General features: G+C 37.6%; 6 protein-coding genes, 1 long non-coding RNA gene, 2 other non-coding genes and 1 pseudogene across 22 annotated transcripts; 6 read left to right on the top strand and 4 right to left on the bottom strand.

Moving 5' to 3' along the window:
- The first annotated feature begins 64,767 nt into the window (after positions 1–64,767).
- LOC129235813 (uncharacterized) lies at positions 64,768–65,112 on the top strand. Its single transcript, XR_008581605.1, has 2 exons — positions 64,768–64,955; positions 65,018–65,112. It is a non-coding gene; the product is annotated as an uncharacterized LOC129235813 (long non-coding RNA).
- A 16,218-nt stretch (positions 65,113–81,330) lies between these two features.
- On the top strand, positions 81,331–108,935 carry LOC129236213 (titin). Of its 3 annotated transcripts, XM_054870471.1 has the most exons (9): positions 81,331–81,612; positions 81,739–81,864; positions 85,990–86,109; positions 86,170–86,561; positions 86,640–86,840; positions 86,910–94,212; positions 94,288–94,383; positions 94,460–94,918; positions 108,423–108,935. In XM_054870471.1, the coding sequence occupies exons 1-9, from the start codon at positions 81,340–81,342 to the stop codon at positions 108,441–108,443; spliced, it is 8,991 nt and encodes a 2,996-aa protein (XP_054726446.1). In that variant the 5' UTR covers positions 81,331–81,339; the 3' UTR covers positions 108,444–108,935. The 3 variants fall into 3 exon arrangements, with proteins under 3 accessions (XP_054726446.1, XP_054726438.1, XP_054726454.1); XM_054870463.1 differs by having other exon boundaries at positions 86,910–94,383; XM_054870479.1 differs by lacking the exon at positions 108,423–108,935 and adding an exon at positions 95,962–96,798 and having other exon boundaries at positions 86,910–94,383; positions 94,460–95,850.
- A 5,189-nt stretch (positions 108,936–114,124) lies between these two features.
- On the top strand, positions 114,125–123,846 carry LOC129236181 (glycine dehydrogenase (decarboxylating), mitochondrial). Its single transcript, XM_054870421.1, has 6 exons — positions 114,125–114,499; positions 114,604–114,682; positions 120,777–121,077; positions 121,156–121,381; positions 121,459–123,519; positions 123,579–123,846. The coding sequence occupies exons 1-6, from the start codon at positions 114,281–114,283 to the stop codon at positions 123,687–123,689; spliced, it is 2,997 nt and encodes a 998-aa protein (XP_054726396.1). The 5' UTR covers positions 114,125–114,280; the 3' UTR covers positions 123,690–123,846.
- A 5,847-nt stretch (positions 123,847–129,693) lies between these two features.
- Positions 129,694–131,214, bottom strand: LOC129253300 (putative nuclease HARBI1). The gene is made up of 3 exons (XM_054891604.1): positions 131,126–131,214; positions 130,813–131,059; positions 129,694–130,742 (listed from the first exon to the last, which is right to left on the bottom strand). Exons 1-3 carry the CDS (start codon positions 131,147–131,149, stop codon positions 129,805–129,807), a joined length of 1,209 nt encoding a protein of 402 aa, XP_054747579.1. The 5' UTR covers positions 131,150–131,214; the 3' UTR covers positions 129,694–129,804.
- Positions 131,215–142,315: 11,101 nt separating this feature from the next.
- On the top strand, positions 142,316–144,092 carry LOC129236048 (ruvB-like helicase 1). The gene is made up of 3 exons (XM_054870242.1): positions 142,316–143,280; positions 143,349–143,547; positions 143,612–144,092. The coding sequence occupies exons 1-3, from the start codon at positions 142,464–142,466 to the stop codon at positions 143,964–143,966; spliced, it is 1,371 nt and encodes a 456-aa protein (XP_054726217.1). The 5' UTR covers positions 142,316–142,463; the 3' UTR covers positions 143,967–144,092.
- A 184-nt stretch (positions 144,093–144,276) lies between these two features.
- On the bottom strand, positions 144,277–145,887 carry LOC129236055 (uncharacterized). Of its 2 annotated transcripts, none has more exons than XM_054870253.1 (3): positions 145,592–145,887; positions 145,433–145,533; positions 144,277–145,311 (listed from the first exon to the last, which is right to left on the bottom strand). In XM_054870253.1, exons 1-3 carry the CDS (start codon positions 145,644–145,646, stop codon positions 144,370–144,372), a joined length of 1,098 nt encoding a protein of 365 aa, XP_054726228.1. In that variant the 5' UTR covers positions 145,647–145,887; the 3' UTR covers positions 144,277–144,369. The 2 variants fall into 2 exon arrangements, with proteins under 2 accessions (XP_054726228.1, XP_054726222.1); XM_054870247.1 differs by having other exon boundaries at positions 145,427–145,533; positions 145,592–145,886.
- Positions 145,888–149,880: 3,993 nt separating this feature from the next.
- Positions 149,881–406,830, top strand: LOC129235964 (serine/arginine repetitive matrix protein 2). Of its 11 annotated transcripts, XM_054870072.1 has the most exons (18): positions 149,881–150,054; positions 150,614–151,543; positions 245,466–245,492; positions 326,513–326,713; positions 330,019–330,218; positions 338,189–338,406; positions 338,490–339,066; positions 339,653–340,933; positions 346,555–347,565; positions 359,204–359,546; positions 359,625–359,879; positions 359,979–360,095; positions 362,584–362,707; positions 362,779–362,900; positions 363,321–363,368; positions 371,797–371,915; positions 401,775–406,122; positions 406,228–406,829. In XM_054870072.1, exons 4-18 carry the CDS (start codon positions 326,538–326,540, stop codon positions 406,280–406,282), a joined length of 8,994 nt encoding a protein of 2,997 aa, XP_054726047.1. In that variant the 5' UTR covers positions 149,881–150,054; positions 150,614–151,543; positions 245,466–245,492; positions 326,513–326,537; the 3' UTR covers positions 406,283–406,829. The 11 variants fall into 11 exon arrangements, with proteins under 11 accessions (XP_054726047.1, XP_054726056.1, XP_054726075.1 ...); XM_054870081.1 differs by lacking the exon at positions 149,881–150,054 and having other exon boundaries at positions 150,153–151,543; positions 245,466–245,489; XM_054870100.1 differs by lacking the exon at positions 149,881–150,054 and having other exon boundaries at positions 150,153–151,543; positions 359,982–360,095.
- Positions 262,315–262,396, top strand: Trnas-gcu (transfer RNA serine (anticodon GCU)). Its single transcript has one exon. It is a non-coding gene; the product is annotated as a tRNA-Ser (tRNA).
- An 87,497-nt stretch (positions 406,831–494,327) lies between the features above and the next one.
- Positions 494,328–494,509, bottom strand: LOC129236649 (U2 spliceosomal RNA; annotated as a pseudogene).
- A 739-nt stretch (positions 494,510–495,248) lies between these two features.
- On the bottom strand, positions 495,249–495,443 carry LOC129236491 (U2 spliceosomal RNA). The gene has a single exon (XR_008581674.1). It is a non-coding gene; the product is annotated as a U2 spliceosomal RNA (small nuclear RNA).
- Between the last annotated feature and the right edge of the window lie 81,273 nt (positions 495,444–576,716).

The raw sequence follows: 576,716 nt of genomic DNA, 5'->3' as shown, positions 1-576,716 counted from the left end.
ATAATATAACATTTCACTAATTTTCTATACGACGCAAAAACACTTGAACAAAAACAATTCAAATATGAAATGTCCAAAATCAACACGCAAAATGTAAAATACAAATCGAAAACATAAACGTCTGAGGCAGGTAAATTAACATCATTATTTTGAAAAAAATTATTTCTAAGTACTTCAATCTAAATGCTAATTGACTTTTTTGACATTTCATAACATTTAACGGCGCTCATTTGACGCGTCATTTCATGCGCGTTGCACTGCCATTTAAAATCATAATTGAAATTTGTTGCATTCTCATTGTCCCATACTGCCAGAGTCAATGCCAAAAATCGTACAAGTGAAAACCAATTACCATCTTTTTCTTCATTCTTATATCCAAGTACTCTTTACAATCAAATTTCTGCGCATTACAACCCCATTGACTTTTATTTAAATTTTATTATTATATTTTTTAAATTAACTAAATTTTTATTTCAAATAAATTTCTCTATTTTATGATTTGATTCTTGAAAAGCTCCCACAAAAAAGATGTTATGTACTTCACCACAGTGTGGTGAAAATTTCTTTAGTTTCAAAATAGCGCCCTTTGCTTCTTCTTCTTCTTCCACTTGTATAAATCTTCTTCTTCTTAATTGGCGCGATAACCGCTTAAGCGATTTTGGTCGAGTTCAACAAAGCGCGCCAGTCGTTTCTTTCTCGTGTTAACCGGCGCCAATTGGACACACAAAGTGAAGCCAAGTACTTCTCCACCTGATCTTTCCAACGCAGAGGAGGCCTTCCTCTTCCTCTGGTACCACCAGCTGGTACCGCATCGAATGCTTTCAGAGCCGGGGCGTTTGTATCCATTCGGACGACATGCCCCAACCAACGAAGCCGCTGGATCTTTATACGCTGCGCTATGTCTATGTCGTCGTAAAGCTTATACAGCTCATTGTTTCAAGGCCTACGATACTCACCGTCGCCAACGTGCAAAGGTCCAAAAATCTTTTTCTCTCAAACACTCCAAGCGTCACTTCATCGGATGTTGCCATCGTCTAAGCTTCTGCGCCATACGTTAGGACGGGCATGATGAGAGCCTTGTAGAGTGTTAGTTTTGTTCGTCGAGAGAGGACTGTACTACTCAGTGGACTACTTAGTCCTTGTATAAATGAACAGACAAAAAACAAGGATGATAGTTTACCAGTTTTGCTGAAGGATGATAGATACCAGGTTTGCTCGTTAGCTATGGTGAAAAAAAATTTTTGTTGAGGGAAACTTTGGATTCTGTTTGGATTTGTGTTTCATCTACACAAAATGAATGACTTCGGCATATCTGTCAAATTCGCTCAGAGCCGAATAACGCTCTGCTAGGTAGTACATCTCTAAAAATCTTTCCTCCATGAGTTTTACTATTTAGCTATAGTAAAAAAGAAAATTGTGAGGAGAACTTTTGCAGCCACTTCACTTGGGTATTCGGCAGCTGAATCAACCCTTGCTTAGACAGCGATGTTGAGTGTCATTGGTTGAGTTTTTTCGTATATCACAACACAATCTCAGTATTTTTGCAAAAACTCCTGAAGTGACGCCAGACCATCAGCTGATTCTGTCAAATTCACTCAGAGCCGAAAAACGGTATGTTAAAGAGCTGACCATTGAGCTTTTTCGGCATGAAAAGAAAGAAAAAAGCTCGTTACAAGGTCTGATTTGAAATGCGAAATTATGAATTAAAAAAGCCGCAAGCATTTCGTCCTTAGCATCAATTACGGCCTCTAATCCTCACAATACGACATCCAGACCCAGATCCAGTACTTCTTCCAAATAAACCCGGCATGGTACTGAGCTGTGCTGTGCGCAAGGGCTGTTAAACTCAGAGATTTTTATGGGGTTTCAAGTACTAACACATGAGCTGAGAAGTACCGGGCCTAATAAAGAAAATACTTTTTTTAGCTTTTTTGATTAACGTAATTTCCATCAAGAACAAAAGCACTCATTCCAGCGCCGCTATAACATTTCAATACCACCTTTAAAGAACGATTTTCAGTCTGTGTCAGAAGAAAAGAACCGGTTTTTTTCTTATAACTCCCAGATATATTTCGTTTTGCTTTTTGCTGCGTAATAGTCCCACTCAAGGGCTACGACGCCAGTGCTAATTCAGGTTAGTGTCGTGCGAAGCTTTCCCGTAAACGCAACCAAGCAAAAATGAGTGAGAAGTACGCGACGCGTTCTGAGGTGGTGTTTTTATGCACGCATTCGGAAGGGCCGAAATTATCTTACGCCACGACTGCAAAAGTGATTAAAAAGGGTATAAGGTGTACAAAAATGTTGATGACTTTTTCGAGCGCGGCTTAAAGCGAGTGACTACAAAAAAGCAGGATAAAGTGTTCGTCCAATTTTTTAAGCGGGACCCTTCTTTGTGACTACGCCAAGCACGATGAGTTCTTGCTAAAAAGGGAATAGATATGAGTATCACCGCCATCGAACGACGATTGAAGGAGGCGAACATTTCCACCTTCCCACATCATCAAAACCACGCTCAGAAAAACACATTGAGAAACAACAAAACAAGAAAATGGCGTCAGTGTATTGTACTGGCCTTCCTAGTCCCCAGACGCCAACCCCATTGAAAATGTGTGGGGAACTATGTAAACACATCTCGCCGGGAGGCCAGTCCATTATTTAAAACAACTCGTGAGTCAAGTTCGCCAAATGTGGTCCTCTTTTCGCGAGGTGAAAAGCTAGTTCAAAGCACGAAGAAGATGACAGGCTATACTCGACAATGATGAAAACTAGACGGTTTATTGAGTAATTGCGACTCGTAGTTTTGTACCTTTATAAAGGGTGGTTAAGTTTCAAAGGCCGGTCTTGATTTTTATTATTATTATTATTTCTCTTTATTATGATAATACTCGTACTGGTATGGCTCAATTACGTATGGAACAAAATATCGGCCAAATGGCCACCGCAACCTCGGCGGCACACCTCCATCCGATGGTCCACATTTTCGATGACGCTGAGGCATAATTGAGGATCTATGCCGTTAATGTGCCGAATTATCTCATCCTTTAGCTCTTGAATTGTTGCTGGCTTATCTACGTACACCTTTTCTTTCAAATTACTCCAAAGAAAGAAGTCCAACGGTGTCGTTTACGTTTCGGTGTGGTTCACATTCAACATCGGCCCTTGAAATTTAACCACCCTTACTTCATGAATAATCACGGTTCCTTTTTTCTGACATAGACTGTAAATTTGCCTTAAAACAGCTCTCAGTTTCAGCGATAACCTTCATATTTCTTACCAGCGAGCATTTTTCTTGTTAGGTCTGCGAACAGCCAGTAGTCGCTGGAAGCCAAATCGGGCGAATCGGTAGATGTGGGAGCAATTTGAAGTTCGATTTATGTAGTTTTGCTATAGTTTTAATTGATTTGTGACTTCTTGTTTTTGGTCAACAGTAAGCAAACGCAACGCCCACTCTGAACTTTCTCATAGTCAAATGCTCAAGCAATACAAAGGCCAAAACTCTCTCTTGATGTCTTTACGATGTCAACTAACTCACACAACTTCACCTTTCGATCATTCAAAACGATTTGGTGGATTTGTTTGATGTTTTCTGGTGTTGCCGCCTCATTTGGACGTCCACTTTTAAAGTTAGCAAACCTCCGTTTTATTGTTATTTCTGATTACTTATTTCCTGGTTACTTTTCAATCTTTGCTTCGCTAGAGCAGGTTTTCTCCCATCAAAAAGCGGTGTAAAATTAAAACACGAAATTCTTTGTGATCAATTGTTTAAAAAAAAAAAAAAAACACAAGCCGCGTTACTTTCAGCCCAATAGCTCACAAACTAATAAATATCATGAAATTTTAGCAGGTGTCCCTTTAAGGTTAATACTAACTGAAGAAGAGGTGAATGCAATAAAAATAGTGCAAACGATGTATTGGGCCCAGGACTTTTCAGCTCATGTGTTAGTTAGCTTGATTTTCGGTGCATTAAAGGAATTCAATGACTTCTTTAACTCTGTTTTTTAATTTATTTAAATTCCTTTTTATCACTTAGCTCTAAGAGGCATATAAAAATTACTCTTATGCCTTGAACTTGAAAATGAAACGAAAGCTGTGACCGCACCACAGGTGGAAAAAAGTTATGACAACTTGGAATTATCATTCACACGCAATCTACTCCTAAGATTTGTTATTTAGTTTTTACGGTTTTTTGTTTGGGTATTTATTCTGCGTATTACTAAATAATTGCAATTTTTACACTGATCGCCTTCATTCAATTCTAATTTCTAGGCGGTCTCACTCTTTCCGTTTTCATTCTCATGACCGCGTGTGTACCTATGGAACTGGAATTTTGTAAAAAAAAAACAATTTTTTTTTAATATAATTTCGCAAATTTTTTGCTGTTCCACAAATGGAGGGACCTGCAGTTGCAAGCCGACTTAGAATGGCAGCTATTTTTATGAGGAGCTTTTTTATAGAAGAAATACACTCGGAGGTTTTGCCTTTGTCGGCCGAAGAACGACCGCTATTAGAAAAATGTTTTTTTAATAAGGTGTTTCACCGAGATTTGAACATAAATTCTCTCTGTGAATTCCGAATGGTAGTCACGCACCAACCCATTCGGCTACGGTGGCCGCCGTTTAATTATATTAATCAAAATCGAGCCAAGGGCAGTCCCCGGAAGGCTGTGTTTCGACTACAGCCTTCGACTTTTCGACTGTTCCAGCTTTTACAAGGGCGATTCAGTTTCGTTCGTCCTTTTCTTGCTGGCTTGCTTGGTATTCTGCTTCTTTTCCATCGTATTCTGCTTCTCATACTTCCGGTCGTTGTATGCATGCTTCTTCACCAGCACCTTATCTCGTGTAGAGCGAGAATTTGGGTTACGTTTGCTCAGCTTGTCAAGAAACTTAACTGAGCTTTTGTAGCCTGATTTTATCTTCCACTCCGGGTTTTTTCCAACACAGGCTTTTTTGGGACGCCATCCGATTTCGTTTTCGGATAAGGAAACTTCGAATCACTTGTGGGGTTCACAGTTTGGTGGTAGGAAACTGCGTATATCCAAGAGATATCTGCTTCGTCCGTGGTGTAGACCGCGTTTCCGATTACTGCTCGATCCGACAGATCACTTTTGAAATCCCTTCTTATTTCAGCCTGCCTTAGGACAGATTCTTTTGCACCAGTAGCTTGCCGATTGCGCAGACCTGAGGTAGCCATCTGAACAACAGGGGCTTCAGTAGCATGACCACGGGTCATGCCTGAGTTCTGCACACGAGCTATAGGATCTCCGGAAGTTTTAGAACTCTCTTTAGCCGGATACTGAGGACCGGGCTGATTCGACATTACGAAGAAGGGAGGAAAAGAAAAGTTGCATTGCATGTCTATTGCCAAGTTTGAACACTGCCGACCCTCTGGGAACAGGCGCAGACCAGAGAGCCGCACTCTGTGAGACATACACTTCTGGATTTTTCGGACCTTCCGGTGTCAGAAAACGGATGGACTTGTTTTTATCTTTGTCTGGCATCTCCATGCTCGTCTCTCCAACATGGTTGAGGTACTTCTGGAGTACCTAAGTATTCCGTTGGCACAGCCCAGCCTTTCGCAGATGCGCACAATGTCAAAGTTCAGTCACGAAAAAGGGTGACAAATGCAAGATACACTTTTCTTCATCTCTTATGCAGTTAGCTAATGGCTCTCAGAAAACTTGCTCGCCTATTGAGCCAACTCAAGCAACAAGCAATTTTTCATATTTTCCCAGAAGCAAAGTGCAGCGCTGCAAATGCGTTTCCCATTGTTAAACAGATGGAGTTTAGTTTGATGAATAAGGCGCATGAGGCGGTGCCTCCCAGTTAATCGCCGTTGCCATTTTCTTGGCACGGATGTAATGGCGCATTGTCATCAATCAAAGTTGACTCTTTGAGTTGACTCTTTGGAGGTTCGGAGTGTATTTGCAGCACTTGAATTTAATTGGCCTATGGTCAATAGCCTTGACTCATAAACGTTTCACTTGGTTTTATAAACTGATGTCATAAATATTATAAAATTTAAAAAACTAGTTGCAGTGCGTCGTAAATATTTTGTAGACACAAATCGGGATATAAATATTGGGTATGGGAATAAGTTTCCGTCCTTTCTTATTTAAACATTTAAACAATAGATAGGATTATGTGAAATAAGTGCCATTGGAAGCTACAACTCTACTTCATCTTTCAGGCAGCATACAGATTCCTCTGATGAAAAATTCGAGTTCTTTCGACTTGATCCATTCATTGAGCCAGTTTGCGATGCTCTCGTAAGAAGTGAACCGCTTTCCACTAAGGGTTGACTGCATTGATCGCAACAGATGGTAATCGGAGGGTGCAATGTCTGGGGAATACGACGAGTGGGGTCAGATTTCCCAATTCAGTCCCTCTAAATATTTCTAAACCGATTTAGCAACGTGTGGCCTTGCGTTGTCATGTTGGTCATGGCTACCGCCCCATTCCGACGGCTTTTCTATGAGAGCTCGATTCAAGCTGCAATAAAGATCGCCGATGATGGTTTCAGATGGTTGAAGGAGTTCATAAGAGATAACAGCCTTCTGATCCCACCAGATGCACACATAACATTTTTTTCGCTGTTGATGGACCTGGTTCACCTGGCAGGCTCTAACATTTTCAACGCTTAGGGTTATCATAATAGATCTGTCGGGTGGGCCATATAACGTTTGCTTTTTGAACCACTTATTTTTTTGAGAACGGTAACACAAATGAGATGTCAAATGTGTTCATAATTTACTTAAAGGTTTGACATTTACGAAATGGGACGCTATACGCTTGAACAAAATTGGGAAATATTGAAAACCTATTTCCAAAGTGGTGAGTCTTCTTCTTCTTCCGCGGTTACAGTAAATGGCGAGCGTTACCCTGACATGCACAACGAGTTTTTGTTTCCAAAAATTGAAGAGGATGACATGGACGACATTTGGTTTCAACAGGACGGTGCAACTTGTCACACTGCCAAAGTTACACTCGAACTTTTGGCTGCCGTTTTTGAATTCCGATATCAATTGGCCGCCTCGGAGTCGTCATTTAAGCCCGTTGGACTATTTTCTGTGGGGAGTCGTTAAGGACAAATGCTATGCGAACCATCCAGAGACGATTGGTGCTTTACAACACGAAATCGAAGTTGCCATTCATGAAACTGGAGCCCAAACAATCGAAAATGTGCTTAAAAATTGGGTTAATCGAATGACCTACTGTAAAGCCAGTCGTGGCAGTCATTTGAACGATATTATTTTTCATTCATAAATGACAATATTCAATCTTCAGAATAAAAAATAAGTTTGAAAAAATATTGATTAGTTTTTTTTATAGCAGATTCCAAAAGCAAATTTTACATGGCCCACCCTATATTTTTCATAGCCCATGACGATGTGATGCAGAAATGCTTTTCTTTTCTGCCGTACAAGAAGCATCTCACGCGTCACCAAACGTCTCTCGATATCCTTCTCCTTCAATTGAGGTGGCATCCAGTTACCTACTTTCTGGTTTCTGGACCATTCCCATCGCGTGCAAACGTTTACCGACGGTTCATCTGTCAACATCCAACTCTTTAGACATATCATCAAGGGTTCGACATGCGTATTCATCCAATAATGTTGTAGTTTGAGTATCTTCGAAGTTTTGATGCCCCTTCGCGATCTTTATCACTAACGTCGGAATTGCCACTTTGGAAGCGTCGAAACTACTCTGTAAAAGTTGTATTTGATGGCGCGTGACTACCGTAAATACTGATCAATATACGACACATTTCAGCTGCACTTTTCTTTAAAAGGTAACCACTTCCCGCAAATGCTGTTCTTTCGGGACGAACGTAGATATTTGTGACGTCAGATAAAAAATGATCTTTACGCTTCAAACGAATGTCAACTACCACAATTGAAACCTCACATAATCACCTTCGAATCACCAGTATATTACTAGAACGAACACAAAAATAGTATCAGCAGCGACACCTCTTTTACGAGAGCGGAAACTTAATCCCATACCCAATATAAAAAATAGACAAAATTGCGTTGTTGTGAGAAACTTGTCGATTCCTGAAGTATTTGTTATTAATGGAGGTCAGAATCATAAAACCACGTGATCTAAAAGTAAATTCCGGTTTCATAGGTATACACCTGGTGCTTCATGCACTTCACTAAATCGTATGTGGTTTATATGTAATTCAATTTTTCTATTTTTTTCATCTAAATAATTCCACAAAATCAATTTTTCTTTGACACAAACCTCCCACTCATTCACGTATCAGCCAGAACTTTGTGCCCTCATCGCAAACCCATGTCACATTAATAAGTAATTGCCCGCCTTTATGCTGCCGTTAGCGTATTTCATTATTCTACTTATTTTACATTGGTTTCACTTGTATTGTAAATTCATCACTTCCATAAAAATAACCAAAAGCGGAAACGAAATAACAGTCAGGCAAAATCATTGCCAACCCACGCACACCAACTTTATGGGGCGATCCCAATTTCTCCTCTTTACATGCGTGATTTCCACATTTTTTTTCTACTTAATATCTATTTTTATGTTTGACGTTCGATTTTTTGCGCATTGCTACATTGTTTGGATGCCGGCAAGGTTGCCATTACACAAGGAATAGAGCGGCGATAAACCAGCAAGCAGCCACACAAATCCACAAACACTCACACTTGCACACATACACATTTTTCTGCATACATACATAAGTATTTATAAATCAACTTCTTTTGAACTAAAATTTCATTAAATATTTCGCTTTTGGCAAAGAAATTTTCGCTCACCCACTAAATTATATCACTTACACATACCTATACATACATACTTACAACGGCTCTTGCATGTGCTTACAGTTGCGTGTGGCTGCTGCAAACATACTTATCTACATCCTCTTACACATACATCAATGCTTACTTTCATTTCGCTGGGTTGCCTCTCATATAAATATCCCACATTTTCTTATAATTTTGCTGGTTCCTAACAACTGTTGCATGTTTGCTTGCCACGCGCGCTATTTTCCCATGCATATGTATGAGGCTGTACATCGATACAAAAATGTGTACGTCTGTTGTTAGTCGATGTGCACTAATTATTCATGTTGTCGCTTGTTTGTGTATGCATGTGTGTATGTGTAAATATTGTTTGTATTTGGTGCGACACCTCGTGGCGTCAATAGTTTTTTGCCCGTATTAAATTGCCATTTTTTTCGATGAGTATTTATTTGTTTAGTTATTCTGAAATCAATAAACAATTTTTCTTACTGGCTACTTATTACAAAAGTATATTATATTTCAGAAAAGAGAAAAAATAAGTTAAATTACAATTATCATTACTCACTACATTTTACAAAAATATCGTTATCGAAAACGGTAAATTACAATAAGCGGTTTAACTCAGCAAAAAAGCATAGCTTAGATAAAGTAAAATGAAATTCAATAGTATTTGAAAACTCAAAAGGAGCATTAGAAGCATAATTTGTTCTGCACCTTTTCAAATGGAATGGATATTTAATTCGTAAAGGCCTGGTAGGGACCGAAAAATTAATAATTTCGAGATGAGAGGAACAGTCAATTTCCTCTCTGACAACGTTAAATAGAAACGACAGCGACAAAATCGATGTTCTGCTTTCTAGCTGTTTCAACAAACTTAAGAAAAACTTTTTGAACTCGTGCAATGCTGTCGATAGAGAATTGGTGGTAAGGCCTCCAAATGAACACGGCATATTCTAATGTACCTGTATTGTAAGGTGGTTAAATTTTAAGGGCCGGTACTGATTTAAAATAAAATACAATTTTTTTAGGAAATTACAGGGTGAACGATATGAAGTGTTACCAACTTCACACTGCTTGTATCTGTAAAACAGCTCATGACATCAACGTCAAAATTGTTCTAATGACAGTTCAATATATTGTTTAAAAGCCATCAAAAGGATTTGCGTCTCAGTTTTGTTGAATTTTTTTTTCTGTGATGGAATTCAAACGTAATAGTGTGATTGCGTTATATTTGGCTGGAAATCACAACCAGCCATTGTTCGTGAGCTCAGTCACCTCAAAGTGAATAAAATCTTTGTGTATCGCACTATAAACCGTTACAATGATACTAGTAGCATGGCAAAACGCTATGGAGGTGGACCAAAAAAAACCGCAACAACGCCAGAAATTGTTCGGAAAGTGAAAGCTCGACTTGAACGAAATCCACGTCGAAGTGGAAGAAAACTGGCCAAAGAACTGAAAATATCGCAAGACAGCATTCGACGCATATTGAAAAATGAGCTCAAGGTCAAGGCTTACAAGTTCCAAAAAGCACACGTTCTTTCACCCCAGCCAAAAAAGTTCGGTGCGAAAGAGCAAAGGAATTGTATATCAATAAACGGTCCGCGGATGACATATGGCAAAAATAATTTTTTTATTTTTTGGTAGGACTGTTATAAGCTTACATGGCAAATTTCAGCGTGATATGTCACATAGTTTGTTTTCTGTGCTACTGTAAACAAGTCAAGCTCGAGTGTGTTCTTCGAACTCTCTTTTATGACTTCAATTGTCTCAAAATGTTTTCCACGGAGCGGCAACTTGAGCTTGGAAAACAGGAAAAAGTCACATGGAGCCATATCAGGCGAATACGGTGCTTGCGGAACGATATTAACATTATTTTTGTTCAAATAATCGCGAACAAGACGTGATGTATGAGCTGGTGTATTATCGTGATGCAAGAACCATGACTTGTTGTCCCACAATTCCTTCCTTTTAAGACGAATTTTATCGCGCAAACGCCTTAAAACGTCTAAATAATATTTAGCGTTAACCGATTTTGCGATTTGTGCGATTTTCAAGCACAATTTCCTTTACTTTTCCGATGTTTTCGTCGTTTACTGATGTTGCTGTACGACGTTCATGAGGCAAGTTTTCAACCGATGTACGGCCCTCTTTGAACGATTTGTACCACTGGAAAACACGTGCAGGCGATAGAGCAGAGTCCCCATAGGTTGTCTGCAACATTTTTAAGGCGTCTGAAGCCGAAATTTTGTTGGAATAACAAAATTTCAAACAAATTCTTTGTTCAACTTGAATTTCCATCGTTAAATTCGAAGAACACACTCGAGCTTGACTTGTTTACAATAGCACAGAAAACAAACTATGTGACATATCACGCTGAAATTTGCCATGTAAGCTTATAACAGTTCTACCAAAAAACAAAAAATTTATTTTTGCCATATATCATCCGCGGACCGTTTTATTGATACCGTCTCGTTCATATTTGAGCAGAAGTTAATATGATGAAAACTAATTTCACACAAAAAAGTTATGGTGTTTTGAATAGGTAACACTTCATATCGTTCACCCTGTATTATCGTTTCTCTTTACTATGATAATATTGGTATGGCTCAATTACGTAGGAAATAAAATATTGGCCCAATGGCTGCCGCGGCCTCGGCGGCACACCTCCATCCGATGGTCCAATTTTTTGATGACGCTGAGGCATATTTGAGGTTCTATGCCGTGAATGTGCCGAATTATCTCATTCTTTAGCTCTTGAATTGTTGTTGGCTTATCGACGTACACCTTTTTTTTCAAATAACCCCAAAGAAAGAAGTCCAACGGTGTCAAATCACATGAACTTGGCGGCCACTTAACATCACCGCTACGTGAGATTATTCGGCCATCAAATTTATCGCGCCAAAGAGCCATTGTTTCGTTTGCCATGTGACAAGTGGCACCGTTCTGTTGAAACCTCATATCGACCACATCCATATCTTCCAATTCGGGCCATAAAAAGTTCATTATCATCTCACGGTAGCGAACACTATTCACAGTAACCGCCTGACCGGCCTCATTTTGGAAAAAATACGGTCCAATGATGCCGCCGACCCATAAACCGCACCAAAGAGTCACTCTTTGTGAGTGCATTGGTTTTTCGGCAGATGTAATATTATATCCAAAGCCATGGATGGCGTAGTTTTCATGACACCACATACATTTTTTACTAAAAATACATTTTTCTCCTAAAAACTTTTTTTTTTAATTTTTGTCCAAAAACTTTTTTTAATTATATTGTTTCAAAAAAGTTCCAATCAGTCTTTCGTCTTTCCTGTTAAAAACCTTTGAAAGACTTTTTGATATATATCTCAGAAGCTCTTTGGCCTAGTATATCAACTGCACAACACGCGTACCTTAAAGGCAAATCGACGGATACAGCGCTTCACGAGGTAATCCGAACAATAGAGGGCTCTTTAGAGAAGAAACATTATACCATGGCGGCATTCTTGGATATAGAAGACGCCTTTAACAATGTTAGTACAGATGCCATCCAACGGGCGTTGACAGACTTAGGGGTGGACAATTGCATCAGTAATTGGGTAATTTCTATGCTAGAAAAGAGGATCACCAAAGCTAATATGCGTAATATCAGCATAACCAAGAGGGTCCACAGGGGGGAGTATTGTCTCCACTTCTCTGGTTGTGCGTGCAAAGTCTTAACAAAACTTAATAGAGGTGGGTTAAAAGCAGTGGTGTACGCCGATGATGTGGTGCTAATGGCATCAGGGCTGTGTCCTAATACGATCAGTGGGATCATCCAAAAAGGGCGTTAGGTGAGCTTAACACTTGGGCCACAGGCTCTGGCCTAGGTTTAAACCCGCGTAAAACAGAACTTATGCTTTTCACCACCAGATATAAGGAACCAACTTTTAACTTACCAAATACATATTAACGGACAAAATCTCTCACTATCACCCAGCGCAAAGTACTTAGGGGTAATTCTGGACTCCAAACTAAGCTGCAAATTAAATGTTGAAGAACGGGTAAGGAAGGCAGAAATTGCTTTATATGCCTGTAAACGTATACTTGGAAGAAGATGGGGTATTCAACCCAAGCATACATTATGATTGTACGAGGGGTGCCTTGTATATGTCGAGATTTGGCAACCCTGGTGTTGCAATCTGGCAACTGACAGCTGACATTTTTTGGCTTTTACGTACTCAGAACGTTTTGAAATACCAGCGCTATTTGTGTTGTTTACAGTAACTTAAAAGATTCATCTCGGTCCAAAAATAGAATTAAATCGTGAACGTTTTCGTGCAATTATTTTTTACAACTTTCGACGTGGATTAACTCAGCAACATTGCATGGATGAACTTAATTCATTTTTTGGCGATGAAGCTCCATCAAGGACCAGTGTTTATCGATGGTATGGTGATTTCAATCGTGGTCGTAGTTCACTCCAAGACGATTTCGTGAAGGTCGTCCAAAATCAGTTGTTGTTCCGAAAACCATTGATGCTGTGCGCGAACTGAGATTGCAAGATCGTCATGTGACCTATCGTGAGATTGAGACAATCTTAGGCATTAGTGGGACCAGCATACATTCAATATTGCATAAACATTTGACTGTCAAAAAAATTTGTTCGCGTTGGATCCCACACAATTTGTCAATCGCTCAAAAAAAGGCTCGTGTCGATTGGTCGAAGGAAATGCTCAAAAAATACGATCGCGGGGCTTCGAAACACGTCTATGACATCGTGACAGGTGAAGAATCATGGATGTATGCGTATGAGCCCGAAAGTAAACAGCAGTCGACTGTATGGGTGTTTCAAGATGAGCCAAATTCAACAAAAGTTGTTCGCGCACGAAGCACTTCCAAGCAAATGGTCGCCTGTTTTTTCGAAAAAACTGGACATGTCACAACCGTACCACTGGAACAACGCATAACAGTAAATTCTGAGTGGTACACAACCTTTTGTTTGCCAGTTGTCTCCCAAGAAATTAGGAAAACCAATCGCCAAAGACGGATCCCTCTTCACCAGGACAATGCGAGTTCTCACATATCGGCTCAAACAACTGCATTTTTGAGCACCCAAAACATCGAATTAATGGGTCCGCCGTATAGTCCTGACTTGGCACCGAATTTTTTTTTTTTTGTGTAAATATTTTATTTGCAATCTATCTTAATATAATGATATTCAGCAAATTAGGTCTTATAATCTAATAGCAGCGGTAGTATTTGCACAAATGCAAAACTACATATACAATTACGATATTTGTTCTAAGATTTGATCTTAAATGTATTAAATTTCATTTGTACTAATGAGTTGCTTATCTTCATATAGGAACTTATGTATTTTGTTTTTTATTTAGTGTTGAATAAATAATTTAATTCAGCAAAATTAGAGAAATGGCAAGTCTAAGATATGATTACGCTTCAGTCGTATTGTTTCATTACTTGAGTCTAATAAGCATATAGCATTCGTACTTACATGGTTTGACAGCCGTGTAAGATATCTGTTAGAAAAGTTTGGAATTTCACTCTTTACAAATGGGATATCTAAGTCCTTGTGTATTGCTTCATTTGTGACAAACCAAGGGGCGTTAACAAGGGCACGCAAAGTTTTTGATTGGTAGCGTTGCAGGATTTCTATATTCGATTTGCTAGCAGTTCCCCAAAGCTGTATACCGTAGGTCCATATAGGCTTCAAAATAGCTTTATATAGTCTTATTTTGTTTTCAAAACTAAGCTGAGATTTGCGACCAAGCAGCCAGTGTATTCGCTTGGTTTCATTTTTAAGCTGCTCTTGTTTGGCCTTAATATGGGATAAAAGGCACCCCTCGTATAAGACGGTTATTCGACCTATTTTATCGTATGGGTCGGTAGTTTGGTGGGAAGCTCTAGGGAGAGAGTACAATACCAAATTACTCGGCAGAATACAAAGATCAGCCTGTGCAATAAGGGTCGGTGCAATCAATTGTTTTTTTTGTTAAAAAACGTAATTTTTTTATTAAAAATTTTGAAAAATAACGAAAAATCATGTTACCAAGAATTTTTGCCGAGAAATATATTATATTTTCTTCCAAAAACAATTTTTTTTAAATTTTTTTTTCAAAAGCATTTTTTTTTTTTAATTTTTTCCCAAAAACATTTTTTTTCGTATTTGATTTGAAAACCTAAAAACAAAATTTGAAAAGTGCGGATGATATTTCACTTTAAAATATCTCTAACAGAATTTTCAAAAGAAATCTTGAAAGTATCAAACTTATTTTCAAAATTTTTCAGTTTATTTTCGAATATTTTTTTATTTTTTCATATTTTATGATTTTAGCATAAAATATACTTAAAATAAATGTTTTTGGAAGAAAAGGTTAAAATGAAATGTTTTTGGAAAAAAATGTATTTTTTATTAAAAATTCTTGGTAAAATGTTGTTTTATTATTTGTGGAAATAGATAGAATATAATAGATTCTTAAATATAATATTATTAGCTTTCATAAGCAGTAAGATTCTACAAGAAATATACTCTTTATAAACTTTCTTTCATAGTGCGGCAATATGAGAATGGCTGCCATTCCAAGGTCGTTCAAGTTGGACCCCAACTTTAAGGTCTCTTTCGTCATGAAAGTAACCACAGAATGTAACGGCGATCTGCTTGGAATCCGATGACGGGATTGGAATGATTTTTACCCTGTGAATATTTTATAACCAACTTTTGCTGATATTCGCCTACTCTAAAAACATAAAAAATTGCAAGCAGTTTTGCATGAAATCTAAAGATAAGATTGAGATTGAGGCGTGGTATCCCAGAAAGTATTTGGTGTCGTTCCAAAAAAACGTGCGACATGGCACTCAATGTGTTAAAGAGTGCTGCTTGAAATCTTCGAAAGTTGATGGAGCACAAAAATAAATTTAAATTCTGCCCGTCCCGAGTAATATTTATTCAACATTTTTTCTGACTACATTAAACAAAAAGTAAAATTAGATGTGTGCACTTGAATATCACATCCAGTGTTATCCTTTTTTATCTTTTCTTATCCTTCACTGAGTGCTACAGATATCATCCTAAGCTACGCATTACCCATTGTCGACGCTATTTTCCTTTTAACATTTTCCTACCATTTGCGTCAAAATATTTTCGTTGTACAAAAGGTCATACAACAATAAAAACAAGCACATAAAAATATACAGCAAATGGCAATGACAGCTAGTCGGAAAACGACAGCAACAAAACTGACGTCAAGAAAAAACATTTATTTGCATTTTTATGACGATTGGACTGAAATTGAGATTTTCTCGTTCAAAAATGCAGCTGTCCACCACATACACACACACTCACACTTGCATACAATTTTTGTAGTATTAAACCAAACTTATGTTTTCCTTTTGTCTTACAGCAACAGCTCAAAATGCGTGTTGAACTCCTTCAAGGAATAATGAAGCAACAATTTTTCCTTAATTTGTCTGCGCTGCGGTTACTAAGCCATCTAAATTGCAAATTATGCCTCACAAGAAGTTAAATCTTTCTTATGAAGTTTGCTTTAGTCTACCGGAGTTTTGACACAATTTTGTTATTATTACAGTTTTTACGTAATTTGTTGAACCGTGAGATTAATTCCGATATCAAACTGCTACTAGGCGCGTTTTCCCCTAAACAGTATTTTGTATTAACTAAAAGCAGAAAATACGAGTATGCGTAGACCTGGCGCAAATGCCTACGGCAGCGATGGAAAATTTGCGCTTCTTTCCCTGGGCTTGTGGGCGGCGTTGTTCGTGATTCGCCTTTGATGTTTGCTAGCGTCATTTTTTAGATGTTCAGGTTTCATCCATTAATTAAAGGACCTTCTAAGAAGTACCTTTTCACATAATTAAATAAATTTTTAATGAGTATTTAAATTCACAGGGAGGGCGGCTTTATTTGAGAATTTTTGCATACAATTTTTTACTTACGAACTTTAGGCTTGAATTCAGTTGTTTTCCCTTTCATGCAAATTAGTACAGAAATATTTCTTACTCCAGTATATTTATGTAAATAAGAACTGTAGTTTGTACTGCTCGTTGTTAGCGAATATTCAGATGGGCCATTGAGGTTATTGCATCAACGACATATCACTTATCACTTTTTTCGAAGAGTAAAATTTATAAGCGTTGTACTATATTGCAAATTATCAAAAATAATTACAAACTTATTGAAAAAAAAATGCTTAGCAAGCATTTTGGATAAGTTAATTTAATAAGTATTGTGCCGGCAATTTATTTGGCTTTGCAAATAGAGACATTTTGCAGTGCGTAACTAAAATGGTTAGCATTTTTCAATGGTAAGCCAAGGCCAATGCATTTCATTTTTTGCTCTTTTGTTATCATATTGTGCAAGAAGAGCAAAAAAATTAGTTGCGCTAAAAATTGTTAAAGAAAAAAAGTAAGCCAATCTTCACGACTGAATCGGAAGCGCTCGGGGGGGTCTCCTGCAGCAAAAAAATCTCAGCTCTCGAATTTCGTGGGTGCCCTTACAAGCGTGGTATACATGCTGTGGGACTCGGCATTACTTCGATTACTTTTTGGGTCAGTTACATGGATGACGTGGAATCATCTCAGCACTTTCTTCTTAACTGACCTGCTTTCGCTGGGCTAAGATTTAAGCATCTTGGCTCTCATCTCTTTGCCACGCCTGCTGATATAACAGGTATTGAAATTAAAAACCCGATGAGTCTCTTTAGTAGTAGGAGGCGGCTAACACCACCGTAAATCAGTCATCGTTCGGTTGTCTTCAACAAATACAAATCCCCTCCTTCTCCTCCGTCCTTACTTCACAGCCTTCTTATCTCCTTTACAATTGTATCAGAAAGAACGAATTTTTGATTATCGTCGAATGAGCCCTCTCTATGGGCAACCATTTCAACATAACCTAACCTATGCTATTCTTCATTATCATAAGCATTAATACACAGTGGCGAGCAGAGCAGAGCAGAGTAAATGATGATATTTTTTTAAAGTTAACGATGTTTTTCGATTTACAAATTTAATGTTAGTCATCCTTCAATTATAATCATATGAAACAAACTTTAAAATCTTATTCAAAATTTAGAAGAACTCAGCAAATTTGTATCTAAATTATAAATTTTAATCTGAATTCTTAAAAAAATTGCGGGTACGCAGTGAAATGTCTCATGCCATGCCGCTCGAATTTGTACTACTTTTTTTATGATGGCTTCTTTCACTTCATTCCATTTAAAAATTTGCATACAAAATCGGAGAGACCTTAATCAAAGCTTGTTTTCGTGATATTGATTTTTTTATACAATTTTCTTTTTTCTGTTTGTTTTTAATAAAAACATACCGAAAATTAAAAATTTTCCAACTTCAAATAGTGAATTTACAGTGAAGGCATGAAAGTTATCAGCAAAAAACATGTTTGAAATTAGCGTCCTGAAATTCACTGAAGACGAGTTTTCATTGAAGGCCGCCTCTAGTTACAGCGTCCGGCACTCAAAGTGTAACCGATAAAAAAAGCCACCAATTTAGTTTGGAAAATTACTTTTGCTCGATATGACAACCTTTGCCTTGACTATGGCTTTGAGACGGTTCTGACACGAATCGCAAGCTGTCCGAATGTGACTTGCTGGTATGTTGGCCCACTCGCTGACAATGGCTCTTTTCAACGCCTCGAGACTACTGAATCTTTTGTTTCGGATGTTGCTCTCGAAAATGGCCCAAAGAGAAAAATCAATCGTGTTCGCGTCTGGTGAATTTGGGAGCCGAGTCCTGTTGAAACGTCCATGGTCTGCCACCGAAATGTTTGCCCACCCACGGCTTCAAAGCAACCTCCAGAAAACTTTCTTGATAATATTTCGCATTTACTTTGACGCCAGGCTCGATGAAAACGATTGGAGAGCGCCCATCTGCGGTTACAGGGGCCCAAATCATTACGTGTGGCGCGTGCTGCCTCCTGGTGGCCAATCGATGGCTCAAATTCTCGTATGAACGGTCGATCAAATAAATCCTATCCTTTTTGAGAGCTTACGAAATGCTCAATTTGAAAAATTTTGAAAACAAATATTTCCGAACAGGAAATTGACCCCTTTTGGGCAAGCGAAGCAACTCCTTCGCTCTGTCAAGTCTGACTGTTGCTGCTTTGGTGTGAGATTATGCGCCTTTTCGATCTGAGATCACTTTTCAGTATACGGCGGATGCTACGGTGAGATATTTTCAGTTCTTTCGATGCCCAATCAAATGACATTCGGGCATCGGGGAATTCGCTCAAGTCGCTTCTTCACTTTTTAAATCATTTCACGGAACGTTGCAGTCTTTTGATGCCCGTGCATCAAGTGCGCGGACGGTCTGAAGTTGGTTACACTTCAAGTGCTGGATCCTGTATATTTTTGCCCATATTTTATATGGAAATGAAGCATTGAGCATCGGCAGAGCTCAGTTATTTTGAAAATAGTTAAATTTTGTTACATAGTGTAAAACTTAGAAGTTGAAATTGGCAGGCTTAAATCAATAGAATAGTATTTATCATGAATGTTTTTAGCAGTAGTCCAATGAAAATCTTCAAGAAAATCCCTAGGGATGGCTAATGTTTCTGAAGTACCCATTTCACATGTTCCAGAGAAAGATAAATTTCCTTCATCCTGTAGTCAACATTTTTCCAAATGTACCAATCTAAATATTCTAATCACCCCAAAACTTACAAAAACACAGACAACCTCAAGAATCTACATAAGATTCACTGCTTAACTCTCAGGAAGGATCAACACCAATTGAACGATATTTATTATATTGTACAAATAAATTAAAAATTAATAAAATAAAAATTTCCTTCATATTATTTTTACAATTGATGCCTAAATATACATTTCATATACCCGTAAAGATTTATGATAGTTTTTCGAATTCCGCATCAGAACAGAAACGTTTGAGTCCTTTCAAAAAAAAGTTCCCCTGGTTCAATATAAAACTGCAAATAAAAGAAAGACGGATTTTTCTAGTAGCGCTCGCCTCTCGACATGTGATGGCAAATGCATTTCTGCGATGAAAAAGCTTCTCACAAAAACAACAAAACACTGCCTCTCAATAGCATAAATGTAAACGACTATATATCGTTTCAATTTAACTATCTGAAAAATATCAAAGAAATATTGAATTCGAATGAACTTGATGTATGTAAAATAAATGTGAAATATATTCAGAGAAATGCATTTAAGCAAACATTGCGCATGAACTTCTATACACAGAAATGCACTCGATTGAGTGAAAGAGTTCTGAATAAACATATTTTTAGGTGCATAAATACTATGCACTTGGCTTTCTGTTTCAATGTAATGCAAAATTTCGTATAGCGGGTGTATTTTTAGCTACATGTGAACTATCGACATGGATTGCTATGGTTTGACTGCTGAGAGTGGCAAACTGTGTTGATATTTTTGTTCAGTAAGGTTTCGCAAGTCATCATGAAGCGCTTAATGCCAGAAGAACGCTTTCGAATTGTGAAAGTTTGCTTTGAAATAGTAAAATAAACCTATTCGCGAAGTTCATTCGAGTTTGCAGTTTGGGCAGCATAATCGGTGCTTATTTCTTTCGAAACGAGGAAGGAGCTGCCGCTTAGGTAAATGGCGAGCGCTCTCGAGCTATGCTGACTGAAATTTTGTTTCCAAAAGAAGCCCCGATCGCATCATACAGCGCGCTTAGCAATTGATTTATTGCCAGTATTCAAGCCAGTATTGACGCTAAACGGCCAGGTTTGCTGAAAAAAGTAGTCAAAAATTGACCTGACCGAATGGACCACGTAACTTGTAGCTGCGGCGGGCATATGCCAAATATTTTATTAAAACATATGCCGGATTTCATATTCAAAAACGAAATGCTATGAAATTGTCTACCAGTTGAAATGAAAAAATTTAAAAAAAAGTGCATGTAGCGTAGTACACATAACAGAAGTGAAACTTTCAAGGCAGACAAAGAAGGAGGGAGAGACCCGAGAGAAAATGAGAAAGAAAGAGAGTGAGAGAGAGAAAGAATATATTTCTAAATAAATTTACAACATTTGCAGAGAATACAAAGAGACAAAATTTACAAAAAATGGGGAAGGGTCGACCGGTGTAGGTAAACGCCAGACACAAACCGTGGCAACAACGCGCACTACTCCGAGCGTTTATCACCCGCACAAGCGCAGCGATGCCAGGACCGCAGCAATGGCACAAATTACCGCAAGGCAAAACCAATAAATCTGACGGCGGAATGGATAGCACTTTATAGTACGCACAAGCACTAGCCAGGAAACGGAGATAGCGCCAAAAAGTAGGCACCAAAAAAAACGCCAAAAAATTGGGACCAAAAAACGCCCCTAGCAGTAGACACCTAGGAAATATAACGCCAAAAAGTTGACACCAAAAATATATTTCCTACCAGTTTACACCAACAAACAAACGCCAAAAAGTAGGCAGTGTTATTTCTCACTAGAAATTAGCAACAACAAGGAAAAACTCAGAAAAAATAGTCTAAAGTGTATCTGAGATATATATAAGGTATAGCTCTATCTCTCCTTTTCCTCTACGTTATATCTTTTTTCTCTCTCGCGGAACGAAAATACCCAAAACGTTGCGTAGCCTTGAAATTTTACCCTCCATTCTCGCTCGTCCATCGACGCCTAAGAAGTTTCACTTCAAAAATACATTCCAACAATTTTTTTTGTTTTTATTATCATTTTACGTTTTTCAGCCTTTAAAAAAAACACCCGTTATATGTTAACAAAAACTATTTGGTGGATTACTATTCAGTGTAAAAATTTGAGTGCACTCAATTGCCAACATAGTTTGTAGGTACATTGTAGGTACATTAGGGTGGCTCACCAAAAAAAATTGCGGGTTTTCACCGAAATTACAAAACTCATAAACTAATTTAAGTGTAAAATCTCTCAGAAAAATATAATAATCGAGTTTTTTATGAATAAAATTAATTTTCAAAAATATTTTTCCCAGAACAACAAGGCAGATGATAGAATAGTTTCGTTGCCCCGACAGTCTCTTCTCCGTTGCCGGAACGATCCTGATTTAAATATGATATAAATATGATATATCCGGCCAAGAGCTGTCACTCCAGCAGCACCCCCCGTACATGTATGGGAAATTTTCTGCTACTACAGCCACAACAACATAGAAGAGTTTAAGTTTATAAGGACTGCTTAAAAATCTCGAATGATGAGTTGAAAAAAAGCAAGGTTGAGAAAATACCTTGGAAGGCTACCCTGGAAGTCTAAATCTGTCAAGATTTGGCTGAGTTATTCAAATTTTCCTTAAACCTGTCTTTCAAAAACAAGCCACAAATGCCACCAAAATTTTCATTATTTCGATTCCGTTGATAAAAAAGTTCAAGATTTTTATGCAGTGCCTTTTTTTGGAAAAAAATATATTTATGAAATATTTATTTATACACAAAAATTCGATTTCTTTAAGTGCGCTCAAATTAGTCCAACTCACGGAAATCTGTCTTTGCTTCTTTTTGATTGGCGCGTTAATAAATCTTAGCCCTTTCCCAAAATATTTGTCTTAAAAAATAATAAAAGTAATTATTGCGATGGAATAAATGTAAAGTTTAAATGTAAAGTAAAGTATTGCATATCGCAATGCTCTCAGATCCGATCCGAATACAGTTGCGGGTGTCAGGCAATGATGCATCCTTTCCCTTACACAACGAAATTTACAAAAATCCCAGAAAATGGGATCATCCTTACCGTAGAGTATTTAAAATATACGGAATAGGCTGACGAGTGCGTACTTTTCTTAAGTCATCATCATCATTTGGCCCTACAGCTCTGTATGCGCTTTGGCCTGCTGCACAAAATATCTTTATTTGCCCCGATCTTTGGTTGATTCCTTCCAGTTGTTGACCTTGAATTTCCCCATCTCGTCTTCCAGTTCGTCAATCCATCTTGATTTTGGTCTGCCACTTGCTCTCGTTGCAAATTATTTTTCATTAAGCTATCGTGGGGTCCATTCTCATGGTATGGCCTAGCCAACTTAGTCTTTGACCTTTGATGAACCGCACAACAATTTCCACTTTTATAAGTTGGTCCAGTTCATGGCTCCATCTTATGCGCCACTCGCCGTAGTCTTTGACTGCATCGAACATAAGCCTAAAAATTTTTCTGTTTTTGTCCTTTTGACTTATAGTCCAAGACTCTTATTGTTCAATTTTCTCATGTAAACAATCCCAACTTCGTCCCCATATGATTGTGCATAGACTTCAGCATCATTTAAGGTGGTAAGTAGAGGATCGACCACCATGCACCAGAGCAATGGAGACAGCACAGCTCTTTGGGGGCAAACCCTATTAACCCCGGATGATACCAACAGATCTTCCTCTACTCACACCATGACGATCATTCGGCCTAGCAGCAAACGAATCCAATTCACTATCACCCGGTCTACGCCATGCCTAGTAGCAGAGCTTCACATACTGTCAGAAGTAGCATCATCAAAGGTCCTCTCTGTATCCAAAAAATGCCCACAGCGTAGTCTCTCCTGTCGACGACTAGCTCTACCTTAGCAACAAGGTTTCGTAATGCCGACTCGCAGGATTTTCCACTTTGATAGACATGCTGAAATTAATAAAGGGGGTGAACTTTCAACGAATTCTGACGTAAAAGCAATTCCACCAGTTGTTCGAGACCTTTCATCATAGATGAAGTCATACTGATGGGTCTAAAGCTTTTAGGGCTGGTGTGACTACTAACCTTAGGGATAAGGACGACCTTCACCATCCTCCAAGAGCGTGGTATGAATATAGGCCAGTGCCAGGCATGTAGTGAAAATTGCCTTCAAGGCTGCAGGCATAGAATCCAGCCTTCCTTCAGCATGACAGCATATATGTCATCTGGTTCGAGCGACTTGTAACCGCCAAAAGATTGGATAGCAAATAGAATGACGGCCTCATTCACCAGAGATCTCGGAACGTACCAGTCATGCCGAGAATGTGTAGCAGCTCTGACAGCAGCCACTTTCAATAAGGGTTGTTGCCGGCCAACGTTTATGTGATTAACTGGAAAGTTAGCAAGCTGAGTGTCTCACTTTGCCTCTCCGTGAAGGAGTCATCAGGTTTCCTAAGTGACCCCAGCTTTCCCGTTGGGTCCCTTTTCAGGATCCTGACAAATTTCGCCTTGTCCCTCAATGATTCAATACCGCTTCAGAATTCCTTATAAGAAGCTCTTTTCGAGTCCCAAATACGCTTCTTGTAGTTCTTCTGAACATGACGGTATAGCTCCCAGTCCTCAGCAAGATTAGTCTCGAGAGACAAGTCTAGAAGTTTCCTCGACATCTGGAGCTCTCCGGCCAAAGAGAGGTCGAATTGGACAGGTTGACTCAAAACATTCAGTTGAGATTTCATTTCAGAAATTTGGCACATTTTATGACACCCCGAAAATATTTTATCTCATGTCAGAGTTAAGAGCCATGCATCAAAGTATTTAAAAGCTATGCCGATATACATATATTTGCTCAAATTATTCATAGTTTTTTAAGCAGGCTTCCATAAAATTTGAACAACTCAGCCATACCTACAACTGTTTTCTTTCACCTTTTACTTTTTCTAACTTTGATGTAGATCTCACGAGTTCACCATTTTCTATCACTTACACATCAAATTGGAAAAAAAGTTTCTTCAATATACCCCATTTCTTAATAAGAAACTAAGCTCTAGAGATATTTCATATACACTCTTGTTCAAAAATAAATCATTTTTTATAATTTTATAATAAAAATAGTAGAATTTTTTTAGTGACGCGCCCTAATGTGCCTTTATGCGGTTCTGTAAACATATATATACACACATAGATGTGTGTGTATGTGTGTGCAATACGTGTTGCTCTACTTTTTCGCGCGAATTTGAACTTTTCATCAGCATTTCCAATAAAATTGTTCTACAGCTGACGAAAAGTTTCCAAGGACAAATTTTGGATTAAAGTGTTAAACGGCACGATTGTGCATTACATACCCACGTTCTTCCCTTCCTTTTCTTTGATATTTTGTGACAAAGGTTTTATGCACAATAGAAAATGAAGCATACGTTTTTTTTTTCAACTGTATCACGTTGCCAAAGTGAACTTTGCGAGAGAAATGCGAAGACAAATGTGCGCTGTAGCCAAGTGGTGAATTGCGCGGCTATCACTCGATTGACCCTAACCTCGGTAGAAAAAAAATATAGAAAAATACGTTTTCAAACTTTACGCAATGACCAACTTTATGAAGGATTTCCATGGAAACCCTTTGCAGACAGGGTCATGCACCAGGATGCACACCACAAATTGGTGGCGAAGCGCTACCAATCACCTAACAAAGCGTGTATGGAGTATGCTGACGGAACCTTTTGAAAAGTGATAACTTGTAAGCTAACAAATTTTAAAAATTATGCGATTCAGTCGATATTATACTAATAAAAGGTTCATTATGAGTTAGACGATCCGTACCCTCACTTCCTTCTCTACTTACAAGGCTTTAAAAAAACTATCATAGCTATCTGCTTTCTTCAGTATACATGCCTTGACCAAATTTTATCGTAATATCGTGTGTATACATACGTATTCATATACAAAATTCAAAACCATGTCGGAACATCTATAGAGCATTTACATACTGCTTTTCATTTTTTAATATGGCTTCTTTTCAAATATATGAATTTTAAAACTTCTCGGCCTAATGATTTCCCATTGCCAGTTTTGTTTGTGAACAATGACTTGAACGTGCCTTCAGATTACGTAAAGCACACATGAAATAAAATTATGTTTGGCAATTTTATTATGGTTTCCTTTGAATATGTTTGAAAGATATAGGTACAACTCACGAAAATGAAAAAAAAATTTAAATAAAAAAAAAAATACAAATGTAAAAGTAATAGTATGTAATTGACGGAAAATTATAAAAGCAGCAACTCCGCAACATTCCTGGTATGATAAATTATTGAATCGACAGTGCATGTCACTAAAATGTTAATTCATTTTTCTTGTTGGTACTCGTATTTTTAGTTCGAATTTTCTTTATAAATTCAAATTAAGCACAGATTTTTAATGGAAATTCCTTACCTGTTTATTTCCATACATAAAAATGTAGAAGGCACACAATTTATGAAAAATAGTTTTTTTCCAAATGCCTCTTCGTGTAGACTTCTCCTTCTTCTTGATTCGCGCGATAACCGCTTAAGTGATTCTGATCGAGTTTAACAAAAACACCAAGTGAAGTCAAGTCCTTCTACACCTGATCTTTCCAACGCAGAGGAGGCCTTCCTCTTCCTCTACAACCACCAGCTGGTACCGCATCGAATACTTTCAGAGCCGGAACGTTTGTATCCATTCGGACGACATGACCCAGCCACCAAAGCCGCTGGATCTTTACTCGCTACGCTATGTTTATGTCGTCGTAAAACCCATACAGCTCATCGTTTCTCGCCGTGCTACGTGTAAAAGTCCAAAAATCTTCCACATAATCTTCCTCTCAAACTTTTTAAAGGGCGCCTCATCGGATGTTGTCATCGTCCATATAATAAGACAGACATGGTGAGCGCCTTATAGAGTGTTAGTTCTGTTCGTCCAGAAAGAACTTTACTACTAAATTACGTTCTTAGACCAAAGTAGCACTTCTTCAAAACAGATTCTCCGTTGGATCCCAAAGCTGACATTATTATCGGTTCCTAAATAAACGAGGTATCTTACTTACTTACTTATCTGGCAACTACAACCGCTAGTCGGTTCAAATACCAAAATGTTGCGCCAATCGCCTCTGCATTGCGCGCGTTGACACCAGTTAGAAAAACCAAGGGCGGTCAGGTCATCGTGGACTTGGTCTTCCCACTGCATTTCGAAAAGAGTACCTTCTTTGCTGGAGCGTTTTTGTCCATTCGCTCAACGTGATCTAGCCAGCGGAGCCGCTGAATTTTAATGCGTTTCACTATGTTGATATTGGCGTACAGCTCGTGGTTCCATCTTATTCGATATGCATCATTTACACAAATCAGACCATAGAGCTTGCGAAGAATTTTTCTCTTGAAAGCTCTTAGTAACCGCCCATCGATGTTCGTTAATATCCAGGATTCAGCGCCATACAGTAAGACCGAGAGGATGAGTGATTGATAGAGCTTTTTTGTCGTGCATCGAGAGAGGGTTCTGTTATTAAATTACCTACCCAGCCCAAAGTACCACCTGTTGGCAAAAGATATTCTTCGCTGGATCGCTTGGCTGACGTTGTTGTTGATGTTAATGCTGAATCCTAAGTAGACAAAGTCCTTGACTATGCCGAACTCGTAATTGTCAATCGCAACCTGCTGTTCAATACGCGTTAACTTTTTGATTACACAGGTCAACAACGTTTTGTTCTAGGAAAGTGTAGGGTCATTTTCGAAGTAATTTTTCGATATTCCATTTTTTTCACCTCAGATTCGGATTCATCGACCAAAAATACCTATGGATATATGGGTCTAGTTGGCTATTTTTTTTGTGCGACGATATAATCGACCGTATCACGTCTCATGTTATCTCAATGGATTTTCGTTATCGGAAAATTTCGATAACGAACAATTCACAAACATGGAGACTTCAAAATGCGATATCTCAGTGAAAAATTAAGATACAGGGTGGCTGATGAATTTTGCTACATTAAGAATCTCAAATAACTTTTTTTTTAGTGTGTGGAATTCATTTATTTTTTTTTTCAAGTTGAAGGTCATTAAATTTTATTAAATGTAGCTTAACTAGTTTTAAAAATAATTGAATTTAAATGCCCCCCATGCTCGTTGACACAAGTGCGGCATCTTAGTAAAAAGTTGTTCATTGCTGCTTTGAGAGTTACGACAGGAATAGCCGCAATTGTTGCCCGAATGGATTGTTTTAGTTCATCCAAATTTGTTGGCTTTGTTTTATAAACTTCTTGTTTACATAAACCCCACAAGAAAAAGTCAGGTGCAGTAAGGTCAGGCGACCTGAGGGGCCAACGAAATTCGAAGTTTCTTGAAATCAGTTTATTGGGAAATTTTCGTCGCAACTCTGTCATAACAGTCTGGGCTATGTGAGACGTTGCCCCATCTTGTTGAAACCACACAGAGTTGAAAGGAATTCTCTTTCGGCGTAGTTCTGGATAGAAAAATTCTTTCAGCATTTTCAAATAACGGTCTCCAGTAACCGTAACGGTGTGACCATTTTCTTCAAAAAAATAAGGCCCGACAATACAGCGTGAAGAAACCGCACACCACACTGTCACGCGAAGAGGATGCAATTCCGTCTCGTGGAGTATCTGTGGGTTAAAGTACTCCATATTCGACAATTTTGTTTGTTCACATTGCCGTTTAAATCGAAATGGGCCTCATCAGACATGAAAAGGCAGTTTAACATGTTTTGGTCTTCTTCCACCATTTGCAGGATCTTCTGGCAAAATTCCAAGCGAATCGGCAAGTCTGCTGCATTCAGTTTGTTAACCATTTGAATTTTGTAGGGAAATAAGTCTAAATCTTTGTGCATTATTGTTTGCAAAGACTGTCGGCTGACACCAAGTTGAGCAGATAAGCTTCTTGTTGAAACCCTTGGATTGCTTTGTATAGCTGCAGCGAACTGGTGGGTTTCGATGATAAGGCCTTCTTGCGACTGTTCCTTGCTCAGCAAAATTATTCACCAGTCTCATTATGGTCCATCTGCTTGGGAGATCGCCGCCAAACATCCGCCTGTACTCTCTCTGTACCAAAACTACGGACTCCAATGCGTGATAGCGGCGGACTATCCAAATTCTTGTTTGCGTGTCCCAGTTATCCATTTTAATAAATTCTAAAGATCAATCTGCAAATTAAAACAAAAATGGAACAGATAACTTAAAAAGAAAAAAAGTTATTCAATTTTTTTTTGGTAGCGGCTTTCATCAGCCACCCTGTATTTAAGGGGTTATATACCTTGTGGTCCGGTGAAATTAGCGAAAGTTGGGTTTTTTTTAAAGATATGTAGCAATAATTTTATTGTATAAAAGTTTTTATTATTGGATATTACAATGTTTAAAGAAAAAAAAGGCTTTGTTTGTGTAAAAATATTTAAAAATGGCGGAGTTATGGCGTTTTCCCCCAAGACCCTTTTTTTGGAAGAGGCTTGCGGTGGACGCGATTCAAGTCCACCAAGTCAACTGAAATCAAAAAATCGAAAAGATTTCATTAGTATAGGGTTATATCTTCTTAGTGAACGATCAATATATTAAATATTTTGATTTTTGTGAAAATAGGAACATGTTTTTAAAAAACTCCACTTCTACAGTCTTAAAATTGGCATTAAAAAATTCATATCTGCAAAATAAAAATTTATACATAAAAAGTTGATCGTTCACTAAGAGGCGACATCAATTACGAACAATTTAAAAAAAAATTATAAAAATCGGTTGAATACTTTTTTGCAATCGCGTCCACCGCAAAAGCATTTTTGGAAAAACACGTTTTTGAGATAATCGCGTTTAAAGTTTCAAGCGCCGCATGAGGCCGTACGCTCAGGACGTGACGACGCACAATTTAAAACGCTGTAACTTTCGATCTATTGCTCAGATCTCTATGAAATTTTTGGAAAATGTTCTCAAGGGATTGTACTTTACGATAAAGAAATAAAATTTATTTTGATTTTTTTGAAAAACACAAGGTATATAACCCCTTAAGCAAACTCAACGGCATTTAAAAGAAGAAGACCTATACTTTAAAAAAATATGTTTACTTTTTTATGAGGAGCAAAATCTGCGTAGCTACATAACCTCAAAAATGGGCAAAAACGGCGTTTTTTGCACTTTCAGGTTAGGATATCTCAAAATCCAAACGTGATAGAGCAATTTAAACCCCGGATTCGGATTCTACGCAAAAAATTACTTCGAAAATGACCCTACACTTTTATAAAATATTCCGAACCCATTTTTTTACAGACCTGTGTTATTGACACAAGGAACTTTGTCTTGAACACATTTACAGCAAGACCCACTTGACGGAATTCTTCTTCAAGAATGGAGAAAGTTGCACTGACTGACCGCTGACTAATGCCAACAATGTTGATATCATCAGTGTAAGCGAGCAGCAATACATTACGCCGTCGATGTAGGCGGCGCGAATAAATTTTTCCATCATCAAATTGAAACAGTCGCATGATAAGGATGAAAACCTTGACTGAAGTCCCGCTTCGTTTCGAATGGCTCAAAAAGATCTTGCTACGAGGTATCTTACTACTTCAAAATCATGGATGTGAACAGTGACTTGGGTGCCGATACGAGAATGTTCCGACTGTTTGTTTGATGGCAGGAGGTTCTTCGTCTTATCCTTTGAATTATTGCCATTCTTGTCAGTACCAAAAATAAGGCTGCTTTCCAATATTTGTTCGAGGAGCTTAGAATGCATATGCAGGCAAATAAATAACAATCGAAAATTTTGGTTATTGTAAACTTTATTGAATATTGGGATTTTTTTGCTTAAGGTGGATGCAAATCAGAGGAAAACTGACGGAGTTGTAGAACTACGACTGATAGAATTTAGCTAGGACAGCTTGGTACTAGTGAGGTTTATTGAAGCTTTGGACTTTTTTGCTTAAGGGGTAACACCACTGTACACGCGTAAAATAAACACGATTTTTAAAGAATTTTTTTGTATAGAAGGAAAGGGAAAACAATCACTCTGATTTGGGAAGTTATTACTTATATACTAAAATACAAAACTACAAAATTTGATCGAAAAATTTTACAAAATGGCGGCATTGGAGACATTTTTGTAATGTGGTTTCTCTTGAAGGAGCTCCGCGGCACGCAGCACAGAGGGTGCAAATTTTAATCTGGAACAAAGAAACATTTTTTTTCTTAATCTAGATAAGAATAGCTAGAGAAACACGTAGGGAATTTAAAAAATATTTATTTTTGTGGAATTAGCAAGCATTTGAAGGAAAAAACTCTATTTTGGACTAAAAAAACGGCACTTAAATAATTATAACAATCGTTTAAATTAATCTATCGAAAATCCCCTACGCTCTTCTCTTAAGAAGGTTATTATACAGACGTAGTGAAAAACCTGATTAAAAATATTTAAAATTGTTTGAGTTATGCTGCGTGCCAATTTCAGAAAACGTGTTTTGAGAAAAACGCGTTTAAAGTTTGAAAATTTGGAGAAGTCGTTAGGTAGCAGTCACTAACGCTTGGTTAAAAGCTTAAAATATTTATGAAATAAACTTCGGTAACGTATAAAACTTTTTGTTCTGTATTTTAAAAGGTTCAAAGAATTTTTTAAGCTTATAAAAAAAAATCATTTTTTTGAAATTTCTACAGTGGTGTTACCCCTTAAGATGGAAAGCACACTGGGATCGGAAAAAATGGGGACGTTTCTTTGGCTCAATCCGCTCTCAATGCAGATCAGATGGTTGAGATTTTCCAACCACTTTTTTGTCCAAAGTGCATAAAGGTATGTGAAGCAGAAGAAAATAGGAATTTGTGCTTTGTGTTATGCTTTCATTTTAAAGCATTTCCAACCCTAAGCGAAAAAGTAGTAGTAGGGTTTGTCACCCCTTTTAGCCATAGCGCAAAAGTAATTACTTTGGCCTTATCCCACAACTTAGCAGTGACTCAAAATTTAGAAAGTATCCTATTTAATCAGCTGCAAAGTGGTAATCCAATTTTCTAGAATTTCTACTAATTTAAACAAAAAAATAAAAGAAAAATTATTGAACTATTATAAAATTATTCCTTTTTATTTTTATTTAATACTAAATAATGAAATAAATAAAACCTGATTACTAAATATTATAAAATTCATATTCTTATTAATAATACAGGGTGTTTTTTTAGCTGCATGTGAACTATCGATATCGACAACTATGGTTTGATAGCTGAGAATGGCAAACTGTGTTGAGATGTCCGTTCAATAAGGCTTGACAAGCCTTCATGAAGCGCTTAAATGGTGGAAATTTACTTTACAAAAAAAATCAATTCGCAAAGTACATAGAGCGAAGTGTAAAAGAAGACGCCGTAATGTCTCAACTTATTGGCTTTTGTCCTTCGACTACGTAGAACATTTTTTGTAACCATCTTTGCTTACATGCAAGAATTGAAGCCAAATGACTAACTTTTGCTGATTAGGCTCATTTAGATTTTTTACTCAGATTTACTGGAAAAAGTAGTCAAAAAGTTGGACTGATCGATTGGTCTATGTAACTCGTAGCCGCCGGTTATCATAAAAACAAAAAATGCCATGAAATATTAAAAAAAATTCACGCCATTTAATAAAAAAATTCATTCCAACAACATTTCTGCTGTATTATCGTTTTAAGCTTTCAAGCTCTCAAAAAACCCCCCATTACTATATACAGAGATTAAGCACATTTTTGACTGCATAGTCTGCTGCTAAACTCCTCATTGCTGGCTTTATAAAATCCTCTCGGAATTCCAGGATTCCCCTGGATTATTTTTACAAATAACTCGAGTTGGCTGCTGTTGGTAGTTTTTGGCCTAAAAACAACAAATGTTCAGCATTTTATTCCATTGAAAAGTAAAATTCTTACATTTTTGTGTGCTGCTCCCCCACACTTTGCTGGCGGAAAATTCGTATGAAAATGCAATCACATTCTCCCTCCTTTTGCATTTGTGATGCTTAATATTTTCTTGTTTTTTTAAAGCTTTATTTATTTTTTACGAAATTAATTTTTGTAAGAGGAAAGGAAAAATGGAAAAAGTTTCCTAGAAATTTTTATCCATGATGGGAGGAAAGGGAATAGGGAAAAATCTCCCGGCGAGCTTTTATTCAGAATCAGGCTGGTCATAATTTTATACGCTTCGCTGAGGAATATTGAAATAAATTCTCTCGATTAACGATCTAATATTCGAAGAAGAATAGTCAAATAGTTTCATATTTGTGAGGCTCCCTATTGTTTCCCAGTACCTACAAGCAGTGATATGAATAAAGCAACTCAGCAGAGTAAAAGTTTTATTTCAGGTTCGTCACTAAAAATGTCATGCCGCGTGGGACAGAGCAGGCAATATTTTCATAACTTTTAGCAAATATCTTTGAAATCAGATTGAAGATTTTTAGAGGCAATTTTGCTCCGAGTATATCTTTAAATCATCAGCATCTTCTTACAAAAGAAGATTTGCGTTATTCAAATAACTGGAAATGTCATTAACAAAAATTATAAAAAGCAGGGGGCCCAGTATACTTCTCTGGGGGACACAAGTGGTCTCAAAGAAAGAAATGGCATAACCATTAGCAACACATTTCCGAAATAGGTAGATAGGATTTAACCTGTTTAAAGCAGTGGAGTGAACTCTTAAAGCCGTCAATTTGACAAATGTTTTTGAGAAATCTGTGCCAACTTTAACTCGATTATGAAAAGCAGATATAAAATATTCAGAAAGCACTGCGAGATTTTAAACAGTTGATCTGTGGGCGGGTTATAAAAAAATATAATAATAATAATTGCGAGTTTCCATATCAGCGAAATTTAAACATTTAACTTGGAAAATCGGCCTTCAATTTTACCAAACACACAGTGGCATGTTTTTCATATGAATTTTGCAGAAGTAATTAAATTTCTCTTAAAATCAGTTGCACTGATTTGTGTTTACTCACAACTGCCAACAGTGATTTTAGTAATTGACATGCAATACATTACGTAATTATCGTGCAATTTAATTTGATATTCGCAGAAAGCGCAAACGTTAATGCTAATAGGTCGACTTACAAGCGCATTGACCTGCAGGGAAAAATAGAAGTACGTAAAACCTTTAATCATAGCACAGCATTATTACATACATTATGTTTCGACTTGACTTAAGCAAAATTTCAAAAAAAAAAATTAATAATTGTAAAAGTTATCGCTGTTTGTGTGGAGCCCGTTTCTTCAGAAGTCCTTTGCGGTGATCATTACAGGTCCTTAAGATTCCTTTAAAATCAATCGGACAAGAGAAATTAGTTTTATTAATAAATAATCTTGTGCCTTTTCCAGATTTTCGAGAAAAAAGCCGACAATTAATTGTTAAAAAAAATCAAAATTTTTGAAAAAAAAATCCTTCGATCACGCTCGAGTGTTTTAAATTTTCCAAAAGCAGTATAAATTTTATTGCAATCTACTAAGCGGTTTTTAAATTGCAGTGATCACCAGTTCAAAAAACATAGTTTTAAGAAAAACGCATTTAAAGTTTTGCTATCTGCTCCGGAGGGCCCGAGCCCCCTTTATTAATGGTTAATAACTCGAAAAGTATTTAATGGATTCACTTCAAATTTTCAGACAAGAAGAAAATGCAGAAACAACAATCAAATTTTTTGAAAATTCTGATTACCCCTAACCCCATAAAACTGTTTTATGCTCGATCTTTAGCTCCTGGGCGAGGCTATATATACAGGGTTGTCCATATTCGACGGACCCATCTGGCAACCCTGTATCTTTTAATAAAGACGTCAGATCACTTAATGACATACCGCGTTGGAAGCGTCAGTCGAAGCAGATTTTTACCATGGAACAGTACACGCCACGCGAGCGCTCTCAAATTGTTGAAATTTACATTCAACAAAAGAAGTCAAAATAAGAAGAAGAAGAACAAAATTATCATATACGATTAGGCTAATTTCTTATTGAATGGGACGGTAAACAAGCAAAATTGCCATATACATATATGCCACTGAAAATCCTCACGAAATTCAAGAGGTACCTCTTTACGACGAAAAAGTCACTGTTTGGTGCGGCGTTAGAGCGAAAACGATTATTGGGCCGTTTTTCTTCGAAAATGAAGATGGTCAAGCTGTTACCGTCAATCAGGAGCGTTATCGCGATATGATAACCACTTTTGTGATGCCAATTATTCGTCGAAAGCGTATGAGGCAGTTCTGGTTTCAGCAAGACGGCGCCCCATCACACACAGCTGGCCCTACAACCGATTTTTTGAATAAATTGTTTCCTCGTCGTTTGAGGCGATTTTGACTACAGGCTCAAGGGGCCATTTGAGAGATTTCATATTCAAAAAGCGATGTCAACAAATCTACTTGAACCAAATAAAATGATTATTATCGTCAACATCAAAAAATTGTGTTTTTCTTTGATTTAAAAAAAAACACATGGGTCCGTCGAATATGGGCAACCCTGTATATATTTGGCGCGTACACCCTTTTTCGGTGTTTGGCCGAACTCCTCCTCCTATTTGAGGTGTACGTCTTTATGTTGTTCCACAAATGGAGGGATCTGCAGTTTGAAGCCGACTCCGAACGGCAGATATTTTTTTTTTATGAGGAGCTTTTTCATGGCAGAAATACAATCGAAGGTTTGGCATTCCTGCCGAAGGACGACCGCTATTAGAAAACACTTTTTCTTCTTTTTGGTGTTTCACCGAGATTTGAAGCTACAAATGGTAGTCACACACCAGATGAGAATGAGTGCAGGAAGCAAGAGGAAAATGTAATACGAGGGGTGCCTTTTATATGTCGGGATTAGAGAACAAACACAAATTTTAATCATCGAAAATCACTTTATTGATTTTCAAAATATTCTCCATGAAGGTCTATACACTTTTGCATGCGTTTGAATCAATTGTCGAAGCACTTTTCCCACTCTGAATGAGGTACCTCCAAAACATGCATTCTGAATGCCGCAACCGCTTCTTCAGGTGTCGAGAAACGTTGACCTCTCAGTTTGTTTTTTACGTACGGGAATAAAAAGAAGTCATTCGGTGCCAAGTCAGGACTATACGGCGGACGACCCATTAATTCGATGTTTTAGGTGCTCAAAAATGCAGTTGTTTGAGCCGATGTGTGAGAGCTCGCATTGTCCTGGTGAAGAGTGATCCGTCTTTGGCGATTGGTTTTTCGAATTTCTTAGAAGACAACTGGCAAACAAATGGTTGTGTACCACTCAGAATTTACTGTTCTGCGTTGTTCTAGTGGTACGGTTGCGACATGTCCAGTTTTTCCGAAAAAACAGGCGACCATTTGCTTGGAAGTGCTTCGTGCGCGAACCACTTTTGTTGGATTTGGCTCATCTTAAAACACCCATACAGTGGACTGCTGTTTACTTTCGGGCTCATACGCGTAAATCCATGATTCATCACCTGTCACGATGCCACAGACATGTTTCGAAGCCCCGCGATCGTATTTTTTGAGCATTTCCTTCGACCAATCGACACGAGCCTTTTTTTGAGCGATTGACAAATTGTGTGGGATCCAACGCGAACAAATTTTTTTGACAGTCAAATGTTTATGCAATATTGAATGTATGCTGGTCCCACTAATGCCTAAGATTGTCTCAATCTCACGATAGGTCACATGACGATCTTGCAATCTCAGTTCGCGCACAGCATCAATGGTTTTCGGAACAACAACTGATTTTGGACGACCTTCACGAAATCGTCTTGGAGTGAACTACGACCACGATAGAATTCACCATACCATCGATAAACACTGGTCCTTGATGGAGCTTCATCGCCAAAAAATGAATTAAGTTCATCCATGCAATGTTGCTGAGTTAATCCACATCGAAAGGTGTAAAAAATAATCGCACGAAAATGTTCACGATTTAATTCCATTTTTGGATCGAGATGAATCTTTTAAGTTACTGTAAACAACACAAAAATGGCGCTGGTATTTCAAAACGTTCTGAGTACGTAAAAGCTAAAAAATATCAAACTTTGCGATACAGCTGTCAGTTGCCAGATTGCAACACCAGGGTTTCCACATCCCGAAATATAAAAGGCACCCCTCGTAATACAGTTTTTTTTAACTTCAAATTTCGGTAGCTTTAAATTAAAAAAAGAAACAAACACGAAACTTCAAAATTTCGGTATAAAAAAGCACTACTATAATTATTTAAATATGCTTCGCATGAACAGTTTGATACTCAGTTTATGAAGGCCAGTTGAAAGTTTCTTATTACTAAGACGCTTAACATACTTTTTGCTTAGTTTGTTTTTGAGTTTTATTTTCTTCGAAAAAATTTTGAGATATCCACAACTATCGAAAATGGTATTTAGAGCAAGTGTTGCTCTTGCATTTATAAAAATATGGTTGAAATAATTCAATGATCTATATGCTACTAAAGCCCTTTTTACAACTTTAATAACACCGATACTATTTAGAATATATTCTAGCACATATGGATACTAGAAATATGGAGGTTGTTGTTGTTGTTTTCACAGTAATAGAAGCGCCGTCAGTGTAGGGTATATCACCGAACGTCTTCGTCTGACTCATCTAAAGGTAGGCCCAGGAAACATGCTGTTTCGACGGGTTGGGTCCAGAGGGAGAGTGGTGTTAGATGAGTAGGTTTTAGAGGGCATGTGAAGAGGTGGTTAGTGTCGTGCGGGGTATCTTCACATACCGGACATATGTTTGGTATGTTGGGGTCAATTCTGGATAACTAGGAGTTTAACCTGCTACAGTATCCAGAACGTAGTTGTGCCAGTGTTACGCGTGTCTCACGGGGAAGCTGGAGCTCTTCATCTGTTATAGGTGGTGGTTGCACTCCGATTACGGCATTCACAGGACGGGAGCTTAAGAAGGTGGTGACGATCTCCCGGTGAATGTCGTTTATTGACTGTCTAAACACTGTCTGGTCCAGTAGACTTCTGTCAGTTTTGTCCTAGATCTCGTCGGCATAGTTTAAAAAGTGTCTCCTGACGTGCTTAGGAGGCAGCTTTGGCTCAAGCAGGTGTCTGCAAGGGTGAAACCTACGGTAGCAACCTAGCAGGAACTGTTTGCTGAGCAGTTTATTGTGCCGCATTACAGGGCGCATTTGTGCCTCATTGTGAAGGTGTTGAATAGGGGACATCAGGAGGCAACCGGTCGCTGTCCGACTATTTGGCAGTGTTTTGGCATGTCTGTAGCTTTATCCACTGCGTGTCACTAGTTCCAGGCGACCAGACAAGCGCAGCATAGTTTAGAACCGGCCGACCAATTGCCTAAAATGTCGATAGCAACAGTTTTTTGTCTTTGGTCCAAGTGCTGCCGGCAAGCGACTTGAGGACCTTATTGCGGTTTTGGACCTTAGATGCAATTGTGATTATGTGCGCTGAAAAGGAGAGCAAATTGTCGAAGGTTACACCCAAAATTTTGGGATTGTTTACCGTCGGAATTGGTGTGTCATCGACTTTTACCCTGACGGACAGATTGACCTCCTTTGTCCAGATGGTAAAGAGCGTCGCCCTGGATTTAGCGGGGGAAAGTTGGAGATTCCTCACAGTGAAAAAGCGAGAAAGGTCGGTGAGATAGCTGTTGACTTTGGAGCACAAGTCATCGAGACCAGGGAGACTCCCTCTGGTGGTTGGGGGAGCTTCGAGATGTAGAAGTTGAACAGCAAGGGTGAAAGGACACCACGTTGCGGAACACCTTGCTTGATCTTCCTCTACCTTGATATTTAGTCTCGAAAAATCACTTACGAGTGACGACCGCTCTGGTAGTTTGCGGACTACCTCTTTAGCCCTGGCGAGAGTGTTGACTGATGAATATCATCTAGTAGCGTGGAATGGCTGACTGTATCGAAAGCCTTCTTGAGGTCCAACGCTACTAGGAAAGTCCTCTCGCAGAGGCGATTTTGGTTAAGCCCGCGGTTTATCTGGGCGTTTAAGGAGGTGAATGCAATGGTGGTGCTATGCACTCTATGCACTAGAAATATGGTCGATGGTTTGGATAGCGCATCACCAAATTTATATATATATTTCGGCTATAACCATTCAAAAACAGTTTTTACTTTTTGTCTAAGAGATGTTCTAACTATATGATAGTCTAACTTACAATAGTCCTCTAACTTTCGTCAGTATTTCCACTCTTGCTAATCTTAGAAAAATGCTAGAAATATTTATTGCTATGTAAACTACGAGCAAACTCAATTTCAAACCAAGTTTTTGCTGACAAAAATTATCCTTAATGTTGCCTCTCGTGCAACAAGGCACTGCAGGCCCCGTTTTTTGAAACCTTAATGAATCATCTCGACATTTATGCCATAATTTTAATTCTCATTCTAGCTCTTTCGATATATCGGACTCGCTTCTCACAATTAAAAAAACAATGCCATCCTCTCTCAGCCAATGATTGGCAATAAAATACCTCTCAATTTTTATTCAGCAAATAAAATTTTTATGTAATATAGCTGAATAGTTTTAGATATCAATGATTAATAAACTTCGCTCTTTTTTGGGGCAACGCCAAAACAAAAATTAGCAGTACGTCATGTAGAATGTGCCCCCCCGTGTCGGTTGAGGGGGAGGAGGTTTATTAATAAAGTAAAAAACCAATTACAAAATATATATGAATGGATGTAAATGTCTATTTGGAGATATTAACTGCGTGGATATATCACTCGCCCACAGTGCGAGTATGCATTCAAGCGCAAGTTACACATTTTATACGCCTACGATATTTAGTTAAGCTTCAGTGCTCGTATTAACCCACCGGGGCACTTTAGAGTACCATAAATGAGCATCATTGTAATCCTCCTGTGATATTTTATGATCTGTTAAGCCAAGAGAGCTCGCAGTAAAAATAAGTAATAAGTGAAACAACGCCCGCATAAGTTGTTCATTAAAGCGGTATTGTTGCGCTAAGATGCAACTCAAATAGTCTCCTTTTATGGTCAATTACATTTTTATGAAGTTAATTCAACACAACTCATTTGCTGGTATATGAAAAGTAACATACAATGAAGCCATGGGAAAATACTTAATGCACGCACACGCACTTGTATGTATTTTTATGTGTGTGTGTGTGTGTGTATGTTTAAAAACATGTATCTAAAAATACGCAGAATTTAATACAAAGCGTACTTGATTGGTAAATTTTCAAGCATTGGATTGCTCCGAGCTAAGAGTTCGATTAATAAGTGCAATCGATTTTAGTTTTAATTTTTTTATGAAATAAATTTAAATGTTAAGCTTTCAGAATGCAGCCGATTCTTCGCCTTGTAATCACCAGGTTCACATAATTTAGACATAGAGTCCAAAAATTTTTTATATACCGCTCCAGTTACTGAAATCGTAAAATTTAATTTTAGTCGTGTAGACGTCTTTTTAATGGAGTCAGAAGAACTAAGTGTCCCTCGGAATGGGAGCTGCACAGAGTAGGATTAAGAATCTACAAGTGCGAAATTAGGAAAGCGAAGCGAGGCTCATGGATTGGATCCTGCGAAAGCGTGGAAAGCTGTCATGAGTCCGCGAGAATCAGACGTATTCTCTAGAAGCATGCCGCACCCATGAGGTATCTGAGGGAGCAGCGAGGAGTCACTCTAGTTGCTTCTCGACGCCCATTTGCCGACAAATTCCGAACTCGTACAGCACCAGCTGGTATAGCATGCAAAACATTCCCCACACTGCTTGCTGAAGAAGCGCCGTCTCGCTTGGTGATTGACTCTTGCAAGCCCTTCAACTCACCTAGTCCAATGGCATCATACTTCCTCAACTGCTGAAATCTGCGGAGGTATCTTGCCGTTGGCTACTCCCTATCTACACAAGATGCAGAGATAAGAGCTACGTACCCAGATCTTGAAGAGGTGTAAGAGTTACTTTCACATGCCCAAGGCAGGTAAAATGTCACATGTATGCCCTAAGGATTTCAGGCCAATCAGTCTCTAATAGTTCTTGCTGTCAGCCGCAGCTCTCGAATTTGGTAGGTATCCTCACCGAACGCTGTCCATTAGGTGACCATGCGGTGTGACTTGGTATTGCTTAAAGTCCTTGCTGCAGAACCTGTCAGGAGAATGAGGTGGAATCCTTTCAGCTGCCCTGCTATCGTCGATTTAGACATCTGGACTCTCACTTTTTTGCTAAACCATTTGTGTAACAACATCAAGGCGCACACAACAAATAGGAGGAGGAGCTCGGCCAAACACCCAAAAAGGGTGTACGCGCCAATTATATATATATGTAATGGGTTTATATATCGCACAACTGGTGAAATTCATTAGTAGCTTAAAGCGGTTATACCAAAGCCACTTCTTCCTTTTTCTACCTGTTTGGTTCTTTGCCCGCTGTTAACCTCCTCCTTCCACTATATGTTTAAGGAGTTGAGCAATAAAAGAAATTCAAGAAAGAGTAAAGCTACCAGATCTCTAATTTACGCAGACTTTTCGAAGGATTAGGTTGTATTTTAGAGTGCCAATTTGCTGAGTAATTTGTCTTATTCAAATTTTTACTCTAACTTGCTAAGTTCGATAGAGGCGCATTTATTGGATAGAAGTTGTAGACTGGTACTCGGCAGTATGAATTCGCGCACTTTCGGTGCCACATCAGGAGTTTCTTGGGGCAGTATTCTTGTCCGCTTCTTTTGATGATTAATGATTTACGCTACTAATTTTTGCCTTCAAAATTATTTCTCAATGCCGGCCCACGGCTGTGCGTTCCACCGTATTATATGGAGCTGAGTGCTGCGCTTAAAAAGACCCACGAAAGAAAACTTCAAACAGCGGAAATTAAAATGCTGAGATGATCAACATGGGTCACAATATTGGATAAAGTACCGAACCGGCCCTACTTTGGCTAGTTGCTATTGACGAAGTTCTGGTAATGCTCAATAAGGATGGGGTTAAGGTAATAACATACGCCGATGACTTGGTCCTGATGGTATCGGGACCGTTTCCCTCAGTCATGGCTGAGATTTTGGAAAGGTGACTGGCTGTACTCAGTCGCTGGACTGCCACTTGCGGCCTCCGAGTAAACTCTGCCAAAACGGAGCTAGTGCTGTTTATCAGAAAATATAAACCTCTACCCTTTCGACTTCCCACATTAAACAACCACGTTCACCCGCGCTCATTGGAAGTTAGGTATCTTGGAGTGATACTTGACTCCAAACTCCATTGGAAACTACACATTGAAAATCGGGTAAAGGAAGCCAGTATAGCCTTCTACTCCTGCAAATCTATGTTCGGTAAAAAAATTGGGACTCAAGCCACTGCTCGTGCTGTGAATGTACAACGTAGAGGATTTGCCAATTTTAACATATGGATGCCTAGTTTGGTGGGAAGCTCTTCGGAAGAGCTATAATAACACTAAACTGGCGAGGGTACAAAGGACTGCATGCATTAGCATCACCAGAGCTGCCCTGAATGTCTTTTTGCACTTAATTCTCATCGACTTTTCCGTCATTTCCATTGCAGCTCAAAGTGCAATCGGGTTAAAGGAGATTGGCCTCTGAAGGCAATATCTCAAGGGACATGGTAGTATTTTCGGGCAGTTAACATCGTACATATTTCTCCAAACTTCGAAGAGATCTTTCCATTTGCAAACTAGATTTTGAGGGTCGTGCTAAGGCAATCTTTCCAAATTGGCAGGATTGGAACGAGGGGAAAATCAGCACCGAAGCTTGCACCTCCGTCTTCTCTGACGGTTCCAAGATGGAATCGGGAGTCAGAGCAGGGGTTTTCTCTAAATCAGCAAATTTATCTATCTCCTTTAAACTACCGAACACTGCTAGTGTTTTTCAAGCAGAACTCTTTGTGATCCTGTAGGCATTCAAAATGCTTAGGGAACGCGGGAGCAAGGGAGATATTAACATTTTCTCCGATAGTCAAGCCGCGATTAAGACTCTGACGACGCCATGCTGCAGAACGAAATAAGTAAACTCCTGTAAGGAGGAGATCAAATCTCTTGGGTGTGCAGGTAGTACTTCTCTGATCTGGGTTCCAGGACATATGAACATAGAGGGAAATGAAATTGCTGATGAGCATGCCAGAAAGGGGGCTAAATCGGCCTCAGAGACCTCCTATCCGGTCATCGACATCCCCCTGATAGTTTAACAACTGCACAAATTATTTCTCAGGAAAGCTCAGAAAAGATGGAGTTCCATTTCTGCATGTGCTACTTGAAAACCCTTTGACTCCAATACGATATACGAAGGACTCAGAAGGTCTTTTGGACTTTTCGCCATTCAATTTCCAAACTCGTGGAAAAGCTAGGGTTACCATTTAACCGCCATTGCAGAAGCTGTGGGAACCTTTCAGAGAAGGAGACTGTTGAGCATTTTCTCTGTAAATGTCCGGGCTTGGCAGCTAGACGACTAAGGTCACTGGGCGCTCCGTTCTTCGACAGTCTGGGGCAATGCGCCAACCTATGTATATCCAATCAGTCTCCTCCATTATATCAACAGCTCTTGTTGGATGTAGTTATCTGCCTGTTGCAGGTCACTACTTGAGAAGTGCCAGACCGGCACTTCAACCATTTCACCTACCTACCTACCAAACCGATACATTCGTGGAAGCCTTAAAATCACGCCGATTGAGCAAAAAATACAAGCCGTCTCCGCTGCCATGGCCATATCCAAAAGAAGCCTGAATCTGGTATAGCAAAAAAAAGTTGTAAACATCGTTATGGCGCGGAGGAAGCTAGGGTGACCCCAAAATACTTGGACGAAGCACGCGCTCAAAGAGAACTCAATGAGATCTCGAATTCTATTCCACTTGACCTTTAGGTGCCAAAGAATGAATTTTACAAATTTCTCAATTATTTTTCTTATTTATTTATTTAACTATCTGTAGTGTTTTAAGCTGGTATTAGCTCTAAGTGATCTGTAAAAACTATAATTATGGTTTAGACTTGAAATAGGCGAAAGAAGGAAAGAAAGAAGCAGATCGAAAGCGACGTGAAACGTGCGAATTAACAAAGTAGGAGAGCTGACCCCGAGCAAAATGGGACAAAAGCAGCAATGAAATAAAGAATGCAAAGGCTTTAAAATTTACACAGCTATCTCGAATGCTGAAGACTTAGTGCTACTGCAAGCCACTGCAAGACTTTATCTTAATATTAACCAATGTTTTCAAGGATTCTTTTCTAAAAAGTCAGCATATCATATTTCCATACCTTAACAGAAGTCTATAGGCCACGTCGTAGATGTTGGTGTATTTTTTTAAACTCATAAGACTCAATAAATTTGAAAAACGTTGTTAACTGCATTAGATTGGTGAGCAAACAGTAATACTCGCAAAGCTGGAATAAATTAAAAAAAATACCGCCGCATTTCTCTCCATCCTCGATACATCAGTATCCCAACTACTGAGACTCAAAATTTCCCCAAATATCTTCATTGCACAGGGCACATTTTAATGTTAATGTTCTCTGTAGTAGCTTCCAACATTTTTTAGACATTCTACCTTTTTTCACACTAAAACCATTTCTCTATAGCTAAACGTACTTGGATATATGAAAAAATGCGTCTAAACGCATTCAGGCGCTTCGGTTGTGGCTGCCAGCAAAATTTTCAGTTTCCGCAATTAAAATGCAAAGTTATTACGCAAGTGATGAAGCCAGTAATAGCAAGACAAAAACAGCAGCCAACCGAACACATAGACACACACACACATACATGTTTAAATAGGAACACACAAGTATATCTATGTGCCAGCACAGCAGCGTGAGAGTCGGCGCCAGCGTGTTATTGCAGAGAAATGTTGTATGTGGAAGAATATGTAGAACCATTTTCCAACTGGCATGGCGTCGTTAAACGTGTCAAGGATGTCACAAACGGCCTGCCATGGCAAACAGTGACGATTGCCGACTGCAAAGCGGACGCTTTCATAAATTAATTTTTTTTTTTGCTTTTATGTTTTCTTGTTAGCGAATGTTTGCCATGTGCCATGGCCAACGAAAGCCGCAACGCCTGTACATAGACAAATTTTATACCAGCTACTCCACATATTTAGATATAACTGCCGAGTGGCTTTGGGCGACACGTGAGACCGCAGCGCCTGGAAAATTGTGGAGAAAAAGTCACGTTTCATCCACATCGGTGAAGTGTACATTTAGTTGAGGGGCCAACACCGCAACTGTTAAAACAAAAAACTACTGAATACACACAAACACATTTGCATATTTTTATGTACCGTATATTTGTAAGAATGTTCATTTATGTGTAGAAAACTAAAATGAAAACAAAGCAAAGAAATATTTTCAGAGCTGACAACGATTACGTCGATATAAGCCCACAAAAAATTTGCCCCTTCAGTGGTATTTTCTCGGTAGATGGCTGTAGTGATCAATATCTAGTAAAGCATCGATCAAACAACTTAATGTTTATGCTCGTTGTCAAGGTCACAATTCACACTAAAAAATTATTCTGCCGCTTTTTGTTTGCTCTATTCAGTTGTGAGTTAGAGGGTATTAACAATGGAAGTCAACAAAGAGAAAATTTGGTACAGTTTACAGTTCAGCCAGATCGCAGAAATTGTGATTGGTGTTTATGGTGCCGATACTACAACAACAATTACGTGCAATTTTGGTTTCCTCGATTACATTCAGGCATTTTTGGTGATCAAAAAAATGTCACTAATGTCGAAAATCTCGATAAAATCATAGAAATAACGAAAGTTGAACTGCATTTTAGTAATCTTAGCATCGCTTAAGAGCTAAAGATTAACCACAAAACAATTTTAAGCAATTTGCGCAAAAATTTACGCAAAAACAATGGATTTCTTTTTCCCCAACTAATATGCCTGTATAAGACACGAAAGAAAATCCGCTTACACTACACTGATACCCGAAGCGAAAATTCACCTGTTTCATACTAATGTTTCTCTAATTATTTTGGAGTTTTATTCTTTCATATAAAGAAGATGGCAAATTCATATAGAAAGGTATTCTAGATATGCAATTGTGGCTACCTTCAGCCTTGTTCAAAAAAAAGTCTCACTTAGGTCCTTAAAAATGCATGCAGGTGCGCTGAGTTCAGGTTCGCTAGCTAAACAAAGATGCTATGGGGAAAGGAGACACTTCTTCTCCTGGCCAAAGTATGAAAGTATCAAAGTTAGTGTTTAACTCTTTCATTTCTTCGTCACCCCTGCAATCCCATTCTACTGGTATGCCCATAGTATCACCATTAGAAACACATGATTCTGAAGATAGCTTTCCCAGTGATTGAGAGGACTATAAAGGTATTCTGCTTAAGAAATGTGAAACATCCCTGCTGCATATATTTTTGTATAGCCCTTACTTTTAAAGAAAAAATTTTGAGTTATTTGAAAAATCCGAAAAAATGTTGAGGATTATTTTTATAATTTATATTAAAACAGCTCTGGTGAAATTTACATTCTTTTACTTATCATGTTTACGCTTGAAACAACAGATAAATTCCGAATCGAAACGTATAATATATGAGTATATATATAATCGGCTCTTACATCCCATTTGGGTGTTTGGCCGAGCTGCTCCTCATATTTGTGGCATGAGTCTTGATGTTGTTCCACAAATGGAGGGACCTACAGCTTTCAGCCGACTCCGAATGGCAGATGATTTTTGTGCAAAGATTTTTCATAGCATAAATACACTCAGAGGTCTGTCATTGCCTGCCTAGGGGCAACCGCTTTAAAAACAAAAATTGTTTCTATCATTTAGTTTTTCGTACACGGAGATTCGAACCTGGGCACTTCTAAATGGTAGTCTTGCACCAAGCTTTCGGCTACGACGGCCGCGAAATGCATACAAAATAGAATTTTTTGGAAAATCTCGATTTCAGCGGCATCTTATATATCCAAAAAACCTACTGCCTTTAAGCTGTTTAATAGATCAAAAATTATGAAACCGGTATTTTGTATAAAAGCATGGAAGAGTTACTTCGATCTAAACGATTTTTTGTATCACGAATGTATACACGTTTAAACCTGGTAGGTCAGAAACCCTTCAGTCTTACTTCTTCTTCTCCTATTGAATAATAAAAGGTCTGCATTTCGGAGGAGTTCAATCCAATATACTTGCACTATTAGTTCCTTCCTCTACGATTTCTTCTCATATTCATATTTCAAATTCATTGTACACCTCTTCTTTATAAATATACCAAATTTTTTAATAAGTTTCTGTTTCGATAAGAAAAATACAATTTTAAGGTTCGAAATACACTTTATTATTCAGTATAGTCTCCCTGACCATAAATACAGTTGTTCCAATGCATTTTTTTAGCTCTGGAAACAGATGGAAGTCGCTGAGATCCAAATCTGGTGGTTCTTCCAACAGTTTGAACTTTACTAATATATAATTCATGGATTTTAGTCATTGCCAAGATGCTCTTGTGACACGGTGCATTGTCCTGATAATTTTTTTTCTGGTGCAAACTGGGTCTTTTTTAATGAATTCAGCTTCCTTCAATTGATCTAAAAAGTTGCAATAATGTTCAGAATTTATTGTTTCATCAGTTTGCAAGTAATCCACAAACAAAATTTCTTTCGCATCCCAAAAAAACTGATGTCAACACCTTCTTGACCGATTTCTAGGCACGAACTTGTTTCTGAGACGAAGAACCAGCTTCACATCAATCTTTAGTCTCTTGTTGATAGACCCAAGTCTTATCCATAGTAATGCATCGATGCCCAAAATCCACTTCCCCCTTTCGAAAACGCTTTAAATGTTGCTGAGAGAGTCGCATTCGAACGTGTTTTTGTCCCATTGTTAGCGAAGGCAGCACTCGGCACCCATAGCGTACACCGGTTACTGAAATCCAAAGCTTCAATCCAAATATTGCTTATACTGCCCAGTGAGCTGCTTAGGTCTTCTACTAAATGGCTTTCAGTCACTCGACGATTTTCCAATACGATATCCTGTGTTTTTTCTACGATATATGATGTTGTAGCTATTTTTGGACGTTCTGGACGTGGCTCGTCTTCAAGACTTGTACGACTACATTTAAATTCAGCAGCCCATCTTTCTACTGTACTCATTGATGAAAGAGGCATGAAAATTCCTTATACACTTTCAACATTCGTTCATAAATTCCTTTGCTTTTAAGCTTTCGAAAAATAAAAATTCAATAACTGTGCGATACTTGATTTTTTCCATTGCAGAAAATTCTGTGACACGTCGATACTAAATGGCTTATAAACAAAGCATGAATTGATAGATTCGAAATGAAGAGTATACCAACACAATAAAAAATAGGCTAGTCGCAACGCCTTCCCTTATCGAAACCGAAACTTATTGAACAAACTAGAATTTCCTGGAAAAGAAAGATGATGCAATTTGCATTAAGAAAAAAATGCATTCAAACTTTATACAACTTACGGTTTTCTTATTATTAATTTTTATGTGTCACTACTTAAAAAACAAACACAGAAATCTGGCAACATTAATTCGTCGGGCTGGTGTAAACTTAAATTAATGACGCCACCCCTTGTAACGATTACTGCTTTGCATCGGCTGCTCATAGAAGATACCAGCTTCCCGCACTGACCTGGTTTAATTAGTTTAATTACTTCATTATTGCTCTTAATTACAAAAGAGTTCTCGAGGCCTGATTTTTAGTGGTCTTCAATATTATTTGTCCAAAACCATTTTTCTGTAATTTAGCTATAGAAAAGAGATTTTGGCTTGCTGGAAGATAAATTTATTCCTATGAAGCATTTGGATAAATGTTAGGTTCATTCCTAACAAAAGTATGTAGTCCAATACACCTCTTGCCGGCATGCAGCCCCATTCTATGACGCTAGCTGGAAGCTTTACCATCCGCTGCAGGCAATCTCTACGGTAGGATTCGTTTTTCCTGCCTATGACTTTTGATCTAATATTACATTGCTGTGCAAACATCAAATTTTGATTATTCGCTAAATGGATTTGAATCCCACTACCTCTGGGCCCAGTTTTAACTAAAGGGTCCGCCATATAACTTTACGGAATTAAAAATCCTATAAAAAAGAAACTACTCAATATTTTTCCAAACTGTTTTTTTTTTACTTTGAAGTACAATCCTTCCGGTTAATGATGGAACACAACTTCATTCATATGGCTGCCTCGGCTAGCCATGCACCATCCCATACGATCTGTCAAATTTTTCAACACATTTTCGATTGTATGCGGCTGTATTTCAGCTATGATATCGCGTATGTCGGTCTTCAGGGCATCAATTGTTGCTGGTTTGTTGGCATAACACTGGTCTTTGACGGCACCCCAAAGAAAATAATCCAACGGCGACAAATCGCAGCTCCGAGGCGGCCAAACGATATCAGAATTTCGGCTGATAATGCGATCTTCGATGACAGTGTGCAAAAGATTGATCATAGCATTCGCTGTGTGGCAAGTAGTGCCATCTTGTTGGAACCAAATGCCACCAATATCCTCCCCTACAATTTCTCGGAAGAAAAATTCGTTCAACATGGCCCGGTAACGCTCTCCATTGACGGTTACGGCCACTCCTCGCTCATTTTCGAAGAAAAATGGACCAATGATGCCTCTCGACCAAAATCCGCACCAAACAGTGACTCGTTGTGAATGCATCGGCTTTTCTTCGAGTGCGTACGGGTTTTCTGAGCCCCAAATGCGGCAATTTTGCTTGTTAACATACCCGCCGAGATGGAAATGAGCTTCATCCGAAAAGATAATCTTTCGGTAAAAGTCTTCATCTTCTTCAAGTACACATTCGTACACATTCTGCAACATTACCATGATTTTCAAAGTAATGTTGCAATATTTCCCAGCGTTCTTTGAGCGTATACACAACCATTTTCGTTCAGCGGAAGAATAAAACTTTTTTTTCTGTCAAATCAGATGACAGCTAAGTGTTACCATTCTTCAAATAATACCTAGTTCAAATCCGTAACGATAGATGGCGGGCCCTTTATTTTCACATTAATCCCTCTTCCTTTTGTGAAACTTACACCGACAGTACGTAATCATGCATTCACAACCATCACCCCTTATAAAAATTATTATATAACCCTGTTTTAGTAGGTTTTGCCTGATCCAGTTGCGGCCCACTTGATTTCCGATCCTTTTGACACACATTAATGCTTAGATATGATTGGCGCTTACACCTTTCATTGGGTGTTTCGTCGACCTCATCCTCATATTTGTTGTGTGTGTCTTGATATTGTTCCACAAATGAAGGAATCTCCAGTTTTATGGCAACTGCGATTGATAGATGTTCTTTTATATGGAACGCCAGTTATTAGGCTAAACTTTTTCTACCATTTGGTGTTTCATGCTTGGGCTTAAAAATCTCTGCACTGCCAATGGTGCAATGATAGTCACTCTTCAACCCATTCAGCTACGGCGGCTGCCGGACTGTGGTGCTGATTGATTTCGGAACGAACTTCTTTGACCCCTTAATGGGGAAAGACAAAATGCGCAAAACGCGTGGTATAACTTTTGATGTGAGATCGCGACTACGCGCTTTTTTCTCAGTAGAACCATATACTATAAGTGGGAGCTTAAAATTTCAATTTCGATCGGTTGGATAGCCAGTGATCAACCTAATGTTAGGTTAGGTTATGTTAGGTTAGGTTAGGTAGTGATGGTTGCCCAGTGAGTAGGGCCCACTTGGACGAAAAAGTTTGGTTCATCCTTTGTGATACTATTGCAAGAGGGTGATGGAAAAAAGGGGAGAAAGGGAAGGGAAGGGGAGTGGTGAGTGTTTGTGGACTATGAACGGTGACTAGTCTGCGGTTGTGTTAACCTCTTTATGCTGCTGATGAAGTTCATCAGATTTTTTTTATCAACACCTGCTATATCAGCAGGCGCAGAAAAGAAGTGAGAACAAAGATGCTTGAATCTTAGTCCCGCGAAGGCTGGGCAGCTAAGGAGCAGGTGCTGAGATGATTCCACCTCATCCTCCATGCAGCTGACGCAAAAAGGACTCGAAGTAATTCCGAGTCTCACGGCATGTATACCTCGCGGACAGTGCCCCGTGAGGATGCCCACGAAATTTGAGAGATGACATTTTGTCTTCCCCAGGATATCCCTCGAACGCCTCCTATCCAAACGTGGCCAGAAGGACTTCGCGACCCTACACGTTCGTGTACTTGCCCAGCGCTCGCTGAGGTGGTGCAGAGCCCATCCTTCTAGGAGTAGGGCGCAGGTTGTCAAGGGGATCCCGATCCTCTCCTTTCGCGGACGCACTACCTCACAGGTCCCTTGTCTGGCCAGCTCGTCGACTTCGCAGTTTTCTGCAATGTCACTGTGACCAGGTACCCAAATTATCCTTATGTCGAAGAATTCTGGTGCAATCGAGAGTGAGACCAGGCATTCCCTGACCAGCTTCGAATGCACCATAATAAAGCCTAGGACCCTAATAGCCGCTTGGCTATCGGAGTAAATATTTACCTTAGCAATTATTACGCAAGTAAGTAGCCAACTAGCTGGTTCTTTGATTGCAGCCACCTCTGCTTGGAACACAGTGCAGTGATCCGGTAGCCTGAATTTGAGTTTGATGGGGATCTCTTTGCAGAATACTCCTCCTCCAACCCTACCGTCCAGCTTCGAGCCATCCGTGAACAGGTTAACGAGGCCCTGTCCCCAAGTGTTGCCCCCGGTCCACTCCTCCCTTGGTGGAATATGGGTGGAGAAAGTTCCACTTGGACTTAGTGAAGGCACACACTGGTCTGTGGACGAGTTCCACCAGACAATGGCTCCATATAACAAGATTGGCTTTATTATGGTATTATAGAGCCAGAATACAACTTTAGGCGAGAACCCCATCTTTTGCCAATTGTGCCCTTGCACCCATACAAGGCGATTGTTGCCTTCCTTACTCTCTCCTCAATGTTGGGCTTCCACGTTAGCTTACTGTCAAGGATTAGACCTAGGTACTTCACCTTGTCAGAAAGCACCAACGGAGCGCCCCCCATCGAGGGAGTTGTTAGAATTCAGAGATTTAGCCTTGATCAGATCGTTAACCGGCTCTCAACGAATTTGAAATAATTAGCTGATTTGCTGATGCAACCGGGGTCACGACAGCGGTTTGCTTATGAAAAAACTGAGGTTGTGTTGGGGATATTAAAATTAATAAATAATTGGCGCGTACACTTCTGTTAGGTGTTTGGCCGAGCTCCTCCTCCTATTTGTGGTGTGCGTCTTGATGTTGTTCCACAAAATGGAGGGACCTACAGGGGGATATACGAAACAAAAAATACCCTCCGCTTATGTTACTAATAACGACTACTTAGCCGAGTGCGTGAATAGGTGTAAAATGGGCTGGTGACTTGGCAGCCGAAGTTACTTTCACAATTTTTTTTTCCACCATAGCGAATGGCCAAACCTGCTAATCTATCACCCTTGGCTCTACCTAACTCCCTAACTAAGCAACTTTGCAAAGTAAAAGTTCTACTTGAGCCTTATCACTAAAAGTTGCATACCACGTGGAACGGAGCAGAGAATATTTTGATATTTTTTAGCTAATATCGATGAAAATTTGGTCAGAATTAATTACAAAAACTTTTAAGGCTATAGTATCATATTTCCAACAAAATCGCAATACATCTGTCAGCAACTCCTTCAAACTTATCCAACTTTTGTCAGTTCATAGACTTGTTCTTTAATTTTCGGTATGGGCTCATCGCTTGAATAACGAATATGCCAAAGTCGACGATGTATTAAATTGGCCTGAGGCTCTTAAATAGGTCAAGTGCCAGGAAAATTGGTGAATCGCTGAGAAAAGTAGAATATTTCGGCAATACATGCACCTTAGAAGACTTTTCAACAGTTTTGCAAACAACAGACTTGTCAAGTACGCATTAGAGAATTTTTCAGACCAAAATTCTTGGTAATTAAAGAAAATCTTATTGTAATTCCCAAGCCTTATACCAATTCGTCCTTTGGGTCACCCTACGTGGCACCGAAGTGCACACCGTGAGGCGCTAACGACAGTTGGACAATTGGATTATTGAAAACGCAATTAAAGCGGGTGGCGTTGCCTAGCGTATTTGTGCGTGACATGTCGATGGCGAATCCTAAGTTAAATTCCCACTACCGACAATAAAAACCACAGGCAGTTTCAATTGTTACAGTTTTTGCCTTATTGGAAGCAATGTGAAGCCTTCGCGTGTATTTTTGATGTGAAGAAACTTTCCGGAGGTAACTTAAAAGCTGTAACATTCACACTTCAAATTGGAGCAGAAGCGCGGCCTTTCTGCTTTTCAAGTTCGTATGCCGCTGTTTTTTATTACACATTACAACAAATACTTATACATTGGAGCTTAAGCATATGAACATTAATGCGTATAAGTTTGCGTGGCGTAAGTAAAAGTGTGTGCATACTCGTAAGCTTAAATACGTAGGGATATAATTTTAATGCTTTCTACCTTCATTGCGGTACATATTTCTGTGTTCTCGGAAATTTATAAACAAAACAAAAGAATAAATATTAATTAAGGCTTATAATGCGTCAATTACGTGTTGCGTTTGTGGCTACTAATTATATACAGGGCTGAACATTTAAAATGTTTCTGAGAAAACTAAAAAAAAATGTATATGGATACTAATTTATTTACGTTCAGGAAAATTTTCTAAACCATTTGATCTGGGTGCCGTTAGGGATGTCAATTCCGTGATTCAGGTATTTTTTAAGTCCCGCCATTTTCGGGATTGTTTGCCGACAATTCCGGAATTTTCGGGATTACACATTTTTTACGCAGTTTCTGAAATGGAGACAAAAAAAGCCCCTTTTATAGGAAAAAAGGGATTGAAAAGCACTTTGCGTTTTTAACATTTTTGCGGCAGAAATCAGCTGAATGTTTTGAGTTCGACCTCATTTCATCTGAAAACGCCTGAGAAAATCCTTGGCGCACACATCAGAGAAAATGGAATGTCAGACTTTATGTCTAAAGCGCAACACGCATATACTAAAGGCAGATCCACAGAGACTACGTTACACTCACTAGTGTTAGTTATAAAAAAAGCTCTAAAGTACAACTAATATGCTTTAGGAGTATTTCTAGACATTAGTGAAGCATTCAACAATGTGTCGAGAGAAGCCATATTAAGGGGCTTAAATATTTACAACAAATACAAAACCCGCTGTTGATTCATAGATGAAGAACCTACTAGGTTGTAGAATAATAAGGGCGGAATGAAACGAAGCTAAACTCACTAAAGTAGCATGCGAGGGTACGCCACAGGGCGGTGTTCTATCGCCACTTCTCTGGCTACTCGCTGTTAATGAGTTACTAAATAAATTTGAAGGTACGGCATCGAAACTAGTAGCATATGCTGATGGTATAGCTATAGCAGTGGCAGGCAAATAAAGGGTGGGCCATGTAAAATTTGCTTTTTGAATCGGCTATAAAAAAAAACGAATCAATATTTTTTCAAACTTTTTTTTTATTTTGAAGATTGAACATTGTCATTTATGAATGAAAAATAATATCGTTGAAATGACAGCCACGACTGGCTTTACAGTAGGCCATTCGATCAACCCAATTTTTAAGCATTTTCGATTGTTTGGGCTCCAATTTCGTGAATGGCAACTTCGATTTCGTGTTTTAAAGCATCAATCGTCTCTGGATGGTTCGCATAGCATTTGTCCTTAACGGCTCCCCACAAAAAATAGTCCAACGGGCTTAAATCACAGCTGCAAGGCGGCCAATTGATATCGGAGCTCAAAAACGGTAGCCAAAAGTTCGAGTGTAACTTTGGCAGTGTGACAAGTTGCACAATTCTGTTGAAACCAAATGTCGTCCATGTCATCCTCTTCAATTTTTGGAAACAAAAACTCGTTGAGCATGTCATGGCCGCCGTAGCCGAATGGGTTGGTGCGTGATTACCATTCGGAATTCACAGAGAGAACGTAGGTTCGAATCTCGGTGAAACCAAAATTAATAAAAAAACAAAAACATTTTTCTAATAGCGGTCACCTCTCGGCAGGCAATGGCAAATCTCCGAGTCTATTTCTGCCATGAAAAAGCTCCTCATAAAAATATCTGCCATTCGGGGTCGGCTTGAAACTGTAGGTCCCTCCATTTGTGGAACAACATCAAGACGCACGCCACAAATAGGAGGAGGAGCTCGGCCAAACACCCAAAAAGGGTGTATGCGCCAATTATATATATATATATATATATATATGTCACGGTAACGCTGACCATTTACTGTAACCGCGGCTTCTCGCTCATTTTCGAAAAAAAATGGCCCGATGATGCCGCCAGACCAAAAACCGCACCAAACAGTGACTCGTTGTGGATGCATTTGCTTCTCTACAGTAACGTGTGGATTTTCTGAGCCCCAAATCCGACAATTTTGCTTATTGACGTAGCCACCGATGTGAAAATGAGCTTCATCAGAAAAGATGATTTTTTCGTAAAAATGCTCATCTTCGGTCAAACGATTTTCTGCCCATTGAGCGAACCGAGAACGCATTGGATGGTGCATTAGGCTTCAGTTCTTGCACCAATTGAACTTTGTAAGCCTTTATACCGAGGTCTTTATGCAAAATTCTCCTCAAAGAAGTGCGTGAAATGTTCAATTCTTCAGAACGATGCCGAGTTGAGGTTGTTGGATGTTCACGCACATTTTCGGCTACAGCAGCAATGTTTTCGGGTGTACGCACTGTAGGAGCACGTTCACGTGTTGTTTTATCCATTAACGATCCACTTTTATGAACACGATTAACAAATTGATCCACAAACTGTCTTGTTGGCAAATCTTTTATTTGGAATTTTTTTTCAAATTTCTCAGAGTTTGAGTAGAAGACTCACCACTTTGGAAATGGGTTTTCAATATTGCCCAATTTTGTTCAAGCGTATAGCGTCCCATTTCGTAAATTTCAAACCTTTAAGTAAATTATGAACACATTTCCCATGTCATTGGTGTTACCATTCTCAAAAAATAGGTGGTTCAAAAAGCAAACGGTATATGGCCCCCCCTGTACCTAAATACCGTGAGTGACATAATGAATAATAGAGTCGAAGCAGGGCACGGAGTAAAAAAAACGGAATAAACTATCATGGAAGTACAATATTTTAGAGAGGAAGAAAAAGGCCAGCAACGCATACGCATGTAAAAAGATACTGGGAGTTACAAGGGGTCTATCTCCTCCTATAATGTATTGCTACTCAGCTATAGTAAAGCCAATATAACTATACGGCGCTCTGGTGTGGTGGACTGCACTAAGAAAACCGACATATAAAAAACCTATGGAAAGTATTCAACGTCTTGGTGCACTCTGCACCACAGGTGCATTGAGAACAACACCAATGGCAGCGATTGAAAGAAGACTCAACTTGTCACTGATTGATATTGCGGTGGAATGTCCAGCATCTAAATCTGCCGTAATACTCCGTGCGACAGGCGAATTTATCTGTAAAACATTCGGACGTAGCTCAATAAACATGAGTTACAGGGTCCAGATGAACTATGAATAATGAATATGACTCCGAAATGCAACAATGGAAGAAGAGACATGGAAAAAAGGAATGAAACCTAACCCAAATACTTTTAATATATTTACCGATGGCTCGAAAATGTTAGACGGAGTAGGAGCAGGGATCTGTTGCGCAGAGCTAGGCATCAGGCAGCCATTTAAGCTCCCCGACCCCTTCAGTATCTTTCAAGCAGAAGTCTTTGCTGTAGGTAAGGCTGCGGAAATAGCATTCGCAAAGACATCTAGCAACGACAAAATAAATATATACGTTGGCAGCCAAGTGGCGATAAAAGCAATAAACTCATATGAAATTTCATCTAAAAATGTTCTAAAAAGCAGGGAAGCCATAGAGAGACTAGCCGCAGACAGAGGGTTGCATATCTATTGGGTACCCGGTAAAAGGGCTTTGCAGGAAACGAAATTGTAGATGAGATTGCCAAAAGCGCTGTTCACAGACAATTCGAACAAGAGAACGACAAACTGAAACCTTTAAATACGGTATACAATGACATCGCTGCGGACATGAAAATACGAATAAACAACAGGTAGAATAATCTAGCCACTTGTAAAATCGCGAACATTGTGTATATACACAGAATGCAAACAAATACGCCAGATTCGCACAAGCGCTGTCTAGAAAGGAAAGCAGAACTATCGTAGGTATGCTGAAAGCCCACAATTTGCTATCGGCGCACGCATACAAGATACGAATTACAAACAGTGATAGCTGCAGATTTTGCAATGAACTAAACGAGAGGGAAACGCTAGAACACCTTCTATGCTCTTGCTTTCCGTTACCGAGAACCAGATTAAAATGCTTAGGAGCTTTACAATATGCGGAGTTAAAATGCCTCTAGGGGTTAGAGCTTCAGAGTTTACTTAGATTTGCAAAAGACGCAGACGTGTTACAATATGTCTACTACAAAGAAACGTAAGGGTCTAGCGCCATCTGGTAACACTAAGAATCAATAGGTATATTTGATGGATTTCAGTCAGTCAGGTCAACCCAACCTAACCTTTGAGTTCGATATTCAACTGACTGAAATATTATATTAATATTCTTTTTGTATTATACTTTATTATTTTAAGGGGTTTCTGTTTTATTTTCACCTTACTTACCGGCCATACAACAAATACATGCTTCCCTATTCATATGAACTTTTGCCCATATATGTGGATGTTAAGCTACGGTAGTAGAGTTTTCGCGTTTATTACCACTTAAGGGAATTCGAAACTCACACAGACGATTCCATTTATAAATCAATACATAAATTTGAAAAATGAGTGCAAATACTGTAACGAAAGAACCAAAGCGGCGACAAGCATTCAGGTTAGGTGAGGAATCACAGCAAAATACAGATATGTAACTAACAGCTTGCTTTGTTTTACCATGCATAGCCACGATTATTCAAATATATGATGTGTATGAATGGCTAAATATACTCTCTACACATTCGAGTAATCTATGAATAAATTCATAAGAACATATACAATACATATCTGTACTGTACTACCTCAGTTCATAAATCCATAAGTCGTGTCACAGATCCATAAGTAAGTAGGTATGTGCATGGATATTATTCGTATAAACCGAAAGAGTCAGTGCACACATTTTTACAAGCAAACAGACAATTGTGTCGCAAAATACCATAAATAATGCTGAATCTTGCGCTGCTGATTTGTACTTTTATTTCTTATTTTCCACTCATACTTTTGATGCGCTTCGAATTCGCGTTACTTATACGCCGCGTAGCACCGCACTCAAATAACTTATTACGTATGTATATGTGCATATATAAGAGAGGGCTCACACGAATATGGAAATGAAATGTGTGTATATGACAGCTGGAGTCTATTTTTAGATGTGCGCTTGCATGTAAAGCTCTCGTATTGCTATCTCCATTATTTCCACCAATCAACTCTCATTACGATAATATCAATTTTACGCGCGCTTAAATTCTCTTCTCTGATTTAAATCAAGTGCATATAAAGGGGAATTCAAGTTTGAGTTTACTTTATGAATACAAATTAAATACATATTTAGAATGAGAAGTTAATTCTATATTAGAGGGTAAAAGTATTATGTGGTAGGGCGAATTATTTGTTGATTTATTTCTTGAAATGCCGGCTCTTTTGATGAAAATTTTCGGTAACATTTTTGCATAATTGGGCACTTATCGCGGTAATTTCGCGTCGAATGGTATCTTTTAAAGCTTCAGTGGTTTCTAATCTAAATATAGAAAATCTATATTTGTGATAGAAACACAGAAGGCAGCTCATAGCTACTCGGCAGAAGGCAGCTACTACTAAGGTCCAACTTACGCAAAATTATTGTTTCTGGGTATTTTTTTTTGCAATAAATTCATTTTTTCGAGACCTGTGTTGCATGTTGTATAAACGAGTGTTGAAGCTATATATCACTTAAATACCATTAACAATATGCAAAAACAAAATTTGCACCATCAGCTGCATTTTTTTAAGAAAAATGGCCCCATAACACCAAGAGACCCTAACCTACGCAACCTAGCAGTAGATTGAGCGGAATTTGAAGGCTTCCCAACATATTGCGATGAGTTGCAATGGTCTTTTCTATTGGTTCTTCAGCCTAAAAAACTCTAAAATATTTAGTGTTATAAAATATGTCGGCTATTTTAGCCATAATTATCCGATCGGACTTGAATTTCTGACCTCTCGGTTTTACACTTTCGGGGAAATTAAAGTTTTGCGTAGGGACGTTTTACCAATTCCTTTTGTATTTGTTAATCTGGACAGTTTGGACAATTTTAATGCATTTCACTCATTCGTCAATGATGTGTGAGGCGAGATTTTTTTACATATATTTTTAAAGACAATTCTTATACAGTGGCGGCCAAACTAATAGCAGAGCGACATATTGCAAAGTTTTGGTTATTTATTTATTTTTATTGTATAGTTTTGTTTTTTTTCATAAGATCGTAATTCATACTTCAACAAAAATCATATAATGCTTTAGAAGGCAAATTTGCTTTACGTAGCTTTTAAAATGCAAATGAGCTACGTCTGAGAAGACAAGTTTTTCAGCAAAACTATTAGATTTTTCTCCCAGTGTATTTTAATTACTTTTTACTGTGCTCACGCGAAATGGAACTCGAAACTAGAAACGCCATTGAACTGTGATCACCCTAAAGCACTGCTATAGAAAGAAGCACGAACTTGAAAGACCCTGTACATAAAAATGGAGCAGGAGAACAAATTTTTCGTTCTATCACCAAAAACACTGCCATAGAAAAAAACATGATCTTGACGGACCCTGTACATACATAAGCATGGAGCAAGAACATTTTTGTTCTATGAAACGTGATTTTGAAAGACCCTGTACATAAGGATGGAGCAAGAAAAAATTATTTTGTTCTATGAAATGTGATTTTGAAAGACCCTGTACATGAGGATGGAGTAAGAAAAAATTATTTTGTTCTATGAAACATGGTTTTGAAAGACCCTGTACATAAGCACGGAGCAAGAAACAATTTTTTTTGTTCTATGAAACGTGATTTTGAAAGACCCTGTACATAAGCATGGAGCAAGAAAAAAAATTTTTTGTTCTATGAAACGTGATTTTGAAGGAAGGGAAATACTTTGCTCTATAAAACATGATTTTGAAAGACCCTGTACAAGAGGATGGAGCAAGAAAAAAATTATTATTTTGTATCGCCAAAAACACTGCTAAAGAAAAAAGCACGAACTTGACAGACCCTTTACATCAGGATGGAGTAAAAAAAAATGATTTAATTTTTGGCCAAAAAATGACACCTCAACTTTTTTATTTTTATTTTATTTTTTAATATTTACCCGTGCTGCCGACGTTTTGAATCTTAGCATTGAATTCAATTGGGAAAAACGCACATTTTCCTAAATTTGGTACGTACAAAATATTTATAGAGCGACATCAGTCAATCTTCTCTTTTAATTTCGCTCCACAAATGTCTACAAAATGAAAGCCTCTGCTTTATTTAAAAAAAACCATCATCATCATCTTTTGGCACTACAGCTCTTCGTGAGCTTTGGCCACAGGAGGTTAAAATCGAAAGTGTCGAAAAGATCATCAAAGATGCCGTCACACCAGTGGTATATGGGGCATGCTCCCACTAACCCTATAACATTTCTCCCCTCTCGGCTGATTCCCCCTTGGGACTGGTAAAAGCATTTCATCAAAGCGGAGCCGTATTTATGCCTTTAAGATACAGCACCTGAGTCCAAGTTCCTCTTCCAATTGCGTACTGGGTTTATACGTTATCGATAGTCGCCATTACTTTGTGACCAATGGGGCATGGGAAAGTTGCAATATCGTTACTCGATATCGATTTCTCGTCTGTTTGGACTCGTCTGGAGGTCTCACGCGTTCGAGCTTGTCGTCTGGTCGTGATTACAGTCCCTCCACAAGGTGTCTGTTTCAAAATGGCTTCTTTGGATGACGTATCTGTTGGGTGTTCTAGATTGGTCGCATTCGCTTTATTTCAGAGTTTTATTACTATCCTTGATGCAAACTTTTTTACTGCTTCCCATTTCTCTTTCGAGTTCAACTTTTGCATTACAAGATTATCTGATGTTGGAACGATACCAACGAGCTCGAAGCGCTCTTCATAAAATTTGGCGCAGTGAAAAGTCGCATGTTCTGCATTCTCATCTTAGCTGTGGCACTCAGGGCAGGTCGAATTATCTGCTAGATTAAAACTGTGGAGATACGCAAGAAAGCCACCATATCCGCTGAGTATCTGTATTAGATAGTAATCTGTTTCGCCGTGCTTTCTGCTTATTCCATTCATCTAATTTGGGAATCAATTTATATGCATGTCCATCGGCCATTTGAGGGGTGATCCCATCCATTTTGTCACTTTGGTATCGTACGTTCGCGCTCGGTTTTCTTGTCTTCAGTTGTTAGTTTATGCCCACGTGAGGGATACAGTCGCTTAGAGGAACTTAAGGAACTCGTATATCAAAGAGAACTTTACTCGTTATAACGCAGATGATGCCATCAGATACTCTTCAGTACGCACATGATACTCTGAGCGCGTCAAGTCTGTTAGATTGCACTACCTTTTTTGAACGTCTCGTTCATCCTCCTTATCATACTAGGGCGGCGTAATAGGAAGCAGTAACAGTTAAAATCATCTTTCTTCTACCTTCTTGAAGTTATCCAACGTTTGGTAGCATACGCATTAGTGCGTTATTCACTCTCATTGCCTTATAACTGGTTATTTTTGACACTCCTTGAAAGTTGTCTTCTCATCAATGTGGACTCCTGTTCTTGTTCCCGGTCTTCCTGTTACTATAGTGTGGAACGCTCTGGCTGCTACATTTTTCTTTTCCGCCTTCGTACCGTCCATTCTTGTTAGATGAGTCAGCCATCTTCACCGGTGCGCTTTGATGAAACGTATAATAAATTAAAAAATATATATTTGAAACTATTTTTATAGGAACTCTGGAAAGCACACAACTTTTATAAAAATTTTAAAAATTAAAAAATAAAAATGTTAAATGATAAAAAAATTATAAATTAATGAATAAAATTGGGGCGTAGCATTAAGAAAAAATACATTTTTTTGTTTGTTTTTGTTTAGGTCATCTTCCTTTACATACAGTGGGGAGCAAAACTGCGTGCATGATGATATTTTTTTCAAATTATTGCAATGTTTTCTTGGTTAATTTTTAAATTTATATTTATTTATACTTTTTGTATTCTTATTTTTTATTTCAATTTAAAACATTTTTTTTTTTGTAATATCTGTTATTACCTTTTATTTATAATATATATTTTTTTTTTGTTGTAATGTTATTTATTTTTTAACCAAACCGATATAAACCAAACTTCTAAATTTTAAACAAAGTTTAAAAAAATAAAAAAAAAATTTATATCAATTTTGAACTCTTTAAATTGAATTTTCAAAAAATTTTCTTGTTGAAATTTTGGTAAAAAAAGCAAGTTGCTCGAATTTGCATTATTTTTTTCTTCTAAGCTCTTTCTCACTTTATTGCACTTAAATCCATATAAAAATGAATTTCCTGTCACCGAAAATCTGCAAGACCTGGGCAAAAAAGAAAAAAAAAATCAACAGCTCTGAGTTTTTATAAATTATAAATGGTGGTTAAGTTTCAAGGGCCGGTGTTGATTTTGAATTAAATACAATTTTTTTATGAAATTATTATCATTTCTGTTTATTATGGTATAGCTCAATTACGTATGGAACAATATATCGGCCTCGGCGGCACACCTCCATCCGATGGTCCAAATTTTCGATGACGCTGAGGCATAATTGAGGTTTTATGCCGTTAATGTGCCGAATTATCTCATCCTTTAGCTCTTGAATTGTTGCTGGCTTATCCACATACACCTTTTCTTTCAAATAACCCTAAAGAAAGAAGTCCAACGATGTCGTTGACGTTTAGGTGTGGTTCACATTCAAAATCGGCCCTTGAAATTTAACCACCCTTTATAAATTACATGAAAGAACCGCAAGAGATGTCCTAAATTTGTTTTTTAATCAACGCAATTCTTCGGTCACTTAAATATTTTACTTTATTATACTAAAATTCTATGGGTAATAAGACTGAATACTCGAAATTCGAAATTTTTCTTCAAATTCAAATTAGAAAGTTCGGAATTTAGATGAAAATTTGTTGAATTTTTTGAGAAATTTAGATAAAAAAGTTCACAAATTTAGATGAAAATTTGTTGATTTTTTGTAAATTTTCTATAGAGTTTAAACATTTGATGGATAGAGTTTTGATAAATAAATGAATAGTATTAAAAAAATAACAAAAAAATTAACTCGAAAAACATTGTGTATATTAAAAATATTTTTTTTTTGTTTTTGTTTTGGATCATCTTTCTTACCTAAAGCTGAGTGCATGCTGACATTTTTTTTTTCAATTTTTACAATGTTTTTTCGGTAATTTTTTTTTCATTTTTTAATTTTTTTTTATGCTTTTTATAAATTTTGAACTTCTTAATCTGAATTTTCAGAAAATTTTTATGTACGCAGCTCTTTACTGCTCTTGAAATTTTTGTAAAACAAGAGCAAGTTTTAAGCAGCCGAAAAATCGTTCGGACTTGCACTAATTTTGTTTTAACCCTTTTTGAATTTTATTACATACAAAAACGAGTTTCTTGGCCATGAAAATGCGCCAGTCCGATGACAAAAAAAAATATTAAAAGAAAAGCTCCAGTTTTTATAAATCCCACTTCTTATATAAAAGAAGCGCAAGAGCCGTCACTGAAAGATTTTTTAATCAACATTGATTCTCTAGCGACTTTTACTTTACGAACTTTTACTTTACTATACCCAAATTCTATGGGTGATAAAATTGCATACTCGAAACTAGAAATTTTTCTTGAAATTCAGAATAAAAATTTCAAACTTTAGGCGAAAATTTGTTAAATTTTTTTAGAAATTCAGATTAAAAAGTTCAGAATTGAAATGAAAATTTGTTGGATGTTTCCAAATTTTCTATAAAGTTTGAACATTTGATTCATAGGGTTTTAATTAATCAATGAATAATATTAAAAAAAATAACAAAAAAAACTAACTCGTAAAACATTTTATATATTAAAAATAAAATCGTCATTCACTCAGTTATGCTCGCCACTGTATGTATTTATGTACTCCTACTTCCTTATGCCGAATCAGGCGCTCATGAGATGTGTGTGACAGCAATGCCTGCTTGTGTATTTATGTAACAATACTGGCACTAATGGCGTCTATTCGTTGCATATTGCATAAGGATTTCCGTGATTTTTTGCATTTTTGATCTCTTCCTCTTTCATTCGACACTTTGTCTTCGACTTAGCTGCATTGCCGTGGTGTGTGAGTGTGGCGTTCTTTGGGCCTACGCTTTATACTCATTTTACTTCCTTCGATCCCTCAGGTGCACTTTTAGCTCACAGTTTTATATTATTTTCATTTTTTTTGTGTTGTATGACCTCTTGGCAGCCTGCAAGTCGGTCGATGCACTGCCTCAACTTCCGGGAGCGCACTAATTTCATTTATTCGTCTACTTATCCTGCTATTAGTAACGGGGCATTAAAACGAACGAGCTGTGTGGGAAAATATGCTGAGTACGTAATAAAATGTTTGTATGTATTATGGATATGTATGTGTATGTATGTGTAATGTATATGTAAATATACTGATAAAAAACTCTTTACCAGTTCACAAGTATAATTTTTATCTCATTAGTTAACCCCTTGTGTATATTTAAAAAGCATTAAACTCCCACGCCGCAATACTCAAATGGCTTTTTTATAGCTTAATTATGCAAAAAGGTGGACGTGGTTATGATACTTATTGAAGAATGGTATTAAATATAATGGCGAATTGAGTTTTTGTGTTAATCACAGATTAAATAATTATCATATTGAAGTGAGCTATTTGCGCCATTTAAATATGGCGATATTGGTAGATGTCATAGGGTGTATGTATGTATTGGGTTGGAATAAGTTCGTAGCGTTTTTACCGAAGACTTTTACTTAAACAAAAAACAATAGTTATATCAATAAGTTAATGAATTATACATGCAAAAGAATTGTGGGAGCAAAATGGGGCCTAAACCCAAAAATAGTACACTGGCTATATATAGCAGTGGTAAGGCCTATCAAGACATACGGTGTCTTAGTATGGTCCCAACACTCGAGAAAAGAACAACAGTAAAACGCTTAGAAAGTATTCAAAGGGGTGCTAGTCTCTGCATAAGCGGGGCACTAAAGACTACGCCCACGGCAGCGATGAATGTCATGTTGCACCAGGCCCGTGCGCAGAAAATTTCCGAGGGGGGGTTTTAACTCAAGTTACGTAATCAATGAAAAAAGAAAAAAAAAAATTTTAGAGTACAGAAATTTTATTGTCAAAAGTAATAATTAGCTACATTTAGGTATGTAATAAATCAACTCTTCGAGGTACTGAAAAAAACTCTTTCAAAATTACTTGCGGATCGATTTTGACATGGCGATGTACATTGAGTGAGGCTAAGCCGTTCAGGCGATCTTCAGACATTGTTGATCTCAAATACGTTTTCAGTCGTCGCAAAGTTGAGAAGGATCGTTCATTCGTCGCTGTTGTCACAGGCAAAACTGCCATCACGCGAAGCATCTGGTTAACATTTGGAAACGCATCTTCATTACAAATATCGAGTGCTTCAAGTGAGTTTTTTATTTCCTTTCCGGCAATGAGCTTCCGCCAAAGTTGTACTTCGTTCACCCAGATTTCACGGGAATCGTCGCGCAAAATTGAACAGTATGGTTGGAATAGTTGAGCGCAGGACTCTTCCTCGAAAATTTGCATTTTGTTGGGAAAAAGGCAAGCGAAATTTGATAAAATATTGCGGTGATTTAAGAATCGAGATTGCAATTGTACCAGTAACGAATCAATATACGGTATGTAGATTGTTATGCGGAAATAATCTTCAGCTGAATCAGTTTGTACGTTGGAACGTTGGGTCTGTTTCGACGCAATCCTTGGCTTTCACAATTCAATTTCATATTGTTCGCTAATTTCGCTTCACTTGCTTTGTGAGTTGTCGTCGACAAAATTAGAAATAGATTTAATTCGGCGACAACGTCAATTTGCAGTTTTGCCGCTTGAAGTTGTGCTGTCGTCAAAAAAATCGGTTCCATAAGAACGCGTGTAAATAAAATTTGACAGATGCTGACTGCCACTCGCTGTCGTCTATGTAGACACAGTATCACGACGAATCGGTTAAATACGCATTGCGGGAACAACAACAAACAGAAAGGAGTATTTACATATGTATTAAATAAGTATATCTACTATGTAGTCATTACAAGCTTTCAACGGGCCTGTGTTGCACTTATTACCGACTGATGCCTACAGCAAAAAGCTGGCGGCGAAATCGGCACTTAGGTTAAGATAATCTTCTAACTTAGCCACTAACAGAAGGGGTCACGCAAGAATACTAGACGAATATCCTTTCTTATATCACACGACAAACTTTTATAACTCAGTAGAGCTGCATATAAACACATCCTTTACCACAACTTTCCCAACGAGAGAAGATTGGGGCAATGGGGCAATGGGGTAATGGACAATAGACGCGGAATCAGTATCTATACTGATGGTTCCAAGCTAAATGAACAAGAAGGCGGAGGCCATCATACTGAAGGAGTGAATGCCAACATCTCATTCCGGTTACCGGATCACTGTAGTGTATTTCAAGCTGAAATTCTGGCTATCAGGGAAGGCCTGCTAGCCCTAAATAAAAGTGTCGTCACCGCAAGAGATAAAAACATATATTTAGAAAGCCAATCGGCCCTGAAAGCTTTGAAACCGCCTAATATTAACTCGAAGACAGTAAAAGAATATATCGAAGTTTTGTCCGAACTATCACAGTACTTTGTAATTAGCCTGCTCTGGGTGCCGGGTCATAGAGCTGCAAAGCAGATGAACCAGCGAGGTTGGGTACCACATTACCGATCCATCCAGACAAAGCGAACACACCTAAACCTTTAGCATCTTGTAAGATGCTTATAGACAAACATACTATCAGAGCTGACAAGAGGCTATGGACTCAGTCCCTGACCTGTGGGCCACACAAACCGACTGTTGAAACTGAACAGGAAGAACATGAGAAATCTTCTCGGGATCCTAATAGGGCATTGTCTGATTGGCAGGCATGCCAGTTGACTGGGAGCACCCTATAACGACTATTGCAGAAACTGTAACGCCATTGAAGAAGAAGAGACTATAGAACATTTGCTATGCGGGGGCATGGCTCTGAAGAAGAAGGTTCAATATTTTAGGAAAAAATGCCCTGATTAACTTGGCAAAAGTAGCCAATATAGAAATAACAAGCCTTGTTAGATATATTAAAGTCCCAGGTTGGTTCAATGAAGACAATGTAGAGAGAGAAGAGAGGACAGCGCTGGTGGTATCACAATGGGTATACCTACAGCAGGCCTAGGGGCGTCAACCGACAACCACTATACCTACGTACCTAATCAATTATATATTCGTCGTTGTTGTTTACAACCTGTTCGCACCTCTCGACCAATTTGTTGAAGACGTTCTGCCAAAAATTGCCTGGTCTGGTGTCAAAGAAGTTGTTGAGCCAGTTTTGAAGGATCTCTTTGTTATCGAAGGTAACGCCTTTCATATGGTTGGACCGACAACGGGTAAGATGGTAATCGGTCGATGCAAGGCCCGGAGAATACGGAGATTCCGAAGGATTTCCCATTCGAACGGGCGGCTTTGACAACTTGTGCAGCATGAGGTTTGGCGTTGTGTTGAAGCGGTAAGGTTTGACCATGTTGATGACGTCTTTTAAATCGAATAGCCTCATTCTCCCACAAGAACCCTAAAAGAATCGACTGGTCTCTGTTCAATAATAAATTGAATAGGCGAACTTTTTCCTACTCATCCACTGATCAACTGGACAAGGAGGCTTGTCCAGTATCTTTTAGCAAGAATGACTTTCCTCCCTGGTGGAGCAAGACGCTGGCCGTCTTGAAAAAGAAAGTTGGGAAGGTTTTTAACGAATGCTACCAAACTAAAAACTATAAAAATTACCGTGTAATTTTGAAATAATACAAAAAAGCCATTGAATATGCGAAACGCAACTCCTGGAAGGAGTACTGCGAGTCCACCCGGTCATCGGTATCCCCCTGACAGTTGTTAAATGGGAACTGCACAAATTATTTCTCAGAAATCAAAAAAAATACTTTGTGTGATAGAGATCTATTTTCCAAAAGGATTCAATTCATGGTGGAATCTTGCACAAAGTGGCGCAAAATTTTTCTTTTTTCCTTTTTTGGAACATTATTTAATATACAAAAAACAAAAAAAATATTTCGATTGATGAAAATCTTTATTTTGACCTTTACGCCTTCCATTGCTTTTCTGTTTTGTATACTGCAGCTATCTAGTGGACAAGAGTGTCAAATATTGACGTACGACGCCATTTGCAAAAATTATTAAATTTCCGGTGGGATTTATTTTGCGCTACATTGCAATATCAAGGGCTCCCTCATTACACCCATTCACTACTGCAGTCTCCATACTCGTTTTCATTATTAATAAAACATTTTCTTCTTTGCCTGCTATTACCTAAGTATTTAAATTAATTTGCACAATCAAATGAAGTTAATTGCATTATATGATATTTACCTTGAACCAGAGCTCTCATCCATACATCTGGTTGGAGCGCATTTCAAGAGCAAATTCCCATTCGCTGCGACCGCCGTCGTCCTTCAAGCAAATGTAAAGCGACGTTTCCCATTACGCAGCATGAATGGTTTATTACCACAACCGATAATGTCATTTCCATACACACTTGGGCACATGCACACATATGTATATACACACATACATATATACACATAAAAAGTATGTATATGTAGACTACACTTTTTATATTTAGGGAGAACGCAGAAACGAGTATACGAGTCAATTCTGTATGTACGGGCAAATGAAGTAAAATTTGCATAAATATGTATACGCATGTGGTTGTATGTAGGTGAGTGCGCCTAAATGTCATGGTCAACTTCACGTCACCAAGTTTAGTGCGGCAAACGCTAGTCGAAACCACATATCGAAACTTATGTGTGAAATTGTGGGTGAAGGCAAAAAAGTTCTTTCATGTGTACGTCATGAAGGACAACTAACAGATTTCAAACATACATGTGTGCATACATATATACCTACATCCATACTTGCGTTTAAACCTCGTCAACATCAATGTGGATAAATAAAATATCCAAAAACTGTCAACAATACTGTTTTATGGGTAATAGTGCACGTTTCGTAGTGGCTGGGCACTGGACTGAAAATAAAATCATACTTGTGAACAAGCATTCCCTCTTCCCACCCCATTCATTGGACAAGATAAAGGCTCATACACTTCTGCATACTAAATGCAATTTTCTGCTTATTATTTTAAAGTGCAAGCACTGACTGCTGATTTGTATGCATGTGGGCGTGTGTGTGTGTGTGTTAATCGCTAGCCTGTTTATGTTCCTTCTTTGTTTTCCTAAGCTGCATTCTTCTTCTTAATTGGCGCTATAACCGCTTACGCGATTTTGGCCGAGTTTAACAAAGCGCGCCAGTCGTTTCTTTCTCGTGCTAACCGGCGCCAGTTGAACACACCAAGTGAAGCCAAGTCCTTCTCCACCTGATCTTTCCAACGCAGTGGAGGCCGCCCTCTTCCTCTGCTACCACCAGCTGGTACCGCATCGAATACTTTCAAAGCCGGAGCGTTTGTATCCATTCGGACGACATGACCCAGCCAACGTAGCCGCTGGATCTTTATTCGCTGCGCTATGTCTATGTCGTCGTAAAGCTCATACAGCTCATCGTTCCATCGTCTGCGATATTCGCCGTTGCCAACGTGCAAAGGTCCAAAAATCTTACGCAGAATCTTTCTCTCGAACACTCCAAGCGTCGCTTCATCGGATGTTGTCATCGTCCAAGCTTCTGCGCCATACGTTAGGACGGGCATGATGAGAGTCTTGTAGAGCGTTAGTTTTGTTCGTCGAGAGAGGACTTTACTACTTAATTGCCTACTTAGTCCAAAGTAGCACTTGTTGGCAAGAGAGATTCTACGTTGGATTTCAAGGCTGACATTGTTATCGGTGTTAATGCTGGTTCCTAAATAGACGAAGTCTTTTACAACCTCGAAATTATAACTGTCTACAGTGACGTGGGTGCCGATACGCGAGTGCGCCGACTGTTTGTTTGAAGACAGGAGGTACTTCGTTTTGTCCTCGTTCACCACCAAACCCATTCGCTTTGCCTCTTTATCCAGTTTGGAGAAGGCAGAACTAACAGCGCGGTTGTTAAGGCCGATGATGTCAATATCATCGGCATACGCCAACAATTGTACGCTCTTATAAAAAAATTGTGCCTGAGCGATTAAGTTCTGCGGCTCGTACGATGCTCTCCAACATCAGGTTAAAGAAGTCACACGACAGCGAGTCACCCTGTCTGAAACCTCGTTTGGTATCAAACGGCTCGGAGAGGTCCTTCCCAATTCTGACGGCGCTACTGGTGTTGAGCAACGTCATCTTACATAGCCGTATTAGTTTTGCGGGGATACCAAATTCAGACATCGCGGCATACAGGTAACTCCTTTCCGTACTGTCGAATGCAGCTTTGAAATCGACGAAAAGGTGGTGTGTGTCGATTCTCCTTTCATGGGTCTTTTCCAAGATTTGGCGTATTGAGAATATTTGGTCGATGGTAGACTTTCCAGGTCTGAAGCCACCCTGATAAGGTCCAATCAGTTGGTTGACGGTGGGCTTCAGCCTTTCACACAATACGCTCGCTAGAACCTTATAGGCGATATTTAGAAGACTAATCCCGCGGTAATTGGCACAAATTGCAGGATCGCCCTTCTTATGGATTGGGCAGAGCACACTTAAATTCCAATCGGCAGGCATGCTTTCATCCGACCATATTTTGCATAGAAGCTGATGCATGCACCTTACCAGCTCCTCGCCGCCATGTTTGAATAGCTCACCCGGTAGTCCGTCGGCGCCCGCGGCTTTGTTGTTCTTTAGCCGCATTATCGCTATTCTCACCTCGTCATGATCGGGTAGCGGAACGACAATTCCGTCGTCAACGATTGGGGTATCGGGATCTTCACTTTCTCGGTGACATGCGCAGCTGTCACTGTTCAATAGGTTCGAGAAGGGTTCCCTCCATAATTTAAGATTGCTCTCTACGTCAGTCACCAGTTCGCCGTCTTTGTTCTTACAGGAAAACGCCCCGGTCTTGAAACCTTCTGTAAGTCGCCGAACTTTCTGGTAGAATTTTCGGGCGTTGTTCCTGTTGGCCAGCATCTCAAGCTCTTCGCACTCACGTATTTCGGCCTCTCGTTTCTTCTTTCGGATAATACGTCTCTCTTCCTTTCTCAGCTCTCTGTAGCGATCCCAGATGGCTCGCGTTGCGCCCGATCGCAGCGTGGCTCTATAGGCGGCATCCTTTCTTTCTGCGGCAGCATGACATTCCTCGTCGTACCAATTGTTTTTTCGGGCTCGCCGGAATCCGATTTCTTCTTCGGCGGCGGTACGTAGGGAACGAGAAATGTTGCTCCATTGCTCGCGCATGCCGGGTTGTTGGGCAGTGCTCTCCGAGAGCAGGAGTGAGAGTCGAGTGGCGAATCTTCTGGCTGTCTGTTGTGATTGCAGCTTTTCGATGTCGAACATTCTTTGCGTAGGTAGATGCACGTTTTTTGCTGCACAGAGGCGGGTGCGCAGTTTGGCTGCAACAAGGTAGTGATCCGAGTCAATGTTGGGTCCTCGGATCGTACGTACATCTAATACACTAGAAGCGTGTCTTCCATCTATCACAACATGATCGATCTGGTTTCGTGTTTTTCGATCAGGAGACAGCCAGGTGGCTTGGTGAATCTTCTTATGCTGGAATCTGGTGCTACAGACTACCATGTTTCGGGCCCCGGCGAAGTCGATCAGCCTCTGTCCGTTACCGGATGTTTCGTTGTGCAGGCTGAATTTTCCGACTGTGGGACCAAAAATTCCCTCCTTGCCCACCCTGGCGTTGAAGTCGCCAAGCAGGATTTTTATGTCGTGACGGGGGCAGCGCTCATAGGAACGTTCCAGGCGCTCATAGAAAGAATCTTTGGTCGCATCGTCCTTCTCTTCCGTCGGGGCGTGGGCGCAAATTAGCGAGATGTTAAAAAAACGTGCTTTGATGCGGATTGTTGCGAGACGCTCGTCCACCGGAGTGAACGACAGTACTTGGCGACGAAGTCTCTCTCCCACAACAAATCCGACACCGAATTTGCGCTCCTTTACATGGCAGCTGTAGTAGACGTCGCAAGGTCCTATGGTTTTCTTTCCTTGCCCCGTCCATCGCATCTCTTGGATGGCAGTGATGTCAGCCTTTACTCTCACGAGGACATCAACCAGCCGGGCAGAGGCACCTTCCCCATTAAGGGACCGGACATTCCAGGTGCATGCCCTCAAATCATAGTCCTTAGTTCGTTTGCAGGGGTCGTCATCAGTATAGGGAGGTCTCATCCGAGGCTTTTTTAAGGTTTTCATTGGGGGGGATTTTTAAGTGGCGGGTCCCAAACCCAACGCACAACCAGATATCCAGGAATGTTTCGCCTTCTCACTTTAGCTCACTCCCGAACGGGTGTTTGGAAGCTACCCAGAGGATACGTGGGCTAATCCCGGCCGTTGTGAGCTGCTTGAACCATATGCAGAAGAATCGTCCTGGCCATTCCCAAGTGAATGGCGATCAGTAACTTTCCCCACTTGCGTGGACTTCTACACATGGAACCATCCTCCAAGCTGCATAGGACATGAAAATTGCATAATTTGCATAAATTTACAGCTGCTGCTAATCATATTTTTCTTACCAGATTCAAAGCAGTATTTTGTCTTCAAGGTGAGCCTTGATTTTTGATTTTTGCAAACGGCCGAAGGTGGAATTGAGATGGCAATGGAAAAACTCCAAAGCAAATCCTTTGCAACATTTTATGTTGAAGGTTGCGTGAGATTTTTGGTTAAGAAGGGATTGCAATGCATAGATTGATTTGACGATGCAAATATCATATACAATACAATTTAAAATAAAATTATTAGCCATTTCGAAATCTATTTAACTGAAGGGTTTTCCAATAAGAGGTGTTATTTTGATATTCAAAGAAAAATTACATTTTTTTTAATAAAAATGATCGGATGTTTATTTCATTATAAAGGGGAAGATATGCCGTTAATAGTGCAAATTTCAAAATTTCAGTTTAAAAAGTTCAGTACTTGGGCTAACCACTATTAAATCGTGAAACTACGATTTCTTCTCATCTGCACCCCATTGCAAAATAATAAACGCGCCATTATTTTCTGTTTTTTTAAATATAGTTTATACTGCAGCAAAATGAATATAACGCAAAATTTCAAACTTTGTGAAAATTTTTTAAAAAATTCCCTCACACCTTTTTAAATAGAATTTCTAGAAATTTTCTGAGTATGCAGTTTTATAGCTCATTCAATTTTGACATAGTAAATTGGAAGTTTCAAGTGACAACAAAAAACCATTGATTTTTGGTAATTTTTTTTTTTTTGTTCATTCAATTTTGTTTCTGAATATCTTTTTTACTAAAATCTATCTTTTTACTAAAAAAAAATATTTTGAATGATGGAAATCTTTATTTTGACCTTTATCAGCTTCATGGCTTGTCTTTTTATATACTACAGCAGCTGTCTTTTCAAGTGTCAAAAATTATAAATTTTCCGATAGGGTGAAAAAATCCTTGTGTACGAGGTGTGTTCAAAAAGTATTATTTATTTATTCATTAATATCTAATTTGTCCCCTTCAAAGCAATCCCCACGAGATATTATGTACTTGTGCCACGTTTTTTCCAAAGTCAAAGGACTTCAAAAATCATTTTTTTTATCTTCTTCAGCTCCTCCTTCGGTGGCGTCTTTATCTCGTCAATCATAGCGTAGCGTCGTCCTTTCATGGGCCTCTTCAGTTTCGGGAACAAGAAAAAGTCACAGGGGGCCAGATCTGGGGAATACGGTGGCTTTGGCATCATAAGTGAGTTGTTTTTGGCCAAAAAGTCGCGCACAAGCAACGATGTGTGAGCAGGGGCGTTATCGTGATGCAAGAGCCAATTTTTGTTCTTCCACAAATCCGCGCGCTTCTGGCGGATTGCTTCTTGCAAATTGCACATAACTTACAGGTAATATTTTATTGACCGTTTTACCCTGGGGCAAGAACTCATGATGCACAACGCCCCTGCAATGGAAGAAAACGGTAAACAAAACTTTTCAATTACATTCGACCGAACTTGGCGCACTTTTTTCGGTCTTAGTTCGTGCGGCAGCTTCCATTAAGGTGATTGAGCTTTGGATTCCACGTCATAACCATAAACCCACGATTCGTCACCAGTTATGGCCCTCTGAAGCGAATTTGAGTCGTCGCGGACCGAGTTCAGATACCAACATCTCATTAGCAATGTTCATGCGATGCTGCTTTTGGTCGAAATTGAGCAGTTTTGGTACGAATTTTGCGGCGACCCGTCTCATACCCAAATCATTGAAAAAAATCGAATGACACGAGCCAATCGATATGTCTAGGTCCTCAGCAACTTCTCTAACGGTGATTCGACGATTGGCCAATACCAATCTTCATCAATTTTTTCGTCTGTTGTTTAAGTGCTCGGGCGTCCGGCACGCTTTTCGTCGTTCACTTCTTCTCGGCCTTCTGAGAACATTTTGTACCGATAAACGTTACTTTGATCCAAAGTAGCTTCTCCGTATGACCACAGTCAACATTCGGAATGCATCCGCGCACTTAATTTCGTGTTTCATAAAAAAATTGATACAGGTTCTTTGATCCATCTTTTTGAATAGGTAAAAATCGAAGACGAGCCGAAACACTTACAAGCAAAGCAGCTGTCAACAATTAACTGAACATTCAAAATGGCCGAACTCGTCGGCATGAGGGAGAGACATGAGTACCAACACATCGCCACAAAGAATCGAATTTCGAATACAGTAGATTCTGTTTTTATGCGATTTTTTTATGCAGTTTTGAAATAGTGCGGTTTTTAAAAAAATTAAAAAATGCATGTCGACCTATCGGGAATTGTACATATAAACAAGATTCTAAACCAGCTAAGCAAAAACTCATCACAGATTACATCAATATGCTAACCCTACAAGTATGGAACCGCTTGCATCACCATCCTGATCAGACGTGTACATTTCCTCAAGTGACGGAAATGATTTTACGCCAAATCCTAAACGAATGCGCAACATGCGGGTATTGTCTGATTCTATTTCTGACGATGTAAATTTATTTTTCGATTCTGACGTTTCTTAAAAAAAGATATAATTTTCAAAAAAACAATTTTTTGTTTATGCTATTTTATTTAATTATTTCAGATTCATGCGGTCTATGGAACGTATCAATAGTTATAATATGGGACTAGTGCCCTTTTTTATGCGATTTTGCCCTTTTTTATTTATTTCAGATTTATGCGGTTCTTAGCACTTTTGAAACAAATCTATAGTTTTACTATAGAACTAGTAGCTTTTTTTATGCTGTTTTTTTATGCTGTTTCTTGCGGAACGTATATACCGCATAAAAACAGAATCTACTGTGTACGTAACCTGCGAAATTTCAAAATTCGCTATACTTTTTGAATACACCTCGTATATCTGAAGAAATTGTAGGGGTACGAATTAATTAACAGTGCTTAGGCCAAGTAGATGTTGATATTAGGCATCATTTTGCACGGAGAAACCACCTCAAGAGTGCCCTGCTTAGGCAGCTCAGCAGCCAAGACGTTTCCAGCAATGCCACTGTATCCTGGTATTCTTATACTTATGTACATATATACCACCATGTATGACCTAACATGGTATCAATGATTAGCCGACCAATTTCGAGCGCGCTTGCATTGAGTAAGAAGAAATATTTTCATTCCTAAAGGGTATTACGCTAGTAAACAAGCAGCCCTAACTACTTGAAAAATGCTACTGTGAATCGGTAGCTTAAATTGGCGAGTTCTCCGTAGTAGTTCTCCACCAACCTTGGCATCCAATCGCTGGGTCTTGTTTCTCGATATTACACCTCGTTTACATCTCCAGTAAATAGATAACTAAATGATAGACGACCAAGCAATGATACTTACGACCAACTTTCGATGAATAGAATTGAGGGCGTTCCAAAAAATATTTCTTAAGCAGGCATTACGTCCCCTCTAATTGAGGCCCCTATTTCATCCGACAATTCTCGGTTAAAGCTAATTAATCTAGAATCTTTAGAAAAGAGAAGGGCAGTCCTTTTCCTTTCGTTCACTTTGAATGTTGTTAATTAATGGCATCATCGATTGCCCAGATCTACTTAAGCGGAGAAGCTTCCTCAAAGAAGTCTGCGCAATTTTTACCCTTTTAATGGGGAAAACTTTAAGACTAAATTTGAGAGCAATCCACCTATTGCTGACACACTTAGAGACTTTAATTCATTATCCAATTCCAGCCTGCTTGATTTCGCTTTATTTATGAAAATCCACTTTGTAAAAATTTTTGATTGAATTTGTATTGATTGCTAATATTTTAGTTACCAAATTTGGCTTGTTTTTCTTTACATTTTTGTCTAGTCTGTAAGATAATTTATACTGTAGATTATTAAAATAACATAAAACAAAATGAAAACCAAACCATATTAAAATGTTGGTATCTAGACAAATATTTGAATAGGGTTTTATATAATTTAAATCTAATTTTTTATATGACAGAAACTAATTGGCACCGTCATCACTAAAATTGTATTGGCTATACCTACAACTGAAGTGTCCTAAAAATTCTGATTAGAAAGTTGCACATTTCGGTGAGCCTTTTTTTCAATTTTTGCGAATTTTGTACAAAGTTTGGAGCTTTGATTGGCAGTTATTATGCAATTAAGTACATTTTTATTTACAAAAAAAAACTATTATAGCTATTACCAGGCGCATCGCTGCCGCAAAAAAATTAATGATGAGCTGGAGACGTTTGAAATCAAACGGCATATCTGTGGGAGTGATAGAAATGTGTGGAAGGAGCACATTTTCTCCTCCATATTTGCTATTAAGAATAGTTGACTCGATGGCATTCAATCTCAGTTTCTTCACAGCGAGTCTTTTCCCATTACATAATTGCGATGGTCTAATGATATATATGTATGTATGTATATATAATTGGCGCCCTTTTTGGGTGTTTGGCCGAGCTCCTCCTCCTATTTGTGGCGTGCGTCTTGATCTGGTTCCAAAAATGGAGGGACCTACAGTTTTAAGCCGGATCCGAATAGCAGATTTTTTCTATGAGGAGCTTTTTCATGGCAGAAATACACTCGGAGGCTTACCATTGCCTGCCGAGGGGCAGCCGCTATTAGAAAACGCGTTTTCTTAATTTTGGTCTTTCACCGAGATTCGAACCTACGTTCTCTCTGTGAATTCGGAATGGTATCACACACCAACCCATTCGGCTATGACGGCTAATGTTACGCAATCAAATAATTAGTACGCCGACTTTGAGTGACAGTTTGTGCGGCGGTACACCAGGAAGATCCAAGAAATTTAAGAACTCTATTGTCATGAAATTTGGAAAACGCGTGATATTAGTATACAGGTCAAAACTAAATATTGTTTGATTATATTTTTCCAGTACTTACTTCTTGTTCTTTTTGGCGTGTATGTCGTTAAACCACGTTCCTGCTAGCTAGAATAAAACCAAGGTGGTTTTCATTCCTAAGGCAGGAAGGACGGGCCACGTCTTGGCCAAGGACTTCAGACCCATAAGTCTTACCTCATTTATTCTGAAGGCGTTCGAGACAGTGATCGACTATCACATTCGAGAGCACTTTAGAACCAGATTATCTCGAGCTCAACACGATTGCCTGAACGGGAAGTCTACAGAAACAAGCTTACATGAGGTAATTAGTAGGGACTCTAGAGAAATCTCTGAAGGGAAAACAATTCACTTTGGTGGCCTTTATAGACATAGAGGGCGCCTTTAATAATGTTACGGCTGAGTCAATTGTCATTCCACTAAATAGGCTAGGGGTAGAAAGACCTATCTACCTCTGGATCTCGTCCTTGCTTGATTATAGGGAAATCAATGCTGTGACAGGAGGTGCTAGAATCACTAAGTTCGTACACCGTAGGGGTACACCGCAGGGCGACGTCCTCTCGCCTCTCCTTTTGCCTAGTAGCTATTGAAGAAGCTTTAATTCGTTTAAACAAGGGTGCTGCGTCAACGTCTTTCTGCACTTACTTCCCGTGGATCTTCAAGTTAAATTCATTGCTGCTCAGAGCGCTATTACGTTGAAGAAGATGGCCTCTGGAGGCAACTTCCTGTATAACATAGTGTCATCTTGAATCAGATCTCCCGTTCCTACTCTCTGTGCTTCATACAGATCTCTACATCCGCAAACTGGGTTTTGAGGGTTGTGCTAGGGCTATCTTTCCTAGCAGGCAAGACTGGAAAGAGGGGTGAGTCGACACGGATACAGGTACCTCTGTTTTCACTGACGTATCCAAGATGGAATCTGGAGTGGCAGCGGGAGTTTTCTCTAAATCAGCCAATATTTCAGTCTCCTTTAAACTGCTGGAAACGAGCAGCGTTTTTCAAGCAGAGGTCTTCGCGATCCTGTAAGGAGGAACTCAAACGTTTTGAACATGCAGGAAACATTTCCTTATCTAGGTTCCTGGGTACAGGAAAATAGAAGGAAATGAAATTTACGATGGTCTTGCCAGGAAGGGGTCGACAGAACCGGTTTCAGTTGTCCCCTTCTCAGACATCGGTGTCCCCTTGACCGTTGTTAAAGAGAAACTACACAATTTCTTTCTCAAACAAGCGCAAGATATATGGAGGTCTGTCTGTGTGCTATTTCGAAAACGATATGGCTCAATACGATAGAAACAGGACGCTTAAGGTGATGGGATCTCCCCGCCATTCAATTTCCAACACACATTGCGGTGTTCACTCGGAACTCATGCGGAGAAGCTTGTACTTCCCTGCAACCCCTTTTGCAGAAGCTAGGGGGACTCTGCAGAGAAAGAGACTGTTGAGCACTTTCTCTGCAAATGTGCAAATATTCTTTCTAATATATAAAATTAACGGAAAAAATTTAAAAAAATATTCGAAGTATTTTAAAAAAATAAATTTCTTCAATTAGTTTGCAATCCTCAGTTCAGGGTATTTCTACACCTGTATTTTATTTTAAGAACTTTGATGTAATTACAAGGGGGCGCAAAATTAATCAACAATTTTGATTTGAATAACTTTTTTACTTAACAAAAAAACTCAATACAAAATAAGAAAATGAAAAACAAAATATTTTCAAGTGATGGATGCCTTTATTTTGAGCTTTACGCGCTCCATTGCTTGCCTGTTTGTATACTGCAGCTGTCTCGCTCATAAATGTTCAAAATTAAAAATCTTCCGATTAATTTTGCGCCACCTTGTATAATAGTGTTTAAGTATTTCATGTATGTAAGTACCCTACAAGACAGTGCTGAGTACTTTTGACAAAAATTCGAACACATTTACAATTATTTTATTAGTCTCTAATACAAGCGCATTATCACAATAGCATATACAAAATTTTTTAATGGGGAAATCAAATATTTCATTTAATATTTCTTTCCCTTTTTGTCGGGGTGAATTCTATCTCTCTTTTACCAAAAGTAATAAGTAAAAAATATATCCACTGTACTTTAAATGGTAAGGCAACCCATTTGTATGCTTATAATGTGGCTGCTCTGAAAAAAATACTAGTGTGAAATTTTGTTGTGTTTGTTGTACCTATGGTCGCCAGAGCCGAATGAGTAGATGTTTGGCTGCCATTTGAAAATGCGTGAGTTCGGATCTCCGTGGATGAAACACTGAATTGATATGTAAGAGTTTTCCAATGAATACAAAACAATATTAATTTTATATATTTCTAAATAAAGAGTTTCATGATAACGAAAATGAGGAGTTTTTGTCACCAGTACTGATTACTTTTTAACGAAAATGATGAGTTTTTATCACCAGTGCTTATTACTTTTTGATAACGAATATGAGGAGTTTTTGCCACCAGTATTGATTACTTTTTAACGAAAATGAGGAGTTTTTATCACCAATGCTGATTACTTTTTGATAACGGAAATGAGTAGTTTGGCTCAGCAATGCTGTTTACTTTTTAACGAAAATGAGGAGTTTTCATCACCAGTGCTGATTACTTTTGGATAACGAAAATAAGCAGTTTGGTGCATCAGTGCTGATTACTTTTTGATAACAAAAATGAGAAGCATGATTATTAGTGCTGAGAAGCTTGTGATGACCACAATAAGGAGTTTAGTTGTCAGCAGTTACACTGTAAGAATAAAAATTATTAGTTGCCTTGCCTTTAGAGCATAATAGATATATTTCTCAGGAGAAATTGCTATTGGTAAAAGCGAGGTAGAATATCACACCGACAAAGGGATACTATCAGAACTTTCGCACGGCTAGAAGGAAAATGTGTAGTGTAATGAGGATAGTTATGATGATAATATGATTGCTTATACAGGGTGGGCCAAATTAGACCTACTAAGGTATGCCAAATAAAACCCAGCAGTATGCGCAGTTGCTCTATCTTGTTGAAACCACAAATTAGGATACTACTCCGCCATTGGCCGCAAAAAGTTTTCAATCAATGCTCTGTAAGAAGCTCTTGAAATCGATTCCGGCGTTTCATCCTCATTTTCGAAGAAATATGGACCGATAACTCTAGTGTCCATAACACCGCACCAAACAGTGCATTTAGTTGGGTGCAACTGATGTTGCTGTGTTGCCCTTGGATTTTCAGAGCCTCACAATCTACAGTTTTGTTTGTTGACATAACCGTTTAAATGGAAATGCGCTTCATCCGACATCAAAACATTATTTAAAAAATCAATTTGTGTGGCTAATTGTGTAATAATAGAAAAACTCGATCATTTCAACAATTCAATTGTAACCTACAAAAAGAGAAAAATAAATATGTCAAAAAATAAAAAAGTTATTTGTGCTTAACATTAGTAGGTCTTATTTGGTCCACCCTGTATAGTAGTCAGCTGTCTTGCAGGGTACTTGCTTATGTATATAAATATATTTTTTATGACTTTTCAGCACACTTAACCCTTAACCGCACTGTGACACGCACTTTTTAAATGTACTGTATGGACTTGAATCTCATTAAATTCTTTTTTTCTTTAACTTTTAATTACACAATTACCGAATTCCAGCTTTTTGTATCAGCATTTAACTTTTTCACAATCAAGTTTCTTTTTATATGTAATGCCACATATACATTTTCTATTGAAATCGTTTTCTCTCAAATACCTGAGTGCATACATTTCGCATACGATTCGATTCCGATACGTTTACATGTCGTTTTCATTCGTTCGTTCGCCATAACGCTTCCGCTTGCATATTTATAAAATATTTATATCGCATTTCGCATAAAGCAACTTTCATTGTTAAATTGAAAAATAAAAAAACATCAAAGATTTTATTAGCAATACGAGACAATATTTGAAATTTAAATATAATATCGTAAATTATGCTGAAATTGTGTGTAAATTTTTCTATGTGGTAATTGTGTTATATTTTGGTTCTAAAATAAATATTTGTGTTTTTGTTTCGTTTTTTCTTGTTTTTTTCGAAAACAAAAAACGTGTCTTTTTCCTGTAAAATGCTAAATGCCAAAACTACTACTACTACTACTACTACTACTCTCTATTTACCAAAAAAATTAAAAAGTTTGCATACTGCACGGATATTGTAAGTCTCACTCAAACTAACATAATATAATAATTTCCTTATATATATTTATATATACAAATACATACATATATGAATATGAAATATATTTATTATTCCTATCTACATCTTTACATGTATAGATCTCTCTTTCTCTCTCTCTCTCTCGTATCTTATGCGCCTTAGTTTATGCTACAATATCATTTGCCCCAGTTACATTTAATTTCGTAATCTGTTTTGCACTAAAATTGAATTCTATTCGAATTTGCAGACAATGTTCATCCAAAAATGCGATTCAGCCTCTCACCACCACCATCCAAGTCCACTTCCGTCATAACATCGCCCACCAACATGCAAGCCAATTACGCACAAAGCAATAACAATGATCCACGTGCTTCCGGCGTTGGCGCCCGAAGCGACGACGATATTTCGCCCAGCACAGCTGCCCTAACCTTGTCTGCGGACGATGAGGATGCAGCATCCGACTACATTCAATGGTTGCATGCAATGAAGCTGGTGGCGCGCTTGCCTGGCGGCATGCCACCGGAATTTAGACGTAAGGTAAGCTACCATCTGTTGCAGGTTAACAACACCAGTGCCCGGAAATTCGTGTAATTGTTTTTTAATTGGAAAATTTTTCTTTCTTACACACGCACACACACACACCCGCACGCATTGCCTGCGTAGTTGTGGCTGTCACTGGCAGATAAATATTTGAAATCGAAAAATGTAGACTGGTCAAAGGAGGAGGAAAAATGCTTCTGCGAGAAGTGGCGCGAAGATGACGAAGAATTGGGCATACAAATTGTTAAGGTAGGTGGTGACGAAAAATTTTAAATTTTCTTTCATGCCTAGCGCTTAAGGGGACAGTAAACGGCCATATTTTCCCTGATTTTCATTAAAATTATTTAAAATGAAGAAGTCAATATATTTTTTTCATAATTGGCATACAATTTATTTATACATTAAAATAATACAAGAGTTTTTTTTTATTTAAATCATTTAAAATGGCGGATGTACACTGAATTCTTCTAGGAAGGTCGCTGCGGGGCTTCTCAATCGGCGGGCATTGTAGCATCGGCGTCAGTGACTTGAATACAAAAAACCAAAAATTTTTTGTTTATTAATATCTTAATTTCTGTATGAATTTTGGGGCGAATTTTCCTACTATTTTTGCTTCGAAAAAATTAGTTTTTCGAAAAGTTTTTGAATTGTAAATTCACATAGAAAGTAATCTCATAAAAAAGATGTGTGCAAAATTTCAGGGAGATCGGTTATCGTGTACGCCAATTCGAAAAATATAGTTTTGAGAAAAACGCGTCTAAAGTTTGAGTACAACGTAACTATACCTCTCCCAGCGCTCGAACGCAAAGAATACAGTCGGCACAGTTGACGATCTTTAATATATTCTTAAAGGATTACATTAACATTTTATGATTTTTTTTTTTCGAAATTTTACAGGTATCTGTCCCCTTAAGGGAGTTATGTTTTGTGAGAGTATTTTTTTTTTTAATTTTTCAACTACTTTTTGTAAAAGCGTAATATTTTATTGTTCTTTTAAAACACCCGCCAAATAATTGTAAAAGCAGTAAATCAATTTTACGGTTTCGAGAGTATTAGAGAGTATTTCGGGTTGTGAAACAGCGATATGAAAATTTCTTAAAATAAATTATTATTTCTTTGTATCAGGACAGCTAATACCCGTCTTTGTTGTGGTCCATCTTTTACTTTAAATCAGCTGTTCACTAATCCGCGTAACAACCGTCTGTCACAACAATTTCTATCAGATTAACTGTCCGAGTAATCCGGACTGACGCCGCCGTTTGTCAATGCTATAACATCGATTCTATTTGAAACACAAAATGCAGTACAAAGTTTTTTTTCTAATAGAGGTCGCCTCGGCAGTCAATTGCAAATCTTTTGCTTGTATTTCCGCCTAAAAAAGCTCCTCATAAAAACCATTTGCCGGTTCGGCGTAGGCCTAGAACTATTGGTCGTCTACATATGCGGTACCACATCAAAACGCACGCCACAAATAAGGGGAGAAGCTCGGTCGAACACCTGGCAGAAGTGTACGCGCCCATTATTTATTTTATTTTGAATTTAAATTTTTATTACAATTAACTTGTAGATAGGAAGGTGCAACTTGCACTTCTCAATCCCGAACATTTGCAGAGAAAGCTCACAATAGTATCCTTCTCTGAAGAGCCCCCACAGCTTCTCCAATGGGGGTTAAATGACAAACCTAGCTTGTGATATGTGTCGATCGTCCAAAGGTCGGTAAGCACAGCTACGAGTTTGTAAATGGAATGGCGTGGAGTCCCAGGATTATCTACGTCCGACGTCTATTGTACTGGGGCCAAAGGATTTTCGAAGTAGCACACGAAGAAATGGAGCTCCATCTTTTTTAAGCTTTCCTGAGAAATAAGTTGTGCAATTGCCCTTTAACAACAGTCAGAGAGATTTCGATAGCCGGGTGGGAGACCTCTGAGACCAATTGAGTCGACTCTTTCCTGGCAAGCTCATCAACATTTTCATTTCCCTCTATGTTCCTATGTTCTGGAATCTAGATCAAGGAAATGTTACCTGCACGCCCAAGAGATTTGATCTCCTCCTTGCAGGAGTACACTAGTTTGGATCTGCACCATGGCATCGTCAGTGTGTTAATCGTGGCTTGACTATCGGAAAAAATGTTAATCTCTCCATCGCTCCCACGTTCCCCAGGCATTTTCCGTGCCTGCAGGATCGCACAGACATCTGTCTGAAAAACACTAGCAGTACTCGGCAGTTTTTAAAATATAGATAAATTGACTGATTTAAAGATTCGAATCCTGATTCCATCTTGGAGCCGTCAATGAAGACAGAGGTAACAGCTTCGGTACAGATTTGTCTCTCTTCCGATCCCAACCACTTGGAAAGATTGCCCAGGCACAACCCTTAAACCCCAGTTTGCAGATAGAGAGATCTGTACGAAGTTCAGGAAAATACGGTGTTAACTACCCAAAAATTATACCATGTCCCTGGAAAAATTGCCTCCAGAGGCCAACCTCCTTTAATCTGATTGCACTTTGAGCAGCAATGGAAATAACGTGAAAGTCGATGGGAAGTAAGTGCAAAACGGCATTAAGGGCAGCACCGGGACAAGTTGTACAAGCTACGGTGATGCCAATACAAGCAGTCATTTGCACCCGGTTAGCACTCATTTGAAAACGCGGTTAGTGTCGTGCGGGGTGCCTTCACATGCAGGACATATGTTTGGTATGTCGGGGTCAATTCTGGACAAGTAGGAGTTTAACCTGCTACAATATTCAGAACGTAATTGTGCCAGTGTTACGCGAGTCTCACGGGCAGGCTGGAGCACGGACAAGCTCTGTTGTAAATGGTGGTTGGACTCCAATTACGGCATTCGGTGGTCGGGAGCTTAGGCAGGTGGTGGCGGTCTCCCGATGAATGACATTTATTGCCTGTCTAAACACTGTCTGGTAAAGTAAATGTCCGTTCGTTTTATTCCGTTCGTTCGAGATGGTGCCTCTTGACGTGCCTGGGAGGCGGACGATGCCTTCGTCTATCAGACAATACTGCACTGTGTGGTGGACTATGAACGCTAGGCCACCACCGTTGTCTCGCTTGCGATCGTGTCTGTATACGTTATAGCCATCCCTGGTTATGAGAGAAGAGCTAGAGTGCAGCTTCGTTTCTTGGGCCGCATCTTTTGAAACTCCGTGTCGGCTCGTAAAGTCGACTATTTCATCTACCTTGCTCGTTACTCCGTTACAGTTAAATTGTAGAAGCTTGAAGCTTCTCGGCAAGGCTGTTGTAAATCGGGGTGAGAGGGACGCATGTGGTTGCCTACGTTGGGCCTGCTGTGCGTTCTGCTGTTGTTGTTGCGGCCTGATGGTGGTGGGCGGCCGCGCCACGGAGGGCTTTTGCGGGTGCAGAGCTCTACAGCAGGGGGCAACATAGTCAGTTATCCACTCATGGGTGGTGCGCAGACAGAGCATCTCCGAAAATGGCTCTAGCCATTGCAAAAATTGCATATGACTGATGCTAAGTTCCGAGGTATTCCGATCTGACACAGACTCTGCGCGGGACCAAAAGCTACCGGTTTGTCCCCGCATTGGGTTTGGAGCAGCAGGGAATGGAATGGGCTATGTTGGGGGGGTTGTGTTGCTCGTTACCGTGGGAATATGGGTTGTGGTGGCAGTTGGTAGTGCCGGCTTGATTGGCATCCATTGAGGCATCGGACGCCTGGTGGCGGAAACAACACGTGGCCACATACCGTGTGGACCACTCCCTATGTGACTTAAGGCCTGAACAGGCCAAACCGAAATGGAGTTCGGGTGGATTCGTTTATGACAAACGCAGTTGGATTCAATACCAGCCCTGAGCAGAAGTATTTGGAGCAAGATTGCTGCAAGGAATTGCTCCTGTGACGTAAAAAACGAGTGATAGACGATTCACTAGAAGAGGCTAGTTTACTGCGGCGGCAGCCCTTGGTCGGGGAAAACCCGAGTCATACCGATAACATGGAACCGGCTGCCATGAGAAAGATAACAATTTAAGTAATGATGGCCGGTAATTGACTAATGTGCATCCATTAGTTAACCGATAGTTAGAAACAACTGAATTATATTTTTGAATTCTCTTGACATTCTTTTTTGAAATAATAAAGTCATTTATAAAATTAACTGTGATAGCTGGTACCCGTTGGTAGCAAAAGCTCATAATTTACAGTATTTAACTTAAATTTTCTGTAATGGAAACCCTTGCAATTTCTCAAACTTAACAGAGAGCCCTTAACTGCAGTTAGGTCTTGAAATCGGTGGAATCATATCATAAGAAACGATTTACGCAGAAAAAATTATATTTTATGCCCTTTATATCAACTTTACCCATCTTTCCCTCCTCTAAAATTCTCTTAATGCCTTTGTTCCGCAGGACTTGCATCGCACCGGCTCGAATTTATGCACCGGTCCGGCAGGTTCAATCAATCAGGCCAAACTGAAGCGTATACTTTTGGGCTATGCGCGTTATAATCCAGAAGTTGGTTACTGTCAGGTAACTCCACCCCTAACCTATCCACCATTATTCATGTAAAATATTACTTTTTACACACAGGGTTTCAATATGCTTGGCGCGCTAATTTTGCAAGTTATGGAGAAGGAGGAAGCCGAGTCGATGAAGGTAATGATCTACTTGGTTGAGGGTGTGCTGCCACCAGGTTATTTCCACGGTTCCATGGGCGGCTTACAGGCCGATATGGCAGTGTTTCGCGAACTGATGCAAACCAAGCTGCCCCGGTTGGCGAAGCATTTGCAAAAGCTCCAAGGCCCCATTGAAAACGCCTATGAGCCGCCGCTGACGAATGTCTTCACCATGCAATGGTTTCTTACGATGTTCTGCACCTGCCTGCCTATGACTTGTGTGTTGCGTGTCTGGGATCTCGTACTCATCGAGGGTAGTGATGTATTGTTGCGCACAGCACTGGTGCTATGGAGCTTATTGGAAGAGTAAGTATGCCTCATTGCCCTCAGTCATCGAAAGTATGTATGGTAGATATGAGAGATAATTATTTTGCTTTCGCACAGTCGCGTGCTGAGCACTCGAACAGCAGACGATTTTTACGGGAAAATGGGCTCGTTCTCGAGCGAACTCCTCAATGGCCATCTTATCGATTCGAATGGCTTGATTGAAAAAGTTGTGCAACTTGGCCCGATACCCGACATACAGCGGCTGCGTGACAAGCACCTATACAACATCACACCACTGCGTCACAAACAAGGACTACAGTAATTTGATTATTTCTTCAGCATTTTTACACAAAATCTTAAAGCAAACTAATTCGCTTTGCATTTCAGATTCTACTATGACGACGAAGAGCCCGGCTCGGATGAAGAATCACGCCTTGCTGTCGCCACTGTCTGGGGTATGCCTTGGGGTCGCCGGGGTTCACATGGCAGCAGCAGCAACGCCAACAAGCAAGTGTCCGAAAATAAAGAGCGACTTGCATTGGACATTTCGTTGCTGAAGAAGCAATACGATCGTCTGCGCGAACGTCAGCGTCAAGCGCATATTATTCTAACCACTGCATGCTCCACGGCGCGTCAAAGCACCGTCACTACTTCTTCCACGCAACCCAATACAGCTGTGACTGTCAATCAATTACTCTTGGGTCGTCCCGCAATAGTGACGAACAATGGCAGGCGAGTCGGTCCACCAGCAGGCGCAATACCACCTGCCCGTAAACCTTCTTTACCCACTGTACTACATTCCAGACCACCAGAACGTCAATTGCGCCGAGGTGAGACTTTGCATTGGCGCGATGCGGATATAAGTAAGCGCCGCAGAGACAGCCTCACATGGAAGGAGATTAAGGCGGATCGAGCCACTTTATTGCGTGATGGTGCGGAGCCTGTGCCGAAGTCACAGAAAATTCGCTCACGCGTCGGCAAAAGCGATTCCTCATCATACAGTGAAGAAAGTGAAGACGACGCCAATGAAGGCTCGAGTACTGATACCAGTCTCTGCGATGACGATGATCCAAATTCCGGAGCTGATAAAACACATTCCTCTTCGATTGAGAATAGTCCCAAGCGTAGATCTAAATCAGCGCGCAAGGCCAAAGAGTACGCTTCGAAGTTGGAGACCCTAAATGAGCCTAGTGATAGTGAAAAGGAACGTAGACGACCCAAATCATGGGCACCTTCCTCAACTGAAATTCCATTTATGCTTATGACGTCCGATTCGCCAACACACAGCGCCGACGATGAAAAGTCTGCACGTTCGCACCACTTGGAGGAATTGATAAAGGAGGAGGAGGACAGCACAACCGAATGTGATCGCCTCGGCTACAAAGGCGCAGCTGCATTTGATTGGACCGACACCAAGTACTCCTCTATTGCAGGAGATCTGGCTACCACGAAGCTAAGTGCATTGCACATTCAAACGGACGTCTTAGAGTTACCTGTGATAACAAGCACAAGTCAACTTTCTCCTATGCCCGACATAGCTGCCTATCTCAATAGTTCCAATATTAGTCCATTGCCTACACCGAAACCGCTTTTCCTCGACTCAACTAATTCGCTGGGTAGTGGAGACGATGGAGAGGAAGGTAGAAAGTTTGCTGTCAGCGATGATGGCGTAACAAATCAGTACTTCGAAAGGGTCAATAGCGTAGAGAGGCCAACAAAATTAGAGTTGTTCTATTCGCTCAACGAAGAAGATGGCATACGTAGAGATGAGAAAGAAGTTGCTAACCTTGAGAACGCTGAGGAAAGTTATAGTGCTGATATTAAACCGACTGAAAACTGTGAAAAATTGTGCAAAGAAAAGGATGATGAGGATAAAACTAATAAAGTGGAAGTAACGGACAAAGGTTCTGACAGACGCATGGAATTGCTAATGGACTACTCTGAAAAGTCATCAGCGGCCTTCATTGCAGAGGCAACCAGTGAAGTTTCCACAAATCTAAGGCATGACAAAACGAAAGAGCCAGTCGAAGCTGAAGATCTTTCATATGCAGTGCCAGCTGAGAGAAAGGATGCCAAGAATACGATCTCTATACTCCCAATCAGAGATAGCAACATTCCTGGTGAAGCAGTTGAAACATTCGAGGAAAATTGTCCGCAATCAGAGAAGTCAAAACCGCATGCAAATAATGTTAAAGCGGCTGCAACAAAAAAATCGGCGGCTTTGAGTAGCGCCTGCCGAAAGCGCCGAGATCCCAGGCGATTGACTCTTACGCGGTCTTCAACTATAGAAATTGAAGAACGCTTTCAGGCATTGGAACGTAGAATGAGTGAAGAAAAATTTATCATCGACAAAGAGAAGATGGGTGATGATAAGTCATATGATGAAATGTCTAATAAAAAGATACCATCAACAGCCGATCTGCAGAAGAGATTAAGTACACTTGAAAAGCAAATTAGTAAAGAGGCGGATGAGAAGAAAAGGTTTGCTGAAAGTAGCGAGTATAGAGATTTGTCTAATCATGAAACCACATTACTAACGAACAGATCATTTACAGAATCAAGACACGCAAGAGAATTAAACAGAAACTCCTATGATGATTCTGCAACAGAAGAAGTTCCAATTATACCCTACCCGTCAGAAATGAGAGATAATATACCAGACGTAGTACCCTCCGAAGAAAAATATGAGCTTTCCATATCAAAACGAGCACGCAATCATATTCCTTCAACAGTAGAATTAGAAGATCGCTTCAGTGCTTTGGAGAGACAACTAAGCTCGAACGGTTTGCCAAGTAAAAGCTCAATGGACTTGCGGCGCAACGAAAATCAGACTCGCGAAAAAGATGCACAGACGCCTCCTAATACGCCTAACGAAAGCAATAAACAAAATTTGGAAAGAGGTGAGAGCAAAACTCAGCTAAGAAATGAAATTGAAGGAGAGGCAGCATCCGAGGTAGATGCCAGAAACGCAGAAAAGCCACGCCTAAAGAAGTTGCCATCTACTGCCGAATTAGAAGATCGCTTTAATGCGCTAGAAAGAAGAATGAGCACGCAAAAATCAAGTCCCATCAAAACAAAGAAGGAACCACCCGACGAAGCAGAGACGAAAGAACCGAATAAAAAAAAGGATGCACCAGCTGAAGAGAAGAGTAAAAAGGATTGTGATATTAAAGGTAAGCCAGAAAGGCACAGTAAAGAAGATGATAAAGCAAACAAAGGTAAATCGGTTGCCAAAGAGAAGATTTCACCTGATCAGAAAAAAGGTGGTGAAAAAGTTAATAAAGCAAAAGTGGAAGAAGCTAAAGCTAGCAACACGAAGCAAGAAGTGGAAATGGAAGATAGCGCAAAACGGGTCTCAAAAACTACGGAACGCACGGCAGGTGAAAAGACAAACAAGCAAGACGGGTATGAAGACAAACTAGAAAAAGATGTTGGAAAGCAAACTGCGAAGGCAACGACTAATAATGAAAAAGAACTTAAGAAAATTAATCACTCAAGCGATAGCCTAGAAAGTGAAAGCAAACAAGAAGTTGATGTAGAACGCTCCAAGCTGCCACAGAAAAATAACAAGGCTGATGACTTGAAAAAATCAGAAAAGAAGTCGCCACCAAGTACCGAAGAACTTGAAAAACGCTTTCAGGCGTTGGAACGACAAATGAGTAGCGCTAGCCTAGAGGGCAACAAAGAAACGAGAAGCTCCTCAGAATCCGAAAAGACGAATCAGACAAGGTCAAGTAAAGGAAAACAAAATTCATCACAATCAGTAAACGCTCAGGTAGAAACTGCATCCAATAAAAACAAACAAACCACACCGCTTGAGCCGGCAACAAATACTAAAGCCATAAAAAGCTTCGAGGAAAAGTGCAAACAAGTTAACAAAGAACTTTCTAAACAAACAAAGCCAGAACTTGAGCAATCGGAGCAAACTGTAGCAATCACCACACCAGAACCCAAACTGGTTGAAGCCTTCAATGAAAAATGTAAGGAGATTAATAAGGAACTGTCAAAACCCACAGAAGCGATGGATGTGGAGCAGAGAGAAGCAGAAAATGAGGGCACTTCCAACGTGGCCAGCAAAAGACGTGCTTCCGAACCACCAACTACAGAAGATTTAGAGAAACGTTTTGAGTCGCTCAAGCGACGAATGAGCACCAAAGCTATAATCGAAAAAGGGTTCGAAGTAAAAGATAAATCAGCGACAGTTCTTGAAGAGGGGCCACACGAGATATTAGATGTAGAGGAAACTAAAAGTCAAGCTACAATAAAATCTGCGGAGCCTCCAAGCACTGAGGACTTAGAAAGTCGATATGAAGCATTACAGAGACGTGCAAGCGAACAAAAGACAGAAAATCTCGAGAAGCGGCATGAAAACCAGCAAAGAGCGCAAAAGGAAGAAATCGTAGATACAAAAACGTCAAAGCGAACTAACAAAACAGAACTGAAAGAATCAGCTGAAGAAAAGAAATTAAATGAAAACACTGCATGCATCCCCGTAGCGCCGCCAATGCCGTTGAATGACACAGCAGAACTTTTAGTTAACGATGAACAGCATCGTGCACTTATTGAAGAATTTCAGAGTAAAATTAAAGTGCAACCCAATGGTGAAAACCTCAAACCAAGCGACATTAATCCAAATCGACGTACAACAACTGAACGACAACGAACATCACCATTCGATGGAACCTCGGAAACACATGCAAACACCGCTTACTTTAGATCGGAAAATTACGAACCCTGGTACAGTCAACCACAGAAAATGGTTCGTCGTTTCTCCGATTTACCATCAAGAGCTGATCTTGAGAATCGCTTACATTTTTTGGAAAGACAATTGATAATCAAATTCTACAAGCAGCGCTGTGCAAGTGATTCCGAAGTGGCATCGAGAAAATATTTCATGGATTTGAAGAGTCGGTCCGCAGACGGCGAAACACCAAGTACATCAGCGCGCGCGCAACAGCAAGCGGCAGACGATCTAGAAAAACGCGTACTTGCATTGGAGAAGCAACTTAGCGAAAATAGTCTAAAGTTACTTGAGGCTGTGCGTGTGAAAGAACAGGAAGCAGCCGCCGAGTCGGACTCCCCGCGACGCCTTAGTTCGGAGACTGTCGATGCGACAGGCAAGGAGCTTGTGCGCTACGTTGGCGAACTTGAAGAAACGGGCTCTCTCAAACCGATCAACATAAGTATTAATATAAAAATGCTGCTTAAAAAAAACGAGGATGAAGAGAGCAAGCCCAAAGAGAAGCTGCCGACTGCTGCGGAGTTGGAAAAACGACTCGAGGTGCTGGAACAGCAACTGAAAATGTCCAGATCACGCCGCGAGGGAAGCATTGACCAATATAATGTCAATGATGTGCAGGAGCTGAAGAAGAGTGAGGAAAAATCAGACGAGTACATGGCCGAGGAAATTGAAAGTAAAGAAGTGATAAAAGAACCGCCAGAAATGGAGAAAAGAGAAACCAAGGAAGCATTGAAAGAAACGCTAGAAATTGAAAAGAATGTGAAGGAAGCATTCAACGAAGAATGTAAAAGTGACAAGAAGATTACAGAAAATGTGAATACCAAAAACGGAGAAAACGAAAAAAGTGATATTAGAATTGAGGTCTTAAAGGCTGAAAAAACGCTCGAGAACCAGCAAATTGCGCGCTCGAAAAAAGAAATTGTTGAAGATAAGCGAGAGTGTAAAGCTGAAGAGAAAAGCGATACACCGCAGAATATTAACGCAGACGTTCACGAGAAGAACGAAAACAAATCAAAGCAGGAGGTAGCGGTTGAAAAGCGAGCCAATGAAGAAGATATTCCCACAGAAGAAACATTGCCAACGCAACCGGAGCAATTAACAGATACAACTGCAGAGGTAGAACCGAAAGAAACTTTGGTGGTGAAGGATGAACCTAAACAAGAAAAACATGATGATAGTAAAGAATCAACCAAAACACCTGGAGATCAAACCTTGGTAGTGAAGGATGAACCTAAACAGGAGAAACACGATAATAGTAAGGAATCAACCAAAACACCTGGAGATCAGACATCAGCCGAGCCATCGGTTGCCCCCATGCAAACTGCCATTCAAGTTGGATCGTCGGATCCTAACAACAAAACGCTCGTATTGCTGCTTGACAATGAACCGAAAGCCGTTAAGGTGCGACGATTGACGCGCGCGAACACCGAAGAGTTGGAGAACTTATTCCAAGCGCTCGAAAAACAGTTAAGTGATCGCAATCTCATTAAATCTGAAGATGGTAAACTAATGCGTGCTGCCGAAAAATCCGATGTGCCACCATCAGAAGAGTCGAAAGCTTTAACACAACTCTCGAAGGAGATTGAAGACTATACTAAAGCAAATCCAAACGAGAAAGAGAAAGAAACCAAAAAGGAAAAGCAAAAGGATGCTGACAAATCCAAATCTCCAGCGGAAGACTACGACTGGGGGCCGGATCCCGTGAAGCGGCATTTAAAACGCAAAACTGTGCATCTGCCATCGACTAAAGAGCTGGAAGCGCGCTTCCGATCACTCGAACGTCAAATAAAACTGCTCGAAGATGTGGAGAAGATCGACGTCGAACAGCGGTTAAATGAAATTGAGCGCAAAATCAAAATGCAGTATTCACTATCGCACGAGAAGGATCTCACCAAATTTTTGGAACTCTGTGAAGGCAAGAATTTAGATGAACTGCCCGAAGCTATAACGGCTGCGCGTGATAGATATCAAATAGAGGATGGACGCGCGTCAAGAACACCTACACCGAAACAAGGTAGATCACCTTATACCTCACCGTCGCGTGCGAAAGAGAAAACGCCCTATACATCACCGACACACCCACCACGTGAATCCCGTAGTCCGAAAAGACACACCTCGCCTGGGCGTATTCGTTATGATGGTGCAAATGGAGCATCGAAAAGCCCCAAAAGACATGTTTCGCCTGGCTATGCTAGATATGAGGATCCCGATATACCATCAACTGAAAATCTGGAGTATCGTTTTCGTGCTTTGGAACTGCCAAAATCTAAATCGAAAGAATCGTTGAACGAAAAGTCTAAACGAAATATCGCCGATGCGAAAAAATCACTAATACATCCACTGGAAATGCTGCTCGATCCCAGCCCAGACGTGGACGTTATACCCACAACCGGTGAACTGGAACACAGAATTCGTGTGTTGGACGATAAGAGAAGAACACCTTCACCAGCTCGACAATTACGCTCACGTTCGCCAACCATAGAAGATATAAAAAATAGGAAATTAGCAGAAGAAAAGCATTCAAGAACAACACCCATACACAACTTGGAAACGCTTGTCGCTTCGCCAACCAAAAGGGAGTTACCCACAGCTGACGAACTGGAGGCACGCATGCGCGCTTTAGAAGAGGAACACTGTTTCGACTTTAAAATGCAAAAGACTTATCAGGAATTCAATCAAAAACTGAAGGATGCTGTGTCCCCATCACTTTCCTTCGAAGAATTCAAAACATCAAAATCACGCGAGGAAAGCCCTAGACGCAGCGAGACAACCCGTTCCACAACACCGAAATCTGCGCTACGCGACTCCGCCAGCAACTATGAGGATGGACAGTACAGATCAATTAGTCCTAAGGCTATACGCTTTCGCGATGAAGAAGACGACTATGTGACAAGTTTGCCGCACAGGCCGAAATCGCACACGGATACACGAGACAACATTGGAAGAATGGTGGGCAAAATTAATTATGGCGCTTTAGGAACAATTGAAGAAAATTCTAAATTCCTCCAACGTATTCTTAAGAAGACTCTTGCAGATTCATGTGGCAGTATAAGTGCTAGCGGCGCTACTCAAGCTCATACATCCGAAGGACTTGACGAGTTTGGCAGTCGTCTGATGAGGGTGAGTTAGATTTAAGGACGATTGTATTCGGCTACATTACACAAAATTCATGTTGATCATGTTTTTCCACTTTTAGGAGACTTCACCACTACAACGTACCGGAAGTCACACCGGTGTACCATTACGCACCAATGACAATATCAACGAACGTTTGGACTCCATTAAGAACACGATCAAGTCCATCGATACACTGTGCGAAGAGAAACCATATCGTAAAGAGCGTTGCCAACGCTACATCGATTCACTATTCTCCGATTCTATACATTTCGGCAGCAAGAAAGCTTCACTGGAGGATCTCTCGCGTGCGGAAAGTCGTGTACATCGCGAATATGCGCCCTCCATACGTGTCTCGGATCATAGCCAAAGGCACTCGGACTATTTATACGGCCGTTCTCTGGGTTCGGCGGATTCCATACGTTCGACAAGTCCATTGCGCGCTGCCAGTCCACTACATCATCGTTCGAATCGGGATTTGCGACGCGAGATCTCGCCGCGCCGGCGACGCGAAGAAGAGCGTGAAGAATACCAGAGTAGGGTAAGACGTGAAAATATGTTGCCAAATTATTATTTATTAGATAATCTTAGAAATGTAAGTAGTAGTAGTTTAATTAAGTTTCATAAAGTAGATAGACAACTAGACACATACAAATGTGATGAAAGAGACAGATCAAGTTCACGATCGGCATCCAGATCGCCGTTGAGATCGCCGTATGGATCGAGGGAGATGATGATGACAGAAAGCATGTTGCACGACAACATCAATTCAAGCACACGACACAACAACACCAACACCCACACCAACACCAACAGCAACAGCAACTGCGACGACAACAACGACCGGTACAACACAAAAAAAGTGAAAAATAAAAAGTATCAATTGGAATTGGACAGACCGTACGCGCACGCCTACCGTCACACCACAGACACTCTACTCGGCTACGATCCACTCAAACGCTCCAATACACCCGTCTATGTGCCCGGTCAGCTTGATATACGTCACACAACAGTTACGTCAACATTCTATGACCGCTTATTGGCAGAAAAGGAAATTGAGCGAAAATTCTCACGACCACCGAGCCGTTCCCCTATCGTATCGCCATCGATTACATCGAAGAGTTATGTAGATTTGGCAAGTGCAAGCGCTAAGTCTTACTACATTGACAAATCCCCAACAACGGCTTTGGCAGCGTTGCGAGTGGACAACGCCGCTGACATCTCAAGCTTCACCAACATTGAAAGCCCACAACAATATCGCAGTTCAATGACGCGTAGCTATGAGGGTAGCGTTTATAATGTTGTCAGCTCGACGTACCCACTGAATAACACCACCACGACCACAACCAAAGCTATCACCAACACCAATCAATCCTTGAATCCCTTAAAATTCAATACCAACACCGACATTATCACCACCACAACTACCGCTACACTAAATTCGGCCACAACACCCACAGGTAATTCAAGCACATATTCGTATCAAACATATATGCGCACACGGTTTCCATTGGCAACCGAAGCTTCTAATATGGACTTACGCATACGCAGTTGTGATAATATACTCATGCAATTCAAATCTACTTCTATAACTACAGCTGGGTTAGGGCACACGGCCAACAATACTACAACAACAGCAATAGCAATAGCCACAATAACTGCAACTACGACCGGGACATCGACGACGACGCCGACGTCGACAGAGACGCTAAGAAGCAATCGTCCAATCGATAACAATCGTTTTTCGCTTCCGATCACAACTAACTATCGAATTGGCTTGAGTGATATAACCAACAACACAACAAACATCACCTCTACAATAACTACAACCAATAAATCCTTCTCCACTACCAACATCACCAATACTGCTACAACAAAAATGACAACAAACTTGAACATCAACAACAGTTTCACAGGTTTAGACAGATTCGCAACAGCTCTATCAGTACCACCAACAACGACCACAACAACAACAACAGTAATTAGTACTTTTAGTACCAACACCACGACAATGACAACAACTAGTACTTACAATTTTAATAATTTGTTAACAACTACAAAAACAACAATGGTTGGTAGTGAAAATACCAACAAGTACATCACAAATAATTCATCTTCATCACTTCTGTCCTACAATACGACGAGTGGTGGCGGCAGCGTCGTCGGCGGCGGCGGCGGCGGCAGCCTCTATAACACGAGTGCGCCCCTGAGTATGGCTCTCACAATGCGACAACCTTCCGACACGATGTCATTCTCCTCACTGGGTCTTTACACTAGTAATTTAAATAGTTACAACAATAATAACAACAACAACAACGTTTGTAGCAACAACAGCCATTTGAGTTACAACAACAGCAACACGACGGGACATGAATTAGCGCAAAATGTGAAAAAGTGAAAACCTTAGTAGTAAATTATGCAACCGAGCTGCCTAAATGCAAAACAAAGAGTGAGTGTAGTGATGGAAATGTATAAGAGAGTATATTACTCTCAAGTAGTGTGTCTGAAGTTGAGTTGAGAACTGTTAGTTACATATTTATGTATGTATTTTTAGCAACAGAGCAAAAAAATAGTACTATATTTACACAAAAGTAGTTATACATACATACATACACACTTATACTGTAGTATGAAAGAAAGAAAATGTAATCGAACCTAATTCGTAACTCATGTGGTGTGAAGTGGATGTACTATATAGTCGAACCTGGATAACTCAAACTGTTACTCATTGGAATATATGTTCAAATATATGCAGATGCAAGTAATGGGAAATAGTTATGACATACGAAAACTCACTTAAGCTGCGATTAGTGGTGCCCTAGCGCAACCGTAACCATAGCAGTCAGCTGTTCGTATCAAACATACTGTAAACGATTATAGGTGCCTCACCATAATGCCGTAACCATAACCGTAGCCATATGTACCTTTTGAATTTTGGTTTTTCTCCGTAATTGTAAGCAGCTGTGAAATACTTTATATTTGTTTTAATATTTGCGTTAAAAATTTGAATATTAGAAATGAACGACATAAAATTAATTGATTTAGTGGAAAATTATGGGTGTTTTTATGACAAAATGCAAATTTTGGCATTAATTTTACTTGCATATCAGCTGTAATGTTGCGGCTATGGTTATAATTACGACTATGACAGTATGACTACGGCACCACTAATTACGGCTTTAAGTAAACAATCAACCTACAATAAGCGAGGGAGCAATGCAACCCTACCACACATCTCACCTTCCATCAATGTCGCTTCTTTTGGAACAGCATTGAAACGGAGCAGCGAATAAAGGGTTGACGGGTGATAATCAACTGATCCACTTTCATCGTAAAATTTGGTCGATTAAACACAATTGCGACGGGGATGGAAAATACTATTGCGACGGGTCGGTTTTCAACTTTCTAAATTATTTATAATTTGCAGAGTTTCTTGTGAATATGGAATATTATTTGCCTGCTGTTACTTCTAAACAAATAAATTGTCATCAAGTAATCAGATAAGCAACCCTGAGTCGTGAACCTGTCGCCGTAAAAATAACCGACGGCAAGAAATCGGTCCTTGCCGCGACTCTGTACAATTTCATGCTGTTAAATATGTTCTAATTTTCAACCGTCAACTCATTACCTACTGTCCAGTGCAATTCTTTTGAAGGAGTCACTCCGTTCCATATTCTTATCCCAACAACTGTTGTTTTAGTATTTTGTTTTCAAAATGTGCTCTACTCAAATGCGGTCGTTGAGTTCGCACACTAAAACACGCCAGTGCAAGTTAACAGTTCATGTTAAGGATGCTATGTTAAGATTTCTAGTAAGACAGAGATGGTACCATTTTTGTTTTTTTTTTTTTTGGACCGTGACGTTGGGTTAAAAATGCCTTCGCACCATATAGTCGATACTACGTGTGTAGCGATTCCACTAAAAATATCCCTCCTCTTCTCTTGCATTTTTCCCTCTACCCCAGGACTGCTTCCGCATTACTTCGAGGTAGAGGGCCAAGAAGGACACTTACTTACTCACCCTACGTCCAGGGTTGCCTGTTTTGAGAAACCTATGCTCAATGCTCTTCAGCATGGGCCCTAGTGAAGGTAAGCGGTCTCCACCTGACCTTTCTGTCTTAACACAACTTTTTTAACCCTTTAATGACTCTGGACTATATATGTCCCCACAGCAAAACTAGTAATAACTTTCTAAAATTAGGATTTTTTTACTTACTACCTTCGTTTGTAAAAATCATATAAATGTACACAGTTTATTTCTTATATTTTAAAAAAATAAAGCGTGATCAATTTAGAGGCATCGGATTTCAAATTAAAATAAAACAATGAAAATTTGCATTGCTTGGGCAATCTTTATTATTTTTGTGTAGAACCATTCATGAAATCTATTTTTTAAAGATAATCCCTTTCAAATGTTGACGGCAGACATCAATTTTGAATGACTCGCTAGAGGACTTCGGTCGGCATCTCGTGAATAACTTTAGTAATATTGGCTTTCAATGCCTCAATCGAAGCTAGTTCACCCACAAGGCCTTTAAACTTTATATTATTCCATAAGTATAGGTCCAAAGGTATGATATCATTTGGTGGCCAATCCACAGGTCCGGGACGAGAGATAAATGGTTATCGAAATGACGACGCATTAAATCCATTGTGTCGCGGGTTGTATGCAAGTAGTAGCAATGGTCGTCTTGTTGGAACCAAATGCTGAAGAGATAACGGGCTTCAATTTCCAGCATCAAAAGGTCGTTTATCTTAGCGCTATAGCGTTCGCCATTCACTGTTGCATTAGCGCCAGCTTGGTCTTTGCAGAAATATGTCGGCCTCGGTAATCTAGCGTAAGTGCACTCTACCATACCAGAGATTTTGGATTCGAATCCCACCGAAGCACGGTCCAGGCGCTGTTCCTACTTTCCCTGTAAAAAAAAATCTCACTCTTCAAATACAAAAACTTATCCTTTCCATACTTACTCCCGCACAATAGTCTGCGCAAATACAAACTTAATTTGACATCGGTAATGATCTTTCCTTAAGAGCCACTTAAAGACCTAGGAGTTATTTTAAGTTTCCAATAAGGCTTTATGTTCGTGAACAGTGACTCCGAAACCTCGGAGCAAGTCCAAGTTAATTTGCAAATTTTGCCTGTATATATTTGGTGAACCTTTCTACAATTTTAAAAACTGAAATTAGATTCGTAATGAGGAATCTTGCAAATCACAAAATGTAAATTTTCGAAAAGTATTAACGAATTTAAAAAAATTTCATTATTTCGTTTCGCCATTTTGAATGTATAAACTTTGTATTCAGCACAGCAACACGTTTTAGTAAATATTTTTCAATTTGTGTAATATTAAAGCCATTAAAGGGTCAAAATAATGTATGGAAGGCATAGATAGAGGTTAAGTAATGTTGAATATCAGCAGAGAGAGATCATTTACTCACTTGTATACGTACAATAAACATAGAAACTAAATTGCACTGCTTGGTTTGGTGGGAAGCTCTTCGGAAGGGGAACTACGCAAATTATTTTTCAGTAAAGCGCAGAAAAGATGGGGCTCCATTTCTTCGTGTGCTATTTCGAAAATCCTTTGGCCCTAGTACAATAGACGTCGGACACAGATAATCCCGGGGACCCCACGCCAGTCAATTTCCAAACTCGTAGCTATGTTTACCGGTCATTAAACGATTGCCAGATACGCAGAAAAGCTGGGTTTACCATTTAATCCCCATTGCAGAGGTTGTGGGGACTTTTCTGAGAAGAAGACTATTGTGCACTGTCTCTGTTAATGTCTAGGATTGGCAGCTAGACGACTAAGGTCACTGAGCGCTCCGTTCTTCGACAGTCTGGGGCAGTGCGGCAACCTAGATTCCATCAATCTTCTCCATTACATCAACAGCTCTGGGTGGCTGTAAATATCTGCCTGTTGAAGACAGAAACGGCGCTTTATTGCTACTTGAGGAGTGCCAGACCGGCACTTCAACCATTTCACCTACCTACCTACCTAGACTGCGCCCATTAGAAAGTGCGTGACGTCACTCTAGCCTAGTTGCGCAGTGTTGCCAACTCTTTGCTCTTGGCAATAATTTTAGTGTTTTTTTTATAATCAAAATACGAAAATTTTTGAGTCTGATGTTTGCTTCTTTTTGTTTAGTTTGAAGCTACCAGAATTCTTAGTTAAAAGAATGTTTATAATTCACAAAAAGATTAAAAAAAAACCACGGTGAAAAGATTTTAGTGCTATTGAGAATTTGTTGATTCCTATAAAATTTGATGTCTTAAAAACGCAAATCTAATTTTTTATCCTTTTGAGGTTGCTCAAGAATGTTAAATCTTCTTCTAAAAGCCTTTAAATTCTCTCTTAAAAAGCCTTTAAATTTAATATACTGAATACGAATCAAAGCTATGGAAGTGTATTCATAGTAAAAATAAACAGAAAAATATCAGATAATACTAAAGAAATTATGACGACCTTTTTGAAAAAGGAGAACCTTATCTTGTTACAAATAAAGCAGGCCACAGACGGCATAAAAATCGAAACAATCGGTTGAAACTCATTTCGTCACACACGTGTGGATTTGTTGACGATTTGATTTTAGTTTCATGGCGGAAAAAAGTTGTTAATTTTGGGTACAGGACTAGTTTAAAAGGCAAGATGAGTTCTCGCATTTCAATTTATTTGTTTTTCACATCGATTAATTGGAAAATATTACATAATTTATGTGGCTGGCTCAGCTGGCCTTACAATATCCCATTCTGGCGAAGCAATTTCGTAACTCATTTCCAATGACTTCGGCGCCTATTGCAGGCCTTTCTGGATTGTCGATCTTCAGACTGAAAATCTTATCTTTATCGGCACACATCAAAGCTGGTTACACATTTCGCATACTGGTTACATTTTTTATTGAGCACTGTAAGTTAGCTTCCATTTTCGAACCATAGAAGTTCGTTAATAATGGCACTGTGACTGGAATAGCGTTTTCTGCATTTTTTCAAAGAACTAATTACATTTTCAAAAAGTTGTTTCAAATTATTCAAAATATTAATATAAATATCAATATAGATATCAAGAGGAAGTATAAAGCTATTAAAATTTTCTTTGCTTTTACTTTTCGCCAGAACAAATACGATTTGTTATGGTCACCACTGCGTATACTTAACTTAATAGAAGGAGAGTTCAACTATTTTTTTTTTTGACGTTCGAGGTTCTATTAATCGCAAGAACGAAAACTAAGCAAATTTACTAGCTGCATATATCCTCTTTTCTTTTGCTGGATATCAATATTAACCCTTTGAGGACGCGCGTCGGCATATAACCCCCCGAATTAGTTCGTAGCTGCGAGACTCGCGACGTCTGTCATTCTGAGAGATAAGATACGCATAGGTATAGTAAAAGAGTCACGTTTTCATTCAAAGACATTAGGGGCCATTAGCGTTGAAGTCTTATCTTACTTATAACGCAAATTTACAATGTGAATCGACGGTAGAGTCTGAACGAATTTCAGTTCTTCGATTCCGTCTCTCAGTGTCACTGCGAGAAGAACCAGCAAACTTTTTATATAAATATTTTATATTTTATCCTACGCACGATGACTAAGCGATCTAGAGATGATAAGTTACATAGTGACAGTTCTCACGAATATTACTTTGAGTCTGATAAGACGGAAGATGACGGCATTACTTCGTCAAGTGGAAGTGAAATCCGTGCAAGAAGGAATCCACTCAGGCATTTCTGCATTAGAAGTGATAGCAATTTGTTTGTAATTATTTTTCGATTTTATGAAAAATTTTTCTTGTGTTAAATAAAGCCTTAGTTTTTATACACCAAAACCTCTCGTAGCGACGATCGCCCGTCGACCGCGCCGTCCCCAAATGGGTTAATATTACTATTTTTTCGTCTTTTTTATAATGTAGTTCTTTGATACTCTAAAGTTTGTAAAAAACAAATAATGTGTTGAAAAAAGTATGCAGTTTGTAGTTTTATATAACAATTTGTATTAAGTATTGTAGCTGATCGTCTAGCTATCGGTACTGCTGTTTTACTAGCGACTACGAAGCCCCGCACAAAGCGGAGAAAGAAAATAGCTTGTATAAGCCTACGGCATACATTTCGTGACGGTTTTTCGTAACGCTAGTTCGTGTGTCGCGGCCTTGAAATTATACTCTGACGCGCGTAAAGAAGTTTCCCTTCAAAAATAATGTATTGAAAAAAGTATGCAGTTTGAAATTTATATAAAAATTTGTAGTTTCACTTGCATGAAAAAAAGTTGATTTTTGTTGCACGGCCAATAAAGAATAGCAAAATTGGTGCAATGTTTGAGTTATCCAGCTTCGTAGGTATGTATACATCTGCACATATACATATTTTTTATATGTATTCCTCAAACTTAAAATGAATTTTGAATAATAATTCCTTCACATGAGTTTCATAAAGGTGTTCATTTATTGAAAATATTATATGAATGAAGCAAACGGCAATTGTAGGTACGCTTGGTGGTAAAAAGTCTAGTGAAAGCATGTGCGAAAAAGTCCAAGCAAAAATTATAAAAGGTTTTAAATGCCACGAAAACAATAATTTTATTATTAGTATGCAGTAAATTAGCCTCTTAAAGCCAGTTATTGGTGAAGCTGACATGGAAATTCATCTAATGATTTTTACAAATTTTAGCGGCTTTGCCTTTGTTGTCCAACTTGCCTAGCTTTCCAAACCTTTATTAAAACATGACATTTGCTTGCTTTAGTTTCTTCTTGTAGAAGCATTACTTAAAAAGTCAAACTCTAGATTTTTTTAATAAGTTTTTGGTAAGTAAGAATGTGGAATAGCTTCCAAGGCACATCACAAAGTTAGTAGCAGTACAAAGTGCATGAAAAAAATTGTGTTAAGGGGGCAGATACCTGTAAACGACCATATTTTCCCAGATATTCATTAAAATTATTTTAAATGAAGGAGATAATATATTTTTTTCAAAATTGACATACAGTTTATTTATACATTAAAATAATATAGCAATTTTTTTTTTTATTTTAATCATTTAAAATGGCGGATGTACACTTAATTCTTCCAGAAAGGTCGCAGTGGGGCTTCTCAATCGGCGGGCATTGTAGCATCGGTGTCAATGACTTGAATACAAAAAACCAAAAATGTTGTTTGTTTATTAATGTCATAATTTCTACATGAATTAAAAAAAAATGGAAAAAAAACCAAAATTCGCGGAATAAAATGCTTAAAAAATGAAAATTTACAAATTTTCCTACTATTTTTGCTTTGAAAAAATTATTTTTTCGAAAATTTTTCGAAACCTTATAAATTCACATAGAAAGTAAACTCATAAAAAAGATGTGTGCAACATTTCAGGGAGATCGAAAAAATTTTTTTTCGAAATTTTACAGGTATCTGTCCCCTTAAATATATAAATATTTTCAAACTTGTAACGTATATTTTTTTTCAAATTCGTTAATCCTTACATATACATGTATTTATTAAAAATTATAATATTATATTACAATATTATTTAATTTTAATTTTCAAATTTGAAATTCACTTTTTTTTTAAGAAAACGCAACCGATTTCAGTGTCAAAAATTAAAAAAAAAAATTTTCGAAAATAAAAGCACAAGAAGTATAACAAAAATGCTAAGCAATTCGTGTAGCCCCTTGACCAAACAGTTTCCGGGAAATATTCAGAAAACTCAAAATTCAAATTTATTCCTCAAAAGTGATATTATCGCCTTCAAAGTACTCCCCATCAACGGCCAAGCACTCACGCCAGCGTTTGATCCATCTCTCGAAACATTTCTGGAACTCTACTTTCAGCATAGCCATCAGAGCCGTTTTGAATTTTTCCATTACAATACATTTCGGTTGTTAAAACACGTTCTCCTTAGTGGTTTTTTTTAACTTAGCAATGCCACTTAGACCACGAAATGGGTCCGTTGTGAGCCGCAGGGGCTGGGCTACATTTCCCTTTCCAGATTGAAACATACTGAGCTTTTGACAAAGCGTAAAAGGTTGTTGATACCTAAAGTGTGTAGATTGGCAATGTTCATTAAGGAGTAGGATCTTAAATATCGGTTCCTGCTTCTGGCTAGAGTCGGGTGGGTGGAAAAAAAAGTGCGTATAGCGTCGTACACATAACAGAAGTGAAACTTTCAAGGCAGACAAAGAAAGAGGGAGAAACCCGAGAGAGAATGAGAGAGACAGAGAGAGAGAAAGAATATATATCTAAATAAATTCACAGCATTTGCAAAGAATACAAATAGACAAAATTTACAAAGAACGGAGAAGGGTCGACCGGTGTAGGTAAACGCCGAATACGAACCGTGGCAACAACGCGCACTACTCCGAATGTTTATCACCCGTACCCAGGACCGCAGCAACGGCACAAATTACCGCAAGGCAATACTAATAAATCCGACGCCGGAATGGATAGCACTTTATAGTACGCACAAGTCGTAGCCAGGAAACGGAAATAAGCGCCAAAAAGTAGGCACCAAAAAAAAACCCCAAAAAAATTGGGACCCAAAACCGCCCCAAACAGTAGGCACCAAGGAAATATAACGCCAAAAAGTAGGCACCGAAAAAATATTTAATACAAGTTTGCACCAACAAACAAGCGCCAAAAAGTAGGCAGTGTTATTTCTCACTAGAAAATAGCAATCACAAGGAAAAATAGTCTAAAGTGTATCTAAGATATCTTTAAGGTATAGCTCTCTCTCTGCTTTTCTTCTACGTTACATCTTTTTTCGCTCTCGCGGAACGAAAATGCCCAAAACGTTGCATGGCCTTGAAATTTTACTCTCCAATTTTACTCTTTGCTTCCAACTCCTCCTCATTCCCACAGCTACGACTGAAATCATGCATGTAAACGCCTAATCTCCTTGCATGATTTCCTATGAGGCAATGTCCTGGGAGGGCCGCTACTAAGGGCCTAATTTGAAGTATACTCAATTTTATAATATTCTTGGACAGACGTAGATTTAGCCTTGGCCATGTTTGTCTCGCGATTTCACAGCTATTGACACTTATCCATCTTTGATTTACCGAACTGATTAGTTCGTCCATAACAAGAAGCTTACAAGTTGCGAGAGGTACCCCCCTAAATTTATTTATGTGTGGCTTACAGGTACCTTATCTTGCTAGTTGGTCAGCCCTACAGTTCCCTGGTATATATCTGTGGCCTGGAACCCAGCATAAGATGATATGATATTGTTTGGCTATCTCATTAAGATTGGCGACAATGTAAGGCACTTCTTGATGTCATTGGGAATGCATCTAGGGCACATAGGGCAGCTTGGTTGTCTGATAGAATGCAGATATCTGTTGATGATATTCTGTTTATCTCTAACCACTTTAAGGCTTCATGAACACTACAGTGAGCCGGTAGTTTAAAGGATTCAGTGATAGAGAGGTCTTCGCAATATAACCCTGATGCGTCCATTTTAGATCCGTCCGTGTAGATCTTAACGGGTGTGTGGGGTGATGGATCTTCTTCAAGCCATTCCAGTCTAGAAGGGATTTTCATTAAGAAATTCCTTTCGAAGCAGAGAATGGGAGGGAGATTATCACAATCACTGGGTATATCCGTGTAGGAATCTAAGATGGTTGAATGTCCATATGTGACAGTCTTCCATTGTGAGCTCGCTCTGAGCTTGGAAGGAAGCCATATCATATGAATGATTAAGAAACGCCGTGGAAACGCGATTGGACAAAGTGCTCCGAAAATTGACTCAAACAAATACAAAATTGTTTGATCAACGTGAAGGATAGGTATATTAAAAAGCAATAAAACCGTTTTCAAACCACCAATTTTTTTTTCATTTCTGCGCCTGCAATATAAATAGCAACCCTCGTATGTATAACTTTTCACACTCGACTATAACAGGCGTAAAAAGAGAGTTTGAAGAGAGGCACATTTTTAACTAATCTTGATGAAATTTGTAAACTTCGAATTAAAAATTTCTTTTTCGCGCGCAAAGTTTAACGCACTTTTGATATGACACGCCGAAATAGCAGGTCGGGTATTAGATACATAGTCTGTAAAAAAGATTGATTCAGGCAATGCCTCATTTAAAAATTATCGAAGTAGAAAAGGTGGTTTATGTAGTTCATGTAGATCTTGTTAACCTCGATGTTTATCTTCCATTTTAATACTGAATTTTGTATTTATATGTAATAAATTTTTCTTTAAATTTTTTGTTTTTTTGTTTTTTTTTTATTTTTTTTTTTTCTTTTTCTTTTTTTTATAATTTTTTTTATTTTTTTTTATTTTTTTTTTTAATTTTTTTTATTTTATTATTTTTATTTTATTATTATTTTTTTATTTTTATTTTTTTTTTTATTTTTATATCGCACTTGTTACGTTAAAGCGTAACAACTCAAAATCTGAACATTTTCAGTAGAGACGAAAAACTGTTTCCGTAAATATTAATAATATAGGTATTACAAGGGAAAAAATATGTAATTGCACGAAAATATCATTAAAAACAATATAACGGTTGTTTCATTCTTATTTGTTTATTAGTTGCGCTAAAATAACAAATTTTTGAGTGGTTACTCTTTTCCTTTTCTTTTTGAGTTGTTACGCTTTAACGTAACAAGTGCGATATATTTATATCATTATATGAATTTCGTGATCGATATTTCTATTATCAAATCTACTTAATTTGAATTAAGAAAAATACTCGCCAAACACAACCACCTATAGCTCCCAGTATATGCATGCACTTAGCTTTGCATATTATATTAACAACATGCCCACATTTGTTTTATTTACAATTATATAATATTAAAGAGGTCAAAAGTCGCATCAAGCATAACCGCGCATACAAATCAATTAATGAAAAAAAAGGTTGTCGAAGATTGTTAGATCCCGTCTGCAGCCTAAAATTTACAATGCAAACCTAAAAAATATAAGAAGTGAGCAAAAAAGCCCCTTAAACTATGCTAAACATTTACCCTTTACCCCTATATACCATATATCTACTACTTACCCACGTAACCTTACTCAAAAAACACAATTACAAAGATGTAAAGCTATATTAACAAATAAAAAGCAATAATACACACATTCACACATACACACATGCTATAATGAATACAACTATATATATAAGTTGAAACTAAATAAAAGAGAGCAACAGTTAAATTTACTTTCAAAATTTGAATATGAAATATTTAATCGAAGCACCACCCTTTCTCACCTACATGCATACTCGTATATCCATACGTACCAGCACGCACTTTTGCACCCACACAGCTTACTACTACATACCTAAGTGCATATGTATGTGCATACAAAAATTTTACCTTATCTATTTGACTTGAAAACAATTCTCCATTTCTCCCTTCTCATTTGAGAAGAACTCGCACTAGAACACTTGTTAGGCTTAACGGAGAGTAGCACCACTCGCAACATACCTCATACATATACATAATGATATACTAATATTTACAAATATGCATATGTGTATGCATAAATATTTAATTAGAGAGCAACTTGAATACTATAAACTGTACTTTAGAACTAGCATCAAAATTAAGCAAATAAAAATGGCATTGAAAAAATTATAATAATAACTAACTATACTTAAAAAAAAAGCATTCAAACTAAATTTCTTTGACCTTTACTTATACTTGTACTCTCTTGTTACTCATACTGATTTCCCCTCTATGCTCAATATAACGGGGGTGTAAACTTTTTAAACAACTTGTAAAGCATTTTTTATTCTCTATTGGTCAGCATTTCATTTTTCAAGAGCGGCTTTATCAGACCCTTTTGCAAATGTCAATAAAAACAAAATATATATCCAACTCAGCAAAATACCAACACAGATTTCAATTTTAGCCTATTGCTATAAAACCAAATTAAATGTTATTGACTGAATTCCGATATAGTTATGTATGTAAAAAAAAAAACAATAAAAATGCAAGCGATAAACTTTACAGTAACACACAAAAAAATGTATTGTATGAAAATTATAATTATAATTAGTTAAATTTTTGGAACCAAATGTAAAATTTACAAATTAGTCTCAAATTTATAATTACAGTTGTTAAAGAAGAATATTTAATGAAGAGTTCAAAAGTATTGCAATGGCAAAAAAAAAAAACAATTAATGAAAGGAAACCCCAAAAAACACAATGAACTCCAAACCATACCTTTCACAAATTGTATTATATACGTTAATATGTAAGTACTATTTTGTGAGCGTACGAGTATTAGAGCAATGCAGTTAGGTATATTAAATATACAAGAGCCAACTTTTAGTTCAATTCAAAACGGCAATGGTTGCAAAAAATATATTTAGAGAAAAAATATGCATAAATATGTAATAATGACAATTTTTTTAAGTTGATTCGAATTTTTTAAAGCGACAGCAACAAAGCACGGCTTAATGATGTCAAAGCTATTGGAAGCGAGATGAAAAAATATCATAAATATTAAATTTTAATTTACTTTATAATAATTTTTATATTTTAAATAGTCATAAAATCGTTAACTTTTATTTATGAAAAAAAAAATTATATATATATACACAAATTATTGCAACAATTAAAGTAAAATGCGTGCAATTTTCGATATATTTAATAAATCTTTTATGTATGTATTGTCTCTGTATGGATATTTAATAACTATATTTACGGTATTATAGTTTATGAATATTGTTTATGGGTTCATCAGCAAAAAACAAAATATTGATAATAATAAACAAAGCCAATAAAAGCGCATTAAAATGAAATCTATTAAAAGAAAAATACGACTTTTATTTCAACTCAGTGGTGAATAGCTCACTCAACTCACCTTTTACAATATAGCTCAGCAGAGAGAAAAGGATGCAGAGAGGTTCCCAAATCAAACCCATGGTGAAAAGAGTTCAGAGGGGTGGGCATCACCAGACCGTTAACCGGCTCTCAGCGATTTTGTGGAAATCAACTGATTGGCTGAGGTAACCAACGTCATGACAGCGGTTTATTTACAAGAAAAACTAAGATTGTGTTGGTGGTGTGTACGAAAAAAAATCTACTCAAGCCTTACTCATTTTGCTTCATTGCCTTCTGAACAACGACTAATTGGACGAGTGTGTGATAGAAGTACTATTGGAATACCAGTTGCTACGAGTAAATTAATATTTAAGATAAAATCATCCAAGAGTGCAAAAGAACATAGAGAGATGAAGACACTTGCGTTACAACTAGGCTGTGGCCGCAAATAAATAAGAAAAATACGGAGGAACTGCTTAGCTTTCCAAGCCGGTCATTAACTATGTGGCAGGCATTCCTTGAGACGAGGAGTTTTCTCCCATGAATATTGTAGAAGTTATAGAGATGAGGTTGAGGAAGAAACAGTTGAGCACTTCCCTTGCAATTGTCCAGCCTTAGCTAAAATCAGAGCAAATTTTCTGGGCAGACACTTTTTGAACTCTCTTACGGAACTGTCTGGTGTGAGGATGGGACCAATCCTGCGCTTCATAGGTTAGGTTAGGTTGTAATGGTTGCCCAGAGAGTGGACCCACTTGGCCAAAAGAAGAAGGGTTCATCCTTAGTGAAATCATTGCAAAGGGAAAAAAGAGGTGAAGGAAAAACGAGACGACGAAAAGGATAGTCCTGGGGTGGTTTGAGTATTTGTGGACTATGAACGATGACTAATTTGCGGTTGCCTTTTTATGCTGCTGATGAAGTTCAACAGATTTTTGATATCAAAGCCTGCTAAGTCAGCAGGCGCAGAAAAGAAGTGAGAGCCACGATGCTTAAGTCTTAGTCCCGCGAGACTAATTGTCGCTTTGTGAAGCTGAAAAACCAATAATACCTCTTCAACATCAATGTGTCCACCGCAAACCACTGTTTGTGCTTCATTTCGGGCTGGAGTAGTGAATGGACCGTTCTTGATCGATAAAGTCAATATAACTCGCGCCGAGTGAAGTCATGTTTTCGCACAGCTTATTGTCTCATTTTTGATTTATTTTGTTGTGCACGATGATCTTATGGGTTAATTGTGCCTCGCAGTGCGCCGCAAGTGACTTGGTGTCTTGTGGACTTTGCTCGCTTAGATTTCTTCTATAGTCTCTATCAATTCATATAAGAATGTGATATAAACACTCAAACTAATCTCGGAAATATACGACGTTTACCTATTAAGTGACGAAGCTTATTGTCGTCTTCAAGATACATCTCTTCTCTGTCCTAACAATGATCCATGTGAATCTGCCATTTTTCGAAATAATACTGGCAGTCTGCTTCTATGAGCTTCTTTGTAGAGCTTTCCTTTTTTGTAAATTAGATTTCAGGTTAGAGAAGGGTCGAAGGCGCTCAGCAATCGTCAATATCTGGAGAATATGGCAGATACGAGAGATTCTGCATTCGAAAGAGGAGTCAGTAGATCTGGCGGCATTTGTGGGAACGGTTACATGCCTCGCTACTGTAGCTCTAATTTCATGCAAAAAGGCCATAGGACGCAAGAGGGATCTTTCTCCGAAGAACACTCCCTGGCTGTATAAGACCGTTATCAGACCTAACCTCTTTTACGGGATTATAGTCTGGTGAACGGCTCTCGACGAGACTACGATTAGAAATAGGCTTTAGAAGGTTCAACGCATGACGGTTATATGTATCAGCAGAACTCCTAGAACCAATCCCTCTGATGCTCTGATGCTCTTTTCTTCTTACCTCCCATAGATATGTCAATGGCGCGATTTAGGTGTTGGACAGTCGTCTGGGTCCAATCAATTCTGTTGACTATTTTTCTGATTAACGATATTTCATAAGGTTATTTAGTACTAGAACTCCAGTGGATGGATTGACAATATACCTAGTCAGAAAAACTGCTTACGGCTTGACGAAAAATTTGGCTTTGGTGTCTACTGTAAGAAGACAAAAATAATCGTTTCGGCTTGTCCTCCTAATCTGATAACCAAGTGGCGATTAAATCTCTTGATGGGGTTGTCACTAACTCCATCATTGTTCGCAAATGCCGGACATCTCTTAACAAGGGGGCCAGAGCGTAGTGGCATACCAGTGAAATGTAAGGGGGACAAATCAGCGAGAGAGGTATGGAAATTGTAGATATACCCCGCTCAACCTACAAACCGCGTGGTACAAGTAGCATTGCCACTTCATGTCGACATGCTCAAACATTGAACGTACCTCATTTCGACTATTGCAGAAGCTGCATTAATGAGGAGGAGGGAGAGTCTGTCAGACATCTGCTCGATTACTATCCCGCGTGGCACGCCACTAGGTTTAGACCCTTTGGCTCATCGTTCTTGAATGATACTGATGACCTTAAGGATAAGAGTGTCAACCAGGTGAATGGGTTTGCTGTTAAAACAAAATGGCTTAAAAAGGAGTAGCAGATATTTGCTACCGCGTTATACCAATTGATCGGCAACGGTCTAAGTGAGTTGGTTTTGAGACTGACTACCACTTCTATTTACCTAACTACCTACATAACTCTGGAGCCTTTAGTGACAGTCAGGCTCTGGAGAACGCAAGGCAAACCTCAAAGATTGTTCAAGAATCTAAGAAGAAGCTTAATTCAGTTGCAAGACAGAATAAGCTTGTACTTATATGGGTTCAAGAGAATGAAATTGCCGATAAATTGACCAACTGTGGATCAGAGTCAATAATCGGAATTAGTTCTGTAGAGAGCATGAAATGGATCAGCGATTATGTAAGGAATTTACATAACGAGCGATGGTCCGGTCTAGAACGCTGCAGAACTGCAAAGAGTTTTGTGACAAGTCCGAACAGAAAAGTGTCAAACTCTCTTCTAAAACTTGGAAGTAACGACGTTCGGTTGATGGTCGGTATTATTTCAGGACACAATCCAAGGAGTCAGCATATGACCACCATTAGAAATAGAGCACGTTATTTGCCTGTCTTGCTTAGAGAAGGCGGAGAGCACTGAGCGTTTCCTCTGTGAGGATCCCAATGCGGCCTCACACCGGTCAGCCTCTCAGAATCGGTTGAGCTTTGGCTGCAGACCAACCCTTCTTCAGTATCGCTACGCAAACCGATTTTGTCACTCTCTTCATCTGAATCCAAAGCTAACTCATCGCTGCGATAGATCCAAATGGTTGCGTCAACAAACTTGAACCTTACAACATTATTCTTCTGCGCTAGTGGGGCAAGCGATTCTCCATGGAGGATGAGCATCACCTGTCTTCTTCCCCCTACTGGCTATTCTACTCTTCCTACCTTTCAATTGTGAGTTGGCAGGTCGCTATTGTAGGACTTAAAAATTTGCTCAATTTTGTGCAGCTCTGCCGGCTTGGCCGGAATCCAAACTCGAGCTCGAGGTCTACTTGGAATTTCTTACTTACTAAACGCTTCGAGTTTGGCTCCCGGCCAAACTTCTCCTAGCTTGGCTACGACCAACCAGTAGAGTGTGGCTGACCTCTGACCTGTCAGAATCGGTTGGGCTTTGGCTGCAGACCAACCCTTCTTCAGTATCGCTACGCAAGCCGATTTTGTCACTCTCTTCATCTGAAATAAAAGCTGACTCGTCACTGCGATAGATCCGAGTGGTTGCGTCAACAAACCCGAAGCTTATAACATTATTCTTCTGCGCCAGTGAGGCAAGCGATTCTCCATTGAGGATGAGCATCACCTGTCTTCTTCCCCCCACTGGCTCTTCTACTCTTCCTACCTTCCAGTTGTGAGTTGGCAGGTCGCTATTGTAGGACTTAAAAATTTGTTAAATTTTGTTCGGCGATTGCCTCCTCAATCCACGTGCATTTTTCCTTAGGAATGGTCTCTTCCATTCTCCCTTATCAATGACGGCCAATATCTCACCGCCACCTTTGACGAGCTAACTGAAAGTTGGGTAGTTATGGCCACCTACTATTTATTTTTTTGGCGACCTTTTCTTTCGCTTTATCTGCGGATCGTTGCCTTTTAGGAGGAGCACCCGCCGGTTTTCCCAAGTTGGTTATTACTGCCTTTGCCCATTCCAGCGTTTTAGCCTGTTCTTCTGTTAGCTGCTCTGCTACTACCTTTCTTAGTCTAAAAAAGACCCTATTGGCAGCCTTTATTTCGTAGTACTTTCGCTAGAGGGACGGACATGTTTAGCCAATACCGCCTTCTCTACAACTGTACTCCGGCTAGAGGTACTAAGCCCATCTAAGGCAACCTGTCGGTTAAACCTGGAAGCAGGTCGGCACCCCCATCCCCTAAAAGGGGAATTTTTAGCCTGAATGTATTAGGAGTTACCATTTTCTCGGTGCTTCTTGGCTCGACTTTTCACAAAAATAAAAAAAAAACCACATACCTCGCGACTGCCTCTGACGAGGATTGGCTTTGTTTTATTTGATGTCGTTCGCTGTAATTCTTTCTTCATGTATTGCAAAATTCTATAGACTTGTGGGATAATGTTTTTCATACCTATGTCCCTTTAATCTAATAAATACGCAGAATTTTATCCTGTTTTTTTTCAAAATTATAAATAGGCAGTCCTCATGGAACACCCTTCAATTTTACGTTTTAGTTTTTTTGTTCATTCACAACAAATATTATGTATTTAAAATAATAATCACTTATTAATTCGTGATTGTGAAAATAAACAGACTATCGCTTAACAGCCTATCAAGCACCCGATACGACCCACAAGCACACACACGCAGCGCATTGTGAGGCTAGACTCCTAATGGAAATTTCAGATTACCTTATCAGTGCTGACGATGAGCACCAAAGCCAGACTTAGCCCACTGCCCAACTTATCTGTTGGTTGCTCATCTCAATCAGTCGGTGGTCAGCAGTTGGCGGAAGTAGCAGCATTTGTCACTCGAAAAGTGTCTCGAAATTTAAATTGTAACAAAGTTAAAAATAAAAGTGCAGTTAAAGTTACAAAGTGTTTACCTGCTAACAAGTCTCAATTCATGTTTGTAGTTTCACTTTCATTACAACAATAAAAATGCAACATTTAAGCCGCGCACAGATGCATCAACTCGTCACGCTCACACACACAGCCACTAAGTGCTGGCAAGCGCCACGTGTACTCATACAAACACGTTGCCTAGCCACAGTGCCAGTGGGTGAAGTGCTCTTTCCCACCAAATCCGACTTTCCCAGTCGTCACATAGGGCCGCGTAAAACGGATGTAGTCGCCATGTTGGATACACTGGGCTTTAAGGTATGCACTTTGCATAAAAACAAAAAAAAAAAATAACAAAAATAGCAAAAGAAAGAATAAATCAAGCATGGCGTGAATTTCAAATATTTTCTCTTCACAACTAGTCCTTAGAAGAGCTAACGGAGAAGGCCGTGCCTCGGCGTATACAACTGAAGCGTGATTTAAACTTGGACAAGCCCTTGAGTGAGTATTTGCCGGCATGTGCTGCCAAATCGATTGGAGTGTGCGAAAATGCTTTTGATTTCATATAATTTAGTTACGAGTATTTCGCTGAAAAATTTGCTTGCTATTAATTTTTCGCACATGAATTACCCCATATATTCATTGGACCCCCTGCTGTGTATCAGTCGTATACAATAGAGAGCATACTGATAAGAGAGCAAAGTGCAGTCGTACTACTACAAGCACAGGTCAAAAGATCAACGGCGCTTATCACTTATTGTTTTGTTCTTAGGTGATGCGAAAGCCGCGTTTTTGTGTTTTGCGAATTATGGTGATTATTTATTTCTTATTTCGGGCTTAGGTTAATATTTCCTATATGAACACATACGAGGGGTGACTATTAAATAAGGAGACTGACGCTGCTATAGAAGAAGTGCGCATGCGACAAACGCCAGCGGCCGCTAGTTGTTTAGCGGGAAGTCTTCTCTTTCGAATGCAGTGCCTCTCGCTTCTACATATTATATATAAGAAGTCAGTATAGAGATGTGCGTAAATCAGTTAACGGTGCTGGGCTTTTTCTTCCATATAAAAACATTCTAGTTTGTACTTTATGTGGAAGAATAACTCAGCGAAAAAAATGTCAAAAATCACGGAATTTTGTTGTCACTTGAAACTTGGAAATGTTTGGACTATAAAACTGCATACCCAGAAGAATTGTAAAAATTCTGGTTAAAAAAATTAACAATTTAATGCAATTTTTAAGACAAATTTAAAATTCAAAAATTAAATTTTTTTTATTCAAAAAATTTTAAAATTTAAATTTTTGTTTTTATTTAAAAATTTTCAATTTTAAATTAAAAGGCAGACAAAGAAAGAGGGAGAGACCCGAGAGAGAATGAGAGAGAGGGAGAGAAAGAATATATATCTAAATAAATTCACAACATTTGCAGAGAATACAAATAGACAAAATTTACAAAACACGGAGAAGGGTCGACCGGTGTAGGTAAACGCCAGACACAAACCGTGGCAACAACGCGCACTACTCCGAGCGTGTATCACCCGCACAAACACAGCGATTCCAGGACCGCAGCAACGGCACAAATTACCGCAAGGCAATACTAATAAATCCGACGCCGGAATGGATAGCACTTTATAGTACGCACAAGCACTAGCCAGGAAACGCAAATAAGCGCCAAAAAGTAGGCACCAAAAAAAACGGCAAAAAATTGGGACCAAAAAACGCCCCAAACAGTAGGCACCAAGGAAATATAACGCCAAAAAGTAGGTGCCAAAAAGTTTTCACCAACAAACAAGCGCCAAAAAGTAGGCAGTGTTATTTCTCACTCAGCAATCACAAGGAAAAACTCAGGAAAAACAGCCTTAAGTGTATCTAATATTCATAAAAGGTATTGCTCTCTCTCTCTCTCTCTCTCTCATATTCCTCTACGTTATATCTTTTTTCTCTTTCGCGGAACGAAAATTCCCAAAACGTTGCATGGCCTCGAAATTTTACTCTCCATTCTCGCTCGTCCATCGATGCCTAAGAAGCTTCACTGCAAAAAAAAATTTTAAATTGTGTAGAAGTGTAAAAGTTTAAAACTTTGCATTATATGGTTGTTGTTGGAGCATGAACTGTATAATAATAACTCCGTTCTTTTCAAAGTTAGTATTTTCCAAGGTTACACAATTCTTACAACTAAGTAAACAAATATGAGCTTAAAAGATAATAGTAAGAGTCAAAATGTGAATTGTGGTTGTTGTTGTTATGTAACAAAAAGAAAGAGATTGGTTTAGATGTCATTAAACAAAAGCTCAGTGAGTAAGGGAAACGTGAAGAAGATATGTGAGAACATAAGTAGGAGGGGTAAAGAGAATATGGGTGAGGAAGTGTGTATTGTTGATGGTGGGAGCTTGGGTAGGTGGCAATATACTAAATTTTTTAAAGGGATACAAGGTTATCTTCCCGTCTAGGGAAGAGTGGAACACTAACCCAACATGGCTAAGTGATGACCCACAGATGGTTCCAAAACGCTCCAAGGGCCTAGAGCAGGGCCTAGGGCACACAAAACCCTAACACTAAGCACAGATACCACAATTTTCCATGCGGAGCTCTTCGCCATAATGAAAACAGTGGAAATCAAATCCAAAAAAGGGTTCGAGAAAATAAAAATTAAATTCCTTTCGGACAGCCAATCGGTTATCAAAGCCTTAAATTGTTTCACATTAAAGTCAAAAGTCCTAATAGAGTGAAATGGAAGGAAACGAGAAGGCAGACTTCTATGCCAAAAAAGTGGAGAAGGGCTTTTTATTGGACCAACCCCGTTTTTCGGGTTCAACAAAAATAATATAAAACAGGAAATCAAAAATGGATCCAAGCTAAAGTCAGGAAACACTGGAACGGCACAAGCGGCCTTAAGGGGGAACGCCACTGTGGAGGGTAAAAAAATAGTCGATTTTTAGGAATTTTTTTTTGTAAGGTGGAATGATTATTCGAAGATCGGACAAAAGGCAATTTATTATATATGTATTAAACTATGTTGAAGTAAATTTTTATTAAAAAATATTGAAAATTGACAAATTTATGTAAATAAACGTAACGAGTCAAAAAAAAAATGACGTCATCTGGTGGCAGCGATACAGCAATGAATAATCATCTGAAATCAAAAAACCAAAAATTTTATTAATCTACGCAATAGTGGCTATCGTTGTTCGTAGCCGTTATTTTATTTTATTTTTTTTTTTTTTTTTGACAAAATGGTGGTGATTTGAACAATAGTTATTTTCAAATTTTCAAATTCGGCTACGTACAACGATAGCAAATGCGATAGCAAAAATTTTGAAAAAAAGAAAATTAAAATCGGTTCATTAGTCTTCGAGAAATCGTTGCCACCGTATTAAAAAAAGTCGTTTCGAGAAAAACGCGTTTGAAATGAAGCATCGTATCGTAAGCGCTACGGGACCGAACCGACGGGCGCTCACTTAAGTGCACATAGAATCGGAAATAAAGCGAATTTCGCTTTAAAATTTTTACCACATTTTCTTGAGTAGTTATAGTAACAATTTATGAAAAACAAAAAATCATTTTTTTTGAATTTTCACAGTGGCGTTCCCCCTTAATCACTCCAAAAAGTTTGTAAACTTCAATGCCAACGGAGCGAAATCAGCAAAAACACTTCAACACAAAATATCTAGTACAAGATTATGGAGGTTCTGCTGTGATGAAGAGGAGTTCATGAAACACTTAATCACCAACGGTGAGGCATTAGGCCACAGGAGACACAGAATCCTACTAGAGGAAGACCTACAATTGCTCCCTTGGTACGATTCCTCGATATACTAAATAATTATAATTAAGTAATTAGGGGCTCACAATAGATAGGTTTGGTCGTAGTGCATAAAGGCCTTAGCCTAATCCGTACAACCATTACCATTACCATTTGACAATATTTAGAATAAAATGGTGGTATGTTTATAATTTTGTAACGGGGTGTAAGGAAAAGAAATCGTAGAGGTACGAATTTATGGTAATTAAGGCAAGTATTTGTAATCCTCTCTGCGCGAATTACTTGTGAAGCTCATACTATTAGCCGTGGGCAGCAAAACAATGAACCAGCTGTTTTTGTTAAAGGGTTAGGGGTAGTCAGAGGACCAAAAAAAAGGATGACTTTGATTTTGCATTAAATTTTTTTTTGTCAGTTACTTTATTTTACAAAAATAAAAACATAGTATTAATACATCATGTTTTGACTTGACTTTAGCAAAATTAAAGAAAAAAATAATAATAATTGTAAAAGTTATCGCTGTTTGTGTGGAGCGCGTTTCTCCAGAAGTCACTTGCGTGATCATCGCTTATCCTTGGACATTTATCGATAATCAATCGGACAAGAGAAATTAGTTTCATTAAAAGATAATCTTCTGCCTGATCCAAACTTTTTTTTCGAAATTGACAACATGGCGGCCTCAGGAAATATTTTTCAGATTTTCAAGGGAAAAAAACCGACAATTACAATAATTCTTTATTTATTTATATGTAAGAGTAATAGTTATAAATAACCAATACACTAAAATTTAACAAGAACTCTGGCTACTAAGGCCTTCGGCTCATTAATTGTTTAAAAAAAAATAAAAAATAAAAAAAAAAATAAAAAAAAAATGTATGCTGCTTTTGCTTGTCTGATCGGAGGCTGAGAAGAAGAAGTAGAAGAAAAAGAAGAAGAAGAAAAAGAAGGAGAAGAGTAAAAATAAGAAGAATAAGAACGTTTGCTAATTTAGCGATTTTCCTCAAAAATTTATGGGGAATATTTTAGGCTATTTTAAGGGGTTGGCCAGGGGTTAGCCAGAATTTTCAAAAAATTGGATTTTTTTGCATTTGATGATTTGTATGATATCTTTAAAATATTCTGTCAAAATTTGAAGTGAATCCGACAAATACTTTTCGAGTTATTCAACAATTAACAAAGGGCGCTCCGGAGCATTCGCATAGCTTTAAATGCATTTTTCTCAATGCTTTTTGAACTGGTGATCACTGCAACTTAAAAACCGGTAGATTTCAATAAAATTTATGCTGCTTTTGCTTGTCTGATCGGAGGATTTTCAAAATTTCAATTTTTTTTTTATTAATTGTTTAAAAAAATTGAAATTTAAAAAAAAAAATCCTCCGATCAGACAAGCAAAAGCAGCATAAATTTTATTGAAATCTACCGGTTTTTAAGTTGCAGTGATCACCAGTTCAAAAAGCATTGAGAAAAATGCATTTAAAGCTATGCGAATGCTCCGGAGCGCCCTTTGTTAATTGTTGAATAACTCGAAAAGTATTTGTCGGATTCACTTCAAATTTTGACAGAATATTTTAAACATATAATACAAATCATCAAATGCAAAAAAATCCAATTTTTTGAAAATTCTGGCTAACCCCTGGCCAACCCCTTAAAATAGCCTAAAATATTCCCCATAAATTTTTGAGGAAAATCGCTAAATTAGCAAACGTTCTTATTCTTCTTATTTTTACTCTTCTCCTTCTTTTTCTTCTTCTTCTTTTTCTTCTACTTCTTCTTCTCGATTGGCGCGTTAACTGCTTAAACAATTTTTACCTAGTCTATCAAAGCGCGCCAGTCGTTTCTTTCTCGTGCTAATCGACGCCAGTTGGACACACCAAGTGAAGTCAAGTTCTTCTCCACCGTATCCTTTCAAGGCATAGCAGGCCTTCTTTTTCCTCTGCTATCACCAGCTGGTACCGAATCGAATACTTTCAGAGCCATGACCCAGCCAACGTAGCCGCTGGATCTTTATACGCTGCGCTATGTCTATGTCGTCGTAAAGCTCATACAGCTCATCGTTCCATCGCCTGCGATATTCGTCGTTACCAACGTGCAAAGGTCCAAAAATCTTTAGCAGAATCTTGCTCTCAAACACTCCAAGCAACGCTTCATTAGATATCGCCATCGTCCACGCTTCTGCGCCCTACAATGAGACGGGCATGATGAGAGCCTTGTAGAGTGTTAGTTTTGTTCGTCGAGAGAGGACTTTACTGCTCAATTGCCTACTTAGTCCAAAGTAGCACTTGTGGGCAAGAGAGATTCTACGTTGGATTTCTAGAATGACATTGTTATCGGTGTTAATGCTGGTTCCTAGATAAACGAAGTCTCCTACAACCTTGAAATCATAACTGTTATCAGTGACGTAGGTGCCGATACGCAAGTGCGCCGACCATTTGTTTGATGACAGGAGGTACTTCGATTTGTCCTCGCACCAATTATGGAAAAATTTTACGCTTTTACATAAAAATATCAAATCTAAAATGCGACCAAGTTTGTTGGGGACACAGTTAACTTGTATGATTCCCGCTTACGTCACAAGTCAGCTGATTTCTTCAAAATCGCAAAAATCCGGCTAACGGTCTGATGTTGGTCACACCTTCCACATGTGTAATCTAGCTTCCATATTATCTCAAGCTTACATCAGATCCCCGCGTTCTCTCAGGATTCCTAATGGTAGTCTCGCACGAAGCCATTCGGCTATGGCGACCGCATTATTTGATTACTTACAATAGATTAAAAAAAATCCAAAATTTTACATTAATTTTGCCCTCGTAGTAATCAAATCCATTCCATTTCAGATGAGCATGAACTCGTACGCCATATACGGGGCATCGCTATGCGCAATGAAATCTGGCGCTCATACATCGGCATGGGATATCACAATTGTCATGTGCCGCATACGATTGTGCGCAACGTCTTTGAAAATCCCGGTTGGTTTACCCAGTACACACCGTACCAACCGGAAATCGCCCAAGGCCGTCTGGAATCGTTATTGAATTATCAAACTCTGGTTGCTGAACTGACAGGGCTGGATGTGGCGAATGCATCGCTATTGGATGAAGGCACGGCCGCCGCTGAGGCTATGAGCTTGTGCACGAGGTAAGATGAATCCAGTCACTACATCTACAATGTGTATGTCGCATACTAATCGAATCTACCGACTTTCATGCAATGCAGGCAAAACAAGCGCAAGAAGATTTACCTCTCCAATAGATTGCATCCACAAACCTTGTCTGTGGTGCAGACACGTGCTGAAGCATTGGAATTTGTGACGGAAATCGGTCCGATCGCGAGTGCGGATTTGGAGGGTCGTGAAATATCCGGCATCTTGTTGCAATATCCCGACACTTTTGGTGACGTTAAGGACTTTGAGGATGTCGCTGAGAAGGCGCGCAAAAATGGCGTAAGTTACGCTGAAATAAAATATTTTAAATTCTTTCTAAACCATTCGCTTTGCCCATTGGGTTTATCTCCCAACAGACACTCGTTGTGGTCGCCACGGATCTGCTTGCACTAACTCTGCTCCGACCGCCAGCTGAATTCGGCGCCGATATAGCAATTGGTACCTCGCAGCGTTTGGGTGTTCCACTCGGTTATGGCGGTCCGCATGCCGGCTTTTTTGCCTGCCGACAGAATTTGGTGCGTCTGATGCCGGGTCGTATGATCGGTGTTACGCGTGACAGAGACGGCAACGATGCTTACCGTTTGGCGTTGCAGACGCGCGAGCAACATATACGGCGTGACAAGGCAACTAGCAATATTTGCACAGCGCAGGCACTGCTCGCCAACATGTCTGCCATGTATGCCATCTATCATGGCCCAGAAGGCCTCAAGGAGATCGCAAATCGTATACACCACTTCACACTTGCACTGCAAACTGGACTGCACGATGCCGGACATCAGGTGAACAACAAACACTTTTTCGACACTTTGAATGTCACACCGTCGGAAAGTTTGTCGATTGATGAAATTAAAGCGCGTGCGGCGGAAAAGCGCATTAACTTCCGCTACTTTACGGATGGTAGCGTGGGCATAGCTCTGGACGAAACAGTTGGGGCGCAGGACGTCAATGATCTGTTGTGGGTATTCAAGTGTAAGTCGCTAGATGAGACACTAGCCGAGCGCGATATACTGAAAAACTCCATCGAGCGCTCGAAATTCTTACGTACCTCCCCATTCCTACAACATCCTGTATTCAGCTCACACCACAGCGAATCTCGCATGGTGCGCTATATGAAGCGTTTGGAAAATAAGGACATTTCACTCGTCCACTCTATGATACCGCTTGGCTCTTGCACCATGAAGCTTAATTCCACCACAGAAATGATACCATGCTCCTTCCGGCACTTCACCGACATACATCCGTTCGCGCCTGTCGAACAAGCCAAGGGTTATCATCAAATGTTTAGCGAACTCGAAAAAGATCTCTGCGAGATTACCGGCTACGATAGAATCTCTTTCCAACCCAATTCTGGCGCACAAGGTGAGTACGCCGGTCTGCGCACTATTCGCAGTTATCATGAGCACCGTAACGAAGGTCATCGCAATGTCTGTTTGATACCCATCTCGGCGCACGGTACCAATCCGGCATCGGCACAAATGGCTGGTATGAAAGTCGAGCCCATACGTATTCTCACCGACGGCAGCATAGACATGGCACATTTGCGCGACAAGGCTGCGGAACATACTAGCGATTTGTCTTGCCTTATGATCACATACCCCTCCACAATGGGTGTGTTTGAGGAAACTGTTGCTGACATATGTGAACTCATACACAAACATGGCGGACAAGTGTACTTGGACGGCGCTAACATGAACGCACAAGTCGGTCTGTGTCGTCCCGGTGATTATGGCAGTGATGTATCCCATTTGAATCTACACAAGACTTTCTGCATACCACATGGCGGTGGTGGTCCTGGCATGGGTCCTATTGGTGTAAAAGAGCACTTGGCGCCCTATTTACCAGGACATCCAGTGATCAGTCCAGTAGAAAGTGAACACGACAGCTTTGGTGTAGTTTCGGCAGCACCTTTCGGTTCCTCAGCCATTCTACCGATTTCTTGGTCCTACATTAAGCTTATGGGTAGTCGCGGACTTAAGCGCGCCACTCAAGTGGCCATTCTCAATGCGAACTACATGTCCAAACGGCTCGATAACCACTACAAAACCCTATATAAGTCATCGAAGAGTGGACTTGTGGCGCACGAATTCATTCTTGATTTGCGCGATCTGAAGAAGACGGCCAATATTGAGGCAGTGGACATTGCTAAACGTTTAATGGACTATGGTTTCCATGCACCCACTATGTCTTGGCCTGTGGCGGGCACTTTAATGATTGAACCGACTGAGTCCGAGGATAAGGAAGAGTTGGATCGGTTTTGCGACGCGATGATTTCAATACGTGAAGAGATTACCGAAATTGAAGAGGGACGCATGGATAAAACGGTGAATCCACTGAAGATGGCACCGCATACACAAGCGCAGGTCATCTCAGACAAATGGGATAGGCCATATACCCGCGAGGTGGCTGCTTTCCCAGCGGTAAGTAAAAAGAAAGAACTAGCATTTGCATGTTTACTAAACTCTTTTTTTCCATACAGTTGTTTGTTAAGCCAGATTCAAAGATTTGGCCTACCGTTGGACGAATCGACGATGCCTACGGTGATAAGCATTTGGTCTGCACTTGTCCGCCTATTCTACCCGACCTTTAGTTGCAATATTTCGAGTCTTCTTTAAGCATAATTTTTTAGATTTCTTATGTAAATAAATTATGGAAGAAATATTTGTACATAATTAAAAATGTTTTACCTTTTAAGTTCATACAAATAAAAAGTGATCAATTTAGAGGTATCGGATTTTAAATTGAAATAAAACAACGAAAATTCAAATTGATTGGGCAGCCTTTATTATTTTTGTGTGAAACCACTCATAAATTTTTGAAGTCAAACTTCTTAGGCGTCGATGGCCGAGCGAGAATGGAGAGTAAAATTTCAAGGCCATGCAACGTTTCGGGCATTTTCGTTCCACGAGAGCGAAAAAAGATATAACGTAAAGGAAAAGGAGAGAGAGAGAGCGATATACCTTATACAAGGTTGCCCATATTCGACGGGCCCATGTGTTTTTTTTAATCAAAGAAAAACACAATTTTTTTGATGTTGCCGATAATAATCATTTTATTTGGTTCAAGTAGATTTGTTGACATCACTTTTTGAATATGATATCTCTCAAATGGCAGCCTTGAGCCTGTACGGCGTATTGTGCCCGTGGCCAATCAAAATCGCCATTTTTCGACATCAAACGACGAGGAAACAATGTCTTCAATAAATCGATTGTGGTGCGAGCTGTGTGTGGTGGAGCGCCGTCTTGTTGAAACCAGAACTGCCTCATACGCTCTCGACGAATAATTGGCATCACAATTTTCTTCTTTTCTTCTTCTTTTCACAATTGACTTCTTTTGTTGAATGTAAATTTCAACAATTTGGAACACGTGAGTCGATTTTAAAAATCTGCTTGGACTGATGCCTCCAACGCGGTATGTCATTAAGCGATCTGACGTCTCTGTCAAAAGATACAGGGTTGCCAGATGGGTCCGACGAATATGGGCAACCCTGTATGTATCTTAGATACACTTTAGGCTATTTTTCCTAAGTTTTTCCTTGTGGTTGCTAAATTCTAGTGAGAAATAACACTGCCTACTTTTTGGCGCTTGTAGAAAATATAGTTTTGGTGGCTACTTTTTGGCGTTATATTTCCTTGGTGCCTACTGTTTCTGGCGTTGGATTTATTGGTATTGCCTTGCGGTAAATTGTGCCGTTGCTGCGGTCCTGGAATCGCTGCGTTTGTGCGGGTGATAAACGCTCGGAGTGGTGCGCGTTGTTGCCACGGTTTTTGTCCAGCATTTACCTACACCAGTCTTTTGTAAATTTTGTATATTTGTATTCTCAACAAATGTTGTGAATTTATTTAGGTATATATTCTTTTATCTCCCTCTCTCTCTCTTTCTCTCTCTCTCTCTCCCATTCTCTCTCGGGTCTCTCCCTCTCTCTCTCTCTCTCTCTTTCTCTCTCTCTCTCTCTCCCATTCTCTCTCGGGTCTCTCCCTCTTTCTTTGTCTGCCTTGAAAGCTTCACCTCTGTTATGTGTACTACCCCAAATGCACTTTTCAAATGTTGGCGGCAACTGCGTTGTAATTCGGCCATCCGTAAACACCAATTCTGAACACTCGCTGGAGGACTTCGGTCGGTATCTCGTGAATAAGTTAAGTAATGTTAGCTTCCAATGCCTCAATCGAACAATCGAAGCTCTTTTATCCACAAAGCATTTTGACTTTACATACCCCCACAAATAAGAGCCCAAAGGTGCGATATCACACGATCTTGGTGGCCAATCCACTCATCCGAGACGAGAGATAAATTATTCACCGAAACGCCGACGTAGTAAGTCCCTTGTTTCACGGGCTGTATATCTAGTAGCGTCATCTTGTTGGAACCAAATGATTGGGAGATCACGGGCTGCAATTTCCAACATCAAAAGGTCATTTATCATGGCGCGATAGCGCTCGCTATTCACTGTTAGTTGACATGATGAACCTCCAGCCCATGCGCCACATCAAACGGTCGTTTTCAGTGGACGTAATGGCTATTCTTCAATGGCTTTGGGTTGCTCTTCAACCCAAATATTACTATTTGCTTATTCACGTAGCCATTAAGCCAAAAATGGGCCTCGTCGCCAAACAAAATTCGGGTTCTAAAATGCGGATCTTCGGCGAGTTTTTCAAGAACCCAACGACTGAAATCATGACGCTTTGGAAGATCGGCCAGCTTCAAATCTTGGACTAGTTGTATTTTATGCGCTTTCAAATCAAGATCTCTGCGTAAAATCGCCCAAGAAGTGCCACAAGACATCCCGAATAGATTCTTCTGGATCTTCGGCAAAAACTCTCATTTACAGGCGCAATATTCTCATCACTTCGGGCTGTACGTGGTCTAATCGGTCGAGTATCATCCAATAATGTAAAATTATTCGCAATTTTGCCGTTGATTTGACGAATAGTGCGTTCGGTAGGATGATTATCTATGAGGCTGTTAGCTTGTGCTCCAAATTGAACGTTTATCTCGCCAGCCTTTCTCGCTTTTTCACTACGAGGAATGACCAGCTTTCCCCTACTAAATGCATGACGACCCTCTTTACCATCTGGACGAAGAAGGTCAAACTGCAGTTAAAGGTGAAAGTCGATGACACACAAATACCGACCATTAACAACCACAAAATGTTGGTTGGTTGTTGTTGTAGCAGCATAAACATTCCCCATACGTATACGGAGAATGCTGCTGAAGTGACAGTCCTTGACCGGTTATAAATCCGGGTCGTTCCGGTTACATAGAACCGACTGTCATGGGAACGGTTGTTGTTGTAGCAGCATGTTGCTTGTCTCCTTCGACAGTTTGCTCTCCTTGGCGGTGCATACAATCGCAATTACCGCTTAAATGCAAAACCACAAAAAAGTCTTCAAATCGCTAGTCGGTAGCACTTGGCGCAAATACAAAGAAATACAAGCAATATTTAAAGCAATCGGCCGGTCGATTCTAAATTACACTGCGCCGGTCTGGTCGTCTGACACAACTAATTCGCAGTATATAAAGCTACAGACTTGTCAGAATACTGCTAACAGGGCAGCCACGAGATGCCTCCTTATGTCTCCTCTTCATCACCTTCGTCACGAAGACTCCATGCTTCCAGTTAAGGAACACAGTAAGGCGCTCAGCAAGCAATTCCTGCTGGGGTGGTACCGTAGGAACCACTCCTGAGGCATATGCTAGAGCAAGACCCACCTTTCAGGCAAGTCAGGAGACAACTCTTCGACTGCACTGACGAGATCCAGAACTAAACACGACTACAACTTCTGGATCAGACAGTGCACAGGCAGACATAAAGAGACATTCATCGTAAGTCTCTTAACACTTTTCTAAACTCTCGACCCTCGAATGCCATCATCGGAGTCCAACTACCTTCCATCGCAGTCGAAGAATCTCAGCTGCCTCGGGAGACTCACGAAATCTTGGCTCAATTACATTCTGGATAGCAGGTGGAACTCCAACTTATCTAGAATCGACCCCGACAAACTCAATGTATGTATGTCCGGCATGTGAAGGTACCGCGCACAATACTAACCACATATTTACATACTACCCTCTTAAACCCACTCACCTAACACCCCATCCCCTTTGGGCGCAGGCCACCGAAACAGCATTTTTCCTGGGCCTACCGTTAGATGAGTTTGACAATGACAATCGGTGCATAAACACCGCATTGGCAGGTCTTAAGGATCTGCTACAACAATAAAAATCTATCGTGCACACAGACATACGAACAGACACCCCCAAATAGACTCCTCTCATCATTCTAAGCATTTTGGTCTATTAATCTCCATTCCTTTATGCTTTTACATACAACCGTTATGTGAAGAAACAAGTGCGCGCGTGTATAAAAACAAAAAAATTGAACGCGCGAAGAAACACCAGGATTCTAAGCTAAGATTCCATGGATATTGTCGTCGCCGCTCGAAACAAAGATTGTTTGAGACTCTCCACATTTCTGTGAGACCTTCGACAGTCCATATTCTCCAATTCTGACCACAAACTGTAGTCCAATGGACATTCAGACGGCCAATCTTCTGCGGTTTGAACTCAGGTATATTTTTTTTAGCCACCGCTGGATAGTTTTTACCTTATGAGCTGAAGCGGAAGCTTGCTGGCTCCATTGAAGAGAGTACTGCTCAACTGCTCCACCACGCCTTCTAAGACATCCTCCTGGTACACTTTTGCCTCAGTTTTAACATTTTGGAGACTGTACGCTGGCCACACTAAACCCTTGGAACAACATTTTTTGCGTCTTTAGAAGCCTTAGCATAGATTTTGCCGTTTTGCTTATTAAAAAAAATTTCTTCAGCAGTGAACATTTTCTCATCTGTGAATATAATATTTTCATGGCCGTTGACCGCGCGCCACCGAAGAAGTTGTTTGCATCTATATATATAGTATACATATGTATATATATACAGGGTCCGCCATCTATCGTTACATATTTGAACTAGGTATTATTTGAAGAATGGTAAAACTTAGCTGTCATCTGATTTGACAGAAAATTAATTTTATTCTTCCGCTAAACGTAAATGGTTGTGTATACGCTCAAAGGACCGACCACCCAATGCGTTTTCGCTTCGCTTCATGGGCTTGGGATCGACTTGAAGAAGATGAAGACTTTTACCGAAAAATCATCTTTTCCGATGAAGCTCGTTTCCATCTCGGCGGGTATGTTAACAAGCAAAATTGCCGCATTTGGGTCTCAGAAAACCCGCACGCACTCGAAGAAAAGCCGATGCATTCACAACGAGTCACTGTTTGGTGCGGATTTTGGTCGAGAGGCATCATTGGTCCATTTTTCTTCGAAAATGAGCGAGGAGTGGCCGTAACCGCCAATGGAGAGCGTTACCGAGCCATGTTGAACGAATTTTTGTTCCGAGAAATTGAAGAGGAGGATATTGGTGGCATTTGGTTCCAACAAGATGGCACTACTTGCCACACAGCGAATGCTACGCACTGTCATCGAAGATCGCATTATCAGCCGAAATTCTGATATCGTTTGGCCGCCTCGAAGCTGCGATTTGACGCCGTTGGATTATTATCTTTGGGGTGCCGTCAAAGACCAGTGTTATGCCAACAAACCAGCAACAATTGATGCACTGAAGGCCAACATACGCGATCTCATAGCTGAAATACAGCCGCATACAATCGAATATGTTTTGAAAAATTGGACCGATCGTATGGGATGGTGCATGGCTAGCCGAAGCAGCCATATGAATGAAGTTGTGTTCCATCATTAACCAGAAGGATTGTACTTCAAAATAAAATAAACAGTTTGGAAAAATATTGAGTAGTTTCTTTTTTATAGCATTTTTAATTCCGTAAAGTTATATGGCGTACCCTTTAATTGGTGCATACATGCTTTTGGGTATTTGGCCGAACTCCTCCTCATATTTGTGGCGTGCGTCTTGATGTTGTTCCACAAATGGAGGGACCTACAGTTTCAAGCCGACTCCGAACGGCAGATTTTTTTTTATGAGGAGCTTTTTCATGACCGAAATACAATCGGAGGTTTACCATTGCTTGCCGAGGGGCGACCGCTATTAGAAAAAACGAGTATAATTTTGTTCAAGCGGGTTGTCAAAAGATGACCAGTTGAGCGACGAAAGGCTTTCTTGTGGAGATCATCTCTAATTAGTCTCGACATGGACCTGGTCGATAAACTCATTTCGCTGGACATGATTTTCTGCTTTCTGAGGGGGTTTATTTCTGCGATTTCTCTCTCGAACGATTCTTATGGCTTCAAACCACGCGAACAAGTACGGGCCATGTTGTTGGAGTGACATGCCTTGGCCGGATATAAATCAAGGGCGTTCCGGTACAACTGACTGCCGTGGGTTTGATATGGAAGACACGCTTGAGCTTGGAGTCCTCAAGGTGCACACTTTTCTCCAGGCGTACAAAATGTTGCTCCAAGCGAACAAACGCAATTTTGGTGACATTTCGTCCTTTGAGCCCAATAATATCAAACAAAATCACGTAGAGTATTTGGAAAAACTGGCAAATAAATAAAAAAAAATTTGTTTTTGTATTACAACTACTTTTTGTGTTTGCGATTTCTAGTTATATTTTTTGTGACTTTTTTTAAATTTAAAATACATCATTTTTACGAGGCAAAAAGTTATTCAATAATATAATATAAAACTAGTTCCCAGCAGGACTTACAAATACATAATACACTTATTTTAAATAATATTTTGTTGTCTTAAATAATTGAAAAGGGTTTGTCTTCTATCAAGAGCTACATCCAGATTTGCATCCTCAATTTCATCGTCATCAAGTACAAAGGGGTCCACTTCGTTCGCTTCATTTTCTACCTTTACGTCGCACGAATCGCCAAAGTTAATGCAAATATTATGTAAAATACATGCACTGACCACGATATTAGTAATCATCATCAAATCCTTGGCTTCTGTAAAGTTCGCCAGCCTTGGGAAACGTATTTTCAAGAGGCCAAACGCATCTTCCACCACCATTCGTGTCGAATTATGTATTTCGTTGAATTTCCGTTGACTTTCAGTTAAATTTTCCGACTCTTTAAATGGTGGCACCAACCATTGCGTCGACGGATATGCCGCGTCTCCGATAAGAAAGTAGTTATTTAAGAACATTTCTTCATAATATCTTTCGGCATCATGATAGAGTTTCGATCTTTTCAAAACTGTGTAATCATCAAGTGACCCAGGCTCACCACAAGTTATATCAACGAACTTTTTATCAGCATCAACTACAGCTTGCAGCACTATGCTGTACGCTTTTTCCCGATTAATGTACATTTCCTTTTGGTTTTTCGGGCATTTAATAACGATGTGCATACAATCTACAGCTCCAATCACGTCAGGAATGCGTTTTTTCAGACGAAACTTCTCAGTATTACTGTGCAAGTAAGCGCCTTCTGGCCACCTAATATATTCATTGCTAATCGATAGCACGAAGTCAGTAACTCGTTTCACTGTTGTCCACACAGACGATGTGGATATCACAAACATCTCCGCCAGCTGCCAAAATGTCACGCTGTCATCTCGTATGAACCAAATATACATGTAAACTGCTTTCTTGGGTGCCACCCGTGATCTTCCGCCGCCAAACGCATCAGGCACAAATTTTGATAACGAGTACTGTGCTGAAAGCAGCAAAAGTTTTTATTCATTTTCTGATAGTTGCACTTTCTTTATATAGTTTTAAGTTTTTACTTATAAGATATTCCACTGTTTCACGTTTCAGCCCCATTTTCAATTTGAAGTCCATGTCGCTCAATGCATCGAGAGTAGCTTCAAAGTTAGGCGATGAGGTACGTTTTTGATTTTCGGCATTTTCGGCGTCAGAGTCTTCAGAGGAAGAGCTCGAACTTGCAAATATGGCATCATATATTTTTTGAACAGTTCCCGATTTTTTAGGCCGATCCAATTTGCACTGCTCCATCATTGGTATTGCCGCAATCTAGACAATAAATATACACAATCACATTTTATTTATTATTATTTATAGTTAAAAAAATTCACCTACAAAGTATTCTTTGCGATTACTCATTTTGTTTTGATTTTCGTTCACAAATTTCAAAAAATATACATATTTTCACTGAAGACACTAGTGTTGTAAAGTAAACATTAATTATAACAGATTTCGTACGTTCTTTAGCATGTTCGCTGATGGCTGTTTCGAAATAATGATGGTCACACTCACCAATGTAAACGTACGCCCGTACACCCATATCGTCTGACACGATGAAACAACGATCTACGATATTACGGAACGGAACAGTGGTGAGAATTCATTTACATGAAGCTCTCATTAGTTTCATCGTGTCAGGTGATATGCTGAAAACAGTGAACAACGTACGCAGTCCTTACCGCAGCCCCTAACGAGCACAAAAACTCATCCCTTGAGAACAATTGCGTTCTTTTAATTCCATATTTACACAATACATCGGTTTGTGTGTGTATGTGTTGGGTTGTATCTACACAATGTTGCCATTGATATTATTGCTTACACACTTTTTCACATATCCGCGTTATCAGTTACAATTTTTCATTGTTTAAAAACCTGATGCGGGGAGAAACAAAAAATGTTGCGATAGGACCAAGTTGATTGAAGCGATGAAAAGGTCCGGCTCGACGGACCAAAATGTTGCGGGAATGTTGCGTGGAGAATCCTTAATATATTGCGGGAATGTTGCGGCAAAAGTCTTATGACAAAAATGATGCGGGAATGTTGCGTGGAGAATCCTTAATGATATTGCGGAAATGCGGCCAAAAGTCCTATTTTCCAGAGCAAAACAAAATTCTGCTGATTCAGCTTTGAAATTACAATTTTTTCTCACACAATTTTATTACAAACTATTCCCTATATATACACAATTATTTCAAACAAAACCTACTTATGTTCACAGAAAATTATATCGAATAACATCAGTTGAAAAACATTAAAGTATTTTGAACTAATACTAAACTGGACTCAACAAAAGCAAAGCCAAAAACCAACAAATGCAAATAGTTCATTTATCTATAATTAAAATTATTCAACAGTGTTTTTAAGTTATTTTAATAAAAATCATAATTTTTCTAGGTTTATTTTGTAAATGGTTTCGAAATGTACTGCTTGGCAACACTGTGTGGTGAGAGAGCAATCAGCCGACAGGGTTCTACGGGATTTTTCAAAAATCGTGAAATAAAATCTACGATACGGAAGGAAGGAATTTTTCATTTACATGGGGTTCTCATTAGTTTGATCGAAGCAGCCGACAGGGGATTGCGTTTACGTCGTTCACGGTGTCCAGCAATACGGGCGTACGTTTACGTTGGTAAGTGTGAGCAGCCTAATGCAGAAGAAGCTATACTTCTTGGTTTATTTCTCAAGTCACTAAATGGTTGGCGAATAGAAACGGGATTTAGCTCCTAAGAATGCTAAAAGTACGTTCCCCAAAAATATGCTGTGTTGTCAAGCGTAACGGACGTGTTTTGGACCGCTCTGCCAAAATTTTTTTTTTTAATTCAAATCTGGACACAATTGATGTTCGTATTGAGACAGTGACTCTATATCAGTGGTGAAGTGGATCTTTGAAGTTTTCTGTCTTTTTCTCTCCCCCGTAAAACACATTTTCCATAAGAAAGAGTTAAAATAAAAAGTTTTAAATATTAACTGTATCACAACAATATACGCAATCCATGGATTGCAAAAGGTGCAAACTGCAAATCCATGGAGAGACGGGAATAAGGTGTGCGGGTGTATGTGGCAAAACGTATCAACGAAATGCTCGGGAATAGACCAATATACATTAGGAAAATTAGATGAATTTGCCAAACTTCGCTACATGTGTGATGAATGTGTGGTTTATATTAGCAACGTTGACCTTGCAATTAAGGTTGATTACAAGTTTGAATTCGAAAGTGCACTTAAAACTCATGAAAAAGAAATCAAAAGCTTACTGGAGGTTATCGAGAAAAAGTTCAGTGAAAGAATAAGTGGAATGCAAAAAGCGCAAGAAGTGTGCGAGCGATGTGTGCGTGAAATGCATAAAATTCGCGAAATAACTGCAAGCTTCAATGAACAAAGTGGCAAAATATGCAAGGAACTGCAGAAAACCAGAGAGGAAAATTCGAAGATATACAACGAAATCAAAGAATCGAAAAAGGCAAACATAGCAAATGATAACGGCCAAGTACCGTATGCAGCAGTGTTAAAAAACAACATTGCTCTCAAAACAGTGATGACAGACTTAAAGAAAGATGCACCATTAGTGATTAAATCGAAATCGAAGCAAAAAAGTAAAAAAAAAGAGGTTGTCTGTAAAGTCGGTTTACTGACGATAGTTTAACGTGATAACGTCATAAGAAAATACTGATTGAATGGTTGCATTTTTCAAAAGAAAATTTTAATTTTATTTGTTTGATAGATATTTTGTATGGATATAGAGAATGAGTTAACATTAACATAATATATTACATAATATACTTTAACATAACATAACATAACATAACATAACATAACATAACATAACATAACATAACATAACATAACATAACATAACATAACATAACATAACATAACATAACATAACATAACATAACATAACATAACATAACATAACATAACATAACATAACATAACATAACATAACATAACATGCTGTTCAAGCAAGGTAACGACGCATGAGCAAGATAACGACGCATTTTTTGGTGCGTGCAGCCGGCTACATAGAATTATAAGACGTTATCACGTCAAAAAATAATAATAACATTAAAACAACAGGTATTATTAACAAACTTGGTTTTATTTTAAATTCTTCAAGTAAATCAAATTAATAATAATCAATAAGAAGGCATATGCAAATACAAATACGTGAATTTATATATGTACATATGTGCATATAAATACACATATACGCTCACTTAAGTAGGAGAGAGCAAGATGTCGAACGTTGCCGTTTGTTTGCTTTGTCGTTTGCTCGGCGCTTTCGCTTGCAGTTCATTCAAGGTAACGGCAATGAGCAAGGTAACGGTAATGAGCAAGGTAACGGCAATGAGCAAGGTAACTACATATGAGCAAGGTAACACTAATGAGCAAGGTAACACTAATGAGCAAGGTAACGACACATTTTTTCGTGCGTGCAGCCTGTTAAATCGAAATATAAGACGTTATCACGTCAAAAAACAAAATTAGACTTGACTGCAAAAGTTGATCCAGGAAACTTAAAAATCTCAAATATTGAATCCAGAAGAAACGGAGTTATAGTGATTGGAGCTGAAAATTCAAACGAAAGGGAAAAAGTTAAAAAAACGATTGAAGAAAACATTGGTGAAAGCTACGATATTCAAATACCGAAGTCAATAAGACCAAGATTTATGGTATCACTAATGGGGTATAAGCATGATGAAAAGTCATTAGTAGAGAATCTAAAAAAGCAAAACAAAGTTCTAGAAAATAGTGGAATCAAATTAGTAAAAATATATGAAGTTAGAAAGGAGAGTAGACTTCTTTACAACGCTATTTTGGAAATTGATCCCGTATGTTTTAAACTGCGAAAAAGTTAATATTGGATGGTAGCGCTGTAAGGTATTTGATGGCGTAGAAATCTTGAGATGCTTTAAATGTCAGCGGTATAACCATAGAGCTGTCGATTGCAAAAATAAAGAAGTATGTTATAAGTGCCTCGAACAACATAGATCATAGGATTGTAATAAAGCTAGTATTCAGAAATGTATAAACTGCATACGAGCTAATGAGAAGTTACATCTTGGCGTAGACGTAAATCATCCAACTCAGAGCAAGAGAAAATTGTCGTTCCCACGAAAGTTGGTTCTACTTTACCGGAACGACCCGGATTTATATTCGGCCAAGGACTGTCACTTCAGCACCGTATATGTATGGGGAATGTTTATGCTGCTACAACAACAACAACCTCCAAAATTGACAATTACCTGTCAATACTGCTTTGAAAGGTTTTTCTTCATAGAAATTGGTTTGGTGGAATATTTTGGAGTTTTGATTTGTTTAATTATTTTTAAGAATATGAAGAAAAGCTAAATTAATTGCGCAATAGTTAAGTTAAATATATTGGATTGATTTGTAAATGAACTAGTGTAAAATTTAGATTAAGAAACTTTTATGTTAAAAACATTCCAGTTTTTTATAATATTGTTGAAGTACTATTAAAAGACCTTAGTCTTACTGTGTACTATTTATATAAACAAATAAATAAAATAAAATAAACATGAAAAAAATTGGCTACTAGTAATAAAGAGTTGTAACAATTATTATAAATTATGAAATTTGGATGTTCGTGTGTCCAAAAAACTTGCAGAGTAGGGGAAAGTGAGAGAGCAATACGATACTACATTTTGAGGGGAAGTTGCAAGTTTTTACTTGTAAGAATATGCAAATGAGAAAAATAGTTGATCGCAAAGTAAAAATAAACACGAATTAAAATGTGCGAATTGAGGCAAAGTACTCAATTAAAAAAAATGCTGATTAAAATGGAGACTGCAAGTAAAAATATTTTAGATTGAATTTATAAAGTTTATTTGAAGTCACATATTGAATAGGAATCGGCCAATGATATAGAGGTATGTGTTGAAATATGATACTTTGAATATCAACCCTACAAATGTAACAATGCGTATGTCAGTTAATGACATCTCTGGTAAATATGTAATCACTATTTTTATTATTCGAAATTAAACGTTTGAGTATCACACATCGTGTTTTTTATTCGTCTGCGGAAAACTCAATTTAATTTATCAGGTTATGGGCCCAGATTACGCGTGTTCAATTTAAAGTGAAGTTGAAGATTTATTTCGGCATGAGTTCCATGTACCAAATCGAGAAGCTGGACGAAAAGAATTATGATTCTTGGAGCGTTCAGATGCGTAGCGTGTTGGTGCATTCGGAATTATGGAAATATACGTCTGGGGAATGCAAGAGAGAGGATATAGCAGATGAAGGCGAAGTGGCGCAGTGGATTGCTCGCGATGAGAAGGCTTTGGCCGTGATTAACTTAAGTGTAAGGCCAACGCAACTGAATTACTTGCGGCATTGCAAAACATCGACGGAAGCGTGGAAAAAACTGAAGGAAGTTTATCAACCAAGTGGTCCGGTAAGAAAAGTTTCGCTTTACAAAAAGTTGTTGAGCCTAAGAATGACAGAGGGCGAAAACGTTGCGACGTACTTAAATGTGTTTACGACAATAATGGACAAATTAGCTGAGGTGGGCTTAGAGCTAAATCAAGAGTTAGTTGCCATTATATTATTGTCTAGTCTTCCAAAAGAATACGAGAATTTCGTGATAGCGATGGAGACTAGGGACAATCTTCCAGCGGTTGACGTGTTAAAATTGAAAGTTCTAGAAGAAGGCGAGCGTCGTGGTAACGTGAATGAGCATGCATCAAACGAAATTAACATACAGCAAGCGTTTGCAGCGAAGGCGACGCAGGGTAGCGACAGAGAAAAGAAAAACGGTAATTTCAAAAATGTTACATGCTATCGCTGTGGGCAGAAGGGTCACATAAAAAGCAATTGTCCGAAAACAAACAAGTTCGTGAATTCAACGAAAGAAGATTCAGCGAAGAAGCGTCAACAACAATGTTCGTTCACTGCTTTAGGTGCAACAGACTTCGACACGTTCGGCAGAGGAAAATGGTGCTTAGACAGTGGTGCGACTGCGCATATGTGTTGTGACCGTACGTTGTTTTCGAACTTCGTGCATCATACAGAATCGATCGCATTAGCAGGGGACAACAGTATTCGTGCCGAGGGTAAAGGCGATGTTAAAATACAAACTGGCATGTGTGATTTGACATTGAAAGATGTTTTATACGTACCGGGTATGAGAGGCAATTTTATATCAGTTGGCCGTGCCGTCGAAATGGGTTGCGCAGTAAGCTTCAACAAAAAATATGCAACGGTGAAAAAGAACGGTGATGATATCTTACGACTCAAACAAAGCAACAACTTGTTCATGTTTGAAGATAAGCGTAGCAGTTGTTTTGGTGCCATGCAAAAGCAAGCAATCATATGGCATAATAGGTATGGGCACTTAAATTATACCAGCTTGAACGAACTGGCACACAAATCTTTAGTTCATGGGATGGAAAAAATAAGTTTCTCGGAAAAGCCAGTATGTAGGACATGTATGTTATGCAAAATTCATACACAACCGTTTCCAAATACAAATGAGCATAGATCAAAGAATTTGCTAGATTTGGTGCATACGGATGTATGTGGGCCTTTTGATACACCGTCGCTAGGTGGATCAAAATATTTTCTGACATTCATAGACGATATGTCAAGAAGGATATTTGTCTATTTCATAAAATCAAAAGCTGAGGTGTTCAACAAATTTGTCGCATTTTGTACTATGGTTGAGCGACAAACAGGAAATCGTATTAAAGCGGTAAGAAGCGACAACGGCGGTGAATATATAAATAAACAGTTGAATGATTTTTTCGAGAGTCGAGGCATTATACGTCAGTTGTCAGTTCCCTACACTCCGCAGCAAAACGGGGTAGCGGAAAGGGCCAACCGCACGTTGGTTGAAATGTCCAGAAGTTTGCTGGTGCATTCGGGTATGCCCGATTCGTTGTGGGCAGAAGCGGTAGCGACGGCAGCGTATTTGCGCAATCGTGCGCCAACCAGAGCGCTCAGCAATGAAACGCCTTATGAGGCGTGGTATGGCAAGAAACCATCAGTGCAGCATTTAAAAGTATTTGGTTCTGTGGCAGTGGCATTGGACAAAACGCATCATAAGAAATTCCAACAAAAAGGTAAGCAGTATGTAATGGTTGGATATTCTCTGGTGTCAAAAGCATATAGGCTATATGATGCAGAAATGCGGCAGGTAGTCGAAAAGCGAGATGTGTTATTTGATGAATCCAATAGCGTTGGAATGTGTAATGATGAACAAATTACATTTGATCTGGTAGATACGAATTCAATCCAAGTTAGCACTGATACAGCTGGCCGTGTAGATGACGATATCAGTAATTGCGATGGCGATGGTAATGTAAGCGATGAGTATGTAAGTGCTGAAGAAGATGTTGATCGCATTGGACGTGGTAGGCCTAAGCTTTTGCGAAATGGCCAAAGAGGGCGGCCACGAAAAATATTTAATGTTTTAAGTGCTATGAGTACAAAAGATGTGTATGTGCCTCAAACATACGCAGACGCAATTGATAGCAATGAAGCAGATTTATGGAAAGCAGCTATGAAACACGAGTTTGACTCTTTAGTCACAAACAATACGTGGTCTGTGGTCGATTTACCGAAAGGTCAATCGGTAATTGGCTGCAAGTGGGTATATACGTTGAAGCGCAATGAACGCGGCGAAATAGAGCGGTACAAGGCACGTTTGGTGGCCAAGGGTTGTTCACAGAAATATGGCGTTAACTATTTAGACACTTTTTCGCCAGTGTGTCGATTCGAAACTATACGGCTGATACTGGCATTAGCAGCAGAATTAAAATTACATTTACATCAAATGGATGTATGCACAGCATATTTAAACAGCGAACTTAAAGAAGTAGTGTACATGAAACAGCCACAAGGTTTCACTGAAAATGATAAACCCACAAAAGTTTTAAGGTTGAACAAGGCCATATACGGATTGAAGCAGTCTGGAAGAGCTTGGAATTTTAAGCTAGACGAAGCGCTAAAAGGTCTAGGTTTTACTCAGTGTGAGAGTGAACCTTGTTTGTATAAACAGGATGTAGAAGGTAACCTATTTTTAATCCTTGTTTATGTTGATGATCTACTTTTAGCATGCCAGTCAAAGAGCGTCATGACTAAGGTTAAAGAACAAATATGTAAGACATTTGAGTGTATTGACAAGGGTCCTCTGCGTTTATTTCTGGGCATGCAAATCGATCGCGAAGGTGAACTAGGCGATATTACCCTTGGGCAATCACAATATATTAAAGAATTGTTGACACAACATGGTATTGAGGCATGTAGACCAGCATCAACACCATTGGATGCAGGTTTTCAGGTGGCATGCAATAACGAACAATGCGAGAAAGTTGATCAGATCTCTTATCAATCTACGATTGGTGCCTTGATGTGGTTAGCGATATCAACAAGACCTGACATATTTCATTCGGTAGCAAAGCTAGCACAACGAAACAAGGACCCACACCACGAACATTCGGCAGGAATTAAGCATATATTAAGGTACCTCGCATCGACCATAAACACAAAGCTTCGATATAAGGCAAGTGGTCAAGCATTAATAGGTTACGCCGATGCAGATTGGGGCGGTAACAGAATTGACAGACGTTCATACACGGGCTATGTATTCTTCTTGGCAGGAGGGGCAATTTCGTGGAAGTCAGAAAAACAAAATTGTGTAGCGTTAAGCAGCACAGAGGCTGAATACATGGCAATGTCATCGGCAACAAAAGAAGCATTACATCTAAGGCGAGTTATAATTGAAATTGGGTGTGGTGATGGCCGAACTCCAACGATATTGTACGGAGACAATATAAGTGCACAAAATTTGGCAAAGAACCCTGTGCATCATGCAAGGACGAAGCACATAGATATAAGATATCATTTTGTCAGAGAGATTGTTCAAAAGGGTGACATAAAGTTAGAGTATGTATCAACAGATAGTATGATAGCCGATATTTTAACAAAAAATTTGTCAAAAAAGAAGCATACAGATTTAATGAAATTGTTAAGTTTAGAATAATGACATTCGCATTGAGAAGGGCTGTTGAAATATGATACTTTGAATATCAACCCTACAAATGTAACAATGCGTATGTCAGTTAATGACATCTCTGGTAAATATGTAATCACTATTTTTATTATTCGAAATTAAACGTTTGAGTATCACACATCGTGTTTTTTATTCGTCTGCGGAAAACTCAATTTAATTTATCAGTATGAATGTACTTCTGTGCCCAGCCTCCAGGCTCCGTTGCTGCAGTTTCGAAAATACAAATCGAAAGCATTGAAGATATCTTTTGTGTTTTATGCTTGTATTTATTGGTTATGAACTAATTTGGTAAGGAAAATATGAAGAAAACCAGAACAATACAATTGCTAATGGAATGTTCTTCATCAGTCAGCGATGATGAAATGGAACAAATTATTAGGAACAAAATAAAATCATGTGGTGCTAAGTGCATATTTTGCATTTTACTTGTATTATTATTATTATTTTTTTTAATTTAATACGAGGTAGCTCAACTGAAAATAAATTAATTTTTTTTTTTTTTTTCCGCCAACAATTTAATCAGCTGTTTATTAAACTTACAAATTATTACTAGTTCTTGAACTTGTTTTGATATTTTTCTCTTCAAGAGCGAATTCTCGGTAATTAAGTTACTTGATAATTTTTACACGAACGATCTAATATAAAAATTACAATTTGTTATATTAATAATAAATTTTGTTTGCGGCCACCGTAGCCAAATGGTTGGGTAATTATTACCAGTCGCTAGTGCACAGGTTCGAAACGGCGAGCATAAAAACTCAAATGATAAAAATATATTTTTTTCTAATTAGTGTTCGGCAGGCAATGGCAAACCTCCGAACTTATTTCTGCATAAAAACAATCTGCCGTTAGGAGGCGGCATAAAACTGGTGGTCCCTACATTTGAGGAACGACGCACAACTCAAATAGGAAGAGGAGCTCAGCCAAATACTCATCAAAGGGTGTGAGAGCCAATTATTATCATTTATGTTATTTTGTTGTACGTAAGAAGGATCGCACAGATGGTTGAGGACTTCGCTAAATTTGTAGTGTCGGTGTCGTGACAGAACCGTGCACGATGGAAGAGGCTTGTCGAGGCCCTATGCTTCCGAGAGGATTGAACAAGGAAAGAAAGTGCGTGTAGCGAGTACACATAACAGAAGTAAAACTTTCAAGGCAGACAAAGACAGAGGGAGAAACCCGAGAGAAAATGACAGAAAGAGAGAGAGAAAGAATGAGAGCGAGAGAGAGATGGAGAGAGAGAAAGAATATATATCTAAATAAATTCACACTGTTTGCAGAGAATACAAATAGACAAAATTTACAACGCGCACTATTCCGAGCGTTTATCACCCGCACGAACGCAGCGATTCCAGGACCGCAGTAACGGCACAAATTACCGCCAGGCAATACCAATAAATCCGACGCCGGAATGGATAGTACGCACAAGCACTAGCCGGAAATAAGCGCCAAAAATAGGCACCAAAAAACAAACGCCAAAAATATTGGAACCAAAAAACGCCCCAAACAGTAGGCACCAAGGAAATATAACGCCAAAAAGTAGGTACGAAAAATATATTTCCTACAAGTTTGCACCAACAAATAAACACCAAAAAGTAGGCAGTGTTATTTCTCACTGGAAATTAGCAACCACAGTGAAAACTTCAAGAAAAATAGCCTAAAGTGTATCTAAGATATATATGAGGTATAGCTCTCTCTCTCTCCTTTTCCTCTACGTTATATCTTTTTTCTCTCACGCGGAACGAAAATGCCCAAAACGTTGCATGGCCTTGAAATTTTGCTCTCCACTCTCGCTCATCCATCAACGCCTAAAAAGTTTCACTTTAAAAATTTTATTTCTGTTTTATTCTTTTTTATTAATTTTTAAAGAAACCCATCTATATGGATTCCCCTTCATATAAAACATTAATATTATTATTTATTGGGAATATATACAATATAACCCTAACTGAATTAGCAGTAGCCATGGGCCTTCAGTGATATAAAATAACTATCATCGATTATGCAAATTCTTTTCAAAACACGTAAAACTTTGAGTGAAAAAAGTCGATTCGCAATATGTCGACATTCCGAATATATTGCGATACGCCCTGTGAAAGTATTTTTTCCATAGGAGAATAGAACAAGAAAAATTGAACACTTCCTCAAATTATATAATCATTATCACAAAATCATATAAATAATACAATATAATATAAACAAACTTCCATATTTTGAAACTATTAAAGTTTTCAACCAACTGTTTTGACGAATTGTAAACATTAAAAAAAAATCAGTTAAACCGTTCACCCTTATATATTTGTTAACGGTATAAAATGCCAAACATTCGCGTGGCCAGAGTATAAAAGTTTGAGAAAAGAAAACGAAAACTGTATGATATTATTCCAGTTGGGAACTACAGTTTCACTTAAACTGTGCAACCTTACGCACTGTATAGAAAGCTTATTGCTATGAAACGTATATTGCTAAGCAACTCTCAACACTTTGACAGCTGTACGTGCACTAACAACAATAGTAACAAAATAGCGTGCACTGCTCTAATTGTCACAGTCAAACATTTAAAATTTTCCAGAAAAAGCGATAAGTTTGATCAATAAAGTCAGAAATCGAGATAATCTATAAGTTTCCGTCTATATGAAGATCGAGGAAGTAAAAAGTACTGTGCGCACGCAGCGTATTGCCGCACATAGTCATGTGAAAGGCTTGGGCCTCGACGAGAATGGTGTACCGTTGCCAATAGCGGCCGGCTTGGTTGGGCAAAAGGGTGCACGTGAGGCTGCCGGTATTGCTTTGGATCTTATAAAATCAAAGAAAATGGCTGGACGTGCATTGCTGCTAGCCGGTCCACCGGGCACAGGCAAGACGGCAATAGCGCTTGCCATAGCACAAGAGCTGGGTAATAAAGTGCCCTTCTGTCCAATGGTGGGATCTGAGGTTTTCAGCAGCGAAATCAAAAAAACCGAAGTGTTAATGGAGAATTTCCGACGTTCAATAGGTTTGCGTATACGTGAAACAAAGGAGGTGTATGAGGGTGAAGTTACGGAATTGACACCGGTCGAAACCGAGAATCCCATGGGCGGTTATGGCAAAACTATTAGCAATGTGGTTATTGGTTTGAAAACAGCCAAAGGTACAAAGCAATTGAAACTCGACCCAAGCATTTTTGAGTCGCTACAGAAGGAAAAAGTCGAGGTCGGCGATGTGATTTATATTGAAGCGAACAGCGGTGCAGTGAAGCGGCAGGGACGCAGCGACACTTTTGCCACAGAATTCGATTTGGAAACTGAAGAATATGTACCTTTACCAAAGGGCGATGTACATAAAAAGAAGGAAGTTATACAGGATGTCACATTACACGACTTGGATGTGGCAAACGCGCGACCACAAGGCGGACAAGATGTGCTCTCAATGATGGGACAATTGATGAAGCCAAAGAAGACAGAAATCACAGGTAGGTGCCCAGTAAAAAAGGATGCAAAAGTATTCTATTGTTGATGGTACTAATTTAAATACTTGCAGACAAATTGCGTATGGAGATTAACAAAGTCGTTAACAAGTATATCGATCAGGGCATTGCCGAACTTGTACCGGGCGTGCTCTTTATTGACGAAATACATATGCTTGACTTGGAAACATTCACATACTTGCATAAATCACTCGAATCGCCGATTGCGCCAATCGTCATATTTGCTACGAATCGCGGACGTTGCGTAATACGGTAGGTGTTCCATAAATATGTAAATCAATGTTGTAATTTTAAACTAACAATGGTGGCATTGCAGTGGCACAACTGATATCGTATCGCCACATGGCATACCATTGGATTTGCTGGACCGTTTGCTGATCATACGCACTTTGCCATACTCCTCCACGGAAATGGAGCAAATTATCAAACTACGCGCACAAACTGAAGGCCTCCAGTTGGAGGAGACGGCATTTAGCCGTCTCAGCGAAATCGGCAGCACATCGACGTTGCGCTATGCAGTGCAACTGCTGACGCCGGCACATCAAATGACCAAGGTGAACGGAAGGACACAAATTACAAAGGAGGACATTGACGATGTCCACTCGCTGTTTCTTGATGCAAAACGTTCTTCAAAACATTTATCGGAGAAAAACAACAAGTTCATGTTGTAAGCCGAAATGATAATTAAACAACTTATTAATTCTGCTTATTTTCTACAAATAATTTCATTAAAATTAAAACTGTCACCAATACATGATTTATGACTTTTACGTAATAATATAATATAATTTGAATTATTTTGAAATTTGTTTGTCATATCTCATTTAAGTAGGAAAATACTTTTTTGCTACCATTTTTACCAAAAAGGATTTAATTTGTTCCACTTTATTCACCTTCTTAAATACAACCTTTTGTAAGGGAGTGTCAAAAATCGAATGCCACTAGTGAGCAAACCTTTAATAATTGAATCATGGTCATATCTGACATTTTAATAGGCGCATTTACTCGCAATTCTAAAAAAACAAAATCGTACATTAAATAAATTCAAGGGCTTGCTAGCCTTGTTTCCGCCATTCACTCGTTACATAAAATTAGTAAAGGTTCAACAACTTTCTGCTCCTTCAGCCGCCCCATAAAGTTTAGAATGCATACTTTTCGATGCCTGGCAAACTTCGAAGCATTCTGGCAACGTTGCAGACATATATTGCAACGAAGTAAAGAATTTGTTTTCACCACGGAAGGCCTTTTCAGTACCATCGTACGATCAAGAGCAAAAGTTACACAGGCACGTCTATATTTTGTACTTAAATGTTTGCGTATGTGCACATTTAGCGCGGGCAAGGAGTTCTTTACAGAGCCGCACCAGAATATGGGGCACTGTTGGTACACTTTTCGGCGTTTTTTACTTCGCTGCTTTTTCATTTCGCAATCATGGGTTGCCATTAGCATTTGATGTTCAAACTGCAAACCACACAAGTGACAAAGAGCTGGCGGTCCCCAATGAAGCGCCAAATGGGAAAGCATTCGTTTCGTACTAATTTCCACTTCGCCACACAACGTACACTCAGTTCTACCATTTAAGTAAAATATAGACTTCTCTTCGGTAAACTTTAAAAACTCATGCTTATCATCCGTCTCCGCGGTGGTATCAATATTCGAGTACATATCAGGAAACGCCATGTCGTCCTCTAAATTGCATTGGATGCCTATCGTTGTTGTTTGATTGGCAGATTTCGATGTTTGTTGTGCGCGATTTCGGCAGGGATTAGGACTATCGGTGGATACGGCAACATCAGCAACGTCTGGCTTCACCAAGGAACCTACGTCTACTAGTTGCGGTGGTGGTGTCGTTTGCGTAGATGCAGCAAAACATGGCTTTCGAATATCTATACTATTGTGTTGATCAGTTATCTGCAGCAGTGTTTGCGCTGAGTAAATTTTATTCTGTGTTGCTATCTGCTGAGTAATAAAACGGGTCTCCACAACTATCATTTGGGGCATCTCCACCCAGAAATTCTGTAATTATAATAGGATACACCTTAAAATTAGCATACAATTTGTACAAGTTTCGAAGTAAATGCAAACGTCTTAGAATTTTCACCCGTAAATGTCATATTGAGATATTTCGTACCTGTACCTTTGGGGGGCTCAAAGACTTTGGAACGCGCACCACAGAACCACTACTTTTAGGTGCATTTCTAGGGGTGATGTCAAGATTTTCCACTGGCATTTCCATATCTGCAATTGAGTTAAATGTAGTAGTAGTCAAATAAGTTATACACCTTCGTCTACTCACCTGCAGATTCCAATGTTACTGTAATGATTGGATCAGAAGGTTCACTTTTCATCATGACGCTAACCTATTCGGCGGATTGTAACAGACACCAAAAATACATAGTGCACCAGATGGGCTGGTATTTAGGCAAAATCTTTTTTACACAGGCGTTTCACAAACTAAATAACTTCTTGCGGATTCACGCACAAGTATGGATAATTTACAGGCGCGAATATTCGAAACTTGCAATAAACAATTCGCAAAAGGATGATGGCTGAATCGCTGTAGTTAGCAGGGTTGCATGTGCATTTCAAATGCTTATCGATCATCAGAAAATGTGCTGGGTTTTGTTGCAATGAGTACTCGGTTACACGATTACTGTATTGCAAAATTGCTTCAAAAATTTCACGAATCATATGAAATCAAGGTACGTATGTATATATATATATATATATATATGCAGCTGTCATATTTATTTAGGTATGAAACGCGTTGCCACTTGCCAGCAATAGAAAATGCAAGGAATCAAGACAAGCAATTGGCAGTGTCCATAAAAATAATGGACAATAAGCAAGGCGCATCTATTCATGGCGGTAGCCTTCGAGCAACAACAACATTTCTTGAATTAGAGCTGTCAAGGGAAAGAGAATAGAAAAGTGGCATTATTGACAAATTACTAAATTTGTCGCACGTTCATAAAAAAACAACAACTTTTCGTCATTACGCTTTACTGACATTTCAAAATTAAGGCGAGTTGAAGAATAAACAATCAACTTCTCTAATCACATCACCTTCTATACGCCTTGACAATAAATTTGTAATAAAATTGCATTTGCATGAGGCGACCGCCATAGCCGAAGGGCTTGGTGCGTGACTACTATTCGGAATTCAGAGAGAACGTAGGTTCGAATCTCGGTGAAACACCAAAATGAAGAAAAAGTTTTTTGTAATAGCGGTCGGCAATGCCAAACCTCCGAGTATATTTCTGCCATGAAGAAGTTCCTCATAGAAAAAATCTGCTATTCGGATCCGGCTTAAAACTGTAGGTCCCTCCATTTTTGGAACAACATCTATATATATATATATATATAGGTGAATTTTTGACAGGCGATAAACGCTTGGAAAATCGCCTAGCAAAAATTGATCTGCTGTCTTCCTTGAGGTAATCGATTTTTTCGGCAGATAATTTGTTGAATCATCATTTACACGAGTGTTGTTGAATGCTGTAATTCTTTGAATTATATTCGAAATGTTTTGTTTGCATTACTTTTAATTATAATCGAAATGCTTTGTTGTTTAAGTTGAAATAACTGTTTTTCATAATTGTTATCGAAAAGTTATCCGTATCAGCAGTTAGCGGATAGGAACGCCCTTAGCTGTCTAAAGATGGGTGAGTACTTTTGCACTGAATAGAATAAAGGAATACATGTCGCTATTTGCTGGAAGAGTGTTATAATATCTACATTTTTTTTTTTTTTTTTTTTTTTTTTTTTGAAGAAATTGAACCCAGCATTTGTGATGCCAAGTAAATAATCAGTCACACAAATTCCTGTCGAAGAAAATGTGTATGCATGTTTACAGAGTTTTTCGTAAGAAAAAATTGTTGTCGTTAGTCATTGAGAAACTCATATTAAGAACATTCTGTATATCTAATCTGTGAGATTTTATACTCATAGACTTAATAAAAAAATTAAATTAAATTAAAATAAACTCATAATTTTAGAGACAGTTTTTGATTTGTTGTAGTAAATTAGTTTGGGAAAAATAAATTGTTTTTGCGCAAATGGCTTAAAACTGTTCTATGGTCAAGCTGTAGCGCCTGGGCGATGCTATAACTACTTACAAGACGGTCAACCTCGATTATTTTGGCATTTTCCATATTTTCTTTAATGTCAAAAATGTCTGAATCGAATTACCGAAACTGAAATTGCACGTAGTTAGCTGCTACAGCATCGACAGCAGAAACAACATTCACAATTTCAACGGCCTGGCTTGCATTTTCGCCTTCATCGAAGAAAAACTGTAAAATGTACCGAATTCGCTCTTTATTGACTTCCATTGTTAACACCTTGTACCATACAACTGAATGGAGAAACAAAAAAAAGCAAAATAATTTTTTATTGTGAGATTTTAACTGACAACGAGCACAAACTTTAAATTGTTTAATCGATACCTTACGAGATATCGACTACTGCAGCCCTATATCGAGAAAGTTATGGATTTCTTTTTTTCCAAAATAATATATTATATATGTATTATAATACATGATCTATACTAATATTATAAAGAGGAAAACTTTGTTTGTTTGTTTGGTTGTAATTAATAGGCTCAAAAACTACGGAACCGATTTTAAAAATTCTTTCACCATTCGAAAGCTACATCATCCACGAGTAACATGGATTATATTTTATTTTGGAAATAGGGCTCGAGATATAGGTCAAAACGTGGACCCGGGTAACCTTCGGATGTGTATGTACAATATGGGTATCAAATGAAAGCTGTTGGTGAATGCTTTAGTCCAGAGTATTTTTCATGCCGCTCCGTGACTAGGGTCTCGAGATAGAGACCAAAACGTGGACCCTAGAATGTGTTTGTACAATATGGATATCAAATGAAAGCTGTTGGTGAATGCTTTAGTCCAGAGTATTTTTCATGCCGCTCCGTGACTAGGGTCTCGAGATAGAGACCAAAACGTGGACCCTAGAATGTGTTTGTACAATATGGATATCAAATGAAAGCTGTTGATAAATGCTTTAATACAGGGTAATTTTCATACCTATTGATGACTAGGGTCTGGAAATATATGCCAAAACGTGGACCCGCCGTGTCTTTGCACCGAATTAAACCAAACTTACACACATTGTTAAGGAGGTATTGAAAATGGGTTTCGTAAAGTTTGGTTGTAATTCGGAGCAGTGGCAACGGGTACAGCGTTCTTTTGAGCCAGCCATAATGTCGCTTACTTTTTTAACGCTTGAGGCGGAACTGAACTGTCAAATTGACAGTGTTAGTTACAATGTGTCAATATTTCTTTCTGATTTGGATGCCATAAGGAAAAAACGTAAGTGCAACATGTAAAAATTGTTTGTGAATTTTTTTGGAGTGGATTTTGGAACAGTGAATAATTTCTTACGAAATTTGAGAATTTAATGTGAAATCCGAATGAAATTATGTGTTCGTGGAAAAAACAATTTTTTTCGTTTTTTTTTTTTTTGAAAAATATAAATGGATAATGGTTAAAAAAGCTCCAATGCTTAATAAAACATATAAATTGAAACGAAAAATTCATGGATGATCAGGAAAAAAGACGATTGTTTATTCATATGCGTTGATTTGAAATTTAAAAACAATCTTCTTTTTTCCTGATTTTCAATTTATATTTTATATTTATTCAAAAACAAATAGAAAAACAAAAAATATTGTTTATGCCAAAGCGCTTGAATAAAGAATAAAGAAATAAATAATATGAAATTCACATATTTTCTGTTCTAAACCATATCTATTCTATTTTAGTGTGTCCACCGAAGGGGGCCGGGTTTGCTAGTATATGTATATACATTAAAATAATTAAAAAAAAATAAATAATTGGCGCGTACACTTCTGTTAGGTGTTTGGCCGAGCTCCTCCTCCTATTTGTGGTGTGCGTCTTGGTGTTGTTCCACAAATGGAGGGACCTACAGTTTTAAGCCGACTCCGAACGGCAGATATTTTTATGAGGAGCTTTTTTTTTATTAAAATAATTAGTCACTTTAAATTTGACTACTTTAGTCGGGTAAATACAACAAAATAAGATGCCTTTGTTCCCAACACAGTCGCGTCCTTATTATTAGGACAAGCCAGACTAGTAGAAGAAAAGTTTTTAGAATTGCGCTTGACGTTTATTTCACAGCTAACACATTTTCTCTTTTTTGAAAGCTAATACATGTTTTCAATTCGTTTCAGTGCATTATCTTGCGTCCAAAGTTAAAAAAGTTAAACGTGACGAAATTGAAATGCAATGGCTTTTTTATTTTGCCTTCAATTTAGTTGAACACATCCTTCAGAGTTGCAAAAAGCTCTTTCGAAATAATTAATTACATGGCACACAGTTTTTATATTTAATGGTACAGCTAAAAAGTACAGGATACGTAAACATGATTTCATAAAGGAAAGTTTTAAACTTCTCGTTTTCTTCTAAAAGTTTTAGTCATCTTTATTTGTTATTTTATTTATCTGAGCATTTGAACCAACGGCAACACTGTCAGTTATTATGAACGACGACGCAATGTTCATAGCGCTGCGTCTACGCTTCAGTCGGCTTCGTTCACCGTCTCGATGCGGTTTGTTTTGTCTGATTGGATTAATCGGTGCAACGGTATCTCATTAAAGTGGATAATATACATATATAGAAAACAAAAACAAATGCCAATTAGATTTTGACCAAGTTTTACCAATACCGAAGACAGTTGCCACGAAATATCAAATATTTTAACGTAGTGCGTGTGGTAAGATGGAATATTGTAGTGAAAAAGTTGGGCAATAAGTAGAATTGTGTAATTTTGGAAACGTCTGGCGGCAGATTGCAATTCATAACGCAGAAGTGTGAGAGTAAGCGCGGACGACGAGTGGGGTAACATTGCCCAACACAAGATCCATTTTCAAATATAGCAACTATACCACAAGCTGCACGCAGCTTCCAGGCGTGCAAACCGAAACTAAAGTGTGACCGAAAAGTGCTCCAAGCAACAAAATCCATAACGACATACACAATTACTGCGTGATTGCGTTCTTGGTCAATGCTGTGACCGTTGTTCCTATTGTGCACGATCCCCACTTCCCGTGCTGTGTGCATTGTAATCGCTCTGCAAACATACCATCCCACCAAGAGCGCAACTACCGCTGCCTTCACCTAACACCAATAACAAAAACAATACCTACCATACACTCAATCGCCACCCACACACATTAACGCCCAGATCAGATATTCGTTGAATTTGTTGTTGTGGTATCGTAAAATTAGTCGTTATTCCGCCTTTGTCATCGTATTCGTTGTTGTCTTTTTAGCGCCGTCACTATCGCTGTCGTTTCCGAACTTGACTAAGTTGTTGTTAGTATTCGATTAATTTTCGGCAGTTTTTTATGCCAGCTTTCGCAGCTACTGCCGGCGTTGACAGAGGCAGAGTTTATTGTTTTTTTTTTGCCTTATTTGACACTACGGCCAGCTACGGCGTTAAAACCAAAAATAAAACAAATGAATTGAAGCAAAGCAATAAAAGTCAGTCAGTGAAAAAAGTGATTACGCATATGTATGTATAGAGTCCGTGCATGATAAAAGAAGTCGAAAATAAATATTACCGATAAATCCGTGATAAATGGCAAAACCATGAGTTAAATATCCATTGTATATTTAGTGAATAATGGAAAAAAGCAACTCGGCTGCACTTTGAGTCACTTGTGTCTTTTATAGCCTCGCCTCCCGCGTACACTTCTATGATTGCTCACCTTAACAGCTGCACAATCGACGAACAAAAAAAAAACAAAAACAATATCACCTCCAGCAGACACAACACGGCAAGCTGTCGTACACCAGCGATAACAATTAATTGATTAAAAATATAGTGTTTGTACTTTGTAGCGTGGGCATAGGAAGGCACGTTCACAACAATTATACATGCCAGGTACATATGCAATGGTTAAAGCCGCCACACCGTCGCCATATTCCCCAAATATGGAGCACAATGCGTGGATCCTCAATTACTAAAGACTGCTAAAGTAACCGGCATAGAAACGACGTTTTGCCAGCGAAACAGTAAACTTGTGAAGTGTAAAAAGTGAAGCTAAAATCTGTAAAAAAAATTTAAAATTTAGTGTTTAGCTGCTGTGCAAAGCGTCTGCCGTAGTGAACGCTAACGCCATCTTTCAACTCTGCACATGCAATAAGCTCCTACGATTGAAAGTGAAAAATTCTTAATTTTAATGCTACATGAAAAGCGGGTATGTAAGATTTAATATTGTTCACAAATAGTTTCATAAAAGCGATTCATTTTTATGCAATTACGTAATTGTCTGATTCCCTCGTGGGGATGCTGTGTGTGTGAAAAGAAGTTTATTTCGTAGATTCATTAATTTTATTGGCATATGCATGCAAATGCTAATGTTTAACTGATTTTGAATAATTTGTAAAACAATACTTTGCAGTTCATTCCTCATCTGTTTTGCTTTGTTTTTTGTCTTGCATTTTGAAAAATTTATGAAAGGGCCAAATAACCAAAGCTAATGAAGCCGTTAACTCCTACCTAAATGAATTAAATACATACTTTCACAAATGGAAGCTAAAACTAAACTTCAATAAAAGCGAAAGAACTATTGTTAAGGGGGGACCCTCATTTAGACGGTCGAAAAATGCATCATTTTTGGGAATTTTTTTCTCAGGTAAAATAACTTCAAACGTTTTGTAATTCATAAAGTACTTTAATAAATGTCTTGACTGTCTACAAAAATTTTCGGAGAAGAAAAAAAACATTTTAAATATGGAAATATACACCTCGTCCATGGCACCTCATTCTATCTGTGTACATTCTAGCGCTCTGAATTTTTTTCTGAAATAAAAAAACCAAATTTTTTTTAAAACTTTAGGATAATACCTTCGATGTGACATTTTGATTTAAAAAAAAAATGTCGAAATTGATATTTTTTACCCAGTTTTATGTTAAAAGTGATTTTTCATGCATAAAAATTGACTTTAAAATTACAAAAAAATATGGAAATCTTTTTTTTAAAAAAAAACACTTAATGTCACATTGAAAACAATTTAATTATCTTTAAAATGAGCTATTGTAAAGCCTGATTGGTTCAATACAGCGTTCTTAATTGTGTACACAAAATCGAAAAATGATGTTTCGAGAAAAACGCGTTTAAAGTTTTGGATACAGGCGATCAGGCCACCCGTCGCGTCCTGTTAAAAATTTTGTCACTCCTTCAAAAATACAGATATCGACTTGAAATTTTGAAAGTATATTCTTAAATAGTTGTAGAATAGATTAAAATTATTTCCAAAAAATCGATTTTTTTGACCCGATAAATGAGGGTCCCCCCTTAATGTTATTATTATTTTTTGACGTGATTATGTTATGTTATGTTATGTTATGTTATGTTATGTTATGTTATGCTATGTTATGTTATGTTATGTTATGTTATGTTATGTTATGTTATGTTATGTTATGTTATGTTATGTTATGTTATGTTATGTTATGTTATGTTATGTTATGTTATGTTATGTTATGTTATGTTATGTTATGTTATGTTATGTTATGTTATGTTATGCTATGTTATGTTATGTTATGTTATGTTATGCTATGTTATGTTATGTTAAAGTATATTATGTTATGTTAATGTTAACTCATTCTCTATATCCATACAAAATATCCATCAAACAAATAAAATTAACATTTTCTTTTGTAAAATGCAACCATTCAATTAGTATTTTCTTATGACGTTATCACGTTAAACTATCGTCAGTAAACCGACTTTACAGATAACCTCTTTTTTTTGTTTTATTATCAGGTTCAAGAACAAGCAACGGAGATGGTTTTCCGACCTGTGAACATGTCACATACTATATAATTGACCATGTGAGAAACATTGATTTTCTAGATTCAGACCACAAACTTTCAAGGATTGGCCTTGTGATTTGTTAATGGTCATGGCGATTGCAAGACGCATCGGACATTGAAGTCTCTTAAGGGGGGAAGCTGGTCTAGAATTTTGAAAAAATCGAAAAATTTTTTTTTGTCTTAAAAGGTGCTTTAGGGTCTTAGAAATAATATACCAAATGAGGGATGCCAGCAAAAATGTCTAAATGCCCAAATTTTTCATTCGACGGCAGTGCCTCGCAGGTATGCCCCGAACGCTACTTTCAACTTTAAACGCGTTTTTCTCGAAATCACTTTTTTTAAACTGGCCGAAGACATAACTCGAACAAATCTTTACCGATTCTTACGAAATTTTGACAATACATTCGAAATACCTTTCTCCGGAGACGTACGTAGGATTTTTTATTTATATTACATAGTTTTTTTTTTAATCAACAATTTTATGTCGTTCTTTATAGTGAAAATTGTAACTTTTTGTTCAAACGTGCATCATTTCGCGAAAAAACAAAATATCGAAAAAATCCTACGTACGTCTCTTTCTGTTGTTATATAGAAACTAAAAAAATTTTATTTTTTGATCCAGGACAAAAATTAAGGAGTTTACGTCTTCGGCAATGGACCCACTAGAAAAAAAGGCGCGTTAGGAGAACTGCTGGACAGCGGCCATTTTGAAATTAATTCAGACGAAAAATTTTGTATTTGTACCATGAAAGCTATATTATTAAACCTATTTCACAGATTTTCGATTGATTCCTTTGTTGAGTCAAAATAAATTCATAAAATATGCCCATTTTTTGCGCTCTAGACCAGCTTCCCCCCTTAAACTCAAACGGAAGATTGGTTGGGATCATCGGGATCCTCGGAATGAGAACTTCTTCACCTTCGAATTTTCCTTTGAGTATCGTCGCGTAAATCACATTGTTCATCAATTTATTTACCACCAAACGCGTGCCATTGCAAAGTTTTGGTGGGCTTATGTTTCGAAGCATGATTACTACGGAGCAAACAACGTTCATTGGCCCAATGCAAACGCTAGGATGCAAGCAGTAATGAGAGTTGCAATCATATCGAAACGCTGCTCGATTCAAATCAGCACTTGATAATTCTCTTCTTGTGTGTCGAAAATGATCTACTTGTTGATCTCTGTTATTCACTCGACGATTTCGCATTGCCAACCGAGCCGCAGCACGGGCTGCCTCGCTTTGCTCTTGTGATTGAGAAGCACTAAGTCGAGCCATACTAACGCGGCGCTCTTCACGGGCAATTCCTTGTGCTTCTTCAGTCGTTTCATTCATTCGCCATGTTTCGTATCCTTCTTGCATTACGGCTTTGTCGGGAAAGACTCGATCGTCTTGGTCGCTTCATTGATAATGATGATTCAAAGAGAATACAAATTCTGTGATTATATATTTCTGACAAAATTTATATTATCAAATTTTCTACTTAACCATAGACAAAACTACGTTTAGCTGTCATTTGCGTTTTGTTATTTCATATCAGATGCGTTTTTGTTATATGTACCACATTTTATAGTGACTTCATGGAAACGCGTTCGAATGGGATAAAAAGTATCCTATGTCCGTCTCCTGGTTCTAAGCTACCTCTCCACCAATTTTCAGCTAAATCGGTTCAGCCGTTCTCGAGTTATAAAAAGATTTGCCAGAAGTCACATTGAAAAAATATTTTGTAGCGAATGTTTTTTTCTGAATTAGGTAACTTCATTGCAATCTCGCTTTTTATTGCAATAGCGAAGATTTTTTTTCTTTGTTCACTCTTCTCGGAGCCTCCTCCACTTAGAGCCTTGACAAGACTCTTCCATCGTACACGGTTCTGTACTGTTGTTCTTGCACCGCCCCATGAGATGTCGGCATCTGCTAGTTCGCGCAGCATCGACCTTCTCCAAGTGTTCGATCTCTGCTCCCTTGCGGGTTCCAATCCAGTGCCATTCTCGTGATCCTATCTGGTGGTTTTCTCAATATGTGACCTATCCATCGCCACTTTCTACGTTTGATTTGCCTAAAGATGGGTTTCCTATTCGTTAATCTCCACAGTGCTTCGTTACTGATGGTGTTTGGTCAGAATATTCTGGAGATGATGTGGAGACATTTATTGATGAAAGATTGTAGCCTCTGTGTGATGGTGTTAGAGACCAGCTATATCTCACTTCCGTACAACAATAATTGCATGCCAGAGAGTTTGTGAGATAGGAGGCAGATGTCATTGACGAAGTCCAGGTCCTCAAGATGTGTGCTGAAACTCCATACGTTGCCTTTTCTTGCAGGGTCAGTTTGAGCATGACGTCATCAAGGTCGATGGCGAAAAGAAGGGCCGAGAGGGGAGACAACCTTGCCTTACGCCTGCGTTAGTAGTGAATGGATCGCTGATATCGTCTTTGTGAAGCACTGCCAGTTCGGAGTTCTCGTAGAGGGCTTTGATGAGGCGGATTATCTTGGCAGGAATTCCTTTTCTACTCAGTGCCAGCCATATTGTGACTCGTTTGATAGTGCCGAACGCCTTCTTAAAGGCTACGAACAGCATGTAGAGCGAAGAGCGCCACTCAACTGATTGTTCCACTATAATCCGAAGAGTGTTGGCTTGGTCAACACAGCTTCGGGGAGAGCGAAAACCAGCTTGTTCGTCTCGTAAGGCGCGTTCGATAATAAGTATTATTTCTTTATGTTTTTTTTGTTTTTGTTTTTGAATTATATATACATATATACACGCGTACACCCTTTTTGGGTGTTTGGCCGAGCTTCTCCTCCTATTTGTGGCGTGCGTCTTGATGTTGTTCCACAAATGGAAAGACCTACAGTTTCAAGCCGACTTTGAACGACAGATATTTTTTATGAGGAGCCTTTTCATGGCAGAAATACACTCGGAGGCGCGACCGCTATTAGAAAAAACTTTTTTCTTCATTTTGGTCTTTCACCGAGATTCGAACCTACGTTCTCTCTGAACTCCGAATGGTGGTCTCGCACCAACCCATTTTTGTAATACAGGGTGGCTGATGAATTTTGCTACATTAAGAAACTCAAATAACTTTTTTTTAGTGTATGGAATTCATTTATTTTTTTTTCAAGTTGAAGGTCATTAAATTTTATTAAATGTAGCTTAACTATTGTAGTTTTAAAAATAATTGAATTTAAATGCCTCCCATGCTCGTTGACACAAGTGCGGCATCTTAGTAAAAAGTTGTTCGTTGCTGCTTTGAGAGTTGCGACAGGAATAGCCACAATTGTTGCCCGAATGGATTGTTTTAGTTCATCCAAATTTGTTGGCTTTGTTTTATAAACTTCTTGTTTACATAAACCCCACAAGAAAAAGTCAGGTGCAGTAAGGTCAGGCGACCTGGGGGGCCAACGAAATTCGGAGTTTCTTGAAATCAGTTTATTGGGAAATTTTCGTCGCAACTCTGTCATAACAGTCTGGGCTATGTGAGACGTTGCCCCATCTTGTTGAAACCACACAGAGTTGAAGGGAAAAATTCTTTCAGCATTTTCAAATAACGGTCTCCAGTAACCGTAACGGTGTGACCATTTTCTTCAAAAAAATAAGGCCCGACAATACAGCGTGAAGAAACCGCACACCACACTGTCACGCGAAGAGGATGCAATTCCGTCTCGTGGAGTATCTGTGGGTTAGAAGTACTCCATATTCGACAATTTTGTTTGTTCACATTGCCGTTTAAATCGAAATGGGCCTCATCAGACATGAAAAGGCAGTTTAACATGTTTTGGTGTTCTTCCACCATTTGCAGGATCTTCTAGCAAAATTCCAAGCGAATCGGCAAGTCTGCTGCATTCAGTTTCTTAACCATTTGAATTTTGTAGGGAAATAAGTCTAAATCTTTGTGCATTATTGTTTGCAAAGACTGTCGGCTGACACCAAGTTGAGCAGATAAGCTTCTTGTTGAAACCCTTGGATTGCTTTGTATAGCTGCAGCTACAGCAGCGATCGTTTCCTCCGTCCGAAGTGGTGGGTTTCGATGATAAGGCCTTCTTGCGACTGTTCCTTGCTCAGCAAAATTATTCACCCGTCTCATTATGGTCCATCTGCTCGGGGGATCGCCGCCAAACATCCGCCTGTACTCTCTCTGTACCAAAACTACGGACTCCAGTGCGTGATAGCGGCGGACTATCCAAATTCTTGTTTACGTGTCCCAGTTATCCATTTTAATAAATTTTAAAGATCAATCTGCAAACTAAAACAAAAATGGAACAGATAACTTAAAAAGAAAAAAGTTATTTCATCAGCCACCCTTTATTATGATTATTTTTTGTTTTATTTTTTGGTACAATAACTCACTGTAGTATTGTCCTGTGATCGATCTTCGTTTTTCTAAAAAATGACGTCCTTCGCATCCCAAAAAATCGTCGCCATGACCTTTCCGGCAGCTGGGATTGTCTTCGCCTTCTTTGTAACAGATTCACCGTGAGAAATCCATTGTTTTGATTGTTGCTTAGTTTCTGGTGTGTAATGATGAATCCAGGTTTCATCACCGGTGACTACTCGATGCAAAAATTACTTCGAAGTTAACAGCCGCATCCGCTTGTTATCCACCGTGAGCAAACGCGACACCCATCGGGTCGACAATTTTTCCATCTTCAACTTATCATATAAAATATTAATTGCCGTTCCGGTCGACATACCTATGACCTCTGTTACTTCGCGCACTTTCGTTCGTCGCTCAGCGAGACGCATGTCGTGTACTTTTTGAATGATTTCCTCGGTAACCATGTCTGTCAGGCGTCCTGGTCACCGCTAATCAAAAACGGTTGTTCGCCCACTTTTAAATTCGTTGTACCAATATCTAACTGGTAGTCTCGTAGGTGGCTAAGCGACCCCATATACAGCATCCAGCTTTGCTTTTATCTACTCGCATTTTTCCCATCCAAAAACAAAAAGCCAATTACTGAACGATGCTGCTCTTTTTCCATCTTGGCGAAAATCACGAAACACGTCTTACTCGAATATCTGCGAAATCCAAACTAAACCATCAATCAGTCTGAAATTTGTTTTACCGTAGTTTGATAAATAGCAGCACACGATGCTAACACCAACTTCCTTCAGGAACGCCCGCTGTCATCAAACACGGGTACTTATTGAACCGCCCTCGTTCATTGCACCTTACAGCCAAAAGAACTTCTTTCGGCAATCTAATTTTGTCAATACTTCCGTCTTTCTCACTCAACCGCTATATATTCCAGGAAATAACAAATTGAGTAGTCCGTCTTTGCATAATAAATGAAAACCAATGGCTCGATCAAAATTTCAGCGATATTTGCACCGGAATGAAAAGGGGTTTTATTTTTAGCTACGGTGGGTTGATGTAAAAGTGCTCTAATTTTGTTTAGGTAGATAAACTCTGTTGCAGTAAATGGTTTCATCCTCCTTGACTACCATTCGAAAGGGCCGAGGCTTGAATTCCCGGGCATGAAACAGCAAATTATAGAAACAGTTTTTTCTAACAGCTGCCGCCTCTCGGCAGGAAATGGCAATCCCTTGAGTGCATTTCTGGCATGCAAAAAGCTCCTCATAAACCCCATCTGTCGTTCAGAGTCGGCATAAAACTTAAGGTACCTTTACTTCTGGCTCAACATCAAGACACACGCCAAAAATAGGAGGAGGAGTTATTTTAATTTTTAGTTGCACGTTTTCTTCTCGTGAAAAACTACTTTAAAATAGATTTCAGCACTCATGGAAAACTTGCAGATTTAGAAACATTTAATATTGTACTTTGCATCCCCAATCGAACTCCCTTCACAGCCAGTTTCTTAGCCGTACAAATTTTCTATACTTCTAAACTTAGCACTAATGACGTCAAAGCACTGATTGGGCCGTCGGCCTTAGTCTTAAAATGTTGCTCCCCACAAACCGGCCTTGCTAATCTGTCAGCCCCAATGCCTAGCGGCATTTTTCCCGTCTGTGTGTATGTTGCTTACACTATTTGTCTTACAGTTTTGCAGCTTTTGCCTTCATTTTGCAATGTTTTTTTAAATTTTATTTAGTTATTTAGTTGTATTTTCTTCGAAGTATTTTCAACACATTTCGCAGAAGCGCGGTATGATAAATTGCCGCTTTTGTTCTTTGTATTCTATATTTTACTTTTATATTGGTTTTTGTTTCTGCACATCCACATACAAATCTGTGTGTGTATGTGTAAAAGTTAATGTTCAACGCCCACTGTTGAGCAGCAGCTAAGACGCGGCGGCAGAGCTGTCGCCGTTCTAGGTATGTCTGCTTTAGTCGCTCGCGCTGCCGCATTTCATTTGGCTCTCATTACTCGCTGATCGTGTCAGAATACAATAAAATATAAAAAAGTTTTGCAAATCTTAAAAATTGGAGAATTAATGTTTGGAACATTGCAAAGAATTCGTTGTAAGTAGTGGGCAGAATTTCGCGATAATGCAATTGAGTAGTGGGCAAATTTGTAAATGTTTTCTCAAGTCGTATGAAGCATTTAATAATGTTTAACAAGTTGAATGCAGAGTCTTGGTTCGCGCGGCACCAAAGTTTATATACCCGGCGCATGTTTTTTTGAAAATGTTTTTCAGCAGTTTTTGCTTTTCTGCTGCTGATAATAGAGTGAGTGTCTCTAGAAATCGTTAAGTTAATTGCTTGCAAAGTTTTTAAGGGGACAGATACGAAGAAGTCAATATATTTTTTTCAAAATTGGCATACAGTTTATTTATACATTAAAATAATATACATTTTTTTCATCATTTAAAATGGCGGATGTACACTCAATTCTTCCAGGAAGCTCGCAGCGGGGCTTCTCAATCGGCGGGAATTGTAGCATCGCCGTCAGTAACCTGAATACAAAAAACCTAAAAGTTCTTGTTTATTAATGTCATAATTTCTATATAAATTAAAAAAAATGGGGGGGAAAAAATTCGCGGAATAAAATGCTTAAAAAAAAAGAATTTTGGGGCGAATTTTCCTACTATTTTTGCTTCGAAAAATTTTTTTTTTCGAAACTAGTAAATTCACATAGAAAGAAATATCGTAAAAAGGATGTGTGCAAAATTTCAGGGAGATCGGTCAATAACTTTTCGAGTTATCGTGTACGCGAATTCGAAAAATATAGTTTTGAGAAAAACACGTCTAAAGTTTGAATACATGAGAATTCAATGATTTTTGTCACTTACCGATTAATCAGCAATTCCAGCGCCATATAACTATTTGTCCTTCTGAAGCCTCGTAGAACTCATTCTGTTCAATTAGTTGCTGTTGACGTGCTTTACGAGCTTCTTTAGTGGCCAATGAGCTGAGCCGATTACCTTGAATCACTCTCTTTTCATCCAGTTTTTCGGCGTAAGATTTACATTGTCGACCAATTATAATATTTGAGGAGTTCATTGTTTCTAAAATCGATGTATATCCTTCATTGAATAATCCAGCAGCAATGTAAATATTAGACCATTTCATTTATTTTTTGACCCCGAATGTAGGTGTTTTGGAGCGAGACGCCAAACGGTAGAGTTGAAACTCTCATTTGCGTTTTGCGTGTGACCACCCAAACATCTTTCGAGCAATTCATCTCGTGATAAATCTAAAAATATTGGCTCTACGTGCTGCTGAATCTTTGGATGTAGTGATTAAAATTTTCTCCAGAGGCTTTAGCTTTTTGTCATTCGCACTTTTTTGTGTTAATTTGTGCGCTCATATAATTTATGGGAAAAATGGATGCCCACATGTTGTTTATATTCTAACAGAAACAAACTGTATAAATCAGTGAAAGAATTTTAAAAAATCGTACAAAAAATTAGCAAAAATTTTTAAATCATTTCTCCTAAGTTTCTTCAAAAATGTCAATTACTGTCCAAGTTAGCGCTTATGGTATATGGAAGAGTGGACTGCGGAAAGCCAATCTTTTTTGTTTTCTAATTCCATTAATATTCAGTCATGCCCATGTACAAAGTGCAATTTGTGTGTTTGAGTTTGGTAGAGTTCGATAAAGTGGCTTTATAGGCACAGTGCGTTCGCATGAACTCGAATACCTGCAAAGTCAGGCAACACTTTTTTCCCTCCATTGATTAGTTGGTTGGTTGGTAGAGGTGCTGTCTGAGTGACACACCCCAGAGTCAATTAGCACAAAAGGTGCCATTTTGGTACACCACTACATTCACTACTTAGATCTCGAACAAAAGTAAAAAGCGTCATAACTCGAACAGAATTTTGGTAGAATACAACGCTTGATTTGACAAAATTTTTATTTTACACGTCTGTAAGTGCAAAAACAGAAGTTAGTTATTTCAAATTGGTTAAATTTGTTTATAAATTACTTACCTATTTAGCATTTTGATGAGTATCCATTATTTTTCAAAACTGATTTACATCAACCTTAAGGGGTTACATACGTCCAGCAGCGCCAAAAATGCGCTAAAATAAAAACTGTTTTCAGAAGGAATAAAAGTAGAATTAAATATAAAAAATTCTATACATTGTTTATTAGTACTTAAACTTTATAAAAAAATTTATTTTAATTTTTCTTTACAAAAATTAGTATATAAAAAATCATGTGACCCAAAGTACAATGAGAAAAAGTTGCTCCACGGTCTGCATTATTTCTCCTTGAAATGTTGATGGATTTGTAAAAAATAAAAAAATTCTTGTAAAATAAAGTTGTAGTTATAGTCTGTCGAGCCGGATTTTTGAATTTCGAAAAATTTTGCAATTTACGGCATTTAAAAAAATGCGTTTTATGTCATAAATGTCACACTTTAATTATGCTTGTAAAATTTTTTAATAAAAATATCAAAAATCAAATCTATAGCGAAAACACTTTCGAATATTTAAAAAAAACCGCCTAAAAAAATATTAAAACCTGTATGAGTTATCATGCAGACCGTGCCAGAAAAAGTAAAGGGTGGTTAAGTTTCAAGGGCCGGTGTTGATTTTGAATAAAATACAATCTTTTAGGAAATTATTGTTATTTCTCTTTATTATGATAATATTGGTACAGCTCAATTACGTACGAAACAAAATATCGCCCAAATGGCCGTCGCGGCCTCGGCGGCAACCTCCATCCGATGGTCCAAATTTTCGATGACGCTGAGGCATAATTTAGGTTCTATGCCGTTGATGTGCCGAATTATCTCATCCCTTAGCTCTTGAATTGTTGCTGGCTTATCGACGTACACCCTTTCTTTCAAATAACCCCAAAGAAAGAAGTTCAACGGTGTCGTTGACGTTTAGGTGTGGTTCATATTCAACATCGGCCCTTGGCATTTACCACTCTTCAGTTTCGAGAAAAAACGAGTTTAAAGTCTGAGGTACAGGAGCGTGCGGACCGCTAGTTAATGGGCTGTAGAAACTATAATATTTGGAATTTCCGCATGAACATTTCACAGCATATTCTTAAAATACCATACTTTCGAAATATCAAAAAAAAAAATTATTTCTGGACGTATGAAACCCCTTAACCTTAGTATCGTTTCACAGATTTCAGATGGGCTTAAGTTCGGGGCTTTGTATTGACTAATCAAGAACTGAAATTTTTTTGGAAAGCCACTTTTTCACCACTTTGTATGCTTGGAGGGCCGCCGTAGCCGAATGGGTTGGTGCGTGACTACCATCCGGAATTTAGAGAGAGAACGTAGGTTCGAATCTCGGTGAGAGACCAAAATGAAGAAAAAGGTTTTTTCTAATAGCGGTCGCCCCTCGGCAGGTAATGGCAAACTTCCGCAAGGAAAGCTCCTCATAACAAATATCTGCCATTCGAAGTCGGCTTGAAACTGTAGGTCTCTCCATTTGTGGAACAACATCAAGACGCACGCCGCAAATAAGAGGAGGAGCTCAGCCAAATACCCAAAACGGGTCTACGCACCAATATATAAGTATGATTGGGATCGTTAACATGCATGAATAATCAGATTAGTGGCATGGACTCGAAAGAATATGGCTCCGTGGCATTTTTACTGTCTTTGTTGCGTACCGGGGACTAAGCTCTTAGCTTTTTTCGCGATGAACAAAAGTCCTTTACATCAGCGTCAATCATGTTAATTTCAGTTTGCTTATATGGGCATTTGTGAAAGATAAACGTGCGTTGATATTTATTTTCGCCAGCAGCGGTTTTTTCTGCTAACACGCCCATACAATTTATTTTCATGAAGGCGACTTCGCCCAAGTCTGCTTGATACATTCAGGCTATATTCCTTATTTATTTCCAACGTTATCGCTCCAGAGGATTTAAAAGGGTCACGCTTAATTCTCTTATCCTCGCTTCCCGTCCTGTCCTGGAATTTGGAGGCACAAAGATTTTTGAGGTAATACCTCATTGTACTACATACAAACATAATAAATAAATAAAAAAATAATTGTCGCCAACTGTAAAGATGTCACAGAAAATCCGCTAGTCGGGGGTAGTATGAAAAATGTATTCGAAAAAATTTCTTCAACCTATAGTGACGAACTATGGATATCCAGGACCAGACACATTTACTTGACCAGACAGTATATGGACAGGTTTTAAATGGCATTCTTAACACCTTCTTAAGCTCCCGCCCCCAACTACCGTCATGGGAGTCCAACCACCATCCATCGCAGACCAATAACTTCAGTTTAGTGCGTCTCAATTCTTTCTATGTATTAATACAGAAGTTGAGCTATAAAGTGATCACTGCAATCTATGTACATAGATAACTCTTTTATAAAAACGATGCTAGTTGCAAGATACAAAATTTGAGGAGAGATATAAAATATGATTGTGAAGCTCATTCGATACTTTCTGAAATACATTTGACACTTTTTTAAGTACATTTGGCACTTTCTGAAATACATTTGACACTTTCTTAAGTACATTTGACACTTTCTGTAGTATCTTTTACGCCTTCTAAAGAGTATTTGATAATTCTAAAGCTCATATGATACTTTCTAAGATAGAATTGAAGCTTTCTAAAATCAAATTATTATTTTTGAAAGTACTTTTGGAAAAGATCTTGGCTATGGAAGTATGTACTCGTATATAATTTTTTAAATATTTTTTGATAACACAATATGTATATTTATCAGTGAAACCAATCCTGGTATTTTTTGAGAAATTAAAAAATTTGATTCTGTCTTAATGGGAGTTGATCCGAAACAAAATAGGTTAAAAAAGAAAATTTCATCCCAATATAATTCAATGAGTTTATATAATTCCAAAAGTCCAGTTTTCAAATCTAAAACACTCGAACTAAAGCTTCTTTGGTTGTTTTGCTGTCTTATTAAGGTTTATTGACCCGATCGCTTGTGATAAAAATACGTATGTATAAGTATATATGTATATACGAGTATAACTAAATATATGTGAATGTGTATGTATGTGTATTGTATGTACCCACGAACATCGTACGGCGATTTTAATCCGCGGTGATCGCAGCTATATTTATTTTCGTTGCAACCAAAAACCAAACTGGGTCCAGAAAAAATCTTTCGCCAACTGAAATTGCCCAGCATTAAATTCCCCAGCAGCTTCTGAATTTGCATTACGTTACTGCATACGTAAATCTGTACGTACAGTGACTGCAAGACAAAAACGGACAACATACGTGAAGTGTAAAATGAACGCTGTTAAGCTCTATCTTGAAACTCTTCACGAAGTTGCTTGCTTCCTGCCACCTGAATGAGTGAAGAACAACAAGGCTTCAGACAGAATAGATCGACAACAGATGCCTTAGGCAATTTGTAGGAATTTCGCGATGGCAAACTCCGCGGCATCCAATGGACTTTCTCGGAGCATCTCGAAGATCTCGATTATGACATATGACATATGTTTACTCTCAACGAAACACACTGATATGGAAGGGAAACTTAGTGACCTAGCAAGGGAAGCCGCATTATATGGGTTGAAAATAAGCATTTAAAAGACAAAGGCAATGAAAATAAATGTCAATATATCCTCAAATTTTGTTATTCAAGGAGAGAAAATTGAATTTGTCGACTCCTTTCAATACCTTGGAAAAGAGATTACGGTGGATGGTGGTGCAAAAAAAAAAGAATCCAGATTAGCAAAAAGCGCTGGAGCTTTCGCCAGCTTACGAAAACTCTGGAAATCAACTTTAACTCTCTGAAGACAAAATTTAACTGGTACAAATCCAATGTCCTTACAGTTCTTTTATATGGTTGTGAGACATGGCTAGTTAGCGACAGCCTTACAAACAAGTTACAAGCCTTTATAAACGGAGGACTGTGTCGCATTCTCAAAATTTGGTGGCCCAACAGTATAAGTAACTCGTCATTATACCAATGCTGTAACATCGAGCCAGTCGCTACAATTATAAAAAGGCGTAATTGGGGCGGCCGCCGTAGCCGAATGGGTTGGTGCGTGTCTATCATTCACAGAGAGAACGTAGATTCGAATGTCGAATCTGAAACACCAAAATTAAGAAAACATTTTTTCTAATAGCGGTCACCCCTCGGCAGGCAATGGCAAACCTCCGTGTGTATTTCTGTCATGAAAAAGCTCCTCATAAAAATATCTGCCGTTCGGAGCCGGCTTGAAACTGTAGCTCCCTCGATTTGTGGAACAACATCAAGACGCACACGACTGGAATCTCGAGGGCAGCCGGAAAAGGGAAAGGCCTAAAACGTTATGGCATCATACTATTCTGAAGGAGGCAGAGAATGCTGGAAAATCATGGCTGGAGATAAAGGAGTTAGTAAAAAATCGAACTCGGTTCAGATGTTTCACCTCGGCCCTATGCTCTCCCATGAATTAGAGGACAAATTATGATGATACACTTGTAGAAAAGGCAACAGAATATAATAAGCCAGAATTTTATGTTTTGCCAGCCTAACACAAACATTTGATGTTCATAATTAACTGCCAAATAGAAATTTGGTAGTGGCAGAGGTAGAAGATATATAGTAAACACAGACAACTCAACTTTTATAAGAGAAAAAAAGTCTGTCAATCAAAATAGCGTCAGGTGTAAGGCAAGGGCATAGCTGGCTACTCGAGGCTTGACCACCAGAGGAACGACGATGTAAGACGTACATATATGTGAAATTGAGCTGGAGAGGGTCCAAAGGTCTCCCTCATTGGAGTCAGTGAGGCGCTTCATACCACTCCTACTCTAGCGCTCAACGCTATGCTGAATGTGGCACCCGTCGACATTGCATTAACAACTACCGCTGCACGCAATCAGATTGAGGTGTACGGGCCATAAGCTAGACTTAAGCGTTCCTAAAAGTTTTGAGTTCATCCCCATGGTCCTTGATGAATGTACATCCACGCTAGGCCCGAACGGAACTTTTTCCACTCACATTCCCTCAAGGGAGGAGGGGGCGGGTTTGTAACACTTGGAGGCAGTGCATGGCAAACATTTTTACGGATCGCTCGAAGTTGGATGGAAGAGTTGGTGGGCGAGTATTTTGCGAGGAGTTGCCCCTCAAGCTCAAACTTAGGCTTCCGGAGCACTGCAGTGTTTTCCAAGCGGGGGTAGCCGCAATTAAGGATGCAGTGGATTGGTTGTTTACTTCTTTAATTACTGAAAAGGACATAAATATCTACTCCGATAGGCAAGCGGCAATTAGGGTCTTGGGATCGTTGTTTGAGCGTTCGAAATTAGTCGGGGGAATGCCTGACTTCCCTCTCGATGGCATCGGAATACTTCGATATTAGGCTAATTTAGGGTCCCTGTCATAGCGGCGTAGACGGAAACTGCTGGGCCGATGAGCTGGCTAGATAAGGTACCTTGGAGACGGTTTCCTCGTAAAAAGAGAGGATTGGCGTTCCCTTGAGAACCTGTGCTCTAGTTCTGAAACAATGGTTCTCGCATTAACTCAGCGAGCACTGGGCTATTGCGGAAATGTGCAAAGTCGCGAGTGCCTTCTGGACACGGAACTTGTAAGGCTAACAAAGCTGCTGCTTCGGGATTACTGGGTATCCTTACCGGTCAATGTGCGTTAGATGTCCATGCGGTGAGACTTGGGATTGTTTCAAGTCCGTTCTTCAGAAGCTGTCTGGTTGACGCGGTGGAATCATCTCAGTACCTTTTCTCAGCTGTGCTGCTCTCGTCGAGTAAAGATTTACTCAGCTGGGTTCTCACTCCTTCGCTACACCTGTGGATATTGCTGGTTTAAATATCACACATGTGGTGAAGTTCATCAGTAGCTTGAGGCGGTTAATTACGAATGTAAATTAACCCCCCGGTGGTCGTCGTCGTAAGTGCATGGTCGTCACCCTTTAATCGCATGGGCTTTTCTTGCCTTGCTTCTCCGTCCTCCTGTGTGGTGTCACAACAGACGAATATTTGTCCAAGTAGGCCCTTCGCAAGCGCAACCTAACCTACAATTTTTTTTATAGTTAATGGTTAATTGTCAAATGATGTTTTTAAACGGGACTAAGTCCTAAATAAAAGATGAACACGGGAAGAATAAGAATGGTATATATCTTAATATGATGTTCGACTTTGTTATGGATCCACTGTATGTAGATATGTACGTGCATATGTATATATGTATGTGGTTAATAGAAACGCGAGCACAAAAATACTTGCACGGTTTTTTTGGCCGTATTGCGTAGACGCTATTTATCTTGTTAGCCTGTTGTGTACGCATTGTTGGTGTTTTTGCAATTGGCTTAGCTTACTTGCGCCACAATTTGCAAAATTATTTCGACACGGGTTTTAAAATCTATAGCAGAAAAGTCGAACGGCCAACATGTATTGTTTTTTTTTTATTATTTTTTTTTTCTATTTTGTTTTTGGGCAAAATAAACAAAGAGCTCATGCCAGTGTACACACAAACCTACAAACAAACATTTGAACAGGCTAAGCATAGAAACGTACACACAAAGCTCGCTGCATAAATTCGTATTTCAGAAATACCAACAAAAAAAGAATATTTACATACATACATGCATATTAAATTAAGCTAAAATATGCACGCACACTTTCACACTTGCACACACATACATATGCATGTAAATGGGCTCGTGTGTAGGCTACTTAAATAGTTGTACATTCGTGCACACTGTGGCGCAATTTCCTTTCTACCAATTTTATTGAAGACGACAGTGACCATCCCCCCGCACCCAGCCTTATCCCTCACTGAGGAGCAGGACAGGAGGCTTTGGTTTTGGGTTTGCTTTTAGTATCATTGTGGCTAAATGACGTAAATAATTTAATTTTTTTTTTTTTTCCACTGTACTTGACTGTCTGTATTTAGTGTATTTAGTATTTACACGCTGGCGGCGACAAGCGCCAAAGATCAGCGGATCAACGAATTGGGTTGATCGCCGGCATTTGCGTCTACAGCATAAATCTCATTTCTCGTGTATGAATGAGTATACAGCCACTCGTATGTATGTGCATATGCACGTAAGCGCAGGGTGGCCCAAAGTTATTGGTTAAATGGTTAATAATTTAATTTCTCATTGCAACCTAATAAAATAACAAAAACCTATGTGTAATTAATTCTATTTAAAAAAAATTTGCTTATACAAGGTGAAATCCAAAATAAACAAGATTGGCGTCAAAAAAATTTTGTTTGATGTGTTAGTGCGTTGGAAGTTACATCCGTAGCTGACTTCCAGTGAAAGGAATCTCACCCGTTCAGTGGAAGCGAAGTTATTGCGTCTAAAGTGTCATTATGTTTGTGTCATCGGTGCAAAAATGAGTTTCGAACAAAGAGCTAAATTTTGTTTTAAAATCGGTAAAACGTTTACCGAAACATTTGAATTGATGAAAGAAGTTTATTGCGATGATTGTCAATCTCGTGCCAGAGTTCATGAGTGGTTTATACGCTTCAGAGATGGGTGTGATGGCATACAAATGTAAATGACAATGAACATAAGGGCCGCCCAAAATCAGTAATCCCCGAAAATTCCGCCAAAATTGTTCGTAAATTTATCAAAAATGAAACGAAATCATCATTGAAATTCATGGAATCGAAGTTGAATATCTCCAAAACATTGATTTATCGCATTCTAACTGATAATTTGGACTTACGAAAGGTCTTTGCACGTTTCATTCTGCACAAGTTAACTGAGGACCAAAAATTGCTCAGAATGCAACATTCGAAAGACCTCATTAAAGAGGTGAGAAAAGACGAGAACTTCCTTTACAACATTAAAACTGGTACTGAACTAAACGTCAAAGTGCCGAATGGAAGGTCCCAAACGAGCCACCACCCAAAAAATCATGTTTGGAGAAGTCGAAAATCCAGTCAATGCCCATTTGTTTTTACGCTTCTAAGGGAATTGTCTGCAAGGAGCTCGTGCGAACGGCCCAAATCGTCAATGCAATTTGATATCTTGGCGTTTTGAAGCGTTTGTTGCATCGCATTCGTCAAATTCGCCCTGAATGCCCCGAAGGAGGAAGCTGGCGCTTATTGCATGATAATGCACCATCTCATCGATCCACTCTTGTGCTTAATTTTTGACTAGAAACCGCATTTCAACCATCAATCACTCCCCGTACTCGCCTGATATGGCTCCCTGTGACTTCTACCTATTCGGAAAATTGCAATTAGCCATGAAAGGAAAACGTAATCGAGGCCAGACTAGGGGACTATTTGGAATAAATAAACTCGAAGTTATCAGAATAAAGCTCCAGTCCTTTCTATTTTAGATCAGTCTTGTTTATTTTGGACTTCGCTTTGTAGGCTTATCTAAGCGCGATGCGAGTGAATTTTCGGATAGCTGTGTTGTTTGTTTATCCGACCTCTTCTCAGCCACCAACCTGCCATATAGGCTCTTCTTTCACAAAAAACCAATGCAATAATCGTTGCAAATTTGAGAAGAGCTGCAGACAGATTATTTGGAAAGCTAAAAGCATACACCTTCACGGGGCTTCAGCACATAATGAGGGCTTTTGTCCAGATGAGGTAGATACTGAATCGGTTGAAGTGAAGATAAATTAAAAAAGGAGATTAAATAATATCAATTTGGCAATATTTTATACCAAAAATACATGAAAAAGTGTATTTTTCCCCGGAGAAAATCAATTGTAATCTTCAAAACATTGGCCGCACGAGTAATTATTGAATAAAATAAAAAAATAAAAATAGGTATCTATTTTGCCCCCATAGAACAATTTAGGAAAAAACAAAAATTAAAAAAAATCTAGAAAAAAAATTTTTTTGGGCCATCTTGATATCCAGGTATATAAATTACAAAGCCTAATTCTCAAAATTTTCGTAGATTCGGGTGTCAGATAGTTACGTTGCTTACCGAAAACATTGAAACTCTGCTTCTCGACTTTTCATTTTGATGATTGCTCTGAGTTTTTTTCCCTTGTTCACTCCTCTCGGTTCTCTGCTATCTGGTGGTTTTCTCAATGTTAGACCTATCCATCGCCTCTTTCTGCGTTTGCGTTGCCTAAGAATGGGTTCCTCATTCGTTAATCTCCACAGTGCTTCGTTACTGATGGTGTTTGGTCAGAATATTTTGCAGATGATGCGGAGGCATTTGTTGACGAAAGATTGTAGCCTCTGTGTGATGGTGTTAGATACCAGCCATGTTTCGCTTCCGTGCAACAATAGGGGCTTCACGCATGAGCCGAATATTCGTATTTTAGTGCGCCTGGAGATTTGCGAACTGTATGCATTCGCCCGAATGCCGCCCTTGCTTTGTTTAGCCTGCAGTTGACATCTTCACTTGCTCCACCATCTGCCGTGATGATGCGGCCGTGGTAGCAGAACCTTTCAAAGAATTCCACTGTGCATCCGTCAACCAATATCTGCCTTGCTCTGAGTAGGCGGTCGTAATTAAAAAAAAGAAACTTATTATTCTTTTGGAGCTCTCTCCAGTATTAAATTCTCTTCTATTTGAAGTTCAAATTTTAAACTGAACAATTTTTTTACTTATAAAAATTTTTTCTGAAAATGCAAATTTTTTTTTTAAACCTTCAAAAATGTTGAAATTTTTGGATTTCTGCCGGAAGAAAAAAATCGAAGCAAACAAAATTCTATTCGATTTTTTGTTTCAGATAAAAATTCCGAGCTGTATTTTTCACATCTTTCACGACATTAGGGAACTGTATTGGCATTTTACAAACCAAACGATGCCAACCAATTGTTAATAAGATATTTTTGCTGGGAAAAAGAATTTATTTTTCCACCTAAAAAAAACGCGAAGCACTTTTTTGAGTTCTCTCTACAGTCGATTCTGTATTACCAGAACGACCGGCTCAAAGACTGTCACTCCAGCAGCATTACCAGTACATACGCAAGGGTGATAAATTACCAGGTTTGCTATTTAGCTATGGTGAAAAACAAAAAATAAGGGGAACTTTGGCTGCAGCCGATCTGCACGATCATTTCTCATGTATTCACACGCTCCTGTAATCAGTCGTTGTTCAGATGGCAATATGTTCTTATTGGTTGATTGTGTCGTATTTCACTAATACAATCTCAGTTTTTTTGTAAACAAACCGCTTCGTGACCCAAGCGACGTAACTGTATACAACAAAGTACACCTCTCAAGATCTTTTCACTATGGTACATACATACGAGAGTTTATGCAGCTACAACAACAACCTTTTTGAGACCTTATAAAGCAGATTTCCCTTTTGAAAGAGAATAATCAAGTTTTCTATTAGTACTCAATTATCTCCAACGTGGGCAAAATATGTGGGAAATGCGAGTTACTGGAGGAGACAGTGAATCACATCTAGGATGATAGATACCAGGCTTGCTTATGGGTATGGTGAAAAAAAATTTGAGGGGAACTTTGAATTCTAAATTCTAAATTCTAAAGCTAAATTTTGTTAGACACAAAGCGAATGGCGTCGGCATATCTGTCAAATTCGCTGAGAACCGAATAATGGTCTGCTAGGTAGTACACTTCAAAAAATCTTTTCATCATGGAATTACATAATCTGACTGTGGCACGCACACGCTGTGAATATATATTAATATTAATTGGGCGGGAGTCCGCTATCGATAAAGGACCAAAAGGGTTACTCGAGTCCGCCAAACGGGCAGCAATGTTCTCTACGGCTGATCCTGGTTTGTGAACTTAAATTGCAAATGATTCTGATAACACTGGACATTAATTAAGTAATGTTTCCTACTTTCTATCTTCCTAGCCATAGAAGATTTAGAAGATGGCCTCTATTTTCTTACTAATTAGAGATAAAGAAAATTTGAGGGGCTCGAAATTGACTTTAGAGCTATGCTTTAATAGACTTACCTTCTCAGAATTTTATACAGAATCCGAATTTGCTAGAAACGATGACGGTAAACTCCGTTCCAAACAAATTGACCGGCCTTAAGGGGTAACACCACTGTAGAAATTTCAAAAAATTGATTTTTTTTTTTATAAGCTTAAAAAATTCTTTGAACCTTTTAAAATACAGAACAAAAAGTTTTATACGTTACCGAAGTTCATTTCATAAATATTTAAAGCTTTTAACCAAGCGTTAGTGACTGCTACCTAACGACTGCTCCAAATTTCCAAACTTTAAACGCGTTTTTCTCAAAACACGTTTTCTGAAATTGGCACGCAGCATAACTCAAACAATTTTAAATATTTTTAATCAGGATTTTCACTACGTCTATATAATAACCTTCTTAAGAGAAAAGCGTAGGGGATTTTCGATAGATTAATTTAAACGATTGTTATAATTATTTAAGTGCCGTTTTTTTAGTCCAAAATAGAGTTTTTTCCTTAAAATGCTTGCTAATTCCACAAAAATAAATATTTTTTAAATCCCCTACGTGTTTCTTTAGCTATTCTTATCTAGATTAAGAAAAAAAAATGTTTCTTTGTTCCAGATTAAAATTTGCACCCTCTGTGCTGCGTGCCGCGGAGCTCCTTCAAGAGAAACCACATTACAAAAATGTCTCCAATGCCGCCATTTTGTAAAATTTCTCGATCAAACTTTGTAGTTTTGTATTTTAGTATATAAGTAATAACTTCCCAAATCAGAATGATTGTTTTCCCTTTCCTTCTATACAAAAAAATTCTTTAAAAATCGTGTTTATTTTACGCGTGTACAGTGGTGTTACCCCTTAATGTACATATTATAAAGGGTTTTCCAATAAGAGATGTTATTTTGATATTCAAAGAAAAATGCTATTTTTTAATATAAATGATCGGATATTTATTTAATTATAAAGGAGAAGGTATGCCCACGACCACGCTTACAGGACAATAACCTTCTCATGAAATTTTCCATAACCGAATTACAAAGTGGCTGTCCTATGCCCTCGATAGCCTCACGAATTCCATCTTTCAGGTTTTGATTCGCCGGCTGTTGGCTTAAACCTTCTCTTTCACGTGGCCCAAAGTCACAAGGTGTGAAATCACAAGATCTCGGTGGCCAATTGTGCTCACCTCTTCGAGAGATAACACGGTTCGGAGTGTTTTCCCGTAAAAGATCAATGGTTTCGTTGCTTGTGTGGCAAGTAGCGCCGTCTTGTTGAAAATAAACGTTGTCCAGATCAATATCATCCAATTCATCTCTAATACATATAATGTAAATAACACTTGTTATTGGAAAACCCTTTATATAAAAGCAGTGAGGGCCATTCGAAATTTTTAATATTTATTTTCCAAATTTTTATTATTGGCCATTTCAAAATTGTGTAATTTGGATAACTGCACACCCGAAAAAAATTGCAAAAATCAGATTAAAATTTTATATGAAATTTTTCGATTTTTCAAATTTATTTATAATTTTTTTTTTTTGCGAAGCGTGATACCAATTATTTATACTGTTTTTGTTTGTACTTAAATTGCGAACTGATATGCCGGTTCTCTTAAATTCATCCCTCATAAGAAATTTATCATTTTTTCTTTGCGAGTTTTTCCTTACGTAATTATTTCTTTGACAATTATTTTCTCACTAAATGCCAGCACGTTCGCATTTTAATATGTTTTGTCTTAGCGCCAAACCGAAATGACGCAAAATGGCGCGTGATTTCACAGCAATGGCACGCGAACACCAAGGATTAGATAAACATTTTTTTTTTGCATTTTGGAAAATTACTTTTACATAAAATAATGGTAATTTTTAATAAAGTGAAAGTGTAAAGTGTCCCAAAAATCGTGTTGGTTTTGGAAAATTTGTTTTTACTTACGGTGTTGAACTTTTCCTGCAAATAAAAATTCTGTTTTCTATAGAAGAAAATACTAAATATCATCAATCATTAAAAGAAAAAACAATTCTAAAAAAAATTGTAAAAAATTAACGCGATTTTCAAAGCATCTCAAACTATAATTGAATGTCCTATAAATCTGCGTTACGCTATGCGAGGAATGGCAACAGTTTTGCAAACGGAAATTTTTGCCAATCTAAAAATAGCAGAATAGATATTTGAGAAGAGATGGAGCGGAAAACAGATTGGTAGGTAGGTAGGTAGGTAAGATGGCAAGAGTACCCCAGGTACGCTACAAGTAGCACTTACGTGCCGTTTTGATACCATAGAGTGGACCACTACCTGTGAAAGGATTAAGGGAGGAGATAAGCCCGTCTACAGCCATCCAGTGCTGTTGATGTAGCGGAGGAGAGAAAAGGGATCTAGGCTGGAGAATTTCGTCAAGTCATCCCCAAAGGGAACGCTGAGGAATCTCAAGCGCCTAGCCGCCAAAGCCGGACATCTGCAGAAAAAGTGTACCACAGTCTCTGTGGGGATCAGCTTCTGCAATGGGGGTTGTACGGAATTCCAAGCTTCTCCGTGTGAGTGCCGATCACCCAGTGGCCAGTGATCACCGCGATGAGTTTGGAAATTGAATGGCGGGGGGTTCCCATCACCTTAAGCGTTCTGTTTATGTCGTATTGGGGCCATAGTGCTTTTGAAATGGCACACGATGAGACAGACTTCCATCTGTCTTGCGCCTTTCTTAGAAAGAAGTTGTGTAGTTTCCCTTTAACGACGGCCAAGGGGATACCGATGTCTGAGAAGAGGGCAGCCGGACTCGGTTCTGCCGCCCCCTTCCTGGCAAGCTCATCGGCAATTTCATTTCCCTCTATATTCCTGTGCCCAGGAACCCAGATGAGGGAGATGTTTCCTGCCCGCTCGAGGCGTTTAAGTTCCTCCTTACAGGAGTTTACGAGAAGAGAGCTGCAATGCGGCGACGACAGTGCCTTGATTGCAGCTTGGCTATCGGAGAAAATTTTTATGTCTCCCTCCCAACAGCGATCCCGAAGCATTTTGCATGCCTGCAGGATCGCGAAGACCTCTGCTTGAAAGACGCTGCTTGTCTCCGGCAGTTTAAAGGAGACCGAGATGTTGGCTGATTTGGAGTAGACCCCCGCTCCCACTCCAGACTCCATTTTGGATCCGTCAGTGAAAACAGAGGCATCTATATCCGCAACAACTCTCCCCTCTTTCCAATCTTGCCTGCTCGGAAAGATAGCCCTAGCACAACCCTCAAAGCACAGTTTGCGGATGGAGAGGTCGGTGCGAATATCAGAGAAGGAAGGGGAGATCTGCTTCAAGATGCTGCTATGCCCAACAGGGAGTTGTCTCCAGAGGCCAAACTCCCTCAGTCTGATAGCACTCTGAGATTGGAGTCTTTAGTGACAGCCTGACTGAAGACTCTGAACAACGCGAAGGAAATCTCAAAGATTGTTCAAGCATGTTGAAGAAGGGATTAAAATTGCCGATGAATTGGCCATCTGCGTAACAGCACAGGAATCCAGCGTCAATAATCAGCATCAGTTCTACACAAATCATGAATTTGATCAGCGATTATGTAAGCAATTACACAAAGAGCGATGGCTCAGTCTAAAACACTGCAGAATTGCAAAATGCTTTGCGACAAGCCTGAAAAGAAAACTATAGAAGTTTCTTCTAAAACTTGGAAGAAAAGACGTTCGGTTGATGGTCGGTATTATTTCAGGACACAATCCAAGGGGTCCGCATGTGACTACCATTAGAATCATAGAGATACAGGACCCGATTTGCCTGTCTTGCTTAGAGAAGGCGGATAGCACTGAGCATTTTCTCACTGAGTATCCTGGCTTTACTAGAGCAAGGCTACGAATTTTGTGTTCCATTGTTATGAGAATGAGTAAAATTCGTTCTCTCAAACTGGAGGATATTTTCAGATTTGCCAAATAATCTGAAAAATTTTCACTTTCAAAATATTCAATCTTTCTCTTTCTCTTTCTCTTTCTCTTTCTCTTTCTCTTTCTCTTTCTCTTTCTCTTTCTCTTTCTCTTTCTCTTTCTCTTTCTCTTTCTCTTTCTCTTTTTCTTTTTCTTTATCTTTTTCTTTCCCTTTCTCTTTCTCTGTCTATTCTATCCTATATCTTTCTCTCTGTCACTTCTCTTCTTTCCCCTTGACTATCTACCCTTTTATATTCCAGAGCTTTGAATACGATGGGCTTTTTAGACTGGGTATTTTACGAGCAACCATTCTCATGGTGCTTCTTGGCTCGCCTTTTTCAAATTTCAATTTCAAAAGCTGCGTACTTAAAAGTTTTATGAAAATACGAATTTGAATTCTGTACAAAGTTAGGAATCTGTTAAAATATCTTGTTAAAATTAAAAAAAAAAAAATAAATAAATAAAAAAAAATTTCAAATTTTATAATCAAAACAGGCGCAAAAATAATAATCCAATTTTGGTATTGAATAACTTTTAATTTTCTTTTTTAATAATCCGATTCGGGTTTGAATAACTCTTTTAATTTTTTTTTGGAATATTTTTTTTTATTTTAAAAATAAATTAAATAAATAATATAAAAAAAATAACATTGAGTCACGAAACCTTTATTTTGACCATTACGCGCTCCATTGCTTATCTGTTCGCGTTCGGCGGCTTTTTAGTTCACAAGTGTCAAATATGATTGACGTACGACGCCATGTGCAAAAAATATAAGTCTTCCTATAGGGTGATTAATTTTGCGCCACCTTGTATACGCTTTTATGTATCGCAATGCTGTTAGGCACTTCCAAGCAACCGTTACATGAAAATAGTTCGACTGTAGTAGGCCAGTGTGCGTGAGATAAAAAATTGGTACCTAAAAGTTGAAAAAAAGCGCATCGCTCTTACAGTCAGACGCTTAAATCCTCAATAAGTTTGTTACGAGAGTGAAGTGTAGCTTATTTCAGACCGAAATTCCCTTGCGTGCCACTGCACTCGGAACCGTAAGTAGGTACCCAGAGGACGGTCTCGGAAAAGCCAAGTGGAGAACCAATCAATAGATTGAGACACGAGTTAAGCGCAAAACATTTATAACAAAAAAAAAAAAACGTATAAAAATTATACAAATTCAAAATATCAATATTTTGAGCTACGAATCCAAAAACATCCCTTTATGCTTTGATCTTATTTTGTAGGCCAAGAAATTAGCCGGGTAAAATTTTATTTTTCATCATCCTGCATCTATGTATTTGAATACGTCAATAACAGGCATAAATATTATATGTTTTGTACCAATACATATGCATACATATATGTGTATTAGTATATGTGTGTGTATATCATAAAGCAAAACATTTATTTCAGCACAATAAAAGCGCAATAATTTCATATTCTGAAATATTTGATGGATAAATTTTGTGCATTTAAATTATGCATTTTCTTGTTTTTTGTTTTTTTTTTTTGCTGTTTTGGTTTCTTTTATGGCACACATTTCCTTGTACAGTTATGTTCTTGATCTCTGCGCTTGTACATATCTGCCCGTAGGTTATCCATCTTTTCCTTTGTATGCACTTGCATCACTGAAAATCCGCAAAATGAAAGCCTAAATAGAATGGAGGAAGTAGATTCCATTTGTTACTGCTTTGCTTTTGAGGAATAGTTTGTACAAACCTACACACATTCATACATATGTACATATATTATTCGCTTGCCACAGCTGCACGCAGAGGACGTACGACGACGACGTACAAAGGTTTTGACGAAAGTGCCCGCAAATAGTAAAATGAATATGTAAAAATGTGATATTTTATTTTTATTTTCACTTAGACAATACAGTGCAACTTATTACAATAAAAGTTGGTGAAAATTTTGTTTTCACTCAAAATATTGTTTTCGCAAAACAAAAGCATAAAAGACGGACTAAAAGGAGCCTATCCTAAAGATTTATTCATTTGGCTCATTTTTGAAAATGTAGAATATACGAGTACTGGACTACTACCAATGTGCTGATGGTTTTAACGATAGTGGGTGCGGATGGTCGATGATGTGTACTAAGAAATTGAAATTTGAATAGGTCGAGCCAAGGAGCACCAGGAGATTTGGTGGCTCAGGCTAAAAAGCCCATTGTATTTAGAAACATTGTATTTGAAAAGAGGGTAGATAGTCAAGGAGAGAAAGAGAAAAGTATCAGAGAAAGAGATAGGAAAGAATAGCGACAGAGACAGAGTCAGAGGTAGTTAGTCCTGTGAGAATTTTGTAGATTTTTTGGCAAATCTGTAGATATTCTCCATTGTTAGAGATCGAATATTACTCATTCTCACGACATCGGCACTCAAAACAAGCAAAGGCAGGACACTCTCAGAAAAAACGCTCAGTGCTATCCGCCTCCTCCAAGCACGACAGGCACATTGGATCCTCAATGATTCCAATGATGGCCATATGTTGACCTCATGGGTTGTGTCCTGTAATAATACCGACCATCAACCGAACGTCTTTCCTTCCAAGTTTTAGTAGAAAGTTTGACAGTTTTCTGTTCGGACTTGTCACAAAAACACTTTGCAGTTCTGCAGCATTCTAGACCGGACCATCGCTCTTTATGCAGATTGTCTACATAATAGCTGATCCAATTCATTATTCCTGCGGAACTGATTCCGATTATTGGCTCTGGCCCTTGTATGGAAACCACTGATTCACGGTTGGGCAATTCATCGGCAATTTCGTTTCCTTGAACACCGGAGTGTCCTGAAACGTACACAGTAAAAAATGATGGTTTATATTTAATACCAGTTGCTATTGAATTTATACAATTTTGGAATTAAATTTGATTTTTAATTCTAAAAAGTTTTATTTTAAGACGATGAAATATTCTTACAATTATTTTAATTCCAAAATGGGTTTAAAACAAAACTTTAATTGGTGCTGAGCGTTGCGTTTTTGAAATTTAATACCTATTAGATTTAAAGTAAGACAAAAAAACATTAAAATGTTTAATGTTTCAAGCTATTTTGGTTTCAGTTTAAGTTTCAATTATATTCAATTTAAAATTTATTGGTTTAAAAGTAAAACCAAAAAAGTATTAAAAAATTTTCTCACTCTCAATTAATTTTAATGTACTCTGAACTTTAGTATTATTTGCTTTAAAGTAAAAGCAAGAAAGTATTAGTATTATTATTATTATTTCACTTATGTATTCGGCCGCCGTAGCCGAATGGGTTGGTGCGTGATTACCATTCGGAATTCACAGAGAGGTCGTTGGTTCGAATCTCGGTGAAAGCAAAATTAATAAAAACATTTTTCTAATAGCGGTCGCCCATCAGCAGACAATGGAAAAACACCGAGTGTATTTCTGCCATGAAAAAAATCTCCTCATAAGCATATCATAAAACAAAATAAAATAAATGCATAAAAAAAATTTTTTTTTTGTGATTCGAACCAAGGATTTTGGATCGGAAGCCCACATTGCTAGCCGCTAGGCTATCGCGCTGTGCTGCCGGCGCTGGCCTAAAAGTTATTTTGTTATTTTTAAACCATTAAGGTATATAATTCAGTCTCATTCTTGGTTTTTTAAATAGAATATTTTAATTAACTTCTCTCTCTTTAATTTTATACTTTCTGGAATTGTTATATATAAACACCAAATTGGTATTAATATTAAACTAAAATTTTTACTGTGTATAAAAGTTCAAGTCTGTTTCGTCTTGCGACAGAATTACATTTTCTTACATTCTTGAACAATCTTTGAGGTTTGCTTCGCGCTCTCCAGGGCCTTTAGTGCAGCCTGACTGTCAATCTGATTCTCGCTGCATCTCCTCTCGATTATCCACTCGGCTACTTTCAGGATACCAAAATATTCCGTTTGGAAAACAGTTGCCATTTCCCCCATAGCATAGTCATACTTATTACTATCGTTTAAGTACCATCCGGCTCCAGATCCTATTTCATTTTTGGACCTTCGGTGAAGAAAATATTCGTCAAACCTCCCTGAATGCATTCTGGATTGCTCCATTGCGTGACATCAAATTTATTTCCAAATGAAACTATGGGTATTAGGTCGTCTTTAGGTGCCAAAAACAGCGGATACTGCGCAGATAGCAACTTTACGATTTCTCTGTGTCCTGAAGTTCCGTCTTCGTGCCAGAAACCATATTTATGAAGTCTACACATTGCTTTTATTGCTTCCTGTTGTATCTTAAGATCCAGGGGGAGCAAATCAAGCATAGCGTTTAGGGCATCACCAGAGGTTGTACTCATGGCACCCGTAATGCATAAACATACACTTCTTTGCAGCCTGTATGGTTCCCGGATTGTGGGCTTAACCATGCTCCGTCGCCACCAGACCACAGAGGCGTAAGTGATAATTGTGTATATCCATAGGACCACAGCAGGTTTCAGATCCCAGGTTTTACCAAAGGCTCTGCGGCATTACTGAAAAAATCCTTAATGGGCGATTCACCTTCAGTAAAACGTGTGTCATCCAAGTCAGCTTCTTATCCAAGATTACTTCTAGATATTTAACTTCATCGGAAAGACCAAGTGTCACACCTTTCAGTGTTGGAAGACTGAGTTCATTAAATTTCCATTTTCTCGTAAACAAGACTATGAGAAAAACGCGTTAAAAGTTTGAAAAGCATGCTGAAACGCCATTCCAAATTTGCGTGCAACTTCGAAAATATTCACCGGAACGAAATTAAGTGTTCTGTGTGTATTCTTAAATATATGTACATTAGGCCGGGTCGATTTGTGGGGAAGCAAAAAAATCGCCCATTGCTCTGTGAAAATCATATTCTAGGGATCAAAATAAGAAACTTTGGAACCATACCTGTAAACCATACCTGGATCGGCCGTCCAAAGTTAGTGGGGGTCGGTGGTACATTTGGACTCGATTGGAGCACTCTAAATGGGTCAAAGTGGGATTTTTCGTTCGACCCAAATTGGGGGACATCAGAATTCGTTTTAGAGGTATGATTCCTTCGGCAAAGTTTCTTATTTTGATCCCTAGAATACGATTTTCACAGAGCAATGAGCGATTTTTAAATCGACCCGCCCATGTACATTGTACATTAAAAAAAAAAAATAAAAATTAAAAAAAAAAATCGAATTGAATTTGAATGAAATGAATTTGAAAATTCTAACTGTATATAACCCCTTAATGTATTTATCGACATTAATTATAAAAAACCCCTTCAGGAGCTTATGGCTAAGCCTGACTGCCTGAAATGTCTGTTACTTAAACTGAGGGCAACGTAAACATCTTCAGAAGATGCAGCAGATTTTAGTACTTCAATGATTAGATTACTATGAAATTTTAATTGGCTTCTTAAATAGAGGAATGCTTACCCTACATCAAGAAGAAGCTCCTTTAAGCCAGATTTAGCGCCGAGTGTATGCCATTTTTTATTACTTAAATTTAATATTAAGACAAGAATTTTTTAGTGCATATAAATAAATAAAAAAAAACCCCCACCATCATATCATGGCATGTTATGGAGGTTTTGTTGTTTTTGTGAAGTGCCGCCATGATGCTTCAACTGTTGTTACTGTTGTACAAGTATGCAAACCATTTTAATGCAGTTGGTGTTGCCGCTACTGTGCGGTATTGTTTTATTTGTGTTACCGCAATTTTCTTCCGTAAAATGTGAAGCTTCGTTTTGTCTACACATTCATCCGGGTCTTGTCTTGTCCTCAGCTTTGTCTTTGCCTACGTACATACAAATGCCAACACACTGGTTGTAGCGGCACTAGCTTTGTTGTGTGGTAGACAGCGTGCTATTCTAATAACTGTATAAGCTTACTGTGGTGCATATAAATGAATGCAAACACTACTGTATGCATGTATGCATGTAAGTGTGTGTGCTCATTCACCCTGCAGAGAGTCTTATAAGGGAACTAGTTTTATGTTACCTACATATGCCAAGAATGTTGCTGTCTATAAATTGGTGGATGCAGGGTGTACAGGTGTGTCGAAGTTGAAAAATAGTGCTACAAAATGGTGTTGCCAAATTGAATGCTTAATCTGTTAAGGCCTACATAGAGTTGGAAAGTTACAGAGAAGTGGCGATACCGTTTTTGTTCCCTGTTTTCCGTACAGTTTCTAGATAAACTACTTCGTTGAAGCTCTGAAGACGGGTGATATGCTTTATCTTTTCTGTGACTTCCTGATCCGTTTCCACTGTATTTTTTCAACTTCGAATCTGGATTGTTTTTTATCCTAAAATGCGAATTCTTCTTTATCTTTATTGTACGACTAGGTCCTGTTTTTTCTCTTTTCACACGAATTTGACTAAACACAAAAAAAATTTTTTGAAGGCGAGAATGGAGAGTAAAATTTCAAGGCCATGCAAAGTTTTGGGCATTTTCGTTCCGCGAGAGAGAAAAAAAGATATAACGTAGAGGAAAAGGAGAGAGAGAGCTATACCTTATATATTTTATAGTAATTTACCATCATAAATCCACCAATTTTTGGTTGATTATTTGCTGCTGACCGTCTGATATTTGACAGTTTATATTTTGTACTATTTTATTACGGGCATCAGTCAAAACGCTCTGTTTAAATATCGGCTTATTTAAGGTTTTCCGCAATGTTAATCCTTTACGTGGGTTTTCCGAATTCTTGCTGCAATGAATGAAAAGCGTTAACCAAAAGATTTCAGATTGCTCAGACTTGAACACAGGGAAATACAATATATTTCGACATACTTACAATTTCTTAACTGCTGATGGCCCAGCAATCATTTTGGTTTTAGTTATTTCGTCCAAGCTCAGATCCATAGTCGTTGCGTACCGTATTTTTTTTTCCTCGATAATTGGTAAATTAAGAACTTTTTAACAAATTTACCTTCAAATATTACGTCTGTAAAAAAACGCCTATTGATGTTTAGTTCAAAGTTGGATGCGCTTGCTCTATTGTGAATAGTATGTAAGCAGTGCTATTAGGTAAAAGCAAGACACTTATGCAGAAGCAAATTTTATTTCAACGTCCCTGCTAGGTATTCACAAGGCTGATTCAATTTGAAGAATGTTTAGGAATTAACGCAGTTAGGGCCTCCGCACACGGGTCGTATCGTCAGTGGCTTGTCCGCACACAATGCAACTATCTATCGTAAAAGTACGAGTTGTCAATATATCGAGCGATGAATGGGAATTTATTTGTAAATTTTGTCTATTTGTATTCTCAATGTTGTGAATTTCTTTAGATATATATTCTTTCTCTCTCTCTCTCTCATTCTCTCTCGGGTCTCTCCCTCTTTCTTTGCCTGCCTTGAAAGTTTGACTTCTGTTATGTGCACCAGGCTACACGCACTTTTTTTACACAAATTGTTTTGTTTTAAAACGATTTTCAATATTTTATGAATTTTTCTTGAATCTCATAGAGCAAATTGAGAGAGATTTTTAGACGCATGTACGAAATGTTTAAATTAGTCTCAGGACAAGTATATGAGACTCGGTAGTTTTGTTCTCGCCGTTTAATAATTTTTTCTTGTAATATATTTAATGAATTAAAATGAAGCAATAAATAAATTCTTAAGTGAACTCTAAAAAGAAATTTTTTTAATTTTAGTTCGCCTAATTCTCTTTTTACACGAATTTTTTTCAACACACATTTTTTGGGAACGCCGGTGACGTCGTCCGGCTCCATTTTACTAAGTCCGTAATTTCGCATATCTCTCGTATCTCCTCGGTTCGTTTAAGATCGCGTCTTTTGAAGTCGGCTATTGCTCGCAGCGTTTGCATTTGAACGGTGGAAATAGACATATTCGCTCTGTTGTAGTTGTATCAGCTCGAGTTTCAATTCCGTATGTCATAGTTGGCCTTACGCATGCCTTGTGCGTGCGAATGCAAATTCATTGGGTCTATTCCATGACACTATGTCACGTTTTGGTCCAACTACAATAAATAATCTTTTAGAAGCAATTTTTCAGTGCTGATTTAAGAGCCGTTTTCTCTTGTAACCTCTCACTTTGCATGCCACTTTATAAAGGGGTAATCGCATTCTCCCTCTCTTAACAGCTTATTAAACTCTCGAGTTCATCTGTTGAAGGCTCAGTTGTTACTCTTTAAAAGTAAAAATTGTAAAAAAAAAACACTTTTTTCATGAATTTATTGTAGCGAAACGGTTCAAGTCAGTTTATTAAAAGTTGTTGCATATTATAAAGTAACATTTCAAGAATATTTGATAAAATTTTCATGTAAAAATATTGCAAAATGAGCGAATGAGAGCACATTTACGTAGACGTCTTTTCAAAAATACATTTTGCAGTATATCTCAGCGTAGAATCATCTGAAATCAAAAAAATCGAATAATTTAGTTAAAGTATGAGTTAAACTTCCCCCCAACGTTTATTTTGACGATTTATTTTCATTTTCAGCCATTTGGTAGTCGTTTGAAGTAAAAAGTGATTTTCGACGAAAAAATGCCGCCATTTTGTAGGTGTAAAACCACCTTAATATAAAAAAAAAATGGTTTTTTATATGTAAAATATGTGTGCAAAATTTCAAAAGGATCGGTTGAGTAGTTTTCAAATGCCAATGACTACGCACTTTAAAAAAAAAGGTTCGAGAAAACCGCGTTTAAAGCTTTAAGTTATGAAAACGCGCAACTGCTGCGTCTCGGCAGATGTTTGAGGCGGCTCGGCTTTATGCTCTATAACTTAAAAAGTTTTGCTCGGATTGACTTAAAATTTTAACACGGTATTTTTGAAATGTTTTACTACAATAACATGCAAAAAAAAAAAAATCGATTTTTATCCCTTACCCCACCCTTAACCGTCTGATATTGGACACACCTTCTGAATTCCCTTCACCGTGGCTTTAAAGTAAAGAACGGTTTATCGTCTCGGTTAGTATTGCGTACTCTATTGGTAAGATCAGAAAACGTCCCCAGGTAGGTAGTTAGGTTAGATGGCAAGAGTACCATGGGTACACTACAAGTAGCTCTAGAGTGACGTTTTGCTACCATAATGTAGACGTCCAAAAATTTCAAAAACTTCAAAATATAAAGGAAGGAAACCATCTAGAGCTGTTTATGTAGTGGAGGAAAAAAACGGGATCTAGGCTTGAGAACTGCCTCAGGCTAATTTCAAGCGCGTAGCCGCAGACTCGGATATTTGTAAAGAAAGTGTTTTCAACAGTCTCCTTCTCCGCCGGTTCCGATCACCCAGTGACCGTTGACCACCGCTAAGTGTTTGGAAATTGAATGGCGGGGGATCCCTAGCATTTTAAGCGTCCTGCTTCTGTCGTTCTAATAGAACTCCATATGTCTTGCGCTTTTTAAGAAAGAAATTGTGCGGTTTCCCTTTAACAGCGGTCAAACCGACACCGATGTTTGAGATAAAGACAACTGAAACCGGCCTCAAGTGGCGTGAATCATTTTTAAACCTTCAAAACTCGGTTAAACTTGAGAGCAGAGGTAAACTAGCACTAGCCTACAGCTGCACAAAAACTGGCTCTTACAGAAATTAGCAATGGGACAGTGCAAATTCAGAGTTGAATGCAAATAAATATAGTCCTCTTATCATATCCGCCTGGTTTGCAAATTGCTTTATTATTTAAGTTTCAGTCTCGATGTGCAATCTGCTTTCGTAGTAGGTACAGGGTGGGCCATATAGCGTTTGCTTTTTGAACCACCTATTTTTTTGAGAATGGTATCACAAATGACATGTCGAATGTGTTCATAATTTACTTAAAGGTTTGACATTTACGAAATGGGACGCTATACGCTTGAACAAAATTGGGAAATATTGAAAACCTATTTCCAAAGTGGTGAGTCTTCTTCTTCCGCGGTTACCAGTAAATGGCGAGCGTTACCCTGACATGCTCAACTAGTTTTTGTTTCCAAAAATTGAAGAGGATGACATGGACGACATTTGGTTTCAACACGACGGTGCAACTTGTCACACTGCCAAAGTTACACTCGAACTTTTGACTACCGTTTTTGAAAACCGAATAATCAGCCGAAATTCCTATATCAATTGGCCGCCTCGGAGCTGTGATTTAAGCTCGTTGGACTATTTTTTGTGGGGAGCCGTTAAGGACAAATGATATGCGAACCATCCAGAGACGATTGATGCTTTAAAACACGAAATCGAAGTTGCCATTCATGAAGTTGGAGCCCAAACAATCGGAAATGTGCTTAAAAATTGGATTGATCGAATGGCCTACTGTAAAGCCAGTCGTGGCAGTCATTTGAACGATATTATTTTTTATTCATAAATGGCAATGTGCAATCTTCAAAATAAAAATAAAGTTTGAAAAAATATTGATTAGTTTTTTTTTTATAGCCGATTCAAAAAGCAAATTTTACATGGCCCACCCTATACTTGTCAAATATCGACAAATGACAGCTTCAAAAGTGACATCTACCGAAATAGCGGGCTATTCAAGTTAACACCTGTTATTGGAAAACCCTTTAGACAGAGGTATTTGGCACAGCCAATCTCAAAAGTAAATGGTAGAGTTAGAAAATACGCTACTCTGGAGATACTTTGATTTACTGCAGGGTAGAACACAGAAGCGCAAACTTGAGAAGTTGCGAACAGAAAATCCTCTGCCACGATATGCAATTGTACCGAGCATATTTGCATACCATCATTTAAATGAATTCATATGAATGTGGATGTGGATGAGTGTGTGCGTGTGCATTTGAGAACAGAAACAAGTTTTCAATGAGATTATAAGCCGCAACCAACAACAAAAACAACAACATCAACAAGAAACATAAAAACTACAACAACATCAGCACCAATTCACTGTTCGCCCATCCACCCACGCGCATTCAACTACTTTTCGCGCTACAAGCGACAGCGAACAAGCAGCAAACCAGTCAATAAAGCCACAATAACAATTGCACAATAATAATAACAACAACATTTAAGAGCTTGCCGCTAGGCAGTCAGTCAGTCACTCACTCACTCACTCACTCACTTAGTCAGTCAGTCAGTCAGTCAGTCAAGAGTCACTCTGATATGATTATGTATGCAATGCGAATGAACGAATGAGCGACCGAAAGTACGCTTATACTTACGCATGACTGCCAAACACCACTAACTGACTGACTGACTGCCTGACAGACAGACTAAGTGCACTCACTGCCTTGTGCCAGTAAGTTTTGACTACAACTCCCCACACTCCCTCCTATTGGACACTACCCACAACTAACTCTCTGCTTCATACCGTTCCTCACTACTTTTGTCACCATTGCGCGTTTATAATCACAGCTTGACTGTAACGAAAATCTGTTCGTTCGTGCTCACGTTTGTTTTACTCCCATGCTATTTGTATGTGTTGTTGTTAGTTTGCATGCAACTGCGGTTTCTACTCGAAAACCAGAAATTCAACTTTGCCAGCAAAGCCAGGCAAAAATTAAATGCACTTACTCCTCTTGCATCTCCAATTACTCCTGTTTGCCCATCCCCTCTCGGTGGCTCTCATAAATGTTGTTTATTTCGTAATTAGAAATGTGCTTCACGTGGCTTCGAGCGCGTGCACTACAGTTCAACGGTGTCAATTTTCCAACTGTATACACTCATACATAGGCACGTTTACATGCATATGTACATAAAAGTAGCTGGGTATATACATATCTACCAGCTGTTGGATAAAGTGTATTGTTTTACTCAGCTGCATTGGCGGCTGGTGGGTTGCATGATTACGAACGAACTCATCTTTGTGGTTTGGTTACGAGATTATCAAATTCTCGATATGACAATAACTCAATATTCAGCGAGGCGGAATCTCACAAACGTTTTGTAAAGTTGAAATGATCATAGTTACGTTATTTTATACAATTGTTTTATAATTAACTCTATTGCGCTGGTTGTGGTATTGACTTCAGACGAAAATGCAAAAAAAAAGTTTGTGTGGAGTATTCACTCGATCGACAAAAGTCTTAAGGGGATAGATACCTGTAAACGGTCATATTTTTCCTGATTTTCATTAAAATTATTTAAAATGAAGAAGTCAATATATTTTTTTTCAAAATTGGCATACAGTTTATTTATACATTAAAATAATATAATATAATAATTTTTTTTTTATTTTAATCATTTAAAATGGCGGATGTACACTCAATTCTTCTAGAAAGGTCGCAGCGGGGCTTTTCAATCGGCGGGCATTGTAGCATCGGCGTTAGTCACTTGAATACAAGAAACCAAAATTTTTTTTGTTTATTAAAGTCATAATTTTTATATGAATTAAACAAAAATGGAAAAAATCGCGGAATAAAATGCTTAAAAAAAAATGAATTTTGGGGCGAATTTTCCTACTATTTTTGCTTCGAAAAAATTATTTTTTCGAAAAATTTTCGAATTTTAAGTTCACATAGAAAGTAATATTATAAAAAAGATGTGTGCAAAGTTTCAGGGAGATCGGTCAATAACTTTTAGAGTTATCGCGTACGCCAATTCGAAAAATAGATCCTAGTTTTGAGAAAAATGCGTCTAAAGTTTGAATACAACGTAACTATACCTCTCCCAGCGCTCGAACGCAAAGAATAGAGTCGCCACGGTTGACGATCTATAATATAAGAAATACTTAAATTTACGTTTTAAATTTTTTTTGACATATTATTAAAGGATTATATTCACATTTTATGAAGAAAAAAAACACTTTTTTTTTTTAGAAATTTTACAGGTATCTGTCCCCTTTAAGCCGAATTGTACAATTCGTAAAAAAAATGTTTCACAATCTGGTGTTTAAAACTTCTAAGGGCTTTTCGTCTTTAGAACAGAACACGTATGGCCGGCTTTAAGTACAAAACATTAAGAGTTATATTCATTGTAAAAATAAACAACAAAATACCAGAAAATACTAAAGAAACCATACTGACATTTTTACAAAAAGAGTACCTTATCTAGTTACATAACTTCAAATATAGCAAAAAAGTCGTTCCCTTAACAAAAGAGTCTCGCTTAAAAAAAAACTCATAAATTAAATTATACATAAGCGTAACACATTTATTTAAGAAAACGCACATTTTAAAGACAATTTGTCACGCATACAAAGTTCTTTAAGTGATTCAATAAAAATTTGTTGGGTTATTTTCTTTGAATGGGAATTTTAGTGCGTTTTTATATCCAAAGCTAGGCAACACTGCAGTAGCGAGAGAGAGATTTGACTGCCGAAAGCAGAAGAACACCAACAACACCTGCAATCGCGGGCAATGCCACCAGATGTTAAAAAAAAGTAAAGCTAAATAAAACTGAGTGAATTATTTAAATAATTATTAAAAAATGTATATTTTACAAAATTATAAACATGACATTTTAATTATATTAGAACAGCTAGAAAAATGTCATGAAGAAAGAACTAAAACTCCGAGACAAAAAATAATAAAAATAACAAAAAAAAAGATAAATCAAGTTACGAAAATGGTAATCTGGCCATACTGGAGCTAAAATCACGTAACTAGTTGTCAAATTCGCTGAGCGCAAAGTAGCGGGACCACGATAGGCGTCACCTCATTATTCTTTCCATCATGGTTCAGATGTACGTGTTTTCGTATATCACCAAATCATGACCACGTCAGCCAATCAGAATATTACTTCAAAATTGCTGAGAGCCGGTTAACTTTCTGATGTTTCCGAATCGAAAGAGAAGACCTCACACTAAACAGCTGGCGTTTGTCGCATGCATACTTATTGTACAGTGGCCTCAGTCTTATTATTAATAGCTATTAAACATACCTCGTATGTGATTTACAGACACAACAAACAAAAAAAAAATAGAAAAAAAGTTAGGTTAGGTTAGGTTGGAATGGTTGGCTAAGGAATAAGCACACTTGGACGAAGACAAACGGATGCGTCCTTTGTGATACCATTATGAAGAAGATGAGGTGAAAGAGAAAAAAAGTAGTAAAAGTAGAAAAAAGTAGTTAAATAAAATTTCATTAAGGCAACATTGAAGTTTGCAAGTGAAAAAACACGATTTAAAAATTGTTTTTCTCTTCGTTGTTTTATATAAATAAGAATATGAATTTATGAATTTTTTATTTTTTTTTTGATAAAAAAAGAAATAGAAAATTTGGTATATCTCCTTTTTAATCAGTTTGGTCGCCAGGAATTTTGCGATATGTTGTTCTTAAAGATCGACTATTCGAAAGTTGTTAGCTATAATAAAAATATGTTAAATTTACGCCCAAACTCGAGAAAGCCAGTCTGGCAGACCCAGGAGTGATCAACGGAGGGTTACAATTCTATACCTGTCTGCTCGACAAAGGTCAAAGATGACATAAAAAAAGGTACCGTCTAAAAATTATTTACTAATGACATCTAGGTGTCACTTTAACGGAAGAATCATCCTAGCCACTCCCAAGTGAATGGCAATCAGGTACTTTCCCCACTTGCGTGGACTTCTACATTTGGAACCATCCTCGCTACCTATGGCACAAAAGTTCTTAGAGTGTTTGAGAGAAAGATTCTGCGGAAGATTCTTGGACCTTTGCATAATGGAGACGGCAAGTATCGTAGGCGATGAAACAATCAGATGGTGGTAGTAGAGGAAGAGACATCCTGGGCGTTGGAAAGATTAGCTGGAGCTTAAAATGTTTATTTTGTACATTTACTATAAGAATATTTCAGGAATACAAAACAATTCTTCTTCCATACCTTACAAAAAAGCTAAATCGATTTTTTGATATCATTTTTTTTATGTTCGATTCTTAGAGTGACATAAAGAGCTGTAAAGGCATTAAAAAGTGCTATCAAATTAAGGAGGAAGTCCATGTAGAAGCCTTAAAATCGGTAATTTTTTAAACATAATTTTAAAGGTTATAAAATAATTATATTATTTCGAAGCTTTAACACAACTTTATTTAACCTTTCGAGAGTACAAAAAAATTTTTTTTTAATATTTTTTTTTTTCAAAATGGCGGCTCAGAATCATTTCTTGTCGGCTGCCTACGGCGCGAGGCCCCAAACTGCTCTATTTATTACTCTTAATCTATCGATCTGAAATAAAAAAATTAAATTGGGTTTATTTTATAACACATTAACGGAAAGGATTAACCTATAAATTAAAAAAAAACAAGTATAAAATTAATTATAAAATAAGCCTTGGAAAAAAAAGTCAGAATTTAGAGCTATTTTATTGACATTTTTAACCCCCAAAAAGTAATTTATCAACGGGAAATATTTGAAATTTTAGGGTTATCCTTCTGATAGGAATGTAAAGAAAGGCCTCACCAAACTTCAAACAAATCGGTCGATAACTTTTTGAGTTACAACACGAGCAGTTTTTAAAAAAGTATTAGTTTCGAGATAATTGAGTTTAAAGTTTGAGGTACAGGAGCGCGCGTTAATGGGCTATAGAACTATAATATTAGAAATTTCCGCATGAAAACTTCACAGAATATTTTTAAGATACTATACTTTCGAATTATCGAAAAAAAAAATCAATTTTTTGAAAATTTTACATGGACTTTCCCCCTTATATCAGAAATTTCATAAAATTCAAATTGTATGTAAGTTTTTCTGAAAACGGTGCCCCATAGGTAGGTAGGCAGGCGAAATGGTTCGAAAGGAAAGACTGGCACTTCCCAAGTATCGTTAAAGCACCGATTCGATACTATTATGAGACCCCAACGGGCAGATATCTACAGTCAACCAGAGCTGTTGATGCAACGGGGAAGGTTGATGGGATTAACATATGCAGAGAAAATTTTCAATAGTCTCCTCCTCTGACTAAGCTCTATCATATCGTCTCCCTTATGGTAGAAGCATAAATGTGCAATTTTTCCAAATTTTGAGTAAGTGGGTTGATTGGACTCACCTTTGAATGTTTTATGTTGCCTCAAAACCAAATGCGTACAAGGATATCATAAATAATTTTTCATACCAAAAGCCTAAGCGCCTAATTTTCATTGAACTTTCAAATTTGCTTACCCAAAATCTTCATTTTTACAAATCCATGTCTCTGATATGATAATTATTATCGCCCTCGATATAATATTACCTGAAAGGTAATGGCGACGGAAAACCTATGAATCAAGCAAGTGAAATTCGCACTTAATATTTTCACGCTGAGCTATTTTATATAAAACAAATAATACAAAAAAAATGTATGGCTTCATTTACACACATTTTGCAATTTTACTTTCGCAATTCATATTCGGCAAGTTTAATGTTCATATGCACAGAGTCATCAAACCATTGCGTTGAAGTAAAATCCAAAATACAATACCAATTTGATATCAAATCTGAATCATTTTGTATAACATTCCAAACTCCCCTTTAATTGCTATAGAAACCTCATTAAAAAGCCAATAATTTACATTAATTGCACGGCATCCAACTGCGCTAAAGCACCATATCAATAACACAAATTGCTACTGCACCCACTTGAATACGCCGCCGAATTACCACCAGCGGACTAACTAACCAGCTAACTATGTAACTGACTAACTACTAATGAAAAGTTTTCTCTTCCCAATTACATATTTTAACACAATCGTTCAATTAGTAACACTTACATATTGCCACTGCAAACTGCCAAATACGCGACGAAAGCGCAAATAGAATGACACGAAAATTCAGCAAAATTTGTAGCGAATACTCGCGCACACACTCGAATATGCTTTAGCAAAATGAAATGGAACTTTAAATCGCAACTCACAAACGTGCAACATGCAACACATGCAACAAGGCGGTGCAAACAATTGCTTTCTGTTACTTCTGCTCGTCCCAACTTGCTGGCTCGCAGATCCTAACCTTGCGCCAGTTTAAAATGCAAACGCCACTGTGCGGCGCTCTGCTCTCTCTTTCCCCTAGCGTTGAGTCAGTGGTGAGTGTGCGGGCCACCCACACAGTTTTGCGTTTTTGATTTTTTATTTTTTTTTGTAAGAAAATTGCGAAAACGTGCAATTCTACAATGTTGGAATTCATTGAATCGACTTGTAGAGAAGTCATATAGAAATTCTTTCGATTTCGTGGAAGTTTGAGTATTTACGGTTAGGTTGCAGCAAATTAAATTAAATGAAAAGGTATGAAAGAAAATTAAAACGAAAAAAATATTGAAGTCAAATATGTGTAGGTGTGTGGGTGTGTAGGTGTATAAGATATGTACATAAATAAGTGTTTGTTGATTTTATGCGGAGTGTGAGTGGATGTGCTTGAGTTGAGTAGTTTTAAGTTTGTACTAAAATGCCTTTTTATTCTATACACATTTTTATTTTTTTGTTGTAAATTTTGGCTTGTTGGTTGGGTGCAGTGCTTCTTAAATACTTTCTGAGCAGTCAATTGTGCGAGGAGGTGTATAATTTTGGCAAACAAAATTTCGTGCATTTGTTATAGGGAGAAAATGCGCAACACCGTTAAGGAGAAAAATTGTAAAAAATCAACGGCATTTTTAGTATCTTTAAACTTGAATTATAATGATGATAATTGGCGCTTAAAGGATTATATACAGTTAGAATTTTCAAAAAATTGATTTTCGTTTCTATTTTTTTCTTCGAATGTACCTACATATATTTAAGAATACACACTGCAAATTCAATATCGTTCCGGTGAATATTTTCGAAGTTACACGCAAATTTGAAAAGGCGTTTCAGAGTGCTTAAACTACTTTTCAAACTTTAAACGCGTTTGATTTAATATTACGCGTAGATTTAATATTACTTTAGCGGAATCTGTTTGGTTTTTATTGGGAGGTTGAATTAGTTTTAAAGGTTTGTTTCGAAGATTTGGGGCTTTATTGTGAAAAAACGGTACAAAATATTTTATTCGAAGTATTGGCCATCGCTAGCTACAACTTTCGTCCATCTTTCGGGCAATTTCCGGATGCCGTTTCTCCAAAATTCTGGCCGCTGCTTGGCTATCCATGACTCAACCCATATTTTGGTAGCCTCGTACGAGGAGAACCGCTGGTCCGCCAAATCGAGACTCATATGCCGGAACAAATGATAATCGGAGGGAGCTATGTCTGGACTATACGGCGGGTGGGGTAACACTTCCCAGCCAAGCGTTCCAAGGTATTTTTTGACAGGTTGAGCAACATGCGGCCGAGCGTTGTCATGTTGCAAAATAACTTTGTCATGCCTTTTTACCGTTTCCGGCCGTTTTTCTTTCAATGCCCGGCTTAAACGCATCAATTGCAGTCGGTAACGATCCCCCGTGGTTGTTTCGCCCGGTTGGAGCAGCTCAAAATATACGATGCCGACCTGATCCCACCAAATGCAGAGCATGATTTTCTTGCCGTGAATATTCTGCTTGGCCGTCGACGTTGATGCGTGGCCGGGCAAACCCCATGATTTTTTGCGTTTTGGGTTATCGTAGTGGATCCATTTTTCGTCGCCAGTCACCACCCGATGCAAAAAACACTTCCGATTTTGTCGCTCGATCAGCAATTCGCACGTAAAAAATCGCCGTTCGACGTCGCGCAGCTTCAACTCGTACGGGACCCAATGTCCTTGCTTTTAGATTATTCCCATCGCTGTTAGACGCTTGCAAACGGTTGATTTATCAACGCCCAATGATTCAGCAAGCTCTTCTTGGTTTGGTACGAGTCCTCGTTTACCAATTCCCCCAATTCCGCGTCCTCGAACTTTTTGGGCTGGCCAAGACGCTCCTTGTCTTCGGTGTGAAAATCACCACTTTTGAATCGAGGAAACCAGTACTCACATGTTGAAATCGACGGAGTATGGTCTGGGTAGGCCTCCTGCAGCAATTCACGGGCTTGAGCTGTATTTTTTTTCAAATTGAAGCAGAAAAGCAAAGCTTCCCGCAAATTGCGTTTCGACGGCACGAAAGTTGACATACTCGGAGCACGAAAACACAACGTTGTTTATACTTCAGCGAAATGACAGATACTGATAAACAAAGCCTAGGGATGAGGCTTTGTCATGAATATATATTCAGTATTGCCAACGCGATAAAGTGATAAATAGCGCCATCTGTGTGTCACCTTTAAAACTAATTCAACCTCCTAATAATTTCAGAGGATCCAGTTCAGTTCGGTATATACCTATGAAATGCGACTTTCAGCTATTAGTCCATAGATGTCGCTAGGAGTATTTTTAAACCTTCCCAAATTTGTTGTGTTTTTCGTCTGTCATCTGTCCACAATATTCAGTTCATTGTTTGTTACGTTTCACACAACAATGCATTTTTGACGCTCTTAAAAATGTCGAATTTCGTGCCTTCAAACTACGATTTGCGGACATCCTGAAACCACTTGTGAAATTCTGCTCTCCCGGTTCAAAAGGACGCCTTTTTTGCATCGAATCGTTACGGGTGATGAAAAATGGGTGTATTTCTCCAATCCCAAGCGTAAACGATCGTATGGTTCGCCCGGCCACAAGCCAAAAACAACGGCCAAACCAAATCGCTTCGGCCGCAAGGCAATTCTGTGAGTTTTCTGGGATCAGCGTGGTATGATTTGGTACGAACTATTAAAACCAGGTGAAACAGTTGACGGTGTACGCTACCAACGACAATTGGCCGATTTGAACAGCGCTATACACCGAAAACGCCCAGAATATGCCGATCGGCGGCGTCACAAAGTAATTTTTCTTGATGACAATGCACCGCCACATCGAACAAGAGTGACCCGGGAATTGGTGGAGACGTACGATTGGGAACCGCTGGTACATGCGGCTTACTCACCAGACTTGGCGCCTTCCGCTTATCATTTGTTTGCATCGATGGGCCACGCACTTTCCCAGCAGCGCTTCAATTCTCACGAAGAAGCCAAAAAATGGCTTGATGATTGGTTTGCGGCCAAAGACGGCCAATGTTTTTTGGCGCGGCATCCACAAATTGCCTGAGAGATGGGAAAAATGTGTCGCTAGCGATGTCTATTATTTTGAAGATTAAATTTGTAACCATTTTTTATTAATAAACGTTTGAAATTGAAAACAAAAGTCTCATTTCATAGGTATATACATAGGTAGTGGCCACCGCAAAACATCTTTTTTTGAGAGGAGCTCCCGGAGATCAGCTGTAGCTCCTTTCCAAATAAATATTTTTACTAATACTAAGTCCTAAAATACAGTTAAAAGATAATATAATAAGTGTACACATTTTCAGATCAATAAAGTTAAAAGTTTTCTCACAAAAAATTCTGGAAAATTCGCTTTTTTTTGCCTTCTAACTGTATATAACCCTTAAACGCTTTGTAGGGTAATTAGGCGAGTTCCTCCTCCTATTTGTAGTGTTTGTCCACAAATGAAGGGAGCTACAGTTTTATTCCGCCTCCGTACGGCATGTGGTTTTTTTATCAAGAAGAATTGAATACTGGAGGTGGCGTCTTCCCAAAACAGTTACTTCATTTTGCGCAATTTTGACAGGTCTGACGTCAGTCTTCTTTCCAATGCAAAAAAAAAAACGAAAGGAGGAGAAATTACATGTTTGTGAAAATTCAGTGAATGTCTTGGCAATATTGTGATTTGTGGGACTTAAACTAAATAAACTAATGAAAACGAAGTGCTGCGTGCTAAATTCTGAAACCACAAAGCCTCCGAATACCGCTTTTTTGCGTTTTTATGAGGACGCATCGGCAAGAAATTTGTGTGTGTGTACATAAAATTTCCTGTGTTTAGTAGTTTATATTGCTTTCGCCTACTCTTCCTCTTCAGAAATAGGTACTTCCCCTTTCTGATGTTTGTTTATTCATGGAGCCTGACGACACAGTGAATTCGGAAGGCTCAACCTTGTATTCTATCATTCTTCGTTTTTTATAAGGAAGTTTTTCATGGCAAAAATGCATTCGGAGGTTTGCTATTGGCTTTCGCTATTAGATAATACTTGTATCATTTGGTGCTTCATCCCCAGGTCTTCAAATCTACGCACTGCCGACGCAAAAGTCCATTCCGCAACGGCTTCTTTATTTAACACTTTATTATATTAAAATTTAGTAGGCTATAAAACTGCATACCAAAACTCTTTCTAGAAATTGTAATTAAAAACCGCACAATTGGGGTGGAAAGTTTGTGGTAGTTTTCGAATATTTGCAAACATTTTCAAATTGGATTAATGCGGTTTTTGGTAGACAATGAGCTCTACTTGTATACTGAATTATGCACATTAAAAAAAAAACAAAAAAGAAAACGAAAACAAAAAAAACTTTCAAAACTGGTCCAAATTGTGGTGATGTTGATCGTTTTGTCGGGGGTTGTATGTGTGGGTGTGGATGCATTTGTAGTTAGAAGGATAAATTGATGGATAGGTATTTGTGGATTAGGTGAGTGAAGCGTGATTGTTTTCATATTTGTTGTGGTTTAAGTTTTGATGCTGTTTCTCAAATAGAAAGTCTTACAGTTTTATGTCGCCTCCGAACGGCAGATGATTTTTCTTTCATGAGAAGTTTTTCCAATGCAGAATAATATTCAGAGGCTTGCCAATACTTGTCGAGTGGCGACCGCTTTTAGAAAAAAACCATTTTCCTTTGAATCCGCGACCTACCACAACCCATTCGACCATAGTTACCGCTAAAACCTACATACCAACTTGATCAAAAAGTACCCGGAAGATATTTAGAAAACTCAAAATTCAAGTTTAATCCTCAAAAGTTATATTATCGTCTTCAAAGTACTCCCTATCAACTGCAGCGCAGTTATGCCAGCGTTGGATCCAACTCTCGAAACATTTCTGGAACTCTATTTTCGGTTCGGCCATCAGAGCCGTCTTCGATTTTTCCATTACTTCCTTTCCGCTGTTAAATCGCGTTTCCCGTAGTGATTTTTTGACTCGATCAAACAAAAAAATATCGCACGGAGCCATACCTGGTGAATTCGATGGCTGTTGGATGGTATTAGTTCCGTTCTTAGTCAAAAATGCACGGATAATGATGGCACTGTGCAACGCTTCGTTATCATGATGCAAAATCCAGGAGTTGTTTTCACACAAATCCTTTCGTTTTTGGCGATTTGGTTCACGTAAGCATCTCATAACACCCAAATAATAAAAAAAATAAATAATTGGCGCGTACACTTCTGCTAGGTGTTTGGCCGAGCTTCTCCTCCTATTTGTGGTGTGCGTCTTGATGTTGTTCCACAAATGGAGGGACCTACAGTTTCAAGCCGACTCCGAACGGCAGATATTTTTATGAGGAGCTTTTTCATGGCAGAAATACACTCGGAGGTTTGCCGTTGCCTGCCGAGGGGCGACCGCTATTAGAAAAATGTTTTTATTAATTTTGCTTTCACCGAGATTCGAACCAACGACCTCTCTGTGAATTCCGAATGGTAATCACGCACCAACCCATTCGGCTACGGCGGCCGCCTCACACCCAAATAATAGTCCGGTTTAATTATCTGACCTTCTGGCGATAATTCGTGGTGCACAATACCGCTGTAATCCATAAAAACCGTGAGCAGCGCTTTCTTTTTTGTCTTAAAACGACGTGTTGATTTTGGGCTGGGCTCATTCTGAGCTTTCCAATCACTCGCCTGATATCTGAATTGCGTCTCATACTCATAAACCCACGTCTCGTTTCCAAGAATTATACGTAGCATGAATGTTGGGGCGGATTCAGCCTTGGAAATCATTTCTTTGGCGATATTACCGCGTTCCTTTTTTTTGCAAGAAATTCGGGTTCTTTGGGACTAACTTTGAGCAGTAACACTACGCAAACCCAAATCGGTGCACTGTACGGATCCATAAGCACTATTAAAGTCTTCAATTCCTCTGCCAGCTCTCTGATGGTTAATTTGCAGTTGCTGATCAACTTTTTTTCACTTTATTGAAGTTTTCATCAGTTTTCGATCTCGATTTTTGGTAGAAATTTTAATCACAGATGTGACAATCTAAAATACGAAAAAAAAGAACTCAAATCAGTTGACTTAGAGCGTCACCTGGCGGCTATTCCGAGACATTTTTGAACTGGGTGGTATATTTTCCATTTTACTCCGTATTATTATCGTTACTTTCGGAGAATGTCATAAGTCTTGAGTATTCGTGCGATCCCCAAAATGTGGGTCATGCTGGTCGGCCGTACACTACTGAATTTCCTTGTTCTTAAACGATGCATTCAAACGCTTTACATGGCTAGTACCAATACTGCATTTGCAGTGCTTACCACAGTGGTGCTTTTTGGTGTTTGCGACAAATTTTCAAGTGAAGCTTCCATTTTTCTTATACCACCTTTACCTTTGACGTTGTAATAACCTTTGAAGCGTGGAAATGAATCTCTTTCAATACTTTTGAAATATTTAGTTTTGCTTGAAACGAATATTTCTTTGGAAAAGTTCCCACTTTTTACTTTCCACTTTGAAGTTGAAATGGCCATGTTTTGACCGTCGAAAATAATGCCCGGCTCTCAACGAACTTGAGAGAATAAATTGATGCGCTGACGTAGCAGGGGTAATGAGTCGGTTTTTGTGGCAAAAAAACTAAGAATGTGTTACTGATATAAAATCCACCCAACATCACTTCGTTGCCGTCTGAGCGACGTTTGATTGGACGAGTGTATGAATGCGTGTGAAATGATCGTGCGGAATTCGGCTGGCGAATCACCCCCGAGATGTGGTAGCCGAAGTTCCCCTCACAATTTAGTTTTTTACCATAGTTATTGGCCTAACCTAGTAATCTATCATCCTTGCACGCCACAAATAGGTTATACAGAAATAGATGTGTTCCATTACAAAAAAAAGTAAAACAATGGTTGACAGTTTTCAAAATCAAATTTTAACTTTGATCACAAAAAGCTACACTTTACTCCTGAAATGGTGGAGTAAGGAGTTATGGGGAATGTTTATGCTTGGTGGCGTACAGCGCGCTTCAGATACTTTTGCAAAGTGCAGTCATTCCAGCTGTGAAAAAATGCATAAAAAGATTCCTATGCACGTAAGAAACTCTAAATTAGTGTCATCTCACGCCTGAATAGTTTAGTAAAGTTTCTAGGAATTCGGTAAAGTTTCTCAAAGCTTCTGTTGGCATTCAAAAAACTCGCACGAGTTTACTTGTTTGTTCAGTAGACTTAGTAGCTGCATGAAATGCGTACAGCTACCAACATAGTTGCAGTTTTTAATTTAACCACTTCTGCCATACATCAAGTTTTGTAATATATATAAATATGCGCATATTTGTCATAATTTATGGATGATCAAGAAATTCCAATTTCAATTTACCATTTCGTTATTGACACATTTGTTTGTATTTGTTTTTATTTCCACATTAAGACTTCTATCCGAGTCACCTGCTTCAAGTCTCCAATACCTAAAATAAGAATCAAATATTGCTCGAGTAACTAAATAAGTAGGAGGAGCGAAGAGCAGTGAAGCTTTTTTTTCGTTTGGCGCCTGATTCGATCACTTTTTAACGCTTTAACATTTGCTGCTTATTTGATTTTGGGGAAATACATATCTACGTGCATATCTCTTTGCGGCTTGTAGCTGAGCAAGACTCGCCTCGTCCGTTGCTTTTGTTTTGTTTGTTTGTCACTACATCGCATTGTGAACGTGAACAGTGACTAATAACAGCTTTTTCACACTTTTAAAGTTAATGTATGCTTAGTGACATCTTCATATGTACATAGGTATGTATATATACATAAAGGGTAGTTAAAGTTTAGGTGTCAGTTTAAAAATAAACAAAAGATTTTTTTTATTTCAGTGCATAAAAGGTTTTATTACATTGTTTTTTGCTACATAAAAGCTTTTATTACATTGTTTTTTGGTACATAAAGGCTTTTATTATACATTTTATGGAATACGCTTTCCGTCATGAGGCTGCCTCGGCGGTATTGACAGTAGCGCAGCTTGGCAACTTTGTTTCACAAAACTTGGCTAATGGCTTTTGGCTGTATTTCGCACGCCTTAAAAACCCAAACTGCTTCTGGATTGTCTGAAAAAAATTAATCTTTCGTAGTTTTCCGTAAAAAAGTTTCAAAAGATTCAAATTGCAGCTCCGTGGCAGCCAATTGTCAATGACAAGACAGCAGACGCCACAATTACCGAAATTAGCGCACAAAATATCGATAGTTCGATAGCCTGTTTGATATCCGTTCGGCAGATACAAAATGAATTTATTCCGGGAGTTGGCATTCGCATATAAGTAAAAACATACGGGTACTTTGTTTTTGCCTTTTGAACTCCATCACATCCAAATCAGCATGCTCTTCTCCACACTTACCATTTCGGTTCCTCTCTAGGAACGTCAAAAAGGGTCTTCTACCCCGATTAACTTTTTTCAAGCCCAATACACATTCATGTATTTTTTGTAATATTTCACTTTGGATATTATTTGAAGCATCAACTATACATTCTCAATGCATACAAATGGCAAAGTAAACTTGCAGCTGTAAACAAAATAGATAATTTTGACGTTATTCATATCTACGGCGAAAAAATCAGCTGGGCGAATGCCATCACTTGTTATAAATCCGCCGTGGGCAGATAATTACTCGAACAACTGCAATGCCGCACTAGAGCTGCCCCACCCGTTTACCTCATACCCCTCGAAAAGGAGTGGCACACCCGTTAGCTGAGTTAGACGATGACGACCGGTGACTGCATACCGGTACCGGCATTAGATTAGATTTGTGGGGGGTTGGACAAGTCTAAGCACTCAGTCAGTAGACCATTGTACTACACCTGGATAGATATTTGTAGAAAGAATAGAGATAGGAAAGATAAAAGGCGGATGGTAAAAACGGATAAATTAGTTTGAGGTCACTCTTCCACAAATCTCTTGGATTCATTGATGAATTTTAAGAGATCCGGAAGATTATGAACTTTGTCAATACTTAGTATAATGCAACCCAATATCCTAAGTCTGATTCTGGAAACTGCAGGACAACTACAGAGAAAATGCTCTGCAGTGTCGTCATTCTCAAGACAGGATAGGCATATCGGGCTGTCCACGACCCCCATGGTCGCCATATGCTGACCACAGACGTTGTGGCCTGTGATTACACCCACCAGTACTCTCAGGTTCTTCCTGCTGAGGTCGCTGTTTTCCTGTTTGGTTCTTTCACAAAGCACCCAGCTATTCTGCACGACCAACGATCTCTGTGGGTAGACCTCATAAAGTCCTCAATCCATAGTTAAATCGATGCGGAATTGACACCTAGAAAGGGTTGAGGGCCTAGTGGCATACTTGCAGAGCCTTCATTATCCTGTTTATCAGTCAACTCGTTCCCTGCAATACTACAATGTCCAGGCACCCAAATAAGACTAACTTTGTTGTGTTTTGCAACACTGTTCAGTTTTTTCTTACATTCACCGACTAACTTCGAAGAGCAGCGTGGGTTAGCAAGGGCTTTCAGTGCAGCTTGACTCTCACTACAAATTCCAATACTGCTACCCCGCCACTTTTTCTCAATTAGCCAGTACGCCACATTCAAGATGGCATAGACTTCCGTAAGGAATACCGTGGCCATCTGTCCTGTGGCATAGGAGTACTTAGTGTTTTCGTCTAAGTACCATCCAGATCCGCTTCCATCACTGGTTTTGGATCCGTCGGTGTAGAAAGTGTGCTGATATCCCGTTAATATGTTCTCTGAACTTAACCATTGATCTCTATCTGGGATCACAACGTCATACTTCCTACCGAAGCTAGGCACCCGCTTGTCCACCGGCATCGAGAACAGTATGCACCACTCTGACAACTGGTGGTATATCTGACAGTGGCCAGTGCTTACTTCATTTCCCCAGACTCCGTTTAACTTGAGCCTGGTCGCCGCCTTCATTGCTTCCTTTCGAAGTTGAAGATCTAGAGGTTGCAAGTTCAGAATGGCATCAAGTTCATCACCAGAAGTCGTACTCATGCACACACTTCTCTGTAGCCTGTTTAGGGGTTTTACTCAGGAATTAACCATTGTGGCTTTCCACCATACTACAGAAGTGTATGTAATAATGGGTCTAATCAGGGTGATGTACTATCGCCGGTTTTAGACCCCATGTCTTGCCAGTGGTTCTCTTACACTTTTAATGTTCGAGAGACCTTCTGCTGGACGTTCTTCTTCCAGGTATGCTTACTATCTAGGATTACTTCTAAGTATTTAACCTTAGAAGACAGTTACAGTGTTACCCCTTTCAATGTGGGTAGTAACAGGCCTTCCATATTGCGTTTCCGAGTGAAAAGCACTAAAGTACTTTTTGTAGGATTCACCGAAAGACCATGCAATTCGCACCAATGCTCAATCTTATTTAGAGCTACCTGCATTTTATTGCGTGCGGCATTGTGTGATGAACTGCTACAACAACAATAACACCACCACCACCAATAAAAATACCAACAATAGCAAAAAAAAAAAACAACAATGCCACCAATAACAATATCAGCAATAACAATAACAACAATATCACCAATAACAACAACAATACTAATAATTATAAAAACTACAACAAAAATAATAATAATTACAATATAAAAACAATAACAACAACAATAATTATAAAAATAATAAAAACAACAACAACAACTATAATTATAAAAAGAACAATAACAAAACCAACATCAATAACAACAACAATAATAATAATTCTAAAAACAATAAAAGCAACAACAACATCTATAAATAAAAAAACAACCACAACAAAACCAACATCAATAACAACAACAATAATAATAATTTTAAAAACAACTACAACAATAATTATAAAAACAATAATAACAACAACAATAATTATAAGAACAATAATAACAACAACACCAACTACCTGCTTCAAGGCTTCAATTGCTAAGCGATAAAGAAGCGGAAGGTCAATGGCGACAATGGTTGTACAGAAATCTCGACTGCGATCGTAAGTGTTGTGCTCGAGCGAGTCAGTCTCACGTACTTTTCGCGCAAACTTGTTTAGAATATAATTCCCATAAGTAAATTCCATGCAGTAATTCCCATGCAGCTTAATTTCGGCCAAAGCAGCGTTTCAATAAACCCACCGTATGGATAACAGCATTCCATTTTAAAACAAATTAACAATATTTCCCCGCCCTTCCCACACCACAAGATTTCGCGGTGAAAAGAGTTGCCGGTGTCCAAACACTTATACACATACTTCTGTTGTACTTGAACCACCCTTTACCTATACTTGAACACCACATCCATACGCAAGCGTAAAAGTATTTCGTTTTCTCTGCTTGTGTACGTGTTTGATAAGGTGTAAAAACGCCTTCATTATTGTTTACTTCTTCTTCACCTACACTTCTTCACATTTATGGGCACCAACACACTCATGAATATTCAAGTACTTGCATAGGTATGCATATTAGCGGTATGACTACTCGAGAATCATGTTTATGGGAAATGTTGAAAAAAGGGTGAAAATAAACGCTTTAACTAAATTGCTGACAATAATCGCTGCTACTGAGCAACATTTACTTAAAAAAATTCAAGGAAGGCAGTTATTTCAAATCCGTTACTATTAGAGAAAAAAATGGAGTAGCTATTATTGACACTCATCATCTTTACCTCTATCATTTTGTGTTCTGAAACAAATCATACCCCAATGTACTATACATACAGTGGTGTGCAATACATAAGCAATTCTCTTGCACATATTTCAAATTAATATGTTAATAGTATAATTGAAGAAAGAATGGATTATTAGGATCAAGAATGCCGTTTATACTTTAGAATACATTTAAATTGAAATATTGAACCTGCGCAACATTATTCACCCTTTCGGAAGATCTCTAATTTTTGCAAATGGCAAAACATATTTGACCCTTGTAAACTTAACAGCTGCAGTAAAAAAGGTATTCAGTTTATCAGGCAGGAGTGAGTGCAAATGATTTCGCTATATTCTAAAATTCAAGCCTTGGCCGCCGTATCCGAATAGGCTCGTAGGTTCGTAGGCTCTTAGGTTCGAACCTCGGTGAAAGACCAAAATGAAAAAATAAGTTTTTTCTAATAGTGGTCGCCTCTCGGCAGGCAATGGTGAATTTCCGAGTGTATTTGTTTCATGCAAAAACTTCTACTCATAAAAATATCTGAGTTTACAATTTGAGAGATCGGCTGCAAAAATAATGCAGAAGAGTTCTTCAAAGAAAATTTTAAACTAAAACGTAGCAACTTTAACCTCGGTACTGCCAAGGCTCGAAACTCCGTGCATGAAACAGCAAAATGATAGAAAAAGTTATTTCTAATAGCGGTCGCCCCGCGGTAGGCAATGGCAAACCTTCGATAGTTTTTCTGTCATAAAAAAGCTTCACACAAAAAATCATCTGTCGTTCAGGGGCGGCGTAAAAGTGTAGCTCTTGTAGGGTGTTTTCTTCCATATAAAAACAAAATTTGGAGTAGGCGTCAAATGGAGAAAATGCACAAGAACGCAACCGAAACAAATTCTCAAAAATCAGTGTAATTAGTGATCACACGATCTACGTGAAACTTGCACTTTTTATACCAGAATTCTCTCTCTCTCTTAGCTTCACAGTCTGTGGTGGACCATAGCTTCATCAACAATCCTCCTCCAATTCAGTCTCTCTTTTGCCTCATTTCTCCAATTACGAATGTTTATCGCTTTTAAATCTGCTTCTAAGTCATCAAGCTATCTCTTTCTTCGTCGGTCCCTCTTTCTTTCTGCAATTGGACACAAAGTAAACACCCTGTTTTGGATTCTTTCGTTGGACATTCTTATGATGTGGCCAATCAATCTAATCTGCTGCGCTTTATTAAAACGTATTACATTTGCACCACCAATAAGGTTTCCAATTTCGTTGTTGTAGCAGATGCGATACGTGCCGTTTTCAAGCCGAATGGGACCGTAGATTTTTCTCATTATGGTTCTTTCTAATCGCAATAACTGGTTTGTATCATTAACTTTCAGTGTTATACCAAAACTCAAGGATCTATAAAACTGCATACTCGCAATTTTTCTTAAAATTCTGAGTAAAAAGTTTGAAATGTATACATTTTATTCAAAGTTCAAAACTTCGCTTTATAAGGTTTGTGTTACAGTGTGAACTGTATAAAAGAATAATTGCAATTAAAAAGTAAGTAAATAAATAGTCACAATTTGTTAATATACTGAATACTCAAAATTCTTCAATACTGCGTCCAAATTTAACCATCAAATGAAAGTGGCGTGTAAGGCGTGTTTAAGGGGTTATATACAGTTAGAATTTGTAAAAAATTGATTTTTTCTAATGCACATACATATATTTAAGAATACACACATAAAATTTAAAATCGTTCCGGTGGATATTTTCGAAGTTACACGCAAATTTGAAAAGGCGTTTCAGAGTGCGATGAAAAGTGCTTTTCAGACTTTAAACGCGTTTTTCTCAAAAAGATGTTTTCAAAGTCGGTGACCAACATTACTTGAAAACAGCTATATCGATTAGTCTCGAATTTTAACACGAGCTTCATAACTATTTTTTTAGTAACTAATCGAAGATTTTTTCTCACCGATAAATATTTTTTGTTTTTATAAACAAATAAAGGCCGAAATTTTGGTAAAAAATCGATTTTTTTGTTTGAGAAACCGTTATTTTGTCAAAAAAATGTATTTTGCTTATTACTTCGATTAATTACTAGATTGAACGTTACCTTAACGAAATCTGTTTGGTTTTTTAATTTCAGAGGATCCAGTTTAGAGATTTAGTGGTCACTGCAAAACGTCTTTTTTGAGAGAAGCTCGCGGAGATCAGCCGTAGCTCCTGTCCAAATAAATATTTTTACTTATACTTATACTTATAAGGTAGTAGTCCGGTGTAACGACCAAAATTTCGACGTTTTTTTCATGAATCTTTTTTAAAAAGAAAATAAAATGCGATCGTTTTAAAGTTTTTATATGTTTTTATTGGTGTTTTGAAGTATATAAAAAAATTTTTTTTAAGTTAATTTTATATTAATTTGTTTAAATTTTTTGACGTGAAAGTAGAGTCCTTAAAAAAAAGATGAATTGGTTCGGGGAAACACACAGCCTTCCAAAGTCATCTGAAATAAAAAAATCAAAGAGATTATTATTCTGTAGACTTTATTTTAGGTCCCGAACCTAAAATATACATAAAAATTAAAAGAAAAAAACAAAAACAAAATGGCGGACTTGTGAAAAAGTTCTCAAAATCGAATTTTTTTCTTCATAAATTTTTTTAAATTATTAATTATTATTATTAAATTTATTATTCAAAAATTAAATGTTTTAAAGATTCGACATCTATGTAGATATGTGTGTCTTGAATAACGGGTTAAATTTTTAGCTAAATCGGTTGAATAGTTTTGGGTCAGTGATTCCCCGAAATTTCGAAAACATGGTTTTGAGAAAAACGCGTTTAAAGTTTCGACAACAGCTGCTGCTGGCGTGTCACACGCTTTCATACACACTACGGCGCGCTCTCTTATTTTAGCTATAACTTTAAAAATAATTAAAATTTCTGTCTAAAATTTTTAACGTATATTTTTAAGATGTTTCTCTTCCAAAAAATTAAACCGGGCTACTACCATAAGTCTTAAAATACAGTTAAAAGATAACAAACATTTGTACACATACCTATAATTTTTAGTTCAATAAATTAAAAATAAAATTCTGGAAAATTCGCTTTTTTTTGGCCTTCTAACTGTATATAAAACCCCTTAACAAAAATTTTTTCTATGGTAAACTCCTCGTCCGCGAGTAGTATTTAACGTTAAACTCTGAAATCACCTAAAAACTAAAATATAATAAATATTCGTATCAAAAACCCTGCTTAGCTTTTGCACCTTACTGTGCATGCAAAATATTAGAAGTGTAGGTATGTAATTAAAAACATCTGAGTGTGAAATTCGCGCGGCACACACTTCGCCAAGCATTTGCACGTTTTCGAAAATTAATATCGTTTGTGGTTTGCAAAATGTCCCCACACTTCCACCCGCAAGCCCTTTTAAATAATTACGCTTAATTCGCCAACTAACAAATGTGTACAGAAGTCACACACACACACTCACCCACACTCCACTCACATGCCCATTCACGCTCTGTCCCTCTCGCTCTTCTTCAATCTTATTCACTCTCTCTCTCTTGCTCTCTCAAATTACATGTGCTTGTGCTTTTGCTCAAGTGACTTGGCGCACTCACCTACCGCGCCATATCATATTCCAGCTTTGCTAATGGCTTTGCCTCCCCTTTGTGTTCATATATACATACAAACGCACAAATTTGCTTATACTTACTTTCCGCATTTCGTATTTACTTAGTATTTATGTACTTTAAAAATTTCGCACAATCATCTTCTGGTATGGGACCATACGTACGGCTGTGGGCGCACTATGCGATGCCACACCCTTATCAATACCATTTGTGGATGGATGAATGAGTGAACGCTTTAAAAATGCCGGTATTTTTATTTAGTCACAAAAAAAAACAAATTGGCAAATCAGTTTAGTATGACTCTGTGCTTGTTGTTGACTGGGGCTACCTCCATATAAACGTATTACACAGTGCATGTACAAACATAGGTACGAATGTGAGTACATGCATACGTATGTTTGTGTGTGTGCGCTTCTGAGTCAATTAAATGGAATTTAAGCGCATTCCCACTCAAGCAACTGAAGAGCAATACCCAAAATTGGGGGAATGCCGTGAAAATGTTACTGACTTTTTTCGCACACTTTTGGGCGGCGTTGCTTTTGTTTACAACACTACTAAACTGTCTGAAACTTTCGAAATTCTGCGTGCGTTCCAATCATTCAATTGCCAATCGTTGTCTTTTCAATTTTACTGCTCGTAAATTGGGACAGCAACAACAATATTCTTCGCGGTGCATTTCGTTTTATAGCTGAATCAGTGAATTGATAAAATCAATTTAAAGTAGGAATTCTGTCTTAAAAGTTTATTCAAAATTGCGCTTGATGTAGATTTGATTTTTTTCTTCTTAAAGAATCGTGAGTTTATTGAAATCAGAAATTTATTGTGTGATTTTATGACTACACTAAAACACAAAAAAATAAGAAACATGGTTGGGAAATTTATTAGGATAGGTTTTTTATGGCATTTCCTGTTGTGTGAAATGATAAACGCTTTAGCTAGATAAAAAAATGTGTACCGACTTTACCACATGAGAAGGTGCAAATGGGTGTAGTGTAGGGTGTTTCTTTAAGAGCTTGAGAACTTTAAATGATAATACAAAACAGAAATATTGTTGAAATGTATTTTTTTATTTTAATCTGGTAGATAATTGAAGGGTCTTTCGCTGTCGACATAAAATATTTTCACTTTATTTCAGCTTTATTTGTTCTTTTTTCAGAGAGTTGCAAAGTTCACATCGCCCAAAACATGGAATGAACTCATGAAGATTTTCGTGCGCTGATTTATTACGATTTTCGACGTGGATTAACGAGACAGGAATGCACTGATCAATTTACTTTGACTTTTGGCATTGAAGCACCACACTTAGCCACTGTGAAAAGCTGATAAAACGAGTTGCAACGTGGCCATCGATCGTTGCAGGCTGAATTTCATGAATGCTGTCCGAAAACGTTTGTTGTGCCAGAAGCAATCGATACTGTTCATCAATTGATAACACAACATCCTCATGTGACATATTGCGAGATAGAAGCATCCTTGGACATTAGTAGGGCTGGTATATATTCAATAATGCATGAGCATTTGGTGGTCATGTCGCAACTGCGAAACTAGAAAAACTTAAAACAGTCACTTCTGAGTGGTAAACAACCATCTGTTTGCCTGAAGTTTTTGAAGAATTAGGGAAAACCAACCGTCGAAGACGAATCATCCATCACCAAGTCATTGCGAGGTCTCACGCATCGGTTCACAAAACTGAATTTTTGAGCACTCAAAGCTCGAATTAACAGGTCATCTGCCTTACAGCGCTCAGTTGTCACCAAATAATTTTTTTTGTTTTTTTTTTTTCACGAGCAACAAAAATAAAATGCGAGATCGACAGTTTTCAACGCCTGATGCATGAAACTATTGAAGTTTGAAGTAACTTGTTTTGGAGTTATCCGTTTCTGAGTAGAAAAAATGCTTTGAAAATTGGTTCAAGCGAATGCAGAAGTGTATCGGCTGCCAAGGAGAATATTTTGAAAAACAATCGATTAATTTTTAATATTATTGGGCCCAAATTACACTGTGCGGCAGTAATTTTTGGGCCTAAACCAAAGCAATTGCAAATGAAAGTGCTCATGCAAAACCCCAACTGGGTTTTGGTTTACCGCGACACAATTTTTTTTACGGTGTATTAAGGGGTTATACGCAGTTATGAAGCAAATAAAAGACGGGTTGTTAAGGATTTATCCTGAAGAAACTTCAGAATATTTTAATTTGAAAATTTTTGGCGGTTATAAAAGCATCCTTCAAGAACGTAACAAAATTTTTTATTTATGAAAATGTTGATTATAGAGCGCGCTGCAGGCGATTTCTGGAACCTCCTTTAAAAAAAGACGATTTACGGTGTACATCGTAACTCAGGATTGGATTATCTGAAATCAAAAAACCAAACAAATTTTGTTAATATATTAGATTATCTAGTAATTAATCGTTCGGCTAATCAAAATAGTAAATTTTCACAAAATGGCAGCTTTTAAAAGAAATGATTTCGATTTTTACGTTAAAATTTGGCCGTAAATTGATTATAAAATGGAAAATAAGTATCAGGTTTACAAAAGGAACGATTAATTACTAGAAAATGTATCTTTAAAGATTGAGTTAAAACGGTTGACCGATCAAACAAACCGTTTTCGAGATATCGTGTACACCGACTTGAAAAATGCCGTTTTGAAAAAAACACGTTTAAAGTTTCAATACCTACCTTAAAACGTGCCGAGGCATCTCTACATATTTAGGTATAACTCCGAAAGTATTGCTTAGATCTACTTCAAATTTCGTGCGTATACTTTTGAATATATGTACATTACAAAAATGCAATAATAAAATCGATTTTTTTGAAAGTCATAACTGCGTATAACCCCTTAAAGTTTCGCAATATTGATCAAATGCCATATTAAATAAATCCAGTAAAAATATTGATTTTTCTTAAATTTCGTCTTAGAAGACTTTTAGTAAAATTCAATGCTACATTTTTTTGTAGAACATTTTAACCCGTTGAAACCCACCATTATGTGACTATTTAACCCATTTTTTCAAAAAGTGTTCAAAAGCCCTCTTCAACTGGGTATTAAACGGTTAATATGTTCTACAAAAAGATTTCTTGGAAAATTTCACTAGGAGTTGTCAAAGACATTGACCACCTATGGGTTAAACGTACTTTAAAAAATTTGTTTTAAAAACTCGTATGTCGTTTAGATGGGCGATACAAGGGCATACGTATGGTATGACTTGGCTTATGCAACAAAGGCGTTGATACACCTGTGAAAAATTTTAATTTTTTCAGCACAAATGAGTCGGCCATGAACTCTGGGCCATTGCTCTGTTTGCTATAAAGCTCTACAATTCTCACAGGAGTAAAAATAAATCGCATTATACACTTTTAGATTATTCACAGAAAAAATTTAATAGCTCTTAAATATCCCTACTACTATATCAAACCACAAGCCAGGATATCTCATTCAATTCATTCACAAAATCAATCACCACTAAAATATGCAAAAATGTAAGAAAGTGAAAATGCCATAATTCTTGCAAGGTTCACAGCGTATCGAACTGCATGAATTACTGTCAAATGCACCACGAATGCTCTAACATTTACGGGAAATACTCATTTGAGAATCACTTTCGGTGTCACTCAAATTTCGTTATGCAATACTAAGGATGAACAGAGACGAAGGTTAATATGCCTTATGTAAGTAGCAGCAGCAGCAGCTCCCACTGTAAGGGAACAGAATGAGGGGAGCAGTAAATAAATGGCTAGATAAATAAAACATGAATGATCCGCATCGAAGCAGTGCACTCTTGCCGCCTGCAGGCCTGGGGTAACAAAAAGTGGAGAATGGTGGAAAATACGGTTATGAAAGGTAGGCGGTAGAAGGGAGGAGGAAGGAGGGAGGAGGTGATAGCCTTGAGGAGCGCTGAGCTACCGACTCGACAAGTGACTACGAGTACCTCAAAACTGGTTTAACTAAATGCAATTTACGTTCGAATATTTTAGACACACACACACACATCAACCGTCTGTTTACATATTCGCATGTATGTATGCACGTCAGTTGGCTGCTTGACTAGTCATTTGTCCGAGTAAGTGTTACGTACATAGGTGTGGTTAGTTTAGGCGTTGGATGTTGTTAGATGGAGCTGCTGATAGTGTGTGTGTGTATGTTGGTGGATCAGACCTCCTCCTCCCCTAAAGCGGATTAATATTAGACGAGTTGAAATCAATTTTGAAAGCTACCAATGTTTTTCCCCACCATTTTTGAAAAGTAGTGCATAGCAGATTTTAAACACACAACCGCAAAAATGCTTATGGTTGCGTGCATCCCTGTGTTTATGCATGTGAAAATTTGCAAATAAATGAAAATTTTTAGTTATGCGGTTGGTTGTAAGCAGGGTGTTTGTGTGCAAATATGCAGTTATAGGTGTGTGCGTTGCCTGCCACACCCACTAATCACATTCTCACTAGCTATGCTCTCGTCTATCCAACCATCCTGTCACGTCAGCTGGTGAGCGAATGAGCCAATGTGCCAGCCATTCCGTCAGCCAACCAGTCAACCATACATCCAGCCATCCATCCATCCATCCATCTAACCATCCACCTTAGTGCTACTTTCGAATTTTTCATATTAGTTAGCTTTGTGTACTTACTTATACATACATACATGCATGCGAGTTTTATTTCGTTGTTGGTATAACGCTTTATATGTGTTTGTTGTAGTCAGCCGTGAGGTACCGGCACCAAATATCGGTCAAGGTTTTTTTTGCGATATTCGTAAAAAAAGCTACTAAAACTTTATGCTATACAGAGTTGTTGCTGTTGTTATTGTGGCTGTTGCTCCCTCTTGCCGCTTGCAGATTACTTTTTTATATGTTGTTTTTATTTTTATTTATTTTTATTTTTTTATTTTATTTATTTTTTTTATATATTTTATTTATTTTTTTATGTGTTTTTTTTTTAAATTTATATTTATTGTTGTTGCCATTTGTGTCGGCGTTACGAAATATCCAGTATTTTCCTTTTTCCATATTTTTACGGCTGCCCTGCCGAAATGCAATGCAATGCTCGGTGTGTGCGCTAAGAATCAGTGAAATGCATGCGTCAAGAGAATAAGGCCAAGGATTCGACAGGAATATTATTTGCACGAAACAACGATTGCAAAGACAAGTAAATGGCAACTGCTGCCCTTTGGCATTTTTTGTTATATGCACATTTACATGTATACATTTTTTGTTTTTGTCTTACGTCTTTTGTAATTTTCTGTTGCTAACAAGCAAACAAAAAACAACAAAAAACAAAAACACAAAAAAACTTGCACAGAAATATTGGCCGGAAATGACAGCAGCGAAGAATTTATGTGCTGCGCATTGCAAAACGTAGACAAGCGGCAGCAAGGAAGAAGGCTCGTCCAACGGAAGTATTCGTACAAGCAATCGCACAACCCAGAAGGTGCAAACTCTCCAAAGCACTCGGCGCGGAAGTGCCACAAAAAGCGAAATGTAAAAAGAAAGCTACGAAAAAAAATGTTGTAAAAACCTAACTACCTAAGAAAATTTTGCGAGCTATTGAACTCATGCAAGATTAATTAGTTCAATTCACCAGCTGGCTGCCAAGTCGTCGAGGTCCATTCATGTTTTCGCTTCTCTCTTTTACACTTAAATTTTTCACTTTTTTATTCTCATTGCTTCGCTTAATTGAAGTGCCAACTATCGTTTTGCTACTCAGCTCTTTCTTGTCACCTATTTCCGCTTTTAATTACACATTTTGTCATTGATTAAATTCCTCACCTAATGCTTCCTCTTCTACATCCTGTGTTTTTTTCATTTTGTCTCTCATTTTGTCACTTTTCTTATCATTTAATTTCCAGCAGTCAGTCACTCGGTGTCATTCACTTTACGCCGTTGCAGGTAGCATTTAACTGCGTTTCAACTTGAATGCATTCGCATCATAACTGTGTTTGCGTTCACTGAGTAAAACACTTCAATTCACTTTGTTGTCGTTGTAGAAATGCATTAAAAACTTTATGCAATTTTTTTTTGTTGTTTCGCCATACAGATTTTAACACCTCGTTTGACAAAGTAAATTTTTTCTTTTATAAAAAACGCTTTTATTTCAGAAAGTTTTATTTAAATGGAGTGTCCCCACACTATCAAAAGTCTTCCACCACTACTGGATAACCCAGGGGTGACAGACTTCAAGGTTTGCTATTTAGCTATGGTGAAAAAGAAAATTGTGCGAGGAACTTCGGCTGCCACGTCACTTGGGAGATTCGGCCGCCGAATTCTGCACGATTATTTCACATGCATTCACACACTCGTCCAATCAGTCGTAGTTCGGACGGCAACGCAGTGACATTGTGTTAATTTTTTTCGTATATCTCCAACACATTCTCATTTGTTTTGTAAACACATTCCCTGTTACGTCAGCCCATCAGCTGTTTCTGTCAAATTCGCTGACAGGCGGTTCTTCTTCTTATCTCTGCCAGTTGTTTGTCGCGCCGGTTGGACATACCGAGTGAAGCCAAGTCTTTCTGCACCTGATATTTCCAACACAGAGAAGGCCTTCCTCTTTCTCTGCTACCACCAGCTGGTACCGCATCGAATACTTTCAGAGCCGGAACGTTTGTTTTTATTCGGACGACATGACTCAGCTACCAAAGCCGCTGGATCTTTATGCGCTGCGCGATGTCTATGCCGTCGTAAAGCTCATATAGCTCATTGTTCCATCAAATGGTCCATCCATGTTTCCATCCAACGTGCAAAGCTCCGAAAATCTTGCGTAGGATTTTTTTTCGCCGCATCGAATATGGTCATCGTCCAAGCTTCTGTGCCATACGTTAGGACGGGCATGATGAGAGCCAGTGAACGGTCTGTTATTGAGCACACCTTTTCAATTCTTTCACCATGTGGAGAATTCAATTCTTTTCACCAAGTCGCCAGTCCAACGACAGTCGGTTCTACATTGCTGGAACGAAGCGGTCTTATATCCGGCCTGGGACTGTCACTCCAGCAGCATTTCCCGTACATGTATGTGGAATGTTTATGCTGCTACAACAACAACAACCGACAAGTCACAAATCCTTTTTTGTTTAGTAACGTTTTTTCGTCACCAGCTTAGAAAAGAATATTGACCAATAATTCCTTCGACAGTAATTCACAGTAAACTGTGAGCTTTTCGTTAGGTAACGGAGTTTCGAGAGTCGCGACTGGACTGTTTTTACTCTAAATAGGCCCATTGCCAAAAATTTATTTAAGGGGGGAAGCTGGTCTAGAGCGCAAAAAATGGGCATATTTTATGAATTTATTTTGACTCAACAAAGGAATCAATTGAAAATCTGTGAAATAGGTTTAATAATATAGCTTTCATGGTACAAATACAAAATTTTTCGTCTGAATTAATTTCAAAATGGCCGCTGTCCAGCAGTTCTCCTAAGGCGCCTTTTTTTCTAGTGGGTCCATTGCCGAAGACGTAAACTCCTTAATTTTTGTCCTGGATCAAAAAATAAATTTTTTTTAGTTTCTATATAACAACAGAAAGAGACGTACGTAGGATTTTTTCGATATTTTGTTTTTTCGCGAAATGGTGCACGTTTGAACAAAAAGTTACAATTTTCACTATAAAGAACGACATAAAATTGTTGATTAAAAAAAAAACTATGTAATATAAATAAAAAATCCTACGTACGTCTCCGGAGAAAGGTATTTCGAATGTATTGTCAAAATTTCGTAAGAATCGGTAAAGATTTGTTCGAGTTATGTCTTCGGCCAGTTTAAAAAAAGTGATTTCGAGAAAAACGCGTTTAAAGTTGTAAGTAGCGTTCGGGGCATACCTGCGAGGCACTGCCGTCGAATGAAAAATTTGGGCATTTAGACATTTTTGCTGGCATCCCTCATTTGGTATATTATTTCTAAGACCCTAAAGCACCTTTTAAGACAAAAAAAAATTTTTCGATTTTTTCAAAATTCTAGACCAGCTTCCCCCCTTAACATTAAAACCCCAGTTCCACTTGCAGTTGACTTCCAGTCCATCTACTGTAAGGCGTTACCATTGGCTGGTACCACATCTGCAATTGAGGCACCGGTTCAATCTGTTTTTGTTTTTTTTGTCCTTTTTCACTCCCCTCGGGAGCATAGGGCTCGACATACCTCAGTCTTGCTTTCTGATAGCGTAGATGATTAGCCTGGCACTACCAGTCCTAAATAGTGGGAATGCCCACCTGTCGTTGTTTAGGAACAACGCCTTCTAACTGTTTAGAGCGCCATCTGTGTTTCGCATTTGTCTGCTAAAAGGATCACACACATGGTTGAGGACTTCGCTAAATTTGGTGTGTCTACACTATTACCGCGATTGCCCGCTTCCTCTTGCTGACGCCACTGTTGCAATGTGTAACTGTGTCTTTTTCTTTGTTTTTGCTTCTTTTAGCAGCCACAACGCAATTAATGCGCTGACTTTTTGGGCGGGAGTAAGGATTGGAAGGATAAGGTGTTTGGGGTTGAGCAATGAAATAAATTTTTTTTTAGAAACTAACTAAAAAATAAAAAAAAAAAACAATTCAATCTTAGGCAGAGCTAAACAAAGTTCTTTCCTCTGAACCTTCATGTAGTGAACCGACTGAGACCGAGTTGCTTTGAACACACATGTGGGCCTTTGGTCACACTAATTTCTACAGCGGCGATGGAAGATATGTGCGGCATGAGCTCATCGAGGATGAATTTTATTCAAAGTCGCACCATTGCATTCTGTATAAACTCCTCAGGGGATAGGCGCCTATGCGTATTACAATTCGGATGGACACGATCTCAAATTTTGACACAGAGAACATGGATTTCAGAACTAACTTTGCTCGATTTGTAAACGTTGTTCGAGTGCAAGGTTTTGCATGGAAATTTACCAGAGTGAGCAGATTCCTCCGGAAAGTCCCGGCATAATAGGTTTCCATAATTTTAATGCGTTGTTCTATAGGTTAGGAATTATTCACTATTGACATGAAGACCTGTATAGTTTGCGACTCCTGCAAATCTATGTTCGACCAAAAGTCCCCAACTTCAGTAGTGGAGTAGAGTAGTGGGGGAAAGTAGTGGTTCTGTAAATGTTTACGTATGAATGCCTGGTTTGGTGGAAAGCTTTCCGGAAGGGCTTTACTATCACTAAACTGGGGAGGGTGCAATCAGGTTAAAGGAGGTTAGCCTCCGGAGAAATTCTCTCGAGGGACATTGTAGCATTTCATAACTTCAGACAGGCCTCTCTATCCGCAAACTGGAGTTTGAGGCTCCGTCTTCACTGACGGCTCCAAAATGGAATCGGGAGTCGGAGCAGGGGTTTTCTCTAAATCAGCCAATTTATCTATTTCCTTAAAATTGCCGAACACTGCTGGTGTTTTTCTGGCAGAAGTCTTTGCGATCCTACAGGCATGAAAAATGTTTGGGGACCTGGAAGCGAGGGAGATATTAAAATTTTTTCGATAGTCAAGCCGCGGAGATTGAAACTAGTGAACTCCTGGAAGGAGAAGATCAAATCTCTTGGGTGTGCAGGTAACATTTCTCTGATCTAGATTCCAGGATATAGTAGCATAGACAAGAATGATAGAAACGAGATTGCGCCCATCAGAGAGTGCGTGACGTCACATTAGCTATGTTGTGCAGTGTTGCCAACCATTTGTTCTTCGCAATAAATTTAGTGTTTTTTATACCCAAAATGCAAAATTTTTGGTTTGGTGTTTGTTTCTTTTGAAGCTACCGAAACTGTACGTTAAAACAAAACTGTGGTTTTAAAAAAGGGAGGGTTAAGAAAGGTCACTCTGAGAAGATTTAAGTGTTTAAGAAAATTTGTTGATTCCTATAAAATTTGATATTTTGAAAGTGCAAATTTAATTTTTTGCAAAAAAGTCCTAGGGACTCCACGCCATTCAATTTCCAAAATTTTAGCTGTGTTTACCGGGTTAAGAAAGGTCACTCTGAGAAGAATTAAGTGCTTAAGAAAATTTGTTTATTGCTATAAAATTTGATATTTTGAAAGTGCAAATTTAATTTTTTGCAAAAAAGTCCTAGGGACTCCACGCCATTCAATTTCCAAAATTTTAGCTGTGTTTACCGGTCATTGTACGATCGGCATGTATGCGGAAAAGCTAGGTGTACTTTTTAATTCTCATTGCAGAAGCTGTGGGGACAGAAGGAGAAGGAGACTGTTGTGTACTTTCTTTGGAAGTGTCTGAGCTTAGCAGCTAGACGACTAAAATCACTGGGTCATTCTTTCTTCGAGAGCCTGCGGCAGTGCGCCAATCCAAATCCCATCATTCTTCTTCATTCAGCCATCAGCTCTGGCTGGCTGTAGGTATCTGCCTTTTCGAGGTTTCATAATGGCATCAAAACGGCGCTTTAATGCTACCTGGGAAGTGCCAGTCTGACACCTACTTACCTAAACTTTTGAAATACTCCTTACTTCTCCACTCAAAATTTCAAACCTTAAATTTATGACTTTAAATGATTTCACTGCATCCTGGCTTAAAAGACTCGTAATTAAAAAAATCCTCTTTTTTTCCCAACTTGCTGAGTGCTCTCTAATTCCCTACAGTTAATTGCCATTACTAAGTAATTCCATTTTCTCTGTTTACACATCCAAACATCAATTACAATGAGCTGCAGCATATTTTGTTGTTGCATGCTTTGTCAACATCCTTATGCTGTACGAAAATTTGGGTCGACTCCAATGTTGCATTACACTTCATTACCTAAAAATGGGTGATCCATCATCCTTTCTGTTGCTTATACGCCAAATATATACACAAATACACACACACACGTAGGTACATATGAGCGCATATTGGACGGACTGGTTGGCAAATTCTCAAGTTAGGCACATGCAAAGTCATAAGGCGTTGCTTTGTTGGTATTTGTGACGATTTCCCAGAGAACAACATGGCCGATACAAAAGGCGTTAGTGTGCGTGTAATTGTGTTTGTCAACTAATGTTTGTCATACAGACACTAAAACAAAAAAAAAAACAGAATACTATTTTGTATGTAACTCTTTGCGTACGTGTCGTGCAGCATCCTTGAGCTGGCTGACAGACTTGCCTCTAACACAATGGCGTATTGCACGAGCTGCGGCATCTTCCACGGTGTCTTGATCTTCCATGTCGTCGTCGTCGTCGGCATCATCTTCATGTCGTAAGTATCGCAGTATCTCAGTATCACACTGGGTCTTAATCCATTTTCGTGTTCCTACTCTCAAGCATAAACACAAGCATGCACACATACATACATACACTCATATATATATACATACATATTTAGTATTTTTTAAAGATTTGGTTCCTTTCGCCTTCACTTGCTTTGCTGGCTTAGTCTAGCATGTGCGGATGTGCATGTGTGCGTGTTTCTTTGTATGCGCTTGGCCTGTCGTTTATGCGCTGCAAAAATCAAAGTCCCCGTTGAGGCGTTGAAGAGTAAACTTTTTTCTATACTTTAGCTTTTGCTTTCACTGTTGTTTTTTCTTTTCGAATATTCACCGCTTCTTTAAGGTTTTCTTTAGTGTTTACTTACACAGACATATTTACTTGTAATATATGTATGTATGTGTGTATGTACGCACAAACTTATGCCAGTATTTATTCTGTGCATTTTTTTACGATCCGCCGCGTTCTTGTTTTCTTTGTAGTCGGCTTTTCCTTTTCCCTTTTTTTTCTATATATTTTATTTATTTATTTATTTATTTTTGGTTTGACCCACATATACATGCACTGGTGGTGGTGGTGTGTGTGTGTGTTTGCCATCTGATTGCTGATGGCCACCATTGGTGGGGTATTTCATTTGACGCGTTCACCCAGGCGTTCTTCACAGCACTACGCCCGCTGGCCACTCCTGCGCCCGTTGGGCGATTATAATTCTTAAGCTTTACTGCAACTTGTGATTGTTGTTGTTAATTTTTTTTTTTATTTTTGCTACGGCCTCCACCTTATTTTTTGCCGCTTACCACTTGAGCGTTCTGGTTGTTTTTATAGCATTAGCGCAAAGTATTTTGTCGTCGTCTTCGTGGTTTGAACTTTTTGTTCGAATTTGATTTCTGCTGGTCTTTGACAGATTTTCCCTCCATTTGTTTGCATATTTGACACTCACTGACCATTATTCTACATTTTTTCTTTACTTTGTCTTTGTTTTTACAGTTCAACACATAAGTATGCATATTCTGTTGTAAAAGTAACAGGATTTGAGATCATTCGTAAATCTAAAAAAATTATGTAATTATAATGAAGAATTATTCATAAAAATGTTTTTCTTCTAACGAACAACTTTGGGGACTGGTCGACTATTCACTCCCGCCTATACTTGCCATTACAGCGTTTACGACCCTCCTACCCTTAAGGGAAGAGTGGGAACGGTGGGAACGATGTAAGACAGGGCGAGTCCATCAATGTAAAAAAAGATGGCTCAAAGCTCGAGGGCTTTGGTTAAAAAATTGCACTGATTTTTTGACAACTTTTCTGTTTTCTTCCATATAAAAAAAAGTGCAGTAGACGTTAAATGGAGAAATGCACCACACCGCGACCAAAAAAAAATTCTCAAAAATCATTGTATTTTCAGAATTATAAGGAGACTTTCCTTTTCCCGTCAAATTTCTTATTATACATAATTAAAATTAGCTGAATCGACTCGACTTATCGTGGAAACTTATTTGACAGAATATGCGCCGGTACTGACAAAAAATTTAAATGCTTGACAGCTGGAAAAATGAAAAGCTGTCAACAGGCGCATTCGGCCATGCGACATTTTCTTTTTGTTTTTGAACTACTAGTAAACGGCCAAAGGTGTGGGAGGAGCTGCGACTACAATAGTTGTTGACGGGTTAAGCATCAAGGGGCAAGACAAACTATTGTCGTTTGCCGCTATTTGCCTACTTGGCTCGTTTGCGTATTTGCATAGTTTCGAAAACAAGGCGACCGCTGATTTCTCAACTAACTGACAACTGGCAATTGTCGACGAGGACAACACAAGACAAACCATTGGCGGCAATAATATATCAAAAGTACACTTGTGCTTGCAATAATAGCAGTGCGACATGTTGTAAAGGTTTGATTATTTAATAATTTTTGTTGATTTAAAAAAAAAAATTATTTAAAAAAAATATATATTTAAAAGTTTTTTATATTTGTATATAAAATATAAAATTAAAAAAAAAAAATTTATTTTTATATAAAATATACAAATTATCAAACGTACACTTGTGCTTGCAATAATAGCAGTGCGACATGTTGTAGAGGTTTGATTATTTAATAATTTTTGTTGATTTAAAAAAAAAATTACAATAAAAAAAATATATATAATTATTTTTTATATTTCTATATAAAATATAAAATTAAAAAAAAAAAATTTTATATAATAAACTTTTTATATAATAAATTTTTCATATATTTTTTTTTTTCATTTTGTTAATGTTTTTTATAAAAATATAGTTTATAGTACAATAAAACCCTTTTAATTGAAACCTTCGACAAATTTTTATCAAAATTTAAACTTCGATTTTTTTTAATATATATTAAAAAAAAAGAAATTCTGGGTATGCAGTATTGTAGCCCCTTCAGTTTTGGCATGTAATTGTGGGATTTTAAGGTGGCTCAGACTTCGCATTGATTTTTGCTGATTTTTTTTGTTTATGATGTTATGCATTTTCTTCCGTATGCCGGATGCTCAAAAATTTTTATAAGGATAAAATAAAAAAAAACCGGTAGCAAAAAAATATCAAAAAACAACCCGATTTTTGAGGCACTTCAAACTAGTACTTCTAAAAAATTCGGGAAAGAATGGAACTCGGACAAAGCTCTATTAATTGGGGCATCGGCATTTTATAGAGCCTATAGGAAAAAGTTCGAAACGACGAAGGTTTCTACATCGCTCATTAAAATCAATTAACAAAAGGATAGACCAAATCGACTCGACCCTGGTGCAACTATCTTCACAAAGAGCATTCAGATCTGTGGCTATACTGACGATCTTGCTATTGTTGCATTGTTGCCAGAACTTGCCGATTGCGCGTTAAAACTCACTGGCTCACTCCGATCTGCAATTGTCATGGCGATGATGATCCCAAGAAACGACGAGCAGTCGAGTTTAGCCCAAAAGATGTAAAGAAAAAATGACAAAACCAAAGGAGATCGTCTGTTATTTTATGACAATAAGCCAATTAATTGATTTAAATTAATCGAAAATTTCTTTTTTTAATTAATTTTGTTTTTTAATTCAAAAGTTTAGTTTTTTATAATTGATATTTGTTTTCTATTTTATTTTATACTTTTTGTTAATTATTAAAATTTAACCTAATTTATTTAAAATTAAAGTTAATAAGGATAAAAATATTAATAAACAAATTAATCAAAAAATAGTAATTTATTAAAAAAAAAATCATAAAAAAAATTTTATTAAAAAAAGTAATTTATTAAAAAAAAAATAATTACTAAAAAAAAATAGTTTATAATATATATATAAAAAAATAGTTTATATAATAATGAAATTAAAAACTTTGATTATAAAAAAATTTACCAAAAATGTTTTATTAAAAAAAAAAAATTAAATAATTTAAAAATTGGATTAAAAAAAAACATTTGTAATTAAACATTTTTTTTATTAGAATTCTTGTCTTTTTTTAATTACATTAATCAAAACATATTTTTGTATTAAAATTCTTTTCTTTTTTAATAAATTTTTTTTTTTTATTCAAAAGTTTAGTTTTTTATATCTGATATTTGTGTCCTATTTGTTTTATATTTCTTGTAATTTATTAAAATTTAATTTATTTTAAATTAAAGTTAATAAAGACAAGAATATTAATGAAAAAATTAATCATAAAAAATTAAAAAAAATTAAAAAAATAGTAATTTATTACAAAAAAGCAATTTATTAAAAAAAATAATTATTAAAAAAAGTAATTAAATTAAACATTTGCATTATAAAAAAAATTAACGAAACATTTTTTTAATTAAAATTCTCTTCTTTTTTTAAATAACATTAATCAAAACAAATTTTGTTTTGTTAAAATTCGTATCGTTTTTAATTAATTTTTTTTTTTTATTTCAAAAGTTCAGTTTTTTATATTTGATATTTGTTTTCTATTTTTTTATATTTTTTGTTAATTATTAAAATTCAATTTAATTTAATTAAAATTGATAAGAAAATTTTTTTGTTTTAGAATTATGAACAGTTTTTATAACTAAAATTCTTTTTTTGTTTTAAATAAAAAAATTTAATTAAAAGATGTTTTTTTTAATTTAATTGATAAATCGAAAAAAATAATTCTTGAAAATTAAGTTATCAAACGTTCTTTGGGTGAATTGGAACTTTAAGTTTGTGTAGTTGTTATTTTAGTATGCCCTATATTTTTATAAAAAGATTAAAAAATAAATAAATAAAAAAATAAATACACAAAATTTTATAATATGTCGTGCTGCTATTATCATGGACACAGCTGTATGTGGGCAATTCGTGGAACTGTAGGCATAGGTGCAGAGCTAAGTATTCGCTGATATGATAAGTATTTTCTTTGTGACTTCCCCTACTTCACTGACAAAAAGGAAGGCAAGACAAAAGTGAAGTACAATGAAAAAAATGGCATTTAAATAAAGACTTTACATAGCAATGGATTATAAAAAAAAATTAAAGCCATTAAATTTAGTTTTGTCACACTTTTCATTTGCTTGCTCTCGCTGAAAATTGCTCTTAATTACTTTATTTCTTTACTCCTACAACAAAAAAAATTGCTGACTCTTCTGTCGCCTTGTTGCCTGCTCACTCAGTGAGTTACGATATAGGCTACAGGCCATTACGGATAACCGGGGACGAGATGCGGACACTTTTGCTCGTACATTTTAATGCCTTAATGACGTCGTTTTGCTAAGCTCCAAACGCAGAAAATATAATTGTAATTGGGCAGTGAGGGTGTAGTGTGTACTCTTTTTTGTTTTTGTACTCGTACATATTTTGTTGCTGTGTGAGTTCGCTATGTATGCAGTAGGTCGCAGAGCAATTAATACGTTTTCCACTTGACTTGTCTGACCAGTTTTCGTGCTAATTACACTGTACGGTAATAAAAAATAAAAATATTGTGGTGACATTTAGTTTTCTGTGATATTAATAACTGCACATTTAATCTCGTGAATGAGTTGGCTGTACATATTTATTACTGACGCGATGCACGTACGTACATACATACATCCCAATTTGAATTAAATTGATGAAGCAGCAATGAATCAGGCGCTTCATTTAAGTTTTTTGGAGCGTAATTATTAAATTATTATAATTTTTTTATCAAAAAAAAAAATATTTTTTCCCACATTTTTTTGTTACAAAAAAGTTGTGAGTGCAAAGGCGTAGCAAAATATTGCTTGTGAAGTAGGACTTCGTCCGCTGAATAGATTTATTACGGCTGTGTGGTTGAGGTATAAAATACTGATAAAAATAGCTAAGCTTAGAAAGTAGGGAGAATTTTAAAGTGGGCTGCAAGGCAGATGGTTGAAGAGCTTAAACTGGTTTGGAACAAACGTTGGTTTTTCTTCATTACATTCAGATTAAATTTTGCATGTTATTTCCGCTTTGGAGTCGACCTTTTCAGAATTGAATTAATTTTGAATTAAAAAAATTACATTGAACAGGTAGTAGCAGTAGAGCAAAAACAACAAGAGCAGTGTATTTTGTTCTTGCTTTTGGTCCCTAAAAATCGAAAATCTATGCACAAAGATTGACAGTTCAGATTAATGTAAGTAAAATTTCACAATTTTGAGACCGAATGAATAAAATAAAATCGATGTGCCTCGGTTAAAAACGTGACGTATTTTTATATTAAAAAAAAATGGAATCAGAATCGTAAACGAAGAGTTCTAGTGTTCAAAATATCGTGTACACAATTTTTTAACGTGAAGATAGGCGTCGTCAAAATAACAGCCTGAGCAAATGAAAAAAAGAAATCTGAAATATAAAAACACTGGCTTTTAAATTAAAGGAAAGAGTTAAAAAATAAGAGTTTTAATAAACAAAATTAATAAAAAAATTAAAAAAAAACAATTTTCTAAAAAAAATAAGATACACATTTTTTGATAATTTTAAATTCTTATCTTTTTTTAATTAAATTTATCAAACATTTTTTTTTTTTATTAATATTTTATCCTTTTTAAATAATTTTATTATTATTTTTTTTTCAATTTAAAACTTTCGCATTTGTATATTTCATATTTTTTTCTTATTTAAAATATTTTATAATTTTTTTTATTAAAATTCTTATCTTTTTTAATTAAATTTATCAAACATTTTTTTTATTAAAATCTTATCCTTTTTAAATAGTTTTATTATTTTTATTTTTTTTTTTTCAATTCAAAACTTTCGTATTTGTATATTTCATATTTATATCATATTTTTTCTTACTTAAAATATTCTATAATTTTTTTTTTATTAAAGTTCTTATATTTTTTTAATTAAGTTTATCAAACATTTTTTTATTAAAATCTTATCCTTTTTAAATAATTTTATTATTTTTTTTTTCAATTCAAAACTTTCGTATTTGTATTTTCATATTTATTTTTTATTTAAAATTTTGTACAATTTTTTTTTATTAAAATTCTTGTCTGTTTTCAATTAAGTTAATAAAAAATTTGGTTTATTAAAATTCTTATCCTTTTTAAATAATTTTATTATTTTTTCTTCAATTCAAAACTTTCGTATTTGTATATTTCATATTTATTTCTTATTTAAAATTTTATAAAATTTGTTTTTATTAAAATGCGTATCTTCTTTTATCCTAATCAATAAAACAATAATCAATAATCAATAATAAATAAAAATAAATCAGTTAAATAAAACTACTCCAAACATTTTTTTAATAAAATTCTTATCTCTTTTTAATTAAATTAATCAACAAATTTGTTTTATTAAATTATTTAATATTATTTTCTTATCTTTTTTCAACTCGTTTTTTAATTCAAAAGGCTAGTTTTTTTTTGTATTTGATTTTTATTTTATATTTGTTTTATCTTTTCTTTTATATTTTTTTGTTAAATATTAAAATTAAAGATAATTTAATTAAACTTAATTAAAATTGTTTTTTTAATCAAAAAATTTAAATTAAAATTATTTTCTTGCTTTTAATCAGAAAATTTTAATTAAAATATTTTTCTTTTAAGTGATAAATCGAAAAAAATCAATTATTGGTTTTTATATTTCAAAAAAAAAATATTCTGATTCCATATTTTTTATCTTGAATAAAGACAATCTTAAAAAAAAAAAGAATTAATCAAAACAAATTTTAAAAATATTAATTAACAAAAGATAAGAATTTTAATAAGAAAAAATCAAAAAATGTTTATTAAAATTTTTATCTTTCTTCAATTAAATTAATCAAATAATTTTTTTTATTAAAATCCACTTTTTTTTTTAATCAAAAGTTAGTATTTTTGATTTTTACAATATTTCATATTTTTTTTATATTTTTTGTTAATTATTAAAATTTAATTATTATAAAATTAATTTTTTGTGTTAATTAAAATTTTTTTGAAATTTTGTGATAAATCTATAAATTTTTTTAATTAAAATTCTTATCTTTTGTAATAATTTTTTTTTTCCATAAAAGGTTTAGTTTATTTATATTTTATTTTTGTTTTTTACTTATTTTATATATTATTTAATTTATTTTTAAATTATATTATTAAAATTTAGTTAAAATTAAGTAAACATTGCTTTCTTTTCTATTAAATTTTTATTAACAAACTTTGTTTTTTGAATTAAAAATTTTAATTAAAGTTTTTTTGTTTTATATGTAAAAAAAAAACAATTTTTAAAAATTCATTAACATTCTTTCCATTCGATTACACCATTTTAAGTTTAATGTGGGACCATCCTGCCAATCAGCAAATTTAAACATTTTGTATGTCTTAATTTGACCAACCGGAGCTCTTTCTTCACAAAAATCTTGTCTAACATACAAAAAGCATGAGCCTCATTTTATTCTCCTTCTAAGAAGTCACCTTTATCATTTGAAATGCTCCTAAATATTTTCCGCGACGTGTTAACTTTCGTTGTGGGAACAGAAAAAAGTCAATAGGGGCCAGGTTTAATAAATAAGGAGCTTTTGCTGAAACGCGAGAAGAGATGTGTGAATAGGTGCATTGTCGTGGTAAAGTAAGCACCATTTGCCCAAAATTTCTACTTTTTGTGTCACACAGTTTCCTCCAATGACTCAATAGGCGCATACAATACTTCCTATTTATTGTTTAGTCTGGCGGTGGAATTAGGCAATCTAAGGAAATATTTAATAAAACCTTGACTTTATATCGACTTTGCTGCTTGGCTATGCGTTCCATTTCTATGGCTGGTCATCGATAGTGGCGACTTTGATAACAGTTTGGCCCAAAGAAATTATTTCTTCAGACAAAAATAAGCACAAACAGTTGCCTTATAGCTCGCTTCAAATTTCTTTAGGAACATCAAAATAAGACGAGCTAAGGCTGAACATTCAATAAAAGGTTTTACTGGAAATATCTATTCGTTTTCAAGATTTAAATGGTATTCTGCTTTAGTAGTTTAATCCACCCAGTTCAGATGCGGAATTAATCGATTTTTAAAGCCGTGAGCAACTTTAATTCAGCACTACCCAGCCGGGTTTTATTTAATATAAAACCGAAGTACTTTACCTTCCTGAGACGGTCGTCGGTGCCATTACAATTTTCCAGTTTTTTGAATATCGCAATACCATCTTCCTTTTTAAATTTAATGTCTCTATGTTATGGGCCCTTTTTTTAGTGGCTATGGCAATATATTGTCTCTTGCAATTTTAAATATCATTGTTCATTTATTTTAAGTAGAAACCAACCTCCTGCCAGGATTTAAATTTGTTCCCAGTTATGATCAGAATAGGCAATAAAAACTATGGTTTATGGCAATGTGAATGCTTTTGGCACGATTGGCAAAATCATGATTTATAAAAGTAAATTCAATATTAGTATCGATGTTTGCAGAGTTGAATAAGCTGGTTTTAGGGATACATTAATTATTAATTATTTTTTTAAGATTAATTTGTACTTATTTGAGGCTATCGTTTATACTAAATTTTAACGAATTGTATTGCGTTAATTAATGAAATATCGCATTTTTTGACATTTTTCTTATTAAAAAATTACTTAGTCCAATCGATCCCGCAGCAAGAGTTAAAAAAAGTGACTGTTGAGTTCCGTGGAAGTGCCACAATTTTTACTTTATCTATTCAGCTTGAAAAAGCTGAATGTACATGGAAAACTTGAGAATGAGTGTAAAATTTATCCTAATACACTTAATGAATATTTCACTAGTTCCGGTATAAGCATCAATAATCATCCAGCACAGGAATTGTTAGATAATTTTCTTTGTAAAGAAAAATTTCAATTTGATGGAGCTCCTGAGAATGAAGTTTTAAAATCTGTCATGGCGGTTAAGTCTCATGCTATAGGGAAGCTGGGATATTCTTTAGGTTTGTGAAACTTGCCTTGCCGTTTATTCTGGATACTCTAACGCACATAATAAATCACAGCTTCACAATCGCATGTTTTTCAACAGAGTGGAAAAAGACTGTGATTATTCCAGTTGCTAAGAAGAATAATGCCACCCACTAACCCTTGTGAGCCGACAAGCATTCTGCCAGCCTTTTCCAAAGTATGTGAGTGAGTTCCTGATAGCATCACAAATTTCGTCTTATGTTAAACGAACTAACCTGGTATCATCATTGCAATCAGGGTTTCGACCGTAACACAGCCACTCTACAGCGTACAGCCATGTTGAAAATAATTGACGACTTTAGGATACATTTTGATGATGGCAATCTAACACTTCTCTGCCTTCTAGGTTTTTCTAAAGCGTTTGATTTGGTAAATCATGACCTACTTTGCAAAAGGCTTAGATATTTCTTTTTTGTCAAGCTTATGACCTTGCAGGAAGATGTCAAAATGTGTAAGTTTGTAAGTGTTTGTTTTTTTTTGTACAAACCTCTTTTACATGGCGGAAATTCCCAGCTCGCATATAAAGTCCAATACGCGTTATCACTGCCAATTCAAACCTTTTTCACGCAAATGGAAATTTTCAGCTTAGGAAAAAATCATTTCTATGCTCATTCCATTTTTCGTTTTTTCTCAAGAGATCCCGTCATTTTGCCTTCTGTGTGTGAGTTTTGAACAAAACTATCAAAAATTATTTATAGCCGAAATAAATCTCTACAATCAACTTTCCTAAATAACCACTCAGCTGTTTGTCCGTGTATGCATTACCAATGCGGACTCTTTTCATTCTAATTCTATGCCGTTTGCTCTGTCCTTTGCCTGATCATGATTAACGCCGACCTTTGCATTACCTGTGGCCATTTTTCAATGCTAACCTTAACCAAAATAACCCTTTGTTGGCATTAACTAGAACAGTGCTAAGCGAGTGTTTATTTCCTGATGCCAGAGTGGCCTGTAGGAAAAAGGAAACATACTGAAGCAAACACTTTTTTGTAGTAAACAAAAAACAACTTTGTTGCTGAGGGTCCTCGTCTGCTTTACTTAACTCTTTTGGTTTCTAAGTTATTCTCTGTAAAACTTTTATGTTGTTATGAATTAGAATTTTTTAAGAATTCCGATAAGCCAAAATATTTGTGAGCATTAGAATGACTTTTTTTTATAGATAGATTTAGTGGCATTAAAACTATGGAAATTTATTGAAGCGTAGAGCTCTACTTTGTCTAAAATTTACTGGGTGGCCATCGTAGTCGAGTGGCTTTGTGGGATACTACAATGCGGTTGGTTTCGGACCCGATGCCCAGCGTGGACATAAAACTACTATTGGCAGTTGGCTCCTGACAAATAATCGCAAACTTTCGTGAGTATTTCTGCTATAAAGCAGCTTCCTATCAAATCCAACTGCAGCTAGGAAGCGATATGAAAACTGTAGGACTATAATAACTCATAAAATAACTTATTCAACGAAAAAGTGGTCAAACATCTAAGAAAAAGGGGTTTTACTTATCTGAAAGGATGAGCCAGCGCTTGGTTTATTGGCAAATAAATTCTTATTGTGACACTGTTGACTCTTCTTCTTAATTGGCGCGATAACCGCTTACGCGATTTTGGCCGAGATTAACAAAGCGCGCCAGTCGTTTCTTTCTCGTGCTAACCGGCGCCAATTGGACACACCAAGTGAAGCCAAGTCCTTCTCCACCTGATCTTTCCAACGCAGAGGAGGCCTTCCTCTTCCTCTGCTACTACCAGCTGGTACCGCATCGAATACTTTCAAAGCCGGAGCGTTTGTATCCATTCGGACGACATGACCCAGCCAACGAAGCCGCTGGATCTTTATTCGCTGCGCTATGTCTATGTCGTCGTAAAGCTCATACAGCTCATCGTTCCATCGTCTACGATATTCGCCGTTGCCAACGTGCAAAGGTCCAAAAATCTTACGCAGAATCTTTCTCTCGAACACTCCAAGCGTCGCTTCATCGGATGTTGTCATCGTCCAAGCTTCTGCGCCATACGTTAGGACGGGCATGATGAGAGTCTTGTAGAGTGTTAGTTTTGTTCGTCGAGAGAGGACTTTACTGCTCAATTGCCTACTTAGTCCAAAGTAGTACTTGTTGGCAAGAGAGATTCTACGTTGGATTTCAACACTGTTGACTATTTTACGTTTAAAAATGTTAGATATGATATTAAAAATATCAAAGCTGAATGCAGAGCTTTTCGAAATATTGAAATTTATATCCAAAGTAGATGCTGTGTAATGCGAAATATTGAAACTTATATCCAAAATAAATGCGGCGTTGCAAAAACAGGGCGTATTTTAACCCTCTGTTGGGTACTCGGGTCTGGCCAGAAAAAACTTTTTCGACTTTGGACGTGAATTTAACACATTTCTATTATAGTTAACGACTTGAGCTTAGAGGCAGCTTCCTAAAATTTAATTTTCTAGCGATTTATGGATATAACCTTTTGAAAAGGATCCTCGAATGGGACGAAAAAAGCCAGACCACGGTCCAACGGAGGGACCGCGCTTTCTGCATAGAGTAAATTTTGTGAAGAAATTGCGAAAGATCGCTGTGCTTACTAATAAGAGCTTGATCCAATGCAATTGAATAGGAATACTGGTTCTGCTGAGGATGCACATAAACCAGAGAGTGTCTACCCACTGCAGATATAAGGAATTCAACATTAGCTCGCAAATAGTCTGTGGAGTATTCTTTTATAAATATCTCGGCTTATTTGCTTAAAAAGTTTCCTGAATTCTGAAATTACAGTCCATCAGCATATTGCTCATTTTGGTGGTGAAAATCTCTTTAGATGAGTCGTAATTTTTTATTCTTCTTCTTTTTGATTGGCGCGATAACCGCTTTACGACTTTGGTTGACTTTAACCATCGCCTGCGGTACTGGGCGATGCTAACGTGTACTGGTACAAAAATCTTCCGCAGAATCTTTCTCTTAAACACACCAAGTGAAGCCTCATCGGATGTTGTCATCGTCCACGCTTCTGCGCCATACGTTAGGACGGGCATGATGAGAGTCTTGTAGAGTGTTAGTTTTGTTCGTCGAGAGACGGCTTTACCACTCAGTTACCTACTTAGTCCAAATTATTGCTTACCACTTGTTGGCGAAAGAGATGCTCCGTTGGGCTTTAAGGCTGGATTCCCCGTTTTATTTCAAGAAGGATGGTTTCGTGTGTATGGAAGTCCTCGCAAGTGGGAAATTCTGTCATTGCCACTCATTTGGAGTGGTCAAGACGATTCTTCTGCATACGGTTTAAGCAGGACGCAACTTCCGAACTCCTTCCAACTATTTTCTGCTTAGCTTCGGAATATCCGTTTGAGACCAAGCTAATGTGAGAAGGCGAAGCAACCCAGGATATCTGGTTGTGCGCTGGGGTTGGGACCCGCCACCATCGGATTTTTTTATTGCTTTTTTAAAAAAGAAATCAGCCTTTGCTCTACCTTTCATGTGTACTTGTAGTCAGTCGACTTGTTTAGTTTTCATGTCTCAATTGAAGTTGAATTAAATAATTTCGCGTTGGGCGTTTATTAACTCGTCTAGACCGCCGCCGCGCAGTTTAGTTTGCATCGTGTATGTCAAGGTGCTTGGGCGCATTTTCTCTTGCTTGTTTAGCTCAGTCCGCGCTTAATCTGTGTCACCTTAATCGCAGAGTTCATCCACCATCGAAAATACGCTCAATCAAGCGCACGCCTGGTCAAGTAGTTGGAGGCGAGGCGAAGGCTATGAAACTTTGTCAACTCGTCGAGTTATGCTTGCACGTGAAATGCACAAAACGGACCTAATTTGCGCTCAGCTGGGTCAACACAGTTATAGACTTGGACACACTAACACTCACGCACACAAACCCACAACGGCCACACCCCGTGGACAAGAGTTTGCATCATAAAAGGGCATGGAAGGAAAAGGAAATGGCGAGGGCGTGGGGTCTATGCAAATTTGTAACTAACTCACTAAATCGCTAAATGAATGAAAACGCGAGGTAGCGAGCGAACGGCCGTCAACTGTCGTCCACGACCGCTAACCCGCCGAGCGACCGACCAACCAAACAGTCAACCAGTCAGGCAAGTGCACATGCAACACCGGAGCTGAAAACTTTTCCACTTCACGTTGCTTAAGTGAATTCGGTTTGTTGCGCTCATTTTGCATATCCACACATACATAGGCTTTCGAAATGTTTGTATGTATTTATGTACGAGTATATGGTATGCGTGCATGAGTATCTTTGTGGGGGCGTGGGTGGTTCGAGCGCTTGTACAAGTGCAGGTATGTGGGTTTTTATATGAGCGCTGATACTTTTGTGTTTTGGTGGTGCAGCACTTTACAGCCAAATACGCGTATTAGATGGTGGAACGTCGCATTCGACTCAACAACAACACACACCGAAGAATGAAACGAGTAAAAATAATCGAAAAAAGAAATAAATTATTCTGCCAGGTCGCAGGCACCAACTGATATTCCTCGAATCAAGAGGAGGAATCAACATAGATAGTTTAGAAAATAATATGAAATTATTAAATATTACGAATCGCAAATTTCATGCTTAAATCTGTTAATGGTCCATTAGAACCGCCTTAGTTTTTACATTTTCACTTTCCCAGTCCGTTTAAAAATGCAGCTAGCGATTGAATAGTTGATTTAAATGCTCCGCAGAGAAAGAGGAAGACCTCCTCTACGTTGGAAAGATCAGGTGGAGAAGGACTTGGCTTCACTTAGAAACGACTGGCGCGCTTTGTTAACCCCTTAACGTACTTGAACGAGTCTGACTCGTGACGACAATTTTGGCCCAAACATGAATAATACGAGCCAGGCCACGAATAGATCGTCGGGCCAAACGTAAATATCACGAGTCTGGATCGTGATTGAATGCCAGTTTCTCTCTGTTCGCGACCAGAGTTATTCACGAGTCGCATAATAGCTGTTACATCATCTCGCGCATCAGTCTGATCTGTTTACCACGCGTTGACGCGTAACACTTGGGCCCGAGTTTCGTCCAGCTAAATGGCACGGCAAGGGGTTAAACTCGATCAAAATCGCGTAAGGGCTTATCACGTCAATCAAGAAGAAAAAGAAGTTGAATTTGCTGCCGATTTTATTTTATATCCATTAAAATTCTTCTTCCTACACATTCTTGCTTCCATTCTAGAATTATAATAATCTCGATCATATCTTATCTGGATACACCGGTAATGTACGAGACTGGTCCTCCGTGGTCAATTATAAATATCTTCTTAGAGATAAGTAAAATATGTAATAAATTCTTGAAAGATTTGTAGAAAGCTAACTTTTGGATCAATCAAAGTTATCAATCAGATCAATCCGTGTGCGTTTACGTGTACATTCCGCTTGATACTAACGACTTTGGTCTCCCGAACACATATTTGTGCGCTGGGTCTTAGACCCGCCACATAAAAAAACAACCAACCCCGGATGAGAACTCTCTGTTTTGAAGATGACCACGGCAAACGAGTTAAAGACTTTTGTCCGAGCGACTGCCGCGCTTTGTTGAACTCGACAAAAATCACTAGACGGTTACTGTGACAATAAATATATATATAATACATAGTAAGAATTAACGCCTACATTCTTTGTTTGGTCGAGCTCTCCCTTCCACTGGTCGTGTGCGTCTTGATGTTGAATTCCACAAAATGGACTTTACTTTCCATGCTAACTTGGAATCACGACTTAATCCTGCAACATAACCTTTTTATAGGCTGATGTCCTAATCGCTCCTACTGATAGCTGACAACCGCCATAATCTATAAGATTTCGACGCCGAGTTTAACAAAGCGCGCCAGTCATTTCTTTTTCGTGCTAACCGGCGCCAGTTGGACACACGAAATAAAGCCAGGTCCTTCTCCACCTGATCTTTCCTACGCAGAGGAGGCCTTTGCGCGTTCGTATCCATTCGGACGACATGACCCAGCCAGGGTAGCCGCTGGATCTTTATTCGCTGCGCTATGTCTATGTCGTCGTAAAGCTCATACAGCTTATCGTTCCATCGCTTGCGATATTCGTCGTTGCCAATGTGCAAAGGTGTAAAAATCTTACGCAAATCTTTCTCTCGAACACTCCAAGCGTCGCTTCATCGGATGTTGTCATCGTCCAAGCTTCTGCGCCGTGCGTGCAGGCGGGCATGATGTAGAGTGTTAGTTTTGTTCACCATCGCCGTCATCAAAAGTCAACGCTACGACCTTATTTCTGCTCAATATTAGCAGTAATAGTTGCGTCAGCCTGTGGCCACTCGAGGTAAAACTTGCTTTCGAAGTGGCTCTTAAATTCTTGACTAGGCTTTTCTAATTCGTGATGTCTTTGTTGATGTTTTCCCACAAATCCATTGTAATAGTTTTGTACCACCTACGAATGGCAGTTGTTTTGTACGAGAAGATCTTTATGTGTATTCGGAGGTGTCCCATTTGCTGTCGAGATGCGTCTGCGATTAGCAAAAATGCGTCGTTGCTTTAATGCTCGCCGTGGGAGTGGATTCCTCTATAGGTCCATTGAATAATTATTCGGACTCTTTAACGAAAAGTTTTTTTCTCTAAGTAAGAGAAGAACTTCTTTAAGAATTTGTTGATCGCTTCCCACTTCTCCCCTGGGTTCAGGCTACCGCTGGTCATTCCCGGTTTGTCGATATCGGAGTTGTTATTTGTTGTACAGTTAGCTCACGACACTGAGCTGCAGAGGAGATGTCTTCTGACGCGCTTAGGATGTGCGTCGGCTTAGTTGTTCTCTTTTATTATTGCAGCTCCTACTTAACGTGCTCATCCCCCGATCATGCCTACCGAGATCAGCCTTAACAAACCCTAGTGGTGATTGCCGCTTATAAAATGGAGATTTCAACGACATTGTTGTTTTCATACAAGTCTTTGTCCATCGGCAGGTACGTTAGCCTTAAGCAGCCTCATTACGGTCGCTACAGAAGCAAATACGAAAAAACTTGAGAAACTTCTACAGGAGTAATCCCGAATATCGATTAAATTATAGGATGAGACGACCAAACTCACGCCTCAAAAACAAGTGCGAGTGGAGGAGCTCTGTGATAAAAATTGTATTGTTACTGGAGATGAAAACGGTGCTCATCACATGCCTCAAATGCCCTGATAGTAAGAAAGAGGCGCATATTCTCCTAAGAAATTTAAAGTCACTCCATCCCCTGGAAAGAACGTGGTCCAAGTATTTTGGGATTGATGGAGTAAGGAAAATATTACGTAGCGCCCTACGCGACCACTTTCCAAAATCTAAGGCAAGCAATTAAAGGGAAAATACGATGAAAATTGACTGCCGTTACGTTACTACTCTACGGCAATGCTCCTATTCACTCAGCGCGGTCTCCAAAAATCGCTGTACGAGATTGTGGCTTCGAAGAAATCAATCATCCACCATATGTTCAGTCCAGAACTGGCCTCTCTTCAAATTTGAAAACAGATCGTTGTGAAAATAATTATTCTTACGATGAAGAGCTCGAGGCGGTAGTAAACGCACATTTTTCAGACAAGGAGGAAAGATATTTTTTTAGAGAGCATTGAAAAATTTCAATAAATGGGGTGCTTTTTAGTAGCTCCAGAACTTAAATTGATAATAGGACTATGAATAAGTTCGTGCGGGTTTTTTTCGAAATTTGAAACTTTATTGACGTAAAATGGTTACAAATTTAATATTCAAAGTATTGTCCATCGCTTACTACTACTTTTTCCGATCTTTCTGGCAATTCACGGATTCCCTTTGTGAAAAATTCGGTCGGTTTTGCCGCAATCCACGAATCGATCCATTTTTTGACTTCATCGTAATTACGGAAGTGCTGGTCAGCCAGGCCATGTTGCATCGATCGGAAGAGATAGTAATCGGATGGCGCAAGGTCTGGACTATACGGCGGGTGGGGTAGGACATCCCATTTGAGCGTTTCTAAGTATGTTTTGACCACTTGTGCAACATGTGGCCGAGCATTGTCATGTTGCAAAATAACTTTGTCGTGTCTATCGGCGTATTGCGGCCGTTTTTCTCGCAGTGCTCGGCTCAAACGCATCAATTGTCGTCGGTAGACATCCCCCGTAATCGTTTCATTCGGTTTCAGTAGCTCATAATACACAACACCCAGCTGGTCCCACCAGATACACAGCATAACCTTCAGGCCATGAATATTCTGCGCCGACGTCGATGTTGAAGCATGGCCAGGGTATCCATACGTTGCCCGACGTTTTGGATTGTCGTAATGGACCCACTTTTCATCGCCAGTCACAATTCGATGCAAAAAACCCTTTCTTTTGTGCCGTTGAAGCAGTTGTTCGCATGCCATAAAACGGCGTTCAACGTCTCTTGGCTGCAATTCATACGGCACCCAATGGCCTACCTTTCGGATCATTCCCATGGCTTTTAAACGTTTGGAAATGGTTGATTGATCAACTCCCAAAGTTTTTGCAACCTCTTCTTGCGTTTGAGCCGGATCTTGATCGAGCAATTCCTCCAATTCGGTATCCATGAACTTTGGCGGCGCACCCTCGCGTTCTTCGTCTTCCAAGCCAAAATCACCACTTTTAAAGCGTGCAAACCACTTCTGGCACGTTCGCTCAGCTAGAGCATGCTCACCATAAACTTCCACCAAGATACGATGACTTTCGGCTGCTTTTTTCTTCATATTAAAATAATGAAGAAGAATTCCCCGCAAAAACACATTATTTGGCACGAAATTCGACATTTTCAAGTGTGGTAAAAATATTGTTGTTTACGCTTCAAATAAAAAACTTATACTGACGTTTGTGCCTTACGACAGTAGCTCTCCAATGAATGTTTGGAAATGTGGATCGATGGAATAATAATCAAGTTACGCCATCTGTTGTAAAACCGCACGAACTTATTCATAGTCCTATTAATTTTTTTTTTCCTTGTTCACTCTTCTCGGGAGCGTGAGGCATTGACAAGGCTTGTCTTGCGTTTGTTTCGTTAATCTGTTTTGATTTCTGACGGGGTAGGTGATTAGCCTGCCGCTACCAGTTCTAAGGGGTGGAAATGCCCAGTTGTCATTGCTTAGGAACAACGCCTCCTTTACTGCTTGGAGCGCCATCTGTGTTTCACATTTTTCTGCAAAAGGATCGCACAGATGGGTGAGGACTTCGCTAAATTTCGTGTGTCTGCGCTATTACCGCTTTTGCCTGCTTCCTCTTGCTGGCGCCACTGATGCAATGTGTAACTGTGTGTTTTTCCTTGCTTTTTGTTTGCTTGATTTAGCAGCCACAATGCAAATAATGCGCAGACTATTGTGCGGTAGTAAGGATGGAATGGGTAAGGTTTTGTGTTTGAGGAATGAGATTTTTTTTTCAGAAACAGGGAAAGTAGGTAAAATTGGGAAAAGTGCGAGGACCGTGTTTTACGTGGGATTCGAAACCACGACCTCAGGGATGGCAGACTAGTGCACTTACGCTAAATTGATAATACAACACAGAAATATTGTTGGAATGAAATTTTTGCATGCTATTATAATCTGGTAGATCCTTTCATGCCATTCATTTTTTTAATATGAAATCTCGGGTTATGAGTTCATGGTCCATTCGATCAGTCCAATAAATCGATTGTGCTGTATAGCGAGTTTTTGAAAGCAAATATCGTTTGGAAACAAAAATTTTGTCAGAATGGCTCGATAGCGCTCCGTAGCTGTCAATCACTGCAAATAACGGCAAACGGCAGCTCCTTCCTCATTTCGGCCGATGATGCCGGTCTCTATGAACTTCGCGAAAAAAATTTATTTATTTTTGTTTTCAAAGTAAATTTCCACAATTTGGAAGCGTTTTTCTGAAGGTAAACGATTCATTAAGACTTGCGAAACCTTATTGAACAGAAATGTCAACACAGTTTACCATTCTCAGCTGTCAAACCATAGTTATCGGAATGCAGCTTAAAAGCACCTGATGTAACAAGTGAATTGATGAGCGATTATATTGAAGAATAAAAATATCATATTGGGTAGTCGAAGAAGTATTTTCGTGTTTTGTCAATAGATGTAGTTGAAGTCATCTATCACCAGTGCTACCAATCACATTGTGTCATATCATATGGTATTAGAAAGGTGACATTTTAAGCTTCATTTAACAAAAAAAAATTAAATTCGGAAAAATTATAGCTGTTCAAAAATGAGTGACAATAATAAAGAAAATTCGCTATATTTTGAAGTTTTTGTATAAAAAAGGGAAGAATGCTACGCAAGCCACCAATGAAATTTGTGAAGTTTACGGAGACGATGCTGTATCAGGTCGTGTAGCACAACAATGGTGCGCTCGCTTCCGTTCTGGAAATTTCGATGTGAAAGATGCACCTCGCTCCGGTCGACCTATCGTTGAAAAAGTCGATGAAATTATGGAAAAGACTGACCAGGACCATCACATAAGCTGCCATGACATCCCCAAAGCACTAAACATTCATCATCAAACGGTTTTGAACCATTTAAAAAAGGCTGGTTACAAAACGAAGCTCGATGTTTGGGTACCACATGAATTGTCTGTGAAAAATTTAATGGACCGAAATAACATCTGCGATTCTTTGCTGAAACGAAATGAAATCGAACCATTTCTGAAGCGAATGGTAACAGGAAACGAAAAGTGGATCAAATACGACAATAATGTGCGAAAAAATGGTGGCGATCATGGTGCAAGGGTGGTGAAGCTCAACAAATGGTCGCAAAGCCAGGATTGACGCCTCGAAAGGTTATGCTGTGTGTTTGGTGGGATTGGAAAGGAATCATCCACTATGAGCTGCTCCAGCCTGCTCGAACGATTGATTCTACACTTTACTGTCAACAACTGATGAGATTTCAGCAAGCAATCGAAAAAAAACGGCCAGAACTGATCAGCAGAAAGAGCGTCGTCTTACATCAGGACAACGCTAGGCCACACACATCTTTGATGACTCGGCAAAAACTGGGAAAGCTTGGCTGGGAAGTTTTGATTTATCCACTATATAGCCCTGACCTTGCACCATCGGACTACCATTTGTTTCGGTCAATGCAGAACTGCCTTAATGGAGTAAAGTTGGCTTCAAGAGAAGTCTGTGAAAATTACTTGTCGCAGTTTTTCGCCGAGAAACCACAAAAGTTTTACACTGATGGAATAATGTCTCTAGAAGAAAAATGGCAAAAGGTGGTCGACCAAAATGGCACATATTTGGTTTAATAAAGTTCATTATAAATATAAAAAAATGAGTTGAAGTTTGATTAGAAATAAGAAAAGACTTTTTCGACCACCCAATATATTGAATTTAATTCGATTTGTTTTTCATAATAACACCGAGAATACTTTGAACACCCCTCGTATGCATTATGAAGCATTAAAAAGCAATTTAGTTCCAGTTGTTTATTTTTAGTTTTTTAAGTTTTTTTTATCTCGCAAATTCCACAACTTCTCCCTACTGTGCCAACGAACAACGTTGGCGTTTGCTGACGTCGGCAGTGTGCGATTGTAGTTTCCTGTGTTTGTATGTGTGCGAGTATATGAAGGCGCGCGCAAAGCTTCAAGCCAGGTGGTAGCTGGTAACTCGTAGCTCGTAGCTGGTAGCTGATGTTGGTAGGATGTCAACCGGAAATGACTGAAAGAATACACCGCACGCTAGACTACCTTGAACTATAAACGTGCGAGCGAATCTTTCCACGCGGCCGCTTGGCAAAACTTGTACTTAAAATGGCCACTCTTCTGATGCAGTTGCCACTGCTGTGGTGGTTGCGGCAACTATGGTTGCGGTGCTAACGATCACAATGCCTACAACATGGCGTATCATGGGGTCTATATACCTTGTAATGGCGATGATGATGATGACGATGATGATGATGTTTATGGTAATGATAAATTTTGTAAATGCAGTGCAGTATAGCCATGGCGGCGTTACAATAGCTGAGCGTAGCATTTGCTGTGATTGTTTGGCGAGGTGCGAAAAGCGCCATAAATGTTTGGCGCTCCTCCGTCACGTCTCAGCTGACACGAAACGCATTGCTGTGATGCTACAGAAACTGGACTCTATTGTTATTGCCGCTGATTGCTGGCTGCTGGCTGCTTTCAGCTGTTGCAGATTGTGGCAGATTGCTGCTTTCGCGGCATTATTATGATCGCACGTCCAGAATTTAATTTCAATATTTTTCCCCAATTTTTTTTTTGTTTTTGTAATTTTACATTCATATTATTTCATATTAATTTCTGTTTTGAATGGTAAATATTGCAAAAGTTTTGCCGCACGCTTTGCTGTATTGCTACTTTATATGCTCACGTGTATGTGTCTGTGTGTGCGTGCGGCTACGTGCGTGCGTGAATGCGTTCGCACATGAATGGGAAATGTTAATTTGCTCTGCACAATTTTCTATGCATAATTAACTCAGCGATGCGCACTTTGAATATATTCACACGCAAATGTATGCATGTGTGTGCGTGCATGCACGAAGTAGTGATAATTGACTGACTGATTGACTACTGGCTGACTACTAGTATACAGTTACACATACATACATTTAACACATACATACACACATGCACATATTTGCAGTTAGTTGCCCTGTAGCTTGGCAGTTAGTTTAGTTGAATAACTGCATGAATGAATGAGCGCGTCTTGCTTCCAGCAGTCAAACGCACACACACACACACAGGCAAGGCATACATATACGCACACACACAAACACTTGTGCACCTGCCTTTTCAGTCATTTGAATGAATTTTAATTATTCTCATTATAATGTTGCAACAACATTTTGTTGCGTTAACACTTGATGACTTGCAGCAGCAGCAGCAGCAGCAACAGCAACAGCATTTTTTATGAATGACGTGAGCTATTTGCCATTTACAAAGCGCTTGACGCGTTGACGTTGACGCTGATTTTGACGTTTATGATGAGCGTTGAATTTATGGAAACATTTTCCTTCCTAACGAACTTTATTGGTGTCGTCGTCGTCGTCGACGTACTTACATTCCTGTGCTTTGCCGCCCATTCAACTGTTCGGTTTTAATTTTTTTTTGTGCTCGCCTCTGAGTTGCTAAATGATATATGCGACAGACATACATACATACACACATACATACATACATTCACACATACATACATACATATATTTACATGTGCATATGTAAAGTTTACTTACATGCATGCATATGTAAATTAAGTTTGTATGCATTCAAGCGCTTTTGCTTTGCAGCTGCTAAATGCATGAGTCAGCGCTGAATGTACCTACTAATATTTTTTCTCAAATAAAAATTTATCTGTCAGGTAGTGTAAATATTATTCTGTAAACACATTTATGCAGTGCTCGCACTTTTATTTATTTAATCATTATTTACGCAGGTATCAGCAGCTGTACAGGCGTATATGTCAGAGTACCTGAGTAATCCTGATTTGCGGATACATATTTCTTTTTCACAATTTAACTGCTTCATTTCGTTTAAATTATTGCGAAAATATGACTAATAACAACGCAAAGTAAAGAAAGAAAAACAAAAAAAATCAGGAATTTTTTTTTTTTTAAATAATACAATAATAATTTTTAAATAATTTTTTTTTTAATTTAAATTTTTTTTAATTTTTAAAATAAGTAAAAAATTAAATTATTAAATTTGTTTTTAATAACAAAAAGGTTTAATTTCTTTTATTTAAAAAATCATTAATATTTTTTTTTTTAATAATTTTTTTTTTAATTCATTGATTTGCGGATAGATATTTCTTTTTCACAATTTGACTGCTTCATTTCATTTAAATTTTTGCGAAAATACGATTAATAACAACGCAAAGTAAAACAAGAAAAATTAAACAATTCAACAAAAAAATTTTTTTATAATAATTTTTAATTCAATTTTTTTTAATTCAATTTTTTTTAGTTTTTAAAATAAATTATAAAATTTTTTTAAATTAAAAAAAAAGTTAAATTTTATTTATTTCAAAAACTATCGATATATTAAATTTTTTTTAATTAAATTTTTTTTTATAAAAATATTTTTTTTTAATTCATTGATTTCCGGATACATATTTCTTTTTCACAATTAACTGCTTCATTTCGTTTAAATTTTTGCGAAAATACGATTAATAACAACGCGAAGTAAAAAAAGAAAAACAAAAACATTCAACAAATTTTTTTTTTACAATAACACAATGCTCATTTTTGATTAATTTTTTGTTTTAATTAAATTATTTTTAAAATTTTAAATAAAAAAAATATTTAACTATTATAAAATTATTAAATTATTTTTAATATTTTTATTTTAATTACAAAAATATTTAATTTTTTTATTTAAAAAATCAATATTATTTTTAATTTTTTTTTTAATTTAAACATTTTTTTAATATTTTTTTTTTAAATTCATTTCTATTTTTCATTCTATTCTTAACTTGAGTACTTTAAAATTATTAATCGAGCAGTAAATACAGTAATTGTTTTATTTCTGTCTAGTTCTACGAAAATGGTTGCATAAAAAAATTAAAAAAAAAAAAAACTTAAAAAAAAATTAAACTAAAAAAATAAAGCATAAAATAATTTTTTTTTTAATTTTTTTGAATTAATTTGATTTGAAAAAAAAAACAATTAGAATTAAAAAAAATGAAAAAATTTAACATTTAATTGAAAAAAAAAAAACATTAAAAAAAAAGTGTTTACGGTAGATGGAACCACGAACCTATGGGTGCCATAAGTGAATTTTAAAGCTTATCACTCATTTCTTGAAGGCACCATCCAAGAAGTTTACCTCTTCTGAAACGAAGAGCCGTACGAAATCCACTTCTTCTTCATGATTGGCGCGATAACCGTTTACGCAATTTTGGCCGAGATCAGCAAAGCGTTTCAGCAGTTTCTTTCTCGTGCTAAACGGCGCTAGTTAGTCATCCCAAGTGAAGTCAAGTTCTACTACACCTGATATTTCTAACACAAAGGAGGCCTTCCTCTACTTTTACAACCACCAGCTGGTACCGCATCGAATACTTTCAGAGCCGGAGCGTTTGTATCCATTCGGATGATATGATCCAACCAACGTAGCCGCTGGATCTTTTTTCGATGCACTATTTCTATGTGTCGAAATGCTATTCGGTATTCAATATCATCGGCATACGCCAACAATTGTACGCTCTTATAAAAATTGTGCCTGAGTGATTAAGTTCTGCGGCTCGCACGATCTTTTCCAGCATCAGGTTGAAGAAGTCACATGACAGCGAGTCACCCCGTCTGAAACCTTATTTGGTATCAAACGGCTCGGAGATGCCCTTCCCAATTCTGACGGCGCTGTCCTTCTCGTGCTGTCGAATGCAGCTATGAAATCAACAAAAAGATGGTGTGTCTCGACTCTCCTGTCATGGGACTTTTTCAGGACTTGGGGTATTGTGAATATCTGATCGATTGTAGATTTTCCAGGTCTAATAAGATAAGGTCCAATCAGTTGGTTGATGGGAGACTAATCCCGCGGTAGTTGGCACATATTGCAGGATCGCCCTTCTTATGGATTGGGCGGAGCACACTTAAATTCCAATCGGCAGCCATGTTTTCATCCGACCATATTTTGCCTAGAAGCTGATGCATGCTCCTTACCAGCTCCTCGTCGCCACGTTTGAATAGCTCAGACGGCAGTCCGTCGGCTCCCGCGGCTTTGTTGTTTGTTAGCCGCATTATTGCTATTCTCACCTTTTCATGGTCGGGTAGCGGAACGACAGTCCCGTTGTCAACGATTGGGGGATTGGGATCTTAACATTCTCTTTTACAAGATCCATACATTGGAGCTATAAAATAAGCACACAAATTTTACGTGGAATACCGCGAAGATGACTTTTTGGACATTAACATTTTATCTCTTGCGAAGGCCTTCGAACATGTGCTTTATATGGAAGAAAATAGTCAACATCGTAAGCAAAAAGAAAAAAAATTGTCAGAAATCAACGCGATGGTTGAGCGTCCTCACAAATTTACTTTATAATACTAAAATTGAATGGCCTATAAAACTACATACCTAAAAAGCTTTTGAAAAATTTCACCCAAAATTTTCAAGTTTTTATTATTTGTGGATTTTGAATAAATTTTGTAGGTTTGAGTTACTCTGTTTTTGTTTTTTGAGATAAATTAATAAAAATTAAATTTTTTGTAATTCTTGTTGCTGGTTTCTTTTGTGGTTTTAATTAATATTTCTCTGTCTATGCTTTTAAAGTATTTACAAATATTGGAATCCATTGAAAAAGTAATATAATTGACTTAAAGTCATCGATTTAAGTATTAAAGGTATATTTCCTGTAGCCTTTCAAGGTACAAATTTAACATTTTTAGTTAGCTCTTAGATAAACTGGATCGAAGCACTGATCCATTTTTCAACCTTAAGAAGACACGCAATGGCGCCATGAGAGTAGAAGCCAGTTCATTTGGGTGTGTTTGAAGACGATATCGATATTTGCTGGCTAAATTTTTTATTTCTACTTTTATTAAAGAAATTTCTAAATCCCAATGAATTGGGACATTCGTCACGTACCACGGAACGTTTACCTTAAATTCTTGGACTGAAAACGTAGCAGAATTTCCAAATTTTAATTTGATGATGTGCTCCACAGTTTGATTTCATAAGTAAAGACTGGTCTGAGCACAGATTTGCAAAGGATAAGCGTGTTGTCAATTGATAGGGGTGGTTTACGGTTTAGTAGCCAATAAATGTTTCGTAATATTAATCCTAGGATTAATAAAAAAAATTGCGAAAAGGGTTCAGCATAACAAACATTGTGAATTTTATAGAAAGAAAAAACTGAACGTAGACTTTTTTTGTCTAGTGTATGCATTTCTGTACAACTTATATACTATTTAAAGATTTTAATTCATAACTTTTTCTCTTTAATTTCAGAAGCAGTAACTCTTTCTAGAAAAGGTGGTGAGTTCAATGTTTTTAATGTATGATTCAAATAAATTCTATACACAAAAAAAGTTAATTAGTTAATAAAATGATTAATATGTATTGTATATACGCGGGTGCTATTTTGTTTTTGGTTTTTTTTTTTTGGATTGGGTGTTTGTTGTCCGTGATATTGAGGCGTTTTTCAGAATTGGCCACTACAAAGGTCGTAACATGCATCAAGCGCTCCAGCGAGCAGCATGCAGCGATCTGAAATGAAAAAGTAATATTTTTGGCTGCAAGAAAACCCAGATTATGTGGTCGCCGTAGCCACAATCCGTATGCTTTGACGTTGTGTATCAGCCACTACTTTGGAGCTTCAGCACAAAAATATTAAATAAGTACACTTTTTAACCAGCAGCACTCGCTACTAAGTAGGAAATGGCAAATCTCCAAGCTCATGTATGACAAAAATATAAAAAATGATTTACGTTTTTGGGAGCTCCTTTTGTATGGGTGTGCATGCACACATACATATGTATGTGTGAGTGGCGTACTTTGAGTTATGTATCCTCCCATTTCATTTTATTATTGCAGCAAATGAGTGCATGGCAATATGCTGAGACTGCCCCAAATATATTTGACTGTATGCAGTGTATTTAGCATTGGATTTTTGAAATATTTATTTTGCATTTGCTTCCCCGCCTGAAGCCGCCAAGTGACATATTTTGTGAAAAGCAAATGTCAAAATATAAATTTCTCCCATTAATATTTTGCATAATTTTAAAAATTTTGTATATTTTAGTTCTTTTTTTGTGTCATTATAAGAATTTATGTAAAAATTCACATACTTATTATGTATCCGAGTATACTGATATTAGGGCTGTCCTTATTTGAAAATTTGAGGTCTTTGAATTTCGTGTAGTTTGGTAAAATTCTAGCTTTGCATGATAGATTTTCAGAAACCAACACCAAATTATAATAAAGTTTTCACGATTTTTTAAACATATTTTTTAAACAACATTTCAACATTTTTTAATCTATGAGAGTTTGAAGAGTGTTCCTTCGATTTCAAAAAAATATTAATATGTTATAGTGAAAATAAGCTTTTTTCGGATGACTAAAAACTTTTGTGAAAATTTTCAAAATATTCATTTAAAAACATTTTTATAACTTACCACTAAAAAACAGTTTTTACTGTTATTACTTTACAGCTTTTACAGTATTTACTTTACTAACACATTAAAAAAATTAAAAAAATTTTCATTATACAAAAAAGGTAAAATTTTTCATTATAAAAAAAGGAAAATTTTACCTTTATAGAAAATTTGCTTTTTAATTCTTAAATTTTTATTACTAAATACTTTTTAAAAAAATTTCCAAATTTTCATAAAAAAAAAATTCCTAAATTTTCATTAAAAAAAATTCATAAACTTTCATTAAAAATATTGTATAAATTATCATTAAAAAAATCGCTTTAAAAAACTTCATAAATTTGGAAGTGTTCGTCTGATTTCAATAAAATACTATTATGTTATAGTGAAAATAAAGTTTTTTCCGATTCAGAATTTCAAAATTTTCATAATTTTTGTTTTCTTTACAAAAAATTCATAAATTCCTTTAAAAAAATTCGTAAATTTCTATTAATAAATACTTTTATAAAAAGTATCAAAATTTTTAATTATAATATAAAAAAAAAATTTATTAAAAAAAAATTTTATGAGAAAAAAGTTTTATTAAAAAAAAATTTTATTAAAAAAAAATTTAAGTTTAAAAAAAAATTCATCAATATTAAAAAAATATTATATAACTTATCATTAAAAAAATTCTTTAAAAATTCATAAAATTTTAAAGTGTGAGGCCGATTTCAATAAAATATATAATATACTATAATGCTATAGTGAAAATAAAGTTTTACTGTACTAACAGATTACTAATTACTTTTTTAAAAAATTTAAAAATTTTCAATAAGAGATTTTCATTAAAAAATTTAATAAGAGATTTTCATTAAAAAATTTAATAAGAGATTTTCATTAAAAATTTTTTCATTATAAAAAAAAAATGTTTTCCTTTAAAATAATTCGTTAATTTTTATTACTAAATACTTTTTTAAAAAGTATCAACATTTCTATAAAAAAAATTTTTATTAAAACAAAAATTTATTAAAAAAAACTTTTAATAAAAAAAATTATAAAAAAAAAATTTTATTAAAAACATTAAAGTTAAAAAATTTAAAAATTTTCTATAAGAGATTTTCATTGAAAAATTAAAAAATTTCCATTCAACATCTCTTTGAAAAAAAAAAGTCATAGACATAGCGCAGCGATTAAAGACCCAGCGGCTTCGTTGGCTGGGTCATTTCGTCCAAACGGATACAAACATTCGGAATGAAAACATTCGATGCGGTACGAGCTCGTGGTAGCAGAGGAAGAGGAAAGACTCTTCTGTGTTGGAAAGATTAGGTGGAGAAGGCTGGTGCTTCGCTAGAGCGCTAATTTTTTACTGATCTTCGCAAAAAAGCGCTTTTAAAAAGTATAATGTATCCTAAAAATAAGCAAAAGAATTTTTAGTAATGCGTTATAGTTTTTTTATCCAAAATTTTTTCATTTCATTTCCTATTATAGTTAAGCCTTCAAATCTTCGCATAGGAAATTCTAGTTCGAATAGTCCGTTGGTACTATTTAACTCAGTAAGAACCCTCGTAATAGGGGCCTCGATTTGACTATTTCAACGTTAAATGAATAATGAAATCGTAAAGTTTTGTAAGGAACATTGAAGCTAATCTGTTCAAGAACTTCGAGGAAATCAACAGAACGACAAATATCTGTAACATCAAAAACACACATCAAGGACTGATGGGTCCGTCTATTGGCAAGAGATTCCATATTTCTTAGCATGCACCGAGCACTGTGGGATGGTAGTGGATCCGAGAAATTAAGTGGTTACATAGCGAACCGAATAAAATTTTGATGCAACCTTTCAATTATTTTTAAATGAGAGGCATAAATCGGATTCCAAACCAAAGATGCATATTCGAGCTTAGAACGAACCAGGGAGTTACATAAAATTTGTCTAGTATAGAATTTTTTAAAAGCGCTCGAATAGCTCCCTAGAAATGTAATATTAGCATAAGCCTTCGGCATTATCTGATTAATATGATTTACGAATGTAAAACCAGAGCCAGATGGCACGCCTAGATCAGAAAACTCTTTAACTTTGGAAATACCAACATTTGATAAATTATAAGAGGAAGGAACGTTTTGAAAAGCTGACATGAAAAAATTTCTTTATATTAAATGAAAGCTTATTTTGGTCTCTCGAAGCGACAAGGCGGTTTAACATAAATCTTGTTGAACTAAAGAAGCATCCGATTGGCAGGTTACTTTACTAAACAGTTTTAGTTAATCATTAAGTGGAAAGGGAGGGAGGTGAGGTAAAGCAGAAGGAAAGGAACCAAAAAATGTGGAAATAGAAAGAAGCGGTTTTGGATTAGTGGATGACGACAAATAGTGGCTAATTACGTTCGAATTAACCGCTTCCTGCTACCAATGAATTAGGTGTGTGATATTTGAACCCGCCGGTGTAGCAAAAAAGTGAGAGCCCAGATGTCTAAAGCCTTGCCCTACGAGAGGGCAGGGCAGCTGAGAAGAAGGTGCTGAGATGATTCCATCTCATCCTTCAGACAGCGGCAGAGATGACTTAAAGCAATCACAAGTCTCACCGCATGGACACCTAGCGCACAATGTCCGGTAAAGATACCTTTCAAAGCTGTGCGAGAGCTGCGGCTTTTTTAGCCTTAGAAGTTCCTTCGAGCGCCTCCGATCTACGCGTGGTCAGAAGGATCTCGCGATTTTGCACGTTTACGCTCTAGTCCAACCCTTGCTGAGTTGACGCGGGGTCCATCTAGGGCCAGGAGTAGATCACAAGTTCTTAAGGGATCCCTAATCCTCTCGTTTTGCGATGAAACTGTCTCCAGAGTCCCTATCTAGCCAGCTCATCGGCCCGCTATGACCGAGAGCCCAAATGAGCCTAATATCGAAGTATTCTGATACTATTGAGAGAGAAGTCAGGCATTCCACTACTAATTTCGAACGCATAAACAATGAGCCTAAAACTTTAATTTCCGCTTGCCTGTCGGAGACATTGGATATTTACAGTAATTACAAAAGTAAGCAACCAATTTCCGTTTCCTTAATTGCGGCTACCTCCGCTTGGAAAACACTGCAGTGCTCCGGAAGCCTAAATTTGAGCTTGAGGAGGAGCTCCTCGCAAAATACTCGCCCACCAACTCTTCCGTCCAACTTCGAGCCATCCGTAAACATATTTGCCATGCCCTGCCTGCCTCCAAATGTTGTAAACCCGTCCACTCCTCCCTTGAGGACTGTGAGTGGAAAAGGTTCCGCTCGGACCTAGCGTGGATGAAACCGGCTCCGGGGTTCCCTGCGTAGTCAGCTCATCAGGGAGGGGTAATCGTGATGCAAAATTGAAAAAAATGCATATCTCTTTTTGTAAAATAACTGCTGCTTCTTCTGCTGAGACGTTTTCCTGTTGCACACAATTGAGTTTTATGTGTATGCCGACTACTTGTCCGGGTTTTAATGTGGGCAACTGTCAATGTACGTTTGTATGTAAAATTATGCATGCATTCATTAAGCAAACACATTAAGAATACTTTGTGTGGCTGTAAATTTGTGCAAACCTTTTTATAATATATTTTTCAATTTGTCTAATGGCTGCAGAAAACAAGCATAAATTGTTATGAATTCATTTTCCATAAGGACTTATTTATGAAATATCACTCGAATATAAATATAAATTTGTTGATTGCATATTTTTTTTTTGTTTTTACTACCGATTTGCATATTAAGTGCATTTAAATTAAAAAATTCTTTGGCATAAAATCCATTCAAAGGCACTCAATTTCGATTGAAAAATTATGGCAGTAAAATTATAAATTAATTCTTTATTGGCTTTCTTTCTACGAATTGGCGTTATAAATGTTAACGATTTTCTCTACTTGGCGATTGCAGTGTAAAGGGGATGCGTTGCAGCAACGTTTCACAGTGGCTAAGTGTGGTGCTTCAACGCTAAAAGTCGCAGTAAGTTGAGCAATGCACTCCACGTCGAAAATCGTAATATTTAAATCAGCGCACGGAAATCGTCATGAGTTAATTCCATCTTTTGAGCGAGCGATGAATTTTTCAACTCACTGAAAATAGAACAAATAAAGCCCGTAAGTGAAAATGTTGCATGGAAATTTATGCTAAAAAATACCAAACTTTTCGCTAAAAATATCGAATTATAGCTCTTCTAAAGTAGAGTTGCAAAGGCGCAAAATGGGAAAGGCAACCCTTTTATGAGATGCGTTAATAGATCCAAAGTGGCGCTCATTCCGACAATCATAAAAATATTCGTGGGCACCAAATTCTCTTGCCACAAATCAAATTAAAATTTTTCTACCCCCTTCGCCCAAGTATTCTACACCCAAATATATATAAATTAATGCAAATATGTGCTTTAATTAGATTCTGCCCAATATAGTAAATTAATTAATTATGTTTAGCTGTGCTATGCCACATATGTTGTGCAAAATTTCTACAGTTGCCGGAGGCCTCAATCCTTTTCGTGTAGTTTCATTCATTTTTTTTGTGCGACGCGTTCATGCGATTGAAATTTGCTGTAAATTTTTGGTTTATGAAACTATTTTAAATGGCATTAATTAATGTGACGCTGAAGGCAGCTTGCTGATTTCCTTTTGTCAGCTATTTATTTTTTTTTCTTTTTGTATCTGTGTTTTCGGTTGTTTTGCTGCTCTTTCTAGTTGTGTATGCCACTGTGTATGTGTCAGTGTGTGTGTGTGATTTTGTACACTATTTCATTATAACTATAAATTTGTTTTATTTAAAAGGTTTAATTGCTTGCATTGGTGCCAATTTATTTAGCTTTGCATTTCCGCTCTCTGAGGCAGCTGGCACAACACTTGCCATATTCAAATCTGCGCCTACGTACAGACATTTGGAAGTGTTTATAATACATAGAAACATGCAAACGCCTATACATATACACATATTAGAGACATACATACGTAAATATTTGAAAATATGAAACTACAGTATTCGTCCAGCGAATTAGAAATGACCAGAAAATTTTACAAGCTCTAACTTCGAGTAGTATTGGGTATGGGAATAAGTTAGCGTCTTTTCTTAGCCAAAGTTACAAATTATTTAAATAATGAAATAATACCCGATATTATGTGAGATTAAATTATTATACTAGCGGACCCGACAGACTTCGTTCTGTCGAATAGATTTTGAATGTGGCTGTTTATATTTCGGCTTTATGACGTTTTTACTGTGCTGACCCTCACACACCGCCCTATCATCATGGTGACCGTTTTATTCAGGAGAATTAAAGAAAAGGGTCAGCTCGGGTGACCTAAGTGTCTTCGCTTCCACAAACTTTGACCACCCTTTTGGGGCCCACTAAAAACCCCGACTGGGATGTTTGCCAGAGGGCTTCAAACTAAGAGGGGAACTTAAGGTTCAAACTTGATTGAAAAATAATCTAAAGGGATAGTAGGAACCTAAGGGTCACAAATATTTATAAAGTGGGTGCTTCAATGACAAAACATAGAGAAATTTAATATTTATTATTATTATTATTGGCATAGGGTTAATAACCGATATAAATAATAAAGAATAATGAAATAAAACGTATATATGTAAGTATTTTCATCTTTTGGTATTCTTAAAATATGTTTGGATTTGTTCAGCCCTGCATGATTATTCTTAGAGTTGACTTAACTATTTTTATTTATTATTTGTGAATGAAATCAATCCTTAAATCGTTCTGAAACTAAAATAAAAAAATACTATTATCACTTTTGTGTGAACGCATTAGATCCTCCAACGCGAACACGCACACACACATGAATGCGCAATATTTGTATGGGAAAAAGAAAAGCGCTGTTTTAGGGTTTTCCAGGAAATTATTCGAATTTTTCTTGCCGTAAAAACCATCCTTGGACTTAAAGGAGCTTTTTAAAAAAGAATTGTTAAGATTGGTCCATGCGTTGTTGAGTTATGCGCTTACCAACACATTTTGCGATTTATTTTTATATTATAGATCGTGTTGGAAGCTACAACTTTACTCCATCTTTCAGGCAGCTTACGGACCCGTCTGAGGAAAAATTCGACTTCTTTGGAATTCATGGATTCATTGAGTCAGTTTGCTATGCTCGCGTAAGAAGTGAACCGCTCTCCACTAAGGGCTGACTGTATTGATCGGAACAGATAGTAATCCGAAGCTGCAATGTCTTGGGAATACGGTGGATGGGGTAAGATTTCCAAATTCAGTCCCTCTAAATATATCTGGACCGATTTAGCAACGTGTGGCCTGGCGTTGCCATGCAGCAAAATCAGTTTGTCATGCCTACCGTCCCATTCCGGCCACTTTTCTATGAGAGCTCGGATTCAAACGCATTAGCTGCAGTCGGTAATGATCGCTAGTAATGGTTTCAGATGGTTTAAGGAGTTCATAATAGACGACACCCTTCTGATCCAACCAGATACACAGCATAACCTTTGAAGCATGAATATTTTTTTCACTGTCGATGGACCTGGTTCACCTGGCAGGCTCCAACATTTTCGACGCTTAGGGTTATCATAACAGGTCCATCTTCCATCGCCAGTGTCAATGCGTTGCAGAAAACCGTTTCTTTTCTGCCGTTCAAGAAGCATCTCACACGTCACCAAACGTCTCTCGATATTCCTCTCCTTCAATTGAGGTGGCACCCAGTTACCTGCTTTGTGGACTGTTCACTTGGCGTGCAAACGTTTACCAACAGTTGATCTGTCAACATCTCAACATCCAACTCTTTAGACATATCATCAAGGGTTCGACATGCGTTTTCATCCAATAATTGTTGTAGTTGAATATCTTCAAATTTTTTCGATACCTCGTCACGGTCTTTATCACTTTGGAAGTGTCGAAACCACCTTTACAAGTTGTATTTGATGGAGCGTGGCTACCGTAAATACTGATCAATATACGACACGTTTCAGCTGGACTTTTCTTTAAAAGGTAATAATGAGGCATGACCTCCCGCAAATGCTGTTTTCTCGGGACGAACGGGGACATTTTTGACTTCCAATAAAATAAATAGAATCTTTACGCTTCAAACGAATGTCAACTACTGCGATCGATTCCTCACATAGACACCTTCAAATCACCAGTAAATTACCAGAGCGAACACAAAAATAGTATTCAGCAGCAACACCTCTTTTACGAGGGCAAAAACTTATTCGAATATCCAATAATAATGCAGAGTTTGAAAAGTTCAGCACCTGGAAAGTGGAATTAAATGTTTTTTTTTTTTTGATTTCTTAATCATTTTTATTTGTTGGTAGCTGACCACCATCCGGAAGGGCTCATGTTAGAATATCCGGGCATGAATCATCAAATTGTGGAAAAAGTTTTTTTTCAAACAGCGATCGCCTCTCGGCAGACAATGACAAACCTCCGAGTGTATTTCCGTCATGAAGCGTTTTCCTCATAAAAAACTAAGCCGCTCGGAGTCGACTTAAAAATGCAGGTAAACGTCTTATTAACTGCCCGACCCTCTGGCAAAAACTCGTGAATTACAATATCGTTATGTTCCACACAACCATGACCATCGCTTTCTTTTTTGACTGAATTGTTTTGGTCTTGGTTCATTTGGAGCTCTTCACTCACTCACCTAATCTTTGGATTGCGTATCATACTCGTAACCCAGGTCTCGTCTCCAAGAATGATGTGTTTGATGGATGTTGGGTCGGAGTCAGTCTTGGGTCGGATTCATGTCTTTGGTGATATCAACGCGGTCTTTTCTATGCATGAAATTCGGGTCCTTTGAGACTAAATGTTCAAGTCGTCTGCCAGCTCTCTGATGGTTATTGATTGATTTGCGGTTTTGATCAACTTTTCTTTCATTTTGTTGATGTTTTCATCAGTTTTCGATGTCAACGGCCTGCCACTACGTTCCTCATCCTCGATGGATACAAGACCTTTTCTGAATCGTTAGAGATATCCATATTTTCTATAAAATTAAAGACAATCTGCCTTTTGTTTGGTATAAAATAAATATGTTTTGTGCGGAATTACAAATCCTGACATTTCCGGGATTTTCGGGACTTAAAAATAGCGAAATCGCGGGTGTTGGGGTTATATTTATTTATATTTCGGAAAACATTTGCAAGCCAGAAACAATGCAGGCAAGGCAAGCATTAATTACACCTGGAGGGACTTTCGTGCTAAATCGTCAGTATCGCAAAAAAATAAATGGAAACTTTTTCAAGCTGTCTGTAGATCCGCCATGCTGCCCAAGTGTAGCGTTATACATTATCAAACTGCAAAGATACTTCATAAAACCGATGCTGAGGATACCCGACTTCACGCCAAACTATGCAATTTTGCTGGAAACCGCAGCTGAAGAAATCCACTTTAATATAAAGTGAAGTCCAAAATAAACAAGACTGAGCTAAAATAGAAACGACCCAAACTGATTACTTCGAGTTTATTTATTCAAAATAGTCTCCCCTGGCCTCGATACACTGCTTTGCGCGATCTAAAAGCTTTTCGAAAGAGTGTTTCAGGTCATGGACCGGAATCTGGATTGTCCTTCAGGATGCCGGTACAAGCGCTCTATGGACGGAAAACGTTTTCCTTTCATAGCCAAATGCAATTTTCCGAATAGGCAGAAGTCACAGGGAGCCATACTAGGCAAATACGGTGAGTGATTAATGGTTAAAACGCGATTTCTAGTCAAAAAATCAGTCACAAGAGTGGATCGATGAGATGGTGCATGATCATGTAATAAGCGCCGGCTTCCTCTTCGCGGTATTCAGGGCGAATTCGATAAATGTGATGCAACAAACGCTTCAAAAAAAAAAAATTACATTGACTGTTCGACCCGTTGGCTCGAACTCCTTGTGGAAAATTCCCTTGGACTTTTGAGATCTCCTAACGCGATTTTTTGGGTGGTGGCTGGTCTGTGGCCTTCTATTCGGCACCCTGACGCTTAGTTTCAGGTTTGTATTGGAAACACCACGTTTCATCACCAGTTATAATGTTGTAAAGGAAGTTCTTGTATTTTCTTGCCTCTTTAATGAGGTGTTTCGAATGTTGAATTCTGAGGAATATTTGGTCCTCAGTTAACTCGTGCGGAATGAAACGTGCACAGACCTTTCGTGCACAGACATTTGGGCTTAATGATCAGTTAAAATGCGATAAATCGATATTTTGGAGATATTCAACTCCGATTCCATGAATTTCAGAATTTCAACGATGATTTCGGTTCATTTTTGATAAATTTACGAACAATTTAGATGTGATTACTTGATTTTTGTATGTCATCACAACCATCTCTGAAACGTGAAAACCACTCATGAGCTCTTGCAAGAGATAAACAACCATCGCCATAATGTTTTTTCATCAATTCAAATGTTTCGGTAAACGTTTTACCGATTTTAGAACAAAATTTGATATTAGCTCTTTGTTTGAAACTCGTTTTTGTACCGATGACACAAACATACTGACACTTTAGACGCAATAACTTCGCTTCCACTGAACCGAATGTCACCAAGCTTTCACTGGAAGTCAGCTAGGGATGTAACTTCCCACGCACTAACTTATTAAAAAGATGGCGTTATCAAAAACATTTTTATGAGGCCAGTCTTGTTTATTTTGGACTTCACCTTGTTTGTAACCAAATGAAAGCAATTGTTTTCTAAGTTTTGCTCAATTTTGTGTATCCTACGGGCAACGGAAAAGGACTACGATAACGTCGGTGAGTGGCACCATAAAACTAATAGCGTTTTTTATTTGCGTAAAATGTTGCATTTACTCTGTTACGCGCCGGGTTCATAGGATTGCGTGCCATTTGCTCAAAATACTGCACCGTAACTATGAAAACGTGCTAAATTTTCTACCTTAAAAAAATGTGAGAGTTAAGGTCGACTCGCTTATTTTAATTTATCTGTGTGTACTTACTTACTTACTGAGTTACGGCCGATCTCACTAGCTCTCTCCAGGCGCCTCTGCTCCGCGCGCCTTCTCCAATTCTGTACACCAAGCGAGCATAGGGTTTCCTCCACCTGGTCTTTCCACTGGAGCAGTGGTCTTCCTCTGCGTCGGCTCCCTTGGACTTCGCCCTCGAACACCTTCTTTGCTGGAGCTTCTTCATCCATACGCACGACGTGCCCTAGCCAACGCAGGCGTTAGATGGCGATGCTTTGAACTACGTCAATGTCGGCGTAGAGCTCATACAGCTCGTGGTTCATTCTTGAACGGTAGTCTTCGCCAACGCGCACAGGACCGAAGATCTTACGAAGAACTTTTCTCTCGAACACCCCAAGAGCGGCTGCATCGCTTTGTGACACTAGCCATGCCTCTACGCCATAAAGCAACACGGGTATGATGAGCGTCTTGTAAAGTGTCAGTTTGGTCATGCGAGAGAGGAATCGACTACTCAATTGCTTACTTAGTCCATAGTAACACCTATTTGCAAGAGTAATTCTCCGTTTGATCTCCACGCTGATAGCGTTGTTGCTGTTAACGGCGGTGCCAAGGTAAATAAATTCTGGCACAACTTCGAAGGTATAGTTGTCCGCAATGACGTGCGTTCCTACACGCCGTGTGTTCCGTGTTGTAGACAACATATACTTCGTTTTACCCTCGTTCACCGCCAGACCCACTCGTGATTATTCCTTTTCGATAGCAGAAAACGCAGCGGTGACATCTCGCTTATAGCGGCCGATAATGTCAATGTCATCGGCGTACGCAAGGAGCTGGGCACATTTGTAGAAAATAGTGCCATTACGATGAAAACCTGCTTTTCGGAGCACCCCTTCCATCACGAAGTTGAAGAGGTTGCATGAGAGTGGATCGCCTTGTCTGAAACCTCGAACGGTACTGAATGGCGCGGAGAGGTTATTTCCTACCTTGACGGAGCTGGTTGAGTTGCTTAACGTCATTCTGCAAAGCCGTATGAGCTTCGCTGGTATACCGAACTCAGACATGGTGGCGGGCTATCGAACGCAGCTTTATAGTCGACAAAGAGATGATGGGTGTTGGCTTGCTTTTCATGGATCTTTTCCAGGATTTGGCGTAGTGTGAAAATCTGGTCGATGGTGGACTTACCACGTCTGAAGCCACACTGATAAGGCCCGATCAGTGTGTTGGCAAACGGCTTAAGTCTTTCACATATTACGCTAGACAGGACTTTGTAAGCGATGATTAGAAGACTGATGCCCCGGTAGTTAGTGCAGATCGTCGGGTCACCCTTCTTCAGTACAGGACAAAGAACACTGAGATTCCAATCGTCGGGCATGCTTTCTGCTAGCCATATTTTGCAGATGAGCTGATGCATGCTCCGTATCAGCACATCGCCGCCAGTCTTGAACAACTCAGCGGGCAAGCCGTCAGCGAAATCCGCTTTGTTATTCTTGAGCCGCTGTATGCCAACTCTGACTTCGTCATGACTGGGTGGTGGAACGTCCAAATTATTGTCGATTGGCGGTATCGGGTCATCTTCTACTGGGGCGGAATTGTGTGCGTCATCGCCAGCAAGTAAATTGCAGAAGTGTTCCCTCCATATGCCCAGTGTGGACTGTGTACGATGAAACCTCAACATTTGGATCAGTTTTGGCATTTTTTGTTTCTTTTATTTTTGAATATTAATTTTTCTTCTTTATGAAAGTATGACTCATTGTATACCATATAAATCTTCCAAATTTATATAAAAATTAGAAACATTCGAGAAACTTTCCATCACAGTTCAACAATTTAATTAAAATTTCTAGAACAAATTTTTGGTATGCATATAAAGTGCAAACTTGAAGCTGCTAAAACATTTCGTTGATTTAACAATTTTTTATAGCTAACGGTATTATGCACATTTGTCCATATAAAAAAATAATTTATATCTACATGCAATAACGGTAAATATTAAGTGTGCCGAATATAACTTTTTATTTGTATTCCCGCGGACATCAGTCTTTATTACAACACCCAGCTTAACCGAGCTGAAAATATTGCATTTTAAACTTAATAAAATCACAGTTGAAAAACTTACATACCTATGTAGGTATGTATGTATGTACATATATCTGCATATGTATGTGCATAAGTATTTATTCGAAATCGTATTTTGTGTAATTTATATGTCCATTGCTGTATATGCTTTCAAAAAACGAAAAATGTGTGTGGGCTGTGTGTGAGTGGTGGCAGCCGAGGTGCAAACTTATTTTTTTAGGTACACAATTTCCGCCTAGTGGAATTCATTTTATGTTTGAAAAAAAAAAAAAAAAAAAAAATTAAATAAAAAAAAAGTAAAAAATGGGGTTTAAAAAATTTGTTTTTACTGTCGGCATTCACGCATTGTGGCCTTAAATTATTTAATCATATAAAATACGAAATTTAATTATTGATTTCGTTAGTGTCACTGAGATTTTTAAATGAATTTTTTCGAACAATTGTCGCTTTGTTTGCAATGTGCAAAAATCTACATAACTACACACAAATGCGCATACATACATAATTACTAAATTCATATTTAATCAGTTGCTTAGATAAGCAAACATTTTAGCTCGTTTATTCAATGGTTTTTTGGTGTTTTTTTTTTTGTTTGGTGTAACACTATGCGACAAAATCAAGGTTTTTGTTGCATAGCACGGTTTTGGCAATAGGCGCTGGTAGAGGGGGTGAAAAAAAGGTAAAGAGTGTATCGAAAGCGTGAAAATTTGCTTTCGATTTTTTTTTTTGGTTTGTTTTTCTTTTTTGTTTTTTTTCTCTTTTTTGGATTTTTTTTTTTTTTTTTCTAAGTTTTTTTGTTCGGAGGAATCTAAGTTTTCACCCTTTTGCATATTCTTATGGTAAATCGGCATTAGAAACTCTGTGGTCTGAACACTTTTGTTATGCAATGTATTTAGCAGTTCTATGGAAAAAACAGTGGTTAACGTTTTGGTGGAATATTTTAACCCTCTAATTCCAAAATAGATGGCTCTTTTTTATGGGAAAGGGCAAAAATTACTCAAAATTGATAGGTCTAACGGTTAAAAATGCATCAGAAAAATATGTATCTCTTAAAAATAGTTATCCTTAATACACAAAAGCTCACAATTGAATTTACAACACCAGAAATAAGTCACAACAGCAAATGTGTACATATATACAAGGTGGTGCAAAATTAATCACCCTATCGGTGGATTCACCAAAGTTCAAAATTCAACTTACAGCACTAGAAATAAGTAAAAACAGAAAATATGTGCAAATATACAAGGTGGCGCAAAATTAATCACCCTGTCGGAAAATTCACCAAAGTTAGAAATTCAACTTGCAGCACCAAAAACAGAAAATATGTACAAAGATGCAAGGTGGCGCAAAATTAATCACCCTATCGGCAGATTCACCAAAGTTCAAAATTCAACTTACAGCACCAGAAACAAGCAAAAACAGAAAATATGTACAAATATAAAAGGTGGCGCAAAATTAATCACCCTATCGAAAAATTCATCAAAGTTCAGCATTCAACTTATAATACCAGAAATTAGTAAGAACAGAAAATGTGGGCATATAGACAAGGCCAATGGACCTCCTTATAAACCCAACCCTAGCAGCCATAGCTTAGATATTTGTTGTAATTGAGTTTTAACTATAAGTGCAATTTCATAATAAAACAAAAATCATTCAATAGAGTATTTCCCAACTCAGTGGAAAGTTGCTGAAATCATCCTTATACAAAAGCCAGGGAAGACCCCGAGCGCGGTCTCCAATTACAGGCTAATAAGTCTATGGCCTCTAAACTCTTCGAAAAGCTGCTTTTAAAAAGGATAAAATCAATAATTGCGCAAAGGAATCTCATTCCAGCCCACCAATTTGGTTTTCGTAGCAATACTGTACAGCGGTATTTTTAGATAATATATAATATAACGCAAGCCTTCGATAAAGTCTGGCATGAAGGCCTGCTATACAAGCTTAAGCAGGGTTTATCGCACAACTGTTATATGCTCATAAAATCATACTTGCAAAATAGACATTTTCTTGTTAAAGTAAACAACGAAACCACTAACCTTCACGCAATTAGAGCAGATGTACCACAAGGAAGTGTTCTACGCCCCGTCTTGTACACTTTGTTCACGGCAGACCTGCCACTATCAAAGAACGCATATACTGTTACGCATGCAGATTATACTGTCGTCATGGCCAGGAGTACTCTTGCCTCAATTGCTTCTGAGTACCTATAAGAAAACCGACTGGATGAAAAAATGGCCCATAAAAGCTAACGAAGCAAATCGGCGCAGATAAAATCCACACTTCGAAACGACTCATGTCCTTCCGAATCTCTTAACAGCGTTCCAATACCTCAAACAGATAATGCCAAATATTTAGGTATTCTATTAGATTGGCGTCTTACTTGGCGATCGCATATATTTTTAAAGCGAAGGCAACGTGGACTGAAATTGTGAACACTACACTGGTTAATCGGCTACAATTCAGCACTTACACTAGGCAATAAGGTGCTGATGTACAAATCTAATCGGAAACCGATATGGACGTATGGAGTTCAATTATGGGACTCAGCTGCAAAATAAAATCTAGAAATTATGCAAAGATTTCAGTCAACGGTGCTCCGCATGTGTGCCAATGCGCCATGGCTTGTACGCGATATTGTACCGTGACCTAAAAGTTACGACAGTTTTCGAAGAAATAAACAACCTCAGCCAGAAATACAACAACCGACTTGCCACTCATCCAAATAACAGAGCAAATAACCTTTCCAAGATAAACTACTCTTCAAGATTAAAAAAATGTCAATCTAACGATTTAATGCAAATGAATTGCATTTGTAATTTGCCATGATTCTCAAACATACAGTATCCCCTGCATCGCCGCGTTTGGATCGCAACTTTGGACAGCTCTACAGACTGATTGAAATATTTTTCACTCGTTCGTATTGTCATTTTTCTTTTTTTGAAAAGTTTGCTCCCACGACGAAAACCCATTATTGCCGATTTGACTAGCTTAACCTTCATGATGAATTTTTCACAGTAAACCTCTAGATTATTTACTATAATTTTTTGAAGTAGATTTGTTTCATCCGCCAAAATGACTAGATGATCGGCATAGAGAAGCAACCTCATATTCAAATCCTCAACTTTGAAATCATCACCCAAGTCTTCATGCAAGCCATTTAAATATAACGCAAAGAGTAAAGGAGACATCAGACACCCCTGCTTTATCCCGGAGAACGCTTCAAAATCATCTGACTAAACTTCTCCTGTCTATATCTTGTCTCTCGAAATACCTGTCCAATGAAGTTAACAAATTTGGAAGATATCCCCATGAAGTGCTACAACAAATAGCAAATCTCTTCAAACATCAAAGCTCAAGTTTCAATTATAACTACCAGAAATAAGTCAAAACGGAAAATGTGCACTTTAACAAACATACATTGAAACCAACTTTTTCAATACACACTAACGAACTTAACTCTTACACATTTTCCGTTTTGCCCATTTTTGTTTTTTTTTTTTGTTGTGTGTTGTACAGTGTAATTTTCTCTCTTCTAGTGGGTAGTATTCTTTTTAACATTGTTGCTGTGTTTTAGCATTTCTATTTTTGTACATACTATTGCTTTGCAACTTTTTAATGTTGACTGATGTTCTGTCTTTTCCGTTATGCGCTTTGCTTTGTTTATTCTTTGATAGTCACTTTTTTTTAATTTGATATTCTCCCTTGACAATGGAAGCAACAGCGGCGGCGGCGGCAGCGACAGCGTCAGATATTCGTAATAGTTACTTGTGTATGCTAGTGCGGCAACAGTGACGAGGTGGCCGAGAGGTTAAGGCGTTGGACTGCTAATCCAATGTGCTCTGCACGCGTGGGTTCGAATCCCATCCTCGTCGCAAAGAATTTTTTTTCTTCCGTGCATAAGCAGTTCATTATTGGAGTATTTTTATTTCTTCGATTTTATTCAATAAATTATTTAAGTCGAAGGCTAAACTGATTAGCAACTGTTAACTCACACATATTTTAAAGCAGTAAATAAACAATAATGTTTTAAATAAATAATAATTTTTTTTTAATAAATAATAATATAATTTATAAATAATCTTAATAAATAATCCTTTTTTAGTAAATAATCCTTTTTTTTTAATAAATAATACTAATTTTTTTAATAAATTATAATTTTTTTTAATAAATAATTTTTTTTTAATTTTTAAATAAATAATAATTATTTTTTAATAAATAATAATAACTTTTTTATAATATAACTTTTAATAAATACTAATTTTGTTAATAAATAATTTGTTTTAATAAATAACATTTTTTTTTAATAAATACTACTTTTTCTATTTTTTTATAAATAATAATGTTTTTTAATAAATAATAATAATTTTGCTTTAATAAATAATAATGTTTTATTTTAATAAATATTTTTTTCTTTTAATAAATCATTTTTTTAATAAGTACTAATTTTTTTTGATAAATAATATTTTTTTTTAATTTTTAAATAAATAAAATAACTCTTTTTTAATAAATAATAATAGTTTTTTTAATAAACAATACATTTTTTTTATTTATTAATAAATATAATAATCATTTTTTTTAATAAATTATTTTTGTAATAAATAATATTTTTTTTAATAAATAATAATTGTTTTTTTAATATTTTAATAAAAAATAAACACTTTGTTATAAATAATAATCTTTTTTTTAATAAACAATTTTTTTTTATAAGTATTTTTTTTTTAATAAATAATATTTTTTTATTTTAATAAATCATTTTTTTAATAAATACAATAGTACTATTTTTTTAATAAATAATCATTGTTTTTAATAAATACATTTTTTTTAAATAAATAATACTTTTTTTTAATAAATAATAAATTTCCTCTTTTAATAAATAATACTTTTTTTTAATATTTTTACTTATTGGTATACATTTGTATGCAATTTGTGACATGCGTTTTGATATTATCTCACAAATGGAAGGTCTCACAGTTCAAGCCGACTCCCAATTTCAGATATTTTTTATGAGGAACTTTATTACGGCAGAAATACACTGGTGCCAGCTAGAAATCCCGAGCGCTAATAGATCCTGCAGCATTTGGTCCTGCCAACGAAGATGTGGCCTGTCTCGTCTGTCATCAAAAGGGGGAGTGCTTTACCGAGGTTTATTTGGATCTTTCAGTGAGGTGTGTTTTTTTTACATGGTGGATTCCAAACCCGACGCAAATCCCTTAATGCTTAGAGGCTCGCTGCACACATTAATTCACTGCGGACGACTGCCTGTAGCTTATGTACGGAATGCGACGCGGAGGCGGTGTGTGTACGTGAAACGAGAAAGCAACAAAGATCGTTTGTGGTATTTGCCATGTTAAATGTAATCGCGCACTTTGCTTTGTATATTAGTTTCCTGGACCCCAGGGGGTCCAAAAAATTCAAAATTAAAAAAAAAAACTTCCTTTCCCTTTAATGTTTCATGCCTATAGTGGGCTTCGAACACGCATTCTATCGATTGTGAGCTGCGCACAAACCCATTTAGCTGCGGCGACAGAGCTGATAAACATTCAATCGTAGCAATGCAGAATTGAAAATCCACAATGGCGGCTGTACTGAAGCGAGTACGCAAATATGCTTGTTTCTTTCTTTCTAGTAATAGTGAAAATCATTAGGTTAGGAATAATGCATTTATTTTTAGGGCCACTGATTACGAATCTGCAATTCGACTTTTAAATTGAAAATGGCGTATGCAAAACGTCGCACGATTTTGTTATCATTGTTATTTTTTTCCTTTTCTTTATTTTGTGAATTTAATGCATTAGTTTTCGACGCTGGTGACTTTGAATCTGAAGTCTGATTTACCAAATTTAAATTGAAAATGCCCCTTTTAAAAATTCAAATCGGCGGACGATTTTTGTTTTTTTTTAATTCACCGAATTGGTTTAAAACTTGTTGTGTCAAGATTTTCAAGGTCGCTGATTACGAATTTGAAATTAAATTTTCATAATTCTTCAAACTGGCGGATCCAATGGAATATCTGACGAACTTTTTAAAACTAACCTAACATTACAATTTGGTTCACAAAAGTTGCCTAATTAGAGATTTTCCACGCAAAGCTATCGCAGAGATCATCTAAAACTACGTCGAGGGAACATTACTCCTACAATTATTTATTTAAATAAAAAAAAATTAATTAAATTAAAAAAAGTAGAAATAATAAAATTAAATGAGTAATAATAATAAAAAAAAACTTAAAAAATTGTGACTATGAAGTGACATAATATTAGCTGCGCAACTAAGTTCTCGCTGTTTTTTCGATGAAAATACAACTTTGTTCTGAAAAAATGGTTACAAGTGAATCAGTAAAAGTATTGCCCATCGGTAGCTACTTTTTTCCCCATCTTTCTGGTAGATCTCGTATACCGTCGCGGTAAAACTGTGCATCTTTTGAGGCTATCCACGGATAAAGCCATTTTTTGATGTCTTCATATGAATGGAACTGCTGGTCAGCTAGACCATGTGCCATCCATCGGAACAGGTGATAATCGGAAGGCGCAATATCTGGAGAATATGGAGGGTGGGATAGGATTTCCCATTTCAGTGTTTCTAGGTAGGTGTTAACAGGTTTGGCAATGTGAGGCCAAGCGTTGTAACTTTTTCATGTCTCTCCGCGTATTGCGGCCGCTTCTCACGCAGTGCTCGGCTCAATCGCATCATTTGAAGTCGATATTGATCCCCAATGATGGTTTCGCTTGGTTTTAACAGTTCATAATAAATAACCCCAACTTGGTCCCACCAAATACATAGCATAACTTTCGCAGCGTGAATATTCGTTCGAGGTGACGACGTAGAAGCATGACCGGACAGTCCCCATGACTTTCTTTGCTTTGAAATGCTGTAATGAATCCATTTTTCATCACCCGTCACGATGCGATGAAGAAAATCCTTCCTTTTTTGCCGCTGGAGCAGTTATTCACACGCGAAAAAACGACGTTTAACATCCCCTAGTTTTAACTCATAAGGAACCCAAGTCCCCTATTTCTGAATCATTCCCAAAGCATGAAATCGCTTGGAAATGGATTGGCGGGCAACTCCGAATACTGAAGCAAGCTCTTCTTGCGTTTGTCATGGATCCTCATTGAGCAATGCCTCCAATTCAGCGCCTTCGAAGGTTTTTGGCCTTCCTTCACGCGGACGGGCGTCAACATTAAAATCACCGTCTTTGAAGCGACGGAACCAATCTCGGCACGTTGTTTCACTTGAAGTAGCATATCCATACACTTTCTCGATGCGCCAATGAAAGAGGAAAGTCAACACTTCCCGCAAATGACGATTATTCGGAACAAAACCAGACATTTTCACAAAACCAAAAGTATATGATCACTAATGTGTCGCAGAAGTGTGTTTACCATATGTCTAAGCTTGGTTTATGATGTTTAGGTTATGTTAGAATTGAGTAGCACACACTGCTGGCAATGAGAACTTAGTTGCGCACCTTATATAAGAGCAGAAATATTGTTGAAATGAATTTGGTTTTATTAAAATTTGGTAGATAATAATTAATTTCATGGCATTTATTTTCTGAATATGATTTTCGGCATATGTCCGCAGCGACTACGAGTTACAGGCCCCATTCGATCAGTGCAATTTTTTAATACTTTTTCCAATAAATCTGTTTGCAGACTCATAACTAGAATAAATCGTGACTGTTTGACTTAAAACCTTAATTCATTATTCCTAATTGCATTCTGTATGAAAGCTTTGATTTCGTCAGTAGTTTACATACTTTTTTTTTATACAAAATTTTGTACAAGTTTTCAATTAAAACAAAAAAAAGAAACAACTTTTTGTTTTTGTAAAAATTGTCCAACTTCTATAATAAAAAAAAAAAATAAATATTTTTAATTTAAAAATTCTAAATTGCAGATACAGGAAGCATCGTTTCTTTATTTTGAACTATCCGACTATTACAATTTTAATTTACATATATTTCTCTATAAAACTTCATTGTCTTTCATCACTCAAATTCATCACTTAAAATATTAAATCACTTAAATAAATAAAAAAAAAGTTATTCAAAAACCAAAATTGGATGATTAATTTCGTGCCACCTTTTCGCATAACTGTGAGCTTTCTTTTTTCAGATAACCACTGTACCTGTTCAAGTACGTAAATTTTTATATAATTTTTTGTAGTTTTTTATTATTATAAAATGGCCTTTTGTGCACTGCTACCTAAAAAAATAATTATTGTGCAGCCGTGTAGCCTGCTCAAACAGAGCCTACAAGAATCATTTTCTGTCACACCAATTTTTTCATGTGCGAGTTGTATGTCTTTTCTGCTGAGGTTGAGGACTGTCTCTACTTTTATACGTTCTGGATCAGTGAGATGTTACTGTTGTAGCATGTAAAAGGGGTGACAATCCTTGACCGGATATAAATTCGGGTCGTTCCTGTAACGTAGAGTGTTTTTGATTGCTGCATGCCCGTTTGGGTTCTCCAGTACTCGATTAAGCTTCGTTGTTCCCACTCACGCAGAAAGGCAGTTTTGATGCTTTTGTTTATTCCGAAAAAAGGTTCACGACCAATGAAGGGAGTGCTTGCAGCCTTTTTTGCTAAAGTGTCCACAATTTCGTTCCGTTCGCTTCTTTACATCAGAGCGAAAATTTCAAGGCCATGCAACGTTTTGGGCATTTTCGTTCCGCGATGGAGAAAAAAGATATAGCGTAGAGGATAAGGAGAGAGAGAGAGCTATACTTTATATTATTTTAGATTCACTTTTGGCTCCTGAGTTTTTCCTTGTGGTTGCTAATTTCTAGTGAGAAATATCACTGCCTACTTCTTGGCGCTTGTTTGTTGGTGCAAACTTGTAGGAAATATTTTTTTGGTGCCTACTTTTTGGCGTTATATTTCCTTGGTGCCTACTGTTTGGGGCGTTTTTTGGTCCCATTTTTTTGGGCGTTTTTTTTTGAGCTTTTTTGTACTTTTTGGCGTTTATTTCCGTTTCCTGGCTAGTGCTTGTGCGTACTATAAAGTGCTATCCATTTCGGCGTCGGATTTATTGGTATTGCTATGCGATAATTTGTGCCGTTGCTGCGGTCCTGGAATCGCTGCGTTTATGCGTGTGATAAACGCTCGGAGTAGTGCGCGTTACTGCCACGGTCTGTGTCCGGCGCTTACCTACGGTAGATACCTATGCGATGAGACTTTCAGCTATTAGTCCGTAGATGTCGCTACGAGTATTTTTAAACCTTCCGAAATGTCTTGTTTCTTTCGTCTGTCATCTGTCATCTGTCAACAATATTCAGTTCATTGTTTGTTACGTTTCATACAACAATGCATTTTTGTCGCTCTTAAAAATGTCGAATTTCGTGCCTTCAAACTACGATTTGCGGACATCGTTGATTTTCTGTTATCAATTGAAGAAAAACGCTTCTCGAGCTCATCGAATGCTTATGGTGGACATGCTCTAAGTGAAGCACAGTGCTTCAGGTGGTTTGAAAAATTCCGAAGTGGTGATTTTAGCGTGAAGAACGAGGACCATGGCCGGCCACCGAAAAAATTTGAGGACGCCGAATTGCAAGCATTGTTGGATGAAGATGATGGTCAAATGCAAGAACTGATGGGAAATCAGTTGGGAGTGACCCAAAAAACCATTTCCAAACGTTTGAAAGACATGGGCATGATTTTAAAGATCGGAAGATGGGTGCCGCATGAACTGACTGAAAGGCAGCAAGAGAACCGAAAAACCACTTGTGAAATGCTGCTCTCCCGGTTCAAAAGGAAGTCGTCTTTTTTTGCATCGAATCGTTACGGGTGATGAAAAATGGATGTATTTCTCTAATCCCAAGCGTAAACGATCTTATAGTCCGCCCGGCCACAAGCCAAAAACAACGGCCAAACCAAATCGCTTCGGCCGCAAGGCAATGCTGTTTGTTTTCTGGGATCAGCGTGGTATGATTTGGTACGAGTTATTAAAACCAGGTGAAACAGTTGACGGTGCACGCTACCAACGACAATTGGCCGATTTGAACGCGCTATACACCGAAAACGCCCAGAATATGCCGATCGGCGTCACAAAGTAATTTTTCTTGATGACAATGCACCGCCACATCGAAAAGGAGCGACCCGGGAATAGGTGGAGACGTACGATTGGGAGCCGCTGGTGCATGCGGCTTACTCACCAGACTTGGTGCCTTCCGATTATCAGTTGTTTGCATCGATGTGCCACGCACTTTCCGAGCAGCGCTTCAATTCTCACGAAGAAGCCAAAAAATGGCTCGATGATTAGTTTGCGGCCAAAGACGGCCAATTTTTTTGGCGCGGCGTCCACAAATCGCCTGAGAGATGGGAAAAATGTGTCGCTAGCGATGTCTATTATTTTGAAGATTAAATTTGTAACCATTTTTAGTTAATAAACATTTTAAATCGAAAAAAAATTCTCATTTCATGGGTATCTACCTACACCGGTCGGCCCTTCCCCGTTTTTTGTAAATTTTGTCTATTTGTATTCTCTGCAAATGTTGCGAATTTATTTAGATATATATTCTTTCTCTCTCTCTCCCTCTTTCTGTGTCTGTGTTGAAAGTTTCACTTCTGTTATGTGTACTACGCTACACGCACTTTTGTTTTTTCTAATATTTTTTTTGCTTTTTAGCCCATTAAGTTTTTTATTTTACTCAATTTTCCAGAATAAAATTTCACTCTTTACGTTATCTTATTACGCAATGTGCTTCTATGTACTTTTTTACATACCATTTCCTATTTGATACACCGCATTGTTATTCTCACTTGTTTTTATTCCCAATTTTTTTAGAATGCCATTTATGCCATTTGAAAATTTCATTGCCACCACCGGCTATTGTTTGTCTACGCTGGTGACAATATTACATTGGCAATTGTGAATTTTTTTCTGTTTTTGCTATTTTAGCTCAATTTTTATCTTCATTTTTTACGCTATATTTTGCTGTTGCGCAAATTTCAGTCTTCTCATCTATTATTCATTGATGTTTGCTTTTATCCGTTATTCATTGTTACGCAGCTGCATACTCAGCAGTGCAAATAGTGGAACATAAAGGAAAATTGTCTATTTTGTTATTTTGCAATACTTTCTCTTGTTTTTTAGATTTTTTTTTGATTGCATAGCTCATTGTTGTTGTGTTAGTGTTTAGCAGCTGGCTTAATTAACAGAACAACAGAGAATAGCACAGAGAACAGCTGCTCTTAGTGCGACAGCGGAGGATTACAGCACGAAACAATCAAATGTAGCGTTCCGGCTTAAGCTCCTGGGAAAAGCCCGGTAAATGCGTAAATTGATTGGAAAATTTGCAGAGGCACTTGAATTGCACAGCTGAGTGCAATGTGGCGCTTATATTGATTGGTGCTGTAAAAAATATTTTTTATAAAATATTCATAGAATTTTTTATTCAATTCTTTAATTTTCCACCTCTGTGTGCATGAAATGCAGCACATAAATATTTTGTGTACATAAATACATATTTTGCATATTAGCTTTTTGTTTGTGTATTCAATTTTTTTTTGTTGTCTTTTTTTCAATTTCATTCACCTTAGCCTAATTGGCTCAGCAAACAATACTCGTACCGGCAAAGATTGCGCATTCAAGTGCACTCCAGCAGTAAACCTGTTTACATTTTTTATACAAAAATCATTCATTTATGCATTCACCTTCTCATTGAGCCAATCAAATTTGCAAATTGTTGCGAAAAACATTTTGTTACACGCCTGAGTGTTTTCTATAAATATTTTTGCTTTAGAATCGTTTGTTTGCCTTTACAGAAATTTGTTTGTGCGTTCTTTCTTATATGCAAATATCCAAGTGAAAATTGCATGACTTTGAGAAATGCTGGCAAAAGAAATATTCTTATTTATCATAGAAAATTGTTTACTCAAACATTTGCATTTTGTCATAAAAATTTTTACATAATTTTTGAAGCAAATATGTGGCGTGAAAGCTCAATGCGACATATAAAGACTTGATTCGTTCATGGGTGCGAAGGTTCCGCGCAACAAGTTCGATAGCAAAAAGCCCATGGCCGGTGTCCCGCTGGACATTGAAAATATTGAGCTCGTTGCTACAAGTTTGCAGGATAACCGACGCCAGTCCGTGCGCAAGAGAGCGGCTGCTCTGGAATTTTCAAAAACTATTGTGCCTGAATATGGAGGATCTTAGACTTCACCCCTTCAAAACTCAAATCTTGCAGTCACTTAAGCCTAATGCAATTTTGCGTAAAAATTTGTGCGAGACAATTTTAAGACGATTTCGTACGGTAAACTCTTACTTTTATGGTGATGAAGCCCATTTTCATTTAAATGGAAGAAGCTAAGCAAAATTTGCCATTAATGGTGACCTAAGTAGCGAACAAAAATTGCCATTAGTGGTCACCTAAAGGACAGAGGTCACTATTAAAATATTAACAGCCACTTTACAGTCCCAAAGTGACGGTTTGTTGTGCATTGCCACGCAGCGGAATAATTGTACGATATTTTTTAAAAATTGTCAAGTGCAAGCAATTTCTGTGTCTTTTGTCGGCGCTTGCTGAACAGGTATCAGGTCAGTCCATAAGTTCGTGCGTTTTTTGAAGGTGGTCTTAAAATTAATAAAAAATATGTTTAAAGTATTTATTAATCAATAATATATTTTCCTTTATTATTTACAATGACTTCCCAACGTTTGGCAAATTTTTAATTCCCTGCTCAAAAATTTTTTGTCCTTGGAGCCAAAATACGCTTCGAAATCCCTTTTTAAAGCTTCTTTTGAGGAGTAGTTCTTATTACTCATATGGCATTGAAGTCCCCGGAAAAGGTGATAATCACAAGGTGCAATATTCGGAGAGTATGCTGGATGCGGCATTAGCTCCCATCCGAGCTCGTTCAGCTTGCTTAATGTTTGCCTTGCGGTATGAGGTCTTGAGTTGTTATGTTATGAAGGGGACTTTAGAAGGGGTCAATTGGACTTTAAAATAGTCAATTGAATTTACAAAGCGTTAAAAGAGTTTTAAAAGGCTTCAATTGGATTTTATAATAGTCAGTTGAAGTTAAGAAAGCGTAAATTAGATTTTAGAATTGTCTGTTGAATTTTAGAAAGCGTCAAAGGTGTTTTAGAAGGATGCAATTGGGCTTTGGAATAGTCAATTGAATTTCAGAAACCGTTAATTGGATTTTAGAATAGTCAGCTGGAATTTGGAAAGCGTAAATTGGGCTTTAGAATAGTTAATTGAATTTTAGAAAGCGTAAATTGGACTCTAGAATAGTTAGTTGGATCTTGAGAAACGTCAAGGAGATTTTAAAAGGTGTCCATTGGATTTTATAATAGTCAGTTAAAGTTAAGAAAGCGTAAACTGGATTTTAGAAAGCATCAAAGGGATTTTAGATGACTCCAAGTGGGCTTTAGAATAGTCAGTTGAATTTTAGAAAGCGTAATTTGGAGTTAGAATAGTCGGTGGGTTTTATTTGCTTATGTGCTCCATAAGTTTAACAAACTGATCTTTGATTGGCATTATAAATTTCAAAGGTTTATAGGACAATTCTGCTGAAAAATTTACTAATTAGGAGCGAATTTAGTGACTTCTTGAATGCTTCTTTATCGCTTAGTTAGTTGAGCTGCCATATAGACAATTATACAATGCAGCGCAAAATTAATCACCAATTTTTTTTTTTAATAAAAAATTGATTTTGAGTATAGAAATCTTTATTTTGACCTTTAAGCACTCAGCACTCCATTGCTTGTCTGGTTGTGTACCAAGGCTGTCTAGTCCAAAAGTGTAAAAAATGATTATTGTACCACGCCGTTTGTAAAAATTTCAAATAAATCCGATAGAATGACTAATTTTGTGACACTTTGTAGTTGCAGGTTTGAATCGCATCTTTGTAGAAATCTTATAAAATTACCTACTTAATTTTTATTTATCACGTATAGTAGTATTTTCTAGTATCGTTTTAAATTCATAGAATAGAATTAACTTTTTTATATCAAATGATTTAAAAATTATCTTAGCATTTATCCAAACCTAGGCCATTATCACTAATCTTCTGCAAACCATTCTAAATATGGTGAATTTTGTGATTAAGGATGCAATTCTCTGCTGAGAGATTCAAGTTGGATATCGAAGTAATCTTTGAAAAGCATTGAGTGACAAGCAGTTTTACGCATAAAAACCTTCGTAAATGGTTAAGGGCTAGCAAGCTTAAGAGGGTTGAGACTAATTGCATTCACTGGCCACTGTAGATGTGTAAAAAAAAAATTAAATTGGATAAAAACTCGAACTTGAAAGAGCCTTTTTTGTACTTTTTCTTGTATTAAACAAAGGCGTGAATTCCATATGTGCAAACACATTCGCATAAACATTTAAATGTAGGATTTGCTGTAAACACCAAAGCTCTCTGAAATCACTTCCTTCCTCCTTCCTCCAGTTGGCAATTAAATTTCGCTATATTTTGCGCTGAAAATTTCTTATTTCGACATATAATTTTTCTAGTGATCGATGTTGATGGAAAATAAATTTTGCAATATTTATATTATTACACTGCGTTACAAAAACGAACTTTTTTTCTGTCCTATGAACCAAATATACTTTTTCGGAAAGGGGAGAAAAAATAAAAATACACGTGTATCGGCGATTTTCATGTACGCGTCAGAATTTTTTTTTATGTATAAAATATACAGCTCGTAGACGGCCTGTGTAAAAAACTTTGGATCAATTTTTAACCCTTTTTCCGTGATCCAATCGCGCTGAATTTCTGCAGGCAGACTCGTGGAAATGTTTTTATTATGTAAAATTAAAAAAAAAATTTTATCAATTCTCAGATTTTCTTGAATTTTTTTTTTCTAAAAAAATTTTTTTTTCTAAATTTTTGGCATAACTTGAAGGGATTCAAAATTTTTAGACAACTTATTAACCTTTAATTTATTGTTTCATACAACACACTCTGTGCCGTTTGTTCCAGTTCCGGAAGTTCCGATCATCTGACAGTTGCGCTACTAGGAGACGTATACTTTGACAATTGTTTTAAGTTATGTTGCGCGAAAACGTCTTTCTGTATATTTCATCTTACGAAAAATGCAGTGCCCGACTCGAAATAACTTTTGTTACGCTTGTGGCTTATTCGCACCAAGTAAAAATTTTAAAAATAATTAATATATTACGAAAACAGTGGTTAATTCGTTTCAGAAAATATTCAAGGCTGCTTATGTTCCTTACTTGTGGTATACTCCGGAAGTCGTGTGCGACTATTGCTATAGAAATTTATGCAAGTTTACTGATGGAAGGTCAACAATAAAGTACTCTGTACCAACAATTTGGCTACCACGTACGGAGCACTGCAGTGAACTGTGCTACTTTTGCGTAACTTTTACTCAAACTAAAGGGTATCAATACTTTCGCCGCAACAAAATTCGCTACGCTAATGTAGAATCGGTTATTCCAGTGGTTCTGTACTCACCAGAAGAACGTGTAGCGGCTGCACTGGAGATTTTAGATGATGTTCCCGAATTAAGGGATGGAGAACCAACAGTAGCACCAACAATGCTATCAATATTTCTTGCATCGAATGCGAGATGCGGGGAACCACAAGTATCGGAATTTGTACCAACATCCAGTGAACTTGGGACTGCAGTGCCGCATTTAATAACGCAAGCCGACTTCAATGTACGAGAAGGAAATTTGGCAAAGAGAACAGCCGAACTCTTTGCATCACGCTTTAAGCAGTGGAATATAGTGGCGGCTGATTTTAAAATAACAGCCGCTCGTGATCGACGTAGCAGTATTCCATATGACGAATTTTTTAAAAGGCCTAAGTTTCTCTAAAAGCATTAAAATTTTTAATGTAACAATTTTTAATTTTAATATAATAAAATTAATAAAAAAATTCGGGGTTTTATATCTCTATTGTAATGCGGAGTGGAATACCTTTCTTTTGATACCCACATTGGCATATCTCATGAAATTTTTTTTTTAATTTCGAACAGGTGGCAACCCTGTGAAACATTGCCAGTGGCAACACCTAGGTGAAAAGTCTAGAAATGTGATACACTGTCTGTGTGCCCAATTTCATTCAAATCCGTTAAGCTAATCCTGAGATCGTGTGGCTATACAGATATGCATACAAGAATTGCTCGTTAAAAGTTATAAAAAACAAAAAAAAAATTGTGACGTGTATATGAAAATCACCGATACACGTGTATTTTTATTTTTTATCCCCTTTCCGAAAAAGTATTGTATATTTGGTTCATAGGACAGAATGTGTGTAACGCGGTGTTATTATTAGGCTACTGCGCACTGCGGCCCCAAAAGAGATCTGTTGTGAAAAGCTGAGGTAACCTATATTTGAAGGCTTTTTGAAAATTTTAGCATATTCTGGGGTTTATTGTTCCATACTTTATATGGAGGTACAGCAATACCACCAAGAGGCTGTAGCCGTTTTCCACCTAGTGTAGGACATTTACAAAGGGTATGTTCTGAATTTTCGGTGTTCATTTCACAGAATCGACAGATGAAGGTCTCAGAGAGATAAATTTTATTTAAGGGGTATCTTAGGCTACAGTGGCCTGTAAAGTAACCAGTTAGAAGTCTTAACTCTACTCTGCTGAGTGAAAGTAGGTTAGCAGAAATTCCTCTAGAATTTCGTGAGTGTTCAACGAACTTCTTCTCCTCCTACCTTCTGAGAAGTTCGTTGATGTGGACCTTTGTTAGTTCACAGAAAGGTTCAGGACTAATTTTCCAGTAAATCACAGGCATTCTAATGGTTTTGATAATCTTCGAAACACTTTTCATAGGCTGAATCAACAACTAAGGCGAAGAGTTGCCTCAAAATTAATATGTAAAAAACTGACAACAGAAACAAAAAACGAATTATTTTGACAATAGCTGCTCTCGAATTACGAGTAATAAATAAAATAAAAAAATTCTGTTGAATTTATTGTCACTTATAATTTAGCAGCACTGCATTATTTTCGTTTTAACAAACTGCTTTTCAAAGCGCCCCACCTCAAAGTATGCTAACTTATTTGAGTCTGTGACAAACGGTCAAAAGTTAAGTGTCTTGCTCCAACCCTCATATCGCTCAAACTATTATGTAGTTCTATTCCTTTGAAAGTATTGCCCCTGAAAGTATGCAAAATATAATATACAAAAAAGTATCTGTACTTGTGCTTCCCAAGCATATCGCTTGTGAGTTAAGATGGTTCAAAAACCGTCGCCGATTCGCTATTTCTCTGCTCGCTATGTTTGGGCTCTGCTCGCTTGACGGAAAACTTGCATGTGAAAGTTAACGAGCAAGCTACGCCATCAACGAGTAAGGTTATTCTCAAAAAAATGGTATAACTCACAATGTTCAATACTGCTAATTCTATTTTCTGATATTAAGCAAGCTTCATTTCTAGTACTCAATAAGTGCTGCCAAGCTACTTTTCGCGACTCTCTTTCAGTGCTGCCCACTCTCTTTTCTGATATTAGGCATCTTTTATTACTAATCTGAATTAGTACATCCAAGCAAATGATATTTTTTGCAGCTCTCCTCCAGTGCTGCCAACATTTGTTTATTTATCCCACTTGCTTCATCTATTCATTACTCGCTTACGAACGTTTCATCAACGCTAAATTCGTGATATTTTCATATACAAATTCTTCGCTTGGGGAGCAGCGGAATTTTCCAGCGAGCAGAGAAGCGGTGAATCGAAAGCGGCTAATATCTGAAGAATGACAATTGAATGCGACTCGAAGATGGCTAGTGCCGTTTGATCATCACTACATTTTTTCTTGTTTTTTGTTGCTTTCACATACAAATTATTCATTTGCCTAGCAGCGAAGCGGTGAATCGAAAGCGGTGGACATTTCAAGAATGATAGAATACAATAACGCTTAGATTGAAATGAAATTTTGGGAGTAATCTTGCGCGGACATAACTTTGCATGGGCTGTGAGAGAGAACGGGGGTAGAAACAGTCAAATTTTATCTACAAATATTGAAGGTTAGGTTAGGTCAATGCCAACAAAACATAAATGATAGGAAACAGTATAAAAAGGAAATGGTTTGTTAAAAAACAAAATTATAATAATAAGTCAACAAAACTTTACATTTACGTCAGCTAAAGCGCTGATGCTGTCAAATTCACTGAGCGCCGAGCAGCAATAAGCCTACTGCCTTTTGCTCTCATTCTTCCTCGGATACTTTTTGAACAGAGCAAGCACAGTGGAGCATTGTGCTGCCGCTCAACATACTCTGCACTACTTACGAGGCGAGGCCAAGACTCCTTTGTGGCGCGTGCCATTGTGCGCCCAGCCTCGCCGCTACATTACTTTTTCCCACTTACACTCTAAAACGACGAGTACATAACGGAATTGATCGAGCGCTCTCTTCGTTAGCCATTGTGCGCGTATAAACGATGATATTCGTAGCTGAAAATAAAACATTCCCTTACCCGATTTATTTTTAGGATCAAATATTCTTCATAGCAGCCGACGTAGCGACGATGAAAACTTCTGCTCGACCAAATCGAATATGTAAGTGTTTAGACGGCGCGAGCACATCGTGGCTGAAAGATACTCGCGGCAAGTCGGTAAAGCGGAAAATCGGGAAAAATACTAAATGTACAGTATTTTTTTTTGTTAATCATCTTTTAATTTAAGTGTGCTTAATTAACTTGGAGGCAGCTACAAACGAGGAAGATATATAAAGTATTTTTAAAATTTTCGAATTTTCGCAGTACGTGTAACGCCGCCCACTTTGTTGTTGGCGAAAAGTGCAATTACAACTCGCAATTTTAAAAAAGTTGACCATCTCATAGCCATAGCTTGGCAAATAAATGGCAAATAAAAAATAGAAAAACGTGCACGACTTTTACTAGAATATAATTTTCCAATCGACGAAATTTTGGGTACTCCTGGTCATAGGGAAATTATCGAATTATCGGCAAAAAGTGCCTTAGAAGCAAAGTGTGTATCTATAATACCATAAAATTCGTGGCGAACAGTGTGTGGTGCAATATACATACATACATGCATACATACACACATACATATGTATGCATGTACGTGTAGTATAGCTTTTTGTTTCGTGTTGTTGGTTTTGATTATATCTTTTGGATTGAATTTAAATTTGTGATTTCGGCACGAGTCCACCATACGGATCGATTGACTGCCTGCCTGCATGTGGGGATGGCTCAACAGCTTTACGCTTTCCGCTTTACGCTCTCGTTCCTGGTTGCGCTCGCTCGCCTCTTACCGCCTCGCCTCCTCTACTCGTCTATGTGTGAATATCACCAGATCGCTGTACATATACGAGTACATACATAAATGATTTTCAAATGAAAATTCTTCTTGCGTGTTAGCTAAAAGTTATTTTTAAAAAACATAGTACATACGAGTATATATTTTGAAATAATGCGCGACTACCAGCAAATTTGTGACCGCATGTGTGTTATGCACAGAGAGCGCGCGCGTGTGTGTGTGTGAGTGTGTGCGTTTCAGTGGCGTACGAAATTTTCGTAACGTCTTGTTAAATTTTATACTATCTAAAATATAGAGAATATGGCAATTAAAGTGTATTGAAGTAGAAAGTATCGAAAACGAGTCCAACCCAAACCAAACCAAACCAATTCAAATCGATTCGTTGAAAGAAGCTAACAAGCTGAAGAAGAAGAAGCAAGAAAAAGCAAAGGAAAGAAAAAATACGAGTAAAAAGTGCAATACAATTCAAAATCGATTCGTCTTTGTGTAAAGTGCCTGATGAGCAGTTGTTGATTTTTTTCAAGATTAATCGTTTTAAGAATACCTGCAAAACGGAGCAGTATGAAAACTGCTTTCTGCTGTAAACGTCTCGATTCCTGGACAATTTTTTAGTGGAAAACGCGTCGCTGCTATCAAATTGGATTTATTCGTAAAACTCAACGCCTACGAATATCAAACGGTAAATACATTTATGTACGAAATTTCCTATCCATTCTTATGCTATGAATCATTGATTATTATTTTGGCTGCGCTGAATGAATACCGAATCACCTCTATCATCATCGTTACCTGCTGCTGCTGCGCGCACGAGTGCGCCCGTGAGCATTGTGCGCCTTTCGCGTCATCGTGTGTGTGCCGAACACGTCAACTGGCAGCGGTGGTGTTCTGATAACATTTTTGTAACAATTTATTTGGGGTTAGCAAAAATCACTTTCAAAGTCACGATTTCATGCCGTATTTCATTGTATGATGTCATTATTATTATTTTTTTTGTTTGTTTTTCGAGTCATTAAGTGCCACTCGTTGAGTTTAACCGAGAATTTTTGATAAAATTTCAAAGTGTATCAGTTCTTCGGAAAGCTCATCAAATGTTTATATGCGCTCATAAATTGTAGATTATTTTTCACTAACTTGATGGATGACTGGTAGTTGCATTCTGAGGATATTTTATTTTAATAATTCACCTCGAAAGTACTTTGAATGTCAAAAAATACTGCTTTGGCGGCACATTACTCAATGACTGGATGGTTGGCATTCAGCTGGAATAAAATTGTTTAATGTTTAATAAACAAATGTGCAAGTGCAGATGCTTCGCTAACCACAAAGATCTTGAAGCCATGGGATTTTTTTTTTGTGCGGTGAGGTTGGGTTCAAAATGACTTCGCACCATATAGTAACCGTCGTTACTATGTGTGTGATGATTCCACTGAAAATATCCCTCCTCTTCTCTTGGATTTTTCCCTCCACACCGGGACTGCTTCCGCATTGCTTCGAGGTAGAGGGCCAAGACGGCGTCCTAAGAAGGACACTTACTTACTCACCCTGCGTCCAGGGTCGCCTGTTTTGAGAAACCTATGCCCAATGCTCTTCAGCATAACTTTCCATTTCGCGCTTCTTTTTTCGGATAATATCCTCCACAAGATTTGCGACGGCATTCCATTTTTCTTCGTCTATCATCATTTTCTCGATAATTTCTTCAGGTGTAAATACACCAATAGCTCGTTGCAGACCTGTTCTCTCTACGTTCCACCTCTCGCATTTAAAGGAGGTGTGCTCCGCATCATCACACTCAGTATCTCCATATATGCAGTTTGGTTGGTCTCGCTGTCCATCTGATTAGTCTCGCTGTCCATCTACCATACCGTTCAGAGTTCCATCTTGTCTGCCAAAGTATGAGCGTTTGAACTCTAATATCGGAGAAGAGTGGTACTGGGACTCCTGTGTTTTTTGCCTCCCATCTTCGTTTGCGCTCTTGTGCTAGAATATCTATAGGGATGGTTCCGCTGATAACTAACACCGCTGCTTCAGATACTCTTCTGTATGACGAAGCCACTCTGAGAGCGCAAGTGCGTTGCACAGATTGCAGAGTTTTCCGCCGGCATTGCATCCTTAGCGAAGCTGCCCATATTTCGCATCTGTATAAGAGAATCGAGTTCGTCGTGTCCATTAAAAGTGTTCGCTTGTTCTGCGTTGAACTTCCAAGGTTTGCCATGAGCTTACTTAACATGCCTCTTACTTTGGCAGCTCTTGTGGCAGCATGATTTATGTGCGCCCAGTGAGTTAGCCTTGTGTCTAATTGCACTCCTAGGTACTTGACCACTCTTTTTGTCGATAAAGTGTCATCGAGTATTTGCATGTCTACTTCTAATAGAATACGTCTGTTCATTAGAAGGATTAGCTCTGTTTTCTCTGTGGCCAGCTTTAATCCACGGTCTTCTAGCCATGTCTGAACTCGGATCATCACCTGATTTAACTTCCTTTTAGCTTCGTCAGTGTTTCGGGTGCTTATTACAGCTGCAATGTCATCTGCGTATCCCACTAAATTCACATCGTCAGGCATCTCTATTCGAAGGATTTCATCGTAGCTTATATTCCAGAGTTCAGATCCGAGTATTGATTCTTGGGCCGCACCTGCTGTTATTTGTTTAGTCTTACACCCTTCTCGCGTTTCGTATAAGAGCATGCGATTGCTTAGATAGCTACGAATAATCTTCAATAGTTTATTCGGGATCTTGAATTTTATCTTTAAGGCTTCAATTACGTCGTCCCAACTTAAACTGTTGAAAGCATTTCTAATATCCATTGTGGCTATTAATACTAAGCGTTTGGAGAATCGATTACCTGCCTGGGCATGTTCTACACTAGCTATTACATCTTGGATGGCTCCTAAGGTAGATCTGCCACTTCTAAAACCATGCTGCCTGTCAGAGAGGCCGCCACTGTTCTTTACGGCTTCGCTAAGCCTATACATTATCAGTTTCTCAAAGAGTTTTCCTGCGCTATCTAGCATACATAACGGTCTATAAGCGGACGCTAATGTTGGGTCTCCCTTTCCCTTACTGATTAGTACTCAATAGTTTTTGTTTTTTCCATATTTCTGGAAAAATTCCTTCTTTTAGGCATGCGTTGTACATGTTTGGCGGCAGCAAAAGAGCGCGTTCGATTGCCAATAGTTTCAATATTTCTGCAACTATGCCATCGGGTCCTGGCGCTTTATTGCATTTCATTGCTTTTGCAGCATCCACAAGTTCTTCTTCTGTGAATGGGGCTTACCTTTTCGGTTTCCATATCAGCAGCAGGGGATTAGGCTCCTAGCTTTTTCATAACGATTTTGTAGCCCCCAATGGGTTATTGTTAGATCGTTTCGTAGCTTATAGCTTTAGCTTATAGCTTTCCTCAATTCTTTTCTGCTCTTTTTGTATTCTTCGGATTCCGTTATCGCCGGACCCAATCTTTTGGCTCTAGTATACTTTCTACGCTTATGGATGCACATATCTCTAAGTTCTGCGATCTCATGTGTCCACCAGTATACAGCATTTATTTTTTTTTTCTTATCTATTTTAGGCATAGATCCATTGCAGCCTATCGTAATGCATTGCATTGTTGTCTTGACTAGTGTTTTTGCTGTACTATTCGTACAAATCGTCGTTTTATTTTCGTTAATAGTTGCAAGGAGCGTCGCTGGGTTTGGCTTGTTTATGTTCCATTTGCGTGTACTTTTATTTTTATTTTCACGCACTCTTTGGTTTTCCATTTCAATGCAAAGCGTGATGTATTGATGGTCACTCCCATTGTAATCTTCCAGGACTCTCCAGTCTTTAGTAAAGGTGACTATGATTTCCGATGCTAGGGTTATGTCGGGTGTTGTGCCTTCGCAACCTGGCTTTCGGTACGTAGTCGTTCCTGTGTTGAGTACCACTAAACCTAGTCTGGCTGCCATGAACAGCACTCCTCTACCTCTTGAGTTCGTTGTCGCCGAGCCCCATTCGGTTGCTTTTGAGTTGAAGTCTCCCGCTACTATTAATTGCCCCTCTAAACTAAGGGCTTTGTCTTGAATACTTTCCAGTTTTCGGTTGAATTCATCTGTATTGTCGTTCGGTGTAAGATAACAGCTTATCATTGTGTATTGGCTGTTTTGAACGTAGACGAAACCATCGCCTGATCCTTTTGCGGTTATTACCGACTCGTCTTCGATCCAAGCTTTCTCAGATTGAGCGTATTGTTCGCTTATCACGACTGCTTGAACTCCTTTTTCTAAGACCATATGCTCCATTAGCAGGTCTGCATTTTTACTCCTGTGCATACTTGCTTGAAGTATAATCATATCTTATCTTGCCTTGGCATGTTCTTTTGTCATCGGGCATTTGCTCGAGCCTGGCATATGCTTTGTCTTGTCCAGTCCTTATTAGGTTTTTGACATCTAAGCCAGACAGTTTTTCGAGGCTCTCGAACAGTGGTTTGCCCAGGGTTGGCATTCTCTCCTTCCTTAAACCAGGGCATTCACAGAGGAAGTGGAAGATTGTTTCCTTTCTCTACGGTTGTTTACAACTGTGACAGGATGTATTGTGAGGGATGCCCATTTTGGCTGCTTGTTCTCCGATAGACCAAAAGCCAGTTATGACTGCCGATAGTCCCCAGGCGTCCCATCGTTTCATGTTTTAACAATATTGACGATTGTTTGAGGTTGTATGTGCGCCATAACGTTCTGCTAATTTTGCATTTCGTCCGGTCTCTCCATCTACAATCTGCGATTCGGAGGTATTTTAGGGGAATTGCACTCTTGACTGCACCGAATGGTGTGCATACCGATTCTGCAAGAGCGTTATTCATGGCAGATCCCCTTCTTGCCAGTTCGTGCGCTTTTTCATTACCTTCGATGCTCCAATGTCCCGGGACCCAGATTAAGGTAACTTTATGGTTTTCGCTCAAGGTAGTAGGGCTAGTCCTGCTTTGTTCCACTAGTTTAGAGGTTGTTGTAGCTGAATCCAGTGCCTGGATTGCAGCTTGGCTATCCGGAAGAATAGCTATAATGCCCTTAAAAGAGAAATCTGCGATTAGTAACCTACAAGCTTCTCCAATTGCCAATACTGTCGCCTGGAAGACACTGCAGGCATTAGGGAGATGCAAAATTTTTTTAATTTTAAGTCTATGAGAATATATACCAGCTCCAACACCACAATCCATTTTCGTGTCGAAGTTGTTTAGTGAGAATCCCTTATTCCATTTCTCCTTAGATTGAAAGAGAGTCGAAAAATTCCTATTGAATGTTACCGTCGAGGCGATGTAGTCAGTCCTCACCGAGGTTAACTGAGTTTGTCGCAATAATAGACTGGCATTACCATAAGTGTTTTCTTTCCAGCAACCCGCTTCATATAACCTAAATGCACTCAAGGTTGCCGTCTTCTTTATATGTAGGTCTATTGGAATTACGTGTGTCAGTACATTGAGAGTCTCCCTAGGACATGATCTGATTGCACCGTCCATTATTGCACCGGCTGATCTTTGTATTCTGGCGAGTTATTTCGTATTGTACTCTCTCCCTAGAGCTTTCCACCAAACTACCGAGCCATACGATAAAATAGGTCCTATAACCACCTTATACAGCCATAATGTATGCTTAGGTTGAAGACCCCATCTTCTTCCAAGCATACGTTTACAGGCATATAAAGCAATTTCAGCTTTCCTTACCCGTTCTTCGACGTTTAATTTCCAGTTATTCCAAAATTACCCCTAATTCCCATTAATTAATTTCCAAAATTACCCCTAAGTACTTTGCACTGGGTGAAAGTGAGAGGGTTTGCCCGTTAACATTTGGTAGGGTAAAGATTGCATTTTAGTCTGATAAACTTCCCGCAGCGTTTCTGCAATTTTTGTGTTACCCTGAAATATGTTTTCGAAGTTTTCGAAATAGGCTTATACTCCATTCGACTTCAGTATATTACGGTCGTGCCATTTCTTTAGTCAGTAAAGTCAGTAAACCATCGTTTCATTGTTGTTTCTGATAGAGCGGAGTCCCCGTAACACTTTTCAAGTCATTGCTTTGCTTGAGCGGTATTTTTTCCCATCATTATTAAGATTAAGACACGCAATTCTTTTTGATCCATTCTTTTGAAAATACCAAAAGTAGCGTCACTTTTAGCGCAATAACTCACGAACTAATGAACCGAATATCCTGAAATTCTAACAGCTGTATTTTTAAGGTTAGTACTAACTGAAAAAGATGTGAGTGCAATAAAACTGGTGTTACCTTTGTGTTAGGCCAGTGACTTCTCAGCCCATCTGATTTTTGGCCTTAAATGTTTTAAATATTGGAAAGTGACTTTTGTTTTAACATTTTCTTCTCGCCATTATCAAGAATGGCATTGAAAATATCTATTCTGAAATGATCCCAATTCGTCACGCGAACTTCTCAATCTCATGAGTCACCAGCTTGAGAGCTCCAAAGCTTTGCTTTCTTAGATTTTGAATTTTCTTATGTATATGCAAATTTGCTGTTGTTTTGCGTTTGAGGAAAATCACGTGGAAAATAACCTAAAGAGTTTTCGGCAGACAGGCTTCTCTCATAAATGTGCATGATTTTTCGTATTGCGGCAAAAAAACAGAAAACAATAACTTTTAAATTCCGCATTATTGTTTCAAAGTTTTCTGTATTACTTATATAGGTATATGTACATATGTAAGTATGTATATTAAATTTAGTATTTTAAACGTTAAATTACTAGTCGAGCAAATAATTCATAGTCCAATTAGTTGAGTTTGTGCTCCTCTTGTCCTAAAGAATTTCCAAGTACCCGACGTGCTGCTTTGTCATTTTGATTTTTCGTCCAAATATTGTTTATATGCATGCACATATTTATGTCCGTGTATGCATATTTGTTACATTTGTTGTTCAAAAGTATTCTCTCACTTACACATTGCCGCGCGAGATGTGCAACAATCGGTGTAACGACCTCGGTTAGCGCGCCCGTCGCCCATCAACACCTCATCGGGAAAAATAATTTTGATATTTTGAAAAAATATTGGCGGCAGGAAACAATCTTTTGTGTTGTAAGGAATTTATTGTATTCCTACATACGTAAATATGTATGTGCATTAGGGTGACGTTCACATTTCCCTATAATTGGAAATTTTATTGGCTCACCCAAACATGCGATGTTGTTGTGTGGCATGAAAATAAAATTCATGCAGTTTATGTGTTTTAAAATGGTTTTTAGAAGTCTTTGAAAAATTAAAATCGATTTTGGTTATGGTACGTTTCAGTTTCTCATGCATCATTCATCACATAAATATTAGCAAATTTTTGTTTGGAAATAAACACTTCTGCAGGGTGAAGTCGAAAAAAAGTCGGGTTGAAGACGAATCGGTTTGAAATTAAATGTGATCTTCTATTTCTTCTTCTTAATTTCTTCTTCTTAATTTCTTCTTCTTAATTTTTTCTTCCTCCTTATGCCTCGTCTTCGGTTTTCGAAACTCCGAGCATGAAACACCAAATGCTAGAAAAAGTTTTTTCTAATACCGGTCGCTTCCCGGCAGGCAATGGCAAACCTTCGAGCGTATTTCTGTCATGAAAAAGCTTCGAATAGAAAAGGATCTGCCAATCGGAGGTGGTATAAAACTGTAGGCTCCCCAATTTTGGGACAAGATTCTAATTAATTTAATTTATCCTAGTAGGTGGTCCAAAGACCGACACTGCGACCTAAAAGATCTTTTGTGTCATTTGGGACAAGATACATGCCACAAATAGTGTGGGGAGCTCGGTCAACCAAGCAACAAAAGGATGTAAGCGCCAAGTTCATATAAATACAGGGTTGCCAATTATCGACGGACCCATCTTTTGACAGAGACGTCAGATCGCTTAATGACATGCCGCGTTGGAAGCGTCAGTCCAAGCAGATTTTTACCATGGAACAGTACATGCCACACGAGAGCTCCCAAATTGTTGAAATTTACATTCAACAAAAGAAGTCAATTGTGAAAACTCAACGTGCGTATAAAATTTTAGATAATGTGAAAAGTGCGCCTCCTAAGAACACCATTAAACGTTTGTACGAAAGGTTTTCGACTGGTGATGCTCTTTCTAATCCAAAGAGGCCAAATCAAAACCGACCGAGGCGTCGCCAAGGACATCCCAAAATCACCGTTCTCAGCAGTTGAGCATTGCTCGGACCACTTTACAAAGAATTATCCGCATTGATTTGCATTTATTCCCGTACAAGATTCAATTGACGCAAAGATTGTTGCCTGCGGACAAGCCTCGCCGATTGGAATGGGCTCGAAGAGTCATCCAAATCCGTCGGGTCCGTCGAATATGGGCAACCCTGTATACAACATCAGCGAGATATCAACCCTGGAGCTACCAAGGAGGGCGAAAAGCGTTCAGACCCGCGGCTATGCTGACGACCTTCCTATCGTTGCGAGGAAACGAGACGCACTCGATGACTGTATGCTGGAGCTGAAACTAAAACAAAGCTAGTAGGTCTTGAAGTTAATGTCGATAAGATAAAATATCTCGTTAGGCCTTTAAGCGCCACACGCTATGGCAACCTGGAGGTCGGTCTATATATTTTCCACAAAGTGGAGAGTTTTATTTACCTGAGTGTAAACCTTAGCAGAGCTGCAGTCCCCCTAATCGGCATGAATGTTAGACTACAAGGTGCTAAAGGAAATTATTTTGCTCACTTGAAACTTCTCAAAAATAAATTACTTTCGAGGCTACAAATCTATATAGCACGCTAATAAGATCATTAGCAACATATGGCTGCGTAGCGTGGGTACTCTGGCATCTAAGTTAAGCTAGTTCAGCTTCTCCGCTTTGCGCATAAAATCTTAGGAAGGATATTTGTACCAATGTCGGAAGCTGATGGATCTTACAGAATCGGATAAAGTAATGGGATCGAACAGCTGATATCAGGTCACAACAGGGTGCGTTTCGCTAAAATTCAACGGCTGAGATGGTTTAGACAAATACTCCGGATGAACTAGCAGAATTACGAAGAAGGCCTTCAACTCGCTCATTATTGGTGGCAGTAAAAAAGCGTTGAAGACCGCCAAGAAGACGGACAGACGACGTTGAAGCAGATTTACGCCTTATAAATGCTAGGAGAAGGAACGTAATCCAGTCGTTTGGAGCGCGATTGTGAAGGAAACACTGGCTCACCTCGAGCTGGAATTGCTATGATGGTGATGATATATAAATCATCCAACATTAAGCAGCCAACTTTGTTTTTGGATAACCTTTTTACTAAATAGAAAAAATGATTTTGTGTAACGGATATCTTTTCTTAAGCGCTCCATTGCTTGATTGTTGTATTCTGCAGCTGTTTAGTTCTCAAGTATCACTAGGCCCCCTGAACCTTTTCTAGGTGTCAATTCTGCATCGATTCAGCTATGGATTGACGACTTCATGAGGTCTACGCATAGAAATCGTTGGTCTGAGTTGGGTTCCTCAAAAGTAGCCAAGTGCTTTGTGAAAGAACCAAACAGGAAATTAGCGAACTGTCTCCTAAAACTTAGTGGGAAAGACTTGAGAGTACTGGTGGGCGTAATCACAGCGCACAACGCCTATGGTCAGCATTTGGTTTCTATGGGAATCACTGACGACCCAATATGCCTATCCTGCCATCGGAATGAGGACACTGCAGAACATTTCCTCTGTTGCTGTCCGGCGTTTTCTAGAATCAGGCTTAGGCTGTTGGGTTGCAATGTTCTGTGTATGGATAAAGTTCTTCCTCTTCCGGACCTCTAAGATTCATCAATAAATCCAAAAGATTCGCGGAAGAGTGACCTCAAACCAAATTTTCCAGTCTTGCCATGCATATATCTATCCTGTCTTGCTATTCTTTCCACTGTAATCTATTCGGGTGTAGTACAAATCTTATCTGATATAATATAACTATCAAGTGTGATTGGCGTACGACTACATTTGCTAAAATTATAAATCTTCCGATAGGGTGATTAATTTTGCACCACCTTGTACACATTTTCTGTACACATTTCACTGAATTTTGAACTTTGTTGCATGAAGAAACTTTTAGTAGAATTTTAACCGTTATACCTATCAATTTTTTAGTGTTTACCTTTTTCCAGAAAAGAGACAAAAAATACCCATCCATTGAGGAGTAAGAGGGTAAAATGTTCCACAAAAATGATCCCCGTTGTTTTTTACATAGAATTACTGAACAAACCTTATATCTAAACTGTAAGCATCTCACAGTTTCTTAGGCCGATTTACCACAAGAATGTGCAAAACGTGGGAACTGTGATCTCCACTAAAAAACTTCTGATGTAAACTTTTAAATCACCGATATGGGTATATTTTTTATTTTTGCTCCGCTCTACCAGAATCGGACGCCCGATCAAGTGATTTCTTTTAGTACATCGATCAATAAAATGTTTACTGTAAGAAGAAAATGTTTACTCAATCTCAAAACGGAGCATTCTTCTTCTTTTTCAGACGTTTGTTGCACCTTAAATTTCTTTTTACCTTTTTTGCATCTCCACGAAATGTACGCACACTTGCTTCAAATCAGATTCATTTCCCGAATTCACATATAGAAGAACCCAAATTTTTCTTACAGTATCAGTTCGGTTAATGTACTATTTCCAGCTCTCGGTACAAGCGTTGCGAAATTCGCTTAACGCTTTGGGTCTTCTGAAGTGGAACGAGCATTCTCGGCATCCACCTCGCGCTGCCTATAGATATGCCAATTTGATTGTAGAAGATGTTCAGAATGATCGTAAATGTTTGGGGTAACCATTTATTTATTTTTTAGTTATTTTTTTTTTTCGCACTTGCATCCTCCAGAGCAAGTTTTTCGACGTAGCCTCTATCAAACAGCTTAAGCGTTGATTGTTTTCTATAGATTATTTGGTTTGCTTGCACCTGTGAGTTGTTGTTTTGCGTGAATAAGAGTCCTCGTGAATAGTTGACGTGCTCAGTAGGAAACTTGATCTATCTGACTGGTTTCTGTATCCATCGCTATCTTAGAGGGTAATAAAGCTGACTTGACTTAGCAATTATAAGTTTATAAGGACTCCAAGTCATCATAAATTCCTAGAGTTCCAGTGTAGAATATAAGGCCACAACGAATTTCTTCCATTCGGGTCTGTGTGCCAATCTCTTAACTTCACTCCAGCTAAGCTGCATGGCACGGGTTTCTGACTCCAGCAGTCGTCTCCAGGTATTCGCTAGTCTTCCACGTTTGCGGCTTCCTTGGGGGGTTCCAGTCAATGGCGGCTCTTGTTAAGTCACCATTTCCTCTGCGTAGAACATGCTCAATCCAGCCCCATATTCTCTTTAGGATCTCTAATAGTGTTGGCTTCTGCTGGGTTCTGGCCCATAAATCAGCATTCGACATAATATTTGGCCAGAATATTTTGAGAATTTTTCGAAGGCATCTGTTTACAAAAACAAACATATAGTAAAATCGACTTTACGTTGGAGTTAAAAATTCGGAGTTTTGTGAGAAGTGAAATGTGTGATGCGTTTCAAATTGCCAATTGCGAGCCAAATGCCGTCACAGCTTACTTTATTCGGTCTTTGATATCATCGCTCGAACCTCCAGAGACTCCAAATAGTGCTAAGTAAACAAACGTTTTGTCTCTCTGACATTTAGGAGTGGTTTGCGGTCTTTGGAAGTCATTGACAAAAAACAAAAACACATAATTAAAGTAGCTTTAGCAGTAGGAAAACACGTGAGCTACGAAGGTCGATTGAAAAGTCCGTGCAAAGTCAGAGAGATGGCATCATTGGCGCTTATCGAGATTGTGTTTAGTTAGTATGTAGTACCTCTTAGAAGAACACACACCAAGCTTCAGCCAGGTCGGTCCATGGTTTTGTGTTTAGCATTCGTTTGATTCGCGGAAGTCGAGTGATTTTCGTTTTACATCACAACAACGCACCAGCTCATGCCGCAGCAGTTGGTCTGGCTGATCTAAATAGATCTCACATTAACCACAAGGGCCCGTAGTGTTACCGGTGTTGTTTGAGTCGTGTTAAACATAGTTCGTGATTGTGTCTTGGCGAGTTTTAATAAAGAGTTTAAGCTTTTGCCAGTAATATCCTTCAGAGCCGATCCCAAGAAGTTCTTACGAGTTCTGCTAAGAGCAGGGCAGTGGCAAAGGAGGTATTTTAATGTATCTCGTTCTTCTTCGTATAAGTTACACGTGTCGTTCTGGACCAATCCCATTTTAGCTGCGTGATATGTAATGAGACAATATCTCGTCGGTACTCCAACCAATATTTTAAGTTCCTTCCTTGGGAGTGATAAAATAGAAATAAAGTTGGTTGTTTTCATGTTGCAAGTTCGTGGCAATATTTTGGCAATCCTGTGGGAGGTCAAGACTTCCTGTATAGGCTGTACTTCCAAAGTTGGTTTCTCGTCTAGTTTCGTCTTCAAAACTGTGAGTTGTGAGAGTGAGCGATATATGCTCGACGTACTCATCCTAGGCAAGCGAGTGCCTGCCTTAGCAAGCTTGTCAACTCTCTCATATCCCTCTATTCCCTTGTGACCTGTCTATTTTCGCAGAGCTCATCCATTTTGGATCTGCAGTGTTACACGCATTCCGAAAAATTAATGAAAATAGGGTTGCAACTGGTTTGATATCATCCCTATTCTCCAGACTTGGCTGCCTCGGACCACTCGGAATGCTATTTGTTTCCCAACTTGAAGAAACGGCTGGCGGGAAAAAAATTTTAGATTAGTAAAATCTGTGCGGAAGGTTAAAGTAAAGAGTTCCATTGGCGAATTGTGAGAAACTTCTGTGTTTCTTTCCCATTTTTTTAAATAGCCATGAGTTAACACCTAAATATTAAATATTTATATGAAATCAAAATTCTGTAGGTAGGCATGACAGGAGTTGAAAACTAGCAGGGTGCACCAAAATTATGAAATATTAAAATGTGAATATTCCCAGCTTTTGATAGTCTTATTTAAGTTACCACTCAGTTCTGTGTGATTTTCCTTAAAAATATTGCTACAAATTTCGAAAATTTCCACTGAGTCGTTTCCATCTCCAACTCCAAGGAAATGGCAAAGCCCTAATGTACTTACATACATACACATGTTTCTCCTTACGTTTCCACTGTCGAAATGTCAATGCAAATGCATTAAAAAGCATTGAAGAGCGACACTGTGAAGCAGAAGGCAAGCGAAAATTAAACGAAATCGAATTGACAGAAAAAATAAGACAATGAAAAGTTTGGGAAGTGGAAAGAAAATATTTTTTTGTGCGACAAACAACAGCAATAAGAAGAACAACAACAACAATAAGAACAACAACAACAGCAATAAGAAGAAGAAGAACAACAACAAGCAACACCAATAAGGACAACAACAACAATAAGCAGAACAACAACAATAAGAACAACAACAAGAACAATAAGAATAACAACAACAACAACAATAAGAACAACAACAACAATAAGAACAACAACAACAATAATAATAAGAACAACAACAACAATAGGAGCGACAACAACAACAATCAGAACAACAGCAACAATGAGAACAACAACAGCAACGACACCATCAACTACGAAGAATTTTCGCGTTGTTACTCTTCTTGCAAATGATTGACAGACGGGCAGATCAAGAGACAGACATACCAACAAGCGACTGCAATTTGCAAAAGTGCAGCAGCGACGGGAATAAATTGTGTTTTGCCAAAATAATTATTGAAAATGTTGCGCGAGATTAGCGATGGCTGCTGTGCTGATGCACTGCACTGTACTATTTTGCTCGGCTGGCTTGTTGTTGTTGGCGTCAAGCGTAAATGAACTTGACTAAAATACGATAAAAATTAGCAGGAGTAAGCAACTGTGGTAATACATAAATAAATACATACAAACATACGTGCAGACATACATACATACATACATACATACATACATACATACATGCATACATATTAACGTACATTGGGGTTTGACTGAAAGTCGCCTGTGGGTGTTCTTAACAATTTGACAGACAGTTGCAAAAAATAAAATAAATAAATAAAAATAAACTCAAGGGTGAGCCATTTGCGCGTGCAAATTCCTTTTTTGTTATTTTTAACCAAGAAAAAAAGAAAGCATAAATTTCGAAAAAAAATTATATAAAAAATGAAAAAAAATTACAAATAAATGAAATAAGTAAGCCTAAATTCGGTTTGGACAGTTGAAAAAAAAAATAAACAAAAATAAACTCAAGGGTGAGCCATTTTACGCGTGCAAATTCCTTTTTCGTTATTTTTAACTAAGAAAGAAAGAAAGCACAAATTCGGAAAAAAATATATACAAAATTAAAAAAAAAAATATATTATAAATAAAACAAATAAGGAGGCCTAAATTCGGCTCGAACCACGCATTTTGGTAAAATTTCCATTGTACTGGCTGTTAATTTTTGGAATCATACAAATTCATAGACAATGTCGGTTAAGGCTTGTGGCATCAGAGCGATTGAGATAAATTTAATTTCAACTTACATAGAACAAGTGGACGTGGTTTTTATCCGATCTCAATAGGTACATAGGTTGTGTGCTTGTCGTGACGGCATACTTAGACTTTTCGTAGGTCCATTGTGATACCACTGGAGCTTATCCTTACCCTATGGGTTCCTTTTCAAACCAGCCGATAACTTTAATAAACGAGCAAAGCTTCGTTATTTTTTAGATGCGCTAAGTTCGCACCATCAGTTGAAAATGCCGTATCAAGAGTGCGCAGCCTCCTCATAGCTTAGCATCCACACTCACATAAAAGGTGTCTGACTATTTCCTCTTCTTCTGTATTAAGACAGCTTCTACAGAAACGAAGTACGGGAGTCATAACCTTCTAGCGCGGCTGCCTGTTAAACAAGGACCAGTTAATATAATATCCCTATCATTTTTCTTATAGCTTCTCTATTAAATCTTAACAAGATTTTCAATCGACCGCTGTTCCATTTCGGCCATGTCTGCCTGCTTAGTTCGCATGTTGTGGGGTTTTGTCAACTCGTAACCTTGTCGATGGTTTCCCTTTCTATAAGTAATTTACAAGTGGCTATGAGCATAGGTATCAGTGTCTTATCCGGTTGGACGTTGTACCGGTTCGAGCAAGTTCATCTGCCTTGCAGTTCCCTGCTATATTCCTGTAGCCTGGCACCTAAATAAGGTGCACTTTGTAGCACTTAGATACGACATTTAGAAGTTTAAAATATTCTAAGACTGTGTTTGACGAGTGTGTTTTAGATTCTAGTGCTTTTATTGCCGTTTGACTGTCCGAGTATATGAAGACTTCATTTGTGGACAATACTCTCGTTTTTATTACCGTAAGTCCCTCTTTTATAGCAGTGACTTCCGCCTGAAATACACTACAATGATCAGGTAGGCGAAATGATGTGCTTTACTTCCTCTTTGGAAGTAAATACTGTGACGAAGGATTTATCTAAGTTGATATCCTTGGTCTTACAGAAACACGTTGTGCCAGAAATGCAGGGACGTTTTTCTAAATTGAAGAGTATCCTCTCTGGGTCGTTCTGAGTAGGCCGATCTCTCTTAGTCTGAGAGCTGCTTTGGCAGCTGTTTGCTTACCGAATTTCTCTATTGGTAATAGGTTAAACATAATGTTTAGAAGCTCTGTGGGCGTGGTCCTAAGGGCCCCGCAGATGCAAACAGTGGCCATTCTTTGTACATTTACCATGGTGTTTTTGGATATATAACTTATCTAAAGCCGGCCACCAAACTAGTATACCGTATGTTAGGATTGGTCTGACAATTGCTGTGTAAAGCCAGTATACGGTAGATGGGGAATGACCCCAAATTAGTCCTATTACCAGAGGAGAGCGCTATTGTCGCTCTTTTTACTCTATCTTCGACCTTCCAACTTACATAGTTTTCTGTATTAGACCTAAGTAGCGGGCCTCATCACTGAATGACAGTGCCGTTCTCCCTACAGTCGGGGTATATATATTTGGAATTCTATATCTCAATAATATTTATGTCGAATTTAACCGAGTCGCTTACCCGCACTTATGCAAAAGAAGGCGTGGCATCGCCTATTTTTCAAAATTTTATATAATTTCTTGAGTTTATAATTTTTTTTTACAAAATTTGACATTTTTTGTTTGACTTATAGCAGATGACAAGCTTTTATTTTTTTAATTGCCGTTATATGGCTAGTGGGTGTGGTTATTGACCGATTTCTATAAGTTTCAACATCAACTAAATCATAATATGAAATTTCATGGAAATATACGCATTTTGCTTGAGTTATCGTGCGCATGGGTGGATAGGCGGACGGACAGACATGGCTAAATCGATTCCTCTCCACGTTCTGAGCATTATACGTGTTCTGATATATTTACAATGTACAATGCCTCGCAAAAGCGTTCGGAAATCTATTGTAATTTTCTTAGTCAAGAAGTCCAAAAAAAAGATTATTTTATCTCGGGTTCACATTTACAAATTCAGTTTTTAACATAAAAAAACGCTTAGCTTTCTCTTGAAAGAAATAATTGAACATCTCAAAAACAAACAAAGAATTGAGTATAAACCGCATGAACTGACTTGCATTCGTAATAGGCTTTGCAAAGGCATCAAAAGTGCGTCACTGTTGATAGAATTTAACATTGATTCTGTAAGTAAAAATCGATGGTTCCGGTAGTTTTCACTAAATGTTTAATAAAAAACGAGAAGTTGTCTCAAATATGGGTACAAAGTCAAACTGAACTACTTTGCAGTATAGAAAACTAATATTTAATTTACGAAATGAAGGAAAAACATTAAAAGACTTATCAAATTGCACAAAAAGAAACATTTCAATCATCCACAGCATTTTGCAGAGGAATTGATTAAACTTAGGACAGCGATCAGGAAGGCCTGAAAAATTTAAGTCCCACGATAAGGCCATTTTTGTTAGAAAAATCAAGCAAAAGCCACGCCCTTCTGCCCCAGAAACGAACAAGAATTTCGCTGAGATTAGCAGAATAAACGTTAGTGATAAAACTGTGTGAGTAACGCTTAGAGCAGGTGGGTATAATGGGCGAACTTCACGCATTAAGCTGCTTATAAGTGTAAAAAAAAACCGAAAACAGGGTGTAGAATCCGCAAAAAAGTACAACTAGTTTTGGTCAAAAGTAATATTTAGTTTTTTACTAAAACTGGAAAGGAAAGACGTTCGATTGATGGTCGGTATTATTACAGGACAGAACCCATGGGGTCAGCTTATGACCACCATTGGAATCATTGAGGACCCAGTGTGCCTGTTGTGCTTGGAGGAGGCGGATAGCACTGAGAACTTTCTTTGTGAGTGTCCTGCCTTTGCTAGAGCACGGTTGCGAGTTTTGGGTGCCGATGTCATGAGAATGAATAATATTCGTTATCTAAAACTGGGGGATATTCACAGATTTGCCAAATAATCTGGAAAGTTCTCACAGGACTAACTACCTCTGTCTCTGTCTATATTCTTTCCTATCTCTTTCTCTGATACTTTTCTCCTTCCCTCCTTGACTATCTACCCTTTTTCCAGAGCTTTAAAATACAATGGGCTTTTTGGCCTGAGTGTTTTAGGAGCCACCAAATCTCTTGGTGCTCCTTGGCTCGACCTTTTCAAATTTAAATTTGAATATTTAGTGAGGGCGGCCGCCGTAGCCGAAAGGGTTGGTGTGTGTCTACCATTCGGAATTGCGTAGATTGGGATCTCCGCGCCTGAAAGACCAAAATGATGAAACGAGTTTTTTCTAATAGCGATCGCTTCTGGGAAGCAATGGCAAACCTCCGAGCGTATTCCATTTTGTCATCAAAAATCTCCTCATAAAAAATATCTGCAGTCCGGAGTCAGCTTAAAACTGCAGGCTCCTCCATTTGTGCAACAACATCAAGACATACACCGCCGCAAGTATGTTAGGAGGAGGAGCTCGGCTAAACACCCAAAAAGTGTGTAAGCCCCATTTTTTAGTGATAAAATGCAGCTTTACATGCTTTACATTGAAATATTAAGGGAGCAATAAATAACAAGTAAAAGGAGTTTCTGGAGCGAAAAAAATATTTCCGAATACTTTTGTGAGGCATCGTGCATATGTAAATATACAGTCCTGCTGCTTCTGTGCTGTCACATACAACCGTTATGTGAAAAAAATTCTAATACCTTTGCGCCAAAGTGCGCGCGGGTATAAAAATACTTAATGATGTTAAACGCGAGTTGAAGGCGAAACGTTTGACGTGTTGCGTGCTACATATACATACGTATGTGTGTATGCATGGTTGTATGTATGTATTTATGTATGTATGTAGTATATGACTATAATTTCCCGACAAATTCTTAAAATTGTTTTAATTATTTTATCTCCCACTCTCTTTCTTTCATCCTCTCTAAATTTGTACCTGTATACATTTTGCGTTCTCTTTATGCGCTCTCATTCGAAGGCTCTCGTTCACTCAAATTAAAAATTAGTTGTTGAAAAGTAATGCTTTCGCCGTGTTTGTAAAATTTAATATGCATCAGTAGGAGCCAGCTGAAAAGGTGGGAGTCAGTGAAATGTAAAACAAGACAAAAAAAAAAACAAAAAAATCAATCTCACTCTCTCGTATAGAGCAATAAATACATGGCAACGAGAGAGTGAGATTGAGTGATCGACATTTCTTTCTCTGTTCTTCACTAATGTGCATACTCGTACGTACATAAGCACTATCTTAGTCCATTTCTAAAATATGTTTGTATGTGGTTCAATAAACTATTTCTGAAGTATATTGAAGACTCTGAGAAAAGCCGGGTGCCCTTTCTCATCTCGCCTGACTGCAAAGTCAGGACTCTAGGGGAGTGCTTAAGTTCTAGAACTTGAACGGCTTTCTTCAACAGTTTAAAAAAATCAGATGCGGAGTATTGGCTTTTCCGTAACCTCATACGCCAGCAAACGTATCGAAAAGGCACTCCCCGAAAAAAAAGTGTCTCTCTTCTTTCGCTGGCTTTACTCAGTTCACAATAATCAATTTTGCAAAACAAAAAAAAATAAATACTTCATCATAGAAAAGTAGTCTTGAAGTACCGAAATACTTCTTCGTGCGCTTTTTCCTGATTTTTGTTTTTCAATATGATTAATAATGGGTAATTTTCCACAGATATTTGTCGCTTTTTTCTTCATTGAAACTTCTATCGTCTTCTGCTTCTTTCAAAATGCATCAATAAGACTGGTTGGGATCTGTAGAGGACGAAATCTTGTAATTCTACACACTTAAAAGCTTGAGTTTTTTGCACATTTATTTAAACAAATGTCTGTATAATTTAATTTCTTTAAAGGACTTCTCATCCTTTAAAAAAATCCCCAGTTATTCGATTTATTCCGTCGCTAATCACTACTCTCGTTCATCTCTCAGAAAATTTTCGGATTCCTTCTCAAAATATTTAGCTATTTTTTTTTTAAATTTCTGGATGTTTGTAGGAGCAAACCGTAATCGGAAGTCAAATAATGGATTTCTAAGAGAGTTTTTAAGCCTTTGATGTGTCGTAGGAATAGACAAAATTACAGCTGCGGCCAAAATCTTAGTAGTGCACAAACGTAAAATGGAATGGGTTAAAAAATGCATGCAATCGCTTTTAAAAAGAAATTTTATTTTTCCCAACTGTCAAACAAAACAAATCCCAAAAAACATCCAACGTTTATCTTATTTCAGTAACGTAAAATTATATTTAGAAAATCTGCAGCGAATTTCGAGCGGTCAAAACCTTAGTAGTGTAACAAATTGTAAGAAAAATTTTGCCCAAACTTTTATATGATGGTGATTTTATTTTTATTTTTACATGGGGTTTTGTTTAGGATTTAAATTAGTATTTTGTTGCATGATCCTTATTCTTTAGAATTGCAGCACAACGGCGTTGCATTGAGTCAACAAGTTTTTGGCATCTTTCAATCGAAATCGACTCCCATGCGCTCTTCACAGCTTCCCATAGTTGCGTATTAGATGCTGGCTTGCGTTGGGCTACTGCCTCCTTGACATCAACCCGCAAATTTTCAACGTGGTTTATGTCTGGTCACTGTGGCGGCCATTCCATTACGTTGATCTGACTCTTCTCAAACCATCTCTTAGCAACTTTGCACGTGTGTTTGGGGTCGTTGTCTTGCTGGAACGTCCAAACAAGCGGCATATCGTCTTTGGCATATGGCAGCATGATGTCCTTGAGTATATCAACATATGAAGCGCCAGTCATCATTTTCTTAACCCAATGAATGGGGTGTCCCACGCCTAGCCAAGAGAAGCATGCCCAGACCATGCCTTATTGTTTTTGTTGTATACTTTGGCTGGTATTCGGTGTGAGGTGGTCGTCTTACATATTGGCGCGATCCCTTTCCACCATACAAGACAATCTTCGACTCGTCCGACCATAAAATGTTGCGCCATTTGGCCGAAGGCCAATTTATATGTTCTTTGGTGAATCGAAGTCTCTTTTCTACATGGACTGTGGGCACCCAGGTCGTGCTCACGCAAATGCCGACGAACAGTCTCAACGCTCAAAGACACTTTTAAGGCATCTTTTATCTCAGTAGCAGCCGCAAAGGGAAACTGCTTTGAGTATCTGACGATAGACTTAACTTCTCTTGCCGACATTGCTAGCTTTCTTCCACGCTTTTTGTCACTTGGTTTGCACTTGATGGCATTACGTACCATTGTTGGTGAGCAACCAATGATATTTTGCACTTCCACATAAGTTTTTCCATCAGCAATCAATTTTTTTTGTACACACTTTTTCACGCACTACTAAGGTTTTGACTGACAAAAAAGCCGTTGCAAATAAAATTTCATACAAAATTAACGAAGCAAATAGGTTAAGTTTAACAAGTGATTGCATAACATGAAGCCGACCTCTTAATCTAACGGATTTTACAGTGGATGGTGATAAAAAAAACGTAGCCACTTAAAAATAATGAGCCATAAGCCCTACTAAGATTCTGACTGCAACTGTACATATATTAGACCATTGTAAATGTGCGAAATATTATTAAGGATCATCATCGTTCATAGCATCACAGCTCGTTGTGAGCCTTAGCTTCCTCTACAATTCATCTCGGTCCATAGCCAGATTACGATAGTTGATCACTCCTGTGTTCTTGATGTCGTCCTCAGCGTCGTCTAACCACCGTTTTCGCGGCCGTCCTCTAGAACTCTGCGAGGTATTTTTTCATTTCGTATTCTGCAAAACGTGCCCTAGCCGTCGGATGCGCTGCGATTTGCGTTTATTAAGGAGACAAGTTGTCAACCTCGGCTTCTTCGGATGAAAATTATTCCTGAAATGCTTCTGAGTGCTCACAAAATACTCCTTATGCACTTTATGGCATACGCAAAAGACTCAGACGTATTACAAAATGCGTACTACAGAGAAGCGTAAAGGTCTAACTCCATCTGGTACCACTAAGGACCAATAGGTCCATGTGATGTGTGATGGCTTTCAGCCAACCAGGTGAACCTAACCTAACCTAACCTACTGCATGGCCTGACGAAAGAAATACGGAATGGATTACATATGACAAACAGAGGCAATGGCAAAAAAAGGCTTGCTTTTGGAACGATTTTTTCGATTTTTTTTTTGGACTTGTCATGGATGGTCTGTGAAGCATCATTTCATGACTGTTGTATAAAATGTTTGTTATATTCATTGGGCCACATCTCGTTAAAGGTAATTAGGCATAAGCCTTTCATGACATTTTTAGTTCGCTTGGTAGAAGCTGTGTTTACACTCAGCTCATCCCGAAAAAATCGTGCAGAACGCTCCACGAGACACCAACATTCGGATCGTTCCCACGACAGTGGGTTCTACGTTAACGGAGGTATTTAAATCCATCCAAAGACTGCCACTTCAGCAACAATTCCCAGCAAAAATATGGACAATGTTTATGCTGCTATAACAACAACACGCACACACCTATATCGGTCGCTATCTCTTTGCCTTAGCGTTTCCGAAGTTTTCGCCAGTCCCTGCGATGGCTGCGCGACTTCAATTAGACTTGATTTCTAATGAAAATAGTCAGTATGTATTTGTAGTTTTCTCTACCTATGTATCTGTGTTTAATTTACTTATGCGCGCAAAGTTCAAATGTGCTTTTTAATTGATTTTAATAACTTTTTTCTTTGGTTTTTTAAATCACTAATTAATGTACATACAAAATATTTCTCTCCCCATTAACATCATCAATGCCCGTTTAAGTGTATTTGCCAAAGTCTTTAAATTGAGGAATAAAAATTTGGGAGCCAATGTAATGTATTGTGCAAATTTCGCAGAGCAAAGAACGTGAGCGACATCCTTGAATTTATATTCAGGTGACCTACACAGTCGTTATTGGCATCGGCGGCGTCGTGTGTGAGTGGGCTGTTCTGCGGTAAACAAGCACGCATACATATATACTTCAATACAAGCGGACACATGTACTTTCAGCATTTAATGTTAATATAGTATGCACACCTGTGGTCGGAATAATAGCAGTGCAGCATATAGAAAGTTTTGACTGTTTTATTTTTAATTTTTTTAAATATATTTTAAAATTTTGAAATTTTGTAAGATATTTGAAACCTTGAGTTATATGGTTTTGTGTTAGTAGGAGCTATTTAAAAAAAAAAAAACTAAGAAAAAAAAAATTAAATTAAAAAAAAAATTAAATTAAAAAAAAAAATTAAATAAAAAAAAAAAATTAAATTAAAAAAAAAAATTAAATTAAAAAAAAAAAATTAAAATTAAAAAAAAAAAATTAAAATTAAAAAAAATTAAAATTAAAAACAATTAAAATTAAAAAAAAATTAATTAAAATTAAACTTCTTTTTTACTTTTTTTTTAATTTTAAAATGTTTTTTAATTTTAATTAAAAAAAAAAAGTTTTAATTTTTTTTTAATCTTAAAAAGTTTTTTTTAATTTTAAAAAGTTTTTTTTTTTAATTTTAAATTTTTTTAATTTACATTTTTTTTAACTCTCTTCATTTTATTTTTTTCTTAATTTTTTTTTTTTATTTTTTTTTTTTAACTTTTTGTTTTAATAACATTTTTTTTAAATTTTTACTTATTTTAGTTTTTGTTTTTTTCTTTAATTAAAAAATTCTTTTTTTTAATATAGGTAGTTCCTAATAACACAAAAGCATATAACTCAAGGTTTCAAATCTCTTACAAAATTTTAACGTTTTTTTCAAATTTTCATAAAAATTTCAAACTTTTTAGACAGAAATTTTAAAAAAATTCTGGATATGCGGGCTTGTTGTCCAGTCAATTTTGGTATGATATTAGAGTGACCCCAAATTTGTCTTGATTTTTTATGATTTTTTTGTTTAATTTTTTTCATGTAACGAATGCTCGACATCAACATTTTATACTTCATCAAATTTTCAAACTTTTCATTAAGAATCTTCGAATGCTTATATAGTATATGTATGTAGAGTCTTTCTATGTATGTATAGGCCCTGAACCCCTTCTAGGTGTCAATTCTGCATCGATTCAACTATGGATTGACGACTTTATGAGGTCCGCCCATAGAAGGTTGGGCTGCTGCAGAGGAGCCAAGTGCCAAGAACCAAACAGAAAATTAGCGACCTTTCTTCTAAAACTTAGTTGGAGGGAACTGAGAATACTGGTGGGTGTAATCACAATGTCACAACGCTTGCGGTCAGGATATGGCTACCATGGGAATCATTGGCAACCTTCCGTGAGAATGAGGATTGTTTTTTTTTAATATTTTTTAATTTTTTATATTTCCTTTAATTTATTAAATTTTTTTTTATACATTTTTTAAATTTTTTTAAATTTTTATTATTTATTTTTAGTTTTATTAATATTTCTTTTTTTAATATTTTTTTTATCTATTTTTATATATATTTATAATTTTAATAAATTTTTATTTTTGAATAAATTTTTTATTTTTTTTTTTAATTTTTTTTATGGTGTTTTATATTTAACTAACCTTTTTTTTTACTTTTTGTATATTTTTTTAATTGTTTTATTGTTAGGAATTTTTTTATTCTTATGCAGGTTTTATTTTTATATATTGTTTTTTATTTATATTTATGTATGTATATAGATATATATCTTTTTTTTAATACTTTAATTGTTTTTTAATATTTTTTATTTATTTTTATATATTTTTTAAATTATTTTATGTTTTTTTTGTTTTTGTATTTTTGTTATTTTTATTTTAATTTTTGTTATATTTTTTTAATTTTTTCTAAATTTCTTTTATTTGCTTTATTTGTTATTTTTTAATCTATTTTTAATATTTGTTAATTTCTTTTAATTTTTTATAAATTTTTATCTTTTTTTAATATTTTAAAATTTTTTAAATATTTTTTTATTTAGTTTTAGTTTTTTAAATGTTTGTTTTTTTTTAATTTTTTTATTTATTTTTATATATTTTTGAAATTATTTTATAATTTTTTTTTTTTGAATTTTTTTATATTTTTTTATTTTAATATTTGTTAATATTTGTTAATTTCTTTTAATTTTTTATATATTTTTATTTTTTTTTATGTTTTTACATATTTTTTAAATGTTTTCAATATTTTTTTATTTTTATTTTTTTAATATTTGTTTTATATAAAAATATATTTTTTCAATTTTTGTGTTTATTTTTATATATCTTTTTTAATTTTGGTATTTCTTATTATATATTTTTATATATTTTTAAAATTTTAATTGTTATTTTATTTTTGAATAAATGTTGTATTTATTTTTTTAATTTTTTTATAGTTTTTAAGTTTTCTCTAAATTTTGTTATTTTTTATATATTTTTTTTAATGTTCTTATTGTTAGGCATTTTTTATTCTTATGCAGTTTTTGTTTTAATATACTTTGTTTTTTATTTATATATATGCATATATATATCTTTTTTTTAAGATTTAAAATTTTTTTTAATATTTTTATTTTTTATATATTTTTTTATTAAGGGGGGGTAGGGTGACAAAATCGGAATTTTTTTTCTTCACTCATCTTATAGTAAATCATTTCAAGAATGTTGTGTCAAAATTTTAAGTGGATCGGAGCAGAACTCTCAAAGTTATAGCCTTTGTGGCACTCTACCTCGAATGCGGAGCATCGATAATTTCTCAGAGTCATTTTTTCAAACGCGTTTTTCCCGAAACGACTTCTTAAAAGTCGGTGCCAATCACAATTCCGAAACTATTCAACCGATTCTTTTCAAATTTGGCACACGTTTTCTAAATCAAAAATACTCCCGCCCCCCCCCCCCCCCCCACTGTTTTTTTTTTATTTTATTTTTTTTTAAGGTTGTTTTTCACTTACAAATATGGCGAAATTTTTCGCCAAAAATGCTCGTTTTACGTTTTTTTTGCCACCAAAACTACAAAAATGAAAAAATGAAAATGGGCTTATTTGTCAATATTTTATTATTAATATTTTTTAAAAACTTATTGAAAAGATGTACAATAACATGCAACTGATTTTATTAAAGTATATTAAGCCATATATCTGTAAAAAATTCAAAAAAAAGTGTTTTTTTTTAGCGCTAAACCCTACCACCCCCTTAATACCTTAATAAATAATAAAACACAAATAAATAGTAAAAGCTTTACAATATGCCGCACTGCTATTATTATGAGCACAGGTGTACGTAACGTATATTTTATGTATTTTTGTTGTTATGGCCCATTATTGCTGATGTAGTTATCGTTGAATGGTTGCCTGCCTTTGTCTCGCTACGCTTCTAATTTCAATTTATTCTAATTGTTTTTGATAAATTATTATTGTTGGTGTCTTTTGTGGGCGTGCCGCTGCAAAATCAAGCAAACGTATCCACTTACAAGCACCCGAACATACAGACAACTTTTGTGCGAACATTTATTAGCATATTTTATTGGGTGTTTGTTGGTGACTGTCGCGAAAGCAACAAACACACACATATACATATATACACATACAAAATTAGTACATTTTCATGTGTGTATCGTCTTGCAGACTGCTAAATTATGTTTTTCACGGTTTATTGCGCTTGCTTTGCTGTTTGCTTTATGGTAGCCGTCGCAGTCAGACGAGGCACTTACTCACTCCCTCGCCGGCTCACTGCCTCAGTGGCGCACTAACTCACTGTCGAAATGTCTTTTGTAATATGTTTGTTGGCAGTCAGTCGCAAATATTAATACATTTATATGCAAATAATGGGCTGCCGTCTTTGCTGCTCAGGAAGCGAGACTCACACGCACACACCTACGCGCATTCAACTTGTTTATTTGCATTGAAGTCACATAAACAAGCAGTTTTCCCATCAAGACTCACGCGCCCATGCACGAATCGGCGTGTCTCAGCACCCGTACCGCACCCGTACCGCACACTTTTCAACACTCGCAATTCCATAGTTTCACAGTTGGTAGTCGTCATGACCCAGAAAATTTATTTACTTTTCCAAAGCAAGAAAATCAGGAATTTCGCACAGGCTAGAATACGAAAAACAAAAACAAAAATTATAATAATAATAAAACGAATTGTGAGCTCATAATAATCGTGCGTGAACTGTCAGTGAAGCAGAAATTGAGCTGGTTTTATTTGTATTATTGTGCATTGCACGCATGCACGAAGATATACTCGTATTCTTGCAATGAAAAGCACAACTACCCAGCATAAATTCTGGTTCCTTAACTGGTATTTCAGGCAAGAAGTCGTACCAGTTCGAAAGTGACTAGAATTGGTCCAGTTGTGATATCAGCAATTAGGAGAAAATTGTGGGCAAAAAAATTATTATTGTGCAGATGGCGCAAAACTAATCATCCATATGTGTTTTTGAATAGTTTTTTTTTTCTAAATAAAAATCAAAAATTGATTTTGAGTGATAGAAATCTTTATTTTTACCTTTACGCGCTCCATTGCTTGTCTTTTTGTATACTCCAGTTGTCTAGTTCACAAGTGCCAAATATGGTTAACTTATGACGCCATTTGCAACAATTATAAATCGTTGGATAAATATAATTGGCGCTTACACCCTTTATGGTACAGTCAAGCACTCAAGGCTCTATTATCCTATGCGATTAAGTCCTCACTGGCTCTTGTGTGCATCGAGCAATTGAATCTACTGGAAACGCGCAATCGCATTCGTCTAATTTAGGTCTCTGGACAAATGAGTACAACTGGGAACGAAGCAACAGATGTATTAGCAGGAGAGTCTGCAGGTTCGCTATTAATAGGACCTGAGCTCTTCCTTACTAAGGGACAACACGCCATCAAGAACAATCTTAGGAGTGATGCGCTAAGGCTGCGGGAGGTTTGCTGGCACCAATATATGGAGCTACGCCAGGCGAAATGCTTATTGGGAGGGTGCAACCAAAAAAGGTTTCAAATACTTATAACCCTCCCCAAGGATAAACTACGACTCCTCACTGGCATTCTCACAGGCCACTGCAGACATCGGGATATGGTCCACTGATTCTTGTCGTTTGTGCCATCAATTCCAGGACCCTCCAATGCACCTTTTCCTTGTATGTAGCGCTTTTGCGCGGAGAAGGTTGAGACATCTCGTCCAACTGCAGCCAGAAGAAAGGCACAATCCAGCCCCGCTCTATCCTGAAATGGGAGGGATGAGGTACTGGGATAAGCAGAGGACACAAAAGACCTTGAGGTCGAAGTGCAAACCTCGAAGAAGTCTATCTTACACCCCTTATTGGATGTTTGGCCAAGTTCCTCCCCCTGTTTGTGGCGTGCCTTGTGATGTTGTCCCACAAATAAATCTTCCGATAGGGTGATAAATTTTGCGCCACCTTGTATTATAACCTTTATTGCGAATGTTGACTGTTAATTGATGAACTACTCTTATGCAGGTATTCAGTTATTAATACCAGTCCTAAGTTCCAAAATTTGAGATTTTGTGTTAGAGACCATTTCGGGTATCAGTAATCTCAAAAAGTTCATCAAATTTGGTGGTGAAAACTAATAGAGACAGTCAGCTGATATTGTATTTCAGTGATATATGAATAGGTTGAGTAAGATTATACTGGCTGACCGACGGCATGCGGAGACCAGTTTGGTCCATAGCGGTACCAGATCAGAGTCCACTCAAGGTGCGCGTGCTGTTCGCGAATTTTAGGAGTCGCTCAAGTTCCAGTTCAGGGATACATTCTAATCTTTCAAAACTGAGAGCACCCAGGTAGCATAGTCTAGTTTTCGAGAGAGCCGGACAGTAGCATAGAAGATGCTTCAGGGTTTCTTTTGTACTCGGCTCATTACATTTCCTGCAGGTATCGCTAAGAGTAAGATTTTGATTGTAAGCATGCGCTGCAACTAGGCAGTGCCCTGTTAGTATACCAACTAAGGCTTTAAAGTACCTTCTATCGAACGATAGAACCGATTCGGTATACCTGTCATCATATGCGTCTTTACACCTGATCCTGGCAACTTGGCAATTGGTTAAACTAAGTCATGTGCCTTTCGCCTTCCTCAACTAGTGGTTCTCTAATTCTTTTTGAATTGTGCGCAGGGGTTTAAGTACCTAACTTATTCATTACCTGCAAATCTCGAGCCTTCTTTAGCTATTTATTACCATTATCTCATTTCTCTATGTGCCTTTATGCCCAGGAACCCAATATACACAAAGCCTGCGATTAAGAGAGCGCTTGTTAATTTCTTCCTTACATTAATGGATGATAGGCAGTATGATTTCATCGCTTTTATAGCCGCTTGGCGAAGTTGTCTGTGCAGCTAATTGTTGCTTCTTTACATACAAGGCCTGTGGTTTTCTTTACAGCAAATATCTCAACTTGAAACACAATGCTACACTTAGGGAGTTTAAATGACTTCTTGATGCTTAGTTTCCCAAAATACATGCCAGCGCCAACCCCCTCTTCCAGTTTTGATCCAACGGTAAATACATTATTGATGCTACTTCTCAGACCTCAAGCCGGATTCGAGCACAGGCCGGGTAGATGCCCAAAAAGTGGTCCGCCGTCTCATTCTCCTCTCCACATGCTGGGCAGACTGGACTGTCTGAGATGCCTACCATTTCCATGTGCTTCGCCAATATAAAGTGACCCATTATATATCCAACCAGCTGACCACAGTCCCTTCTGCTTAATGATAAGAGAATTTGCGACAGTTGGTCGGACATCACAGATAACATCAGTTCTCTCCATCTGCAAGCTCTCAGCCTGCCGAGCTCGCTTATGGGTTGAAGTAACCCATTTGCTAACCGTGGATTTGATGGCTACAGAAGGGAGTGGCCAAGGAAGTTGGCCTCAGAACCCATCCTAGCTAAAGAGTCAGAGGTCTCGTTACCCGCGATGCCTACGTGTTCCGCGAACTGTGTTAGCATCAGGATATGATGTCTACCGACATAGTTCAACTTGGATTTACCGGACTCAACTATCCTTCAAGTGGTTGGCGGGTTGTCTAAGGCCCTGAGCCCGGCTTTGCTGTCGCTGCAGACACATACAGATCTGGCCCCACCTGTTTTCCACAACAAATTTCATTGCTTCTTGAACAACATACAACTCCGCTTGGAATACAGATGCGTACATGTTGAGAGCAAAGTGTAGTTTGGCCCACTGAATGCCACCTAGACGTAAGAGCCGGACCCGTGCTCGGTCCTAGAGCCAACCGTGAAAATGGGAAAATCATGTGTTTGCCGGGCTCACACCTCTTAGCATAGAACACATTCTAAAGGACTGTCCCATCTCGAGCTACAGCAGCAATCTACCTACAATTCTAGACTGCAGCAAGGAAGATACGATTAAGATACTAAGCGGCGCCTTCAGAAAACATCATTTGCTGCACGAAGTATGAACACGCTTGCGAGGCAGAATGGTCAAGAAATCGAGCCACCAAAATATACTTTATAAATTAATTTGTAAAGTTTAAATTTAATACTACTAATAATAATGATGGTGTTCGTCGATTAGCAATATTGCGTGCCTGTTAGTTTTTTGATGACCTGTAGCTGACAATCAGCTGAATCAGCTGCCGCAGTAGCTATATTTTACTGACAGAACGCGTGACGTGACGTTGGTACTATTGCAGAATTAATGTGACCAGAAATAATGGTACCATCTCATAAAAAGTAACACCACCGCTCGAACACACCCAATGAACCCATCAGTTGCTCAAGACTCTGTGCAGAGCGCAATACGCGTACGCGCATATGGACGTAGCAGTCGCTTCACTAATTTGAAGTGTTGCTGTGTAAATCAACAAGTCCAGCCCATAGCCGTCAGCGCCTTATATTAAGTTTTTAGCTCAAGGCGGCGTCTACCTACCCCAGCACTTTTGACGACGCACACACCCACGGAATTGAAAACTGAAAATAATAAAAAATAAAAAATTTTGCTATACAGAGTAAAAGTGAATATTATCCATATGCCACAACTTATGTATGTATGTATGTATGTATGTATATATGTACGTATGTATGTTCATTTGCATATACTGTACACGCCTTATTAAACGCTTTGCACCCGGCAAAACGACGGCCTGATGGCCCGGCGAGATCATCGACAGATAGCGGTGAGCCAGCCGATCTGTCGTGATCGCCGCATTAAAACAAACAAACAACAAAACAAACAAATATAGGCATGCTAAAGTACATACAAACAATTGAGCGTACATTTGTATGCAACTCGTTCAATAAGACCAGCTACAATATGCCGCCACAGTGGGGTATGGGCGACTGTGGAACGGGTTCAGCGCACTTTAAAATAATTCGTTGAGTTACATTTTTCTGATGGTGTTTGTTTAGTTGTTGTTATTGCCGATGTTATTGTGGTTGCTGCTGTTTGTTTTTGTTAGGTTGCTGTGTGTGTGTGTATGTGCATGTGTGTGAGTGAAAGAAATTTAAACGCAGATCTCAATTCCTTTGGCTGCGTTTTCTTCTTACATTGCCCAAGTGAACAGACTGCCTGCCTGCTTGCGTTTCTGTGGCTGTCTGTGTCTTATTTTTACTTGGGCTCGTCTGCGATACGCCCCAATACCCGCCTCCACCCGTTCATTGTTCCCCTCTCTCTGGAGTGCTAAGAATTTAATTATTTCACTTGATGTGCGTTCCTTAAGTGTCAGACTGACTGACTGCACGCCTGCCTCCTTATCGCAAAGATAGTCGTTTAGTTAACGAGTTGTCTGTTTTGCCTGCTGCTGCATGAAGCGACGCCGCACAGTGGGAAACTGCCGTGCAAATTTTGATCACAAGCCGTGAGGCTGAAATCGGACATACTGCGCGTTTCAACAACGCGTTGGAATTTTTAAAATACATATGTTATATAAGGTGGCGCCAAATCTAATCATTTAATTAATTAATTTTGGTTTTAAATAACTTTTACTAAATAAAAAACGAATTATGTTGAGTTATGAAAATCTTTATTTTGACCTCTAAAACTTTTAGAAATTATGATACAAGGTGGCGCAAATTCAATTATCATAATTTTGGTTTTAAATAACTTTTACTAAATAAAAAAAAATATGTTGAGTGATGGAAATATTTATATTGACCTCTAAAATTTTTAAAATTTATGATACAAGGTGGCGCAAAAGTAATCACCAAAATTTTGTTTTCGAATAATTCTTTTAATGAATAAAGATAAATGAAAAAATGTATGTTGAGTGATGGAAATCTTTATTTTGACCTCTAAAATTTTTAAAATTTATAATACAAGGTGGCGCAAAAGTAGTCACCATAATTTTGTTTTCGAATAATTTTTTTAATAAATAAAAAATAAATGAAAAAAAAATTATGTTAAGTGATGGAAACTCGTATTTTGACTTCTAAAATTTTTAAAATTTATGATATAAGGTGGCGCCAAAATAATCATCATAATTTTGGTTTTAAATAACTTTTACTAAATAAAAAAAAATTGTTGAGTGATGGAAATCTTTATTTAGACCTCTAAAATTTTTTAAATTTATGATACAAGGTGGCTCAAAATTAATCATCCAATTTTGTAGTTGGACACATTTTTTACTAAATAAAAAAATATGATCCAAAGTAGCGCATAAATCATCACCATAATTTTGTTTTCGAATAATTATTTTTATAAATAAAAAAATAAATAAATAAAAAAAATAAATTTTGTTAAGTAATGGAAATCTTTATTTTGACCTTTAAGCGCTGCTTTGCTTGTCTGTTTGTTTACTGCAGCTGTCTGGTTCACAAGTTCACGACGCTATTTGCAAAAATTATAAATCTTCCGATGGGGTGTTTAATTTGAGCCACCTTGTACAAATCAGTGTTCTGTTCGATAAGAAAATCCTCTGCATCGATAAAACTCATTTCCAGTTGAATTTCTGCAGTTAAACACGCAAGATTTCCAAATTTTGAAACACGAAAATCCATGTGCGATTTATCAAGTTCCTCAAGACTCCAAAAGAGTCACTCATTGCTGTGGATTGGGCAAAATACTAAAGGCGGATCTTCGGCGAGTTTTTCAAGGCCCAACGTCCGAAATTATGACGCTTTGAAATATCGGCTGTCTTCAGATCTTGGACTAGCTGTATTTTATGCGCTTGCTAATCATGATCTTTGCGTAAAATTGCCCAAGTAGTGCCATAAGATAGGCCAAGTTGTTGAGATCGGCGCCGAGACGATTCTTTTGGGTCTTCGGCAAAACTCTCATTTTCAGCCGCAATATTCTCTTCACTTCGGGCTGCACTTGATCTAATCGGTCGAGTAGCATCCAATAATGTAAAATTATTCTCAATTTCGCTGATGGTTTGCCGAATAGTGCGTTCGGTAGGACGGTTGTGTACACCATAGGTTGGTCTGAGCGCGCGATGAACACTTTTCACAGAGCGTCGATTTTCATAATACAATTTTACAATTTGTAAACGTTATTGATGCGTAGGTCTTTCCATGATGAAATGTCAATGAATATTGAAAGAAAAAAATGTATTTAGTTTGACAGTAGTAACGCGTGATCTGTCAAAAAGACCCTATTGGAAAGAGTACCTGCAATGTGATCACCCTTTACAAACTTTATAAAACTTCATTTAGTGAGAATGAGGATTTTAAATCACTAATATCACGGGGAAGGCTACAGAACTTGGAACCATAGTAATGGTTTCGTTCCTTGTGTGGCACTTGTTGAAAATAAACGTTGTCCAGATCAATATCATCCAATTCCGGCCATAAAAAATCGTTAATCATCCCTCGATAGCGCAATCCCATTCAAAATAACACCTGTTATTGGAAAACTCTAACTATCACGTTTATATCATTATTCCCATCACATTCGAAAAATTTACAGGTATGATTGATTTATTACCATATATCCCTCCAATATATCATGACTACTTTTAAAAACTGAATCATAATGAAAAAAGTTAAAATATATTAATAGAATAATGTTTAAAAAACCCCTATTTTTATTTTTTATGTTATTATTTAAAAAAAAAAAATATTTTTTATTTGATTTGTTTCCTTTTTATTTTATTTTTTTAATTTTGTTTTTGTTTTTAATTTAAATTTTTTTTTAATTTTTTTTAGTTTTTTAAATTTTTCCATTGAGAAATTTTATAAATGTAAGATTTTTACTTTTTTGGAAAAAGCCCCTATTTTTGTTATTTTATTTTTTATTTCTTTCCTTTTTATTTAATTTTATTTAAAAAAATTTTTTTTTTATATTTTTTTTTATATTCTTTTTTAATTTAATTTTTTTTTAATATATTTTTAAATTTTTTTTTTGAATTTTATTTTTTTTAGTTTTTTTAATTTTTTTTTTAATTTTTTTTAAATTTGTTTTTTAAATTTTTTTTTAATTTTATTTTTTTTTTTAGTTTTTTCTTTCTTTTTAATGTTTTTGTTGATTTTTTTATTTGTATTGTTAAGGTATTTAATACAAATTTCATAAAAAGAATCCTGTTTGCTTAAGGGGTTAGGGGTAGTCAGAGGCCCGAAAAAATGATGATTTTCACGAATTTTTTTTTGCTACTTAATTAATTTATTTAACAAAAATAAAAACATAGCATAAAAACATCATGTTTTAACTTGACTTCACCAAAATTTCAAAAAAAAAAATTAATAATTGCAAAAGTTATCGCTGTTTGTGTGAAGCCCGTTTCTCCAGAAGTCCCTTGCGGTGAACAACACAAGTCCTTGCAGATTCATCTAAAACCAATCGGACAAGAAAAATTAGTTTTATTAATAGATAATCTTGTGCCTGATCGAAGCTTTTTTTTTTTTCAAAATGAACAAAATGGCGGCCTCAGAAAATTTTTTTCAGATTTTAGAGCAAAAAACCAACAGTTAATTCTTAAAACAAAATCGAAATTTTTGAAAAAAAAAAAATCCTTCGATCAGGCACAAGTTTTTTATGTTTTTCAAAAGCTGTATAAATTTTATTGGAATCTACGTAGCGGTTTTTAAGTTACAGTGTTCACCAGTTTGAAAAACATAGTTTTGAGAAAAACGCATTTAAAGTTTTGCTATCGGCTCCGGAGCGGCCGAGCGCCCTTTGTTAATTGTTGAATAACTTGAAAAGTATTTGTCGGATTCACTTCAAATTTTTACACAATATTTTTAAAACATTATACTTTAAGAAAATGCAAAAAAAAAATCAATTTTTTGAAAATTCTGACTACCCCTAACCCCTTAAGGGGTTATATACCTTGTGTTTTTCAAAAAAATCAAAATAAATTTTATTTCTTTACCGTAAAGTACAATCCCTTGAGAACATTTTCCAAAAATTTCATAGAGATCTGAGCAATAGATCGAAAGTTACAGCGTTTTAAATTGTGCGTCGTCACGTCCTGAGCGTACGGCCTCATGCGGCGCTTGAAACTTTAAACGCGATTATCTCAAAAACGTGTTTTTCCAAAAATGCTTTTGCGGTGGACGCGATTGCAAAAAAAGTATTCAACCGATTTTGAATTTTTTTTTTAAATTGTTCGTAATTGATGTCGCCTCTTAGTGAACGATCAACTTTTTATGTATAAATTTTTATTTTGCAGATATGAATTTTTTAATGCCAATTTTAGGACTGTAGAAGTGGAGTTTTTTAAAAACATGTTCCTATTTTCACAAAAATCAAAATATTTAATATATTGATCGTTCACTAAGAAGATATAACCCTATACTAATGAAATCTTTTCGATTTTTTGATTTCAGTTGACTTGGTGGACTTGAATCGCGTCCACCGCAAGCCTCTTCCAAAAAAAGGGTCTTGGGGGAAAACGCCATAACTCCGCCATTTTTAAATATTTTTACACAAACAAAGCCTTTTTTTTTCTTTAAACATTGTAATATCCAATAATAAAAACTTTTATACAATAAAATTATTGCTACATATCTTTAAAAAAAAACCCAACTTTCGCTAATTTCACCGGACCACAAGGTATATAACCAATTAATTTGAGAAATTTTATAAATGTAAGATTTTTAATTTTTTTGATTTATGGTTTGCCCACTGTGACACACACGCCCATGTACAATTGCTTACAAATACTCGCATCTGCACTTCACTTACGATCACGATATGCGCAGCCGTTGCATTAACCACTCAAATGTCGAAATGTGTTTTAGTGCAATCACCCTTTCTCAGTCCACTGCCTATCCCTTTTCACAATTTTCATTTTGTGCTAATTGTACTGAACTTTTATTTGTTGTTTCATGACTTCTATTGACTTGTGCTTTACTTTGTCTCAATTTACTTGACTGTACGTAGAGTTACATACATGCATACATACATGTGTGTGTTGGTGTGTATGTATGTGCACGATGTTTTGCTTTGCTCACCAATCCATCAGCTATTTGTTCATTTGTAACTTTCCATTAGGCCAGCCTTCAGCCTTTCTGCACGTTGATCTTATCTTATCAGCACCCTGTATAATGCGAGTGCATTCAGTTGCTACGCTTTTCACAGTTTGCTGCTTAATGTTGTTATTTAGTTTCTTATTTGTGTCGTAGTTGTTTTTGTGATTTCTTGCTGCATGCTCGGCTCGTGCCATCAGTCTGTGGCAAAGGCGCATTGCTGCTGCTGTGGCTGCCCATTTTTGCTGCATTTTGCTGCTGTCATTTCTGCTTCTTTGACAGTCTGGTATCTTGGGCACTGTTGTTGATGTCGTTGTTTTTGCATTGTTTGCACGCTTGTCTTTGGTGCTGTTCATGCCTCGAATCAGTAGCTGCCACCAACTATTTTCCCATGTATGTACAGTTGTGTGTGTGCACTTTCTTGCCACATCCACATGCATTTACATACCTACATCGTATTCCCCCTTTCGTTGCATACTTGAAAGTCGTGAATCTGGCTCATTTCGGCATTTGTCTGCTGCCACGCCCCTGTCCGCCCACAAGCTACAGACTACTGACGCACACGAAGCGCATCGTTAAGTGTTCACTTAAATTGCTAAGCAGACAAATCTACAGATGCTTGTGGCTTGCCAGGTATTCCTATTGCTGCTTGCGTGATTTTTCGCCACACACATGCCCACATGCACGCATGCACTTATGAATTTACCAGTGCTTTGCACAATATGCTCATCCACTTTCAGCTCTGTTTATTGTTCTGCATTTGTGTCCATCAAGTGCATGTGCAAGCCGTAATTATTACCACGTTATTTTCTATTCGAACACAACACACAATCATAGTATCAAGTCTCTATATTCATGCATGTATGTATGCGAGAGTGGTTCAATAAGTCTATGAAAGCTTAAATAAAGAAACTTTGTATTTTGCAGTGTTGCCTTCTTTTGGATGCACTTCAAATAATGAAACTTCTTGGGACTCTAAAACAGTCGCTTACTGCATCGATTACCTCTTCATGCGACCTACAGCCCGCGACAAGTGATAGGTTGGGCTAAGTTTTTGTGGTAGTCGCTTTAAAATAGCCAACTCACTTCGATTCACTTAATATGTCCATTGTGGTACCACTGTGTAATGCGGGAGTCCCAGTGTTTATTCATCATGGAACCATTTAGACGCTCTTACGAAGCGCAGGGTAGTTTTTATCCCAACACCGGAGAGTTACGTCGGAGAGTCAAAATAGTATTTTCCTAACAACTTTGCTGTACTCCTAGCTAAGGCTGGACAATTACAGGGGAAACGTTCTCGTCTCTTTCTGCAGTAATTATGCGTGAATATTCCTAGCCTAGAAGAGTGCCTACCTAACAGCCAATGCCCAGTGACACAAGCCACGACCTTCGAGCTGTTCTCTTTTGAGAGGTTAAGTAATTCTCCTGATGTGCTCTTATCTATTTGTGGCAAAATAAGTCTGGTTGTAACACACGTATTTTCTTCTCTCCATGACCTATTGGCCTCCTGGAGAATATAAGTTTTTATCCTTAATTTACAAGTCGCCATAGGAATTCCAATATTGCCTCCGTTTTCAGTTCTGTTCCAGAACCCTTATAAGACTGACCTTGAAGACGGTGCTAATATCATTTAGAGCTGCCAGGCATTCCTGAGCAACCTTTAATCTTAGTATAACTGCCTTCATTGATTTGATGGTCGCCTCGCTATCCGAGAAGATATTTTTCGTAATTTTTTCATGGCGTGTGTGGTAAGGTACCTCCTTTCTGGCTAAGATTTCTATCTGCTAGACACTACAGAAGTGCGGAAATCGGGCAGAAAATTCTAGTCGTAATTCTTTTGAAAAAACTCCACTGTCTTTGAGTTTACCATTCTCTTCTTGACGAGATGTTAGTATTGAAGAGCCTGTCGAGGTTGGGTTTAGGGAAAGAGTAATCGATTTCTTGATTATAACTGTTCATAGCTTGTAATATAGAAGCGTGGCCGAGCCGTCGGGTCTTCCATAAAAATAAATAATTGGCGCTTCTGTTTGGTGTTTGACCGAGCTCCGGCTCCTATTGGTGGTGTGCGTCTTGACGTTGTTCCTCTACCTACAGTTTTAAGCCAACTCCGAACGGCAAATGAGTTCTATGAGGAGCTTTTTCATGATAGAAATGCACTCGGAGGTTTGCCCTTGCCTGCCGAGAGGCAACCGGTATTAGAAAATTTTTTCCCATGCACGGTGCTGTTTCTAAGAGTTGGGTCTAAAGGGAGAGAGAGAGGTTAGGTGAGCGGGTTTGGATGGGCATGTGAGTATGTGGATCTCACGAGCCAGCTGAAGCTCTTGGATAAGAAGGAGTTCAACCAGCTGCAATATTCAGACCGTAATTGAGATAAGATCTCACGAGACAACTCTTCATCTGCAATGGGTGGTGGTTGAACTCCGATAACGACATTCGGAGGTCGGGAGTTTAGAAAGGTGGTGTGTGTTCCCGATGCATGTCGTCAAATGTATGTCTATGTACTGTGCGATTCAGTAGTTACAGTCGTGTTCGGTCCTGGATCTCGTCGGTGTACTCAAAGAGATGCCTCTTGGCACGCTTAGCAGGTAAGCTCAGGTGCTAGCAGATGTCTGCAGGGGTAACATCCTGTGGTAACACCAAAGCAAGAACTGCTTGCTGAGCATTTTACTGTACTCCTTGAGCGGGAGCATGCAAGCCTACTTCTGAAGGCGTTGCACGGGTGACGTCAGGAGGCATCTCGAGGCTGTTTTGATAGCTGTATTTTGAATGGAATTTTGTCCACTGCGAATCATTAGCGGCCCGCGAATCGATGGCCGGTCAGCACTCACTTCAAATGTCGCCGGCAACATTTCTTAGTCTTTGCCGTAAATGTTGCCGGCTAGCGATTTGAGGAGCTTGTTGTGGTTTTGGACCTTAGCGCTAATTGCGGTTGTATGCGCTGAGAAGGAGAGCAAACTGTCGAAGGTGACATCTAAAATTTTGGGGCTGTTGACGGTCGTTCTTAGTGTGTCATCGACTTTCACTGTTAACTGGAGTTTGATCTTCTTCGTCCAGGTGGTTAAGAGGGTTGTCGTAGATTTAGCTAAGAAGTTTGCAGTCATTTGTGCTGACAAAGCGCACTGACATGTGAGGACCAACGGCGGATGGCACCAATTGAAACTGAAAAGTTTTTAAACATTTTTAGAATTTTCTAGTAGACTACGATATAGCTTTTTCGCGCAGAAAATAGTATTTCATAGGCACCTGAAATTAATTTTTATTAATTTCTTGCACCAAAGCCACTGAAAAGATCAGTCACAAAATTTGCTTGTGTTCTTCTGAAAGATGTCTCCTGAGAAGTGAAATATTGGATTTGTAATAGTTTATAAGAACTTTTTAAACCACCCTCGTTCATGCATACACACATTCATAAAGATATACTCGTATGTATTTATATATATTTTAGCATTTCTCACTTGTGTTCACTTGCCACACATGTTCACTTTCTTTCATTGCACTTAGCGTTGGCTGCTTCCTCGGTGCAGCAATAATCTCAAGTGCGTGCCGGAGTGTCTTTTAAGTGATTTTCATTTGAATGGTTGCAAAAGTGCAACAGCTCTAGTCGATGCATACGGGACGAATGGAGTGTACAAAAACATGTGTGCTTGTTTATTGCTGCAAATTAGCAAATTGAGAAAACAAAATGCTTTAAATTAATCATGCATTTGCTTTTATCCGCTCTTATGCTCGCACATATGTCTGCACATAGCCACATAAATATTTATGTAAGCTTTTGCTATGTCACATATTAAACGTAGTTCTTATATAGGCACATACAGGGTGGCACCAACTTTTCAAAAGGCTATATTTACTTGATGCTGTTTTGTTTTAAAAGGTTAGGATATGGATGAATAGGGATGTAGAAATTTCAAAAAAAGAAAAGAAAAATATTTAAAAACAGCGAACTTGAACATTGCTTATGGATCCGTTCAGGACTTTGTAGTTTATGATTTGCTGCAAAGTTGGTCCAAAACATGATATCCATAGCTGAATCCGACTGAACATTCAATAAACGTGTGATGTGGGTTTATGAGTACGACACGCAATCCAGAGATCAGGCGAGTGAGTGGAGAGCACCGAATGAACCAAGACAAAAAAAAAACCACGTCGTTTTCAGTCAAAAAGAAAGTGATGCCCACGGTTTTTATGGATTACCGGCAGATACCTATGAAGTGAGACTTTTTTCAATTTCAAACGTTTATTAACAAAAAATGGGTACAAATTTAATCATCAAACCAATAGCCATCGCTAGCAACACATTTTTCCCATCTCTCAGGCAATTTGTGGATGCCGCACACTGGGGATTTTTGTACTGAGATGCGGAAAAAAGTATACATACCAAAAAATATTTACATTTTTACTACTAACGAAGTTGTATATATTTGTGTATGAAAAGAACATGTTTAAAAACATTATTTTTTAAAACTATTTTTTAAAAAAAATTTGTAAAAAAATTTTAAAAAATAATGTTTTTTAAAGTTCATAAATTTTATTTTTAAAAATATATGGAAAGAACATGATTTAAAACAATGTTTAAAAACTGTTTTAAAAAAATGTTGAAAATCAATGTTTTTTCCATATAGAAATATATACTACTGCGTTATTTGTAAAAATATGAAAATTTTTATATGGACTGCCGACAAGTGAATAAATAATGAACAAATATTTATTTTTAATGATATCATACATACACAAATTATACACATTACATATTCATATAAAACATATTTTTTTGCAAATTTTATTCTTGTAAAAGCGCAATTACTTCCTTGCTTAAATCACTGTGCTTTTTCTTATTGAAAGAAGGTGTCAAATGTGATATCAACGGGTCTGATGTCACCATCATTCGGTGCATGGTGTCTTGATTCGTGGCAATTCTGCTGCATTTTCTTTAGTTTCTGGGTCTATACTTTTTGTAGCCTTTTTTTCGACATTCCTGAGCCTCTTCAGACAATATACCCACAGGGAAAATACAATTTTCCATTATATCCTTACCGTGTATGAGAATTTTATGGAGAGTAGTTGGCATATTGTACCATTCATACAAAGTAACAAATCTGCAAATTTTGTTGGGTTCACTGGCTCACGTATGGTTATGGCTTCAAGAATAACAGCAAATCTTTTAATTAAATCTTCGTCCAAACCTGTTATTTCAGAAACTAAGGTTGGATTGGCAAAGAATCTTCGTGACGTGTTTCCGGAATTTGTTGTGCCGGATCCTTGCTTGACAGTATCAACCTGTATCCCAATTTTATCTTTTAGCTCTCGTTTTATCAATTGTTTTCTGGCTTTTTTTATTGGGTGAGTATGTGAGTCGACTCGTCCTCGTTTAAATTCCATATTATAGGCTACATGCAGAAGACACTCCATCAGCTTGATACGAGCATGGAGAGGTGACATGCCGAATTTCAGTGCTTCTTCATTTACGGGCCTGGATTGAACTTCTTCAATTTTATTCATAGTGCTAATGAAAACCATTAACAAAATTATTGCCGCAGATTTTTTTTTTTTTTTGTTGCCCTGTGTTATCATTGCCAAAAAAAGGCAGTGGCGCCTGGTGGCACCTGCAATTGATTAAAACTGAAAGAGACGCTATTAAGGAACACGTTGATACTAGTTTCTGACCGTAGGTAAATGTAGCTCAACTTGCAGATCCAAGAATATGAAGGAATATGATTTTTTTTTTTTGTTTTTGTAAAATTAATTATAAATAGATAATCAAATGCTTCACAGCCTTTGTTCTTCCGGCTAAAATATATAAAAACATCGTACCCTAAATGAAAAATAAAAAATTCGAAGTCGGCTCAAGCAAAAGGAAAAAAAACCACCTTGGGCTTTGGGGTTTTTTCTTAGTCAGTTCAATACTATAAAACAATTATACTTTTCACATATCTATAAAAAAAAAACTGTAACTCGGAATTTAGTAATTCTTTTTGATTTTATTGTTGGTTCTATTCTGGAATTTAGAAATACCATTAAACATTGCGTAGGTGGTATGTTGGAAATTTGACTTTTTTCCGCAAAATCCCCACTGTGTGCCGCGCCAATAAAATTGGTCGTCTTTGGCCGCAAAGCAATCATCGAGCCAATTTTTGACTTCTTCGTGAGAATTGAAGCGCTGCTCGGAAAGTGCGTGGTCCATCGATGCAAACAAATGATAATCGGAAGGCGCCAAGTCTGGGGAGTAAGCCACATGCACCAGCGGTTCCCAATCGTACGTCTCTACCAATTCCCGGGTCGCTCTTGTTCGATGTGGCGGTGCATTGTCATCAAGAAAAAATACTTTGTGACGCCGATCGGCATATTCTGGGCGTTTTCGGTGTATAACGCTGTTCAACTCGGCCAATTGTCGTTGGTAGCGTGCACCGTCAACTGTTTCACCTGGTTTTAATAGCTCGTACCAAATCACACCACGCTGATCCCAGAAAACACACAGCATTGCCTTGCGGCCGAAGCGATTTGGTTTGGCCGTTGTTTTTGGCTTGTGGCCGGGCGGACCATACGCTCGTTTACGCTTGGGATTAGAGAAATACACCCATTTTTCATCACCCGTAACGATTCGATGCGAGAAAAACTTCCTTTTGAACCGGAGAGCAGCATTTCACAAGTGGTTTTTCTGTTCTCTTGCTTCCTTTCAGTCAGTTCATGCGGCACCCATCTTCCGACCTTTAAAATAATGTCCATGTCTTTCAAAGAAATGGTTTTTTGGGTTACTCCTAACTACCCTGCCATCATTTCTTGCGTTTGACCATCATCTTCATCCAACAATGCTTGCAATTCGGCGTCCTCAAACTTTTTCGGTGGCCGGCCACGGTCCTCGTTCTCCACGCTAAAATCACCACTTCGGAACTTTTCCAACCACCTGAAGCACTCTGCTCTACTTAGAGCATTTCCACCATAAGCATTCGATGAGCTTGAGAAGCGTTTTTCTTCAATTGATAACAGAAAATCAATGATGTCTGCAAATCGTAGTTTGAAGGCACGAAATTCGACCTTTTTAGGAGCGACAAAAATGCATTGTTGTATGAAACGTGACAAACAATGAACTGAATATTTTTGACAGATAACAGACGAAAAAACAAGAAATTTGGGAAGGTTTAAAAATACTCCTAGCGACATCTATGAACTAATAGCTGAAAGTCTCATTTCATAGGTAGAAGGGTATTGTGCACCGCGAATTTTTGCCAGTAGGTTAGGCAATTAATGAGGGCTATTATTTGGGCATTATGAGACGTTTACGTGAAGGAATGCGTCAAGAAAGAAAGGGATTTGTGGGAATGCAACTCCTGGATTTTGAACCATGATAACGCACCGTCGCACAGTGTCGTTATTATGCGTGAATTTATGAACAAGAACGAAACGAATACCATCCAACAGCTACCGAATTCACCTCATTTATATGATATGGCTTCCTGCGATTCTGGCATAACTGCAGTGCAGCTGATTGGGAGTACTTTGAAGTCGATAATATCACTTTTGATGATTAAACTTGTATTATGAATTTTTTGAATATATTCCGTGAACCTTTTGATCAAGGTGGTAAATATACAAATGCTTGAAAAACAATTAACTTTTTCGAATTAAACAATTTTTTTTCTAAATGAAGGTCTATACTGCAACTTATGGTTTTGAACTCGTCTACACACGAATTTCTTTCTTGCGTACTTGACACATTTGGTTTTTGTTTAGGGTTAGCCTTGGCCTTTCACCCTCAAAATACGCCATACTGACTATTAGTACTGCTTGGCGTGTGCTGTGTGAATCAGGACCCATACTACACTCTTCCGAAAGTGTTTGAATTACTGAATTCGTACTCAAAACAGCACAGAAAGGCACTAAGTTTTCGCGATATTTCGTACTGAAAGTGCAACAGTATGAGTTATTTTTTTAAATGTCGGTCTTTAAACGAATTCACTTATGACATTGCTGATCCATTGTGATACCACAGTAAAAAAAAAAAAACAAAAAAAAAAGAAAATCTTTAAAATCCAATTATCTCAGTTTCAAACACATATTGATATATAAAAAATTTGTATATTTGGCTCTGAGATATCGTCTGCTTAATTAACAGCATTAGGTTCGTATAAAAAGTGCACCACATAAAAAAGTTGTACTTTCTCAAAGAACTCGTACTCTCAAAAAAAAAAAAAAAAAAAAAAAAAAAAAAAAAAAAAAAAACCACACTATTTTATGACCTCAAATGGAGCCAAGAATTTGGTTTTTTGGATTTTTAAGCTCGAAAACGTGACTTGCAAAGCTCATATTCAGATTCAGGCAAACAAGAACATTCGGCAAGTTATAGTCTGACTCCTGGTTCTGCAATTCAATCAAATTTAGTCAGCCTACTTTATCCATGGATTCAGAGCACTAGCGATGGGTAACTCAGTACTTCCAAATTACTTTAAAGAGTCAACACAGTGAGCTGTCACAAGTTGGCTATCTCAAAATTGGTGTGCATATCGAAATTTATGGAAAATCAAAAGCGGTTTGGAAAATATTATTTTTAGCTTCCCTTTGTAGCTGACTGCCAAAATTTGGAAAACGGATTTTAAATGGTGTCTCAACTTTATTTGAAATAAATCTGATATTATTTTTTTTCAAAAAAATGTGTTTGTATTTTTTTAAGGTTTAATGAATCTATTTTTCAAATAATTTAAAGGCACGTCCGTGCCTGTTGCAGCTCACCGGTTGCTCAGGCCGGTGACAGATTTAATTCTCTTTGGCTCACTGGGTGCTCAGATTGGTGGCAGATTTCTATTGCGGGAGCTCACCGGTTGCCCAGGCCAGTGGTTGTTTTAATTTCTTCGTGCTCCGTTTCTACTTCAGCGTGTGAAAAATATAATATTTCAATGCAAATAATACACAATAAATAGTAATGCAATAATCGCCAAACAACTTGATTTGTTTAGTCACATCAACTTTTGGAAAAAAAAAGTATTGACTTTATTTCTTTCCACTGAGTTAATGAGTTGCAAGTTTTTTCAGAGGTAAGTCAGAGTGAGCGGCACATCTCTAAGAGCCACTCCAGTCGTTCAGCACAGTGTTGAGTTACCCATCTCTACAGACAACCTTCCAGTTTTTTAAATATGCGGAATATACACATCAGAAGAGAGCGATCAACGGCTGCCGCGACCATTCAAAACTTTTCAAATGCTGTTGCTTGACTTCTTGTGGCGGCCATTCGAGTATCCAAATTTCCCTAAGAACTCTATATTAACTAAAGTCGATTAATTTGCTTGTTTACGAATTGTCGAATTCGAAAAATCTTCTAATCAAAGCAAACATTAATCAGACGTTCGTGAAAATGCCACAGCTAAGTCGGACGGATTTCAATCCATTTCAGCCTTAACAGTTTTTCTTTCTTACTTTCAAAGCGTAGGCGTTTACAACATGCTAAGGTGAGTCTGGCATCTCTTTCTCTCTCTCTCGCACACACATAGGTATATGGCTCTCTCATCCGTAAAGGCGTATCGAAGAGGCCTTATATAGCACTGCCAGCAACTCGAAAGTCATACGACATCAATTACTTTTATCTTGGCCGTAGTTCAATTGGGCCACCCTGTGGCTGCGCTAGAAAACATCGATTCAAAATGCAAATATTGCAAATTTATTTACTATTAAAAGCATTTGATTGCTATTTTGCATACTCAGTTTAATTTTAATTGAATATTCGATTCAACTGGTGCCTTAAGGATTTCTACCCATTACATGCAGTTTAAGGTATTTCAATAATCGAATTATTTTTGCAATTTGTAATATTCAAATTGAATTGAAAACAAAACTCAATGAGTTATGGAACGTGCATACGTGCAAACAGACATGTGTATGTGTATGTGTATGTGTTTGCAAATATGGTAAAACACAGAAAATTAGTGTTGGACGTTAACTTCTGTATGCAATAATAAAATCTGCTACGAGGTATTTTTCTACAGCCCTCACTGGGAGTGAGTTTATAAGAGCTGGGATGCTTCTTTCTTTAGTATCTAAAAACCAAAACCTGTTTTTCTTATAGAGTGATTTCACGTCAAGGCTTCCAAGTATTGTAGTAAATTTGTCTGTACATTTGTTGTATTTGTAGTGAACCGAAAAAAAAATTCAAAGTGAAATACTTTCGATTCCTTTTAAGTTTAAATAAAAACCAAAGAATTTTCAATTAATTTAGTAATTTAAAAACATTCCTTTTGGCATAAAATTTGTGCTTTTAATTTTCTTTTTTTGTAAATTTTTTTTTGTCAAATTTTTTATTTCTTAATTTTTTTATAATTTGTTTTTTGTTTTTGCTATTTTTGAAAAACAGTCCCCGTCAGATTGGTTGATTTTTGTTTTAATAGTTCTTAGTTACAAATTAAGTTAAAACAAAATTTGTTTTTGGGACAAAATTTCACTTTTTTCTAAAGAATTTGTTGTAAATTTTGTTTTGTATAATTTTTTTGGTAAAATATTTTTTGTTTGGTTATTTTTGAAAAACAGGCTGCAGTCAAATTGTTGTTTTTTTCTTATTAATTTCTGAGACTACGTCAGTAATCCTTGGAAAGTTTCGTAGAGGAATTCACATAACTTTCCAACTTTTGAAAGGACAAAAACTATTTTAGGTACATTTTATTGAGATACACGCGCTTTTACTTGAATCCTAAATTTTAGCAAGTTTTTGTTTTTCGAAAATTAAGGTTGTAATGGAGGTGCGAACTTTACTTTGGGACCTTGATTCATTGAAATACAGTGTACTCTCTCTTAAGCAGACACCTAAAGGGTCCGATTATGCGAGGTGTGTGCTTACGGGAAAATAATTTTTAAAAATTAAAAATAATTAAAAAAATATTAAAATTCTAATACGATATGCGAGGGTTGGGTGGAAAATGTACCGTAAAATCTTTCTTGAAGTTAAGATTGGGGATCGTGAAGTCTGATTTGTTTTTGAGCAGTGAGTGTCCCTGTAGGAGGATCTCTCAGTGACTGGACGTTCTTTTTGTCGAAGCTTCCTTGTCTCTGAGTCGCACCGCGTTGCATCTAGCGATTGTTTTTATGGTAATTATAATGGCGATAGATGTGTTACAACGTCATTGAAATACCCGCATTTATGCACAAGTGTGCACGACATTTTTTTATATACAGGGTCCAGCACTGGAATGATTGACCAATTAAAAAAGTCATAAATTTAGTTTGGAACATTCCTTTTATTCAATTCAAAATAAAAAATGTGTAAAAATAATACAAAATTAAGAATAAATTTACTTTTGCTCGATATAATCACCTTTTGCCTCGACTATGGCCTTGAGACGGCCTAGAAATGAACCGCAAGCTGCCCGAACGTGACTTGCAAGTATTTTGGCCCACTTGCGGACAATGACTTTTTTCAGCGCCTCGAGACTGGTGAATCTTTTAGATCGGACCTTGCTCTACGAAATGGCCTAAAGGGAATAATCCATCGAAGTCTGGCTTCGATTCGCGTCTGGAGATTTTCAAAGCCATTCTGTGGATGTTATGAAGTTTGAAAGGTTGTTTTTTAGCCATTCTTGGTCCACTCGAGCTTTGTGAGACGGTGCCGAGTCCGGTTGAAACGTCCATGGTCTGCTACCGAAATGTTTGTCTGCCCGCAGCTTCAAAACCACCTCCAGAATACTTTCCCGTAAATATTTCGCATTTACCTTGACGCCAGGATCGATGAAAATGATTGGAGAACGCCCATCTGCGGTTACAGCGGCCCAAACTATAACCTGTTGCGGGTGCTGCCTCCTGGTGGCCAATCGATGACTCAAATTCTCTCTCAATTTGACCAATTTGCCCCGGCAGAAAACACAATGTTCGGCTTTCGGCTTGACGGCTTTCGGCTAAGCAAAGCAACTCCTGCTCTCTCTCAAGTCTGACTTGTTGCTGCTTTGGTGTGAGATCATTCGCCTTTTGGATCTTGTAAGGCTAGACTTTCAGATCATTTTTCAATATGCGGCGGATGCTACAGTCAGATATTTTCAGTTCTTTCGCCATTTGATTGGCACTTCGTCGGGAATTTCGCTTAAGTCGCTTGAAGCATTTTACATGATGGTGCAATGTTTTTATGACTGACCACCTCCATGACGTTTCGACGACTTGCACTTTATGGTGCTAAAATTTAATAAGCTTTAAAACTGCATACCAACATTTTTTCTAGAAATTCTCTAGAATTCCTAAAATCGGTATGAAAAGTTTTGTAGAATTTTTCTAAATTTTTTATTAAGTTTGAAGTTTGGAATTATACGGTTTTCGTTAGACATTAAACTGTAATTGTATACAAAAATAATGAAGTTTCAAAAGAACATAAAAAAATTATCAAAACTGATGTAAAGTTGATATCACATCAGTTGGTGCGGGCTGTAGTGAACAAAATTGATGTTAAATTCATGAAGTTATTGCTACCAGATGTTTGCCATAGCCATACAAACCTAAAGGGCACTTCTACTTATAATACACACAAATACACGCACATACATATATATGTAGTGCACATATTTTTCATAAATACGCTGCACCCTTTTGCTTTCCAATTTAAAACTTGCGCTCTTTGCGCACGAATGCAGTTATGAATTAGACAAAGTGACTTAAGCTTCCTGGCCCACTTGGCAAGCGGTGACAAGCGTTTCGCTCAATGCTTTTCAAAAGCAATACTTTGCTTTGGGGCAATAAAGTTGCCATAATGAGCTCAATAACTCATTGCAAAACGAGCAGCACACATACCATACACACATACATATGTACGTGCGTGAGCCAACAACAGCAAACATATTCGTATTGATAATATCCTCTCGAATGCAGAGCAAATACTTCTCTATCGCTATATTTCATTTTCCCGCTCCTTTCCTGCTTGCTTTCGCTAAATTCCCTTTCATGCACTCACTACACTGCGCTCTAAACCTAGTTTCCTCTCTTTGAATTATTGGATTGCAGTTTTACTATGATTTATATATATACATACACACACACACACATACTTACATACCCGTATAAAACTTCTTGTGTGTGTACCTTTAACATATTTTTATGTAATACTCTTTTTCGCTGTGTTATATTGAATTTTATATTTACTTATATATTTTTATTATTTTCTTCCATTTACAGTGAACTCCACAGATAAAGCTCAAAAATGGTGATAAGCAATCCAGATGCTGTGGCCGCCACCACTAACAATGCTGGTGGCGATGCGGTTAGCATGGCGCATCCATCGGGTATTCCACGGGATAGAATAGATAATATAATGAGCGGGATAGCGAATACGGGTGATGTGAAAATGAATAACCATCGAAAGAAGTTGCGTCAAAGGTGAGTTCGATGGGGGCAAAGCGACTTTACCTTTCGAAGAATATACAGTAGAAACTCGATACTTGGACGTACTCGATACATGCGACACAATTTTTTTCCGTTGCGTACTCAGTATTTGCGACATTAGAAAATTTTCAACTCTAGACTTGCAACATTTCTTGCTTTGTCTTTCTCTTTTCCACTTTTTACGTAGAATTTTTGAGAATAAAGCTCGGGAAAGTAGCGTAGATGTCGTTCTGGTAATGGCACTTTTTGCATTGAATCAGCTGAATGAATTTAGGGAAAGTACCATCGAATTCATTTGGTCACGGAATGACAGTTTTGCGTTAACTTTTACATGGTATCCACTCAGAATGGCAAAAGTTACGCTGCCTACAATAAAAGAAAAAGCTGAAATTCTGAAGAAATTAAATGCGGGAATTTCCATTAAAGCATTAGATAAAAACTTCCATGTGCATAGAGTAACAATAACTCGTATGAACAAAAAAATGAACAATCCATAAAGAAGTTTGGTTCACGATCTGAATCCGATTTTAACATAACCTAAACGTCATAAACCAAGCTTAGACATATGGTAAACAAACTGCTTCGACTCATTAGTGATTTTGTTTTGGTATCATATACTTTTGGTTTTGTGAAAATGTCTGATTTTGTGTCGAATACGAGGGGTGCCTTTTATATTTCGGGATTAGAGAACAAAAACAAATTTTAATCATCGAAAATCACTTTATTGTTTTTCAAAATATTCTCCATGAAGATCTATACACTTTTGTATGCGTTGAACCAATTGTCGAAGCACTTTTGCCACTCTGAATGAGGTACCTCCAAAACATGCATTCGGAATGCCGCAACCGCTTCTTCAGGTGTCGAAAAACGTTGACCTCTCAGTTTGTTTTTTACGTACGGGAATAAAAAGAAGTCATTTGGTGCCAAGTCAGGACTATACGGCGGATGACCCACTAATTCGATGTTTTTGTACTCAAAAATGCAGTTGTTTGAGCCGATGTGTGAGAGCTCGCATTGTCCTGGTGCAGAGTGATCCGTCTTTGGCGATTGGTTTTCCTAATTTCTTGGAAGACAACTGGCAAACAAATGGTTGTGTACCACTCAGAATTTACTGTTCTGCGTTGCTCTAGTGGTACGGTTGCGACATGCCCAGTTTTTCCGAAAAAAAGGCGTCCATTTGCTTGGAAGTGCTTCGAGCGCGAACAACTTTTGTTGGATTTGGCTCATCTTGAAACACCCATACAGTCGACTGCTGTTTACTTCCGGGCTCGTACGCGTAAATCCATGATTCATTACCTGTCACGATGTCATAGACGTGTTTCGAAGCCCCGCGATCGTATTTTTTGAGCATTTCCTTCGACCAATCGACACGAACCTTTTTTTGAGCGATTGACAAATTGTGTGGGATCCAACGCGAACAAATTTTTTTGACAGTCAAATGTTTATGCAATATGGAATGTATGCTGGTCCCACTAATGCCTAAGATTATCTCAATCTCACGATAGGTCACATGACGATCTTGCAATATCAGTTCGCGCACAACATCAATGGTTTTCGGAACAACAACTGATTTTGGGCGACCTTCACGAAATTCGTCTTGGAGTGAACTACGACCACGATTGAATTCACCATACCATTGATAAACACTGGTCCTTGATGGAGCTTCATCGCCAAAAAATGAATTAAGTTCATCCATGCAATGTTGCTGAGTTAATCCCCGTCGAAAGTTGTAAAAAATAATCTCACGAAAATGTTCACGATTTAATTCCATTTTTGGACCGAGTTACTGTAAACAACACAAATAGCGCTGGTATTTCAAAACGTTCTGAGTACGTAAAAGCCAAAAATGTCAAACAACAGGGTTGCCAAATCCCGACATATATAAGGCAACCCTCGTAATCGTCATTTGCGGGAAGTGTTGATTTTCCTCTTTCATTCGAAAAAACGGCGGCTGAAGCGCATCGAGTGCTACAAAGAGTTTATGGAGAAGCTGCTTTAAGTGAAACAGAAACAACGTGTCAAGATTGGTTCCGTCGCTTCAAAGACGGTGATTTTAATGTTGACGACCGTCCGCGTGAAGGAAGGACCAAAACCGAAGACGCTAAATTGGAGGCATTGCTCAACGAGGATCCATGTTAAACGCAAAAGGAGCTTGCTTCAGTATTAGGAGTTACCCGCCAATCCATTTCCAAGTGATTGCATGCTTTGGGAATGATTCAGAAACAGGGGACTTGGGTTCCTTATGAGTTAAAACCAAGGGATGTTGAACGCCGTTTTTTCGCCTGTAAACAACTGCTCCAGCGGCAAAAAAGGGAAAGTAAAGGGTTTTTTTTCATCGCATCGTGACGGGTGAGCGGGGCCGCGGCTTTCCCCACAGCAAAAACTTCCGCTTGGAAAATACTGCTGTGGTCTGGCAGTTTGATAAGCTGCCATATCCCTAGTTTTGAGCAGTAAATGCCCGCTCTCACTCCGTGCAAAGTTTTAGAGCCGTCTGTATAGATGTGAAAAGTCCTATGGGCAGGCTTCATGCCTTTGTGCCATCCCTCCTCTTCAATTTTAGTACGAAGCCTTCTCTCCCAATTAAAGTACGCAGCCAGGTTTTCCGCCATAAGGTCAATAGGTGGCATGCTGAGTATTACTTCCAGCGCCGTCGTTGGAGTGGCTAAATAGGAATAAACATCGGAGGAGCCAATATCAGCTCTCAATATATGCTTGGATTGCGCAGGTCAAAACAATGCTTGCTTAAGTGATCTTATAACGCTGAGAAATAGTGTGGCAACGAACAAGCAAGTGTATACAAACCAAAATCGAAAATTTCTTTAATTTCAAATAAAACTTGGCTTTTTAAAGTGTATTTAAATAATATAATACAAAAATAAACTTGTATTGATCTCAGTTAAAAAAACCATTTTAATTTGTATGGAAACAAACCACAGTACTTGCGACAACCTCGAGTCCGGTTTTCAATAAGTGCAAGTGGGTCACGTGATTTTTTATATACTAATTTTTGAAAAGAAAAATTAAAATAAATGTTTTTATAAAGTTGAAGTAGTAATAAACAATGTATAAAATTTTTTTTATATTTATTTCTATTGTTATCCCTTCTAAAAACAGTTTTTCTTTAGCGCATTTTTGGCGCTGCTGGAGGTATGTAACCCCTTAAGTGCAATAATCGAGTTTCTACTGTACATTTATTTTTCAGCTATTTGTTTTCTAGTGTATTTCTATGCTGAACAAAGAAATGTTTGCTGCTAAAATAGCCACTCATAATTCCATGTATGTTTTTTCTTTCTCCCCAGATTTGATATTATTAAAAAGTTAGGTCAGGGCACATACGGTAAAGTGCAATTAGGTATAAATAAGGAAACCGGCCAGGAGGTGGCTATAAAAACCATAAAAAAGTGCAAAATAGAAGCTGAGGCGGACTTGGTGCGCATACGGCGTGAAGTGCAAATTATGAGCTCGGTGCAGCATCCCAATATTATACACATTTATGAAGGTAAGAAGGAAGAAATTTAACATATTATGCAGTTTTTTTTTACTTTAATAGAGTGTTATAAATTTATTTGAAGCAAAGACTATTTTATATATTTACTATACCCCATATTTGAAACAATGACCTACGCGAAAAGCTATACAAAAATATAAACCTTTAACTCTACTTAAAAATTAAACAATAAAATAGTTTAGTAATAGGAAATTAAAAAAAGTTAGATTTTATTAGCTTGAATATACTACAAGGTGTGTGTGGTAATTAACCCCCGAGAGTTACTCAATAAAACACAAGCAAATTAAGCTACGTACGCCGCCCTGATGAGTTTTCTTCAGACGAGACTTCATCTTGAAGAATGAGAAAGAGTCACAGAGGGTGATATTGGAACTATAGTAAAGAGTACGTGCGGCCAGGCGGGAAGGTTTTTTCTTCTCAAAAAGCGTTTGCTTAATGAATGTGGAATGAGTTGACGATTTCTGGCCACACACGGCAAATCCGTGTCAGCAAACGCTCCAGGATGCCAACATAGAGTTGGCCTGTCAGAAATATTATCACGAGGGCCACGAATATAGAAGAAAGTGATAAACATTGACTCGCTTTTATTGATCGCTGCTCCTCACCCATTCCCATCTACTGATAACTTTGCCAAAGCATTGCTCTCAAGGATTTTCAAGGGACTAGCTGTCTATGTATTACATTGTATATGAGACAGTTCTAGTCTTTCAAATGTGCCAGGCTATTAAAAAATTAGATTAGAAACCGTTATATACTGCATAAAATAAGTGTCGCGGACCAAATTTTTAACTTTCCTCACTGTTGCCCGGCGGCATTCGTTGCTAACCCTGTTACAAGTCTGGTTTTTCTAATTAATTTTCTCTTTCTTATTGCCGGGGCAAGCGTATGAGTGATTTTCACTAAGCTATGCCAATTAGCAGCATCAAGTGAAACCAAATCCTTTTCCACTTGGTCATTCCGAAGCAGAAATTTTTCGTTTTTTCCTTCCTTTTTGAAAAAAGGAAACATTCCACAACAAGAAGTGTTTTCTTGACTAAAATAGGCTGCATCACTTTTGATATATTAAGAGTGAATAAAACCATGGGTAAAACAAATAAGGACACGGCTATTTTAAACTAGTTAAATAATATTTAATATCGAATAAAATTTGTTTCCTATCGAATTTCTTAGAATTCTTATTTCACTTTAATTTAATTTAATTTCATGTTGTTTGATTTTATATTATTTTCTTTTATTAAATTTTGTGTCATTTGATTTGATTTAATTTTTTTTATGTTTTTCTTCATTTCTTTTTATTTTATATTATTTCATTTAATCCCATTTTGTTTCATTAAAATTAATTTATTGGGTTGGGGAAAAAGAAATGTCGTATTTGTGATCGAAATTTGACGCTTTATTTAACGTACTTAGAGTTATCCGATTCAAGTCAAATATGCCCGTTTTGTTCGCAAACTTGTTGCGATTTAGAAGGCAACTTCATTATCCCCCCTTTATAAAACCCCCTCTCCTTATTTGCAAAAAACTCAGACAACCAATTTTCGCAAGCCTCTTTTGAGGCCAACTTGGTAGTTTAACATGGACCGGAAGAGATGATAGTCACTTGGTGCCAGGTCCGGACTATATGGTGGGTGCGATAGGACATCCCATCCGAGCTCACGTAGCTTCTGGCGGGTCATCAAAGATGTGGAACACAACACCATTCCTATTGACCAATTCTGGCCGCTTCTGGTCAATCGCCTGCTTCAAACGGTCAAGTTGCTCACAGTAGAGGACCGAATTAAGGGTCTCGCCATAGTTGAGCAGCTCATAGTGGATAATTCCCTTCCAATCCCACCAAACACACAGCAAAACCTTCCTGGCGGTCAATCCGGGCTTGGCGATGGTTTGGCCCGGCTCGCCGCTTCTCGACCACGATCTTTTTCGCTTGGCGTTGTCGTACGTGATCCACTTTTCATCGCCAGTCAGCATCCGCTTCAAAAATGGGTCAAGTTCGTTCCGCTTAAGCAGAGAATCGCAAGCGTCGATTCAGTCCAAGAGATTTTTTTGCGTCAACACGTGTGGCACCCAAACATCCAGCTTTTTTTGGAATCCAATCTTCTGCAAATGGTTCCAAACGGTTTTGTGGTCTACACCTAGTTCCTGACTAATCGGGCGAATGCTCACATGCCGGTATCTTTGGATAATTTCAACGATTTTATCAGTCTCTACGACGATTGGCCTACCAGTACGGGGTGCATCTTCGACATCTACTACACCAGAACGAAATCCAACGAACCAACACTGTGCTGTGCGAATCGTTACAGTATCAGGCTTATAAATTTCACAAATTTTTGCCGCCGCCTCCGTTGCATTTTTACCTCTAAGGTAGTAAAAACGTAAAATATGATGAATTTCTTACTTGGTGGACTCCATCTTTGACGCGCTATAACTTAAGACTGAAACTTACGATCACAACACTGTCAAAGAGACATTTGTAATACAGATTGTCTTCTTCAAATAGTTTAGCGTGACCCGATGCAATAAGTACAACGACATTACTTTTTCCCCGACCCAATAATTTCATTGTAACTCAATTTTTTTAAATTTAAAATTTTATATTTATACTAGCAAACCCGGCCCCCTTCGCTGGGCACACTTAAATAGAATAGATATGGTTTAGAACAGAAAAGATATGGTTTTCATATTATGTATGTCTTTATTCTCACATTATTTATTTCTTTATTCATACCACGTTTTTGTCTCTATCTCGAGACCCCAGTCACGGAGCGGCACGAAAAATACTCTGAACTAAAGCATTCACTAACAGCTTCCATTTGATACCTATATTGTACATACACATCCGAAGGTTACCCGGGCCCACGTTTTGACCTATATCTCGAGACCCTAGTCACGGGGCGGCATGAAAAATACTCTGTACTAAAGCATTCACCAACAGCTTCAATTTGCTATCCATATTGTACAAACACATTCTGGGGTCCACGTTTTGGTCTCTATCTGGAGACCCTAGTCACGGAGCGGCACGAAAAATACTCTGAACTAAAGCATTCACCAACAGCTTCCATTTGATACCCTATTGTACATACGCATCCGAAGGTTACCCGGGCCCACGTTTTGACCTATATCTCGAGGCCCTAGTCACGGGGCGGCATGAAAAATACTCTGTACTAAAGCATTCACCAACAGCTTCAATTTGATATCCATATTGTACAAACACATTCTGGGGTCCACGTTTTGGTCTCTATCTGGAGACCCTAGTCACGGAGCGGCACGAAAAATACTCTGAACTAAAGCATTCACCAACAGCTTCTATTTGATATCCATATTGTACAAACACATTCTAGGGTCCACGTTTTGGTCTCTATCTGGAGACCCTAGTCACGGAGCTGCACGAAAAATACTCTGAACTAAAGCATTCACCAACAGCTTCCATTTGATATCCATATTGTACAAACACATTCTAGGGTCCACGTGTTGCTTTCTATCTCGAGACCTTAGTCACGGAGCGGCATTGAAAATACTCTGAACTAAAGCATTCACCAACAGCTTCCATTTGATACCCTATTGTACATACGCATCCGAAGGTTACCCGGGCCCACGTTTTGACCTATATCTCGAGGCCCTAGTCACGGGGCGGCATGAAAAATACTCTGTACTAAAGCATTCACCATCAGCTTCAATTTGATATCCATATTGTACAAACACATTCTGGGGTCCACGTTTTGGTCTCTATCTGGAGACCCTAGTTACGGAGCGGCACGAAAAATACTCTGAACTAAAGCATTCACACACAGCTTTCATTTGATACCTATATTGTACATACACATCCGAAGGTTACCCGGGCCCACGTTTTGACCTTTATCCCGAGACCCTAGTCACGGGGCGGCATGAAAAATACTCTGTACTAAAGCATTCACCAACAGCTTTCAATTGATATCCATATTGTACAAACACATTCTAGGGTCCACGTGTTGCTGTCTATCCCGAGACCCTAGTCACGGAGCGGCATGAAAAATACTCTGAACTAAAGCATTCACCAACAGCTTCCATTTGATACCCATATTGTATATACACATCCGAAGGTTACCCGGGCCCACGTTTTGACCTATATCTCGAGACCCCAGTCACGAAGCGGCATGAGAAATACTCTGTACTAAAGCATTCACCAACAGCTTTCAATTGATATCCATATTGTACAAACACATTCTAGGGTCCACGTGTTGGTCTCAATCTCGGGACCCTAGTCACGGAGCGGCATGAAAAATACTCTGAACTAAAGCATTCACCAACAGCTTCAGTTTGATATCCATATTGTACAAACACATTCTAGGCTCCATGTTTTGGTCTCTATCTCGAGACCCTAGTCACGGAGCGGCATGAAAAATACTCTGAACTAAAGCATTCACCAACAGCTTCCATTTGATACCCATATTGTACATACACATCCGAAGGTTACCCGGGCCCACATAGGGGTGGACTACCCTTAACATTTAGGGGGATGAAAAATAGATGTTGGCCGATTCTCCACCCTGGCCGACAATCACGCTAAGGATCACAAAAATCGGTCGAGCCGTTTCGGAGGAGTTCAAGTTCGAACACCGTGACACGAGAATTTTATATATTAGATTTTTTATATTTTTTATATTATTTTATCTCATTTTACTATTTTTATTTCATTTTATTTAATAATTTTTTTATTTATTTTTTATTTTGTTTCACTTCAATTTATTTTATTGTTTCATTTTATAGTTTATTATTTTTTTTTAGTTTTATTTATTTTAATTTAATTTTGTTTATTTTAGTTTACTTTTTAGTTTTATTATTATTTTTTTTATTCTGTATGATTTTCATTATTTCATATTTCCGAAAAAGAAAATTAAGTCTAGGGACCCTTAAACTAGGGGACGCCGACTTAACTCTATGGGGCATGAAATATCTGGGAGTAATCCTTGATAAAACCTTGACATGGAAAAATCACTTATCGTACATCACAAATAAAGCCTTGAGAGCAATATGCGTTTGCCAAAGTCCTTACGGTAAAACATGGGGTCTGCGGCCAAAGACGATGGCATGGCCTTATAAGACAATAATAGGGCCAATTATCACCTATGTCTCTCTGGTATGGTGGCCAAAACTAAGACTCAGATAACACTTAACAAGGTATAGAGAATAGCTTGGCTGTGCGTAACAGGAGCAATGCGAACCTGACCCACGGCGGCTTTAGGAATGATCACTGAACTCATTCCATTCTACCTTGTAACCAAAAAGTCGGCAGTCAGAGCAGCTCTAAGGCTTCCTAATCTATTTTACTGAAAGAAGGCAATCTTACAGGACATGTAAGAATTCTGGGTTCAATCCTGAACTCTTCGTGCCTGACAGGCCACGACAAGATGGCAAGTAAACTAGAATTCTCCAAGAAATTCAAAGTGGTCATTAGTGACCGCTCAGCATGGAGAAACAATGAAATATCCTTAAAACAGTGCGAACAGGTGTGTTTTACTGATGGGTCCAAAATGGAGGACGGTAGTGCCAGGGCTGGAATTGTCGGACCACATTTCAAAAGAGCAATTGCAGTGGGAAAAACCACTTCCATTTTCCAGGCAGAGGTCCACGCCTTAGAGCTGTGTGCCAGTGAATGTCTACGGAGAGGCACGCGCGGTGCCAATATTAAAATTCTCTCTCTGGCAGGCAAGCAACTCTAAAATCGCTGTGTGATTCGGGAATGTTTTAAAATCTTCAACACCCTCGCATCAAGAAACTTTGTTACCTTGATGGGGGTTCCGGGACATGAGGGGCACGAAGGGAATGAAATTACGGACGGATTTAGCGAAAAAGGGGGCAAACACTACCGTTATAGGTCCTGAACCTTTCTGTGGGGTAAATAACAACTTCAAAAGTGCCTGTGCATGCGGCCAATCGAAAAGACTCATAGATCCGGAACGGATAAAGGCAAAGGCAATCCTTAACCTAAGCAGAAACGACATAAAACTTTACACTAAACTACTTTACAATGCACTTTACACTGAGTAGGACACTGTAAACTTAATTATCACATGAAAAAGATAGGTGCGATAGAAAACGATTCCTGCAAACGATTCTATGCAACTGCCCAGCAATGGCACGACACAGACTAGATTACGTTATAGAACTTAAGCCTACAGCAGTTTTAGGATTTATTGTTTGTGCACTGCGACCTGAAGAGATCTATTTTGAGGTCATGTAGCCTACTCGAACAGTTTTAGGCTATCAATAAATCCAAAAACTGTTCGAGTAGGCTACATGACCTCACAATAGATCTCTTCAGGTCGCAGTGCGCAAACAGCCAATCAACAATAATAATAATAATAATATTAATAATAATGTCTCATTTTATTTCATTGAAGTTTTTTTAATTTCATTAACATTTTTTCGCATTTTATTTAATTTTAGTTAATTTAATTTAATTAAATTTTTTTAAATTTATTTTTATTTTATTTTTGAAGTGAAACTTCTTAGGCGTCGATGGACGAGCGAGAATGGAGGGTGCAATTTCAAGGCCATGTAACGTTTTGGTCATTTTCGTTCCGCGAGAGAGAAAAAAGATATAACGTAGAAGGAAAGGAGAGAGAGAGCTATACCTTGTATATATCTTAGATACACTTTAGGCTCTTTTTCCTGAGTTTTTCTTTGTGGTTGTTATTTTCTAGTGAAAAATAACACTGCCTACTTTTTGGCGCTTGTTTGTTGGTGCAAACTTGTAGGACATATATTTTTGGTGCCGACTTTTTGGCGTTATATTTCGTTTGTGCCTACTGTTTGGGGCGTTTTTTTGTCCCAATTTTTTGGCGTTTTTCTTTGGTGCCTACTTTTTGGCGCTTATTTGCGTTTCCTGGCTAGTGCTTGTGCGTACTATAAAGTGCTACCCGTTCCGACGTCGGAATGGATAGTTGGTATTGCCTTGCGGTAATTTGTGCCGTTGCTGCGGTCCTGGAATCGCTGTGTTTGTGCGGGTGATACACGCTCGTAGTAGTGCGCGTTGTTGCCACGGTTTGTGTCCGGCGTTTACCTACACCGGTCGACCCTTCTCCGTTTTTTGTAAATTTTGTCTATTTGTATTCTCTGCAATGTTGTGAATTTATTTAGATATATATTCTTTCTCTCTCTCTCTCTCATTCTCTCTCGGGTCTCTCCCTCTTTCTGCGTCTGCCTTAAAAGTTTCACTTCTACACGCACTTTTTTGTTTAATTTATTATATTTTATATTTTTGTTTTATATTTAATTTTGTTATAGTATTTGTTTTTATTATTTAATTTAATTTAATTATTATTATTTTTTATTTTTTCTATTTATTTATTTTGCTTTTTTTTGTTGTTTTTTTTTTTTTTTCAAACTTCCCATTCTTTGGGAGGCACTTACACAAATGTTTACACAGTTTTAACAAGTTCTTATACTATCGTACTCTAAATATAGAACTAATAGCTACAGGTGTGAATATTGCAACAATAAATATGTATCATTTATTTACTGAAGAAAATTTCTTATGATGTGGCAAGAAATCAGCAGAGCCCCTTTTTGAAGGTCATAGATAAGATACTTCCCCAATTTGAGCTTCTTGAGGCTCTTCGTCAGATTTACGTGAACGAGTCCGTGAGCCGATATGATCAGTGGCAATATAAAGACCTTTCTGAGTTTCCACTGCCGCTTGATGTTAATCCCTAAATCGGGGTATTTGCTGATTTTCTCTGTGTACGTTTTATGAATATTTTTGTTCAATGGGACGCCAACGTCAATGACAAACGCAGTGTTGTCATTTTTATTTACCACAAATATGTATGGCAGATCTATTATTAGTTCTTGTGGTATTCGTAAGGATTATTTTATTTTATTTTATTTTATTTATTTTTATTATTTTTATATTAATTTATCTCATTTTAGATTACCCCCTATGATATAATTCTAAAGAAAAATTTCACTTTCTTTTGCAGTTTTCGAGAATCGTGAAAAGATGGTGCTAGTCATGGAATTTGCCGCAGGCGGTGAACTGTATGATTACCTCTCGGAACGTAAGGTGCTTAGCGAAGAGGAGGCGCGTCGCATATTCCGGCAAGTCGCCACTGCTGTCTACTATTGTCACAAGCACAAAATTTGTCATCGTGATTTGAAATTGGAGAATATACTACTCGATGAGCATGGCAATGCGAAGGTAAGCAACTTTCACTGCATTCACTTGCTAAAAATACATTTTAAATGTTTCAAAAATTTCAAATTTCTGCCATCAATTTCCAGATCGCCGATTTTGGACTGTCGAATGTTTTCGACGAACAAAATCTACTCGCCACATTTTGCGGTTCACCGCTTTACGCTTCCCCCGAAATTGTTGAAGGTACTCCCTACCAAGGCCCAGAAGTCGACTGCTGGTCCCTTGGCGTACTCCTCTACACTCTAGTCTATGGGTCAATGCCATTTGATGGCTCCAATTTTAAAAGACTTGTTAAGCAAATCAGTCAAGGTGACTACTATGAGCCAAAGAAACCATCGCGTGCCTCATCGCTCATACGTGACATGTTGACGGTGAGTCCACGAAAACGTGCCACCATCGAACAGATTTGCGCTCATTGGTGGGTTAATGAAAATGATAATGTCTCATGTTTGGATTTGGCTGAGGAGCTGGCGACACAAACACCAGTACGTTTGGATGTTTTGTTGTCATTAACACCGGCCGCCGTGACGGCCGATCAATTGGTTGTGCCATCCGCCGATGCAGGCAAAGGAGAACGTGTGCCAAGAAGTCATTCGGTGGGATCGATACGTGATATGGGCGGTAATACAGAAGCAGAACGAAGAATATTGGACATGGTTGCTGGTAGGTTGTTGATAGTATTTATTTTTTATTTAAGAGAAAGTTGTGCCTACGCTAAAGATAAACGCAAAGCTTGTGGAAGAGATTTCAAAAATATTTTGTTATACAGCAAAAAAAAAAAAAAAAAAAATTCAATTAAACCGTAATGTTACAATACAAAAAATATAGTTTTGAAAGAGAATTTGTGATTTCTTTCGTAAGCTCCGCGTATTTGTCTTTTTTGCGCATTTGTTTTTCTGTGCCTGAATTTTCGAAAGAGCGACTAGTGTAGTATTTGTATATGTATTTGTGTGTACCTATGTACATATGTAGTAGTTGCAAACTCCCGTTGTCTGTAAATAGCTGATAACTGTATTTCCTATCCCTCATTTGCCTTCTGTTTGTTGATCACAACTATTTCCGACTTCCCCTCAAACAAAACTCTTACAATACTTCTCAATACTTTCTAAATCTATAAAAAAAAAAACGTCTACAAATAACCCTACTCGTACAAACATTCAAGCGTACTAAATTTGTGTTTCCATCATTTAACCCATAATTCATTACACCTCCACTTTTCTCTCTTTTCTCCACATTTTTCCCCCATAAGCTGGCGGTGAAGCAGCGCTCATGCCATCACCTACGCGCACAATCACACCAACACACAGCCCAGTGCAGAGTAAACGTAAGCTCGAAACCACCGTCTCTACGGAGAATGCGCATGGTGCTGCGCTGAAAAAGAAGGATAAACTGGGCAGCAGTTCAATGATACTCGAAGAGACAACAGTGCCATTGACAGAGGAAACACCCATGGAGACGGAGGAGGAAGATGAGGCAGCACAGAACGCATTTGTCGAAGAGCCCATTACCCCAGCATCGCTCAAAACTATGCCATCGGCCAGCTTCTCGCAAAGGGATATGGAAATGGTTGGCGATCTCTGCGAGCAGCTGATCCAAGAGGAATCCACACCCACTACACCTGCAGCAGCACAGTTAAATGAACTCAGCACTCCGGTAACACCGACACAGGTTGGCGTACCGCGTCAAAAGACCATTGGTAAGCTGGAATCACTGGAAGAGACACCAGAAGAAAAAGATGCTACAAAAGTTATTAAGAAATTCGTCAATAAGCACAAAACGGCTGATCTAGTAAATGCCATCGGCCAAATTGCACCCTCAACTGAGAAAGCCGGCGAGCAAGCCGCAGTTGCGCCAACAAAAACCAGTAATGCCAAAACCGCAATCGCCAAACCAACAACTACTACATCGAACAATGCCACGCCCACGCCATTCGTGCGCAAATGCAGTCTTCAGGATGAGGGTTCGTTGAGTAAATTCAATGCTGACCGTCGCAAATCGCGCGTACTCGAAACCACCGAGAAGTTGCAGCAAATGAACACCGGCGGCGGGGGCGGAGAAAAGCCGAAGAAGTTCAGCATACCTGGTGTGAGTGTCGGCAGCTATAAGAAAGAATTCGAGCGCAAAGCCACCAATCCGTCAGCGCCACAAGGCCCCACGCCAGGCGAATTGCGTGCACTGGAGGAAGTTGCCGCCGCAGCGGCTGCAGCGCAAGAATTGGAAACTGACGATCAGACACCACAGACTACGCCCGCCAATGCACCGCCACCGCCATCGGAAACGGCATCAATCGAGGCGAGCGATTCAAAGAATTCTGTCGCTTCGTTGTCGCTTGACGATGCGCGTCGCTCCATGGAGAACTCCATTGCGTTGTTGCGGCAAGCGCAAAGTGAATCATCGAAAGAGGTCGATCAACTATGTGCGCAAACTGAGAATATTGAAGTGAGTGAAACTGGTAATCCAATGGTGGCGGCCGAGCGCGAAAGGAAGCTGAAAAATGCGCGCGCCATAATCGGAAATGCCATACAGCCAGGTAAGTGAGCTTGAATGAAGTATGTAATATAACGCAAGCAATAACAACAATAGTAGAATGCTGGGGAGGGGCGGTTTTTGGAAAAAAAAGTAAACAACCCTTTAAGAGCTTGCCATATTATTGTGCTTTGAATAACTGTATGGGAGTTCTAACATAAATTTGCCCAAAAGTAAATAACAAATTGTCCGAGCTTTTTAACTATTTTATTTGAGGCTGAAGAACGAGCATGCAATGCGTAGGCTAAAAAACCGGCATCGGATGCTGTTGGACCAGGCCGATGTTGTAATACGTTGCCAAAGGTATTTCTTAAGAATGAATTTCAGTGCCCTTCCTCTATTGTGGAAATTTAATAAAATAGCAAATGGTTTGTGTGAGAGTGTTTTTGACTGATTTGGTACTTCTGCTAAAGGTATGCCGAAGGGCGACTGCCAATTGTACATTTTTTTATAAATTACAGTTTAAAGAGAATGCAGAATGATGTTAAAAAAATTGGGTGGGCAAATAGTCCTCTGCAGCTTGTCCCTCTTTCAGAACTTGGGAAGTATTTAACTGTAATTCCAAAAAAAATGTTATGAAGGTGGAAATACGTTGTTTAAGTGCTTAGGTTAAAAAAATTAGCAGAAAAAAAATCCAGAAATTGGAGTTTTTTTTTACTAAAGTTAGGTTAGGTTAGGTTAGGTTATGTTATGTCATGCCATGTTATTTTAAGCTAGGTTAAGTTATGTTAATATATATTATTTACTATAAATTTTATTATTAAGGTTACTCAAGCTATTCAGGTTTTATTAATTATTAATTTTGTGCACATAGTGTCTGCCTGCCACTACAGGTATTGAAATATAATAGAGCCGTGACGCCATAAAAAAATAAGTTTTTAAGCGATTATGTTAATACAACTTAATAGCTTAAATCCATAAATTGGAGTAGTTTTTGAAAAATTAAGTTAGGTTATGTTATGTTATGTTATGTTATGTTATGTTATGTAATGTAATGTTATGTTATGTTATGTTATGTTATGTTATGTTATGTTATGTTATGCTATGTTATGTTATGTCATGTTATGTTATGCTATGTTAAGTTATGTTATGTTATTTTATCTTATGTTATGTTATATTATGTTATGTTATGTTATCTTACGTTATGTTATCTTATGTTATGTTATGTCTTGTTATGTTATGTAATGCTATGTTATGTCAAGTTATGTTATGTAATGCTATGTTAAGTTATGTTATATTATTTATTATTTAGGTTATTCAGGTTATTATTAATTTTGTGCACATAGTGGCTGCCTGTGGTAGCCTATTGGACTTGATACTCAGTCTAATAGAAACGTTGTTTAAGCGATTGTGTTAATGCAATTAGCTTACATCCATATATTGGAGTAGTTTTTGAAAAATTAAGTTATGTTATGTTATGTCATGTTATGTTATGCTATGTTATGTTATGTTGTGCTATGCTATGTTAAGTTATGTTATATTTTTTATTATTAATTTTGTTATTTAGGTTATTCAGGTTATTATTAATTTTGTGCACATAGCAGCTGCTTATAGTAGCCTATTGGAATTGAGATACTATCTGTCTAATAGAAGCGGACCAATTCGCTTCTAATACACTGCATTGTATACGCTTATGATTTTATTCATCATCGTGTATTAGCGTTACATCCCGGGGTGGGCTTTAGCTGCCTCAGCAATCTTCCTACATTCAACACAATCCAGCGCTAGAGATTTCCAGTTTTTGACGCCTAATTTTTTCGGATTCTCGGTGACGCTATGCAGGCAATTTGTTTTTGGTCTGCCACGGGATCCTGAGCAAAAAAGGCTGTAATCCAGCAGATGTTTTTGTGGCCTGCCGTCATTTATGCGGTTGATGGGACCTGCCTATCTGATGCGTTGCGACTTGATAAATCTTAGAATATCTTCGCCATTGCAGAGACTTAGCAGCACCTTATTGCGCCTGATTCTGTATTCGCCAACTTCTTCGCGTTTTGAAGCCAAATACTTTACGCAATATTTAGCGCTTAAATGTATTCGTAGGCGCGTTACTCGTCTGCAAGATTCACGCTACAAATTTCTGCACCGTAGGTCATCAATGATTGAATGAGCGATTTATAAATAGCAAGTTTTCGCCTACGTGAAAGAGATTTTGATTTGAGGAGGTAGATTTTAGCGTAGTATTCACGATTCGCCGCCACTATCCTGTCAGATATACAGTCCTGCATGCTGTTGCCATTTAAGTAATGTAATACGCCGAGATATGTAAATTTGGACACGCTCTAAAAACTTAAGTCCTCGACGTCAATAACGCCAGACGCTTTCCTTTATACTTTTGAGATCCTCATATACTTGGCTTGGTTTATATTTATTGCCAGTCCTACCAATCTTGAATTTTTTTCTACCCATTTTTTTTTATACGCAATATAAAGTTAACATTGAATAAACTCTATAGTCACTAACACCAGATTATGTTAATTCCCGCGCAAGTTGTGGAGGTAAACGGCTCCAAATCAGCCGCATTTGCCCTGATAAGTGTTGGACCCTCCACATTTATTTTCCTTTGAGTTTTTGCTTAACAACTGGCCAAACATTTTCAATAGGATTGACATCAGGTCCACTATTTCAATCCCATTGCGCTCTTTCCCGCTCTTCATACTTTCGGTTTCGATGCTTGGGATCGGTGTCTTATTCTAAAATCCAAGGTTGACTAGTCTTTCCAAACATTTGGTAAATTTCATTGATCAAAACTGCATTCCAATTGGCGGTAAACACAAATGAACGGCCAAATCCTTTTTGGGAGAAGCAGTCCCAAATATGAACCTGGAAGTTTTCGATTATCAGCAGTGCATCAGTGCCGACGTATGCAACTATTCGCCTAAAAGAAAGTTTCATTCGTGAATATTGCGTTTGCCCAATTCCGTTCTGAATTTACCTGAGTCCATGCAAGTCTTTTTTTATTGTTGGACAATGAGAACAGCAGTTTTTTCAATGTGCTCCGGAATTTGAGCCCTCCTGCACGTAAACGTCGAATCGTGTCTTTCGATACATTAACACCATTTTTCCTTAAAGCAGCTTCACGCAACGAAATGTTCGGGTTCGTCACTAGCAAATCAATGATCTTCTGATCTGGCTTTGCAGAGAAAATTTTTTTTTTCTCCATCCGGGCAAGTCACTAACGTTTCTAACTTATTTATGATTTTTTGAAATATTTTCCTGCCGATGCACGGGACATTTTTGTAACTTTGGGTTCTGCACATAGAAACACTTCCTATTCACTTTAAATCGGTTTTCATATGTGAAACTCATTTTGTAAAAACTACGTACGCTTTTTAATTTTCTCATAAAACTAAGAAATTGCACAACGCGTATTGCTAAATAGGCGCTATTTAGCAGCATTTACATTTTTTTCGTAACGGAACTCTAAGTTTGTTTGTCACATTTCTATTAGACAAACTGTAGATAGGGTTGGGCATAGTGCACTAAATATTTAATGCAATAAGCGGATAGTTGAAACACTGAAAAACTATATGATTTAGTGATAATGAAACCCTTAAAAAATTGGCGAGTGATTTTCTCACACGTTTTTTTTTTTGGGAATTGCTTCAGTTACACGCCTCATAATGGTCCTGCCTGACCTTCTGGCAAAAATTCGCGGTACACAATAGCGTTGTAATCCATAAAAACTGCGAGCATTGCTTTCTTTTTTGACGGAAAACGACTTGAATTTTTTTGGTCTTGGTTCATTCGGAGCTTTTCACTCACTCGCCTGATCTCTGGATTGCGTGTCGTATTCTTAAGCCAATGTCTCGTCTACAGTAATGATGCGTTTGATGAATGTTGCGTCGGAGTCAGCCATGGAAATCATTTCTGTGGCAATATTAACGCGCTCCACTTTTGGCATGAAATTCAGATCCTTTGGGGCCAACTTTGCAGCAACGCGGCGCAAACGCAAATCATTAACTAAAAACTGCTGAACGGATCCATAAGCAATATTCAAATCCAATATATAATACAATCTGTGTCAGAAAAAAAGAACCGCGATTATTCATGAAGTATAAAAAATATATATTTAAAATTTTTTTTACATGAAAGTATGTACAAAACTACGAGTGGCAATTACTCAATAAGCCGTGCAGTCTTCATCGTTGTCGAGTATAGCCTGGCATCTTCTGGGCATGCTTTGAACCAGCTTTTCTGCGTAGCTCGTCGACAAACAGGACTAGATTTTGCGAACTTGACGCACGAGTTGCTTTAAATCATGGACTGACCTTCCGGCAAGATGCGTTTTCATAGTTCCCCACACATTTTCAATGCGGTTGGCGTCTGGGGACTGGGAAGGCCAGTCCAATACTGTGACGCCATTTTCTTGTTTTGTTGTTTCTCAATGTATTTTTCTGAGAGCAGTGGTTTTGATGATGTGGGACGGTAGATATGTTCGCCTGCTCCAGTTGACGTTCGATGGTGTTTTTAGCAAGAACTGATCGTGCTTAGTAGTCGCGTAGTCGCAAAGAAGGTTCCCGCTTAAAAAGTTGTACGATCACTTTATCCTGCTTTTTTGTCGTCATTCGCTTCAAGCCGCGCTCGGAAGGTTATCAACATTTTTATACCCCTTATACCGCCGATTCCATTTCACAATAAACTTTTTTGATTTTTTAATTACTTTTGCAGCCGCATTCGGCCCTTTCGAATGCGTGCATAAAAATACCGCCTCAAAACGCTTCACGTACACTCATTTTTGTTTGGTTGCGTTTACGAAAAATTTTCGAACGATATCTCTTTCTCTGATACTTTTCTCCTTCCCTCCTTGAGTATCTACCCCCTTTCCAGAGCTTTAAATACAATGGGCTTTTTAGCCTGAGTGTTTTAGGAGCCACCAAATCTCCTGGTGCTCCTTGGTTCGGCCTTTTCAAATTTCAATTTACAAGAAAAAACCGGTTCTTTTCTTCTGACACAGACTGGATTTCTTAAAAAACACCAGATATACATAATTAGATAACATAATTACAATATCTTTCTGCCACACTCCTGTATGTATTCTAGCAACAGGCACAGGATATGTGTGGATGCAGTTCAGTTAAGGCTGATTAGGATCCTCCTTTATTTTATTTTCTTTTTATTTTTATTTTTTTTCTTATTTTTTTGCAAAGTGCCTATGTCCAGATTTATTAGAAATTATTTCAAAATTATGCTTTTTGGGTAGGGAATTTTTGTTAGAACTCCTATATGTTCCATCTCCGCACAACATTTGAAGCTTACCGAACGCGGATAATTTAGAAAAAAAAACCTTTTAACCAACCCATTGAAAATCTCAAAATTTCCTCAGTTCAAGTTTCGGCCAATCATTTTATCAATCATTCGAAGAACAAAACATTATTTGTTTTTGCATTCAAAATCATTTGTAGTGGTTTCATTTTGCATTCATTCATTAGTTTACACACACACACACACCAATACATACATACATACTTCTACATACATATATAGACACACAAATAAACATCTATGCAATCAGACAGTCTCACCTACATACTGTACCCGAACACACACGCACACGCACCCACACACATCACATCACGTACGTTCGTTCTCATTTGTATCATCTCATCATTGGTTCATCTATTTTAGTTATACGCCGGCCACCATCACAACCATCTTTTGGCATCGGCGGCGGGGGCTACGGTCAAATGCGTGCAGCCAGTGGCGGTTTTATTGGTTTTGGCAGCAGTGGCAGCGGCAGCAGCATGAGCGCCGGCATGGGTGGCGGCGGTGCCGTTGGCGTTGGCGTTGGCGGCGGCGGTGGCATCGGTGGCGGCAACTTTGGCAGCAATGCTCTACCGCCTCAAATGTTGGCCTACAATATGAGCAATTTACCTCAGACACCGCCGCCTCTGTTGACACCAAATGCAATTGCAAAAGCAAAAGCAAAGCCGAATGCGAATGCGAATGGGAATGTGAATGCAAACGCTGCCCTCGCCGCTGCAAGGCAACACATTATGGGACGTTTGGCAGCTAATGCTGGTGATCAACAAAATGAATTCCAATACAAATCTGCGCCAAGTGGCTACTTCATACAGTCACCACCACCCTCCTCCTGCAATTCCTCTCCATTGTATAACCAGTATAATCCAAACAACAGCAACAACAACAACAACAATGCTGTGAGCTTTCAATACCAATACAAACAAAATCCACAACAACCTCAACCTCATCAACAGCAGCAACAGCAACAACAAAAACCACAACCACAACAACAAAAACAACAACCACATCAATACCAACACACTAATTTATCGCCACAAGCAACTCAAAATCAACTTTTGCAATTCCAACAAAGACTACAACAATTACAACAACAAAGACAGAGACATCATCAATCGCTAATAGAGCAGCAAGAAGATATAGAACTAGAACAACAACAATACCAACAACACCAAAAACAAGCACTATCACAACAACCATTGCATCAATACCAATCCAAACCAGCTCACAGCATGTCAATGCCACACACACTTGCCGCATCTGCCACTGCCACTGCTGCCAACGTCAAAAATACCGCCATCTCCTCTACCGCCGCCACCGCGAATAGTGTGCCAAAACCGTTTTATAATGCACCACCTCCTTCGATATTCTACAAATGTAAGTTTAGTTGTCGTTCGTTCACCCGTTCGTTCGTTTGTTCGTTTCTTAGTTCGTTAGCTGGTTCGCTCGTTCTTTCTTAAACTGTTGATTTCTGTTTCTTTTTTTTTTGTTCTGTTTCTACTTTAGTTCCTTTTGTTTCCTTTTCGAAAACTTTGCAATTTATGATTTCCAAAATTGTATAATTATTTACTATTTGTTTTATTTTCTTTGATATTAGTTTGTTGCTTTTATTTGTTCAATTAGTATGTATACATATCTCTGTCATATAGGGGGTTTCAATAGGGGCATAATATATCTTCAACAAAGTCCATTCGGAAAGGTCTTGGCAGCTCAAGTGGGCAAGTAGCTTTACTTGTTGAGTTAATTTGTTCTTGTAGGTTGCAATAGAACAAGAATTTCACGCAAAATTTTTCGCGATTTCCCTTTTCCGTAAGCAGTCGAAAAGGACTTGTTTGGCACATTTTGAACATGAACTGTAATATTTTCAGTACTTCGACAGGTGTTTTGTCTCCTCTGTCTCACTGGCAAAGGAACATTCAGGAGTTTTCCATTCGACTTTAACGACTTAAGGGGTTAGGGGTAATCAGAGGCCCGCAAAAAATTATGATTTTCAATAATTTTTTTTTTTTGCTAGTCAATTGCGTTATTTTACAAAAATAAAAACATATCAATAGGGGTTACATGGGTTTCGTCGTGTAAAAAAAGGCCTATTTTCAATATTTTTTTTTCTATGTAAAAAATTATTTATTTAATTCAAACTTTTTTCTGTCTTATAGATACATATTTAAAGAATAATTTCTGAAATTTTCAAAAAAAAAAAAAAAATTAAAACTCCACGTCACTTCTGGTGACCCCTCGAAAAAAAGGTGCGTCCGCGTTGTCAGCATAACTCCTGACAGGATTATCGAAAATGGAAAAACAAAAATAAGTGTTTTAGTTAAGACCATAAACTCGTGCTTGAATGAAGAAAAGAAAAAAAGTAAAAATTTAAATTTTGGCATACATTTTTCCAAAAAATGAAAATTTCGTTCAAATTTGCTTGACATTGTTTTTTCAAATACGAGGGGTGCCTTTTATATGTCGGGATTTGGCAACCCTGGTATTGCAATCTGGCAAATGACAGCTGTGTCGCAAAGTTTGACATTTTTTGGCTTTTACGTACTCAGAACGCTTTGTAATATCAGCGCTATTTGTGTTGTTTACAGTAACTTAAAAGATTCATCTCGGTCCAAAAATGGAATTAAATCGTGAACATTTTCGTGCGATTATTTTTTACAACTTTCGACGTGGATTAACTCAGCAACATTGCATGGATGAACTTAATTCATTTTTTGACGATGAAGCTCCATCAAGGACCAGTGTTTATCGATGGTATGGTGAATTCAATCGTGGTCGTAGTTCACTCCAAGACGAAGGTCGTCCAAAATCAGTTTTTGTTCCGAAAACCATTGATGCTGTGCGCGATGTGATATTGCAAGATCGTCATGTGACCTATCGTGATATTGAGACAATCTTAGGCATTAGTGGGACCAGCATACATTCAATATTGCATAAACATTTGACTGTAAAAAAAATTTGTTCGCGTTGGATCCCACACAATTTGTCAATCGCTCAAAAAAAGGCTCGTGGCGATTGGTCGAAAGAAATGCTCAAAAAATACGATCGCGGGGTCTCGAAACACGTCTATAACATCGTGACAGGTGATGAATCATGCATTTACGCGTATGAGCCCGAAAGTAAGCAGCAGTCGACTGTATGGGGTTTTCAAGATGAGCCAAATCCAACAAAAGTTGTTCGCGCTCGAAGGACTTCCAAGCAAATGGTCGCCTGTTTTTTCGGAAAAACTGGACATGTCGCAACCGTACCAGTAGAACAACGCAGAACAGTAAATTCTGAGTGGTACACAACCATTTGTTTGCCAGTTGTCTTCCAAGAAATTAAGAAAACCAATCGCCAAAGACAGATCACTCTTCACCAGGACAATGCGAACTCTCACACATCGGCTCAAACAACTACATTTTTGAGCACCCAAAACATCGAATTAATGGGTCATCCGCCGTATAGTCCTGACTTGGCACCGAATGACTTCTTTTTATTCACGTACGTAAAAAACAAACTGAGAGGTCAACGTTTTTCGACACCTGAAGAAGCGGTTGCGGCATTCAGAATGCATGTTTTGGAGGTACCTCATTCAGAGTGGCAAAAGTGCTTCGAAAATTAGTTCAAACGCATGCAAAAGTGTATAGATCTTCATGGAGAATATTTTGAAAAACAATAAAGTGATTTTCGATGATTAAAATTTGTTTTTGTTCTCTAATCCCGACATATAAAAGGCACCCCTCGTAATTGTATTTGAAAAAAAAAAATCCTTCGAGTAAATTGTATCCCGAACACCTGTGTAAAATTTCATCAAGATCGGTTGAGTAGTTTTCGAGAACATTTGACAACCAGCTTTGAAAACACGGTTCCGAGAAAAACGTGTTTAAAGTTTTGAGTAACAATAAAAGTGGCTTGGAGCGCACACCTTCCAAAGGCTGTATCTCGGAAACTATTATTCGGATCGACTTGGAAATTTAGAATAATAATTTCGAGATGTTGTAGAAATTAATAAGCCAAAAAAAATCGGTTTTTTGAACCCACGAAACCCATGTAACCCCTTAATACATCAGGTTTCGACTTGACTTTAGCAAATTTCAAAAAAAAAAAAAATGAATAATTGTGAAAGGTATCGCTGTTTCTGTGGAGCCCATTTCTCCAGAAGTCCCTTGCGGTGATCATCACAAGTCCTTGGAGATGCAACTAAAACCAATCGGACAAGAGAAATTAGTTTTATTAATAGATAACCGTGTGCCTCATCGAAGCTTTTTTTTTGTTCTCAAAATCAACAATATGGCGGCATCAGGAAAAATTTTTCAGGTTTTCGAAAAAAAAAACCGACAATTAATTGTTTAAAAAAATCGAAATTTTTGAAAAAAAAGATCTTCTTCGATCAGGCACGAGTTTTTATGTTTTTCAAAAGCAGTAAAAATTTTATTGAAATCTACCAAGCGGTTTTTAAGTTACAGTCATCACCAGTTCCAAAAACATAGTTTTTAGAAAAATGCATTTAAAGTTTTGCTATCGGCTCCGGAGCGCCCTAACTAACTCGAAAAGTATTTTTCGGATTCACTTCAAGTTTTTAGACAATATTTTTAAGATTTTATACTTTAAGAAAATGCGTCGGAATTTTGGAGGTATGTTAGTTCCTAAAAATTCCCAATGGTTGCCATTCGCACGCTAAAAATATATTCCTTGAATGACTTTTTCACATTGCAGAATTATAAAAAAAAATAAGGGCGCGTTTGTATTTAAATGCAGAATTGCTATGTACCTATTGAAACCCCCGTTAGCGCAAAGCTTTTCAAAACACAAACTGCTATTGTAAACATTAGAAACAAACAAGTTGCCCTTAAGTATGAATTCGCACTTTTCTTTGATCTCACAAGAAAGTTGACATAAGCAAATATTTTCTCTACAATTTTATACTTAAATGGCACCTAAGAAATATTTTTTCTATAATTTTACACTTAAATGGCACCTAAGTGTCGACATACGTATGTACATCTGTGTTCACGGTAATAGAAACGCGTCCTATGGTATTTATTTTTTACATTTTTTTTTTTATTCTTTTATATTTTTTTAAATTCTTTTTTTTTTATAAAAATATAGCTCCAAAAAATTATATAACTTAATTTTTCAAACTTCAAAAAAAAAAAATGTTATTAGAGTTTTTAAAATTTTGACTAAGCAGTTGTATTTTTTCATTAAATTTTGGTATAATAAAGTGCAAGTTTGAAGTAGCTCAAAAATCGCTTTGATTTTTTGCCGGCGCTCTTTTGCTCATTTTCCATATAAAAAAATGCAAGCCTTCGTTATATGGAAGAAAATGCATAACAAAAAAAAAAAAAAAATAAATAATTGGCGCGTACACTTCTAGAAGGTGTTTTTGGCCGAGCTCCTCTTCCTATTTGTGGTGTGCGTCTTGATGTTTTAATACCAATGGAGGGACCTACAGTTTCAAGGCGAACAGATATTTTTTAAGCAGATATTTTGTATGAGGAGCTTTCCCATTGCTTGCCCAGGGCCGGCAGTTAATAGAAAAAACTGTTTCTATCATTTTGCTGTTTCATGAGGGAAATTCGAAAGTACGCATTCCTGAATGGTGGCCACACACCAACCCATTCGGCTACGGCTGGAAAAATCAACACTAATTTTGAGCCACTTCAGACTTGCACTTTATTGTACTAAACTTTAATGAGCTACAAAACTGGATACTCGAAATTTTCCACAAATTTTTATTAAAAAATATTAAAAATTACAATTGTTATTAATATTAATGCAATGGCGTCATAAAAAACTGATGCACCCTGGTGTCCATGATTCAGCGGTGAAAGATCATCTGAAAGCAAAAACCAAAAAAATGCTTAATATATACATCAGTGGCTATCGTCGTCCGTGGCGGTTTTTTGTTTTTTTTTTTTTTTTTGTTGAGAAAATGGTGCAGGTTTGAAAAATGAGTTTGCGTTTTTACCCTTTTTTTCGAAAGGCTTGTATGACTGTAGCCTATACATGTACACAAATTAAAAAAAAGGTTAAAATCGGTTCATAAGTCTTCGAGAAATTGAGGCCACCGTGTTCAGAAAAGTCGTTTTGAGAAAAACTCGTTTAAAGTTTTCATTGGCCGTTGTAACTCACTACCTGCACTTTTGGATTGGGTATATATATATATAATTGGTTTGGGTGTTTGGCCGAGCTCCTCCTCCTATTTGTGGTGTGCGTCTTAGTGTTGTTCCACAAATGGAGGGACCTACAGTTTCAAACCGTCTCCGAACGGCAGATATTTTTATGAGGAGCTTTTTCATGACAAAAATAAAACCGGAGGTTTGCCATTACTTGCCGAGGGGCGACCGCTATTAGAAAAATGTTTTCCTTCATTTTGGTCTTTCATCGAGATTCGAGCCTACGTTCTCTCTTGATTCAGAATGATAGTAACGCACCAACCCATTCGGCTACGGCGGCCGCCGATTGGGTATAACTTCATCAATTTTCAAGATTTTAAGTTATCATATTATTTTTTTGACATATTTTTGAATATATTTACTTTAAGAAAATGCAAAAAAAATCGATTTTTTTGAAAAATCACAGTGGTGTTCCCCCTTAAGTTCTAAATTCAATGGACTATAAAACTGCACGCCCATAATTTTTCCATAAATTCTTACAAAAATATTTGAAATTCGTATAACATTTTTATGAATTTGTTTATTTAATTTGCATAAAGTTTAAAACATGGATTTATATGTTTTTTGTAGGAGAATGAAGAATATTTTCATGTGAGTTCAAAAATGACTAAACCTAAATAAGAATAAAGTAATCAATAAGTAGTAGTATGAGCTATATTCTTATAAAAAAATAAATTGAATTAAATAAAAAATAAATAAATTGTCAAAATGTTAATGTGTTAACGGGTTGTTGGTGGCCCCTCGTAATACGATTTTTATGTCTACGTAATCATAACAGGCTCTTGGATCTATGGAGGACCATTTTAGGTTAGTCGATTTTTATGTTAAATGTCTGCTTCTTGTGCTAGGTATAGTTAGTATATGCATATGCATGTAAGTCCCTGACTTCCATTTGGATCAATTTTTGGTGTAAGGTTTGATATTTTTATAGAAGTACCTTCGGTTTTATGGTATTTCTAAAAGGCCATTTTTGAGAAATTTTTCCATGTCACTTCGTGTCTAACCTCTATGCTAAAAAAAAAGTTATATACAGTGACGGACATAAGTATAGGCACAATAACGACAGTGGAATAAAAGTCAAGTTTTTCTAATCAACAATAACAAAAACTGTTTATTCCTCATAAGTTACGCATACTCATACATTTTAGTTAAGAAATCAAGTTTTAATTTTTGAAAATTCACAGCGCTTAAACCATAATTTAAAAGAAAAGCAATATTTGGTGGACAAAAGTATAGGCACATTGCTTTTATATGTTTAAAATTTAAAGATACACTTAGAGGTTAGTACTTAATTGGCAAGCCTTTTTGTTTTAATGTGGCTTTCAATCCAATATTAAGCCATTCTTTTTTTGAATGATGCTTTCAATGCAGACTTCGTGGAAATCGCACATTTCCTGACTCGTCGTTCGAACTCCTCTCACAAGTGCTCAATAGGATTGAGGTCTGGAGACTGTGCTGAAATGTGAAGGAGCTTGGTAGATTCAACTGATCTACATTTTGTTTATTAGATTTTCTTTCGATATGTTTAAATAAACTGATGTGTCCATTAGACCTTCCATAAATACAAACTCCCTCCCCCACACCTGCAGCAGACATGCAACCTCAAACCATTAATCCTCCACCAACGTACTTTACATTTGGTGCTAGATTTTTTGCAACGTATGCTGTGTTACGTTTTCGCCACACAGTTATGCGGCCGTCTGAATGAAAAATATTAAATTTGCTTTCTTCTGGAAACAATACATTGCCCCAGTAACTAAGAGGCTGATTTTCAAATTGTTTTGTATATGCCGCCCTTTTCTTTTGGCTGGTTGCAGATATGAAGGGCTTGCGCCTAGCCACACATGCTTTGTACCCAGCCTGATGCAGTACTCGTATGACTGTTTTGGCATGGGCTTCTTTGTCAAAAGCTTGTTTTAGCTCCGCCGCGATCTGGGTTGATGTAATTTTCGAATCATTTTTCATTTTTCGTACAATTTGCGATCGTTCTCGGTCTGATAATTTGCGCGGACGACCACTTCGCTGCGAACTTGCGAAATTCGTTTGCCCTTTGAAGCGGTTAACAATGGTGCGAATGGTGAAACGGCTTCGATCCATCATTTCTGCGATCTCCTTTTTTATGTAAATACTCGTACATTATTATTTTACGCTACGATTCTGTGGTTTCCTTTCCTTTTGGACTCATTGTTATAAAAAATCGTACACAATGCACTAATTTTCACTGATCTTGCACACAAAAGTAGTAAAATTTAAGTAACGGTATATTAGAATATATGTTTTGTAAAAAAGAGTTGCCAGCTGTACACAAAGTGTTAGAAATGGGAAAAGGATGAAAAATAGTGCCTATACTTTTATCCCCATGAAAACTAACTTTTTTTATATTTTAGATTCCATCACCTTTCTTGTAACCAAAAAAATAAATTTAAATTAGGTTTAAAAATTCAATTAAAGGATGAATAACATGTAATGGAAAAGAAAACGGAGTACATTACGCAAGTGTTGTAATTCCCCTAAATGAATTAGGAAAGCTTATTGTGCCAATACTTTTGTCTGGCACTGTATATGTATATAAATTAATTACCCTATCAGACTATGCGCGAGGAGTGCATGCTGTGAGGTTTGGAATTACCTCAAGTCCCTTTTGCGATGGATGTATGGAGGATGAGGTGGAATCATCTCAGCACCTACTCCTTAGCTACCCTGCTCTGACGGGTCTCTTACTTCTTTGCTGCGCCTGCTGATATAGCAGGCGTTGACATTAAAAATCTGATGAATTTTATCAGTAGCACAAAGCGGTTGACGCACCCGCAGCACAGTCATCGTTCGTAATCCACACACTCTAACCCACCCTCCTAACCATCCCAGCACTACCTCTCTCCGCCCTCTCCTCGCATCCAATCGGTCTTCCTCTCTCACCTCACCTCCTTCATAATGGTATCACAAAAGACGAACCCGTTTTTCCACGTCCAAGTGTGCTCATTCCTTAGGCAACCATACCAACCTAACCTAACCTAACCTAACCATATCAGAAGATTTATAATTTTTGCAAATGGCGTCGTACGTCTATCATATTTGACACTTGTGAAGTGGGTAGCTGCACTTAAAGGTCTAAATCAGGATTTCGATCACTCAAATTTTAATGCCTCTGCTACGCTCGCTAGAATGACACTGTTAAATACAGGGTGGTCCATTTAGTGTTTTTTTCTAGTCAGTTATTTTGACAATGACTGTCAATGACTGTTTCCCGCTTGAAATCTTGACAGAAAGTCATTATCATATCTCTGCGGAACGAAAAAACCCACTTTACGTTTGAAGAACGTTGAGAAATATTGGGTCTCAGAACAGTACAAAAAGTACAAAGATGTTATTAGACTTGTTTTTTGTAGGCTGCCGTGAAGGACCGATGTTATGCGAATAATCCATTCGTGAGATAGGACCTGAAACCTTTACCTAGGTCGTGGTGAACTGGATTAAGAAGTTGGATTACTGCTAAGTTACATTAATAGGATCGTGTTCTGTAAATAACGGGTGTATTTGCTCTTGCGAATAAACCAAAAATATTCGGAAAAACTTTATTTTTGCTAATTTTTTTGAATTTCTAAAAGAAACCACCATATGGACCATCCTTTCCATCGCCGCTTATAAAGGTTTTACCAATCAGAGGTCTTATTTTGATATTCAAAGATGTTCATTTCATTATAAAGGGGAAGGTATGCCGTTAATAGTGGAAAATAAAATCAGGCAAATGTCCACCACGACCACGCTTACAGGACAATATCCTATTCATGAAATTTTCCATAACCGAATTGCAAAGTGGCTGCCCTCGATAGCCTCACGAATTCCATCTTTAAGGTCTTGAATCGACCCTGGGCTGTTGGCGTAGACCTCTTTCACGTGGCCCCAAAGAAAAAGGGCACAAGGTGTTAAATCACAAGATCTCGGTGGCCAATTGTGATCACCTCTTCGATAGATAACACGGTCCGGAAACTCTTCCCGGATGGTTTCAATGGTTTCGTTGCTTGTGTGGCACTTAGTGACGTCTTGCTGAAAATAAACGTTGTACAGATAAATACCATCCAATTTTGGCCATACAAAATCGTTAATCATCTCTCGATTTCCTGTTATTGGAAAACCCTTTATTATTTAATCAAAATCTTTGGAATTGTGGAGCCTATTTTTCTTGTTTGGTGCTTTTCGAAGGGCATCGGCTATGCCATCCAACTTTGCCATTGACAGGTGACAAAAAAACTTTTCTGCGTTGCTGCTGTTTCAATGATGTGATGGAAATAAAAGCCTTTCTAGAGCTGTTTAGAAAATTAAAAACTAACTCCTTTTCTGTTATTATTTTTATTTGCTAATGTTTCGATGGACCTTTTCGTACAATTTAGTTTTTTTGTCTAATGCAGACTCTCAGTGCAAAGGTGATCCCCATTACTTTTTAAAATTACTTTTCAAAAAAAAAAAAAACAAAAAACATGCACACAAGTGTACTTTTCTGTGTAAAATATCTTTTGACACCCTTTCGTATTTTTTCTTGTGTTTGTACTCTGTTTATTTACTATGCGAGGAAGTCTACAAGAGAACGACCATTTTCATGAGTTTTAAAATTTTCAACGTACGAGTTTCGTTAAAAAGGTTTATGAATTTGTTGTGAAAATTTTGTGATTTGAAAATAAAAAAAAACGTTATTAATTTTTCGACAAAGCCTCCTTTTAGACTTATACACTTCGTCCAACGCTGTTCTAGTTTGTTGATCCCTTCCGAATTATTGAATTTGTCCAAGTCTGAAAAATAGTTATGCGTTTCTGCCATCAGCTTCTCGTTTGAATAAAATCTTTTTCCCGCCAGCCATTTCTTCAAATTTTCAAATTGGGGAACAAATAGTAATCCAAGGAATCGGCTGGAGCCAAGTCTGGAGAATAGGGGGAATATGAAACGAGTTGAAGCCCTAATTCCATTAATTTTGTGACCACAACTGCTGGAGAATGAGTTTTGGCGTTGTTCGATTTAAGCGAATGTCAAATAAAAAGAAATAGATCCAGGTGGCTGAAACTGTGTGTTCTTCGAAGAGATGCTACTAACCAAACATAACCTCGATGCGCCGTAGTAGTGCCAGCTCTCTGATTTTGCACGGATTTTATTGTTGTCGAAAACCTTTCCTTTGAATTTTTTTGTTTTATTGAAACAGCCAGAACGCGGCACGAGACCGCAGAAAAATATTGCTGGACGTTTCTTTTTTTTCAATCGATAACAGCGCAATGAAGCTGTTTGTTTTTTTAAACAAAAAGCTTTTTGCAGTGCAGCTAATCTTTTACCGGTTTTAACAACAACAACGAGCAAGAATTTTTTTCTTTTTTTCGGGACAACTAGCAAATACATCATTCAGCCAACATTAAGTCCTCTCGGGTTCCCTATTTAATTTTCTTTAAATCTGCCCGACATCCGAAGATCTGAGTTGACCTTGTGGTGCCAAGGAGGCAAGGTGATCGCTTCTTAACACATCAGTGCCAAAGACCTCAAACCTGATTCGAGCGAAGGACGGGCAGACACACAGAAAGTGGTCCGCGATCTCATCTTCTTCTCCTCATGTAGGACAGAGTGCACTGTCTGAGATGCCTACCTTTTCCATGTGCTTCGCCCATAGAAAGTGTTCTGTCATCAGTCCAATCAGCTGCCTACAGTCCCTTCTTTTTATTGACAGGAGGATCTGCGTCAGACGGTCAAACGTGAAAGGTTACATCAGTTTTCTTCATTTACAGCCTCTCGGCCTGCAAAGCTCGATTGTGAGTGGAAGTAGCCCGATTGCTAACCGTGGCTTTGATGGCTGCAGAAGGGAGTGGTAGAATAGGCTCCGGGCCAAAGATACCCACGTGTCTCGGGATACATGTTAGCATTAGGATATTATGTCTACCGACTTAACTCAGCCTGGCTTTACAGAACTCAACTACCCTTGAGTTCTTTATCGATTTCGGAAGTCTCATTTACGTGATCAATCCAATATTTGGACCTTCTCTATGAGCTCATGAGACACTTTCTTTCTTCAACGAAAAAAAATCCAAGTTGTTGTTGTTGTTTTAGCAGCATAAACATTCCCTATACATGTACGAGGAATGCTGCTAGAGTGACAATCCTTGGTCGTATATAAATCCCGGTCGTTGCGATAACTTACAACCAGCTCGGTTTGGAGTTTTCAATATCACTTCGAGACGATCTCAAACGTCGGTGCAGTCTTACCAGACACTCATTAAATACTTCCACAGCTTTGAATCTTCCGCCGATATTCGAAAATAATGGCAAATCGAGGCTTTGCTGTGTTAACAGTGGAATATCTACCAACTCTTTCTCACAAGCTTTGCTTTTTCTTGCCTCCATGCTGACTTTTTGCAGTGAAACCTGAATTGAAATATCGCAATAATTTGCGAAATCATCAGCTATTTTATTTTTCGTCAAAAAATGTTGTGAGTGTTGCCGTCAAGCGAACTTCTATTAGTCGTCTTGTACTTAAATATTTATTTCCAAAGGGCTTTCTCTCCGGAATCACAGGCATTTTTTAGTAACCATTTATAGAAATCACCGAAATTATTACAAAAAAAAAGAAAAAAAATGTAATGCGAACATCGTATACATATCTACAATCCCTCTGAGCATATCCATGCTTGTCTTCCATGCTTTTTTAATTTACGCCCATTTCATTCATTTTCTTTTTTCATGTCGCGTTTTTCAATGTTCATAACTAATCGTAGCAATTTGGCCTCCATTACCATTGCATCCATGCACTCACCTCATCTTATGGTAGAATCGATTTGCACTAAAAATGTTTGATACTATTTTTTGTTTTTATTCTCTTCCATGCGCAGCATCACCAGGTGGCGAACCGAATAATACCGTTAAGACTTCCACGGCTACCATAACACTAAAATCAGCCACATTGCCGCGCCGCAAGCCAACCGCCAAAACGGAAATTCAATTAGAAATAAAACCACGTATTGTCGAACAACCGAATATGCGTTTCACCACGGAAATGCAACATCCTGTCGCTGATTTGCGTAGCGCGCCTGCACGTGAAGGCCCAGCTCCTTATAGTCCCATCAAGACGATGTTGAATGCACGCGCCACCAGCCTAGAGCCAAAGGAGCATATCATACAAATACAAAGGCCACAGGCGCCATATACGCGCACCACCTCAAATACAACAACAAGGTAAGCGCACCCTACTATTGGTTTTTGTATGCTTATTATTTTTATATTCTCAAACCGTTCTTTTCGTTCTTCTTTAAGATCTGGTTCGCTGTCGCGACAATCTACCAATGACTCTGAATCTGATACAACAACAACTGCAAATATGTCACAATCCACCGTAACGGGCTCATCGCAGCCGATTAAAAAGAGTCCACGCGAATTCATTATACCAATTGCGATGGAGGGCGGTGGGTTTATAACACCGCGTGAGGGTAGCATTGAACCGTCGGAGTCTAGTCATACCGCATCGAGTAGATCGGCATTCAATCGGCTGCGGCCAACTCGTCGCATTGGGTGCGTTTAATCATAAAAAAATTCAATATAATATAAAGCGAATAGTGCAAGTGAATTCAATTTTGTGGGTGTGTTTTTCTTTTTGCTTTCTTCCTACAGCAGCTCACTATTAAACGATTCTGGCATCGATGATAATTCGCCATTCCAGAAGTTCCGGACGTCGTCCGGCAATAGGGAAGGCGATGAAGAGCCGCGTTTCACGCTGCACAGGTTAAGGTGAGTAGAGTCTGATTGATTGATTGATATTTAAAATACAGTAAAACCTTGATAAATTTAAATAAAATGAAATCTCAACATAACAAAGTTTTTCCTGAGTCGCCTGAATTAACGTCGTTATTGCGAGATGTTCCATACAAAAATGTTCCATATATGCAAGGTAGACCTTTTGAGCATGAAGACTTTTGGATTATATTGACAGCTTAAGTCTCATGGGCAAAAGCTTCTATATAACGAAGTGTCGACTCAAAAAGCCTGTACATGGCGAATTCTGCCCAGTCAGTGTCAGTCTAGTTTTAACTAGAGTCTAATTGTCAAATTGAGTTATTTAACGAAGCGTCAGTCGATTAACCTACGCAAAAAAAAATTTCCATCAAAAAGCTCCAAACATTTTTCGAGGCGAAGTGTCAAATGCTTGCTTTGTCATGCTTTGGATGCACTACGCAGCAATTCTGCCCACTTTAACGTATGGGTGTCTAGTTTGGTGGGAAACGCTTCGGAAGGGCTATGATATCACTAAACTGGGGAGGGTGCAAAGGATTGCTTGTATTGGCATCACCAGAGTGCTGCCTGGAATGTCGTTTTGCACTTACTTCCCATCGATTTTTACGTTACTTCCATAGCTGCTCAAAAAGCAATCTGGTTAAAGGAATTTGGCTTCTGTAGGTAAGCTCTCAGGAACAAGGTAGCATTTTTGGGCAGTTAATACCGTATTTCTCTGAACTTCGTACAGATCTCTCTATCCGCAAGCAGGAGTTTCAGGGTCGTGCCAGGGCAATCTTTGTCCCTGTCTTCATTTCATGAAGGAAGCGGGAGTATGAGCAGGGGTTTTCTCTAAATCAGCTAAATAGATAAATTTCCTTAAAATTGCCGAATACTGCTGGTGTTTTTCGGGCAGCAGTCTACGATCCTGCAGGCATGTAACATGCTTAGAGAACGTGGAAGCGAGGGAGATATTAATATTTTTCCGGATGGTCAAGTCGCAATTAAGGCACTGACGATGCCATGGTGCAAATCCAAACTAGTACACTCCTGTAAGGAGGTTATCAAATCTCTTGGGTGTGCAGGTAAAATTCCCCTGATCTTGGTTCCAGGACATAAAGGCATAGAGAGAAATGAATTGCGATGAATGAAGATGAGCTTGCCAGGAAGAGGTCTGAATTGGTTTCTGAGGTCTCCTACCCGGTCATCGGCATCCGCCTGACATTTGTTAAAGCGGTCTTATTTCTCAGGAAAGCGCAGAAAAGATGGAGCTCCATTTCTTCATGTGCTATTTCGAAAACCCTTTGGCTCAAATACGATATACGAAGGGCTCAGAAAGTCCTTTGTACTCTTTGCCATTCAATTTAGAAACTCGTAGCTGTGTTTACCGGACGACCGGCACATACGCGGAAACGCAAGATTTACCATTTTAAGCCTCATTGCAGAAGCTGTGTGGGTCTGTGTGGACCAGAGAAGTAGACTGTTGTGAACTTTCTCTGTAAGTGTCTGGGCTTAGCAGCTAGACGGTTAAGGTCACTCGGTGTTCCTTTCTTCGACAGCCTGGGGCAATGCGCCAAACTAAATCCCATCAATCTTCTGCATTACATCAACAGCTCTGGCTGGCTGTAGATATTTGCCTGTTTGAGGTTTCATAATGGTATCAAAACGGCGCTTTAGCTCTACTTAGTAGCAATTGCGGTTGTGTGCGCAGAGAAGGAGAGCAAGCTGTCGAAGGTTACACCCAAAATTTTGGGGTTATTTACCGTCGGAATTGGTGTATCATCGACTTTTACCTTAAGGGACAGCTTGACCTCCTTTGTCCAGGTGGTAAAGAGGGTCGCCGTGGACTTGGTAGGGGAGAGTTGGAGATTCCTCGCAGTGAAAAAGCGAGAAAGGTCGGTGAGGTAGTTGTTCATTTTGGAACACAGGCCATCGATGTCATTGACCGACGCCATTATCGTGCAGTCGTCAGCGTATGAGATCAGGGAAACTCCCGCTGGTGATTGGGGGAGCTTCGAGATGTAGAAATTGAACAGCAAGGGAGAAAGGACACCACCCTGCGGTACACCTTGCTTAATCTTTCTCGTCTTTTCTCGCCTCTTTAATGAGGTCTTTCGAATGTTGAATTGAGCAATTTTTGGTCCTCAGTTCACTTGTGCGGAATGAAACGTGCCCAGACCTTTCGTAAGCCCAAATGATCAGCTAAAATGCGATAAATCGATGTTTTGGAGATATTCAACTTCGATTCCTTGAATTTCAATGATGATTTCGGTTCATTTTTGATAAATTTACGAACAATTTTGATGAAGTTTTCGGTGATTACTGTTTTCGGGCGGCCCGTACGTTCATTGTCATTTACATTTGTATGTCCTCACAACCAACTCTGAAACGAGGACTGCTCAACTCCTTAAACTTTGTTATATCGTGGTTTCACTGTACATATTATCTTTCTAAATATTTTATTATATTCTATGAATAATTTTTTCATTCATTCATTTAAATGCAGAAGCTCAAGACCTGTGAAGAAACTGAGCCAGGAGAACGACTCACAAAGTTCCGGCGAAGAAGATGACGACGACGGCTTTGAGATATTAACCGCTGAAAATCTTTTCTCTACGTTATTACAACGAGTATTTGCATTCGATGTGATCGCAATAGAATTTTATTATATTTAATTGTTTTTTTCTTAATGCGCTCTTAGGTGCACGCGCTAACACATCGCATGAATGTTGACAAGGACTTAACCGCAGGATTTCCGAACTCAAGTCGCCTTCTCAGCAATATGCGACATGGTCCTTTCTGGAATCAAGAACCCTTTGGCAGGTGAGTTTGTTGACAATAATATTTTTTCGATTAATTTTCTTTTAATGCCTTAATTCAAATTGTTTTTTGTGCCAATAACAAATTGCTCATGCTAAATTAATTAAAAAAATAATAATAATTTATATCAGGTTATAATTCATCTTTATTTCTGTTTTCATGCTGCGTTTGCTCTTGGCTAAAATCAAAATGACTAAAAAATAATTAAACAAACGGTTCTTTTACATAACAATAACATTTTGCTTCTAAACTCTTTCGAATGGCGTTCAAACGGCGGATGTTTACATATCAAACTCACACACACACACACACAAATACAATTTGTTATTATTAACTAAAACTCAAATGCAATAAATAATATTGAATTTGTTGTTAAACATTCCGAATCCCATTACCATCACTTTTGTACGATTGTTTGTCAAGATCTCAAGTGAGTTATACTTACAGTGAAACAGTCGAGAAGAAACAAGTGTAAGTACGAAATAAAAAGTGAATGTCTTTTGTTTAGAATCAGAACTCTTCAAACTATTAGGCTGCACCGCTTCGTACAAGTCGCTGTCTCTTTAACTCACTTTACTCTTCAAGGTTGTATTGATATGCAGTGTGATTTCTTTTTTGTTTGAGGTATTTTTAGCTCGCAAGAAAAGTTAAAACATTTGTTTTTTATATATACAAATTTATTTTTAACCCTCAACTGATATCGATATTTCTCATTTCATAGTTGAAATTTTTAAATCTTAATAATCGTTTGAGGGGACAGATACCTGTAAACGGCCATATTTTCCCTGATTTTCATTAAAATTATTTAAAATGAAGAAGTCAATATATTTTTTTCAAAATTGGCATACAGTTTATTTATACATTAAAATAATATACACTTTTTTCATCATTTAAAATGGCGGATGTACACTCAATTCTTCCAGGAAGCTCGCAGGGGGGCTTCTCAATCGGCGGGCATTGCAGCATCGGCGTTAGTGACTTGAATACAAGAAACCAAAAAGTTTTTTGTTTATTAATGTCATAATTTCTATATAAATTAAAAAAATGGAGGAAAAAAAATTCGCGGAATAAAGTGCTTTAAAAAAATGAGTTTTGGGGCAAATTTTCCTACTATTTTCGCTTCGAAAAAATTATTTTTTCCGAAAAATTTTCGAAAACTTGAAACACATAGAACGTAATATCATAAAAAAGATGTGTGCAAAATTTCAGGGAGTTCGGTCAGTAACTTTTCGAGTTATCGTGTACGCCAATTCGAAAAATATAGTTTTGAGAAAAACGCATCTAAAGTTCGAATACATAACTATACCTTTCCCAGCGCTCGAACGCAAAGAATTGAGCCGTCACGGTTGACGGTCTATAATATAAGAAATACTTAAATTTACGTTCTAAAATTTTTTTGACATATTCCTAAAGGATTATATTAACATTTTATGAAAAAAAAAATTTTTTTTTTTGAAATTTTCAGGTAACTTAACGAGTTTAAACAAATTATTTATTTACTTATTTTATTTTATTTGGGCTAACACAACAACCACAGGTTATATTCCAGTGTTAAATCATATGACATATGGGAGTATTAAAATATCAAAAAATTTAAAAATATAAATAATTAAACAAATATAAATTTAAAATTTAATTCGACCAGAGATTGAAGAGAGAGAGAGAGAGAGAGAATATTATGGATTGCAGAGAAATAAGGAAATATGCAGAAATTTGGCAAAGTAGAGTTTAGCTGACTGACGCATGTCAAGTAGTTACAAATTACCTTTCACTCAGCTTAGTAATGCATAAAAAATGCTGCATATTTTAACCCGGTGTTCGTCGCAACTGGGTAAAAAATACCACAGACGTAATAAAACAACTTCTAACTTTTTTTCTACATCGTGACCTGCCGGTTTAAACATAGAAACAAAAGATGCGCTCCCTACGTAAAATAAATATTTAATTAATTATACACCTATATATTATGTGGTAATTTTTACCCGGTTGCGACCGTTTCTGTTTGTATTTTCCTAGCGACAAACTCCGGGTTAAAGCGCAATGCGACTTTAGTACCTTGAGCTGAAGGGATAGTTGGTTCTAAAGGCGGACGGTATGCACAAAACTGACTTTTCAGAGTTGAATTTCAAATGCAAAAGCTATTTAATCATGAAGATGGAGTAATTTGAAGAGATTTTCGAGATGCGGATGCTCTTCTCAGATTAAGATTTTTGGAGACCATAATGGAAAAATTTGTAGATTAAAACCAAAATACAAAAAAAAATGTAAGCTCATTCGTGAAAGCGAACGTGTTTCAACTCAAGCAATATTTCTTATATGGAATGATTCAACCTTTCTGAATTTTTTAAATAGTGGAATAATAAAGATGAAGATGGAGATAGAGATGAAGATGGAAATGGAAATGGAGATAAAGATAGAGATAAAAATAGACATAGGAATAGATATAGATGGAGATGAAAAAGGAAATGGAGATGGAGATGGAGATGGAAAAGGAAATGGAGATGGAGATGGAGAGGGAGATGGAGATGGAGATGGAGATGGAGATGGAGATGGAGATAGAGATAGAGATAGAGATAGAGATAGAGATAGAGATAGAGATAGAGATAGAGATAGAGACAGAGATAGAGATAGAGATAGAGATAGAGATAGAGATAGAGATAGAGATAGATATAGAGATAGAGATAGAGATAGAGATAGAGATAGAGATAGAGATAGAGATAGAGATAGAGATAGAGATAGTGATAGAGATAGAGATAGAGATAGAGATAGAGATAGAGATAGAGATAGAGATAGAGATAGAGATAGAGATAGAGATAGAGATAGAGATAGAGATAGAGATATAGATAGAGATAGAGATAGAGATAGAGATAGAGATGGAGATGGAGATGGAAATGGCAATGGAAATGGAAATGGAGATGGAAATGGAGATGGAAATGGAAATGGAGATGGAAATGGAGATGGAGATAGAGATAGTGACAGAGATAGAGATAGAGACAGAGATAGAGATAGAGATAGAGATAGAGATAGAGATAGAGATAGAGATAGAGATAGAGATAGAGATAGAGATAGAGATAGAGATGGAGATGGCAATGGAAATGGAAATGGAAATGGAGATGGAAATGGAAATGGAGATGGAAATGGAGATGGAGATAGAGATAGAGATAGAGATAGAGATAGAGATAGAGATAGAGATAGAGATAGAGATGGAGACAGAGACAGAGATAGAGATAGAGATAGAGATAGAGTTAGAGATGGAGATAGAGATGGAGATGGAGATGGAGATGGAGATGGAGATGGAGATGGAGATGGAGATGGAGATGGAGATAGAGATAAAGATAGAGATAGAGATGGAGATAGAGATAGAGATAGATATAGGGATAGAGATAGAGATAGAGATAGATATAGGGATAGAAATAGAGAGGGAGATAAAGATACAATTAAAAACAAAAATAAAGATAAGGATAAAATTAAAAATAAAGTTAAAGTTAAAGTTAAAGCTAAAGTTAAAGTTAAAGTTAAAGTTAAAGTTAAAGTTAAAGTTAAAGTTAAAGTTAAAGTTAAAGTTAAAGTTAAAGTTAAAGTTAAAGTTAAAGTTAAAGTTAAAGTTAAAGTTAAAGTTAAAGTTAAAGTTAAAGTTAAAGTTAAAGTTAAAGTTAAAGTTAAAGTTAAAGTTAAAGTTAAAGTTAAAGTTAAAGTTAAAGTTAAAGTTAAAGTTAAAGTTAAAGTTAAAGTTAAAGTTAAAGTTAAAGTTAAAGTTAAAGTTAAAGTTAAAGTTAAAGTTAAAGTTAAAGTTAAAGTTAAAGTTAAAGTTAAAGTTAAAGTTAAAGTTAAAGTTAAAGTTAAAGTTAAAGTTAAAGTTAAAGTTAAAGTTAAAGTTAAAGTTAAAGTTAAAGTTAAAGTTAAAGTTAAAGTTAAAGTTAAAGATAAAGTTAAAGCTAAAGTTAAAGTTAAAGTTAAAGTTACAGTTACAGTTACAGTTACAGTTACAGTTACAGTTACAGTTACAGTTAAAGATAAAGATAAAGATAAAGATAAAGATAGAGGTAGGAACAGAGATAAAGATAGATATGGAGATAGAAAGCAACGTAAGATAAAGATAAATATAAAAACGTATCTAAAAAGATAAACAAACAAAATAGGATAAACATTAGGCAAAGATAGACATGGAGAGAGGCACATAAATAGACATAAAAATAAGGAGGCCAAGATAAATATTAAACGGAGTGAATTTCAACCACTGGGTGAACCATTTTTAGTCAGAATATTTAAAAAAGTATTTATACAAGTTTGTAGTACCTTCAATTGTGGTATAATATTAGTTTGTGGAAAAAGAAATCCATTATTTTTGCGCAAATGGTTTAAAACTGTCTTATGGCCTAAGTTTAGCTCCTAGGTGATGCTATGGTGACTAAGATGCCGGTCAACTTCGAAAATTTCTATGATTTTATCGACATTTTCTTAAACATCAAAAATGCCTAAAAGTTGACAAGTGGCTCAAAAATCGCATTGATTTTTGACATTTTTTTTTTCTTGGAAGTATTGCGATTTACTCCGTTCATAATTATATGTATTATTTCCATATATAATATTTATGTATGTAGATCATGTTTCAGTGTATCACCACAAATACATTTTTGTCGGACGGTGTTATTATTGGTTCATTCATGAACTGAGTTGTGAACTGAGCTAATTTTTTCTTAGTAATTTGGGAAGGCATACATTCAAAATTTAGTAGTTTTACTAATTTAGAACTGAAATGCCAACCGTCAACAAGGTCCTGTGAAACGTTAACGGTAATACACACTCCAAAATTATTATATATGTTTATATTGACATCGTTAGGAAATAATGTTATTGATAATCAACGGAAATTTTGGAGCTTATTGAATTTTGCACTTTGTGGACCTAAATTTTAATGGGCAATAAAACTGCGTCCGCTTTAGTTGAATAGTTGGTGCGTGAGTACCATTCGGGAGTGGATAGATTTGAATCTCCGTGCAGGAAACAGCAAAATGATGCAAAAAGTTGTTTCTAATAGCGGTCGTCCTCCGCTAGGCAATGGTTAAACCTCCGAGAGCATTTCTGCCATGAAAAAGCTCCTCAAAAAAAACCATTTGCCGTTCGTAGTCGACTTAAAACTGTAGATTCCTCCATTTGTAATATGACCAACTATCCAACAGAAGTGTAAGCCCCAATTATTTATTTATGAAACTGCGTTGCTCATTTTTTTTTTGTTTTTTTTTTTTTTTAATTCTGATTAAAATTTTTTTTTAAAGCTCTGATATAAATTTATTGAATTAAATGAATTATAAATCTTGTACAAAGTTTGAAATTTGGGCTTTATAATCGTTTTTACGAAACGAACTATAATTTAAAAAAAAATTGCTAAAATTAACAAAATAACTAATTAAATCGTCAACATTTTTTTATAAAAAAAAAAATAATAGTTGAAATTAACAAAAAAACTAAATAGTCAAAATTTTTCACTATTTGATGCCTGTAAAATTATTTCGGTGAATATACGCCCGTATTTATATAAAATATTCGCTTTTCTTGCGAGTTAAAAATCAGTCTTAATTTCTACCCTTTTTTGTCACTTTGTTGCTGTCTCTTCTTTTGTACGCTGTCTCCTCTGCCTCTAAGCATGATTTTCCTCAGTGGAATAAAATCACGTTTTTCTTCTATTTGGGGTTTTTATGCTCCTAACTGCTTAAATATAAATATATTTTTTTATTATTATTTACAATTATACAGATCGATAACTATTAAGCAAAGAGTTAAGAGGAGTCGTGCTGATGTTTTTCGTATAGGTAGAATTTTGCTCAATTTTTTATCACACTGCTGGTTGTAAGTTAAGTTTACGATATTGAATTTACGATATTAAAATTTTTGTTGCCTGTAGCATCATAGATATGTATGTATATGTAAAAGCATTTGACGTTTTGCTTAACTCAGGTTAGCATGGCTCCTCTGTGAACTCACTGCAAGCTTATCGATCTGTATATATTTTTCTCATATCCTAATTTGAATAGTCCATCAAGTATTCCATTTAAATAGTTAATTGAAAAACTGAAATCGTGGCTTAAAAAATAAATGCAGTTTTTGTATTTTTGTGGCTAAATTTAGCGATGTTTTTTCGACTCTTTAACTATGCAAGTCAACCTGTTAATTGTTGTCCATGAGTTTTAGATTAGATTTAGTGATAAGCACTCAGTCAGGAGCCCATTGTACAAACACCCGGATAGATTTCAGTAGAAAGAATAGAGACAGAAAAGAGAAAATGTGGGTGGTAAGACGGAAAAATTAGTTTGAGGTCACTCTTCCACAAATCTCTGGGATTCATTGATCAATCTTAAGAGATTCAGAAGAGGAAGAGTATGAACTTTATCCGTATTCAGTATATCGCAACCCAACAACCTAAGTCTGATTCTAGAAAACGCCGGACAGTTACAGGTAAAATGCTCTGCAGTGTCGTCATCTTCAAGACAGGATAGGCATATTGGGCTGTCGACGACCCCCATGGCAACCATATGCTGACCACAGATGTGCTTTGTGATTACGCCCACCAGTACTCTCAAGTCTTTCCCACTAAGTTTTAGGAGAAAGGTCGCTATTTTCCTGTTTTCCTGTTTGGTTCTTTCACAAAGCACTTGGCTACTCTGCACGAGTTCAACCCATACCAGCATCCTCTATGGATAGACCGCATGAAGTCGTCAATTCATAGTTGAATCGATGCAGAATTGACACCTAGAAAGGGTTCAGGGCCTAGTGGTATACTTGTAGAGTCTTCATTAGCCAGTTTATCAGCTAGTTCGTTCGATGTAATATTGAAATGTCCAGGAACCCAAATAAGACAAATTTTGTTATGTTTTACAAAATTGTTTAGTTTGGCTTTGCATTCACTGACTAATTTCGAAGAGCAGCGTGGATTAGCAAGGTCTTTCGGTGCAGTTTGACTCTCACTACAAATTCCAATACTGCTACCCCGCCACCTTTTCTGAATTATCCAGTATGCCACGTTCGAGATGGCATTGGCTGGTTCAAGGGGTGATTCTTCCAAATTGGAAAATTTGGCTCGAGTGACAGTTCCTGGTTGTTTATATTATTGAAAAGTATTGTTCCGGGAGTGTGGAATCGACTGTTATTTTTGTTGTTGTAATATCCCTCGAATTTTGGTGGATGCTTGCGCTCACATAGTTCAGTAACTTTATCTTTTTGCAAAATTCGCAATATTGTTTTATAAAAACATAGTTCATTGCAGTAAAAAAAACCTATAAATTAAAGGACCAAAATTTGTACACCATTTTCAAAATTACCGTCAAAACTGCCAACTTTTTAGAAAAAGTCTTCAGAAAATTTCTTGGGATGAAGTTTTATTCACACTTTTTTTTGGCTTGAATTTTGCTGACAATTTTCTATCATATAAAAGGCTTGCTTCATGTGCTTCATATGGATGAAAATTGTCAACAGCGCATGCAAAGATAATTGCTGAAACCAATGCGATTTTGAGGGACCACAAACTTACACCTTTATAGATACTAAAATTGCTTCTGCTATAAAACTGCATGGCTGGAAGTTTTCGAAAAATATTTAGTTACTTCCACTGTGTCATATATTCCTGGGCCGTCATAGCAGCTTCCAAAATATCGATATGCTGTTGCCTACGTAGCATTCTACCTTCTCGAGTATTATCGTTAGCGCGCTTATCTGCCACTTTCATACGTGCAGGATCCATTTCTTCAGCATACGATCGCCCTTTGTTAATTGTTGAATAACTCGAAAAGTATTTGTCGGCTTCACTTCAAATTTTCACACAATATTTTTAAGATATCATACTTTAAGAAAATGCAAAATGAAAAAATCAAATTTTTTGAAAATTCTGCCTACCCCTAACCCCTTACTTATGTGAGTACAGGTGAAGTGAGTACAGTTTAGTAATTCACCACAGTGAGGCTATGATGGAAAAACTGTATCTAAGTTCAGAAATGAATTTCAGAAAAGCCTATAATTAAATTTTTCTTTTATGCTTAGGGGACAGATACCTGTAAACGGCCATATTTTCGCTGATTTTCATTGAAATTATTTAAAATGAAGAAGTCAATATATATTTTTCAAAATTGGCATACAGTCTATTTATACATTAAAAAAAAAAAAAAAAAATTTTATTTTAATCATTTAAAATGGCGGGTGTACACTCAATTCTTCCAGGAAGGTCGCAGCGGGGCTTCTCAATCGGCAAGCATTGTAGCATCGGCGTCAGTGACCTTAATACAAAAAACCAAACATTTTTTTGTTTATCAATGTCACAATTTCTCTATGAATTAAAAATAAATGGAAAAAAAAGAAACATTCGCGGAATAAAATAAATAAAAATTTTATTTTTTCGAAAATTTTTCGAAAACTTGAAACACATAGATAGTAATATCATAAAAAAGATGTGTGCAAAATTTCATGGCGATCGGTCAATAACTTTTCGAGTTATCATGTACGCCAATTCGAAAAATATAGTTTTTAGAAAAACGCGTCTAAAGTCGGCAACGTAACTATACCTCTCCCAGCGCTCCAACGCAAAGAATAGAGTCGTCACAGTTTTACGATCTATAATATAAGAAATACTTAAATTTACGTTCTAAAATTTTTTTCGGAATTTTACAGGTATCTGCCCCCTTAATTCCTCTAAATCTATCGATATGATCGAATTCACTCATTTTAACTTACTAACTTTCGCTTATAATTAACCTGTGCATGCAACTGTTAGCTTTCCTAAGTGATTCAAATTATTTCGATTTCAAATTAAAAATTCAAATCAGCAATTATTTTCTAAATCATCAGTCTTTTCCTAATAATTATATTGTTTTTGTTCTTTTTTTCTTTTCCTTTTTTGAACTTTCTTTTACAGCCGCCTCAACAGCGCTTCCGGCAACAATGTGGGTGCCCCATGGCGTCGTAGTATGTCACGTGATTTGAGCAACGACATGGACTCGATATTTTCACGCACTGGCGCCACACTGCCAAGAGGTGATTATCACAGATTAAAGAGTAAATTTTTAGATCATTAAAAAACTAAAAAAAAAAACAAAAAAGCACAAGAAAATGCACATAGAAGGCAAACGATAGCGCGTGTTGTGTTGTGACCAGCAAAGTATAAATCAAAAGTAAAATGCGATCAGGTGAAAGAAAAAATATAAACGAGAATATGAAAAGAAAATTAGACAAAATAAAGCAATACTACGTAACCTACCACCACTACTACTATTACTACTACTACCACTACTCTACTACTACTACTACTACTACAAAGACAAATAGTGCACACTTGTCAATGGAAAGCAATTTGCAAAATGCAACAAAACGTACTCGAACAAAGCAATCAAATGTATGTAGTTGTGTTGGTAGTTTGTTGTTAATTAGCTATTTGCTTATAGTTTATAAAAAACCAAAAAACAAAAAAAAAAAAACAACGAAACAGTAGCAAAAAGAGTGAGCAACTCAAAACAAAACACAACAAATCACACAGTAGGTGTATTTATGTTTGTAGCAGTTGGCAAAAGTAATTACATGTTTTAGCAGAAGTTATTTGGCAAAGGCAAACAAAAAATGAAATACTTAAAAAATATATGCACACATGCCTGTGCATATATTACTTACATATATGTAGCTATTAAGCATTGCAAGTGTATTGAAAATTAAAGAAGAAAAAAAATACAGCTGCAGATTTAGTTTGTTTGCTTTTTTGTTGCGTGCTTTTCCAGACCTATTGGTGGACAGAAACGGCTTCGTGATGCGACAAGCTTACAATGCTTTAATTTTAATCATTTCAATATTTTCTGCACTTCGAATGCCAATTTCGGTTTTGTGCAACAACAACAACAACAACATTTTTTTTTTTGACAATATTCCGACTTCACTACATTACAGTTTGAACTCTCGATAACAAATATTATAAAAACACAAAACAATTTTCAATTTTTCAAACTACCGAAATGTATGCAAAAATGAATTGCATACAAAATTTTTTTTCTTGCTAACTATGTAAAGGTACATATACATATAAATATATTTATTTTTTATAAAATTCACTTAGTATTGCAGCAGCTGTTACTCATGTGTGGATTAGCTGTATTTTCTTTTTATAATTTTTTTTTTGACATACAGTTATCCAAGTAGCATTTGTAAATGTGTAACAAGCCGTAAATGGTTCTTAAGTAAAATTCACAACTTCTTAATTTAATATACAACTGTTATGATTTTTCTATTATATTTGAATTGAAATTGTCTCTTAATTGCTTATGACTTTTTTGTTGTTATAATTACATATAAAAGAGAAAAACACACAACAATTTTCGTTACTTTAATACTTTTTCTTCTCCGCCTGTTTCTTAATACTGTTTAATCAACTCTCTAGTTAATTGTTAAGGAAACAAACCTCGTATTCAAAGTTTTGTACGACAAGTGAAAAAATCAAATGTAGTGGAAAAAAGTGTATGTGAAAGCGAGAGTGGCGCCAATAGGCAAATCAGTGGCTTGGTTGGCGGCTTTTGGGCGTAGAGAAAATGGGAATTTAATCAAAACGAATGGTGTTAGAGTGAATAATTTTTAAAATAAGCAAATAAATTTGCAAATTCTGCATGCACACATGCGGATAAAAATGTGTATGTGTATAATTTAAAAATAAAATTTTTTATAAAATAAAAAAAAATAATTTCAAAATCAAAAATTATCTAATACATTCGCGATAATTTACATGCAAGGCACATATATAAGGTGGCGCAAAAGTAGTAAAAAAGTTATTCAAAAACTTTGTATATGTATGATTAATTTAGCGCTACCTTGTATAATTGAAAATTTCGAACTCCGAAATCAAAAATTATCCAAAACATTCGCAATAGTTTACATGCAAGGTACATATATGGCATACAAGGTGGCGCAAAAGTAGTAAAAAATTTATTCAAAATCCAATTTGTATTTCGAACTTCGAAATCAAAAATTTTCAATACATTCGCATAGCCTATAATGGTGTGCATGTATATGGCATACAAGGTGGCGCAAAATTAATCACCCTATCGAATGATTTCTAATTTTTGCAAATGACGGCGTACGTTAATCGCTTTGTTGCTTGACGATTGTAAACTAGACAGCTGAAGCACACAAACAGACAAGGAATGGTCAAAATAAAGATTACTAGCACTAAACATCATTTTTTTATTTAGTAAAAAAGTTTCTAGTAAAAAGTTTTTTAGTAAAAACGTTATTTAGTAAAACAGTTGACCTCAAAAGGTCAATATAAAGATTTTCATCACTCAAAATAATTTTTCTTATTTAATTAGTAAACAATTTTTTGTTTTCACTAAAAAGATTTCCAGCACTAAACATCAATTTTTTTATTTAATAAAAAAGTTTTTTAGTAAAAAAGTTTTTGATAAAAAAGTTGACCTAAAAAGGTCAATATAAATATTTTCGTCACTCAAATATTTTTTATTTATTTAGTAAACAAATGTTTTAGTGAAAGAAACTTTTATTAAAAAAAGTATACGAAAGCAAAATTGATTTATGATATTATGCGTCACCTTGTATAATTGAAAGTTCGAATTTCGAAATCAAAAATTATCTCTTACACTCTCGTTAGTCTAAATGGAGTGTACATACATATGTGGTATTCAAGGTGGCGCAAATTTAATCACCCTATTCAAAAATTAATACTTTTTGTAAAAGGCGTTAAACGGCAATCATATTTGACACCGGTAAACTAGAGAGCCTGCAGCACACAAACATACAAGTAATGGAGCCTAAAGGTCAATATAGAGATTTTCACCGCTCAAAATACTTTTGTTTTTATTTAGTAAAAAACATTTTTGGTAAAAAAGTTGACCAAAAAAAGTCAATATAAGATTTGAAGATTTTCATCGTTCAAAATAATTAGTGTTTTTAGCAAAAAAAATTTGTTAGTAAAAAAGTTACTCCAAAGCAAAATTGGTTTATATTAATGAAATTTCGAATTTCGAAGTCAAAAATTGTCTAATATATTCTCGCTAATCTATATAAAGTGCATGTTAATGGTATACAAGGTGGCGCAAAAGTAATCACTCTATTGGAAGACTTCTAATTTTTGGCAAATGGCGTCGTACGTCAATCATATTCAAGTAATGGAGTGCAAAATAAAAGGCAAATAAATATTTTTATCATTCTGTTCATTTAGTAAAAAAAAAAAATTTTGTAAAAAAGTTATTCAAAAGCGAAATTGGATTATTAATTTTGCGCCACTTTGTGTAAATGAAAATTTCAATATCAAAATTATCTACTACATTTTCGATACACAGTATAGAGGATACATAAATGGTATACGAGATGGCGCAAAATTAATCACTCTATCGGATGATTTCTTCATTTTTGCAAATGGCGTCGTATATCGATCATATTCAAGCAATGGAGTGCAAAGTAAAAGTCAAAATAAAGTTTTTTATCACTCGAAATAGTTTTTTTTAGCAAACAAGTTATTGAAAAAAATGGATAATCAATTTTGCGCCAACTTGTATATATGAAAATTTCGAATTTCGAAATCAAAAGTTATCTACTACATTTTCGATAGTATAGATGGAGTGAGCATACGTATAAAAAAGTTGAAAGTAATACATATTTTTAGACACTGAATTTTTCGAATTCGAATTTCGAATTTTTTTTTCGAAAGCGAATTTTTTATCAAAAAAAAAAACTGTATTAAACTTCATTGTGAGCCCCATTTGAACAATTCATTCCCATAAATTACATTGCAAAACAAACACAATTCATACAAAAAAATGTACTAAAGTTTACAAAATCCCACTAAGAGAACAGTTTGTGCAATTTTTCACACTTTACTTTTGTTGTTGTTTCCCCCACTTTGAGATTTTGCGACCAACTTGGGATTTTTTATATACTTCATCTTTGTTTTTCAATGTAAATTAAGCGAATGATTTCTTTCGCATGAAATTCTCGAGGAGGCTGTTTATGGGTAGTTATGAGAATCCCCACAAAAAGCAAGCTTTTAAGTTTTTATTTTTATAAAGCACGATATTGAGACTAAAAAGCGTGTATTTTTTACAAAACTTGCAAAGTAATAAATCTGTATGAAAAAACGAGTGCAATAATTTTTTTATGCTGTTGCATCACCCCTCGAAACGCGCGATACACTCAAAATATCTTGCTCCCGTCATATGAGTACCTTGCGTCGGCAAGACTTTTACTATTTGTTCTAATACATGATGCAAAAGGGTTAATATTTGAACGAAGTAAATCTTTCTAAGTTTATCTCGAATATTTTCCAGCAGTTAATGCAAAAATTTGAACCGGAGTTACTACAATAGTGGATACCTGATCATGTTTCTGTTTTAATAGCATAAATATTCCTCACAAATATTTGGTGAATTTTTTATAAAACTAATGGATACTATTGTTGCTTTTGAATAAAAAATGCTCCGAAGGTTGATGCGTCTTGTTGATCGGCGTGCGTCTTGATGTTGTTCCACAACAGTGGAGCCGACAATTTTAAGCCGACTCGGAACGGCAAATATTTTTTATGAGCAATTTTATTTTGTGGCAGAAATTCACTCGGAGGTTTGCCATTGCCTGCCGAGGGCCGACCGCTATTAGAAAAATGGTTTCTATAATTTTGGTGTTTCATGCACGAAGATTCGAATCTACCCACTTCCGAATGATAATTACCCACCAACACATTCGGCCGCAAGATTTTTATTTAAATAAAAAAAAAATCGTGTGCGTTATACCTAAAAGATGACTCAAAAGCAGGTGCATTATCAAACTGCTGCTTTAAAAAAATTATAGTTTAAGTTGCCTTGAGTAATTAAATGAAATTCACCTAACTCTTAAATTCCTTAAACGCTTCACAACAATTTGAGCTGACCATCTCACTTAGAATGTCTCAACTGTTTTCGAAAATCTTTGGTTTGAGTTACCAGCATAAAATAATTTTTTATTTTCAAACTACTGTTATTGTAACAGCTAAAGCTAAATGGCTATAGGTTTCAAGCCATTGCGACATTGAGGGTAACTGCAGAGTCGATGAACTAGCGAGACTCGGCACCAAATTGACCGATGACTGCAATGAAAATGACATAGGCATACCCTTATAGACATCTAAGGACTTATTCTTGAGGAAATCGTAAGAGCAGCGAGTGAAACATGGCTTAATGAAACTACATGCAGAATCGCTCCACAAATGCGGCCTTGCTAAACGCACAGAATCTCTGCTAAACCGAAATAACCATAGTCTTAGCACACTGATCTCAGTTATAACGGGGCACTGCCTAATAGGTAAGCACGTCCAGATGATGGTGTGACTTCTGCAGAAGTTGTCAAGATGAGGAAGAGGAAAAGGCGATCTCACACTTTCTATTCCATTGTATAGATCTATCCAGACGTTGATTTACCACTTTAGGTAATGAATTCTTTAATAAATTGGAAGATCTCAGTACTGTGGAAATCTGTGATATGCTAAAACTTTTGAAAGGTACATACTGGTATTAGGAGAGATAAGGGCAAGTTCTCCACGCGGCGTTACAATGCGCTATGAGTCTGAGTGTGTCCCACAGGACAGGCGCTTCAACAACCTAACCTAACAGCTAAAGCACTTCAGCAATGTTTTTGAAGAAACCAACTTGACTGCTAACATTTGACCAGCTATAAATCTGGTTCATTACGGCAGCTTAGACTACCCGACTGTCGTAGAATGCCTAAAAAGTAGTTATTTCATCAAACAGCTGTTTCCGAAAAACGATGCTTGGGCTGTCAGCATCAAATCAGCGTCAGTGCTCTGGCTATGACATAACTCTGGGTGTATTCGTCCAATTCATAGTAAACCCGAAGAATTACATCAAGGTGCATCCCTTAGAGGTGGTGGCACTTGACCAACAACAATGTCTTGTACGTTTGACTGTCAAAGCGAAGTATTCGCAAAGTAGAAAACAAAGAATGAATTCGCCTTATTTCATTCTGGGCTGACAGCCACATGGACACGACGAAAAAAAAAACAAATCAGCTGTTTTACCGATATTTCCTTTAATAGAGTCGCTTTGAAATATTTTCAAAACGGTTTTCACTTAAAATTGTATCCAGAAACTTTAAAAGTTCAAAAAATTCAATTGAATAAATGAAAAATGAATTTTCGTTTCTTGGACAACTTGGCTGGCGGTGATACATTTAATAGAAATACTTAAATTTTTTAGCAAATTTTTTTTATATTTTTTTTATATTTTTTTTATATTTTTTTTATATTTTTTAATATTATATTTGATTTTAATATTTTTAAATTTTTTTTTTTTTTTAATATTTTTTTTATAACAAATATGTAAAGGAATAATAAAAATATGTAACTTCAACACTGCTAAGGAATAATTTATTTGAGGTTTTACGGGGTCGCCTTATTAAGTCGCAAAGAATTTCGAAATATCTTAATTTTCCATGTTTTTTTGTTTACTCCAAATTCTATCATCTTAATTGTCTCTCATTTTATTCACCCTATCACCCCAGGTAAATCGATTTTCGTAACGCCTACTGAAGCCCAGTCAACTCTGATTCGCCTACGCGCTACTTAATTAGGATATTTGCAATCCTATTTTTATTATCACTTGCGTAAAAATTCTCCTTTCTAGGGTATCATAAATAAACAACAACTAACCCTAATTATATACAAGCGAAGGATATATTTGATATATTATAACAAAAACAAAAAAAGAGGAAAATAATAAAAAAAAATATATACCTATTATAAATATACCAGTGAAAAAGGTATTGCAGCAAAATAAAAATATATGAATATATTTGTAGAATATACTTACTTACATTTATGATGATGCAGATGACAACCATAAAGAAAAACTTGATTGAAATAAACGATTTGATGCACAATATTACAAAAATAAAAATGAAGAAAAAGCTGTTTTTGTTATTTTTTGGTATCGCTATTGTTTTTCCTTAGACTTCAACCAGTCAGTTAATCAGCCAATACAAAAACACACATTGTGCCAGTACAGCAGCGCAGCCGTTGAATGCGTGCAACCAAAAGAATTGTGTAAATAAAGTCAAAACAAAGTAAAACAAAAAAAAAATGAAAATAAATATAAAATTGTCTGCCTATTTATGGAACAACTTGTAAATTTGCAATGGCCCCGCTACCTTAAATTTGTTTTTTTTTCTAATGAATTTTATTTCTAATTGCATTAACCACAAAATTTACGTTTTGTCAACACTAACCGCTGCAGTCCCTTTATGTAATACATATTTTTCAAGAAAAATTATTTATTTATCTTATTTACTACTGCTATTGTATAGTTTTGTGTTACTGTTAATTACCCACAAGTTTGTTATGAAGTACGAAATTTCCCCAAAAAAACAAAAAAAAATTTCTAATGCACTGATTTATCAATTTGTGTTCTGTGCGTCCTGCCGCCACCAGTCCGCAAGCGAATTTATAGCAGCTAGCTGTCCAACTCACTCCTTAAGGCACTAATTCGAGTTAAATTCTATGCAAAACGAGAAGTACCAGAAATGCAAATTAACGAAGCTGTATTTTTTGTTCAGCACAAATGAAAAAAAAATTGAATGTGCATTCTCTGCACAGAAAATCCAAAAACAAAAATTAAAGACCTACCTAAATTTAGAAACTTAAAGTAAATTTAAAACACTGTATAAATCGAAAATTTCGGTAGAAAAATCGTTTTATGAAGGATATTTTATATTTATATTTATTTTTTTTTTTTATTAATATATAAATATATTTTTTAACCTCTTACTTGCTTATATGGCCTGATCAAGGATCACAAACCGTTTCCGGATTGAACTGACTGATATTTTCAATAAATGTGCAAAATATCTCAAAAAAAATTGTATTCCCTTGGATGCCTAGTTTTTATTAAAAAGAATTTTTATTGTTTTTTATTGTGTATGGGGAAAAATGCCGAAAATAGAGCTATTGTTTCAGTCATAAAATCAAATTAAGGCCGACTGATATTTTCCTTAAATTTTAAATGAGCGTAAAATACCCCCAAAAAATTGTGTTCACTTAGATTTTTAGTTTTGATTAAAAATTTAATTTTTTTATTATTGTTTACTTGGAATTTTTCAGTCATAAAATTAGTTATCAACGCTTTCGTAAAACTCGGCAAATAAGTACGATAGTACTTCTTTATTATGTTTCTTGAATTCAGGTTTGAGCCGCGTGTTTTTAAGTGTATTCTTTGCGGTATCGAAAAAATATTTTCGTTTCCAGAAATATTTTGGGCAGTCGTTTTGGGTGAGAACTTTCATTTAGGCTTTCCAAACCAAAGACAGACTGATATCAGACTTCCCCCGATTCGCAAATTTTAACTGAGGTTTTTCAAAACTAAAACACTCGTCGATCTCAGACATCCTCCGATTCGAAATTTTCAGTTGTGGTTTTTCAAAACTAAAGCACTATTACTAATTTCAGACGGTATTTGATCAGAAAATTGCAATTTTTCAGAAGTAAAGCACTGCCAAAAGGGATATCTTAGTTCCATAGAACCTTCCTGGTGCAAACATTTCTATTTGAATTTTCAAAACCATTATAAATGGCGAATATCCCACCGAGAATTCCAAAAGATTATGAGTGAGGAATATTCTAGACGGTTGTTGTATCATTTTGTCAAGCTCCGGCTGTTTCGACGGTGTGGTTCCAAAGGGAAAAGATTACATATTAGATGAGTGAGTTTAAGCAGATACGTGAATAGGAGGTTAGGGTGGTGCGGGATACCTTCCTTCACATGCTGCACATGTGCTGAGCATGTCGAGATCGATTCAGGATAGGTTTTAGATTAATTTGCTACAATATTCCTATTGACGCTAAAAATTTATTCTTGATTGGCGCAATAATCACTTAAACGAAGCTTAAAACTAGGTTTCTCTCAGCTTCTCGAAAAATAAATTAGAGCAGTCTTAGAGCATCTGCTTGAAAGTAGCACATTAGAATTCATTTTTTTAATAATTTTTTTTTTTATAAATAAAAAAAATGTTTTTTGTAAATTTTTTTTATTTTTATTTTTTTATAAATTGTTTTATTTTTATTTTTTTTTTATAAATTTTTTTTTTACAAGTTATCTTATACATTTTTTTTATCAATTTTACCTTTTAAGGGGTTAGGCCACTCTAGGATTTTCAAAATATCGAAATTTTTTTTTTTTGCTTAAAAGATGCTTTAAACTCTTTAGAATATAAAACAAAAAGTCCTATGCGTGAAAAAAATGTTTATCTCTAATATTTCGCACTTTTGCGCGAGCGCCTCTGACGTCTCTGAACCGACTATTCAAATTTAAAGCGTGTTTATCTCAAAACGTGATTTTTCAAAACGGCAAGCAGCATAACACAAACAATTTTTAATATTTTCACTTGTAATTGTACAAGGATCTTTAGAACATTATTCCGCACTGAAATACGTACGGATTTTTTTATTAATTAATTAGAAAAATTTTTATAAACAATTAACGGTTCCATTTTAGACGAAAAATTCTACTTTTGACTTCAAACATCTGCAAAATACACAAATTTCAATATTTCTAAAATCCCGTACGTATTTCTACAGCTATACTCACGTCGATTGAGAAGAATGTTTTTAATTTGGTTTAGGTGGACATTTACGTCAGTTGTACTGCTTGCCGTGAAGTGCCTTTTTCGCAGGGCGCGTTCAGAGATTCACTCCAAAGGCGCCATTTTGTAATATTTTTCAATAAAAATATTTGTAATTACACTTAAATACATGCTTAATAATATACTTAAAAAGTTTTTTCCTGGCACCTTTCTTTCAATGTAAAAAAAATCCTTAAAAAACTGCTTTTTTACAGTAGCTAGAGTGGCGTAACCCCTTAACTAATTTTTTTTATAAATTCTTTTTAATAATATTTGTCGCACATTAGCATTAATTTTGTTCAAAATAACATTTCTTTGCAAAATTTTAGTTTTTAAATTTTTTTGTATACATTTTTTTATTAATTTTTTTATTCCATTTTTTTATTTTTATAAAACTTTGTTTATTCCATTTTTTAATTAATTTGTGTTTTTTATTAAATTTTGTTATTTTAATTTTTTTATAAAATTGTTTTTATTCCATTTTCTATTTAATTGTTTTTATAAATTTTTACCTTTTTATTTTTTTATTAATCTTTTTTTATATTTTTATAATTGTTTTTGTCCGTTATTTTTTTATAACATCTATTTTATAAAAATTTTGTCTTACCCATTTTTTTATTAACTGGGTTTTTTTTTAATTTTGAATATACAAACTTTTTATTTAATTTTCTTTCTTATTCCATTTCTTAGTTAATTTGTTTTATAAATTTTGTTTTTATTGTTATTTTTAATTTATTTATTGCTTTTATTTTTATTTTTTTTTTAGAAATTTTTTTTATAGTGTGTTTTATTATTTTTTTTATAAAATTATTTTTGTACCACTTTTTATTCAATTGGTTTTTTATAAATTTGTTTTTTTAATTGTTTTTTTGTGAAATCTGTTTTATTTAATTTACTTTTTTACTCCACTTCTTAAATTAATTTTTTTATAATTTTTTTTTAATTTGTTTTAAATTTTTTAATAAAATTTTGTTTGATTTAATTAACTTTTTTACTCCATTTCTTAAATTAATTTTTTTATAAATTTTATTGTATAAGGTTTTTATAAAATTTTTTTTTTATATAATAATTTTTTTTTATAAATTTTTTTTTTTATAATATCTTTTTTTTATAAATGTTTTTGTTCCATTTTTTAGTTTCATTAGTTTTTCTTTTATTTTTTTTTTTATAAAATATTTTTATAGTATTGTATTTTCTGCACATTAGCATTAATTTTATTTAATAACAATTTTTTTTAATTTTTATAAAATTTGGTTTTATCAATTTTTTATATAAAATCTTTTTTATTCCACTTTTTTAACTTTAATTTTTTATTAAATTTTGTTTTGTTTTTTTAATTTTTTTATATGTTTGTTTTGTTTAATAAAATTATTCGTAAAAAAATTGTTTTCTTTTTTTAATCTTTTATAAAATTTTCACATTCCATTCAATCCATATTGTAATCAATTTGATTTTTATAACATATTTTTAAAAATTTTTTTTAAATATTTTTCAATAAATTTTTTTTTATAATTTTTTTTTTTACATTTATTTACAACTTTTATTATAGATGTTTTTTTAATTGTTTTTATAAAAACCATTTCTTCTGTGCTTTGAATTGTCGGGAACGACTTGGTTTTAGATTCGATATTGTTTCAGCAGCATTGCTCAAAATTTTATAGGCGTTACTTTATGCTCTTACAACAACAACAACCATATTAGACTACATTTAAATTTGTGCCTAAATCGAAGATTATTTTCTTCCAATCAATCAGTTTGTTTTCCTGGTTTCCTGTTCTGCATTCGATTTTTCCAAATAGTGCTTAAGAAAATATTCCCTTTGTATATATTTTTTTTATATTTACATAAATATTATTTAATCTTAAGTTAAGTTCTGTACAAAGCCAGCAAAAATATAGTTCAATTGATACTAACAAAAAAAAAAAAAAAATTAGGTAAATTTCATTCCTATTCTTTTCTGTTCACACTTTGCTGTTTTTTAATACTAAATTTGTATACATAAAATTATTAAAAAAACAAAAACAACAATTCATAGTTAAAAATTGTCAGTTCACATCACGCAAAAGACACATATCACAAACAAAAACAACATATGCCTTTATAGACATACATATACCAGGTGGCGCAAAATTAATTACCCTATGGGTAGATTTATCATGTTTGCGAGTCGGCATTAATCATATTAGACACTTGCGAGCAAGACAGCTGTAGCGAACAAACAGACAAGTAAAAGAGCGCGTTAAGGTTAAAATAAAGATTTGCAGTACTCAAAAAAGTTTTTTTTTTGATATTTTCTTTAAAAAAGTTGTTCAAAAACAAAATTGGATGCTTAATTTTGCGCCGCCTGGTACTACCATATCAATATAACAAAACAAATTTCTGAGTTCTGGGCTTTTTTGAAAATCAAAATATATACTTTTCTATATATAAATATATATATGTACGTGTATATATGGATATATAGTGGATATATTGAAAACAAGTATATAAAAACATATACCAAAAACGACTTCAAAATTATTCGTTGCAAATATGAGTACGAAATTAGAGAAATTTTGCGAAAAGAAAACAGCATAAATCATTTATTTTCAACTGGTAAATGTGTCATTGCTTGCCACCTGATATGTAAATGTGGTAATTGAGTACCTATTTTCCCGTAATTTACAAAATGTTAAGCTGAAAATAAATATGTGGAACAATTTGATCTGAACCAAATGTATTAAGCGTAATGAAGATGGTATATTACATGAAATCATAATTTAAACGAAGTGAGAAAAAAATGTCCAAAACTTTGAATACGACTATTGTTTAAAATGTTAATATTAATAAGAATAATAATAATAATAATAATAATAATAATGTTCGATACTAATCCGAAATCGTTGTGCATAGTTCATACATTTGCTAGAAATCGTTTCTTAAATACAATTTTTAGTCTAGTTAAACAATTTTTGTTTCAAAACTAATATTAATTCAGAAAAAGAAATGTATTTAGTTCAATAAGCAAGCGTTGAAATTTATTGCCATTACTAACGCGCAGTGCTCGAGTTGTCGCTCAAAGCCATTTTGTTTTTATTTTATTTTTTTGTTATACTTTTTTTATTTATTACAAAAATAGCAAAATAATTTTTAAACAATTTTTTTTGTTATAATTTCTTATTTATTTCAATTCCACATATTTTTTCTTATAATTTTTTATTTATTCCAAAAATAGCAAAATAATTTTTAATACATTTTTTATGATTTTTTATTTATTATAATTATTATAAATAATTTTTAATCAATTTTTTTTCTCATGATTTTTTATTTATTCCAAAAATAGCAAAATAATTTTTAATCAATTTTTGGTGTTATAATTTTTTATTTATTTCATTTGAATTTTTTATAATGAATTTTTTCTTATAATTTTTTATTTATTTCAAAAGTAGGAAAATAATTTTTGATCAATTTTTTTCTTATGATTTTTTATTTATTCCAAAAATAGCAAAATAATTTTTAATCGATTTTTTTTTAATGATTTTTTATTTATTTCAAAAATAGCAAAATAATTTTTAATGAATTTTTTTTCTTATAATATTTTATTTATTCCAAAAATAGCAAAATAATTTTTAATACATTTTTTTGTTATAATTTTTGATTTATTTCAAAAATAGCAAAATAGTTTTTTAACTTTTTTTTTGTAATAATTTTTGATTTATTTCAAAAATACAAAATAATTTTTTATCAATTTTTTTCTTATGATTTTTTATTTAGTCCAAAAATAGCAAAATCATTTTTAATCGATTTTTTTTTTATGATTTTTTATTTATTTCAAAAATAGCAAAATAATTTTTAATGAATTTTTTTTCTTATAATATTTTATTTATTCCAAAAATAGCAAAATAATTTTTAATACATTTTTTTTGTTATAATTTTTGATTTATTTCAAAAATAGCAAAATAGTTTTTAAACTTTTTTTTCTTATAATTCTTTATTACAAAAATAGCAAATTATTTTTAATGAATTTTTTTCTTATAATCTTTTATTTATTCTAAAAATAGCAAAATAATTTTTAATAAATTTTTTTTTTTATAATTTTTTATTTATTTCAAAAATAGCAAAATAGTTTTTAAACTTTTTTTTTTGTTATAATTTTTTATTAATTTCAAAATTAGGAAAATAATTTTAATTTTTTTTTCTTATGATTTTTAATTTATTTCAAAAATAATTTTTAATAATTTTTTTATATTTTTTATTGCTGTTGATTGCTCCGCTTTTTTTGTTTTCCTTCATTCTGTTTAACTTATTTTTAACACTTTATTTTATTTATTTCCGTTTATATACATTTATATTTTTTCTATTATTGTTTGCAGTGGGTTTACACATTCCCAAAGCGCATGCGCTACTTAACAGTAAACGCAGCTTTCCTACTACAACAACAACTACCACAACTACTACCATAATGCCAAAAACTAAAACCAATATTTGTACTACTACCACAATAAGTACCACTACCACAATACCACAACAATCGAAACAATCAAACCCATCAAAACAACCAAAACAACAACAAACAAAAACCAGTAGCGATCCCGGCATTGGCAGCTGCAATATTAGCAACATCAACAACATTAGAAATATTAAACCATTAATAGAAAAGACGAAAACGTCCACCACTACCATAACGGCGAGCGCCACAGCACAACTGACCAAGCCATCCAACGCGAAAGTGTAGCCAACAACAACAATAACAATAATCATACAAATTAAACAAAATTAAGACAAGTTAAACAAAAAAAAACAACCGAAAATAGTAGAAGCAACAAAAACATTAAACATTAACACTAAAAAAATTTGGCTTTAAATAATTTTAATATATTTTTATATTACTATTAATGCTTTTTACATAATTTTCCTTTTTTTAAAGAGTTAACATTTTCTGTTTTTAAGTTAAATTTTATTTTTATATAATTTTATATTCGCATAATTTTGGTATTTTACTAGGTGTTGTCAATTCATATTAATATGCCATACATATATGCATACATACATACATATAAACATACATAAAAACATATAAGTTGCAATATTGAGTGCAAAAAAGGGTTGAATGCTAAATTTCATTTAACAAAAAATTAATCTAAAATAATAATTAAATGAAAAAAAAATTGTCTTAGACACTTCATACATATATACACTTCATACATATATATGCCTTCATATAAAGGTGGCGCAAAATTAATCACACAATTAAGTTTTTGAATTACTTTTTTACGAAATACAAAAAGAAAAAAAAAAAACAAATTATTTTAAGTGATGGAAATCTTTAATTTGAGTTTAACGCGCTCCATTGCTTGTTTAAAAGGCGTTTTCAAAAATTAGAAACCATCCGATGGAGTGACTAATTTTGCGCCACCTTGCATTATGTTAACAAAAACAAAAACATGTCATGTTATTGCTCCTTAAGGGCTCTAACGTCACTTTATTAAATTTTTTTTTGCACTAATTCTTTCGCTTTCAAATTTATTACAAACATTTCGCCAAATATTCATAAAATTTAGTCATAATTTGTCAAGTTCATTGAGCCAAAATAATACCAGAAAATCTAACGTAGCTATCATACTTGACTAATTTAATTGAATCACCGAAACAAATTAATTTAATCAACAAATTTTTTAATCGTCATTGCCTAAAGGTATTTTTTACAATTCTTTAGTTACAGCACAAAACTTAAAATTACATCTGAGCAAATACAATTTTTATGCCCCGTTTTCTGAACTGGTGTCATGTTGAAGTTTATTTTTTGCCCAAATCTGCAATATTTTACCGCTTATTCCAATAAAAAGGCCATACATTTAGTTTGGAAAATTATTTTTATTCAATTCAAAGTAAATAAAACATAGTTTAAAAAAACTAAAGAACACGCTTTTATTGCCAATCGAACTAAAAAGTATAAAATAAATTTTAATGACAAAGAGACCTATAATGAAGTAATAGCAAATCGAACGATCAGTCATAGTCAACTACCTCAGAACAGAACTATAACAAAAATTAAGATACAAATAGAATAATTCAAATTAGAGTTAAAAGCGTGGAATGCTTGATATAGTAAATATTACAATCATTCTATTGGCAACTACCTATGTACAGAGGGTTATGAAAGTGAAGCAAAATGCGTCCCACGCTTTTAACTCTAATCTGAATTATTCTATTTGTATCTTAATTTTTGTTATAATTCTGTTCTGAGGTAGTTGACTATGACTGATCGTTCGATTTGCTATTACTTCATTATAGGTCTCTTTGTCATTAAAATTTATTTTATACTTTTTAGTTCGATTAGCAATAAAAGCGTGTTCTTTAGTTTTTTTTTTTAACTATTTTTTATTATGAATGAAAATTATTGTTATCATTGCAGTCAGTGAATTAATGATTCGATATATTCGTGTTATATTTAATTCCTTTCTTATCGACTGTGAGTCTAAAGCTATGTAGCTATCGGCCGTGATAAAGAAGTAATCGGGATAAAGAACTTGTTTCGTGGAGGGAGCCTGAGAAACGGCTACCCCACTCCTGAAACGGAGAGGTATCAACAAAATATACTGACATAATCAATATGTTACATACTTTTTCCCATATAGATCATTGATTGAAGGTCGAGCCTTGTTTTTCTGAATGGAAATTATTGTTTTCATTTAGTCAGTGATTTATAGTCCGATTTAATTGTGTTATATTTAATTTCTTCTTTACCGACTATATGTCCAAAGAAAGGCCAGTATTGGCTTTGACACAGAATAGATACTCTCAGCACAGAAAAAGGAGACCGTGGATTATATTGGCACAATCAAAACGAGATGTAAAGTTCCAGTTTGGTTTTTTTTAGTTCATTTTTGTTGTGAATTGTACTTTAATCGATAAAATTTTATAAATGAAATTATGGTAATGATAAATTCGTTCTTTATTTGTCAAAATTTTGTTCCGTAAAATTAACAAAATTACATCTTATATGAAAATTATTTCATCTTATATGAGCATTGAATAGAGTACATTTGTGTGTATGAGACTTGTAGTATCTACGCATTTGTAAAGACTATACAAAGTGAGAATGCAACTACCCTGAAAACGATTTAGCCTTCTATTCGTACTGCAGTGCCGCGTGCCCGAGCAAGTTCGAATTCGAAAGAGTAAGTCGTAGACTCCCGAAATCAGTAAGAGTAACTCGGAGATTGCAGGCATGCGCAGACCGCGCGTTAGCTCTGTCTTTCTTACTCTTCTACAGAAGATCTACTACTGTGGGCAAAAAGTAAGGTGCATTTATTTGTCAAAGTTCGCGGGATTAAATTTTCGCTCTAGTTATTTTTTTCATGAGTTGGCAGCACTGTTAATAACATCTGGGCCAACTTTCATGTGAATGTCATTATCAGTAATATATTTACGCTTGTGTTTACCAAACGACCATTTTTCAATTTTTACAATGTCTGATTTGATTGAGCAGAGAAGTGCCATCAAATTTTGTTTGCGGAATGAAATTTCGGCTGCGGAAACGTTTAGCTTGTTGCAGAAGGCATTTGGTGATTCAACCATGTCGCAAAATGTTTATAAGTGGTACAAAGACTTCAAAGAGGGTCGAGAACGTGTTGATGACTTGGAGCGCTCCGGACGACCATTGACGTCAACAGATGACCAACACGTCAATAAAGTGAAGGAGTTAGTGCTCAAAAATCGTCGGTTGACTGTTAAAGATCTTACTGATATGATTGGAATATCAGAAGGATCTGTGAAAACCATTTTGAAAGACCATTTGGGCCTACGAAAAGTCAAATCTCGTTTGGTACCGAAAACTCTCCATTTCTTGGAAAAAAGTCGTCGCGTTGATGTGTGTGAAACAATGCTTTCAGACTATCAGGACAAGCTCAAATGCATCATTACGGGAGATGAGACTTGGATTTATGCTAACGACCCTGAAACAACCGACCAATCAAGCGAATATCGTGCTAAAGACGAGGCCAGACCGAAAAGAGCACGTCAAAGTCGTTCAAAAATAAAGGTCATGATGACAGTTTTTTTTGATTTTCGTGGTGTGGTGCACTATGAATTCCTTCCACCTGCCAAACTGTTAATAAGGAATATTATTTGAGCGTTATGCTTCGTTTACGTGAAGCAATTCGTCTAAAAAGACCAGAATTATGGGCCAACAACTCTTGGTTTTTGCATCACGATAATGCACCGTCTCACACAGCACTCGTTCTTCATGACCATTTCGCCAAAAATTCCACGCATATCGTTCCGCAACCACCGTATTCGCCTGATTTTTGGTCCGTGTGACTTCTGGCTATTCCCAAAACTCAAGAGACCACTCCGGGGAACGCGTTTCGAGTCGATTGAGGAGATAAAAGCTGAGTCGAAGAAGGTGCTGATGGCTATTTCGGAAATGGACTATTTGGCATGTTTCGGGGATTGGAAAAATCGTTAGCATAAGTGTATTTCATCGCGAGGGGATTATTTTGAATGGGATGAAATTGATTTACAAGAATAAAAAAAGATTTTTCATTTTACAACCAAATTCACCTTACTTTTTGCCCACAAGTAAAAAAAGAAAATATTAATCCTGGCAATCCTAATAAGGATAATGGAAAATTTTATCAAATTATTGCATTGTCATCGGTCCTTGATAGGTGTGCAAAATTCCAAGTCGATCAGATTTTTAGAAGCCAGTGAAAATTAAGCTCAAAGATTCCGTTACATACATACATACATGCATACATACAACCCGAGCTAATAAAAGTGTGTTAAAAATGTGTGAAAATAATACAAAATTAAGAATAAATTTACTTTTGCTCGATATGACCACCTTTTGCCTTGACTACGGCCTTGAGACGATCCAGAAACGATCCAAGCCCGAATGTGAGTTGCAGGTCTTTTGGCTCACTCGCGGACAATGGTCTTTTTTCAGCGCCTCGGGACGGTTGAATCTTTTAGTTCGAATTTTGCTCTCCAAAATGGCCCAAAGAGAATAATCCATCGGATTCACGTCTGGTGAATTTGGGAGCCATTGCGTGGACGTTACGAAGTTCGGAACGCCTTGTTTTAGCCATTCTTGGTTCACTCGAGCTTTGTGAGACGGTGCCGAGTCCTGTGGAAACATCCATGGTCTGCCACCAAAATGTTTGTCTGCCCATGGCTTCAAAGCAACCTCCAGAATACTTTCCCGATAATATTTCGCATTTACCTTGACGCCAGGCTCGATGAAAACGATTGGCGAGCGCCCATCTGCGGTTACAGCGGCCAAACCATTACCTGTGGCGGGTGCTGCCTCCTGGTGGCCAATCGATGACTCAAATTCTCAAATTCTCGGTCGGTCAAATAAACCCTATCGGTTTGGGAGTTTAAGAATTGCTGCAACAGAAACAACTATATGAACTTAGGTTAGGTTCAGTTGAACTGAGGCTATTGACCCTCAACAGTTTAGACAAAGGGTGGCGTTAATCAGGATTAACGACTTAATTCGAAATTATCCCAGGAATTAGGTGACACAAATGCGGATTGACAACCAGATTTAATTCTAATAATTTAAGCGGATTAGGGGAATTTTCGATGGCAACGCTGCCGAAAAATAACAATCAATATCTATTGTGAATAAAAATAAAAAAACCTTTAAACAGAAAAACAAGAAAGACTGAACGCAATGCTAGTTTGCTTCGAAATTTCATTAATTGCAGCGATATTTCAAATCCCTTTCTTAGTATCAGAGCATCTAATACCTCTATTTATTGCCTGCGGTCCATCTTTTACTGACAAAACTATCCCATAAGCAAATCAGCTGTTCACTAATCCGCGTAACAACCGTCTGTCACCCTACAATTATAATCACCATCTGTCTAGGCAATAAGATATCCAAAGCTATACGTCCTTTATGATGCCACGAAAAACAGAAACAACCCGATTAAGGGTCAATAAGAGAATTTCATTCGGCTGCTATATGCGAGATTTTTATGAGAATAAATAGGACCCAATATATCCCTGAGTAGAAAATAATCTCACGTTTCCAGCCGTTTGGTCAGAGTTCAACATTAAAGAGGCGAGAAAAGGCGAGAACTTCCTTTACAACATTGTAACTGGTGATGAAACGTAGAGTTTCCAACATGAACCTGAAACTAAGCGTCCAAGTGCCGGTTGGAAGGACACAGACGAGCCTCCACCCAAAAATCGCGTTTGAAGAAGTCAGAAATCAAATGGATGCTCATTTGATTTTACGATTCAAGGGGAATGGCCCCCAAGGAGTTCGTGCCAATGGGCCAAACCGTTAAAGCAATTTTCTATCTTGGCGTTTTGAAGCATTTGTTGCATCGCATTCTTGAAATTCGTCCTGAATACCGCGAAGCAGGAAGCCGGCGTTTATTGCACGATAATGCACCATCTCATGGATCCACTCTTGTGACTGATTTTTTGACTAAAAATCACATTTTAAGCATCAATCACTCACCATGTTCGCCTGATGTGGCTACCTGCGACTTCTGTCTATTTGGAAAATTGCATTTTGCCATGAAACGAAAACGTTTTGTGTCGAGGCCAGAGGGGACTATTTTGAATAAATAAATTCAAAGTTATCAGAACAAAGCTGCTGCCGTTTCTATTTTAGCTCAGTCTTGTTAATAATAGCTCGTTTTGTTCGTTAGTTTGTTTTAGCTCACCGTGTATATAATAAAGGGTGTTCAATTTAGAGGTATCGAATTTTAAATTGAAATAAAACAACGAAAATTCAAATAGATTCGCAATTTTTATCATTTTTGTGTGAAACCATTCACGAGATTTATTTTCTAAAGATAATCCCTTTTAAATATAGACCGCAATTGCGCCGTAATTCGGCCATACGTAAACACCCATTTTGAAAGACTCGCTGGGGGCCTTCGGTCGGCATCTCGTGTATAACTTTAATTGGCTGAACGTCGGCTTCCAATGCTTCAATCGAAGTTGGTTCATCCACAAAGCATTTAGATTTTACATACCCGCACAAATAAAAGTCCAAAGATGTGATATCATACGATTTTGATGGTCAATCCACTGGTCCGAGACGAAGAAATGACGATGCGGTAAATCCACAGTTCCTCGAATTGCATGACAAGTAGCGCCGCCTTTTTGGAGCTTAATGTTGTGGATATCACGGGCTTTAATTTCTGTTACATTGGCGCCAGCCTTGCGTTTGAAGAAATATGGGCCGATGATTCCTCCAGCCTATAAGCTGCTGTTTTCATAGCCCCTTGTTTTCAATGGTTGTTGAATAGCTTCGGGTTGCTCTTCAGCCCAAATACGGCACTTTTGGCTACTGACGTAGCCATGGAGCAAAAAATGGTCTTCGTCGCTGAACGGATTTTCTACGAGTTTTTCAAGAGCCCAATGGCTGAAATTATGACCCTTTGGAGTATCGGCCGGCTTCAGATCTTGCTGCATTTTATATGCTTTAAAACCAAGATATCTGCGTAAAATCGCCCAAGTAGTGTCATTAGACAGGCCAAGTTGTTGAGATCGACGCCAAATATATATTTTTGATTCTTCGGCACATCTCTCATTTACGGCCGCAATATTCTCTTCACTTCTGGCTGTGCGTGCTCTAATCGGCCGAGTATCATTCAGTAATGTAAAATTATACTCAATTTCACCGATGGTTTGACGAATAGTTCGTTCGGTAGGACGGTTATCTACACCATAAGTTGGGCCGAACGCACCTTGAACACTTTTCACGGAGCGTCGATTTTCGTAACACTATTTTACGATTTGTAAACGTTGTTGAGGCGTAGTTCTTTTCATAATGAAATGTCAATGAATACTAAAAAAAAATGTATTTAGTTTGACAGTAGGTGAAATGGTTGAAGTGCCGGTCTGGTACTCATCAAGTAGCACTAAAGCACCGTTTTGATACCATTATGAGACCTCCAACAGGCAGATATCTTCAGCCAGCCAGAGCTGTTGATATAATGGAGGAGATGGATTGGTTTAGGTTGGCGCACTGCCCCAGGCTGTCGAAAAAAGTAACGCCCAGTGACCTTAGTCGTCTAGTACCAGTAGTCAGGCGTGATCTGTCAAAAAAACCTATAGGAAAATGTACCTCCAATCTGAGTACCTTTTACGTTATCTAACTAGATTTTAATGCGCAACAAAACTACGTTCTCGAAAGTTTTCTAAAGCTTCGGATTAAAAGGTTAAAAACTTTGATAACAATTTTTGGAAATTCGTTGAATTTTTTTGCAAAATTTTTAAATTTGATTTATACTTTTTTTTTGTTATTTTTTTTTATATAATAAAGTAAGTTTTATAATTTTTTATTTTTTTATATTTTATAAGTAATTTGTAAAATATTAGCGAAAAAAAATTTTACGCACAAAATATTGCGAATATTGCAAAAAGAAAAAGTGGCTTAATCATGCGAGCGCTAGTGTATTGCAAAGTATTAATGCAGCGTATGTTTACATGGACTTATTATAATTTGTATTCTCCTTTATTACATTTTTAACTAACCAAATTTGTGATTTTAATTTATCGCTGCCTATTTTAATTTAATTTCTTTATTATTTTCTTTTTTTACAGTCAATATTTGAAGTAAAACTCTAAAATCGCAAATGCATTCTTGTTCTATCCCAACAAAATTATATTACATATACACAAAAAAAAAAAATATATATATATATATAAATATTTGTTATTACACCACACACTTAATATATTTGCATATTGATTTTTAACTAAATTTTTTTTAAACTACTTATATTCACATTTCTGTGCAAATTTCTATTTTTATTGTATTTTATATTATTATGCTCTGCTATGTAATGTAATGTTTACTTATGTACATCACTTTTGGAATCACTCCGCATTTAGTATGTATGTATGTATTTGCACCAATTTATGATGGCTTATATGTATGTATGTATGTGCGCTTAGCAGTTTTGAGATGAAAAAAAAATGTGGGAAAAATTAAGCAAAACAAGCAATAGAAAAAAGAACAGAAAAGCATGAATGCAGTTTAACTAACCTCAAGCAAATAATCAGTGAATCAAGCGAGCAAACAGAAAGCGACCCAGTGGCGGCTACACATACACGCACACATTCAAAATGTTACGTGATCAAACGACAACACATACAACAGCAAAGCAGCTACAAAGCGAAATTAAATTGAAAAGCATGTTAGTGACTTTTATTTTTGGTTTTTTATTTTATTTTTTTTATTTTAAATTTTAAATTTTATTTTTTAAATTTTTAATTGTTATTTATTTATTTTAAAATGTTTTTTTTTTTCATTTAAGTATTATTTTTTTATTAATTAATTTCTTTTATTTTTACTTTTTTTTATTTTAGTTTTTTATTTGAATATAATATATATATATTTTTTCATATTTTAATTGCTATTTATTTATTTTTAATTCTTTTTTCATTTTTTATTTTAATATTTTTTCATATTTTTATTCGTTATTTATTTATTTATTTTATAATTTTTAAATTTTTTATATATTTTTTCTTTATATTTTTTCTTTATATTTTTATTTGTTATTTATTTATTTTTAAAATTTTTTTTATTTAAGTTTTATTTTTTTTATTAATTAATTTTTTTTATTTTTCCTGTTTTTATTTTAGTTTTTTATTTTTAATTTTTTTATTTTAGTTTTTTATTTTAATGTTATTTTTTTCATAGTTTAATTCGTTATTTATTTATTTTTTTTTCTCTTTTTCTTTTATATTTTGTCATATTTTTTATTTGTTATTTATTTATTTTTCTTTTTTTATTTATTATTTTATTTTATTTTCATTTTTTTTTATTTCACTTTTTTATTAATGAATTTTTTTGTTTTTTACTTTTTTATTTCAATTTTTTATTTTAATATTTATTTTTTTCATATTTGTATTTGTTATTTATTTATTTGTTTTAATTTAATTTTGAATCTTTTTATTTTAGTTTTTTATTTTAATGTTATTTTTTTCATAGTTTAATTCGTTATTTATTTATTTTTTTTTCTCCTTTTCTTTTATATTTTTTCATATTTTTTATTTGTTATTTATTTATTTTAAAATTTTTTTTTCATTAAAATTTTTCTTTTTCTTTTTAATTTTATTTTATTTTTTATTAATATATTAATTTATTAATTATATAATATTTTTATTTGATATTTATTTATTTTTTTTTTCTTTTTTTATTTTATGTTTTTTTTTTGTTTAATTATTATTTTTTATTTCTATTTCTTTGTTTTTTTTTTTTTATTTTGTTTCTTATTTTTGTATTTTAATATTTGTTTTTCATATTTTTATTTGTTATTTATTTATTTTCTTTAATTATTTTTTAATTGTTTTTATCCTTTTTTTATTTTAATAGTTATTTTTTTCATATAAATTTTTTTGTTATTGTTTTTATTTTAATTTTATTTTTATTTATATTTTTTTTTTTACTTTTTTATTTTAATATAATTTTTATTCGTTATTTATTTTTTTGTTATTATTTTTTTTCCGTTTCTTTTATTTTCTTTTAAAATTTATTTTTTATTATTTTTCATATTTTTTTTTAATTATTTATTTTTATTGTTTCCGTTTTTGATAACATAAATGGTATTATTCACTCATTAAACAACTTCAATTACTATTGAAGTCAACATAAGCAATATTTATGAAGAAAATAAATATAATAATAATAACAAACATAATACTACAATATTTTTTGCATATATTTTATACGAGTATTGTTTCGTGTGAGAAATTAAAACAAAGAAGACAAACAACAATAAAATTGTAAACTAATTTTAAACCAAACCAAAACTATTAATTAATTTTATTTATTTTTTAAATGTTTATTTTTCCTATTATTTTACTACATTTGCTCGTTATGAAGAGTGTCCGTTTTGCCTCTTGCAGTTGCTAAATCCAAGCATGTTTTTGAAATCCTTCCTAATTTCCATTTATATGTAACATTTGGCTTCCAGCTCCTAGTTAGCCTTTATTTAGCTGAAAACTAAACCACTTTAACGCATTTGTATGTTTGTTGTTGCTGTGTGCCCTTGTAGCATCCATGCATTGCGCCAGCGTCCGTGTTGTGCTTAGCTCTTAGCCTGCAATGCGAATATTTCCTGATTTTTAGTGTTCCACATCTTTTGGTTGCATTGCATTACAAATTTCAATTGAAAAATATCAGTGTTGAGTAAGCAAAAAACAAAAAAAAAACCGTCGATTTGTTGCAATGTGTGTTGAAAATCTACGCGACTGTATAATTCGACTCACCGAGGAGGTAAGTATGATTCCTAGATATTTGTGGCATGCCGGGTATTCTAATGCTGGAGTTTGGTAGTACTTTTTCCATAGATTTTTTTAAACTTTTTTGGTTTTTTCTAGGATCTAGTAAAAAATTAGTTGAAATATGGTAACCCAGGTGACGCAAAATTAGTCACCCTCTCGGAAACATATTCGATTGGGCAAAAAGGAATCCATTATTTTCCATATTTTTCGGTATATGGCTGTAGTGGTCGATAACTCGTAAAGTATCCATCAAACAATTGAAAGTTTATGTTCGTTGCCAAGGTGATATTTCATTCCAAAAAAATTGGTTTGCTGTTTTTTGTTTGTTCCTCCTCATCATGTTGGTCTCCTTGCAGCGGGGATGAGGCTTAAGTGGTGGTTTGACCCCCATATCATGGGATCAACTCAACACGGGAAGCTCCATATGGGGATTGGCTAGCCATCCTTCCGCTTTACGGCGAAATTGGTGGCCATACAATCACCATGGAAAGCATTCAACGTTTTGGTGTACGACAGGAGCAATTAAAACCACTCCTACGGCAGCACTTGAAATAATACTCAACCTAACACCGATTGACATTGCGGCAGAAGGTCTAGCAGCTAGACCTGCCGCAAGACTTAATGCATCCGGTGAATTTACCTGTAAAATATTCGGACATACATAGCTCATTAGGTATGAATTATCGGTCCAATACGGACTATATGACTCTGGGATACAGAGCTGGACATCAGGCGGCCAATTAAGCTCCCTGACCATTGCAGTATTTTTCAAGCAGAAGTTGTTGCGGTAGGAAAGCCTGCAAAAATAGCACTAGCAAGGACATCGAGCGACTCCAAAATTAATATATACGTTGACAGTCAAGCGGCCATAAAGGCAATACACTCATTTGAAAGTTCATCTAGAAACGTTCTTAGGACCAAGGAAGCCAAAGAGAGACTAGCCGCAGACAGACGGTTGCACATCTATTGGGTACCCGGACATAAGGGCATTGCAGAAAACGAAATTATTGATGAGATTGCCAAAAGCGCTGTTTATGAAAATACGGATAGACAAGAGGTGGAATAATCCATCCACTTGTAAAACCGCGAATATCATATCTATATACACAGAATGCAGACAAATACGCCAGATTCGTACTAGGATTCGAAAAGCATTCGTAGCTATCGTAGGTATACTGACAGGCCACAATTTGTTAGCGGCACACGCATACAAGATGGGAATTGCAAACAATGATAGCTACAGATTTTGCAATGAACTAGAAGAGAGAGAAAATCTAGAGCACCTTCTATGTTCTTGCCCTGCATTAGCTAGAGCCGAAATGAAATGTTTAGGAGCGCTAAAATATGAGAGGTTAGAATGTCTCTCGCGGTTAGAGCTTCGGAGCTTACTTAGATTCGCAAAAGACGCAGACTTATTACAAGAAGCCTACTATAAAGAAACGTAAGGGTCAAACTCCATCTGATACCACTAAGGACCAATAGGTCTGTGTGATGGCTTTCAGCCAGCCAGGTCAACCTAACCTAACCTTTGTTTGTTCCATTCAGTGGAGAGTTACAGGGTGTCAACAACGGAAACCAATAAAGAGAAAATGCGGTACATTTTACAAATCGTCTTTGATAAAGCCGAAAATGCAAGCCAAGCCATTGAAATTGTGAATGGTGTTTATGGTGCCGATACTGTAACAGCTACATAATTGATTTCTTTGTTCCCCAACTAATATTTGGCACTTGTGACTAGGCAGATGTAGTATAAAAACAAACACGTAATGTAGTGCTTAAAGCTCTAAGTAAAAATTTCCATCACACTATGATCAATGATTCACTTTTTGAACGTGACTTTTTTCACCTGACGTTGCAGTAATGATGATGATGAGTTGTGATGATCACCTCCGTGACGTTTCTCGATGCTACGAGTACCAGCATCATTGTAACGAGTAGTGGTGCGATAAACAAAAACTTTATTTACTTCAAAATGCTGGAGCTCACGAACAGTCACTGGTTTTATTACGTTTGAAATTACTGATTTTCCTTTTTCGCGTTTACTCTCGGCAACATGCTTTCGCGCGGTTGTAAACAATACTCTGGACTGTCATTTAGCCAATTAACAGACAGATAATGTCCGTACATTAGCTGCGCGAGCGGTCTGAAGTTGGTTACACTTCGAGTACCGGGCCCTGTAAAACATCGAAAGGGTCCATGACGAGGACGAAAAAGAAGAAGTTTTACATTAAAATCTGTAATATTGCTATAATTATTACACAATCGGACTCATCGCGTTATAAGCACTTTCACTGGGTAATTCGTTTTATTAGTTGAATAAACAAATAAGCAATTATTTCTAACACAATGAGGCGAGATATGAGCTTAAAGAGATTGCTCAAATCAGTGCAGTTAATGTTGCTATTGCTATATATATATAAATATTATAGACAAAAATTAATAAGAAGTAGATTTTTCTATCAGACAATGACTGTAGGCCTAACAATTTCCGCCTACCGATATAATGAGGAGAACCATTTGGCAATCAGTTTATTCAAAGCGAATTTGGTAAAAACTGTTTGTGCTTTTTCGATTTGTTTAGAATGAATTTCGTGGCATGGATTCCATATTAACGACCAATAGTCTAGACAACTTCTCACTAAGGCAATATAAAACGACTTCAATGTCTGAGGATCTTTGAAGTAACTAGTGTTTCCTCTAATGGAACCGATCATTACGAATGCTTTGGAGACAATAAATTTTATTATTAAACACATCGTCAATTCTCGGGTTCATCACTTATGCCAAATTAGAGTAATTTTTCTTCTTTTAAAAGAAAGATTTTACTATATTTGAATACTTTCTGCTTTTTGACAATTACCTCTACATGGGAGGTAAAAGTGATTACTGACCGATTTTGTCCGTTTTCAATGTACTCTACCTTGGATAGAGAGTAATATAATATATGCACCAAGTTTGATTGAGATATGTAATTTGTGCTCACACGGAAGGACGGACGTACGGACAGGCAGACATGGCTAAATCGGGTGCTCTCATAATTCTGATATCTATCTCGATTTCATTATGCTGTTACATACAACCGTTATGTGAACAAAATTATAGTGTTAGTTGTGCTAAAAAAAAAAATCAAAAAAATAATAATTTTTCCCATATATACATACTTGCTCGACAAACTGTATTGTATGCATATTGGACATACTTTGTTCAAAGCTCGTTTGGCATAACACTAGGCAATAAAATTAACAAAAATTTCCGCCAGGAACTACAGTCTGTGTCAGAAGAAAAGAACCGATTTTTTCTTGTTACAAAAAGAATAGATGTGAGTATCAACACCATCGAACGACGAGTGAATGAGGCAAACATATCCTACCGTTCCACATCATCAAAACCACTACTCTCAGAAAAACACATTGAGAAACAACAAAACAAGAAAATGGCGGCATAGTATTGGACTGGCCTTCCCAGTCCCCCGATGCCAACCCCATTGAAAATGTGTGGGAAACTATGAAGACGCATCTTGCCGGAAGGCCAGCCGTGATTTAAAGCGACTCGTACGTCAAGTTCACAAAATCTAGTCCTTTTTGTCGACGAACTAAGCGGAAAAGCTGGTTCAAAGCATGAAGAAGATGCCAGGCTATACTCGACAACGATGCAGACTACACAGCTTGCGACTAGTAGTTTTGTATATACTTTCATGTAAAAAAATGTTTAAATATATATCTTTCATACTTCATGAATAATAGGGGTTCTTTTTTTCTGACACAGACTGTATGTACTACTCTTTGGCTTCGTAAATCTGGCCCATGCCTTCAACTGTAGCTTGGCTACCCTCGCTTTCTTTGGGCTTCCTACTCACTTTTCCATTCAGTGCTGACTTTGTTTACGGGCCTCCATGTCAATTCAAAAAATCCAGATCTGTTGTTGTTGTTATTTTAGCAGCTTAGTAGCTGACAATGCAATGTAGTTACCGGTCGTCTTTGTCTAGCTCATCTAACGGTAGGCGCAGGAAACGTGCTGTTTCTACAGATTAGGTCCAGAGGGAGGGGGTGTTAGGTGTGTAGGTTTGATGGGGCATGTAAAAAGGTAGTTTGTATCGTGCGGAGTGCCTTCACATGCTGGACATAAGTTGGGTATATCGGGGTCGATTCTTGATAGGTAGGAGTTTAGGCTGCTACAGTATCCAGAACGTAATTGTGCCAAAGTTACGCGGGTTTCTCGGTGTAGTTGAAGCTCTTCATCTGCAATAGGTGGTGGTTGGAAACCGATGACGGTATTCACCGGTCGGGAGTTTGAGCAGGTGGTAAGTGTCTGCCGATGAATGTCATTTAGCGTCTTTCTAAATACTGTTCAGTTTAGGTGTTTTCGGTTCGTTTTGTAATGGTTCTCGTAAAAACTAGCCCCTTTCCCTATCCAGGTCCTATTTCCAGCGCTTACTCGACTCATTTAATCTCTGCCGGCGCCAGATATCGCTTAAGATTGACTCAAAAGACGTTAATCGCATAGTGAGTCTCACTAAAAATGTCGATTTGAGTGTGTACGGGGCGTGGCTACTAAATACCGAGATTGGCGTTTTAAAGCAATTTATTTTGATTTTATGCATATAAGAACTTTTGCCTTGTATTGCACACCCTTCCTCAACCACTGGAACGCTACGTACGAATCTTCCATCTTCCATTGCTCGAAACTTTTAGTCTTCTTTCATTAGCTGCTATAAGACGCCTGTGTTACTTATACTTTAATACTAGGCATTTTCAAATTTAATGTTGAAAAGATAAAAAAAAGTCAGCTCCGTGAAATTTTTCACATCAATAGTCCGGCACTTCATAGCCTTTGCAAAATCTCAGCCGGTAAGTACCAATCTTTTAAATTTTACACATTTTTATATTCAAATGTTCTACAGATCTAAACGAATTCACAATTTATGAAGGCTTAGGCTTCTCAAAGCCCCTCTCAGCGTTCGCGCATTATTACCATGTTACGCCTTTATCTATTTTCCAGGCACGAAGACTTCCACCAAAATCGGCCGTCCTGCCACTATTGCTGAGCCTAGTAGCGCAGTTGATGGATCTGTACCGCCAGCCCTAACCACCGACGAACCGCTCGATTTGGCCGATTTAGATCTGTCACGTCTACGTTTGAGCAAGAAAGATTTGGAAACCTTGTCCAGCATCACACCCGGCCTGCCGAAATGCTTCCAAGAGCAGCTACTCGCAAAACTACCACCAACACAGGCACGTAAATTGTCGCGCACATTGAGTATGCAAAGTAGTACACAAACTGCACCCGTAAAAATATACAAGCGCAGTCAAAGTGGCGGTCGTGGAGTTTTGCACACTGCGGTTGGGCAGGATCTGAAAGAAAATTTTCCCGAGGAAACCGCCAGCAGCAGTACCGCGAGCAAACGCAGCACCGATAGCAGTGAACGTCGACACTATGATCCTGTTTACCGGCGCAGTCTGAGTCGTTCGCGTTACGACTATGAATCGAGTATTCCCTCACCGAGTGATGCAATGCCGAAGAGTCGCAGTAGTAGTGTTTGTCGTGACGACCACAGCAAATCGATGTGCTCCACTTATACGACAGATATTAATGATCGCTACAAATACTATTCGCCGTATCTTAGTAAACCAGTGAAGGATTCATCCACCGAAAGTGGCTCAGTGTCGCCGCAGAAACTTTACAGTGGCGGTATTAGCGCACAACGCGATGCGATCGGTTCTGCGCATGGGCGTCCACCAAGTGGTTGTTTATCGCCGCCTATTATAACGGCAGATGGCGGTAGCAGTTCCTTGCGTAGACGCTCTTCGCAGAAACGTATCTCACGCTTTTTACGGCCCGACTTCTTCGATGAACCACTAGATGAGAATCCCTTTCTACGTGAGAAGAAACAGCGTGAGCGAGAAGCGCAAAATGTGCTGCGTGAGATAAGGGAGAAATCTCGTGAACCGAGCCGAGAACGTTCTAGTTATAGTGGGTTCGATACGGAGGATGCTATGGCACGCAAGCATAGCTTACCTAGCTCAGATGGCTCGAGTATACCACAAAATGCGGAGCTTAAACATGTGCGCAATAAAAGTATGGAGATGTATGCGGAATATCAACCGGGTAGCAGTTCATCGCAAGAGACTATAAGACACAATCGTCGTAGTCTTTCGCGGCCGCGTGAGATAACTGAAGAGCTACGTAAGAACGAGCTGGCCGATAAGATTTTGGAGGAGCTACAATTACTTTCGGCTGCACGCACACAGCAAGAACAGCAGAAACGACCCGTAGTGCCGAGAGAAATTTCTGTTGAGCGGTGTTCGGAAACATCAACGAAGTCCATTGTTGTGGGGCCGAACAGTCGTGCAGAAATTGAGGAGCAGGGTACAACGTCTACAATTAAAAAGATTAAGAAGATAAAGCCCAAAGATAAATCTACAACCACAGAGTCTAGTACAGATGCTGATGCTACGGTTACCACATCTGTGGTGAAAAAAGTGAAAAAGATTGTGAAAAAGACTGAAACCACAAAGACTATACTTAACGATACACCCGGTGCCAGTCTGGTCACACCAGAAGATAATCCACTTACGCCCTTAGACATTGAGCAGACCAAGAAAGAGTCTAAACTGAAGCGACCTAAATCCTATCCTACCAAAGAGCCGCCAATCGCCATGAAGCCAGAAGTAGGTGCCATGACACCAAAGTTGTCTACCAAACCAACTACAATTCCAGAAATGTCTACCGATATGCCACATACCAGTATGGAAGCAGCCAACGTCCAGTCCATAGGATTGAGCGCGCGTGAGAGCCGACTTGTGCGGCCCAAGAGCTATCCAACATCAAAGCTCACACCACCAAAGGAGTCGAAGAAAGTTACGCGCAGCGGTGCGGCGATTCCAACCATAGCCGAAGCCAAAGTACGGGACACAACGCCACCACTCGCGATTGAGGAGAAGTTCGAGCATTCGATGCCAATCTCTAAAGCGCATGTGGAAAGTTCGTCTTCGAGCGACACTAAGCCAACTACCATTAAGAAAATTATTAAAGTCTCCAAGAAGTCTAAGCTAGCACAACCACTGCCAGTCACACCCACAACACCGACGTCCGCAATGACATCAACAACGACTACGCCGGCTGAAAATTCGAAAGAATCAAGCCCCGCAATAAAAGAGAAATCACCTGAGAAGAAGCAAAGTAAAGGTTTGCTTTACGCTATTGGACAGAAATTCGAAAAACTACGAGATTCCGCTATGAGTAAGGAGAAGAAAAGCATCACGTCTAGTCCCGCATCCTCAGCAAATGGCAGTGTAACAAAGAAACGATCTCCAGAAAATGCCTCGCCAGAGAAGATCAAGGAAAAATCCACGCTGCTTAAGAAGAAGAAATCGTTGGATGGCACAACTACAAAGACTGATAAATATGCGGCGCAGGGCAATGCGATTGAAAATAATGCATCACACAACCCGCTAACCGTTGATGGGGGGGAAGTAAAGGAGAAACCAGCTAAGCCGGATAAACGTTCAAGAATTGATTCCATGATTCGTTCATTGCGTGAGCGTTCAGTGCCACGCTCGCGTCCTGCTACTGAAAATAGTTACATCAAGCGAGCCGTTAGCGTGGAAGAAATGCCAGGCACCTTTAATAAAACTGCCGTTAATAGGGTGCTAGGGCTCTTTAAGCGCGTTGATAAGGATGTGGGCGGCGCGGAACGCCGTGTGCAAAGCACGCGCTCCACCAGTAACATTGAGCGCCAGATGCGCGAAGCGTCCCCCTCGCCAATCTATCAAAATACAGCCGAATGCCAACGTTCTGGTAGCATTTCAGCAGCGCTCGCTGGCAATTTGGTAGCCAATAGTGGTGGTCGGCGGAAGTCAGACATCACTGCCAAATGTAGCTGCGATATTGCACCGACGCATAGAGTCAACACTGACGAAAAACAATGTGTCGATTGCTTACAAGATGCGGCAGCAAGTCTGAAGTCTAAAAACCGCGACGAAAAAATCATTTTGCTGCCTAGTAAAGAAGTAGCACAGGGCAATAAGGATAAACGCAAGGGTCTGATGTTGGATCTCAGCAAGCTGGATAAAACTGATAATAACGCCACAACAAATCGCAACAACTTGAAGGCGGCCTACATAAACGGCAATGGCATTTACTCGAATCTGCCGCCATATCCGGGTGCGGTGAATAGTTCTTCGAACAACAGCTCCAGCCAGCAATCGATGGATAATGCCACCAATAATAATAACTCCTATATGACCAATAATAATTCATCAATGCAAACCTCGCAAACATCGGGTTATCGCACATCGTCTACACACGAGATTAATCGAAATCATTTACTCACACCTTCGACTGAGAACATTGCCAATTACTCTTCCGATTCGCGCAGTTACCAAGATGACTGCGCCTCAACGTCAACGTTCCTATCACCTACTGAAGAACCTGAACTGTACTTCGATAATTGGTCGGTTTGCTCGGAGGATAACTACATGTTGCACGCCTCACCTTCGCCAACAGTCTCACGTCTTTCACGCGCATCACAGCTCTCCTCGCCTACGCGTGGTGAGAGTTCGGATCCGAATGAAAGCGTTATTGATCGCATCAAGCGTCGTAGCTTCTATTGTCGCTTTAACGACAAGAAACCGAAGCGCACGAGCAGTATTGTGGGGCCAAGTGCAGTGCGTGACTATTATCGTGAACAACAAGCAGCGGTTAAGGCGCGTTCCAGCAATAAACTGCATCCCAATGAACGCACCAAGTCACCGGACATCACACAAGAATTCTTCCGACCCTTGAAGTTAAGTCCCGTCGGCACTGAGTTGAAGCCACCCATCTACAAGGCGCCACTTGATTATGCTACCAATATTACCAAACCACGTAAGAGTCTCAACGATATACGGCCCATCACGTCACCGTCGTTGATGAGCAAACGTTACGGTTCTACGGCGGACACGGATTATATGACGCTTAACAGCGGTGTGCCAATACGCTACAAATCCTCAGCCAGCTCAAGTCCTTACGAAAGCAAAACCACTTCAGCCACTAGTGGCATGGGTTTGGGCACGGGTGCAGGTGTGAGCGCTGCTACAGGTGGCGCAGGTGGCAGTTACTACAACACCTATAGCCCGAAAAGACGTTCCTCATATACATTCAATGGCACACTGCCAAGTGGTGCCACACTCACCAATTCCACTTTGGATGGTTATGCGACGGTGGGGCGTCGACCCATACGCGCCTACGATCATCGTACTATATCATTGCTAGATCCGACGACCTCTTCGCCGTCGACAGCTGGCGCTAGCAGTTATAGGCGTGAAGCGCGCACACCAGTGAGGGATTACACATCGGGCATTTCGAGGTAGGCGAGGCAATTTGTTAGTCGAAATTTCATTAAAAGTAGAGTTCCTCTAGGCAAATGAATGACTGTTGTCTCATTTTAATATATTTGATTTTCAATTTATAGGTCGAATTCTCGCTATCGTACATCGTCGGCATCGCGCAGCCCGACAAACATTTGATGTACAACACCGCAGAATGGTTTCTGTATCTTCTGCTATTACTCGAAACGGAATCGCAGCAGCAGTACGCATACCGCCTCGTCATCGGCGTCCTCAAGAGCCAGTGGTGACAAGAAATTGCAGGAATGCACAACACGAATTAGAAATAAGTTTTAATTGTACTACGACAAATAGCTATTTATTTAAGAGAAGAAAAAAAAAAAACATTTAGTTATCGCACACCTCTGAAGCCGTACGATTCACACCGTTGCGCTAAGCATAAAGGCACGCACAAAAATAGAAGAGGCGCCAAAGCAAAAAACAGAAAAAGTCGAAGAGTGCAGGCGGCTCTCGCGTCATAGCTGACGTATGAAAAAGAAAAGAGAAACAGTTGTGACGTCATCACTGCGGTGCTCAGTGAATAGTTGAAACATGAAGGCGGTTAAATGACTGCAGGTAAACGGAAGAAAACAACAAAATAAGGCTACTTAATCACTAGAAAGTGATTCCTTCAAAGGGTCCTGTTTTGTTGTGTGTTAATAACTTTTCGATCATGCCACCCTGTTAAGATTCTTCTTCTTCTTGATTGGCGCGATAACCGCTTACGCGATTTAGGCCGAGTTTCACAAAGCGGACAGGTATTTTACTGAACACTGTCTCGTAACGTTTAAACAGCTTAAATTACCGATTTCCCACAGTGAAAGGTATTCCTACACTTGAAATTCTCGCGATCATGATTTCCGAGCCACATGAATGCGGTTCTGATATTTGGCGCGCTCTCCAAGCGGTATTCGGTGAAGTGGGTACTACCTTAACAGGGCAGAGAGTAATAGCTCTGAATGGCGTTGAAGTCGCTCCAGTTGTGAAGTATTTGGTCCCATCCAAGTCTTCAAGCTTTTATGGATACTGCCCTATCTACGCAATCGCATCCACATCGGCAAAGACGCTGATGACTTACAAATGTTTGGCTGGTAAAAGTGGTAGGTATGCAGTCTATAGTGTGACACCTCAAGCAACCTGTAGAGAGGTGGCTGGGGTACTGGGTAGAACTACTCTATTGGCCATGCGGCACACACTAACCACGCTTCAGTGGCTTGTTCGGACACGGCTCACGGCTGTGTTAGAGGGGATTTGCAGCTACGTACTCGTATAATTTTAGAACATTCACTACTGAATTTAGCTAGGGAAAGTTTGAAATAGGAGAGGCGATATCATCACGCAATATTGAGGAAATAAGCGTGCAGCTGCCGTTAGCTCGACTCTCCAGAGATAGTATCGGAAAGACTGCCAATTTTGCCAATGGTAAATTGAAAGTTAAGGAACGCCGAGCTAATTCTTGTAAGAAATGCTTATTATTAACATTTTTTCTGCGAATTTTAGACCGCTTAATAGCGCAACTGCCTCTCAGAGAGAGCAGTGCTCATACCAAACTGCGGGCATAAAAACCTATTATGGAACTTTGTAATCAGGCAGCTTTTGTTTTTTTGGGGGAGTCTTCCTTACCGGAACTACTTTACGCATTACTCCATGATGGCCCAGAACGGCGATCATTACTATTCACCCACGTCTGGGTCCACCATATTTGTAGCCAGCTTCATGCTATAGTTTCGCCTTCTAATGTCTCTGTGCCGTCATACCAGTGGTATGTGGGACATGCTGCCAGGTTGCCCTCACATGAGCGTATGGAGGTTATACGCTATGGGGAGAGTCTTTAGCGTCTGCAGCAAAACAGAAACATCGGACCATTTGACTCGAACGTCTTTGACTTGGCGTCAGTTCGTTGATAGTCCACCTCCTGTCGAGGGCAACTTTATGTGCACTGCAGTCTCTCATCTTCCAAACTCGTTGAGGTATGCTGCATTGTCTTCGATAGCTTAAGAGCATAGAACACCGTTTTTTGGGTTGGGCACCAGGACATGAATGTTATGACGGCCACGCACAGACTTACTGCGTAGCGAAATTAGACGTCATCTGAAAATTCAATAGACCAGAACCCTTTTGTGGTCTCTCCAAAGCCCACATAAAGGAATTTATTAAACTGGCAAGTCGGGAAATTCACGCAAACATTGGATGGGGAGTCTAAGACAAAGGCAGGCTAAACAGTTTACCTTCCCTCCAGAAGAGCATCAAATAGATTCTTAAACTTGGATAGAGTGGGCTTACAAACTTTCACCGAATACGGCACAGGACATTGTCGTCTGCGTTACTATTTCAGGATTCTAGAATCAGTAGAAATAAGTATCTGCCGTTTTTGTGAACTGATTGACGCAAATTTCAGAAATTTCGCAAGACGAAGGTTCGCACAAGTGGCTGGCGCGACTCTAAATCCCATAAAAAATAAATTAATAATTGGCGCGTATACTTCTGTTAGGTATTTGGCCAAGCTCCTCCTCCTATTTGTGGTGTGCGTCTTGATGTTGTTCCACACAAATGGCGGGACCTACAGTTATAAGCCGACTCCGAACGGTAGATGGTTTTTTACGAGGAACTTTTTCATTGCACTAAACACACGGAGGTTTGCCATTGCCTGCTGAGGGGTGATCGGTATTAGGAAAAATTGCTCTAGCATTTGATGTTTTATGCACGTCGACTCGAACCTACCCAACACCGCATGATAGTGACTCACCAACCCATCCGGATACAAGACACGCGTTCCATTTTTTTATATCCTTGTTCACTTCGCTCGGGAGCATAGAGCCTCGACAAGACTCTACCATAGTACACGATGCTGGGCTGTTTTATTTGCGCCGTCCCATGAGATGTCGGTATCTACTAATTCGCACAACATCGATCTTCGGCAAGTGATCCTTGGCCGAACGCGACCTCCGCTCCCTTGCGCTTTCGAGTCGAATGCCATTCTCATGATGCTATCTGTGACCTATCCATCGCCACTTTCTGCGTTTGATTTGCCTTAGGATGGGCTCCTCATTCGTTGATCTTCACAGCGCGTCGTTGCTGATGGCCGCGATCCTTTAACATTATGAAAAGAAAATCTGAGTAGGTACTAAAATTCAGCTGATGCCTCCAATTTTGGGCTTCTTGCTATCAAGCCACATTAGCCACGTTAGGGGTCGCAGTGCATTATGGTCCAATTATAATAATAGTAGAAGTTGTGGCGTGCTGTGGGGACATAAACTATCCTTTAAAAATAATAGTAACTCAGAAGTTTTTCTTCGTCGAAAATTTCAAAACCACAAAATATGATTTTTAAATGCTATAATATGAGCTTATTAAGTTCGCGAGTTCCATTGGAGGGTATGTCAGTATGGTTTCATTTAACTAAGCTTTCGGCGTCACGGCTTTCACAATTATTTGGTGCTTCTCGTTTTCGCTGTGAATCATTTAATATAGGAGTTGGAGGTGGTAACGAAAGCGATTATAATTTTTTTATTTCTATCAATTTTTCAATAGCCTAATAATGTATTATTTCGATATGAAGTGTAGGATATTAATAGTGACTGAATTGAATGAACAATAATACATTTTGATTTACGAAGATATTACAAAACATACACCAAATGTATATATATCTCTTTTGTTTTCTTATATAAAACATTAACAAATGTGCCTTCTTTTTTTCAATAATCATTTCAGTGAATAACCGTTATTTATTAGTGTTTATAAGTAAATTTGTTGGTATATTTCAAAATAATAGTAATGAAATGTTAAAGAGCTTAGCGTAAATATTTTAAGTGTAATCATACGATTTTTTTTATTTAAAAATACGCAGGTATTTGTTACGATTACTAAATATTAGAAAATGCGCTTTACAGTTATGAATTTGTTTAGTAGCCTGAAAAAATTGGCAACGCGCAAGAAGTGCCAAGCAAGCATGCATTATTTTCAACGTGAGCTTTTAGAAAGCTCGCAAGCAAAAGCACACATGCTGTCGCTTTCACTTCACTGCAGTGTGAGGCTTTCATTTCTAATGGATTTCACAATTCAAAATCTCATTTTCGATTTAGCTCTGGTCGCAGACTTTGTTACACTTTTGTTTAACACAAGTTCCGCGCAATTTGGAGATTTTCAATTATTCGCGCAACAATTTTATTTCAACTTTTATATGTAAATACCTACAGTTTGTCAAGAATGAGTTTACACATTGGAAATAAATACAATAAATATCTCAGCTAAAGGTTTCAAAAATATATTAGGTACGCAACTAAGTTCCCGCTGTTTGTCAATAGATGCCGCCAGCAGTGTGCGCTAGTCGATTCTAACATAACCTGAACGTCATAAATCAAGCTTAGACATATAGTAAACAAACTGCTTCGACACATGAGTGATTTTGTTTTGGTATCATATAATTTTGGTTTTGTGAAAATGTTTGATTTTGTGCCGAATAATCGACATTTGCGAGAAGTGTTGATTTTCCTCTTTCATTCGAAAAAAAGGCGGCTGAAGCGCATCGAGAGCTACAAAAAGTTTACGGAGATGCTGCTTTAAGTGAAACAACGTGCCGAGATTGGTTCCGTCGCTTCAAAGATGGTGATTTTAATGTTGACGACCGTCCACGTGAAGGAAGGTCAAAAACCTTCGAAGACGCTTCGAATTGGAGGTATTGCTCAATAAGGATCTGTGTCAAACGCAAGAAGAGCTTGCCTCAGTATTAGGAGTTACACGCCAATCCATTTCCAAGCGATTGCATGCTTTGGGAATGATTCAGAAACAGGAGACTTGGGTTCCTCATGACTTAAAACCAAGGGATGTTGAACGTCGTTTTTTCGCCTGTGGACAACTGCTCCAGCGGCAAAAAAGGAAGAGTTTTCCTCGTCGCATCGTGGCGGGTGATGAAAAATGGATTCATTACAGCAATTCAAGGAAATGTCATGCTTCTACGTCGTCGCCTCGGCCGAATATTCACGCTGCGAAGGTTACGCTATGTATTTGGTGGGACCAAGTTGGGGTTATTTATTATGAACTTTAAAACCAAGCGAAACCATCATTGGGGATCGGTATCGACTTCAACTGATGCGATTGAGCCGAGCACTGCGCGAGAAGCGGCCGCAATACGTGGAGAGGCATGCAAGAGTGATTCTACTGCATGACAACGCTCGGTCTCACGTTACCAAGCCTGTTAAAGCCTATCTGGGAACACTGAAATGGGAAATCCTACCCCGCCCGCCATATTCTTCAGATATTGCGCCGTCCGATTATCACCTGTTCCGATCGATGGCACATGGTCTAGCTGACCAGCAGTTCCATTCATATGAAGACATCAAAAAATGGCTTGATCCGTGGATAGCCTCAAAATATGAGCCCCAGCGATGGGCAATACTTTCAATGATTCACTTGTAACCATTTTTTAAGAATAAAGTTTTATTTTCATCAAAAAAACAGCGAAAACTTGAAAAATTGAAATTTGAAAAGGTCGAGCCAAGGAGCACCAGGAGATTTGGTGGCTCCTAAAACACTCAGGCTAAAGAGCCCATTGTATTTAAAGCTCTGGAAAGGGGGTAGATAGTCAAGGAGGGAAGGAGAAAAGTATGAGAGAAAGAGATAGGAACGAATAGAGACAGAGATAGAGATAGTTAGTCCTGTGAGAATTTTCCAGAGTCTTTGGCAAATCTGTAAATATCCTCCAGTTTTAGAGAACGAATATTACTCATTCTCATGACATCGGAACCCAATACTCGTATTCGTGCTCTAGCAAAGGCAGGACACTCACAAAGAAAGTGCTCAGTGCTATCCGCCTCCTCCAAGCACAACAGGCACACTGGGTCTTCAATGATTCCAATCGTGGTCATATGCTGGCCCCATGGGTTGTGTCCCGTAATGATGCGGACCATCAACCGAATGTTTTTCCTTTTCATTAAACAAAAAATGGATGCTCATTTTAAAGTAATTGAGAAGTACAACAAAAACACACATTACTTAAGATTTCGTTTATACGAGTATCAAGAAGCTGTTTTCACAATACCTCTTTTTTATTATTGTAGCAAATATTCGGCGATGAACGGTACTTTACCGTTACTTATTTTCCTCTTACAAAACCAGCGGGTCTCAATATAAATGAAGAAAAGACGAAGTACGTGACATGATTCTTTCATGATAGTCACATCAGATTCGGAAGTTATGTTTTTGAGTTCATGCAAGAGTTTAAATACTTAGGCGTAGTACTCAGGCCATATCAATAGACCGTATTCAGGCAACTAATGGAGCCTACCTTGGCCATATCAAACTTATAGAGTCTTCATTGATATCAAGAGAACAAAAACTCGAGATGTACAAAACTATAATAAGACAGGTTCTCCCTATGGTCCTTAAAGTTAATGACGTGAATTCACTGATGCGATTTGAAAGAAAAATTCTTAGAAGAATATTTGGCCCTATACGATTAGAAGACGGTACATACCGTTTACCGAGCTCAGTGTTTTAATCGTGGGAGGAAATGTAACGCGGCTTAGAAAATCCCCAAGATTACGGTAATATGGACACGTTTTAAGAATGATCAGCGAAATCACGACCAAAAAAGTAAAGGCTTTTTCAATAACAGGTATTAGGTGCTAAACAGGAGAGACGATTAACGATTTTTATGGCCGGAATTGGATGGTATTGATCTGGACAACAGATTATTATCAACAAGATGGCGCTACGTGCCACACAAGCAACGAAACCATTGACCTTTTACGGGAAAAGTTTCCGGACCATGTTATCTCTCGAAGAGGTGATTACACTAGTCTACGCCAACAGCCCAGGGTCGATTCAAGACCTCAAAGATGGAATTCGTGTAGCTATCGAGGACATAGGGCACTTCCTCTTTATAATGAAATAAACATCCGAGCATTTATATGTATTAAAAAATAGCATTTTTCTTTGAATATCAAAATAACACCTCTTATTGGAAAACCCGTTTTTTGAAGCAAATCCTGAAGGAGCAAAAAGGAGAGGCCGGCCAAGGAGACGATGGTTGCAAGACGTAGAAGACGATATAGGAAAGATGAAAATCTCACAACATAGAACGAAATCGGACTGACGAGAAGAATGGAGGTGTATTGTAGAGGAGGCAATGGTCCACCCCGGACTGTAATGCAAAAATGATGATGATTTTCCCCTCAGACCCTTTTCTACAATTTTATTTGTTAGTTGATGATTGACTTTATGTGGATTCTAGATGGAATCTGGAATGGGCGCGTTGGTTTTCTCTAAATGAGCCAATATTTCAGTCTCTTTTAAACTGCCAAGAACTAGTCGTGTTTTCCAAGCACAAAAACATGCAAGACAGATGGAGAGTTCTATTTTATCTCTGCGCTATTTCAAAACACGTGGGCCTCAGTACGATAGATGCTGGACGCTTAAAGTGCTGGAGATCATTCAATTCCAAATCCTCATTCAATACCAGTCTCATGGTCACGGTCACATGGGCTGAAAGGTCCCGGCCCTAACAAATAAAATACGTTTTTCGAATGGTATTTTTCCCCATCAAGAAACAGTGGAAAATAATAACACGAAATTCTTTTTGAGCCATTGCGTGAAAACAACAAAAGTGCGTCACTCTCAACCCAATAACTCACGAACTAATGAATAAAAAGGATATCATGAAATTTTGAAATGAACAGCTGTCTTTTAGGCCACCGTAGCCGAGTTGGTTGGTGCGTGACTACCATTGGGAATTCGGAGTGAACGTAGGTTCGTCCAGTCCATGTGTTAAGTATTAATTATGTCATAAGGTCTAAATCATTATTTAAAACCTTGCATATAGCAGCACTTGTTATTATTTGTGAAAGGAGTTATTCTTATTTTTCTTCTTCTTCTTGATTGGCACGAAATCCGTTTAAGGTAGTAGTCTGATCAAATACTCACTGCTTATAGATATTTTTTATGAATGTTTTTTTTTAAGAAAATAAAATGTGATCATTTTGATTTTATAGTATGTTATTATTGACATCAAATAGTATACAAAAACAAGATTTTTTTTGTGACATATTTTTTTGTAGTAGGGTGGCATCAAAGTAAGCGTCTTAAAAAAATATAGGTGGCTTGTCAACAGGATTTTGGCTCTTCAGGACATCTGAAACGAAAAAGTTAAACTGAGTATTAATCTGGCTTGTCATTCTGGCAGGTGTGACAATGGGAACATTTTTTTGAAAAATAACAAAATGGCGAACTTTTGAAAAAAGGTACGTTTTTCGGGTGGAAATCAGACTGTAGTATGGAAAGTTAGGGCTGAAAAGAAACGAAAGTAGCATCTGCCAGAACTGCTGATGTGTGGAATAACTGATGAAAATTTCAGATCAATCGGTTAAGCGATTTTGGCCGAGAAAAGAGTTATTTGGCACCTAATCATTATTTTTTGTTTATTTTCTAATGAGTTTTCGATTCTGTTTATTGTATTAATTTAAAATGCTGCATATTTTTATATTAGTTACAAAAAACGTTTTATAAAGTGGAAGCATAAAATATTTGGGTACTAAAATTGAAGCTCTGCGCTCATTTTCAATGAGTAAACTCATTCTTGGCCAACTGTATGTGAACTACTATATCTGATATCTACATATGCATACAAATGTATGTATGTATGTATGTATACCCAGATGCATGAATTTGAGTTGTAGCGACTTTCGAAAAGAACTGATTTTAGATTGAATACGAAAACATGTTAATTAAAAACAATAATAATAAAATATTATATTAAAAAATAGAAAAAATATTCATTAAAAAATAATTAAAAAAAATTAGTTAAAAAATAAAAAAAATATTAATTAAAGAATAATTAAAAAAAATTAATTAAAAAATAATTTAAAAAAATTAAAAATAAAAAAAATATTTATTAAAAAATAAAAGAAATATTAATTAGAAAATTAAAAAATAATTAAAAAAATAAAAAAATATTAATAAAAAAATATTTAAAAAAATATAAAAATAAAGAAAAATATTTATTAAAAAATAGAAAAAAATATTTATTAAAAAATAATTTAAAAAAATTAAAAAATTAATTAAAAAAATAAAAAATAAAAAAAATATTTATTAAAAAATAATTAAAAAAATAAAAAAAATGCATTCAAAAATAAAAAAATTTAAATAAAAATATTAAATTAAAAATATAAAAATAAAGAAAAATATTTAATAAAAAATTAATTAAGAAATAAAAAAATAATTAAAAATATAAAAACATAGAAAAATATTTATTAAAAAATAATAAAAAGATAAAAACAATATTAATTAAAAAATAATTAAAAAAATAATTAAAAAATGAAAAAATATTCATTAAAAATTAATTAAAAAATAAAATCAAAACTATAATAAATAAAAAAAATTAACTAAAAAATAAAAATCTTAAAAAATGCATAACAAAGCAAATACGAAGTTGGAAACTAGAAATTTGTTAAATCTTAGAAATGTTAATGTTATTGAATGTAAACACTCGTAGCTACTCGTAAAATGTTTAGTGATGGTCGCGCATACATACAAATGTACAACCGTTCATACCTAAGTATTTACATAAGTACATGCACTGCAGCAACTGTAAGACTTGGTTATTGTGGGAACCGCCATTTTAGAAACAGCGAATACGCAAAGCGAATTTTCGAAACGAATGCATAAAAAACAGGCTGATAGACTTTAACAATGGAATTGTATGGAAAATTACATAATTGGCACATGAGTGCATACTAGCACGTACATATGTATGTGTACACGAATGTAGAATGGCATGCCGCCGAAAATGAAATGAAAATATTATAAAGAAATGTGAACGTGCAGCCACATATAGAATTAGCAAAGCAAGCAGAGTAGAGAAATAGGTAATTTAATTAAAAACAAGAACAAAACGTAATAATTAAAAATAATAATAAATTCATCAATAGGTGCGTGAAGTTGTGTCTAGAAATGTTGACTAGAAATCGTTTATATGCAGCAGCAAAGTTGCCAAGCCCAACAGAGTAAAATATGCCGATGCATATTAATTTGACTACTCACACTTACTGTATTTAATTTCGCACATTATTTCTTACTATAAAAAAAAATGTATCCGTTTTTTTGTTTTTTTTTTTTAGAATATTTGCATTTTAGTACATAATTTTGAAATAACGTTACCTTGCGCATTGTACTTTTTTCAGAAAGTAGCGAAAAATTAATAAGAAAAGCGTGAATGCGAAATGGAAAAATGAAAAACTGAGAATGAAAGAATTTATTTAAAATAAACAAATGCAAAAACAAGTTGAGCAATACAAATTAAAATAGTAAACAGTTCAAAAGTGTGAACAAACAATACTTTTGTAATTAATAGCAATTTATGTATGTATGTATGTACACATACTCGTATGTAGCAACAAGAAACTACTTGGCAAAAAGTATACTAAAGTATGTAAAAATGTTTTGCTTAGATTTCCACCCATATACCCACATGCATAGATCTGTTGCGTTTTTGTTTTCAATTGTGGAAATACATACAGCAATTATTTAGTACTAAATACATTTTTGTTACTTTTACTTGAACGGCTTGAGATTTTTTTCCGAATTACGGTGGAACCGCTCCTAAAGGATGCCTCTGGGTAGGTAGGTCGGTAGGTGAAGTAAAACGCAAAAAAAAAAAACAATAATAGAGGAACAAAACAAAAACTAAAAACAAGAAAATGAAAAACAAATAAAAAAATAAACAAAAACAAAAAAAGGCAAAGGAAAAACAAAAAAAATAAAATAAAGCAAAAAAGTACAAAACAAGAGAAATCAAAAAATAAATAATAAAACACAAAAAACAATATAAACAAATAATTAATAAAAAACCAATTAAAAAATAAATAAAGAAACAAAAAAAAAAAACATTAAAATAAGTAAAACGAAATAAAAATCAAAAAAATAAACAAGAAGTAACAAAAAAGAAAACAAAAATAATAAAGGAAAGCAAAACCATAAAAAATAGCAAAAAACCAAGAAACAAAACAAAATAAACAAATAAAATAAAAAAACAGAAAGAGAAAACAAAAAACTAATTATAATTTCTTATAAATTCTTATACCTATGAACGGTCGAAGGTAGGTGAAATAAAACAACACAAGAAAAACAGGCAAAGCAAAAAAAGACCAAAATGCAAAGCGAAAACAAAAACACTAACTAAAAAAATAACCAAAAAAAAAAAATAACAAAAAAACAGAACAAGAAAAAGCAAAAAAAAAAATTATAAAATATAAAAAAAAAATAAAACAAAAACTTAATAAAAAACACAATTAAAAAATAAAATAAAGAAAAAAAGACAAAATAAAAAAACAAAAATGAAAAAAGCAAAGCAAACACAATAAAACCAAAAAAAAATAAAAAATAATAAAAAAACCGAAAAAATTAAAATAAATTAAAATAAATAAAAAAATAATAATAAATAAAAACTAAAAGAAAATAATAAAACAAAGCAAAAACAATAAAAAATACCAAAAAAACAACAAACAAAAAGAAAAATATGTAAATAAAATAAAAAACAAAACAAAAAAACGAGAACCAAAAACAAAAAAACGAAAACAGCAATAATAAAACATAAAACACAATAAACTAAAAAAATTAATAAAAACACAAATAAAAAAATAAAATAAAGAAAAACACAAAACCAAAAAAACAAACGAAAATAAATTAAAATAAATAAAAAATAAATAAATTAAAATAAATAAAAAGTAAATAAATAAAAAAAATAGAAGAAAATAATAAAACAAAGCAAAACAATAAAAAATACCAAAAAAAAAAACAACAAACAAAAATAAGAATAAGTAAATGAAAAAAAAAAATGAAAACCGAAAACCGAAAGCAAAACAAAAAAAAATGATAATTCGGAAGTTCTTATACCTACAAACGCTCGAAGGCAGGTAGGTAGGGGAAATAAAACAACACAAAAAAGGCAAAGCAAAAACAAACAAAAAATAACAAAAAAAAAAGAACAAGGAAAAGCAAAAAAAAATAATAAAATATAAAAAATAATAAAATATCAAAAACAATAAAAACAAAAAATTAATAACAAAAAAACACAATTAAAAAATAAAATAAAGCAAAAAATATAATAAAGAAAAAAACTAAATAAAAAAAACGAAAAAAAATTAAAATAAATTAAAAAAAAAAATAAAAAATAAAAGAACTTAATAAAACAAAGCAAAACAATAAAAAATACCAAACAAAAACCAAAAAAACAACAAACAAAAATAAGAATAAGCAAATAAAATAAAAAACAAAATTAAAACCGAAAGCAAAACCAAACAAAAAGATAATTCAGAAGTTCTTATACCTATGAACGGTCGAAGGCAGGTAGGTAGATGAAATAAAACAACACAAAAAAGTTCAAGCAAAAAACAAAACAAGAAAGGAAAGCAAAAACAACCAAAAAATAACTAAAAACAAAAATAAGCTCAAAAAATTAAAAAGCAAAAAATAAATAATAAAACATAACAAAAACAATAAATAAAACAAAACAAAAAACTAATAAACTAAAACTCAAAATTAAAAAATAAAATCAATACAAAAAATCAAAACCAAACCAAAACCAAAAAAAAGATACAGGGTGGGCCATATAGCGTTTGTTTTTTGAACCACCTAGTTTGAGAATGACATGTCAAATGTGTTCATAATTTACTTAAAGATTTGACATTTACGAAATGGGACACTATACGCTTGAACAAAATTGGGAAATATTGAAAACCTATTTCCAAAGTGGTGAGTCTTCTTCTTCTTCCGCGGTTACAGTAAATGGCGAGCGTTACCGTGACATGCTCAACGAGTTTTTGTTTCCAAAAATTGAAGAGGATGACATGGACGACATTTGGTTTCAACAGGACGATGCAACTTGTCACACTGCCAAAGTTACACTCGAACTTTTGGCTACCGTTTTTGGAAACCGAATAATCAGCCGAAATTCCGATATCAATTGTGACTATTTTTTGTGACAAGCCGTTAACGACAAATGCTCTGCGAACCATCCAGAGACGATTGATGCTTTAAAACACGAAATCGAAGTTGCCATTCATGAAATTGGAGCCCAAACAATCGAAAATGTGCTTAAAAATTGGGTTGATCGACAGTGGCAGTCATTTGAACGATATTATTTTTTATTCATAAATAACAATGTTCAATCTTCAAAAAAAAAAAAAAGTTTGAAAAAATATTGATTAGTTTTTTTTTATAGCCGATTCAAACAGCAAATTTTACATGGCCCACCCTATATATAATTCGAAAGTTCTTATACCAATGAACGTACTCAGGTAGGTAGCTGAAATGATTGATATACGACTCTGGCACTCCCCAAGTAGCACTAAAGCGCTGTTTTTATACCATTACGAGACCTCCAACAGGCTACCAGCCAACCAAAGCAGTTGACACACTACCCCAGGCTCTCAAAGAAAGGATGACGCAGTGATTTTAATCGTCTAGCTGCCAAATCTGGACATTTACAAAGACAGTGCACAACAGTCTTCTTTTTAGAAAAGTCCACACAGCTTCTGCAATGGGGGTTAAATAGCAAATCTACCTTTTCCGCGTGTTTGGAAATTGAATGTCCTGGAGTCTCCAAGACTTTCTAAGTCCTCCGTCTGTTGTACTTGGGCCAAAGGGTTTTCGAAATAGTACATAAATGGAGCTTCATCTTTTCTACGCTTTCCTGAGAAATAAGTTTTAAAATTCCCCTTTAAGGGAATGCCGATGTCAGTGCCTTATCAACATTTTCATTGCCCTCTATGTTCTAATGTCTTGGAATCCAAAATATAAAAATATTACCTTCACACCCAAGAGATTGGATCTCTTTACAGGAGTTGACTACTTTGCATCTACACTATGACGTCGTCAGAGACTTGATCGAGGCTTGGCTATCATTCATTGACATTTCATTATGGAAAGATTTACGCCTCCAACAACATTTACAAATCGTGCAATTGCATTACGAAAATCGACGCTCTGTGAAAAGTGTTCAAAACGCGCTCAGGCCAACTCATGGTGTTTAGCGATGAGGCCTACTTTTGGCTTAATAGCTACGTCATTCAGCAAAATTGCCATTTGGGCTGAAGAGCAACCCGAAGCCACTCGACAACAATTTAAAACAAACGGCTATGAAAACAGCTGCTTATAGGCTGGGGGAATCATCGGCCCATATTTCTTCAAAGACGGGGCTGGCGCTATCACGCCATGATAAATTACTTTTTGATGCAACATTTGCATGCAACAATGGATTTACTACGTCGTCATTTCGGTGAGCATTTTACCTCTCGTCTCGGACCAGTGGATTGGCCATCAATATCGTGTGATATCACACCTTTAGACTTTTATTTGTGGAGGTGTGTCTAAATGTTTTGACGATGAACCAGCGTCTAATGAGGCATTGGAAGCCACCATTACTAAAGTTATTCACGAGATACCGACCGAAGTCAGCGAGCCATTCGAAATTGATGTTTTCGGATTGCCGAATTACGACGCAGTTGCGGCTAACATTTGGAAAGGAGTATTCGCAAATGGATATCGATTATTTTAAGCGGACTCCGAGCGGCAGACGGTTTTTTTATGAGGAGCTTTTTCATGGTAGAAATACACACGGAGATTTGCTATTGCCTGCCGAGGAGCGACCGGTATTAGCAAATACTTTTTTCTATCAATTGGTGTTTCGTGCTCGGGATTGCGAACCCATTCGGCTCAAAGGAATTAGGCGGGAAAAAGGTCTAAATTCTTTTCTTTTGGATGATGGGGCAGTTTCTCGCGATCCAAAGCATTGTACAAATCCACAAGAAAAAACTTTCTCATCTAAAAATGTCCACAGCTGAAAGCATCTGATTCAAAACGCTCTTTTTTGTAACATGGTTGCTTTAAAAATATTAAAATTGCATAGAAAGTTTAAAAATGTCGTACAAATTTGGAAATTTCTCAGTAAGAAACATTATTATAGCTAAGAAATCTATTAAAAATATTTATTATTGTAAGTTTTCCAAGTCAAAGCTACTCTTTTTTTGTATTTTTTTTTGAAGTGAAAACTTCTTTAGAATCGTTGGGAGTGATTTGAGACTCGACGAAACGAAAAAGCGAAACCAAAAAGAAGAAGAAAAAAGATATACGTATATATATGTATGTATAGAAAATGCTTCATTACCAGGCACACAGAAGGATGGCATAAGCAAATTTAAATTTGTGAATTTATATATGTATGTATATATGCGGATATATGTATATATGTTGTGTGTCAAACTGACACTAAGGGGTTCTGTCAAACAAAAGTAAGAAGAAGAGTGTTTTACTTGGAATTTTGTACAATGGTCCAAAATGAGTGAAGCGAACACTTAAAACATGTTTTTTCTCGAAACCACATTTTTCAAGTCGGCTGGACTAACAACTGAAACAATTATTGATCGAATACGAAATTTGAACTGTGCCATGCGCCAAAATATTAAGCAGTTTGTAGTGCAAACCCTACCTAACCCAGCAAAACCTGCGTGACCGAAGCTCTAACACAATTACACTTTTTTATATGTTACAAACACATATGCACTCGTATTTCTTTGGAAATCGACTTTTTTTTATGCTCCGTCCCCTTTGGAAAAGGTGTAAGCAGTAAGCAAACTTCATTCATATATTTTTTCTCATTTTTGCATCAATAGAAAAAAAAAACAAAAAAAACGGCAAGTGGCTGTCAAAGCCATAAGTCAAAAAGATATCTTTTCTCTCTTTTTGATATCAAAGTAGGCCGAGAATCAAATTGTCAACCTTTGGCAAATATGTAAGCAGTAAGCAAATTTCATTCATATATTGTTCCTCATTTTTAAATCAGTCAAAGTAAACAAACGCCGTAGCCGAGTGGGTTGGTGCGTGACTGCTATTCAGAATTCACAGAGAAACCGTCAGTTCGAATCTCGGTGAAAGCAAAATTAATAAAAACATTTTTTAATAGCGGTCGAGTGTATTTCTACCATGAAAAAAATCTGCTCATAAACATATCATAAAACAAAATGAAATAAATGTATAAAAAAAAAAATTTTTTTTGTGATTCGAAGCAAACAGTAAGCAAACTTCATTCATATATTTTTTCTCATTTTTGCATCAATAGAAAAAAAAACAAAAAAAAACGGCAAGTGGTTATTCGCTTGGGAAATATTGAAAACCTATTTCCAAAGTGGTGAGTCTTCTTCTTCTTCCGCGGTTACAGTAAATGGCGAGCGTTACCGTGACATGCTCAACGAGTTTTTGTTTCCAAAAATTGAAGAGGATGACATGGACGACATTTGGTTTCAACAGGACGGTGCAACTTGTCACACTGCCAAAGTTACACTCGAACTTTTGGCTACCGTTTTTGAATTTACCGAATAATCAGCCGAAATTCCGATATCAATTGGCCGCCTCGGAGCTGTGATTTAAGCCCGTTGGGCTATTTTTTGTGGGGAGCCGTTAAGGACAAATGCTATGCGAACCATCCAGAGACGATTGATGCTTTAAAACACGAAATCGAAGTTGGCATTCATGAAATTGGAGCCCAAGCAATCGAAAATGTGCTTAAAAATTGGGTTGAACGAATGGCCTACTGTAAAGCCAGTCGTGGCAGTCATTTGAAGGATATTATTTTTCATTCATAAATGACAATGTCAATCTTCAAAATAAAAAAAAAAGTTTAAAAAAATATTGACTAGTTTTTTTTTATAGCCGATTTAAAAAGCAAATTCTACTTGGCCCACCCTATATGTAGAGTCATTAAACGAAGAATTCGCAATGTATTTGCACACATCCATAAACCCATATCAACAACTAGAAACTATCTATTGGAAGTTTTCGAAATCGCACCACTCAGTTGAATTCCACAACTTCCTATCATATAATACCCGCAAGAACATATGTAATACATAATTAAATACAAATTTACATATTCTCAATAACACTAACATACAGATCACGAGTACTATCCAAATAATCTCCCTAAGCTTAAGGATGTGCTTCTTTCTCACTCCCTTGTACACTTAGTATTCACTTATACGCACATACATACATCTATCTATCTATATACATATATAAAAATTCAGCCGTTTTTCGCGTTGTGATGAACTTTACGGAGAATGGCTCAAACGATTTTAACCAAACTTTACCACATTGAAGATACACATGTGGAGAAGGTTTGTGTTTTGAAATTTTAAGAATTGGATACCAGGGTCTCGAGAAATAGGTCAAAACGTGGACCCGGGTAACCTTTGGTTGTGTATGTACAGTATGGGTATTAAATGAAAGCTGTTGATAAGTGCTTTAATACGGGGTAATTTTCGTACCTATTGATGACTAGGGTCTCGAATATATGCCAAAACGTGGACCAGCCGTGTCTTTGCACCGAATTAAACCAAACTTATGCACATTGTTAAGTAAGTATTGAAAATGGGTTTCGTAAAGTTTGGTTGTAATTCGGAACACTGGCAACGCGTACAGCGTTCTTTTGAACCAGCCATAATGTCGTTTACTTTTTTAACGCTTGGGGCGGAACAAAACTGTCAAATTGACAGTGTGAATTACAATGTGTCAATATTTCTTTCTGATTTGGACGCCAGAAGCAGAAGACGTAAGTGCAAAGTGTAAACATTTTTTGTGAATTTTTTTGGAGTGGATTTTGGAACAGTGAATAATTTCTTACGAGATTTGAGAATTTAATGAGAAATCCGAATGTTCAAATGAAATTATGTTTTTTGGATTTATTTTTTCGGTTCATATGCGATAAGCTACGATACACGATGAGTGAAAAAAATGGTAAAAAAAATGAAAAAACAAAAGAAATTGTTAAAGGATGCAAAATAAGAGCACGAAAAATGCGTACCTTTGATGAAAAAATTAATAGTCTTATCATGCAGATTGTCAACAATTTTCAGAAGAAAAGAGATGATTTAAGAAAATCACAACAAAATAAAATAATCCTGACCATGTGGACTTGGGCTTTTAAACACATATGCATCGAAAATATAATCCACAAAATTTAAAAAAAAACATGTTTTAAAATCTCAGAATACCATAATTAAAAGCATGTTTATTACAGTACAAATGCCAAGACAATCACGTAATCATATTGGTGCTTTCATCCGAGGAGAGGTCCTGAAGGCCATCTGCAGACTGAAACACAGTGGGAACTGGTACGGCCCTTGTCCGGCATTGGAACACAGAGAAGGCATGGACATCGATCCAACGATTCTCTCCATGCCCCTTGACTCAATGCCATCAAGAGTCGTACTTGAAAAGAGATACAGTGTACAGATATGGCCTTAGACAGCCCTCGAACCACATCAGGGGTAGTGAAGTCCTGTAAATCCAGGCTGAACTATGTCGGCAGACATAATAGCCTGATGCTAACATGGGTCCCGGGACACGTGGGTATCGCGGGTAACGAGATCTCTGACTCCTTAGCTAGTATGGGCTCTGAGGCCAACTTCTTTGGCCCGGAGCCCGCTTTGCCACTCCCCTCTGCGGCCATCACGGCCACGGTTAGCAAATGGGTAACTACCACCCACAAGCGAGCTTGGCAGGCTGAGAGAGGCTGCAGATGGACAAAACTGATGTTACCTGTCATGTCCGATCGACTGTCGCAAACCCTTCTGTCATTAAGCAGAGGGGAGTGCAGACGGCTGGTTGGACTGATGACCGGCCACTTTCTGTGGGCAAAGCACATGGAAAGATTGGGCATCTCAGACAGTGTACTCTGCCCAGCTTGTGAAGAGGAGGATGAGTACTTCGTAAATTTAGACGTTTAACTGAATTTCCCTCACTGAAATAAGGCGGAAGAAATTAAATGGCAAATAGTCAAAGCTTTTTTGCTTAAAGCTTCTAGCTTTTTTTAAAGCTTTGCTGTGTGCCATTTTAAGATTTTAATCCTAAATAAATTTTATCGCATAAAAGAATCTACGTACATAAATGGAAAAGCTGCCTATAGAAACTACTTAAGTGTTATTGAATAAAACTCCTACAATTATTTTTGTTGTATTCGCAGAATGAAATATATCAACATTCTCTGTCTAAGATATCAAATCTTAGATGTAAAAAGTGCTGACCGTTTTCTGGTAGATGCAGGTAAAAAAAGAACAAATACGAATACATTCTTTAGTCCCATTACGACTAAAGTTAAACGGCGAGGCCGGCGGCCAAGCAAATTAATCAGAAATTACCTAAATAATAATATTCAAAGTATCCAGGACGACTTTCGCGGAATTAAAAAACATTTAACCAATATTTTATTTGAAAAAACTTGAAAAAAATGGCTATGCTCTGATTAAATTTTTTAGTCTTGCATTTCTTTAACTTAAGTGGCTTCCTAGCGGCGTTTAGTTGAGTTTATAGGTAACTTTTGGGTTGATTACACAGTGCGACAATTATCAGGTCATCGGCTCGGGCCTAAACCATCCAATTGGAAATTAAAGGTCTCATGTAGAATTGTAACACCCCAACTGGGTTTTGGTCTACCGTGATAAAATTTTTTTCACAGTGTATTAAAGTTTCGCAATATTGATCAAGTCCCATATTAAATAAATCCAGTAAAAATATTGATTTTTCTTAAATTTCGTCTTAGAAGACTTTTAGTAAAATTCAATGATACATTTTTTTTAGAATCTTTAAACCCGTTGAATCCCACCGTTATGTGACTATTTAACACATTTTTGTTTCAAAATTGTTCAAAAGCCCTCTAAGGGTTAAATGTGTTTGAGAAAAATGTAACAAAAACCAATGTATGTCAGGGGTTTTCCATAAGAGGTGTTATTTTGATAAAAGATCAATGGTTTCGTTGCTTGTGTGGCACGTAGCGCCGTCTTGTTGAAAATAAACGTTGTCCAGATGAATACCATCCAATTCCGGCCATACAAAATCGTTAATCATCTCTCGATAGCGCAATCCATTCATCGTAACTGTTGCTCCAGCTTCATTTTCAAAAGAGTAAGGTCCAATGACTCCGCCGGACCATAAACCGAACCAAACAGTCTTCACACGTTGAGGATAGAGAGGCTTTTCAACAATAACTCTTGGAATTTCTGAGCCCCAGACCCGACAATTTTGCTTCCTGACGAAGCCACCGAGGTGGGAATGGGCCTCATCGCTCAAGATGATTTTTCGATGGGATTCCGGTTCATTTTCATGCATTTCAACGACCCAATTAGCACAGACACGACGTTGTTGATGACCGGCCGGCTTGAGTTCTTGTGTTAACTGGACTTTATAATCCTTAAGACCCAAATCTTTATGCAAAATACGGTGTAATGACGTTTGGGGAATGCCTAATTCCAAGGAACGACGAGGAATGGACAAACCTGGGTTTTCTTCAACACTTTCGGCTACAACAGCAATATTTTCGGCTGTTCTTGAGCGACGTGCACGGGTTTTATTCTTCACATCACTAACTTGTCCTAACAGCTCGAATTTTGTCACCAATTTTTGTATTGCGGTCCGAGAAGGTGCCTCACGATGATCCAAAAATGTTCGAGTTTAAGAACCGTCTCTGCCAAATTTTCACCACTTTTATAGTGAATTTTAATAGTTTCAATGCGTTGTTTAAGCGTTTATCGTTCCATTTTTATTAATGGCGTAGTTTCTACTTGTCAAATATCAAAAAATGACAGCTTCAAATGTGACATCTACCGAAGTAGTGAGCTATTCAAAATAACACCTGTTATTGGAAAACCCTTTATTTCATGCATTCCATATAAATAAATATCTGAGATGTTTTTGGTGGAAAAAGAGCTGGGTTCTGAAAAAAACACCCGTTTAATTCATTTAGCTAGTGATGCTTAATTTAAGCTTAGAGGTAGGATTGAATTTGCTGTTTTTTCGGAGGACATTTTTCCGAATCGCTATCGCTGTCTAACTCCGCACCTTCGAATACAGCTTTTGACCACCTACAAGTTGCAGCCAACACTGCATCCGGGGCTTTTCCCCCCTTGTATCTAGTAAAAAGGGTTCAAAAGAATTCAATAAGAAAAGAATTGCAGTAAAATTGTATTGTTTCTTAAAGTCACCTTTTTTCTAATGGCAAAGATACCTGATGATATCGTCTGCGATTTTCAGCCACTAAGCCACTTTGCAACGCTCAGAACTTTTTACTTCATTATTTTCATTCTTACTATTCGAGACGAGAAAATATGATACAATCAACCGAAGAAATATGTATACCTTTTATCTGGTCTCAGTTTTTATTAGTCTGAACTTTTAAGCATTTTCGTACTGTACCTCCAGCCAAGGACACAAACCTCAAGCTACATACTTACATAGGTACAATAACAGTACTCTTGGTTGAAAGCTTTTGGCTAAGCTTTAGGGCTTTAGTTAAGTGCGTAGTAAATGTACGAGGGGTGCCTTTTATATTTTGAATTTGGCAACCCTGGTGTTGCAATCTGGCAACTGACAGCTGTATCGCAAAGTTCGACATTTTTTGGCTTTTACGTACTCCGAACGTTTTGAAATACCAGCGCTATTTGTGTTGTTTACAGTAACTTAAAAGATTCATCTCGGTCCAAAAATGGAATTAAATCGTGAACATTTTCGTGCGATTATTTTTTACAACTTTCGACGTGGATTAACTCAGCAACATTGCATGGATGAACTTAATTCATTTTTTGGCGATGAAGCTCGATCAAGGACCAGTGTGTATCGATGGTATGGTGAATTCAATCGTGGTCGTAGTTCACTCCAAGATGAATTTCGTGAAGGTCGTCCAAAATCAGTTGTTGTTCCGAAAACCATTGATGCTGTGCGCGAACTGATATTGCAAGATCGTCATGTGACCTATCGTGAGATTGAGACAATCTTAGGCATTAGTGGGACCAGCATACATTCAATATTGCATAAACATTTGACTCTCAAAAAAATTTGTTCGCGTTGGATCCCACACAATTTGTCAATCGCTCAAAAAAAGGCTCGTGTCGATTGGTCGAAGGAAATGCTCAAAGAATACGATCGCGGGGCTTCGAAACACGTCTATGACATCGTGACAGGTGATGAATCATGGATTTACGCGTATGAGTCCGAAAGTAAACAGCAGTCGACTGTATGGGTGTTTCAAGATGAGCAGATGACACGGCTATCCTAGCAGTTGGAGAAGTGATCGAGACTACAACGACGAAATTGCAATCAGCGGTGAGTTCTATTGCAACATAGGCAAAAAAATGGCGTATCAAATTAAATAATTCCAAATCAGTTCACATTGTATTCGGCCTGAAAAAAACAACTTACAAGCCAGTCTACATAAACAGCGTAAATATACCGTACGTCAACGAGGCAAAATATCTTGGTATAACCCTTGATGCTAAACTGCGTTGGAAGGCGCACGTCAAGAAAAAGCGTGAAGAGCTGGAATTAAAAACAAAAAACCTTCTTTATCTTATTGGCAGACACTCTATTCTGTCAACGAACAACAAACTACTGCTATATAATCAAATACTCAAACCGGTCTGGACGTATGGCATTCAGCTATGGGGATGCTCAACCGAATCTTGCATGACTATTATCCAACGATTCCAAAATAAAGTGTTGCGCAACATCGTCAATGCTCCATGCTATGTGAGAAATGTCGACCTCCATCGTGATCTTGGTATCTTACCCATCACTGACGTGGCGAAAAAGTACGCCATGGTTCACAGACAACGTTTAAGTACACATGTCAACGCTGAAGCATTGGCTTTGCTTCAGACAAATACTCATCGTCGGCGGCTCAAGCGTAAAACAGTTTTAGACCAGATGGGCACCCAGTAGCAGATGTACCTTATATATTTATACATTCATAATGAATTTATGAATATTGAGGCACCTTAGTTTTTTCCTTTTTTAATATATATGTTCAATAAAAATTGCTCGTTAGTATCTTTATTTCGTTGTACTAGTTGTAATTTCTAAACGTTATTCTGCTTATACTTTAAGATGCGTTAATAAAAAATAAAAAAAAAAAAGATGAGCCAAATCCAATAAAAGTTGTTCGCGCACGAAGCACTTCCAAGCAAATGGTCGCCTGTTTTTTCGGAAAAACTGGACATGTCGCAACCGTACCACTAGAACAACGCAGAACAGTAAATTCTGAGTTGTACACAACCATTTGTTTGCCAGTTGTCTTCCAAGAAATTAGGAAAACCAATCGCCAAAGACGGATCACTCTTCACCAGGACAATGCGAGCTCTCACACATCGGCTCAAACAACTGCACCCAAAACATCGAATTAATGGGTCATCCGCCGTATAGTCCTGACTTGGCACCGAATGACTTCTTTTTATTCCCGTACGTAAAAAACAAACTGAGAGGTCAACGTTTTTCGACACCTGAAGAAGCGGTTGCGGCATTCAGAATGCATGTTTTGGAGGTACCTCATTCAGAGTGGCAAAAGTGCTTCGACAATTGGTTCAAACGCATGCAAAAGTGTATAGATCTTCATGGAGAATATTTTGAAAAACAATAGAGTAATTTTCGATGACGTACGTGTTTTGAATCATAAGGGGGGAGCCTCATGTAGAAGCCTCAAAAAATCGATTTTTTTTTTCGATGATCTGAAAATATAGTATCTTATATATATATATATAGTATATTCTACTGTGAAATTTCCATGCCGAAGTTCTCAATATTATAGCTTCTACAGCCCACTAAGTAGGTAGAGGGCGGTCTGCGAGCTCCTGTACCTCAAACTTTAAACTCATTTATCTTGAAACGACTTTGTTAAAAACTGCTCGTGTTGTAACTCAAAAAGTTATCGACCGATTTGTTTGAAGTTTGGTGAGGCCTTTCTTTCCATTCCTATCGGAAGGATATACCTAAAATTTCAGATAATTCGCGTTGATAAATTACTTTTCGGGGGTTAAAAATATCAATAAAATAGCCCTAAATTCTGACTTTTTTTCAAAGGCTTATTTTAAAATTAATTTCATACTTGTTTTTTTAATTTTATAGCTTAATCCTTTTCGTTAATATGTTATAAAATAAACCCAATTTCATTTTTTTGTTTCAGATCGATAGACTAAGAGTAATAAATAGAGCAGTTTGGGACCTCGCGCCGTAGGCAGCCGACAAGAAATTATCCTGAGCCGCCATTTTGGAAATAAAAAATGAAAAACATTTTTTTTTGTACTCTCGTAAGTTTAAATAAAGTTGTGTTAAGCTTCAAAAAAATATAATAATTTTATCACCTTTGAAAATATGTTTAAAATATGACCGATTTTGAGGCTTCTACATGAGGCTCCCCCCTTATTCTCGTAAGTGCAATAACTCTAAGTCTACCAACATATTTTTTTTTTCTAAAGAAGAAAAGGCAAACAAACGAATAAAGATAGATTGAAGTGGAAACATGAGAGTCATTTGTGTCTAACTCCACCATTCCGGGGAGTTCCGAAATACCCTACGGTTTTGACTGCGGCCATGAATAGTGTTTGACTACTGCTTTAAAATATTCAGTCTTATTGAAATATTGAATGAAATTCAGTTCGGGGTGCAATATAACGCTTGGGTAGTCTGTGATTAATAATAAGGAATACACAATAAAGTGCTAAATACCTTAAAATTTTAAAAACTAGAAATAAATAGTTGTTCGTTTTTAACTGTATCATTTAAGCGTGAATTCTCTGCATGTTTCTGATGCTTTTTGTTCTTGCATTACAATGAAATGAGTGGACACTTTCTTGTATTTTATGCTGAGAAATGAAATAAAACAAAATAAAATAAAAAAGATATCTGCATACTCTGTTTACTCCATTTTTGCAAAATATTGTGAAATATGGAATACTTCACAAAAAAATCGTATCTGTATCAGATAAGGTTTGAGCGACTGTATACACACACGGGCAAAATTATTCACACAGCCACTAATTTTTCATTCTATAAGCTGTATCTTGAGAAAAAAAAATACCAGTCTAACGGTTAGACGCGATAGAAGTGAAACCTTCCGTAAAACAAACTGAGAGAGAATGAGACGAAAGCAGCATTAGGGGCGGGATAATTATAGGTTCATTATAATATTGCTATAAAGTTCATATTTTATTTTCTTCATTTTATTATTATTCATCCTCAATGTTTTCAATTTCAACAAATGATACGAATGGCTTATGATAGCTAAAATATGATACAAATGCTTTGGTTTCGATGTTGTCAACATATCTTTGAAATACCGCGTCAAATGTTGTTTTTGATCGTGTTGTCGATTCAGTGCGATTGTTACACATTTTTAAATTGAATGTTGTATTGAGAAAGTCAATTGAAGGAACCACTGTGTCCAATGCAAAATTTACGTTAAAATCGCCACTTAAAATCATTGGAACTTTATCGTAATCTTTTCTAAGTATCCGCGATACTTCTGGTGTATACTTTATTAAATTTTCGTGAATGAATTCCGTGATGCTATTTATTGATTTTTTTTTCTGTCGATATTCACGACACTTTTCTGCATTATTTTTCGGCATAATTGCGGTAAATATTTAAAAATGAAAATATTTACGAATATAAAAATACACACGCGGTTGCTATTATGAGCGTCCCCAGCAAAACCTGCGTGACCGAAACTCTAACACAATTACATTTTTTTGAATGTTACAAACACATATGCACGCAGGTTTTGCTGGGGCGTGACCGAAACTCTAACACAATTACACATATGCACTCGTATTTGTTTGAAAATCGACTTTTTTTTTGGTTCTCCGTCACCTTTGGAAAATGTGTAAACAGTAAGCAAACTTTATTCAAATATTTTTCTTCATTTTTGCATCAGTAAAATTAAACAAACGCCGTAGCCGAATGGGTTGGTGCGTGACTACTATTCAGAATTCACAGAGAGAACGTCAGTTCGAATCTCGGTGAAAACACCAAAATTAAGGAAAACTATTTTTCTAATAGCGCTCACCCCTCAGCAGGCAATGGCAAAACACCGAGTGTATTTCTGCCATGAAAAAAAGCTCCTCATAAACATATCATAAAATAAAATAAAATAACTGTATAAAAAAATTTATTTTCTTGTGATTCGAACCAAGGATTTTGGATCGGAAGCTCACATTGCTAGTCGCTCGGCTACCGCGCCATGCTGTCGGCGCTGGCCTAAAAGTTATTTAGTTCGTCGCTACGTTTATATCAACATATAATATAACGCTTCGTAACTAAATAACTTTTAGGCCAGCGTCGACAGCATGGCACGGTAGCCGAGCGACTAGCAATGTGAGCTTCCGATCCAAAATCCTTGGTTCGAATCACAAGAAAAAATAAAAGTTATTTAGTTCGTCGCTACTTTTATATCAACATATAATATAACGCTTCGTAGCCAAGAGGGTCGCTTTTTTCGTTTCACTTTTTCTCAAATCACTCCCAACGATTCTAAAGAAGTTTTCACTTCAAAAATTAATGTAATTAAAAATGAAATCAATGGAATTTTAATATTTAGTGGTGAAACACCAAAATGAAGAAAAAGTTTTTTCTAATAGCAGACGCCCTCGGTAGGCGTGTATTTCTGCTCCTCATAAAAAATTACTGCTGTTCGGAGTTGGCTCCAATTTGCATTTGTGGCTTCAAATTGCATTATCAGCAATCCGCACGCCACAAATAAGAGGAGGAGCTCGGACAAACACCCAAAAGACTTGTGTCTCGCTGAGCCTCTTACAATTATATTTAATAAATCCTTGTCCTCCGGTATCTTTGTTGACAACTGGAAATTTACTTCCGTTACACCTATATTTAAGAGTGGAAATAAAAACGATGTTAGCAATTACAGACCGATTTCGAAGCTTTCGTCTGTCTCAAAACTTTTTGAGATAACTGTGAATGATAAGTTATATTTTGCTGTCAAAGGCCTAATATCTACCAACCAGCATTGTTTCGTTGCAAGTCGCTCCACTGTCACTAATTTGTCTATTTTCAATGATTACTGCATTTCAGCCTTCCAGAACAGATCTCAAGTTGATACAATTTATACAGACTTCTCTAAAGCGTTTGACAAAGTATCACACCAAATACTCTTGTCGAAGTTTGCGTCAATGGATATACACTCCACGTTTTTGTCGTGGATCAAATCATATTTGTCCAACAGGCACAGCGTTGTAGCCGTTGATAATACGACATCCCGTGCATTTATTGCTTTTATTATAAGTATTCTAGGACCCCTTCTTTTTATACTCTTTATTATATTAACGATATTTGTTCTTGCTTTTCTTTTGCTGAACACTTGTTGTATGCTGATGATCTTAAAATATTTGCGGTGATTAACAGTGTTAGGGACTCTGAAAAGTTGCAAACCGACTTGCACAATGTCCGGAACTGGTGCTATTTAAAACGTTTGTCACTAAATATTATATTAGCAAATGCTTTCACGTAAAATATGCTAAATCAAACAATACTTTGCATACTTCGTGTAGTGTTGCTGGCTTCTCTTTGCAATCCGTTGAGGAAATTAAAGACTTAGGCGTTATTTTCGACTCTAAGCTGAATTTCACCAGCCATGTTAACCACGTCATAAGACGATCATATGCGATGCTAGCATTCGTACGCCGAAATTGTTCTGCATTTACCAACCCACACACTCTCAACACATTGTATTGTGCTTTTGTTAGATCAAGATTAGAGAATGCCGCTGTTATTTGGAGACCGTACCAAATAGGTCTATCTAATCGGATTGATAGAGTTCAGAAAGTCTTTCTTCGTTTTGCGCTCCGATCTTTAAACTTTTCTGAACCTGTACCATCGTACCGCTCTTGATGTTTATTGATTGACTTAAAACCACTTGATAGCAGACGATCTAGTCTATCGTGCACATTTATTATTCGTATCATTTCTGGATCTATTGATTGTCCTTCCCTTTTAAGTAAAATTCAATTTAATATACTCAATATGAGGCTCCGACAGTACGAAACCTTTAAAATTGGCTTCTCGAGAACCAACTATGGGGTGAATGCTCCGATTCTTAGGGTATGTGCAGATTTAAATATGTTTTTCAATTCTTCTGGTGCTGATTTTACATGGCCGTATGGCATCTTAGTCAATCATCTTAAATTGTTCTTTTCTTAGTAACTACTAAACTATTGTACATTAGCTTGATATAGTCTGTAAGAATATATCCATTCAAAGACAATAAATAAATAAATAAAAGGGTGTACGCGCTAATTATATACGAGGTGTGTTCAAAAAGTATCGCGAATTTCGAATTTTCGCAGGTTACGTATATTCGAATTTCGATTTTTTTGTGGCGATATGTTGGTACTCATGTCACTCACTCATGCCGACGAGTTCGACCGTTTTGAATGTTCAGTTAATTGTTGACAGCTGCTTTGCTTGCACGTATTTCGGCTCGTCTTCGATTTTTACCAATTCAAAAAGATGGATCAAAGAACCTGTATCAAATTTTGTGTGGACTTTGGACCAAAGCAGCGTTTATCGGTGAAAAAACACAAAATTCGCGATACTTTTTGAACACACCTCGTAAGTATATAAATTGAGAAATGTTGAACTCTCTCTCGTCGCTAAAAAAGATGTTACTCCAGAAATCATGTGGTTTCTTTTCATATTCTTTTAGGAACAATATCTTCTTATTTTTATTGATTTTGCTGATGAGTGGTTTCCTTTGAGCCATTCGCAGGCTATACCCGGCACGTTTCAGGACCCTTCGAACTGCTTCCGGATGGACTTCTTTATTAATTTCTTCACGAACTTCTGCTACCATTTGCGTTAAAGTAGTTTTTGGATTATTTTGCATTTCTCTTGTTGTATGGCGTTCATCACTGGGGTTAGTTTGCCAGGTGTTCCAGTATGAGTCGGCTCTTAAGATTTGTTTCCCATTTAAAACGCTTTCCTCTTCTTCTTAATTGGCGCGATAACCGCTTACGGAATTTTGGCCGAGTTTAACAAAACGCGCCAGTCGTTTTTTTCTCGTGCTAATCGGCGCCAGTTGGACACCAAATGAAGCCAAGTCCTTCTCCACCTCATTGTTCCAGCACAGAGGTACCGCATCGAATACATCGTCGTAAAGCTCATACAGGTCGTCGTTCCATCGCCTGCGATATTCGCCGTTGCCAACGTGCAAAGGTCCAAAAATCCTACGCAGAATCTTTCTCTTAAACACTCCAACGGATGCCTCATCGGATGTTGTCATCGTCCAAGCTTCTGCGCCATACGTTTGGACGGGCATGATGCGCGCCTTGTACAGTGTTAGTTTTGTTCGTCGAGAGAGGACTTTACCACTCATTTGCCTACTTAGTCCAAAGTAGCACTTGTTGGCAAGAGAGATTCTGCGTTGGATTTCAAGGCTGACATTGTTATCGGTGTTATTGCTGGTTCCTAAACACACGAAGTCTTTGACAACCTCGAAATCATAACTGTCAACAGTGACGTGGATGCCGTTACGCGAGTGCGCCGACTATTTGTTTGATGACAGGAGGTACTTTGCTTTGGCCTCGTTCACTACCAGACCCATTTGCTTTGCCACTTTATCCAGTTTGGAAAATTCAGAACTAACAGCGTGGTTGTTAAGGCGATGATGTCAATATCCTCGGCATACATACGTCTCTTACAAACAAATTGTGCCTGAGCGATTAAGTACTGCGGCTCGCACGATCCTCTCCAACATCAAGCTAAAGAAGTCACATGGCAGCGAGACACCCTGTCGGAAACCTGGTATCAAACGGCTCGGATAGGTCCTTCCCAATTCTGACGGCACTGCTGGTGTTGAGCAACGTCATCTTGCAAAGCCTCATTAGTTTTGTGGGGATACCAAATTCAAACATCGCGGCATCCAGGTAACTCCTTTTCGTACTGTCGAATACAGCTTTGAAATCGACGAAAAGATGGTGTGTGTCGATTCTCATTTCGTGGGTCTTTTCCAAGATTTGGCATACTGTAAATATTTGGTCGGTGGTGGACTTTTCAGGTCTAAAGCCACACTGACAAGGTCCAGTCAATTGGTTCATGGTGGGCTTCAGCCTTTCACAAACTACGCTCGCTAGAACCTTATAGGCGATATTTAGAAGACTAATCCCGCGATAATTGGCTCAGATTGCAGCGCCACTCTTCTTATCGATTGGGCAGAGCACACTTAAATTTTAATCGGCAGGCATGCTTTTATCCGACCATATTTTGCATAGAATGCATGATGCATGCAACTTACCAGCTCCTCGCCACCATGTTTGAATAGCTCAGCCGACTCGTTATCGCTATTCTCACCTCGTCGTGGTCGGGTAGTGGAACGACAGTTCCGGCGTCAACGATTGCAGTGTCGGGATCTTTACATTCTCTGTCTTTGTTCCTTCAGGAAAACGAGCCGGTCTTAAAACCTTCTGTAAGCCGCCGAACTTGTTGGCAGAATTTTCGGGTATTGTTTCTATTGGCCAGCATCTCAAGCTCCTCGAACTCACGTAATTCGGCCTCTCGTTTCTTCTTTCGGATAATACGTCTCTGTTCCTTTTTAGCTCTCCGTAGCGATCCCACATGGCTCTATAGGCAGCTCTTTCCTTTCTGCGGCAGCATGACATTCCTCGTCATACCAACTGTTTTTTCGGCGGCGGTACGGAGAGAACGAGAAATGTTGCTCCATTGCTCGTGCATGCCGGTTTGTTGGGGGCAGTGGTTTCTGAGAGCAGGAGTGAGAGTCGAGTGGCGAATCTTCCGGCTGTCTGCTGTGATTGCAGCTTTTCGATGTTGAACTTTGTTTGCGTAGGTAGATGTACGTTTTTTGCTGCACAGAGCCGTGTGCGTAGTTTGACTGCAACGAGGTAACGTTTCTAGTCGATGTTGGGTCCTCGAATCGTACGAACATCTAAAACACTAGAAGCCTGTCTTCCATCTATCACAACATGATTGATTTGGTTTCGTGGTTTTCGATCAGGAGACAGTCTGGTGTATCTTGGCGTAGCTGGGCGCCGCCGAAGTCGAGCAGCCTCTGTCCTCTACCAGACGTTTCGTTGTGGAGGTTGAATTTTTCGACGGTTCACCCAAAACTTCCCTTTTTGCTCACTTTGGCTTTGAAGTCGTCAAGCACAATTTTTCTGTCGTGGCTCATAGGAACATGCCAGACGCTCATAGAAGGAATTTTTGGTCCCATTGCCCTTCTCTTCCGTCGGGGCGTGGGCGCAAATGAGCGAGATGTTGAAAAACCGAAATGACCAAATAAGTTGAGTTTCGAATGATCATATTCATAACGGGACTTATTCGAAAGCATAGGTTGGTTTGTTAGAAAAATGAAATCGGTTAAAATTTAAAATTCATACTCTGTGTGTACCCCTTAAAAATATGCGGAATCGTATGATTTTTGTTAATTTTTCATTCATGGGATAAAGTTTTGTGAAGGTTATGTTTTCTCAAGATGCAGCTTACTGAATGAAAAATTAGTTGTTCTTGTTCTAGTTGGCGCTTACACTCTTTTGGGTGTTTGGCCGAGCTTTTCCTCTTATTTGTGTTATGCGTCTTGATGTTGTTCCACAAATGGAGGGACCTACAGTTTCAACCCGATTGCGAACGGCAGATATTTTATGAGGGGTTTTTCATGGCAGAAATACACTCGGAGGTTTGTCATTGCCTACCGAAGAGCGGCAGAAAGGCAGGGAAAGAAACTCGAACTTGATACTCTCTGTATACAGAAAAAGAGATTTTTTATTTGTGTCACCCTTCATGTAACATTTCATGGTGGAAATTTCTCATATTTTAAATTCAGAAATTTATATTAGCTTTGACTCGTTAGTGCCATTATTATGATTGCCCTTTCAAGCAAATGCATTTGAATAAAAAGCAAATGCTTTTTGGCTACCTGCCACTTTTATTTTAATATACTCAAATGGGCGCTACTAAATCATTACTCGGCCACTGCGATAAATCATTCTATGCTAGCTTAAGAGCTTGGCTTAAACAGTATTGCATTTTGTTTTGATAGAAATGTTCATATTCTCCCACAACTCTATCAATTAATGCAATCGATTTTATTGTATATACGCACATACACACATACATATGTATGTAATAATATCACTTTCTTGGTATGCGTCTCTTACCCTGTTACCTGTTAGCCTTCTGCTCTCGCCTGATGAGCTAAATTAGTGTAAATTGGAAATAGAGCTCGCGGCATTTCGTAATTAAACTCAAATCGCTGTTTACACGGCCAGCCAACACTTTCATGCACACATACATACATACATACATACTCGTGTAACTGTTAGCAGCACACTCCACGAAGCAAATGCTTTAAACGCCGCATCATCCCTTTAACGATGTTACTCGTATTTGTGCAATAAATATATAACCTGCGGACATAATTACTTAAATGAAATCAAATGAAAATTGATTTTAATTAAACGCGTCCTTAGCTTCTGCTTGCGTTCACAATTCTTCTGCAGCTTTTTAGCTGCTTTCTGTTGCTTGGAATTGACGTAAATAGTGTGGCGTCTCATATTTTTCTTGCCTGCAGCTGTTTCCAGAGAAGCCGAAGCTGTTGCCGTGACTGAATTGGAAATTTGCAATTAATCTACTGACGTTGGCAGGAATGTTTGTTTTTGTTGTACTTCAAGATGCTGTGTCAGCCAACACTTGCTTAAATTACAGTTTATTATTTTTATGCGCCACTAGAAGTCAAACTTAGTTAACCATGCAGCGCTGTTGACATCTGCAGTATGAAATGAAATAGGCGGAAGTAGGGCGGGTTGTATGGACATCTACAAACATATCTGGAAATAAAGGGTCGTTCAAAAGACGCGTCTAGATGTTCGTTTTTAAGGGGGTGCTCTTATCAGTGGATTCAAAAAAAAGGTGTTTTTCTCAATTTTTTCTCGAGGCGAAAAAAGCGTCACACAGGAATAATCTTTTGCATTTCTTTGAAGGCATTATTGAAGAGTAATAAACAATTTTTTAACATAAATAAAAAACAAAATGGCGGACATATGAGGGATCACGCACAGCTTCTCGTTGCGCGCTAGTAAAACGGCGTGTAAGATTGCGGTCGTAGTTTTCACCTGAAACACAAAAGAAAAATACTGTCTTATTCAGAAGGCTTTCCCCGCATATAATATACTACTCTTGTATAAAAATATGAAAAAATGAACATACAATTAATTATTAAAAAAAAGTGCTTTTTTCGCTTTTTTTTTTTCAAAAAAGGTGTTAAATAGCATTAAACAAAATATTTTTTTTGCATTTTGTTAGTTAATTAGTTGCGTATTTAAATTATCTATTATCGGTTTGAAACAATAACTTTCGTCGTTTTTTTTTAATCTTACACGCCAGCTAGGCTGGATTCCGGGACATGAAGGACATAAGGGAAATGAAATGGCGGATGACCTTGCAAAACAAGGAGCAAATATGCAACTTACTGGTCCTGAGCCTTTCTGTGGACTCACAAAAGGCCACATTAATGAATTCCTTAGGAAATGGGAAGAAAAAAAATTTGCCGCACACTGGCTAAACTGTGCCGGTCAGCGTCAAGCCAAACTATTCCTAAGTCCCAACAAAGGAATATCTGACAAACTTCTCTCACTTAACAGAGTAGATCTGCGTCTTTTAACCGGATACCTTACAGGTCACTGCAGCCTGAGGTACCATCTAAATAATATTGGCCTATCTGAGACCAATGTCTGCCGCTTTTGCGAAATGGACATAGAAAGCTCAGAACATGTGCTTTGTGAATGTCCTGCGTTGGGCAGACAGAGACCTTGGTGGTATCGTAGTATCTCCATGCAATCTTTGGAACAACAAACCCAAAATTGTGCTAAAATTTTTAAAAAGCCTAAAACTCTAGGGTTACAAAATAGGCTTTTCACAATAGATCAGCTCTGGTCGCAGTGCGTAATGGCCTTCCAATACTAATAATAATGCACGCCATTTTCAAAAACATGGTTTTGAGAAAACGGGTTTCAAAGTTTTCAGAAGGTAGACAGTATACTCACACGAGGGACGGTACACAGGCCTGTAACTCCGAAATCACTTTGAATTGAGGGCATATTCTTCTATAATATATTATATCTATCGAGTGCAGTAAAAACAATTGATTTTTTGAAGTCGATTGATAAGAGGCCCCCCTCAATGAAGCATCCAAAAATTTAGATTCTTTCATGTTCACTATATTCACGCAAAATACGGCTTTTAACATTGTATGTGAGAAATTTCTCATTTAAATGCCCACCATGAGTAGGTCTATAGGCTGTCACAAAAAAAAACAAAAATAAATAAGTATATGTGGATTACGAACGGTGACTAATTTGCGGTTATGTTAGCCGCTTTATGCTGCTGATAAAGTTCATCAGACTTTTGATATATCAGCAGGCGTAGGAAAGAAGTGAGAACCAAGATGCTTAAATCTTAGTTCCGCGAGAGCGGTGCAGCTAAGGAGAAGATGCTGAGATGCTGACGCGAAAACGACTCGAAGTAGTTCCAAGTTCACGGCATGTATACCTCACCGATAGTTGCCCGTAATGACGCACACGAAATTTGAGGGCTTAGATTTAGTCATCTTCAGAGTATCCCTCGTGGTCAGGGTGATTTCGCGACCTTACAAGTTTGTGTACTTGCAGGCGCTTGCTGAGTTGACGCGAAGCCCATCGTTTCAGGAGTAGAGCGCAGGTTGTCAAGAGGATGCCGATCCTCTCGCGGGGAAGCTACCTCACAGGCCCCTTATCTGGAACCTTATTCGCAATTTCCCTAATGTCACTGTGACCAGGTATCCAGATTATCCTTAAGTCAAAGAATTCAGATACAATCGAAAGTGAAATCAGGCATTCCCTGACCAGTTTCGAATACACCGCAATTGAGCCCAGGGCTCTAATTCCCGCTTGGCTATCGGAGTAAATATCTACTTTCTTGACAGTTACTATGTGAGTAGCCAGTCAGCTGCTTCTTTGATTGCGGCCACCTCTGCTTGGAACACGCTACAGTGATCCGGTAACCTGAATTTTGAGTCTAATGAGAAGCTCTTTGCAGAATACTCCTTCTCCAACCCTTCCGTCCAACTTCGAGCCATCCGTGAACAAAGTGTTACGTCTTGTGAGATACTTCGTTTTTGTTTCGTTGATCTTTGTTTTTAATCGAGTGCTTGAAATACTTCTCTGATAACATTTATATTTCGCGGTCATCAGCAAATCCACATACTTGTAAAGGTTTGTTGAATATAGTCTCGGATGGATCAACCTCTTTTATTGGGTAGTCGAAAAAGTCTTTTCGTATTTCTAATCAAACTTCAACTCATTTTTTTATATTTATAATGAACTTTATTAAACCAAATATGTACCATTTTGGTCGACCACCTTTTGCCATTTTTCTTCTAGAGACATTATTCCATCAGTGTAAAACTTTTGTGGTTTCTCGGCGAAAAACTGCGACAAGTAATTTTCACAGGCTTCTCTTGAAGCCAACTTTACTCCATTAAGGAAGTTCTGCATTGACCGAAACAAGTAGTCGCTGATCAGTTTTGGCCGTTTTTTTCGATTTCTTGCTTCAATCTCATCAGTTGGTGACAGTAAAGTGTAGAATTAATCGTTCGAGCAGAAACACCAAACACACAGCGTAACCTTTCGAGGCGTCAATCCTGGCTTAGCGACCATTTGTTGAGCTTCACCACCCTTGCACCATGATCTTTTTCGCACATTATTGTCGTATTTGACCCACTGTTACCATTCGCTTCACAAATGGTTCGATTTCATTTCGTTTCAGCAAAGAATCGCAGATGTTAATTCGGTCCATTAAATTTTTCACAGACAATTCATGTGGTACCAAAACATCGGGGTTCTTTTTGTAAGCAGCCTTTTTTAAATGGTTCAAAACCATTTGATGGTGAATGTTTAGTGCCTTGGCGATGTCATGGCAGCTTATGTGATGGTCCTGGTCAGTCTTTTCCATAATTTCATCGACTTTTTCAACGATAGGTCGACCGGAGCGAGGTGCATCTCTCACATCGAAATTTCCAGAACGGAAGCGAGCGAACCATTCTTGTGCTACACGAACTTCGTCTCTGTAAACTTCACAAATTTCATTGGCTTACGTGGCATTCTTCTCTTTTTTATACAAAAATTTCAAAATAAAGCGAATTTCTTCATTATTTTCACTAATTTTTGAACAGTTATAACTTTTTTTCAACTTCTCCGAATTTAATATTTTTTTGCTTAAATGAAACTTAAAATGTCACCTTTCTAACACCATATGATATGACACAATGTGATTGGTAGCACTGGAGATAGATGACTCCTACGACATCTATTGACAAAATACAAAAAGACTTTTTCGACTACCCAATATTTATAGTCTAGGATCTAGGCAGCTTTACTCCTGATTCAACTTTGAATAAATCAGAAGCTTTGTTTTGTATAAACACTTTGGAATAGGTCTCAGCGAGGGTTAGAATTACTAGCAAAACCAATTTTTTCGGTATTCCTTGCATGCGTAGCACGTATTCAATTTTGCCTCTTTCAATACTATCGAACGCTTTCAGAAAATCTATGAATAGCGCATGCAGTTTGATTTTATACTCATACAACATTTCAAATAATTATTTAAAATTTTTAAAAATGTAGTTTCTTTCAGGTTACACTATTTTTGTTCAAAATGTGGCTCCTAACAGTATATATGAAAAATTACATCATTTAAATGCCCACCATGAGCCTGCCTCACGAGAATTACAATTTTCAAGTAATCGCTCACTCATCAATGCATTGAGTTGAGCAATATCGATCCGACTGTTATATTTCAGCTCTAAAATCGTTGGTGGCTTATTCACATAGATTTTACATTTCAAAAAACCCACCAAAAGAGTGCATGAAGTATGTGGTCAGTTCATGGTGACACCATTGCGTGTAATTAAACGACCGGGAAATTTAGATCGCAGTCCTTTAGAACGGAGTCTTTGTCTGGTGGAACTCGCTAGAAAGGATGGTATCAGTTAAGAAGCTAGAGAGGGTACAAAGGTCTGCCCTCATTGGAATCAGTGGGGCTCTCCGTACCCCTCCTACTCTAGCGCTTAACGCTTTGCTGAATGTGGCGCCCGTGGACATTGTAGGAAAAACTACCGCTGCACGCGCCGCAATCAGATTAAGATGTTCGGGCCATAGGCTAGACTTAAGTTACGGACACTCTAGCATTCTTAAAAACTTTGAGTTCATTCCTATGGTGCTGGACCACTGTACACCCACGCTAGGTCCGAGCGGACCTTTTTCTACTCACATCCCCTCAAGGGATGAGTGGGCGGGGTGCAACATTTGGCGGCAAAGCATGGCAAACATGTTCACGGATGGCTCGAAGTTGGACGGAAGGGTTGGTGCAGGAGTATTCTGTAAGGAGCCTCCCATCAAACTTAAATTTAGGCTCCCGGACCACTGTAGTGTTTTCCAAGCGGAGGTATCCGCAATTAAGGAAGCGGTGGACTGGCTGCTCAATTCGGTAATTACCGTTAAGGAAGTAAATATCTACTCCGATAGCCAATCGGCAATTAGGGCCTTGGGCTCGCTGTTTGTGCGCTCAAGATTGGTCGGGGAATGTCTGGCTTCTCTCTCGATTGCATCCGAATACTTCATCATCAGGCTCATTTGGGTTCCCGGGCACAGCGGCATAAAGGCAAACTGCTGGGCTGATGAGCTGGCTAGACAGGGAACTTTGGAGACGGTTTCGTCGCGAAATGAGAGAATTGGGGTTCCCCTGAGAACCTGTGGTCTGCTCCTGGAAAGATGGGCCTCGAGTCAACTCAGCGAGCGCTGGGCTAGTGCGCAAACGTGCAAGGTCGCGAGATCCTTCTGGCCACGGGTAGATCGGGGACGCTCAAAGGAACTCCTAAGGCTAACAAAGCCCCAGCTTTCAAATTTGGTGGGCATTCTTACCGGACATTGTCCGTTAGGTGTTCACGCCGTAAGACTTGGGATTGCCTCAAGTCCGTTCTGCAGAAACTGTCTGGAGGACGAGGTGGAATCATCTCAACACCTTCTTCTCAGCTTCCCTGCTCTTATCTGGCAAAGACTTAGAAATCTGGGCTCTCACTTTTTTGCTACGCCTGCGGATATAGCCGGTGTAGATATCATAAATTTGGTGAAGTTCACCAGTAGCTTGTTACGGCTAACTACGAACGCAAATCAGCCCCCGTCGGCGCCGTTGTAAAAATATATGGTCATCATCGTTTCTAATCCCAAGGCTCCTTATTCCTTCCCATCTCCTTCCTTCTCTCCCATGTATGGCACCACAACGGACGAATTTCCTAACATTTGTCCAAGTGAGCCCTTTAGCTAGGGCAGTCATTTAACCTAACCTAACCTAGAGGTATCGGATTTTAAATTCAAATAAAACAACAAAAATTGAAATTGATTGGGCAATATTTTTTATATCTTTGTGTAAAACTATTCATGGCATTTATTTTTTAAAGATAATCTCTTTCAAATGTTGGCCGCAACTGCGCCGTATTTCCCTCATCCGTAAGCACCAATTTTGAATGACTCGCTGGAGGACTTTGGTCCGTATTTCGCGAATAACTTTAGAAGTGTTGGCTTGGCAATGCTTCAATCGAAGCTGGCTCATCCACAAAGCATTTAGACTTTGCATACCCCCAAAATTACAAGTCCTAAGATGTGATATCACACGACCTTGGCGACCAATCCACTGGTCCGAGAGGAGAGATAATTTGCTCACCGAAACGACGACGACGTAGTAAATCCATTGTGTCACGGGCCGTATGGCAAGTAGTGTCGTCTTGTTGATACCAAATGTTGTGGAGATCACGGCCATTTCAATTTCAATTTTCGGCATCAAAAAGTCGCGCAGCATCAAGGCTTAGCAGAGTGCGCCATCCACTGTAACATTGGCGCCAGCTTCGTCTTTGATTCCTCCAGCGCATAGGTACCACGCACACACCAAATGGTTGTTTTCAATGGATGTAATGGCTATTCTTGAATGACTTCGGGTTAATTTTCAGCCCAAATGCGGCAATTTTGCTTAATGACGTAGCCATAAGCCAGAAATGGGCTTCCATAAGTGGATAAGTTGGCCTAAGCGCGTCGATTGCCGTAATTTGTTAGAATTGTACAATTTGTAACCGTTGTTGAGGCGTAAGTCTTTCCATGATGAAATGTTATTGAATACTAAAAAAAAGTATGTATTTAGTTTGACATTAATCACGCGTGATTGGTCAAAAAACCCTATTGGAAAAGGTACCTCCAGTCCGATCACCCTCTACAATGTTCTCCCGTGTTGTGTGACTAGTAGCTCCATTCTGTTGGAAATAAATATTTTCTTTGTCTATTTCTTCAAACTCAGGCCACAATCATTGCCTATAGCGATGCCCATTGATAGTAGCAGCTCTTTCATGTTGAAGGTTATTCAACAACACTTTGTGATACAGCAGCAATATTCTCAAGAGAACGTCCAGTTTTTTTTATTTTTCATTCCTTTTTTCGATCCTCGCCAGAACCAGTTTCTTGAAATTTCTTCACCAGCCTTTGAACTATCGACTCATTCGGACGATTATTTCCACCCAAAAAAAATCAAGAATTTTGCTATGTGTTGTTCTTAAAGGACGACCATTTCCATAATAAGTTTCAATTACTTTAACGCGTTGTTCTATCCTCAATTGTTCATCTGTCTAATTGACAAATGTCAAAGATGATATAAAATAAGGTACCGTCAAGGAATTACTCACTTCTAACATCTAAGCGTCACTCAAGTGATAGAATCTTTGCAAAATATACGTCTATTGGGACGGGTAAATTTTTTCTCCGACATCTCTCGTAGCAGTTTCTGGGTATATAGAAGTTTAACATTGACCAAAGTATTATTAATGCTATTTTTTTTAATACAAAATCGTAGTTGTGATTTTCTTGTTACGAGGATTTTATTTTCGATATCTATTATAGATTTATTGGAAGAATCTCAAGATGACGCTACGAAGCAAATTATTATAATTGTTGTATATTGCAATAGGAAAAGTGACTGTACGCTGTCCTCAAATAGTTAGTATTTCTACTTATCTGTTGCGAGCGCTGCTGATGCTTTCCTTATTCGCTCTTTAATATCTGCACTGGATCCTTCGTTCGCCACGATAACACTGCCGAGGTAAGTGAAAGAATTTACTTGCTCTATCGTATATCCCTCTATAGATAGGCTTGCAGTGTTATGTTCCATAACTTGAATAGCCTGGGTTTTTGCCATATTTATTTTCAAACCCACTTTACTTGCATATTGAGTGACTGCGTCCAGATCCGCTTGCATGTCGGTATGATTATGCGCCAGTAAACAGATATCGTCTGCATAATCTTAGTCTTCTAGACAATCTGCTAAGCAACATCGAATACCTATTTTCATTTTGAGAGCCGACGTTAGTATCACATCGAGAGCGATGTTAAATAGTAGGGGGCCTATTTCAGTTAGGACTTGTTCATTGACCATCCGCTCGTAATTAACTTTGCATCTGGCGTCTGCATAGAGTGCCTTTACTAAACTTATTAGTTTTGATGACAGGCCTTTGTATCTCATCGCTTCTCAAATGCACTGCGTTCTACCCGGTTAAATGCTTTTTCGAAATCAATAAAAATAAGGTAGAGTGGGTATCGCCATTCATTTGATTGCTCAACGATTATTCGTATGCTATTTATATGATCCACACATGATTTGCGCAGTCTAAAACCTGCCTGTTCTTTCCTCCAATTTATGGTGTGTGTCTTCATATGTTTTAATTTTTTTATATGTAAAGCAAACTCAAACTTGCAAAAAAATCAAAAACAATTAAATTTTAGAATATATCGAATTGTAGTATTAAAAATTGTTTCTAATAAAAGGAAAAAAATAAAATAAATATATAAAATATGATTTTTTTATATCTTTTTTACTTTTAAGAAAAAGTATATTTTTCCTATTTTCTATCTTCATTGCCATAACTCACTTTTTATTTTCGTATTAATTAAAGGTAGCTGCTATTAAATTTTGTGTGGCTCGAAATTGAGTTCAGAACTAGGCTCTAATGGACTTTTTTCCTTAGAATTGTAGATATGTAGAATTTGAATCTGCTGGAATTCGCCTAATTTAACGCCGCACTTGGTTCATTTTCTGTGTAGCCACATGAAAAATAGAGTTTATGTGAATAAATCAAAAGCAACTTGAGCTTTCCAAATTAACATTCGATGGGTTCAATTGCTCTGCTAGAACTCAATCTCATGGAAAGTATCGCCAAAGGAGTAAAATTTGGGGGAAATTATTCTAAATTTCAGCTTTTCCATTTGGGTAGGATGCTGCATAGCGTCTTTAACCGCCAAGGACTCACTGCATTTCAAATTCAATAACCTTTTTTAACCAACGTTGTTCTCAATGTTATTAAGAAATATTTTCTTTGTAGTTGTAATATTTTTGTTGTTACTTTTGTTGTTGATTGGACTTTAACTACATAATTGTAAGCTTATAAGATCAGAAGACGGCATAGCTTCATTAAGTAAATTTATGTCAGTTCGTGGAAGGAGTCGGCCATGGCGTATGAGTAATGTTTAATTTTTATTTTTTATTCAATAAAAAATTATTTTATAAAATTAATTAAAACTATAGATGCAAGTAATTATGTAAATAATAATAAAACTGCCAAAGGTATCGACTTATGAGTGCAACACATCTGAGAACACACATCTTCTATAAAAATTGGTAAGCATCTTTCCTTTACTTGCTTTTTGAATCGGCTCTAAAAAAAAACTAATCAATATTTTTTCACACTTCTTATTTTATTTTGAAGATTGAACATTGTCATTTATGAATGAAAAATAATATTGTTCAAATGACTGCCACGACTGGCTTTACAGTAGGCCATTCGATCCACCCAATTTTTAAGCACATTTTCGATTGTTTGGGCTCCAATTTCATGAATGGCAACTTCGATTTCGTGTTTTAAAGCATCAATCGGTTTTGGATGGTTCGCATAGCATTTGTCCTTAACGGCTCCCTACAAAAAATAATCCAACGGGCTTAATTCACAGCTCCGAGGCGGCCAATTGATATCGGAATTCAAAAACGGTAGCCGAAAGTTCGAGTGTAACTTTGGCATTGTGACAAGTTGCACCGTCCTGTTGAAACCAAATGTCGTCCATGTCATCCTCTTCAATTTTTGGAAACAAAAACTCGTTGAGCACGTCACAGTAACGCTCGCCATTTACTGTAACCGCGGAAGAAGAAGAAGACTCACCACTTTGGAAATAGGTTTTCAATATTTCCCAATTTTGTTCAAGCGTATAGCGTCCCATTTCGTAAATGTCAAACCTTTAAGTAAATTAGGCACACATTTGGCATGTCATTTGTGTTACCATTCTCAAAAAAATAAGTGGTTCAGAAAGCAAACGCTATATGGCTCACCCGTTATATTTCTAAATCATAGATAATTGTATACCATTCTCAAGGTATTTTGATGCTGAGGGGAAAAGATTTATTAAATTTCAAATTCGTGTAGTATAGGCCATCGGCAAATATAAAACAAAGAATAAAAAGAAAGATGATGGTTAATCTAAATACTTATTACTCTTATCACGACGAAGGCAGAGGTGAAGATGGGAGGAGAATGGTAAAGATAGATATAAAGATAAAGATAAGGGAAAAGTTTAGGATAAAGATGAAGACAAAGATAATATGATAATGCGAAATAAGCCATTGCATTTACACGAATAAATTCTACACTATTAGGTGTGCAACGAAGTTCCCGCTGTTTGTCAATAGATGCCGCCAGCAGTGTATGCCTAAACGTCATAAACCAAGCTTAGTTATATGGTAAACAAAGTGCTTCGACACATTAGCGATTTTGTTTTGGTATCATATACTATTGGTTTTGTGAAAATGTCTGATTTTGTGCCGAATAATCGTCATTAACGGGAAGTGTTGATTTTCCTCTTTCATTCGAAAAAAACGGGTGGGACCAAGTTGGGGTTATTTATTATGAAATCTTAAAACCAAGCGAAACCATCACCGGGGATGGGTATCGACTTCAATTGATGCTATTGAGCCGAGCACTGCGCGAGAAGCGGCCGCAATACGCGGAGGGGCATGAAAAAGTGATTCTACAGCAAGACAACGCTCGGCCTCACGTTGCCAAATCCGTTAAAACCTGCCTGAAAACACTGAAATGGGAAATCCTACCCCACCCGCCCTATTCTCCAGACATTGCGCCGTCCGATTATCACCTGTTTCGATCGATGGCAAATGGTGTAACTGACCAGCAGTTCCATTCATATGAAGACATCAAAAAATGGCTTGATCCATGGATAGCCTCAAAAGATGAACAGTTTTACTGCGAAGGTATACGAGATCTACCCGAAAGATGGGGAAAAGTAGTAGCCAGCGATGTCCAATACCTTCAATGATTCACTTTTTTTTTCAGAATATAGTTGTATTTTCATAAACAAAACAGGAAGAACTTATTTGCGCACCTAATACATATCAAAATAACAAGAGAAAAACCTTGTTTGATGCAAAATATTTGTGGATTGTCAAAAATAATGTAGTTTTTGTTATTCTAAGTTTAATAAGCGAAGCTATCGCATGTCAAATTGAGGTGACAAAAATAAAGTTATTAATTAACGTCTATAAGTATGTGCATATATCAATACTTTTTCAAACAATTTTAAGAATAATTAGACTAATTGGTAGCTAATGAAATAAACTGTGAACTGATAAATGCGAATTTATTTTATTTGAACAATTTTTATTGCTTATTTTTTTTTTAATTTTAAGGGGCTAGGGGTAGTCAGAAGTCCGTAAAACTGATAATTTTCTATAAGTATTTTTTCTAGCCATTTGCTTTATTTTACAAAAATAAAAACATGGCATTAATACATCATGTTTCGACTTGACTTTAGTAATTTTTTCAAAAAAAAAAAAAAAAAAAATTAATAATTGTAAAAGTTATCGCTGTTTGTGTGTAGCCCGTTTCTCCAGAAGTCCCTTGCGGTGATCATCGCAAGTCCTTGGAGATTCATCTAAAATCAATTGGACAAAAGAAATTAGTTGTATTAATAGATAATCTTGTGCCTGATTGAAGCTTTTGTTTTGCAAAATTGACAATATTTCGGCCTCAGGAAATATTTTTAAAATATTCGAGACAAAAACCGACAATTAATTGTTTAAAAAAAATCGAACTCAAAAAAAAAAAATCTTTCGATCAAGCACGAGTCTTTTATATTTTTCAAAAGCAGTATAAAACAATTAATTGTTTAAAAAAAATCGAACTCAAAAAAAAAAAAATCTTTCGATCAAGCACGAGTCTTTTATATTTTTCAAAAGCAGTATAAATTTTATTGAAATCTATCAAGCGGTTTTTAAGTTACAGAAAATCGCATTTAAAGTTTTGCTATCTGCTCCGGAGCGCCGAGTATTTCTCGGATTCACTTCAAATTTTCACACAATAGTTCTAAGATATTATACTTTAGGAAATTGCAAAAAAAAAAATCTTAATTTTTTTTAATTCTAATTTCCTCAAGCCCCTTAAGCTAAATTTATGTATTGTTAAACGCCAAAGGTAATAGCTGTATGTGTATACCAAATGTTCTTAAATTCTTAAGAGTTTTTAGCAAAAATTCTACCTCTGTCCAATGACAAGTTTTTCATATTCATTGGTCACCTTTATGTGTTTGCGTAATACCTAAGTCAGCCAAATTGTAGTTCATTACAGGTTATAAATATACATTTAAACATTAGAAATAACTAAAACGTAGTTACGGTCAGCCATTTGGATAATATTGCATTCGATGTGTTTTGCAGTGCCCAGCCCACTAATGGGAAAAGTTTAATAACTTTCGGTAATAAAAGTTCAGCAATGCGTAAGCACATTCTCTGTTCCAAAGAAACGTATTTGTTTTTATTAAAAACAACTGATAGCGCCACCTTTTGGAAGCTGTTTGAATTTAATAGAGCTGTGCTAGTAAGGCATTCGACATTTGGATGTAACATAAAAATTGGGTAAATTATAAAGTTCTGGTAATGTTTTTTCGCTATATTTCAGCGATAGCACAAATATTTATTTTTATTTTATTTTATTGTTATTTCTTTTTTGATAAATGTGGTTGTATCTGTCAGAATCACCCGTTTATAGCCCATCAACACGCATTAATTGACGAAATTTAAAAAATCAAAAAGTTGGGATTATCCAATTTAAATGATTTAGCAGATTTACAGTCTGTGCCAGAAAAAAAGAACCAGCTTTTTTCTTGTAGCTTCAAAATATATTTCGTTCTGCTTTTTGCTGCGTAATAGTCCCACTCAAGGGCTACGACGCCAGTGCTTACTCAGTTTAGAGTCGTTCGAAACTTTCCCGTAAACGCAGCAAACAAAGTACGCGAAGCGTTTTGAGGCGATATTTTTATGCACGCATTCGACAGGGTCGAAATTATCTTACGCCGCGGCTGCAAAAATGATTAAAAAATCAAAACAGTTTGTTGTGATGTGGAATCAGTGGTATAAAGTGTGAAAACATGTTGATGACTTTTCCGAGCGCGGCTTGAAGCGAGTGACGACAAAAAGCAGGATAAAGTGATCGCCCAACTTTTAAAGTGGGGGTCTTCTTTGTGACTACGCCAAGCATAATTAGTTCTTGCTAAAAAGGAAATAAATGTGAGTATCAACCGCGTTGACCGACGACTGAAGGAGGCGAACATATGCTATCGTTCCACATCATCAAAACCACTGCTCTCAGAAAAACACATTGCGAAACAACAAAAGAGGCAAATGGCGTCACAGTATTGAACTGGCCATCCCGGTCCCCAGACGCCAACCCCATTGAAAATGTGTGGCGAACTATGAAGACGCATCTTGCCGGAAGGCCAGTCCACGATTTGAAGCAGCTCGTGCGTCAAATTCGCAAAATCTAGTCCTTTTTGTGGATGAGCTACTCAAAAAAGCTGGAGACTACACGGCTTATTGAATAATTCCGACTCGTAATATAGTTTTGTAAATACTTTCATGCAAAAAAAATTTAAATATGTATATATATTTTATACTTCACGAATAATCGTGTTTCCTTTTTTCTGACATAGACTGTATTAGGTGCTTCTTCTTCTTCAGGGGAAATTAAAAATATTAAATAATCTTGGCATTTGCGATATTTGTTTTAACTTCACTAGTCAAACTGACTGGCTAATCTGTATAATTCATTTTTGTTCTACAGGGTGCGGCACTCGATCTGTAATCAATTATAAAAGCCATACATTTGTAAGCCACAACATTTGTAAAATTACTTTTATTCAATTTAAAGTAAAAAATGTGTGAAAATAATACAAAATTAATAATTATTTTACTTTTGCTCGATATGACCACCTTTTGTCTTGACTATGACCTTGAGACGGGTCAGAAATGAGTCCCGGGCTGCCCGAATGTGACTTGCAGGTATTTTGACCCACGGACAATGACTTTTTCAGCGCCTCGAGACTGGTGAATCTTTTAGTTCGGATTTTGCTCTCCAAAATGGCCCAAAAAGAATAATCCGATGGTGAATAAGACAGACATTGTGTGAACGTTATGAAGTTCTTGTTTCACTCGAACTTTGTCAGACTATGCCGAGTCCTGTTGAAACGTCCATAGTCTGCCACTGAAATGTTTGTCTGCCCACGGCTTCAAAGCAACCTCCAGAATACTTTCCCGATAATATTTCGCATATACCTTGACGCCAGGCTCAATGAAAACGATTGGAGCGCGCCCATCTGCGGTTACAGCGGCGGGTCAATTTCGGAAGTTCTATTGAAACTACAAAGCAAAGAATGCATTCGATACAGCTTTAGAACAAACAATTACTCAGTAATTTTTCTTGTGTTTCTGCTGAGTTCTCACAGTTTACTGGCAATACTTAAATACAATAATTTTCCATCTTAATTAGATCCATGTCAAAAATTACGGACGAAAATGTTGCAGTCCGTTTACTGTCAGGTGGTTAATATTGTGATCGAAAAGTGACAGTCGAACTAACTTCTTTCCTAATACTTATCTCACTCTTCTTGAAGAAATAAGATCTTGGTCATTTCTCTGTTAATTTTTTTTAATATTTATATGAAAGGTAATAGAAAAGAAAAAAAAATTAGCACAATTTATTTGCCATTTCTCTAATTTTTTCTTGAATTTGAAATTTGCATTGATCGAGCCAAGGAGCGCAAAGAGATTTTGTGGCTCTTAAGCTCTGGGAAGAGAGTAGATAGTCAAGGAGGAAAGGAGAAGAGTATCAAAGAAAGAGATAGGAAAGAATAGAGACAGAAACAGAGGTAGTTAGTCCTGTGAGAATTTTCCAGATTCTTTGGTGAATCTGCAAATATCCTCTAGTTTTAGAGAACGAATATTACTCATTCTCACGACATCAGAATCTAAAACTCGTAGCCTTGCTCTAGCAAAGACAGGACACTCACAGAGAAAGTGCTCAGTGCTATCCCTCTCCTCCACGCAAGACAGGCAAATCGGGTCCTCAACCATTCCCATGGTGATCATATGCTGACCCCATGGGTTGTGTCCTCTAATAATACCGACCATCAACCGAGCGTCTTTCCTTCCAAGTTTTAGTAGAAAGTTTGACAGTTTTCTGTTCGGACTTGTCACAAAACAGTTCGCAGTTCTGTAGCGTTCTATATTGGGCCATCGCTCTTTATATAAATTGCATACATACTCTCTGATTCCGATTATTGGTTATGGCCCTTGTGGGGGAACCGCTTATTCACGGTTGGCCAATTCATCGGCAATTTCGTTTCCCTGAACACCGGAGTGTCTTGGAACCTTGAAATTTTCGCAGGTTACGTATATTCGAATTTCGATTTTTTTGTGGCGATATGTTGGTACTCATGTCTCTCACTCAGCCGACGAGTTCGGCCATTTTGAATGTTCAGTTAATTGTTGACAGCTGCTTTGCTTGCACGTGTTTCGGCTCGTCTTCGATTTTTACCTATTCAAAAAGGTGGATCAAAGAACCCGTACCAAATTTTGTGTGAAAAACGAAATGAGGTGCGCGGATGCATTCCAAATGTTGACTGTGTCATACGGAGAAGCTAAGCTAAGCTTTGGACCAAAGCAACGTTTATCGGTGGTACAAAATGTTCTCAGAAGGCCGAGAAGATGTGAACGACGAAAAGCGTGCCGAACAACAGACGAAAAAATTGATGAATTGAAGAAAATGATATTGGCCAATCGTCGAATCACCGTTAGAGAAGTTGCTGAGGACCTAGACATATCGGTTGGCTCGTGCCATTCGATTTTTTCAATGATTTGGGCATGAGACGGGTCACCGCGATATTCGTACCAAAACTGCTCAATTTGGACCAAAAGCAGCCTCGCATGAACATTGCTAATGAGATGTTGGACTCTGTCCGCGATGACCCAAATTTTCTCCAGAGAGTTATAACTGGTGACGAATCGTGGGTTTATGGTTATGACGTGGAAACCAGAGCTCAATCATCTCAATGGAAGCTGCCGCAGGAACCAAGACCGAAAAAAGCGCGCCGAGTTCGGTCGAATGTAAGAGTTTTGCTTACCGTTTTCTTCGATTGCAGGGGCGTTGTGCATCATGAGTTCTTGCCCCGGGGTAAAACGGTCAATAAGGAATATTACCTGTAAGTTATGCGCAATTTGCAAAAAGCAATCCGCCAGAAGTGCGCGGATTTGTGGAAGAACAAAAATTGGCTCTTGCATCACGATCACGCCCCTGCTCACTAATGATGCCACAGCCACCGTATTCCCCAGATCTGGCCTCCTGTGACCTTTTCTTGTTCCCGAAACTGAAGAGGCTTATGAAAGGACGACACTACGCTACGATTGACGAGATAAAGACGGCATCGAAGGAGGAGCTGAACAAGATAAAAAAAAATAATTTTTTGGAATTCTTCGAATATTGGAAAAAATGTTGGCACAAGTGCATAATATCTCATGGGGATTACTTTGAAGGGGACAAAATTGATATTAGTGAATAAATAAATAGTTTTTGAAAAAAAACGCAAAATTTGCGATACTTTTTGAACACATCTCGTATAAGTACAAGCCTGTTCTGTTTTGCGACCGCGTTAAGCTTCTTACATTCTTGAACAATCTTTGAGGTTTGCTTCGCGCTCTCCAAGGTCTTCAGTGCAGCCTGACTGTCACGGAAAACTCCAATCTGTTTCCCACTCCATCTCCTCTCGATTATCCATTCGGCTACTTTCAAGATGGCAAAAATTTCAGTTGCCATTTCCCTACCATTTTTTCTTAAAATGGAGTTAATATATTTTTTATATTATTATTAAGCGCTGCTTACTAGCCCATAAAGAGCAATTTAACTTTACTTTAAACAGGCATCAACTTCTTATTTCCTTTCTAGAAAGAAGGTTGGGCTTGAGAAACAGCTTATCGCCATGGTGCACGCTCATTTGTTGCGTAAAATTAAAAAAATGCGTGTTTAAAAATACAAATGTAAAGTATGCAGCTTAAGCATATGCGCATAAATTTAATTTAAAGTACCACTGAATTTGTCATACCACCGAAGTTTATTTGAATTTTTTTTTATACTGGTAACTTCGTGCTTGGCATTCTTTTATTTACAAAATCCTTATATCTAGCATTAAAGCATTAAAATTCAAAACTTTTTGTGCTCATAAAATTCTTGCTAACACAGTTTGTCAACAACTTTTTCTTCCAACTGCAACCTCCTATGAAGCTTTGCTTTGATATTTTGCTCCTGCGCGTAGTTAGTTTGCATAGCTCCTTTCGAACACAGTTTGCATTGTGGCCGCGCTTAGCAGGATGTCTCATTTTTACATAATCATTTACATAATTTAACGCTGCTATTTGTAAGCAAATATTTTACTTACAAATTTAATATCTTTGGAATACTTTTCTGAATACTTCATTGAAGTTTCACAGTTTTCATTGCTTCGCGGGGAGTCTTTTTAAATTTTTATTTATTTTCTGTGGGAAGGGAGCATCTTCACGTACATATGTATATGCCTACACTTGGAGACAGATAACACTGTGGTACAAAAAAAAAAGTTGCAAAAAAACTTTGGATCGGATATGGTGAGGGTTGTAGCTTATGAAAAACTGAAAATAATGGTATAGTTGAAATTTCCAATACACCCCCAAAATCTCATTTTATGGCCATAAAACCGTTTTTCAGTAGGTTGATATGAACAATCACTCCTAACTTCGCCAATTTCCATCCGATTTCGAATTTGCTTTTTTAGTTCGAAAGAACAAAAACAAGCCTTTTTGACAGTGTGTTAACATTTTTTCTGAAATGACAACTGACGAGACTGTAGACGGAAGTATTTGGAATTTTTTTATTTTTTCTCTATTTTTTCGACTTTGACATAATTTTTACGATATTATCCGATATTGAGGATTTTTTTTAGTACACTACTGTTATAGTAAATTTAATTTTGCGTCAAATGAGCTATATTTGACTGTAATTGAATTAAAATTAATAGAGTTGTGTGGGTTTTAAGATTTTTTCTTTTTTTACTACGAGATTTGGTATGCGTTTCGAAGCATGAAAATAATAACAAGTGTCATTATAAACGCATAATATTTATTGGAGTATTGCGCAGTGCAGCACTGTACGGTATGGCACGGTGCAGTACACAACGGCACTGGTTCCAAACTTAAAAATGCATTGGAAACGGCCCTTTGGAGTTTAGTATGGTACGGTACATTTGTCATTTCTTCATCAGTTTTGAATACTTCTCTGTAAGAAATTCGAGCATCATCATTCATCTGAAGTCGTCATCAACTAAATTCCATTGTTTAAATCGAGAAGCGAGCGTTTCAGATTGTCTTCCCGATAGAAGTATGTAAATCAGGAGAAAGATCCTGAAAATCTGAATTTGATACAATGTCTCGTTCTGAAAACTTAGAACCAGACGGAAAGTACTCTTCATCATCAGGTTTATTGTTATCAGTTTGATCATCATCAGCAATGAGTTGAACTTCCTTCAGTTCATGACCTGCAGTTGAGTCAATCATATCGTCCAAGACTACGGGGTTCTTAACAGTTGCAACATCAGCATACTTTATGTGCTTTCGAGTTTTATAATGATGACCGTTTACGTCCGTTTTACAAAAATAACAATCATCTGGCTTATGATAAGGCTGATGATGCCATATCATCGGAGAATATTGAGAAATTTGACTTTTCTGGCAACGTTTTGATTTATATCTTTTGAATTTCAATGAAACAAACAATAAAACTTTGACGTTTTAATAAGGTTAAATTATAATAACAAACTTCTTTTGTTAATCAATGTACAGTGTGAAGTTTGGCACACTTGGGAGCTTTTCCATATTTCTATTGAAAAAAATGTGCTATAATATGTCAGATATTTTCGTAAGTTCTAACCAGTTCTGTTGTATGCAGTACAGTGTACTCTTATGTATTCATATATACTCCAATAAATATTACGTATCTATAATAACGCATCAAAACACGTCCTTATTCCCATTTAGCGTAAGCTATACCAACATTCCACATTAGTAAAAAAAAAACAAAAAATCTTAAAACTCGCACAACTCTACTAATTTTAATTCAATTACAGTCAAATATAGCTCATTTGACGCAAAATTAAATTTACTATAACAGTAGTGTACTAAAAAAAATCCTCAATATCGGATAATATCGTAAAAATTATGTCAAAGTCGAAAAAATAGAGAAAAAATAAAAAAATTCCAAATACTTCCGTCTACAGCCTCGTCAGTTGTCATTTCAGAAAAAATGTTAACACACTGTCAAAAAGGCTTGTTTTTGTTCTTTCGAACTAAAAAAGCAAATTCGAAATCGGATGGAAATTGGCGAAGTTAGGAGTGATTGTTCATATCAACCTACTGAAAAACGGTTTTATGGCCATAAAATGAGATTTTGGGGGTGTATTGGAAATTTCAACTATACCATTATTTTCAGTTTTTCATAAGCTACAACCCTCACCATGTCCGATCCAAAGTTTTTTTGCAACTTTTTTTTTTGTACCACAGTGTAATCAAGGCAATAAATAAAAATTGTTGTTTAAGAAGGAATGAATGAATGGAGGTTTGCTCATCGTTCTGAGAATATTTTGTGACCCTAGTTTCTCTCCTTAATTGGTCGAGTTTAACAAAGCGCGCCAGTGGTTTCTTTCTCGTGCTAACCGGCGCCCATGAAGTCACACTAAGTGAAGCCAAGTTCTTCTCCACCTGATCTTTTCAACGCAAAGAAGGCCTTCCTCTGCTACCATCAGCTGGTACCGCATCGAATACTTTTAGAACCGGAGCGTTTGTATCCATTTGGACGATGTGACCCCGTCAACGTAGCCGCTGGATCTTTATTCGATGCGTTATGTCTATGTCGTCGTAAAGCTCATATAGCTCATCGTTCCATTGCCTGTGATACTCGCCGTCGCCAACATGCAAAAGTACAAAAATCTTGCGCGGAATCTTTCTCTCAAACACTCTAAGCGACGCTTCATCGGATGTTGTCATCGTCCACGCTTCTGCGCCTTACGTTAAGAGGATGGTTCTACATGTAGAAGTCCACGCAAGTGGGGAAAGTTACTGATCACCATTCACTTGGGAGTGGCCAAGACGATTATTCTAAATAGGGTTCAAGCAGCTCACAACTTCCGGGATTAGCCCAAGCATCCTCTAGGTAGCTTCCGAACACCCGTTCGGGAGTGAGCCAACGTGAGAAGGCGAAGTATCCCAGGAAAGCTGGTTGTGCGCTGGGTTTGGGACCCGCCACTCAAAACTTCAGGTAAGTATGGCGATAATTCAATCCAAAAAGCTCTGTTAGAATTTCTGTGATAATCTTAAACTTATTCTAAAAGGCTAAAGCTACCAAGCTCATTGGATTGCGATAAGTCCGGTAAATTGTTCCTGATTGAATGGCCCTGAACCTATTAATGAGGTAGCCGCGCCTTTCCTGGCTAATTGATCTGTTATTTTATTTTCAGTAATTCCTATGTGCCCCGGTACCCGTCGGCTGCGTACCTGATTGTTCTGGACTAAGATATTTAGATTACTAAGACATTCCGTACTAAGGCTTTCATCATGCCCGTCCTAACGTATGGCGCAGAAGCTAGGACGATGACAATATCCGATGGAGCGTCACTGGGAATGTTCGAGAGAAAGATTGTGCGTAAGATTTTTGTAGACGATGGAACAATGAGCTGTATGAGCTTACACACGTACACATATGTATTTATACGCTATCCTTTAACTCCTATTTGGAGCATAGGGCGTCAACCCCTCCTCTTTGTCAACAGACTCGGTTTTGTGCTAGGGATCTTAGTTCGTTCCACGATAAACCAAGAGACTTCATTTCGGTTTCTGTTGAGTGCCGCCAGGTGGTACGGGGTCTGCCAAGTCTTTTAAAAGTTTGTTGAAATGGATTCCAGCGTAGTGCTTGGCCAATCCATTGAAATTTCCTTCTTTTGATTTCTGATGCAATGCTTTCCTGGTTAGCTTGCGCCCACAACTCGAAGTTGGTTATTGCCCGGGGCCAGGAAATTCGCACAATCTGCACGTTTGCAGGTGGTGCAACCATATAATAGAACAAATTTGACATTCGAGTTGAAGACACACAGCTTGGTGTGAAGGCTGATGCTGTTGTTTTGCCACAATGAAGCGAGGATGCCGAAAGAGGATTTAGCTTAGCTAATTCTATGTTCGACATCCACCTTAGAACCGCCATCCGCGTTGACCATGCAGCCAAGGTAGCAGAATTTGTCAACGGTTTCGAACTGTTGGGCACCCACTATCAGGGATTCCGAGATGGTGTCATTGAGATGCAGCGCTTTCGTCTTTCCCACGTCAACATCGGAGAATGGTTGGTTTCAACTTTCCCAGCATGACTTGCGTCAGTAATTTGAGGTCGCACAGCTTGTATGCGAGCAAACAAATGCCATCAACGTATGCCAGGTATCTGAGGAATGTGTTGTTAATCTGCCATAGTTGGTTTTCGTTGCTAAAGGCAGTGCTCACGATGTCTGCGATGAGAAAAAGAGTGAGAATTAGTGACAGGATGCAGCGTCGTACATCACTTAGTATTTGAAAAGGGTTAGACCAGCAGCTACGTGGGCTGAGTCATGTCGTCCCAATGGAAGCAAACTCTCCGGCTCTGGAAGTATTTGATCCGGTACCAGCTGGTGGAGGATGGACTTGGCTTACTTGGTGGCATTTAGCACGAGAAAGAAACGACTGTCGCGCTTTGTTAAACTCGGCCAAAATCGCGCCAATCAAGAAGAAGACGAGGAACTAGCGAGATGCAGTATACAAATAGATCAGCAATGGAGCGCGTAAAGTTTTTTGGTCAAACTAAAGATTTCCTTCTCTCAAAATGACTGTTTTTTATTTAAAGTTAAAAGCAAAAAAGTTATTCAAAAACACATTTTTTTTTTGTTTTGGTGGATGAGGTAAGGTTTAAAATGCCTTCGCACTTACAGCGACCGTCGTATACTGCGTCGTGTGGTGTGGCCACTAAAACGATCCCTCCTCTCCTTCTGGGGAGACATCCTTCCGGGACCTGCTTTCTATATTACTTCGGGAGGACTAATTAATTTACCCACGTCTGGGTACACCATATTTGTAGCCAGCTTTCATGATATAGGTTCGTCTCTTTGTGTCTTGATCCGTGCGGTTAGGCTTTGACTTCGTTGCTATGGTTCTTTTGATGTCTGAAGGCCTGCTTCATAGACCTTATCACCAGCTTACATTGGATTACATTTTCCTTCATCCCATTCATGTTTTTTATTAGCTCGAACCGAGGAGACATTTCAATAGCGTCGATTGACGCGCTCACTTTTGTGTGGATCGTTTCTGCATTGCCATTCGCTGGAATGGGAGTGACGAGCCGTTCTGGCGCTGCAAGAGTGCTGATTGTAGCCCTCCAATGGTGGTATTGGAAGCATCCTTCATCTGACTGCTGATGTTACTGTGCCCGTTGCCGTTTGCGGGGCTATCAGCTTTGACATTTTTGAACGCAGTGCGGGCTGATCCGCTTCCACTACATTAGGGATTGGTGCGTTCTTTGCCGATGGGGATTTTAGCAGTAAACTACTTTTTCTGAAGACCGCCCTTGGATCCACGTTGTCATTTCGACCATCTCTGATTCCCTCATCTGTTCTTTGCTCAGTGGTTTGTTTTCTATTTTGAGTATTCATTTTCAATTCTTTTGAGTTCCGACTTCAGGCCGCTATCCTTGATTCTATCCAGTTTCCCTAAATGTACCCATGGTTATCTATGCAAGCAGGGGGGCCATGCGAGGGTTGACTCTACGCTTCATGGGCAATAGAGTTCAGAGCCAGGACAGGAACTAGTCAGAATTTCTTAACTGAATTTCTTTCCAATGCGTTAATTGAAGCAGGCTTGCCTGAATAGACATGAGTTTTAACATAGCCCCACAAAAAATAATCTAAAGGCGTTATATCGCACGATCTGGGTGCCAATTGACAGGTCCCGAACGTGAAATAAAATGTTCACCGAACTCGCCTCTCAACAACTCCATTGTTACGCGTGCTGTGTGGCATGTGGCACCGTCTTGCTGAAATAACATGTCATGCAAGTCAAGCTCTTGCATTTTGGGCAAAAAAAAGTTGGATATCATTTTACGGAAGCGCTCACCATTCACAGTTACGTTACGATTCGCAGCATCTTTGAAGAAGTACCGTCCAATGATACCTCCAGCCGATAAACCGCACCAAACTGTGACCTTTTGTGGATACATTGGTAGCTCTTGCAATTCCTCTGGCTGATCTTCACTCCAAAATCGACAATTCTGCTTATTTACGTACCTACTGATCCAAAAATGACCTTCGTCGCTGAACACAATTTTTCGATAAAAAAAAGTGGATTTTCGGCCAACTTTCCAAGAGCCCATTCACCAAAAATTCTGAGTTGCGGTAGGTCGTTCGGCTTCAATTCTTGCACCAGCTGTATTTTGAAAGGCTTCACACCCAAATACTTTCGCAAAATTTTCCACGTTGTTGAGTAACAGGGGCCCAATTGCTGCGAACGGCGACGAATCAGTAATTGATGGTCATCATTAACACTGGCCCATGCAGCTGCGATATTTTCTTCAGTTCGCACTCTACGTAAGCGTGTTGGTGGTTTGATGCCCAATAATGTAAATTTGGTTCTAAATTTAGTCACAATAGCTCGAATAGCCGCTTCAGTGAGTCGATTAAACTGACCATAAAATGGAAGAAGCGCGCGATAAACTTTCTTAACACAACACGCATTTTCATAATAAAATTCAATGATTTGCAAGCGTTGTTCGTTTGTAAGACGATTCATGGTTAAATTATAGACCAACCTGAAGATGTTTGACAGTGAAAGAAAACACGAAACGGGCGTCAGCTGTTTAAACCAACTGTTTAAAAAGATAATAGCTAAAAAATCACCCGTTATTATATATTTGCTCACAAGAACTATAAAACAATTAAGAATTAACCGTTAGCATATGAACTTATACTAATGCAAATATTTACATTTTGATTGAATTTTTTTATTTTTGTAAAAAAATTAAAATTTAATTAACTTTATTATGCGCCCACAACTGTATTTGTATATGGTAAGTATATGGGAAAATATACTAAATATTTTGTTCAAACACGCAACATATGCGTCCACGTTCAATATTTTTAAGCTTCTAAATATAAGCATAAGTACACACATACATGCGCACATTATTTGCATATTTTGAAAGAGAAATTTTTTCTCCCATTTACCCACGTGTTTAAGTACGCCTCAGCCTTTTTATATGAGCTGCATCGTCGTAACTGAAAATATTTTCCATACACATCACCTGTTTAAAATATTTATGCACACATGCACACACATTTCACACACAAATGCATATCAAATTTCTAAACATTTTATTACAATACTTTCGCACAGAGGCGAGCATTATTGTTGTCCCGCCCGCATATAAAAGTGGAGAAGAAAAGGAATTATTTACATCACTTCGTTCTCTTTCGATTGCGAAACATTTTCTCATTTGACAATATTTGAAGTGATTGCATGGAAGCAACAAATATTTCTTTGAACATTCCCATATGGATATTTTGTCAAGCGCGAACTGGCAAATATCTACAAATACTTTTTTGGCTTCACTTATTTCATGACAAAGAAAGTTAAAAGCTGTGCAATTTTTGATCAAGAGCCACAAATATTTGAAAAGAGACATCTAAAGAATAAGAGAAGAGTACGGAAATCAGCACAAAAAATGCAATTACTCTCGAATGGGAGTAAAATACCCAGAGAATATTTGCGAATAGCTCATCTTTCGCCACTGATTAGGTACTTCATCTATATAGCTCAGCGTCTTTACGGATTAGACCTTACTGCTTGCAATGCCTAAAAGAAGATATGTCGAATTGATATACAGTAGATTCTGTTTTTATGCAGTATATACGTTCCGCAAGAAACAGCATGAAAAATGCTACCAGTTCTATAGTAAAACTATAGATGTGTTTCAAAAGTGCTAAGAACCGCATAAATCTGAAATAATATGTAATAAAATCGCATAAAAAAGGGTACTAGTCCCATATTATAACTATAGATACGTTCCATAGACCGCATGAATCTGAAATAATTAAATAAAATTGCATAAACAAAAAATTGTATTTTTGAAAATTATATCTTTATTTAAGGAACGTCAGAATCGAAAAATAAATTTACATCGTCAGAAATAGAATCAGACAATACCCGCATTGTTGCGCATTCGTTTAGGATTTGGCGTAAAATCACTTACGTCACTTGAGGAAATGTACACGTCTGATCTGGATGGGTTTTTGCTTAGCTGGTTTAGAATCTTGTTTATATGTACAATTCCCGATAGGTCGACATGCATATTTTAATTTAAAAAATAAACCGCATAAAAACAGAATCTACTGTATTTTAAGGTGAAAATTTCTACAGGGCACGGCACTCGAAATGTAACCAATAAAAAAGCCATAAATTTATGATAGTTTGGAAAATTACTTTTATTTAATTGAAAGTAAAAATTGTGTGAAAATAATATCTTTCATCAATCAATTTACTTTTGCTGGATATAACCACCTTTTGCTTTGACTATGGCCCTGAGATGGTCGAGAAACGAATCGCAAGCTTCCCAAATGTGTCTTGCAGGTATTTTGGCCCAGTCGCGGACAATGGTTTTTTTCTGCGCCTCGAGACTGATCCATCTTTTAGTTTCTGGCCTTGCTCTCCAAAATAGCCCAAAGAGAATAATCCATCGGAATAATTCATCGGCGGCTGGTGAATTTGAGAGCCATTGTGTGAACATTATGAAGTTCGGAACGTAGTTTTTTAGCCATTCTTGGTTCACTCGAGCTTTGTGTGACGGTGCCGAGTTCTGTTGAAACGACCATGACCTGTTACCAAAATGTTTGTCTGCCCACGGTTTCAAAGTAACCTCCAGAATACTTTCCCGATAATATTTCGTATTTACCTTGACCCCAGACTTTATGAAAACGATTGGCGCTCGCCAACTGCGGTTACAGCGGCCCAAGCCATTACCTGTGGCGGGTGCTGCTTCCTGGTGGCCAATCGATGACTCAAATTCTCGTATTAACGGTCGGTTAAATAAACCTCTTTCGTTTTGGGAGTTTACGAATTGCTCAATTTGAACAATTTTCTGGTCAGAAAACACAATGTTCGGAAATTGACGGCGTTCGACCAAGCGAAGCAACTCCTTCGCTCTCTCAAGTCTGACTTGATACTGCTTTGGTGTGAGATCATGCCCCTTTTGGATTTTGTAAGACTTGACTTTGGGATCATTTTTCAATATGCGGCGGATGCTATTGTCAGATATTTTTAGTTCTCTCGCCATTTGATTGGCAGTTCGTCGGGGATTTCGATCAAGTCGCTTCTTCACTTTTTGAACCATTTCACGTGACTTTGCAGTCTTTTGATGACCATCTCCATGACGTTTTACGATGCTACCAGGATCATTGTAACGAGTAATGGTGCGATAAAGAAAAGCTTTATTTACTTTAAGTTGCTCGAGCTCACGAACAATCACTGGTTTTATTTTGTTTGAAATCTATTACTGATTTTCTTTTTTCGCGTTTACTCTCGGCAAAATGCCTCCGTGCCTTGTAAACAATACTCTGGACTGCCGTTTACCCAAACGATGCTCACACCCACCAGCGTAAACGTACGCCCGTATCAGTTGCCACGATGAAACTAATGAGAGCCCTATGTAAATGAATTCTCACCAACATTCCGTTCCGTAGTATCGTAGATCGTTGTTTCATCGTGTCAGTTGATACAGGCGTACGCTTACGTTGGTGAGTGTGAACACCATAACAGACAGCTGATGCCCGTGCGTAAACATGTCGGTGGAATTACAGAGTAACAAACAAAATATTTTCTTTAACGGATTTCCTAGCTATCAATTAAACGGTGCAAAATTACCATCTATTCGACAAGTTTTCTCAGTCCTATTTTACAATATTCGTTAGGTTAAACTGACTGTTAGTGAAAGTGCAAATCTTGTGATGTATCTCATCTTATATTGGGAAAAATCAAAAATTCCAATGTGGTCATTTTCTAACTTCGTAAAGAAACTTGTTGATTTATATCTGTTACAAAAAAATTGTAAGACAACTCAGGTTACGTTCAAGAGGAGTAAGAACAATTTCAAAATTGATCATAATAATTTTTTTGATATTGCATATGCTGATGCTTTTGAGAGAATGAAAATAGAGGAAGATAAATTATTTTTAATGACACAGAGAGAGCCATGGCGCACGAAGGGCTTAGGTGATGCAAACAAAAAATTGGCGGAAAAATAAGAAATATCTAAAAGACAACGACGCCTGGAAGAAGAGTAAAGGATTGCAGGATAAAGAGAATCACTGGCTGTTGCATATAATTCCACCACAAATAACTTAGAAAAAGTAGAAGATTCAGATGAGCAACAGATCTTGATTTCTGAACTCAGCTTGCCGGGAGGTTCCTTGCCAGGAACAAAGTTCAGAAATAGGTAGAAAGAAACGCAGAACACTTAAACTAGTTGCAACTAGATCGATGCCAGTTAAGCATTAGAGGTGCTGTTTACAATCTGAATGCGGCGGTGGAAGCACTTGGCCTGAGTAGCGATGAGTTCACTATTAACAAATCCTCGATTAAGCGAATTTGTACTGAAACTAGAAAACCAAGGGTAGAAGCAATTAAATCTGATTTCCCAACCAATGTATCCGAAGTAGTCACAGTCCATTGGGATGGAAAATTATTAACCGGGTTGGATGTACGAAATTCGAAAGATGAACGCTTGCCAGTTATTGCTTCGTTCGACACAATTTGATATTAGCTCTTTTTGTTCGAAACTTATTTTTGTACCGATGAATCAAACAAACTTAGGCTGCAAACACAGTGCACGCTGAGGCGAATACGAAGATGAAGACGAAGCTGAAGAGAAATTGCTTGCGAGTAAGCGAATAGGTTGCACAGTGCAAGATGAATTGGTTGCGCTTTTGTTATGTTAGTCGCAATGGATTCCTCATCAGATGATGACCTGCTGATTGAGCAAAGCTTATATTTTAAATTAAAACGTATAAAAGTAAATAAAAAAGTACACCCTATAAATTTGGGAAGATAATCATTTGGTGAATTTCATCATTTGTATGATGAGCTGCGCCACGATGAAAAGAAATTTGTGGAATATACCAGAATGACAATTAGCACATTTGATTATATTCTAATTAAAATTGAGCCACTTTTGATTAAAAATTGGACTAATTATAATAAAACGCCAATTATATGTACTGAAAGGCTAATTGTGACGTTAAGGTAAAAAATAATTTAAAATATATTTAGTTTTATGCCTTTTATTGATTATTACTTCTCATTTAATTACTTGTTTATCGACTGTCTTAACTTAATTTGAACACGTGCCAAAGCATAGACAGAACAAACAAACAAAAACCACGGTAACTAGCAAGCGACGCATCTTCAAATTCAGTACAGCAGCGTTTGAAGCTGATTGCTTGCACTTCGTCTTCATCTTCGTCTTCGTCTCAGCGTGCACTGTGTTTGCAACCTTACACTTGAGATGCAATAACTTCGCTTCCGCTGAACCGAATGTCACCAAGCTTTCACTGGAAGTCAGCTAGGGATGTAACTTCCAACGCAACTAATTAAAAAGATGGCGCCATCAAAAAAATTTTTATGACGCCAGTCTTGTTTATTTTGTACTTCACCTTGTATGCACATTTGTTGCTATAGATACATTTTATAAGATTTGGAGCTTCCTAATCTAATTGCTATGTCTGGGCTACTTTATATTGTCCGGCTGACTAACAATTTTGCTCCAATCAGGAAATATTACTATTAAAATAATATTGAGGAATTATATGGCAGAGTGCAAAGGCATAAATATTACTTATATATATGCACATGTACACACTACGAGACAAAATTATAGCACATCAACACTTTTACTCGCTTTTTTGGTTTTGTTGAACTTGTTGGGTTTTCCAATAAGAGGTGTTATTTTGATATTCAAAGAAAAATGCTAATTTTTAATATACTACTGTGGGCAAAAAGTAAGGTGAATTTGGTTGTAAAATGAAAAATCTTTATTTATTCTTGTAAATCAATTTCATCCCCTTCAAAATAATCCCCTCTCGATGAAATACATTTATGCCAACGATTTTTTCAATCCCCGAAACATGCCAAATAGTCCATTTCCGGTATAGCCATCAGCACCTTCTTCGATTCAGCTTTTATCTCCTCAATCGACTCGAAACGCGTTCCCCAGAGTGGTCTCTTGAGTTTTGGGAATAGCCAGAAGTCACACGGAGCCAAATCAGGCGAATATGGTGGTTGCGGAACGATAGGCGTGGAATTTTTGGCGAAATGGTCACGAAGAACGAGTGCAGTGTGAGCCGGTACATTATCGTAATGCAAAAACCAAGAGTTGTTGGCCCATAATTCTGGTCTTTTTAGACGAATTGCTTCACGTAAACGACGCATAACGCTCAAATAATATTCCTTATTAATAGCTTGGCCAGGTGGAAGGAATTCATAGTGCACCACGAAAATCGAAAAAAAACTGTCATCATGACCTTTAATTTTGAACGACTTTGACGTGCTCTTTTCGGTCTGGCCTCGCCTTTAGCACGATATTCGCTTGATTGGTCGGTTGTTTCAGGGTCGTAAGCATAAATCCAAGTCTCATCTCCCGTAATGATGCATTTGAACTTGTCCTGATAGTCTGAAAGCATTGTTTCACACACATCAACGCGACGACTTTTTTCCAAGAAATAGAGAGTTTTCGGTAACAAACGAGATTTGACTTTTCGCAGCACCAAATGGTCTTTCAAAATGGTTTTCACAGATCCTTCTGATATTCCGATCATATCAGTAAGGTCTTTAACAGTCAACCGACGATTTTTGAGCACTAACTCCTTCACTTTATTGACGTGTTGGTCATCTGTTGACGTCGATGGTCGTCCGGAGCGCTCCAAGTCATCAACACGTTCTCGACCCTCTTTGAAGTCTTTGTACCACTTATAAACATTTTTCTGCGACATGGTCGAATCACCAAATGCCTTCTGCAACATGCTAAAAGTTTCCGCAAACAAAATTTGATGGCCCTTCTCTGCTCAATCAAATCAGGCATTGTAAAAATCGAAAAATGCACTCTTGGTCGTTTGGTAAACACAAGCGTAAATATATTACTGATAATGACATGCACATGAAAGTTTGCCCAGATGTTATTAACAGTGCTGCCAACTCATGAAAAAAATAACTTAATCGAAATTTTAATCCCGCGGAGTTTGACAAATAAATTCACCTTACTCTTTGCCCACAGTAGTAAATAATCGGATGTTCATTTCATTATAAATAGGATGGAAGATTTTTACATATAGCATAAAAAACAAGGAAAAAAACTCGTCGTCACTAACTGAGATACAAAAAAAGGAATTCCTGCAAATATTTTCCCGACGATTTTTTTTATATTTCGTGCTTTCGGCGAAAGTCTTTCGCAAGGTACAGAGAATCCCACAACCAGTAAAGACTAAATAAGCACCGGAAATTTTATGAAGAGATGGAAAAGAAACTGTTATTTTCCGCACTCCCCTAAAGGATTTACTTTCAAATTAGGTATTTAAAAATTCAGGCCGAGACTCACTTCATCACTACATCACAATTCAGGTAGGGACGATTAACCTTTTTGGCGTTGTCTAGAAAAAGTTCCTTGTATTTCTCACAAAAGTCATACTATTCTATTTCGTCACATTCAGATTCTTGACCAATTTTCCAAAGTTGCAACTCCACTGCAAAATCTCGACTTTTCAAAATCAATTACACACAGAAGTTATAAGAAAAGTAATCCCGAAAAAATAACTGCAAATCGCCATTGCAGTGAAAGCGTTGGCATAGTGTTTCGATAAGTATTCGGGTTGCCTTTTATAAAGGGTTTTCTAATAACAGGTGCTACAGGTGAATGGATCGCGCTATCGAGAGGTGACTAACGATTTTTTGTGGCCGGAATTAAACGGTATTGCTCTGGACAACGTTTATTTTCAACAAGATGGCACTACGTGCCACACAAGCAACAAAACTATTCAACTTTTACGGGAAAAGTTTCCGGACTGTGTTATCTCTCGAAGAGATGATCACAATTGGCCACCGGGATCTTGTGATTTAACACCTTGCGACTTTTTTCTTTGGGGCCACGTGAAAGAGAAGGTCCACGCCAACAGCCCAGGGTTGATTCAAGACCTCAAAGATGGAATTCGTGAGGCAATCGAGGACTTAGGGCAGCCACTTTGGAATTCGGTTATGGAAAATTTCATAGAAAGGATATTGTCCTGTAAGCGTGGTCGTGGTGGTCATTTTCCTGATGTTATTTTCCATTACTAACGGCATACCTTCCCCTTTATAATGAAATGAACATCCGATCATTTATATTAAAAAGATAGCATTTTTCTTTGGATATCAAAATAACACCTCTTATTGGCACACCCTTTATTTTGGTTGAGTGCCATTCAGAATTGACTTTTGGGTGCTTTTTGTGCAATTGTCAAATTATGCGATATTCAACGCGAACAAATCTTCCAAAAGTTCATACACTACTGACTGTCTGCTGGTCTCACTAATGTCCAGGGATGCCTCTATCTCGCGATATGCACAACAATCGTTTTTGAATGACGTTCAAGAAATTCATTTTGCAAAGATCGACGGTCACGTTGGAACTCGTTGTACGAGCATTTCACAGTGGCTAAGTGTCAACGTCAAAAGTCAAATTAAGTTGATAAATGCACTCCTGTTCGGTAATCCTGGACGAAAGTCAAAACGACGGGACAACATTTGACCTTGTGACGTCTACTACAGCTGCCATGTAAATGAGCGTCAATTCGGTGTTGGACTTGTAGTGGGAGAGGAACTTCGACGCCAAGTACTTTCGCCCACTCCAGTGGACGAGCGCAATAATCCACATGAAAGAGAGATTTCTGAACACCTCGCTCATTTGCGCCGACGCCCCGGCGGAGAAGAAGGACGATGCGACCAAAGATTACTTCTATAAGCGCCTGGAACATTCTTAAGAGCTCTGCCTCAGCCACGACATAAAACCGTGCTTGGTGATTTTAATGCCAGGGCGGCCAAAGAGTGAATTTTTGGTTTCACAATCGGGAAATTCAGCCTGCAAAATCAAACATCCGGTAACGGACTGAGGCTGATCGACATCACTGGGGCCCGAAATATGGTTGTCCGCAGCACCAGATTATTCAGAGACATATTAGTAGAAGGAAAAAAACGAGAGGACGAAATACATGAGTGTGAGGAGTTTGAGAGACTAGACAAAGTAAAAACGCCCGAAAGTTCTATCAGAAAGTTTGGCGGCTTACAGAAGGTTTCAAGACGGGCACGTATTCCTGTAAGAACAAAAACTGCGATCTGGTAACTGACATCCAGAGTGCACTTAAGTTATGATAGAGGCCACCTCTGCCTTGGAAAGATCAGGTGGAGAAGCACTTAGCTTCACTTGGTATGTTCAATTGACGCCGGTTAGCACGAGAAGGAATTGACTGGCGCGCTTTGTTAAACTCGGCCAAGATCGCTTAAGCGGTTACCGCGCCAGTCAGGAGGAAAGCGACGAAATGACGGTACATCAATATTTTGATTAATGTTGACTATTTTTATTTTTTTGCTTTGAATGTTCATTATTTTTGTATAAAATTATAGCTCATTGTCTAACAAAAACCTGTTTCAAAGTTTGTACAAAAATTAGAAAAATTCCAAAAAATTTTCTACCTATTTTATGCAGTTCCCCTGGATTTAATAAGAATTTCTAGAAAGATTGCTGGCATGAAATTTTAAAGCTTATTAAATTTTGGTCTAATAAAGTTCAAGTTTGCAGTTGCTAAAAAATTGTTTTGATTTTTTGTATTTTTTTTCCATGACGTTGCACAGTGTGACTTTTTTCACTTTTAGGATGCCAAAATTAATAACAGCCAAACCAATGGAGCAATTCATTTCAAATTTTGCAGTGTGGTTGCAGATACCTAAATCTGATTTGAGAATAAAAATGGGTGTGATACGCCCACTTTTTCTCTTTGCCCACATATAAGGTAAAATTTCACATAATCATATTTTCTACTTTAAAAGCATTTTCCAGTGCCAATTTAAATACAAATTGTTTAGATTTCTTAACTTTAGTTTAGAGGCTTATGACTAATATTTAAAAGACTTCATTCAGCCCCTGGGTACCTTTTTATACTACATTATACTGCTCAATGAAAGAGATAATCACAAATTGTTTCAGTGCCAATAAACACAGTACCTCTTGACGGTGAAGACAAACACAGCTCTTTAAATAATATTGCGGAATTTCTCTTACCGTTTGATCTAAGTCCCATTTCTGCCGCCATTAACACTTGTTCGCTATTTGATACTGCTAAAAGACTCTTTGCTTTTCTTTTCTTTGTGCGAAGAGAAGAATCGGAAAACACCACATGTGGTCTACCTACATTGGATCTAATAGAGTTGATGGCCCAACATCAAGACGGTATTTTCCAAAGTCTTCACTCTTGGAAAACCAACTATAATTACGGGCTAGAATACGGGCCTTAACTTGGCAAGACCCCTCCCACTTTGAAGAAAATTGGTAACACAGTTTTTTATACGCTCTTCTAGCTTTTTAGTATCCACGTCTCTTCCGATTACCGCAAAAATTTTCTCTAACACCGCATCTCGACGCGTTTCTTTTGAGCTCGTCAGCCAAATTTCAAAAAGTTCTTTGCGAGGAATCGCCATGAAAACTTCTTTTAAAGCTGTGGTAGCAAATTGTAGCAAAATTTTATTCCAGTATCTGAAACACAGAATCCTAAAGGTCGTTTCGCTGTTAAAGAATGGACGGAACTCGATGGACCAATATAAGTTTTCCTCAGTAAAATATCAAAAATAATATTAAGCTATGGCTGTTTTAGTGATATTTTACTGAGCGGATTTGTATCGATAGTAAAAACTTTATAATCCTCTTACTTAGCCCTGAAGTACAAAATTGTTGAAATTTAATCAGCAAATACTCAATTTTATGAAATTGATACTTATTCGTATTATATCTTTTGACAAACTTCACAGCGATGCTCGGATAATAAATAAAAATTATTCAATTGACACACCGGCTTGTGTTTGTAAACGGTTATCTTTCTTAAAACTATTGTTTTGATAAATTTTGAGTACACTGTCGTAAAATTTGGTCATTTTTACACAATATACCGAAAGAAAATCATTTTCGCAGAACTTTTTTTTTTTAATTTTGGCATCCTAAAACGATAAAAAGTCACAGTGTGCGTTGTTGCGCATTTTCTCTATATAAAAATGTTCGTATATTCGTTGTGTGGAGAAAATGGTAAGGTAAACTTTTATGTTTCAAGCCCTAGTGTTTGTTGGGACGTAACGTATATATGTTTGTGATGTACTTTCACACATACATGTATAAACATTTCATCACTTTCAACTGCCACTGGCAATGTGAAACCCCTTGGGAAATTTCTTTTGTCATGTTAGCTTGGAATTGGAAAATGTCATAGCTGTGACAGAGAAGTGACAAAGCGACAAATGTAGAGGCGAGAGAGGTCATAGCTATGTGAATATTACACACATTAGACAAACAAATGCAATACTTTCGCAAAAATAGTTATTCGAAAAATACATCCGTTTGTGAATGGGAATACATACTTAAACATACACACATACACACACACATGGGATGTGTATACACGTGTTCACCTGTTTGCGAAACTTGTTTACCTGCACCAAAGTTCTAATTTGGGTAAATATAAAACATACAAATACACATATTATACATACATAAACATACACAATACAGTAGATGCATATTTTTGTACAAGAGAAATTTTTGTTTTGGTATTTTATAGATGGCATTGTCCGCTATTTGGCTGTTACACTTTAGAAATATTTAAAGTTCATTTTTAGTATTGCCGGCAAGGAATTTGTTTAGAGCTGTTAATGCTTTCCATACTTGTGCAGATTAGAAATACATTTCAAGGAATTTAATTGAAATGCGATTGTTGAGCAGGACAGTGTGAGGTATCTGCATTCTTGATTTGAATGGTAGAAGATGTGCAAGTAAAAGGTGATCAGATTAGAGGCACTTTTTCCAATAGGCCTTTTTTGGTAGATCACGCGTGTCTGCTGTCAAACTAAAGACATTTTTTTCTTTCAATATTCATTGACATTTCATCATGGAAAGACTTACGCCTCCAACAACGTTAACAAATCGTAAAATTGCATCACGAAAATCGACGCTCTGGGAAAAATTTTAATCGCGCGCTTAGGCCAACTCATGGTGTTTAGCGATGTGGCCCATTTTTGGCATAATGACTACCGTATTTGAACTGATGAGCAACCCGAAGACATTCAAAAACGGCCATTACATCCATTGAACACAACCGTTTGGTGCGGCCTATGGACTGCAGGAATCATCGGCCCATATTTCTTCAAAGACGATGCTGGTGCCAATGTAACTTGACTAGACTTTTTGATGCCGGAAATTGAAGCTCGTGATCTCCACAACATTTAGTGCCAATAAGACGGCACTACTTGCCACAGCTCGTGGAACAATAGATTTTCTGCGTCGTTGTTTCAATAAGCAATTTATCTCTCTTCTCGCATCTGTGGATTGGCCACCAAGATCGTGTGATATCACACCTTTGGACTTGGGGGTATTTTTGGTGTATGCAAAGTCTTAATAGTTTGTAGATAAAAGAGTTTCAATTGAGGATTTAGAATCCAACATTACTAACGGCATTTCGCCTTCTATAACCTACGAAATAATATCAAAGTCTGCAATTCTGCTTCAAAATAAAGCAAAATTAAGGTTTACCGGAAAATACATACATAAATTTGACGAAGTGGGCCGTTTATGTAAGGAAATTTTCGAAACTAAAGGCTTATTTCTCTACATATTTCGCTCGGCAAAAAACGCGTGCCCTAAAACGGTCCCGATAAATGAAGTAAACAAACTAAAAATTTATAATATCAAATAATATATCCCAAACGTCGGTGGGATAAGAGGCTGCTATCACCGGCGGGCACAGTGAAGACGGGAGCAGGTTTTAGTAGCTGCATTGCTACTGCCAACACAAACACGAAAAACAAACTCGCTATGCAGCGTGCGGGTGCTATAGTTCAAGTAGACTCGAACCTGGAAAGCACAGCTAGCGTAAATACCGCAGAAGAAACCGCTTTACTTAACTCTCCGGTAAAACTCGATGGTGCCATTTCGGACAGTACGAAAAGACCTAGAGTAAAGCCAAGTAAGGAGGGGATGAAAGCTAAGTCGCGATACAAAGCAGCGGTCAAGATCTGCGACCGACTTGGTGGCATAGCCAATCGGACGTAAGCAAAAGCGGCAAGACGGCATGGGCTAGGGAGGAAGTAGGAAAAGGACGTGCATACTTTTCAACACGTGCTGGATATGCCGCATCGAACCCAAAGCTCGCCAACAAGGTAGAGGAGTAAATGGCCTTAAAGAGGCAGCGATCTACAGAAAGCGAAGGGAAGATGCCCAATACAAACAGAAGGTGCAAAGGTAACGCTGTATAGCTAATCGTGAAGCACTCAACCAGAGACCACCATCCACATCAGCAGCGGCGGCAGTCAGTGAGGTAGCCAAGAAGCACTTGACAGTGGCGCTTACTGATCGCAGTAACCCGTTGGGACGAATAACGCAGGAACAATGGAAGGTAGTTGAGATGAAATTACTGGAGGCTCTGTTCGCAAAAATTGACGCTGATTCGAGCGTAACAATGCCTACATTTGATGAAGCAGGTTGGTTCAGCGGCGTCAAGATATTAAAATGTAAAGACGATCCCACTTTCATATGGGTTAAGGAAACAGGAAGGGGCATCTCTTGAAATCGTGGATCGGAGTCGCATACCAACGATACCGAAAGCTAAGGTGCTGATACCGCGTACGGTCAATCCAGAGTATGCCTTAAAACTTCTACAACGATAAAATACGGATGTTCCTATCGATGATTGGAAGGTGTTGAAGGCGGCTTAATCAGAAAAAGTGGATGGAGGCCAAAACTACATCATCCAAATTAATAAAACAGCGGAGGACATTTTATATGCAAGATTTGGGAAAATGGCGTGGGGTATTGGTAGCGTGCACCTTCGCCTCAGTAGAGGTGTGGCCGCTGGCGACTCAGCTTCCGTCTTCACTGTGCCCGCCGGTGGTAGCAGCCTCTTCTCTCACCGACGTTTGGGTTAATATCCGAACCCGTGTATTTTCTTCGTCTACCTCCATATGAGTTTTTATTTCAGAGATCTCTAACCTTTGGCGTTTTATTTCTAGCCGCCAGGAACCTCATTAGCAATGATCTTTGTATTAGCCCCCCGACTACCCCTTGGGATAACATATAGAGTTAGTCACCGCGGAGAGGAAGGAGAGGTCATACATCGATCTTAGCTAGACATCACCTGTCCACATTGCAATCAGGTAGACCTGGTTAAACCTAACCTCATGCAATGGAGCCAGTGGTGCCCATTGCTCAGTCGGCGCCCACGGGGAGGAACTAGCTACGAGCATTTTCGCCAACCAAAAAAATAGAATTTAATATTTAACTAAATACAGAAAAAAAATTGCTTTGGTTATCCACCAAACGCCATTTGTATCAATTATTACATTTGCTTTCTAATGGAATTTTTTTTCGATAAATGAAAAATCAATTTTATTTTACACAATTTATTAGCACAATAAGTTTTCAATTCACGTACCTATCAATTCACTAAACCGCAAAATAGAGAGAGTATTTATTAGTTCGTATCGAAATTTCTATTTTGCTTATATTTTCGAATATTATTTAGATTTTTAGGTAGAATTATTTGCTGATCGATTGACACACAAATGTGTTAGGAAAAACCAAAAACCACAAAAGCACAAAAAACAAAAAACAATGGAAATGCTTCGACAATTTTCGAGCTTTAAACTCTTATATATTTATACATATTGACTTTATGATTTTCTATTTGTACCAAATAGGCTAATAAAACATGCAATTTTAACGTACCGAAAAAATTCACATATTCTAAAACGGAAAAAAGCCGGTAGCAAAATACTAAATCAGAGGATGCAGTAAAAAAGTGAGCGCAAATACACTAGCATCAAAACGAGTATATACAGGGTGGTTCCTTCAGCACTTTTAAATTTGAAGAGGTCGAGCCAAGGAGCACCAGGAGATTTGGTGGCTCCTAAAACACTCAGGCTAAAAAGCCCATTGTATTTAAAGCTCTGGTAAGGGGGTAGATAGTCAAGGGAGGAAGGAGAAAAGTATCAGAGAAAGAGATAGGAAAGAATAGAGACAGAGATAGTAAGTCATGTGAGAATTTTCCAGACTCTTTGGCAAATCTGTAAATATCCTCCAGTTTTAGAGAACGAATATTACTCATTCTCATGACATCGGAACCCAAAAGTCGAAGCCGTGCTCTAGCAAAGGCAGGACACTCACAGAGAAAGTGCTCAGTGCTATCCGCCTCCTCCAAGCAAGATAGGCACATTGGATCCTTAATGATTCCAATGGTGGTCATATGCTGACCCCATGGGTTGTGTTCTGTAATGATACCGACCATCAACCGATGGTTTTTCTAAGTTTTTAGAAAGTTTGACAGTTTTCTGCTCGGACTTGTCACAAAACACTTTGCAGTTCTGCAGCATTGTAGACAGGACCATGGCTTTTTATGTAGATTGCCTACATAATCGCTGATCGAATTCATGATTCCTGTGGAACTGATTCCGATTATTGGCTCTGACCCTTGTGGGGGCACCGCTGATCCACGGCTGGCTAATTCGACGGCAATTTCGTTTCCTTGAACACTGGAGTATCCCGGAACCAATATAAGTACAAGCCTGTTTTGTCTTGCGACAGAATTAAGCTTCTTCTTACACTCTTGAGTAATCTTTGAGGTTTGTTTCGCGTTCTTGAGGGCCTTCAATGCAGCCTGACTGTCACTGAAAACTCCAATATGATTCTCACTCCATCTCCTCTCGATTATTCATTCGGTTACTTTCAGGATGGCAAAAGCTTCTGTTTGGAAAACAGTTGCCATTTCCTCCATCTCCGGCTCCAGACCCTGTTTCATTCTTGGACCCATCGGTAAAGAAAATATCCGTCAAACCTCCCTGCATGCATTCTGGATTGCTCCATTGCTGACATTAAATTTCCTTCTAAATGAAACTGTGGGTATTAGGTCGTCTTTAGATGCCACTTTTACTTACTATCTGACTTATCCATTTGACTTTGGCTGACTTTGAGTTGTGTTAGAATTTAGTCTTTGGTTAGGCATTTACCAAATTTGTTTACTTTTTGCTTGCACAAATTTTGCTCAATGCACTAAAGAAGGTTTGGTTGAAGATGAAAATGTTTATTGAACAATCAACCTTGCAGGAGCTCATTTTCACGTTGGCGGCTACTTTTACAAAGAAAATTATCTCATTTGGTGATTGAAAAAGTCACACATTGCCATAGAGAAGCCGATGCAGGCACCACGAGTGGTCACTTTTCGAGTCAATGATGAGAATTAGCGCGCCATACAAACCGAGTTAATTTTCGAGAAATTGAAGTGGTTATTTTTCGTATATATTTCTTTTTTAATTTTCATTATAAATTGCAATCTGTGAATATGAACAGTAAGTAATTGTTGTTGGAGGGCTGGAATTAAACTGTCGCTTCCTGTTGCGAGAGAGCATCATTGGCTTTAGTGGTATTTTGTTTTAATTTTACTAGCGTAAAAACGATTTCTATAATTATATTATATTTATATTAAAGGTAGGTGGTTGTCAATTCACATACCTAGGGCTGCTGTAGGCCTAACGTGGTACCACCAGGGCTGCCCTCTCTATTCACTCTACATTGTCTTCATTGAATCAACCCGTGGCTTTAATATGGTATATCTAAAAAGGCTTGTTATTTTGAAATTGGCTACTTCTGCCAAGTTATCCAAAGAACTTTTTCCTAAAATATTGAACCTTCTTCTATTCAGAGCTGTGCACCAGCATAGAAAGTGTTCTGTAGTCTCTTCTTCTTCAATGTCGTTACAGCTTCTGCAATAGTCGTTATAGGGTGCTCCCCATCAACAGGCATGCCTGCCAATCAGACTTCCTGTTCAGTTTCAACAGTCGGTTTGTGCGGCCCAGGTTCTATTCTGGCCACGCCAGTCTACTTCTTGCACAGGTCAGGGACTGCGTCCATAGTCTGTTGGCAGCTCTGATAGAGTGTTTGTCTATAAGCATTTTACAAGTTGCTAAAGGTATAGGTATGTTCGCTTTGTGTGGTTGGATCGGTAATTTGGTACCCAGCCTCGGTAGTTCATCTGCTTTGCAGTTGTCTTCTATGTCGCTTTGACCCGGCATCCAGAGCAGGTTTATTGTAAAATACTGTGATAGTTCTGTCAAAAGTCGATACATTATTTACTGTCTTCGAGTTAATATGGCGATTTTAAAGCTTTCAGGGCCGATTGGCTATCTGAATAAATATTTATTTCTTTTTTGGTGAGAACACATTTCTTTGAGGCTAACAGGTCTTCCCTGATAGCCAGAATTTCAGCTTGAAATATACTGTAGCGATCCGGTAATCGGAATGAACAGTTGGCACTCACTTCCTCAGATTGAAGGCCTCCGCCTACTTGTTCATTTAGCTTGGAACCATCAGTATAGATACTGACTCCACTTCTATTGTCCATTACCCCATCGTTCCAATATTCTCTCGTTGGGAAAGTTGTAGTAAAGGATGTATTTCCGCGCAGCTCTACTGAGTTACAAAAGTCTATCGTTTGATGTTAGAAAGGGTATTCATCTAGTATTCTTGCGTGACCCCTTCTTTTAGTGGCTAGGTTAGAAGATTCTCTTAACCTTACTTCCGATTTCACCGTCAGCTCTTTGCTGTAGGCCTCAATCGGCAAAAAGTGCAGGATGACATTCATCGCTGCCGTGGGCGTGGCCTTTAGTGCCAAGCTTATGCTGAGACTATCACCCCTTTGAATACTTTCTAAGCGTTTTACTGTTGTTCTTTTCTTACGTGTTGGCCACCGAGCTATATATCATATATATGTCATGATAGGCCTTACCACTGCTGTATATAGCCAGTGTACTATTTTTGGGGTTAGGCCCCATTTTGCTCCCACAATTCCTTTGCATGTATAGAGTGATGTGACTGCTTTTTTACTCTATCATCAATCGTTTGTTTCCGCGAAAGCTTCCTATTTAATACTGGTCCGAGGTAGCTTGTTTCTTCCCCAATTGACAGTGTGATTCCTTCAAGGGTGGGGGGGAGGTGGGTATGGGGTTTGCGTTGGTTGTTTGAACGGGTATCCCCTGTTTTTGCCCCAAGACTACTCGATACAGGCCGCTGGCTTACATCGTTCAAAGCATTTTGCATTATATTGCAGAGGGTATCTGGAAATTTCATCCTATTAGTACTGCAACATCATCTGCGTAGGCCACTGCGTGTATCCTCCTCTCCTCTAGATTCATTAACAATCGATTCATTACTGGTATCCATAGCAGAGGAGAAAGTACATCGCCCTGAAGGGTACCCCTTCTGACGGATCTGCGTATCGTCGAGAGGCCTAACGTCGAAATTACGAACCGGCCTAACAACAACTGTTCTATAAATTTCATAAGACCCTCGGCGACACCCAAATCAGTCATCGCGCTTGTTATGGCCTCCGGTAAATGTTGTTGAAAGCGTCCTCTATATCTAGGAAAGCTACCAAAGAATACTCTTTATTCTCTATTGATTTCTCTTTCTCTGTAACTAGTGAATTTAGTGCTGTCTCTGTGGATTTACCTTTAGAGTATGTCTGTTGTGATTTCGCAAATAGCGACGGTGCCAAGCTTTCTCTTATAAAGGTGTTTATTAATCGCTCTAACGTCTTATATTAAAAAAAGAGTAAGATCTGTGGCCGTTTTGCGTTTAAGTCTTCTTGGTTGAAGTTCCATTCCGAGTATTAGTCTCATTCTTACGTTTAGTGCTATAGTAAATGCAAGATTTCTCACTGATGTTTCTCTTTACAGGTTCCGACATTCGAAGTGTAACCAATTAAAAAGGCCATAAATTTAGTTTTGAAAATTACTTTTATTCAATTCAAAGAAAAAAGTGTGTGAAAATGATATGAAATTAAGAATCAGTTTACCTTTGCTCGATATGATCACTTTTTGCCTTGACTATGACCTTGAGACGAATTGCAAGCTGCTCAAATGTAACTTGTAGGTATTTTGGCCCATTCGCGGACAATGGCTTTTTTCAGCGCCTCAAGACTGGTGAATCTTTTAGTTCGTACCTCGCTCTCCAAAATGGCGGAAAGAGAATAATCCATCGCATTCGTGTCCGGTGAATTTGAGAGGCATTGTGTGAACGTTATGAAGTTCGAAACGTTGTTCTTAACCATTCTTGGTTCACTCGAGCTTTGTGAGACGGTGTCGAGTCCTGTTGAAACGACCATGACCTGTTACCAAAATGTGCTGACTCCTGCTGGCCGCTGGATAACTCAAATTCTCGTATGAACGGTCGGTGACATAAGCCCTATCGTTGTGGGAGCTTATGAATTGCTCAATTTGATAAACTTTCTCATTATATGTAAATCACAATGTTAGGAAATTTACCGCTTCTCCTTCGCTCTCTCAAATCTGACTTGTTGCTGCTTTGGTGGGAGATCACGCGCCTTTTGGATCTTGTAAGGCTTGACTTTGGGATCATTATTCAGCAAGCGGCGGATGCTACAGTGAGATATTTTTAGTTCTTTCGCCATTTGATTGGCACTTCGTCGGGGATTTCGCTCAAGTCGCTTCTCCACTTTTTGAACCATTTCACGTGACATTGGCTTCTTTTGATGACCACCTCCATGAGGTTTTGCGATGCCACCAGTATCGTTGTAACGAGTAATGGTGCGATAAACAAAAGGTTTATTCACGTTAAGGTGCTCGAGCTCACGAACAAGCGCTGGTTGTGATTTTCCAGCCAAATATAATGTTATCACTCTATTACGTTTGAAATCCATTACTGATTTTCTTTTTTCGCGCTTACTCTCGGCAAAATGCTTCCGCGAGCTTGTAAACAATACTCTGGACTGCCCGTGCATTAGCGGCGCGAGCGGTCTGAAGTTGGTTACACTTTGAGTGCCGGACCCTGTGGATCCACCTGTTGATGGCGTTGCGTGTACACACACTAATGTACATAAAATGCATTAGAGGTGCCCGAGGTGTGTACGTGAAATTTCAAATTTCATTTGATTTTTTAATTCTGCGGTTTAAATGCAGTGCGCCGACATTTGTTTGATGACAGGAGGTACTTCGTTTTGTCCTCGTTCAACACCAAACCCATTCGCTTTGCCTCTTTATCATACGCCAAAAATTGTACGCTCTTATAAGAAATTGTGTCTCAGCGATTAAGTTCTGCGTCTCGCACGATTCTCTCCAACATCAGGAGCTGTCACACGACAGCGAGTCAGCCTGTCTGAAACTTTCTTTGGTATCAAACGGTTCGGAGAGGTTCTTCCCAATTCTGTCCGCGCTGCTGGTATAGAGCAAAGTCATTTTGCACATTCAGATCTTGCGGCATATAGCCAACCCATTTTAGTGGTGTTGAATGCAGCTTTAAAATCGACAAAGCGTTGGTGTGCGTCGGTGCCCTTTTCATGAGTTTTGTGTCCTTCCCTTGGCGTACTGTGAATATCTGCTCAATTGTGGATTTTCCTAGTTTCCCAGTTCATTGATAAGGTCCAATAAGTTGGTTAATGGTGGGATTTAGCCTTCTACACAATTCGCTCTTAGGAATCGAAAATTTGAACACTCCTAATGTAAAAACAAGCACATACAGCTGCATAAACATGTGGGTTGGATAAAGAATTAGTTTGGCCTTAAGCGTAGATTGTGCGTATACACTCACACATACCCACATGCCTTTAGTCAACAGTTGTCTATTACTACACTCGCTAGTTTGCCGCTACATTCACGCTCGTATGTACATAGCAACGAATGTACGTATGTAAAAATGTATATTTGTACCTATGTATGCCCATCGCTACGCCTTTCTGGGTGACTGCATTCGCATTGCAAACTCAGATATTAAATTAAAATTCAAATTTCCTCTCAAATTGTCGAATATATTGTGAATTTATTGATTTCTGGCTTTGGGAACTTAAATACTTTCGCTATTGTTGAAATAGCGAGCGAGGATTAAACAAATTGTTGCTCTGTTGTTGTGTTGGCTCTGTGAAGATTGCATGGGATGCATGAAAGTTAATATTCATATCTATCACCATTTAGGATTGCTTATTAATTTATTTGTAATAAAATACAAAATTGTTGAAATTCCGTTTTTTTGACTTTTTTTATATGAAAGCTTGTTTACTTATACAACTAATTTTTTTAGTCGGAAAACTTATTTGGCGATAATTGAATAAAATTAAATTTAAATTTTTTAGGTCATTAGCTAATAGTTTTCACACCTAATTGAAAGATAAGAAGAGATAGAAAAACTAAAATTTATTTACTTGAAAATTACTCACCACAAAGTGCAAAAAAAGCTATTATAAAAATTAGAAATATTTCAGAAGCAATTTAAATCACTACCACCGAGCCGTTCGCCACCCGCTGCTTTTCTCAAAACATTTAAATTCCAGTACCAGTTTTGCGCGTAGATATAAAAACGTCTATTAGCTCTTTGTAAAAGAGTGATGGGCTGAACTTTCTAGTGATATTAAATGTAGTCAGATTTGAATCGCTAGGATACCCAAATTGAATCTATCAAAGGCTTAAGTGTTCACTAATTTTTATATAATTTGTTAAGCAAATATATTGAAAGCTCAGTGTAACCTCGACTTTGGTGAATTGAAAACGTAAATTTAACAAAATTCTATATACCCATTTCAAGAATGCTTTCGAAGCGCTATTAAAGTTGGACGTGAAAAAAGTATATGGCCTGATGAATTGCCTAAGTTATATACGAGGATCGTTTGAAAAGTCTCTAGAAAGTGAGAGAGTTGGCACTACTGGTGCATATCGAGGTTATGTTTAGTTAGAATCAGCTCTTGGAAGAACATACACAAAGTTTCAGCCATTGTGTTTGCAATTCGTTTCAATAGAGGAAGTCACGTGATTTTCGGTTTCAAAAATATCCCTACACATAGGGAGAGGAACTCGACCAGACACTCAACAAAGGAGGACAGTGCCCTCTCTTATTTTTGGTCCAAGTTCCCACAAAAATTTATATCGTAAATTTGTACATATATTATTTCCAATTCACATCCATAGAAGACACACAATAGTGGCAAATTTTTTACACTTAAGGAGGATTCATAGAATGAATTTCTTATTTTTCCCCAAAGCTCCCACCATAGTGATTTCTTTTATTAATAATTTTTTACCGAGATCGTACCTCTTCTTTTTCGTCCTCGTTATGGTCCCTTAGTTGGAGTCGGTCTTCCTTGTACACAATATTCAAGTTACTCGGCCCTGGGTTGTGCCTTCGTTGATTTCGCTTTGCTGCATATCGCTTTTAATATTGTTTAGCCAGGACTTAAAGGGTCGGCCACGTCCCATTGACGGTAGTGGCTGTGTTACCAATTTCTTTGTTGCATGCTGACCTGGTTTTCCCATAATGTTCCCATACCAGCACGAATGATTTTCCTTCAATCTTTCAATTATTGGAGCCACATAATAGCTAACTCTGACGTGTTTATTGCTTGTCTTATCCAGGTTTGGGACGACCCATGCCCATTACAGCATTCTCATCTCCGCATCTGATTACTTTGCGCCTGTTAAGCAGAAAGTAGCCTGTATTCCGAGGCATACGCTATTGTACGCCTAACCACAGCTTTATAAATCTTGACTTTTATCTTTTTTGGCATCGTTTTGTCACACAAGAGCCCTCATACTGCGGTCTAGTGAGCTATCATCGCTTACAATGGATCCAAGATATTTGAAACTCTCAGACGTGGATATCGTTTCAGCATCGATACGAAATTTCGGAATCTGGTCGGTATCATTAAAAGCGAAAGTGACGTGCTTTTTTTCCTGTCTGCTTATGCGTAAGCAATTTGTATCCAAGATTTCAGCACACTTTAACAATTTAGTTTGTAAATCATCAGCATTCTTAGTTAGTAACGCGACATAATTGGCGTATAATAGTTCGCAAGGCAATGCGCTTTGTATCATAGTTTGCGTGTTAGAGTATCCATAATCAGGTTGAAAATAAGGGAATGGGGGCTGAGCCCTGATGTATCCCTACGTTTATGACCGAGATCGTACCAAAACAGATAAGCATCCTCAGTCACATTGTGAACTTTCAAGTCGCCAGTCAGATACAAAACAATGCATTCTCCCTTATTTTCTCGTTAGCTAGCATCGATTGGCTTACCCAAATACGGCTGAATTTTCCAGACCTAACAAATTTCAGTGCAAAGAAATAACCAGAACTAAGTATAAAAATTTTCTAATTTTAAAGGCATATATTTTCGAAATTCGTTTCCATTAGGGAAACACTTCATAGATCGGGGCAATAATCTGTGAAGTGTAGGAATGTACAAATCGGGTGATACCACGCGGAAGAGTAATTTTATTATATCGTATTATCACTTCTAAACGCTGTGAAGAGAATTCAAAAGGTGCGGAAAACATCAGAACGTAAACTGGCTCTCAGCGATTTTGAAGGAATCAGCTGATTTGATGACGTAACAGAGGACAAAGGCAACAGTTGGCTTATGTCAAAACTGTGATAGTGATGGTGATATAAGAAAACAAATTAACGCAGCTAATGTTCGTCTTACTTCGTTGCCATCTGAACGATGTTTGATTAGAAGAGCGTAAGAATACGTGGGAAATGAGCGGGCAGAATTCTGCTATCCAATCCCATATGACGTGGCAGTTGAAGTAACTACCGCAATTTTGCTTTGGATGGTCTTACCTTGTAATCTATTATCCTTGACTTCCAAATTTATCATATTGGAAGTGAAATGATTTTGACTGCCGTACCACACTGCACTTTAAAATGTATAACGAGGTAGTATTTTAAAATTTATCAGGTACATTTTTAGTGGATAAAGTATTGTTCCCATTATCAGAACCACTATCATTAGAATGCAAATCGAAAGATCGTAATCTATTTATATCTGAAAACAAGGTTGGTTATCAAATATAATTTTAGGTAATTTCAGATGTACAATTCTAGATTTGTATTTAGTCTGCAAGTTTTCTCTTTAGAGCAATAAAATATTGAAATGGAACTCGAAAATAAATTTTTGGAATTAAATTTTTCTTTATTTACTTATTCATTTATTTATTTGCATATTTAGTCTATGAAACAATAATTTCTTTCGCCATACAAAACTAAGCACGCGCATGCGTGAAACGAAAAATTTAATATGATCGATGAATCAAATTGTAATATCAAAAATAACGCCAATATTCTTAAATTCCTGAAGAGATTGCAAGATTCCCTCAGAAAAGCTGTACTGGGTTTTTAATAGCGCGATTTTAGAAAAAAAAACATCGACGAATTTTTTAATATTTAAAGAAAGATGTGATCTCAATCACCATGAACATAATTCATCTCGTTCGGATTGGTGTTTCATCAAATTTGCGGTATTCTTAACGACTGAATAAATTAACGATCGTCGTTGGCGAATGAAAAGAAAGAACCGATGTCATTTATAAACAGAATAAACAACAATGGGCCCTTGCAATGCTGCCTTGTGGTGTGCCAGAGGCGGCGAAAAAGGTTCAGATTGAACATCATCTAGTACGACAACGTACGGCTTTCGACACAAATAGGATTTAAGCCATTGGAGAAAAGTATAATGAAAACCCATTAAATCCAAACACCGTACGTGAAACTTGGTCGAAGGCTTTCGAAAGGTCGGTGTAAATGCAATCAACTTAGCACCCAGAAGAGAATGCGGAAATGCAACACTCACTAAAGACAGCAAGATTTGTAAGTATAGAACGAACCAATACAATCCCGTGTTGATTCGGGCAAGTTGAGCTCTGAACTGATCATATATTTTATATTTGATGACGCATTCAAAAAACTTAGATACATTAGTGAGCTTCGAAGTAGGTCTATAATACAGTATACCAGTTTTATTGCCGCTTTTGAGTGTAGGAGTTATAGAGTTTCAAGTTTCCAAGCATCAGTGAATTTTCCAGAAGATAATGATTTATTGAAAATTATTTTCAACGGAGCCACCAGAGCAACTTTTAAATAAAATAGTCGAGATACCATCAAAGTTAGTTCGGAAGTTTGAGTATTTGAGTTGGTTGTTTACTTACGTAGTTAGTATAACGCAAATGGGACCATGCGTATTTTTTGCATTTTAGTTAAAATATGACTGACGTTTAACGACATGACTTGCGCTCTGCAATAAATGTGAAATATTGGGTTGGGGAAAAAGTAATGACGTATTTTGTCAATTGAGTGCGACATTTAAACATATCCTGCGTTGTAGTTATTGCATCGGGTCACACTAAACGGCAATTTGAAGATGACAATCTGTACTACATGTGTCTCTTTGACAGTGTTGTGATCGTACGTTACAGTCTTAAGTTATAGCGCGTCAAAAATGGAGTCCACCAAGCAAGAAATTCGTCATATTTTACGTTTTTACTACCTTAGAGGTAAAAATGCAATGAAGGCGGCGGCAAAAATTTGTAAAGTTTATGGGCCTGATACTGTAACGATTCGCACAGCACAGCGTTGGTTCGATCGATTTTGTTCTGGTGTAGTAGATGTCGAAGATGCACCCCTAGTAGGCCAATCGTCGTAGAGACTGATAAAATCGTTGAAATTATCCAAAGAGACCGGCATGTGATCATTCGCTCGATTAGTCAGGAACTCCACAAAACCGTTTGGAACCATTTGCAGAAGATTAGAATCCAAAACAAGCAGGATGTTTGGGTGCCACACGTGTTGACGCAAAAAAATCTCTTGGACCGAATCAACGCTTGCGATTGTCTGCTAAAACGGAACAAACTTGACCCATTTTTGAAGCGGATGGTGAATGGCGATGAAAAGTGGATCACGTACGACAACGCCAAACGAAAAAGATCGTGGTCGAGAAGCGGCGAGCTCTCCCAAACCATTGCCAAACCCGGATTGACCGCCAGGAAGGTTTTGCTGTATGTTTGGTGGGATTGGAAGGGAATTATCCACTATGAGCTGCTCAACTATGATCAGACCCTTAATTCGGTCCTCTACTGTGAGTAACTTGACCGTTTAAAGCAGGCGATTGACCAGAAGCGGCCAGAATTGGTCAATAGGAATGGTGTTGTGTTCCACCAGGACAACGCTCGTCTTCACACATCTTTGATGACCCGCCAGAAGCTACGGGAGCTCGTATGGGATGTCCTATCGCATCCACCATATAGTCCGGACCTGACACCAAGTGACTATCATATCTTCCGGTTTGGCCTCAAAAGAGGCTTGCGAAAACTGGTTGTCTGAGGTTTTTCCAAATAAGGAGGGGGGGTTTTATAAAGGGGGGATAATGAAGTTGCCTTCTAAATGGCAACAAGTTTGCGAACAAAACGGGGCTTATTTGACTTGAATCGGATAATTCTAAGTACGTTAAATAAAGCGTCAAATTTTGATCCCAAATACGACATTTCTTTTTCCCCAACCCAATATTTGAGTGAAGAGGCTCAGGAACGGGTTAAGCAAGAAAGTCGGTAATAGATATGCCTATATATAGCTGCCTATGCATGTGGATGTGGCGAATCTCAAACTAGCTAGTTTAGTCATCTTTTTAAAAGCCACACAATGAGAGAATGCCAAGTCGAGTAGGGATAGGTAGTTCTGATGGCATCACCGGAAAGGCCTCTAAATGGTCTAGGTGCGTCTAACAACAGCCACTTTACCAAACCTAATCTATATAAGCTATAATTCTTAATGCCGGGATTTTTAAATATGTAGTCCCGGACTAGTTCGTGATTAAACTATCTGTAATTCAGAAAATATTCAATAAGCCTAATGTTGTTTTGGATTTTTTATATATTTTTATATTGAACTGATCTGTGTCGCCGGGATTAACACCACTACATAGGTAAATATTGATAACCAGCGAATATTCAGTAGGCATATCGTTCATGTTGTTGGGATTTTAAGGAAAACCTTTGTTGGCTATAAATTTGTTGTTTTCCATTATTTTAAGAGCCGTAGGCAGCTTCAATGTAGTCAACCGAAAATTAATTTTCAATTTCATGCCGTTGCGCATTATTGAACTATCAAGCACTGACTTTTCGAATTTTTATCAGGGTTTATTTGGCAAGCAACCGAAACTATAAATTAATCTACTTATAAAATATTCCACGTAGTTTGCATATTTTGCGCAAATTAGCTGAAATTGAGCAAAATTAACAGATTAGCCATGCAAAATGTGGAATGACAGGCGAGCAACAGGAGAAACAACAACAACAAATAGGCTCGTTAGTTTCAAACTTAATTAACTGTGTAAACATAACAACTACTACTATGATATTTGTGTGTATGTGTATGTGTGTGTGTGTGCAAGAACGTTTGTGGGAAATAACGAAAACACCACAAACTGTGATAAAAAATTAAAGCTTTTGTTTGTATGTTCAGGGTGCGCCATCTTTTATGTCGGTATGAAAACATTGAATAACTTTGAAAAAAAAAAACTGATTTGTATAAGAGAGGTATTTTTATTTGGTTTGGTCATTTACAATTTATTTAAACTATTTTTTGAATACAATATCAAATAAAGTGGCCACCTTTATTAGCAGTCACAAAGTGCGAACTTTTTTTTGGTTCATTTCGGGTTTTATAGCGTCCATTTCGTCACGAATGTTTGCCTTAAGCGGGTCAATAGTCTGCGGATTGTTGGCGTAAATCTTACTTTTCAGTTGGCGTAAGCCTTACTTTTCAGATAACCCCACAAAAAGAAGTCCGGGGGGGTTAAGTCAGATGATCTGAGGGGCCAGTCGATGTCGCCTCTTTTTGACACTAGACGTCCCGGAAATTTTCGTTGCAGAAATTCAATTGTTGCATTCGCAGTGTGGCATGGCGCGCCGTCTTGTTGAAATCAATAACCGTTTAAACCTTTCTCACGCATTTGCAGGCAACATCCATCGATATCGGTTTCCATCGACCGTTTCGTTTTCTCGGTAAAAATGTGACCCAATGATGGTTTTGCCGGCCAAAATAGTTACTTTCCGGTCATGCAATGGTGTTTCATAAATCTTGTGTGGATTCTCAGTTCCCCAAATGCGGAAAATTTGGTTTATTCACGCTGCCAGAGAGGTTAAAACGTGCCTCGCCAGTCATTAAAATTTGTTTCCAAAAATTTGGCTCAGTGTCAACCATTCGAGCGACTGTTTGGCCGTATTCCAAGCGACGTGAATGGTCTGTCGGCAATATTCTTTGTGTCAATTGCACTTTATACGGAAACAAATTTAAATCATCCTTTAAAATGCGCCGCATTGTGGTTTCACTGACGCCAAAATGCTGAGTGGGACGACGATACGACACTGTTGGCTACTGGGCAACGCTCTCCTTCACTGCCTCAACAAGTTCATTGGAACGTCTTGGTCGTTGATGAATGGCATGTCGACGATCTCCCACTGTCCCGTGCTCAAAAAAATTCGACACCAAACGACGAATAGTATTGTCAGACGGCGTCTGTTTGCCGCGATACTTTTTGCGATGTGCGCGTTGAGTTAGAACAATAGAGCGACTATTTTCGATGTTCAACTCGTTGTTTCGATGTAAAGCGATCCATGGTTGAAATTGTACTGAATTGACGTATCGAAAACATTTATGTTGAAGTCGATCGGTTGCTAAATGACAAAGTTATTCAGCGTTTACATACCGACGTAAAAGATAGCGCACCCTGTATCTATGCAAAAGTAGAATATTTCCATACTAGTTTGGCTCTTTCCTGTCGGGTATCTAAACTTGTGTGCATGTATGTGCATTATTATTATTATTATTATTACTGTTATTTGTTATTTATTGTAATTAAAATTACAGTAAATATTAACAGCCTTTGGGGCCACCGGTTAAATTTGGTATTTAGAGTACAAATCTTAATTTATGGATATTTAATTGGTCTCAAAAATAGAATAGTAGTAGAATATATTAATTTTACTTGGATTGGTTAATATGGAAGTTGATGGGTGCGGCTTTTAGGGTAGACATTTCATTTCATTCCATTTATTCATACAATAGTAATCTAGACCAAAGTTACTTACAGAGAATTTAGAGATAAAGCATAATAAAATTGTGAACGCTATTAGAACGTTGACAAATATAGCGCGCGACTCTATTAGCGGAGGACACACACGCATGAAGTTCTGTGCAATTATCACGCGAGACGTTAAAAATGCGTGCAATTCCGCGAGGTGGTCAAACATTTTGCTATCTCTAAGAAATCTCTCTGTCTCTGGATATCTAATACGCTTAATACGAAGCTACTTTAGGGATAGAATCTTGCAGTGTGATGCGGATGACGGCCTACAGACACATACAGTTACTGGTGGACAGACATATACAGTCCTTGGACCCTCGTTGTGGAGTGCCATGTACGACGGAGTACTCAGGTTACAATTGCCGGATAAAGCAACTCTGGTAGCCTATGCCTATGATAGCGCTCTCGTGGTCACGGAAAAAAAGGTAGACCACCTACAGGAGAAGTGTATTGATGCAGTAGCTAGAGTCCGACATTGGCTCTCTGCACATGGGCTGAAGTTGGCAGTACAAGAAGTAACAGAAGTGGTCTTCAAAACTGCGCGAAGGAAAAAAGAGTTCATGAAATTGCGAATAGGTGGCTAAGAAATACTTTCGTAAGAGGCAATAAAATATCTAGGCGTAATGATGGATGCACGGCTCTGCTTTAAGCAACACTTAGCAACTGTGGATTCCAAAGCTGCGGCAGTCAACGGTGCCCTTACAAGAATTTTTCTAAACATAGGTGGACTGCAAGGCGCCAGAAGGCACCTCCTGGCAAGGGTGATGGATTCAGTCATCTGCTGCTACTATATGGGCAAGAGCTAAGCCATTGAATGTTAGACCCGTAGCGCAAGTGCAACGACAAATGCACTAAGAATCGCGTGCGCATACACACACTCCCCTGGGATCAGGCGACTAAGCGGGGCTCTAAGCTACCGTGGGGGTCGGCAGGTTGCGGATAACCGGACGGCCTGTAGTAGCAGGTTAGTTGTGAATAAGTTCTAACAAATAAGCAGCCCCCGACAATGAGCGGCAGGAACGGAGGAAGCGGTCTAAAAGCTAGCTAATCCGAAGAGGTTCCTGTGACAAAGGCGAATCGACAGCGCCTTTAATAAAATATGTGTCCAAAGGCATGGTGAAAATTCAAAAATCCAGTAGCGACTGACTAATATTGGGCTGCTCGCTGGTCAGCGTCTTTCCTCCATATTAGGGGCGGCTGTGAAACTAGTACGATCTACATTAAGACCGAGCCCAGTAAGATCTTAATCATGGAATACTGGAATACGTTAGGACATACTGCCGTGAGCTGACGACTGTAGGTATTGTTCTGTTTCCCTAGTAAGCGGAGTGATATCTAGCTGAAACGGCATTCACGCTAATAATCCAGTTGTCCCCGCCCCGTTAAAATGATGCCATATTCTGTCGCCATTAAGTGTCGGCGTAGGTCTAGATGTAACATTCCTAGTTAATACTGATTCGGCTCTGAACTTAAGCTCTCATAAGGAGCTTTTGTCAACCCTTGCATGGCCTCCCTGCTTGCAAAGATAACCATGGAATCATTTACAAGTGACTACGCATCAGGATATGGATAACGGCTTATGAGTTGGGGCCCACCAGAAATAATTTCGAACCAAACTAAAAAACAAACCACGGAAGAGATTGAAGTTGCAACAAAAATAGCACCACAGGTGCACGAAGTAATTTTACCAACAACTATTGCGGACGGCAATAACGGCAGCGGGGAATTACCCAAACACCCGTTCCAAAGGAGCTCAAGGTTGGCATATTAGCCGCCAGGCATGGAGAGAACTAGATCGGCATCACCGTGCCTGCAGCACTTTGACTTCATGAAGGCGATGACGGCCGAAGATATATATGGAGCCATCGGCGATAAGGTTAAAGAACTGGCTGAAATGATGGTGCTTCCAAAGAGAAACATAAACCAGCCCACGAATATAACGGACCTACACAAAAAACTGGAGGGATCTATCCTTACTCCGAAAAACCTGGCGTTAAGAGGAGTGCATGGAGTACCATCTACTGTCCAAGACGGATGTACCCAAACTTCACCTCTTATTAAGCGTATAGAATCTACGCCAAAAAAGGGGAATCGACAACGCCGCTGCAAGGAAAAGTCCTGCCAAAAGAAATAAAAATAACCGCGTTGAAGTCTTGAGAAATACGCCGGTCAGAATGACAGAGCATGGAACAACCGAAAAATGGGAGACGGTCTAAATCCAAGAAAACCCGGAAGGATCTAACACAGAATACACCCAAACCAGATAAGAAGGCAGAGAAGAACGATATAAGAAGAAATCGAAAACGGCGCGCGCATACAGGATCATCTCAGACGACGCGGTTTGCGTCATCGCTGCAAAGCTCCCAATAATTATACTTGTGCAGGAAATGGGACAACTTTATGACAGATAAGTAGTAAAGACGACAACTGAATCGAAAGCTGCGGAAGGTCTGCATTCATTAGAAAAGTGACAAAGCAGATGGAACTTATCTGTTAATGGACGTTGGACACCTACAGATTTATCCCCAAAATTAGCCCATAAGTGACCAAAAGACGCGGAGGCCACTATTTAACCCAAATATTGAGCGGGAATGGATGTTTCTTGGAGTACCTCCATCGTTTTCAATTGAAGGACACTCCATTCTGTCTAAGCTACAACAATGCAATAGAAAGCGCAGAGCACGTGTTCTTCTTCGGTGATCGTTTCAACGAAAAACGCCGAACGCTTGAGTTAGTCTTGGGAGAGCAGCTGAGCCCAGACAGTTTAATCAATAACATGTGTGCATCAAATGACTGTTCGAACGCAGTTAAAAGTTTTGCAAAGTGGATAATGCCGCACCTGCAACACGCGGAGTGGCAGCACAAAACGCAGAGAAAAGCAAATCAGCCCTCGATAGGAGGTGGAGTGGCTACGAACTGTCGACAAATCACACACGGTCGAGACATGTGCTCGCGACGGCATAAGATGGTATAATATAACCGCAATATCTTCATTGCTGCAGATGCAAGATATAACATCCATGCGTCCAAGTGAGAGGAACCTGGGAGCATGCCCCATAAATCACTGGTATGAGGGCACAGAGTCATTAGAAGACGAGCCTATAGCATGAAGCTGGCTACAAATATGGGGGACCCAGACGTGGGTGAATAGGATTGGTCCCCGTTCTGGGCCTTCCCGAAGTAATGCAAGGTAAAAAAATACCAGTCTAACGGTTAGACGGGATAGAAGTGAAACCTTCCGTAAGACAAACTGAGAGAGAATAAGACGAAAGCAGCATTAGGAGCGGGATAATTATAGGTTCATTATAATATTGCTCTAAAGTTCATACTTTATTTTCTTCATTTTATTTTATTCATCCTCAATGTTTTCAATTTCAACAAATGATACGAGTGGCTTATGATAGATAAAATATGATACAAATGCTTTGGTTTCGATGTTGTCAAAAAAAATACCCAAACGGACCGAAGAAACAGACTTACAAATTTCTTCCATTTTCGTCTACTTGTATTCATATAAAAATGTATGTCTCTTCCCACCAAAGCTAAATGTATTTGTATATTTCTTCTTGTATTTATTCAAGGCCGAAATCCCGGCGGTACTGCAATACCGGGCCAACCCGTGACAGAGGTGGAGCAAGCTCCTAAAACACTCCGCCCATTTCCAAAAATCAGTTTAACATTTGTTGTCCTCCGATGGAGGATCTATCAGATGTTAAACTACACTTTGATCTTAGCCATAAGGCCGAGAAGCGATAACCATACACAACCAACAAACTACCTTGTCATTACATTTTCTAATAAACCTTTTGAGAATTACACGCTCACAAAAATTAATGTACGAAATATTTATACCGATTCACTTAAACACGGCGAGCTGTTTGATTCATGTTCGTGCCTGTGTATGTGCATTTGTGCGTTCATATCGCCACAGTGCATGACTACCAGCCTTGGCTGAGCACAGTAAGAAAATGTATTCGAGCGTATATATGTATGTATGTACGTTAGTGTGTTTGTACGATTGTGCTCTGTGCTCAGCTTTGTGTCGATTTTACTGTGCGCTGCGCAGGTTAGGGTATTCTTGCAGAATTTAAAGATGATTCACACACTGTCGACCGACTGGGTACAGTTGTCACAAGTGATGATATTTATAATTTTTATATGAAAAATCAAGGCGAATCTTTTGAAGGTGGTAGCAATAAAACAGCTGATTTGTTATTTTTTTCTTCCGCCGTGTACATTTGGATGTCAACACAAAATTTAATTAAGAAACGTTTTACTTAGCTTAGTGTATGAATTCACCTTGGAAAAAATTCAATTTTCTTCTATAATCAATTTTAATAAAAAAAACTGTTTTCAATAAATAATCAGAAATGTCCTACAATGCAAATTTCAAAAAACAAAAAAAAATCCATTTTCGTCTACTTGTATTCATATAAAAATTTATGTCTCTTCCCACCAAAGCTAAATGTATATTAGTATATTTCTTCTTGTATTTATTCAAGGTCGAAATCTCGGCGGTACTGCAATACCGCGCCAACCCGTGGCAGAGGTGGAGAGCAAGCCCCTAAAACACTCCGCCCATTTCCAAAAATCAGTTTAACATTTGTTGTCCTCCGATGGACGATCTATCAGATGTTAAGCTGATAAGAACAGATATCACACTACCTAGTCAATAGATTTTAAATAATAAACCTAATAAACCTTTTGAGAATTACACGCTCACAAAAATTATTTATATCAACATATAATATAACGCTTCGTAACTAAATAACTTTTAGGCCAGCAACGACAGCATGGAGCGGTAGGCGAGCGACTAGCAATGTGAGCTTCCGATCCAAAATCCTTGGTTCGAATCACAAGAAAAAATAAAACTTATTTTTATTTAGTTCGTCGCTACGTTTATATCAACATATAATATAACGCTTCGTAGCCAAGTTGGTCGCTTTTTTCGTTTCACTTTTCCTCAAATCACTCCCAACGATTCTAAAGAAGTTTTCACTTCAAAAAAGACTACTCCGAGTTAGGTGACACACATTTGAAACTCACTTCATTTAACGGTAATTGGAATTCAGACTTACATATCGTCCCCTTAGTATTAAAATAGCCTATACATTTTTTGATGTTTTGAGAAAATGAATTTCAAACTTTTTGTCGAAAGTAGCTCTCACTCAAATCTCGTTATGTCTGTAAATATTTATTATTTTTTGACTGACGTTTTGACCCACTTTGTGGAGCTAGAAATTGACAAAATTTTGACCACATATAAAATCGACGATGGAGAGTCCAAAAATTCAATAACAAAATAATAGCCTATGAGCACATAGGCTATTGTTATACTAAGGGGACGATATATTGTCATTACTCGAGACTTGAACGCAAACTTAGGCGTAACCTGCGAAATGGGAAATTTGAATAAAGAAATATTCGAGCTTTAAGAAACTTACAGAGCCGTTGATTTTGAACTCATCTTCTTCGTTTTGATTAGCGCGACAATCGCTTAAGCGATTATGACCGAGTTTAACAAAGCGCGCCATTTGTTGCGTTCTTGTTGCTGTTGGACACACCAAGTGAAGCCAAGTCCCTCTCCGCCTAATCTTTTCAATGCAGAGGATGCCCTCCTCTTGCTCTGCTACCACCCAGTTGGTAGCGCATCGAATACTTGCAGATCTGGAGCGTTTGTATCCATTCGGACGATATGACCCAGCCAAGGAAGTCGCTTTCATCTGACCATTTTTTATATTGAAGTTGTTGCATGAAGCTTAGCAGCTCCTTGGCGCTATGTTTGAATAGCTCAGTCGGCAGTCATTTTATTAAGTGGAATTGGATATTTCGTAAAATTAAAAATAGTTTGAAGAAAAAATTCTCAGATTTTACTAATATTTATACCTTAGTGGTAGCTCTAAATAGACACTAAAGAACAACCTTTTAAAAATGTTACCAAAAACCATCAACGAAACCTGAATTTGTATAAATTTACGAAATGACAGGCGGATTTGCTCACCTTCTTCTTGCTAATCAATATATTTTTAACATCTGCTTATTTCCCTTATTCCCTTCTTTCCTTCGCATACAGTTGTTTAAACGGCTGTCAAGTAAAAAGTGATGGAGAGGCCGCTCTCACCATACATACAAATGGGGTGCAAAGTAATACTCACCAACGGTTGATTGACAGCGCTGAAGCCCAAAATTTAATAAAGCTGTCAATCATTGTTTTATTGAATGGAATAGTAACACTAACAAAATGGCTTAAACAAAAATAAAAACGAATGAAAAAGAGTTCATTCCATCTTCTTTGTCTAATGTTACGTATACGCCACGTCGGCACTATCGCTAAATTACTTCATTAACTTGACAGCTTATTTTAGCACAAAAGTTCTAACAGCTACATTTCAATGCAAACTATCTGCCAGATATCAAAAGCAACAACTCTTTACCCATAAATCATGCACATTGTGCAGTGAAAGAATTTTGACACGAAAAAGGGGAAAAATAAAGACTGCAGTTCCGCTGGGTATGGAATGTGAAAAGGATATAAGTAAAGTAGACACAGTGACACTTCGCTATTTTGCCTCGCATCGAATGTAAAAATACTTTGTTGTATGAAAAATTGCATTATATTAATATATATATAATTAACGTCAAAAAGTCGGTGTAATGAAACTGCAGAAGTTTACTATTTTTTGATTGGATTGTTTTTTTCGGCTGCTTGATTTTAGATGTTTCTTTTACCCTGCGCTTTGCTACGTATTTTCAAATATTCTTGGAAGATTTGTTTGAAATAAAATGCACAGTAAATGCATATAAGAAGACTCGTTTTAAAAAAATATTTAAGGAAAAGCTCGAAGGTTTGTTAAGCTTTTTGTTTTGTTTTTCTTGTGTATTCCAATTTATAATTTTAAATCAAAAACTGTTAAGTTCATGCATTAATCGTTATGTATAGACTTTTAATAACAGTACTGTACTTTAACAGTACTTTCCCAACTTGCCATTCATTTTTTCATTTATTTTTATTTGCGCTTTTTATTTCGTTCCTTAAAAAATGTAAAAAATTTAAATCCTGTATGCTTGAAATTCCCGCCGGCAATTTTGGAATTTTTTTTTTTTGAAAAATAACAGAATACTTCAAAAATATTTAAAGGAAAATAATTGTTTTTATATTTTATGGAATCTCATAGTTAGGGTTATACTACACAATTAAGAAAACGTGCAGCATGCATAGTTTTTTCTGAGTTTCATTTTATTGGGTGTTTGCTGCCACAATTTTTATCAAAGGTAAGTTTTTCATTCGGTGGTCGCCGTAGCCTCGGCAGACAATGGCAATCCTCCGAGTGTAAGTATTTCTGCCATGAAAAAGCTTTTTATAAAAATTAACTACCGTTCAGAGCCGGCTTAAAACTGTACGTCCCTCCATTTGCAAAACAACAACAATACGAGCGCCACAAATAAAAAAAGGAGCTTGGGCAAACACCCAAAAAGGAAGTAAACGCCAATTATAAATAAATAAAAAAAAATTCCTAAAATTTTTCCTTAAAATATATGTTTGGACAAAATTTTTTATGCTCCGGTTAGTTGGAACAATTTTTAAGAAAAAGTAAATAATTAAATCAAAATTAACAAGGAAGTTGGTGCAAGAGTAGCTATCTTCTCAGACAGTCAAACAGCTATTAAGGCCTTAGACTCCAACTACATTTCATCCAAACGGGTCTTACAGTGTAGAGAGGAGCAGGAACTGCTCAGCCATTGGCTTGAAATTACTCTGATATGGGTTCCCGGTCATAGGAACATACGGGGCAATGAGATAGCGGATGAGCTAGAAAGAAAGGGTTCGACACTAGACAGAGCAGAGGCGGTGGCAGTCTCCACCCCACTGAACACATTAAAAGCATCCATTGCTTCACACTATCATGCTTTAGCCGAAAGAAGATGGAAGCAAATACCTACATGTATTACAACAAAAAACACATGGCCGTCATATAAAATCCAAAGGACGAATGACCTGCTAAGATGTTCTCGGCCAAACATTTCACGCATCACTGCAACCCTTACAGGTCATTGGAAAGTGGGGGATCATGCAGCTAAACTTAATCTACCCTTCAATCCTATCTGTAGAAGCTGTCAAGCGGAAGGGGTGAAGGAAAGTCTTTTCCACTATTTATGTGAATGTCCGGGACTAGCCAGGGCACGACTCCGATCCTTCGGTAAGCCTTTCCTACAGCAAATTAATGAGATCTCAGACATCGAGAAAAAGGATTTGCTGCTATACTTGGGCATCACTAAATGGATCTGACTTGGAAACAAAAAAAAAAAAAAAAACAAACAATATACATCATCACACGAGATAGTGGTAGTAAAACGGTGCTGGTTACTAATTAGGAGCATTTCAGTGGAAATGTTCAACCACCTCAACAACAAATAATTAAATCAATAATTTAAAAATTTGTTTGCACAAGAAAATTTCGTTATGTTGAGGTTTTTGAAATCGAGGGTGCACTGTATTGTCTGAGAAAAATTTTAAAGCCCTTCTAAAACGAAAATATGTAAAGATATTTTTTTAATAACTTTAAAGTATTTTCAATCCAGTTCATTTTATCGAGGGTTTACTTTATTTGCTTGCTAAATTAAGTCAATATACAACAAAATTTATAAAATAGTATGAAGTTGAAAATTTTGTACGTAGAGAACTTAAAAAAAAAATAGAAATATTTCTTTGCTTAAGATACTTCAAATTAGTTAATTTTCACTTCTATAAGCGTTTAAACCAATATCCACATATAAACAAAAAAATGTTTTTTAAATAGTAAATAGGCTATTCTAAACCGAAATTCTTAATACCCTTTAATAGAATTCTCGTTACACTGAGGTTCACTATATTGATCGAATGCATGAAATTTCATATAAGAACTTCTTCTGTCTTTCTGTGCGGACCTTTCATTACAAGCTGCTTGAAGATCTTCTTTCTCGCAATGGTACTTTTGTTGGGCTCGACCCTCCTCTTTAGCAATATCCAGGTTAACACGTTCACGCCGGCGCTGTTATTCATGGTCTTCGCCCACAGACGGCAATGTTTACATCTTTTCACTCTATCGGACGGGAGCGATTGCAGGTCATAAAACGAAATTTGTTCGTAATGGTAGTCGTTTATGGCATCTCATCTCATAGGTACCTTCTAACAAAGTACCATTGGTGGTACGCGCTGCCAGATGACGCAATTTTGTGCGGGCCACCGGTGGTACGCGCCGGCGTGAACGTGGCAGTCCTGGATTGTCCCTTCGTTTACTTCATTCCGCTGTATATCATTTTTAAAGGTGCCTAGCCAGGATTTAAAGAGTCCGCCACGTTCCATTGATGAAAGCGGCTGAGTTACCAATATTTTTGTTGCATGCTGATCTGGTCTTCCTATAATGTGCCCATACCAGCGTTTCTCAATTATTGGAGCCACATGACAGTTACCTCTCACAGTTTTGTGTCGCTCGAAGCCAAACACAGCATTATCATCTCTGCGACTTGGATCCTTTGTTCCTACTTAGCGGACAGCGATCAGCATTCAGAAGCATGGGCTATTGCGTGCCTGATCCTAATTTTATAAATTTTGCCTTTTAGTTTCATCGACATCTTTTTGTCACTCAGAGGTCCTGAAATTGCGCGCAAGCTTTGCCAGCTGGTTTCTCACTTCGCGGTTAGGTGTGAAGTCATTACTTACAATTGAGCAAAGATAATTGAACCTCTCAGCTGCGGCTACCTCTTTGGTACCAATATGAAATTTTTGTATTAAATGCAAAGGTGACGTGTTTTGTTTTCTTTCTGCCTATGTGCTATAACACCACTAAATAAGATAAAGTGCAGATGACCGCATGTATTGACATCACTGGAGCGTAGAGAGTATGCCCCACTGCCACCCATAACTTCATTCTGCACTCACTTCTCGTTGATCTACATGTTCAATCCATTGCTGCTCAGAGCACTATTAGGTTGAAGACGATTGGCTTTTGAAGGTCTCCTGTAGCGCCTGTTGACATTTTGCGGCAGTTTTTCCTTCCTTCTCTGTACTCTCTGTACTGCGTACTGATCTCTCCATCCGCAAATTGAGTTTTGAGGGTTGAGCTAGGGCTATCTTTCCAAGCAGGCTGGATTGGAATGAGGGGAGAGTCTACACGGGGGGGGGGGTAAATGGGAAAGTGATGCGAACAATATAGCCACTCCTCTCCAATTGGCAACCTCTACCCACTGTCCAGGACCTGATGCCCTGGACTTGGTACTCCCTGTTTTCGCTAACGAGGCTCTGTCGACCGGTGACAAGGCGGTATATCCTTGTCAGCACTTTAAGCTAAGGTGTCGAGGTACCCGTGCCGAGAGCTGCATGGCTGGTAGTGTCTAAACAACCAGTCTTTAACGGTCCCCTCCGACGCCCAGGCTAGGTCGGTTGTATTAAGCGCCTCCCCACGGCATGCCGGCTCTGCCGTGGCGGACCACCCCTTCCGTGCCTACTCGTGGGACCAACTAGCAAATGGAATCTGAACAGAAAAATAAAAAAACAAACGAAGTAGAAAAGGAGTTGACGGAGAGTGTGCTGGGCACTCTCTCCGAGGACGATCTTCTGGCCTCCAGCCAGGAAACGATCGTCGAGCCACATTCGAGCGGTGCTAAACATAGTACCCCGCTTCTACGACCAAGCCTTCTCCAGGCGGCTACCAAGACGACCTCTGGTGAGGAAATCAAGGCGGCCTCTGGAAAGGTTTCCTTGGGGGCCTCTGGTAAGGCCGCCAAGGTGACCCCTGGTAATGCCCCGGCGACCTCTGCGAAGGTCACCAAAAAGAAGAAGAAGTCGTCCGGTACCCTGCTCAAAGCGCGCTACCTGAGGGCGAAATTCATTCTGGCAAAGATTGCCAAGAATGAACAAGCCGGTAAAGCGCACGAGCGGGACGCCGAGGACCGGGTGAAGTACGAGGCCGCGATCAGAGAGTACGAGGCCGCGTCTGCAGCAAAATTAATCCAGCCACAACAACAACCACAACAACAGCCAAAACCGGCACGGAGCTCGGCCAAACGTAACCGCTCACAGGATGTGAGTGAACGTGTGGCCAAAAGGAGCAAACACTCCTCAACCCAGGGGGCTGGGGGCCCTTCAACCAGTGCGGCAGGCGCGGCCTCGAGGGCGGCTTATAGTGAGGTGGCCAGAGACCATCTCCAAGTTGCCCTCGTGGACGCAAAAACCAAAAGTGGAAGAGCGGTGTTACCCCTTTGGGATGCCATTGAGGGACGGCTATCGGGGATGGTCGTCAGACACCTCATGGACAAAAAAGGGCCAGCACCTCTCTTCGACTCGGGCGAAATCTGTCGGGGCTGTAGGGTGATTAAATGTGCCAACCAGTACTCGAAGGAATTTCTGGAGAAGAGCCTTGCTACGGTTAGCAACGCCTGGGAGGGGCTTTCGCTAAAGCTCATCCCTGCCTCAGAAATTCCTAGGCGACCACGAGCCAGAATCTGGCTGCCGAAAATGGAGCTGGACAGTTCGGAAATTGTCCCGTGTCTCAAGCTCCAGAATCCTGAGGTTCCTATGGATGACTGGTCAGTCATCAAAGTAGAAGAACCTCAGCAGCATAGCTCAGCCATATTACTGCTGATTAACAGCGAGTCGCTGGAGGCTCTCGAAAAACAGCAGTTCAAACTTCGCTTTGGCCTCAGGTTGGCCAAAGTGAAGGTCTTCCCCGCCTCTGTCGCCCTGGACGATGACCTGGAGAAATTGGGGGATGACACCAAGAAGCTGCTCGACGATCTGCGGCTGTCTGGGACGGACGCAGATTCCGAACTGGGGGAGCAGTCATAAAGGTAAGTAACACTTTTGAACAGTCTGTTAAAAGTATTACAAATTAACCTTCGTCATTCCAAACTAGCCACAGATAACCTAAGAGTCACCCTCCGGGAGGAGGACATAGATGTCTGCCTGATACAGGAGCCTTGGATCTGGCAGCATAAAATCATGGGACTGAAAGACAGATCCTATGACCTCTTTTATGTCCATACTGATGGTAAGCCTAGGGCCTGTATCCTAGTAAGGAACACAATTAATGCCTTTTTGCTATCTAATTTCAGTTCACCGGATGTGACTGCGGTCAGGGTGGAACCATCCAGTGGCAGTTGCTTCTGCCTGGTATCTGCCTACATGGCCCACGACAGATCGGCGCCTCCTGAGGAGTTGCAGCATCTAGTGGATACTCTTCTGCCCAAGAAGGAGAACATCCTGATCGGATGCGATGCCAATGCCAGACACACCATTTGGGGCAGCAGCGAGATCAATGAACGGGGTGAGTCTCTTTTTGATTTTATACTAAGCCGTAATTTACTTATCTGTAACAAGGGCAACACCCCAACTTTTGTCTTCCCGGCATCGGGAACATCAAACGGTTGGGAGGAAGTTCTTGACATCTCTCTTTCTACGAACTCATCTGCTGTTAGGGTTGAAAATTGGACGGTCTCCCAGAGGAACTCGTTTTCGGACCACAGGTTGATCCTCTACGAAATCGATTTCATTCGGGAGACCTTGCTACCCCGCAGAAACCCTAAACGAACAGACTGGTCTCTTTTCCACAGGGTTTTCTGCAGGCAGCTGAATAGGAGTAAGTTCTTGACTACCACTAAGGAACAACTGGACGCGCAAGTTAGACACTTAGAAGGGTCTTATCAGACTGCCTTCAAAGTAGCCTGCCCAGTATCCTTTAGCAAGAAAGACTTTCCTCCCTGGTGGAGCAACACGCTGACCGACTTGAAAGAGAAGGTTAGGAGAGTCTTCAACAAATGTTATCAAACAAGGAACTTTCAAGATTACCGGGATATTTTGAAAGTTTATAAGAAAGCCATTAGAGATGCGAAGCGCAACTCTTGGAAAGAGTACTGCGAATCCATCGAATCCGTAAAAGACTCGGCCAGACTCAGCAGGATCCTATCCAAGGACCACTCCTGTAAAACTCTTGTCAAAAGAGAGAACGGGGAGTGGGCTGAATCTGCAGGCGAATCCTTAAAAATCCTTATTGATGCCCATTTCCCGGAAAACTCTATTGATCCGGTCTGTAACGAAGACCCGAACCGGCAGGAGGGGTCACCTGTGATGCCCCCGGCACCGGTCTTGTCCGTCAACAGAATAAACTGGGCAATCGAGAGTTTTTCCCCTTTCAAATCTCCAGGCATCGATGGTATCATGCCAGTAATGCTTCAGAAGACTAAGACCGTGGTGGTTCCCGTTCTTCAAAAGATCTTCTCGGCGTGTATCTCGCTGAACCACGTTCCTGCTAGCTGGAAGAAAACCAAAGTGGTCTTCATTCCTAAGGCAGGAAGGAGGGGCCACGTCCTGGCCAAGGACTTTAGACCTATAAGTCTTACCTCCTTTATTCTCAAGGTGCTTGAAAGAGTGATCGACTGTCACATCCGAGAGCACTGTGAAACCAGACTTTCTCCAGCCCAACACGCCTACCGAAAAGGGAAATCTACCGAGTCAGCCTTACATGAGGTAGTAGGGACTGTAGAGAAATCTCTGGAGGGGAAACAATTCACTTTGGCGGCCTTTATAGACATAGAGGGCGCCTTTAATAACATTACGGCGGAGTCAATTGTCACGGCTCTAAGCAGGCTAGGGGTAGAAACACCTATCTACCGCTGGATCTCGTCCCTACTTGGTGGTAGGGAAATAAATGCGGTGGCAGGAGGGGCTAGAATCACCAGATTCGTACATAGGGGCACACCGCAGGGCGGCGTCCTCTCGCCCCTCCTTTGGCTAGTAGCTGTAGATGAAGCCTTAACTCGTTTAAACAGGGGGGGGGTAAAGGTGGTGGCATATGCCGATGACTTGGTCCTGATGGTCTCAGGTCCCTTCCCATCAGTAATGGCTGAAATTTTGGAAGGTGCACTGGCTACACTCAGCAGGTGGGCCGCCAGTTGCGGTCTCAGAGTCAACTCTGACAAAACGGAGTTGATGCTATTCACCAGAAAATACAAGCCTCCGCTGTTTAAGCTTCCTAGACTTAATAACCAGTGTCTTACACTCTCATCGGAAGTCAAGTATCTTGGTGTAATACTTGACCCCAAGCTCCACTGGAAGCTGCACATAGAAAATCGAGTTAAGAAGGCTAATATAGCCTTCTATGCCTGTAAATCTATGTTCGGCAAAAAATGGGGCCTCAAGCCACGTGTCGTACTCTGGATGTACAACTTAGTGGTTCTGCCAATTTTGACATACGGTTGCCTAGTTTGGTGGTTAGCTCTTCAGAAGGGCTACAACTTCACTAAATTAGAGAGAGTGCAGAGAACTGCATGTGTGGGCATCACTGGTGCCTGCAGAACATGTCCCACCGCTGCGCTCAACGTTATACTCCACTTAATTCCTGTGGATCTGCAAGTTAAATCCATTGCTGCTCAGAGTGCTATCAGACTGAGGGAGTTTGGCCTCTGGAGACAATTCCCTGTTGGGCATAGCAGCATCTTGAAGCAGATCTCCCCTTCCTTCTCTGATATTCGCACCGACCTCTCCATCCGCAAACTGTGCTTTGAGGGTTGCGCTAGGGCTATCTTTCCGAGCAGGCAAGATTGGAAAGAGGGGAGAGTTGTTGCGGACATAGATGCCTCTGTTTTTCACTGACGGATCCAAAATGGAGTCTGGAATGGGAGCGGGGGTCTACTCCAAATCAGCCAACATCTCGGTCTCCTATAAACTGCCGGAGACAAGCAGCGTCTTTCAAGCAGAGGTCTTCGCGATCCTGCAGGCATGCAAAATGCTTCAGGATCGCTGTTGGGAGGGAGACTTAAAAATTTTTTCCGATAGCCAAGCTGCAATCAAGGCACTGTCGTCGCCGCATTGCAGCTCTCTTCTCGTAAACTCCTGTAAGGAGGAACTTAAACGCCTCGAACGGGCAGGAAACATCTCCCTCATCTGGGTTCCTGGGCACAGGAATATAGAGGGAAATGAAATTGCCGATGAACTTGCCAGGAAGGGGGCGGCAGAACCGAGTCCAGCTGCCCTCTTCTCAGACATCGGTATCCCCTTGGCCGTCATTAAAGGGAAACTACACAACTTCTTTCTAAGAAAAGCGCAAGACAGATGGAAGTCTGTCTCATCATGTGCCATTTCAAAAGCACTATGGCCTCAATATGACATAAACAGAACGCTTAAGGTGATGGGAACCCCCCGCCACTCAATTTCCAAACTCATCGCGGTGATTACTGGCCACTGGGTGATCGGCACTCACGCGGAGAAGCTTGGAATTCCGTACAACCCCTATTGCAGAAGCTGTGGGGATCCTACAGAGAAAGAGACTGTGGTACACTTTCTCTGCAGATGTCCGGCTTTGGCGGCTAGGCGCTTGAGATTCCTCAGCGTTCCCTTTGGGGATGACTTGACGAAATTCTCCAGCCTAGATCCCTTTTCTCTCCTCCGCTACATCAACAGCACTGGATGGCTGTAGACGGTCTTATCTCCTTCCTTAATCCTTTCACAGGTAGTGGTCCACTCTATGGTATCAAAACGGCACGTAAGTGCTACTTGTAGCGTACCTGGGGTACTCTTGCCATCTTACCTACCTACCTACCTACACGGATATAAATAGATACCTCTGTTTTGCGTCGGCGGATCCAATATGGAATTTGGAGTTTGAGTGGGTTTTTTTCTAAATCAGCCAATGTTTCAGTCTACATTCAATTGAAGAAAACTAGTCGTGTTTTTCAAGCAGAGGTCTTCGCGATCTTGTAGGTATGCAAAATGCTTCGGGATCGCTCTTGGGAGGGAGACACTTTTATCTTATTGGGTGCAGGATGCAGGACGTTTAATTCTTTTGCAAATGTCCGGGCTTGGCAGCTAGGCTCTTGAGTTTCCGTAGTGTGCCCTTTGGAGATGGTCTGGGACAGTTCTTCAGTCTAGATTCCGCTTCCCTCTTCTCCCTCCCTCTACTCCACTATATCAACAGCGCTGGATGGCTGTGAATTGTTTTTCTTATTTTACAATGTTCTCTGGGATAAGCTTTTCGCTAAGTGGCTTTCACTTGATGCCAATGCCAACGCCTTCTTAAGGTTTATAAATATTCCATGTAGATTCTTACCTTGCGCTTGAGATAGTTTCACCTGATGTCTTCAGAATATATGCGTATAGAAAGTGGACTAGATTTAAACTCGGACCATTCTCCAATATACTTAACAATACATAAAAGTGTAATTACCAAGGAACCACATCTAACGAATAAATACACTGACTGGGATTACTTTAGAAAAATACTGTCGGATGATAAAGACAATCCAGAAATAAATAGTAATGAGGCTCTTGACGATGAAGTATTGAACTTGTCAAACAGCATACAACGCGCAGCGTGGCGCAGTACCCCAGCTACAAGAACTATCTCAGCGGTACATAAGTACACTAGAGAAATAAAAGAAATGGTTAGAGAAAAACGCAAAGCACGCCGACGATGGCAGCAATCCAGATCCCCACCTGATAAAATAACTTTAAATAAAATAACAAAAGAACTCTCTAAAAAGATAAAGGCTTTTAAAAACCGCTCTCATAGTGACTACCTAAAAAGGCTAACAAATGAACACAGCACCGATTACTCACTTTGGAAATGCGTGAAAAGATTATCACAACCAGCTATACAATATCCACCAATAAGAAAAACAGATACCACATGGGCAAAAACCAATTTAGAGAAAGCTAATACCTTCTCTGAATACCTTGAAAATATCTTCAAGCCATACGACGAATCAAGAGCGGCTGAAATGGAATCATGTTACCTCAATGATCACGACGAAATTCCTCCAGTAATGGATTCTGAATTATGTGATGAAATAAAAAAAATAAAATCCAAAAAGGCACCTGGCTTTGACCTCATCACCGGGGAAATCTTAAAACAACTCCCACCAATTACTCTAATTAAATTAACCAAAATTATGAATGCTATCTTCAGATTGAAACACATCCCTATATACTGGAAAACTGCCGAGGTGATCATGGTCAACAAGCCAGGAAAGCCAGCACACGACATCTCATCATATCGACCTATATCCCTCCTACCCATTTTGCCAAAAGTATTGGAAAAACCACTTGCTAAACGCCTTAACAATATTATTGAGCAGAGGAATCTGATACCAGCGCATCAATTTGGCTTTCGCCCAAAACATTCCACAATCGATCAAGTTCACAGGCTAACTCAAGTTATAGAAAATGCCTTCGAAAAGAAAAAAGTGTGCTCATCTGTCTTCCTAGATGTATCTAAGGCTTTCGATAAGGTATGTCACGATGGCCTTCTCAACAAGATAAGAGAGCTATTACCAATTCAATATTATAACATTTTAAAATCCTATCTATCCGATCGTTTCTTTCGAATTAAATACGACGACACGTATTCTGACCTGAAAGAAATTAAAGCTGGTGTCCCACAGGGTAGCGTTCTGGGGCCCATTCTTTATCTAGTTTTCGCATCCGATTTGTCTACCAATCAGAACTGCGTCATAGCAACGTTTGCAGACGACACCGCTATCTTGTCAGTTGGAAATACACAAATTGAGTCAACTGCAAATCTTCAAAAACATTTAAACGGAATATATGAGTGGACAGTTAATTGGCGAATAAAACTAAATGAAACCAAATCCGTTCATATTGATTTTACGTACAATAAAATCAGATATCTCTCACTATATATAAATGGAGTGCAAATCCCATATCATAACACGGCTAAATACCTGGGTATGACTCTTGACACTAAACTGAGATGGAGTTCTCACGTAAAGAAGAAAAGAGAAGAACTCGATATTAAATTCAGAAACATGTATTGGTTTATGGGTAAAACATCTGCTTTATCCGTGTACAATAAAGTACTTCTCTAGAAGCAAATACTAAAACCAATTTGGACGTATGGGATACAACTATGGGGTTGCTCCAGCAACATACTTCAAATTCAAAGGTTCCAGAATAAAATTTTTCGCTGCGCTACTAACGCGCCCTGGTATGTATGCATCAGCGATCTCGAACGCGATCTCGGCATAGAACCAGTTGCCGTCGTAATTAAAAAAAATGCCCTATCTCATATAAATAGGCTATCTCATCATGTCAACAGCGAAGCCTCAGCCAACCAACCAAGCCTGACCAACATAAATGGTTTGTAAGGCTGAAACGCAAAAAGCCGCACCACCTCGTGCAGTAATCAACTCCTTTGCAAGTTTTGTGCAAAGCACCATCATATTAATTGTATTATACAAAAACCGAAGAAAATTGTTCGTTAGTTTATTCTTGTTAACTTGTTACAATAAAAATGAATACAAAAAAAAAAACCTGATGTCTGCTGTGTGTAGACACATTGATAAAATAGCTTGAAGTAAAAAGAAAAATATTATTTTTTATCAAATTTGTTGAAATTCACGCAGCCGCATCTTCGATAGCTGTAAGCTAATAAGTATGAACAAATTTTTGAAAAACAAAAAATGCAAAAATATATGAAAAGTGTTTTAAGATGTTTTTCATACTTTTTACGGAGATTTCAAGGTGGGGCTCATTGTATCATGTGCTCACTGTATGCGGGTGAAATAAAAAATTTTGCATGTAGAAAAATATGTTGAAATATAAAAGTAATTCTTTGCTTAAGTCCCTTAAATGTATGCATATAGTTTTCGTTTCAATATCTTAACAGTAATAAAGGGTCTTTCAAAAGTGGCGCCTAGATATCTGTAGTGAATAATTCTTAGACGGCACCATTTTGCATGCCATCTTTGACATTTACCAACAAGATAACATACGGCAACATTCGTGACTTTTTTTGGTGGCGTGTGTTAAAAGACCCTTTATATACGCAAAACAAAAAAAAAAGCAATGGAAAATTAAACAAAGAGTTCTAGAATAACGAAGTTTTAGAAGTTTTTTAAATTTTGTATAGAGTTTTTTGCTTTAACATGGTTCATTATATCGGGGGTTGACTGTATTTGTTTGCAAAATTCTTCAAATCACATAAAAAGTTTAAGTAAACAATTTGTATGGAGAGAGGTTTTCAAGAAATATAAAAATATTTCACTTTTAAAATTTTTAAAACTTACAAAACCTTCATTTCGATACCTAATCAGCTGGGAACAATTAATTGAAAAAAAACTATTAAACAAAAAAATAAAAATTATTCTAAAGCAAAAAACAAGAATCTACTTTTCATGTTATTTTATATATCGACTTTCGTCATAGTGAGGTTCGTTATTTCAAGGTTTCACTGTACTTATTCACGCAACATGCACATATGACTCCCCATGTCAGTTAACTCTTTTTCTGCATATCCATGCATTTTTGTTGTTTTTTCAGTTTTTTTTTCAGTTTCGCCAAGAAGTCAGTTTTATGTTCATTTCTCTGGCATTGCCTGTCATTTTTACTGCAACCGAATTTATTCCTTTTTTTTTTGTTTTCACTCATTTTGTTGCTGTGTTACAGCTCATACTTCCTCCTCTTCTTATTTGTTCGGAAAGACATGCTTACATGCTGCACTGCTGCGTAAAAGGGAATAAACTGTAAATCACAGCGAACGAGTTGAAGCAGCGGCGACGTCATGTAAAAGCTCAAATGATAATAATTAATTGAGGCATTTTTATTTGCGAAATATTTTCTTTTTGCTTTATGCGAGTGTAAGGGAAGTTGTAATAAAATTAATTAAGACAAATTTGATTACAAGTAATTACTCTGGTAATTTAAGCGATATGCGTGTGTGTGGGTGTGTTCAGGCTTTTACTTTGTCAAAAAGTTATATTTTAGTTGGGTGGAAAATTTTAAAATGAGATTTTTAATTGTAGTTGATGGCTGGCTGAGATGCCTGCAAAGGGCGTCAAAGTGTTAAGGCTTTTATCTTTTAATATGGATTATTTAAAATTATGTTCAGCTAGTAAAATTAGAGTTGATTGAAGCAAAGTGTTGAGTGTGAAACTTTTTATAATTTTAACTAATGAACGCAAATTTTATCTTAGATGCAGTTTAATAGGAATTCTATTCCGAGGAAAAAAGGAATATGCTTCTTTTTCTTAACTGAGCGGGTATCTCTTCATTTTTAACAAGATTTATACAAAATTTAACACATTTGACTACACCATGGAGAATCGTGACAAGTCTAAAATACACTTAAGGGCTTAACTGTGTTGATAAACATAACTAATTGACTAAGCATTACCAGGATTACTAACGCTTACCAGATCTTCACTACCTGCAATCAATTTTAGTACTTTTCCGATTCTAGTCCAGTTTCTAGTACCTTTCTAGCACCTTTGGCCATCGAAGTGATCGACAGAAAATTAGAAAATTGGCAAGTACTTCACTTATAGTAGTGACGTCCTGAAGCGCATCAAGGGGCTTTACAATCTTAGAAAAAAGTTGTGCAGCCCTTTTGATTAAAAACTTTAACATATATTTTTTTAAATTTAATTTTAACTTCTTTCCTTTTTTTCCTATTTATTCCTCTCGGGAGCATAAGGCCTCGACAAGACTTGTCTTGCGTTGACTTCGTTAATCTATTTGATTTCTAACAGGGTAGGTGATTAGCCTGCCGCTACCAGTCCCAAGTGATGGAAATGTCCACCTGTCGTTGCTGCTTGGAGCGCCATCTGTATTTCATACTTCTCTGGTAGGGGGATCGCACAGAGAGTTGAGGACTTCGCTAAATTTTGGTTTGTCTGTGCTATTACCGCGATTGCCCGCTTCCTCTTGCTGACGCCACTGATGCAATGTGTAACTGTTGGTTTTAGCTTGTTTTAGCAGCCACAATGTGCGGAAGTAAGGATAGAAAGCATAAGTTTTTGGGTGAAGGAATGAATTTTTATTTTTTTTTTGTAGAAACAGAAAACTAGGTAAATATGGAAAAGTCCGAGGACCGTGATTTACGTGGGATTCGATCGTACAACTTCTAGGATGGCTGGTTTTCAATAAAAATATAATTAGCTCGTTCTTTAACAGAAACATGTTTTATATGGAAGAAAATGCATAATACCAACAAGAACAAAAAAAAAATCCAAAATCAGCGCGATTTTTAACTCTTTCCGTCACGCTCTTTACTGCGACATAAAAAATTTATTTTTTGTTGTTAATTGGTGAATATGGAATACAAGTAACACACGAATGCAAAAAAAAAAAAATATTTATCGTTAGGTTTTTGGGAAACAAGGTGGTCACCACCAGTAACCACCATGACTGAAGGGTACAAAAATTTATTTATTTTTTATTTATTTTTAGAAAAAAGACAATACAAAATTTGGTAATAAATTTACAAACAATTATTTCTTGTGAAAATCTGAAAAATATGTCTTTCCTTTTCGGAGGCAAAGGGGAACGTGGCATGTTCTGCATTGCCATACTGTGCGGACAGGGACGCTTTTGGTACTGCAAAAGGCGCATCTTCTAGGTGTGCCTCTAAGCGGTTGGTGTCGATTACTCTCATGGCGGATTTCAGCAGGCACGCTAGGCTTATACCGTTTTATAGCAACTGGTACAGGAGATCTTGGGCTTGATCCATTGCTGATCGCGGAACTTCCTGGAGCTCGCTTGTTTACGTAGCAAGGTGATAACAGCCCCTGATAAATTGAGCGGCGAAAGTCCTTCAATGTCAACTCATCTAAATGAGGTCTGTTAATCAGAAGCTCTTTGTAAGCTATATAGCTATTGATAACGCAGCAATCCAAGAAATGAAAAAAAATCGGTGCCACCACTTTTAGGATTTTCGGTCGATGGAGTAACAGGCTTTCAATTGATCGAATTTATCAACGAAGTTCATATTGCTATTGTATTTCTTTACAGCGGATGGTTTATAATTATTTCTGAAGTTGCGGCGAAGAATTTCAAGCATAGGACGGACTTTATATAACTTATCATAGTCTAGATGCTTTCTAGCAGGCATGAGATTATTGTCATTCAGATGCAAGCATCCAAGAAGCCAGCTGAAGCGATTTAGGGGCATACTAGAGGAAATGTAGGAGTCACGTAAATCAGAAGCAGAAGACCAGTAATCTTTGTCGGTAGCTTTTTATACCTATCACCATATTTATGGCCAAGAAAGTTTGTATTTCAGAAGGACTGGTAGAAGAAAAAGGTTTACCTTGTTGTGTTGCGTATAGGTTAGTTTGAAGGCTTATGACCTCAACCAAGTCCTCTGTGCAAAACATGTTACATCTTCCAAGCTGATTATATGATCAGCTGAGCCCACACTCTCAACAAACTCGCCAGGTATATCCATAGAGAAGGTCCTTTCCATTTAGGTGGCTGCAAGATCGTAGAGCTAACATTATTATTCTGACTTACAAAGTTTGATAATGGTATGATATGAATAGCTCTTCATGGATATTCTGTACATCTGCCCCACACACATCCAATATCGATTTTGACACTGGCCACTCAGGCGTGTCTAGATTTTCATCCTCATCGGAACTGGCTTCACAATCAGGTCCTGAAGGTAAATCTTCACACAAACATTCTTCAATTTCCCTTTGCGTCAATGATAGTTGCATTATTGAAATAATTGCCTAAAATATTGTAAATACCAAAGAAAGTCCCACTCATAGTGACCGTATAAAAAAGCAAATTCTAGGTACACTTACGTCACGGTGGTTACTGTTGCTAACCACCACTGATTATAAGAAATATTCGTAAAATAATCGAAATTTAAGCGAGAAAGCAACCACTGTGTATCAAACACACCACAAGAACTAAATTTGCACAAAAATCAAACCATAAATTGCGTTATTGAATTTATTATGAATTTTTACTTCTAGCTTTCACAAAAACGCGCTGCCACGGATTTTTACTTTAAATTTTCTCAACACGTGGTGGGTGTATTTCTAGCTATTAGCGTCCTCTTCACTTAAAAGGAAGCAATAATCAATATTCGTGCAAATTTAAAAACATAAATGTCCCCAACCGTCGTAAAAAAAATAAAAAATAGGGACGGAAAGAGTTAAGGCGTTTTAAAGCTGCACCTTCATGTCCTAAAATTCAATGGACTATAAAACTGCATACCCAAAAGTGTTTTCTGATTAAAATTTCAGATTTTTCTGAATTTTCTGATGAAAAATTATGTTTAAAAATTCTGATGAAAATTTCATAAGGTTTTTTTGGAATTCCGTCAAAGATTGAAGTTTTAGTTTATATGGCTGAAATTTTGTTAAAATTTAATCATAAAATTAAATCTCAAAACTTATAATTATGAATTTTTTTTTCAATTCTTACAAAGTTAAGAAGTAAATTAAAAAGTTTGGAATTTTGTTTCACAAAACTTTTATTAAAGAAGGAACCATGAAATTAAATTAAAGAAATTAAATGCCAAATTGTATTATTATATAATAAATTATTCTGAATTTTCTACAAAGTATGAAATTTTAATTCATAAAGTTTTTATTAGTGAATAGACGATATTTTTATTGAAAATTATGAAGTGAAAGTCTCTGCGCTGCAAGATATCTCTTATCCATAAAGCATCATAAAGAGACAAGAGCCATAAGGGTCAAACGCGCTAACGCAATCTGCATTTTCCATAATAACTAGATGCCAAATGGCACGGAAAGTTGCTCATCCTACATCCTTTCATGTTGATATGCTAAAAATAATTGCAATTCTAACTTTCAAATAAGACAACGGGAGCTATCCCTACCAAAGAGGAGGCCAAACACTGTTAAAGTTAAAGCTTCAATGGAAAAAAACTTGAATAATAGAGTGAATTTAATATTCCTTTCAACTGATTAGTTGACAACTACTTCGATGAATTCAAGCAGTTTATAAATACGTTTTTGTTGCACACATACATAAACATGTATGTATGTATACATATAAATACAAAGCCCATTCAAACTTGGCAAGCCTATACTTCGTTTATTACTTCCATTAATACCAAAGTACACAATCCACTAAAAACTTGACCAACTACCTGTGTAGTCGCGTGTGTACGAGTATATCCAAAATATTGTAGGCAGCTGCTTCCTTTTAAGTTAGGCTGACCTTCTGTTACTTTGCAACTTATCTGTTTGCCAGAAGTATGATGAATTTTGGTGGACAATTTTTCCCACAACCTCCTCTAACAACTGACGTGAGTGATGATTATATTTGATTAATTATTAAAAATTGATTGAAAGCAATGAAAACAATATTTGTACTACTTTGCGCCTAACTCTTGCCTGAAAGCAGCTTTTGTGTAACAGTTTAACGAGAAAATAGTTTCGTAAGTGTTATGAAATACTTGGCCGGTGGAAGGTAGGAGATTTCCTTATAGCTAAAAGTTGCTATGCAAAACTTTCACAAATTTCTTACAGATTAATTACAAATGTAGGCAGCAAAGTAATTAAATTGTGATTGGCCAACAAACAGTTTAAGGCGGGTTATCAGTCTGAATTTCTTGGAAGTTGAGTAATAGTTGGTTGTTGAGTTGCTGGTGTTGTGTGTTGAGTGTTTGCTGGTGTTGGATTTCAGCCGCTCCCCGTAGGGAAAACTTGAAGTAGAGTCAAGATTACTGAGGAATATTAAAGTTGGCACGATATATAGTATTTATAATTATTCTTTCTTTGAGCAAACATGTTGAGCGAAATTTACTTATGCAGCTGCTGTGGTACAAGCAGGAAGAGTGGATAATGCTGACCATTATCGGTGTAATTAACAATATTGGTCTATTTGAGTAAACCCACATCGGCGACGGCGTGGCTTAATAGTCCAGCAACATGCGTAGGAATGCGTGGATTCAAAGTTTCCCGCTCATTCATTTTATTGATTTTTTTTTTGTCGGGACAACTAGCAAGTGCAGCACTCAGACATTAATTAAGTCCATTGTACTACACTTGGATTCCCTTTTAATTTGCTTCAAATCTACCCGTTCTCCGAAGAAATCCGAGTAGATCTTGTGGTGTCAAGGAGCCAAGGTGGCTTCTTAACACATCAGTGCCAAAGACCTCAAACCTGATTCGAGCGAAGGCGGAGCAGACGCACAAGAAGTGGTCCGCCGTCTTATCCTCCTCTTCACAAGCTGGGAAGAGTATACTGTCTGAGATGCCCACCCTTTCCATGTGCTTCGTCCACAGAAAGTGGCCCGTCATCAGTCCAACCAGCCGTATGCACTCCCCTCTGCTTAATGACAGAAGGGTTTGCGACAGTCGATCGGACATGACAGGTAACATCAGTTTCGTCCATCTGCAGCCTCTCTCTGCCTGCCAAGCTCGCTTGTGGGTTGTAGTAACCCATTTGCTAACCGTGGCTGTGATGGCCGCAGAAGGGAGTGGCAAAACGGGCTCTGGGCCAAAGAAGTTGGTCTCGGAGCCCATCTTAGCTAAGGAGTCAGAGGTCTCGTTTCCCACGATAGCCACGTGTCGCGGGACCCATGTAAGCATCAGGCTGTTATGTCTATCGACATAGTTCAGCCTAGATTTATAGGACTCGACTACCCCTGATGTGGCGGTAGAAAGCCAGAAGCCGTCAGTGCTTTGGATGTCTTTGTTTCAACGTGTGACTTCCAAAGAAGTTTACAATCGAGGATTACTCCAAGATATTTAATTTCTTTGGATAGCTAGATTGTGACTCCTTCAGACCTCTGTCAATGATTAAGCTTAAATTGGCCGGTTGAGAACTTTTTTCACTATCGTACTCTGCAGAAGGCGTCACTGAAGGACGAGCTGGATTATTTATATGTGAAGTGGGTGTACCAAGAAGCGGGTATTGCGTATTAGATAGCTGATCTTTGTTTTGACCACCTCTACGTTAGAGCCTCCTCTAGCGAAATTACTGCCGCCACTGTTTGGTGGTGTAGATGTTGGCAACATCGTTGGCAGTTTATGGTTTTGTGAAGCCGCTTTAAAGAGAAGCCAGTTCGCGGCTGGTCGCATCTGGAGATTCTCGACTGGATCTTGATTTGTGGACATTAAATTCCGTTTGAACCTTGGCGCTAGTTCTTTGCTATTCAACAGTGGATTGCCACCGCCACTACCATATTGTGATGAGCTAGATGAATCAGCATCGCGTCCCATATTTTGGGCATTGCGGCCACTACCGCGTCCCTCTTCACGATTTCCACCGGGATCACCATTTTGGTTGTTGTGCTTATTGTAATTATTGCCATCTCGTCCACCCTGATTACGGCCACGACCATTGTAGGGTCGATTTGAGTTGCGGGTGTCAAAAGGTAAAACGATAGGCGATGCTCCTGTAACACTCAAGCTGCTAAACATATCGTTGAAACCCGGCTGAAGATTTATGTGGAAGCGATTCATCCAGCTATCACCGTCGCGATCGTTGTTGCGCATTTCGCTATTCCTTTGTGCGAACGGCGTGCGAATATTTGTATCATCGTCAGTGCGAATCTGCTTGAAATACTGTTGAATTTCAACAATTTTTTTATCTCTATCTAAATCTATGTATTCAAATTCAGCTTGGCATTTTTTATTGTAGTTATAATCAACGGTAATACATCCTGGCAAATGCGCAAGTTTCCAAACCCCCTTAAAAGGTGAAATCATCTCCTAACCAGCTATAAGCTTAAAAACCAAGTTTTTTCATTGGAAAAATTTCTAAACATTTATATATAGGTTGTTGGGGTTGCTGACTCCGAATTCGTTGTAAGTTCGTCCCTTCCGGAGTCAAATTGAGGGTCAGTTAAAGGTCAAAAAGAGAATGTCCACCTGAAAATTCAAATAAATTCATATATGTTTTTGAGGTTTTTGAATTAGAATTCGTCGTCCGTTTGCCCCTGCAAGGGGGAACCAGTAGTTCGCTAAGCGTGAACTTTCCTGCAAGGTATTTCTGCTATTCTTATTGTTTTTGTCAAAGGCACGTGCAGGCCCGGCTGGGTGAGTAATTGTGATATTTGTATGTCCGCTAGTAATAAAGCAGGGCATCACCGCTGACATCACTCAACTCACAACACGACAAACGAGGATGGGTGTTAGTGTGCATTGAAATTAACTGAGAAAATACACGCACACGACTATGTGTGTATGTGTGTGCAAAAGGATAGCGGCTAAATGCTAATTACGTAATAAAAATTCAATAATATTCGTGCAGTAATAGAACTTTGAATGAGTTAATTAAGCGAGGCTATCACTAAAGTTGAAATGTTTACAAATAAGAAATAAGTTTTTACTTTTATTTTGCGTCTGTAGCGAAGAAAAGTTGGCGTGTATTATTTGGGATAATTATAGAATCGCTTGAGGTGTCATGAAAGCAAAACAAAAGTGAATAGCGGATTGTGCTTAAGTAAGCAATAAAAGAGAAGGGTAAGTGTTACGAGGGCCTTAGAGAGTGTTTATTATGAAAGGTATTTCAAAAGGCCTGCATAGATGTTGTTTTTCAATAAAACATGTAAAAATTTAGATTCTTTTTGGTTTCATTATTTTAACTCAAAAAATGATTCTTCATAAATATACAGGGTGAACGATATGAAGAGTAACCTATTCAAAACACCATAACTTTTCTGTGTGAAATTAGTTTTTATTGATTTCAAAGATAAAATTGTTCAAAAAGGATTACAATTTTAACATATATTCACTTTCGATATGACCACCTTTTGCCTTGACAATAGCCTTCAAACGGTCAAAAAATGAGTTGCATGCTGCACGAATGTGATCTTGTGGTATTTTGGCTCGCATTCTCGTATAATCGCTTTTTACAGCGTATCCATACTGGCATATTTGGACCAGAGGGAATGGGCCATCGGATTTGTGTCTGGCGAATTCGAAAGCCATTGTGTGGACGAATTGGAGTGTGGAACATGATTTCTTAACCATTCTTGGTTCATACGAGCTTTATGAGACGGTGATGAGTAATGTTGGAACGTCCATGGCTCTAAAGCAGCTTCTAAAACATTTTTCCGATAATAAGACGCATTCACTTTGACACCAAGCTCGATAAAAACGATTGGAGAGCGTCCATCAGCGGTCACTGCGGCCCAAACCATTACTTGCGATGGGAAATTGCTTCGAGTGGCCATACGTAGGCTCAAATTCTCGTATGAGTGTTCGGTCAAATGAACACGATCGTTTTGAGTGTTTGTTAACTGCTCATATGGGAAATTTTTTTCATCAGAAAACACAATGTTAGGAAATTCGCCACGTTCGTGCAAGCGCAACAACTCCTTTGCTCTTTCGCACTCAACTTTTTTTTGCTGGGGTGAAAGATCGTGTGCGTTTTGGAACTTGTAAGCCTTGACCTTGAGCTCATTTTTAAATATGCGTCGCATTCTATCTTGCGATATTTTCAGTTCTTTGCCCATTTTTCTTCCACTTCGACGTGGAGTTCGTTCAAGTCGAGCCTTCACTTTCCGAACCATTTCTGCCGTTGAGCCGGTTGTTTTTTGGTCCACCTCCATAGCGTTTTGCAATGTTACCAGTATCATTGTAACGTTTTATAGTGCGATACACAAACATTTTATTCACTTTGAGGTGACTGAGCTGATTGTGATTTTCCAGCCAAATATAACGCAATCACACTATTACGTTTGAATTCCATCACAGAATAAAAAATTCAACAAAACTGAGACGCAAATGCTTTTGATGGCTTATAAGCAATATATTGAACTGTCATTAGAACAATTTTGACGTTGATGCCATGAGCTGTTTTACAGATACAAGCAGTGTGAAGTTGGTAACTCTTCATATCGTTCACCATATACTCGTACTATAATCTAATAAAGTAAAATCATAAGTTTCCCTATGCAACGATTGCACAAAATTTTTTATATGGAAAAATGCACAGGGAGATTAATTATCAAAAATCAACCGAATTTTTTAGCAACTTCAGATTTACACTTTGCTGGACTTAAATTAGTGAGTTACAAAACTGCATATAAAAAATTTTTCAAGAGATCCTAATTCGAATGGAAAGTCAGTAGGGTTTTTCTAATTTTTGCATACAATTTGAAAAGTGAATTTATATGGGTTTTTTAGATAATGACCTACACCTGAATATAAAAAATAATGAGAAAAAAGAAAAAAAAAAAAGTAGTCGAAACTGGTCCAAATATTGTTGTGCTACCATTTTATAGCGGGTGCTTATTTGGCATATAGTATATCCCTTGATATTTTCCTGTGTATGATTTTGTTAGTTAACTTTCATTTGCTTACTGCAGACAAACACAAAATATTCTACAAATTGTGCGTGAATGTGTAAATAAATTTGTTAGCACAGGTACGTATCAAAAGTATGTAGGTGGATATGCACATTGTGAGGGCATCCGGTATTTACCAAGTTGGTTATTTGCTTACGAATGCCTCGCTTACGAACAAGAAATCTTCATGGAAAGGAAAAGAAATGTTCATGTGTCAAATACACAACAGCTGCTTTGGGGATTCACATTTACGTTAGGCGGAGTCGATCGAATTTCAAGGCAAACGTGATTGAAATTGAACCGGAAACGTATAATTCATAAACTGGAAACGTATATAAAACGAAATATGAACTCTTCAAAAAGCGGCAGCATATCTACTGTCTTCGTCGCGCTTGGAGACCACTGTTATAGATAAACAAGCAAAAAGGCTAAATTTATGTATGAAGATCTGTAGAAGTTGTTGAAATGATGAAGGGTAGGAAACGATTTTCATCTTTTCTATAGGGTTTTTCAATAAGGGCGGGTAGATGTTGAAATGGAATAAAATGGCGTTTGCTGTGTGGCACGTAGCGCCGTCCTGCTGGAACCATATGTCGTCTAGGTTCATATGGTTCAATATGGGCCATAAGAAATTGGAAGGGCCACCACGTCTACCGAAAAATGGGCGCAATGCGCGCAACGTTTGCGTTAATGGACACTCATTTTGATAATAAAGTTTTATCATTTGAACGTGCTGTTCAATCGTGTAACTTGCCATGATGATTTGGCATTAACAACTGAATAATAAACAAAAGATTTGACAGATGTCACCAAAACGAAATGGCTGCCACAGGGCGCTAAAATCGACCCGCGCCAATTGAAAAACCCTTTACAACTGTTTTCAGGCTGAAGTCTTTGCGATCCTGCAGGCTTGAATTTTTTCCGCTACTCAAGCTGCGGTCAAGGCTCTGCCGACGCCATGGTGCAGATCCAAACTAGTCAATTCCTGTGTGTAGGTAAAATTTCTCTGATCTGGTTTTCAGGATATAGGAACATAGAGGGAAATGAAAGTGCTGATGAGCTTGCAAGGAAGGGAACTGAATTGGTCTCAGAGATCTTATATCCGGTCATCGGCTTCCCCTGACTTTGCTTAAAGGGGAATTGCAAGACTTATTTCTCAAGAAATCTTTCAAAAATCATATGGCCTCAGTACAGTAGACGGAGGACTCAGAAAGTCCTGGGAACTCAACGCCATTCAATTTCCAAACTCGCAGCTGTGTTAACCTGTCATTGGATGATCAGCACACTCGCGGAGAAACTAGATTTGCTATTAAACCGCCATTACAGAAGCTGTGGAGACTTTTCAGAGAAGGAGGCTGTTGTGCATTTTCTCTGCACGTGTCCAGGGTTGGTAGCTAGATGATTAGGGTCACTGGGTGCTCCTTTCTTCGATGGCCTGGGGCAGTGCGCCAACTTAAATCCCATAAATTTTTCCATTATACCAACAGCTCTCACAGTCTGGCTGTAGATGTCTCCCTTGGAGGTCTCATAATGGTACCAACACGGCGCCTTAGTGCCATTTGATCTCGATATTTGGGAGCAATATTTTTTGTCGTCGTGATATTTATTTGAAGATATGGATGAGATTTATCAGGTAGGCTGGATGATAATTTTCCATTATTGTCATGAAAACGTCATTGTCATTGAAATGAGCGAGGCTTCTGACAAGGCGATCCACTATTGTGCGAGTTTTTCCCCTTCCTCATGGAAGGGGTACCTTTGAGAGTCGGCTCCTTTCATATGTTGATGACATTGGCAGCATAAGGAACTGCAAGCGAGATGTTATCGCAGCATTTTCTGCTATCGAAAGAGAGTCAACTAGAGTGGGGCTGGCGTTTAACGGAGGTAAGACGAAGTTTATGTTGTCCGCTAGGACAGATACACGGTGATTTGGATCCAGAATCCCAGCAGACAAACCGCTAGATGAACCGACTATTCACGCTTGCTAATAGGTATTACTATGGTCTCAGTAAACAAATATGTAGCAGAGACCTCTTTCGCTTGACAAAACTAACACTCTACAAGAGGCTCATCTTGTCTGTGCTACTCTATGGCGCTGAAGCATGGGATGTGTCGCAGACTGATGCAACAGTTCTTGGGGTATTCGAGAGAAAAATACTTCGGAAAACCTTCGGTCCACTTCGTGTTGGCGATAACTACTGCCGCCGAATGAACTACGAGCTATATGAGCTCTACGACGATGTGGACATAATGAAGTGCGTCAGTATTCAGCGCTTGCGCTGGCTGGCCCACGTCGAGCGCATTGATGCAGAAGCTCCAGCAAAGAAGGTACTCAGATGGCAAGTTAGAGGACAACGTCGTAGGGGAAGACCATGCCTCCGATGGGAGGACCAAGTCAAGGGAACCCTATAATCGCTTGATGTAACAAATTGGGGAAACAAAGTACAGACGCTTAGCGAGGCTTGTTATAATTGGCCTTAATCCGATAATGGATTCGGATCCTTGATCAGGCCATATAAGTGAGTACATATGGCATAAAAATAGCTGTTTGTTAGAAAATTACATTTTCTTCTTCTTCTTAATTGGCGCGCTAACCGCTTACGCGATTTTGGCCGAGTTTAACAAAGCGCGCCAGTCGTTTCTTTCTCGTGCTAACCGGTTCCAATTGGACACACCAAGTGAAGCCAAGACCTTCTCCACCTAATCTTTGCAACGCAGAGGTGGCTTTCCTCTTCCTCTACTACCACCAGCTGGTACCGCATCGAATACTTTCAGAGCCGGAGCGTTTGTATCCATTCGGACGACATGACCCAGCCAACGTAGCCGCTGGATCTTTATTTGCTGCGCTATGTCTACGTCGTCGTAAAGCTCATACAGCTCATCGTTCCATCGTCTGCGATATTCGCCGTTGCCAACGTGCAAAGGTCCAAAAATCTTACGCAGAATCTTTCTCTCGAACACTCCAAGCGTCGCTTCATCGGATGCTGTCATCGTCCAAGTTTCTGCGCCATACGTTAGGCCGGGCATATTGAGAGCCTTGTAGGGCGTTACTTTTGTTCGTCGAGAGAGGACTTTAATGCTCAATTGCCTACTTAGTCGTAAGTAGCACTTGTTGGCAAGAGAGATTCTACGTTGCATTTCAAAGCTGACATTGTTATCGGTGTTATTGCTGGATTCTAAATAAACGAAGTTTTTTACAACCTCGAAATTATAACTGTCAACAGTGACGTGGGTGCCGGTACGCGAGTGCGCCGACTGTTTGTTTGATGACAGGAGGTACTTCGTTTTGTCCTCGTTCACCACCAGACCCATTCGCTTTGCCCTTTATCCAGTTTGGAGAAGGCAGAACTAACAGCGCGGTTGTTAAGACCGATGATTTTCTTTAATTTCAGCTTATAATCCTACATCATCATCATCATCTTGCCGTTACAGTCCGGGGCGGACCATTGCCTCCTCTACAATACGCCTCCTTTCTTCTCGCTCTATGTTGTGAGATTTTCGTCTTTCGTATATCATCTTCTACGTCTTGCAACCATCGTCTCCTTGGGCGGCCTCTCCTTCTTGGTCCTTCAGGGTTAGCTTCAAAAACTTTTTTGGTGTTCTTTCGCTGCTCATTCTTAAAACGTGTCCACACCACCGTAATCTTTGGGACTTGATAAACCGTGTTACATTTCCTCGCGATTAATCCTACACCTCCTACAAAAATTTCTTGGTGTTTCCTACTATCCTACTACTTCTTGAACTATTAAGGCTTGTTGCGCTAATGCGAAGTCCATATCCAGATGCACCCGATCGAGTTGAAATGCCTTCTAACCTCAAAGATACGTTCTTTCAATTACATGCGATGTATAGCGGAAAAAACCAACGAAATGGAAATTGAATCATCTTGCACAATTCCGCTCTGCTGCTACAAGGATTACTTGAATTTTTACTAGGTAGACGCACGTACGTAAATACGTGCATATTTACTTAAACAAAGCAACAAAATAAATAAACAAATGAAATACATGCATAATAATGTTTGCAATGCTCGTACGCACATTTGTTTGCTCACGTAAATTTGTAGAGGCACAAAAAACGCACACTTACATTCACACTTCCTTGTATACGTAATACAAATTTTTAAAGCACTCACCTACGGCACTTGAAGCGAAAACTTGCAACTGATACATTACAGATCTGTTTCGGAACTAGTGAAAATTCACCTATTGTGAACTACTTTGCTGCGCATATTACGAGAAGCGACACGGCAGCTAAAAGAAAACTTACTTAGTAGACTTTCTAGCTCATGCACTGGTATATCATGGAAGGAGTTTTAGTAGTGATAAAGTGACTAGAATTGTACTTATATACCTATATATTATATAGAATATATATTCCCGTGGATCATAGAGTTTCAAAAAATATACAATATTATTATATGATTTGTTTAAAGATAGAAATTTAATTTACTCCAGAAATGCCCTGCTTTCGGCGCTTTTACTTCAACCTGTCGTCTCCAAGTATTGGCTGGTCTTCCACTAACGCAGCTCTTTTAATATACCCCCGGGGCTTACACGACGTATGACCGACCGAATTCCATTTGAGATGTGGCGAAAGTTCAGAGTAATCCCCTGATTTTGCGAAGACAACGATTGTAGAAGAGTTCCAATGCTTGCAGAACTCATGCCGACGAGTTCGGCCATTCTGAATGTTCAGTTAATTGTTGACAGCTGTTTTGTTTTGCTTTTTGAAAAAACACAAAATTCGCGATAATTTTTTAATACATCTCGTATACCCCGGAATATACTTCCATTTTCCACACTAGCTCGTCACAGCGGCGTTAGCACACAGACCTGTTTGATGCCGATTCGAACTTCAATGCTGGCACTCTAAACATTTTCATGCTTCCCATAGCAGCTAGCATCCGAGAACAATTCTTTTATAAGGCTAATGATTTTAGGTTTCCACGTTTCCACGCAAAGCTACTTCAAATGGCGCTATGTATAAGAGTGCCAAACTTGGAAATGATGGAACAGAGGTGGCGAGAAGTACGCCACTCAACCGACTACTTCACAACCACTCTTAGAGTATTAATGTGATCGAAGTATCAGCGGAATGGGCGAGAGTCCGCTTGCTCGTTGCGTATCCCCTACATCAACGAATTAGAAAGATTTTTTTTAATTTTATGGGCTATAAATTTATTAACCATGCTTAAAATCATTCTACCTCTCGAGTTTTTGCACTCTGATAGATTGCATTTTTTCGGGAGAAGAGTAATAACTCCATCTTTTAACTCAGATGTTATCCTTTCTGAGGTCTAGATGCCTTTCGGTAACGACAGTAAGATTTGTGCGTTTATCTGAGCATCAGCATTGAGTAGTTCTGGGTTGATATTATCTGATTTAGAAGCTTAGTTGTTGTTTAGCGATCTGATGGATGTTATTATCTCGATCTCATCAGGCTGGGCGGTGGGTATATAGCGTCTTGCTTGCTGGCATTGGCAACCATACGACTGGCTAGGTTGCGAATATCAAGCTGCAAGTAGTGTTTTATAATACCGCTCCCGTATGCTGACTTGTTTGTGTTTGAATGTCGTCAGCTCGCCAGCTGCGTCTTTTAGAGGTTCGGGGATTTTAACCTCGGTGATCGTGACTGGACGTACTGTGCGATAAAGGCCGCTAGTATGAGGCCCGATATGTCTCCACGGCAGTCAACGCGTTACTCGCTAGCTTGTCACTCTATACTCTTTTGTCAGACTAGAATTGTGGCAGTTGCGAAATGACCAATTTGCGGTGTATGCTGAGCAAATATATTTTTTATTGTTATAAGCAAGAATACTTCAATTGTGGAGGTTGAACGAAATTAGGAGTAGATGCATATAAATATATAAATGAGCCAATCATCTGCCTTTTTGTCCACTACGAACTATTCCACTAACTGGTCCATCACTGATGTTCTGGATTACTAATTCTTTGAATTGGATAAGGCTAATGCAAAGGCTGACAATTCACATTGCCGAATTCATATAAAGAAAAATTCTTAAATTTATGAACGAATGTCTACCCATTTCATGAATATCAATAGCAAAAACTGATATTTGTTCGTCTACATCAACAAACTGATGCCATTTGACCTTTTCACCTGTAAGATGTCAGGTGATTTATGAGAATTTCTATATAACGATCTGGTTCGAATCTTAAACATTTTTTACGTCCTCATAATTTAGGGAAACTTTTGTTAAAAAAATGTAACTGCCCAATTTTGGACTAAACAATGAATTTTTGGAATTTGTGTACTGCGACCTTAAGTTCCATTAGGCCCCCTTCAAGGACTTAGAGCAAATCTTCTAACCCTGATATAAAGGAAACGTTCTATCTCGATAGCTGAAAATCAATTAAAACGGGACCAGTCACCAAAAGACCGGTGCTCGCATAGGTTAATCCCACGGATTAACGAGTCGATCTGTCAAAAACACGGAGACGTTAGTTTTTACTGTCGCAGCTTTTAAGTGGGCATGCATGCTTCCAGCATCGCCTAGACTTGGCTGGTAGTCCTTATTGCCCAAAAATGCTTGGACAAGAGTGAAACTGTCGAACTTGTGGCCTTTTATTGCTGTGACCTTTTATTTGCAAACAAAACTGGCGTTTTTCTAACGCCCAACAAATTAGTTCCGCAAATACTTGAGTCGAATGCAAAGTGAAGGGCGATGCAAGCTTTTCCAACATGAATTTTCGTGGAGCTTCTCAGCATAGATTGGAGGTGAAGGAATGATCCTAGCCGAACGCAGCAGCAAAAACAACTGGCGTATTGATAAAATGCAGTAAGATGAACAGTACACAATTGTAAACGACGATTGCTCACGACGGCCTCCAGACGTGATTACCAAACGGGTATCCCTGTAGAAGGAACTATCCGACTTGAGGTGTTTTTAGTGACTTTAATTTGAGTTAAAGTTGAGGTGGCATTAGATAAAGTTTCACAGTGACTAAGGTTGTCGATTGCTTTTACACCTCGTAAAAAAAGGAGGATGGATTCTAATTCCTAGGACTTCATTGTGATTTCTAAATAAAAGTTAATAAACAAAATTTTTCTGAGGCTTGAAAGTTATTGCAAATCGAATCGAATACTTCAGTGTCACGAATAGCTGACTGTAGTGAAAAAAGTATTTGTTAGTCCAAAGCGATTCTAAAGTAACACAGATGTTGGCTATACCTTCTATACTCCTTTGACTATGAGCTATTGTTTTTATAGAAAAAATATCGATTAATCGCATTTGTTGAATTTAAAAAAAAAAAAACAAAAAAAAAATGGGACCTAACCTTTTTTGTTTTTGAGAGTATTTCCTGTGAAATTATTGAGCAAAAAATGGAATGAATTTAATTTTTCATTATTATTCAAAAAATTGTCTGCAAAACTTTTCTGAGTAAAACTTTTAGCCACTAATTCTCTTAAATTTCCATTTGTAAAAGGTGGTTAAATTTTAAGGGCCGATATTGAATGTAAACCACACTTGAGCGTCAAGTTTTTTCTGCATTTCATTTGACATTTTTCAATTCCAGACTAACTCAATTTAAACCATAGAAAAATACACAATCGAGCAACGCATTAAAGTTATTCAGGTTTATTATGAAAACGGGCGTTCAAATCAAAATGCATATCGCGCACTTCGTGAAGAAAACCATTTTCAGTGATGAGGCACATTTTCACCTCAGTGGATTCGTCAATAAGCAGAATTGCTGCATTTGGGCGAATGATAAACCAAGAGTGATTGCCGAAAAACCAATGCACCGACAAAGAGTGACTGTTTGGTGCACTTTATGGGCCGATGGCATCATTGGGCCGTATTTTTTCCAAAATGAGGCCGGACAGGCAGTTACTGTGAATAGTGTTCGCTATCGTGAGATGATAACTAACTTTTTATTATGGAAGATATGGATGTGGAGGATATGTGGTTTCGACAGGACGGTGCCACTTGTCACACAGCTAACGAAACAAGGGTTCTTTTGCGCGAAAAATTTGATGGCCGAATAATCTCACGTCGCGGCGATGTCAATTGGCCGCCAAGATCATGTGATTTGACTCCGTTGGACTTCTTTCTTTGGGGTTATTTGAAAGAAAAGGTGTACGCCGATAAGTCAGTAGCAATTCAAGAGCTAATGGATGAAATAATTCGGCACATTAATGGCATAGAACCTGAATTATGCCTCAGCGACATCGAAAATTTGGACCATCGGATGGAGGTGTGCCGCCGAAGCCGCGGTGGCCATTTGGCAGATATTTGGTTCTATACGTAATTGAGCCATACTAATATTATCATATGAAAGAGAAATGACAATAGTTTCCTAAAAAATTGTATTTTATTCAAAATCAACACCCGCCCTTGAAACTTAGCACCCTTTATTTATTTCTTGCCATTAGTAATAATAATAATAATTTAACTAAGAATGGAGTTTAACCAAAAAAACTTTTTTCGATCCAGTATTTAAAAAAAATTTAGTTTAAACCTTTCTTTAAATTAAAAAAATAAGGAATTCAACTATCAAAATTTGTTTCGACTGCATTTGGCTCGTAAATTGGAGAGTTAAAATTTACTGAATTTATTTCAGCACCATAGGAATTTAAAGGCTTCGCTTTGCCAATTATTATTATTTCTACACAACTCATTCATGAGTTAAAACTCATTCCTCCAACACTTTGCGCCAATTCTCTTAAACATTTAATGTGGCGTAAAATGTTTGAGTTTAGCCCCAAAAGTTGTTAGACGCTGCTAATCAATTCTCATTGAAGCAAGAAAATGTAGTTGGTTGCATAGTGTAAGCGGAACGAGCATTTTCTGAATGTTACGGCAATACTCTAATCCATCGATTGTAGCAGCGGTAGTAGCGCGAAAAGCTAGACAAAGAAATTTGCTACTCATTAACTCAGAACTAACGAAAAATGGATGTAAGTCGTACTAGGCGCCAACTGGTTTCCATTGTACTAGTTCTGAACTAGGGATACAAGTGTGCAGCTAGAAACCTTTGATACTTTGTAGAACATCGCCGTGTAAAATTCACTCGCTACTTATTTGGGAGAAGAGAAAACCGAGAACCAATCATGATACTAACTCATTACAAGCGTACCAGTTCGGCACTAGTGCATGCCGCTGTAAGGGCAATTGCGATGGAGGTACACTTACATCCGCATATATATGTACATATACGAATTTGCTGCCGAAATAATTTGCCTTTAAAATTGTTGTGAATGTATGTGAGGATATACACATGTATGTTTGTATGTATGTATGTACGTGTATGTGGTTTGCATCTGTAATTATGTTGTACGAATGCTTTTGAAAGGCTCTGCGACAGGATTCCGCACTCGTGCGCAAAATGCAAATATTTTATATGTATTTTGCTGTTGTTTTGTTTTTGTTTTCTTATATTCTAATGCTTTTTTTCTGTTAACATGCAAATACGGCCCCTTGTTGACAATTGGAATTTTAATAGTTTGCCCAAATATGAACGCAAGCACGACACATAAAACAATTGTTGGGGCAAGTTAGCTTCGTTTAAGGATAAATAACTTCCTCAGAAACGGAGAGTGGCTGTTTTGATTGTTATGGCTCTTACGTATTTCTGTGAGTGCTCGTAATGCTTGAATAAAATTTAGAATTTTGTGTGTTGAAAATTGAATGTGTGAAGATTTAACAAGAGGTGCAATTTGGTAAAGTGCTGATGTTCTTTTTTTTTCTTTATTCGCCATTGAGACTGTCGGTTTTAAACTGGGTATTTAAATTATGAGCTAATCCTCGTAGCCGTCATAGTATAGAGAATGGGTTGGTGCGTGACAAATATTTAGTAGTGCCTGTGCTCAAAGCCCAGTGTGGGCATGAAACATCTTATGATTGCAAAGGATTCATTTAATCTTCTAGTAAATTTTTACCATGAAAAAGCAATTTATGGAAACTCATCTGTCGTTCGAATGCGGCGTAAAATATGGCAGGCATTTATTACTTTTCACGCACAAATTTTTAACTACACTTGATGAGCTATAAGACTTGGATATTAAGCACCTAAGAATTTTCGTTTTAGCACGCGGCACTTAGCCATTCGGAATTCTCAAACACCATCGTTCTAATATCTTTATTGAGGCTATCTGTTTTTCCTTTCATAGTGTATGATTTCTATAGTTTTCACCAATCCATGCATTCATTTCTATTTCCGTTGCAACCATCTAACTAACCCAACCTAACTTTTGAAGGAAAGTATTTGTCGACGGAAGATAAAAGTTGCAGCAGTTTCGATTAAAACTAATAACAATTTACTGAGCCTTTTTTTCTGTATTTTGACAACCACACACCCACGTTCCTCACTTAAGCCCAGAATAGCATGAGATACTCAAAAATTTAGCTTGAAAGTAATTGGTAAGCTAATTATAAATAATATAACATTAGACTAGATTAGATTAGATTTGTGGGGGGTTGGACAAGTCCAAGCACTCAGTCAGTAGACCATTGTACTACACCCGGATAGAAATCAGTAGAAAGAATAGAGATAGGAAAGATAGAAGGTGGATGGTAAAAACGGATAGATTAGTTTGAGGTCACTCTTCCACAAATCTCTTGGATTCATTGATGAATTTTAAGAGATCCGGAAGAGGAAGAGTATGAACTTTGTCCATACTGAGTGTATCGCAAATGGCATTCTGGCAAATGCAGGGCAGCTACAGAGAAAATGCTCTGCAGTGTCGTCATTCTCAAGACAGGATAGGCATATCGGGCTGTCCACGACCCCCATGGTAGCCATATGCTGACCACAGACGTTGTGCACTGTGATTACACCCACCAGTACTCTCAGGTCCTTCCTTCTGAGTTTTAGAAGGAAGGTCGCTGTTTTCCTGTTTGGTTCTTTCACAAAGCTCTTGGCTACTCTGCACGAGTTCAACTCAGATCAACGACCTCTATGAGTAGACCTCATGAAGTCGTTAATCCATAGATGAATTGATGTGGAATTGACACCTAGAAAGGATTCAGAGCCTAGTGGCATACTTGCAGAGCCTTCATTTGCCAATTTATTAGCCAACTCGTTCCCTGCAATACCACAATGTCCAGGCACCCAAATAAGACTAACTTTGTTGTGTTTTGCAACACTGTCCAGTTTTGTCTTACATTCACCGACCAACTTCGAAGAGCAGCCTGGGTTAGCAAGGGCTTTCAGTGCAGCTTGACTGTCACTATAAATTCCAATACTGTTGCCTCGCCACTTTTTCTCAATTAGCCAGTACGACACATTCAAGATGGCATAGACTTCCGTAAGGAATACCCTGGCCATCTGCCCTGTGGCATAGGAGTACTTAGTATCTTCGTCTAAGTACCATCCAAATCGGCTTCCATCACTGGTTTTGGATCCGTTGGTGGAGAAAGTGTGCTGAAATCCCATTAATAGGTTCTCTGAACTTAACCATTGATCTCTATCTGGAATCAAAACATCATACTTCCTACCGAAGCTAACGACAGGCACCCGATTGTGCACCGGCATCGAGAACAGTGTGCACCGCTCCCACAACTGGTGGTATATCTGACAGTGGCCAGTGCTTACTTCATTTCCCCAGACTCCGTTTAACTTGAGCCGGTACGCCGCCTTCATTGCTTCCTTTCGAATTTGAAGATCTAGAGGTTGGAAGTTCAGAATGGCATTAAGTTCATCACCAGATGTTGTGCTCATGGCACCTGTGATACCCAAGCACACACTGTAACATACAAAGTTGAATAGGACGTAGACTATGTAGTTGAGTTTGTCAATACATTGAAATTTGAATTGCAACTTGACTTTTTCTTAAGTCTCCGGACAGCACTTGAATAGTAGGTCATCTATGCTCTTATTTAGTTAAAGGATGTACGCAGGGAGAGCTCTGGCGGACATCTAAGGGAAGCCGAGCCAATTTCTAGCCTCGTTAGAAGCCATCCTTCATGAACTCATATCATCCGAAGATATACCAACATACCTTGAGCACCGATGGACTATTTTCACCTTCACTAGCACTCAGTGCCTTTTTTTCAGAGGAGGTTAAAGTCGAGAATGCCCAAAAACAAAATCAAAGGTTTCGTGACACTAGTGGCATGTGAGGCATGGCCCCACTAACCCTATAACATTTCTCCTTTCTCGGCTGATTTCACCCTGTGACTGCTTAACGAACTTCATCAAGTTGGAGCCGTGTTTATGCCTTTTAGACACATCAAGTACTTGCGTCTAGGTTTCTCTTTTAATTGCGTATTGTGGTTATACGAGGCTATCGATAGCCTGTATTGCTTTGTGACCAATGGGGTATTGGAAAGTTGCAATATCGTTACTCGATATCGACTTGTGTTTGGGATCGTTTTGTGGCTTCACGTCACGCTCTCGTGCTTGTCGTCTGTTCGTGAATACAGTCACCCCCAGAAGAGAGGGTTTTCCAAATGGCTTCTTTGGATGACGCAACTGTTGTGTGTTCTAGATTGGTTGTATTCGCTTTGTTCCGCTTTGCGCTCCCCTTCTAAGTTTCGGAGTTTTATTACTATCCTTGCTGCAAACTTTTCCACTGCTTTCCATTTTCTTTCGAGTTCAACAATTGCGTTACAAGGTTATTTAGTGTGGGGACGACACCGAGGCCATTTGCGCGCTGGAAGTGCTCTTCATAAAATCTGGTTCAGTGAAAAGTCGCATGTTTTGCACTCTCGTCTTCGTTGTGACACTCAGGGCAGCTTGAATTCTTTTTCTTCTTAATTGGCGCGATAACCGCTTAAGCAGGATTGGGCAGAGATTACTTAAATTTTAATCGGCAGGCATGCTTTCATCCGACCATATTTTGCATAGAAGCTGATGCATGCACCTTACCAGCTCCTCGCCGCCATGTTTGAATAGCTCAGCCGGCAGTCCGTCGGCGCCCACGGCTTTATTGCGGTGTTATCGCTATTCTCATCTCGCCATGGTCGGGTAGCGGAACGACAATTCCGTCGTCAAAGATTGGGGTATCGGGATTTTCACATTCTCTGTGACATGCGCAGCTATCACTATTTAACAAGTTCCAGAAGTGTTCCCTCCATAATTGATCTATGCTCTGGATGTCAGTCACCAGGTCGCCGTTCTTACTGGAAAACACCCCGGTCTTGAAACCTTCAGGTGGAGTTATCTGCTAGATTAAAACGGTGAAAGTACACAAGAAAGCCCACATATCCGCTGAGAATCTGGGTTAGATAGTAATCTATTTTGCCGTGCTTTCTGTTTATCCATTCATCTAGTTTGGGGATCAACTGATATGTCCATCGGCCTTTGAAGAAGTGATCCCATTTCAGTGCCTGAGTGTCGTCATAAGAGATGAGTTGTTATCACTTCTCGTAGAGGAAGTACTACAGCTTTCTGTTGAGTCTCGTGTTACTCTGGCATAATTAGATTGATAATATTGTGAGAGGTTAAACTCCTACTTATCCTGGATTGACACTGATATTCTCAACGGAACTCCGAATGACTCATTTCTTCGACGACTGATCATAACCGCTCTTACAGAGGCTTCACCTGTATGCAGATAATAGTTAACGTCTGAGTATTTCAACCAAGCAATGAGCGGAGTCGGCAAACAACCGTGACTCTTCCACTTGTGCGACAACAAAAATAGATGACCACAAATATAATCAATATAATTTTTTTATTTATCTGAGTGGAGATAAAACTTTTTCTCTGCAGCCTGGTACATGGTATGGAATCCTACTTTCTATTCAATCAAAACAATTTTCTTTCGTCCAATCAACCAGTCGATAATGCGACTTCATCTCACGAAAATATCAACACAATTGCTTACTCAATTATTTGCGATATTGAATAGGAAAAGTCGTATTGCCTAATAAATAACTGTCGTCTATTTGGGTGCATTGGCGTTTATAAACAGAAGGAAGCTACTGAAATAAATGGCCATCAACTCAATCAATAAGAATTAAGATGTGCTCTTTAAGGCACAAAAGCATTAGAAATGGGCAAGCAAATATCAAATATTGAAATTGAATTTCATGCATCAGTGACGAAGAAAATCTTTCACTATGGCCAAATCAATTTGGCATAAATTCAGTTTTCCTCACAAAGACAGCGAATTCGACTGCGAAAAGGAGGAGGACGAAAGGAGGGCGTACTCGTAAATGTTGATTTCTGCCATCAAAATGGCCATCAAGTGAACGAACGATGCATATTATTTCAATCGACTATTCGATTTCTGTGCATAATATGTAGATGCCGCCGGTTATTTATGGATTTCGGGAAATATACTGAATACAATTATTTTGTCGAATAAATTGCAGACACTGAAATAAATGGGAAAAATGTTCCGATTTATTGTGACGAGTATTTGATAAGTGCTTCAACCAGTTGCTGGTGTATAGATGTGAGTGCTTTAGGTATTAAAACTATATACAGGGTGGCGCAAAATTAATCATTCATTACGAACAAGACAGCTGCAGTATACAAACAGAGAAGCAGTGGAGCGCGTAAGGGTAAAAATAAAGATTTCCATTACTAAGAAATAATATTTTTTACCTAGTAAAAAAGTTATTCAAGAATAAAATTGACGGTGAATTTTGCGCCACCTTGTATTAGGTGTGCAACTAAGTTTCCGCTGTTTGTCAATAGAGGCCGCCAGCAGTGTGTGCTAGTCGATTCTAACATAACCTAAACGTCTTAAACCAAGCTTAGACATATGGTAAACAAACTGCTTCGGCACATTAGTGATTTTGTTTTGGTATCAAATACTTTTGGTTTTATGAAAATGTCTGATTTTGTGCCGAATAATCGACATTTGCGGGAAGTGTTGATTTCCCTCTTTCATTCGAAAAAATCGAAAAACGGCGGCTGAAGCGCATCGATAGCTACAAAAAGTTTATGGAGATGCTGCTTTAAGTGAAACAACATGCCGAGATTAGATTGGTTCCGTCGCTTCAAAGACGGTGATTCTAATCTTGACGACCGTCCGCGTGAAGGAAGGCCAAAAACCTCCGAAGACGCTGAATTGGAGGCATTGCTCAATGAGGATCCATGTCAAATGCAAGAAGAGCTTGCTTCAGTATAAAGAGTTACCCGCCAATCCATTTCCAAGCGATTCCATGCTTTGGGATAGATTCAGAAACAGGGGACTCCTTATGAGATAAAACCAAGGGGTTTTACACGTCGTTTTTTCGCCTGTGAACAACTGCTCCAGCGGCCAAAAAGGAAGTGTTTTCTTCATCGCATCGTGACGGGTGATGAAAAAAGGGATTCATTACAGCAATTCAAGGAAAAGAAAGTCATGGGGACTGTCCGGTCTTGTTTCTACGTCGTCGCCTCGGCCGAATATTCACGCTGCGAAGTTTACGCTATGTATTTGGTGAGACCAAGTTGATGCTATTTATTATGAACTGTTAAAACCAAGCGAAACCATCACTGGGGATCGATATCGGCTTCAGTTGATGCGATTGAGCCGAGCACTGCGCGAGAAGCGGTCGCAATACGCGGAGAGGCATGAAAAAGTGATTCCACAGCATGACAACGCTCGGCCTCACGCTGCCAAACCCGTTAAAACCTACTTGGAGACACTGAAATGGGAAATCCTACCCCACCCGCCATATTCTCCAGATATTGCGCCTTCCGATTATCACCTGTTCCGATCGATGGCACATGGTATAGCTGACCAGCTGACCAGCAGTTCCATTCATATGAAGACATCAAAAAATGGCTCGATCCGTGGATAGCCTCAAAAGATTAACAGTTTTACCGCGACAGTATACGAGATCTACCCGAAAGATAGGAAAAAGTAGTAGCCAGCGATGGGCAATACTTTCAATGTTTCACTTGTAACCATTATTTCAGAATAAAATTGTGATGAAAAATCAAAAAAAAAAAAAACCAGCGAGAACTTAGTTGCGCAGCTAATATATCTATGAACTATATCGTCATATGAATTCAAAAAAGCCCTAAGTTACAAAAAATTCAAAATCGACTTTTTAGTTGATTATCATGTACCGTATCATAATACATGTTCCTTTAAAATTTTATAATCCAACAACCAATAATGACGTTGATATAAACAAAATTCGAAAAGCCCTAAGTGCAAGCGTAACAAATTTGCCAACCAAAACTGTAACTTACACCTTTAGAGAAATAATAAACAACAAACACACGAAGGCATAGCATGCCATGCCATTGTGTGTGTTCTTGTTTATCAGTTTTTTATTTATCAGTTACTGGCGAAAAGTATTGACGATAAGGTTTTTTGCATCTCTGTATTAACAGTTAGTTTTTCTTTTGTATGTTTCTAAGAGGCTTTACTGAGTTGGAGTTTATTTAATTAAAACTAAAAATCTCTAAAAATGAATGTCATATTTTCAAACGCATTGCTATCTTTATGCATTGAAAAAAAACATAACGATAGAGCATAAATATGTAATAGTTGGACACACTCAAATGGAGTGCGATTCAACACATTCGCTTATCCAAAGAAAAATTAACAATAAAAGAATTAAAATTTCGTCTGAATTTGTTCAGTATGTTAAGGATTCTCGAAATACTCCATTTCCACTGAACACTCATCACCTTACTCATTCATATTTTCGGGATTACGACTCTCTTCCTAAGCGATACTCTTCTATTCGTCCAGGTAACATCATCAAAATCAACTTTCACGATCTACTTTTACAATAAAATGTGTTTTAGAGGCAAAAAAATTGGTGATCCTACCGTTAACAAAACTCGAGTACTGGCTATGATCCGATTGGAATTATTTATTTTAAAACAAACATCAAAGGCGAATATATTCTTCTTCCACACCGATGTGCCAAAAATTTTCATGACTCCCAACTTGCTCCATTACATGCCAAAAGATTAAACATTTCTAAAAAAAAGTGGGAACATCTTAACGATCTTAAGTCCTTTATACCAACAGATTGTCATGATTTTTATACTAATTTGCCCTATGAAAATGAATAGCAAGATTTATGTAAAGTTTTCATCTTTTTACGAATTTAATTTCTTTTTATTTAACTTTCTTTTTGAGAATTATTTTTTGTTTTGTTGGTTTGTTATCAAAATAAAAAATATATAATAATAAATTAGATAATATCCATTATAATATATTATTATATTATAATCAATTTAATGCAAGAAATAACCAAAATATTTTGAGAAAATTACCAGAAAACAAACTTTCTATTTGAGTTACGCCCTTTTCGATTTCAGAAAAAACTAATTGTAGAAGGCGTAAGTTTCATATATCTGTAAGTAATACGAAAAGGCTTTTTTATTTCATGTGACGATATGTAAAATTTTATAAAAGAGAGAAAGGGAGGTTAAAATAGCCTAAAGTTATCCACCTGAATTTTTACTAGTCGTAAAATATTAACAGAAATCGAGTTATTCACTATTTTACACGTAAAATAAAGATTTGTAAGATTCAAATTTTAAAATTTAGATGCACTGTTGGACAAACTCTAAATCGAAAGTCCTTTTCGTGACGTTTGCACTGTTCGAATTATATGTTCGCTTTTCTGTTAAAATCAAAAAGCCTAAATTTGTTATACTGTGTAATTAGTATGTAGGTATGTATGTATGTATGTGTGTATACATGTACATATGTATGTATTTAAAAAGTTTTCCTTAAACGTTTATAAAATGAAATCTAATTGCTACAGGCGAATAAGCACAGCAGCTGATGCTATTATCTAAGTAATTTTGAGCAAATTTTACTTGCACCCGGCAGTATGGTCGAGTCTTCCTTTCCGCTGTTGAATTTCTACGCATTTATGTGGAGGTATATGAGCCGCAGTGAAAAGAAAAACTAATCAGTTAACTTTTTAGTTCCGTAATTGGTATTTGAAGGGAGAAATCATACTAGTTCGAGATTGACTTGAATTGTACCAGTTACAAAATGACCATTTAGAAGTATACGCAAAACAAAAACCCCTTTAATATTTTTGCTATTTTTATTTAATTTGTTTAAGCAAGAATAACTCTTATGTGGGAAAAATTTCATGACATTTCAAGTAAACAGAATTTTAAATATATAAATAAGTTGAATAAAAAAATAATTTCGAACCAAATAATAGACTATTCAAGCAGGATAGATTTGATTAGGCTGAAATGGCTGCTCATGCACGACCCACTGCAGGAGAGAACCTTATAACTTCGTCCATTGCAATATCATACGAAGGAAAACAGAGGGTGAAATAATAGAATTTACATTGGAGGAACAACGTCAAGACGCACAGCACAAATAGGGGGAGGAGCTCGGCCAAACACCAAAAACTGGTGTAAGCGCCAATTATTATTATTTGTTTTGAATAATAGAGCAGAAGCGAAAAAGGGAGAGAGGACTTTCGATTAGAGGATGAGGACGAATAAACGAAGGGTAATTAAATTTGCGCTAACTGTTTCACGTTACTGATGTGATTCATCGAAAAAGTGAATGCTGAGATGTTTGAATCTTAGTCCGATGAGAGCAGAACAGCTGAAGGGGAAGTGCTGAGATCATTCCACCTCATCCTCCACACAGTTGCTGTAGAAATGACTGAATGCAATAGCAAGTCAGACAATGAAAGGCAAGGAATCTACCAAGAAGGGTGCACATAGGAGTTCTCTAATGAACTTGCGATATACTCGTGGCCAGAAGGATTTCCCAACTTCGTATACCTGCATTTGCGTACTAGCTTGGTGCTCGCTGAGTTGACGTGAAGACTACCTCTTCAGATCCCTTCAGGATCAGATCACTGGTTACCAAGGGCACCTCAGTGCTCCTATTGTGCGGTAAAATTTTCTCGGTGATCCCTTCCCTAGCTAGTCCAGCCGCCCAACAGTTTTCCACTATGCTACTGTGACAGAAACTCTAATAAGCCTATTATCGCAGCATTCACTTGCAGTCAACAGAGCAGTGAAATTGGTAGGTTGGTTGAAGAGGTGATTCACCGCACCATTTGGTTGTGAAATCCTGGCTACCAAAAAGTTATACGATTATTCCTTCATATATATATACAGTCTGTTCATACTATATATCCAGTCTGTGCGATTGAGAAACCTTATATTTTTTGCTTACGACTATTCCGGCCAGCACTTCAATGTTTTAAAAAAGTGGTTTGTCAAAGGTTAACATCCTACGGCAGGGCATTCACAGAGGAAGTAGAAGAAAGTTTCCTTTGGGCCAGAAGTCAGTTATCATAACAGTAAGTCTGCAGGCATCCCTTCGTTTCACATTTATCAATGCTGACTTTTGTTTATGGTTGTATGAGGGCCATGTGATTTTTTCGGAGGTCGAGTAGATTTAAAGAAAATAAAAAGTGAATCCGAGTGCAGTACAATGGACTTAATTGTGTCTGAGTGCTGTACGTGCTAGTCTGTCCCTACAAAAAAAAATGTCGTCCAAACGTTTTGCTACTTTTGCATGTCGTCTTATCTCTCCATCTAAAACTCGAGATTCGTAGATATTTTGAGGAAATGTTAATTTTGATTGCACCCAGTGGCGTGAATACCGACTCTGCAGGAATGTTTTTCATGGCAAAACTCCCTCTTGCCAGTTTGTCCCTTTTTTGTTTTTAAATTTTTACTTCTCTCACAGTATTTACAGATTCAGTGGCTCTTTGATTGCGGCTCCCTCCACAGGAAAACCTCCTAGGGGTCCGGTAGCCTTAAACTGAGTTTAATGTGAAGCTCCGCGTAGAATATTCCTCCACCAATCCTTCGGTCTACGTCATGTTTTGTTTTGTCTAGTCTCTAAACCTTGCAACCTGATCACTCCTCCCTTCAGGGGAGACTATTTCCTTAGATTGTTCTTGATTGCAGTTTCTACATCTATCGATGTGCGGCCACCCCATCTTATTGGCATGGTCTCCTAAAGGTCAGTGACCGGTTATTATTCACGAAATTCTGCTCGGGGATTTCTTATCAACTCGTCACTTCTGGTTTTGTTGAAATTGGGCCCTGTTTGTTTAGTTGTTTTGTAGGTTTCCGTGTTAGTCCATCTGTCAACGGCCTGCTTCTGAAATTGCAAGAAGATCTCCTTATTGCGTACGCCTTGAGGATAGCCTACAGGGTTGCCAATATTCAACGGACCCATCTGGCAACCCGGTGTCTTTTGACGGAGACGTCAGATCGCTTAATAATATATCGCGTTGGAAGCGTCAGTCCAAGCAGATTTTTACGATGGAAATTGTTGAAATTTACATTCAACAATAGAAGTCAATTGTGAAAACTCAACGTGCGTATAAAAAATTAAATAATGTGAAAAGTGCACCTTCTAAGAACACCATTAAACGTTTGTACGAAAGATTTTCGACTGGTGACGCTCTTTCTAATCCAAAGAGGCCAAATCAAAACCGACCAAGTCGTCGCTAAGGACATCCCAAAATCGCCGTTCTCAGCAGATGGGCATTGCTCGGACCACTTTACAACGAATTATCCGCATTGATTTGCATTTATTCCCGTATAAGATTCAATTGACGCAAAGATTGTTGCCTGCGGACAAGCCTCGTCGATTGGAATGGGCCCAAAAGAGTCATCGAAATTCGTCGGGTCCGTCGAATATGGGCAACCCTGTATTTCTATCGCTTCGGATTCATTATAGAATGCTCCTGTCTTGCCAGTTCTTTAGTCTCTAATTTCCATTTACATTTCCATTTATTGCTATGGCCAGATACCCAGGTGAGAGTCTTGCGTGTCGTGCGCACTAAAGCATTAAGTTCTTCTTTGCATTTTCTGACAATTTTTGAATTGGCTGTAAGTGACTTTAAAGCTAAGGTGGCTGCTTGACTATCTGAAAAAATGCATGCATCCGATAGCTGTTGCGGATGGTTTTTAATTATCCTGCAAGAATCCCTTACTACGAGAACTTCTGCTTCAAGAATGCTATTATTATTTCCCAGGCGAAAAGACGTGGAAGTTTCGAGGTCTTTCGAATATATACCGGCGCTGACACTGCAATCCATCTTGGATTCATCAATTGTATTCTCTTTGACTACTGAAATCGCATTCCTTTCACGTGGGAAGCTTTACCTCAAATTCTATTCTAAAGTCTAGAGTAGCAATAGTAAAATCTGATGAGTTGCCCTAGGCTGTCTAAAATGACACTATGTGCAAACATTCTAGCATTCCTCAAATCAATTTCTTTTATTCTGAAGGCGGTAGTAGAGGTAAGTCTGGTAGTAACAGGTTTAGTATGACATTAAGTGTCTCTGCTGGATACGATTTCTTACCTCCAGTTGCTTCTGCTCAATCTGCTCTTTGTGCGCTTGTTAGCCGCCTAACGTTGTACTGTTTGCAGGCCATCTCTCTAATACTCCGTATGACATAGTCGGACTTACTATGGCGGTAAAGATCTAAAGTGCGAGTTTAGGCTTTAAATCCCAGCTGATAACCGTATATAAGCTTTTCCTACCCGCTTTTCTAAATTGTGCCTGCAGTTAAACTTCGGATCAAGCACTACTCCTAGATATGTTATTCTGTCTGTAAGCAGAATTCAACCCCATCGTTTGATGGGAATCTAAACTGAGGAATTTTGCTGTTTGCTCTAACATTAAGTGCGTTCTGCTTTGGTCAACGTTTAGGCCAATGCTCCCAGCCCATCTACTTTCCACAGAGCTCCTTCTTCTTTTTTTCTTGTTTTTCGGGACAACTAGTAAGTATAGCACTGAAACAACATTAAGTCCATTGTATTGCACTCGGATTCCCTTTCTAATTTTCTTTAAATCTAAGCTCCACCCCGCAGAAACTTGGGTGGAGCTTGTGGTGGCAAGGAGCCAAGCGGTCGCTTCTTAACACATCAGTGCCAAAGACCTCGAGCCTGATTCGAGCGAAGGCCGGGCAGACGCACAGAAAGAGGTGCGCCGTCTCATCCTCCTTTCCACATGCTGGGCAGAGTGCAGTGTCCGAGATGCTCATCTGTTTCATGTGCTTCGTTCATAGAAAGTGTCTCGTCACCACTCCAACCAGCTACCTACAGTTTCGCTTAAATATTGTGAAATACCGCTTAATTATTGTGAAAGTAGTGATTGCAACAAGCAATTTAGATATTGTTTTTGAATTTATACAGACTTTTCCAACTCATCCGAAAGTGGTGATTTTCGGCACAAACTGGACTAGTTCCTTTTTGTTTACTATGAGTAGTTCAATAGTTATGGTAAGTAGTATAATAGTTATGGCGACGGCTTTGATGATGCTTTAGGTGTTTTAAGCCCTTGCACCCGCAAAGCAACAAAAAAAAAATAATAATACTGCTACTAGAACGGCTGCCTAGTCCCTTAACTGGTATGCCACTGACTCACAAACTACCACTTGCTGGCATTGAAAAAATACAGAAGATGTTACTCTAGCTGTAAAGTAAACTGGTAGTAAAGCAGTCTAGAACTAACGGGTTTGCCTGCAGGGTGCATTTATACGCTTCCCAAATGTCCAGAAACTTCTCACTCCTAATAAGAGAAAATCTATTTTTCTATTTTGCTATGATAAAATGCAATTTGCTGCGACAATTTCCTGAGGAAATAGAAAAACGGAAACAAAGTAAAAGCAAAACATAGAAAAAAAATGAGAAAACACAGCTGTAATGAAACAATAATAAGAAATTGTGAACTATTTTCAAGTTGAAGCAAAAAAAAAAGGAGCCAGGCAGAGATAAGCAGAACTGAAACTGGGGAACAGAGAGACTTGCTGCGGCATTTTACGCAACTTGTACGCATACTTACAAGCACAGCACACACATACATACATATATACTTTCACACATAAAAGTGGCAATGCGAGCAAATGCTCCAACTGAATGCTTATGCAGTGTTGATTGCTTGCTTGATAACTTGTAAAGTGACCATTGGAACTTGCACATTGCAGGCAGATTCAGGTTCAGGTGTTCGGATGTTATGGCGTTTCGGTGAAAAGGACAACACAATGAACGTTGCATAGAAGCCACACAATCAGGCATTGACAGCGATTGCTGTTATCCTTTGTCGATTACTTTGGCACCACATTCATTTCATTGCGGCAGTGGCGTGCCAACGCAGACGCTTGCAAGCCAGTAAGCTAGTATATGTGCGTGTGTGTGTGTGCATGCGTGCGCAGCGTCGTGGCTATTGAAGGGGTGTTGAGGGTTGCTTATAGAATGCCTGCAATGTGTTGCGTATACGCCATGGTGCATGGCACGGTATGTACCTGTGTAGCTTTTCGTGCAATACCGTTGAGCCACACAAAAGCCTTGTGTTTATTGAATACTTCTACAAAGTCGATGCTTTTCTATGGACTTTTCAATAAAATGGACTGCCACTGCTGGCTACGTGTGTTGGCGTGTACGATGTGACACACGAGTAAAACTACTGAGGTGTGTGTTTGTCAGTGCTCGCTCACGTTGGCTTGTGTGTGCACGCCACTTTTTATTTACATAACTTCATTTTGTGAAAGAAGCGAAACGCTTTTGAATTTTTAGTTAACTGCAGTACTTTTTTGTGTTTTTTTTTAATTAAACTGACTACTTCATCATTTCTGTTTTTTAAAGGCAATTTTTTTGTGGCGTTGGTGGCGGAAAAGTTATTCATTTCTGTGCAGTAATTAATCTTTATTATATGCAAACAGCCATGCAAGTGTTTTTGTTTTTGTTTGATGGCTTCATTGTTTGTGCAGCACACCAACATGTGGTTGTTTGTTATTGTTATTGCTACTGGTTTTATTGATACTGACTTTGTGGTTATATGCGTTGCTGGTTGCTGGTTGGTGGATTTCCGACTAAAGTTAATGCTGCTGACAGGGATTATCTCTATGGTAGTTATTTGTTAATAGTGTAATGAAAATTAAATAGTTTTTTTATGAAAAGAAAACAAAAAATTTTGCAATAGCTTTTGTTTTTTGTTTGCAACTCAGTTGCAGTTTTGAATTTGACTGTCAGCGAGTTTGGCGGCTTTAAGCCAAATGCTTAAAAGTTACAGCTATGGAGTCACATGTGAATGTTTAGAGAGATTTTTTATTTAATGTGGAGCTAAATTTTAGCTATTTTAGATATTTTAGAAAGTTGTATGTGTGTATGTATTGTTTAGAGAAAAAGAAATGCACGATTTTAGCATAAAATTCAGAACTTTATTTAAGTTGATTCGAATTGTCCGAATTGTTGAAATATGCACCGTTCTGTTGCATAGGCACGTAGGTGAAATGGTTGACGTGCCAGTCTGGCACTTCTCAAGTAGCACTAAAGCGCCGTTTTGATCCCATTGTGAGACCTCCAACAGGCAAATATCTACAGCCAGCCTGAGGTGTTGATATAATGAAGAAGATTGATGGGATTTAAGTTGGCGCAGTACCTCATTCTGTCGAAGGAAGGAGCACCCAGTGACCTTAATCGTCTAGCTGCCAAGCTCGGACATTGACAGAGGAAGTATTCAACAGCCTCCTTCTCTAAAAGGTCCCCACAGCTTCTGCAATGGAAGTTAAATGGTAACCCTAGCTTTTTCGCATGTGTGTCAATCGTCCAGTTACCGGTAAACACAGCTACGAGTTTGGAAATTGAATGGCGAGGAGTACAAAGGACTATCTGCGCCTGCATCTACTGTACTGGGGCTAAAGGGATTTCAAAATAACACATGAAGGAGAGCTCCATCTTTTCTGCGCTTTTCTGAGAAATAATTTGTGCAGTTCCCCGTTAACAACTGTCAGGGGGATGCCGATGCCCGGGTAGGATGTCTCTGAGGCCAATTCAGTCTCAATTCAGCCAATTCATCGGAAATTTCATTTCCTTCTACGTTCCTACGCCCTGGAACCCAGTTTAAAGAAATGTTACCTGAACACCCGAGAGATTTGTTCTCCTCCTTACAGGAGCTTACCAATTTCGTCCTGCACTATGGCGTCGTCGGAGCTTTGATCGCGGATTGACCATCGGAATAAATGTTAATATCTTCATCGCTCCCGCGTTCCCTAAGCATTTTGCATGACTGCAGGATCGCAAAGACTTCTGCTTGAAAAACTCTAACAGTATTCGGCATTTTAAAGGAGATAGATATATTGGCTGATTTAGAGAAAGTCCCCCTGCTTAGACTACCGATTCCATCTTGCAACCGTCAGTGAAGACAGAGATGCAAGCTTCGGTGCAGATTCCCCCTCGATCCAATCCTGCCTATTTGGAAAGATTCCCCTAGCACGATCCTGAAACTCTAGTTTGTGGATAGAGAGGTCTGTTCGAAGATCGGAGAAATGCGTTGTTAACTGCCCGAAAATGCTACCATGTCCCTTGAGAGATTGCCTCCAGAGGCCAATCTCCTTTAGCCTGATTGCAATTTGAGCTACGATGGAAATAACGTAAAAGTCGAAGGGAAGTAAGTGCAAAAGGACATTCAGGGTAGCACTGGGGCAAGTTTTACATGCGGAGTGCATGCAGTTCTTTGCACCCTCCCAGTTTGGTGATATTATTACCCTTCCGAAGAGCTTCCTACCAAACTAGGCATCGGGACGTTCAAATTGGAAAAGCACTGTGTTGTACATCCACAGCTCAACCTGTGGCTTGCAGGCCATAGATTTGCAGGAGTAGAAGGCTATACTGGCCTGCTTTACCTGATTTTCAATGTGTAGCTTCGAATGGAGTTTGGAGTCAAGCATCACTCCAAGTTACCTAGCTTTCGATGAAAACGGGAGAACGTGGTTTTTTAATTTGGGAAGTCGAAAGGCTGGAAGCTTATATTTTCTGATAAATAGCACCAGCTCCGTTTTGTCAGGCTTTGTTATCAGGCTTTGTTATCAGGCTTTGTTTATCAGTATCTGTCATTTCGCTGAAGTATAAACAACGCAGTGTTTTCGTGCTCCGAGTATGTCAACTTTCGTGCCGTCGAAACGCAATTTGCGGGAAGCTTTGCTTTTCTGCTTCAATTTGAAAAAAAATACAGCCCAAGCCCCTGAATGGCTGCAGGAGGCCTACCCAGACCATACTCCGTCGATTTAAACATGTGAGTACTGGTTTCGACGATTCAAAAGTGGTGATTTTCACACCGAAGACAAGGAGCGTCTTGGCCAGCCGAAAAAGTTCGAGGACGCAGAATTGGGGGAATTGGTAAACGAGGACTCGTGCCAAACCCAAGAAGAGCTTGTTGAATCATCGGGCGTTGATAAATCAACCGTTTGCAAGCGTCTAAAAGCGATGGGAATGATCCAAAAGCAAGGACATTGGGTCCCATACGACTTGAAGCTGCGCGACGTCGAACGGCGATTTTTTACGTGCGAATTGCTGATCGAGCGACAAAATCGGAAGGGTTTTTTGCATCGGGTGGTGACCTGCGACGAAAAATGGATCCACTACGATAACCCAAAACGCAAAAAATCATGGGGTTTGCCCGGCCACGCATCAACGTCGACGGCCAAGCAGAATATTCACGGCAAGAAAATCATGCTCTGCATTTGGTGGGATCAGGTCGGCGTCGTATATTTTGAGCTGCTCCAACCGGGCGAAACAATCACGGGGGATCGTTACCGACTGCAATTGATGCGTTTAAGCCGGGCATTGAAAGAAAAACGGCCGGAAACGGTAAAAAGGCACGACAAGGTTATTTTGCAAAAAAATCAAATGTCAAAACACCTTGGAACGCTTGGCTGGGAAGTGTTACCCCACCCGCCGTATAGTCCAGACATAGCTCCCTCCGATTATCATTTGTTCCGGCATATGAGTCTCGATTTGGCGGACCAGCGGTTCTCCTCGTACGAGGCTACCAAAATATGGGTTGAGTCATGGATAGCCAAGCAGCGGCCAGAATTTTGGAGAAACGGCATCCGGAAATTGCCCGAAAGATGGGCGAAAGTTGTAGCTAGCGATGGCCAATACTTCGAATAAAATATTTTGTACCGTTTTTTCACAATAAAGCCCCAAATCTTCGAAAAAACCTTTAAAACTAATTCAACCTCCCAATAGTAATCGATTTTCACAATCTTCTCTTGTTACAAATTTTTTTTAGCACTCAGAAAGTTTTGCAATGAGAGAAAAAGGTGGTAATCGCTTGGTGCCAGGTCCGGAATAAATGGTGGATGAATCAAAACTTCCCAAGCAAACTCGCGGAGGTTTTGGCGAGTTACTACAGACGTGTGTGGCTGTGTGTTATCCTCATGAACCAGAAGACGTTTTCTGTTGGCTAATTTTGTCCATTTATCGTCCATTTCTGTTCAATTTCTGGTAAATTTCTGGCTTCAAACTGTCCAGTTTTTGACAGTAGAGATCTGAATTTAGTGTTTGGCCATACGGAAACAATTCGTAATAAATGATTCCTCTCAAGCCCCACCAAATACACAGTAGAACCTTTCTGGCCGTTAGTCCTGGTTTGGCCACCGTTTGAGCTGCTTCATCACGCAGTGATGACGATCGTTTTTGCACAGTATTGTCGCATGTGACCCACTTCTCATCCTTACTTACCATTCGTTTAAGGAAAGGCTCGATTTCATTCCGTTTGGCCAAGACTTCACAGATGGAATGTTAATGGTTAATGGTAGTAAAGGGTTAAGGTATGGGCCTTTAGCACTGCGACCATATTGATCTATTGTGCACCCTATGCTGTCTATTGACTGTTAGGTATGCTTATGAATTATACCAGCTCCTTCTGAGGGAGTGATTGAAGGTCTTCATCTGTAAGCATGAACTTCTTTAAAAACCTTTTCCTTCTATGCGTCAACCCCAATCATTCGATGATGAGATGTTCTATAGACTCCTCATCTTCGCAGCAAAATGTGCAGGTGCTGGTGTTAGTTATGCCTAATTTATGTAAGTGTTTGTTGCAGGTGAAGTGAATCGTGAGGGCGCCTGTGAGAGTGCGAATGCTCTTTTTGTTTAACGTGAGGGCCATGTTAGCTCTTTTAGCGTTGAAACTTAGGAACTTTTTGGAGTGTCTAAGACCCTCTACATTGTTCCAATGCTGATTTAATAGAGTTTTGGCCCAGTATTTTACTTTTTGTTTCAGGTTGTTTTTGTTGAATCGGAACATAGGACTAGGTCCGATGAAGTTTTGATCTGCCCCTTTTTTGGCTTGAAAGTCTGCCTTTCGTTGCCGTCATATCCCTCATGTCCCGGTACTCAAATTAATGAAACATTGTTTTTGGATGCCAGGTTATTGAGTGCCTTGTGGCATTCTAACAGGGTTTTTGAGTTGTAGGTATAGCTATCTAAAGCTTTTAGAACTGATTGGCTGTCCGAGAGTATTCTAATCTTTACTCTCTTGTAGTTTCTACGTTGCATGATGTTTGCTGTTGCCATTATTGCGTATAATTCCGCTTGGAAGATGGTGGTGTCCCTGGTGAGAGTGCATGATTTGTGGATTCTGGGCCCCAAAACTCCTGCTCCTACACCATAAGGTGTTTTTGATCCATCAGTGTACCATTTTTGTGAATCACCATTCATCCATTTCGGGGGGTTGGGTCAATGTGGTCTGAAACTTGAGCCGTGCTTATGGTGTTTTTGATTTTATTTAGGATACTTAGGTGATCGGTGAGGTTGCCTAATTTGAAATTTTCTTTCATGTGCAGCATGAGTGCTTGCGTAGCTGCTTCCTCTTGGATTGCTATATGAAGTGGTGGGAGATTAAGGAGTGCTTCCATGCCAGCTGTTGCGGTAGTTCTCATAGTCCGTGTGATGCATAGGCAAGCAAGCCTTTGTACTTTTCCCAGTTTGGTTACCGCTGTTTTTTGAATAGATTTGCTCCATCATACTAGTGCCCCATACAGTATGATTGGTCTAACCATTTGGGTGTATATCCAGAGGGCCATACTAGGGCTGAGACCCCAGGATCTCCCTACTAATTGTTTGGTTGTCCACAAAGATTTCGTGGCTTTTTTTGTTATATTATTTATATGTGACTTAAAACTATTTTATGGTTGAACTTTAGCTCGTGAGTGATGCTACGACTAGTAAAATGCTGGTCAACTTCGTTTATTTCTGTGATTTTACCAACATTTTCGATGACGGGTCTGCCTGTGCGAGGTGCATCTTTAACATCAAAAATGCCTGAACGGAGTCGAGGAAACCGAAATTACACGTAATTGACCGCTACAGTAGCGGCACCATAAGCACCATTCACAATTTCAGCGGCCTGCCTAACATTTTCGCCTTTTTCAAAGAAAAACTGTAAAATGTACTCAATTTTTTCTTTTTTTGACTTCCATAACTTACACCCTGTAACTAACAAAACACAGGAAACGTTTTTGGTGTGAAATCTTACCTTGACATGCTCATATTACCTTTAAATTGTTTGATGGATACTTTACGAAATATCGACCGCTACAGCCATCTACAGAGAAATATGGAAAATAATGGATTTCTTTTTCCCCAAACTAATATAAAAAAAATGTATCTATTTATTTGCCAGAGTCAGAGATAAGTAGCGCAAAATTGAAGTTCGCCTGTACTTGCCGTCTCAATACAGGCAACCAGACATCAGCGCTTTTTTCAAGCAAATTTGTTTTTCTAGAATTTAATTTAAAAAATCCTGAAGGAAACCACAAATATTTTCGCGCAAACTGATAGTGAAGTAAGCAGGAAGGCATTCTAATCTCAAATACTCTCGTACAACCAAAAATACAGCAACAACTCAGTTAATGGTGTTTGAAACTAGTTTTCTTAATTAACAATACTTGACGCACACACACATACATATGCACATGCGTCTCTATATGAACGTACGCAATGTTAGTGACTCGACAAAAGCGAATGAGGGGAAAATGAACAAATTCTGAAGGAAAACCACTTGCACGCTTAACCATGAAAAGTGAAAAAAAACTCAAAACTAACCAAAAAAATCGAAAGCAAACCACAAATACTAAAAAAACCCCAATAGATAGGCAACTATTTCGAAATGTAATGCTTTCCATTTACGCCACCTGCCGCCTTTTTCTTATGTGCTATTTAGTTTCCATTTAGCAACTCTGCGAACTTATGCGGACTTAGATTATTTCATTCTTTCTCTGTGTTCTAATGGTTTTCGACGTTCTCACGAGTCACGTGTGTGAGCGCAGGTGTCTGCGGTTGTGCAAATCTATGTAGTTCATGGCCAACAGCGGTGCCTCATAGAATCAGTGCTTGCTGCTGATTTTTGTAACTTTTATTTGACTGCGTGTCTTACAAGTTGAAATGCGTGCCTACTTTACTCTAGTCAAGGACGCGAAATGAGTGTAATTTTGATTTAGCGCATTCAGCAAGGAAATGCTCGGAATTAGTTTAAAAATAAGGTTCAACAATTTTTGGATATTTATATTTATGTAGATGTGCTACTTCGAGATATAATTGCCGCATACAAATGGAAATATCAACAGTTTTTTGCCGCTTCGAACGACAGAGATTTTTTTATGAGGAGTTTTTTCGCGGCAGAAATAAACTCGACCTGCCGAGGGTCGACTGCGGTTGAAAGAAAAAAATATTTTCTATCATTTGGTGCTGTATGCACGGGGTTTCGAATCCAATAGCTTTCGGGCAAAAATAGTTTCCTCGGGTTTGCCGCAGCAATTCTGGTTTATTTGGTAGAAAATCGCGGGGAACTACAGCACTTTTATAAATTTTAAATTTTTTTTATTTTTGTTTTTATTTTTTTGTATAATTAAATTGATTAACCTATTTAAATATGTGTACATTTTTCTTTATTCTCTAAAAGTTTGGTTTGGAAAAATGTTTAATGGAATGTATAAAAATGTATAGGTATAATATAAATTTCATAACAATGAATTGCAAGTAAGTCAGTTAGATAAAAGTCCTGCTGCTAATCAAAAGTATATCATTTCCTGGAGGAGCAGGAGCCGTATGCTTGTCTGAAGGTATAAAATGAGCCTCTTTGTGTTAATTATGATTGCATTTACACGGATTTATTCAAAGCATTCGAACGATTCTCTGATAGAATTTAATTTCATCAAGTTTGGGGAAAAAGGAATCCATTATTTTCCATAATTCTCTGTAGATGGCTGTAGTAATCGATATCTCGTAAAGTATCGATCAAAAAATCTAAAGTTTATGCTCATTGTGAAAGTGGCATTTTACGCTAAAGAAATTATTTTGCTGGTTTTTATATTCCATTTAGTTGTGAAATACAGGGTGTTAACAATGGAAATTCAGAAAGAGAAAATTCGCTACATTTACAGTTTTTCTTTCATAAAGCGAAAATGCAGGCCAGGCTGCAAACCGCTGAAATTGTGAAGGGTGTTTATGGTGCCGATACGTAACAGATAATTACGTACAATTTGAGTTGAGATTAAAGAAATTTCGGTAAAGTCAAAAATGTCAATAAAATCACAGAAACAATGGAAGTTGGCCGGTATGTTAGTAGTCGTAGCATCGCTCAAGAGTTAAAGATCGACCATAAGTTTTAAGCTATTTGCACAATAATTTTACGCAAAAATAATGTATTTCTTCTTCCTAATACAATGACAACTTCTTGAATAAGACAATATTTTTTCAATTCATTTCAATATCAATCGCGATCTACAATAAGTTCTAGAAATATTAGATGAACTTTAAAAATTCTCTTTACTGTAAGGAATTTAAACTGATCTCACTTAATTTTGTTTTTTTTTTTTTTTTGGTTGATAAAAATGTCAGAAATATGTGATTAATGCCGTCGCGCCAATGATATGTGGGGCAAGTTCCCATTAAAACAGACTAGCTGACTTCCACCCCGGGACCGCATTTGGACTACATCGAGGATGGGGACATGATTGTGGATATCAACTACAAAAGAAACCTGCGGCTCTCTACCTATAACGTATGGAGGTTATACGGCGCTGATAGTCTTCATTACTTTCGTTACGAAATAAATGGAACTTCGAAACTGCTGTAGGCTTAATTTCCACCAGGAGTTTTGGATCTATAGCTCCATTTCCCAGGTAATTTAGTCTGCGTCGTGCCACTGGTGGGCAGTCGCATAGAACGTGTTCTGCTATTTCTTCAGCCTCTTTGCAGAGTCTACAGGAATCACTCTCTATCGCACCTATCTCTTTCATGTGATAATTAAGTTTACAGTGTCCTGTTAGTGGTTCAGTGTAAAGTTTTATGTCGTTTCTGCTTAGGTTAAGGATTGCTTCTGCTTTGCATGATTGGGCTCTCCAGTAATCGGTTACGCCTCGTTGTTCCTGCTCACACAGAAAGGCACTTTTAAAGCTGTTATTTACCCCGCAGGAAGGTTCAGGACGGGAGTGTCAAGGGAATGCTTGCCCCTTTTTGGCTAAAGTGTCCGCAATTTTCATTCCCTTCGTGCCCCTCATGTCCCAAAGCCCACATCAAGGTAACAGAGTTACTTGTTGCTAGGGTGTTGAGGATTTTAAAATATTCCCAAACCATCAAGCGATTTTGGAGCTGCTTGACTGTCAGAGAGAATGTTAATATTGGCACCGCCCGTGCTTCTCCGTAGACATTCTCTGGCAAACAGCTCTAAGGCGTGAACCTCCGCCTAGAAAATGGAAGTGGTTTTTCCCATTGCAATTGCTTTTTTGAAATGTGGGCTTATATATCCAGCCCCGACACTACCGCCTTTCATTTTATACCCATCAGTAAACCACACCTGTGCGCCCTGTTTTATGGATATTTCATTATTTCTCCACGCTGAGCGGTCACTAATGACCACTTGGAATTTCTTGGAGAAATTTAGTTTCCCTTCCATATTTTCGTGAACTGTCAGGCATGGAGAGTTGAGGATTGAACCCAGGATTTTTACATGCCCTGTAAGATTGCCTTATTTGAGATGGAATAGATTAAAAAGCCTTAGAGCTGCACTGATTGACGCCCATTCAGCTACAAGATATAGTGGAATGATTCCAGTGATCATTCTGACTTATGCTGATAGTTGAGGGATTGGAATTTGAGTGCAATTCGATACCAAACCGCAAGATACATACGTGGATCCTTTGTGGAAGGACCAAATAACTCAAAAGTATACTCATTTGTAATTGTGGGCGATCAATGTAAGACATCATATAGGATGCAGGAAATTTCTTCACTCGGCTGGAAGCTTTTGCCTATCATCCATATTATCTGGATGTTGCCCCCTTAAATTATCAACTCTTATCGGTCATGGACTATTAAATGCGAGGATGGTAATTGAAAACTTAAGAAGTTGCATGAACCGGGCATGAGTTTTTGGGGAAAAGAAGGGTAGTCTCGTTTCAAAAATGTCATTTAGTAGCTTGAGGGCCATGATATATATATATACTAGCGTACCCTCGCCCGCTTCGCTAGGCGAAAAATTCAATGATTTGCTGAAAGAGAATAAAATTAATACGAAACAAAGCAAATTCTCCTTTGTACTTTCCTTTCAAACTTGTTGCTTCAATAACGTTACCCATTAGCTTCTTCACAGCGAGTCTGGTACCGTTGCAAAGTCGTGGCACATTACTGTTGCGCAGCATAATAATCGGTGCTCCAATTTTTAATCGTAAATTATGTGGTGCTAGGCCTGGCAAATCGAGTGAGTTTAAGAATTCAGTTGGATAATTTACGACATCATCTTGATCAGTAATAGTGTCCATTGACTTATACGCAACTATGTCACCAGGTATTTGATCTAAAATAGCTGAATTTATATCATTCACGTCCTTATTTTTCCCAGCAAAAATTGCTCTTTCGCTGAGTCAATCATGGTTTTTGCAATGTTGAACTATGTTTGGAAATACACTCTGTATCAATGCCTCTTTAGACTGTGCAAAAGTGCAGAAATTGTTAGGCAATGTTATCATTCCTGTTGTTTTTGAAAAAAGGTTTATTTTTTTGGTTAAAAAGTGTTTTTTTAAGTTTTGAAAAAAACTTCGCTCTAACAAATTTGTTCTCAGTTAATTGCTGAAAATTAAATATTTTAGAAAACTATTTTTTTTTAATTTAACGTTTTTGAGAAAATTTTGTTCTTGAAAAAATTTCATACTTTTGTAAAAGTTTAAATTGATTTGTTAAAAAAGATTTTTTTCCGCTTTGAAAAACACTCCCTCGAAAAAATGTATTCTCTATTAATAGTGGAATATGAAATGCTTTGAAAACTCCATTTTTTTTTAAACTTTGTTTAGTTTTCAGAAAATTTTGTTTTGAAAAAATTTCATACTCTTGAAAAAGTTTTATTTTATTTTATTTGTTTAAAATTTTTGAAATTTTTTTTTTTTGTAATTTTAGAAAAACACCTCTTCGAAGAAATTTCTTTTATCTTTTTGAGGAAAATTTGGTTTTGAAAAAATTGCATGCTTTCGAAATTTTTTTATTTTACTTTATTTCTTCAAAATTTTTGAAAGCAATTTTTTTTTATAATTTTTGAAATACACCCCTTTGAAAAAATGTTGTCTATGTGTCATAGTGGTATTCCATTAACTTTTAGGATTATAGTCAAATACTTACAAATATCTACGCCTTCATAAATAGCAACAATAAACAAATTTCCTCAAAACCAAAAAATTTACTTTTTTCTAAAAAAATACTAAACAAACAACGTAATAAATTTAGAATTTTGTGTTCACGAAAAAAAAGTATTGTTTTTATTGTATTAACTGAAAACCAAAATGTTGCAAAAAATCAAAACAAAACTAAATTATTTTTTTGTGTTCATTTGGTCCATATGTTTCATAAAAAGTTGATATGGTAAATAATATGCAGGGTCTGATACACACAAATTTCCATTGACCATTATAGTGACAAAATTATCGATCACCAATTCCAACAGGATTTCAAAATCAGAGTTGGAATGAGAAAAATTCAAATTCTAACTTTATCTTATGTATGTTCTTATTACCTTTGAATTTTTCCAATGAAGCACCATTCATTTTAAATTTTCCAAGAATTTTTTTTATCATTTCGCGTTTCTTTCCTTTTTCATTCGATTCCAACATTTGTTCATAACCGAAAACATCGTTTGCATTATTTCCATATAGAATTGGTCAAGGAAAGCATTGCTCAATTGAATTGAAACATTATTTTCATTCGAATCTTTTGAAATTTCTGTATTCGACTTTTTAATTACAACGCGACACAAATCGTTTCACAATAACGAAAAATTCAAAAAAAGTTATACACATAAAATGAATGTCGATTCGAAACTTGCTATAATCTAAGAATCGAGCAAGTTTTGTTCTGCACAATATTTTGATTTCTTCTTTTTTTATATGAAGAAAATATTAAAAAAAAAATTTTTTTTTGCTAAAAACCTTCCCTTAGTGGATCCTTATAATATGAAAAAAAGAACGAATAAAATTGGCCTCGTTTCGGCCCAAAGTATTGCGTACAAACGAACATCATTTCATTTTTATATATATAGATTTGGCTTCAAATGAAAGTATAAATTTAACAGTAGTTATTGCAGTGTCGATTCATTAAAATAAATAAATATTAATTTACGCGATACTATCATATTTCTATAGATGCCTGACTAGCAAGCAATTAAGAGTATACTCTTTTCCAGAGGTCAAATGAGAAATATTATTTTTGTAATTTAAAATTAAGGATTCAAAAACAAAAGTCGCCAAATGGAAATATAAATTGATAAAACTCAATACAGTAGTTGGTATTCCCAGATTTTCTCTGAATTACTGTACGTAGACGTTTTGGCACATTTCGAACCATGTTTTCTAAATTTCCGATTGAAAATTAACTCATTGGCGCCTCTCTGGGAAAAATTATTCTAAGTTTATGCCGCTGTGTTTTGGTATCTTGGAGTTCAAAATCGACCACAAATGCTTAATCGGATTTGAATCTGGCGATTTAGCTGACCAGTTCGGCTTTTCGATGGCGTTTTCTTTAAAATTGCTAGCAGCCAGGCGGGACCTAAGTTTGGGGTTGTTATTTTGTTGGAAGGTAAATTTTGAGAAATAGCCTTAAATAAGAAGAGACCTGCCCTATTGATTTACCATTAATTGTACGCACATTGGTTTCAAGCGATCGTATTTAGATTGAATTTAGACTCAACCGATCAAATTACTTTGCCCATATATCCGATTGGCATATTTACATACTGCCTCGTAAGCTGAAGTCTTTTTTCCAATGATATGAGCTTTTAAGCTAAATGTTCGAAGTTTTCTCTTAACTGTGCTGGCAGATATTTCCTAATCCCAACTTTTGATCAACTCCCTTGATGAAATTTCAGGGTTTTCTGCAACTTTTCTTCTCATGAGGCGCTCTACCATTATCGACATTTTTTGTTTTGGATCTGCTTCAAACTGAGTCTTGCATGTTTTCCTCTTTTTAAAGCTTTCAAAAATTTTCCTTCCACTGCAAATCGAAATACTTCTCTGATAACTTTGCGTATGTTTCCCCCTTCTTTCTATCTTCTACAATCAAATTCCGGATTTCTGCCGTTTTTCACGTTTTTCACTTAAAACAGAAAAGAGCTGAAATTTAGGCACTTCTTCAAAGCAAATTTAGTAGAACTGGAAGTGAACTTCTGTTTTCCTTTTTTAGACATCAACAGAAACTAAAATTATTCTTTCATATGATCAGCTAACCTGCGCAGACTAACCAGTTCCAGTTTTCTGGTGGTTAAAAAAAATTTCGCTTGAATCAATTTTAACCAGATGCAACTTTTTTAACGCTACTTTGGTTTTTCAAATATTCTTAAATTTCATTTTTAGTGAAAGAGGGAATCCAGCTAAAAAAACACCAACATAATAAAAAGTTTGCAGGCCCTTCGTTTGCAATGACAAAGCTTATATAAGTTTCTCAAAAATAATTTCCCGCTGACGCCAACGCACTAGTCGAATAAAGGCCCCCAACTTCCACAATCCAATTTAAAACAAAATGTCGTCCGTACACTCTTAAGGCTCTTTTGGGGTTTTGTCGCTTCTGCGACAAAATTACTTCACGTTTCATTGGTATTGGGTGGCTGGGGGGTGGTCTGTTTAGTGCTGCTATGTGGATATATTCGTTACCTCTGCAACAGTAGTTTTCGTAATCCACTCAAAAGAGTACTAAAAAACAGCCAATCAGCCTTGCAGCAGTCGAAGTAAAATTCAAATACACATAAACGGGAACACTACACCGAAGCCATGGGCGCTCTATGTTGTGCTTCAGGGCGTATGCGTAATGCGCAAAGAACTCCTGAATGTGTGCACATTGAAATAAGTGCTGAAAAGGGGGCTTTGCTTTGGCAATCTTAACACGCAGTGATTTTCATTTGGAGTTTTTTTTTTGTCAATTGCCATTAACGGCTTTTAAGGATGACACTACTCTTGCATAGTGGGAATGTGTGAGTGTATGACTGCAAAGAAGATAAAGAAGAAGAAAAAATATTAATGGCTGCCTCAGGCGTATGAGCAACTTTACCTCGTTTAAATTAAGCTGGTAAATTTTCAGTGCTATCGCGATTCCAGAAGGCTTCGCCATCTCTGCCATCGACGCATTAATGGCGCAAATATGAAAACCTGGAGGTTTTAAGATAATCCATTCACACATATCTACATACATAATGCGTTTGCGTACGTGTATGTGTGCATGCCAGCGATTATGCCAGCGGAATAATTCTCTTAGTGTTGCAATTATATGAAGGTAAAAGGTGTGTGAGTAGTGATTGCGGTGTCATCCTTCGGCTGGTTACTGCAACTGCCATTGCGTGATAGTAGAAGTGAAGAGTTTTTAGTATTAAATAATTTCTCTCTGTCTCTTTCTTCAGCTTCTCCTTCCAATAAGACGCGCGCCGCATGCCAATAAACTATGGCTGGGGCTGTGTAAGGCCTAAATATAAAGAATTGAATTGAATTAAATTACGACGTCCAGGTGTTGTGGGAAAGATTTATTTTTAGTTTTTCTTTTGTTAACAGCAAATTGAATTCCTTTCAACAAGAGTGTCAGCTTACCACCAATTCAATACAATACACCCACACGCACTCACTGACACATACTCAACCAAAAAACTACCCAGTTGGAGAATTGTAGTGTTAAGAGAGTAATAAAAGTAATAAAAAAACTAATTGGGTGATAAAAGGGCGTGAACGAATTGAAAAAAAGATATTAAAGAAATCGAATAAGATTTAAAAAGAACAACAAGTTTATGAAAATGTGGAAAAGAACAGCAGATGATACACTTTGAATTGCGGTGCAAAATGACAGAGTCAATTTTTAAATTTCTTTTCAAAAATAAAAAAAATAAAAAACAAAAAAAAAACAAAATTTTTATTTTTTTTAAATAACAATATTTAATAAATAGAAAACAAAAAAAAACAAAGTTTTTATTTTTTTTAAATAAGAAATAAAACAAATAAATAAAAAATAAAAAGCAAAAAACAAAAAAAAATAAAATTTTATTTATATTTTTTTTATTTTTGAAAAGTTTTCAACAAAACGATAAAGTTTATTTAAGCAAAGTTTTTTTTACAAACAAAAATAAGTCTTTCGCCAAAAATTCTTCTTCAAAAACAAAATGTTTATGTTAAAAATGACCAAAGAGATTTTTGTCTATGAAAAACTCTTTGTATACCAAAGTTTTATACAATAAAAATGGGTAACTTTCACTGAGTTTCTTTACAATTATCAAAATTAACAAAAAATTAAAAAAAAATAATTTTTGTTTTTCAATTAAATTGTTTTTAAAAAGTATAGTTTATATGTAATTTTCAATTACTTTTCAAAAATGCCAAAAAAAATGTTTTTTCTTAAAACTTTTAAGAAAAGAATAAAATTTATTCCTAAAAAACATTTGGGTTTTGACAACAAAATTCATTCAAAATTATGTACCTTAAATTACTCTACAAAATGACAGAATACATTTTTCAATTACTTTTCAAAAATCCCAAAAAAACTTTTTTTTTCCGAAAACTAAAAAAAAATAAAATTTATTCAAAAAAAAAAAAAAAATTTACAACTGAAACGTATATTTTAAATTGAAAATAAATTTTTTTTAAGGTTAAAAGGAACCAAACATTATTCGTTGCCAAAATGCCAAATTTTTAACATAGAGAAAATCAAAAAATATTTTTTTCAATTTTAAAGCTGAAAAAATTTTGAAAAATGTAATAATTTTTACATCTTTAAAAAATTTTTTTTTGGATTTTTGTAAATTTTTTTTTTCAATTTTAATCAGTGAAAAAAATTTGGAAATAAATTAATAATTTGAAAGCCTTTCAAATTAGTTTTTTTTTTAATTTTGGTTTAAACAAAATTTTTTTCCCAAAACTCTTTATCAAATCAATAAAATTTATTTAAAACAAAATTTAATAACTAAAATGAGTTCTTTCGCTAAAAATTGTTTTAAAAAGTCCATTTAAAAAATTATAAAAATGTTTTAAAGAACAGCAAATTATGCACCTTAAATTACTCTACAAAATGACATAGTAAATTTTTAAATTACTTTTCAAAAATCACAAAAAAACATTTTTTATGAAAACTAATTTAAAAAAAAACAATAAAATTTATTCCAAAAAACAAAAAAAAAATTTAACAACTGAGATATGGTATTTCTATTTTATGTTGAGAATTAATTTTTTTATGTTAAAAAGAACCAAAAATATTTCATTCTGATGCCAAAATTTTCAACATTGAAAAAATTAAATTTTTTTTTTTAATTTTAATAACTGGAAAAAAATTGGGGAAAATGTAATAATTCTTAGATCTTTTAAAAATTATCTTTTAATTAATTATCTTTGAATTAAAATGAATAAAATAAGTTTTTTCGCCAAATCTGTTTTAAAAAGTCTATTTAGAAGAAAAAATTATAAAAATGTGGAAATTATGCACCTAAAATTACTCTGCAAAGTGGCAGAATAAATTTTTAAATTACTTTTCAAAAATCACAAAAAAAAAGTTTGTTTCTGAAGACTAAAAAAAATAATAATAGAGAAAAGAAAAACCCCAGCGTCTGCCAAAATTTTCAACATTGAAAAAATCTAATTTTTTTTTTCAATTTTAATAACTGACTAAATTTTGGAGAAAATGAATAATTTCTAGTGCTTTTCAAATTGTTTTAAATTATTAAAAAAAAAAAATAATTTTCTTACAACTTTGTAACAAAACCATAAAATTTATTTAAAGAAATTTTTTAAGAACTCACAAAAAAACATTTTTTTTTTCTGCAAACTAAAAAGAGAACAATAAAATTTCTTAAAAAAAAAAAAAAATGTAATAACTGAAATAGTTTTTATCGCACACAATTCTGTAATTTTAATAACTGGAAAAAATTTGGAAAAATTAATAATATAATTTATTAAAAATTAAAAAAAAAACATTTTTCCGGTGATATTTTTTTTAAAAAGTATATTTTGTAGTAAAGAATTGAAAAAAAAATTATAAAAAAGTGGAAAAGAGGAAAATTTTTAAATTACTTTTAAGAAAAGACAAACAAATATTTTTATTCTTAAAACTTTTGAACAAAACATTAAAATTTTTTCGCAAAAAAATTTTTTCTTTAACAAAAATAATTCTTGCGCAAGAAATTCTTTCAAAAACTCTATTTGATGCTGAAGAGTTCAAACAATTTTTCTAGATTCAAAAACGAATCAAAGATATTGCACTTGAAAATTTCACAACTGAAATGGTTGTACATTTTGAATAATTGAATAAATCACAAAATTATACCGGTTTTGAGAAAAATTTACGAGAATACTTAAAATACTTGGAATGTCTCACGCGGAATTTCACGGCATGGAATCGCTCAAAATCAAAACCTGCTAAAGTCAAATAAGTTGTTTTGTCAAAAGTTCACAAGCAACATATATTCACACACACAGTCACACATATATACATATCCATATATGCATACACAGCACATATGAAGCTTTCTGCAAAAATTCTTACACCCTTTCTGCGTGTGTATGTGTGTGTTCTTGCGTGTGTACATATGCATATGCCATTTGGGACTCCAACAAAGCCTTTTCCGTCAGTACACAACTCGTTTCGAATCACTGTTAGCCGGTAAGTGAGTAAGTAAGTTAGTCCTTTAGTTTACTAAATACCTGCCAGCGTATGCGTGTGTCTGTGCACGTTGAAAGGACGAAGTGATGCCTCCGAGTGTCTGACCCATCACGCAAACAAGTAAACAAACAAACTGTCAGCAAACAAACAAGCTATTGGCTTTCCGCACTCTCTTTTACATATTTACTTACACACACACACAGATACTTCACTACGCTGTATAAAGCTTTCATACATGCATACGCACATGCTTACGTACTTTTTCGTCCACTTAGTGAATTCAAAAGTGTGTTCTTGTTTATGTTGGTTTGTCCTATTTGGTAGACGTAAACCGAAAAGTATTCTTCACTGATGGACCCTTGTCAATTTGTAGCTTTCGAAAAGTAATTAATTTCTGTTAATATGGATACAAAAAGCAGCTTTGGAGAGTGTTGCAAATGAGAAGAAGTTTAAGCGAATCGTTTGAGTGATAAGTTGTGAGAAAACATTTCTCATTAAAAAGTGTAAAAATACTCAAGTAACCAATTAAATGTGAACGTACGTTTTATAATGAGGGCCAATAACGTTTGTAAGCCACTAGTTATCAGCGGACCGATCAGAGATCTCAATGGTGCTTTACTGACTTGCAATGATGACCAGATTCATAGATTTGAAGAAATTAGCAACATTGCTTTTAGCAGTGAATCCAGCTTTGAAGTGGGTACAAGTCGCGGTCGATCAGAGAATACTTGGAGAACGTCAATGTTAGCAGATGCCGACATCACATGGGACGGCGCAAAAACAACAGCACACAACCGTGTACGATGCAAGAGCCTTGTGCGTGAATAAGAGACGTCTTTTTGTAAAGTGTGGGGCCTATTCTCCAAAATTACTTACTGTTGTGAAACCAATAGTTACCAATATTTCCGTAGCATAGGAGCCCAAAACTAGACAAAAATAAATGCAATAACCAAATTAATCTAGTTGGTGTGCATCGACAAAAGTCGGTCGCTGAGAACTTGCCCTACAGTTACATTCAGTGCACCTCTAGGAATATCCGCCTGTCATCAAAGGGTTGGAAACTGCTATAGAAACATTAAAACTGAATAATACTTCTGACCAAATGATCACAAATTTCATAGGACATATGGAAATTGCAACGAAATTCACAACCAGTCCTAAAGTGCAAAGGATCTTGCGCTAAGAAATTCTAGAAATTTCGAGATATCCATTTCGGATCAGGCGCTCTAAGATATAGGTAATCCCCTTAAAATCTTTTAAGCAAATGGATTGAGGTTCGAGAATGATAGGATTAGTGCGAGTGTCTTTGGACAGAAGTTTAAACGATTGTCACAAATGGCCGGTTATCCCATAGTCTTTCAAGCAGTATTCCATGGAATAAAAATGTGCGGCAGTGAACGTCTGCAGAAAGGTTTCTTTCGAAAGCGCGCCTGTATTTTGTCAGACAGTCAGGCAGCCGTATGTGTCTTGAAGTCTAACACAATGACATCTAAACTCGTTAAGGAATATTTGGCTGTTCTCCGTACTCTGGGAGAAAAGATCACCGTCTTGTTGAACTAGGTACCAGCAAATGAAAATCATGATGAATACGAACAGGAGGGCTGCCTATTTAAATTATATCGGATGGATCAAAACCCTTCTGTGGGTTTACCAAAGCCCTCATAAAGGAAATTGTTAGCAACTCGCAGAATACGGAATTCACGCGACTCTCGGAGGAAAGTTCAGAACAGAGGCAGGCAAAATGCCTTTCCCTTCCCTCTGCAGGTGCGTCAAGTGATCTCTCAAATCTGGATAGAGGGGCCTTGTGAATTCTCATTGGATGTTGGACACGGGACATTCCAGTCTTTGTTATGATTTCAGGACACTAGGACTCGAGGATACATACGTGTATTGCTTCTCCGAGCTGGGCGATGAATTTATAGAGCACATCCTCTGCGAATGTGTAGCTCTCATAAAGTGAAGACATTTTCAGCTGGGTCATGGGCACTTGAACTAACACCTCTTCACTGTCATATTCAATACCACGTGAGGAGGTCTATCCTAAGAACAACCACAGCTACTGGCTCAGGTGTTCATCAAAATTGCAGGAAGTTTTATATTCTTGCTGTACTAACCACTGAGATCTCAATGCAATGCGACATGGTGCTATATGATTGTAATTTGTGTCAGACGCTTCCACATAGAACTGGGTGATAACAATGCTTGAGAAGGGTTATCTAAAACCAAGAAGATAAACCAGAACATGATAGAATGGCACACGGACGGATCTTTCACCGAGAAAAATGCACGGGCAGATGTCTGCGAACTAGGGATAGGATACTGGAAAGCACTAGGTAAGAACACAAATATTATTTCAAAGGGAAGATTAGCTTTGAACATGACTACAGCAACAGAAGCATAGCTTTCCTTACTGTTAGCCAGGCTCTCAACTCTTTCCAGGTTAAATCAAAACTAATGCTGTAATATTTTGATAAGCTTAATATTTTAGGCCAGAACAACCGGGTACATATCTTATGGGGTCAGTGATATATAGGAATTAGTGGGAAGGAAATGGCAAATAAATTAGTCAGTCGATGAAAGCTTTTCTCGTCCGTAAAAACAAGCTGATATTTGATACAAGCTTTTCACTTCTGCTCAGGAAAAAGTCATCACGTGTCTGATATGAGGTTCTCCTTTTAGGCACGGGAGTAGGATCACGTCTCTCTCACGTTGTTTTAAGACAAAGGGTTAAGAGCATTAGCTGGTGACGGTGGCGATGGTTTATTAAAAGAAAATTTTTCACCGAGGTCCTAATTTCACCGACACACTTCAGGGTATTAACAGATCAAGAGTAACTAGCAGACAAAGTCTTCGAGTAAGTTACCTGGGAATATTTGCTAAAATTCAAAGAGAGGTAAGATTTTACGCATCACCTTTGAAGTTGACCAATATCGTCTTGAAAACTACCTTCGCCTCCATTAAAATTTTGATACTGACAGTTGAATATAATATTTCCGAGATCTGGCTAAGAGCAGACCGTTGAACGGCTCTCAGCAAATTTGAAAGAATCAGCTGATGAGCTGACGTCATCGGGATAATGACAGCGGAAAAACTGAGCTCGTGTTGGTGTTATATGAAAAAAAATCAACATAGTCCCCACTCACATTATACGACGTGTTTTCGAAAAGTATCGCGAATTTCGTGTTTTTTCAAAAATTATTTATTTATTCATTAATATCTATTTTGTCCCCATGAGATATTGCGCAGTTGTGCCAACGTTTTTTCCAATCTTCGAAGCACTTCAAAAAATCATTTTTTTGTATCTTGTTAAGCTCCTCCTTCGATGCCATCTTTATCTCGTCAATCGTAGCGTAGCCGTTCTTTCATGGCCTCTTAAGTTTCGGGAAAAAGAAAAAGTCACAGGGGGCCAGATCTGGGGAATACGGTGGCTGTGGCATCATGTATGTTGTTTTTGGCCAAAAAATCGCGCACAAGCAACGATGTGTGAGTAGGGCCGTTATCGTGATGCAAGAGCCAATTTTTGATCTTCCACAAACCCGCCGTTTCTGGCGGATTGTTTCGCGCAAATTGCGCATAACTTGCAGGTAATATTCCTTATTGACCGTTTTACCTTGTGACAAGAACTCATGATGCACAACGCCCCTGCAATCGAAAAAAACGGTAAGCAAAACTTTTACATTCGACCGAACTTGGCGCGCTTTCTTCGGTTTTGGTTCATGCGGCAGCTTCTATTGAGATGATTGAGCTCTGGTTTCCACGTCATAACCATAAACCCACGATTCGTCACCAGTTATGACTCTCTGGAGCAAATTTGGGTCGTCGCGGACAGAGTCGAACATCTAAAGGGTTTTTCAATTGGTGCGGGTCGATTTTGGCGCCCTGTGGCAGCCATTTTGTTTTGGTGACATCTGTCAAATCTTTTGTTTATTATTCAGTTGCTTATGCCAAATCATCATGGCAAGTTACACGATTGAACAGCACGTTCAAATGATAAAACTTTATTATCAAAATGAGTGTTCATTAACGCAAACGTTGCGCGCATTGCGCCCATTTTTCGGTAGACGTGGTGGCCCTTCCAATTTCTTACGGCCCATATTGAACCATATGGACCTAGACGACATGTGGTTCCAGCAGGACGGCGCTACGTGCCACACAGCAAACGACATTTTATTCCATTTCAACATCTACCCGCCTTTATTGAAAAACCCTTTATTAGCAATGTTCATGCGATGCTGAATTAAATGTTCGGCCTTCTGAGAACATTTTGTACCACCGATAAACGTTGCTTTGGTCCAAAGTATCTTTCCCTGTCAACAATTAACTGAAAATTCAAAATGGCCGAACTCGTCGGCATGACTGAGAGATATGAGTACCAACATATCGCCACAAAAATCGAAATTCGAATATACGTAACCTGCGAAAATTCAAAATTCGTTGTACTTTTTGAACACACCTCGTATTTCGTTTGTTGCCTTCTGAACAACGACTGATAAGACGAATGTGCAGGCAGAATTCTGCTGCTCTCGCTCAATTTTGTTTTTCACTCTAGCTGAAGGCCAAACCTGGTAATCCATCATTCTTGGTTTAACAACAGCAAATAAGTCGCAACCTTTCGGGACTTTTGTGAGATATATCGTAGTCGGGTGAGCTCGAGGGAACGTCTGACAAAGCCGGAGCTTTATGGGCATCCTTGAGATTGCTTTAAGCCCTTCTGCAAAAGCTGTCTGGAGGATGAGGTGGAATCATCGCAGTACTTTTTTTAGCTAACTGCTTTCGTCGGGCTAAGCTTGAAATATCTGAGCTCTCACATTTTTGCTACGCCGGCGGATATTGCAGGCTTAGGTATCAAACACCTAATGAATTAAATTTTTTTAAATAATACTATACAAATGTAATAAGCCACCGTTGGCCGTCATCCTTCAGTTCAAAACCCCTTCTTTCTCTTTTTCCCCTGCTTAACTTTTTTCCCTATTTAAGTCATCACAATGGACGAATTTTGATTCTTTGTCCATGTGGACCTCTCCCATGAGCAGTCATTTATCCTAACCTAACCTTACTTAACCTAACCTAACCTATAGTACACGTATTTTGTGAAAGCGTCCATATTTTTTATGCTCATAAATTTGAATTTATATAATTTCGTAAAAACAGATCAAATATTAATTTGAAGAGCCTGCTTAAAAATTATTCAAACCTATTAAAAAAATATTAAAAAATAGCTTTATAATGGCACTTGAGAGAAAATGTAAATTTTCTCAAATGAAGCTTGCGAAGAATTAATTTTTCTTAAAAAATTTCAATGAAGTTTAAAAATTTTCAAATTTCTTTAGTAAGCGAATAGTTAAAGAAAATATTATATTGCTTTAGTTAACGAAAAAATTTTTAAATTCTCTCAAAAAAAAATGAGTGTAAATATGCGAAAAAAAGTGCAAAGGTCTAACTACTCGGAGTTACACAGAAATGTACTCAGTCATGTCATATCTACTAACAAGGAATGGAAAACGGCGACGCTCATTGTCTGCTGGCTAATTTTCTTGATTACATTGCCATCAAAGATATACGCCATTTGTTCACTTTTCCAGGCATCTTTGCACTTTGCACTCTGCACTTTACATTCTATTTGTGTTTTTTTTTGGGAACTTTGCAACACTTACAGCATCATTGAATTCCTTTCGAACGCCTCATTATTCGCCAGCTTTTCGGGCGTCATTGTAGCAAAGCAAAAGAGACAATGCAAAAGAAAGCATCCAACTTTAACCAAATCCTCCCAAACGGACTATAACAAATGAAACGCATTATGAACCAAAGAAAACTAACCAAAAAAGTATTTGCGACAGCAAAATAGTAAAGGGATGCGTGGGTGGTGGTCACTAACGTAATGAAAAGAAAATATTCGCTCTTAGGGGAGAAAAGAAACAAAAAATGTTGAAAAGCCATCATTGATTGAAAAGGAAAATCAAATAAGAGAAATTAAAAACAGCAGAAAAAATAAATGTAATAAAAAGGGGAAACCGTATCAACATGGCTTATCCACGTAGCGGCCGCAGTGCTATGAATATTGAAGGTTAGAGTCTTATTGAGCATTTTTGCTCATATTTACTTTAAATTCTGGTTATTGACTTTGGGCAGCACTCTGGCATTGAACTACTGCTGCAGCTCCCACACACAATTGAAATATAAATTAATCGAAGGACGCACTTTAAAGCAGCTTCGCTTGCAAAAGTATGTAAAAACGTAGGCGCGCACAGATTAGGTGGGTTTAGGGATTCAAAAGCAAAAAAAGCATAAGTGGTATTGATATAAGTTTAAACTGAATTAAATTAATTTTGCTACAAAATATAAATATTTAAGAGGGAAAGAACAGAAAAAAAATTTATATTTCTGCTATGAGGCTCTGATATATACATTCTGCCAAAAAAAGAAATAAGAGGTTGTCTGTAAAGTCGGTATACTGACGATAGTTTAACGTGACGTCATAAGAAAATACTGATGGAATGGTTGCATTTTTCAGAAGAAAATTTTAATTTTATTTGTTTGATCGATATTTTGTATGGATATAGAAAAGGAGGTAAATGGAATCGCAATGGAATTGATCAAGTTACATTTACACAAACGTGAAAAATGACGAAACATTTATCAAATTCATGAAAGATATCTTCAATTTCGATTGTGCATCAGACGTTAATAAGTCAGCAACACTAAGAGGCAACATCAGCAATTTGACTTTTTCAGGACACATTACACTCGAAATACGCAAAACTAAAAATATCGGCAAAGAAGTCGTGGACAATTTGCTCCGATCTGGTCGCCCAGCAACGTCTTAAACGGATGAAAACGACGACAAAGTCAGGGAAACGGTACTGGAAAACCATCATTTCAGTTTGAAAGAGGTAGCTTATGACCTTAGCGCGTCTCACGAATCAATTCGCAACATTTTACACCATCAATTGGACATGCGACGCGTGGCTGCTCGACTCGTTCCAAGTGAGTTGAGTCTCCTTCAAAATAATCATCGGCAAAAAGTGGCTGAAGACATGCTTGAGCAGGTGAGTTCGGACCCAATGTTTAACCAGTCAACAGGCGGCTGAATGACTTTATCCACATGAGCCGGAACCCAAAAAACCACGTCAAAGTCGGTCAAAAGTGAAAGTCATGATACCCTTTTCATTGATTATCACGGTTTCGTGCAAATAAATGAATATTATTTGGAATATTTGGAAGTTATGCGACGTTTGAGAGAGAACGTGTGAAGGAAACGGCCCAATTTGTGGAAAGAAAACGCATGGATCTTGTACCAGGATAACGCACCGTCTCACTTTTTTGACCAAAACTCAACAAATCGACAAAATATCATCGAACGATCACCTTATTCAACAGATTTAGCCCTCTGTGACTTTTTCCTTTTCCCAAATCTTAAATTGCTAGGTTATACCGGCTGATCTAATCTACACAGAGAACATTTTGGTCCATAGCCATACCAGATCAGAGTCCTTGTTTGTTTTTTCTTTGTTTTAGTCGAAATATGTATAACTCAAGACGAGCATACTCTTCGCGAATTTTAGGAGTCATTCAAGCTCCAGTTCAGGAAGATATTCTAGCCTTTCAAAACTCAGAGCGCCCAGGTAGCGTAGTCTGGTTTTCGAGAGAGCCGGAAAGTGCCATAGACGATACTCCAGGGTTGCTATTGTACTTGGCATTTGTACATTTCCTGCAAGTATCGCTAAGAGTTAGATTTAGTTTGTAAGAATGAGCTGCAATTAGGCAGTGGCCTGCGCCGCATCAGCTACGGCTCTACAGTTCCTTCTATCGAACGATAGAACCGATTTGGTATAAATGTTATCATATGCGTGTTTACACCTGATCCTGGCAACTTTGCAATCGGTTAAGCTAAGCTATCTGCTTTTCGCCTTCCACAAAATTTGCTCCCCTTATTTGACCTCTTGCAAGCAACGCGCCTTCTTTAACTATTCTGTCCACTATCTCGTTTCGCTCTATGCCTTTATACCCAGGAACCCAATATACACAAAGACTGCGGTTACGAGTCTCTGCGTTCATGGACATTTTTGGATGATAGACAGCACAATTTGACCACTTTTGTAGCCGCACTTGTTGCGTCTGTATATACAAGCCCAGCAGCTTTCTTTACAGCAAAGCTTCCGGTTAGGGACTTTAAATGACTTTTTGATGCTTATATATGCCAGTGCCCACGCCGTCATCCATTTTTGATGCATCGGTAAATACATTGACGGTGCTACTTTTCGGACCTCAAGCCGGACTCGAGCAAAGGCCGGACAGATACCCAAAAAGTGACCCGCCGTCTCATGCTCCTCTCCACATGCTGGGCAGAGCGCACTGTCTGAGATGCCTACCTTTTCCATGTGTTTCGCTCATATAAAGTGATCCGTTATATGATCAACCAGCTACCTGGAGTTCCTTCTGCTTAATGACAGGAGGATCTGCGACAGTCGATCGGACAGGACAGGTAACATCAGTTCTGTCCATCTGCAACCTCTCCCAGCCTGCCAAGCTCGCTTGTGGGTTGAAGAAACTCATCTGCTAATCGTGGCTTTGATGGCTGCAGAAGGGAGTGGCCAAAGAAGTTGGCCTCAGAGCCCATCCTAGTTCAAGAGTCAGAGGCCTTGTTATCTGCGATACCCACGTGTCCAGGTACCTATATTAGCATCCGGATATTATGTCTACTGGCATAGTTTGAAGTAGTTGGAGGGCTGTCTAAGCCCATGAGGCTTTAATGTTGCTGCAGACACTTACAAATTTGTATCTCTACCTGTTTTCCACAACACATTTTTTGAATCTATTGAACAGCATACACCTCCGCTTGAAACACAGATGCGTACATTCCAAGAGCAAAGTGTTGTTGTAGCAGTATAAACCTTCCCCATACATAAATACGGGAAATGATGTTGTAGTGGCAGTCCTTACCCGGTTATAAATCCGGTTCATTCCGGTCGAGGGAACGACATTGTAGTTTAGCTCGCTAGATTTCACCTAAACATAAGAGCCGGAACCGTGCTCGGTGCTGGAGCCATCCGTGAGAATGCGAAAAACAGTGTTTGCCGGGCTCATTTTCAGAGTTTGATCACAACTGAGCCTTTGGCAATATTACTTCTTGGTATTTGGTGCAGGATTTCAGCAATAGAGAGACGTCGTCGAGCGAGGGTAATGCCCACGCTGGAACTTTGTACTTCTTTGTGCAGAGAAGCTAGACTGTTTCTTCATCATTGACACGCAGGCCAGCTTTGTTCGCGCAGTTGTGTATTGTTTTATGAGCATCGCTCATTAGAGCATTTAGAGTAGATAGGCATCTTTCTGTAATAACTACAACAATGCCATCTGCATATGTAATCAGCCTTGACGCTCTAGCTTCAAATCGAGTGAGTGTTTCGTTTACGACTAGCCAGAGAAGTGGCGATAATACACCCACTTGAGGATTTCGCTATGTGCTTCCTTCCTTAAAATAGTCTTATTCCATTCTGCCATAATCATTCACCTTGAATGCCTCAACAATGTCCAGAAGTACTCCTAAAGCGTAATCCTTGTATTCCAAAGCTTTTCCAACATTAAAGACCGAAGTATGTAGTGCAGTCTCCGTGGATGTGCCCTTAATGAACGCGTGTTGTGATTTTGACAGCCCTTTAGTACGGAACCTGTCCCCAATATGGTTTGCCAAAACTTTTTCAGAATTTTTGAAGAACAGCAAAATTTGGCTACCTGTAGGTAAATAAGCTGAGCATTTCTTAAAATTGTTGCACATGCAAAAGTACCCGTAATCCCATCATTTCAAAATAATTAAAATGAAACTTCACAAACATTTCAAGCACCCTTTGTGGCTACTAAAATATGGTACTCAGCTCAATAGCCAAAAGAGGGCACAATTCAATCAAAACAATATTTTTTCAACCTTTTTTATTTTGTAAACAAAAATCCAGTGAAGCTTGAAATGATGACAGCAATTCTGATATGTTGTAATAACAATTCCAGGAATATCAAATGAAACCAAGCAAAAAAAATTCAAACTTTTGAAAAAATATCTCCCTATCATTAGGTTCATTGACCAAGCCAACATTTTTTTATATTTATAATATAAATAAGCAGCACAAATAAGCAAAAAATATGAAATCAATAACCGAAAAATTTAGGTTGCCACTAAATGAGCATCAAGCTAGCGCAATAGCGTCCGAAATGTGGCAATCAACAAGCGTGAATCCTGGTGTACAAAAAGTGTAGAAATACAAAAAAATTCTAAAGTAATGAGGGAACAATAAATGGTGTACAAGCAGCTGAGGGATGTGAGTGCAAAGGAGAAGCATGCAAAGAGTGAAAAGAAAAAAGCAAAGTGTACATAACGAAAAGTGAGCGATAAGATACACAAACATTTGCGTAAAGTCAATGAGACAAGCGTAATATTTTTAGTCTAGCCAAGTCAAATTGAAGCATGGCATCATAGATGAAGAGGAATTCCATGAACTTGAACTGTCAATGGTGAAATGTCACCAAGAGGGAAATGGATGGAAAGTGACAGAAAATACATACACATGTGACAAAGAACAAGGTTGGGCACAAGTGGCGCCATGTATTTATAAATATTTGTACGTTGAAATATTGACTAGCATCATACAAATATATTTGCATTTAATAAAGGGTGGTTAAATTTCAAGGGCCGATGTTGAATGTGAACCACACCTAAACGTCAACGACATCGTTGGACTTCTTTCTTTGGGGTTATTTGAAAGAAAAGGTGTACGTCGATAAGCCAGCAACAATTCAAGAGCTAAAGGATGAGATAATTCGGCACATTAACGGCATAGAACCTCAATTATGCCTCAGGGTCATCGAAAATTTGGACCATCGGATGGAGGTGTGCCGATCGGTTGCCTTTCATATTTTGCGCTCAAATCAGGGTTTTAAGGCAGATGATCTCTTAAATCGATTGTTTGAGTGCTCAAAAGCACGCTTGGGTGGGGCGAGAGAAATCGCATCGTCTTAGGGAAGGACAACTCGTCTTCGGCTGTAGGATTTTGTTGATTCTCCGAAAACTTCTAGTAAATAAATAGTTGTATACCATGCAGAATTGACTGTTTTAAGTTCCTCTAGTGATTCATTTGCGACTGAGGTGTTTCTTCCGCGAACGACTTTTGTTGGATTAAGCACGGATTAAGACGGTCCAGAAACGAATTGCAAGCTGTCCGAATGTAACTTGCAGCTATTTTGGCAGACTCGTGGACAATGGCTTTTTTCAGCGACTCAAGACAGGTGAATCTTTTACTTTGGACTTTGCTCTCCAAAATGGCCCAAAGAGAATAACCCATCGGACTCGCGCCTGGTGAAATTGAAAGCCATTGTGTGGACATTATGAAGTTCGGAATGTTGTATTTTAGCTATTCTTGGTTCACTCGAGCTTTGTGAGACGGTGCCGAACCCTGTTGAAACGTCCATGGTCTGCCGCCGAACTATTTGTCTGCCCACGGATTCAAAGTAACCTCCAGAATACTTTCCCGATGATATTTCGCATTTGTCTTGACGCGAAGCTCGATGAAAACGATTGGAGAGCGCCCATCTGCGGCTACAGCGGTCCAAGCCATTATCTGTGGCGGGTGCTGAATCCTGGTGTCCAATCGATGATTCAGATTCTCGTATGAACAGTCGGTCAAATAAACCCTATCGTAAACCCAATTCATAAAGCTCAATTTTAAAAATTTTCTCATCAGAAAACACACATTTCCGAACCGCTTTCGGCCAAGCGAAGCAACTCCTTCGCTCTCTCAAGTTTGACTTGTTGCTGCTTTGGTGTGAGATCATGCACCTTTGGGATCTTGTAAGGCATGACTTTGAGATCATTTTGAAGTATGCGGCGGATGCTATAGTCAGATATGTTCCGTTCTTTCGCATTTGATTGGCACTTCGTTGGTGACTTCGATGAAGTCGCTTCTTCAATTTTTGAACCATTTCACGTGACGTCGTTGCGTTACCAATTGACGCACCGCAGCGATATTTTGTGGCACGAAATTCATCGGGAAAAGATCGACAGCCACCATGTCGAGAATCGTAATAAATCATTGCACGAAAATTTTCACGAGTTAATTCTATCCTGTAGGCTAGGGGAATTTTTCAACTCATTGAAAATAGCGCAAATAAGGCTCACAAGCGAAAACGTTAGATGAAAGCTTATGCTAAGGTATACCAAAATTTTTAAATAAAATATCAAATTGGAGCTTCTCACACGTTGTGTTGCAAAGGCACGAAATGTAAGAGGCACCAAAATATAGCTGCACCCGGCCACTACTTCCTGTGGCTTAGACTGGTTCATTATTATTATTATGTGGGCGATATGGCACTGCAAGCTTAAGATCTTTTGTGCCTCTTTACAGGGTTTTCAATGTTTTCAATGTTCGTTTCCTTTTGGTAGTAATGAGCCCAGCTGCGGAAGGATTTTAATATCTTATTAGCCGCTCCATTTCTGGTAGATTTCTATGCTATTTGGTTGAAATTAGGCACAAAATTAAAGAGTCACGAAATTTGATTTTTAAATTATCCACCAAAGCATTTTTACGATTCAAGTACTGATCTTTAAGTTATTAGGGCCAAAAAAATATTGGAGAACAGTCCTTTAATAACCTATTAGAATTATAAGAATCATCAGCATTATTGTTGACTAGACAATCGTGGTCGGGCCTTTGCCTGCTACAGCTTATGTCTCCGATTGCCTTAGTTTCATGCCTGTGCCTTCCACGCCCCAAAATCCCAAAAAAGCTGCATCTTCATCGCCACCATCAATCCATATTCTATAGCTGTGGCACTTCCTAAAGAGTATTTGTTGAGGTGGGTAGTCGGTATTAGCCCGTAATATGTGATCTGTCCATCTCAGTCCGGTGCACGTACAGTTTCTCAAGTCAAGATTCTAGGGCTTTCCTCTATCACCTTTATCACATATCGCGCCGCCAAAGGTTTTTTGCAGCACTCTCCTTTCAAAGATCAGCAGCTTCTGTTTATCTGCATCTCTGAGTGACCAGACTTCACTACCCTATAGCAAGATGAGAATAATAATTGGGCGGTACATACGATACGGTACGATACCTCATACTCTTGCGTAGAAGGTGGCTCTTTAGGTGATTGTACAGAGAGAAACAGCAGCAGTTCGTCATTAGGATTGTGTAAGCAATTTCTGCAGAAATTTTGTTGTCATGAACTCACGGTTACTCATAGGTACTTAAATTCCTTCAGCACTTCGAAACCGTAATCACCGATTTTAAGTACTTGATTACAATTGAGTCTGATATAGTCCGAAGAAGTTGAATAAAGGCTTTAGTTTTGGCTTCGTAAACCCATATTTTTGGCTGCTCTTTCTATACTATCGAAGGCTTCTTTCAAATAACGTTGCGAAGATGCAATAATATCTTTGTCGTCCGCGTAAGCCAGCACTGAATCGATTTAAATAAAATAGTTTTGTTTTGTGTTTACGCCTGAATCTTGGATAATCTTTTCAAGGGCAATATGAAAGAGAAGACATGATAGTCCATACCCTTGCCGAAGTCCGTTCAGAGTGGCGAAATCTCGCAACAGATCGTTTTGAACTCGTGTGACGTTTCTTACATTGTGCATAGCCGACCGCGTCACGCGCATTAGCTTATCGGGAATACCGAACTCCGCCATCGCTGAAAAGAACTTATGTCGAATTATGCTGTCGTAAGCTGCTTATGCTACCTGTCATGTCCGACCGACTGTTGCAGATGCCCCTGCCATTAAGCAGAAGGAACAGTAAGTAGCTGGTTGGAATGAAGATGAGCCACTTTCTATGGGCAAAGTACATGGAAAAGGTGGGCATCTCAGACAGTGCACCCTGCCCAGTATGAGGAGAGGGAATGATACGGCGGACCACTTTTTGTGCATCTGCCCTGCCTTCGCTCGAATCAGGCTTGAGGTCACTGATGTGTTAAGAAGTGACCACTTTGGTTCCTTGGCACCACAAGATTTACTCAGGTTTCTTCGGAAGGCGGGTAGATTTAAAGAAAATTAAAAAGGGAACCCGAGTGCAGTACAATGGACTTTGTGTTGTTTCACAGGTCGTCATGTCGTACTCACGAGACTTTACTAATAAGTTTCTTAGTACGAAAATTTGCTCAATCGTTGATCTGCCTTTCTGAAATCCGTCCTGGTAGCTACTAAGTATATTTTGTATAACTAAATAAGATCAGTTAAAAAAAGGAGTGTGATAATTATTTTCAGAAAATAATATACTTAAGGGGGGGGGGGTGGGGTAGGGTCACAAAATCGAATTTTTTTTTCTTCACTCATCTTATAGTAAATCATTTCAAGAATGTTGTGTCAAAATTTTAAGTGGATCGGAGCAGAACTCTCAAAGTTATAGCCTTTGTAGGCACTCTACCTCGAATGCGGAGCATTGATAATTTTTCAGAGTCATTTTTTCAAACGCGTTTTTCCCGAAACGACTTCTTAAAAGTCGGTGGCAATCACAACTCCGAAACTATTCAACCGATTCTTTTCAAATTTGGCATACGTTTTCTAAATCAAAAATACCTCCCCCCCACTGTTTTTTTTTTATTTATTTTTTTTAAGGTTGTTTTTCACTTACAAATATGGCGAAATTTTTCGCCAAAAATGCTCGTTTTACGTTTTTTTGCCACCAAAACTACAAAAATGAAAAAAAAAAATTTATTAATGGGGGGGGGGGGGGGGGGGAGCATTACGTCATACTTTAACTGAAAAATTCGACTTTTTTAGTTTCAGATGATTCTACAACGAATGCCGATTGGCACCGCAGAGCACCTCTCGAAAAACATATCTCCAAAAAAACTCTGTCATGGGCTTATTTGTCAATATTTTGTTATTAATATTTTTTAAAAACTTATTGAAAAGATGTACAATAACATGCAACTGATTTTATTAAAGTATCTTAAGCCATATTTCTGTAAAAAATTCAAAAAAAAGTGTTTTTTTTAGCGCTAAACCCTACCACCCCCTTCAATGAATACTCAAAAAGAATTCGATGTTCTGAACAAATTTTTATATCAGAACTACGTTTCTAAAGTAGAGAGTGGTATCAAAGAAAATTGTAAATCTTTTTGGCAGTTCATTAACGGTAAAAAGAAAACCACTGGAATTCCAGAAAAATGCATTATTTGGGCGAAACGTTGTCGGACATTCAAAAAATTAGTAACCTTTTTGGTAGATTTTTTTCGATCTGTTTATGTTCATCAATCCGACACCGGAATAGAAGATAGCTCTTTTAACAGGTCACGAACAAATAAAGGTTTCCAGCTCTCATCTAATGATGTACTCAGGAGGCCTTGGCAAATGGCCCAACTCCTGGAGAAGATGGCTTCCCTCCTATATTACTAAAAAACTGTGCTACATCGCTAGCAAAACCATTAACAATTATCTTCAATAAATCACTAGCTTCTGGTGAGCTTTTACATAATTGGAAAAAATCGTTTATCATACCGATACATAAGTCTGGAAGCAAGTCGGAAGTCCAAAATTATCGCCCTATCTGCAAAATCTCTTGCATACCTAAACTCTTTGAAAAGCTAGTTTATGATTTGATTTTCTTCCAAATTTCAAATCTCATATCGCCTAATCAGCACGGCTTTGTTAAGAGTAGATCTACTGCTACGAATTAAGGGTTATTTACAAATTATATCTTAAACCAATTTGAAACAGGTCAACAATGCGATGTCATATTCACCGATTTTTCGAAAGCGTTCCATAGAGTCAGCCATAGTCTTCATCCTAGCTTACTCAAGTGGCTTGCATCTTATCTAGCAGATAGAACTCAATTCGTTCGTATAAATAACATAAAATCTGATGCCATCAAAGTTACCTCAGGCGTACCTCAAGGTAGCCATCTTGGGCCACTATTATTCTTAATGTTTGTTAATGACATTCCAGACGTTTTCGAGACATCACGTTGTCTGATGTATGCAGATGACTTGAAAATTTGCAGTCGGGTAGAGAACGTAACTGACTGCATAAGACTTCTAGAAGGCTTAACAAGATTGGAAGCTTGGTGTGATGATAACTCCTTACCTCTTAATGCTGGTAAATGCCAGCACATATCATTCAGTAGACGAAAAGTTACGATTGATTTCGATTACA

The sequence above is a fragment of the Anastrepha obliqua genome, chromosome 1, assembly GCF_027943255.1.
Source record: "Anastrepha obliqua isolate idAnaObli1 chromosome 1, idAnaObli1_1.0, whole genome shotgun sequence".
Lineage (NCBI taxonomy): Eukaryota > Metazoa > Arthropoda > Insecta > Diptera > Tephritidae > Anastrepha > Anastrepha obliqua.
Note: the sequence above shows the minus strand (reverse complement) of the source record. Positions and strands in the feature narration are given on the sequence as shown.

Excerpts from the sequence above, each read along its gene's own strand:
- LOC129236213 (XM_054870479.1), top strand. The coding sequence starts at position 81,340 with ATGCGATTCAGCCTCTCACCACCACCATCCAAGTCCACTTCCGTCATA. Across the intron at positions 81,613-81,738 it reads CACCGGAATTTAGACGTAAG|TTGTGGCTGTCACTGGCAGA; the intron begins GTAAGCTACCAT and ends TTGCCTGCGTAG. Across the intron at positions 86,562-86,639 it reads CTATGGAGCTTATTGGAAGA|TCGCGTGCTGAGCACTCGAA; the intron begins GTAAGTATGCCT and ends GCTTTCGCACAG.
- LOC129236048 (XM_054870242.1), top strand. The coding sequence starts at position 142,464 with ATGAAGATCGAGGAAGTAAAAAGTACTGTGCGCACGCAGCGTATTGCC. Across the intron at positions 143,281-143,348 it reads AAAGAAGACAGAAATCACAG|ACAAATTGCGTATGGAGATT; the intron begins GTAGGTGCCCAG and ends AAATACTTGCAG. Across the intron at positions 143,548-143,611 it reads CGCGGACGTTGCGTAATACG|TGGCACAACTGATATCGTAT; the intron begins GTAGGTGTTCCA and ends GTGGCATTGCAG.
- LOC129235964 (XM_054870072.1), top strand. The coding sequence starts at position 326,538 with ATGGTGATAAGCAATCCAGATGCTGTGGCCGCCACCACTAACAATGCT. Across the intron at positions 362,708-362,778 it reads TCTCTACGTTATTACAACGA|GTGCACGCGCTAACACATCG; the intron begins GTATTTGCATTC and ends ATGCGCTCTTAG. Across the intron at positions 371,916-401,774 it reads TGGCGCCACACTGCCAAGAG|GCACGAAGACTTCCACCAAA; the intron begins GTGATTATCACA and ends TCTATTTTCCAG.
- LOC129236055 (XM_054870247.1), bottom strand. The coding sequence starts at position 145,646 with ATGATGAAAAGTGAACCTTCTGATCCAATCATTACAGTAACATTGGAA. Across the intron at positions 145,534-145,591 it reads AGTAACATTGGAATCTGCAG|ATATGGAAATGCCAGTGGAA; the intron begins GTGAGTAGACGA and ends ACTCAATTGCAG. Across the intron at positions 145,312-145,426 it reads TGAGCCCCCCAAAGGTACAG|AATTTCTGGGTGGAGATGCC; the intron begins GTACGAAATATC and ends TTATAATTACAG.
- LOC129253300 (XM_054891604.1), bottom strand. The coding sequence starts at position 131,149 with ATGAGTAATCGCAAAGAATACTTT. Across the intron at positions 131,060-131,125 it reads GTAATCGCAAAGAATACTTT|ATTGCGGCAATACCAATGAT; the intron begins GTAGGTGAATTT and ends TTTATTGTCTAG. Across the intron at positions 130,743-130,812 it reads AACAGTGGAATATCTTATAA|CACAGTACTCGTTATCAAAA; the intron begins GTAAAAACTTAA and ends TGCTGCTTTCAG.
- LOC129236181 (XM_054870421.1), top strand. The coding sequence starts at position 114,281 with ATGCAACATTTAAGCCGCGCACAGATGCATCAACTCGTCACGCTCACA. Across the intron at positions 114,500-114,603 it reads TGGATACACTGGGCTTTAAG|TCCTTAGAAGAGCTAACGGA; the intron begins GTATGCACTTTG and ends CTTCACAACTAG. Across the intron at positions 121,382-121,458 it reads AGAAGGCGCGCAAAAATGGC|ACACTCGTTGTGGTCGCCAC; the intron begins GTAAGTTACGCT and ends ATCTCCCAACAG.